The following is a 433,139-nucleotide window of genomic DNA, read 5'->3' as shown; positions in this document are numbered from 1 at the left end:
TGCTCCCAGCAGTGCCTAGCTCTCCACAGGGCCTGCAGCGGCAGCACCTGCCTGTGGGGTGCTTGTGGGAACAGGAGACCCCACAGGACGCCCCCGGGGTGGAAACACATGGGAGTCATGCAGGGCCTCGGCTCTGCCTGCCCCAGCTCCTCTTCTGGGAGGAAGCCAGAAGACCCATCTGGTTCAGTGTCACCTGACACTCTGCACGTGCCGGTTGCCACTCTGCTTTTGGGTCATTCATGAATTGGAGTCCACAATCATATCAATGGAAAACGTCATCGGGCAATGGAGTTTGTGGGCTGAAACATCAGCGTCCAGGGTAACTGTGGTGTGAAGACAGGGCCAATGCTTCAGGCTGATGTGTCGCCCATGCCCAGGGCCAGAAGCCAGCCAAAGGTGGGAGGGTGCACCTGTACCTGGGCTCCCGCCTGCTGCCTGGCTGCTCTCCTTTAGTGCCACAGGGGAGCAGTGTGTGTTTATGGGGGTGCTGCTTTAGACCCCCCAGGGGGTCTTTCCCTCTGGCACCTACAGGGCTCCAGGTCTCTGAGCTGGTCCTTGATTCCAGGGCCAATATCATGGAGTGTCCATCCCATCAGCACCAGCTGCTATTGGATCCTTTCAGGGATGGCGACCCCTCGAGAGACGGGCCAGAGCATGAGGTCAGCATCCAGGTCAGAAGCGTCTTCACCCAACCCCTGGGGTCCTGCCTGGGCCCGATGGCAGTGGGAATACCAGGGTCAGGCAGAGAGGAGAAGCTGATGCAGCTGGAGAGGGAGGGAGAGAAGAAAGGGGAGGACTGAACTACTGCATAGTGCCCATGGCTTGCACAGTGAGCTGCCAAGGCTGGGAGCTTCCCCCCTCCCGGCCTGGAGCCCCTGGGAAGCACACACACCTTCCCCAAACGCTGGCAGGGGCTCCCCCTGCAGTTTGAGACAAGGCGAGCCAGTCCCCCTCAGGTGGCACGGCAGAGGGGCTGGCCCGGCTGTGCCCTGCTGCCCCTGCGCACCTACCCTCGGGCTCGCCTGCTCGCCTTTTCTTTCTCCTTCCCCCTTGGTTTACACTGCAGAAAACTTCACAGATGGCACGTCTGATAAATGTCCAAGCCACCCAAGCCCGTGTCTCTGAGTCTACACGTCTCTCCTCACTGTTTTGTCCTTATTGTACTTATTCGGGTGAGAAGAGGAAACTAGAAAAGCCCCGGACAGCGGAAACGGGGCTGGAGCCACCTTCTGAAGCCACTAAGTCACTTGACTCAGGCTTCACTCATTTTTTTTCCCCATCTGATATTTTTTTCTACCATTCTTGGAAAATGCCTGGGTTTCACAGGACGCCCAGGCAGAGCGGGCCACCCTTCAGGGCTTTGCGGGACGAGAGTTGTCCCTGACTCACATGCTATTTGTCTTCCTCCCGTTTTGTTTCAAATGCTCTGGGAAGGGCTGAGTGACAGCTGGCTGGGAGGGCCTTGGAGTCTGTCTAGGGAGCCAGGTGGCTCAGGAGGCCTGGACAGGCCAGGTGGCTGGACTCAGGTGCCCCACGCCCACTCACGACCAGTGAGTCAGCCTCCCTTTTGATTGGGGCTCCAGCTAGGCAGTTGGGTGGCAGGTCCTCCGTCCCTCGCCATCCACTGCCTCCTCTCCTCGAATCCCAAATTCCCAAATGTTTTGGCAACGCTGCTTCTCGTCCATGAGGCACGTATTCTGAACCTGCGTTTGGGGATCTGTGATGGACCCCAAACTCCAGAGGTGTATTTCAGTTCAGTTCTTCAAATACATTTGAACACCTCTCTAGTGATTTGCTTTTTCACACATTGGAAAAGGGACGGGGTTGGGGCGGGGGGGCGGGTCAGGGAGGGAGCAGGCAGCTAGATGCCCTGTCTTCGCCCTTCAATGCTCATATTTGAGAGAAGAAAGCAGATGCCATACACTGTCACTCCCGTGCCTGGAACGTGGCAGCCCTAGAGGGGTTGGCATGAGGTCCAGACCGCAGGCTGCCCATTCCAGGGTCCTCTCCCCCGAGAGCCAGGGGAGAGGTGGATGGATCTCGCCTGCGTGGCTCCTGGCTGCCCTTGATCTGCGGCCTGCTAACAAGGGCTCCTGATGCTAACTGCAAAGTGCAGAGAGATGAAGAGCAAAGCAGGCCAGGAGATGCCCTGGAGGCCATTGGACCCAGCCGATGACCACCATCGTCCGTAACAAACAGTATCTGACGTTACTCCAGGATCAAAGCCCCATCTAACCCCTCCCCTAACGGATGCCCATCCTCCCAATCGGTATCTGCTTCATAATTCTACAGACAGACTGATTCTACAGACAGACTGATTCTACAGACAGACTGATTCTACAGACAGACTGATGGAGGGTGGAAAGAGCCCTTCCCGACAGTGAGCCAGGCAAGCCCAAACCTCAGGGGCCTCTTCCCTGCCCCACCCCCTGCAGCCGTGGAGACAACAGCTGCGCCTTCTGCTGCCCGCCCAGGGGAGCTGCCCGTCAGCCCCCTCTCAATGTCCAGGCTACCAATCATGGCCCAGAGAGGCCACTCCAATTCCACTGCCGGCCAGCTGGAGAAGTGGCTAACCTGGGCTGGAGAAGCCAGACGCCCATTCCCAAAGGACTGGCCTCAAGTGGCTGGAGGTTTCCATATCATGTTCCTCAAGGGAGGTACCGGGTGTGGTCCTAAAGAACCAAGGGAGGTACCGGGTGTGGTCCTCAGGTTGCTGTGACATGTCTCCAGGATGTGTGGATGGGAGTGGCTTCTGCTCACCGTTCTGCTATGGCTGACTCTTAAAATAAATAAAAAACAACTTACAGGTGAACAGGAGCCCTGCAGAGGGGGTGAGGGGGTGAGAGTTCACAGCTGGACCCGCGCCCTCCAGGCTTGCTGACGGGCACTGTCATCTGTGGGGTGTGAACGTGGCACCAGCCACACGAGCACTGTCCTTGCCACACCCGCCTTTCTGGAACACCAGCGTTTTGAAGCATCCACCCACTACTGATTTATTCCTGTGAGCCCAGTGCCCACCTCTGCCGAGGGTGTGGCTAAGGATAAAACACAGTCCTGTGGGGCCTGGGATGGGGACGCATCCTGGGATGTGCATCACAGTGCAGGAGGGACAGAGGGAACACGGCAGCGCTGTGTCAACAGGCCACAGAGGCTCACAGCACCGCGGGGCACTTGACAGTCGTGAGGACATCGGGCAGGGTCCTGACTCTCTAGTGTCCCTTGAGGGACGAATGTCTGCATGAAGCCTGCACCTGCATCACTTCCCCCATGATAGTTGTCACAGAACCATTTCACACCACGTGACACAATCGCAACCACAGTTCCGCAAGGCACAGTCCACACCCATCGGCCATGCAGACAGTGCTGAGGATGCTCACTGTGGTGTCCAGGTAGTTCTCAGGTGGAGGCCCCCGGTGGGAGGACCTGAGAGGCAGGGCGGAGGCCAGCCACGCCCAGCTGGAGGAGCCCAGCCCAGGGGCTTCCCGCTGCCAGCTCTTGAGCTTGAGGAGGAGGTGGGACCAGCGGACCCCCAACAGCCTCATCTCAGGAGAAACCCGATCCTGCTCATGGTGGTGTTTTGAACCCCTGCTTCTCTGCTCCTTGCTCACTGGGTCATTCCCAACTTGATACCTACACGGAGAAAACAAAACCTGAAGGTGACATTGATCGCAGAATCTTTTCACTTAATTCTCGGTGGGTAGTAAGGTTTCGCTGGCAGGAGGCGGGAGAGCCTGTGGAATGCCCTGGGGGTTCCTGGGGAACCTCCTCAATGCCCTCGTGCTCAGAGGTTCTCCTTGGTGCGCTGCTCGCTGGTGGCTACATACCCCCTCTCCCTGGTCGGGGGGATCTGGCCTCTCCACCAGCGCAGGGAAAGGCAGGCAGAGAATCAAGGATTCTGGAAACCTTGCAATAGACAAAGGGCATCGGCATGAATTTGGGAGATGGAGGTTTCTCCGGGGCCTTCAGCACAGCCAGTGGGTTATGGCTTGGGTAGGAGGTGTCCCCCGAAGCAGTGGGCAGGCAGGGTGGGCTGGGGGAGGCGGGCGCTGTGGGTGTCCCTGTGGGGGCTGTAGTTTGTCCCCATGAGCATGAACAGAGCTCTCTCCCTGCTCCTGGCCGTCATGAGCTGAGAGCATCCCTCCTGTGCCAGCCCTTTGGCCATATGCTCTGCTCGCCTGGGGCCCAGAGCTGTGGAGACGGCCATCTATGGACCAAACCTCTGAAACCGTGAGTCAAAATACACTCCTCTGCCTCTAAGTTGTCATTGACAGGTCTTTTGGTCACAGCAACGAAAAGCTGACTAAAACACACAGGTTAGTTGTAAGACACTTCTAATCCAGCCACGCAGTAACACCAACAACAGCTTTTAAATTATTCCTTAGAATATTTGCACTTAAAGCCATGCAAAGAGTTGGGTATTGTGGACATGCTTGTCATCCCAGCTACTTGGGAGGCTGAGGCAGGAGGATGGCAAGTTTGAGGCCAGGCTGGGCAACTTGTGCCACAGTCCGGCTGCAGCAAAATAACTGGGGGGTGACAAACAACTTGTGTACGTTGATACAGCAGGAGTGGGAGCCGTTTATTGTAGGACAACAGAGGTATTTATACATTCCACACAGCTTATCTTAATTAGCATAAACTAGATACAGCAGTCAACCAATAAGAAGTCTCCACACTTAATGGCTCGCTGGCGCCACCTCACAAACCACTCCCCCTGGCAAAATACCAGGCGCCATCCAGACTTGTTTACAGACTCTAACAAACTTGGAGAGACCTGGTCTCATATTTTTTAAAAAATGGATGGAGATGTAGCTCAGCAGTAGAGTGCTTGGCTAGCATGCAGGAGGCCCTGGGTTCAACCCCAGCACTGCGCGCCCGCGCACACACACACACACACACACACACACACAGAAGTATAAAACTTCCAGTGCTAGCCGGAGACACCAAACCAAGTTCCCACTACCAAAGTTCAAATCTCTGGGTTTCTCTGTGCCAACATGAGCCGCCACCTGTCTAACTCACAATTTGTGATGCTTGAGTTAGTTTGTACATTTGCTCATATGAACAAATCTATTTCTCTCTCAGAAAATGAAAAGTTGGAACTAAAGTGTTTTTACCTGCACAGCTTCTTGGAGCCTCAGAGGCCTCTTGACGTGGATCCCCTTGCTCTGCCGTGCTCTGAAGATTGACCCCAGGGGTGTGGAAGCCAGAGGAAAAGCTCTGGTTCTGGTGCTGAAACTACATAAACCGACCGCTGGCCCAGCCCAGCTCGCCTCTGCCCCAGAAGCCCAGCTCCCACCTGCGGCAAAATTGCCCCAACTAGTATCTAGAGATGTTGCCCCAATGTCTAGAGATGCTCCCAGAATTTCTCGAGAGGAGGAATGGCATCTCTGGTCGCTGGAGACCCGGGGCCACTCTCCTTTCTGGACAGTGAGGTTCTAATGAGAAGCCACCCAGTCCTGCTGCCTGGTGGGACTTCCTGGAGGGACCGAGCCTAGGGGGCGGCCAGGAAAGAGCAGCCCCTCTGTTAGCTGACCAGGTGCCCATGGCACCATCTCTTTCCATCCTCCAGCCACCTTCAGGCAGGGGCTAACTGTCTTCCTTTACAGGATGAGGACACTGAAACTCAGAGAGAGGAAGAACTTGCCCTGACGTTGTGCCGTGCGGTGGCAGGTGGGGTTTCAGGACCCAGACTCTCATCCAGTGTCCCTCGTCCACAACCACTAGTCTACACCACCCTTTCCTTCCTGAGGCTTGAGGTATGAAGACTTTAGATTGGACAGGAAGAGGGGCCCTGGAAATGTGCCCAGCTCCCTGCACAGGCCCCTGCCTGCCAGAGGAGCAGACGCTCGCTGACTCTTGACTCTTAGCACATCCGCAGGCCTTGGAGAACCTCTTCCCAAAGAAATGACAGTCACGTGAGCACAGCTGCGGCCACCCTGCTGCAGCCTGCTGCCATGACCAGTCCACACCCACGGCTCCAGCCAGCTGTAGGGCCAAAACACATCTTTAAAAACCACATCTGTACTGAACACGCACAGATGGTTTTCTTGTCATAATTCCCTAAATAACCAGCGTGTAACTACTGTGTGCACAGCAACCACGTTGTAGGAGGTGTCTGGACGCCTAGGGAGGATGGCGAGTGCATAGGAAGGTGGGCCTTGGTCACACCCAAGCACCATGCCGTTGTCACATAAAGGACTTCCGCATCCAAAGACTGTCATCTGAGGGGGTCTGGAGGGTTCCACCAAGGACACTGTGGGCAGTCTGCTGGGAGAGCTCACAACAAGCAGCTGTCCTGCCTGAAATTGTCCCAAGAGCCCTAAGTGGGCTAGAAAATAGCCTGATGCCCACAAGGTGGGAAGAGGAGCTTTGGTAAATAGCAAAGTAATTAAGAGGTTCATTAGAGAACGTCTTGATGGTACAGGTGAGACACGAGCAGGAGGAGAGACTCTCAGTGACCCTGCTGTGTGAGGCAGGGCTCTCTGGGAACAGAATCAACAGGAGGTATAACTACAAGAAGAGGGATCATCAGGTTGGCCTACACGACCAGAGCTGGACAGTCCACAGTGGCCGTCTGCAGGCTGGAGAGCTGGGAAAACCGGTAGCTGTGCAGTCCAAGAGGCTGAAGTCCCAGAACGAGAGGGGTCAACGGTGCTGCCCTAGTCCCTGACCAAAGGCTCTTGGAGAATCTGCTCTGGAAGATGAAGAAGCAAGAGGCGGATGTCCTCAGAGGGTCGCAGCAGCAATCAAGAAGCCTTCAGGAAGAATCGAGCTGCACCTGCAGCTGCCACGTCCTTGTTCTTCCAATTCTTATTCCATCCAAGCCACCATCCTATTGGTCGGTGTTGCCCATGCTTAGGGAGATTCTCCACTTCAGTTGGCTATCCCACATGCCAATCATTCCTGGATACACCCTCACTGACCCACCCATCTCCTCTTAATCCTTGGCATCTCATCATCCTATCAGGTTGCCGCTCAAGTTACCCATTACATCTGTCTGGCAGAGGGACGCAAACTCAGCCCAGGGTTGCCATGAGCAGCTGCCCTTCTCTCTCCTCGCTTATCAATATGCAGAATTTCATGGACAGAAGGCAGAATTGGGATAAATTTACGTTCCTGAATCATGGTCCAAAAAGCGTCCCCAGGAGCTACACCTTAGCAGCCATCAAGAACACAATGAGATGGGCTCTATTTCAGTTACTCTGATCTGGGTCAGCAGCCTGAAACACAGGTCAACGGAGTCAAGGGAGAGTCTCTCCACGGTGGAGTCCACTCCAAGAAGAGCCGATGGTAATGAGCCTGGAAATCATGTCTGATTGATGAAAAACAGAGAGCTCCAGAACTGTGAGATAAATAGCATTCTGTTCTTCATGAGTTGCCTTGTCTCTGACACTTTGTTATAGCAACAGAAAACAGACGCAGAGAGGTGACTTGGGTTGTTCTCTGTGACCCAAAGCATCCGCATGTGGCCTCATAGAGGGTGGGCTGGGGCTCCAGCTCAGCAGGAGAACTTGCTTTCGAACAGAACCACGTGCCCAACACTGAGATGAGGTCTCGGGAGAGCTATCCGCTCCTGGACAAGTTCATCAGAGGCAGGTGGCCTTCAGTGTGGCCTTCAGGCCTGCGCTTCTGCAAGGCTGCTGTCCGTCAGGGGTCCTTCTGCTGGCTGTGCTGTGGGGTTGGAGTGTGAGCTCCGTACTCGGGGACATGAGCAGTGTCCAGAGCACGGTTTTTCAAGGAGACACACAGGGCATCGGGAGATGGAGGTTGTGCTTATGACATGTCCCTTTTGAAGAGCAGCACTGGACCCCACACCTCCTAGTTTGCTTGCCCTGAGGTTTCCCAAAGAGAAAAATAAAGCACAGCAGTGTTAAAAAGCATTTCTTAATACTTCATCGTGGCTTCGTCAGCACAGGAAGGACAGGATTCTGTGCATCCCGCGTTTCTGGAGGCCGTGACGCCAGACGGCAAGTGTGCTCGCCCCAGGAGATGCCACGACATGCCTTGGGTGAGCAGTTATCAAGGATGATTCTTGAGGCTGTGGTTAAGGCCTGAATGTCCTCCAGGCCCAGGCATTGAAGGTCCGGTCCCAGCACGGCCCCGGGGAGGTAGTGGGGCCTCAGGAGGCCGGCCTGGTGGATGGAAGGCCATGTGGGGAGCCCCGAGGGGATACAGACCTTTGCGTCTTTCCAGCTGCATGACCCCAGGTGACACTTTCCTCCTCATGTGCTCCCTCCATGGTGTGCTGCTTCCTCAAAGTCCCCAAAGCAACAGGGCAGCCAGCCATGAACTGGAACTTCTGAGACACTTGACTCAAAATAAATATTTCTTCTTTTTCAGTTGATGACCTAAGGTATCGTGTGACAGTAACAGAAGGCTGACTCACACACTCATAGTTCTAAAATGTCTCCACAGGGAAGAAACGAATCTCACCTATGGAAGAATTCCAAATAAATGACATAGACATGTCCCCCAAAGGAGGGCACACAGCTCCCCCTTCGCACATATGAGCTGTGCCTACTGATTTCCTTCCAAAGAATATGGAAAGGTGGGGAGATGACCCTACTGTGGAGAAATCTGCAAACCCTATGTTACAGGTGGTCAAGGTTAACATCCACCGTCCTAATTCAGGTTGACAGTATCTACCTCCAGGTGACGTGACGGAAATGGCACTTTGCCTCTGTGGTCTTTCTCCAAAGAGACCACAGCCTCAGTCCTATAGTGATAAAGACATGGGACAGTGTCCAGTACAGGAGTACTCTGTGCTCCTGGGAGATGTCAAGGTCATTAGAAATCAGAGCAGTCTGAGACAATGTCACCTCCTAGCCCAGAGGAACCTAAAGTGCCATGCCAAATGGGAGGGATCCTGGGAAGGGACCCTGGGAGGGGAAAGAGGACATTGGGTAAAGATGGAGGGAGCCCTAATGAACTGTGGGCTCCAGGGAACAGTGAGGGGTCCACACTGCTCTCTCAGCTATATCAGAGCACCAAGCTGGAACAGGATCTCAGTGACAGGGGACACTGTGCACAGCGAGGGCACTGTGGGAACCCTACCTGCACCGTCACTCCATCAATCTAAACCTGCCCTGAAGCCAGGTCCTCTACTAATTAAAGGAAAGTGCTCCCCGGGCCTCGTCTCCAGCAATCCATTCAGGCAGCCCTGGCCAACTCTGTGTGCTAGGTCTGGGGGGTAGCCATCCATCAGTCCAGGGGTAGGGCTGCCACTCTCTTGCTCTCAGCCATTAGTGACTGTAACAAAGGAGCTGGTGGCCTTGGGACATTCTTCTTGGCAGAGCCATAAGGGTGTGTGATCCAGAGAGCTCAGTCAATACCGTTAATGGCTATTGTAGAAAAGCCAATGGGGGCTTGGGTCTGCAGAAATCCATCTTCCTGCTCCCTGGGGAAGAAGGGGATGTGGCAGAGAGTGCTGGATGCCCACCCAAGCTCCTCTTTCCTAGTTAGGGAATCTCTGTATTGCCCTGGTCAACAAAGTATCCAGCTAGAAAACTACATCTCCCAGCCTCCCTTGCAGATAGGGGTGGCTAATGAGAGGTAAATGGAGGGCATTGCGTGGAGACTTCTGGAATGGTCTTTAAGAAGACTGACTCGGGGGTGGGGGGGGGGGGGGAATATGCCCTTTAGTCTTTATCTCCTCCTTTTCCTGCTTCCTGGATCATGGATGTAATCTCTGGAGCTGCAGCAATCATATTGCAATGATAAGATGATTCTGAGTACAGTGAAGCACAGAGGTACCTTGGGCTCCAGATGAAGCTACCACACCAACTCGAGCGCCTTATTTGGGTTTCTTTGCATGAAAGAAAAAGTGCAAAGCCTATTGTCTATGCCATGGTATTTTTACTGATCCAGAAACAAAGTTTCTGCTAGTTCAGGAAACATGATGATCTAAACATGCATGATATAAAGGCTCAGCCTGCAGGTGAAAGGGATAAGGTACAGGAACCCTCTGGGGCCCATAGTGCCACAGGAGAGTTGGGAACAAATTAACCACTGCAGCACATGGGCTGCTCCCCAAAGGGGGTAGCTGTTCTGTGCGATGCATGGACTGGAGAGAAGCTGTGTGTGTGTGTGTTGCTGGGGATTGAATCCAGGGCCCTGGGCATGTGAGGCAAGCACTCTACCAACTGAGCTATGTCCCCAGCCCCAAGAGGAGCAGTCTAGAGAGAGGAGACTAAGGCCCTGGATAGGCGTGGGACACAGCAGACAAGGACTCCCAGCAGGAGCCACAGCGTCCCTGTTGGGAGAGATGGTGTGGAAGAGAGCCCTGGGCCAGGATACACTTGTGTGCTAGGCCAGGCCTGTGCCGCCCACTTTGCTCCTCCAAGACCAGCCACAGGCCACAACCATCTCCTGGCCTCCCATGAAGGTGGGTGGGACCCTATGATTCAGCTTTCCCAGGGATGTGAGGGATGGACAAGGGTCTCCTTGGGGTGATCCTCCCAGGCTGGATACAGACATTGGTGGGGCTTCAGGGTAGTGCAGACATAGGGTAGAAAGTCTCAGTCCAAATGACCAGGGGAAGGGACCCTCCTCGTTCCCATACCTCACCAACTGTTTGGGGCTGTTACTGCCTTTCAGCCTACGTTAGCTAGTGCAAGGTCTTCTGCATATCTGTCATGTTAGTCATCTATGTCTGTGTGACAAACTACCTCCAAATACAGCATTTAGGGTCCCACGGTCTCTAGGGGTTGGCCCTTTTGTGAGGCAGTTGACCTGGGCCCTCTTATGCCAAAATAAAGATGCTGGCTGCAAAGGGCCAGGGCCAGCTGAGGCTGGGGAATGGCTGGGCATGTGGAGTCCACTGGGGGTGACTGAACTATTACCAGATCAGGTTGCAGTGACTGTTGCAGACTCTATGACGCGGATGGAACACTTCACGTGGACAGCCTTATGGACGGAGGTCAGAGCCTCATGAAGTGTCCACGTCCAGAGGAAAAGCTAGTTATCGCTAAGCTCCACGGGGAAGACCCCTGGTGTTGGGGCTTCTAGGGGAGTCGGCCCCGCTGCTCCACAGTGGACTTCCACCACTGATGCCACACTGTCTGCCAGGAGCAGGTCCCAGGCCACCCCCCCAAGGGGAGGATGTGCCACCAGGCATGGCATCAAGAGGAAGCCACCACTGTTCCTTCCAGAAGCTTCCCACTCACGAATTAGTCCTCTCCAGGGACCTAATGGACGCAGTGTGATCTACCTCCCAGAGGCCACTGGAACAGACCAGAGAGCTGGCCAGCCAAAGGCCACTGTGGTCAGGTGGGCGCAGGTCTCCGTGTGAGATGTCGTGCCTTGCTCCACCTTGTCCTCCATGTCCAGCTGGGGTCCAGCTAGGAGGAGTCCCTAAGGGCCAGCCTGTGAGCACTGAGGCAGGACCCCACCGCACCCTCTGCCCCTCCTGTAGGGCCGACCCCAGCCCCAGGGGGCTGCAGCTGTCCCCAGGAGGACTGTGTGTGACGGCGGGAGAGACAGGAGTGGAGAGAAACCAGCACAGGACGGGGACACTCTGGAAGCTGGAAAGACACAGGGAGACAGGGACACTCCGAGGGAAGGGCAAGGAGGCATCTGAGGAGGAGGTGAAGACTGGGGAGCCGCCGGTAGTGAGAGCAGGCTTGGCCACTGCAGGGGAGCGGCCCAGACTCCTCCAGGCAGGACCGGCGCCCCCTGGTGGACGCTTAAGGGCGTCCCTCGGACCCTAGGCCTGCTGTCTCAGGCCTGGCGAGGTGTGGGGGGCGAGGCTGCTCAGGACCACAGGGCTGAGCAGGGCCCGCTGCAGGACCTACTGCAGGAGGATGCAGGAAGAGCGACGCTCCAGCCCCTCTGCAGGCGCCCAGCGTTGGTGCCTGTCACTTTCTTCCCTCTGCACAGAGTTCAAAGGAAACACCCAGGAGGGACACTTTGAGTGATCCCTCCAGATTACTGGACAAGCAGCAGTGGGTCAGAGGAGGCTGGACCTGGCCCGGACCTTCCTCTGCACCTCGCCCTGGTCGCTGGACCACACCCACACCAGCTCCGGGCTGACCTTCCACCTCCAGGGATTTGGGGACCCACCAAGGATCTTCAGCCTTGTCCACGCCATGATCCTCTGACAGTCGGTTGAGCCTATAGATCCGGTCTTGGAAAAACATTTTAGAAATGCATATAGCAGGCACACAGGATAGAGAAATAACAGTGATACAAGATCACACAAATGTATGACGGAGTCACATGATTGGGGTGGGGTGTTGAACCAGGGCCTCCTGTCTAGACAACGCTTTACCATTGTTCCAAATCCCCAGTCCTGTGTGTACATATTTATTTTGAGTCAGGGTCTCTAAGTTGCCCAGGCTGGTCTCCAACTTGCCATCCTCCTGCCTAGGGCCTCCTGAGCAGCTGGAATCTCAGGCATGGGCCACCACGCCTGCCTCTATACATACTTTTAAATGAATGCTTTAAGTAAGGTAAGTAATGGGTCTAATCATGATCTGTTAGATACAATAGCAAAGTCACACGGCATAAATGATTTTGCAAGATTTTGGTACCAACTCTGATTAGACACAAAAATTTGTGATTTCTATCAGTGACGAAGGTACAGGTAATTCTCACCCATGATGTTGCTGTCTACACTCATAATAGAGGGAGATGCTAAATTTCACTTAGAGGTAAAAGAAACAAAGGGAGTAGCCATTTCCCCAGTCCACAGACTCCCTGGATCCCACCCATGGAGCCACGAAGGGTCCGTGGACGTGGTAGAGAGCTGCGGAGAGGGGGCTCTCACCCAGGTCCTAACCTGCCAAGGCAGCACGGTGCCAGACCGGGTTCTCAGATCTGAACCCCCAGAGGGCTAATGGCGCACAGCAATCAGCACGAAGGTCCCCTGGCCACTATTACCAATGGCAACAGCAAGACCCCAGACAGCTGAAGTGCCAGACACCAAGCAAAGGTCTGATCTCCTTAGGCCTGTCCACCCCACACTCCTGAGTCATCTCAGAAAACCCAGGATGGTGCAGACTTGCTGGGTGGTTTCAGCCAGCTCCCACACCGAATCCCTGGGGCAGGGCGGGGGTCAAGCCCGAGCAGGGCCTGGAGCCTGCCTGTCCTCTCGCACATGCCCAGGGTGGTCTAGCCATGCCTCTCAGTCCAGAGTTGGCCCTGATGACTGACCGTCCCCTGTGCTCTTGGCTCCCAGCTTTCTGGCTCCAAGCCCCATTTTGCATGCTGAGTCAGAGACGCTCTCCTGAATTATTTGGAGAATCTATTTCAATCAGTTTCTCTGGTTCAGCCTCAGGCTGTGCATCTGTCCCACAGTCTATCTCCATTTCCATCTGTCTGTCCATCTCCCTGGTCCTCCCCTGGGACCATGGGTCCTGGCACAGGCTCTCCCATCAGGCCTCCCAGCTGAAGGGTCTTAGAGGTAAAAGAAACAAAGGGACCTTGTTTCATATCCCTCAGGCCTTGCCTGTTCAGGGTGCTTGGTGGACTTCCAAGTGCCAGTATCTGCATCTCTTCCCATGTTCCTTTCCAAGGGAGGTCACTCTGCATAAGCACTGACGTCTGAAAGCACGATGAAATCAACACCCTACTCCAACAGCCTAAGGCCTGTTCAGTACCCCAGCTTCCTCAGTCCTCGAGGGAGAAAGTTGTACGCCAAGCTCTCTGGGCCCTTTCCTGGCATCTCCTCCATGGAGTTAACCCGTCACATGCAGTGGCCGGTGGCTGGACCCCGTACTCTTCCTTCCATCCATCACCTCCCTGCTGGTTCTTGCAGGTCCCACCAGATGAACCCCTGGACTTGAATCTGTCTCAGGGTCCATCTCTAAGGGAACCCAGAACAAGGCAAAGGGCTCCCCTCCTCAGAAAGGCTGGCCTGGGGTCCTGTCCTGTTTGAGGGGACTCCCAGGTAGCTGGCTCCAACCACAGACCCCAGACTCAGCCCCAAAAGACCCTATTTCGACCGTCTGGAGATAAAGGAAGAGGGGCTGCTGGGGGGGGGGGTTCTGTCCAAAGCTTCCAGGTGTCTGCTCCTCCGCATGGTGGGGGGGGGGGGTCTGGGGAAGAGAATCTGCCCCCTTTCAGTCCCCAAAGACACTTCACTGTTTAGATTTTCCTGCAGGATCAGCTCCTCCATGAATTCAGGATGTGACAAAAGACAACAGCATCTGTCTTCAAGACTCCAGCTAAATGACCTGCCCCATTGTCCCTCAGAGCAACACGATAGACTGATCTCCCGAAAATACAGGGCTGGGGCAGATCCGCTGCCGTCCACAGGGCCTTCACACCCTGCTCGCACCGTGGCCAGGTCTTCGGCGCCGAGCGGACCAACCCTGTGGCTAGAGCAAGAGCACCAAGGCCACGGGAGGCCAGGGGCTGGGAGACTCTGCCCATCTGGCTGCGCTGGCCGGGACCCCTCACGTCCACAGCCAGGCATGGCTGGAACACCCAGAGGGGCGCGCATAAGGATAGGGGAGTGTCCTTGAGCAGAGCCCTAAGGTTACGTACAGCACAGGAACCTCTGCGGACGGCGGAGAGAACAGAGGACGCTGAGCAAGAGGGAACCCTGCGCCCAGGTCCCGCCTGCTGTGGTGGCTCCGCGGCTCCGCGAAGGTCTCTGGAGCAAGCGCCACCTCGCGGCCAAGCGGCGAACTGTCACGACTGAGCCAAGGCTCAGCCAACCGCCTTGGGACAGCCCCCTCCTGGTGGGGGCCGCTGACCTCCTCTTCCTGGGAGAACTGAGGTTAGAAAACGTGTCACAACAGTAGGTCACAGCCTGGCCTCCGCGCGCAGAGAGCCTGGGGAGCCGCGCTCGCGGTCCCAGGAGGACAAGGACCTGGGCTGTCGGGGAGGCCTCTGCAGGAGAGGTCAGGGCCCGCAGGGCAGGTCCTGGGAGGGGAGCAGCTGCACTGGCCAAAGGCGAAGAAGGATCTCAGGACCTTTTGGCACGCTATCCTCAACAGTTGAAAAGACAACCTTTGCAACACAAGAGCTCCTTGCTTCATCCGGGGACCCAAGAAAGGGACCAGGATGTGGAAGAGCCCAGTGAGCCCCCAGGTGCCACCGTGGGCTTCCCAGGAAGCATCTACAGATGAAATAAGGCACTTTCTAAGGGACAGATCTGGATGGGCTCTAGAATAGACAGGCTTTGAAACAGGAAACACTGTGTCCACAAGATGGGGCCAGAGCAGGCAAATTGCTAACTTTGTAAGAAACCTGTTAAATATGGGGTTTCTGTTAAATACTGGGTTCTGGACTGGAATAAACATATATTCCTTTTGTATATTTATTATTGTGATTTTACTGAGTCCCAGCCTCAGTGGCAAGACCTTAAGAAATATTTCCTCATTTAATATTTTTTTAGAACTCTAAGTGATAGTTATTATCGTGATTATCGATGACTGACCATTTAGGCTTAGGCCCAGTAGAACTGACCGGGACGCCACTGTAGGCCTCTGACACAGAGTCCAGCTCTCTCTGCTCCCATTGCATGCTGCCCCCACCCTGCCTCTGGCTAGCTTGTTACTGGATAAAAACTGTGACCACCATGCACAGTAGACTTAATAACAAGGCTCTGTTCTGGTGACATGTTACATCATATCATGCTTTAGACAGTTTGAAGCAGGGCTTCTCAGCCTGGCACTGCCCTCTGGGTATGGACAATTCTTGGCTGGGAGAACTTTATGGGCACGTGGTTAGGGTCTTTCCAGCCCCCGGCCCCTTCCCTTCAGGTCACAGCAGTTCACGCAGCCCTGTTCTAACCAACCCAAAGGTTCCCAGGTCTGGCATGTCAGGGATCCCCCAGAGGACAAAATCACCTCCAGTTGGCAACCTGAGCTGAATGCATGTCCTGTTACAGATTTTCAAATGTGTGGTTCATATGGAGGGTTAAAGTCTTAGTGCTTTCAAAGTAACCTGTACATTTTAACTCTGAGGGCTCGTGTCATCTGCTGGTCCAGGCTGTTGCTTGGTGTCTCTGGAAGGTGGTCCAGGTCTCTAGACCACTTCACATGCCATCTTTGTACCCACCATCGGCATTGGAGGAGCTGCCTGGTGAAGTGCATTCTACGCTCATCCGTAAGCTGGTAGTGCTTAATGCTACTGATTCAACCATATGAAGTGACACTTGTTACAGGACCCTGGGTTTGTCTTCACGAGTTTCAGAACACAATTTCAATAATAAAAACTATGTGCTTTTTATGGTCGATTAGTGTAGAGTTGGATTCCATCTCAATAGAGCTGGTTTCAAAAAAGAAAGCTGCCATTGTGGATGCTCTGTTTGCCCCTTTGGAATGCATAAACCCTCCTGCTCTCTTGCCAGTTTTACAACACAGCGGTGTCCTTCTCAGGGACCTAGGAGTCACCACCTAAGGTAGAGCCATCGAGGAGGATAAACCCCTTGTCCCCAGTTCCCCTGGGAGGTCGGGAGTATAATTTAGAAGGATACCAACCAGATGGCCTAATCACAGAAGGAAAAGCTCTTGGAAGCTCTCTGACCCCACTGACCGGCCTGCCCCCGACTCCCCCAGGGCCTGCCTGCCCTGCTGACCAGCTCTGCTGACCAGCCTACCCCCCAGCATCTCCAGGGCCTGCCCCCCGACATCTCCAGGGCCTGCCCCTCGACTCTTCCAGGGCCTGCCCCTCGACTCCTCCAGGGCCTGCCAACCCTGCTGACCAGCCTGCCCCCCGACTTCTCCAGGGCCTGCTAACCCTGCTGACCAGATTGCTCCCCAATGTCTCCAGGGCCTGCCCCCCACATCTCCAGGGCCTGCCAGCCCTGCTGACCGCCCTGCCCCCCGACATCTCCAGGGCCTGTCCCCCAACTCCTCCAGGGCCTGCCAGCCCTGCTAACCAGCCTGCCCCCCAACATCCCCAGGGCCTGCCCCCTGACATCTCCAAGGCCTGCCAGCCCTGCTGACCGGCCTGCCCCCCAACATCTCCAGGGCTTTCCCACTCGGGTGCCCCAGTGCTGGAAGCCTGGGGCTGCTGCTCAGTGGGGCGGAGCTGGGAGTCTCTCCCAGAGGCGAGGGTCTTGAGTGAGGTCTGCTTGCTGGCTCCATTTTGTCTGGGGCAGCTTCTCTTTGATCCAACTCTTCTGAAGGTGGCCTGCCCAGTGCCTCTAGTCCACCCTGGACACCCCCAGGATGCATCCAGAGCGCCAGAACGAACCCCCAGTCACCACCTCTCTGTCCATCAGTGTGGACATTCTGACTGCCCCTGACCCTCCCAGGCTCCTCATCCATCCCCCACCTGACACAGGCCTGTGACATGGACGTCAGGAATGCGGCCTCTGGGCCACTCTGGGGCAGGGTTCCACTGGCTTGGTCTTCACAGGTGTTATCCTGGGAGGCTCCAGAACTCGTGCTGACCTGTGAGCGCCATCGTGGCACTGCTGGGAGGTAGGGCCTGGTGAGAGAGCTCTGGGTCGTGAGGGCTGAGATGCACGGATCCCTTCTCTGTGAATGAGTGCCCACTCCTGTGGGCCTGGAGGAGCTATCCCAAGAGCAGGTCATTATAAAGCAAGCTCACCCTTTGTGTTTTGTCTCTTGGCATGTGCCCACTTGCCCTTCCCATCCTGGTCATAAAGAAACACGATGCCCTCATGGATGCAGCTGCCCAATCTTTGACTTTCCAGCCTCCAGAATTGTGAGATCAACAAACTTTTTTCTTTGTACATCATCCAGTCTCAGATATTCTGTCATAGCAAAAGAAAACAGACTGAAAACAGAAGCCATATTAAGAGACCTTTCATTTCTTCAAATATTCCAGAGCATTTCTTTTGCCTCAGTGTTCAATATCTGGTACTGTGAACACTGGGAGGTGAGGAGGAGGTGGCCCATTTCAACCCCCACTCCCACTTCAAAGAAGAGAGAGAGATGCAGTGTCTGCCTGTGGTTAGAGCCAAGTCTTTGCAGGATGGGCCACGTGTGACTCAGCAGATGAGACATTGGGTCCAGGAGAGAGATCTGGGACTGTGTTTTGGTGTGGGTGATCTTGGCTGGGGGGAGGTTTGACTCAGGAAAACTTGTTCTCACTCTCTCCAAATGTGTTTTAAAATCTGCTCTTTAAGGCGGTGCTGTTGCCCCTAAGGCTTTCCATATAGCGTCAGGTGTCCTCGGGCTCCGTGACTGTGCATGATGTCATAATAACAGGATGGCCTTGAAATGGAGGCTCTCCGAGTACAGAGAGGTGCATCACTTTCTCCATTTGACCTCCTCTTGCTGTGGACCTATGGCCACAGGGGGCTGTGGCTGGCAGGCAACAGGAATCAACAGGACACAGTGCCTCTAAATCCAGAGCAAGCATTTGAGTTAGTTAGTCAAGTTCATCCAAAGTTCTGACTCCTTCTTTCTCATCTTCCCAAAGATAGCCACACTTATCCTCGTAACGACTGGGGTATCGCTGCGTCTGTGTGATCCAGGGGTCACTGCTGACCTCTGGACCTGCCCCCCAATATCTCCAGGGCCTGCCAGCCCTGATGACCAGCCTGCCCCTGACATCTCCAGGGCTTTCCCACCCGGGCTAGCCACAGGGACAGGCTCCTCTCAGCACAGACGCACAAAGTCCTGTCAACCAGGAGGCTCACAGGAACCTAGGGGCCCCAAGTCTCAGTCTCCAAGACTAAGCCTGGGGCCCTCCGAGGAGAGTCCTAATACCCCGTGGGTCAGACCAGAGAGGTGTTCCCGGACGTGGGAACCCAGAGCAGGGGACAACCACAGTCCCTTATGCTCCCTGCAGGTCACAAAACATGCAGCACAAGACTTCACTGACTCTTCACCTGCCTTTCCAAGGACATGAGCCAGACAAGATCTGCAATCATGTGACACCTGAGGAAGAGGGCTGGGGATGGGGCAGGGACAGGCAGAGTCAGTGCCCCCACCCCTCCAGTCACTGAGGTTCACTTGAAGCAGAAGCAGGCAGGGCAGCATTTCTAGGGCACTCACAGCCCTGGTGTTGGATGGCAGAGGGCACTGCCCTGTCCTGGGGACACACAGGTCTGTGGGCTGCAGCACCACTCTGCCATACCCAAGGTCACTTTCTCAGCTTTGGGCTGCAAAATGGTTCCCTTGGACATTCCTGCTGCTTGGTTGACCTTGCTCCACCTAGAATTACGTCTTCCCCCTCCCCCCCAAAAGCGAAGCATTAGGTATTATTTAACAAATGCTGAAGACAAAGTCGCAGCACAGGGCCCTGGAAGTGCGACACAACCATAGAACGCAATGACAGCAGCATTGACCTGCAGGAACCCGTGCGGGGTGGTGAAGAAGCCCCCAGCTGCAGCCCTGAGTGGGCCGGGTCGCGCTGGCCCTGACCAGCGGTGGGCACCACGTGGGGACCGAGGGCGCGGCGCCACCAGAGGGCGCGCGGCCGCTGCGGGAGGAGACGGGAGGAGCCGGGAGGAGCGCCGTTCCTGCGGGTCCACTGTGGCCTGCGGGTCAACCCTTCCGTGGCCACGCCCGAAGGGCGGTGCCCCCGGTCCCGCCCCGAACCTGGGCACCGGCTGGCGGAGGCGCACGGGGCCCAGCGGCGCTGCAGGGGCTTTTGTCCCGGAGGTGCCCGTTGGGCTCCCGAGCCGTCTGCAGACACCTCTCCGCCGCCCCAGGCGGCTTCTAACTGGCTCTCTGGTCACTTGCCCGCTTGACCTTTGGGGAATTGGAAGAAAACCTGGGACAGTGGCTGCCAAGGCGGCTCTTGGAGCGCATTCCAGGGGGTCCGAGGGTCCCGTGTGCCCAGTTCCCTGCACGCCCGGGGGCTCCATCGGCCTGCAGCACAAGACTTCACTGACTCCTGCTTGACCACCAGCCGGTAGCCAAATGGGAGACCCGGACAGAGAAACCCTCAGGGCCATTTCCGAGAAGGACACCCGCGCGGCCCGGGTGGGCGCCCCGTCTTTGTGCCCCTGGCACCAGTCTAAAAAGACCAAACTTCAGGACCGTGGTTTCTGGGTTGCCGGGAAGACTCTAGGAGGCGGAGCTCTGAATAAGGGCCCTCTAGAAGGAAAGGAAAGGATGGTGGAGGTCCCAGGGAGAAGAGGAGAGCAGGTGGAAGGGGGAGGAGGAGGCCTCCGTCAGGTCCAGCCCTGGCCGAGCCCCTCATGCAGGCGGGGTGCACACGCGGGAGGGGAACTGGCAGCTTCTCCTGAGTGCCCGCTGCCCGCATTGATTCCCTGGCCTGCCTCAGGGCCCTCCGCCTGACCCTCTCCTCTCCTGATGTCTCTGGACTCCCCTTGCTCAGAGCACCTGTCCTTGTAGATTCCCCAGGTGGACCCGGATGGAGGAGGAGTGCCCTTCCACCCTGGTCTCTCCACAAATTCCCCGGCCTACTTCCTGCTAGGCCCCAGTTTCCCCATCTGCCCAGGAGGCTCCCATAATTTCTAAATCCCTTTCCTGCTCTGACTTTTGAGATAGTCAAACTGTCAGGGTTCTCAACCTTCCCTGACTTAGTCACTGAAACCGCCTGGGGACTCCTAAAATATTATAGCTGTTCGCTGTCCCGGGTAATTGGTCTGTGGCAGGGCAGCCGCAGTAATTTTTTAAAGCTCCCCAGACGGTTCTAATGTGCAGCCAGGGTGAGGAACCTCTGGCATCTGATTCCTGCTAAGAGCTATTTGCATTCCCCCAGGAGACTGGGATACCGACAGTCCCAGCTCAGCTTGTCTCTGATGGTGGAGGAAGAGGCAGGGCCGAGGGCAAGGGCAGTCCGCCCAGAAGCTCCTGTGCCCATGAGCCAGCCGTCCCCAGCCCTGGGGGATAATAATCAGCCTGGAGCCGTGACAGGGGCTGTTTCCTCTCCATGCTGCCCCTGAGCCCCTGCCTCTCCCTGCTCCCTGCCTGGCTGTCCCTCCACGCCCTGGCCCCTATCCAGTGCCACCTGTGCTAATGGCTTGGTGGAGGCAGCGGCCACCCGGGATGGCCTTCCAGATTCGGCCTCTCTCCCGGGTTTCTGTGTTTTCCTAAGATCCCTACTTCCTCCTCCAAGGAAAGGTCCCTCTCTTCCTCTCTTAGTCCACAGCCTGAGTTGGCCACCAGATCCCTCCTTCCTGTGGGCAGGAGGACCGAGTGGCCAAGTCCCAGGAGGGGACATCCCCAACAGTGGGCTTCCATGGGCCACCTACAGAGCATCCTCCTGTTTCCCGGGCCAGAGCCAGGCTCAGACCCTTCCTGGGAACTGTGAGATTCTGCAGCTGTTAGAGGAGACAAGGGGAGGTGTGGGGGAAGAGCAGGCCCAGGACAGAGGGACCTGTTTCCTGTCCCAGCTTAGCCATTAACCACCTGGTCGGGGACCTTGAACCCAGCACCTGTCTTTGGGTCTCAGTTTTGCTTTTCCCATAAAATGAGAGGCTCTCGAGTATTCTTTTCAATGCTGATTGGCCGACTTCTGTGACTGTCTGAAGTCCATCTGGGGACTTGGATCTGGGGTCCAGAGAGGGCTAACTGACCTTCAGACAAAAGATGGGAGCTGAAATGGTGATTCATTCCCAGATCATCTGAGTACTGCTTACATCCGAGACTGTGTTGTAGGTGCTGGGCAACCAAGTCCCTCCCTCCACAAGCTGACAGGGGGAGATGCTGAGCCCTGGGTTTGGGGGCCTTCAACCATGTCCTCTACGTCCCAGCACAAGGAGGTGTTGGAGGATCTCCAGTCGTGGGCTCTGAGGAGCCCAGAGAATTGGCAGAGAAGGTGCCCAGTGGCAGGCTGGGTGCAGGGAGGCAGAGGTGCAGGAAGGAGCTCCAAGCTGCCAAGATTCAGAGAAAAGGGACAGCAGGGCCAGAAGCCAGCTCTGAACTAACCGAAGGCTTGAGGGGTTATAACAGGGAAAGGAGAGGAGAGGTCAGGTGAGCTGGGAGGGGTGAGGCGGGCAAAGGCACTGTGGCTCAGCCTGCAGAATTGATGGGCAAGCATGACTTCTGTGGTTTGTTTCATTAAACGCATGTTTATTTATAAGTGATGATTAGATCTTGCATACCTACCCTACTTTTGCAGGCAATTTATTTATACCTTTATTTTATTTATTTATTTTTATGTGGTGCTGAGGATCGAACCCAGCCCCTCACACATGCTAGGCGAGGGCTTCACCGCTGAGCCACAACCCAGCCCTGCAGGCAATTTTTAAGCAGCTTTATCAGGTTTTAGTGGACATACAATAAGTGCACGTTTCAACTGTACAAAATTGAACGGAATTCTGGTGACGTTCTAAGAAACCTTTGCCTGACCTCGGTCACAAACATTTTCTCTTGTAGTTCTAGAAATTTTATAGTTTGGGTTTTACATTTAAATCTTGGCACATCTTGAGTTAATTGTTGAGTTTTATTTGAGGTCCAGGCCTTGGTCCACTTCTCACACGGGGATATGAAATTGTGCCTTTGCACGTGGTTGAAATTCAGCTGACCACATGTGTGAGGTCTGCTCTGGACTCCCCTGCTCCTCTTGTCCCTGGTCCGTCTTTGTCTGAACACTGCTGTCCTGATGACTGACTTCACTTTAAGTCCTGATGTCAGATGGTGTTAACTTCCTCTCCAACGTTGCTTTGCAAATTCTGGTCCTTTGTATTTCTGTGAAGATTTTAGAGTCACTTTGCCAGTTTCTGCAAAGGAGAAAAACCAGGCATTTTCCTTGAGATTGCCCTGAATACACAGATGAATTTGGGACTAGCTAACAACATTGTGTCTTCCCGGCTGGGAGGATGGTATGGCCTCCACTCCGGCCCTTCTCATTTCTGTCCGCAGAGTCAAACAGTTTCCAGGCGATGGTGAACACACTTTCAGATTTATTCCCATTTCATGATTTTAGATGCTATTATAACACACACACACACACACACACACACACACATATAGTACTGGGGATTGAACCCAGGGACACTCGACCACTGAGCCACATCCCCAGCCCTTTTTATATATTTTATCTAGAGACAGGGTCTCTCTGAGTTGCTTAGGGCCTCGCTAAGTTGCTGAGGCTGGCTTTGAACTCGTTATTCTCCTGCCTCAGCCCCCCAAGCCACTGGGATTACAGGTGTGCGCCTGGTAAATGATATTTTTAATTTCAATCTCCAATTGTTTGTTCCGAATGTACAGAAATAAATTTCTTTTTTGCACATTGATTTTTGAATCCTTCATATCTTGTGCAAGTCTAGCAACGTTTTTGGTGGATTTTAGCAGAATTTCCACACAGATTATCAAGTATCTTCATTAAAGACAGCAAGTTAGGTGACAGCCACCACAGATTCACAGACACTAAAATGATGGTCTTTTGTGGGAATATCATTAATGAAAAACTCATTATTTTAGTGTTTATGAAATCTGCATGCTATTAGCTAACTCATTCCTAGTGCTGGAAATGTGTGTCTTCTATCTTTTTATCCTTTTTAATCTTCTCCAAGAACCAGGTTTTGGTTTCATTAATTTCCTCTATTGCTTTTCTGTTTATTTTTCATTTATTTTTCCTTCTGATTTTATTACTTCCTCCTGTTTTGATGACTACATTAACATGTCTTGTAGTGCAGGTTTGTTGGTGATGAATTCTTGCAGCTTTTGTTCCTCTAAAACCTCTGTACTTTGCTTTTTTTTTTTTTCAAAAAAAAAAAAAAAAAGACATTTTCCCTGGGTGAATAATTCTGGGTTGACAGTTCTTTCTTGGCTGTATTTTAATATGAATTCAACATTGATAGTGCTGCATTGCCTTCTCAACCCCAGCCTGATGCCTGCAGTGATCATTACACTTGGCTCTTTGTAGAGAACGATTTTCCCCTTAGATGTTTTTAAATCTTGCTCCTCATCACTGGATTCAAGCAGCTCGATGTCCTTCATGCTTCTCTCTGTGTCTGGGCTTCGCTAAGCTCGCTGCGTCCAGGATGTACCATTTTCATCAAATCTGGAAAAGTCTTGCCCATTCCTGTGGGCACCCCTCCCTTAGTACTGAGGCTGAGAAATGGGAACCGAGAGCACGCGGCTGTGCACACTCCCGACAGAGTCGCTGTCCTCCTCTGTCTGCGGTGACCACAGAGACCTGGCGGTCCCAGCGCTGCCCTGCGCCCCGAGACCCCGCCCCTGCCCCGGGCCCCGCCCACCCCCGGGGTCCTGGCTGGTCCCACTGGGCGCTGGGCTCCCCGGGTTCATCACGTCCTTGCAGATGGCCAGGTTTCTTTCTTCTTTAAGGCCAGAAGCCTTTCCGTGACACACCACACGCTGCCCCAGTCACCAGATCCTTAGGGTCGATACCTGCGGACCACAGTGGGCAATGCTGCGATGGACACTGGCCCCAGATCTCTTTACTGGCTCTGCACACGTCCTGGGAAGCTGGGTCGCCGGCTAGCAGTGCCTTTGTGTTTGGGGGAACTCCCCTTGGTGTCCCCAGGGGCCTGCTATCTGCATCCCAGCCAGAAGCGGGCATAGCTCCCCTTTCTTACCACCACCTGGTGTCCCCTCCTCCCTGGGTGGTGACCTTCTTCACAGGTGGCCTTTTTGCTTCTAGTTTGTTGTTCTGGGTTGGGGAGGAAGCCCACAGCTTCGCACTTTCTAGGCAAGCGCTGACCTCCAAGCCTTGTCCTCAGCCCCTTTTGTATTCCTCTGGATGTGTCCTCCCATTGGCTTTGACCTTCATGGTTCTTATGAGAAATAGGCCCTCAGACCCTAGTCCCTGTTTCCCAGATTAGATCAAGGACAGTGCCTGCCTCCCAAGCCCACAGTCACAGGTGGCACAGAGAGAAGGGGACCTCTTGTGTCAGAGGTACGCGTGGGCGGTCCCATGTTAAATTGGCTGCACTCCTTACCCCTTGAGCCGGGCAGGCCTCCTGTGCCTTGGGAGGCTGGGTGTGAGCTGCCATTCCTCATCATCTCCTTGGTGGCACTGGTTCTGTGTATCCCAGAAACATCGGGGTTTCCCTTTAAACCCCGATGCTCCACTCCCAGGGTCAGATACCCCACTCTCTGTACAGCTTCATGTCATGTCAGTGGACATGGGAGAGGACATGAGTTCTTCTTTTCACATTGCTTTGTCTTTTCCAGTAGCCTTTACATCACCGACAGGGAGAAAGTGACCCCTGGTAGGGAACAGACGGTTCCCTGGGGTAGCTGTTCCTCCGTGCTTCTCGGAGGGAAGGGCCAGGTACTGACCCCAGGGGTACGGAGATCTCTTGTGGCTCAGCTAGAATCCTGGGAAACCAAAACCAGTGCGAGCCCGACGCCCTCTGTGGCGGGAGGGCCTCTGATCTCGAATCGTGTTGCCCTGAGGCCTTCCGTATGGACGAGTGGAGCGGCTGACCCTCGGGTCTGTTAGTGTGGCCTCCTGCAGTTGTGTTTGAGCATGGCGAGGACACTGGCAGCACGGCTGGGCGCTCAGACCATCTCAGGCCTCAAGCTCACCACAGCCACTCACTGAAGAGATTCTGTTCTTTTTCATCTCTGGGAAGGAAGCTGAAAGCATATTTCATTCTGAAGCCACAAAGAATGTTCCCTGGATGATGTGGGCCTTGGCTTGATCCTTCTCAGGCGTGATGAACTCTCCCCTTGTGGGCGTCCACCTGGGACTGATTAATTACCCTGCCACTGTCCCCCATCCAAACCAGCAGTGGGCAGAGGTTGCTGCAGGGAGCCGGGAGGTTTTCCAGAAATCACAGGGGCAGTCAAGTGACAGAAGAGAACCCGAGGGTCCACCTGGACTCCAGCCCTCAGGTTTCCAGGAAGTCACTTAGAAAACCCGTGTTTGGCAATGAACCTGCTAAGCCACCTAGCTGAGGCCAGAACTGAGGTCAGAGTCCACACTGTGTGTGTGGTTGGTGGAAGGCTGTGGCCGAGTGACTGGCCACCCTGTGCAGAGGTGCCTCTGATGAAAGGGACATGCCGCAGTCTGGCTGGGCACACAATCACGAGCCACCACACAGCTTGTAGATTCAAACAGCAACTCTTTATTCCCGAACTCACACCAGCCGTCTACAATCACGTTCTGGGGAAATCCACGTTCTCTGCCCAAATCCACCTTCTCTGCCCAAATCCACCTCCACTGGGCTTCTGTCTCCCAAAATATACTGTCTGAATCCCGTGAGAACTCAAGGGGAACTCAGGCAGCAGGATACGCCCTATTCCCGGGAGGAATAATCTTAAACCTTAAACCTGGAACCTAAACTGGGAACGCCCTAAACAGGATTATCTTAAAACCGGGAACACCCTAATCTGCCTTGGTCCTTGAGCAAGGTCACCTACATTCAATGTCGCTGCAACATGTCAGCAACATGGGGTACGCTGGCAAGGAAATTGTCATACCTACTTGGCTAATGGCTCCCAGCAGGGACACAGTGAGTCTGCACCAGGCAGCCACATGGAGCCCAGGCGAGCAGCTCCCAGGGCTATTGTGGCCACAGCACAGACTTCCCACAACAGGCTGCAGCTCTCTCTTGTGCCACAAGGGGGAAGAGGAGGAAGAAGTGGAGGGACAGGGCTGGCTGTTCCTCTGGCGGCCCTTTCCCCCAGCGTCCAGAGAGCAGGCGGAGCAGCTGGCCAGTTGCTTTTCTGCACCAAAGCCACTTGGTCAGCGCAGCCAGCTCTCACTAGCTGCGTACCTGAGGCACCCGCAGGCCCCAAAGTCAGGAGCTAAGCTACACTCGACGTCCCTATCTGTTCAAAACAGAAGCCTAGATATGTGCTGGACCTCTCCTCCCACCAAGCCACAGCCCCAGCCAGTCGCCAGGTCCCCTGACCCTCTGACTCTCCTGGGTCTGTCCTCCTCCCTTGGCTCCACTCTCAGGTTTTGAGTTCCAACCCGCATCGTTTCTCCCTGGATTAATGTGAAGTCGCTTAGCCACGTGTGCCATGCCCCTGGGCCTTGGCCAGGAGTGTACTTCCTGTCCCCAGGAGCTGTCTGTGCCTGGCTGTCTGTCCTGCTGAATTCTGTGCATAATCCAACTAGGCCAGGGGGTGTCCGGATCAAGCATGACTTGGAGGTCTGTCTGGAGGGTGTTTTGGAATTAGCGTTTGGATTGGTGGATTCAGGGGAGCCAACTGCTCTCTCCACTGTGGGTGGGCACCGTGCAGTCCACTGAGGTCAACAGCAGCAGTAGGTGGCCCCGTCCCTTAGGCCTCGCCCAGGCCGAGCTCACGCCCCTCACCTTAGCCTCTCTGGTCCTCATGGGGACTTGAGCCATCAATTCCCCTGTCCTCGGGTCTTTGGAGGCAGACTGGAATTGTGCCACTGGCCTCCAGGTGGAGGGCGGCAGATCTTGGACTCCCTGGCCTCCATGTTGGTGTGGCCAATTCTCAAGGTGAATCTCCTTTCTACGGATGTTTATGTGTGAGGAGGGAGCTGTGTGAGACCTTGGCAGGGCTCACCCAGCCCAGCCTGGGAGGGACGCGCTGAGGCCGGGATGACCTCACGCCCAACAGGGGGACGGGCACCGGGCTTACAGGGAGGGTGGGGGCTGCTTAGCCAGAGGACCCAGCCCTGACCCGGCCAGTGGACCCCTCTAGGAGCACCTGAGAGACCACCTCTCAGCCTGGCTTATCACAGGGGATGGGGCGAGCCTCACCTGCCAGAGGAACCAAAATACAGACACTCAAGCACAGCACTCCTGCCTGACCTGGTGACTCAGGGTGGAGATGGGAGAGGAAGTGTGTGGTGGTGAGAGGGAGAGCCCAGGACCCTGCGCCAGCGGGGGATTCTGTACCTGGGCATTGCGAGGCTTCTGGGTTTATTTATTTATTTAGCAAACATTTATCAAGTGCCCACCTGTGCCCAGCAGGGCCCCGTGCTGGGAGCACCCTCCTGACCCACAGGGCTCCATGTGGGAGCACCCTCCTGTTCCCAGCAGGGCCTCATGTTGGAGCACCCTTCTGACCCACAGGGCCCCGTGTGGGAGCACCCTCCTGTGCCAAGCAGGGCCCCGAGCTAGGAACACTAATGGGCAGGGTGAGCTACTGAATGCTGGGGAAGCCCAGATCGGCCACTGGTCCAGGCTGTCTGTCCATCGAGGTCCCAGACGGAGGCTGTGCTGGGCCACCTCAGCAGCATGGTGCTGTATCTTCCCTTACACCATGGCACCATGGACACTCCCAGTGCCCACACCGCCTCACTAGACGGACACTCTGTCCTTGACAGCTGGTGGAGGGTAGCAGGTGGTCAAGAAGCACCCACCCATGAAGACCCTGGACCATGGAGGCCAGGTGGAAGGCCAGCAGGGTCCTCCTCTGAGAGGCCTGGAGAGCCGGGCTGCAGGAAGCTCCCGCAAGGTCCTTGTCAGGAGGGTGGCCGTGCCAGGTGTGCCACCTGTCAACACAGCCCAGCCAGTGGCGAGGACACTGGCAGCACGGCCCCATCAAACTTCCAGCTGATTGGCTCCTCCGCGGTGACGCTCATTGGGCTGTTTCCCCGCCCTTTCAGACCACGGAGCTGCTCATTGGGGGATTCTTTTGGCTCCGCCCACGCGACCCAGTCAATTGGCCTCAAGGGCGGGTTCAACTGCAGGTGCCTGGTGCTGCGAGGTGGTGGGGACTGAGGAGGGGCTAGGCCAATGGGGATTCTGCCTTACGAGGGGCTGGCGCAGCTCCCGGAGAGCCGGGTTATCACCGCAGAGCAGGGCTGTCACCAGAGAGCAGAATTGTCACGAGTTGGATCAGCTTCTCTTCTTCCTCTCTCGTTCCTCCCACAACATGGGTCTCTTCCACACAGAATGCCTCCCACCTTTCCTCCATGCCTGGGGCAGCACAAGGCCAGTTGCTGAGTAGATGCTAGCCCTAGTCTCCTGGGCTCCAGAACTGTGAGCTAAATAAACCTCTTTTCTTAATAATTTACACAGTCTCAGCTTTTCTGTTACAGCAACAGAAAATGGACTAAAGCCAGGACGTTCTCTCTCTGAGGCCCCTGGGGAGAAACAGGGAGCCTGCAGCTGCCCTGCCCCACACTCAGGAGGCCCAGCCATCTGGCATCTCATGGGGATTCTTGCTGCTTTTCCTATTTTGAGGCTACATTGGGGCACTTGACCACTGAGCCACATCCCCAGCCCTTTATATTTATTCTGAGACAGGGTCTTGCTATGTTTCTTAGGGGCTCACTAAATGGCTGAGACTGGCCTCCAACTTGTAATTCTTCTGCCTCAGCCTCCCCAGTCACTGGGATTCCAAGCCTGTGTGTGCTCACTTTTCATGACAGCTTTGTTGACACAAACTCCATGCCTTACAGCACACACCTTCTCTGTGCCTGTGTCTAGGTTGACCTCGTGGAAGAAGAGGAGAGTCATCTCCCTCCCTTTGCCCCCCAGGGAAGCCGGGCTTTGACCCTGGAAGGGCAGAAGGGAAGGCGGTTTGGGAGCTTCCCATCCATGAGCCAGCAGCCGCCCCTGGAAGGGCCTCTGAAGCCCCACCCGGGACTCTGCTGCCATGTGTCAGGAAGGTGGGCTGCAGCTGCAGGTGACGGTGGCCTGCACAGGCTGTCAGGTCACACCTGCTGAGGTGGAGGAGCTGGGAGGTTCGCGAGCGTCCACCCAGGGAATGGCGAGGTTCTGATCCCAGCCCTCCTACCTCAGGCGGGTGCTGAGTTCATGTTCCTCCTCACTGTTCCCCAGGGGACATCCTCAAGTGACCCCCAGCTCTCCCATCCTCTGAGGTCCTAATGCAGTAGGTCTGGGGGGAGCCCCCGGCTTCTCTATGTTTACCAAGCAGCCCGTGATTCCAATAGTGGCCATATCATGTGTGAACTCTGAAGTCATCACTTGGAGAAAACTGCTCCGGCCATTGGTTCTCCAACTGGAGGTGCACCAGGACCAACCGGGGGGGTCGGGGGTATTGCTGTGTCCACCACCGATTTCTGACGGTGTGCCTTAGACTGTGCACTAGCCAGTCCAGGAAACAGTGCAGGGACCACCCCTGGAGCCCTGTTTGCTCAGAGGACGTCTGTCTCCCCGGAAACCATCCCAGCTGGGAAGAGGAGGTGCTCACTGCCTGTTCTTAGCCCCATCGGCCTTGAGAATCACTGCTGGGCTCTGAGCGCCCCTCGCGCCTGCGTCCTAGGCTGAGGGAATCATCCCAGAAGAAGGCGATATTTGGGGAAGGGACTGAGGTGGGCTTTTTTAAAAGGCAGCTCCCATAGGCTGGGAACCCCCACCCGGGAGAGGTCTTGGGGACTCAGCCAACTCCCAACGCCCTTGAAAGTAGAGAAGAAAGACAGGCAGGGGAAGAAGAGAAAGGTACAAGAGCCAAGGTGCCTCACTGCCACCCCGGCCTTGGGGCACAGCCCTGGAACTCCCTGTAATTAGCACCCACAACTTTCTCCCTGGCCCTAGGAGACTCAGAAACGAGAGCAGGGTCCTGTCCAGGAGTGGACAGAGCTCTATGACTGATGGCGGAAGACCACCCAGGCCAGGAGAGGCTTTGGGTCACAGGGTGGAACACAGCCCCCAGTTCTGGGTGCCAGGACCTGGGGGTGAGAGCCAGGGAGACTGGAGCCGAGCTATCTCCTCTGCTCAGGGCATTGCCCAGTGAGGGAAGCCCAGGTGTGCTGGTCAGTAAGACCAGGGTGCACGAGACAGGCCTGGAACGTGGCCTCAGGACCTGTGGAGCCCAGGCACCGATCCTTGGGAGGAGACGTCACTGGTATGGCCATCTAACCGTGCATGTGGCTGGAGGACCTTTGTCTGAAAGAGAAGCTTTGAAATAGATCCCCTTCCAGTACTGAAAACCCCACCAGGACTCCAGGGTGTGCTCCCACCTGGCAGGGGGGCGGGGCTCTTTAATTCCCGTTTGGGTCTTCAGGCTACATCATCACTGGCTCTGTGTAGGGGTCAGGGACCCTGAGCTTTGTTGTCTGTCCCCAGTGAGCTGTTTGTTATGCAGGAAACTCCTGGGATAAGTAGCCCAGGACAATGAATATTCATGGCCAAGTAAGTATTCAGTTATAATAAAAAGTCTTAAAATGTAGATCAGAGAGGATAAAATCTAAGTCATTATCTCACCGGGATTCACCAGACGCCCCTGTTAACAGAGAGAAAAACATAAAGAAAAATGCGCTTTAAGCCTAGAACACTCTAATTTTAGAACTTTTAAACAATAACAAATGCTTAGATTCTACCTCCAAAGCTGCCCCGGAGGAGATGTGTTCATCTTCATCATTGGGACAAAATACCTGGGAAAATCAACTCAGAGGGAGCGAGACTGGTTCTGGCTCATGGTTTCAGAGCTTGCAATCGGTGGCCGGCTGGCTCAGCTGCTCCTGGGCCTGAGGTGAGCAGAGCATCCAGGCGAAAGGGTGTGACCGAGGGAAATGCCTCCCCTCCCCTCCCGGCCTCTGATCACACACTCCCATGGAGCCACCCTCTTCAACTAGATTCCACCAACCACAGGGTCCACCACCTTCCACCAACACCATCCCATCATTACCCCTGAGGAGCTCAGAGCCAGTCACCTCCCAAAAGCCCTTGAACACTGCTGCCTGGGAACCGAGCCTTCAGTGTGCGAGCCTTGAGGGATACCCCAGATCCTGACCGCAGCAGGAGGTATATAGAAAGCAACCTTGAAAGCAGGGGACCATAGTGGACCTGGGAGATCTCAGAGTGTGAACTAAGGATAAGACCTGTTGAAAACCTGGTTAAGGCCACTTCTTCACTTTCGGGTGCCCTTGGTTTCCTTATCTATACAAGGGAGCAGTGTCCCTTTCTGTTTTTGAGAAGCTCAAATAGCATTAAAAATTCCAAAGGCTTAAGTGGAAGCCCTGCAGAGCCCGAATGCTAATGTCGGGAGGAATTTGGCAAATGAATCCCAAGAGGAAGATGCCATTAGCTCCAGTATCTGCAAAGTCTTCTTGACGCTGGCCTCTGTTCCCAGCCAGGAGACCGTGCCCAGTCTCACCATATGCTCCGGGGCAGCTGATTTCCCCCTTGTCAATCATTTCCCTTCAAAACTCCTCCACACAAGGGGCCCCTCCCCAGCTGCTGCTCACCTGCTGCTTCTTGGTGACACTGAACTGTCATCTGAACAGATCTGATGGCCCTTCGGGGCCACAGGAACAACTCTCATGACCCATTTGCAAATCCAAGCACAGATAAAGAACTGAATCGCTCATCAAAAGAAAAAAAAAAACTTTTATTTGTTTTTTTTTCTATTGCATAAATAATGGTAAATTAGACTCTTTTTATACAGATTATATATTTACAGACAAGTTTGGTTAGAGAAAACATCTGGTAAATATGGCAGTCAGTTTTCCTTTATACACTAATTAGATAACATATTAATAATATATACTTCATTTGATCCGTAAGTTGCATGCCAAGTTAATTTATATTAATATTTACATTTTATATAAAGATCTTCTTTTGACTAATCTGCTGACTCATCACTCGATAGCAGAAACCATCGACTAACACTGAATAAAAAAAGAAACAAAGGACTGTGGTGAGGTAATGGGGAGGCTGCGATCCCAGCGTCGGTCTCAGAGGCCCTTTGGACACGGAGCTCCGGGCTCCCGCACCTGGTCCTTCTGTGCTCCTCTTGTGCCCAGCGTGCTGGTGGCCAGGGCGCCAGCCATCTCTACTGTGCTTTGATAAAGGACTAGTGTCTCAAGTCTAATGACCTTGGGATCCTGTGGCCCCACCCCCACCCACAGAGGAGCATTTGCCTGCTCTCTGCCCCACCAGACCCTCAGGGTGGGGTCCCCTCCCAGGGCACTGTCTGTGAGTCCTTGGAGAAAGCATTTCTGCACTCAGAATCCGGGAAGGAATCCAACCCCGCCAAGAAGCCACTGCAGAACCCCTAAATCCTTATCTTCATACAAAAAAAAGAGACCATTTCTGGGTTCTCCATGGAGAGCTGAGACTCTGGCTCTGCACATTTCTGCCTGCAGCTAGGAGGATCCCTCCTGGGCCAGTCTGGGCTCTCAGGGGAAGGACAGCAGGGCTTGGCATGAGGACAATGCTGGGACCTCCTCCTGCTTCTGGAAGTGGAATGTGGGATCTTGGGAGGAGACCTTGGCCCAGGGCAGAAGGGCCAGAGACCCTCGGGTCTGCTCTCCTGGGGCCCGCCACACCCCCCCGTGATGGTCACAGCCACAGCAGGCTCCCAGCTCAGTGCAGGGCTACCTACCGCCACAGGACCACCGCAGGCATGGACCCCAGAACTACTTCCCAACAACCCCCAGGGCTTGTGACACTGCCTTCCACAATGCTACAGGTAACTACAAGCCACCATCACGTGCTCCAGTGGCCAGAAGGACGGGAAAGGACAATGGCTGGAGATCTTGCCCCGTGTCCACAACCTCAGTGAGGCAGCCTCTGATGCAGAGCTGAGCGCCCTTTCCTGGAATCTGGTTTTGTTCGCCCCCCCACTGCTCACGAGTCACCAGGCTCACCTGGCTGGGGTGGGGAGACGGAACCATGGCTCTCACCCCTGCTAAGGGCAGGACTAGAGCCTGCCCTTAGGGGACACGCAGCACCTCTCGCCTGTGCGGCACCCACCAGGGGTGCTGCTTCCTTTACAGACAGTGGACACCGCACGGGAGGCTCTGTCACAGCGGCCTCATGGACTCGGGAAGACCCTCACAGCAGCAGCCACTCACCTGCCTTTCACATCAAGTAGAATGTCCCCAGGGAGGACTTTTCAGGGTGGCCTGTCTTCTAGCTTCAGAGATGAGGGACCTGAGGCCAAGGACAGCAGCCACTCAAATCACCTGGCTATTGGGGGAGGGGTGGTCTCCTTGGTCTCCCACCTGCCAGCACTGGCTCCGCTCCAGGGCTTCTGCTTTCCTGGCCACCGTCCAGTGGGTCCAGAGCCCAGGCAGACATGTTCTGAGCTTGGCAGGTGCCTGCGACCTCCCCGGCAAGGTGAACCACCAGCCTCCTCTTGAACGCACAGGGCATGTCATTTGGATCAGGCTGATGGGCAGCCGCTCGGCACTCTATCCCCCATATGTTCTCAAAGTAGGCCAGGAACTCAGGGACAATGCTCAGAGCATCTGAGCCCTCAAAACCCTTCTCTCAGGCCCGGGGACGGGGTGGCACCGCAACTGAATTTCACATTCCCAGAATGTTCCTTCCTCAGCCTGCTTTTCCCACCCCTGGACAATACCAGTCTCAACCCCCTTTGCACCTGAACAACTGTGGAGAGTGTCAGAAGCCTGGTTTGAAAGCCAGCCTGTCACCCAGCATAGGGGCAGGTGCAGGGGACCACACAGGTGTCCAGGAACGGAGGACGGTCTTCCTGAGACTGCATACACCTGATTCTTGGTGGCATAATGAACCAGGACAATTTTGCCTCAAAGACTTTTTTTCCACGTCCCTTGAGACCATGCAAAGAGGAACCTAAACCAATATCGAGGAGAAACCATCCTTGTTAAAATGACTATGTGCATCAGCAAAGAGCACAGGACATTAGGGAAAGTGCTTAGCTGGCTGGTACACTGGCCTTGCTCCTCCAAACCAACTGTCGTGGCAAGGCCATGTGGCCGAGGACAGTCCCCTGAGTGACTTGGTCAAAGTAAATATGGAGTGACGCTGAGCAGTTCTGACACCTAAATTATCCTGGGGACAGGCTGTGAAGGGCACCAGGTCCACCGCTCTTTTGCCATCACTATAAATAATTGAAATTGAAACCCCGGCTGCGGGATCATGATTCTCCTCTATTTCTGACGGACTCTTCCCTGGCGGTGAGCTGAGCCCTCGGTGGAGAGGGAGATGGCTATGGCAAGGCTCAGCCCTGTGGGCATCGCCGAAGAGGCCCATGAAACCTTCTGATCTGGGGTTGTTTCAGAAGATGTTCTCCAGGGAAGGTGGATCACGCAGCCCGAGTCTAGAAGCATAATCTCAGTTCGTCTGCCACACCTTGGCCTCGTACTAAAAGGACTCCCCTGGCAGGAGGGTCCAGACCCTCTCAGGGGGCATCTCAGGGGGCAGGGCAATGGCAACACGAGTACCAGAGCCTGCACAGCAACCCTGCGGTAGGGGGACCCAGTGTGGTTGGAGGGCTGTGGTCGGGAGGAGCGGTGCTCAGCAGCCTCTGAGGTTGGTGAGCCAGACATCAGCCCAAGAGGAGCCCTCCCAGGCAAGCAGCCGCACAGTGCCAGGCCAGCCCAGCCCAGGGAGTGCCCTCGAGGGCCTCATGGCCACCCTCTGGCTGTGTCCTCATATGACCCCAGGGAGGCCTCTAGCTCAGGTTAAGAACAATGTGCAAAATTCTCCTTGACTTATGACCTGAGTCTGCCTTGTGCCCAGCAGGAGGCATTTGGAATAAGAGGACCTTCTCCTCTCCGGGCTCTCAGGGGAAGCATACCACACCGTGATCCAGGGGAGGGGCACTGGGAGGAGTGCGCCTGTCAAAACGAGCTGCCCATCTTTCATGAGGTGCTTTGGACAAGGAGATAGCATTCGCCATGGGACATTGGAGACAGGAGCAGGTAAAGAGGAAGACGACCCCTCACACACCACTTGGTCTCTGCCATGCAATACCCAGGAACCTTTGCGGCCCCTGGGCGTGCCTGAGACCACATCTCCACCTCAGCTCACTCAAGTTCACATGTTCTGCCAGGAGAACTTCTCACCAGGCAAACAGATGCTTTTCAAGATTGGAGGCTTAAAATATTTTTTTTTCCTTCCAGATGATATTTTTGCCTTTTTGCCTGGATTTAGGGATTCTTGCTCTGGGAGGCAGGGTGCAGGGGAGAGGTGGGGGAGGGGATGCTGCCACCAGCTTCCGGGTGGCTCCTTTTCTCCTGAGTAAATGGAAGAACAAGTCCAAACACAAGAGGAAAAGGCAGAGGAACCACCCAGATTCTTGGAGGGCAGTGTCCCCTCCCGGCAGGATAGGGGACACAAGGAGCCAGGCTGCCATCAGGTGGAACACGAGTTCTTTAAGAAAACAGTCCCTATTTTTGTGTGCCATGGCAAACTCTGGGCTGAATGCAAGGGTTGCCATGGCGACACCCCTTTCCTTCTCCTTACGGATGGTCACGTGGGACCCACACACATTCTGGAAGCCACTGCTAGCAGCTCCAATGCTGAGTCCTGTTGGGGGCTCTGTCTGCACCTGGAATGGTGAGAGACAGTTTCTTTGGGGGCTAGGGGACCAGGTCCACTTTTCTCTCTCTCATAGGTAAAAAGCCTTCCTGATGGTCATCTGCATGGTGAGGGTGGGGGAGGACGGTCACCCGTTCTTGTAGCCAGCATGAGTCAAACTGGGTTTGCCGAGCGTTCAGCCACCCATGGCTACCAGCCCTGGTCCCTGAGTCCTACATCTCGTCTCCTACAGGATAGTGGCTCTTTCCTCTAGAGGAAGTTCCTGTAGAGGTCACCTCCAGTGGAGGCCCACAGGGCCCTCCTGGGGCATAGGGGACAGCACCTTCTGGAACCTTCAGCTGTGAACCCCATGGCCGCTGTGATGAGGAGGCTGACTAGCAGAGCCCTGGCACAGCCACTGTGTGAGCAGGGCTGGGAGTGGGGCCGCCTGGTAGCCCAGGTCTACCTAAGACAGACCGTCCAGGCAAAGCAGCGAGGGCTCAAGTCCTGGTGACAAACTCAGAGCCCCCAGAGTCTAAGGAATGCCTACTAGCTCAGGAGGCTTCCATACACAGCAGCCCTCAGCCCCGGAGCCGCGTGCTAGGGTGACCTCCAGGCGGTCAGGAGAATGCTGGCTTCCCTCCCTCCCCTCCCCATAGCAACACCCAGCAGGACACATGCTCCTGGATTCTCTCTGGCTGGATTCCAGACCCCTGAGAGTGAGCAAGGGGTCCTTTAAGGGAAAGGTTGCTCGGGCTCTGCAGGGAACAGGCGCTGGTGCCCCCCAGAGCAGCTCTAGATCCCCGTCCTGTATCGCAGCTCACCTCCTGCCAAAAAATCAAACCCGGCCTCCCTTGAGGTCGACGCTCTCCAGGGGAGTCAGGACCTGCTGCATGCCACCTGGCCACCCAGCCTCAGAGGTCGCCATGCAACCCCTTCTCACGGGGTAGGGTCCTCAGAGGACCATCCTGGGTTCCTACCTAGTCTAGCCTCTGTTCCTAGAAGGGTGTGGTTTAGGGCTTCAAGATCAGCAAAAGATAGGGAAAGGTGTCCCTACCAGACCTGCAGTGCCCTCCTGTCCATGCCCAGCTGGGGAGGGGAGTGCCCTGGGAAGGAGCTATGGAGGAAGTTGGATCAACTTCAGCATTTGGACCTGTGGTATCCTAAGGGGACTGCAGTCCTCAGCCAAGGGGAGGGACAGAAAGGCAGGGGTGCTGTGGGCATGGGGCGGGGCTTGGCAGGGCAGTGGCAAGCAGGCTGCTGCCCTTAGCCCGGCCTGGATGTGCCAGATGCCAGGGAGTTTGACGAGGATGTCACCCCCTGGGCTCCTGGGAGCTTAGATCTGCTCCGTCTTTCTATGGCTCAAACCCTAGTGTGACTTGTGCTCATTGTGAATGTGCAGCTCTCCGCGGTGCGAGGGTTTCTACAGCCGCCCCACGGTACAGAGCTGAGTCGGACAAAGACCCTAGTGGAGACCGTGGGTGCTCCACATCTAAGAAGGCAGCAGGGAGAAAGCAGAGGGAAGGCCCGGGGGACATGGGCGGCACCACAGCACCCACCCCTGCCTTGGGAGAGGAGACACCCTGCCCCAGTCCTGGAGGGAAGGGGACCGGAGCTGGTGCCCTGGAGCCAGACAATTGCATTACAGAAATACAGACCTGAGCCAGAAACATACACAGGGACAGCACGTCCAGGGCCACTGGCCACTCTGACTGCAAGCTGGAGCTGACAGAGGCAGCTGGGAGGGTGCCCACCTGACCATTGGGATTAGGTCCCTTCCCAGCAGAAGTGCTCTGCAGGCAGGAGTGAATGCCTGCTGCAGTGGCCAAGCGCACCGACGTGTTCGTGTGAATCAGTTGTGAGTCTGAAAGCCAGGATGTCCGTGGCTCCCTCTGCCCATCATCCTGCTTAGGATCAGATTTCTCTTCTTTAGCTGGGGAAGACTTAATGAAGCAAGTTGAAGATGAGGACGGGAAAGATGCAGGTGACCTGAACCTACAGAGGGGTCTAGCCTGGGAACCTGGAGGGGCTGCTAGGCCAGACATCGAGGGTGGGCGCTGCGAGACCTCTGCACCAGTCTCGTCTCTCCCCTCCCGCTGTTGGCCTTGCCCCTGCCAAGAAGCAGGGGTGAGTGTGGGAGGGGAGGACGCGATTACGTGGACAAGGGGCCAGGAGAGTCTTGCACGGGAAGCAGCCGTCCCTGTCCACACGTCCGGGTGTTGAGACGCCCGTGATTCGTGGTTCTTTTTCTTTAAGGACAGCACAGGCGGCAAAGCTGGGATCAGGGCTCTCTGCAGATTCCAAAATGCTGGTGCGGGGTGGGCTCTAGGAACAGAAGGCCAAGTGCCACGGAAACCGATGAGAGCGCCCAGCTCTCCCCACGTCCTGTAGGAAAGGCAGTAGGAACGGAAGCAGGGGGGTGCAGCGGCGGCAGCCAGGGCTGCACCCTGTCAATGGCTTTCCCCTCACGCCTTGGGGGGTCTCCACGGGTGGAGAGAGGAACCAGGGCAAGGTGGAAAGTCCCCTCTTCTGTAGCAACCCAGAAGGCAGCCTCCTGGGGCTGAGGGTCCACCTCAGCCCGAGGCTCTGGGCCCCGGGTTGGAAGAAGGGGGTGTGGATGGAGGTGACCGCGGCTCGCGCCTCTCTCCTCTAGCTCTCGCCGCCACCGTTACACCTGGATGGCCACTGGAATTCCGAGATGGGAATGAAGTTTATCTCCAGAGTCACTACTGGCGGTTGAAGCAATAACTCGGAACTCCTGGCTATTTATTGCATTAGGAAACAAAACCATTAAAGCGTTGAAGACAGCCCTTGTGTGTCCCTGCCAAGGAGATGGAGTGGGTTTGCAATCCCGGTTGCCCTGCAACCTGGGGCTCTTTCCTGAAGGGTACCATCAATGCATCAGCCACAGGTCCAGATCTGCGGAGCGCAGGAAGAGTCCGCCCGCGGGCATGCACATGCGCGGTGAGCTGGCGGCTGGAAGGCTGGCGGGAGGCTACTCCATGCCGCTCCGGAGGATCTGATTGGCTGCGATCAGCATGACGCTGATGATGAAGGCCATGGCGAAGGCGCAGATGAGGCTCTTCCGGACGCAGGTCTGCCGGTTCTGTTTCTGGGAGTGCACTGTTTGGGGTGGGGGTGGGGGTGAAGGTAGGGGTGGGGGTGGAGGTAAAGGACGTGGAAGGAGGGGTCGGGAGGAGAGAAAAGAGAGAGGGACACAGTGAGATCACAGCCCAGCCTGCTGCAGGGTGAGGCTGCTCAGGCCGAGTGGGCACTGCTCATGGCCCCTGTCGGGACTGCTCACCTGGCAAAGGTGGGGAAAGGTGAACCTCTCCAACAGGAGCCCTGACTGACGTTTTCGGAGCAAGGGACAAGCACAGATAAATGCAGCTGGAGTGACTTTGTAAGTGGCACTACCAGCCACCTGCATTTCTGTGGCTGACAGGAGGGGTGAGGTGGCAATGCCTCACTGTACCTGTGTCCTGGCTGGGAGCAACTCACCTTCCTGGAATTGCCCCAGGGTGGTCCCTGGTCAAAATGACGCCCAGCCATTCTGAGATTACTTTAGATGTCTCTCGAACCAGGCTCCTGGGCCAGCAGCAGCCCGCCCCAGCAGAAGCTTATTTAAAAAGCAGATCCCTGGCCAGGCCCACTCCAGATCTGCTGACCCATGCTCCGGGGGTGGATCCCAGTGATCTGTATGACAAGCCTGGGTCCTGCCCAGGCCTGAGCAGTGGTGACAACACTCTCTTCTCCAGCGTGAAGACAGGGAGGCACAAGCCCTCTCAATTTTTGGAAGCAAGGGGTCCACCATAGCCTGTGGCCCCAGGTCTGACCAGGCCTGAGCTTGGCCTGACCTTGATTTGCTCTCTTCTGCTTCATCTTTCTGACAGGCTGGGCCTTGTACCACCATTTATTTTTACAAGGCTCTTGTGAAATCATTTGTAGGTCTCATCAAAGCAATCATTACAGTGGGTGACTAATGTGGGCCAGAAACAGGGCCATGGAAATAACCAGGAGGCACAGTGGCTGTGGGAGGAGGAGGGCTCTGCCAGGTGCCATGCTACCCCAGAAGGGCTTCTGGTCCCTCCACGTCCCCCACTCCTGGCCCTAGCTCTGCTCTCCAGTGGTGTCCTACGTGATTGACACCCCACGCCCCGGGGCAGGCAGGAAGCCCTCTCCACCAAGCTGCCCCTGGCCCAGCGAACAGCACCACTGGGCCCAACGTCAGTGGGATTCTCAGTCGGTGGCAGAATGGCCTCCCCAGGTCTCAGGGACGGAGGCGGGGAGTAGGTGTTTTAAAGAGCTCTCTGGGTGATCAGGCAACTTCTGCAGTCTCGCTTCAGTGGGCCTGGGTGGACCTTGAGCTGCTGGGGAAAAGAGTGTGTGTGGGTGGGTGTCAGTGCACCCGCGTGTGTGGTTCTTAGGGAGGACGGGTCTCCCATCCAGCTGTTGAAGACTGGCAAAGAAACGCCAAGCGGCTCCACGTGCCTTTCAAGAGCACACAGAGCCTTCCATCCCAGGTCCCTCTTCTCCCTGCCCGCAAGTGGCCCCTCCAAATGCTGGAAATAACATGCAGGAGGGAGGAAGATGGCCAGGCTTCTAAGGGCAGGCAGAGATTTCCCTGGGAGAAGAGGTCAGGGCTGTCAGCGGGTCTCCAAACACCACCTCAGCGGAGAAGGCTCCTCCTGGCCTCACGGAGAGCCAGGCCCAGCTGAGCTCTGGCACCCCCGCCACGTCGGCTACGTCCCTGCTGGTGTCTCTAGCCCTCCTGGACCCTCTGATCCACTGGACTATGCTTCCCTTGGGTGATTTCAAGTATTTTGAGGCTCAGTGCTCGACTCGCTAATGGATCCTGGATCTTACATTCTTAGCTGAAGGAAGAACATTTCCTTGGCTTGGAGAAGGCCTCTCCCAGGATCAGGAAAGTACAAAAAAGACACCAGCTCTTAGGACGCAGAGGGGAGATGGTGTTTCAGAAGGAAAGGATGAAGCGGAAAGCGAGATGAGGGTGTGGAGGTGGCGCATCTCAACGCTTTCCAAGGACTGGCTGAGTATCCTGGGCACTCGCCTGCACGAAAACGCTTCTGTGCTACCCGGTCCGTCCCCAGGGCTGGCGGAAAGCTCTCAGAAGAGAGGACCATGTGCTGGGCTGAGGGAGAAAGTCTTTGCTGAAGGCCTTCTTTGTGAAGGACACTCAGGAAACAAGGTCACAGGCAACAGGATTAGACCCAGGAGAGTGGCTCCGACTTTGATCTGAAAATCCTTCAAAGCAGCAGGAGAGCCCAGATAAAGGAGGGAGGAGGAGCTGGAGAGTCTGCAGCAGTCCAGTGGGCAGAGGGGGCTCTGGCTCATCCCTGGCCACGGGGGCTCTGAGGCAGACCCTAGCGTGAGCCTGTAGTTCAGACACCGCCTCAAGGAGAATCCTTTTATGCTGAATTCTGGCATCTCCCAAAAGGACCTCAGAGCTGGGAGGAAACCCCATTCATGCTGCCCGCCCCAGCATGGTGCTCCCCCGTGATGGTGTTCCCCCATGGTGGTGCTCCCCCTTAATGGTGCTCCCCTCATCATGATGCTCCCCTCGTCATGATGCTCCCCCGTGGTAGTGCTCTCCCGTGGTGGTGCTCTCCCGTGGTGGTGCTCCCCTTGTCATGATGCTCCCCTGTGGTGATGCTCCCCTCGTCATGATGCTCCCCCGTGGTGGTGCTCCCCCGTGGTGGTGCTCTCCCATGGTGGTGCTCTCCCGTGGTGGTGCTCCCCCGGTCATGGTGCTTCCCCGTCATGATGCTCCCACCCCCTGTGTGACCTCGAGCCATTCCTCTCCCTAGGTCTCGGTTTCCTCCTCCGTGACATGGGGTTCAAAAACCCACCCTGCTGTGAAGTACGCGAGGTGGCTCTGAGGCACGCCAGGCCGGATGCAGGCTCACTCCCCCCTGCAAACCCATGAGCCTCCTGTTTCCTACAGAACGCCCACCTCTGTGGGCTGGGTGCTACGTTCTCTGCTTTTTGTTTGTTTTATGTGCAGTCGTGCTTAGAGGCAGAGGTCATGTACACTGGGCGTGTTGTCCCCAGCTGACAGATGAGGAGCCTGGAGCTCCCAGAAGTGGCGGCCAAGGTCGCTCAGCAAATGATGAGGTGGTGAGAGCCCAGGTCTGCTCCTATTATTCCAATAGCCTCACGTCTTGATATGCTGTTTAGTAACAGAAAGTTCCAAGGAAGACACACTCCAGCCCCCGGTGTGGTTGGCAGTAGTAAGACCGTGGTGTCCGTGTTCCTTGGTGATAACAAAGGCCCACTGCCTGCCATCCGGTACGTGCATTGCACTGTATTGTGGCTTATTTATTTACTTTTAGTGTCTGTTCTTTATTTCCCCAAGGAAGCCACAGGTCAGCCCAGGATGAGCTGTGAGTCCAAGACCTGGCTTCTTTGGCAAGGGCCACTTGGGAGCCCTGAGCAAGAGCCCGAGCTTCTCTGAGCCTCAGTCTCTCTCTCTCTCTGTAAAAGGAGCTAATGATAACTGTTCTGGCCATCAAAAGATTTATTTCAAATATTTAATCCACACAAAAGCTGTGTGTTACCTTAGCTTGCCGGAGAAACGCTGGGCTTGGTCTTACACCTGAGGGCTCGTGTTCTCCTACTTAATCCATCCTGAGCTGCAGCTGGATGCAGCTTTCCAGAGCCCTGATCCGCACCACCCTGCGCTCTAAATGGAGGGACACAGCTCCCTCCTGCCAGGGTCTCTGCTCTGCTCCCAGCCCATCCAGTGCCCTCCCCGGCCATCCCTGTGCCAGAGGAGCAGGTCTCCTCCCTGTCCCCCACAGGGGAGCCAGACACTGTTCCCAAGCTCTGTCCCCTTCCTCTCTGCTAGAGGCGCCCTTTGACCCCTTCTCTCCTCATGGTGGCACCCGGCTCTCATAGGTCTTCTCCTTTCACTTTGTTTTACTGGGTGCTGGGAAGGGAAGCCAGGGCTTCGCGCGTGCTGGGCACTCACTCACCACTGACCTACACTGCCGGCTGCTCCGTTTACTATCTGAATGGTGTAGCTCTGATTTATCCCTTAAGCTGAGACACAGCTCACATACCCTGAGTTCGCCCTTCAGGTGGACATGACCCAGGGCCGCTTTACACACTGCCAAGTCTGTATGCCCACAGCAGTGCCCAACCAAGGACATCTGATCACCCTAAAGAGAAAACCCTCCACACCAGCATCCATTCCCCTCTCCCTGCCCTGCCTCAGCAACAGGTAACCCAGGCTCTGCCTCTGTGTCCCCAGTGTCCCCCTGCGCCAGGTGACATGGGAGACTGGCCTCTGTCCCTCAGCTGAGGCTGCAGGTTGTCTCTTGTCACTTTTCCCTTCCTCCTTTCCTATTTGCAGGGCTGGACCTGAACCCAGGCCTGGCGCAGGCTGGGCAGCGCTCCGCCCTGACCCATGGCCTTCCCTGGTGTTTCTGATTGCTGACAGACGATGCCCCACAGTGCCACAGACCACGTCCCATCCAGTCCTTAGCTCACTGGCATTTGGGCAGATCCATTTGTTCTATCATGAGTGAGGCTGAGGCTGCTGTGAATATTGTGTTTTCACGTGGGTACGGGCTTTGGATTCTCGGGGGGACAAGCCTGGGTCACTTGGTAACTTGAGGCCTAGGCTTTGGAGGGAGGCTCCTTTCCAGAGCCTACTGCAGCTTCCCACTGCTGGAGACCCGCTCTGCACCTCTCCTCCCAGGAGGTACTGAGCGCTCCTTCCAGCACAGAATCGACATCGTGGAGCCTGGGAGGTATCTGGGGAGGAAATGGGAATGGGGAGGCTGAGGCAGGAGGACAGAGAGGTGGGTGTCCTGTTTTCCAATGACTCCTGAGAACTTGCTAACGAGCTCCTTGCACCTACAGACAGGGGCTGCGTTGGCAGGACCCAGGTTGCAAGCTCACGACAGACTGTCTTTCCCCTTCGTGTTGTAACAGCAGTTCACACTGTTCCATTCGGCAAATTTCAGGCAGAGGCTCTGGCTCTTCTCCTGGAGACTGTGGTCTGTACACCCTACCCCTGACCCACCAAGCCATCCCGGGTGCAATGGGGTTGTGATCCCTCCAGCCTCAGTCTCTGTGTTTGGAAATGGGGCTGCGTGTCTTCAGAGGTGCTGGCTCCCAAGTGAGGCAGATTCGAATGTCAGCAGCTGGTTCCAAGTCCTGCTGCAGATCCGCCGAAGGCTCGGGAATTAAAGAACCAAACAGCAGCAGCTCGGGGGATTCTTACAGTGAGCCAGAGCCACTAGGCTGGGGACTGGGCTGCTGTCATCCCTCCAGGGCTAGCATTGGATGAGTCCAGGCAGCTGGCCGTTTCCATGGACTGAAGCAGAACTTACAAAGAAATAAGGTGGAAAAGGAATTTTTTGTATCCTGAGGACATCAGAAGTGTTCAGATGCCAGTGTCCAGCAAAGGCCTGAGGGTGGCCATGGAGGGTATGGCCCGGGAGGGAGCAGGTGAAGGTGGCCATGGAGGGTGTGGCCCGTGAGGGAGGCCACAGGTGAGGTCCTGCGCTGTGCTGCCTCACTAAGAGGAAAGGGTCCTCGTCTGCGGGCAGGAGCGGCTCCTGCCTCCTCCCCTCCTCTCCAGCTCCGAGGAGGCTGCGTCCCCACACTCCTGACCTCAGGGCAGCATTACCTGGCCTAGCTGGAGCCCTTCCCCAGCCGTGTTTTCATTCCACCAGTGACGAGAGCAAGGCTGTCAGCACTTATTCCGGTGCCTGACTCCGGGAAGGGAGGGTGCGGGGATCCACCAGGCCAGTCCTCCATGCAGGGCCAGAGTGGGCCAGGTCTGCTTTTGCACCTTTATTAAACACACGCCCAGCCTCTCCCCAGGGTCTTGGAATTGCTTTATTCCACAGAAAATGCCTGCAAGGTGCTGGTCAGTGTCCCCCAGGGAGAAAAGTTCCCCTTTGTCTGAAGTCCCAGACCCTTCGGAAACTGTCCCCTGTCTCTGTGGCCACTGGCCTCAGCTGGGCATCAAGCTCCTCCGTCCCCCAGGGAGACGGGCCTGGTTTCAGGAACATCACAGCCTGGCAGGCTGAGGGCATACAGTGAGGGTGACACATGGTGCCCTTTTCCTTTGGCTGGACGTGAGATCCCTGCCATTCCTGGCCAGGTGACAGGAGGTCTTGCCACCCAGGAGTGTGACTGAGCTGAAGACCTTGATCCGGGAGCCTCATTCTTTCTGACCTTCCAGGGAGTCTGGATGCTTTGGTGTCTGGATCATCACTGCTGTCCAGGCTTTGCATGAGAGGTGAAGTGACATTCCAGGGCCCCAGGGCGGTGGCGCTGAGCGGGAAGGGCCCACGGCTGGAGCTCTCCTGGGCCAGTCTTCTCATGCATCGTGGGGGTGGTGGGGGTGCTGGATGGTGCGGGCAGCTCGGCCTGTCTCCCTCTCACAGAAACTATTTATTCCTGTTTGATGGCTTTGTTTTCAGAATGTCTAGAAGAATCTGACAGCTGGTATTCCATTTAGGGACGGCACCAAGAGGGCTCACATGCACACGCACGGGTGGCACTTCAGCCCAACTGCCAGACATAACCCCATTCACTGGCTGTGAAACCCAAACTGAGCGGCATGAGGACCTGCCACCTGCATGGGGACGCCGAGGGCCTGAGCCCCAGAAAATGACCTGTGACTATGACCGAGCCAGGGGGCTGTGCCGGGGACCTGCTTCACATCCCCGACCTGTCTGACTCTGAGGAAAGGCTCCACCCTCAGCCACCTGCTCCCTGTCTGTAGCCCTGGGGGCGGAGCCCACACCACGGCAGCTGAGGGTCTCAGTGAGGGTGCGGCTGAGGTGGTGGCACAAGACTCCCAGCTGGGCAGGGGCAAGAGAGAGCAGGATGATTGACAGCCTGGGAGATGCAAGGCCCCAGGGGACGAGGGCAGCGCAGATCAAGCCTGGATAGGAGCATGGGAGGGTGCACATGCCCAGGAGCCTGCTGTGGACACAGGCGTGGAAGCAGGACGGAGGCAGGGAGGCCCAGGCTAGCCACGAGGCCCCCCACAGCTTCCTCTGTCTAAGGTGCGAGGGGCCACAGGACTGGGCTCATCCCTTGTAGACACCTCTGCCTAAAGGACAGATGTAAGGGCCTTGCGTGTGGAGAGGCCCTCGGGCACTAACTGGGCACCTGTGATTCCAGCCATGCCTGTGACTAGGAAATTCTGTTGTACTTGGTGGGGGGTGGGCTCTGGGCAGGGGACCCCGGGCCTCACTCGCACTAGGCAAGCTCACCACTGAGCCGTGCCCACTCCAGAAGGTTCCTACCCCTAAACACAAACCAGGAGGCAGATGAGGCCCGGCAGTGCTGACATCATATTTTTAAAAAGTTTCTTGAATGTGAAGACACGCAACAGTGGCCCTGGAGGTCAGGTGGGAAGCTACTAGCAAAATGGGGTCTTTCACTGAATGAGATGAAGGCATTCAGCCAGTGCGTGCCTGGTGCTGCATGCGCCCCTCCAAGGGTAGCTCTAGCCGGTGCCATGTGTGCTAGACACTGACCAGACCGCAGGGCTGCCGTAGGAAGCCCCCTCTGCTGGGCACTTAGTCCACATGCGTGGTAAGAAGGCACTGCTTGGAGTGTAGGTGGCTCTCCTGTGTGGTCTGGCCTTCCCCAGGTCACCACGGCTGCGGCGTCTCCCAGAGCCAAACACTGACCCACAAACAAAGTTCTGTGGAAAAGAGACGCCCAGAAATGCCCCCTTCTGCCCACCTGGAGAGTGTCCCTCACAGTGGGGGCTGGGGCCCCAGATGCTCCCATCCTGGGAACCCAGAGTCCGTTGGGAGCCAGGTGGACGGGGGGCCAAAGTCTAACCCTGTGCTCCCCATGGTCCCGCCCTCCGTCCTCCCTGAAGGTCTGCCTGGGTGGTGTTGGCAGTGGTAGCCCCGTGACCTACAAGGCAGTGCCCCGTAGGATATGTGTGGCCCCAACCCCAAACATCATGGCTGCTGCAGCCCAGCTGTCACAGAAGGGAAACCAAGGCAGCCGCTGGGCCTCAGCTGGACTTAGATCATAGATCTTAGGAGAGGTGTTGCTCCCCACTGGGCCAGCCCAGCCTGAACTGCCAGCCACAGTGCTTGGCCGTCTCTATGGCAGCATCAAGTCCAGATGGCCAATCTCACTCTGGTGTCCACGGGACAGCTGACCAGCTGTGAACACTGACGTGTTTAAGCGTTCAGTCGTCTGTTAAGGGATTTGAATCTAATTAATTTTTCTCCCTGTCCCTTGAGGCTGTGGCACAGGTGGGATTGTCAGAGTTGGGGAGAGAGGAAGTGCTCAGCTGATTGGAGATAAAGGAGGCTTTTTCTTTCCCCTTAAGTTTTCTTTCATGAGCCCAAGAAAAACAGCCCATGGGAGCTTGGGCCTCTTTTTGGACTTCCATAGAGGCCCATTTCTCCCGTGGTCAGTTGGCTGAGCTCATGAAACACTGTGTCCTTGGGCTCTTGTTTGGTCCGTGCTCTGGGGAAGCAGGTTTCCATCCCCAGGGATCCCATGAAGTAGCTGTCACTATCCTGAGTCACAGACTAGGACACAGAGGGGGCACGCCCCTCTCCAAGGTCACACCATTAGCTAACGCCTTGGTCCTCCGTTGCCGACCTCCTTAGTGAGCTCTTGCTGCCGCCCCATGCAAAGGCCACAGAGCCACCGGGCCTCGCTGACTCGGCCGGACAAGGGCAGACAGGGTCAAGGGGACTTCTGCAAAAGCACAGAGTTTGGGGAAAACGAACAGAATGTCCTAAGGCCCCTGAATCTTTGCAAAGACCTTTAGCACAGTCCTGGGCCTCCAGCTGTAGTGCCCACTGGCCTCGGCCCCGGAGGCTGCGGCACCGAGGAGCGCCTGCGGGCGCTGGCCCACCCAGGGGGACAGGGCAAAGGCGGGCACCTACCTCCCTCAAACTCCGTCTGGCAGTTCCCCGAGGTCTCGTTGAGGCTCTCCTCCTCGTTGATGATGATGCTCTCAATGTCCTTCATGGTCAGGTGGTCCCGGAAGGCGTGGTAGAGAATGTGCTTCAGCTCCTCCAGCGTGACCCTCTGCATGTCGAACTGCGGGAAGAGAGAGCGTGAGGTCCTGGCCGGCGGGACAGGCTGGGCACGGCGGGCGAGCCCTGGGCTCCCTGGGGAAGACCCGGCCGGCTCCTCAGGACATCAGCTGGGCAGCGTCCCATCCTGCTCGGCTCGAAGCATAAGTGACCTTACAGGGCCTTACTGAGCTGCAGGGAGTGGACAGGTCCGTCCTCTCAAGCTAGACTCCTGGAGTGAAGCGCCCCCTGTGGCTGGCTCCCTGCCCGCCAGCCACCTGCTGCCAATCCCGCGTCTCTGTGCTTTAGAACTGTCACACTCCAGACAAGGCGTGTGCCTCCCAAACCTACTGTCTTCCAAGAAAGCAGCACATCCCGCCTTGCTTGAGTCTGCTGAGTCTGGTGTGGACTGTCCCCCAGGGTCACGTGTGGCAGGGTAGAGGTGGGGGAGCCTGAGCAGAGGGTCTAGCGGGAGGTCCTTAGGTCACTGCGGTGCTGCCTTGGGAAGGGCCGGTGGTGTGTGGGACCAGCCAGTTCTTACAGGGCCATGGCATGGACACGAGGTGCATCCCCAGAGAACCTGAGGTGAAATGGCTGGATAGCAAGAGTGTGACCTCAGCAGTCCGTCCCAGGGTGGACTGACCACTGGTAACTGTGGGCAGGGCATGGCTGGAGAGGGGGGTCCCTGGGGGTTTGCTCTGCAAGGGTGCATTTCCCTGTGGTCCCTGCTTCTTTCCTGGCCACCACGGGCTGAGCTGTTTCCCTCCACCGTGCCCTTCCGCCATGACGAGCTACCTCCCCTGGGGCCCAGAGCAGCGGAGTCGCCCACCATGGTCTAAATCTCTGGAACTGTGACCCAAAATAGCCGTTTCCCCCTCTGAGCTGCTCCTGCCAGGTATTTTGGTTGCAGTGATGAAAACCTGATGGACACAATAAGATGTCAAAGAAGAGTCGAACTGACCCCTGTCACCCCGATTTCCTGTCTCTCCATGTGATCTCTCTGCGCACCCTGGCCATCGTGATGACATCTGCCAGGAGGCGTTTGCCATAGTGGAGTAGACACTGGCACCATCCATTCCCAGCCCCAGAACCATAAGCCAAATAAACCTCTTTTCTTTACAAATTACCCAGCCTCGGGTATTTTGTTATAGCAATGGAAAATGGACTATTATAGTACCTAAGTATGGACCTTGTTGCAACATCCTTATCAGATAAAACGCAAGTTCACAGCCGTGTTCATGAGGAAGGACCTCCCCTAAAAGGGGAGGTGCAGAATTCCCTGTCAGGTCCTGTGCCTCTCAGTGAGAGAATCATGCTTTCCCTCCCCATTTATATCAAGTTTGTCATGTCACTTTATCAGCCAACAAAGTGTGAGTAGAAGTCTTGTAATTAAAAGGTTTAAGGCCATTGTGTGGTTCTATTATTTGTTCTCTCTCTGATATGAGAACAACAGGCCCAGACAGGGCTGTTCCTTCTTTTGGGGTCTCAAAACGGGGCTAAAGACCTGCAGCTTTCCCATAAAGAAGTCCCAACATGAAGAAGAAGTGCCCTTGGGGGCTGTTTTCTAGTTCAGCACCCCTTGGCCCTTCGTTGATCTACATCAACCATCCAGAACCCGGCGTCCAGAAGGGACAGGTGTCCACATCAAAAACACTACACTGGTCCTGGCCGGGCAGCTGGAAGGGAGGGGACATGCTGTCCCGGCCACCCACAGCCGTAGCCACTAAACATGCATGCAGGTATGCCTGGATGACTTCAAGGGTCGTGAAATGAGACGTGAAATGAGCTGTGCTCCAGATGAGCAGCTTGGGGGAACAGCATGCTTTACACGCAGTTAGACTAGCTGCAACCTGGGCTTCTGACTGCACGCACTATGAGAAAGAGTGGCTGGCGTGTGAACCAGGAGTCAGAGCCCCGGGCGTCCTGGTCTTGCAGGATTGGAAGAAGCTAGTGCTTTTCATCTTTAGCTAGTAAGAGAGAGAACTGAGAGATTCTTTAATAACAAAACAGGCTGATTTAACAAATCAAAGTGTTTTCTGTCCAAGCCTCGGAATGTGTTAAGTGGCTCCTGAGTTTGGAGAGAGGTCTTCAGATAATCGAGGATGCGGCTCTCAGCCTCAGCTGATAGGAGCTGTCAGAAACCCAGCATGGATCTCAGAACAGCTGTGGGTGGGGCACCCATGTGATCTTCGCCTTCCAAACCTGCAGCCCAGCCCTGTCATGAGCAGGCCCCAGGAGGGCACCTTCAGATGAGCACGAGGAGGTGGGCGGAAAGTTTGGCCTCACAGAGGACGAGGCGGGGACCCTGGGGCAGGACAAGGGCACCCCAGACCTCAGGGAGCAGGGGTGGGATCTACGAGGGAAACTCCTCCCCCAGGTGCTCCGCTGCCAGTGCCCCCCACTCTGTGCTTGCTGGAGGGGAACGGGCTTGTGGTCACCTGGGCTCTGCCCCCAGCCACATGTGGACCTGTCCTTCCAGTGCACCTGTCTCCGGGTGGGGAGGAGTCACGGCTGCTCGGGTGTCCACCATGACCCTCTGGGCCCTGGTCCTGAAATCTGGGCTTGGACGGGGCTCAGTGTCATCTCCTGAGAGAGGACGGTGTGTCTGTGCCTGCAGGGGGCTGCGGGGACGTGCTATGGTTTGACTTGCTCTGTCCCCTGGAGGTTCATGTGGTGGAAGCTCGGTCCCCAGTGTGGTGACGTGGAGAGGTGGGGCCTCGTGCAGGTACCCAGGACAGGTGAGCAGAGCAGGTGGGTCTGAAGCAAGACCCCCAGTGCCCGCCCTCTACTGCGTCAGCCAGGTCCCCTTCCATCTCTCCGCCGTGTGGTGACCCAGCCAAGGGAGCCCTCACCAGAGGCTGAGCAGACAAGGCGTCCTGGTGTTGGACTTCCAGCCTACAAAACCGTGAGCTGAATAGGCCTCTTTTCCTAATAAGAAGCCAGACTCAGGTATTTTGTTATAGCAATAGAAAATGGACTAACTGAGGGAACAGACATGAGCAGGAGTGTGGACTGCAGCAGGCTGTATCTCTCCAATGGCCGCCTCCTGCCCTGTGAGAGGACTTGATCTCCCTGCCCACTGTCATGAGGCTTCAGCCATGAGGTGTGACAGCAAGAGATCTGTGGACGAGGGAAGTCCCCGTGCATCCTGCCATTTCCTTTTCTTCTGCCACATAATAGTTAAACCAAACAGAGAATGCCCCTTCCTCCTAAGTCCTAGTGCGCAGGACAGGAGAGGACCACAGCCACTCCACAGGGCATTGATCTGAGTGAGAACAAGCCCTGGCTCTCAGCTGCTAAGACGGGGATGACTGAAGGGAGACGTGGCCAAGGGCGAATGCAGACTCAATGTTCCAAGTCAGTCTGGACCATGACGATGGAAGGATCTAGATGTTTTTCTTTCCTCTCTTTAAGCAATGCCTGCCTTGCTTTTCTTTTTTGTACCAGGGATTGAACTCAGGGGCACTGGACCACTGAGCCCCATCCCCAGCCCAGTTTTGTATTTTACTTAGAGACAGGGTCTCACTGAGCTGCTTAGTGCCTTGCCATTGCTGAGGCTGGCTTTGAACTCTATCCTCCTGCCTCAGCCTCCCCAGCTGCTGGGATCACAGGTGTGCGCCACCGTGCCCGGCTGGTAATGCTGTTTTAATTTGGGGGCATGAAGCTTGTTTTGTCTTTTGGGTGAAAGAGGGACCCCCACAGGATCTTCAGCAGAGAACTCACTTGGTTCAGTCTGGGAAAACTTGCCCTTGGCTGATAGAAAGATAAAGATGTCCAGAGAGGAGCGACCGAAGGGACTGGGTACAGCCCACGGTGCGCTCTGGGCTTCGACAGCCCTGGGGAGAGGTGGCTCGCTCCGAGTGGAGGGTGAGGAGCGGGCGTCCTGCACGGCCCCTGGGCTTTGGGAACAGGATTGGAAGGAAGGAGGCGGCTTGGTCTCAAGGTGCTCATGGCAGACTGCCCAGGACACAGAAGAAGGCTCTGAGTGGGCTGGTGACTTGGGCCTTCAAGCTCTCTGCATACAGATGACCATAAAGGTCACCAGGAAGGACGATGGCCCCAGATTGTGGAGCGTAAAAACCCCAAGGGAAGCTTCAGAGGACATCAAGACGCGTGGGCAGCACGGACGGCGGGCAGGACTCCACCTGGGCGCGGCCAGCCACTGAGGACCTGTGAATGCTTCCTTAAGGCCTGTCTTTGCACCGCGTGGCTCGTCTTTTTCTGGTGACTCTCTGCTAATGCCCGTCTCTGTGTGCGTCAGAGCTTGTCTCTTACTGAGGAAGAGTGGTCTGAAGACCACTGAAGACCTGATTTTCACGTACCATCAGACATGTGCCGGGCTGGGTTCTTGCTTTTTGTTGGGTCCGTGACGCCATCGACGTCAGGTTCCTGGGATTCTCTGGCGTGGTGTCCGCCTCCGCGTCCACCTTCGCGGCTCTCAGGCCCCGTCCTCCCCATCCTCCTTTGTTCTGGACTTTCCAGGGTCCCCTCATGGAAGGAAACACGTGACTCTGGCCCTCGTTGGCTTGTTTTGCTTCACGAGACGCCTCCTTCCCGCGTGTTCCTGTGGACGCTGTGACCGTTCTTGCTGGTGGGCGAATGGGCTTGTTCCTGCTGTCCGCTCTTCGAATTTCCCTGGCCTTTGGTGTGAAGCATTCATGGATGTCCTCATTCCGACTAAGCTGCAGGATCTCTTTCCATTCATCAGATGCTTTTCCAAGCCACCATTTCTTAAACGACTGAATTAGGGAAGACCCAATTCCCCACCCCCCCGTCTCCCCGTGTGTGATGGGAAGTTCTGCACTGTGACCCCCCCACCTCTCACCCCACGCTCTTCCCTTTGCAAGTTTAGGTTGAGATTTTTCATGACACCGTTTCTGCTCCCTATATCTCTTTCTAGAACAGCACTTGGCTGCTGCATTCCGTTTGTTTTGTCCCCACTTGGCCACCACGGCGGCTGCGTCATTAGATTTCATTGATTTCTATGCTCACTTCCATTCCCCATGATGTCCCCGCGCCGTGTGCCTACCTGTCATCGGCTTCTCTGCTGGGGATCTTTAGACAGAGGAGATGGTGATGCACTCGTGAACGTGACATCTTCAGGGTTCTTGTGACCTTAATGACGCCTCTTCTGCCTTCTCCCACGGCTGACAACTCGGCTTGACACAGAATTCTAGAAATCACCCCTGGAACCTGCAAAGGGTTTCTCTGGCCCCTTCTGGGCTGGTCAGTCCCTTCTTCAGCACTCGCAGGGTGATTTCCCTACTCCTGGGGTCTTAAAGAAGTCCCCTGTGCTATGTCCCGGCTGGGGTGTAGGGTGGGCCTTCAGTTCTACGCCGCGTCCCTCTCTGCAGCCAAGGCCTCCTGGAGATGGCCATGTCTGGCTCCTTCTCTACCCTGGGACTCTCCATGTCACTGTCACAGACTGAAACACGAAGGGTGCTCGCGGCGCCCTCCCCAGCGGTCACTCTCTGGACCCCCACCTGTCCCCTGCTCCTGTCCCTCAGGCTGTGCTGGCTTCTGATGAGCCCAGTGCTGTCAGTGTGTCTCTGCTTTCTCAGACACGGAGGGGGGACAGCGAATGGAAAGGGGCCAAGGGAGGGTGGTGGCCAGCGTGGGCTCCTGGCTGTCGGCTGCTGAAGGTCACTGGCCTGTTCCTCTTCTGAGTGGCTGTGTCTGGAGAGCAGGTGGAGCCGTGGAGGGGAGCAGGAGGACACCCCGCTGTCCAGGCCCCTCTGTCCTAGTCTGACCCCGGAGGGGGAGAGCCTGTGTTGACTGCAGGCTGGTCCCTCCGGGCTCACCTCCCTCGGCCAGGTCAGGGGACTTTCTGGGGACATCATTGGTGCCCTGATCTCCTGGTGTCTGCTGCTAGGATCCTCCGCTGCTCTTCCTGCTGTGAGTGCCCCCCTACCTACTGTGTGGGTTGACCCTGCTCACAGGGGAGCAGCCCCCAGCAGGGCAGCTCTCACCTTACCCAGGCCCGGCCCCGGGGACACGGACAGTGCCTGCTGAGAGAACAGGCCCCTCTGTTCCCGGCACAGTGTCCCCCACTGCCCTGCCCCTGCCCCAGCCCTTCAGGAAGCCAGGAAGGGCCCTCTGCCAGCAGGCTCCTGAGCAGCTTCTCCAACTTGGAAGGGGGTAACTGACCTTGTTTCCCACTTTGGCAGGAACCTTGGGGACAGAGTCCCCAGGGAAGTCCTGATAGGGCTGAACACTACCCACTGAAGCAGAACTCTCCGCTGGCTTCTGGTGGCCCCGCGAGGCCACGGTCCCTCCCCTGACTCACAGGGAGACCTGCATGGCGTCAGGGCAGCAGCTCCCCTGACCAGGTTCTAGGTGGACCCAAACTCATGCCAGCCTTCCCAGAAGGTGTGCACTTAACAGCTGTCCCCGGGGGAAAGGGGGGCTAACAGCGCTGGAACCTCACGGCCCTGCTCTTCCTCTGCCCATCTACAGAAGGCACCGACCACGAGAGTGGGTACTGTCGGGGAGATCATCGGGCGGAACCTCTCACCTGGGAGCAGAAGTGGGCACAGCTCACCCCACAGCAAGCCCTGCATGGGGCGGCCAGGCAGGGTCCCTTACACGGCCAAGTGACCCTCTGCGGGTCTTTGTAGCCTAGAAGACAGACTCTAAGTGTGTCCCCAAGGGCTGAGCCAGGTCACAGGGTCTCCTTCTAGAGCCTTCCCTCCATCCTTGGCCCCCCTCACACGCAGTGCGGCCTCTTCCCTATAATAAGAAGCCCCCTCCCCAAATGGCGTGTCCAGCGTCAGCCTGCCAGGGGGTGAAGAGCAGGAAGCCCCAGTGTACCCAGAGGGACTTCCAGAGTCTTCATTTCCCCCCAAAGGGGAGGAAACGTGAGGTTGAAATGCAAGGTATTGGGAGACCCCTCCCCGCTTGGAACACAGACAGAGGCCCCTGAGCCCATGGACACTGCTGGCCAGGTGAGTGGGACAAAGGAGTGGGAGGCTGGGGCAGAGCAGGAACAGCGGGTTGGGAGGTGGAGGGTCCACCTGGACCCACGCGTCCCTCCCCATAGGCGGGGGGTCCTGGGGACAGGCAGAGAAGGGGCGTGCACCCCTTTACCCCTGCGAGGGAGGCTCCTCGCCCCAGCCCGGGCTGCAGCCGCTGGAGTGCAGCAGCCGCGGCCGAGAGGGAGACCTGCCGTCACTCCCAGACCAAGATTGAGCACCTGTTTACTGCCACCGTCTGGGAGAAATTTTCCACTAGCTGCAAGACCCATGGAGCACACGCGTGACTCCAGATCTGCGGCTGACGGGGAGGGCTCGGCCCTCTGGAGGGGACACACCATCCAAGGGGAGGCACCTGCCCACCAAGGCCCCAGCAGGGAGACCCCAGGGCCTGCTCCTGGGACCTGGCCCAGCCTCTCCTGGCCAGCTGTCCTCTCCAAAGGCAGTCAGTGACAGGCCTGTGGGAGGGGACACAAGTGGCCTCACTTTACCTGGCCCCAAGGCGCAGGTGCATCCTCCACCTCTGCTCTCATTCTCTGAAGGCTTGCTGGCCTCCTGCAGCCCGGGGGAGGCAGCCAGGGTGCTTGTTCCCCCGGGTGCAGCCAGAGTCCAAGGCAGCTTGACTACAGTCCCCACAGGCCACTTCACGTAGCGTTCACACTCGGGCAGTGGAAGTAGCCTAGAAGTGACTTAAAGCACAAGGGGGAGGGGCTTACACGCCATTTTGCATGAGGGACTTGAACAGCGGCAGATTTGGGTGTCCATGAGGGATCCTGGGACCAAACCCGAGGACCCTAGGGGACAGCCGTGTGTACTGAGTGCCAGGCTCTGTTCTAGGCACTAGGGGTCCATGAGGGAATGAAACTGAAAAATCCTGTCTTCATGAGGGCCACCGTGTGGCTGGAGCAGTCAGAAGGCGCGGAGGGAGCGTCAGGCAGTGAGGCGTGGGGGTCAGGAAGCAGGAAGCAGGATGGGTGGGAGTTGTAAATGAGGGTATGTGGGGGGGGGTCTAAGGGAGGTGGTGAGGAGGCACATCAGGGAGGTGGACCCGTGCGGACCCCCGGGGACAGATTCCAGGCACAGGGACTATCAAGGCCAAGGCCACGAGGCAGAGTCAGCTTGGTGCCCTGGCTGGAGGGGTCGGGGAGCCAAGCGCAGGAGGGCACAGCGGACCCGCAGCCCAGCAGGACGGAGAGGCCTCTCCTTATAGACCAGCTGGTGGCCATGCCGACATGCAGGCCTCGGTGAGGTCCCAGGTGTGGTTTGAAGTGAGGTCAAAGGAGGCACCGTTAGCAGCCTCCAGCCATGAAGGCCACAAGAACCCTTCCTCCTGTCTTGGCCTCCACCCTGGGCAAGGCTCCCGGGGCCAGGTCAGCAGGGTCACCGGAGCGCTCCTGAGAGCAATTTCCGCCCCTCTAGAGGTGGGTGTTGTGGTAGGCGGAGTTTTGGCCCCAAAGACATCTGCACCCTGATCCCGGGAGCCTGCAAACAGACCTGGCCTGGTTGGGGGGAAGGGAGCCCTGAGCCCTGGTGGGCTCACAGGGAAGGCTCACAGGGTGGGCTCACAGGGTGGGCTCACAGGGTGGGTTCACAGGGTCCTAGGTGGGCTCACAGGGAAGGCTCATAGGGTGGGCTCACAGGGTGGGCTCACATGGTCCTAGGTGGGCTCACAGGGTGGGCTCACAGGGTGGGTTCACAGAGTCCTTCTCCAATGGACACCGAGGGAGATGAGATTAAAGAGGAGCGGCAGAGCTGCAGGGACAGGGAGGGGCACGGCCAGGGACCTGGGCAGCCGGCAAAAGCTGTCCAAGGTCCGGGGGAGGCTTCTCCCTTGGAGCCTCCAGGAAGGACACCCAACGTCCAGCACCTACAGTGGCTTATGGGCTCTGACCTCCAGAAATCAGGAGGCCAGATTCAGGTCGCCTGGTGGCAGGCAGTGACGGCGGGTGGTGGGGCGGGCAGCAGCTGGAGCCACGGGAGGCCGCCTGTCTGTTTATCTAATAAGCACAGGCCGCTGCCATGCTGGCCGCCTGGGAAGAGCCCAGCTCCTCCTCGGGAGTCTGGACACGGGGACTCCTGGCTTTGGGGTGGATGGCATGGTCACTGGAGGCCCACTGGGAGCCTGAGCGTGGGCTGTGAACGCCTGCGGAGGAACAGGCCGTGGGCACAGGCAGAGGGTCCCACAGGAAGGCCCCCCACTCCCCGGAGTGCCTGGGAAGATGGCCTGGAGACCGGGAAGCTCCACCCACCCAGCCACCCGCAGCCCTGAGCAGCACCAGCACTGAGGTCCCTCCTCATATCTAGAAGGACTGCAGGGGCCTCGAGTGGCCATGTGGGGTGAAAGGGCTAAGATAAGTGGCGCAATGGAGCCTAAGGAAGGTGGGGGTTAAATGGAGACTCAGGGTCCCTCTCCCTCCTTCACCCACCCTCTGAATAAACTCTTAGGCACAATTAGAGAAAAAGTGCATGACTTTAGTTCCTGTTCAGAACTACCACACGGTGGCTGCGTGACCGACTGAAAGCCATTAAACCTCTCTGTTCCTTGGTTTTCTCCTGAGAAGTTACACCTGTGCATATATCTCAAGGGGTTGCTCTGCAGCAGAAACTTCTTACTCTGAAATGCAGTTTCTGGGACTCCACATGCTTTGGTCCCTGCCCGTCATTGTGTGTGGCCCACACAGAGAAGTCAAGGGCACAGACCCACTCGGTTACCACAGAGGCCAGAACCGACTGCGGTCCCCGTCCGGAGGTCCTTCACGACACCTCGTGGGCAACCGCGGTGCTTCCGGAAGTGACAAGGACCTGCAGAGAGCTGTGCAGAAGCCCCAATGAGCACGGGGGCAGTGGGTGGTGGGAGTTTCCAGGCTCAGGGCTGATGGACTGGTCATCTAGGACGAGCTGTCCCTGACTGGCTGGGTGTCCTGGGGCAGGTCACCGACTTGCCTCACCCCCTACACAGCCGCCTAATGAAAGGACAGCAGGAACTGGGAGTCAGACAGCAACAACCACAACAAGAGGACTGCCTGCCCTGTCCACCCCACGGCCACTCTATGGGGGCGAATGGAACGGGCATGCGGGGTTCCCTCAGTAAACATCCAAGCATCGCAGCCGCGAGGCGCCAAGGGGCTCCTTAGTGCTCGGCCAGTTTTACCTGCCTCAGGCTCGGGGGGCCCTTGGCGGCTCCCAGCTGGAGGCCGAAGGTGCCCAACGCGTCATTCTGTCAGACAGCAGTGACTTCAGCTCCTCTTCTCATTTAGGGCCTGTCACTCAGGCTTTCCTGCTGCCCTTGACGGCCTCCAGCTGGCCTCGACAGAGCCGCAGGATCCTGTCACTGTGCTGCCTGCTCATTCTGGAGAGTCCCTTTCCCACCCCCTTGACCTTGGAAAGGCGAATCCTGACAGTAGGGGAGGAGGCGGCCTCAGGCAGAACCCACCGCAGGGTTCCCCCAAGTGAGCCCGGTCTGTCGTGTCCTGGTTCTGTCTAGAGGACCATGGACTTCCTGAGGTGAGGTCTCCAGAGCGAAGGTGACCTGCCGACTTCCCGTCCTCCCCCAGGGAGCGAGGAAACCCAGACACAGCCTCTGCGTACTTCTGTCATCCCGAGTGGCCATTTCGTCCTGAGCTCACCGCCCACATCTGGGTCCTCCGTGAGCCACCCTGACTAGGTGGTGGCCGCCATCCACACAGGGGCTCCCAACACCAGGCTCTGGCCTGCGTCCTCCTCGCCCTTTCCTAGGGCCTCCACTTCCCTGACCGCCCTCTGGCCAGCCCCCTGGAGTTCCCAAGGGCGGCTATGTGTCCCTGCACCTGGGAAACCCGTGACTCCACGCCTCACCCTCTCACAGACCCACAAAGTGTGCAGAAGGAGCCTGGTGATCGTCCCCTCTGCCCGGTGGTAGACTGCAGGGGCCTTAGAACAGTGACCACGTGACAGCTCTGTCTCCACGGCGCCCGGCCAAAGTCAGCCCTCGGTCCATGGTTGTTGGCACAGAGAAGAAACGCACATTGTTTTTTTCTTTTAGAAATGAGTGAAGACCCAGTGTGCTGAGGAAGACCCCACTTAGTCCAAGAAACGAGCGTCTAGTTCTGATCGCGTGGGAAGGCGGGAGCCGGAGAGCCCCTGAACACAGCTAGGAACGATCAGGAGACAACGGAAACTTCAGGAAAATGTGGTCAGCACAACAAGAACCAGAGGAGGAGGTGACCAAGGACGGGACGGAGAATCGGAAGGCCAGCATCACGGGGTCTGGGCTGAACGGAGAGAGGAAGAGGGGCCGGTGCCCAGCGGATCAGGGGGCAGGTCGCCGTCCTGCTGCGGTACTGCTCAGTATTTAGCCCACTGTTCAAACTGGAAATAGGAACATGGCCGGGCGGATCGAACAGTGAGACCGAGTTGGCCCTTTCTACCCTAGACCCCAAATTAGAAGCCCTCCCCCCGGTTGTGGCTCCCAGGGAACCCCCACAGCTCAGCGCCCTCCTCCATCTCCCAGGACACCAGCAGGCCAGGGTCCTCCATGGCCTGCTGTTTATGAACCTGTCATGCACAGACGGGTGAAGCCCTGGCCCCTCGGTGCAGTAACCGGGCGGGTGGCCCGGCTGTGTTCTAGGAGCCAGACCGCAGGCTTGGCATGTGGGCAAGCCCCGCTTTCTGCCTCAGGATGGTCAGAAATGCAGGGCGAGGCTGAGCCCCAGGGCTTGTGCCTCAGGATGGGTTATATGTGCAGCCCAGGCGTGTCCACCTTCTTGTTTTCCTTCCCAGATCAACAAGACGCACCCCGGAATCAAGACCCCACTTCAGGAACCAGCTCACAAGGCCTGGGGTATGTGGCAGAACTTCCCACCTCTGGCTCAGGCTGGGGCAGGCCAGAGACGCTTCTCTTAATAAAGGATCATAAGCACTGCAGGGGCCCCCCATAGCTCAGCCTGGGGCACAGCTACGCCCTGCGGCTGAGGTTGTTGATTCAATCATCCTTTCTGGCCTCATCTTTATGAATCTTATTTATTGCCCATGAAATTTTAATTAGCTAAAGAAAACAAACACATTATCAAGGCAAAGCCGGCAGAGGCGTGAAGTCACCAGCCCTGTAAGCATTGGAAGAAGACGAGAGCGTCCAGGGGTAGGGAGGCGGGGTGAGGGGCTCTGGGGAAGCACATCGCCTCCACCCCGTGTGCCACCGTGTGGGCATCAGGGCAGCCCCTGGGCAGCCTCAGGGCAGTGGAGGACAGACCGAGGCCTTTCATCCAAAGCTCCTCCGCCACCTGCGCCATCAGACTTGGGAACCGCAGGTGCTCGGATTTGAGGTCCTGTCCCCAGTGTTGGGTGTGGCCAGTGACTTGCCTGGGCAGTGCTGGTACAGAGGCAGCATCCATGCCCTCCTATACCCAGGACATCTCCTAAGAAGCCCTTCCCAGGGTTTGTGCTGCTTGTGCCCAGAGTGCAGGCGCTGGCCTGACCCTGACCTGACCCTGTGGACAGAGCCCCTGGTGGAGCTCAGCCTCTTCTGACTTGCAGATCCAGGAACCTCCGCGAGATGCCTCTAGGGATGCGTCCCTGGTTTGGGGTGAGATGCTGACTGACACCCCTGGAACTTCAGGGGTGAGAGCAAGGGCACTGCGGCACCAGAAGCAGCTCACGGAGGTGGCCATGTGGCTGGAGTGGGTCTGGAGTCCAGGTGACGTCCAGCACAGGGCCAAGGAGGGACAGCAGCCCAGGCCACCGGCTCTACCTGAGAAGCAGCCGCAGACACAGCGGCCGTATTTTTGGCCCTCCCCACACTCGGGAAGCACTGGCTCTGAGATTCGTCCTATTTCATGGGAAATGCTGGTCTGTTGGTTATTTATCTCCCTTTATGCAGAGCACGGGGAAAAAAGGGACGCACAGTTTGGAATCTGTGAAAGGGATTTGAGGCAAAAAATGGCGGGAGGCCAAGCACATCAGAGGTGGAAGAAAACCTGCTGTGGAAAGAGGATTCTAGGGAGTCAAGTGGGCCTAGCCGTTCGTTGCCTGTGCTCCCCTGGGCTCCCGTCTGCACCCACTGTCCATCTGCAGAACGCTTGTCAACAGGGAACAATGGTCCCAAAGTCCAATAATGACGTCCCAGACCAAGAGGAGCAGTAAGGAACCATGTTTACAGTTGGAAAAGGTACTCGGTGACGCAGATGACAAAATATACATCAGTTCTGCCACACAGAGAAAGGGTTTAGGGATAAAAGACACGAGAAGATAAATCCGAAAGACACAGGGCAGAGACGCAGGGAGAACTGCCATTTCTAAGGAAGAGCCACAACAGGTGGGCCAGAGGCAGGGACCCAAACGCAACAGAGGAAAGGAAAAGAGTCACTGAGGATGTGACCTCATTTCTTCGAGGCCACTGTGAGGCGGGCAGCATGAGCTAGGAGACGTCCACTTGGGACCCATCCTGATGACTGCTGCATTTGCAAGGCCAGGAGAGGAAGGGCCTGGGCAGGCAGGGAGGCCGGACACCTGAGCTGACCACAGGGCGAGGAATCCCTCCTGGACCTGCTCCTGGCACCGCATTCTAGGGTCACCGTGGTGCCGACACAGGGCCTCGGGGAGGGCTTTCCCCGGGAGTGGAACCTGGTGGCAGTGGGGCAGAGCCCAGAGGGCATAAAGCCAACTCCACTTCCAGAATGAATCACTTGATGTGAATGAGACCCCCGGGAGAGGGACCCCATCGGCAGCTCAAGGACGGGCCCGGGGAGGCAGGGCCAGCAGGCCGTCTCTGAGAACTGAAGCACCCACAGCTAGAATCTGATTTGAAGGTGACGCTGTCAGCACAACCAAGGCACAACTTGCAAACAGGAGGGGGAGATGGATGAAAACCCAGAGATTCACCCCATGGATCCCCTACATCCTCCGCAGGGACAAAGACCAGACAGTAGGGACCAGATGGTAGGCGTGACGGGGAGGATGCTGATCTCCTCACCGCATGGAGCAGCAGAGCAGCGTCTCTCCACTTCCTGGCCCAACGAGGGTGGTGGCAGCAAGCTCACCTGGCTTCTGGTTTTAGTGGCGGTGCCTTCGGTGGCTGTAGGCAATGGCGTTGTCTCATCCAGATTCTATTCTGTGGAAAACAGTTCCAGGAAGTAGGGTGCTCTTCACAAACAGCAGCCGTGTCCCCGAAAGATGTGTTGGTGGGAAGGTTTCGAGCCGTCTGGTGGATAGGACATCAGGTTGGGTTTAGCTGGTGTTGGCTGGTAATCAAAGCAGGGAACCTGTTTTGTGCACTGTCATGGTGGGCACTGAGGTGACCCTCACATCCATCCTGTGCCAGAGGGCCACGTGATCGACTTTGACTGCAAGCGCAGCCTCGGTGCCTGCCGAGGGTCCCAGGAAGGCTTTGTGAAGAGGGCAAGGACACCATGGCATCTCAGCTGGACCGTGGAGTTCCGATACCAAGGACGCGTCCTGCTGCCTCGCTGGGGCCACCCGGGTGCTGTGCAGGAGGGTGCCAGCGGGACCCCACACAGACACCAGCTGACTGAAATCGACGGGGTTCCCTCTCGAGTCCTGACACGGTTGCTGCCATTTTGGTGGGTTCCCAGACACCCAGAATTCATCCCCAAGGTGGGAGAGGGCCAACAGCACTTCTCACAAAATCAGGGGTGAGTCAGAGCTGCCAGGAGTGGGCCCCCCAGCTCAGCTGGTCAGGGCGTGGGCAGCAGCACAAGGCAAGACATCCAGCTTTACCCCAATTCAGAATTAAGAGACCCTCTGAGCAGCCTGGAGCCCAGCCAGAGAAAGGCACAGCCCATTAGCTTCTGGGCTTGGGCTGGCAGGGTCGCGGGTCTGCAGGCTGCGTTCCTTGGAGAACTTGGCAGCACACCCGTGCACTTAGAGAGGAAGATAAATAATAGAGCCCTTGGAGCTCCTGGCTTTGAACCTGTAACATTCTGCGAGTACTTCTGTAAGTAATTATCCCAGAGCCTGCGGGTCCCTCCCTGCACCCCAACACTGGACCTCCCAGTTCCACCTCCTCCTCTAATTACACTTAGATGGCAACGTAATTACATGAGGTGGCAACATTGTGTTTTATCCTATGTCCTGAATGTTTCTTGGAAAATCCAGTGGGGAGAATCCTAGACACTCAGGATTCTAGGGGTGTGAGGCTACTGTTTTCTTTCTTTCTCTGTTTTGCATTAACTAATGAGGGGAGAGATGTGAGGCTGGGGTTTGGACGCCCCCAATGTAAGGAATGTGGGTAAAAACACGGCTGATTGATCCACCACGATTTCCCAGTCTTCTCCTTCGCCCTTGAAGAATGAGAGACAGTTCACCTTCCCCAAGTGAAGCACTTCTTTTCTGTGGTCCCCGAAGTCCTCCTAGAACTTGGGCAAGCTCACAGAGGGACTGGACCACCATCCTGACTCACAGATACAGAAGGTGGTAGCATCAACACCAGGGACGCATCACAAGAAAGAGGAGTTTTTAAAATTAGTACTTTATTCACTTGAAAACGCGTGTTGTGGAAATGTGGGTATTCGCCACGTTGGTCTGCCGTGGTTGAAGCAGTATGGGCCCTCCCAGTCCTAGAACGTTGGTCCCCCGCAGGGAGGAGGGAGAAGCAGCCCAGTGGATACTCTAGGGTGGAAACAGACCTGGCAGCCCTGAGATGTTGGAGTCGATCCCCATCCTTGAGGCACCGAGACACGTTACAGAAGCTGCTTGTTACCCACTTCCCCTCCCACCTGTACTCTTGAGGATGGCTGCGTGCCCAGACGCTTTCCAAATGTATGCAAAAGTAGTGTGTAGGGTTTTAGGGGAAGCTCTTGAGCAGGAGGAGTTTGTTTATGCAGCGGGTACCATTTTTCTTCCCTCTTTTTTTTTCTTGATGCCTACTCTTGATGGTCAGAGCTGCAGGAGCCATCTTGAGACAGTGAAGGAAAGACCAAGAGAACCAGAGACCTCTGCCCTGACAATCTCAAATCTCCCCACCAACAGCAGAACTGGCACCTCTGTCGTGTTGTCAGGTGGGAAAAACAAACCGTGTGTGTTTAGGTCATAATTAGTCCTCGTTATAGGCGGCTGAATGCCGTTTCTCTTATCTACCATCTGCCTTCTTCTCACGGGGCACACAGTGGGCAGAAGGAGCCCAGCCCCTTCTCTGGCACCAGAGTCACGATCTGGTCATGACCCTCTCGATCCTTAGCACTGTTTCTCAGGTGACAGTCGTGATCAGTGATGACCATTTAGTCCTGGAAAGCCTGGAGTGGACAGGGGAGAGATGTGGACATGACACCGGGAGGCTCATCCAGATGACCGGAGTGCTCTCAATCTCGGAACCACTGGGGATCTGGCATCTCCACATCCAAAGACGGGGTCCTCCTTAACCAGTCCTGTCAATCACCACTAGCTAAACCCAATGGCAGGTCTGGGAGCGGGGAGCCCTCGGCCCTGGGGCCGCCCATGGGGAGCCCCTGTGGGAGAGGCCAGGGCTTGCTGGACGCCTGCTTTGCCAACTCTTGATTATTCCGCGTGGTAGGAAGACCCCGCTGAGATGAGTCTGGCTCTGGTGCTCACCGTTTTCTGAGCGTCATTTAACCACACTTGTAACTCAGACAGTGTGGTGTGAGAGGTAAGAGCGCAGGTCCTTCAGCCAGATTCCCGGGCTCCACTCTTCATCTGGGGTGGGTTCCTTGGTTTCCCTTCCTCAGCGGCCCAGTGTGGACATCACGGTAAGGAAGTGAGATCCCCGGAGGACCGCGGGAACAGCGCCTGAGGCTCACAGACCCTAGGCACCTGTGGGGCTTGATTCCCGGCCCCCTGTGCACGTGGGAGCTGCCTGTATAAAAGGACCGGTCCTTGCACACAGCCTCCTCCCGGCCGTAGGTGACCTCTCTACCTAGGATACCAACACCAGGTCAATGCCAGGCACGTGGCTGTACCATGGGGGGTAATGGCAAGGAGAGAAGGAAGCCCGCACGTGTTCAGCAAGGACAAAACCACAGTCCCGAACGTGTCCCACGCATCTTGGGGGAGTCCTCGGTGGACGGCACAATGTGATCGGTACCTGCAGTGGGGGCTGGGCTAAGTTCCTGGCGGTGAGGCTGAGCCTCCGTGTCCTCGTGGGTACAATGGGGCTCACGTGGTGCTAATGCCCTGAGCCTGCGGGTCACAGCTGTGGCCTGCTGGGACATGCCGCATGTTAAACCAGCCCAGCGCCTTGCCCGGCAGGCCCCCGAGTCATTCATGTCCTCCCCGCCGTCCCCCACCCTCTCACACAGGGACTGGGACCAGATACAGGTGGCTCCCATGACCGTGTGGTGTTTCAAGGGGTGAGGAGCGGGCATCTGGAAGGCATGCTGCCCAGGGCCGGGCCTGGCCACTGACAACAGGGCCCGTGGGGAGCACAGGGGCCTCTCTGTCCTCCCTGCCCTTCTCCCTTCTCCCTTTGCAGCAGGATGGCTGTGGGGACATCAGCTGTGCTGGGGCTGTGTTCCCAAGCCTCGCTCCTGGGGATCCCGGCATGACAGACCCCTCCCAGGTCACGCCACCGCCCAGCCACGCCACCGCCCCCCCCACAGCTGGCCCTTGGTCCTCCCAGGGAAGGGTTTCCAGCCAGGCCTTGTCTCCAGCTGTCACCTGTCCTGCCTTCCTCGTGATGACTCAGACACGTGCTGCCCCACAGGGTTCACCAGGCCGGAGCCCCTGCTCCACCCCCCGGGGAAGCAGGCCCGGGACACGCACCCCGCCTGGCGGGGGGGGGACTGGTGTCCGGCACTGGGACCCATAAACAGGGGGAAAACAAACGGGGGACAGTTCAGTCATTTAAATTGGAATAAACTCCCCAAATATATCTCACTTTCAGTTCGATGAACCAGACTCCAGAGTTGTTGGGAATTCAGCAAAATGGCTCCTATCAAGGCCTTTAGGGCACTGGAGGGAATCATGGTTAAATGAGTTGGAGTGACGAGGCCCTCGTTGGAAGGGCAGAGAGAGGGAAGGAAGCGCTGCGAGGGGGGCAGCGGGAAGAGAGCCGTGAATGCCGCAGCCGGCCGCAGCCTGAGGGTCCATCATTCCCTGGACACAGCACGTGCTGAGACCTTTACAAGATGGGGTAAAACTCACAAGAAACCATAAAACACTCTGGAAATCATAGTTTACAGCAAAGGCAGAGAGCAGACAGACTTGATGCTCAGTCATCCCTGAGCGTCTGCAGGGGCCTGACTCCAGCGCCCTCTGTGGACACCACGGGTGCTGAGGTCACTTGCGTAAAAGGGCGGGGTGTTCGCCTAGAGCCACGCACACCCCCCTGTATGCTCAAGTCAGCCCTAGGTCACTCTACCTGATGCATCATCGAGACAGTCACGTTGATCTAGACCACATCTGTCCCTGTTCCCTGCAGATGCACCTTCACAGGGCTGAGTGCCCGGCACAAGAAGCAACGTGAACAGGACCCTCCCCGCACGCAGAGCAGCCGAACACCCTGGAGCCCTGGAGACAGCTGCTCAGCTCCAGTGCACTCGGGGTAGTTAGTGCTCAGCATCTCACAAACTCAAGTCCTGCCTTTTGGAAATTTCTAGAATTTTTTTTCCCAAAATATTTTTGTTCCAAAGTTGTTTGAAGCCACGATGTGGAACCCTAGGATAAGGAAGGCTAATTGTAAATGCATTAAAAACCAAATGAGTAATTCAATTTGAGCCTGCACAGAATCTAACAGGAGTTTTATGGAATCGCTAAATTGGTCCTAAAATTCACATTGCAAAAACTAAAATAATAAAGGGCAGGAAATCCAAGATTTAAAAAAAAAAAAGAAACAAGGTGCAGAGACTTGTGCTATCAGATATGGAGGCCCACGTACACCTGTGTGTCATTGTCCACAAGTAGAATAACAGAGTCTGGATCAATGCAACAGCCTGCTCCATCCATACACCCACGGGGCCCTCCAATTCAGCACGCGTCTCCCACCGCTGGGGCTGAGAGCAGAGTGTTCAGTGGAGTTGGGCAACTGCCTGTTTATGGGGACTGTAAAACGTTATGTGCTTACCTGACAATTCTGACAGAAATAAGTTACAGATAATTAAACACACATTAAAACTACAAAACAGCCAGATGCAAATGGAGTAGGGTCTGTATGTATACTGTTGGGTTTAAATACCCAAAGGCAAAACAATAGAAGGGAAAAAAGAAATCGCTTTGACTAAAGGAAAACCACCATAAAAATTTAAAGCCAAGCTACAGACCAGGAGGAATGGCCACGGCATTTATGATGAATCAAAGAGCAACATCGGAACATGAAAGAGGAGTGGACACTTAAAAAGAGTGGCCAACAAAGACAGGAAAGCACCAGGCATACAAGACCATTATCCTAACGCAGCAGGAAGTGCAAGTTAAATCTTGAAGACGCTATTTTTAATCTCTCATGTTGGAAAAAAAAATCAAGCACTTGGCAGTGGCAGGAGTTGGAGAGAATGTGGTAAAAAGGCCTCTCGATTGTCACAGCAGCTCCGGATGCCGTGGCTTAAGATACGCGTGCAAAGCACACAGGCATGTCACCGAGCAGTGTGCCAGGTGCAGATGGCGTTATTATGGCAAAGGGGAAAAACACTCAACAGAACAGTACTTTTCTCTGAGATTATGCACCGAAGAGATTCTGGAAGGTTCCACAGTAATGTAACGACGTGGTTAGTGATCTCGGAGAGTCCCAGGGCGGCAGGCAGGTGGCAGCCATGAGGCGGATACATGGGTAGCTCTGCTCATTGCTGAGACTGTAGGTCAGTAAATAAAGCAGACAGAATGAAATGTATTTTGTCGATTTTGTTCCCCGCTGGATTCCTGCATCTTGGAACTATGCTGGGCACAGGTGGGCGCTTGGCACATGTTTGATAAATGAATCAAATAACCTAAGACCATGTATGTACATTAAAAGCACATGCACTCAAAACACAAATGCAACCTCCCTACAAACAGACGCACATTCCAGTAGTCCTCAGGGACAGAGGCGGAACGGAGTGGGGAAGGAGGAGGGATAAGGAACAGGTTCCTAAGGGGCTTTCTCCACGAGGAGCTAAGATGGCGCCATGACAGAGGAATGGGAGTGATTCCGCCTCCTGCAGCTGACGCAGGGAGCAACCCAGCCAGGGAAGTAAGTGCTCCTCCGTGGGCAAAGGGCAGGCGAAGCCAGAGGACCCTGGGCGCTCCGAGTCCTCACTCCTGGGGCATCTGCTCCAGCCCGACACCAGAAGTTGTGATTCTGGGGACCCTACAGAACACCAGAACCTGGAGGCAAAGCGGGGGATCAAGCAAGAGGGGCGGCTCGAGGTCTGCGTGGAAGTGGACCCCCGAGGGCACGTGCTGAGGGCAGGTGGTGAGAGCCTCCTGCTCCATCCTCTAGGCACACTGTGCACACACGCTGACCACCACCATCCTTCCCATCTGGTGAGGATGGACCCTGGGCTGTCTTCAGTTGGTAGCCATCATGATTATGACCCGTCTGGAGCACATCCTGTTTAGGACTTTTTTAATTTCTCATTTGTGCATCACAGTGACAGACATGCAGTTTTATTTCTCCTGGTAAAATACCAGGAGGGAAATGCCTGGGTGGCCAGCCAGGGCATCCTTAGCACTAGATGCTGCTGCCAGTTTTCCAAAGTGATCCTGGGTTTTCCACTCCCACCAGCATGCGTGAGAATCCCGTCACCCCTCATCCTTTGGGAGGTCAATCTTGAACTCAGGGAGTGGGTGACTCCTGGGTGGCTCTTTTGGTCTGTGATTTCTCCGAGACACGTGATGTTGGACGACTTGTATTCACTGTGTTTATGAGTCATTTGATATTTTGTGAAACACACAAACGCTGTGCACGGTCTTTATTGATTCTAATATTGAGTTGCAGGATTTTTAAAACAGACATTTCTACACACGCGTCTTTCCTGGAGAGATGAACTGAAAACAGTTTTCTGTGGCTTGCTTTTTTGTATCTTTCAGACTTCCTGTTAAAGAGCTGAAGGCTTAATTTTTTTTCTTAAGTCAAATCCCTTCTTAATCCAGTTTAATCTTATGCTTCTTAGTTTTTAAATTTATACATTCATTCGACAAGCAAAAATTACACGTTTGCGGTGTCCAACGTGTTTTGATATAGGTGAGCACTGTCTGATGACTAAATTGAGCTTTTATCGTGTTCTTTGCCTCACATACTTTAACCACTTTTTTTGTGACAAGAATACTCAAAACACGATGGTGAAATGAGATGGACATCGTCTAGGTACATGTGTGAAGACACGAATGGTGTCACTCTACTTTGCATACAACCAGAGAAATGAAAAATTGTTGCCTATATTCTTGGAAGATTCCTCAGGAAATTGGGAATGCAACCATCATTTGACCCAGCTATCCCACTCCTTGGTCTATACCCGAAGGACTTAAAATCAGTATACTATAGTGACAGAGCCACATCAATGTTTATAGCAGCTCAATTTACAATAGCTAAACTATGGAACCAGCCTAGGTGTCCCTCAATAGATGAATGGATAAAGAAAATGTGATATATATATATATATATATATATATATATATATATATTCAATGGAATATTACTCAGCTTTAAAGAAAAATGAAATTCTGGCATTTGCCAGTATATGGTTGGAGCTGGAAAATACCATGCCAAATAAGCCTCCATAGTCAGGGGCAGGAGCCCGAGTGTCAGGGTGTGAGTGTGGGATCTGAGTTGCTCCAGTGTTCAGTGGCCTGGTCTTCAAAAAAAACCCATGAATTTGTGTGTCATCCTTGTACAAGGGCCATGCTAATCTTCTCTGTATCATTCCGATTTTAGTATGAGAAGAAGATGTACAATCAATCAACAAATATAAGGAAAAATGCTCATCATCTGTAGAAATCAGAGAAATGCAAATTAAAACCATTCTAAGATATCATCTCACTGCAGTCAGAGCGGCAGCTATCATGAAGACAAACAACAACAAGTGTTGGCGAGGATGTGGGGAAAAGGGTACACCCATACACTGCTGGTGGGACTGCAAAGTGGTGCAGCCAATATGGAAAGCAGTATGGAGATTCCTTGGAAATCTGGGAATGGAACCACCATTTGACCCAGCTGTCCGTCTCCTGGGTCTATAACCATGGACTTAAAAACAGCATACTACAGGGACACAGCCACATCAATGTTTATAGCAGCACAATTCACAGTAGCTAAACTGTGGAGCCAACCTAGATGCCCTTCAGTGGATGAATGGAAAAAAAATGTGGCATGTATACACAATGGAATATTACTCAGCAATAAAAGAGAATAAAATCATGGCATTTGCAGGTAAATGGATGGAGTTGGAGAAGACAATGCTAACTGAAGTCAGCCAATCCCAAATAAACAAATGCCAAATGTTTTCTCTGATATGAGGATGCTGATCCATAATGGGGGGGGGGAGCATGGAAGGAATGGAGGGACTTTAGAGAGGGCAGAGGGGTGGGAGGGGAAGGAGGGAGAATGGGGGTAGGAAAGATGGTGGAATGAGATGGACATCACTACCCTAAGTACATTTACGAAGACATGAACGGTGTGACTCTATTCTGGGTACCACCAAAGACATAACAAATTGTGCTCTATATGTGTACTATGAATCAAAAATGCATCCTGCTGTCATGTACAACAAATTAGAATAAATAATAAATTTTAAAAAACATGAATTCAAGAAAGATTCAGGTCACAACTGTGTGTAGTTATTTGTAATTTGTACAAAGCAGGTTCGTGAAGTAATCTCAGGCACAGGGACAGCTAGGTGGAGGGGAGCGGCTCTGTGCCCTGGACTCTCCCACGGCTACGCGGCATGAGACTCCTGAGAACGGGAGCCTTGTGCTCTCCCGTCTCTGGCAACCATCAAAGCAGATGCCATGTGCTCAGAGCTCAAGAACCTACACAGAGAACAGGGAAAATGCTTGTGAAAGGGGAGAGTTCAGCTCGGGAGGGGCCGGAAGTGCTGCTGGGGCTGTGGTCACCCTTGCTGGTGCAGAGCTGCTGCCCAGGGCATTTCAAAGCAGCGGTCTTCCTGCCAGCCATCAGGGAGGTCTGCCCGTCTGCTCTTTCCCCCTAGCCCGCTGGTGCCTCTCCAGCTCCTTTCCCCTCCCTGGCCTGCTCTCTCACCCAGGCCAGAGGCTGAGGAAGCCACGGCTGGTGGCCTGAGGGGAGCACTGTGCAAACCTTCCTTAATGTTGCACAGTGCATTCCCCGGGAACATGTGCATTCTGTGTTCCTGTCAGGGAGGGAGCAGGCATGAGTCACAGGATCCTGGCACATGGAGATCAGGCGTGATGAAAAGACAGACAGGGGGCTGGGGATGTGGCTCAAGCAGTAGCGCGCTCGCCTGGCATGCATGTGGCCCGGGTTCGATCCTCAGCACCACATACAAACAAAGATGTTGTGTCCGCTAATAACTAAAAAAGAAATAAATATTTAAAAAAAAAAAAGACAGACAGACTTCAGATCCACGGTGAGCAAGTTCCCTGAGTTTCAGGCTATGCTCCCTCTGCCCCAGTGCCCATCTCGCCCTCTGTGGACACCCTGACCCCTCCCGGGGAGGGGCCCCCAGCCCTGCTGCTGTCCTTGAAAGGAGGGTGGGTGAGCTGTCCCTGGCAGGGGCTGCGAGGAACTCTGATCCCTCCTCCAACCTGGGGCTCCCCCTCCCTCCCTCCTGCGGCCGTCTTAATTGGAGACTCTGAGCCTGACTCCTGTTTCCAGGCCTGTGCCAAATTCATCCAACCCCCCGGCTCCACTCACTCCAAGCCTGACAGCGCCTGCGTCCGTGAAGGTCACCCACCAGGAGCCCAACAAAGCCCTCGCCTTTCCTGTGGCAGCCCCTGCCCACGGCGCCTGTGGGTGAGCGAGCCTGGGAGGAACAGCCATCGCTGACAGTTTGTCCCAACGGGGCCCATGGTGACATGGCACTGATGGTCGTGACACAGCCCACGAAAAACGGCACCACCTTGGTAAACAGCAGTGCATGGAGGCCAACCTCATGCTGGCCTCTCCCCCTGCAGGGGAGGCAGCCTAGGGGAGGCTAGGAAACAGGAGTGTGGCAGAGGCTGCAGAGCAGTTCCCGGGGGACCCTGGGGGTGACACTGGAGCCCTCCACAGCAGGGAAGATTCCCCAGGGACCCTGCCCAGCGGTTTTCAAAGGAAACCTCTAGCCCAAGCAACCTCGTTGTCAGACGAACACGCGGCCCCATGTGGATCTCCAGAGAGGAACACTGGGGTCAGCCAGAGAATAGGGAAGGACCAGCAGTCAGCCCCTGCAGACGCCCCTGCCCAGTCCTCCAGGAGGCCTCTCTAGTGCCTGCCCTGTAGGTGTGTGCTTCACGCTGACCCAGAGCGCCATTGGACGTGTGTCTGTACCATGTCACGCATACACAGGGACACCATCACCACTGGACGTCCACTTGTGGGGGGCACCGATGAGAATGTAGAGGAGGAACCCCTCTCGCCCCCAGAAGTCCATTCCTCTGCCCATGACGGGAGTTAGAGCCACTGTCCAATCTCCTCGTCTTACAACACCTCTGTTGAACCCCTTTGGTATGGTCCACTCTCTCAGAGGACAGTCAAATGTGGGTCCCTCTCAGAAAAACGACGTGGTTATCAAATCTGTGCTCAAGAATAACGTCCAATCAGGTTGACTGGGCTCCCTGCTTCCTGAACTTTGACCTGGTTTGGGGGCCTTTTGAGGTCCCTACTGGCACCAATGGAAGTGTCCTTAGAGGCTTCTGGAGCTGCTGTTTGCCCTGGTAAACACCCTGACCATCCAAGATGAGTAGAATCAGGCCACAGGCAGCCTCACCCTGGCCTGTGGTGAGACAGGCGTGGCTTCTCAAGAGCCAGCACCCTGTGGCCACCTGATGTTTCCTGGCCCTTGTGGGCTGAACAGGGATCCTGAGCCTGATCTCCAAAGCAGCAAATCTACCTGGCACCCGTGGTTTGCTCCCCCCTGGAGCAGTCTAGCTGGAGGCTCTCATGCTGGAGACCCTGTTCTACCCTGTTAAGGCCCGAGCATCCTGACAAGTCTCCCTGGATTCTGCATCTGAAATTGCTAGAAAGATTCCACAATCTTGACACACTAACCTCTTTAGATACACTCTCTTGACAGAGTTACCAGATTTTGCTCAGTGTTTCTTCTAAGTGAGGCCCTGTGGGGGCTCACGATCCCACTGGTTTAACACCAAGGTGAGATCTATGGGGTGGAAAGTCCAGGGGGAGCTGAGTGGCCTCCAGTTCAATCAAATGGACAGAGAAGAGAAAACCCTCTCTCATAACAAGAACTCAGAAGGTAGAACGTATTTAAAAACAAACCAACAGCTCAAGGCTCTTCAAGGCACATTTACAACCACGTAGTCACTTCTGGCAAAATCCTGGCAGGAGTCTGCCCACGCGATCTGCTGTAAGCCTGAGGAAGGCCAGGCAAGCTCGGGGCGTCTGCAGGACCCAGCACCCTGCCTGATCTGCCCAGGGGCCTCTCGCGGCCGAGGAGCCCAGGCTCAGGTCTGCATGCCCGGCTCTTCTTGCCTCCGGGCCCCAGGGCGGCCACCTCGCTCTGACTCTCCCTGATGCCTGACCAGAACAGGAGTCCAAACCTGAGCCTGTCTCGCGCGCTCTTCTCTGATCACAGCAAACGGTCCATCCTCCTCCTCCTCCTTACTGAAGCCTGTCCTCCTCCGCTTTCCACAGGACACCCAGCCTGTCTTCTTCTCCACACATCCCCCCGGTTGTTAGTTTTATTTAATGTTTAAATCAGATCCTCCCTTGGTGATTATGACCCTTCGAAGAGTTTCTCATTGCAAACAGAAAAAAAAGTAAACATTTTCCCTATGAAATAGGTGGAAATCTAAGTTCTAAGATGACCCCAAGGGCCCACACCCTCTTACAGTGCCCTCCCCACGGTCAGGTTATGAATCCAGTGACTCTGGGCTAACCAAAATGGGGGGTACCGTCACCCCTGTCCTCTGCGGGAGGCACATTCCAAGACCTCCCGTGGATGCCTGAGGTTGTGCACAGTACTGGGCCACGTACAGACTGGGTTTCCCTGTACACCCAGACCTGGGATCTTGTAAACTAGGAACAGTGAGATTAACAACGGCAACCAGTGATAAAATAGAACCATGGCAATGATTTGCTGTAATAAAAACCATGTGAAAACATTCTCTCCCTCAAAACACCTCACTGTACCCGAGATCTTAGCAAACTCGGCCTACGATTCTTTCCTTCCCTACTAATTGGAGAACATTCATCTCGGTGTGTGAAGGAAACTCTTTCCAGCTCCTCTCCAGTCCAAGTGGCCAGCGTGGCTACCCTTGTGCTTTGGGGCTGCCACTGAGCAGCACGGGGGTGAGTTGAACCCAGCACTGTAACACTGTGACAGTTGATTTGATAATGCAGAACGGGCACCAAGGGACTAACGGGCAGGTGCTGCATATGGCGTGGAAACGCTGGACAAAGGAATGATTTGTGCCCAGGATGGATAGTGCGAGGTTCCACCATACCACTCAGAATGCCACTTAAAACTTGTGAACCATTTATTTCTGGGATTTTCCAAAATATTGGATATCTTCATTGAAACATGGCATTGTCACAGTGACTGACCTTGGAGGGAGTCACGGACAGGCACAGAGTGTTAGGAGTACTGGCATTCCTGATCTGAGTACTGCTTCAGGCAGGTGCACTGAGTTGGTGAACACTCACTGAGCTATCCCTTAGGACTCAGGCACATTTTCGAATGCAGTTTTGCATTCGAAACCTTTTGGGCAAGCGAATAATGAAATGAATAGAATCCTTCACATGATCAAGAACGTCTTATCTGAAGCCACAGGCAGCAGCCCCTGGGGTGTTCAAGCCTAGAAATGATCCAGTTTTTAAAAAAAGGGTGGGGGTGGGGAATGCAGGGTGTTTTTCAACTTCGAAGCATTGACTATTAATTCCTCTGGGATCTCAAACCCATACAATATAGACCTAAAGTAGGAGGAGGTTTGTTATCTGAACAAATGAGAAAGAACTATGTTATCTGCAAATAATTTGTCGGCTAGAAAATTTAAGGGCACTTGCTACTTGAACTAATAGAGTAAGATCTGAAATGAAAATAAACATGCAAAATCAATAGCTGTCTTGCACATCAGAAAGAGTCTATTAGAAAACATGGTGGGGAAGAGCTCGAGTACAACAGCAGAAAACTACAAAACACATTAAAGTATCCTTAGGAGCGCAAAGCACCTGAGCCCACTAGAACTGGGCCACGCGTGGACTTGGTCTATTTGGTGGGTTGTGGGAAGGCAGGGGTCACTGTCCAGGGCTCCTATTCTTCGTTGGTGGAGAGCTGGTTTCGTTGGTGGAGAGCCATGCCAGGGCTCTGAGAGCACACGGTCACGTCAACAGAAGGCCCACAGGTAGGGGACCTCCTCCATGAGCCAGCTCTTATTGATTCACGAGAACCATTTACATATTAAAACTAGCATACTTCTGTTTCATACGTATATTATAGACATTCTTCTTCATCATTAATTTATGGTCTTTTATGGTTAATTGTTTTATTCTTTATTTTCAAATCGAGCACTATTTATGCTTTCCAAGTCTTTCTGCTGAGATCTTCATCCCAGAATCAGAATAAGTGGGAAGCTGGGGGCTGGTCGGCCCCATCAGGCCTACCCCGACTCCAGAAAGGAGGTGAGGAGGGGTCAGCTTGGCTGACCACTGGAAGACAAGCCGGAAACAGGAGCTACCTTCACTCCAGCAACCTCAGTGAGGGTCACTCCACAACAGGGCGAGGGCGAGGGCGTCCTCCTTTCTCCTGTAGTGGGAGGGACAGGTCTCCCCAGGGGCCTCCACATGAATCAGAGCTGACAGACTGTGCAGCAGGAGTTGATCACAACACGTCAGGACCTGGGGAAAAGGCTCTCTTACATACTGCTCATGCTCACCTTCTGGCCTTGGCTGCTCTAATATTGGTGTGTTTTTCCCTTGGGTATTTCTTCAAAATAGTGTACTCCATGTTATTTTAATATAAATTAGCCAAGAGAGAGCAAATTGAATTACTCTGCCACCTTCTTAACCGGGGAGTGATTTCATTCTTGTAACCTACTGCGTATATTTGAATATTTGTAAGGAGTACTTAGTTGTGAGCCCCACACTTTGGATTATCATAAGTTAATTGAAGGAGAAAGTGGAATCAGACTATATAACCAGAAGCAGCCCTGGAGGGGCCTGTGAGGCCGTGGCTATGCCGACGTGGGCTTGGGGCAGGGAGGTGGGGGCTTCATCTCCACACTGGGCCTTGTTTGCAAACCAACTCCTGAGGCTCTTCACGTTGCCACAGGCAGGTCCCCAAACCAGAGGACAGTGTACCATAGGACATGTCCAATGGCAAGAGTCACCTTTGGGGAGAAGAGGAAGAATGAGGTGTGGGCATGAGCCTCACCTGGATCTATAATAGTCTATTTCTTTAAAAACAGGTGCCAATATCTATACACAATGGAATATTACTCAGCCTTAAAGAAGAATGAAGTTATGGCATTTGCCTGTAAATGGATGATGGAGCTAGAGGATATCGTGCTAAGTGAAATAAGCCAATCCCCAAAAACCAAAGGCTGAATGTTTTCTCTGATATACAGATGCTAATTTACTATAAGGGAGTGGGGAGGCTAGGGGACAATAGAGGTACTTTGGATTAGACAGAGTGGAGCGAAGGGAGGGAAGGAGGTATGAGGGTAGGAAAGATAGTAGAATGAATCTGCATTATTGAATCTGCACCAGTGTGATTCTACATCATGTGCAACAAGAAAGAGAACTTATACTCCATGTATGTATGATGTGTCAAAATGCATTCTACTGTCATGTATAACTAATTAGAACAAATAAATAAATCTTAAAACAAAAACAGGTGCCAAAGTGCAGTTAGAGAGGAGGAATAGGTCCTAAGGGGTCTATGGCACGGCAGGGTGACGAGAGTGCACAAGAATTCGTGAGATATTTTGTAAAGAAATAGCAGAGACTTCAAAGTTGCCCCATAAAAAGACAGGATAAATGTTTAAGAAATGACAATTAGCCTGGTATTTTCATTAGATGCATATATATGTATGCTCACACTGTACCTTGTAAATACCTACAGCTGCATGGATCACAGTGAAAATTAAGGAAAATAAAGAGAACTCTAAAGGAAATCTAGCAAAACGTTAACATCTATTAATCTGAGTCTTTGTTAATTTTTTAATATTTGTATGTTTGAAATGATTCATAAAGATTAATCTTTTAGAAAAAGGCCAAACAGAAAAAAATCAATAGTGGCTGTCTTTGGATAGTAGGATTTTTTTTCCCCTCCTTCCTAATTTTCGATATTTTCCAAAATTGTTATATCGAGTCTTTGTTACTCTTGTGATTAGGAAAAAAAAAAAAAAAACAAACTATGTTTCAAAAGTCACAGCCCGCACCTCCCGAGAGGAACAGGGATGTGCTGAGGAGGACGAGGATCAGGAGGTCGGGAAACGGTGAGGCCTCCTTGGTCTGCAGTGGACTCCTCCTGGTCTGCACCGGACTCCTCTGAGTTACTGAGGAGCCGAGGCCCTGGGTGGCGCTGCCCTGGGTCCAGCCCCTCCTCCCGGGGGGCGGGCTGTCCCACACCTGCCATCCCCTGGCCTCCCACCTGGCTCGCTGACCGCACCTGCGAGGGAAGCGCATGCGCAGGGAGGTTTCCAGCCCCTTGCGGACACCCCCGGTGGCTGCCAGCTCATTACGCACGAGGTGAACACAGGAGCTAATTAAATACGGCTTTATTTATTCACTTAGCAAAACCCAGCAGAACATCAATTACGGAATAAATTGTTAATGAATAAAAGAGCTTAAACCCTCTGCGCAGCGCGCACAGACGCACGGCTCTTTCCTGCGCGCGGGAATCGCGGGGAGGCCTCGAGTCCCCGGGCACGTCCAGCTGCCGCCTGCCCGGGCCCACTCCATATGGCTGGACGTGACCAGAAAGAACCCCCAGCAGCTGGAGTGGGTCACTGCAAAGTTCCCGCTAGCCCCTTCCTGGGTCTCCTGCTGCCCTGGAAGATGCCTGCCCGCGGCCCCCCTGCCCAGCTGCCCTCGCAGCCCCTCTCTTGCTCTGCGCACTGGTTTCCTGCTCTACTGGGAAGCACCAGCACAGGTGGAAGAGGACCGTGCGCCCCTCGCCTGCACCCTGGCCAGCGTCCTGCTGGCTTGGAGGTGGCTTGACCCGGGTGCTCACGAGGGTGGCCTGCTGGGAGGTGGTGGGGCTACTGCACCACTCTCAGCAGGGCCAAACACTGGTCTGGAGGCATGGGTGTTCATGAGGTGAGTGGACAGCAAGAGCAAGACTGGCCCCTCTCCCTGCTGAGGCTCCTGTCCCCCGTGTGACCTCTCCCCTTCACACATTCCTGCCCCCAGGCCACCTGCTGTATTGCAGTCAGCAAGGCTGGCTTCACCAGGGCCATCTTGGACTTGCAGCCTCCAACAACAGGCCAAGCGACCCTCTTCTTTGTGGACAGCCCTTGTCCTTCCTTCCCAGCCCGCAGCCCCCTTCTTCCTCCCGCAGTCCCCCTTTGCACTCCATCAATTTTCCTCTCCACTGGATCCTCCCCATCAGCCTGCAGATGAGCCGTCATTTTTCTTCCATTACAAGAACAAAAACGGAAACGCGACCCCGTCTTCACCCCATTTGTCTTCCAGCTGCCACCTCCTTCTGTCTCCCCTTCCCAGGGAGGTTGTCCCAGACGCTCCTTGTGCTCATTGTCCTTGAGGTCTCCCCACCCCCACACCCATCCCGCTGGACGCCCAGCGCTCTCACGGGTCACCATGGCCTCCCCTGCCAGGCGCTGCTGGATCCCTACCTGGCCCTGTCAGTAGGTGATCCGTGGGCGGGGGAATGAAAGGGCAGTGCTGGTAACTGTGCAGGGATAACCCCGCATGGGAGCTGTCCTTCCCACAGACCAGGGGTTGGTTGGGAGGACCCTCAGGAACTCCGCACCCCAAGTCCTTCCTTGTCCACTCTTGAGGACACGGCCTCCTGGGCCTCCTCCTCTGCCGCCTCCTTTGGTGGTAACTTCTGACCGTTCAGATTTCTTGATGTTCGGGTGCCCAGGTGGGTGCTTGGAAAGCTTCTGTCCTCAACCCACCTCTACTTGCGGAGCCCCCCGCCCAGCCTCAGGGCTGCAGTTGAGTTGATGGTCACGCTACATCTCCAGGATGCACATTTCCCCTCAACCCCAGACTCCGTACCTCTGGGTCTCCTGAACTTGTCCACTCTCACGTCTCGCACACCCTACACTGCACTTCTGACTTTTCTCACCCGATCTTGTTTGAGTCGTGTCCATCCCAGTGCAAGGCGAGTCCAAGTCCTTACTGAGCTTGGCTCAGCCTGGTCTCCTCTCTTACACCTGGGGTCCAGCAATTCCTCCTGTCTTTGAAACATCCCCAGGATCTGAGCCTGCCTCCTACCTCCTGCTGCCAGGACCAGTCAGACACCCTCACTGCCTACGTACTGTCCTAAAGGTCTTCTAACTGATGCCTGCTGCAGCCCTGATGCCACCCAACAGCTAGAAATCCTATCAAGGTAAGTGCCAATCACGTCACTGAGACCCGCCCCCCCCCCCCAGAGGCTTTCTGCCATCTCTGATCGGGAGTAGAGGTCCTTCCCATGGCAAGCAGGTCCTCACTGTGTACTCCCCTCCTCAGGTCTTGCTACGGTGTGGATATGAGGTGTCCCCAGTGCTCCTGTGTGAGACATCGCAGGAAGGCTCAGAGGAGAAGTGACTGGGTTGTGAGTGTCTTAGCCCAGTCAGTGATTTAATCCCTGATGGGATCATCTGAGTGGCAACTGCAGGCCGCTGGGGGCGGGGGGCATAGCTGTGGGGTAGATATTTTGTACCTGGACCTGGAGTTTTCTCTGTGCTCCATGACATGAGCTACTTCCCTCCGCCATGATGTCCTGCCTCCCTTTGAGCCCTCAGGAATGGAGCTGGCCTTCTGTGGACCAAGACCTCTGACGCCTTGAGCCCTCAAACAAACTCTTCCTCCTCCATAGCTGCTCTGGTCAGGTCCTTTAGTCCCAGCATCGAAATAGCTGATTAAAACGGGTCTCCTCCTGGGACGTCCTGCTGCGACTGGACCACTCCTGTCCCTGCTTCTCAAAGCACTTGCTCTCTGTCCCCTCTCCTGGAGAGTGCCTCCTTCTGATTGCCCGTGGGCCCTCCTCTTGTTGATGTCTGCTCAGACGTTACCTGCTCAGGCAGCTCTTGGAGGTGTTTGAGTGACAGCTCTCTAGTTGGCCACACACCCTGGTGCATCCCATCTCCTTCCACCGTCCAGATGAGCCCTGCCCAATGCAGCTTCCTGTAACGAGCCGTGGGCTCTGTGCTGCCCAGCATGGCGGCCCAGCTACACGCGCTAACCAGCAGGCAAAAGTGGCTGGCCCAGAGGAAGAACTGACTTCTAGTGTCCCTCGGTCTCATTCATCTAAGTCCAGCTTAGCCACGTGGCTTGTGTTGTGGAATGCACAAGTCTGTGGCTTATTGACCCTCTACAGGTTTGCTCAGAGGTTGGCTTCCTGTGAGTCAGTATCCATGACTGACTGGTCCCCTTCACCAGAGTGGAAAGTCCAGGGCACCTGTGTCTGGCACAGAGGGAAGGAGGCACCACACTTCTCTTCACAAAGGGAACTTAGTACAATGGGTCACCAATTCTCCTGCACGTTAAAACTAAGGATTTGTGGACCCTGACCTTTAAAATTCTGACCTTGGAGGCCTGATGGGGAACCCAGGGATACTCATTTTAAACACATACTATGCATTTTTTAGGATATATTTTTTCCAGAGGAAAGATTTTTTTTCTGTGCCAGACACATAATAGGTGCTCAACAAACATTGTAAGAGCCAGTTTGTTTTCAGTTTAAACATTTCCAGATCTTGTTCTAAGTTCCAAGTAACACATCCTTATCTTACTTTAGTCCCAGAATGCACTGTTTTCTTGGAACTTCAACATCACTGTTCTGTGCATAAACTGTCTTGTAGCTATAAATTGTGTCCTCAGAGATTGTGATGTCATCGCTTCATTAACTGTACAGGCTGCTGGTGTTCTGCAAGCCATGTACTAACTGCTTGTCATTAACTTATTTTCTTCCACATCTGTGTGCCTTGATTAGTCTTCAACAGAAATGACTAATGGGACAGGAGGATACTTCTGTTCCCCCAAAGAGTTAAGCAAATGAGGTCGAGACACTCATTGACAGTGTGTTCAGAGGTTGGCTGCCCATACACACAACTGTCACAAAAAGAATATCTGCAGTTGCAAAGAGGGCGGTGTTATTCCTTTATACATCAGCACGCGAAAAATCAAGTTTCAACCCTATGCCACGGCGCTGGGATGAAAAACCAAGTGTTTCCCTCTGAACCCAGTGTTCCCACATCTAAATCGTGCTCAAAACTATGGTTGGCAAACCATCTACTAAAAATTACGTGCAGTTCTTGTCTAACGTGTGTGTCCCTGGGCCCCACCAGACCTCCTGGGTGAGAATGTGAAGCGCAGGGCCCAGGAGTCCTGAGTGGGAGACTCCCCATGCTGAGACAGCTCCATAGCGGGAAGCATGGCGCCCTCCTCCCTGTGAGCCAGGAGCCCCTGCTGACACCAGAGCTGCAGATGCTTAATCAGTGCCTCACGTGAGACGGTGCGGTGTCCGTGAACACCCGTGCAGAGGCCGCCCACGCTTTAAATCCCCCTAGATGACTCACCTCGCCCAACACAAAGTAAGCTAAGCAAATAATTGTCATGCTGTGTTCTCTAGGGAAGAGTGGCAGGGAAAGGCCCGTCTGCGCTCCTACAGGCACGATCTTCTCTTCTGAGCACGTCGTCTACGGGTGGTTGGATCCGTGAGTACAGAACCCACGGTATCAAGGGCAACTGTACCCCGAGCTCTTACTCTCTAGGGGGAAGGTGACTCCTCATGAGCTCCCACCTTGTGAGCTTGTGACTGTGCAAACCAAGGAGAACGGGGAACATGATGTGGACACTCATCTGAGCTATGCTGTACGCAGAGAGGTGATGGATGGCGCAGAGTTCCAGCGGCAGATTAGAGCTCAAGAAATATCCCTAGGTTCTTCCGCTGCCTCCTGGGAGCGGAGAAATTCATCCATCAAGTTGTGAGACCTGAGAGGTCCCACTGCCATCAGGACTAACAAGAGGGAACCTGAAAGGGGATTATTCTGAGATGAACGAGGCCACCTGCTGCAGGAGCAGAGCACACTCGCACGGCCACGGTCAGCCTCCAGCATGGGCTCCAGAGGATGGGAGGCTGTGGTTCCAGTCCCAGCTGATGGCAGGCTGGGTGGCCGTGAACGCCAGTCCTGGGTTAGCGATCGCCGTGTCATCAGCTCCAGAGCACAAGAGAACAGCGGCCTGTTCTCTGCAGCTCCCCAGGGCCAATTCTGGCAAGAGCAGGTCTTGGCAGGGCTTTTTGCTTCTGCTGTGACTTCTGTGACTTTTGGTGCCAACAGGCAGGAGGAGGGAAATAAGGGCACCGTGGAAAGTCCAAGGACAGAGAGGTTCAGAGTAGGGGTGCCATCAGAGCCCCACCGAGCAAGCCTCGCATGTGGTCAGGAGACCTGTGTGCATTGGGGGAGGGTGGGAGCTGGAAATATGAGCTGCCTGAGGACCTGCAGCACCCACTGTGTCAGCAGATGGGCACATGTGGGGAACAGTGTGGGAGTCTGGACTCTAGCCCAGGCTGGGACAAACTACCCCCATGTGGGCCACCTCGCCGTCTGCCCTGGAGCCCCAGGGATCGCTTCTCCTGGAGACTTGGATTCCAGGCAGAAGGTGCCGCCAAGCAAGGGCCTGGGGTGCAGAACAGGCAGTCGTTTTGTGGCCAGGGGGATGGGGTAGGAAGCCAGCGCAAGGCGGGCTGATCTGTGGTACCCGGAGCCAGTAACTGAAGGCCTGGGTCACAAGTCACGGACTCAGATACAAGTCTGCAGTGGGAGCCCATGGAAGAGGCCAAACTCCGGGCCCTGATGCCAGAAGGAGAGCCTTGCCCGCCTCAACCCCCTGCTCAGCCCCCAGGGAGCTACCACCATCAGACTGGTCCTATGGAGAGCAGGTCAGCAAGGAGCCAGCTCCCACCCTCTAAGCTGAGAAAGACAGGAACTAAGGGACCCCAGGTAGATCCTAATGCCACACATTCCAGCAACTCCCTGTGTCTGTCCCCGGGAGACTCCCTGGGGACAATGGGGTCTCCTGGTACTTCTGCTATTTCCTGCTCAGGCCACCCTCTCAGGGCCAAGACAGTGTCCAGGACCATGGTCAGCTGCAAAGGTGTGCCTGACCATAAGCACAGGCTCATGTTCAGAAGTCCCAGGAATGTCCTCCCCTGCCTCCACGGGAACCTACTCAGGAGATGGGGTTTGAGGCTCTTGGCTGAGAAACCACTTCTACTTCATGGTAGGTTATGTTTTGACAGTTGAGAAGAGAAAAAAAGAGTCTTTTATGAAAAAAAGCATTCATACGTAAGATCAGAGGGCTATTTGTGTTTTAAACCCCTCCCCAGACCTATTTCAGCAGGTGAAGTGGATGCGGTTTAGTAAGGGGAGGGCGTGTGTGGTTCAGAGGGGCCAGCGGCCTGTGCAGAGAAGCCCAGAAGTCCAGTACAGGTCAGCGGGGTTTATTTCCCAAAGTCGTCCAGTTTGCAAGTGGCAGAACCGTCCCCTGGACCCGGACGGCCCTGACATGGAAACTAAGGCTGGCCTCCCACCATCGTGGTCCACATTACTTCTTGTTTGTCATTTTGCTGGTCAAACATGAAACAGCTCAGGGATCAGCTGTTTGTGCATTTGTGTGTTAGCCTCTCAGACATCTCCTCCCCTATCTTCAGGTAAGTCACCCAAGCAAACAGAATCCTTGTTTTTTTTTTGTTGTTGTTGTTTTTTTAAGTAAAGACTGATGTGATGGGAAAATCGATTGAGATCGCAATTTGTTTCATTCTTGCTCTGGAATGAGAACCACAGTAAAGGGGAAAAAATATATGAACATATCAACACATGCTCAAAAGGCATCTGATAAAAACCAACATGTCATTTGTTATGGTTTAGATGTGAGGCAGCCCCCAAAAGCCATGTGTGAGACAATGCAAGAATGTCAGAGGTAAAGGATTAGACGCTAAGAGCTATGACCTAATCAATGGATTAATCCACTTGAAAGGTTTTACTGGGCAATAACTGTGGGCAGGAAGGATGTGGCTGGAGGAAATAGGTACTGGGGTGCACATTTGGGGTTCACATTCTGTCTCTGGTGAGCAGAGCTTGCTCTCTGCTTCCTGGTATCATGAGCTGAAGCCTCCCTCCAGCACACCCTTCCGCCATGATGGCCGGTCTCACCTTGAGCCCAGAGCAATGGAGTCAGTAGACCCTGGACTGAACCTCTGACACCATGAGCCAAATGAACTTCTCCTGAGTTGTTCTCGTCAGGTCTTTTGGTCCCAGTGATGAAGAGCCAACTAAGACACCAATCTCAATACGAAGTCTTAGTTAAAAGTACTGGAAGGAAACTACTTGGGTGTGAAGATCATCAAAGCACAGGAGGAAATTTTGCTCTAAATGTTACAGCTGTAAAGTCATCTCACACTGAATCAGAAGCCCGACAGGTGAATTTGCTTTTGCTATTATTTTTTTAGCATTATCTGCAGGTTCTGATAAATGCAGCAAAACAGAAGACTAGGAACACACACACAAATTGCATTTTCATTTAAACTATAAGATAAACTAAGAATTTGTTTTATTCTTTGCCACTTTACTTATTTTTTACTCAAGTGCTTTATAATTTTTAGATCAAACCAATTGAATAAAAAAAGATAATTTAATAAAGCAGCAAAATAGAAGACAAATATCTTTTTACTCATTTAGTTGATTTTATGGTTTTCTCTCTACTGTAGAAATGAAAACCTAGAAACAGAATGGGTAAAGTACTTACTATAATGATCTCAAATTATAAATCATGAATAAATCTGACAAGAAAGCTAGAGGACCCTTATGAAAAAAACAACAATAATAAAAATCTAATTGGTGGTGAGATGAAACGACACTTCATCGCCTCAGAAAGAAACCCTTCATGTCGGAAGGCTGCCAATTATCCCAGTGTTAGTACGCAGTCCCTCGCCACTTCCCCACGGAAACACAGATTTGCTTCTTAATTGGATGTAATTTCCTTAATGTTCATTTGAAAGCAGAGATGCCCAAGAGTGGACGAGACATCACGAAACAAAGTGGTAATTAAGGCGTGGTTGTTTATGAGACGCGTCCAGCACAGCAGGCTCAAGGCAGTTCTGCAGTGGACCCATGTCACGACTCCTGCAGGGCCACCGAGTTCCCGAGGCGTGGCCCAGAGTGGGGCCTGAGTTGGCTTTTCTGACAAGTTCTCCTGGGGGCTGCTGGGTGGGGGAATCCCAAGAAACAAATCAACAAATCAACAGAATGTGGGCAAATAAATAAATAGATACCTGACGAGGGTACCCATAGGGGTGACTGAGTAAGAGAAAGGGACAGGAGGGAGACCAATGGCAGAGGAAGGAGACAGAGAGGGAGCAAGGAGGGGAGCATGGGAAGTTCTGAGGGACAGAGGGGACCAAACCACGCTATGTCCATGTATGAGTGTACCACAGTGGCTCCCACCTTTATATGTCATTATAACAGAAGGGAGACCAGGGGAGCAGAGGAAGGGACCAGGGAGCAGAGGAGGGGACCAGGGGAGCAGAGGAGGGGACCAGGGAGCAGAGGAGGGGACAAGGGGAGCAGAGGAGGGGACCAGGGAGCAGAAGAGGGGACCGGGGAGCAGAGGAGGGGACCAGGGGAGCAGAGGAGGGGACCAGGGGAGCAGAGGAGGGGACCATGGAGCAGAGGAGGGGACCAGGGGAACAGAGGAGGGGACCAGGGAGCAGAGGAGGGGACCAGGGAGCAGAGGAGGGGACCAGGGAGCAGAGGAGGGGACCATGGGAGCAGAGGAGGGGACCATGGGAGCAGAGGAGGGGACCAGGGGAGCAGAGGAGGGACCAGGGGAGCAGAGGAGGGGACCAGGAAAACAGAAGAAGGGACCAGGGGAGCAGAGGAGGGACCATGGGAGCAGAGGAGGGGACCAGGGGAGCAGAGGAAGGGACCAGGGGAGCAGAGGAGGGACCAGGGGAGCAGAGGAGGGACTAGGGGAGCAGAGGAGGGACTAGGGGAGCAGAGGAGGGGACCATGGGAGCAGAGGAGGGGACCAGGGGAGCAGAGGAGGGACCAGGGGAGCAGAGGAGGGGACCAGGAAAACAGAAGAAGGGACCAGGGGAGCAGAGGAGGGACCAGGGGAGCAGAGGAGGGGACCATGGGAGCAGAGGAGGGGACCAGGGGAGCAGAGGAGGGACCAGGGGAGCAGAGGAGGGACTAGGGGAGCAGAGGAGGGACTAGGGGAGCAGAGGAGGGGACCAAGGGAGCAGAGGAGGGACCAGGGGAGCAGAGGAGGGGACCATGGGAGCAGAGGAGGGGACCAGGGGAGCAGAGGAGGGGACCAGGGGAGCAGAGGAGGGACCAGGGGAGCAGAGGAGGGACCAGGGGAGCAGAGGAGGGGAGCAGGGGAGCAGAGGAAGGGACCAGGGGAGCAGAGGAAGGGACCAGGGAGCAGAGGAGGAGAGCAGGGGAGCAGAGGAGGGGAGCAGGGGAGCAGAGGAGGGACCAGAGGAGTAGAGGAGGGGAGCAGGAAAACAGAGGAAGGGACCAGGGAGCAGAGGAAGGGACCAGGGGAGCAGAGGAGGGGACCAGGAAAACAGAAGAAGGGACCAGGGGAGCAGAGGAGGGACCATGGGAGCAGAGGAGGGACCAGGGGAGCAGAGGAGGGACTAGGGGAGCAGAGGAGGGACTAGGGGAGCAGAGGAGGGGACCAAGGGAGCAGAGGAGGGACCAGGGGAGCAGAGGAGGGGACCATGGGAGCAGAGGAGGGGACCAGGGGAGCAGAGGAGGGGACCAGGGGAGCAGAGGAGGGACCAGGGGAGCAGAGGAGGGACCAGGGGAGCAGAGGAGGGGAGCAGGGGAGCAGAGGAAGGGACCAGGGGAGCAGAGGAAGGGACCAGGGGAGCAGAGGAGGGACCAGGGGAGCAGAGGAAGGGACCAGGGGAGCAGAGGAAGGGACCAGGGGAGCAGAGGAAGGGACCAGGGAGCAGAGGAGGGGAGCAGGAGAGCAGAGGAGGGGACCAGGGGAGCAGAGGAGGAGAGCAGGGGAGCAGAGGAAGGGACCAGGGAGCAGAGGAGGAGAGCAGGGGAGCAGAGGAGGGGAGCAGGGGAGCAGAGGAGGGACCAGAGGAGTAGAGGAGGGGAGCAGGAAAACAGAGGAAGGGACCAGGGAGCAGAGGAAGGGACCAGGGGAGCAGAGGAGGGGACCAGGAAAACAGAAGAAGGGACCAGGGGAGCAGAGGAGGGACCAGGGGAGCAGAGGAGGGGACCATGGGAGCAGAGGAGGGACCAGGGGAGCAGAGGAGGGACTAGGGGAGCAGAGGAGGGACTAGGGGAGCAGAGGAGGGGACCAAGGGAGCAGAGGAGGGACCAGGGGAGCAGAGGAGGGGACCATGGGAGCAGAGGAGGGGACCAGGGGAGCAGAGGAGGGGACCAGGGGAGCAGAGGAGGGACCAGGGGAGCAGAGGAGGGACCAGGGGAGCAGAGGAGGGGAGCAGGGGAGCAGAGGAAGGGACCAGGGGAGCAGAGGAAGGGACCAGGGGAGCAGAGGAGGGACCAGGGGAGCAGAGGAAGGGACCAGGGGAGCAGAGGAAGGGACCAGGGGAGCAGAGGAAGGGACCAGGGAGCAGAGGAGGGGAGCAGGAGAGCAGAGGAGGGGACCAGGGGAGCAGAGGAGGAGAGCAGGGGAGCAGAGGAAGGGACCAGGGAGCAGAGGAGGAGAGCAGGGGAGCAGAGGAGGGGACCAGGGGAGCAGAGGAGGAGAGCAGGGGAGCAGAGGAAGGGACCAGGGAGCAGAGGAGGAGAGCAGGGGAGCAGAGGAGGGGAGCAGGGGAGCAGAGGAGGGACCAGAGGAGTAGAGGAGGGGAGCAGGAAAACAGAGGAAGGGACCAGGGAGCAGAGGAAGGGACCAGGGGAGCAGAGGAGGGGACCAGGAAAACAGAAGAAGGGACCAGGGGAGCAGAGGAGGGACCAGGGGAGCAGAGGAGGGACCAGGGGAGCAGAGGAGGGGACCATGGGAGCCGAGGAGGGACCAGGGGAGCAGAGGAGGGGACCAGGGGAGCAGAGGAGGGACCAGGGGAGCAGAGGAGGGACTAGGGGAGCAGAGGAGGGACTAGGGGAGCAGAGGAGGGGACCAAGGGAGCAGAGGAGGGACCAGGGGAGCAGAGGAGGGGACCATGGGAGCAGAGGAGGGGACCAGGGGAGCAGAGGAGGGGACCAGGGGAGCAGAGGAGGGACTAGGGGAGCAGAGGAGGGACTAGGGGAGCAGAGGAGGGGACCACGGGAGCAGAGGAGGGACCAGGGGAGCAGAGGAGGGACCAGGGGAGCAGAGGAGGGACTAGGGGAGCAGAGGAGGGGACCAGGGGAGCAGAGGAGGGACCAGGGGAGCAGAGGAGGGGACCAGGGGAGCAGAGGAGGGACCAGGGGAGCAGAGGAGGGACCAGGGGAGCAGAGGAGGGGAGCAGGGGAGCAGAGGAAGGGACCAGGGGAGCAGAGGAAGGAACCAGGGAGCAGAGGAGAGACCAGGGGAACAGAGGAGGGGAGCAGGGGAGCAGAGGAGGGACCAGGGGAGCAGAGGAGGGGAGCAGGGGAGCAGAGGAGGGGAGCAGGGGAGCAGAGGAGGGACCAGGGGAGCAGAGGAGGGGACCAGGGAGCAGAGGAGGGGACCAGGGGAGCAGAGGAAGGGACCAGGGGAGCAGAGGAAGGGACCAGGGGAGCAGAGGAGGGACCAGGGGAGCAGAGGAAGGGACCAGGGGAGCAGAGGAAGGGACCAGGGGAGCAGAGGAAGGGACCAGGGAGCAGAGGAGGGGAGCAGGAGAGCAGAGGAGGGGACCAGGGGAGCAGAGGAGGAGAGCAGGGGAGCAGAGGAAGGGACCAGGGAGCAGAGGAAGGGACCAGGGGAGCAGAGGAGGGGAGCAGGGGAGCAGAGGAGGAGAGCAGGGGAGCAGAGGAGGGACCAGAGGAGTAGAGGAGGGGAGCAGGAGAGCAGAGGAGGGGAGCAGGGGAGCAGAGGAGGGGACCAGGGGAGGGAGGAAGGGATGGGGGAGAGAGGAGGAAAGAGAGGTGCTGGGAATGAAAGTGACCAAACTATGCTGTGTGCATGTGTAAATATGTCACGATGACTCCAACCACCCACAAAAACCACGAGAAAAGAAAAGAGAAAAAAAGTTTGTATAACGTGTCTCCAGGAAAATGCAGTGCTCTCTGTGCATGAGCACCTGTGGGCGTACCCACACTCGTGTGGATTCAGGGAGAGGAAGATGGGACAGAAGCAGGAGAGCCAGAAGCTTAGCGAGAGAAAAAGGAGGATAATGGCACTGGAAAGTCCCCAGTAAGAATAATGTGACCACATCTCTGCTGTCACACAGAATTCCACGTGGTCGAGATTAATGGTACGTGGAAACAGAGTTTGCACTGGGGCCCAACCACAAGAGAAACTACATTCCAAAGTGAGATGCCGGGCACTCCCTTCTATCCCTCATTCCACAAATAAATACAGTGGTTCCCCCTCATCCTTGGTTTTGACTTCTATGGTTTTGTTTACCTGAGGTCTCAATCATGGCCCAAAAATACCAAAAGAAAAATTTCAGAAACAATTCAAAAATTTTAAAATATGTGCCCTTCTGAGTGGTGTGATGAAATCTCACTCTCTTCTGCTCTGCCCTGCCTGGGATGCGACTCATCCCTTTGTCCAGTGTATCCAGGCTGTATATGCTACCCACCTGTTAGTTACTTAGTATCCCTCTCGGTTATCAGAACAGCCGTGGCAGTGCCACAGTGCTTGTGTTCAAGGAACCCTAATTTCACTTAAGAATGGCCCCTAACCACAAGGTTAGTAATGCGGACAATTTGGATATGACAAAGAGCAGCTGTAAGTGCTTTCTTCACGTGAAAAGATTAGAGTTCTTGACTTAACGAGGAAGAAGCATAGTACATCCATAGGGTTCTGAACTAACACTGGACCAGGCATCCCTGAGGTGTCCTGGACGGCATCCCTGGCAGGTAAGAGGGAAGTCCTGTTTCCAATGAGGTGCTGATCTAGGCAGTAAATAAAATTAAGCACCACCACCTCCAATTTTGGCTCCCATTCTAGTGACTGTGCACTAGGAAGTATTTACAGAGAAGAACATGGTCAGGGGAAGGGGCGCTAAAAGACCCACTGCTAAGTGTTCACGAGAGAAGAAAAGAGGGGTAGTCACGTAGGTTACTCTTCACTCCCCAAAACTGTGGAAAAGAGGTAGAGTGACCTCATGGGTTTTCACCCCAAATAGGATGCTTTGGAGCATGAGGAGTTCTGCTAGGATAGAGACCCACACAGGCTGGTTCTGGGGAAACTGGACACAGGGTCCTCACAGGGACAGGAGGAGCTTCCCATGATCAACGGGCCTGACAGGGTGGCTGGGATGGGGGATCACTGAGAGGGGACAGCAGCCCCTAGTGCTGAGAAGTTCAGGTGCCACCAAATCCCTGGAGGCAAAGAAGAGGGACATAATTGGAATGGAGGTGGATTTGACCTGACATGGGAGCAGCAGAGGTCCTGAGGGATGGGAAGTGGCGGGAAGTGGAGGGCATCCTGTCCCCAGTGGCGGGAAGTGGGGGCGTCCTTGGAAACGTGAAACACCCTTGCAAGAAGGGAGGCTTTAACTACCTCCCTAGACCAGAGACCTGAGGCGCCAGATCAGCACTGATTATCAGGGGGAGTGACCCCATCCTTCCTCCAGCCCAGCCCCAATCCCTGAGGGTGTGGGGACCACTGGTGTGGGGCCGCAGAACCAGGAGACGAAGAGGCCCCTCTGCACACTTGGGCAGGAGAAACAGCCATTTCCCATCAAATTTGCAGTTTTAGTCCTAACATATTTTAGGTGGCCACAGCCAAGAACATCCCTATCTAGGGTGATCTGGAGAATCTGCCCAGGTTCTCATCTGACGGGAGGGAAGAACAAAATGAGGGTTCTTTGGGGAGACAAAAGTAGACTTGTTTTATTTCAAGAATATACTTGTTCGATTTAAGAATTAATCATAGAATATTTAAATGGATTGCGAACACGATGGTTTTCCTCCCCGTTAGACGAAAGCTCTCTGTGCTCACAAGAGTGGACCCCACACCCTGCCACTGTCTGCTGGAGGGTTTCAGCATCCTGACAAGAAGGTTATCCCAGGGATGACCCGAAGCAGTGCGAATTCCGCATTCGAGAGCCTTCTCCCAGGGCCTATCCTGTTCCCCTACCAGCTTGTACTCCCAGCCTGGAGGGATGTAATTACCCTCCCTTGTTCCCCTCTGAAGACAGGTGTGCAAGGCCGAGGCTCGGTTCAGGAGGAGACAGACTTGTGAGGAGCCGAGGGCAGAAATGCCCGCTGGGTGGGTTCCCTCGCTTGCAGGGGCTGAGAAGGGGAGGGCTCCAGGGTTTTCTCAGTCATTTGCTCCCTCCATAGCTATGTCCCCAGGAAGGCTGAGGGCAGGATAGCTGCTGGGTGGGCAAGTCTTCCCCATGTGCAGAGACCGGATGGAAAGGGGACTCTCCAGGGCCGCAGCTTCCTGTAACAGAGGGCAAGAGGGTGACCATGATGACCTCCGTAGAAGAGTCAGGGGGCCGTCCTGGTTCTGGGTACCACTCTGAGGCTCACCTTCCTCTAGGGCACAGAGGAGGTCCTCCCACACCACCGAGATGGGACTTCCTGCCGCTGTGGAGAGGGAGCAACCGCTAGGTTGAATCTGAGTGAATTAAGAGCTACCCTGGAACACACGGGTTTTCTTCTGTGCTCTGGGCACAAACTGTGAGTCAGACCATGAGAAGCAGAGGTTAGAGATGTTCATTTTCCAACAATGGCTTGAGGTCGATTAGTCTGACCCTTAAATTGAGCTCATCAACTCGGTGAGGCTGGGAAAGAAATTAACCTGATGTGGTCGAATGTCAAATTCTGCATCCAACAGCCTTCTCCAGGGACGATGGATGCTCCTTCCCCTACCAGCCTGTATTCTGGCTCCGGAGGAATGTGATTACTTCGCCGCTACCCTGGGGTGCGCGGAGCTCTGCTGGCCGTGAGGCTGTCTCTGGCTGTCCTCCCAGTGCAGGATCAGCCCAGGCTGCTCTGCTAGCCCCTGCCGTGCCCCTGCCCCCTCTTTTGCTCTATGCTGAGGGCCTCCTACCTGGTTCTCTGCTTATTTCTCCAGGCCAATCTCTTCCCCGAATTCTACGCTTGAACGTAAACCTGGTGACACTTCTCCATTTGGGCACTGGATGACCACCTCAAACTCAGGTCTCCCTGATTCTTAAACCACCCCCCCAAAACTAGAAACAAAGTTAGGCTACAGGAAGGACAACCCACCCCCTCCTACCCGCTCGGCGGCCCTCCAGGTTTCAGTCACCCCACAGGTTGCTCCAGTGGCCGCTCCAGGAGCTGGCCACCCTGCCACCCTGTCCTTCTGATCACGCCAGTTGCCCCTGGAGAACCGGGCGACTCCGTCTCCAGTCCTGAACACGATCCCCTTTCACCCTGGAGAGCAACGCAGTCCCGGTTCCCGGGTTGGGATGGGAACATCTTTAGGGCCATTATTCTGCCCACCCCACCTGGCCGACTCTAGCTTCACCTCTGACTGCCTATAACCGCACTGGCCGTCTTGCCCACACTGGACACTGTAAGCTTGTTCCAGGTGAGGTCTTCCAGAGGGGCCTTCTGCTTCCCACCGGATTCCGTACTCTGTCCCTCCGTCCTGCTTCTTTGTCCCTTCAGCCTCACTCCTGGCCTCTCTGTGTGTTCATTGGTTGTTTTCTTTCTCCCTGACTCACTAATACCCACGACCAGGGGAAGATCTGTCCTTCCATCCACACCTATTTGAGTGCTCACTGTTGAACCTTCAATGTCTCAAGTAGGAAACTGTGTGACATAAAATGGGTACTCAAGAGGACCCAATGCAGTCTGGGCCACTGAACGCAGCTCCTGAGCCGGGGAGGGGACAATGGGAATGAGAAGCTGCATAAGGGACTCAGGACAGGCGTATTAAGTGGCCATGTTGTAAAGAGCGCTCTCCCCTTCCTCCTGCTCCTGTGGGGATACAGTGAGAAAAGGAGACACCGAGCCCCTTCCCATGCAGCTGAGCCCTGGACCCTGGGCGGGGCGAGCCCCCGTTTCCTTCCCCTCACAGGCTCTGGGACCTTACACAGGGCTGAAGCAGCCCCTGGCCAAGCCCCTGAAGGCCCTGAAAATTCAAGGTGTGCAGAACTGGACCAAGGCCGCAGGCCCTGGGATGGGGGACAGTGGTCCTGGGGCCTGAGATCACCACACTCCCAGCGGGGGCCAGATGGGTCTCCTGCTGGTGGTGGTCATTTGCACGAGGCAAAGTCACTTTCTGAAAAGAATATTGTCCTTCCCTTAGGAAGGGAGTTCTGTTGAGATGACATGAGCGGGCCCGGGGAGGCGCTGAGCCTCGCCCAGGAACCCCAGCAGGTGAGAGTGAGGAGCGTTGGCCTGCGGGGGAGATGGCCAAATGCCTCCACGATCGCACTTCTCTGGCTCTCTGTCCCTGTGATCGATTTTCCTCCTCTCCTCTCTGGGGAGAAAGTCACAGGAGTCTTATAAATGCTGCCTACAGCCTGGGAATCAGGAGCCACCGCAACACATTTGCATCGTGACTGGCCCAGGCCCCTTCCTGGCCAGTAGTGTGAGTCAATTTGATTCATTCCCAGCAAACACGCCCACGACTTTCAAAAGTGAATGACCCAAAGGACTCAAACCAAGGGTCCAGAGAAATGGCCAGCTCTGAAAAGATCCAGGTGGGTCCCCCACTGTCACCAGCAGCCCCACACAATTTCGTTGTCTGAAGGAAACCAGTGGCTCTCTGCTTTGAAGGCAGCGATCCATCATCTCACAGAGGCCTACAAAGCCCTGGCCCCTGGGGCACTGTCCCCTTTGAAACTTCATTACTAAACCCAGCTGAGTCCACATGACAACTGAAAGTCACGGTGGCCCACGAGGAGCGTGGCCTGACGTGCCCTGGAAGGGATGCTGGTGGGTTTCCTCTCCGGGGCCTGAGGTTTCGGCCTCCTCTGCTCCACCCAGCATGCCCTGTGCCCAGGTGGCAGGGGTCGGGACCTGTGCTGAGGGGTCGCTGGTTGGGCAGGAGGTTGCAAGCAGCCTCAGGGTCCTTGAGATTGTGGGCACAGCATTTGGCATGAGGACCCCAGGGCACTGAGAAAGGGCGTTTGCCCTCCAGGAAACCACGTTCTACTGGGGCGCAGAGACGGTAACAGGATCACAGACCAAGGACAGCACAGTACAGGATGGGGCACCAAGCTCTGGGGGAACTTAGCGGGTAGCATCCACCTCCGCGAAGTGGCTCTGAGCCACCGGTTGGAGGATGAGAGGCTTTGCCAAGGACAAGTCTTAACTGGGGATCCCTAAACAGTGTGTCTGGGTGTGGGGTGTGGAAAGGACCGCGTGTTGGGGGCATCCAGGGATTTGTGGAGGTGCAGGAGGGGAACAGGAGGCCGTAAGTTGGCATGGCTCTGCAGGACTTCGAACTTCCACCAGGTGGTGGGACCCCCTGGGCCCAGGGCAGGTTCCATCATCCAGGACCAGGCCTGAAGCACAGGAAGAGTGACCTTTAGTGCATCCAGAGGAGGAGGCCAGAACAGGGGGCAGAACCAAAGCAGCCCTGGGCAGTGAGGAGGGGAGGGAGCAGGGGAGGGGAGGAGGAGGGGAGTAGAAGAGGAGGAGGAGGAGGGGAAGGGAGCAGGAGGGGAGGAGGAGGAGGAGGAGGAGGGGAGGGAGCAAGGGAGAGGAGGTGGAGGAGAGTGAAGGGGAGGGGAGAGACAGGGCAGGGGAGGAGAGGAATAGGGGAGGGGAGAGGAGGAGAGGGGGAGAGAAGGGGAGAGGAGGAGGAGGACGAGGAGGGGAGGGGAGGAGGAGGAGAGGAGGAGGAGGAGGAGGGAAGGGGAGGAAGCAGGGAAGGGAGGTGGAGGGGAAGGGAGGGGAGTAGGCAGGGCAGGGGAGGAGCCTCGCCTCAGCTGGTGAGGACCGGGGTGGAGGGCCATGGCAGGGAGCAGCAAGATGTCCCCTGCGTGAGACCTGCATTGGGATGTGGTGTGTTGCCTGAGAGACACGTGAGTGGCAGGCAGGAGGGTGGGTGGCCCCAGGGCAAGCTCAGCTTAGGACCCAGGAGTTTGGGGAGGCCTGAGGACAACCGCATGGGGGTGTGCTTTAGGGAGGTGCGACCAGAGGGCAGCTAGGGCCGAGGTCTGGGTCTCCGAGGTCACAGGAGACCAGGTGGAAGCCACAGCCCAAGTGACACCTCCCTGAGACAGGGATGTGAGTCAAGGCCTGGGTGGGGTCTAGGGACAGAGATGGTCAAGGGAACAGAGATGGTCTAGGGACTGAGATGGTCAAGGGAACAGAGGTGGTCTAGGGAACAGATATGGTCTAGGGACAGAGATGGTCTAGGGACTGAGATGGTCAAGGGAACAGAGGTGGTCTAGGGACAGAGATGGTCTAGGGACTGAGATGGTCAAGGGAACAGAGATGGTCTAGGGACAGAAATGGTCTAGGGAACAGAGATGGTCAAGGGAACAGAGATGGTCTAGGGACCGAGATGGTCTAGGGACTGAGATGGTCAAGGGAACAGAGATGGTCTAGGGAACAGAGATGGTCTAGGGACAGAAATGGTCTAGGGAACAGACATGGTCTAGGGACAGAGATGGTCTAGGGACAGAGATGGTCTAGGAACAGAGATGGTCAAGGGAACAGAGATGGTCTAGGGACCGAGATGGTCAAGGGAACAGAGGTGGTCTAGGGACAGAGATGGTCTAGGGAACAGAGATGATCTAGGGACAGAGATGGTCTAGGGAACAGAGATGGTCTAGGGAAAAGAGATGGTCTAGGGAACAGATGATCTAGGGACAGAGATGGTCTAGGGAACAGAGATGATCTAGGGACAGAGATGGTCCAGGGAACAGAGATGGTCTAGGGACAGAGGTGGTCTAGGGAACAGAGATGATCTAGGAACAGAGATGATCTAGGGACAGAGATGGTCTAGGGACAGAGTTGGTCAAGGGAACAGAGATGGTCTAGGGACTGAGATGGTCAAGGGAACAGAGGTGGTCTAGGGAACAGAGATGGTCTAGGAACAGAGATGGTCTAGGGACAGAGATGGTCTAGGGACAGAGATGGTCAAGGGAACAGAGATGGTCTAGGGACCGAGATGGTCAAGGGAACAGAGGTGGTCTAGGGACAGAGATGGTCTAGGGAACAGATGATCTAGGGACAGAGATGGTCTAGGGAACAGAGATGGTCTAGGGAAAAGAGATGGTCTAGGGAACAGATGATCTAGGGACAGAGATGGTCTAGGGAACAGAGATGGTCTAGGGAACAGAGATGGTCTAGGGACAGAGATGGTCTAGGGAACAGAGATGATCTAGGGACAGAGATGGTCCAGGGAACAGACATGGTCTAGGGACAGAGGTGGTCTAGGGAACAGAGATGATCTAGGAACAGAGATGATCTAGGGACAGAGATGGTCTAGGGACAGAGTTGGTCAAAGGAACAGAGATGGTCTAGGGACTGAGATGGTCAAGGGAACAGAGGTGGTCTAGGGAACAGAGATGGTCTAGGAACAGAGGTGGTCTAGGGACAGATATGGTCAAGGGAACAGAGATGGTCTAGGGACCGAGATGGTCAAGGGAACAGAGATGGTGTAGGGACAGAGATGGTCTAGGGACAGAGATGGTCAAGGGAACAGATGTGGTCAAGGGCTAGGAGAAGAAAAGAAGACCAAGACTGAGAGTTCAGCTTAGGATGACCAGGAGTGAAGGGCATTTAGAACCCAAACCTGCCAATGAATGGGAGGTTTTATTTCGGGGGGAAGGCTGGTGAAAATATTCTAAAATCGGCTGTGGCGATGGTGGCACAGCTCTGTGAACACACTAGAAGCCACGGAGTTGTGCTCCTTAAATGGGCATCTGTATGGTCCACATATTGCACCTCAATAAAACTGGTTTTTAATTATTAGTTTTTAGGTAGGAAGGACTGAACCAGGGGCACTAACCACTGAGTCACATCCCTAGTCCTATTTATATTTTTGAGACAGGGCCTTGCTAAGCTACTTAGGGTTTTGCTAAGGTGCTGAGGCTGGCCCTGGGATCCTCCCGCCTCAGCCTCCGGAGTCGCTGGGATTACAGGTGTGTGCCACCACATCAGCTAAAACTGTTATTTTTTAAAAGTAGGCAAGAAATTCAAAAACACAGTGGCCACCTGTGTCTGATACAGTCAAAGGCGAAGGAAGGAGCTGGCTGCCGATGAGGAGGGTGGTGCTGGTTCCCAGCAGAGGAGGTGCCAGGAGGAGCCATGTGGCACTGGCTTGGAGGAGCGGAGTTAACAGGATGTGACAGCCTCAGCAGGTTGACAGACAGAGCCAGGATCCTGGCAGCTCAGGGGGTGGCAGGGGGTGGAAGGAGGGGCCAGAGCATCAGCGTCCTGAGAGGCCTGCCCTTTGTGTCTCAGGGGCTGCCCAGGCATTCGCTAAACGAGACCCACTGGGTGGACGGGCATCCTGAGGGCGGGCATCCTGAGGGCCTGGTGTCCACAGCCCTTGCTTGGTGACTGGCGAGGCTCGGTCTGTACAAGACTGCCTCCTGAGGGCACTGGGCCGTGGCCACACGGGCGCTTTCACCTTGCTATGTGGCCATTGCTGATGTGACAATGTGACTTATGTTTCTTCTATTATCAGTGAGGTTTGGCGGGGTCTTCTCAGGTGCCGACAAAACTGCTATTTTCTTGCTTTCATTCACCTTCTGTCTCTGCTCTTTGCTTTGTTCTCACTGAAGTATGGAGGTCCCAACATTGCCCTTGTGGTGACCGCGCAGATGTTTCCCCAGCATGTCTGACCCCGGTTCCACTGTGTGGCTGCCGCAGGCCTCGGGGCCCTCCTGGTGCAGAGCTGGGGAACACTTGGCCCTGTTCTTCTCACTTGGTTTCAGAGGCATAATAGTGAATTCTCTGATCCACCTGGAATCTCTTCTTCTGTGTGGAAATTAGGTCAGGACCACAATTATTTCCTGTCCCCACATTCCCAGGTCTTAGGAGGCTTAAAATGGTAATTGGGGTGTGTGGGGAGCTGGATCCTATGCATCTCAGCTTGAAGGACTGCGACACTGTCTCCTAAACCCTGGGAGCTCTGTTCACTTTCTTCTTTCTCTTCCTCGTTCATCACTTTAGAATACCATGGTTGGGGTCCACATTTTCTCCAGCAATGATTTTAACCCAGGGGCCCTCAATTCGGGGGATCTTATATCCCCTGGGGACTTAACAATGTTCAGAGACACTGTGGGCTGTGACATCTGGAGGGAGGGGTGCTACTGGCATTGAGTGGGAGAGCCCAGGGTGCTGGTGAATACCTGACCATGGGCAGACACGCTGCACTGCCCAAGATGGCGCAGAGGCTCACCTGAGGAGCTGTGCAGCCTGGAGGAGCGGTCAGTAGGAAGCAGTGGTTTCTAGAAGTCTGGGGCTTTCAGATGCCAAAATAAAACACTGTGAGGTGAACCCTTAGGGCTCCCTCTGAGCCTCTTTTGAGGATTTGGGTCTTTGTGGGAACAGAAGGGCAGGGAAATCTGAGGAAATATTTAATTGGCTCGTGCAGTGTTTTTCTGGTGAACCGAGCATGGCCGGTTTCCCTGGAGGCCCCCCAGCAAGACATCCGGAAGTCGATAAAACCTCTATGGTTTATCAAGCTTGCAAAATTGCTCTCCTGCATTGGTCAAGATGCAAATTTCCATAGTTCCTGAGACAGGGTTCTGGACAGCACTGGTCCCTGACTTCCTAACTGCTACCAAGGCCTGCTGGTAGAGTCCCTGCTGACGTGGGCGGCCTTCCTGGTGCACCTGCTGGGCTCATTCAGATGGGGCTAATTCCTGACTGCTCTGCTCTGCTGTTTTAAGTACTAGAGCTTCATGGCATGTTTCAATATCCCCTTGGCCAAGTCTTAGTTATTCTTTCCCTATAATTCTTCTCCCTCCCCACCAACATTTCTCCTCTTCTTATGCTCAATTTTCATTCTTGTATTCCAGAGGAATCGGAATACACCTGTCATTCCAATAAGTATTCCACTGGAATTTGGATTCACAACACATTGACCTATGCGTTAATTTGAAGAAAAGAGAAAAACACTGTGTCTAGATCTATCTTGCTTTCTGAGAGCATAATAGGTTTCTTCATTAACTCGGCTTTTATTTCAGTTTTCTATAGTTTAATCTGTATCAGTCTTGTGTGTGCCTATGTTTTTGTTGTTGTTTGTGGTGCTGGGAGTCAACCCCTGGCCTTGTGCATGCCACGCACGTGCTCTACCACTGAGCTGCACCCCCAGTCTTGTATATTTTCATTAAGGGGATCCTGTGTGCTTTAAATGTCTTGCTGTTATTTCTGCCTGATGTCTGCAATATAATAAAAACTCACCGTACCATTGCATCGTGTTTGGCTACCCTGACTTCTGTTTTTCCTTCCTGTGTTGAGTGGTTCTCTTGACAATCTCATCTCACTCTAGTTGTTCCTCTTGTCTGGATCCCATTGAATCGCCTACAACTTTTAGGAAATGTTAACAAGCAGTATGTGATTTTTCCATCCATTTAACGAACGACTTGTTCTGCCTCGAGTTGGGGTTGGAACGCTTCCCGTGTTATCGGTTTGGACTTGGCTGCTTTCCCCACTTCCTGGTGAAGTTTCTAATCCTCGGTGATGGAGTCTAAGTTTTGTACTCGTGCCAGGTGGCCAACTAAAATTCCAAGAGTCATGGGGTAATGGCAAAATAACCTGAAGGAGAACCAGATGCCCTCGAAAGAAAGAGACCTGGGGAGAAGAACTGGACCTTGCCCAGGTCACCGATGGGAGCCCAGTTTCCATCCAGCCGAGCAACTGCCAGAGCTCGCGCTGGACTCCAGGCGAGAAGGCAGAGTATGTACGGGCTCCCCGCACCCTCACCTCAGGGTCTAATAGCTGGGGAGATGCTACAAATTTCAGCTATTAATAAACCTGGCCCCTCACTGACCGTAAAATACCCGAAAGTGCTTATTTCCTGAAAATAATGACCTCGGTAAGCTGTCTAAAATAGGAACGGGCTGCCCTACATAGGCCTGCAGCGCCTCGGAGGCCAGCTGAGCTCTACAAAGGGCCCCAATTATTCTGAAAGTGAAGCACAATTATCTCTCAATTTCAGTCATACATACTTTAATTTCTTAGCAGTCCCTCCATCTGGACTCACTGCCCAGATGTGAGCCCAGATGTGACCTGACTGATAATGTCACTTTCCTCGGCAGGAAACCAAGCCTCGCCTGCAACACGGCTCTCTGAGAATCTGACTCCAGGAGTTCAACAACCGAGGGCTGATCTGTCACAGAAACGTCATCTTGCTTTATTAATTCAGCGTGTGCCTAGAGAACTTCTTCCTCTCTTGCAAGTTCAGCACATCCTGATGTTTAATAAAAGATTCGATTTCCAAAAAAAAAAAAAAAACAAACAGCTGAGCAGGTTAAAACGGAAGCACGCTTCCAAGCCCCATGCAACAGTTCCAGAATTCTCACTAAAATACTTGGGAAAGAAGAGAAAACAAGAAACGCTGAAATCAGACTGCAGCTTAAAGGAATTTCCAACCAAAGGCTGAAGAGCTGGGTGAGTGAGCACCGTGCATCGGCTTCCTCCTCTAGAACGTGCAAGGAAGGAAGAAGGGGAGGGCTTTGGGAGACTCGGCACCTCTGCAGGCCCCAGAGCCACAGATGGAAGCTACTCCACAGCTGGGCACTCACCTCTGGAGGCAGCGGCAGCTGTGAGCACCTCCCCAGCTCCGGGCAACCCAGCCCCTCTCTCCATCCCAGGAGGCTGCCACTCCCAGGTGGGTTCTGCTCCCAGGTAGAGGACTGTGGGGCCCGCTCTGTCCCCCTGCAGGCACCGCATCCCTTGTCCCGTTTGGGACAACACCAGCACTGCGGATGTCCACCCTGCACCGTTAGGCTGCTTCTCTGACCCAGGCAACGGGAACAGGACCAGGAACACTCTCAGGGAATGTCTCTGAAGTCTGTTTATTAACAGGGAAGTTGAGTGTAGGCTTCTCATCATCAGTAGGATGCAAGAAGACCCTGATCCAGGAGCCGAGGAGGGGAGCTCCAGGAGGAAGCCATCACCCAGGCCCCAAACCGCTCCTGTGAGTGGCTGCTGTGATGTGGACACAGCTGGACCCGCAGAGGTTCTGCTGGGAGCTTGGTCCACAACACAGTGTGTGTGGCAGGTGATGGCCCTTGGAGAGGTGGGGTCTAGTGGGAGGTGGTTTCACCAGGGGTCACTGTCCTTAGGAGTGGATTGGAACTGAGTCAGTTCTCAGGTCATGCAGGAGTGAGGTCAGTCTGGAGCCACCAGATCACACTCCCAGAGTGGGGTGTTCCAGTGGCCCAGCCCCGCTCTGCCTCTCTCTTGCACACATCCCTCTCTCCACATACACCTCTCCCCTGTTTTTCCACCACACAAGGAACAATGGAAAGCCCTCATCAGAAGCCGAGCAAACACTGGCACCATGCTTTTGGCCTTTCAGAACCATAAGTTAAATAAGGTTTTCTCCTTTACAAATTCCCAGCCTCTGGTATTCTGTTATAGCAACAGGAAATGAACTAAGTGTTCCATCAAAAATTAGTGTGGAACATGAAGAGAACACATACCATTAGGCAGAACCACAGGATCCAACAGGAAACCCAAACAGACCTGGAAGGACTTCTGACATTGAGGCTACCACAGACTTCCAGACAAAGCAGCTAAATAGTGTTCGTGGAGTAAAAAAACCAAGCTTGAAAATTGTTACAACTGGAAATTATTAAAAAAAAATGACATTGCAAATTAAACAAAAAGAAATGATAGAACTGAAAAATAAATAACTAAAGCTAAAAAGTACAATGGGTGGATTTAACAGAAGATTAGACACAGCTAAAGGAAGGACAGAGGAACTGAAAGGCAGGTCAGGAGGAATGTTCTTGAATAAAGAGGTAGAAGTGAGAGTATGAGAGATGTCAAGTAAGGAGATCTGGAGTCCCAGGAGGAGAGGAGGGAGAGAAAGGGGCAGAGGCCAGTGGCTAAGGTGCAAAGCCCACAGTGGGAAGAAGCCCAGCGAAGCCCAAGGAAGATACGTGAAAACAAACCCACAAGTAGACTCAGCACAGGGAAACAGAAACGTGGACAGAGCAAAACCCCCAAACATCCAAAAGGAAAACCAAAGGCCATCCCCAAGGAGGCAACAGATGGACAGCTGGGAGGGGACAAGGAGCCCGTGGCCTCACCGTGACTGGGGTAAGGTTTGCTGGGCAAGGCATCCCAGACACACGGCACAACTCCAAGAAACCAGAAGGCCAAATGTCATCATCAAGCTCTTCAGAGTCACAGGCCTAGGACACCCGTGTGACTAGGTGCAGCAGGGCTGGAGACACTAAGCCAAGCACGGTGGCTTCTAACATGTCGAGAGAAGCTCCGCTCCACAGACGGCTCCTCCCAGCCTCCCCCAGCCTCCCCCACCTCTAGCAGAAGGTCAAGGAATGAGGCCAACAGGAATCACAGGCCACTACGGGAAACAGTGAAAGGAGCTACTGAAATTTATCAAGAGGAAAATCAATATTTAGACAGCCGCCATTCCATGTTCCTGAGTCGCAGGAGCCTATATCTTAAAGGTCCTCAAGGCGATTTAATAAACACCTCAATGATATTTATTTTGGGATTAGATAGAAATTCTGAAGGTCGTATGAATAAATAAATGGGGGAGGATAAGGTGGGGGGTCTGGATCTCCAGATGGTGCGGCGTTTGATGGACAGGTGCCCACTCTGGGCAGGGATCCACTGCCCCCCCACCCCCATGAGCATCTGAAGCCACAAGGGGCACTGACCGGCACACACTATGCTTTTCCTCACACGCATGCCCCTGGCAAAATTTAATATGTAAATGAGGCAGCAAGAGTCTAACCCCTGTAACCAAAGGTAAAAGGGACACTTACCAACTTCACTGCAAGGAAAGCAAGGTGAGCTGGTCTCCCTCCCTCTTCAAAGACTTAAGGCAAGTAGCGTTTTCAGACCCCGGCTGGCCACAGCATGACCCTGTGTAGGGGGGACCCCAGGCAAGGGGCTGAATCGACGCGTGTGGAATCTGTGTGTGGACTCCCAGCCTCCGGCATGTCCAGACGCACAGGAGGCACATGGAGACGCGCTTCTCTGGGGGAAAAACCAAGCGAAATTCTCATCCCATAGATAAAGATAAGTTCCGGAAGGACTGAAGAACTCAGTGTTCCTTAATCAACTCTGAACCATACAAATCAGAAGGACAAGTAACCAATCACTAGATGGGGACACACTTTATAATCATAAAAGGAATCAAGCAAATACAATTAAAAATGCTAAACTTGTCTATGTAGTTTTTTTTTTTTAAAGCGACCACGTCAAAAGCATGAGGAATAAAGCAAAAAGACTAAGGAAAACTTGCCGAATGTTTTCCACGACTGTGACAGACCAGCGTTTAACATCCTGAGTGTCACAGCTCAGCAAGGACGCCAGTGAAGGTCACGGAAGAGGAAAATGCAAATGTCCATGGTTATTTTTTTAAATGATGATTTTAAATGAGAAAGTCTTTTAGAAAAATCGACTTGGCAAAACTTGCTTAGTGCTATGAAATGGCCACTCTCGACCCTGCAGGGCGGCAGAGTAGGTGAGCAGATTCTCCCATGGGGTCCAGCCACCCTTCAGGTCCACACTTCATGCTGTGGAATGTGGAAGCTGCTGAGCATAGCTTTGCATTTTCAGGGCAAAGTTCAGACGTGGATAAGGTTTGGGGACCAGGAGCCAGCAGGTGATGAGCAGGAGCTCAGACTGACCCAGGGACTCGGAGTGACACTTATGGGATTCAGAATGCAGGCAGGGGTGGAGGGCTCTCCAGACAGGAGCGCAGGGCAAGGTTAAGCCAGCTGGGCGCATCCACCAGGAGCCAACAGACTATGCCTGATGTAGTGGGAAGGCCAGAAGGACATGCTCTGTCACTAACAGGAGCAGGAGGGAGAACCAGGCCTGGTGTGTGCCAGGGACCCACGGTATAGGGAACTGAAAAACCAGAAACCCAGGCACAGGAGCTGAGATTGGGAGACCCACTCACAGAGCAAGACCCCAAGCAAAGGGGCGGCGGGCAGAAGCCCAGGCCAAGGTGGGCGGGTGGTCGGCTGGCCTAAAGGTTTCCACGTTTCTTCCTGTAGGGGCAGGGCAGGGCAGGGCTGGTGCGCCCCCACCTCTGCAGCCTGTGCCTCGCATCCTGGACTGGCACTGGGGGCGCCCTGGGCTGGCCGTGGCTTGTGCGTAACTATAATCTCCACGCATAATCTAGGAGTGCGCCCCGCAGGGCTTGGAAAACGCAGTGGGAAGAACCTGGTCTAGCGACGACCTGGACTCCAGCTTGTCCTTCCACCGTGTGATTTGGGGGCAGTTACATAACTTCTGGGCCTCTGTCTTCTCATGCGTCAGCGCCCCGACACGGACCCTTCAGGCCTTGCTGAGAGCCAAACAGCCTGGTAAGACAGCAGTGGCCACCGTACGGAACAGGGAGGGCCAGTGCTCGGCCTGCACCTCAGGTGTCAAGCATCCCTGGGTGAGGCCGTGGCTCCCACTGGAGAGATGGCGTGTGCAGGGGCAGAGGACACACAGCTGCCCCCTCCCAGCTCATCAGACGACCTGCGGTCTCTCGTGATGCCCACAGCGGAGCTGGATTTGATGGGACTCTGACTCCGGAGACAAAGGATGAACAAAGCATGTGTGTGTGTGTGTGTGGGGGGGTGCTGCCTGCCTGCCACGGGGCCACCAGACACTCTGCTCTCTTGACCAGGTCACTGTGGGCTTTAGCTCTCGGCCCCAGACGTTGCGCTGGTCATGTGGTCTTGGTTCTGCTGCCCTTCAGACAGACGCCTGGCTGTTTTCCGGCTGCTCACCTGGTATTTGCAGTCCCCTAGGGTCACACCCTGCTGTCTCCGACTCACGGACCCCCTCCCCCGTGCCTCCCTGGCCCCAGCCTCCACCCAAAGCTGTCCAAGTTCTGACCGTGCCTCCCACACATTGAGCTTCAGGTGTTGCAAAACGTGACTTTTCTCCTATGCTTACATAATTAAAGAAAAAACAATCATGTTTTATTTGGGAATTATCTTTCTTCCCATTTAGACCCAATCACGGAGCCGAGAGTTTGGTCAAGGGTAGCTGCTTTCAATGCCAAGTGGAGACAGAACATAAATCAAAAAGTTAACATCGGAAGGCTTCTGTGGATCCTGGAGAAAGACCAAACCTAAAGGTGACCCCGCACTTTGGGCTGGAAGAGGAAGATAAAGATTGCTCTGCTTAATTTTCAGAGTTCACTGATTCAGGAGAAAAGCAGACGTGTTGAAAGGACAGTGTGAGACGCAGGGAGACATCAGCAGCAGTGCAGGACGAGGCTGCCCAGAACCTCTCCTGCTGCCTTGGGGCAGGAAGGCAACACAGTCATGCCCTCCTCACTGTGAAGGACGCGGGGCAGAGGCTCTTACAGGGTCCACCCACCCGAGCTGGATAAAGGCAGGTGCGTCCCCACAGTGTGCAGAGGCATTACATGGGTTTTTTGATTTGGGCCAATCAGGGGGCTTGACCTTATGTCCAGGGACATCTTCGAGGGGCCTGCTGGACCCTCTCTCCAGGACATCCAGCTCCCCTCAGTGCCTGACCAGACAATCCCCAACAGCCTTTACTTAGCCTGTGATACAGGGGATCCAGGTTGCTATGGAGACCGCTGCCCTTGGGTGGAGTAGGGAAGAGCAGAAAGGGGCTCACTTGTCCCACAGCCTCACCCTGGGAGGCTCGGCTATTCCTGCTGCCCCCTGACCCCAAACTACCCTTCTCTTGTGCCTTTTTCTCTGGGCCTATTTCTTTAGCTTTTCATGAACCATGAGGGCTGCGCATACCCTCCTGATAGAGCCCTTTATGGCCTGGCAAGAGGCGGCTTCTGGTACCAGAAATTTCCCTAAACAGAAAACAAAGTGCATAACCAGCAGGCGCAGCTGATAGGCCCTCCTGGGGCCACGAGACAGGCACAGGTGCGCGCCGACAGGGGGATGGCCAAGAGACACCAAATACGAAGCCAGGGGCTAGGTTCCAGGCTGGCTCTGCCGTCTATCTGGGGGCATGAACTTGAACAAGCCCCAAAGCTCATCTGTAAAATGAGGGTCTGGGGTGACTTGATCGTTGAAGTCCTGGCTAGGTCAGGGGACCATGACTGGGCCATTCGGGGGTTGCTGTATTTGGACTTCATTGAAACCAATACCAGGCCCAGACTTTGATGAAGAACCTGCCAACTGGACCTGATAACTGGAGGCCACAAGAGCCCAGGACATCCTGGATCCCTGGCAATTTATATTCCAAATGCTCTGAGATCCTGGTGTCTGCCTGAGGACCTGCCATCGCCCAGGAACTGGTCTTAGTGGCAGGAGGGCCGTTCCATGCAAGTGGCCGTGCTGGCTGCTCACGTGGTCCCCATTTCTTGTACAGTATATCCGTCAGTTTTGGGGGACTAGATGGGGTCCTCTACTTCTAGGGCAGCTTCACACCCAGGAGGCAGAAGGACCCAACGGTCCCAGAACATTGCGGTCCACTGACACAGATGATGAAGCTCGGCCGTCCGTCGCTGGCGGGGACGGCTGCAGGAGCTGCCCAGAGAGAGTCCTACGTGTTTCCAGCAGGCGGGCGCAGGGATGAAAAATGAGATGACTTTCCCTGTGAGTTAAGTCTCACCGCTGATTAAAATTCTGCCTCCGACGGAAGAATGATCTACCGCGATGGGAATGACTCACTAAATCAGGGGGCCTTCTCCACACACGATGTCTTCCTGCCTTCAGACGCGACAGACTTGCTCTTGAATTTATGAGAACGGAATTTGTAAAGGAATTTCACCTCCTGCCCTGGTGAAGGGTGGGTAAGGTCTGGGCTCTGTGTGTGTCTTGGGCACACATGAAGGGCCTCGCCCAACCTTGGAGCATCGGGTCAGCGGAGCCTCAGGGGCCTGGGTTCCAGGCTGCGGTCAGAGAGCAGCCTCTGGCTGTGATCCCTCTCCCATCTGCTAACTGGGTGGAAAGACTCCATCCTAAGGCTGTGGCTCCTTCACCCAGTAGTGGGCAAAAGAGGCCCGTGTTTTAACCCGAGTCTGGCACATGCCAGTCCTCCAGCTGAGCTGGGAAGGAAAGGCTCCTGTGGCCGGCATAGAGGAAAGAGGTCCGGTTTCCCAGGGGTCCCAGAGGATCCGACTCGTTGAGGCCCCTCGAGGGGAATCAGGCTGTGCTGGGTGGAAGTCCTGTGCCAAGGCCTCAGCCGAAGCTCCCACCAACAGGTCCCAGCTGAGACAATGGACAGCAGGCCCCGTGAAGGAACCGAGTGCCCAGCCATCGGAGGGTGCAGCTCGGCTCTGGCCTTGGTGTTGAGTGCAAATCTAGAAATTTGGCAAAAATGGGAAAAAAAAAATAATACTAATGTGTCTGCTCAGCTTAAGAAGCTGCTGGAGTTGGGATTGTCCTCTGGACCCCGGGATTGGTGATCTGTGATCCTCTTATGGCCTTGACTGTGGACCTGGCCCCTCTGAGCCTGATTTTGGTGATCAGTTCCAGGACATCAGCTGTGAAGACCATCTTAGGTCCACAGGCTCAGCCCGACTGAGTGGGCGAGCTGGGCCAAGGCTGCAGTGTGGCCAGAGACCCTCAGAACGACAGCTGGGTGCTGAGCTGGTGGCGAGCCAGCACCCACATGGCAGGGGCCTGAGAGAGCGTCCAGTACAGACACTCACAGTGATTCCTGCTTACTGACTACCCAAACCTCCGCACAGAGGAGTTCATGAAATGTTGGAATGATAGAAATGAGAGCAGATGAGGAAGAAAACTATCCTTAATTGGGGGAGGGTTTTGGGTTCTCCCTGTGTTAGAGAGTGCACTTGCAAATATGTAAATATGAGATTACATGTGCACACACCTAACGAGTGTGTCTACCTACATTACAGGGGTGGGCATCCGGGCGTTTGTGTAGATACACGTGTATACCTACATGTTCAGGGAAAGATGATCACACTCGTTATACAACATCACCCCCAAAACACTTTGTCCACTTAATTTCCAGCCCTATGAAATGGGGGACTGTTGGTAGCCTTCCCCTTGGCCACTCCTGCCTGCTGTTTCCCAGGGGAAACAACAAGTGGCTCTGTGGGAGGACAGAATGGGATGTTGGCAGCCTCAGAGCCGACAGGGGGGTCTGCGGGCCGACCCACAGCAGCTCTGTTGACCCGCGTGTCACACAGAGGCCTGCAGCGGCTGCAGGTGCCTGTGACAGATGACCTCGGCAGCAGAAGCAGGAGTTCAGGAGCAGGGACAGAACAGGCCCCTCTAGGCCCAGTGCAGCAGGAGTCCCCAGGCTGTGTGAGCTCCGTCCCCAGGCTATTGACAAGCTCATACCCATGTAAGGATGTGGAATGCACCTCCCATAGAGTCCCACCAACCCCCCGGCCTCGATGTGCCCAAAACTTGCTTGTGTTTAACAGTAAAAGCCCTGCTGCGCTCCGGGCTCCAACTTTGGGGATTATCCCTCTGGGCCGTGGCGCCATTAATACAGTGTCACTCTCAGATCTCTGGGTCCTGACCCTCATTTCCTGCTACATTTCCCCAGTGGACGTCCCACCTCACCATGTAGATACGACCCCATCTACACTTGCCGGCTCTCCCTGCCGTCCACGTCTGCACCCAAGCTCAGACGGCCACTGTGATCTTCCGCAGAGGCTCGGCTTCATCTTGCTGCTGGGCCGCTCGGGCCCCTGAGCACACATGCTCAGAGGAAGGAGGCATGACGGGGAAACAGAGGCTCCCCCGTGCGGTGGTGATTAGAGGAGGAAGAAAACGTTTGCGTCTCAGCCAGGTGATCTCAAGGGTCTGTCACCCAGGCAGGGCAGGACAGAAGCACCACTGCATGGCTCCGCACCCACACCCTGCCAGGTCCACCTGCGGCCATATGGCACTGCCCTCCCCGGCCGTCCATCCTCACCTGGGTGGAGTCAGGAGCTCACTCAATGTTTCCCTAGGGCCAAGCAGCCCTTTGGATGCTCTGCCCCCAGGAGCACACAGCGTGAGACTGGGAAGGTTGGTATTTTTGCAGCAGCTTAACGAATCCTCCCCCCAACACCTGCTGTTACAGATGTGACTTGTATTTCTTTGGCAGAGGCATGCAATCAAATCATCTCAAAACTTTAATATTTAATTTCAATCTCAAAATTTAACAGATGCAAAGGCATTTTATGTATCATCTGCAAACTATGAGGCATAATTAAGGATGCACGAACCCATTACCCATCTAACAACCAGCCCACGCACAGTTCCCTGAACTGACCTGTGAGGTCTTCCTGTCCACACCCTAATCTGGTACTCAGGTAGAGCAGGTACTTGAGGTCTGCATTTCTAATTTTTTGCTTCTAAATAGCTCTACCTTGCTTTCTGGACATTTCTTCTCCTTCCTGTCTGCATGCAGGGTTTCTCTTTCCTGTCTGCATGCAGGGTTTCTCTTACCGTTGGGCTTTTGGCAGTTTGACCAGGACATGTCTGCCATACAGCAAGAGACAGGAGGCGCCCCCTCGTCCTTTCCTCCCATCTCTTGTCCTTATCTGCACTAGATGAAGAGGCTCGTGGGGCCCAGGCCAAGGCGATGCAGGGGACTCCCTGGGGAAGGACTGGGCAGAGGGCTGTGGCAGCTGGTCCTCCGCTGGCTGGGAGTCTGCCAGGGCTTGGACTTGGCTGGTCCCCTGAGGGCTCATGTCTTGGAAGCTTGGTCCCCAGCTGTGGTGGGCCTAGTGGGAGATGATCCGGTCACTGAGGGTGCTGCCCTTGGAAGGGACTAAGCCAGGCTGGAGGAGAGTTCCCAGGAGAGCACTGTCACAAGAGCGAGCCTGACCCCGAGCTCCTTGGCTCCTGTCTCCCAGGGATGACTCTCACGTGTGCTCCCAGCTTGTGGGGCAGTCGGGGAGGTCTCACAACTGGGCACACTGAGTCGTAGCCTGCAGGACGACACAGCTGACCAGACAGCGTGGGTCACGCTCCCCACAGGGAGAATCCAGGTGTCCCAGAGGTGGGTGTGCTCCTCCCTGGGGTGGGGGCTGGGTGGGTTTCCTTGGGACCCTCCACCAAGAACGCTGAGCCTTGTCTAAGTCCAGAACCCTGGGGTCCACGCCCTGCCTGGGAAGAGGGGGTACCATGTGACCGGAGGCAGGCCCAGTGAAGGGCCAAGCAGCAGAGCTTCCAGGAGGCTCTGCTAGGAGGACCAGCCAGGCCATGTGCCCCTGGGAGAAGGGGATACAGAGGCCTGAGGGGAGCACCCTGGGGAGGAGCTCTCTGAGGACAGAGGGGCAGGGGACCGCAGAAGGCGGCAGGCTGCAGCAGCAAGATGCAGCCCACGTCGGCATGTAGCCATGCTTTCAGGATAAGGGGACCCGGGATGGACACATCTCATGTGGGAGGAAAGAAAGGAGTATGGCAGGCCACCTAGACCTCCCACAGAGTCCTAGTAAAAGATACAACGACAGAGTAAAGGCCGGGGTGAGAGGGCAAGGTGAAGGCCGGGTGTTACCTTTCTTGCTACACAATGACAGACGATGTGAGTCGGTCAGGAGTTAATGACACTGGTGATGTCCTGTGGATACCAGATACCATGTACTCCTGGCTCCATGCATGCCAGGCGTGATCTGGATGCCCAGGACAGGTGACGTCAAGAATTAGTGGATGCTCATAGATGGTCGCCACCACATCTCCTTACAGATTGGAGAAGCAGCCCAGGGGAGAATGTGGCTTGCCTGAGCCTCACGGTACAGAGTAGGGGCCTGGACAGGGCCCACGTCCAGGCGTCTGGCTCCCCTCCCGCCACCTCGCCCACTAGCTACCTGCTCCAGGCCGGGTCTGGCTGCAGGAAGGCGGCCACCAGCCTGGGCTGCTGGCTCCACGCCTCCCCTGGAGCTCATCAGCCACAAGATGCGCCAGAGTCCTAGGAGCAGGACTGGATTCCCAGCTACGAAGGTTCATATCCTAGGACCCGGAAATGCCCCCTAAGGGAAGCCCTCTGTCCACCAGGTGAGTGGCGACAAAGTGCTAGGCCGACTATTTCAAAGGGCTTGTGACGGAGGAAGCCTGGAGACCTCTTTAATGTCCATCAACAGAGGAAGGGTAACGAGACTAGAGAGAGCCTTCAGGAGAAGAGAAAGCGGAACATGGAGCCCACACCTCACCCTCACCCCAGCGTCTGTCCCCAGGGGAAGCTCATTCAAATGTCCAAAGGAGAACAAGCAAAGGCCCCAGGAGACCGTGGTGTGAGCAGCATCTAACCAGGGCACAGCACCCCAACCTGCAAAGGCCCACTTACAAACTTGATGATGAGATAATTTTTAATAAACACTTTTGGCATGATTTTAAGAAGTCCTAAACCAACTGATAATAACAGAAAAAAAATTCTTTGCAACATAAATCACACCAAAAGAGCTGATTTACTTGATATCTTAAAAGCTCTTACCGATTCGTGAGAGCAACAGCCAATGGAAAGATACACGCTCTCCACAGTTTACAGGGGAAGACGTGCACGTGGCTTCTCAGCACACACATTCATGGGTTTTGATGCTCTAATTTTATTTTCCTTCAGCTCCAGATATTTTTAATGCTATCATAGCTTCTTTTTGATCCTTGGCTTATTGGGGCCTGTTGGGGGGGGTCATAAACTCATTCTTTGTTTTTGTCTTTTTTTCCCAGCTTGATCCCATTGTGACCAGAGCACAGACTTCACCCCCTCACTTCTGAGGTCTGAAGAGCCTGGCTGCGGCATCCTGTGCGAGCTCTGTGCTGGGGAACAGTGCGTGGCCTCCGGGGCTCAGGTGCAGGGGCCTCTGTGTCAATTAAGTCAGACTTGTGTCTCAGGATGCTCAAAACCCTCATGTTCTCATTTGCCTGCTTATTCTACTTGTTACTGGAAAATGAGCTAATGTTTAGAAATGTGACTGTGGATTGGCTTATTTCTCCTTTAGACTGAATCCCGTTTTTATTTTACGCATTTTGAAACCCTGCTATTCGGTGCACGTGGGCTCAAGATTGCAACCCTTCTCCTCAGTTACCCTTCTCATCTCTAGCAGTGCCACCTGCCTTAAACGCCACTTTGATACGGTTATATTTACACCAATTTTCTTTTAGTCCATGTTTCTGCTGGATATCTAAATGTGCATTTTATAATGTTTCTGCATCTTTACATTTAATGCATATCTTTTGTAAGCAACATATTGTTGTATTTTAAATTTTTTACTTGCAAAATCTATATACTAGAACAAAATACTTAGTCCATTTAAGCTGGCGTCGTCACTGATATATCTGGGCTTAAACATGCGTCATCAATTACATCCTGAACGAGGCACCCTGTTCTCCTGGAGGACTCTGGGCCTTCATAACACTCAGCCGACCAAGGGCCTTCCTTCCCTCTTCCTGTTCAGTGTTGGCACACTCAGGTTAAGCCCCGCATTAGGCCATCAGATGCTTCCGCCATTCACTCTCCAGGGTGCCTGGCCACTGGCCCACCCCATCCGACTCTTCTTAGGTCTCTGAACGACATTTGCATCTGGGGGCATTTTTCACCTGCCCCAAAATCTCTCTCCAGTGTTTCTTTTAATTCAGGTCTGCTAGCAACCAACTCTGCTGTTGTTTGGCTGAAAATGTCTTTATTTTACCTTCATTTCTGAAGAATATTTTTTATGGGTATTGATTTTTATAATGGCACCGTTTTCCCTTGAGTGCTTTAAATAGTCCAAGAATAAGTGACGTCTACCATTCTCCATGGCAAAGTCAGCTGCTGGTCACTGTGAGTTCTTCACATCGAATGTGTCTCCTTGTCTCTGGTTTTGTCTTAAAACAATACATATATGTATATATGTATATATGTATGTATGTATATGTGTGTATATATGTAGTTACGTATTGTCATACATATTCATACACTGCCTGTACATACATATTCTGGGTCTCTGGTTTTCATCCGTCTTACATGATGGACTTGGTGTGATTTTCTTGCAGGTGCTGCGATTAAGTTTCACAGAGTTTTCAGTCAATACTTCTTCAGATCCTGCTCTGCTCACTCTTGCCAAGTCTTGGTTCTCCAAGTTACGGGTCATAGACTTTTGTTTCTAACTAGGTCCTTCTGTGTTTCCCATCATTTTTCTCTTGTTTTAATCTATTTGCTGGGTTTTCTTCCAATCCATTTATCCTGTCCTCTGCGGCGTCTGACTCACTGTTAAACCTACTGCATTATTTATTTCAGTGATCCTATTTTTCATTTCCAGGACGTCAACTTGAATCTGTCTTTTAAAGGAAGATCTCAGGCCTGGAGTACATTTTTCTATTTTTTTTTTCATTGATTTTCCTGGACATACTGATCGTTGTTACTTTGAAGCCCGCGTCTGATAACTCGGTCCTCGTCCACTGTGGGGTCTGCTTCCTGCTCCATCCTTGTTATTTGTTTTGGTCTCTCGACCCGGCTTTCGGCTCGGGGAGTGGGTTCCGCTTCACAGAGCTCGTCTTCTGTGGGGCTGACGGAGCGGAGCTGATGTCTTAGTCCCACCAAACGCTCATTTCATGCTTATCTGCAGCCTTTCTTTCCTTCGAATGCCCACCCCTCCTAGGGCCTCGACATTCAGGTCTGCTAGCAACAAACATTCACCAGGATCAACCTCTGTGCTTGTCCCCAGCTCCACTTCTGTCTCCCCAGAGCTGTGAGACTAACCAAAATGTCTTCTTGCTTCTTTAAATTCCCTTAGCACCTAGAAACACGGGGCCCTGAGCAGGCGTCCTGACTTACAGGTGTGGCTGATGGACGTCTGGGGTAGACGTTGAGTGCTCTCTTCCAGGAAAAAGGCCTGCAAGTGCGTACTTCCCTCCTGGCCATCGGGCCCAGTGTTAATCTCACAGCAGTGAATGCCACGGTCTCAGTGGCCGTGCTCCCTCCTCCGCCTCTGTGCGCAGACTCCCTGGAGTGAAATGTTCTGGAAGCTCCGAGGCCGCCTTCAATGCACCACTGTCCTCTCAGTGTCTGGAGCATGGCTCTGGGGTTTTTCTCGGTCACTCTTTGACATCTTCAGGCTGCTGTTCTGTTGCTGTCACTCAGCGTCACAGGGTCAGTCGCACACAAATCACACTGCATCCTACAGTGGAGGACGCTGCTTCTCACACCTCCAGAGGGCAAATGTCAAGAGCAAACCAACATCAGTGGATTTAATTATCACATGGATGTTGGGAGTTTCCATTCACGGAGGATACCACAGGCGAAGTCGCCGAGCTGCGGAAAGCGGGAGGCAGAGCTGGACTCTCCACGACGGTGTCCAGATGGTGCTGGGTTAGATGTGGTGTGTCCCACGCCCGAGGTTCGTGGGCGGGAAGTGTGCTCCCCAGGGTGGGGTGCTGAGGGGGGGGCCGTGGAGGTAACCAGGTCACCTTCTCTCAGGGGTGGGTCAGGTCCTCTGGCTCGAGGCCATTTCCCATAGAGAGTGAGCTTGGCCTCCCATCACGGGCCTCCCGCCCTCCTGCCCTGTCCTTGTGGCCATTCCCTTTCTCTTCTCCGCTGTGTTGTGAAACAGCCCCACGGTGACACCAGGTGATGGACTTCCCAGGCCACTAGAGTCGTGAGCCCAACTGAGCTCTTCTCTTTATAGGTCACCACACCAGGCCTGGCTGCAGCATCACAGAAGGGACCAAGCCAGCAGCAGCCTCAGGAGTCGAGAAGTGGGCAAGTGTCAGGGACAGACAGCAGGAGGGCAGGCCCACCGACTGCCCAGGAGGGCGGGTTTCACGAGTGAATCAAAAAATGCAGCCGAGGACAGCACTGGACACTGCAGGTGGGCGGGATCGGAACGCCAGGTGAATGCAGATTGAGTGCAGGGGAAGGACTTCCACACCGGTGCTGGAGGCTGGCCTGGCCACTGCAGAAATCCACGATGGGTCATCTGTGCTGTACAAGCAGCAGTCGGGCCCCCTCCCGCCAACGGCCCCAGAGAGAGTGATGGGACTGAAAGGGCTGCGAGTGAGACTGGGAGGATCTCCTCCACGTTCTGAACCCCAGATGCCCCGGGTCAAAGCCGAAGACCAAAGCCAACAGAGCAAAGTGGGGACAGGTCAGAGGGCGGACCTCTGCCATCTCCCAGCAGGCGCTCAGTGCTCCAGGGCAGAGAGTGCCTTAGATGGTCCTGCTGAGTAAATTCACGCCATCATCTGCCCATTGTGTCTGATTAGGTTCTTTTAAAAACTCACTTCTGTTCAGTTAGTGAATTACTAATGATGAATTAACTACTGGGTCAGCCCCAAGTGGAGGATCTGCCGTATCCACAGACGACTGCTCCCCTCGCCGATCTCTGAACAGTGCTCATGCAGAAGCCATGTGGCACCTGCCGCCCAGCATCCATGGAAGAGGTGGAGACAGGGGACCACAGGACGTCCTTCTGGAGGTGACCGCCCTGAAACCCAGCTGAGTCAACGCAGAGGACAGGAGGCAGGGGACGGTGGGGTGGAAACCAGCAGCGCAGACCCAGAGTTCAGAGCGGAGGCAAGGAGCCGGGCAGCCTCCTGGGACGGGCAGGGTGGAGGCTGCCTGCCCGGGGGCCGCCCCTGGCAGAAGCCTCCTGCCAGCCCTGGAGGTGAGTTAGCAGCCCAGGCTCCATGGCCTCTTCAGAGCTAGCAGACTCCAGGGAAATGGCTCGTTGCCTTTTAATTAGCTGAGCAACCTCACAAGAAAAATCTCCTCCAAAGGCGGGAGTCAGGGTCCCTTCACATTTCTATTTCTGTTTCCAAAGACCTTGAACAATAAAATCCAACTCAAATGAAAACAGCCGTGATGGTGGGGGGAGCCTGAACCCGGGGCTCCAGCCACCTTTGACACCACACCTCTGCGCACACCTGTCTCGAGCACGTGCGTGCAGTCCAGGCCCAGGGGATCCCAACCCACACCAAACCCAGCGCACCTGGGGGCCAGGGCAGCTTGGCCTTCCCAGCTTCAACAGGAGCGGCCCCTGCCCAGCGTCCTGGGCACCAGTTCTCTGCCGGTGGCTTTACGTACATTACCTCTGCCAACGTGACCGTATCATGACTGAAAGCAAGCTTATCAGAAAGCCACCGTTAAGCCACAGGAGGAGGTTCAGTCGTGACGCTGACCTAAGAATCACACAAGGAATTTACCCCCAAGACCCTCAACACACTCTGCCTGCTGAGGTCGGCTGTGGGATTTCTGAAAATGCATTTGGACTTCAAAACGAAGAATCTTGGACCAGAGATGTTTTTTTCTTCTAAAAATTCTCCATACAGAGAGAAAAAGGGTGGGGAAAGGTGGGGAAACCCATGAACATGGAAGGGAAAGTAAAAGAGTAGAGAAAGGGGAAGGGGAGAGAAGTGGGGTTCTAAAATAGAAACCTCCATGTGAACTGGGGTGCCTGGTCCCACGGTCCTCACACTGCGGTCAGATCAGGAACACGGCCAGGTGTGAAAGGCCTGCCCATTGCGGTTCGCTCTGCTACAGCTCTTGGTGCCCATGACCCATGCGTCTTTAGTTCATGACCCAGTCCTGCAGAAACGTCGCTTGTTCAAGACCAGATGCAGACAGACCCAGCGGGCCTTCTCCAGGGACAGGGGCAGCCTCTAGAACCCACCTGAGCACCCCTGCGCCCACCATCCCTGGGTCTGGGGTGGGCAGCCCCCTGCCAGGGAAACACACTGGACACCCACAGAATTCTGCCCTCCTCCGTGGGCCAGTGTGCAAGGAGGAGAGAGGGGCAGGGGGCTCCTCATCAAAGCCAAGCAGAGCTAAGGGGGCTGTGTACTGATAGCTCGGCCCCCCATGGTGGAGCGGGGGCACTGGGACCTCCAGAGCCAGCCCCTGGTGCCCCTAGTGCCAGGTGAGGAGGTCGTGGGCACTGCCCTTGGGCAGGGTCAGTGCTGGTCTCGTGGACTGAGTGATTCCTCAAGAGGGCAGGTTGTCACAGAGGGAGGCCACCCACATGCTTGGCCCTTCTGCATGAGGCCAGTTCTCCGGATGCTTCCCCGCCAGGCTATGACACAGCCTGGACCCTCACCACAGCAGCGTGTCAAGCCGCTTGGACCTCCTGCCACCATAAGTGGAGCCAAGGGAGCGTCTTTAGTGCATGGAGTCCCCAGTGCAGCCTCCTGTACGCAAGGCACATGGCTGAATCAAGTCCTCAAGCAAAAAGACCTCAGAGGATAGGCCGAGGGGGGCGGACGGAGCACAGCACCGAGGCCCTTTTGCAGCTGGCCCCTCAGGAAGGCTGGGCTGCTGGCAGAGCCAGCGGGGCTACTCCCACTGGGGAGCTGGCACCCCGGCTGTGTTCAGGTGGGGATATTCCCGACCCCTACAGGGCGGGGAATGCAGGCCAGGAAGGAGCCACTGAGCTGGCACAACACAGGGTCAGCAGCAGGTCTAGGGACACTATGAATGTCACGGTCCTCTCACAGGACTGTGCTCTGGGTGGGGGGCAGGTGCTGGGTCCCTTGCTGTTCCTTCTGCTCAGATGCCATCCTGCTTGATCAGGGGCAAGGTCTCTAGGTGGCTCTGGTGGCAAATGAAAGCCGAGTACACAGGCCTTCCAAATGCTGCGTCTCCGCATTGCTCCTGTCTGGCGGGGAGCGGCGGTAGACCGGGGAGCTGTCATGCCCACGAGTGTCATTATGACAGCGGCTTGGACTGAAGGACAGGCCATAAATACCACAGACAGTCAGAGGACAGAGGCCTCCCTGGTCACCTGGAAAGCAAGCCCCACAGGGAGATCTGCTCATCTGCCACCCCACAGGTGACCCAGGCAGGGTGGGAGGGGACTTTGGACATGACATGCCCGACTCCATCATGTGACAGATAAGAAAACAAGGACAAGGGGCTTGTCCAGGGTCACTCTGGCTATGTAGAGGGTGGAGAGCAAGATCCAGGTGTCCAGGCGCCACCCCCCCCCCCCAGTGATTTCCTTGATATTACAGACTAATTCCTGCTAAAAACCTAGATGTCACCTTGGATTCCTCTCCTTTCCCCAACGCCCCTCCCCCACATCCTATAGTCACCAGGGTCTCCTTAGGGACTTGCAAGCACACCCCCAACTGGGCTGCTCCTCCCCACACCCTCCTGCCTCTCAGGCCCACCTCAGCTCACGCCAGGCTGACCTCCAACCCGGAAGAGTCGAGTCCAGACCTTCACTTGCCCCCAGAACCTCCAATCCACAGAGCCACCAAGTGAGCTCTGACTGCCCGAGCAGCAGGGGATGCCCCCATCCACAGGGACACTCATGCCCAGACTCCTAGCCCAGGCCACCCGACTGCACTGCCTGCCGTCCACCTCCCCACTGTCCACAGGCTCACAATGCTCCCGTCAGATCAGCTTTCTTGCTTCGGGGACCTGGCCTCATCCACCGGCCCGTGTACCAGACGCTGGCAGGTCCTGCATACGGATTCCATTCCCGTGGATCCCCACATAGCGCCCCCACGGCTCCTGTCCCAGCGGCACCCTCTCCCCCAAGGAGCCCGCCTGGCCTGCCATTCCCAAGCAGCCGCTGTCCCCACCTGTGGCCTTGCTAACCCCACGGTGGCAGTGCTAAGCCACGGCATGTGTCTGGAATCCGCCTGTCCTCACGGCCTGTGCCTGGAATCCGCCTGGTGCACAGGAGCTCTCAGCAGACACCAGTTCAGTTACCTGGGGAGGACGGCGAGAGCGCTGCTCTCTGTCCCCACACACGTTCTTTTTAATTCACGTGGAATGTGACAGAGAGCCCCGCTCCATGCTCGGGAGAAGAGTTCACTTCTGATAACGAGAGAGAAGCAGGGACAAGGCCCTCAGCTCCTGCAGGATCTCGGTGAGGACTCTGATGCGGCCTCTCCAGTGTCACGGCCACACTAACACCAAACAGATGACAACCGGGAGAGCCAGCAGCTTCCTGCTCTGTGCTCGCCCTGAGCCCACCTGGAAACCAAAGCCCTGGGCGCAGGTGCTAAGGAAGCCTGATCATCTGCGAGGGTCTCCCCTGCTGGGAGCCACGACTCTCACATCCACAGGGAAACGAGGCAGAAGAGGAACGGGAGCCTGTGGCTCTGCACCCTGGACGCACCCCCGTCCCTCTGGGGAGACCCCATGGGACCCACAGGTCCCGTCCCAGCTCACCAGGGTGACCTGAGCAGCCCCCATCCTCTATGACCTGACATTCCTGAAGCCTTCTGACTTCTGTCAGATTGTCCCGAGACAGTTGTCAAAGGACCAAAGAATTCTGACAGACGGGGAGAAGTCTTTGTGTGAGTCAGGCTTTGATCACTAGTTAAATCCTGTTCAAATGCTCTCAGCGGGCAGCCAGGGTCAGCTCCCCATTTTCTCCCCGCTCTGCAAGGCTCGGGTTGAACAGGGCACCGTGACAATGTGACAACAACGGCCGGGTGTGCAGGGGCGGGGCTCTTGCGGGTACCAGGAGCAACGTGATGGCGATGAAGATGAGCAATATCTACTGGGATGGCCAGACGCGGCTCGGGGCTCTCTGCAGTTAATCTGCACTGCACCCCAAAAGAGGACCGTCACCCCGTGTGGCACCAGAGGAAACAGCACAGAGCAGAGGCTATGGCACACATCCCCCCTCTGTCCTGCTGCTGGATCTCATGCAGGCCCAGACCCGGCTGGTCTGCTGCTCCCATGGTGTTGCCACCTGCCCGGGCCGGGGGGTGGTGTCACTACACGATGTCCGCGTGGGAATCGAGGCTCTGAAAGCCTGTACACGGCCCCTCCCCGGACCTTGACCTGTATGGCCCTCGGCAAGGCCGTCTGTTGGCTGCAAGGAGAGGTTTGGGCATCCTCCCTGGGCACAAGGAGGTAGGGCCTGGGACACCTGGAACCTTCCTCATTAAGATGACAAGGACAGAAATGGTGCTGGCACCTGGGGGCACTTCTCACTTCTGATAAGTCTGTGAGGGTGGTTGGAAGATGGGCTGTGACTCCTTCCATGAGCTGAGGCGACCGCGATACAGGTGTCCTGACCCGCTGATGGGCTCCCCTTTCAGTGAGGGGACACGGCCACCTACTAATGAAAGCCACGGAAGGTGCCTGGGAGGAGAGGAGCCCGGGCTCTCGGGTTGTCGGGGCCTCAGCAGTGGAGGCAGGAGGAGCTGGCCGAGCACATGTGGCCCAGGGTAGAAAGGAGAACGTGAGGGACCCCGAGGGCCACCGAGATCTTAGGAAGACACGCGCCGCGCCTTAGTCCACGTTCTTCACTGTGGCCAAAAGACCTGAGAGGACAACTCAGAGGAGGCAGGACAGAACGCCTTTGGCGATTGGCGGGGTGGTGGGCCCTGCGTGCCTGGGCAGGGCCTGGAGCGAGGGAGAGACGGCAGGCAGGGTGGGCAGAGCGGGCAGCGTGGGCAGGGTCGCAGTCTCTGAGCCTGAAATGCTACCCCAGTGACACTGGGCGAGGGACACACAGCCGGCCAGGGGCGTGCCTGCATTTGTGACAGTCGGGCCCTTCATCACCCTTCAAGGAGCTTTCTGAATTGGTGGAGAACAGCAGGAGCGAAATGAGACACCGAGAGAGACTCTGAAATTAATCATCTTGTTTTCATCCGGCGAAGGCCGTGGTCTGGAAACGGGGCCTGGCAGCCGCTCCTGGCTCTGACGGACGATTCTCTTTCATTTTCTGTGAAAGAATTTTGATTTACTTCTCTCTGTAAGGTTGAGAGGAGGTGGGAGGGACCGTGCCTCTTGGATTCGTGGTTAGACCTAATATTTTTCTTGACTGTAAGAATCTATCATTATTGGCTCTGGAAAGGTAAAAACATGAAGAAATATGGCACAGGAGCATCCAAAGGGAAGCGAGAAGGTTTAGAAAACAAAGCAAGGACATCCTTTTTGTACTTGGAAACAAATGCTGAAACATTTCACACTCCCAAAATCCAAACCCCAGAAAGATGGCTCCGACCTTCACGACCTCCACGGTCCATCCCTGGGCTGACCCCAGTACCCTGGAGGCCTTTCTCAGCTTCCAAGCCACAAGTCACTTCATCTCTCAGATATATGCGTACAATTTTCAGGGTTAGAAATGAAGCTATTTGATACTCTGCATTTTTGGCTGGTGGTGACTTTTCAAACAAGGAGAAAAAACACCGACGCATTCTCATTTTCAGAGCAGGAATTTTATCCAGTGGGCTACACTGGAGTTTGCTAAGGTTACATCAACTTCTGTTTGTGCCACTGTACATGGGGCCCTGATGTAGTTTGCCCCTTTTCATTGCTATATAATATTTCAGAGCATGAATGCACCACGATTTATCTCTTCACTCTGTTTCTGATGGCTCTCTGGGTTGTTTCCAATTTAGGCCTCCTACCCGGCGGCTCTCCTACCTGGCTCTAGGCCAGTCTCCTCCCTTCCGCCACTCTGCTGTCTCTTTCCTAAAAACTCAGTTAAGAATTCATAGTCCCTGTGACCTGGAAGTGGGGTTGGCTCCCTGCAGGCCACCGATGGCTTCTCCTGGAGGTGACACATCTCCCCTGACGTGCGGGGGGGCCCCTCCAGTCCCTCCCCTTGCTTCGGAGCTGCTGTTTTAGAGTCTGTGGCTTCTGAGGCAGGGATCCTGGGACTGAGGCAGACTCTTCTCTGGCCATTGGTTGGGCGCAGGGCGAGACCACACACAGAGGGGCCCCACACTTCGGTGGGCGCCAGTCCAGCCCCACCACCTGTTCTGCAGGGCGCAGTGAAGGGGGCTCGCTGTCAGTGTGGCCCACACCCCACCTCGAGGGGCTCCGATGCCTTTTCCATGCCACAGAGACCTGGCAAGCAGCTCAGCGGCCCTTCGGGCAGGTGCCCCGTCTACATGTCAGTACCGGGGACACACGGGCTCTGGAGGAGGGGGCTGGACTGCCCCTCTCCCACCCTCCTGGGAAAGTCCTAACCTATGCAGATGTTCTGAGCTTCCCAAGAGTGGATGGGACACACAGCCCCCTCAACCTTGGGAGCTGACCACAGTGCAAGGTCCACCCTGGGTAAAGCCTCCCCTCGGCCTCCCATTGCCTACCCTCCAAGCCCCGCACAGAGCCCCTCCTTCCCCACCAGAAGGCCAGACCCGTCGCCTATAGCCACCGGCTGATGCCAGGACCTCACCATGGACACTACCCTGGTGCCTTCTGGTCAGGAGTACTGCAGCCTCTGATGTTCATCCAACTCCCCAGTTGGCTCCTGGTGACGGGTGACATGCAGTATCAAGCCCTTGGGGGGCCGGTAGTTGTGGGGCCAAGCCCTGACTGGAAGCAAGCGCACACAGAGGCTGTGGCCTCATCAGTCAGAAGAGAGTAGGCGGGGCCTTGTCCCTCCTGTCTGTGAGGTCTATCGACAGCTTCAGAGTGTCCCCCTGACTGCCCAGGAGTCCCCAGAGCACACAGAACAGGAGCAGGGCTTTTTCTGGTGGGTTCAGTATCACGGATGGGCAGAGGCTTGGCACTGAGGACTCTCTGCACAACCCAGGGTGTGGCTTTTCACCTGCCCAGGCCTTTCAGAGAGCACGGGCCTGGCAGAGACCTTGGGCAAAGGAAGCAGGACTGCGTCCCCCTCCATCAGCACAAGTGTGCCAGCCAGGCCCAGGGCTCGGGGATAGCACCCATCCTGGTCCTGGTTTCTTCCACTCCTTGGTGAGCAGAAAGCTCAGCCTCTGAGTTACATTCCTCCACTGTCCCTCCTTCCAGGTGCTCGTCCCCACACCTCAACATGTCATGATATCAAGGCCTTCTGTTTTAGATGAATGTCACATTGTCATCAAGGTCACTGTCATCATCCCAAGACTGGATGTCGGCCCCGTGTGTCTGTGGCTGGACTCCTGAAGGCACCTCAAAGACAGCATCTGTCCACTCCTCCCCAGGGCCAGGGACGGGCCAGAAGCTGGGTCTAGAGTGGTGAGCGGGACACCCGGCATTCGGAAACGGAGCTTGTGGTCCCTCTTGAAAGGACAGATACGCCTGCACTCCCGGGCCGCGGGAGGCTGAAGCAGGAGGACCGCGAGTTCAAAGCCAGCCTCAGCAAGGCCCTAAGCAACTCAGTGAGACGCTGTCTCTAAATAAAATACAGGGCTGGGGATGTGGCTCAGTAGTCGAGTGCCCCCGAGTTCAGTCCCCAGTACCAGGAAAAAAAAAAGGATGGCGGATATTTAGATCTTAGTAGAAATCTGCCTCCCGAAAGCATCTTAGATAGGACCCAGGTGTGCTCAGTGTTCGCGCCTGAGGAAACTTTGCTGTAGGAACAGCCCAGAAGTCTTGCCTGCACTCAAACGCTAACGTCAGAGAAGCAGGTGGCCCGAGAGGCACAGCTCAGGAGCAATACCGACTCCCCGCTGGGAACCGCGTGCAAAACCTGGGTCCTCTTGGGCCCTCTGTGCTTGCCACCAGTGTCTGGACGGGCACTCTGGGCATGCACAGAAACGATGCCCCTTTACTTCAACCTGCCGCACTGGTGAGTGAGGTTAGGGACTCGGAGACTGAGGCTGGCGGGGAGATTTCAGATTCCACCAGAAACAGGTCATTACCCGATGACCTTTAAAATTCTACTTTGGGTGTCCTGGGGAAAAGCTTTCCTTTCCACATCTTATCTAAGATTTAAAAAATAATAAAACAAACAACAAAAGACCCCCAAACTCCGATGAGGCCAGCTAAGCGGGAAGAGTGAGCCACAAGAAGCTGTGGGCAGCTCACCCGTCGGACGCCGACTCAACCTTGGGGACAAAGTATTCTCCCGTGAGGTCCAGGTTTGGCTCTCCCCAGCTCTCAGAGGACAGATCTAAGCACAGGCATCCAGGGTTCGAAACTGGGGGCCAGGGGTGGTGGGTTCTCCCAGGCTCCAGGTGTGCTGGAGGTGTGGGGTGTCCCCAGGCGCTTCCTGGGAGGTGTGCAGGAGGGTTCTGGGGGCAGGTGATTGGGTTAGGAGGGCCTTGAGGTCACTCCCTGGCAGGGACCAACTGAGTGTGGCTGCAGGTGGGTGGCTGTGGCTGGAGAAGGCAGGTCCCTGGGGTCTGCCTGGAAGAGGAGGGTCCCTGGGGCGTGGCTGGGGGAGGCAGGTCCCTGGAGCCTGCCTGGAGGAGGCAGTCTTGGGGTGTGGCTGGAGGAGGCAGTCCCTGGGGCCTGCCTGCGGGGTGACATTTTGTCCCTGCTGAGCAGAAGCCCCTCTGCTTCCTGTGGCCCTGCGCTGAGCTGCCTTCCTCCTCCACTCCTGTCCACCATGATGCTCTGCCCCACTAGCGCCAGAGCTGTGGAGTCGCCATCCATAGACTGAGACCTCGGAAGCCGCAAGCCCCAAACAAACTCTCCCTTCTCTGCGCTGTCCTCGTGGGGTCTTTTGGTCACAGTGGTGAAGAACTGTCTAAACCCCAGGTAAACCTGGAGAGCTAATTGTTCCAGGGTCACAGATCAGGTCTCCTGAGTCACCTCCCTCTGTCCTGTCCTCCCCACGGTCCCCCTCCTTGCCCCTCATGCCACGCCCTTGTCCCCCAGGCTCGCTGCCCACTTGAAGGAGCTCGTGGTGTCTTTCAATGTGCACTTTGTAGGAACAACACCAGATGATCCACGGAGGATGTCTGTGTCCTAACGCTTCACACGTGTCCACCCAAGTGAAAGAGATCATGTCATGCTAGGCCAGGGAGGGGGCTGAGCTGTGGGGAAATTAGGAGACTCACCTGAAACACGAGGTCAGCACTGGAACCAGGCTGGATCCAAGAGGCAGGTTCGGATCCCCACTTGTGTGTTGTCTGGAAGTGCCTGGACCTTGCAGGGTTGTGCCAGGCCATTCAGCTCATCATTCTTCTTCTTCTTCTTCTTCTTCTGTTTTTTAAACTAAACCCTGTATTATAAAGACTTCTCTGCGTTGCCACCTATGTACATATGGACTGCTGGGAAGTAGTCCACAGATTGCCTCCAACGCACAGGACACGGGACGGATCAGCATCTCCCTGCACGCCCTTGTTCAGTTCTGTGCAGGAAAGTCTCCAAGAATACCCACTGGCACACGGGCTCATGCCAACCCGGGCACCATTCAGCACCGGCAGACGCCTAGGCAACTTCGTAATACTGTCTGGGAAACACACACACATTCACTCACTCACTCACTCATGCACTCACGCACTCACGCACACACTCATGCACTCACACACGCACTCACTCACACACACACTCACTCACTCACTCTTGCACTCACTCGCATGCACCCATTGCCCACATGTGACAGGCTCGGTGTTAGGACCTGGGATGTGGATAAGAATCATGGAGATGCGGAGCCTCATCACTCACTGCTCAGCCCCTGCCGGCTTGGAAGTGCCCCATCAGCTCCGTGGGGAAGGAAGGTCCCATCTCATTTTATTTCCCCTGTGATTGTTCACCTTATTTTCAAAATCACAACCCTTTATTCTATTCTGAAATATAAACACATTTAACTGAATGAAAACGTCACTAAAATCCTGTTTTCCTCCATATAACTGTGAGCCGGGGCTTCTCAGGCAGTATTCTCAGTGAGGTAGACCACGAGCGTCTTTTCAACAGTGGCCGATGAGTGTTCCATGCCCTGCAGAGGAGTCTGCAGAGACTGGTTTTGTTGAGTTGGGCTCAAAGGCAGAGGCACTGGCCTACGTGGAAACCATGTTTGAGGATTCAGGGGAAACGGAGTGCTTTCTGACTTGCAGTTTCCAAAGAGCATGCTTTTAATTGCTTGGATGCTATTTTTGAAAAAGCTCAGTCCTTTGTGTTCTTTGGGCCAACGTTCTGTAACAAAACTTCAGACTTCCTCTGGTTTGCAGATGAAAGGTTTTTGCCATCAGAGGTCAGGAGTAGCTTTAAGAGACATCTAATTCATTCTAGAAAGAAGGGCTTCAGAATGCCACTATTAAAAACCAATAACCACAAACAAACATCAATGGCTTATAGTTAACTTTCTACGTAGAGGGTCCCCTCATTCACTCCCCAGAGACTCACTTTTCAACAATATCTACAACCTGAACACGCTGTTCAACCCTGGGTAGGGTAATGGCCACTTAAAATACTTCCTGATTGAAAATGAGTGCAGGGGTGTTCTGGGACATGAAGAGGCATGTCAGGATCATTCTATGGAGTGACCACTAGTTTGTGAAGATACTTTAGTATTTACAAGGCTAGACGATCTTTACTCCATAATGTACTGAGCCAACAGCTCAAAACGGACAAAAATCAAACTTAACCCTACAACTACATCAGGCATAGAAGAAAACCTAGGAGGCCTGGTGTTAGACAAAGATTTCTTAGGACCCAAAGTGTGAATTGCAAAGGGGGAGAAAAAAAAACTGGACTGCATAAAAATGAAAAACATTTGCAAAAGACAATTAAAACACAAGACAGACACTAGCCCAAAACACTTGCAAATTATTATTATTAAAGAGTTTTCCCCCAGACCATACAAAGAAATCTCAAACTCAATCAGAAAGCAATCAGTACAATAAAACACGAACACGCCTATCGCTAAAGAATACTAAGCAAATTCCAAAAACAGCAACCTCAATGGGATGCCACTGCATACCTATTAGAGTAGAAAAATTTTAAAAGAAAATGAAAAGTTGAGGATAACAAGTGCTGGCGAGGACACAGCACCTGGATGGCTCACGTGGCGTGCATGGGAGTTGAGAAGGGCACAAGCCACTTTGGAAAACGTCTTTGCAGTTTTGTTTTTTTTAATAAAGTGACATACGGTCCAGCAATCCCGCACACCCAAGTGTTTGCTCAAGAGAAATGGAGGTTAGTGTCCATGCACACACCTGAACTGTCCACGGTGCCTTTTTGCATCACCAGTCCAACATGGGAGTAATTGAAACACCTTCACTAGAGAGAAGCTGGGTGCAGGCTCAAGAGGCCCTGGGGAGCTCCGAGGAGGAGCAGTGCACCAGCCACCCACTGCAGGGAGGAGCCCAGACATGGCTCTGGGGGAAGCAGCCAGACCAGGGGCGCCACACGCCTGCTTCTCCTCACAGGGCACCGCGGAGAAGGCAGAGCCACAAGAAGGGACCAGCGCAGTGGTGGCTGGGGCTGGGGCTGGGGGTGCCAATTCCCGAGGGGCACGGGGAACTCGAGGGATGATGCAGGTATTTGTCTTTGTCACAGTGGAGGTTTCATGAGCAGATAAGTTATCAAAACTCACAGAACGGCACGAGTACAAAGGGCACGTTGGAAAAGCTCTAATTAACATGGCAATTGTACATTATTTATGAGAAACAGTGAATCTCAATATAGGCTCACAATGGGTGCCGATCAGATCAGGGAATTAGCATCTCCGTCTCTTATCTTTCCATTATGTTCAAAGCCCTGGAGTGCCTCTCCTTCCCCCTAGAATGTGACAGTCACAGTGAACAACTGTCACCTGCCATGCCATACAACACTGGGACTTGTTCCTCCTCTCTGGCCATGTTTGGTGCCTGGTACCCACCTTCTGTCTCCCCTTCCCACTGGCCAGCCTTCCAGCAGGGACAATCCTACTACTCTTGCAATTTGAGATGGACCTTCTTTAGCCTCCACAGAAGAGAGGGGACCGTGTGCTATTCTGTGACTGGCTCGTTTCACATCACACAATGTCCTCCAGCTCCATTGATGTTGCTGCAAACCACAGAATGTCATTCTTTGTAATGGCCGAAGAGCATTCGTCGTGTGCACACACGTCCCATTCATCCGTCCATCTGTGATGGGCCCTGATGTTGAGCCCGCGTCTTAGCTGCTGCGAGTGCCGTGGCGATTAACTTGGTGGGAGGGATCTGAGGTGCCCATTCCACCTCCTCTGGCTGTGCAGCCACTGGTGGGATCGCGGGGTCATGGGTGGATCTAATCTCAGTTTTCTGGGGGACTGCACAGTGTTCCCTGTGAGGGCTGCACTGTGGCATACGCTCCCACTCATGGTGTGCAAGAGTCCCCTTTGCTCCCCGTCCACCGGCACTTGCTATGGACTTACTCATTATTTTTCACAGCCATCTGGCTGGGCTGAGGTGGTACCTCGTTGTGGCTTAGATTGCCATTTCCCTGATGCCCCAGATTTCTTCTTCTTCTTTTAAGATGCGTCTATTCAGATCATTTGCTCATCCCAAAACTGATTTTTCCATTGTAGTTGAGCTTTCTGAGTTCCTACCAGTGGATACACAGCCAGAGAAAATTAGGGATCCCAGCCCTGGTCGGACAGTTTGCAGACACTTTCTCCCATTCAGAATGAGGCTTGCCTCTCTGCTGTGCTGACAGTTCCCTTTTCTGTGCAAAAGCGTCCTAGTTTGTTATGATCCTTTTATTTATTTGTGCTTCTGTTTCTTGTTTCCAAAACTCCATGGCCTCTGCCGGGTCCTGAAGCCTTTCCCGGGATTTTCTTGCTGTGGCTCTTTGGCTTCAGGGTTTGCATTTGTCGGTGACCCATTTGGGGCTGATTCTTGTGCGTGGAGAGGGGGCCAAACCTCATCCTCCTGCACACAGACCCTGGTCCCCCAGCACCACTCCTGGGGAGCTGTCCTTCTGGTGCCCCTGGCAAAGTCGGGTGGCTGCAGGTGCATGGTTTGTCCCGGGTTTCTGTCCTGCCTTTGGTCTCCCTGGTCTCCAGGTCTCTACCAGGCTGCCCGGGTCACTGCCCCTGCCCTCGTCGTCACTGCTCTAGAAGGGACAGCTTTAGCGACCTCTGTTTTAGCAAATCTGTTCTTGACATATGAAGGGGCTGCTCCGTTGGCATGTGGACTCTGCACCCATGACTTTCCTGAGGTTATTAGTCAGCTCTTAACCTCCTGGTGGGGTCGGGTAGATGGGAAGTACACTAATCCCGCCTTCTCCCTGGGTCAGGATGGGCAGCGGGTGCAGCTGCTGTGGAATCCCTGAGTCCTGTGTGCAAGGAGCGTGTCCACGCAGCACGGCCCGGACACACAGCGCCACTGCAGCCAGACGGGGCTCGGGGCAGCGGAGGTGATGATTGAGCACGTGGTGCGGAGGTCTTTGATAAGGGTCTCACATACGGATTCATTCAGACACGCGGTTGGTTTCTTCTCATCCCAAGATTCGAGGGTGCTTTACCCCTAGGAGGAGGCAGTAGGTGCCCTCCCAACAGGAGCTGGTTCGCCTGAACCCCGCCACCATCTTCCTCTGTACCCATGGGTTTGTCCCAATCTTAGCACGTTAGGGACAGAGGCCAGAGCTGGGAGACACTCTGACACATACCTTAGAACCAGGCCCTTAAGAAATGAAATGGAAAACTGCAACTAGAGATTTAAGGCCTCGTGTTTGCAAAACGCACGCTGCTCTCGTGCAGCAGCTGCCCTTGGGTGCCCTCCAGGAGCAGGCAGGCAGCAGACGCTCTGAATGGAAGGTGCAGTGATCGCCCACCTTGCCCCTGGGCCTGAACACCTGGGCAGTCAGCCCGTGGCCTTCTCAACTGCCAGAGAGAAAGGGAGTGCTCCTATCTGTGAAGGGCTCCAGCCAGCACCACCCGGGCGCCCTCCTGTGTGACAAAGCCCAGTTACTACCCAGCAGCTAGACCCACGATAGGAAAACCACTTCCATCAGCGCCAGGGGCCTGTGGTTGGCTGGTCCTGCAAAACCGAAAGCCCACTTCAGGCTGCGTGGAGGCCCAGGTGCCTGGGCTGAGTGGCTTGGCTCAGCGTTCCCGGCAGACGCGAGCAAGACCCCGACGACGGCGTCGGTCAAACTAGGAGGTGAGCAGAGGAAGGGATAAAGCAACACTGATGGACGGCTGAGCACCGCCGCAGGGCACTGCCCAACAGGAAAAGACCAGCAAGCAGGATGGCAGGGCGGCCGCTCGAAGGCACCGAACAAACAGGCCGGGAAGAGGAGACAACTGACGACGTTGGGAGGCACCTGCCTGACCCACTGACTGCTGGCACCCTCCCCGACCCCGAGGAACACCTTCTGTAGCAAAAATATTGTTTGCCTCAGTCTGAGGGACGCCCAGGGCTCCTGGGGGAGACGGGTAGGAGGGCTGGGGTGAATGATCGGTGAGGAGTGTGCGGATCCCTAGGTAGGGAGTCCCCAGGTGGTGACCGTGGGCAGGTGGCTCCCTGGGGGCATGTCCTGTGATTCACTTTGTCCCTGTGGAGCTCGCTGTCTGCTTCCTGGTGCCAGGTCCCCAGCTGCTCTCCTCCTTCACGCCCTTCGGCCATGAAGTTCTGCCTCCACTCCAGCCCAGAGCTACGGAGTCGGCCGTCTGTGGACTGAGACCTCTGAAACTGTGAGCCCCCAAATGAAGTTTTCTCCTTAAAACTGTTCTTGTCAGGCCTTTTGGTCATAGCAGCAAAAAAGTCTGACTGAAACACATATTTACATCCGTAATTTCTAAACATTAAGTCAGGCCTAGGAATTTAGAGTGGAAATGAGGACAACTCAAAACCAATGAATATTTCCTGGGCACCTACTATGTGCTAAGTACCAAACCAGAGAGTTCACACACATTGTCTCCCTGGACCCTTTTGGCAAACCCAAGGAGCAGGGTGGTATCGTCATCTCCACGTAGAGTGCAGGATGGCCGTCCTGAGAATTCAGTCAGTCCACCTTCAACCCAAGTGAAAAGCAGGGAAACGGCTCAATGTCACAAATGGACCCAACAAAGGACACCCAAGGCCTCCAGACATCTGGACCCGGATGTGCTTGGATTTTCATATCCTTCAAAACCCGCAGCCCAGGGGTCCTCAGGCCCAGAGCTTAAAGCTGACGTTCACCGGCTCTGGACGCCCACAGGTGTTGAGTTGTTTGTTTTGATGCTTAGAGAAGAAACCGCACAGCTGACTGGAATGTTGTTCTGCCACAAAGACGTCAAGTTATCACGGGTCTGATTTATCTTTTTGTTTTAGTTTATACCCGAAAGAGAACAATTTTACCTTCTCTTCTGTTTTCATCTGTGAGGAAAGAGTCCAGCTCTTGCACACACCCAGAAGAGGAGCCGTAAAGTGCGATGATTCGGCAAAGGTGCGTCCACTTCTCCAAGAGTATTCTGCCACGAGTGACCATGTCAGGCAAAGCTGAGGGACCTCACCAAGAGGGTTTGCAGGACGAGAGCAGTGATTCCCACTTAGGGAGCCATTGGGTCTGAATGCTCCTCTCTGTGGACGACCATGCGGCTCTGACCTGGTGCCTCGCCTGCATGGGTGCCTGGCAGTGATCGATGGGTGTTTAGCTTCCCAGATTTGATCCCTGTCCAGCAGCCAAGCACCGGCAGGCTCAGCTGATGGGCAGACCTGTGTGCACAGAGCCATCTCTTCAGACCTCTGTTTGTTCCCCTGATTCTGCAGCTCATAGCAGTCACATGGTAGAAAGGGAAAAGGGGACAGAGGGTCAGGACCACCGCACTGAGCCCCAGGGGTTGTCCAGCAAGTCAGGAGAGGCTTCTGCAAATCCCCCACCCCACCCCCAGCCGGTGAGCAGAGGCTGACGTATTCCAATCAATGGTCTCTGAGCACCCAGCACAAGAAGGTGCTCGGTATACTTCACAAAAAGCGCCCGCCCCGCTTGGCCAGTGCATCTCCTAAAAACAGAGCCCTGCTTCCAGTGTTCCTGGCTTTCATTGCTGACGACATAGAAACAACAGATAAGGCAGCAACGGACCCAGGGCCGTGAGCCAATGTCCACGGCACCCACTACACAGTTACAACAGGAATAGTGTGTCCCCTGCTTGCTGGAGACGTGGGCCTTTGAAACCAGAGCTGCATTTACAAACTACACATTCTCATTAAGAATTTTGGCAAAGTTAAAATTTATGATAATTTCATGCGACGAGGGCCCAAGACTTCATCTTCATTATCACTGGGGAAAAAAAAAAAGAGCTGGCTGGGCAAACAAATAGGGTAAACAGAATTACACAGCTATGTTTAAGTAACTCCAGGAAAAAGAAAACTGCAAGGGACTTTGGCAGCTTAATTGAGGGTATAAAAGGATGCTAATTACCCATGTGTCTCAGAGCTTCCATTTAAAAACACTTTGCAAAAGTAGCAGTTAGTTCCAATTACCTTAGACACGCGAGAACGGGGGACCATGTGCTCAGACCCCACTTCTTGAAAATGCCTGAATCATGCCACGTTCCTAACCAGCCCAGGCTGGCCTGGCTTACGGGGTCTGAATCCATGTGGTTCTGTGAAAGACGCAGCGAATAGGAAGCTGATCCTGGTCAACGTGGCTCAGGCTGGGGTGAGCCTTGTGGAACAGACAGAGCCACCCTGGGTCTCACTCCCCTGGGGACAGAGCATGTGGTCAGGTCTCCCTGGCTCCCACAGCCCTGGGAGCTTGTTCTGCTACAGTGCTAACTGACCCTCTGTCCCGAGCGACTCTAGATGGAACAGTGGGTGGGACAGGTCTTTGTGGTTCTCTGTGACCTGGGGGCCTGAGAATAGAGGGGCAGGCACGTGCGGGGACAGCTGTTGAGCTGTGGACAGAGCAGATGGTCCTCCTCCCCAGCCTGCTCTCAGCTGGAAGGAGGGTCCTAGAGCTGTGGGAGAAGGGACGGTCACAACCTGGTCCAAAGCTCTGCTCGGGCTGGGCACCCGCCCCCGCTGGACGGCGGCAGTGATTGCTCAGGCCAGCACTGGGCTGGAGGCCCACAGGGCTGCACTGGGCAGCGACTCAGCAGGTGGGACGGATGTTCCTGTGCAGCCTGCTCGCTGCTCGTTAACCTTCTGTCTGGGAGGAGGGCCCTGTCCTGGAGCTGGAGCCACAGCGGGCCTCCCCTGGATGCCAAAGCCACCCCACCAGCTGTGGCTTCTACCAGATCCAACGCGCCTGGGCTCAAGTCCCCAGCAGAAAGGAAGGTGCCTGGGCACACAGGTGCCAGCCTCTGAGCAAACCCACCCCAGCTCTGTCCCCCGGGGAGTGAGACCCAGGGTGGCTCTGTCTGTTCCACAAGGCTCACCCCAGCCTGAGCCACGTTGACCAGGATCAGCTGCCCAGAGGGAGGCCGAGGACAAGGCATTCGAGGAAAGATGCAGACGGCTTCCTGCCTCGGCCTCCTGTGCGTCAATGGGACACTGGCTGTTCTGGTTGGTGGCATCTCTGCTCTCAGACTTAAAAAGAATGAAGTCAGCTTCGACCAAAGCATCCCTGCTCCCATTCGCCACCCTCACCAGTTCTCCTGTCGGGATCCACAGCCAACGTCTCCCCTGGGCCTCTGAGGCACCCCTGTATTCCGAAAGGTTCCGGGCCTGGCCCTCTGCCATGCTGACTCTTACCCTCTTGCTCCGTTGCCCTCTCTGTGGCACCTGCTACGGACACAGGAAGGGTCCCCTGCGAGTGCAGCCTAATTGCCCCGGACTCCAGGCTCATGGAGATCATTCCCAACCGCACCATGGAGTCAGAGCGTCCTCAGGACAAACTCCTGCTTTTTCCTGGTAACTGGGCCTGGGTCAGCCTCCGACTTTGTTTGGTTGATGTTTTCAGTTAAGAACAAAAGTGCTTTGCAGGGTAAACCACTGAGGAATGTGAGGACAGGGTCATGGACACCACAAAGTCCCTGAGCAGGGTGGACTGAGGACTAGAGGGAAGGCCACTTTTCCAGGTCAGGTAAGTTATGAGGGTGGTTTGGGCCACACTGTTCACGGCTGGGCTCTGCAGTTCTCCCAGAGGCAGCAGAGGCCTCCGTCCCTGGGTGAGGGCTGCCTCCACAGCCTCCCGCAGGAGGTTCTGTGCAGAGGAGGGAGGGCTGTGGGAAGGGCCGAGTCACTCCCCAGAGGGCAGGAGAACCGGGACTGGACGGGCACTTGACCCATCTGAACGCACGTGAGCTTGATAAGGACGACCCCCAGGGGTGGGACCCCTGCTTCCTCCCCAGACTCGATAGTCAGACGGCTGGCATGTGGCATTCAGCCTGACCTGTCCGTGGGTGGGACACACGTTGCCACAGTGCTGCCAAAGCAAAGCAAGGAAAAGCCACACCACCGTCCTCATGTCCTCATGCCACCAGCTCCTGAGCCGGAGCCAGCAAACATCTGCGTGAGCTACTGCCAAAGAAGCGCCCAGCGATCAGCGTTCCCTCTGCACGGCTGAGACTGGCCTGAGTCTCGGGGACCTGAGCCACTAATACACCCTCACGAGGCAGCGCCTCAGCGGGGGTCACCCTCCACGGGCATCCCAGGTGCTGAGGTCACCCTCCACGGGCATCCCTGGGTGCTGAGATCACCTTCCACAGGCATCCCTGGTGCTGAGGTCACCCTCCATGGACATCCCTGGTGCTGAGGTCACCCTCCACGGGCATCCCTGTGGAGCTGCCCTGGGGGAGGGCGGGCCAAGCAGGCTCAGGGTCCCCACACACAGAGAAGGCCACACAGTTCTCTCCACCCCTGTGGGGGACACAGAGCCGGCAGGAGGGAGGCCAAAGGAAGCAGGTGAAGCTCCAGCAGGCCCTGGCCCAGCTGCCCGGCCATCTCACTGCACCCCTGGTCCTGTCAGGGTCACCAAGACTCTGGACACCAGTACCCAAGAACACAAGGGTGGCTGCTGGTGGTCGCAGACACGCTGAAGGATTCTGAACTGCACAGAAGAGTTAAAACAAGTGTATTCAACAGAAACATGATTTATAGCTTGCAACCCCAGAAAGAGAAAGGGTCTGGGGACAGCTCATCTGTTCAGTGGATAAGAGCATCCACCCAGTGGAAACCGGACACACAACATGAGGAGAGTACAGGTGCGTCTCCAGTGTCTGCAGCCCCCACACAGAGGGGGATGCGGGTTAAACTTCACCTCATCTATTCTAAGACAAAGCCTGTTGGGTTGGATATCTTAAAATCCAGCTATAGGCTGCTTATCAAGAAAATCCAGGTGAAAATACACAGAAAGGTAGAAAATAGAACCGTGAAAGAGAAAGCATTAATAAAATGGTCTAAAAATAGTGGGATGATAACCAAACCAGAAGATTTAAAAAGCAGATTAATCTCTAGCTAACCTAAGAAAAGCCTATAAGTTATTAAGTATAAAAAATCACTCAAAGGAACCGTTTCTTGCAAAGAATTTAAAAAGCACCATGGCTGCCTCACTAGAGAAGGGAATTCAGGCAAAACGCCCCGGAGGGCGCGGGGCTCAGCCTGGGCCGCAGGAGAGCAGAGAGCCCGCAGAGTGTGATCCCCAGGGGCATTTCTGGACCCTGTGAAGGAGAAGGCTGAGGAAATCCTGGGAATCCAGCCCAGAAGAGTTAAAGGCTTGGTCAGGGTCCAAGGGTGCTGTGGCTTAGGACCCACTCACCCAGGAATAAACAGTAATCCAAAGGGAGATTCAGTGAGAGCTCTGTAGGGTCCCAGTGCAAAAGAGCAGAAATCAAGTGTGAGGGTGTGTTCCTCTGCCTCTCCCCACAGAGGGCCTGAGGCAGGCCCCCCAGAAAGAAAGAAAAGGGAGTTGTTAGCTTACGGTTTGGGGGAGCCCAAGAGTGGGTGGCCCAATGGTTTGGCCCCTGTGAGGGCCACAGCAGGTGGTATAGATGGGAGAGGGAGGGACCCCTCCCCAGAGAGGGACCCACCCAGAGAGGAAGCCAGAGAGAGGGAGGAACCCATCCCCAGGGAGGGAGCTGGGGTGGGAGGTCATTCCCTTAGGACACTGTCTGGAGAAAACTAACTCTGGGGTCCCAGAGAAATCACCTTAACTCTACCCAAGGACAGGGCCTCAGGAGTTAAGGACAACCCCCCCCCAGGCCCCACTCATTAAGGGTCCACCACCTCCCTGCACTGCCAAGGGATGGACTTCCTGATACTTGAGCCCTCAGGGACACATTCAACCCACATCTGACCACCAGCACTGGAGAAGTATCTGGGATCTGTGTAGAGGGTTAATTTGACTCTTGTATTAGGGACATCATCAGGATGGTGCTGACCAACCCCAGGGACACTGGCTAAGCCAGTGCCGGGTATCGGCCACAGGTTTACGTGGCCACGCGGCTGCCGCCCTTGCTCTCTGGGCTTCTCTGCCCCTTCCCTCACTGCCAGGTCTTCCACTGGGGACATGCGGGAGGCCTCTCTCTCCTGGGGATGCCATGATTGGCTGTGTCTCCGGCCATCTAGGCCGACTTCGGCTGGAACCTTCTCCCTACCTTTGCTGCTGCCCAGGACACCGAGTCACCAGAGGTAGGACACTAAGTCAGAACAGATCAACAAGAGGCAGGCGCAGCACCGAGCCGCAAGTTGACAAAGGTCATGGAAGGGGTCAGGAGCCAGAAAGCCCTGCAGGTCAATAAGCAGGACAGGCAGAGCGCCCTGAGACCAGCCTCAGGGCAGAGGTGCGGCCACCACAGAGGTGGGCAAATGGGAGCTCTTGGAAGGCACAGGGGAGACTGTGGTGGCAGCAAAGCTCTGGGAAATAAGTCGGCTGTCCTTTCTGGAGCTGGGCGGGGCCTACAGGGGCTGCCCCACCTGCCACAGGGCCTGGGAGTCACAGGACAGCACGGTGGTCAGACCAGAGCCTGGAAACAGAACCAGATGGAGGATATGGAAACCCCAACACAGAGTGGCCTGGGAGGAGGAGGAGGGAGGAGGAAGGAGGAGGGGGGAGGAGAAGGGAGGGAGGAGGAGAAGGGAGGGAGGAGGAGAAGGGAGAGAGGGAGGGGGTTAGGGAAGGAGGGATGGAGGGGGGAGGGAAGGAGGGAGGGATGGGTGTAGGGAGGGAGGGAGGGGGGTAAGGAGGGAGGGAGGGGGCAACACACCGTAGCACTGGTCCTTTCCCAGCACGTCCCTCCCCAGGGCAGGACAGTCCCTGGGAAGGAGATATCCATCCAGCCTAGAATGGCAGTCTCTGGGAAGGACCCGAAACATTGATTCCCCCAAGTAAATCCTTTCCCAGGGACAGTGCAGCGGGCCCTGGAGGGAAAAAGATAAGCACTGAATGCTGAGCGCTGGACCCGCCATCCTTGCCCAGGAAAAACACATTTCAAATGCTCGCAACACTTTCCTGAGTGCCCCGACTGATGTGTTCTGTCCAGGTCTTGCATGGTCCAGTGGTCCCCCTGTGTGACCTACATAAGCCCAGATTCCTCCTGTAATTGTGGCCATTTTCTACCCAGAAAGTGACCCTCTGACTGACTGAGCTGCTGAATACAAGGCAGAGCTGGTCTGCGGAGGCTGCCTCCGTCCGGGTTGCTTTCCTCCATGATGATGCCTAGAGGCTTTGGTTCTTTTTGCTTACACAAGTGACCGGTGATGCAAGACTGGACACATCAATGAAGGTGCACTGGAGCGCTGCTGGCCCTGTGGGTCTGTGGGGTCTGGCGTGAGGCCAGAGGTAGACTGCCTCTAGGCTGATGGAGACGGGACCTTGCAGAGTGGACCCCACCTCCCCAGGTCAAGAGCCTGGGCTAGAGCCTGTTTTCTGTGTCTGACAGCCTGATCGGAGGCCCACACATTCTGTACCACCCCAGGCGTCATCAAATACCCTGACATCAGTCACCCACAGAGTTGTTCTGACCCAAGCAGTTCTTTTGTTTTAAGGACAAGTACAGGACAGACGTGGACAGTACACTAAGTCATCCCCATTCAGGAAGAATAAATTAAAATACCCTTTCAGCGGAGTCAGAGTCAGGGAGCCGTCAGGGGCGCTCCAGGGAAAGGTGGCTCTTCCCTGGAGCAGCACGGTTCCCTGGACAGAGATCCCCAGAGCTGCCCTCCTGGGGCCACTCCCTGCTGGGAAGCCGGCCTCACTGTTCGGACAACCTGCTGCTGAATTCTCACCCTCTGCACTCATTCTTGGGGTGCGTGAGAACAGAACCCTCAGCACTCACACGGCCCTGGGCCACAGTCATGGAATCGACCAACTTTTATTTTATGCAGAGAAATGTATTTATAGAAATAGATAAATACTAATAAATGGAAATTAATATTTCATAAACAAATATAAAGACGATATTTTTAATTGTGCCAATTCTCAACTCATAGATTCTCTGGCTGACGACTTCCTCTACAGAGCAGCAGAGCACATTTACTCGGCACTCGTGGTGCTCCGGCCTCTGGAGGTGACTCAGAGGACACAGAAGATGGGGCAGGGTGCACGCAGCACCACGCCACCCGAGGTGAGCCACCATAAGTCCATGGGTTGGTGTCCTTGTGGGGTCCTGGAGCTGTGCTCTGTGGAGACCAAGTCACCAGACATATGCATGGCCACGAGGACGGGTCTTACCCATGTCTTTGGGGAAACCAAAGCAGCCAGCTGCAGTCTGCTACCACCTGAGTGGGTTTTGGTGTCAGACCCACACAGCGTGGGGATCCCCTGCGGGGAGGGAGGGCTCTCACGGGGCTGCCGGCCACCTCCAGCCGCTGCCTGCTGTGCACAGTCGTGAGCCCGCTATTGTCTGCCATGCACACACCTGCAGCAGAAGCACAACCCGCGAACAACAGTCAGACCCAAGGCCGGCCCCCCGACGGGGCGGGAAACCTGGGCCACCGGCCTAGAAGGGCAAGGGCGGAGGCCAAGGCCGCAGCTCCAGGCCCTTGCTGCACACGGATGTGACGTCAAGCCCAGCTCCTCCGGTTTGCTCAGGACTCCTCTGTGATGAGTAAAATAGTTAATTTGTAAAATTCTTATGGACCAAAAGTTATAGGCCTGCCAGCTCTGCCATCCAGGGGCAGAATGACGTCACTTGGCTGGACACACTTCAGAGGGATGGCCGAGGACAGAGGGGAAGGAAGTGGTGCGACGATGACCTCTTCAGCTGCGCCTACGCTGCGTCCTGGGAGCCCACGAGGCTGCTGGCTTCAGGACGTGGCCCAGTGCTGTTACACAGGCCTGCACAGGACCCCGGGGTCAGGAGTAGCCCAGGGGTGGCCGGGTGCCTGCTTCCCTGAGCAGCCCAGGAGCAGGGGTGGGTGCTTGCCCTGAGGGGAGGCCCTGGGAGTACAGGTGCAAGCCTGGGCAAGGCCGGGACCACGGGCACCCTGGAGATTAGTGGGGTGCCTATGAGGTGCTGCTGGGGGCAGGACAAAGCGGCAGATCATAAGGGTCTGGATCTGGACTCAGTCCTGCAGGAGTGAGGAGCCCTGAAGGATCGCCAGCGGAGGCTGGAGCTGGAGGACACAGCCACTCTTTGCCTGTGGGCAGATGACGCCCGCTCTTCCCAGATGGCAGCTTGTCTTTCCCTCCCCTCCAAGGACACCGTGTCTGTCCTCTACCTCTTCAGTGCTGGGCATCTGCAGTGCAGAGTGCAGAAGGTGACTCCTCAGGGCAAGATGAAGGGAGATGAACAGGGCCTCGCCCTGGGGCCGGGCACAGGCTGCAGGCTCAGGGAGGCTGGCGGGCAGACGAGGCCACAGGGAGGGCAGCCCTGACAGGCAGGCAGAACTCAGCGTCCTGCTGGGGCAGCAGATGACCACCACGGTCTGCAGCAGGAGGGCTGGCGATGGTGACGGTGACGGCTGCTGTTCTCGTCACCAGGTCCTCATCCTGCAGCAGACACCAGCAGTGCTCACCGTGGGTCAGGAAGTAGTCCAATGCCTCCTGCAGGCCCCCAACCCCTGGGGCAGGTGGATCACATCCCCATCTCAGAAATGGTGGCAGAGGAGTCTGAAGGCGCCCAGGAGGCAGACCTGGAGCTAGAGGCCTGGAGCCGGTGACCCCAGCCTTGGCCCCACCTCTCAAAGAGGAGTGGGTCTGTCCTGTTTCAGGGGACATGTGGAGGAGCCCCTGGCTTCGCTGGCTCTCCACCCTGTGTCCACAGTCCCAGGGTGAGGCCCCACCCTTTCCCCTTCTGCCTTCCCCAGGGAGTCCCCTGCACTCTGAGCTATAGGTGCCCAGCACTGAAGAAGTGGAGGACCGACTCTGTGGCGCCTCTGCCTTTGGAGGCCATGGAAACAAGACAAGCCGCCATCAGGGAAGAGTGGACCTCTATCTGCCCACAGGCAAAGAACTGCCCACGTGATCCCTCCAGCCCTGCCTCTGCTGGAACTCGGACTTGGAGTCCATGGCTGTGAAGAGAGGCTCAGACAGGGCCCCTGGTCTGGGCCAGGACATCAGCATGTGAGGAGGGGCTCAGATGCAGCCCTGGTCTGGGCCAGGACATCAGCACTGGTTGAGAAGTTCAACGTCCGCTGCTTCTGTGCAGCACATTGGGTAAAGAAGGGGGAGAAATGGGCACAGTGTGACAGTGTGCCAAGCCCCTCTCCTGGGACACCCTGTTCCTGCTCACAAGGACCCCATCATGTGGACTTCTCTATCAGACCAGGAGAATCCGAGGCTCAGAGGGGCCCAGCAGGGCTCACGGTCACACAGCCCAAAGGAGGCAGCACTGGGGTGAGGCCATCTCTCCTGAAAGCCCTGCTCTTCTCTGGAGCCCCACGCAGCCTCCCCTGGGATGGGTGCTGGCCACCGTCAGAGGAGAGTCCTTGGTTATTTCCCAGAATGCACACAGAAACAGTCTTAAGCACAGCACCATCTGTGAGCAGAAGATAAGAGGGAACCACAGGCCAAACTCTGGGAAGAGTTTCCACTGAGGGCCCCGTTCCTGGGGACGGAGATAGTTGCAGCCACCAAGTGGGACCTCTAAACCACAGGAAGGAAACCCAGCCCCTGAGAAGCAGGCCCAACGGCAGCCTCTGTGCCTTGTCGAGTCCCAGGCTGCTGGGAGAAGGGATGCGTCAGCATGGCCCTCCGACGTGATAAGGAGGAGGGTGGAGAGTCTACCTCTCCCTGATGGAGGAGGAAGGGCTCTGATAAGCCCCAGCCCAGCTGCCTGCGGTCACCACGCAGCATGTCCCCACCAGGGGACAGTGCTCTGATTAGGTCAGGGATCTCCCAATGCCCCCAGGTCATTCCAGGATGTTCTCCTACCATTGCACACACCAGCTTCTGGGGACAGTGAACACCTAAACCACAACACGCACTGAAGGCCAGGTGAGTGGAGCGCACACCCCGCGAGCCGACCTTGATGCAGAGGACGTGAGCTTGGACTCCCCAGGACTGGTGGAGGGGTGTTGAAAGGAGGGAGAAAACGGGACAAGACCTGAAGGAAAAGAAAGAAGCGCAGCCTGGAAGTCGTCCCTGTCACACGGGAGGCGAACCGAGCGAAATAAGAGAAGACTGAAGCAGGAAGACACCTGCAAAGGAAAATGACAGACAGTTCCCGAGGGCGGTGGGGACTGGAGCTGAGCAGTGAAGGGCTGCTCCAGGCAGGGCAATGGGGTGGGGGTGGGGGGTGCTGTGTGCCCTGCGTCTGACCTAAGTGCACAGGAAGCCCCAGTGCCAGGCTCCGGGCAGGAAGTGAGTGCTCCACGCAGCAGGAAGTGAGTGCTCCACGGGAAACAGAGCAGAGCTGCACTCCAACCTGTTCCTAGGGAGGAGGACAGGATGCCGCCACTCACCCGAAAGCCTTCCCAGGGGCATCTCTGCTCCCTCCTTCGCGGGGAGAAAGGCGGTGGCTGGGGCCATCCGTCCTGTCCTTTTAAAGAACTGGTGTGGCGGCTCCACAGAGGACCCACAGACCTGGGCCCAGCGAGCTGCTGGTTCCACTCGTCCCCTCTCCCAGCCTCCCTTGCAGCGAGGGGCAGGCGCATGGCTCTGCCCTGGCCAGTGAGAGGCTGTGGAGGCCTCTCCTGTGGTGTGAGAAGAGGAGCACCCACCATATGAACCCCACCCCTGGGTACCCACAGAGAAGGGTTCCACGCTGCTGCACCCGCCCCCCTGCTCTGGTGTCTACCCTGCAGCAGCCTTGGTGTGGCCAGCAGGTAACGGAGATGCGGAGAGCTAACCACAGACTAAGGATGGCGAGATGGGAAGTGACCGGAGGGGCCTGGGAAGATGTCTCCAAGCCTTTGTCTCTGCCCTGAGCGCCTGCTCGTGAAGTCAGATCTACAGCTTTATTACTGAAGCCACCGTGAGGCTGTCCTTTATGCGTAACTGGAAGCAGAAGGGACACAGTCACCAGCAGTCTCCCCGGGGTCGGCTCCAAGAGGCCCTGGATGCCCAGCCATGATGCTCAGGCCCCGCACACGCAGAGGAAGTGGTCCCTGCATATGATGGACACAAATGCTCCTGTTGTCTGAACCCTCTCTAAATGAGGTATATGCGGTGCAGTCACTGTATGCAGGGAGCTGCTGCGGTATGTCGTTAGGGGGTAAGGACAAGATAATCTGCACGTCTGGTTTGCTGTTGGCTGACTCCACGGATCCGAGGCTGTGGCTACAGAGGGCCAACTGCAGTAATGGGAAAAGCACAGCGAGGATGCCCGTCATCATCCCATCATCACGGGGAGAAATGGCATTCTAAACAGAACAAAGCAAGTTTTAAAGTGAAGGCTTTCACTAAAGTGCACTGTGAACATCTAGAAGATGAATTAAGATGAAGCATTTCTACCGTGGAGAACGTGGGATCCAACATGTGAATCGGCTACCCCATTCCTGGGTACCCTTCCAAAGGAAATGAAGTGGGCGTGCGAGAAGCACACACGGGCCTGGTATGCACCACTCACAAGAGCTGGGATGAAGAAGGTGGCCAACGCACAGGGAGCAGGACTCAGCCAGGAAGAAAGCATGCAATCCTGCCCTGGCAGCCCGGTGACGGAACTGGACATCAGGGTATGTGGCCCAAGCGACACTGAAGGAAAAGTCCATGCTCTTTTCACATGTGGAAGCTAAAAATGTTCTCCTGAAAGCAGGATAGTACTTACTAAGTAATGGAAAGGGGCTGGGGAGGGAGAGTGGAAAGAGAGGCTGGGTTTGATCAGTGCACGCTGACATATGTATGCAAACACCACACGGAGCCCCAGTAATATGCACAATTACTGTGTGTTAATAAAAATGAAAAAAGAACATTGGATCGTGCGGTACTTAAGTTAAAATTCTCTGACCCCAAAACTCTGTATTCAACCACACTTTAATGTTATTAGCAAAGTTAACAGAATCATATTTTCAAATTTGCAAAGGACTTTGTATCATTTTGTTTTCCAGCCAAATAATAGCAAAATACCTGAGGGTAGTTTCTTTGTAAAGAAAAAAAAGGTTTACTTAGGTCACCATTTTGGAGGGTAGATGTCCAAGATCAAGTGTCCTCTTCAGCCTGGCCTCTGGTGAAAGCACCATTAGCTGCCCTCACAACCTGAAGGAGGATCCCGCAGGGGGATGGCCAATGCAGAAGGCGACATTGGAGGGTAGAGAGGTTCAGGGACAGGCCTGCTCTTCCCTGACAAAGAGCACCAGGCTCCGAAAGCCCAGCGTGGATCCCTTGTGAGGGCCATGCCCTTGGTGACGTCATCACCTCCTGCTCAGTTCTGAAAGGCCCCGCCCTCTCGCAACGTCACCACACTGGGCGGAGCTTCCAGCAGGTGGTGCTTTGAGGGACAGATGTACCCAGGCCAGCTCCAGACCCGGGTGGTGTGTAAAAAGAAACCCCAATCCACCACGAAAAAGCAAAAAGCTCTGCCGCTCCCTGGGAGATGGACAGAGTTCCAATATAAGAGTGTGCAGAAACAACGACGTGGACAAACATAGGCTGGGGACAAGCACGTGGAACTGGCTTGAGTGTGAACCTGAAACTAAACACAAAGACCAAACTATCCTGGAAACCGTGCGGTCAGCTTCGGGCCCAGGACAAGGCGGCGAGATCAACCTCCTCCGCCTGCTCCCCCTCCATCCTGAGAGCTGGAAGTGATGAAGCAACGCTGGAGGATCTCAAGGGGAGTGGGGAGCAGGCTTGGGACCCAGCCCTGGGGGACACAGGGGCAGGCTGTCTTCCGCCCACCACCCAGCAAAAGAGGACAGGCACTGTCCGGCATCCCCTGTCCTCCAAAACCCTGCAACAGGAGGCTCATCTTCCCCCACATGGGACGGGGAGCCCTCAGGAAACACCAGGCGTGCCTGCCGATGGGCCAGGGCTCCAATGCACCCCACTCTCCCTCCCTGGCAGGCCAAAAAAGCTGACCCACCAGGTGAAACACAAGGACCCAGCAGGATGGACCCCCTCTGGGCACACAGCCTGGCTGGAAGCCTCCATCCCCACTGATGGAAGGTGCTCCACCCAGAGACCACTCAGTGGTCCTCACAGTGTCTGGCCGGGAAGCTCGCTCTGGACCTGCGAGCAGAAGAGCCCTGAGCCAGGAGCCTCTTCATTTCTGCCAAGAGTCCCCTCTCAAGGGACATGCCTGGCACCTTGACCTAAGGAAACCCTTTCTGCTCCTTGAGGCAGCATCAGGAGGACCAGCAGGGCCCCAGAGGCACCAGGTAAACCAAGCTGACTCCAGTGTCACCACAGAGGCTCTGCGATGACACTGTCATTGAAACCAGGGTGCCCAAGCCCCAGCCCAGGACCAGCACTCTGAGCCTGAACAGGGCAGCTGTCTACCAGGGGAAGCACTGATGCAGAGACTCCCAGCCAGCACCACCGTGGGGGAGTCACCATCAGGGGTCACCATTGGGGGATCGGGCTGCAGTCACCCAATGGGACTTGAAAGAAGCCATCGTAAAAGTGCTTCCACAGTCACCAATTCTTCTGAACCAAATGAAAGATAAGGGACATCTCAACAAATAACATAAGCCATGAAAAAGAACCAGACGGAAGTTAGGGAGCTGAAGAATGCAACAGCAGAAATCAGAAACTCGCCGGATAGGACAGCAGAGACGACAGAGGTTGGACTCGATCACTGTGGTGATGGATCAGTTTCAACAGAATTCACTCCATACGAGTGACGAAGGAAAACAGAGAACAAGAAAATGGCACTACAGGGGCCTATCACACACACACACACACACACATTCACTGCAATCCCAGAAGGACAGGCAGCACAAGGCTAAGGCAGGAGGATCTCGATTTCAAGGCCAGCCTCAGCAACTTAGTGAAGCCCTAGGTAACTTAGTAAGACCCTGTCTCAAAATAAAACCAAGAGGGCTGGGGATGTGGCTCGGTGATTAAGCGCCCCTGGGTTCAATCCCCGGTACCAGAATACACAATAAGTAAAGTATATTAAAGGAGCACTCAAAGACGTAATGGCTGAAAATTTCCAAATTTGTTGAAAAGCACAAACCTGTAGATTCAAGAAGCTGTTCCAACGCTCAAACAGGAAAAATTCAAATGAACCCATCCTAAGACACAGCATAATTAAACTTCTGAAGACTAAAAACTCAGAGAAACTCTGGAAAGCAGCCAGAGTGAAGTGATGCGTCCCTCAGAGTGGAAAGGAATTCAAATGACAGCCGAGTCCTCATTTAGAAATCACAGAGGCCAGAAGTAGTACAAAAGTTCTCAAGTTCTGGAGGATAAAAGAACTGTCAACTGTGGGTTTATATCTGGCAAAATTATCCTCTAGGAATGAGGGGAAATCAAAACGTCCTCGGAGGAGAAAAGCAAAAGGCATTTGTCACCCTCAGACTCCCCACTAAGGGCTGCCTGAAGGACACGCTTCCAACAGAAAGCAAGGCCCCAGCTCCGTGGAAATGCAGGCGCGGGCACCAACTAGCCCTTTCCTGGGCTTCATGAGTCACGGAAAGCCATCGAGGCAGAAGTCACATCCCTGCCTGAGGCTCAAGACGGTGCTGCTGAGGAGGAGGCCTCTGGGTCCATTTCCTGCTGCCATCCCTGGATGCCTGAGATGCTAATTTATAAAGAATGAAGGATTATTTCTTACAGTTCTGAGGCTACAAGTCCAAGAGCACGGCTGGAATGTGACCAAGACCTCTTGCTGCGCCGCAAGGGCAGCCACATGGTGGGGAGTGCTGGGAGTGGCAAGAAGAAGCTGGCCAACCTCGCCCTTTCACCATTAGCCCACTCCTGCCATCGACAGCCCACTCAAGATGGTGGCCTGTGTCTACCCATGACCTTGGTCTCCTAGAGGCCACCTCTAGCCCTGCTGCAATGGCAACTGAACGTCACAAGGGCCTGGGAGGGGAGGTCCAGACCACAGAGGGATGGCAAATGGACCAGGAGGATGTGTCCTGAGGTCAAGAGCTGCTGTCACAGAGCAGCCACTCCATAAACTGCCCACAGACAGATCTGTGCACCCCCGATCCTGATGCCCGCTCAGGTCACAAGGAAGCAAGAGAACAGGACCCAGAGGGACCAAGCTGAAAGCCGGCAGGAAAACTGCCCCAAAGAATTATCATAAACACAAATGAACTAAGTAGGCAGGTATCGGCAGAAAGCAGCAAGTACACGCTGTTGAGAGGAGATTCACGTCAAATTCCACAGCACAGGTAGGATAGGGGATGACATGCCCTCCAGGTAGCATTTTGGTTTGGGGGCAGGGGTGCTTGGGAGGGCAGGGAGGTACCAGGGATTGAACCCAGGGACGCTTAGCCACTGAGCCACATCCCCAGCCCTTTGGGTATATGTTTTATTTTGAGACAGGGCCTCTTTCAGTGTTGAGACTGGTGTTGAACTCATGATCCTCCTGCCTCAGCCTCCTGAGCTGCTGGGATTACAGGTGTGGCCACCGCACCCAGCACAGATATCAACTTTAAAAAGCGGCAGTGGACATATTAATAACCAATAAAGTAGACTTTGGAACAAAGAAAATTATTAGACGTGAAGAGAGAAATTATGCAATGGTAAAAAGGATCCATCCACCAGAAAGACCACCGGTGACCTTAAGTGTGGACTGGCCAAAAAAATACGTGAAACCACAAAGGACAGAGTTAGCGGGACAGCAGAGGAACTCTCAGTTATGGTTGAGAACTTTAACCCCCTCCATCCAGCAAAGGACAGGACTAGCAGAGAGTCAGCGAGGCCGAGGACCCCAAAGCCCAGCCCACAGGCTCCCGACACACGCACCCCCTCCCAGCAGCCATGGAATGTGCGTGATTTAGACGCCTGTGGGAAACTCACCAAGACAGGCCACCCTGGAAAACCAGCTGCAGATGTCCATTGAAATGGCAGAGTGTGTCCTCTGATCACAGTGGAGTCCCCTGAGAAGCCACAGCAGGAGATACCCGGGAGGTGGCTGGGTACAGGGAGACAACCTGCCCTTTGAACCCATGGTTCACAGGAAAAACCTCAGTCCACAGAGAATAGAACCAAAGTGGAAATACAGCACCAACTGATATCCAAGTCTCCAGGGTGAGAACCAGGAACCAGAGGAGGGCGGGAAATGAGAAGCCCTAAGCCGGCAGAGGGAGAAACCAACAGAGAGCAGGAAACAAGGAGACAGGAGGCAGGAGATGGCAGGGAAAGGCAATGAGAGAAAACCAGCTCCTATGGAAAAAGGAAACCAACAGACATCTAATAAAAGCATCAGCAGTCAGGAGAGGACAGATCTCCAAGGCCAGGAGGGGAACAGGGAGGTCCCCGTGGACTCCAGCCACCAGGAAGGTAATAAGGGGAAGCTGCAGAGGATCCTACACTCAGAAGTCCAGCGACTCAGCAGAACTGGTTCCTGGGCCATCAAAGCTAGTTCCTGGGAGGGGCTGCAGATGCCAAAACAGACAAAAGGCACAATTGGAATACTTCCATAATCTCTAAAGAATTAAATTAATCATTTAAAGGCTCCCAAAACCTAAAGGACATCTCCAGGCCCAGATAGTTCACAGGGGAATTCTACCACTTAAATATGAATTAACACCAGCTTGGTATAATTTCTCTGATGCACAATTTTAGACAATCTTTCTCATAAAATAGGAGAAATAAGAATCCCTCCTAATTTATTTTGTGAGACCCGATAACAAAAACAGACAGGTAATGTCAAAAAGAAAAGAAAAAGAAATTAGAGACCACATCTCTTATGAATTTGGATGTAAGAATCCTGACAAAATACTCACAGAATGAATCCATCAATAAACAAAAAGAATCAGACACCATGACCAAGCCATGCTCGATTCAGTAAGCAGGGCTGGTTAAGCCACAGGCAGTGAGGGGCTGGGGACAGTTCGGGGGGATGCTCACACAGCAAGACCCAGGCCCGGGTTCCACCTCCAGCACTGCACAAAAGAAACACAGGAAAGTCCAAAACAAACCCCCAAACAATCAGTCAACAGATGCAATCTACCATATCCACAAATCAAAGACAAAAAATCATATGATCCTATCAACTGGCTCAGGAAAAGCATTTGACAAGATCTAACACTCATTAGCAATTAAAAAAAAAAAAACTCTCAGAAAAGTAAGAAGAGAGGGAGTGGGCTGGACGTGGTGAAGAGCAACTCACATTGGCTGAGAAGAGATCCCAGAGGTGGACCCATGTAATCACAGGGGGAAACAAGAGCCCAGACCCCGACCTCACAGCTCAGCGAACTGGTAACTCCATGCCGATCACGGATTTCAACATCAAGTGTAAAACTATACAATCTTTAGAAAAGAAAAAAAGAAAGGAGAAAACCTTTGGGATCTAGGGCTTCAGACTTGACACCAAAACTACAATCCATAGTAGGAAAATTTAATAAATTGAACCCAATCAAAATGAAAAACTTTCTCTGCCAAAACCCAAGGGAAGAGGATGGGAAGGGAAGCCACCCTGGAGGTGGGCACGAGCACCTTCCAGGCAGGAGGCGGAATCCAGAGCAGGCAGGAGGCCTCCCACATCAACAGCACTCAAACACGTCTCAAGGGCATTATGATGTGGTGACCCCCGTGTGAGTTCATTTATGTGAAACGTTGGAAATGGCGAAGTTTGAGAAATGGAAGACAGACCAGTGGTTGGCAGAAGTGGGGCTGGGGTGGGAGGGAGGGGATCCGTAAAGGGTGACCGGCAGAACTTGGGGTGATGGTGACAGAGGTCCACACATGGGACAAAACGTGCAGAGGAAACACACAGGTGTGTACACACAAGTCAGGGGACATCAGGAGAGGACTGGTGGCGTGCGTCAGCCAGGCGCAGTGGCGCACACCGTTGATGAGGGCCACAACTAAGTTAAGATGGCGCCTGGCAGTATGCTAGGAGGAGTGGTTTGTGAGCCAACGCCAGTGAGCCATTAAGATGATGAGGATTCGTTAATGACTGACTGCTGTGTCTAGATGATGTCCATTAAGTTAAGCTGTGTGTAATTAGTTGGGTATACGCACCTCTGCGGTCTGGCAGAGAAGCGGCTCCTGCTACCTTGGGTGCCCGCTACTTTGAGTTCTCAGTTCCTACTGAGTTCACTCACAATAAAGTAGTTCCTGCTTCAGCCTTCAAGTTGCTTGTCACCTCTCAGTTATTTTGCCCAGCCGGACTACGGCTCACCGTGATCTCAGCGGTTTGGGAGGCTGAGGCAGGAGGCTCGAAAGCTCCAGGGCAGCCTGGGCAACTTGACCCCATCTCAAGATAAAACAGGAAGTGGGGCTGGGGGTGCAGATCAGTGGGACAGCCTCACACCTGTGAGGCCTGGGGTTGACACCCAGCGCCCCAAACAAAATAAAATAATCCCTGTTAAGGTTTTATACAAATCAAGTATGCTAATCTCAAGACCCAAAATCCAAAAGCCCCAACATCTGAAATTTTCAAGCTCCCTCAGGATGCCACAAGCAGGAAAGTGAACGAGGCGGGCGGTAAACGGCTGGCGGAAGGGGAATACTGCAGGAGCTCACCTTTGGCCTGATGGGGAAGGTGTGCACTTAGCACAGGTGAGCTTGGTGTGCAGAGTTGGTCTGTCCCCAAGGTATCGAGTATGTATTTGTAAATATTCTAAAATCTGGAAAAAAAAAACTCTGAAATCCAACACATGTCTGGTCCCAAGCATTTCAGAGATGGGATACCTAATCTAAACTGGGGGTTTGCAAAAGGCAAAGGAGAGGAAAGTGGGTGATGGGTATGTGGGGTCTCCCCAGATGGTTGCTTATGTCTGCAAGTGAATCTGCAGCCATTCCAATACATTCATAAAAACAAACAGAACACATGCCTGACGCTGGGAAATGAACAGAGACAGTATGGAAAAGCTAAAATTTCTTTTAGGAAGTCTGAAGATATTGATTCCTTGGGTTTGATATTTAGACAAATATAATTTTAAATACATATTTCATAAAGGTGAAGGCAATCAGTAGCAAAATGGTTTAGAATAAGAAAGGCTATCTTTCTAATAAATTTAAAGGATAAATATAAGAAACAATTAATATAGCAAAAGACAGAAAACAAAAGAAAATGGCTTTAAACCAGAAATACTAATATAGGACCCATGGAGTGTGGATAAGCAGATATAAAATGATTAGCAACAGATTAAACTACTCTATTAAAGGGCAGATTCTCTCAGAGTGGCTTATAAGATGAATCTGATGCTATGATTCTTATAAAGAGAGAGAGAGAGACCTAAAAAAGCAGACTATTATAAAGGAAAAGGATGGATAAGGACCCACTAGTAGAAACCAATGCCTTGCACAACTAGAACATTCTCATGATTTAGGGGTGTCCTGGTCTCTTTGTGATGCTATAACAAAATACTGCAGGCTGGGTAGCTTTTAAACAACAGAAACTTATTCTTACAGTCTGGGGGCCATGAATCCATGATTAAAGTGCCAGCACAAGCTGTGGCCAGGAAGGTCTGCTTCCTAAAGGATAGTCCTTCTCGCTGTATTGTCACATGGCAGAAGGGCACTCGGTACCTCACTCTTCCACAAGAGCCCTGAGTCCCCTCAGGAGGGTCCACTCCAGGACCTAACCACCTCCTTCCATTTCTGAACTGCACGTAGCATTCAGACCACAGCCAGGGGTGGTGCCGCGTCACCTCCTCAGAGAGCCCTGCTAGTCACAGCTGTTCCAAGCTGTGTGGTTCCCATGGGGAGTGCCCTCTATTGATTATCCTGCTGGATGAACTCATGGAATTCACATGATCTGAAGTTATTTATTATCTGTTAGTTTAAGGCCTCCCCTCTTTCTCCCACCCCTCACACCAGAATACAAATCCCCAAGAGCAAGGTCCCTGTCACCTGGCCACCGTGATACCACACTCCATCCAACCCAGAGACCTGAGTAGGCTTCTGCGGAAGGGGTTGGTCACTCCCTCAAAGATGGAGTGACAGTGTCGCATACACACAGACACACAAAGAGGAAGGAGGAGCAACTGAGGCCGGTTTCACACCACCTGTCTCAGAGAGTGTGAGCAGACGCAGAATAAAGAGGGACACGCAGGGTTCCCACAGCATCATTCCTGAAGAGGGCACATCACTCATTCTGCTTCCTGAACTGGGAGGCCAGTCATCCAACCCCAGCATCATTCTGCTGCAGCTGAACATGAATGGACACAATCAGCACAAAGACATCACCCGCCAGCATCCTCAGATCACAACGCAAAGGCGAGAAATTAACAGCACGTTGAACCAAAATGTTCAGTGACGTTCTCCCGAGTAGCTACGAAAAAGAGAGAGACTAAGCACAATCATAGGCCATGTGATGAGTGACAACAGCAGTCACCAAGACCTCAGGACAGGGAAAGGCTGCACTGAGAAGAGGGTTCACATCCGAATCCCTTAGCTAATAAAGACCAAAGAGCCAGTGTCACAGAAATGTCCCTCATCACAAGAGGAGGGGAAGTGCAGCGCAGACCAAGGGAAAATACTAGAGCAGAGAACAGGAAATAAGAAGAACTTTTCATTCAATAGAAGAGTATATTTTCTCCAAAATGTTACTAAAATAGAGCACCATCTGGCCGGTCAGATTAATAGAAATGAGAAAAACAACAGTTACAATGGGAGACACTATAATGAAAAGAGAATGTTTGCCAACTAGTTTCCAAGCCACATATGTGCAAGTAACTGCTAATAAAGAGGTGATTCTGAGGACCCGGGAACTTCCTGAGGGTAAGGTAAATTTTCAAAATAGACCGAAGCACAATTAACTTTTAATGTTTATCAATCAATTACCCCAAAAAACAAGAACCGCTCCACCACTGGACTGATAGGTTATGAACTGGCTCACTCAAATTCAAAGTCTCGAGTACATTCTATACTAAATAGAGATTACTGCAGGTCACAGAAGATGACAGTCAGTAAATTAATCTTCTCACACTGGTATAACGATGTTTCCAGACCTAGCAATGACACTCATAGAGTTTCTATAAACTAAAGTCTCCTTTTATTTATAAATATGGATTAAAAAAATCAAAATTAATCATAAATCAAATTTTTAAATTGCATTATAAATTCAAATTACATTAAGAAAATGACCTTCCACAACAACAAATATTAGTCTTAGGAACAGAAGTTATTTAATATTAGGAAATTCATTAACTACCACATCGTATCAGTAATTCAAAGCAGGAATCACCATAATCCTAGTATTACAGTCAAAAGACACTTGACAGATATTCATGACGTTAAAAATCTTTGGGTTAGAGGTTAATGTCCTGAAACATCATCACCTCTAGAGGTTTTAGGATGACTCTGTTCCCAGTGAGTACAAATGGATCTGAAAGATACATTGCCACAAAGTCGCTACTATTTGTAGACAAAGTCTTGCAGACAAGATAAGGTAAGAAAATTAATGGAAAAATCTAGCACTTCTGTTCTGTTCCCCGAAATTCATATACTGAAGGGTTCAAGCACCAATGTGATTGTGCCTGGAGCAGGGAGTCTTTCAGAGGTAAAGAGGTCACAGGCTGGACCCACAGGAATGACATTAGTGGCCCACGAGGGACCCCAGACTTCCCTCTCGCTCTTCCCACCACGCGAGGTTACACAGGGAAGCTGGTTGCCTACCACCCAGGAGGCCCTCCCCAGAACCCGGTCATGCATCCAGCTTCCGGAACCTTGAAGAAAAAATGCTTTTTGTTTCCATGACGTCTAGTCCTGGGGTTATTATAGCAGCTGAACAGACAAGACACTGCTAATGAGAGAATTCAGTAACCGCCAGACCTGCCTTCAGCTGGACGGGCAGGAGGAGACGGAAATACACCTTGAAAAATCAAATCCTATTCACAACAGCAAAAGTAGAAAAAGTAGACCCGCATGGCCCCTAAGGACAGTGTGGGCCGCAGCCTGGCACCTTGCTGAGACAGGGCAGGGACATGGCTGTGGTACCTCCCTGTGTCTCCCTGGCTGAGCCTGGGAACCTCAGAACTGTCTTATGGCATCAAGATCCCCAGAGCCGTGGTCAAGGGTGCACCAGGAGCACCACCCTGAAGCACAGCAGGCCCCGTTTACCTGAGAAGCTGGTCAGCCTGCCCAGAGGTCCCCACCAGCGCCATGCCAGCCTCCTGCTCCTGCTGGGACCTCTAGACCCCCTCCCCCGCTTCAGGGCCAAGACGCAGGCCCTGAGGGAAGGGTTCCTTTCCCTCTCTCCTCTCCACGAGTGTGTACAGTGTCCTCGTTAACCCTACACACTGGACGCCCTAGGACAAGTAGACTGAGTAAAAGAAAATAGCTTTAAATAACCCCCAGGAGGCTCCTGTTGGCCGTGAGAACTCATCTCCGCTGGGGCTGTAGGGCCACGGGAGAACCTTGGGCATCACAGGCAGGGCCCTGGGTCCATTCCCCAGCACCACAAAAATAAGTGATCAAATAAATTTAATAAGAAGGATTGAGCCCCTAGTTCTGGACCCTTCTGCCAGCCCCGTGGGGATTCTTTTTGTCTCTCTGCCTGAGGCTGCTGGTCAGCTCCGCCTAGCTGTGGGTTTTGAATTTACTTCAGAGAGATTTTCAACATTACCTTTGCCTTAGTTTCTACTGTAATGTGGGCTACCTGGACGTGGGGAGGAGTGCCTGGTCTCCCCAGGAGAAGGTGACAGGAAGCCCCAGGTGCCAGCTTCCTTCTGGCTGCTGCTGGCTGCACTTGACCTTGACACCCTGCTTTCACACCCTCACATGGACTTTGTGCCTGTTTGTGGCAGTGGGTACCGGTTTTAGAGACCCTTTGGCTCCAATCACTCTTTCATTCCGCTCTTGAAAACAGATGTATTTTAATGAGATTTGTTAACTTGAGATTTTGTTGATTTTATTGAATGATAACAGGACCCACCCTACAGCCTATGTGGAGAACATTCAGAAAGTCCCAAGTATGTAAAGAAACAATGACAGTGACCTTGATTCCAGTCAATAACAGTTGCTGTCTACTCCATCTCGTTTTCCTCTTGGTGAACATAACAGGTACAGGATAGGTGAAGACAAGTGCATGTAAAGTGAAGTACAACAGATGGACACACGGGAACAGTGACAGACACGGAGCCGCAGGCCCAGAATGCCACAGCCAGGCCCCTGGCCCAGGCTTCCAGTGGGCTACGTTGTGTGTTTTAGGGTTTGTTTTTAGGGTGTAGCCAGGGCTGTGAGTCCTAGGTAGTGTGTAACCAAGGTCACACACACTGGGATTCTAGGTAGGAACCTGAGGTGCTGAATGGTGCCTGTAAACAAGCATCCACTGATGACCCTGGGGGTAGGGTGCCTTCTGGTTCAGACTGTATGTAAAAAGAGGCTAAATGAACTTTGGAGGCTGGAGCTGAGGCTCGAGCCTCCTCAGCTTGTCTGCTACCCTAACTGCATCTTCATCTTCCTCTACCTGCGGGGACCTGAGTCTGCTTCCTGGTCCAAGTCCCCCCACCACAAATGGCCAGGCAATTACACTACAAATCCAACCTCTATTTTGGCCTCTTCCACCGACTATAACATGAGAATGTTATTTTAAATAATCATACAGTATCCCACCTTTAGAGCTGTGTTTTTCTGGATCTCTCAGATTCCTGGACACGGCATTGATTTTAACTGTAGGATTTAAACAGGCAACAGGTGTGGCTAAGTACCACCAAGTAGCTTTCAGAACATTGTATAATTTTCAGTGAAGAGTTTTATTTATGATCCTCTCTCGGCTTTCATGCTCAGGAAGTCATCTCTGCTAGTTAATTCCTTGGATCAATCAAACGTAGCACAGTTTATTGGAGCAAAGATTTATGAACTCATGAATCAGGATCTTAAGCCTCCAGCCAATGGAGGCAGCTGCTGATCCGACGGTGCTGACAGAGGTGACCCGAAGACAGCGACACCATTGGTGGTGGCCTGGTCACCCAGCCAGCCATGGCTGTCTGGGTTAACTGGCCGCAGGGCCTCCTGCAACCACCAAAGCTTGGCTGCCATGCATGGCCTGGAGGGCAGGTCCCAGTGAAGGGGCCAGTTCTCATCCCCATCCTAGCCCTTCCTGCTTAGAAATTAACCACCTGCTGATACAAAACCTCTTTACCTTAAAAAAACCGTTTGAAACTGCAGTGTCACATGGAGTAAAACCAGTTATACTCATGGCTATGGACAACAGAAAACCCCAAATACCAAACCCAGAGGGAAACCGACGTCTGCGTCACAGAGGGCAACTGAGGTCCCCGTCACGGCTGTGAACCTGGCTTGCTGCCCTCCCCACACCTCAGGCTCCTTCAAGTCCGGTAACTCAGGGGTTCTCACCCTAATGTGAGTGGCAGTCACCTGGGGGTCATGGAAACCAGCTGGCAGGGCGCCTGGCACTGTGGGTCTGAGGACAGTCCAGGAAAGCACTGGGGAGCTGCTCCTGACCGGACGCCTCCCCTTCTCCATCGCACACTCAGTACAATCACTCGGGGATTCGGAGTGCGGTGCGCCCAGCAGACCCATGATAGGCATCACCGCTGAACACGGTTTAGGTCCCCCCAGGATGGCGCCAGGGAGAGTAGCAGCTGGGATCCACTACTCCAGAGAGTGGCACACTGACAATACTGGGGGAGCCACCCTGCAGGTGCCAGGGGAGACATGTGCAGAGACCTGCCACCAGCCTGCCAGCTGTCCTGACACTGACAAAGGCATTTCCTAGGTCTGGGCCCTGGCTCCAGGGCGTCACATGAGCAAGTGATCAAACACTTCCGTTGGCTTTTCCCTGCGAGGTTTGCCAGCGTTGGGTGGTCCATCTCACAGGTGAAGGGATTCTCAGACACCTGGCTCACCAGCGACTCCCTTCTCTTCCCAATCAAGGAGGGACATATGCCCACTGTTGGTATTTAGAAAATACGGGGATCCTCTGCCCGTCTTCCCACCATGGAGTCGCCCCGCATCTCGCTGTCTTTCCTCCCAGTCTTTAAAGGCACCACAGATCTGGGATCCCCTGGGCCTGCCGCGACGTGGGTACCCTCTCCCATGTCACGATCATGGGGCACAAAGCACCGTGAGCTGCCGAGTCACAAGGCCACGATGCTCTCTGCCCACCTCAGCACAACAGCAGAGCCAGCTTGCCAGCGCCCCAGGTGGACGATGGCCCTGGGCTGGGGAAGACTCAGTCAGAACCAAACCAGAGGAGGACGGCCAGGGAGGCGGGAGGCAGGCAAGGGCGAGACTTGGGTGGGGAGGAGGCCAAGTGGGGGGAGCATGGGCAGGTGTTTGCCTCACCTGTGCATCTCCCACAGAGGAGGTTGCGGAGCTTGAGGGAGGACCACCAGGGCCATAGCAAGGTGGTGGGCAAACGGCCTAGACCTGGACCAGGGCTGGGTGGTGACCGCGCACATCACTCTGTGGCAACGACCGGCTTGCATGCAGCTCCCTGACCCCGGGAGCTCTGCAGAACATCGCCTAAGCATATCAGGCACCCTGGACATCCTGTCCCCCTACAGCTAAGCAGCAGGCACCCGGGACATCCTGTCCCCCTCATGCATTCCCACCCCCTGGGCAGTACAGAGGCAGCTCTGTCTGCTGACAGACTGCATGTGTTTCATTTCTCAAAACAGAAACCCGACACCAAACGCTGGTGAGGTGGCTGACTGGGGCCTTGAGAGTGGGAGCCCGGCCCACACTCCCACAGAGTCTCCCTTGCCTGGGCCTCAGGGCATCCCCTGCCTGGGCCCCAGGGCAGCCCCAGCCAGGGCACACACACAGGCCGGCCCAGGCCCACTCCCCTGCCCTGGGAGGGAGAGGAGTTTACCAGGAGCACCAGGCCCTGTGGGCAGCACTGCCTCACCTCCCAGGCTGCTCAGCTTGTCCTGGCCCCGGCTGCGCAGCTGTCCTGGCCAAGGGAGAAGGAAGGCTCCTCGCAGGCTGTGTATGACACGGTGGGGCCTCGCTCCTGGGCCTCTCGGGCCTCCACCATCCCCTCAGACTCATTCTGGGACCTAACTGGGCTCTGGCGTGTGGCTCAGAGGGATGGCAGAGCAGCACTTAGCCACCACCGTGGACCTGCAGCACCAAGCCGAAGGCCAGACCCACCCGAGTGGGCCCCCAGCTCTTCCTTCCCTCCTCTCCGTCATTGCCACACACCAGGACCCAGCCAACTTCAAACAGTTCCCACCTCCCTTCCAAGAGGACCGCTGGCAGAACCAGCAGACATGGAGACCCGACGAGAGGCTAGCGCAAGCACAGAGTCACAGAGGCTCTCGAGCTGGGTGTGGGAACTCGGTGAGCCTCCCCCAGGGGGCTGCATGCCGGATGCTCAGGGCCACATCACGGGGGCCTCTTCCTTGGGAAGCAGCTGTATTTGTAGCCAGTTAAATTCCACCTTCACGGACACCAATTTCCTGCAGAGAGCCGGGAGCTCATAATTTCGGGACTAGCGCTAAGCGATAAATAGTTGTTTTAGCAGATTCCATTTGATTTTATTTTACCCCTGACAGTGAAAGCTAGAATGCTGTAAGGAAAGAGCACAGAACAGATTTAATTAGGAAGATGAGCCTCTGCCTGGGAGAGCCACTCCACAGTGACCCAGAGAACAGCCCTGACCTCAGGCTTCCTCAAAGCCTGGGGCAAACCAAGGTTCAAGGCAGCAACACCAGGTTGAAGAAGCCCAGTTACGGGAGCTGAGCCCTCTCTGGTAGAGTCTCCACAAGGCCCCAATGTTCCTGCCTCCAGGCCCTTCACCCTGGACAGGCAGGGCCTGTGTACCAAAGGACACTGCAGAAATGACAGAGTTAACTTCCAAAGTCAGGACATAAAAGTTGCTGCAGCTTCTGCTTCAGGGGAAGCTGCCAGGTCAGGGGGATGGGTAGGCAGCACTGTGGAGGGGCCCCTGCGGGTACGGGAAGCCTCTGTCAAGAGCTGGCACCCCTTTGCCAGCCATGCCAGCGAGCCAGCTCCAAGTGCATCCTCCAGGAGCAGCCAAACCTTCCAATGGCTGCAGCACCAGCCCATACCTGGACAGCACCCTCTGAGGAGCCCCTGAGCCAGAGCCACCCAGCGACGGCGCCTTCCAGTTCCCGGCCCACAGACTCCACGTGGCACAGTAAATCTTTACGGTTGTCTCTGTCTCTAGACTTTGGTGTGATACATTATTAACGCACCCATAAACCACAGTTATTCCCTTCCAGGTAAGCAACGTGTATCTGTTTCCATGGCAACCTGTCTCTGGCGGGAAGCCTGGTGGAGCCTCCTACGCAGGATGGACCTTTTAGAGCACCAGCTCCTCCTGATCAGCATCCCTGCCTGGGCACCATGGGCACAAAGCTGACCATCTGCTCCTCTCCCTGCACCCCTTACCTTCAGCCACTGTGGCAAAGCAGGCACACACGTGTAGGCGCACACACATGTGCAGATGCACACCCGTGCAGGTGCACACACGTGCAGACATGCACACACACACAGCTTTGGTTTAAACCAGGAAACCCCCCAAGCCCCAGGGGCGTGAACCTCTCCCAGGAAGACTGGGGGCTCAGGATGTTCTGCAAACTGCTTCCTGCCTCTGCGTGGGCAGGCGGCAGGGGAGGCAGGGGAGGCTGAGCACTGAGGACTGAGAGCCACTCCTGCTCCTGCTTGCTGAGCCGTAAGCTCTGAGCCTGTGAGCACAGCGGGAGAGAGCAGCTCTGTGCAGCCTCTCTGGCCTCACTGTCGTGTTCAGAGTGGAATGTCTTCCTCTGCTCTTTCCTATGCCCCATCTTGCCACCCTGGGCCAGGACAAGGGTCTTTGGTAAAATGGATACACAGAGTGTCTGTGAGCATGATAATGTGTCCCAGTCATGCCAGAGGCCATCAGCACAGTGTGAGAGGGACGCTTGCCCTGGGGGCACTCCGTGGAGACCCTGGAAGAAGTGAGCAAGAAGTGAGCCGTGTGAGGGAGAAGGTTAGGGCTCCTTCCTCTCAGTGTGCGGCCAGGACGAGCACTCAGGGCCTTGGAGCATTCTTGTAGATCAGAGTGGCCCTGGGGGTGGCCACGGTAGGAAGCACTGGGGGCGAACAGAGAGGGACGTCAGGAAGGGAAGGTGCCCTTGAGGAGTGGCCCCGCCTGGGCTGGGAGACGGCCAGGGGAGCGAGGTCTCCATCATCTCTCTGTGCTCCCTTCCAGTACTGTCTGTCCTTCCAACTGTCACGGCATAACTGGAGGGCTATGAGAGCAGAGGAATACTCTTGTCACATGGAGTGGGGTCCCAGGGAGATTCCTGACCCCAGTGAGAACCTAACATCAGTGTGCACCAGCGCTGTGCCCCTGCTGCCGCAGGACCTCCCCTGGGACCTGGCCTTGTCTCTGCTTGTCCCCTGCCACATGGCTTCCCTTGGAGAGCTCATCCAGTGGCTCTCAGGAATCCCACCTCTGGGTCTCCAGCGCAGCCTCCTGATGCTCCAGACCCTAAGGGCTGTCCACCCCTCCCACTCTGCATGTCCAATCTAAAATCCTCCTCTGCGAAGGCGTGTCTGTGGCCCTGTTTGTAAGAGTGAGTTGGGAGATTTGTGGCAGCGTCCCCCCTTGGCTCCCCTCAGGCCCCTGTCCATTCTGCCCACAGGGCCTAAATCACCCCATCCTCACTGTACCCCCCTTCTGACACTCAGGGAGCAGGCCTGCAACCGTACCTGCCGTCATCCATGCTTCTCGCCATCTGGCAAGTGGGGTTCCCGAGAGCTTCCTGGTACTTCAAGGAACAAAGCAAGTGCCGCCATTTTGCAAAGCCTCCTCTGTGCCCCCAAGACCATGCCTCCCTGCCTTCTGGAGCTTCTGTTCACTCCACCACCGAGGGCCCCTGTGGGCCATGGGCCAGGCCAAGGGGTTCTGACGTGAAGTCCTGGCTTCAAGGACAGTACAGTCTGGTGGCCACCACACCCATTCACTACTCCCTTGTTTTCTCTCTGAATTGCATTCCTTCCGCCAAACTCCTAAATGGCCAGGACTTGGTCTTGAATGCTTTTTGTAAAACTCACAATGACTGATGAGCCTTCAGGGTTTACAACAAGCTCTTAGTCAATACTTGTTGGTTAAATGCAAGTTGAGTGACAGAATAAAACAAGAGAGACTTGTCACCTGGAACCCTTACTAGGTCACAGAAATAGCCCTGGTGCAGAGGAAAAGTCATATCAAGAAATTAAAGAAACCGTACTGTGTTTGAACAGTGTTTTACGTGCCTAACCAGTAATTCAATTTAACTTGACAATTTATTTGACTCAAATTATTAAAATAATGATTACAAACCATTTCCCAAATTTCACAAAATAATATTTACATTTCAAAATTAGAGAACTAATGTGAAAATCATTTCGTAGAACTCTAATTAGAATGTAGATATGAGGAGTCTCCTAAGCGATTTTACAAGATAGAAATAAGCAAATTGAGAAGCATCAGAGACAAAATTGTCAATGAAACTGTTCTGCCATATTAAGAGTGAGAGTGTGATAGGGTCCAGATGCACAAGGCCACCACGCCAGGCCCTCAGCAAGGACCTCCTGGAACCAGGGTCAAGGACAGAACTGGGTCAGAGATCAAGGTATCTTTTTAAATGTCTCCAGGAAAAAGAATCAGAAGTGGAGGAATCTCCTTTCTCCCCAAGGCAAAAGTCTTGCTATCAAGAGGGGAGATGTCCTACCCCTCTGAACCTCAAATGAGTGGAGTTCCCATTCCTCGATCAGAGGACGCAGCATGGACCTTAACTGAGGCACGTCGCCCGTTCTCAGAAGAGAGCTCGTGTGCTGCACAGAAGCTCAAGAACTCAGACTAAGTCAGTTCCAGACACACATTCCTGTCAAATTTAACCTTTAAAAAAATGTTCTTACCTGCCAGAATATGCTATCTATTGTGTTTCCAAGAAAACCATCACGACCTTCTGAAGACACCAGTTTGGGCCCAAGAATTGTCATGAATTCATCAAAATCCACCTGGCCATCTCCTGAAAGAAAGAGACATGGCTGTAAGTGGAAAAGTGGCTGAACTTGACCTCCCGCACCCAGCAGTAAATACCTCCACCCTCTTCACTTTGGCCTGACCTCAGGAAGTGAACAAGAGCTGGGGGCACTGCTGGAAACTGTCCAACGTCCTTACAACACCCCAGTACCAGGAGAAACCAGCATTGCTGGCATATCTACTACCCACATTCCTAACCCTAGTACAGCCACATGCCCCCGAACATTGCGTTGGTCAGCGAGGCACACACAAGGGATTATCAAGGAAGTGAAAAGTTCCTATCGCCTGGTGACACAGCCATCCTTGCAGTGTCCCAGCCCAATGCACCATCAGCACATCTGTGCAGACGCTGGTGCAGACACACCGTGCACTGCACTGCCGGTCATGCCCATGTCCAGTACAGACTGCTTGACAGCGGTAACAGGTGAGTGCTCTGGTGCGTGTGGGCTGCCCACCCCTTTCCATTACTTGAAAGTGAAGAGCAGGGGGCCGCTTGTGCAGAAGCAGCCTCACACCTCGTGTTCACACCTCCTGCTTGCATCGTTTTTCTCTCGTGATTGGATTAATTTCAAGTTGTTTTTTTGTGTCGTGGCCTTAGAAGCAGCAGGCTGTAATTCACACATGCCCACGCATACACATACACACACACACACACACACACCCTATAGCCTATTGTACAGTAGCTGATAGTTGTTGTTTGGCTCTTTCGTGTCCTGCCAAAGCACTGCGTTAGGCAATGCAGGAATGTTCCAAGGTGAGAGGATGGGATTATGAGAGCTGTAGCCTCGCTGGTGGATAGACTGACACTTGATGGGTTAACAACTGGTGCAGACAACCAGGTGGAACCTGTAGGTGGGTGGGGTGTGGCTGGAGCAGGTGAGTCTCTGGGGCAGTGTCCTCAGAGACAGCATCTCATCCCTGGCTCCTCTCTGTCACTCTGCTTCCCAGCTGCCATGAGCTGAGCTGCTTTCCTCCACCTCACCCCTCCACCATGATGTTCTGCCCACCTAAGGCCCACCTCACCCCTCCACCATGATGTTCTGCCCACCTAAGGCCCACCTCACCCCTCCACCATGATGTTCTGCCCACCTAAGGCCCACCTCACCCCTCCACCATGATGTTCTGCCCACCTAAGGCCCACCTCACCCCTCCACCATGATGTTCTGCCCACCTAAGGCCCAAAGCAATGGAGTTGGAGGACCATGGACCAAACCTTTGAAACTGTGAGCCCAAAAGAAATGTTTCCTCCTCTGAGTTGGTCTTGTCAGGTCTTTTGATCACGGCCATGTGAAGCCGACTAACAAGATAGAAATAAGCAAATTGAGAAGCATTAGTGACAAATTTGTCAATGAAACTGTTCTGTCGTATTAAGAGTGAGAGTTTAATCGGGTCCAGATGCACAAGGCCACCATGTCAGGCTCTCAGCTATACCTTCTAGGTTTGCATAAGTACACTCTACAGGGTACTGATATCTATCTCAGAGTGTATTCCTGGCATTAACCAATGCACAACTGTATTTCCACCAAAAAGCCCACCCAGAACCAGTACCTCCTAGTTAACATGGCCACACCTCACACATGCTCCTCCCCGGACCTCAAGTTCCACAGCTGTACCTGATAGAAGTGTCATCTTCACCTTGTCACCCAACATAAGTTTAACCACCAAGTCTCACCTCTTGACTACCTGTGGCTGCCCCATCTGCCTCATATTCCAATGGCTGGTTCCCTTTCTGACAACCATGGAGAGACAACAAGTCTAAGGGTCAATACCGCGAGTTATGAATGTCACATGACCAGTGGAATGGCCTTCTCCACACACTCTCACCTCAAGCTCTCTTCCATACAGTGCTGAGATCACCTCCCCACAAAGCAAATCCGATCATGCTCTATAAACTTCAGTGGCATCTGTTTTACTTAGTTTTTGTGTCACTGTGACTAAAATTCCCAACAAGAACAACTTAGAGGAGAGAAAGTATATTTGGGGCTCCACAGTTTCAGAGGTCTCAGGCCCACTCCATTGCCCGAGGTAAGGTTAGAATATCATGGCAGAAGGGCCCAGCAGAGGACAGCTGCTCAGTTCATGGTGGGATCAGAAAGCAGAGGGGGGCGGGGAGAAAGGGACACTAGGAAGACACACCTTCCAGGACCCACCCAGTGACCCTCTCTCCTCTGGCCTCACCCCACCTGCCTACAGTTACCACACTGTAAGTCCATTCAAACTAGGATGGATCCACACAGCCCTCATAATCCAGTCATTTCCAAGTCCTGAATTAATACAGGAGCTCCTGGGTACACCTCACATCCAAGCCATAAGAGCATGTTTGCCAATACCCAGAGGCCCCACCATGTTCCCACCTCCCTCCCTCTTCGGCACCCTTTCTTTCCCCCTGGGTGCCCTCCCCCGTCTGGGGAGCACCATCTGTGCTCGAGGACAGAGATGACACGTTGTGTTCTCCTTTTTTTTATTTCTGACCTTTCCTGGTCTTTTGGCAGAGTTGGTCAAACATTCTTCTGCACCTCCTACTAACTACATGCACCTTACATCCCATCCCCTGACCTGCACACCTGTCTCCCACCTGGACTGGGAGTTCTGCAAGGTCAGGGACCGGGTCTGCAGTGTCTCTGTATAGTCCACACTGTACCCAGCACTCGGGATGTACTTGTGCAGTGCAGAGAGGATGTGCTGTCTCTTGCTGGGTTTCCCTTTGCAATTCAGCATTTCTTGGATCCTTCATGGTATGTCTGGTACTACCCAAAAGGTGGAATTAATTGACTTCACAGACAAAACTGAGCTTTCAGGGCACTGTTGGTGCCTTGGTAAATCGTCAGGGTGGCATTCTGCACCCTTGGAACTGCTAGAGAGGGCACCTCCTCCAGGAGCCCATCACAACATTTTCTTGGCCAGCAGAGACAGCCCGGGTGTCTGCACACAGGAGTCTGCCACAATGCAGGCCCATCAGTCAATCCGCTCTCAGAGTGCGTCTGCCTCCGAGGACAGTCATTCAAACCCTATCTCCAAAACCAGGCAGATGTCATCACCGAGATGTCAATAATTCAGAACAAATAGTCCAGAAACAGATCCCAGTGCGGATACAACTTTGGAGTGAATCAGGGAGGCGTGGCAAGTGAGTGGGTAAGGAAAGATTAAGCTACCAAATGGGGCGGGACAGTCGATGAACTACTGTGAGGAAATCAATTTCTCCCTCACACTCAGCAGGAGGCAGGGATCCAGAATTTCACCCTCCCTGGTAAGCATCAGAGCGAAGTCAAGCAGCCAAGAGCGGTCGTCTTGCCATTCAGATGAGCAAATCCTCACTAAACGGAGCCCCACTGGCCACCTGCAGAGGCAGAGAGGGCACCATGTGTCCTGGCCACCTGTTCTGGTTAGCAACAGGCCGTCCTACCCACGGCTGTAAATCGCTGTGCCTCTGAATCTAATAACCGCCCTCCTTAAGGAGGAAGTGAAGATTACCTTGAATGCAGAACAGGACGTTTGTCCAAAGAGTCATCCGTACTTTAAAAAGGGAAGACAGGGAAGGATTGGGCCACTTTCTAGGCATTCGACATCTTCCAGGTGATCCAGGTGACTCCAAGCCTCAGACAGGCACAGTCACATATGGACACCAGCCCTCTGCTCACCCCAAGTCACCTCCATTAGGCACAGCTGGGGTTGGATGGCCAAAGGTCTCTGACCAGAGTGTGCACACTCAACAGAGAACGTAGCAGCCCCGATATGGGCAAAGTGGATTCTTAAGGGGCAAATATTCTTGTATTGCAATGGCCTGTGGCTCTTCGGGGGCCACAGTACACAAGCAGAAATACAGTGTCTCTGTGCCATTACCATTCCCCGTGAGTAGGGCGCCCGGAGAGACACGAGATCTAAAAGCTCTTGTGGGTTGGCTGCTAGGAGGAAGAGCAGGAGGAGAAGGGACTGAGAAGCTCTGGATTGGAAGCTGCCTCAAGCACATGCCGTGGGTCTTCTCTGGATGGCACGTTGGTCTGGGAAATTAGGGGAAAAGGCCTTCAGGAATTTTAATGCGAATGACGACTGCTAAAAGCCACACACTGCCCCAACTGCCACTTGCAGGGTCTCAGCATTCTCCACAGATGGCCCATTCCCACGGGGCCCAGTCCCCACAGAAGACCTGTCTGATAAGGGAGGCCTGCGCAAGCCCAGCGGGTCAGAGGACACCATCCTCACCAAATCCTGTGCTCCCAAAGACAACCTGAGCCTCTCCCAGATCCTAATTGCAAAAAAAAAAAATATTGGGTTAAATTGTTTTATGCACCTGAACAAGAAGGTCACTGCAGAAAACAGGGAACTCACTCCTACCCAGCCTCCTTCTCCCTCCCCAGCTTGCAAATGTCATGATCCACTTAGCAAGAAGTGCAGGGAGCTGCTGCTGAGGACTGCATCTCCTGCTTCCCACTGCTCCCCGAGTCACAGGGATGAACTTGAACTAGGGCAGGAAGCCGCAGGAGGGCCGGGACTGCACAGCGCTCATTAAGACCAGCCAGCTGCAACGTCTTACCAGGAGGTAGAACCATCATAAAACCACTGCAAAATACAAGGAAGGAAAGAATACACGGAAAGGGGGGACAGAAAGGGGCAGCCAGGGCATGTGCGGTGAAGAAAATGCATGTGAGCCTCCGTTCCAATCACCAAGCCCCAGCCACGCCAGCAAAGGGCCGGTGAGCAGGTGACTTCCTGGGGCAACAGAGGGGCAGAAGGCACAGCTCGGCCGGCCTTTACCAGGACAGAACCAGGCCGTGGCTTGATGACCTAGAGGCTCTGAGCTCAGGCAGGACGAGGCAGAGGGATGGGCTTCCAAGGTCATTCTCACAGCTCTGCAGTGAGTCTTCAAAGGAAGGAAAGACACTACCAAGCCATAAAGGGACAAGGAGAGTGGCCTGAGCAAGGACAGGACACCAAGAGGGACAGAGAGGGCCTGGGAGCAGGACCAGGAGTCCTGTGAAGAAGGGAGGAGGAGACAGGCCCAGAGTCAGGGCAGGCTGAGGGCTTGGCCCTCCACAGACAGTGCAAGCGCCCAGGCTCAGTGCCCTGTGTGCCCAAGACCTGATGACCTTGCACGGGCTGGACTGGAAGGACGGAGCTGCCCCAGGAAGGGCAGAGGTAAGACAGTAGGAAGGGAAGGACAGGGCAGAGGAGGGGAGGCAGAGCTCAGCCAGGCAAGAGTGCTGCACGGACAGACCAGACGCGGGGACTGAGAGGACCAGAGGGAAGGCACGGCGTGGCTGCCATGTTGAGTCTGGGATCTTGCAAGACCGTGGGGATGGCTGGGAACCCTGGAGAGGACGGAGGAAGACGCATTCAGGAAGGCTGGTGGTGAGCTGCTGGCAGAATGGGGGGCACCGGGAGTACCCAACAGCTAACGCCAGGTAAGAGGTCTTGGGATCTATGGGAAGGTGTGGAAGGTCTTCAAGACCGACTCTCACGGTGTGCAAAAGCAAGGTACAGAGGTGCGTTACAGTGTGCCACAATCTGGCCAGAAAACAATCAAGGAGAATATCCATATCATTTCTCAAATAAATATTTTAATCAAAATATCTGGAAGCGTGTCCTCCCCCAAACAACTAATAACAGGGGTTTATTCATGGCACAGTCTGGGCAGGAGGGCAAAGGACTAGGGTGCGGAGATTCTCACAGAATTCTTTTGTTTTTTTAAAAATTGTGGTGAGACTGTATGACGTGAAATTGACCATCTGGGCCATTTCAACGTGCAACTTAACAGGGTTAGAGATACCCATAATGCTGTGCTGCACAACGGTGGCTACCTGTGACCTCCAGGACTCTCTCCTGCTGCAAAACATCCAAAGTGATGGCAGAGCTCCTCCCCTCCTCCCAGCCCCCGCCACCACCTCCCCATCTGTGGGAAGCCATTCTGACACGTGACTGGGCGGCTCCCGTTAAGGGTCTGAGGCGTTCTGGCTGTGTCGGAACTTTCCCGGCCCTTTCCTGATGAGAGAACCCGTCCGTGTGGGGGTGTGACTGACCACTGACCCCGGGGGCCCAATCACTGACCCTGACCTTGGAGTGCAGTCCCCCCTCAACCTTCATTGGATGGAATTCTCCCCCGAATCTCTTGTTCCCCAATAAAAAGCTACTCCCAGGCGTGTTCACTCTCTCTCTCTCTCTCTCTTCTGCTAGTCCTGAGTAATCCTTGCTGCCCTGCTGGGCGGTTAGAGGAGGGAACCAGAGAGGGGAGCCGTCTCGGACCTGGCAATAGAAATAAGGTAACTGAGTCTGTGTGTTTTATTTCGATCTCTTCTAGCTAACTTTTATGCCAAGAACCTCATTAATGAAACCACTGCGCTGGCCGCATGGTGGACCCATCGAATCCGATGCTCTCAGTGCCTCCCGGGTGGAATCCGCAACCACTGTCCTTGTGACTGGCTTGTTCACTTAGCATCACACCCACTCTCCATCCTGTTGTAGCCCCCGACAGGAAGAGCCTAGAGATCTGGAATATCACCTGGAGCTATCAATAATACAGCTGTGCCATATGTGGGACCCTCACCACACAGGGACATTTCAGCTGCTCTACAACAAAGGGTAACTGAGATGATGGGTCTGTCATTTTCCTTTCCTTATAGTAACCTTTCTATATTGCAATGGCCTGTGGCTCTTCTGGGGCCACAGTACACAAGCAGAAATACAGTGTCTCTGTGCTATTACCATTTCTACTATCTGTCTGTATCCCATGTTGTCATGTTGTACAGCTTAAGTAAACAAAAAAATAATTATTCTACAAATAAAATAAATACAACATGAAACAGATACTTAAAGAATGTCTTTTCTGCTGGGTGAGGTGGTGAAGCCTGTCATCCCAGCGGCTCTGGAGGCTGAGGCAGGAGGATGGCAAGTTCAAAGCCAGCTTCAAAAAGTGAAGCCCTAAGCAGCTTAGTGAGACCCTGCCTCTAAATAAAGTACAAAACAGGGCTGGGGATGTGGCTCAGTGGTCGAATGCACCTGAGTTCAATCCCCGGTACCCCTCCCTGCAAAAAAAGAATGCCCTTCCTTTCTAGGGTGAATTACAGTTCCTGGTATGTGCAGACCACAGTGGGTCACCCACGGGCACAATCGACCATCGGATCCTGCCCCAGGAAGCTGCAAGCCCCCAGTAACCTGGAGCTCTGAGATCTGATCAGACAGATTCTGCTGTCCTGCGGAGAGACAGCCCGCTGGCACTTTCCCCTCTGCCTTATTCACAGAATCTCCCCTAAATATATTTATATATGTGTGTATCTATGTATATACATATTTTTTATTATTTTGGAAGCACATCATATCACCTGTTTAAATACATTTAAAATGTGAAACAAAGAATGTGGTTGTCTGTGACCCTCTGGGTGACAGAAGGCAGAGGACAGGGGAGGGAGGGCAGGTCCGGGCACAGGCTGCAGGGACACCTAGGCAGCTGGTGTCCCAGGCGAGCAGGGTTCCATGGGGCACAGCAGCTCTCTCTCACAGCTCCCTGTTCAAGGTGCCCCATCCTTGGTCTTCCCTGGGGTGAGCAGGGTGTGGTGTCCTCCCTCCACAGGTGCAATATCACCCCCTCAGTGATCCTCGAGACCGCCCAGAAACGGCTCCTGCCTTGCCCCACACGTCCCTGAGAAGGCAGCTCTCCCAGGCAGCCCTGCCATTCTGCCTGGCTGCAGCCCCCAGCCCACACCGCAGTCACCAGCCACCTCCCAGGAGCTGACAGGAGCACAGGGTTTTTACGTGTATTATAAATAAAGAACAATGAGCTTGGGAAGTGCTTGACTCTTACTCCACGTCAGAGTGGGAAACATCAGTGGCCAAAGCAGAGCAAGGAAATCAACGGGTAGTGACATCACCTCCCTGACTCGTGACTGCCCTCTGTCCCCACCCACTCCAAAGAGGAGCAGGAGCTCATCACCAGAGTTGGCTCCCAGGAAATGTGACAAGTTCATGCTCACAGGCGAAACCATTTCAGGCTGTGCTGCTCACCCCTGCAACAGGAGCATCCAGGGCCCATGTCCTCTTTCTGCGCCCAAGGCAGAAAGAGCCCTGTGTTTCTCTCAAGTCTCCACGTGGAGGAGGGCTGTCGGGGAACGCCACAACCAGGCGTCAAACCCAGCTCCTCCAACAAGGGCAAGGCACTTTCCAGCCTTTACCGAGTAGCTTTGGCTTAAGAGCCGGATCTGGAAGACATCAGGGAGCGAGCACCCTGAGGGCTCCAGTGCCATGGGCCTGGAATAATCCTGACTTCAAGGTGAAGAAGGACGAAGATAATCTCCTTTTGTTCAATTTCCCATTGAAGTATCATGAACCTAGAGACAGACCAACTTCCACAGTCTTCTAAAGGACAAGGATGGCTATGATCCACCAGGACATACCTAGACAGCAGTGTGGTGACCACAGCCCCAGGAAGGGGGATGAAGAAGTAGAGCTGTGGCCACGCAGGCTGCACTCCTGGGCAGCTCCTGCCAGGGAAGGCAGAAGAGCTGTAGCTGCACACAGCACTGCACACCGTCCACCCCAAGCCAGAGACCAGGGTCTGCACACAGCACTGTACACCGTCCACCTAGAGCCAGAGACCGGGGTCTGCACACAGCACTGCACACCATCCACCCCGAGCGAGAGGCTGCACACTAGAAACCCTTCTCATCAGATCGAGAGCTTTGGCAAAAGGAAGGAGGGGAGAAAAGCTTCGTCCCGCAGCACCCTTCTCTGACGGCTTCCTAGAAACCAGACGTGGCTGCCTCACACTTCACCCGACAACTGACCATCCTAAGACCCAGGTGGGAAGAGAAGGCCCCCGGGACACCACACCTGCTGGTGCCTGGCCAGCGCTGGGACCCGCAGTCTCCATGATAAGAAGTGAAAACTGGGGAAAGACAGGGCTTAGTACAACAGAGGATGCACCTGAACACCTGGAGGAAAACCAGCCCCAGAACAGGACTGACCACCAGAGAAAAGAGCTCCAGGGGCGCCCATTGGTGCAAGGTGTGGATGAACACTGCCCTCAGGGAGCTTCCATGTGCTGTGGGCAGAACGGCCACCTATTCCGATTTGTCCTTTTAATTCGTATTTTGGGGGTGGGTGCTGTGAAGCCCAAACCTACCAGCAGCATTTATAGGCTAAATAAATAGATCAAAGGAGGGAGGGTGATGTGGGACGGCAGAGCGGCATCGCTGTGTGTCAGGGAAGCTGAAATCTGCACACGGGACCTGTCACATTGTCACGTGTACACCTCTGCTCGGCACGGCGCTCCACTCTGCTGCTTAGAACGGGGTGGTGGTAAGTGACGCTGTGTGGTGAGCACAGTGACCCTGGGAACACAGGCTGCCTCAGGGAGCAGGCACTGAGGCACTGTCAAATAGCAACACATGAATGACCTGGAGCCTCAACGAGCCCCAACTGCAGAGGAAAGGAAATCAGGGACGAGGACGATGGTGACCAAGGGCACAAACTGGAAGCCTGGATTCCATAAGGAAGGAAAACACAAGCACTTGAGGACACCCACGTACAGTCACAGACACTTAGAGCCAAGAGGGACAGGGTGACGAGTGAAGCCACCACTCACTGTGACGTGCTGCAGGCCAGGCAGGGGCACCACAGCCGATCTGGACTCCAAGCCTTTGCTTTTTCCATTAGGCAGGACTGTGTTCCAAGATGAAAATTTAAACAACACAACTGCAATTACTAGATTATCAGCCCTACGCTGGGTGCTGTCTCAGACCAATATACAGCCTTGGAGTATTCACGAAGCAGTCGTAAATATAAACCATGCTAGATCTCACACACACATGCACACACCCATTAACTGATTCACCAAAGCTGAAATTGGTAGGTCCCATGTTCCCATGCAAACTCCAAGAAAACAGTACCTAATAGCACCCTGAAGCAGAGGGCCCTAGATCACTCCTGAGCCAAAGCCACTCTCCTGGAGAATGCAAGTGTGAAATAATAAATTTAAAGAAAATGACAGTGAGAACATTATATATCTCAATTACATAGGAATTAATTAATCAAAGTTGTCCTCGGGGATAAATTCCAAAGCACTATAAATAATTTCATTACTTCAACAGACTGGGGAAAAAGGGAAAGGAAAAAAACTGAAAAACTTAGAAAAGTTAGGCATTAAAGTAAGAGAGATAATGGGTCAGGGTGAGGCAGGGGAAATGCACACTGGCCTGGTGACCCCCACCACAGAGTGGGGCACTCTGCAAACCATGAAATCCATGAGCGACCGGCAACTCTAGTCCAGAAAGATCCAAGTAAAATCACAGCACGAAAAGTTACACAGCAACAAATATGAGAGAGGAAAAATCATGAAATACGTGGTAAAGCCAAAAGCTAATGCAGTTTTGACACTTTTGTGAAACTAGGGGCTTACTGGGCTCATCAGTATTGATTCAAGAAAAGGTAGAAAGTGGTAGAATTACATTTGAAAACTGGAAAATTTTTTAACTATTCAAAGAGCTTCTTAAATCAAGAAAAACTGCACAAGCTCTTTCATTGAGAAATAGACGCCCCATGTTAAATCAACTGTTCCAGGAGTAAGAAGAACAGGAAAATCAATATAATTTTGATACCAAAATACACAAAAAGAAAACAGCTGACACATCTCACATGCTAAAGCTGTAGCTGGAAAATCTAATTTAAAATACACTAAAAGCAAGACCTACCCGGGCCCAGGGCAGATCAGTGTGGGGCCTGAGTCCAACTTAATATTAAAGAAATTAAGATAACAGTTATCAAATCAATAGACACAATAAAAATGCAGTGATATCTCTCTCCCTCGCCCCCCCCCCCCAATGTTGCAAAAGATCTGGGGAAAGTACACAATTCCTAAAGGATGCTCTTTACATTAGGAAAAGTATGATCTTTCCCTAGCAGGCGAAGAGTCACCACACGGGGAGAGCACAAGTCCAAGGAATCTGGTGGGCACTGGGCACTCGGCTGACGTCCACAGGACCATTTAGAAAATCCGACAGATGAGAGTAAGGGACTGTGAGCAACAGCAGGGGCTCCAACTACTGTCCCTGCCAGCCTGGGGAAGTCCCCTCCAGGGAGCACAGGACCCTGGCAGCCTGGAGACCTTTGCTCTGTGGCTGGTGACTTCCTGCTCCTTGGTGGGGAGCCCAGGATGAGGGAGGGGCTGCTTTGCCTCGGCAGGGAATGCACACTTACTCCAGGTACCCCCCCACCGGGGGACCCCAGCTGCTCTCTCCTGCTCCCCCCTGCTCCCCTGCCTTTGCCCTGAGGCCCTCTGACCTGGCAGAGGAGGAGAGAGCCCTGGGAAGGCAAGGAAAGGACAGCTCCTTAGGATGCAGACACAAGAGGGGATGACCAAACAGCCTCTGGAGCGCTTGACTCCACGGCCTGCAGCAGGAGAGGACCCAGCCAGGAACAGGGCGGGAGCAAAAGGAAAAGGGAAAAACGTGCGCTCTGTCCCTAGCACTGTCATCAGAGTGCTCCCAAGATCTGACCAGTGCAAGGTTTTCAGACCTGCAGGTGTGGGGTCAAAGAGCTGGGGACACAGCCAGCGCAGGAGCCACCACCCAGAACAAACCAGCAGAGATGGGGGGGGTGTGTATGCGGAACAAGCAGAAGGCCTGGCATCTAGAGCCCCCAGATCCAGCCTGCGAGGGACAGGGGTTCTAAAGGAAGAACCAAAGAGCAGATTTATCCTGGCAGCTTATGTTTCTCCAGCACTTTCTGCCTGCAGGTGCCACACCCAGAGTTACGCCCTGGTGAGGGAAGCCACTGGGGACCAGGAGAGACTTGGTTTCTTTGCTCTGGCCAATGTCAGAGATCTGACTCCAGTATCCTGATTTCAGCCACGAAGCCAGTAATCATCAGCTGTGGTGACTAAACAAATAGTAGGAAAAATTTCTTAAGTAAAGAAAAAAATTCTGGGGCTGGGATTGTGGCTCAGCGGTAGAGCACTCACCTAGCACAGGCAGGACCTGGGTTCGATCCTCAGCACCACATAAAAAAAATAAAGGCATTGTGTTGTGTCCATCTACACATAAAATAAAAATTAAAAAAATTCTGATTTATAATCGCAAAGAAGCAACAAAATAAACAAGAATAAGCTAAAATTTGGTCTTTAGAACCCATATGAATAAACCTACACAACTTTAGTGAGATATAAAGAGGACTCTAAAGAAAACAACCCTTCTGTTGTAAAGATATAGATTCTTTCCCAATTAACTGCTACATCTAATGCAATTCCAACAAAAACCATCATGGAATTTCTATTTTGAAGATTTTCCATAATTTTTAAGGTCATTTGGAAGACCAAAGAGGCAAAAGCATGCAATGGAGGGAGGATAGCATCTTCAACAAATGGTGCTGGGAAAACTGGAAATCCATATGCAACAAAATGAAACTGAATCCCCTCCTCTCGCCATGCACAAAAGTTAACTCAAAGTGGATCAAGGAGCTAGATATCAAATCAGAGACTCTGCGTCTGATAGAAGAAAAAGTTGGCTCCGATCTACATATTGTAGGGTCGGGCTCCAAATTCCTTAATAGGACACCCATAGCACAAAAGTTGATAACAAAAATCAACAAATGGGACTTACTTAAACTGAAAAGTTTTCTCTCAGCAAGAGAAACAATAAAAGAGGTAAATAGGGAGCCTACATCATGGGAACAAATTTTTACTCCTCACACTTCAGATAGAGCCCTAATATCCAGAGTATACAAAGAACTCAAAAAATTAAACAATAAGAAAACAAATAACCCAATCAACAAATGGGCCAAAGACCTGAACAGACACTTCTCAGAGGAGGACATACAATCAATCAACAAGTACATGAAAAAATGCTCACCATCTCTAGCAGTCAGAGAAATGCAAATCAAAACCACCCTAAGATACCATCTCACTCCAGTAAGATTGGCAGCCACTATGAAGTCAAACAACAACAAGTGCTGGAGAGGATGTGGGGAAAAGGGTACTCTTGTACATTGCTGGTGGGACTGCAAACTGGTGCGGCCAATCTGGAAATCAGTATGGAGATTCCTGGGAAAGCTGGGAATGGAACCACCATTTGACCCAGCTATTGCCCTTCTTGGACTTTTCCCCGAAGACCTTAAAAGAGCGTACTACAGGGATACTGCTACATCGATGTTCATAGCAGCACAATTCATAATTGCTAGACTGTGGAACCAACCCAGATGCCCTTCAATAGATGAATGGATAAAAAAAATGTGGCATTTATACACCAGGGAGTATTACGCAGCACTAAAAAATGACAAAATCATAGAATTTGCAGGGAAATGGATGGCACTAGAGCAGATTATGCTTAGTGAAGCTAGCCAATCCCTAAAAAACAAATACCAAATGTCTTCTTTGATATAATGAGAGCAACTAAGAACAGAACAGGGAGGAAGAGCAGGAAGAAAAGATTAACATTAAACAGATAGATGAGGTGGGATGGAAAGGGAGAGAAAAGGGAAATTGCAGGGTAATGGAGGGAGACCCTCATTGTTATACAAAATTACATATAAGAGGTTGTGAGGGGAATGGGAAAATAAACAAGGAGAGATATGAATTACAGTGGATGGGGTAGAGAGAGAAGATGGGAGGGGAGGGAGGGGGGATGGTAGAGGATAGGAAAGGTAGCAGAATACAACAGTTACTAATAGGGTATTATGTAAAAATGTGGATGTGTAACCGATGTGATTCTGCAATCTGTATTTGGGGTAAAATTGGGAGTTCATAACCAACTTGAATCTAATGTATGAAATATGATATGTCAAGAGCTTTATGATGTTTTTAACAACCAATTAAAAAAAAAATCAAAAAAAAAAAAGTATCAAGAAGAGTGATGCTGTTTTGTAACACAATAAAATGTATCACAAAATCACCATAATGAAAGACCTATGGATGTGGGAATGGATAGGAGCTGGCACAGCATAGAAAATAAGACCTTAGAAAATAAGGCCCAGTAGATATCGATGATAAACAGGGATCCCTGAGTAGAAGAAAAAGAAGCTCCCTTGGCAAACAATGCTAGAAAGATAGGTTAAGAATTCAGGAATAAAAAAATCAATTTCACTCCTCATTTTATATTTGACTCTAAAATATTAAAGACATAAAGTAGAGGAATATGTAGGTAAAAAAGAGAAATTTTTTTTCTGAGCTAAAAATCAATTTAAACATGCATAAGAGTTAAACTTCCTAGACTTCTGAACACGTTCTTCATGTTAAAAATGCTGGAGACAGCATTAGATATTCAGCCATAAACTAGGAAAACTACGCAATGAACACGGCAGTGGAATAACGTTCTTTAACTATAAAGAACTTCATTAAAAGATAAACACGAGAGGATATGGGCAGATAATTCACAAAGGGAAAGTATAAATGTGATCCACACGGGAAATGTTCAACTAACTTCAATAAAATGAAAATAAATGCAAATTAAGGCAATAATGAGATAGCATTTTCCACGTTCCTGGTCTGCAAAGATTTTATTTTTATGTGAAAAGACTGGATGTGCAGTTAGCTAAGCCTCCTCCCTGGGAGTGACAGGAGCAGACCCGGCCCGGCCTTTCTGGATGTTAATTTGGCAAAGCTGCAGAGATCAAAAGTTCTCCTTTAATGTTCATTTCCTTTGATTCAGTAATTCCTTCGCTGGCGTCTGTCCCAAGGAAGTGATCAGAAATGCGGACCAAGATTCGTGCGCTGTGTTGTTTACTGTTGAATTATGTAGAATAGCGAATGATGGAAAAGCACAGAAATATTTTAAAAGAAATTAAAAATCAACCCACCACCCAGAGATGATGTTTTCCTATTTTCTTTCCACCTTCTTCTAAGCCAATAAGTTAAAAAAATCAAGACCATACTTCCCAGCCCATTTTTCCTGACACTCTATTAAAACCCTTCACAGCAACACGGGTCACATAGCTGAGCCTGACAGAGAGGCGGTTCTCATCAGTGGCCCTCTGGTTTTGGATGTCCTGGGTGCTTCTGTGAAGGCAAGCGATGTGTGTGATAAACAGCAAGCTATTTCTCGTTAATGCTCTCAGTGTCCCATGAAGCAACTCACAACGGGTAATGGTTCTCCTGAGGCGGGAAGGCAGCTGAATCCTGATGGCTTCTTGTCTGGGCCACGGACCATGACATCCCAAGTAGTCCAGAAGGAAGATGTCTCTTGGCACCAGCCCACACTGCATAGAAGGTTATGCAACCGCCAGCCAGATCATCTCATGCAAAATTAGAACTGGGTGGAAAAATGCTCTTCGGGGCTCTACCATTACTTTTTTAAAAAGTAGATATATATATTAAAGAAAAAATTACAGCCCATTAATCTATATGCCTCACAAACCCCATCCAGCTGAGACCTGGATGATAACAGGTACATCTGTGCTATCTCCAGCCATGATCAGCTTGTGGGGCTGCTGGGGCTGGAACCGCCTGGACACGTTAGAGGACACCTCTGGCCCCTCCCTAACTCTGTGTCCACACACTGGACAGACGGCCAAGGATGCAGGACTTTGGGAAATGGTAATTCTGAACTGAAATGGTGGGGGATGAGGACGTGAGGATACTCCCCAGGACAAGGGTGCTTGGCTCGGCACAGGTCCTGGGCAAGGGGCACACGGACGCGCAGCCAGCAGAAAGGTGCGGTGTGTGCCCAGGAAGCCATGGCTTCCGCATCCGAGACCCAGAGCTGAAAATCAGCAACTCCCGAGACTGTCAGCTTTGAGACCCTGCTGTCAAGAGGGGAAGGGTAATCATTTTGACATGTTTCCATTTCACTGAAGACGCAACGTTTTAAATTTGGACTTAAATCTAAATGTTATGCTTCCCGGATTGCGAATATCCAATTTCACTTAAATTTTTAAACTAAAACTTCAGAATTGGATTAAACAGTTCAAAAAGTTTAGGACACATAAGAGATATGCAGAATGCGTTACTTTTAAATGGTCTCTTTAAAGAATTTTTGTCGAGAGAAATAAAAAAAAACACACCCTCTAGGAGCACAACCCAGCCTGGGGTGCCCGTCTTTCTCTGTTCATCTCTGTCCAGATCTGGACCTCCTGACCTCAGAGGTCAGAGGTCAGAGGGAAGGGGAGTGCTTCCTCTTGACGCGGGCCTGCTTCTCCTCCAGCAGTGCCATTGTGAGGATGATGTGTAAATGCCATGCTCAAGTGACAACGTTGGGGACAAAGACTTCAATAACAAGTGCCACAGAAACATGGATGACTGAACTCTCCCGGCCGCCCCCAGTCCTTAGGGAGCCCCACCTTGATTCCTGTCTCGGCAAAAGCTTCCTGAAAGGAGAAGTCTGTGCACAGGTTCCTCAAACTAAACTTAACTGAAACTACTGGGGAATTAATTTGCTTTGAAATCTTACTGCAGACACAAGAGTTCCCCAAAGAAACTGAACCACAATAATTGTCAGAGCTTAGCAATTGAGGTTGAGAATGATTGTCAGCTATGGGCCCAGATGTTCATAATGTACCAACCAGTGACAGCTGATGTCCCTGTCACTGGTGAGTCCTTGTGGCACTCACTCAGTGTGTCAGTGACTCCCCTGCAGCCCTCTGCAGCCCAGATACAGCGACCTCACTGGTGATATAATGGCCAATTAACCACTTAGGCTGAAGAAAACTGCTGCGAATGTTTCCAAACACTTCTGGAATCGGGTAGCTGGAGGGACAGTCCACCCTGGGTCCTCCGCTGGACGCCACCATGAAGGCTGCCGAGTGCACGGCAGCTGTTAAACGCGCGCAGGTAGCAGGTGGTTTGGGGGGAAAGGATCGATCGGAAGTTGAAGACACCAAACTAGCAACGAGCTGTGAGCCCCCCCCCCCAAGCAAGGCACTGACCCCTGGTGGCGGGCATGTGTGGGTGGGATCTCCAGGAGGGCCTGGGGCTCAGCTGGGGAGGAGGGAGGAGGACGCTTTCCACGCCTCCACTGCTCACACCCAGCCCACAGTCACCTATGGCGCCAAAGCCCTGAGGGAGAAGCAAGCCCCATCACAGAAGCTCTGTCTTCAGCAGGGACAGCACTTGGATGCCTTCTCTCCGCACAGGCAGAGAGGATCTGAACACACTGCAAGGTCTTTGAAAGCTAAGAGGACACTGAAACCACAACCTACAGAAAGCTGGTCAGGATTTGCAGACTAAACCAAACCCAGCCAATGAATGACCTGCTTAAGCAAAAATATCAGCATTCACCACGGCATGCACAGAAGGCCCAGAGTCCCACAACACAATATTCCAAGGGTGTAGATTATAATAAAAAGCATGCAGTATATGAAGAACCAGAGAAATTTCAACCCGCATAGGAAAATACAATGACAGATGCCAATCACACACGTTAGGATTAACTTTCAGCAATACCATGAGAGCAATAAGGCAGTAAATGTGGGCAAATGGTCTTGAGAGGAATGGAAAGGCAGAATGTCTCAATGAAGAAATAAATGGTATCAATATAAAGCAATGTAAATTCAGAACTGGAAAAGAAAGTAACAAACAACGATAAAAATTCTATAAATTGGTTCAATTACAAAATAGTGGTTTTAGAAGAGTCGGTGACCTTGAAGATAAATTGATGGGATCATTAGTCTTTCTCCTCTCTTTCTGTGATTCATAAACTCTAATGTTCATATCGGTAGAGTTACAAAAGGAGATAAGAAAAGAGAAGAAATTCTTTAAAGAAATAATGACCCAAAAATCTCCAATGTGCTAATAGTGAGCCCCCAACAGGATAAACTTTAAGAAATACTTGCTCAGACAAAACATGATCAGGTTGCTGAAAGGCAAAGACAAAGAAAGAATTCAAACAGCAGACAGAAAATGATGTATTACCAACAGGGACGCAAAGATTCAAATGATTACAGATTTTTCATCATAAAATATAGAGGACAGAAGGAAGTGGAACCACATTTTTTAAATGCCAAGAGAAAAGAACTGTCAACCCAGAATTCTATCTCCAGTGAAAATGACCTTCCAAGATAGAGACATTCTCAGACGAAGAAAAGCACAGAAAATCATCGTGAACATACTCACTCCAAAAGAATTTTTAAAGGATGTTTTTCAGAGAGAAAGACAATGACATCAGAAAGGAACTTAGAACATCAGGACTGGACAAGATCCAGATAAATAAATAGATGAGTCTTATCTCATTCTGTTCTTTAAAAAATATTTGACGGATGAAAACAAAAATCGTAACATTGTCTGGTGGAGTTTTTAGTGTAGACGGATAGAACTCTACACCCCTAGCAGGAATGACGAAGCAAGTGGATTATTGACTCCTAAGGCAGCAGAGACTCACCAAGATGAAAGAACCCAGACAGCTCTCCTGGAGAAATGCAGACAAGCTTAAAACGTCCCAGAGATAAATCTTGAGTCCCAGATGGCTTCACTGGCAAATTCTACCAACCATTTCAAACAATCTTTCTGTCTTTGTTGGTAAATAACACTAATTCTACACAATTTCATGCAGAAAACAGAAGCAGAATACCCACTTCTACACATAGCTGATAAAGCTAATATCATCCTGATACCCAAAACAAGGACATTAGGAGAAAATAAATGTAGCTCAATATCTCTCATCAACTTAGAAACCATGGCAAAAGGGGAGGCTTTGGGGATTTTGCTGTTTGCATGGCCAAAGCGCTCTGTGTGCTGAACATGTTGCCTTTCATTGCACCATATGTTATTTTTTAAATCAAAATTTAAAGAAATCAAATCTGCTAGGTCCATGCCTTTCATACTCTCAGATGGCATGGAAGGGGCCAGGTTCGACTTTGCAAAACCACAGAAGAGCCTTTCAAAATGCCTGGGCACACCAGGCGATGCAGGAGCATGGCCTGGGGGTCCGGTAAAGAGGGACACATTTGGCTTTGAACACATCCTATAAGGACACAGTATCTGACCTCTTGACCCACGAGGCCGCCCAGGGATCGAGGAGCTGTTGACTCAGAGTCCTGACGTCTCTGAGTGGCCACAGTCTCCAGCCGGGAGCTCGCCCTCCTTCCAGACTCATCGTGAGAGTTCACGAAGCCAGGTCACTTCCCAGACTGGCAGTCAAAAGTCTTACTGGCACAGTCACCTGAATGTGCCTTCCAGCTGCTTTGTAAAGCTTTTAGGGTGATTGGATATTTGTGGTCTTGTAATGGCAAAGAAGAAAAAAATGCTTTGCTCTGAGGAGTCTATGGCCCCTCCAGGTACAGCTGACCCTTTAGAGAAAATTACCCCAAATCCATTAAGGCAATACAGAACTGATGGTCCTGGCAGGCCCTCTTTGGTGGCCAGATGGACAACTCTAAACGACTCAACTGGACACTGGCAATGGGTTGGGTGGGCAGCCAGTTAATTCTGGCAAGCTATGGTTATACAATCCCATTGAAAACCGTGTCTTTGTCAATACTGTTTTGAACAGTCAGGGGAGCTTGCTAAGTCTCAGTCACCTTCCAGCCCAAGGCCATCTGTGGTGCTCCTCGGTGCCTGACTTCCAGCTTCCAGAGGGGACTTGCTCAGGCGTTAAGTGGATCTCAAATTCTTCCTTGAAAAGTTAAAAACCGGGGCCCTGTTTCTTTGTGGTTCTGGGACCACTTCTGGGCAGAAGGACGGAAGCTTCCGAGTCTGGGCCCAGGTGCCAGGTGGGGAGCTGTGGTCGTCTTCCTCACGGGGCCTCTGAAGTCTGACAGAACGCCGGCCACCTTTCGCTCAGCGTCCTTCCTGCGGATCTCAGCCACTGGTTCTGCTGCCGGTCCCCAGTGCAGTCCAGCCGTGTGCTGACGGCTAGAAGCACCAGCAGGGACAGAACTCCTTCCTTCCTGTCAAACTCTGCCTTCGCAGCAGGGCGGCCACCCATGGACCTTGAGGGCCACCCCAGAAACAATGCACCCACCACAGACATGCACTTAGGGAAAAAAAAGTCATCGTATTTTTTGTACCTTTATTTTTTTATTTGTATGAGGTGCTGAGGATGGAACCCAGTGCCTCACACGTGCCAGGCAAGCGCTCTGCCCCTGAGCCCCAGCCCCAGCCCCCGGACATTCACTCTTAACTCGTCAAATGTTAGGAAGCTCAACTGTTGGCTAAGAGTAGATTCCAAGAAGCTCTAGCACCTTCTCCCCACCCCTCAGTGGGTCCGTCCTGTACACAGCACTGTAGATCCCAGAGGCACAGACCATGAGGAAGCTGAAGACACCCTGGAGGGTGACACGGCTTACCGACCTGGCTGACCTGGCCTCCTTCTTGGTCCTCTCTTTACATATCTGTGTGTGAGTTAATGATACTCTCCCGGCCACATCACACAAGATAGGGGGGAAAAGAGGAGGAGGAGCAAGAGGAGGAGGAGGAGGAGGAACAGCTCCAAAAAGGCTGACCCATAATGTAGATGCAAAATATTTATTTATTTATTTATTTTGCAACCCTGGGATTGAACCCAGGAATGCTTTACCATTGAGCCACATATCCCCATACTTCTTTAATTTTTATTTTGAGACAGAGTTGTTCAGTTGCCTAGGCTGACCTTGAACTTGCAATCCTCCTGCCTCAGCCTCCCAAGTTGCTGGGATTGCTGCTATTCTCATTCATTAAAATAATATAATTAGTGATTATTGGATTGATCTGTGGCTGTGGAAAAGCTAGAGGAAACAGCACACGGAGATTCTCACAGGTGAAGTGGCCGACTTTAAGTCGCAGTGAAGCTCAGAATCGCTCTGAACAGCATAGAAACCACTCGCCCCTCCAGGAGAGTCTGGGGAGCCACGGGAGCAGGGGGACGGGATGTGTAGGGAGGCAGGGGCCAAGCAGGGGCTGAGCCCGTGGGAATCGCAGACCCCAGACAGCCGCTCCGGCCCCGGGAGGGGCTGCCACGGGAAGCAGCAGGTTCAAGCTAGGCCCATCTGTGGGGTGGGCGGCTGTGTGACTGAGACCCCTGTGGCCTTCTGGGTCAGGTGCAAAAGGTACCGAACTGCATGATGCGAAAGAGCAGCACTGACTGTCTCACTGCAGACCAAACGTGAGAAATGGGGTCGAGAGCATTGCCCCGCGGGCTCTCGGGGAAGCGGTCCTGGCCTTCCTCCTCCGGAGCTGCCGTGTTCCTGGTTGGAGCACTCCCACCTCTGCCTCCATCTCCTGTGGCTTCTCTTCTGTCCAATCACCCTCTGCCTCCTTCTCATGAGCACAGAGCCACCGTATTCGGGGGCCACCCTGATTCCCAGGATAATCTCCCGACTCAGATCCTTTTTGTCTCATCTGCAAAGACTTTTTTCCAAACAAGGCCACGTGACAAGATGAGGTGGAACCCCAGGCCTCCGGGAGGCCACTGCTGAGCCCTCTGTACCCTCCCCAGTTCTCTGACCCCGAGGGCCTCTGATCCCATGGCTTATGGATGAGTGACAGCCACAGTAACAGGAATGAGAGCCCGCCAGGACTGCCGGAGGACACCCCCGCGGGAGTCCCTGGGAGTGCTGGCACCAGAGCTAAATACACCCCCTGCTCCTCATGTTCTTGTGTGACTCATGGGTCTGCTCAGACCCCTGGGAATCTCTTCTTCTCTTCCACTTCTGCCCTCTTGGAACGGTGAAGGTCCCTGTTGTCCTTTGGACCCAAGAGCAAAGCCCCGACTCCCAACTACGGCTCCATTTTTTTTTTTTTATGCAAAACCTCTTAGTTGAGACCCGAGGGGCCATGACATATCAATGTCCAGGTCTGACATATGTCATAGGTCCGCCTCTGGTCGTAGCACCCTTGCAACTCCTGCCGAGGGGACCAAGCTCTGTTGCAAGGCCTCGTGGGCCTTCTCCCCTGCGCACAACTCTGGTATCAAAGGTTTGGCTCAGGAAACCCGTTGTGAGATCAAACAGGAGCTGCCAAGGCCCAGGATGCTCGGGCCCACCCAGAAGGTCAGGATAGAACTAGTGAGAGACCGCGGCAGAGCAGGGCACTCGGAGTCCAGCTCCCACCTGGACAGCAAGGACACCTCAGAAGCCAGCCATCTGCAACTTGTAACTCAGGCTATTGGACAGGGGAAGGACTGGGTGGTCAATTGTGGTCAATTTTATCTTAGCACAGTATCAGCTCCTGACTCCCAACCCCATGGCAGACCCAGGCCTCACATCCTGGAGCAGCATGCGGCCTGCAGGAACCAGGGTGCCTCCCGACTGTTGCCAGTTCTCTTCCTTCAGCTGACGGGACTTCCCAGGGACTTAGAGGGCCAACACCTTTTCACCCACCCCTTCCATTTTTCTCTTTTACCATTTTGGAAGCCAATCATTAAGGACCAGGACATTCAACAGCAACCACACATACAGGAGAAATTAGGAAGTGATCACATATATAAGAAAAAAAAAGGTGCCCTCGGAATGATCATCGGCCCAGACAACCTTCCTATGACAATATAAAGAAAACAGACAATAGCAGCAAACCCCGGGGAAGGGAGAGATCACAACTTCCACAGGGACCACTTTATTTTTTTTTTAATTGTACAAAAATTTTTTTTAAGAGAGAGAGAGAGAGAGATTTCCAACAACAACAAGAAAAAAATCACAAAGCATATGAAGAAACAGGAAAGTCTGACCCATAAAGTGTCAGACACTGTCCTTCTAAAAGACCTGACGGCGGCTCTAAGGACAAACATTTTAAAACCACTGTCTTCCACAGGCCCAGAGAACTACGAGAAGACGGGGAGACAGTCAGGAAAACAGATCTGTGAAGAGATGGGGCAGCAGCTCACTAGAGACGTCCAGAGTCAGAGGTGGGCAGGCAGAAGACTTGGAAGAGGACAAGGAAAATCATTAGGTCTCCGTAACAGAAAGAAGAAGAGACTAAAGAGCACCTCGGAGGGACACCTGAGGGACACCACATGGTAGGCACCCTGGAGGAGAGAGACAGTGGGGGAGGACGTCGGGAGAAAGGACGGCTGGAAAGTCCCAAGTGTGATAACAGACGCTACTAATAATGTCCACGAAGCCGAGTGAACTGCAGCTCGCACCAAGTTACATGTCAACGCCACAGACAGGAAGAGGGTCTTCAGAACATCCAGAAAAAAGGGACTGTCACATACACGGGATCCTGAGTGAGAGAATCAGCAGATTTCTCACCAGAAACTTCCCAGGCTGGAAGGCAGTGGGCCCCCACGATCAAAGAAGCACAAGAAACCCCTGTCCACTGAGAACCCAATACTCACAAACGTGTCCTTCAAGGCAGGGGAGAACCGAAACACTTCTCCCCGAAGCCTCATCACCACTCTCCCTGCCCTGTGAGAAATGCCACAGGAAATCCTTCAGGTTTGAGAGAAAGCAGTATGACAGCATTTGGAAGTCACAAAAAGAAACCTTTCAGGTAAACAAACACATGGACAATTGTGAAACCAGAATTATCGTAATGTTGGCTTGCAACTCTGCATTTTGTCTTCTCTGTGATCTGAGAGTCTGGTCATGGTTTGGATATGAGGTGGCTCTGGAAAGACCACTAGGCACTGCAGGAATATTCAGAGGTGAAATGACTGGGTCATGACAGCTGTGACCAAATCCGTGGGTTAATCCATTGATGAATTAATAATATGAATGGAGGGCTGGGTGGTGACTGACGGTGGGGGTGTGGCTGAAGTAGTCACTGTGGGAGGGTCACTGATCCTTGGGGACTATATCTTGTCCCTGGCTCCTCACTCTCTGCTTCCTGGTTGCCGAGAGCTGAGCAGCTGTCCTCCTCCAAGCTCTTCCACCATAATGTTCTGCCTGACCCCGGGCCCAGAGCTACGGGGTCAGCTGACCGTGGACTCAGACCTCTGAAACCATGAGCCGAAGTAAACTTCCCCCTGAGTTGTTCTTGCAGGTATTTTTGTCACGGGGAGGAAAAGCTGACTGACATAAGACAAAGAGCTTTTTAAAAATGCATGAGACTGGCCATTCCTCCTGGGCATGAAACAGAAAGCAGCGACCACACTGTCTTCCCGGATGGGACCCTCAGGACCGGGCTCCGGTTGCCTAATTGAAAAGGAAAACCAGGGAGGGAGTGGAAAAGACCAATGCTTCCGGTTCAGAGAAAGAAATTAACATTTGGACTCACGAGCAAAATGTTTTCAGAGAGAAGATGCAGTCCAAGCTAGGTCCCAGGGAGGCAGGCCCCCGTCATGGGGCCAGAACCCTGCAGGGCCACCTCAACCACCTTCCAAGGCCCACTCACCCCTGCCCAAATGGACCCGCAAAGCCACTCACTTTATAGGAATTCTGGCATCAGATCTGGTGCCAGGAAACTTACTGACCAAGTTCAGAGACACTGGTTTATTCCACCAATCAACCAACGTTTACAGGACCTCCACCATGTGTGGACACTGTCCTTGGAGCTGAGGAAGCCAAGGGCAGGTGGGAGGAGCTCGTCCCTGGAAGGAGGTTCAGAGTCCTATGAGACAAGCCCTATGAATAAACAGATGCACAACAGCTGTCCATTAAATGCCACGGACACAGAGAAGGAGGCAAGTCTTCCAGCAGTGTGAGAAAGGAGGAGGTGCCTCTGAGAGCCGGGAGAGGGAGGCGCCGCAGGTTGAGATGACAGTGTGCTGTTAGAGGGACCTCCTGAGGAACAGAACAGAGCCAAATGAGATGGACAGATGATAGAGATACGACAGAGTCACCCCATGGTGTCCATGAGACGGTGGACAGATGATAGATGACAGAGTCACCCCTTGGTGTCCATGAGACAGTGGACAGATGATAGAGAGGTGACGGAGTTGCCCCTTGGTGTCCATGAGATGGTGGACAGATGATAGATGACAGAGTCACCGTTTGGTGTCCATGAGACAGTGGACAGATGATAGAGAGACGATGGAATCGCCCATTGGTGTCTATGTGACGGTGGACAGATGATAGAGAGAGGACAGAGTTGCCCCTTGGTGTCCATGAGACGGTGGACAGATGACAGAAAACAGAGCTGTCCCTTGGTGTCCATGAGGCGTTGGTTGCAGAACCCTTCACCAACAAATGTCACATCCTTACACAGACCGGCATGACATCTCAGGTAACCTACACACACCCTCCCTACACGGTGCGCCGCCTCTCGGTGACTTACAGTACCAACAGGACGTCACTGCTGTGGAAGGAGTGGCCGTACCACGTGGCTTAGGAAATCATTAAAGAAAAATGTCTGCACGTGTTCAGCTCAGATGCAATTTTTCCTGAATATTTCGATGCACAGCTGATTGAATCTTTAGATGTGCAGCTCACAGACAGGAAGGGCTGCCTGTGTCTATAGTCTGACACAGTGAAACACATCACAGATACGTATTATCTACAAATCATCAGGTAATATGTATGATCTCCTGTATTTATTTCCACTGTCATCTTTCTTTTCCATAATATACAATAATAAGTAGATAACATATGCTTAATCCATTTATTTTTTATTTTTTTTAAGAGAGAGAGAGAATTTTTTAATATTTATTTTTTAGTTTTCAGCGGACACAACATCTTTGTTTGTATGTGGTGCTGAGGATGGAACCCGGGCCGCACGCATGCCAGGCGAGCGCGCTACCGCTTGAGCCACATCCCCAGCCCCTTAATCCATTTATGTACGCAGGAAACCGCCGTCCCACGTTACAGGACCGCTTCAGAGGAAGCAGCTTGTGGCGCTCACTGTCACGTCCAAACTCAGCCTGGGCTCAGTGTCCTGCCGCAGGCCCCAGCTGTGGGAGAGGAGGCTTCAGCCGCAGGGACGCGCCTCTGTGGAAGGAGCCGAGCCCAGCAGGGGGAATGAACATGAGGGTGTGGAAGGCGCCTGCTCCAGGACCAGTGTCCACACATCCCTCGGAGCCCACAGAGAGAGGCGTGATGGGCAAGAGAGGTCCCCTGGGGTAGGGTGTCTGAAGAGAGAAGCAAAGGCCAGTGTGGGAAGGTCACATGTCCTCCCATAAACCCTGGCAGCCATTGGCTGCCCGTAAGTGAGCTGGTGAAAGCCCTCAGGGGTGAATGGCTCAGGGTGGCTGGTGGCCTCTCCAGGAGCCAAAGCCATGGGGCACTGGTGCTGAGCCAAGCCGTGTCTGTTCTGAGCTGCCTCCGTCCAGCTGCCCAGGAGGGCCAGGAGCACAGCCTCAGACAGCTGCTCCTCAGAGGCTGCTTGCAATCCTGGGAAGCCATCATCTGCAGAGCTGGGGTAACTGCCACGTGGGTGAGAGACTTGGAGGAGATCACTGGACTGGGCTGGGCAAGTTCAGGACCTACCCCAAGTTCGCCTGTCCTCTGTCTCTGTCTCACCTTCTCCCTGTGCCCAACTCCGTCCTTCCCCCAGAGGAGTCTTATCTTCCCTGAACAAACCTGTAGGGGTGTGTGTGTGTGTGTGTGTGTGTGTGAGTGTGTGTTTGCACACCAAGATCTACACAGATGTGTCGAAGGGACGTGACACTGGAGGAACACTCCCACCACCCTCTGCACTTGACTCCCTAGCTCCAGGGACAGGCAGGAGGAACTGAGCCACAGTCCTGCAGACTCTTCCTGTAAAGTGCTTCCCGTGGCCTGGCCTGGGCCTGGTAGATGTCACTCACAGGCTACGGAGAACCCTAGGGCTCCTGCCCCCTGAAACACCCCTCACCTGTCAAGCCCTGGTGGAGCAGCACGAGGCACCTAGACATTTTCCCACGTGAAGATGCTCGGCCCCCAGGTCTCTGTCTGGAAGGTGCAGTCGCCATGGCAACCCAGCTAATGAATAAGTATGTAAATGAGGAAAGGAGCGATTCATCCTGTGCCCATTGTTCTAAGTTCCCTGCCCTTTCTGAGGCTTGAACAAACGAGGGGCAGGGGACTAGGAAAGCATGCATTTGGTAAAATTTTGGTCCAATGTTTGTTTTCAGAGCTCACCATGAAAAAATGATTATTTTCACAGCATCTGCATAAAGTGGTTTCTCTGCAGTTACCCCTAGAACTGGAATTAGACAAACACACAAGGAACAAGCCGCCTGCACTTGAGGTCCCTCAGGGAAGATTGCAGCAAGCGCTCATTTTGCAAGCAATGAGCCCAAATGCTGGCTCATTGGGTAGTTAGAGCCTTAAGTGAGGCCTGAGAGACTCCCCAGCTGTTCCAGCTGAGGCCTGGAATACGGGATCGCTCTTCCCCTGATTCCTAATTAAAATGCCATGAAAACCCAGGACCAGGCAGGAAACTAGCAGCAAATGACAGCGAGGATGAGAGAGAGCCTGAGCCCAGGCTCATGATTGAGGAAGGCCCCCTGATCCTCCAGGGCTGAGGTTTCACAGAGCACCTGCACCTGTGCTTCCAGGACTAAAAAGAGGTGGCAGAAGGGACAGAGGGCTCCTAAAGGCCCAGAGGCCATGGTGGGCCCAGGGAGCAGACATCCCACCAGGGCTGCCGTCACAGGCCCCAGGGAGCACAGTGTCCTGAAAGCACCTCGACGTCTTTCTCATGATCACTTCAATTCTCCACACGTCTAGGGCACGGTGTGATCGTCCACCACAGGCACATAGTATACAACCATCCAGTCGATGTTCGTCTTTCCACCTCCTGAACGGCTCTTGGAATCTTTAACTGGCATGTGGCAATCATAATCTATGAGAGACAACGTGCTACTTCAATACATATTGTGCGATGACCAAAGACAGGTAACTTCCGTGTCCGTGTCCACATGGCTACTCTGTGTTGGATACACGATGCAATACTACTCAGCCATAAAAAGAATGGTTTCCCACCATTTCCACCCAGATGGATGGAGCCGGAGGCTCTCAGGTTCAGGGAAACAGACCAGACTCGAAAGGCAAGTAGCGCATGTTCTCTCTGACACGGGGGCACTCCAAGGTCACTCTGCATGTGGGGTGGTGACTGCTGGAGCCTGGGAAGGGGAGTGGGGAGAAGGAGGATGGAAGGCAGGTACCAGAGCACAATAGAGAAGCCAATGTCCCTGTTCGACAGCACGGTGAGGTGACTGCGAGTCCCCATGACCTACCACACTTTAGGAATAAGAGGAACCTCAAGGTGAGCTCACTTTGCGGAGCCAAAGCCAACCAAAGAGTAAGAGCGGCAGCCCAGCGGCTAGAACCTGCACACGGTGGTCTCCTCAACACTCACGCTGAATTCAATCCCCGTCGTGAGCCATTAGGCTGTGGGACCTCTAGGACATGATGGGGCCCCGTCCTCACATGGGCTAATTTGCTCCCGTGATCGGTGGCGGAATGGGCGGTCACAAGAGGGCCTGCCATCACGGCTGGCTGCCCATGTGCCCCTCCCTCCACCTGAGGCCCTGCAGCCCCTCAGGCTCCCACAGCAGGAAGGCCTGTCCACGTGTGGCCCCTGGACCTTGGACTGGAAGGGTAAGTCCAAATGGACCTCCTGGGCCTATGGCATTGTGTTATTAGCAACAGGAGGTGCATTAAGACTCCAGAGCCCCAGCTGGTCAGCCTGCTGCTGGCCCTGGAGGGGGCTGCCTCTGTCCCGGGACACTGTGATTTCAGCAGCTTGGACTTTTATTTACATCCACGACATCTAGCGTTTGATCAGAAATTGCAAGAGGCAGAAACAGAGTGTGGTCAAAACTTTCCAGAAGCAGACTTAAGAAATGTCCCGTGTGATGTGATCGTCAGACCTTAAGATGACCATAGTCAACATGCTTCCAGTCACAACGACGGGAAACGGGAAGAGATACGGAAATTACAAAGAAGGAATTAATGAAAGGCTAGGAACGAAAATACAGTGTAGAGCTCAAGAATCACTAGACGAACTAAAAACCAGAACGGGTGCAGAAAATAGAGAACCAGCCCAATAAACCCACCCACGGACCTGGTGAGCAGGAGCCGGTGAGCAGAGGACAGAGGAAAGGAGCTTTTAAGACGCGGGCGGGGCGACATCAAATCATGGGGCTAAAGAGCAGAGGGGGACAGGAGGGAAAAGCACGGAGGGGGACCGCCCAGGACTAGCCACCCGACCCTCCTCAGGGGGCCGACCTCACAGCCACAGGCAGGCGGAACCGCAGCAGCCCCTAAGAGCCGGAAAAGGAGCACCATCAGAAAGCAGCCCTCAGTACACCTGTGGTGGCCTCCAGGGACAACGGGGACCAGAGGACAAAATCACACCTCTCAGTCCCCAGGGGAAAGGCTGTGAACCCGGAACCTTCCCTCCTCACACAGCCTCCAACATGAAGGCAAAATAGAGACATTTCTCCAACGAGGTCACCGTCCTCCCTGCAGCCACTCAGGACAGACAAGGGGGGGAAACAGCCCAAGGTCCTCAAGGGACAAACAGCGGACAGAGTGTGGTGGGTCCTACCACAGAGACCCGGGGCAGCCTCGAGAACACAGACAGGGAATAAGCCGCTCACCAAGGGCAGACGCTGAGACTGCACCTCTGTTACGTGTCGGGCATGGGGGTTGGCGGGAGGGACAGGGAGTGGCACTGCTGCTCCACTGTTCTTGAGAACTGCTCAGGATAGGAAGCTGCAGAAACAGGGGCGATATCCGCCCAGTGCTGAGTGCAAGTCATGCTGCTGAACTGGGAGGGAATATAGAGTGACATGTGCTCAACCACAATTAAAAAGTGAAAAGGAAAAAAGGATATCTCCTGTGAGGGCAAGCTCTCAGCAGCCCAGCCCTCCCCAGCAGCAGTGGGATGAAAGCAAAGCCGTAAGACCTCAAGGGTGAAGGGGATAAAACCAGATGCAAGAGCCCAGTCGTGCAAAAAATGATGAAGAAAAGGCTCAGAAAGGGCAAAACGGACAGAAATACAAAATTCCACTCTTCTTATCATCTAATAAATGACAACAAATATGTGTGTGCTTCTGAACTGTTTTAAAGGACTATCAACTGTTCAAAGCAGAGATAATCACACTAAATCACGAGTTTTATACTATAACAGGGAGGTTTAGTACACGGCAATGGATGTTTATTTAAAATTGTTTTCATTATCACTTTTCTGGTACTGGGTATTGAACCTGGGGTTCTTCACCACTGGGTCACATCTGCAGCCATTTTCTAATATTTTTATCTTGAGACAGAGCCTCGTTAAGTGGCTGAGGCTGGCTTTGAACTGGCACTCCTCCTGCCTCAGCCTCCCGAGCCACTGGGACTACCGAGGTGAGCCACCGTGTTCAGCTCAGCATTACAAAATCAATACGAAGAGTAGCTGCCTGTTCGCCATATAATCCAGTCAACATTTCTTGCATGATTCAAAAATTTTATGATATAATTCTATGGAAAAAGAATCCTTCTAACAAAGACAATTCCAGACTGGATGGCTTGAAGTAAATATAGGAACAAAGAATAAAACACACTGTGGTGAGGGAAAGTGCAGCCTGAGCTCTCCAGACCTGCAGGAGAAGCAGCACCTCTCAGCTCACTGGGTGGGGCCACCTTGAACTGGAAAGGGCACTACGAGAAAAAATTATGGACCAGCGTGCCTCCTGAACACGGGTGCCAAGTCCTTGTCAAAATATTCGCAGATCAAACCCAGCCATATCTGAAAAGGAAGCCCATCCTGACCGGGCACGGGGTGGTGGGGAGCGAAGGGCCGGCCTAACACTGAGCATCCATCAACATAAGTCACCATTTTTACAGAAAATATGGGAAAAACATGATCACTGCAGGAAATGCAAAGCACCCGACAAATCTCAGCACCTGCTCAAGACAGATACCCTCAGGACCAGGGAGAGCGGGGACGTCCTCTGAGAGAGATAGAAGCAGAATGTGACAGCTTCATACCAAATGGTAGTTTCCCTCGACACAGAAATGAAACTGTGTCCTCTCATCAATCCAACCAACCCCGGCTGGTGTGATAATAAAACACCAAAAGATTAAAAAAAAAAAAAAAGTAGGAAGAATGTTGAATCTTATTTACAGACATCGTTGAGTGCATGGAGCGCCCAGGGGAGGCTGTTAGATGCTGCTGGAACCAGCAAGGCCAGAAACACAGAAGCAATTTAAAAGGCAACTGTGTGACTACACAGCAATACAAAGAACCTGAAGGGGAAGTCTTAAAACATCAAAAAAATTAGGATGTCACAAAAGCCATCAAGTTCCTAAGAAGTCTAGATATGCAGAGCAGCAGTGATTGAAAATCCAAGACGTGGCCGAGAGAAGATGGCTGAGAAAAGAGGAGGCCGCGCCTTTAACAGACTGGAAGGTTTACTACTGGACATGCCCATTCTGTAAAATCCACACAGACTGAATGAACCTCCAGAGGGTTTCACTGATGAGATTCTCAGGCTGACTTTGAATCTACGCGGAAACACAAAGGATCCAGAGCAACTGCAAGGATTGTTAAAAAGACACCCGGTGCTGCCTGATCTCAGGCCTTAGCCTAGAAAGCCGGTTCCCATCAGGAGACGATGGTGCTGCCTTGCAAACAGACCGTCCCCCACGGGAAAAGAGACTCGAACGGGGATCCAGAAACTCTGCGTCCCACCCAAGGTTCTGAGTCAATTTGACGAGGGAAAAAAGTCTTGCAGCAAACTGTGTTTTCCCAGGGCCACAAGCACACACGAAAGTTGGCTTCAAACGATCACTGACTACGTGCAAAAGCCAGAGCCACCAATCTCCTAGAAGAGCACCTGGCAAAATATTCCACAGGATGGAGGTGGGCGAAGGTACATTCAGACGGGAATCCAAAAGCTCTGGATGCAGAAGGAGAAAAGCCACAGAGTGATTCCATCAAAGCTCCAATGCCTGCTGATCAGAAGATGCCCTCAAGACTCGTGCGTGTGAGCCTCGGCGTGGGGAGAATCCCTGTTGGGGAGCAGTTTCCGTGACATAAATGCTCTATGTTTTATTTTGAGGTATGAGTTACGATGCTGTAGTTAATTGTCAAACTCATCAACCAGAACATGGGAGAATTGTACATTTTAAGGTACTAGCATTACATTGCAATTAAAAATTAAAAACCAGGGATAAACAGCTGAGATAAAAAAGAATCTAGAAAGAATATTGGAAATACATGACTAATTTAAAAAACTAAAAGCAGAATAAAATCCACAAGGCAAAAATCCTTCCCTCTAAAACCTGAACTGATACAACTGAAAATCAAGACAGTTGACATAATTCTCTTAGTAAAAATATCTTTAATAAGGAAAATCAGCTGGAAAACAAATTAAGAAGAGACAAAAATATACAAAATAGGAATCCTGAAGATGACAGGTGACAGAATTAAAGGACATTAAAGTATGAAGATAAAAGGTCTGCACCTATGTGAGGACGTTGGGCACCCAGGAGCAGCGCGTGGTTCCCGGGACACAGCGACCATTGGCCTCGCGCACAGAGGTTAGCAGATGGCATGAACAAGGGTGCCCGAGGCCACCCCAGGGCCCCTTAGGTGTGCATGATTTCACAGGCATATGTGTTCAAATGTTTTTAAATGATGATTACATAACCTCTCCCAGCATGTAAAAAGGTGGAAAAGTACAAGTGCCCCATAAACCTAGCGCACTCTGGGTAGGAGAAACCTTCAAATGGAAAGAAAAAGCCATGGATCGATTGTTTCTATGGAAATTTTTGCAAACACCCACCTACCACAACAGCCACTCAAACACAATGGCACTTCAGGGAGGCTCATCTTGACCACAGAGCAAGCAGCCCTGCCGGAGAGAGGTCTTTTCCTCTTTTTTTTTAAATTTGAATAAATCCAATGAAATAATACATATCATCAAGGGGCAAAATAATAAAAACTACATGACTATCTTAGGAAGTGCTGAAAAATTACTCAATAGTCTCAACTGATTTAGAAGTAAAAAAGGTAAACCAAGAATAGAATACTACTTCACCATAATACACAATAACCTATTCAAATAATAATCAATGCTATTTGCAAGTTTAAATGCAAACTCCCTGCGTTTCTATTAAACTCAGAAACAAAAAGAAATGTCTGAAATGATCCTTATCATAGAATTCTTACCTAAAAGCTCTGCTCACTAAAATAGGATAGAAATTTTTAAAAAAGAGCACAGGCCCAGAGACTTCAGGGAGCACTTTGCGTGTGGCCCAGGCACACAGGGTGACAGCAGACCCCTCCCCTCCCGCCTCATGACCTCCAGGCTGCTGAACTGACCTGCTAACCTCACCCACCCACTGGCTTCTGGATGGGAGGGGCTCTGACGAGTCCTGCCTCCCTCTCTGCTGGGACCTGGTCTCACCTGACCTCGAGCCAGCCTCCAGGAGGAAATTCCCTGTGAGAAGAACTTCTGTTGCAAAGCCACTACCTGCCGTCTAAGGACTCGGGAACTGCCCGTCTCTGTACCAAGCTACCAAAGGAGTCTGCGAAGTTCCCCGTCTCTGTCCAGAGCTTGAGACCACGTCACATCAACCACGAGTAGAGCACCAGGGACCAGAGACACTGCCACAGAAAGAAAACAGTGACTGCAGCCTGCTCCCTAGGAAGCCTCAAAGTGGGGAGAGAAAATACAAGTGGAGGTGGAGAGGGACGACGGAAAGAGGGAAAAGGGCAGCCAGGGGGGAAAGGCAGGGCCTGGGCGCAGGATCCCCGCGGGTAAGAAGGAAGAGTCGTTCTCCAGGAGGCCAGCCCTGCAGTGCTGCAGTCCAGCTGCAGCAAAATAGCCGGGGGGTGACGAATAACTTGTGTACGTTGATACAGCAGGAGTGGGAGCCGTTTATTGTAGGACAGGAGCAGTATTTATACATTCCACACAGCTTATCTAATTAGCATAAACTAGATACATCAGTCAACCAATCAGGAATCTCCACACTTAATGGCTCACTTTTGTTACTTCTCAAACCACTCCCTCTGGCATTTTGCCAGGCACCATCCAGACTTGTTTACGAACTCTAACATTCCCCTGGCAAAATGCCAGGTGTTATTTTGACTTGTTTACAGACTCTAACACTGCAGAGCCGGGGAGAGGGCATCCCAGTCCAAGGAGCCCAGCACCAGCCACCGAACCAGCTCTAGCAATGCACAGAACAGACCAGGGACCTCAGACCTCCTGGTGGCCATCACGCCCCCAAAGGGTCACATCATTCACGGGAATAAAAATCACACTGTCATGAGCTCCCCTGCTCGTTGACAACCAGAACAATGGGCCACCTTTAGGGACGCGGTGAAGGGGAAGAGCGCAGCCCGCCTGGCATCGAGTCGTCTATGTGGAGTGTTGAGAAGGACCTTCTCAGAGTGGCCACTGAGAAGACTGAGGCACCCGTCCCGAATGGAAAAGTAACAACGAAAGTTTAGAAAATATAAGCCAGAAACGTGTATATTGATTAAAAATCTACAGAAAATGAGTTATGTAGGGCTGGGGGTAAGCATCGAAGACCCTTAAACGTACAGGCAAAATTAGTATTTTAAACATGATCACAGAACTGATAATATCCTTAAAACTGAAAATAATACAAATTGTTAAAGAGAGAGAGAGACAGACAGACAGACAGAGAAGGGAGCACATTTATAGCAACCACATATTAAAATCAGCAAGGAACACTGAAGCCCCTCTCTTGCGTGAAGGTCGGTATTAATTTGTAACTGAGGTTGGCTGTCAGAGGAAAGTTCATGGAAACTCCGCAGGCATCACTTTAGAGAGTGGAAGTGAGACACTTAACTTCCACACAACCGGAAGAACAAAGCAGCTCCACCGTCAAAGGAGGAGGACAATCTGAGAGGAACGGGAACCAGGGTCATGGTAGGATCTGGAAGGTCCCCAAAGGGCCACGTGTTCAAGGCCGGGTCCCCAGTGTGGCATGATTGGGAAGGAGGGACCAAGCGGGAGGCCATCAGGCTGCGGGGGCCCTGGAAGGGACTCGGGTCCCACCTCCCTCCCTCGTGCTCTGGCCACAGGGTGCAGGGCTCTGTCCTCCACGAACCTCCATGCCAAGGGGCCTAAGCAAGGAGGCCGACCACTCACCAGGGAAACCTCAGCTCTGAGCCAAAATGACCCTTCCATTTAGAACCTAGTTATCTCAAGTGCCTGGAATAGGGCAGAAAAGCCATCATACAAGCAGCGTGAAACAAAAGGGCAGCATGAAGGCGGCGTGTCCTGGAGTCTGCACCCACCCAGGGGCCAGTGAGCTTCCCTGTGAAGAGGCTCTGAACTGCTGGCTCCACCTGAAGCCCAGTGGGCTCAGGCACAAGATTTAAAATCACAGGCAAGGGCGGGTGCAGTGGGCTGTGCTCTGGGGAGGGGGAGCCCTGGAGTAGCTGCAGAGGCCCCAGGGACCACAAACATCACGCCAACGGCACCAGGGTCAGCCTCCCAACACAGGGCGCCAGAGCACCACTGTCAGGGGCCAGGGCTCTGGAGGCTAAAACACTGAGGAAGAGCCTACAGCCCTGGGAGAGGCCAGCACAGCCTGCACCTCACCTCAGTCAACTGGGCTCACCCAGGGCCACAGGGACAAGGGACTCGCCCCTAGGACGCAGAGCCCAGAAGCAATACTTCCACAGAAATGCACCTCCCTCTCGGTTGCAAAGAAAATCTCAGCAGGTAGCATGTTGTGTTTGTTTTGAACAATGCAATGAAGACAGAAAACTAAAAGGCATAATAGGAATTGAAAAAACCTGGTATCTCAGAAATCATGCTCTCCTGAGCAGCTGGTAAAGGAGCAGAGGGCCCAACAGGACACTCAAAAGAGGACAAGCAGACAATCAGGACCATCAGAATCCGGGGGATAATCCTGAAGGTCTGCTCAGTGGCAAAGTCCAGATCTAGTTGCCTTAATTATTAGATAAGGAAGAATTAAAATTAAACAAAATAGTCTGTTGAAGTGGCTGGAGATGGCACCATGTCCACAAGACACTCAGGAAAAAAAAATGAAGCAAACACGAAAACATCAATTCCCTACGATGGAAGGAAATGAAGGAAGCAAACACACAGTAAACGATGTCCTCATCGCTGTCCACCTGAGCCAGGGCCCAGCTCCGAAGCCCTGAAGGACGGGCGGGACCAGCGCAGGGATCCGGCCAGGTGAGGTGACAGAGAGCAGAGGAGACTGCGGCGTCTGCCCTGCCACCAAGTCACCACGCAAGGAAGCCGCTCTCGTCTCGCCCAGCCTTCCAGGACTTGAGGAAGAGAGAGAAACAGATATCAATGTGCGCTGTCTTTGCGTTATGGAGCGGCCCACGGGCAAAATAAAGCGCCCCTCAGCTGTCTGGCACGCGACTTCTGATCTTGCTGCAGCTTGAACCAATTTCAAATTTTACATTTTTTTCTAGAAAAATCCCCATTTCATGCAGAAACTCAAAGGCATTGACATGAAACTGTGTGAACTACTCTGTTTAAGAGGCTCCCACGCCCACCTTTCCTACCTAGTTCATGTGCTGCCGACGTCCGTGTTTTGCTTCTTTTCCAAAGACGTAGCATGTGGACTGTGCTGGACGCTGAAAGGCTTTAGTGTGTGTGACTTTGGAAGTTTCTGGTGGGTGATGTTCTGGATCCGACCCTGGTTGTCAGCGTCTGGTTACTGCACTTACTGCACTGGAGTTAAACAAGGCACCCAGATGCTCTGTCCTTCATCCTTGCTGCCTAGTGTGCAGACATGTTTATGTGCTCATCCCAGAACTGCTGAAAAAGGAGGCTGTTCTCTTTTAAGGGTTCAAAATCCACATGGCACTCAAACGCTCTCACACACATGTGACCAGTACCACTCAGGCCCTTTCCCTTGGCTTTGTCTACTTGGTCCGCCTGAAAGGAGGTCGTAAAATCCCCCATGATCATTGTGGCCTTGGTCCTCTTCATGAACTTTCTAAGAAGGTTTTGTGAGACAGAAATTTTTGCAATGAGTGTGACGCTCTAATTTTTTTTTTTAAAAGTCTAAGATCCTTAAGTCTTCCTTGACAGTGTCATATCTGTTACCATAGGACCCTAGTTCATTCCCTTCTGGGCACGCGGTCAGATCGCACTTCCCCTTACCCTCCGGCAGCAGACACAGCCACAGAACTTGCTTTGGCTGATGAAATGGGAGTAGTAGTGACAGACCCCTCCAGGCTCACCATGTGGCTCTCCTAATCTCTCTCCCTTGCTATAGCTATCATGGAAGCACAAACAGGCAGAGACGCTTGCCCCAGGACCCCTGAGTGAGGACAAGATGGGAAAGATCCAGCCACCCACAAAGGACATAGAGAAAGTCTTGCTCATGTGAACTACTCTGTTTAAGAGGCTCTTAAACAAGACTCTGAGTTTGTGGTTCGAAGCCAATGATGTTCGAGGATGCTATTTATTACTGCAGCATGACTTAGCCTATCCTCACTGAAACAGATCTGGGAAGAAAGCAGACAATATGCAAGGGGAAGAGAAGACAGGATTACTGACTAGTACATGAAATCTACTTCATTTCTCTTCAAAGTTAACGCAAAGTGAGCCCCATTTTTCACCAATCATCTCAGTGATGATCTTTTCAATGGTGACACTCAGTAGTGGGCAGGCTATGCAAAGACAGGTATTCCCATGCATTATTTTGTTAAACTTTTCCAGAGTGAAATGTTATGATTTTTAAGAAGTGCATCAAAACCTCACCCCCAGGTGAATCCAATGTGCACTCAGAGCTGGGGCCTCTCTTCAGACCAAGGGCCACAGCCTCGCCTTAGTGGCCCTACACGGAGCCACCGTGGGCAGGAAGAGCACATCCCATCTTACAACCAGACCGTCACCGTCTGCTCTCGATCTGAACGGCACGGACTGGGTAATTCAGGAAGAAGAGGGTTTATGTGGCTCGGGGTCCAGAGGCTGGGAGCCCAGCAGCAGGTGCAGGATCTGCTCAGCATCTGGTCAGGTCTTGGTGCATTAAGCATGGAGGAGGGCGTCACACGTGGAGACAGGGAAGCGCCTCCCCAAGAGGTCCCTGCTCCAACAGAACTGCTGCCAACTGCCCAACTACTCGCTGCATCCCCTGGAGGGCAGTGCTCTGGTGACCCAGTCATCCCAAGGGTCCCTCCTCTACAGACCATCCACACCTGGATTTGCAGATGAAGCTTCAACACGTGACCTTGGGACATGCTCGAGCCACACCACGCAGCTCCAGGGCAAGCCCTGGATACCCTCGTCGACAGTTGCGACCATGACTGGGCGTCAGCACCTACCACCGTCTTCCAGGAGGTCACAAAGGAAGACAGAGGTTATGTGGACACTCATCAGTAAAGGTGAGCGGGTCACTGAAGGGCGACGGTGGGCTCCAGCCATCTTTCCCTCTGCCCAGCCCTGACTCTCACCCAACACAGCTCCGTGGTTTGTCTCAAAACGAACCCAAACTGAACCTGACAACCACAGGCAGGTTCACAGAAGGTGGACCCCGGGAAAATCCGCCTCGCCTGAACGGAACTGAGTCAGATGCACCACGAGGTGGTGGAGAACCTAAAAAAAAAAAAAAAATCTTCAAATGTGTTGAGAGATGAGAACAAATTTAAAAATGCCACCATCGAGGGCTGAATGACATGCGGCTCCTCTGAGGAGTGGGAGGCAAGTCGGGGAGGAGGAGGGCCAGGCCTACACCTGTTCCAAGAGGCACCTGGGTCACTGGGTGCAGGAGAGAGAGAGCTGCTCGCAAGGAGAGGACTGCACCAGGGAATGCGAGGGTGATGGGTGCAAAGGCGCCGGGGGCGGGGGGAGAGGTCTCCTGGGTCACAGGCTAGCTGGACTCACCCTAGGTGACCAAGGTGGTGCTGTCATCAAAATCCCTGAGCATGCAGCAAGCAGTCAGAAGGACCAGCTCTGCTCCCCAGAGAACGACGCAGGAGGCTGGGGCCCAGCAGCAGCTTGGGGACGTGGAGCTGAGGGGAGTGGAGGGGCAGGTGCGATGCCCACAGCGCCCCCAGGCTCAGTGTTCAACCTGCTTCTACCAAAGAATTCAGAGATAATGTTCTGACCAACCATTTTCCAGTTCTGCCAAGGATGGCACTGGACGACTGTCAGGGTGCGAGGGTGAGACGCCCGGTCCTGACACGCAGAGGAAGCCCCGGTGCTTCACCGTCTCCTGCCTGGAGGAGAAGGTCTGGGGCTTCCAGAATCAGGGCTATTGGGAGACCCTGGGAAAAGCCTTCGGGAAAGGCGACTCCTGGTCCTGATGGAAGATGACCAGAGCAGGCAGCACCAGGAAGCACAGAATCCCAAGTCCCAAGAAAGAACTTCTGTAGTACAGGGCCAAGGGATGCCTGGGCACCAGGCAGGTCCAGCCATCTTTCGGGTTTGGGGTTTCTGCATATTTGACCCTGAGTGGCTCTGCCCATAACACCCACGTCATTCACGTGAGTGTGCACACACACACACACACACACACACTCAGGCCCACTGCTGAGGGCAACCTGGCTGCAGGCCAGGAGGAGGCAATCCCAGACCCCAGCCTCCTTCCACAGCACCCTTGGGAACCGTCTGGCCCAGCCTGTCTGGGAGACCCAGGCGAGCTCCTCGTCCAAGGAACGGCTGTTCCGTGTGCAGCCAGCACAGCACCCGCTCCCCAGAAGCCACCTAATGAAAACCTCCTGTGTAGACCTGGCGGGCGCACGCAGACTCAGGCTGATTTCAGCTGGGCCTCGCGCCCAAGGTATGACCTCACCGTCCGCCAAGCCGTATGGACGCCAGAAAGAGAAGGCTGGTGTGTGGGCCAGACCTGCCCTAATCAGGGCCAGCTGGGATGGAGGGAGGCACAGGGCCACCTCCCCTGCTGTCCCGGATGGCGGGGTCTGTGGTTGGGGGCGGGGTCATCTCACACTAAGAATCCTGAGTCCTGCCTCCCCCCAAACACGCCTTTCCTCCTGCTTCCTCTCACCCTTTCTTTTCTTCTCTTTCTTTTTTTGGCATTATTCCCATAAAAATATCTGCCATTCCATATGTTCCATCCCCGAAAGAAACTTGATAGGCAGGACTGAGGCTCTGCACAGGACCCCAGTTACAGGAGGGAGAGGGAGGATATAATTAGATTCTAATATATATATTTTTTTAAACAGAACAGCTCAAAAGGACCCATTAAGAGAAGGACACTGTGAAACAGTCAGTCCCTTCACGCCAGTGCCAGGCTCCCAGAAGTGCCCCTTGCAGGCATCGCTCACAGAACACTCAAGCGTCACGCAGCAGCACGACGCCTCAGCCGCCACGTTCAGCGGACTCTGCTTCCACATGCACCAATGAGCCGCCAGCAGCTCCTGCTTCCTAATCCTGCATGATTTTCATAATCTGGTACTAAGTCTCTTGTAGGCACCAAAACAAAATGTGGAGGAAGCTGTGCTTTAAAAATAAATAAATGAGCTTTGGGTCACTGTGAAACAGCAGAAGACTTGGGATTTTTCTCTACAAGGCTTGCAAGTTCTGCCTTCAGCAATAACGATAAATTGGTGAAACCTGAAATCTCTCAGATGGCATCCCAGACAGAGCCTGAGCCTGTGACCTGAGGAGCTCCTAAGATAGGCATCACAGGAGGTCCCATGGGACTGTAGAGGATTTGCAATGATGAAGAGATTCCCGGTGAGCTCACCGGGAATCTCTGCATCATTGCAAATCCTATAAAAAACTATACTTTCTATATTTTCAGGTACCCAAGTACAACCAGGGTCAAATAATATAAATGGAAAATTAAAGAAATAAAAAATGCATAAGTTTTAAACTGTACTATTCTGAGTAGTGAGATAATACCTCACACTATCCCATCTGCCTTGCCCAGGACATGAATTGCCCTTTGGTCCAAGGTATCCACAGTGTATATGCTACCCTCCCATCACTTGGGGGACATCTTAGTTATCAGATGGACTTTCATGGCACTGCAGGGCATTAATCTCTCACTGTACCTAATTTATGAACAAAACTTTATTGTGGGTATGCATGTAGAGGGAAACTCACGGCATTCATAGGGTCAGTATCATGCACAGTCCCAGGCATCCCATATGGGTCTTGGGACATATCCCCAGAGGATGAGGGGGGACAAGTGCTGCATACAGCACAAAGAACAAGAGGGACTTGGCTGGAGACCCTTAAATCTCAGAGAACTGATTTTCCCACAGTAGCCCCGCTCATTGTTACGGAAGTTGCTTATCAGTTCCATTTGCATGTAGCCCATTGGGTGAGGAAAATGAAAAGCACCCAATCTTCTTAGCTCCATAAACAGAGGCACAGGTTAAGATCTCTACTGTTTTAAGGAGGAAAGTTTTTCTGCAGACGTATCCCTGAAATGATGATGGAAGTCAGTGGGAGATTTCACTATAAAATATGGGCTTCTTTCCAGCCCTTCAGAGCCATCTCTAAAGCACAAAGCAAGGCCACTTCAGGCCTGCAAAGAGAGAGAGTCACAATCGCTCAGAGCCGGGAGGGCCAGCTGGGAGGGCCAGCCGGGAGGACAAGCTGGGAGGGCCAGTGCGTATTGACGGACACCCTGACACAGTATCTCCGTGGCTTTGTCAGAGAAGGAATGGCCACAGGGCACCTGCAGGTTGGCCCTGGGCTGCACTCAGTCACCGTCCAGTAGGCCTCGTTGTCTCTTCCCCACTAGTCCAGCAAGAAACCAGGAGGAAGCCACGCTCTTCGGCTAGTCTGCAGGCCAAGCTGACGTCTCTACCTTGGCCCCGATCTGGTCCCCCAAGAGACACGCTGGCCCTCTCCTTGGGTCCCCGTCATCTGGCCCACAAGTCACACTCTGCCCCAGGGCACCGAAGGGCCACCGCTCTGGACCCTCTGTGTGGATCCAGGCTGGTCTTTGGAGGAGGAGGTTGTGTCAGCTGACTCAACAGAGGGCCCCGTCCTGGACCTTCTGCAGAGGCCGGGGTACCCGCCAGGAGGCTGGTTCAGGACCAGTCCCACAACTTCAGGGCAAGAAAGAATCTTTTTTTTTTCCTGGTGGCTTTTATTTTAATAACTTTTTCTATCATAAAATCAATAAATGTTTGTTATTAAGAAATAGAAATAGAGAAAAACAAAAACATAAGTAGGTCCACAATTTTATATGGAGACATAACTGGATACATCCAAATCATTTTTCTTGTGTATATAGTTATTTTTAAACACAGGGTATGAGCCCTGGCACACCCATATCTAACAACTTACTAATGATAAGTTTCAGTAGCATTAAATATTATAAAATAACTATAGAGAGATGTACATAAGCGACTTAATTACCAATTGTTTTCATTACCTTAAATGTAACTCATACATCACTATGAGGAACAAAGTTGCTATAAACACACACATAATCTTGATCCACATTTCTGACTACTTCTTTGATATAAATTCTCAAAATAGAAAGGCTGAGGCACAGTTTTTATATCTACATGTCTATTTTTTTTCTCCTTTTTGCTTGTTCTTTTAGTTAGCATGATGGTGGAGTGTATCCTGCACACTGTACACACGTGGAGCAGAACGTCCCCTTTCTGTGGTCTTACGTGATGGGCAGCTACAATGGTCGTGTATGCAAGATGGATGATGCAGTCACCTCTTGGACATTTTATTCCATCACTTTATTGTTTAAATTTGTGTTGATTCTTTGATAGGTATTTGACACACCAGCCCCAGAATGTGGATGGCCAGTGGGGCTGGTTCACAAGGACACTGCCCAAGGAACCAGGCTGGGCGCACCCTGAGGAAGCTGGTGCCTGACCAAGGACGGGCTGCACAAGTCTTAGGGCCGTGTTGCCTGCCACACAGCCACACACGCTCCAACTCACAACCCTGTGAGGTGTTGAGAGGGACGGGACTCTCCCCATTCAGCAGAAGGGAAACCGAGTCAGAGCCAGAACCCTGCAGCCTGGGTCTCAGAGGCCTCCTGCTGATTCCCCTTCCTCCAGGAAGCCTCCCTGATTCTCCCCAGATGACCACAGCATTTTGCAGCTAGACCCTTCCCCAGTGATGTCCTAAGTAGAGACCCCACACATCAGACGGACATAAAAGAGGTTTCCATTACCGTACGATGGACCGTGCTTTGGCTGTAAAAGGAAGCGCAGCGTCTGTGCCTGGCCAGGGATGAGTCAGGAAGCCCCGGGCCAGGGGAGAGGAGCCGGGCTCAGCGGCCACGGCCGTGTTTCCCGCTCAAAAGGAAGGTCTGGCCCCGGCAGACCCAGAGGCAGGACAGAGACTCGGGGCGCTGGGCTTGTGGGTGGAGGGCTTGGGAGGTCATGGCTAGGAGAGGCGGGGTTTCTCTCAGGAGTGACAGCAAGGCCCTGAACTTGACCGAGCACCAGCTGCACAAATCCCTGAGTTGACTAAGAGCCACAGGGTCCTGTGCTTTACATGGGAAAATTTCATGGGATGCAAATCCTCTTTCCATAGAGCTGTTTTTGCAGAGAGGGAAAGGAAAGGGGGTGGAATGGCCATGGCCAGGCTCCCTCCTCCCACCTCCTGCAGCAGCCAGAACCACCCCTGCAGGTCCCGGGCCCCTGGGGTTGGTGGAAGCCATGACCTCGTCCGAGCCCCCACTCTTCGGTTAGGAGCCCGGATGGGACCCTGAGTCCCTGGCTGCAAGCTGCAAGCCCCGCGGGAGCCTTGGCCGGTTGAGGAGCAGGAGCTGCCCGTGGTCTTACCGTCCATGTCCAGGCGCTGCATGATGATGGCCAGCTCCACCTCGCTCGGCATGTACCCCAGGGAGCGCATGGCCATGCCCAGCTCCTGCTTGGAGATGAAGCCGTTGCCATCTCGGTCCAGCACTCGGAAGGCCTCTCGGATTTCTGAAAGGAAAAGCAAGAGTCCTGTGGTCACACGGCGGGGTTCACGGCAGGGGGACCAGAAATGGCTGTCCCTGGGGGTGATCCATAGCCACCCCTCAACAAATAAAGAGCACCGAGAGGAAAAGGAAACGAGGGGAAGGAGGGAGAAAGAAAAGGAAGGAAAGAGAATGGAGGGAAAAGAAGAAAGAAAGAGGGAGGCCCTGCGTTTCCTAAAACCCTGGGCGGCACAACCGGGCTGCAGTTGGCAATCAGGCCACCCGGGGTGCTTCTGAGCATGCAGAGGGTCACGTTCCAGCAGCCCGAGAAGACTTAGTCCTCAGCCCCAGGAGGAAGGAGATGAGTTTCCCTCTGCAGACATATTTCAGGTCCCTGCTGCTTCAGGAGCCATGCAGAAGCTTTCCCACCTCCGAGGAGGGCTGGAGTTAAGAACCCTGCTGCTTTTATTTCACTCGCTAATTTACAGTTGTTTTATGGCTATAAACAACCTCAGATCAATAAGAGTGTCAGGAAAGCTCAGAAAGCATCTTTAATCACTTTCCCCTGGGGCTGGCAGAGAACTTGACTCTGCTATCAGCAAGGCCCTTGCACTCAGCCGGCGATCCCCCCGACCCTTTAACCCCAACCAGAGCTGCTCTGAATTCCACCAGCACCGTCCTCCAGCGTCCACGGCGGTGGGTTCAGGGTTGGCCGAGCATTTCCAGCACAGAGCAGCCCTGCGAGGCCGGCCTGGGGAATCTGAGATCTCAGAAGACCAGTGCGTCTTCCATTGCTGCTGGGTCCACCAGACCTAGCACAGGCTGGATGTGAACCCCCTGCCAGCCCAGGAGTGGCAGCTGCCCACATCGGTTGGGCCATGTCAAGCTGTCACATGAGGAGCATGGTTCTAAGTGCCACAGAGAAATAAAAACAATCCACGGGTCATCACGGCTCTCCCGCTCGGTCCAGCCAGGGTGGCAAGAGGCACAGGGAACTCACTGTCACGCCTGAGGTCACACGGACACTCGGCCCTAAACCGCTGGCTGACTGTCCAGCAGATACCCTCCCCTGGACAGCCTTCCCCAAACAGGCTCAGGCTTGTCTTTGTAACTACTATCCCGTGGCTTCAGTGACAAATTAAAACCACAGAAGTCTGTTCCCTAGCAGTCACACTAGACCACAATCGAGGTGTCGGCCGAGGTGGGCTCTGCAGAGGCTCTGGGGAGATCACTCTGTTCTCCAGCTCCAGCGACCACCAGTGGTCCTTGGCTTGCGGTCACTGCACTGTCACCTCCGTCTTCCTCTGCCTCCCTCTTATAGGAACGTGCACATCTAGGGACCGTAATGGCTTGGATCTGAGGTGTCTCCAAAAGCTCGCGTGAGACAACTCAGGAGTGTTCAGAGGTGAAATGTTTCCATCGTGAGACCTGTGACCTGGTCAGGGCATTAGTCCACCTGAATGGTGACCTGGGCAGTAACTCCAGCAGGGAGGGTGTGGCTGGGGGAAGCAGGTCTGGGGGCCGCCCTGGGTTTTCAGCTTGTCCCTGGCACCTTGCTCTCCCTCCCCCTCTCTTCTTCCCTCCACCACACGCTCCCTCCAGGAGTTTCTGCCTCACCTCGGGCCAAGAGCACTGGAGTCAGCCGACCACAGACTGAACCTCTGAAACCGCGGACCCAAACTAACTTCCTTCTGTCAGTCGTTCTGTCGGGTATTGCGGTCACAGCAATGCACAGTGGACACGGGGACCACCGGATACCCCAGGCTACTCTCCCCATCCCAGATCCTTAACTTAACCATGTCTTGAGAGACCTCCTTCCAAGAGACCATTTACAGATTCCAGGGACAGGACCTGCTGCCCTTGAGACCGCTGTGCGATCTCTCCCTGCTGTCCCACGGGATACAACTGTCCTCCCTCTTTCTTTGCCAAAATAATATCCACTCTTCAAGGCCAAGTGAAGGGCCAGGTCTCCATAGAATACCTTTGCTCAGGACAGCCACCCTCTCTCCGGCTCACTCCGTCCCCATGGTCCTTCTGAAGACACGGTGACTGTGCGATGTGTTATCAACTACCAATACTAATTCAGCTCAATGAATGCTTTCTGTGAAGACCCGGGCTCCAGGGGAGAGACCAGCCTGGAGCTGGGACCCTCGGCTTCTGGCCCGGCCCAGTGGCTAATTAAGTCTGCAGCCAAACCCGGAGGCCCCAGCTGCTCCTGTGTAAAGTGAGCCGGGCTGGCTGCAAGGATCCTTTAAGTCCTACCAGCCCTCCCTGCTGTGGATCTGTGGACACTGTTACAGTGTTCAAAAGAAGAACAGGAAACTGTTCTCCAACATATGCTGTTAATCTGCTTGTCAAAACATCACCCCTTCCTTTCATTGACAGAATAAAATTATTTCCTACAGCCCAAAGTCTGAAGGGAGAAGTCTGTCTGCACCTGTCAGCCTCCTCCATCAACCGTCCCGCTCAAGAGGACCTAGGGCAGCCTGTCTTCTCCACCCAGTCCCAGGAGTCCTCAGGAAAGCAGGCACACGCACTCAAGGACACAGGACCCCACAGTCTCATGCAGCCCGAGGCCAGAGCCAGACACCCAGGATGGCGGTGTGCAGAGGAGAGTCTCCCAAAGGGCCACAAGAATGCTGGTCCCTGCTCTGCCCAGCGACCGGGGCAGCTTCCCTCAACCTCAATCTCCCCATCTGAAGAATGGGTGAGGGTTGAGCTCCCCAGGATGGGCCACGCCACAGGCGAAAACGACAGTTATGACTCACAGCGAGGGTCATGGGTGGCCAGCTACAGGCTAGGCCCTGCCCTTCCTTCTCTGGACAGCTCCTCCCGGGACATCATCTCCACATCCCTCCTACACTCTCTGGGCTGCTGATGTCACCATACAGGATGGTTCCCTGGTGTTGACACAGCCCCGTCTTGTTCCCAAGGTCTCCCTGCACATCCCAGACCTTCCCGTGAACTTACACTGGACACTCCAGAGGGCTGGGGGTGGGGTGAAAGCATGAATGGAAATGAGGATGCCAGCAGCTGTGCCTCCTGTCCCCCACTGAGCTGTCCTGGCTGCCACCAGACCTTCCCTTGGGCTACAGGATTGGGCCATCAAGCAAGGATGGGGTATGGGTGGAGGTCACTCTGGGACTGCCCACTGGGAAGGGTCTGTTCCCTCAGGGCCTTGAATTCCCAGTTGGCTCAGTCTGCAGGAAGTGCCCAGCCAGCCCTGCAGCCCAGCATGGCCAGAGCAGCCAGCTATCAGCCCAGGTGCTCTCCCCCGTGGTCTGCAGGTAAGTAGGTCACAGCTGTCCTCTGTGTACATAGAATATCTGCTGCTGGCCCCCAGGTAGAGAGGGAGCAGGCAGAGAAGGGGGAAACAGGGTAAGAAACTGGAAATCCAGAGTGGATGCCCTGGAGATTCCATCTTTCTGGGTAAGGGAAATCCAGATCGACCAGGGGCTTTATTGGAAGGAAATGAGTCTCGCAGTCTGTGAGAGGCGTGGGATTCGTGCCTCATTTTATTTTTAATAGCAGAACAGGGTGTGAGAACGACGCCATAAAACCAGCGGAGATGGTGGGGCAGGCGGGATGTCTGCTGGGCTGCAGGCGCGGCTGGCAGTACCGGCGGGCCCTGGCCACCTTCCATCCTTGGAAAGAGGGGCCCACAGATCCTGCGAGCAGAAATGGGCTAGCCATGCTGCGAGGTGTTCACGGGATTCGTCTCCTGGGGGCTGAGGACCCTGGAGGGCAAGCCGTGCTCTGGGTCTTCAGTTCCACTTTGCTTCTCAACCTCACACAACACGAGGGGCACCAGGAGCACACTCTTGCCACCACCCCCAAGACACCCGTGAACCAGAGGAGGCCTGTCTTGGACAGCAGCCATCCCGACTGTCCCTGTACGGAGTGCGGGAGACACATGGGAAGATGCATCTCCAGAAGGAAGAATCCAGTCACTGCTTATGGAAACTTCCAGAATCAAAGTCTGCTTTCCCATGGGGACCTGGGCCTCTCCTCCTGGAGCCATGTGCACGGCCCTGAGGCCAGCAAGGCCGCAGAGAGCAAAGGTCCTGTTCCGGAGCCCAGGGGGTTTACTTCTCATTTTGCTGGTTACCCCTTTTCTCTTAAAACACATGCATGTCCGCCACGCATACTATTTGCCTTCTGAGACTCCAGCCTCGGCCGCAGGAGCCTTCCTAAGGACACAGCTGATTCAGGCAGGGACAATGACAAGGACACCTGCCTTGGAGAGCAAGACCCATTTTTCAGATATCAGAGGAGGTCCAGACGCCAGCCAGTCAATGTTAGTCGACCAACGTTTTGGCTTTGAAGAACCAGCCGACATTTACAGCACTAATTCCCAGCCTCAACTCAGTAACAGCAGTTTTTCTGAGCTCCACCCCATAGATACAAAACCCATTATTCTCCACGGAAGCGTGTCTGCAGGAAGAAGGGGGGCTCCGAGCATGTTAACTAATAGCTCTGTTAACAGATGCCTGGCTCTGCGGACACACATCACGGAGGACTTGTGGACGTGGACATGGCTGCAGTTTGGTGAGGCTGGGAGGGTAATTACTAAACCACAGAGTGCGGGACACCAACCCCAAGGCCTGCACTCAGGAGACAGTGCATTAGGTGGGACTGAGCCAACAACAAGAGAAACGGGGAAGGTTTCCACCTCCTTTAAGAAAGGCAAAGAAAGAAGAATATTTGAAGATGATTAATACAACCGCTCATCCAGCCGACATTTACAGCACTAATTCCCAGCCTCAACTCAGTAACGAAGAACAGCAGTTTTTCTGAGCTCCACCCCGTAGATGCAAAACCCATCTAATAAGCTCCTGTTTGCTTATTATCATAGGCCAGATGCTACACTAGAAAGCTCACAGAAGCACTTCCCAGGCTGCGAGAACCCAGTATCCTGGTTGGAGAGACGGAGAGGTGACCAGATGTTCATGAGCAAGGAAGACAGGTGCAATGATACACGTCTGTGCAAAGTGGAGAGAGACACTGGGCACAAGGCCGCTGGAGGTCACCCTTGGACCTTCTGAATCTTAAGACCAAGGAGCGGAGTGAGCAGTGAGGGCCCAGACAAGGGCGTGACCATGAAGCTGTCCAAGGTGGGCACAGAAACAAGAAGGCTGACCTGGGCTGGAGACAAGGGCTGCAGACATGGGCTGGAGACACGGGTGAGGGCGGGACTACAGGGGACCTCTGGGCTCCCCCCTGCCTGCCCAGTGCCCCAGGTGCGTCTGTGCCCAGGTCCACCCACCACCTTCCCTTCCGAATACAACGTCACTGGAACTCAGATCCGCTCACTCACCTGCACCCCATTCTCCAAGGCTTTGTATCACACATAGGTAGACAGGAACACAGGTGACACGTGCTCTGACCCACAGAGACTGAAATATTTGCACTGTGGACTTTCATGGTTGAGGTTCGTGACCCTTGATATAGGCCACAGGGATTCCTCAGTGATCTTAATAATAATAGGGAGAAGAAAAAGAGTAGGAGGGGGAGGGGGAGAGGCAGAGCAGAGGAGGGGGGGGATGGGAGAGAAGAGGGGGAGGGGGAGGAGGGGCAGGGGCAGGGGGATCAGATTTTTAAACCAAGAGCTCCACACCAAGAGTGCAGACTGTGGTGACAGGAGTCCCAGGGGAGGTGGCTGAGCTTGGAGCTAAACCCTCGCCCTATGCTCTGCAGGAAGGAAGGTCTTCAAAGACGGGGTGGCTGGGGCTCAGGGCAGGCCCGGGTGTCCAGGTTTGGAAGGGAGGGGGTCTGAAGAAGACCCTGGAGTCTCTGGCTCCTGAGGTGGGTAAGCAGTGGTAACATGAACTGGGAATTCAGAAGGAAGCGCAGGCTTTGGGGAGGGAAGGGAAAGGGGTTAGGGCCACGCTGAAGACACCGGGCCTGCGGACACCCAGGTGGTCACTCCCCGTGAGCAGCTGGTTGGTAACACTTGGCTAGAGTCCAGAGGCAGGTGATGCTAAGATGCCATGCGAGGGTTATCCAGGATGCAATGGTGCAGGACACTCACAGAGCAGAGGGCTCAGTGTCACTCTGCTTCAGTAGGGAAATGCAGCCAAGGGTGTAGTCACCAGGCAGCAGGGAGAGTGCAGGGCAGGGCCAGGGAGGGAAGAGTGCGAGGAAGGGGGCGGAGCTCCGGCCTGGCCCACGGTCCCAGCAGCCAGGGTGGCTTTACACACCCTTCTTTGACCTTGCTCTGTTTTCCGGGGGACACTAACTCCTGGGCTCCTGTCCCCCGGGGTTGGAGGCCCCCTGTGCTGGTGCCTCTGCCAAAGGCTGCCCCCAGGCAGGAGGAACCTGTCCCCAGGCACTTCCTGCATCTGTGCTGTTTGTTTAAGAGGAATCTTGTTCCACAAAGGATCTTAGGAGGCTTAAAGGACTTAAAGTGTCCCCTGAGGGGACAAGATACACTGGAGTTGAGGGAGAGGAAAATGAGGCAGAGAACAGAGCCTGGAGAGGACAGCGACAAGGAGCAGGAGGGGACTGGGGGCGCTCTGGGGCCTTGCCGGAGGACCCTGCAGGAGACAGGCTGGCCACAGTGCTGTCCCTCCCTGGGATCCCCACTGCAGTATTAACCTGTGACCAGTCGCCATGCTTAAGCTAAGGTTAAAACCAAGATGGGGCAGGGTACATCCCCCAAATCCTGTACCCAAGGCTCACCTTGGCCAACCACCCTCTTGCCAAAGGGCAAGTCAAGTTGACCTTGGGAGCAGCCAAGAGGCAGAGGCGCTGGAAAGAGGCTTCCAGGCTGGGGACTTGAGGAGGGTGGGCAGCAACAGGAGGCCCCTATTGTGTATGCCAGGGGTGCCCAGGCTCCCAGCCTGTCCCATGATCTCATGGCCCAGATCACACCTCTATGTCTGAAAAACCAGGTCCCTCCCTACTAACATTCTGAAAGATGAGCACTTCCAGTAACTTATTAGGTGGTAAAACTACACCAGCAAAGAAAAATAAGCATTTCTACAAGCTGGAGCAGCCTAGACATTGGGGGAGCTACTGGCACTTCTAAGGGTTTAGAGGTGGAGCGTCCATCTGTCCCCAGGTTCTACGCCTGACAGATAAAGCTGGATTGATTTTTGCATGCTGGGTAGGTTGAAGCTATTGGAAAATTCCCCAGCAGTAAAAGAACAAGGCAAATTAGAACAGAAACAGACAATGGCCGCCCACCCTGCCCAGAGACAGGCTGAAGGTCCCTACAAGCTGACTGGGAGGTGTTAGGGTGGACCTGAATATGAGAGTGGGCACTGGGGAGACACACCCTCAGGGCCACCCTCTAGGTGATGCTGGAGCAGATAGAGGAGGCCTCCAGGGACATTAGGGGGCTCTAACAGGGCGGCCCTGGACCCCTCTGCTAGGACAGAGACATCTGCACCCTGCAAGGCAAGCCAGGTGTCTGCCTCCCAGACAATCTGCCCAGGGCTTCTTGGTTTTCCAAGTTATGCATTATCTGATGCTTCTTTATATATATACGCATATGGCTGGGGATGTGGCTCTATATGTGGCTGGGGATGTGGCTACCGGAGCGGCTCTTGTCCAGCAAGCACGAGGCCCTGGGTTCAACCCCAGCACCACACACCAAAAACAAAGCCCCCAAACATACAAAGAAAATAATCACCTACAATTCACCAGTCAGCCATAACCATCGTTAACATATTAGAGAGCACTGATTCTGAACTTACTGATCTACATCTTAATTAAATTAGGATTCATGCTATTGATATCACTTTATATTGTTTTCCACTTTCATTTCAATCTTCCATACAATTGATATTCCAAAGTTCCAACTGGCTATAGCGAAATCTATTTCTCCAAACTCCTAGTGGGGGGCATTGGGATCGCTTCCAGTTTTTGATAATGCTGCAGTGGAGATCGCTGATGGGGAACCGCCAGTGGGCTGGGGAGGGCCCGTGGAAGAGCGTCTGCTCAGCATGTGTGAGGACTGGTTCCACCAGCACCACACTAAATACAAAGCTAAATAGCTACCCGACTATTTGGACATCCATTTCCCTGGGATGATTCCCTGATAATGGGTCACTGCATCAGGCACATGACACACGGCGCCAGGGTTCCTCTCAAAGGCAGCATCCTTCACGCTCTCCTCCAGGTCCCATCTCTTTTCAGCATGAAGGCCCTCACACAGGAGACACACCAGTCAACCAGCTACCCCTGTGGGGTAGTGGCTGAAGTTCAAGGTCTAGAAACTACGAACGCAACTTCAAGGAAAGATGGACAGTTCAGACTACAGCAGTGCTCCTCATCCACAGGCTCAGTTACCCACGGTCAACCAGGGTCCAAAGCATCACGGGAAAAATTCCAGAAATGAACAATTCACAAGTTTTAAATGACTTTGATCCTGGAACTCTGTTGTTACTGCTCTGCTCTGTGGTGGTTGTGGATCTCCTGCCTGTGTGTGGTTCTCCTGCTTGTGTGTCGATCTCCTGCCTGTGCGTGGATCCCCTGCCTGTGCGCGGATCTCCTGCCTGTGCGTGGACCTCCTGCCTATGGGCGGACCTCCTGCCTGTGTGTGGACCTCCTGCCTGTGCGTGGACCTCCTGCCTATGGGCGGACCTCCTGCCTGTGCGTGGACCTCCTGCCTGTGCGTGGACCTCCTGCCTGTGTGTGGATCTCCTGCCTGTGTGTGGATCTCCTGCTGTGCCTGTGTGTGGATTTCCTGCTGTGCCTGTGTGTGGATCCCCTGCCTGTGTGTGGATCCCCTGCCTGTGTGTGGATCTCCTGCCTGTGTGTGGATCTCCTGCTGTGCCTGTGTGTGGATCCCCTGCCTGTGCGTGGATCTCCTGCCTGTGCGTGGACCTCCTGCCTGTGCGCGGACCTCCTGCCTGTGCGCGGATCTCCTGCCTGTGCGTGGACCTCCTGCCTATGGGCGGACCTCCTGCCTGTGCGTGGACCTCCTGCCTGTGCGTGGACCTCCTGCCTATGGGCGGACCTCCTGCCTGTGCGTGGACCTCCTGCCTGTGCGTGGACCTCCTGCCTGTGTGTGGATCTCCTGCCTGTGTGTGGATCTCCTGCTGTGCCTGTGTGTGGATTTCCTGCTGTGCCTGTGTGTGGATCCCCTGCCTGTGTGTGGATCCCCTGCCTGTGTGTGGATCTCCTGCCTGTGTGTGGATCTCCTGCTGTGCCTGTGTGTGGATCCCCTGCCTGTGCGTGGATCTCCTGCCTGTGCGTGGATCTCCTGCCTGTGCGCGGACCTCCTGCCTGTGTGCGGATCTCCTGCCTGTGCGCGGACCTCCTGCCTATGGGCGGACCTCCTGCCTGTGCGTGGACCTCCTGCCTGTGTGTGGATCCCCTGCCTGTGTGTGGATCCCCTGCCTGTGCGTGGATCTCCTGCCTGTGCGTGGATCCCCTGCCTGTGCGCGGACCTCCTGCCTGTGCGCGGATCTCCTGCCTGTGCGTGGACCTCCTGCCTATGGGCGGACCTCCTGCCTGTGCGTGGACCTCCTGCCTGTGTGTGGATCTCCTGCCTGTGTGTGGATCTCCTGCTGTGCCTCATGCGTGGATCTCCTGCCGTGCCTGTGTGTGGATCTCCTGCCTGTGTGTGGATCTCCTGCCGTGCCTGTGTGTGGATCTCCTGCCTGTGTGTGGACCTCCTGCCTGTGTGTGGATCCCCTGCCTGTGTGTGGATCTCCTGCTGTGCCTGTGTGTGGATCCCCTGCCTGTGCGTGGATCTCCTGCCTGTGCGTGGATCTCCTGCCTGTGCGTGGATCTCCTGCCTGTGTGTGGATCCCCTGCCTGTGTGTGGATCTCCTGCTGTGCCTGTGTGTGGATCCCCTGCCTGTGCGTGGATCTCCTGCCTGTGCATGGATCTCCTGCCTGTGCGTGGACCTCCAGCCTGTGTGTGGATCCCCTGCCTATGCGTGGATCTCCTACCTGTGTGTGGATCTTCTGCGGTGCTTGTGTGTGGATTCAACTGTATCGTGTGGGTGGGAAGAAACAGTGTGCACAGGGCTTGGTACTATTCATGCTTGCAGGCGTCTGTTGGAGGTCTTGGGACATATCCCCTGAGGGTAGGGGCACTGCCCTACACCTGGGAAATATCTGCAGAGTGGTCAAGATCTGCAGGGTGGCTCTGAGGAAGACCCAAGCCCATGGCTGCTGCTGCAAGCTGGGAACCCAGGTGAGTGTGTGGGGACACCCGCCCTCCAGGCAGAACCTGTGAGCACACTACACAGTTGGCCCTCAGAAGGGAGAGTCCAGAGTCCCCTGCAGCCGAGGGAAGCCTGGGCTCCTCACCAGAATAGCCACTTCCCAAGCAGCTACAAGCACCTTCTGGGGGACACTGAGGCCAGCGCCCAGACAGGAAGTGAGGCCCCGAGGACTAGAATGCCTGCAAGCGGCAGGAGAGGGAGCTTCTGTGAACACCGTGGTCACAATCAATACAGCTAATTGTTCATTAAACCGCTTTGCTTCTGCACCGTGGAAGTTAACATCCAGAGATCAGAGAACGATCGGCATCTGCGAAAACAAAACTGTTCTGGATCTGCACCCACACTGAGCGGAAACAGGCCAGAGACAAAGGGACCAGAGGGGAGAGGGTGCTCGGCCCGGCCAGCTGCCGCGGGCTCCGGCCCACCCTGGGTCTCATGGTCACACAAAGGCCAGCATCCAGTCCCTGAACCTCAGCTGGCTGACTCTCTCCCTGACTGGACCTGGGTCCTCTGTCCTCTCCTCCACGGCCACTCCCAGACCAGCAACCTCTGAGCTAGCAGAAGGGTGCAGAGCCGGTCTGGAAACCCAGCCTCAGAGGTGCAGGGGCTCCTGCTCTCTGTCCCCCAGAGGACACTGGTCAGTTAGCAAGAACCCCGCGAGCCTGGAAAGACCAGTCTTTCCTCACCTGCGGCCCCCTTAGGGTTGCCACCTGCCCTTGGCTGCAGCCCCCCTGCCCACAGTGGCACCGAGCCCCTCCCCCACCACAGAACTGCAGCGTGGATGGCAGGGGGGACAAACACTCCCGAAACAGCAGGCGTCCTCGTGGACAGGACACCATGGTGTCTTCTTTCTTCTATTAATTAAGGTACAGCCCAGTTCCTAAACCAATGTCCCCACCCAGGACAAGTCAGGGCCCAACACTCTAGGGAGCCTGGCTTTAGCCATTTCCTGACACACACTGGGGACACAGCTGGGTCTCGTGGGGACATGTGCTGGGGCACACATCCTGTCCTGGCCACCTGGCCTCTCCCAGCCCCTCCACACACCCAGGGCTCCCCTGAAGCAGTGTGCTCCTACGTGGCTGCTCCCAGGGGCCGTCCTCTGCCTCCACGCACTGCAGTCAGAATGGCACACGCCACCCACGTCTGCAGCATGGTCTCCTGAATGGCCAGCTTGCGTCCCAGGAGGACGTCACATCCTCGAGGACAGAGAGAGTCCGCTGATTCTGCAGCCCCAGGCCTGTCCGTTTGACTGCTGGTCCCTGCAGGTCTCTGCCCTCCAGCCCACAGCTTCTGCCCACCGCCCTCTGTCTGAGTCAACCTCAGCCACGGAGGAGCAAGGGGACAGGGTGGGCTGTGTCTTTTCGCCACAGTGGCTGCTGGTGTTCCATAGTGACCTCCACAGGGTGTGGGGACAGTGACGGTCACACATGTCGAGGAGTCTTTCATTCATCCACTTGGTAGCATCTGAGATGGAAGCAACTCAAGTGCCCACTACGGGCCCAGAGGACCCCTGGCTGTCCATGAAGGGCAAAGGACTGCCGGGCAGCTGGGCCCTGAAGGAGCCCAGCACTCGCCCAGTCACCTGTCACTTCCTCCCGCACAGGCGGGAGGGGATGGCCAGCGTGGGGTCAGAGGAGGCGCGTTCTGATCCAGAGAAGGATCCGCACCCCACCTGAGCACCCTTCACCTTGAACACACCCAGTCTGCCCTCCTCCTCCCCCATCAAGGACACGTCAACACAGCCCATTTCTAGTGCTGTCAAGCAGATGGGCGCGTAGGGTGCTGCCCATAAGGGGCGGCCACTGAAGCTTAGTGATGTGGGGGCGGGGCCTGAGAAGGAGGAGGCGCAGAGGGGACCCAGGGTAGCCCTGGGCAGCCGCAGCCGCTCCCTCTGCCAGCTCACACACATGGCCTCCCTCTGCTCCCCGCCTCGTAATTTCCGGTCCATTTTGCCTCCCTGATAATTGATAAAGGGCTGCAGATGAAGGAGACACTCTCAACCGCAGGCTGCAGATCTATCCCATTATCCACGGGAAGCAATTTATTGGCTTCAAATTGCCAGCTCCCTCATTTTGTTTTAAAGTGCTGGTTCTCTATCGAAAATAAGTCTGCACCTTTGAAAAGAGCATTCAAAGTCTCACACTGGCTCCAGCTCAGGAAGGGAGTCTGAAATCAGCCCACGTGGGCCGACCTCAGCCCAGCCCTCCGTATCCCAGGGCAGCTCAGAGGAGGGAGATCCTGCTCAGAAACCTGACCTTAAGCAAGTCCCAGGAGCATGAGCGAGGGTTCCCGCACACACGCGGGCACACACATGCATACGCACACACACATGCACTCACACACACGCATGCACGCTCACACATGTGCACACACACACGGACACACACACACACACACACACACGTGCGCGCGCATCGTCCCCGACCTCTCTGGCAGAGAGGCGACAGGCGGGCAGGCAGAGAGCAACCCAAGGCACCCAGTCCCTGTGGACCTGGGGTCAGAGACCAGCCACGTGAGGAAGGCCACATTGCAACCCAGTGAGTCAAAATCCCTCAGTAAGCGGCTGCACAGTCAATCAGGAACTGGGAAATATGAGGTCACAACTACACTCTAGAAAATTCAAAGGTAGATGGAATTCAAACAAAAATAGACAATAAAAGATCTTTCTAAAACAAGCATTCAAGGCAGGTGGATATCTCTAAAGTTTAAGAAAATCACTAAGATACAGACACGAGTTGGAAAAGCAGACGAGCCCACAGGACGGGGATGTGGCTTGACCTGTGGAACTGGTGTGCAATGTCCCAGCAGAGGGGCCCAAAGACAGGTGGACCTTCCCACAGGGAGGAGGGGCTTGGCCAGAAGGGAGATGCCAAGACCCCTCCCTCTTGCTTCTTCTCACTCCTGGTGTTTTCTGTCAATTTCTGGTGCAAACGCAGACAGTTAGGCACTAACGGATGCTTCGAGGACTGGGTAGCCACAGTCCTGCTCCCTCCCTGGCCCTGCCTTCACCCCAGGAAAATGTCCAGGGCCCTTAGCTAACGGCCCCTCTCCAGGGACCCCACACATGGCCCCTGGTCCTTGGCCCACCGCGCAGGTCCCACTCTGAAATCAGAAAGTTGCACCTCAGCCTCGCACTTCTCCAGCCAGCTCATGTGCTCATTGTCCTCGTCACCCCCAAGACCTGGGCTCCTCAGCGCTGATCCAGTCCATCGGCCCCCGTGACTACCCTTCTGACTCAGGTCACCGGGAGCCACCCGCCCCAAGGCCCTTGCTCCGTCCCTGCTCTCTGCCTGTGCACCGTGGGCACCCTGTGGCCAGACACAGTCCTCCTCCCCCCCCCCCATGACTGCTACCCAGGTCTCCTTGGTTCTCCTGCGACCCCCAAGGACATTTCCCAAACTCCTCCCGAAACTCTCCTCCGTTAAGTGAAGGTTGGAAGAAGAACAAGCGCTCTCACTGGTGTCGGAGTTTGAAGGGATCTCAGGGAAGCAGGGAGCAGGGTGGTCTGCACTGACTGGGGAGGGCCTGGGGCAGGGGTTGCAGAGAGGGTGGCCATCAGCCCAGGAGGGCAGCTGGACAGGGGGATGGCCTCTAACACTCTGGCGCACAGCAGGGTACCCAGAGGTGAGGGCAGTCAGCCATGTCTCTAACGGCCAGTGGAGAGGGCGTCGCCTGCCCCAGACAGCAGCCATCAGGGAGGAGATGGCCATGCCTGGGACCAGGACCCGCTCATCCACACTGGACACAAGCACTGGGCGTCACACGGCACTCCACAAACACACACACTACGTGTCCATCAAAAAAAATGAAATGCTTGTTTTGGGAAAGGGAAGGACAGGCCTCCACTGCCCTGCAGGAAAGAAAGAGGCCACTGACCAGGGGTCCATGTCCCACCCTCTTCTCTGCACACTCACCCATGACAGAAGTCCTCTCCTCCCCCCGTTTCCACACAGAAGAGAGGACCCCCTGTTTGTGTCAGGCTCCCAGCCCACGGCCATCGGCTTTGCCATAGCCATTGTCACTGCAGGGGCTCGGATGAGACTCCTTCAGGGCCCTGGAGCTCAGGGCTTGTGGCCAGTACAGGGGCCTTGTTCTGCATGGCTCCTGAGCTGAGTGGACTGGCTGTCCTCCCCAGCGGTGGCCACGTGGGCAACATGGCACACCCCAGAAGCACAGAGTCCTCGAGAACGAATTCTGACCAATCGGAAAGGGAAAAAGAGAGAGCCAGGAAACAAGTCCCCTCCCCATTCCTCTCCCCAGGAGTGACTCCATCTGGGGATATCCCACCTAGGGGACATTCAGCACCTGCCCTCCACCCTTCCCTCTCGCTTTCCTTGCCCCTCCTTCTTGCCACCCTGGGTCTGTGTCTCCTCCGAGGTGGCCCTCGGTGTGACTCAGTCCGTGCCTCCCGAGTGACAAGCTGTGGGTGCATGACTCACGACTGTCCAGAGGCGTGGGTTTGCTCCTGTGCCTTTGGTAAACACAGAGGAAGCGGGATTTGTCATAAGGACACAGTGAGCCCCCTGAGCCCTCAGTCAACCATGTCAAATCTGATATTTTGTCATTTTGCTTCAATTAAAAGATGGACAGAAGTGGACATCAGAACACAGGGAAGCCCTGCACCCCGCTCCGCAGCTCCGCTCCCCTCAACACCCAGGCATAACCACCACCCTGAATTGGGATCTTTCATCCAGTCCATGCTTCTAGAAGTCTCTATTTCTGCTGGGGGTGGTGGCATGTGCCTGTAACCCCAACAGGTGGCGAGGCTGGGGCAGGGCTTCCAAGTTCAAGGCCAGCCTCAGCAGCTCAGCAAGGCCCCAAGTTGTAAGGCCCCGTCTCTCAATAAGATACTAAGAAGGGCTGGGGATGTGGCTCAGTGGCTGAGCACCCCTGGGTTCAGTCCCCAGCGCACGCACGCGTGCACACACACACACACACACACACACAGAACGTGGCTTCTGGGCTGGAGACACACCTCAGTGGTATATTTTGCCTGACACACTCAACACCCTATTTCTTATCATAAAATATTTTGAACATTCAAGTTAAGAAAAATAGTAGCATAATAATGTTTATCTGACCCAGTTTTATCAAATCTAGGATGGTACCATATTCCTTCAGGTCTCTTGCGATGACGTTAGGGAGGGACGATCCCAGGGTGACGCCCTGTGGGTCCTGTCACGACTACTCCTCTCCTTCCCACCTGAGTGATGACCACTACCATGGCTGCAGGCCCTGCTGCCGCCTGGGACCGCTACACCTTCACTCTGAATGCCGACGTGCTCACCCCCTGTGTGCCCCGCACGTGGCTCACGTATACCTGCACAAATGCACAGATCCGCCGCACATACAGAGAGAGTGACCCGCGGACTCCAGCCAACTACTATAGAACGATGTCCATCTCCCGCCGATGGACACAGAGGTTGCCGACAATGAAGATTACCCCCCACCCCGTGAACATCCTGGCGACCAGTGCAGACAACGTCTCTCCAGCAGCTGCACAGCAGTTACCAGACGGGGCCAGGCTTCGCCCTGGTTGTGGAGTCAGGAAAAACCACACCCAAGTAAGCCCCCGGGATTGTCCCCGCTTTGTGGGTTGATTCTATTCCCAGGAGCTCGCTGTGTCCCTGCCATGGACCTTTCGAGGCCTCTTCAGGCAGGCCTGCCCACCAGCAAACCCAAAGCACTAAGCCGCACAGAGAAGGCCGAGCTGCTAAAGATCATGCCGCGGCAGCTGAGTGGTGTGGACGTCCCTCTTCTGCAAGGACCAACATGAATCCGTTCCTTAAGAGGAGCGCGAAGCCAGGTCCCCCCCGCCCCATGGCCCTTGGGAAGAGACAAGAGCCCTCCCCTACTCCTGTCAGTACTCCTCCAGAATGGGGGAGAAGTCAGGGAGGCGTGGCCAGCACCGGCCCCTCCCGCCCTCTCCTGCCCACGGAACTGCCCAGGCAGTTCTGGCACCTGCGGTCCTACCAGGAGGACATCTGGGTTTGCCCAGATGGTGTGCCCCTCCCGTGTCGAAGGACAATGCAAAGGGAAGGACCCCTCAGGGACTGCAGCCACCCCAAGGGTGGGCCGCGGTCACTCTGGTGGAGGGTCAGGGCTGAGGGTTCCGAAGCCAACACCCCTTGCTGGGCAGCATGTGTCCCAGTGACTCAAGCCCAGCCACTCACACAGCTGTCGGCCCCCTGCCCCTCCCCCGCACGGTGGCACTCGGGGGATGGCTACGGAGAGGAGGGGCAGCGCAGGAGGCCCCTGAGTGGCCGAGCCGGCCCTGCAGTGCTGCTGGGGAGGCCACAGGGTGGCAGGATCGAGAGGCAGGTCTGAAGCAGAGTCAGTCACAGGTCCATGCAGAATGTGACTCTGCCTCTCTCCATGCATGGTTCTGGGGACGGGGGAGGGTGCCAGGACCCTGCACGGTCACCCGTCCAGGGCCTTGATGGAGGCTGTGGCCTCTAGTCCTCAGCTGGGGGAAGGCAGCCTCTTTCTGAGTCTCCCCAGAAGGAAGGTCGAGAACAGGGGCTTCCCAGCGTGGACCATGGCAGACGCAGGCCACAGCAGCCCAAGGCCAGCCGTGACCCACGGCCACGACACAGTCCTGGCCCTGGCCCTGCCTCCTGGGAAGAATGTCAGCAGTCACGCAGCGAAAGTCACCCTTCCTGGGGGGACCCCATAAAGCCTCCTCTGCCTCAGGAACTGCCTGGAGGTGGGCAGATGGACGGACAGTGGCTCCGTCTGCTCAGCAAGGCCTGAGCGACTCTCCTCCTGGGCAAGACGCGGCCCAAGCTCCAGTGAGGCCCCAAGGGCCTGAGTTGGCTGAAGGACAGGACCCTGGGGACACCGCCTGCACTCCTGGGACCCACCCCGTGGCTGGACCAGAGGGCTAAAGGAGCCACAGGGGCCCCAAGTGGGCAAGAAGAGCACCTCATGGTGATGGGCATGGCAGACATGACGGAAAACACCGCAGACGGCCTGCCCGCTGGCTGGGAGGCCGCCCGAGAGCCACCAGCAGGGCCAGGGACAGGGTAGAAAAGGAGCCGGAAACACAGAGGCAGGGCACAGTCACAGCGAGGCTCCTGGGGACAAGCCAGTGCATGCAGGAGAGGCCCAGGGGGCTGCGTTCACACCACCACCCTCCTGGCCACGTCCACAGGTCACTCCCGGGGCCTCGGTGTCCCGTCTGCAAAACGGGAACATCACCAACATCCCTGCACCGCAGGGTGGCAAGTCACACGCAGAGGGTGAGAGTCAGGCACACAGCAGAGGCTCAGTGAATGTCAGCTGTGCTGACAACGATGACACGATGACGGGGGGGGGGGGGGGGGGGGGGAGAGTGACGGGGAGGGTGATGACGAAGACAGCAATGACACGATAATAGTGAGGTTGATGGGGAGGGTGACGGGGAGGGTAATGACGATGACAATGACCTGATGGTGATGGTGATGGTGATGATCATGGCAATGGCAATGGTGACAATGGCAATGATGGTGACAATGATGACATAATAATGATGGTGACAATGACAATGGTGACAATGATGATGACAGTAATGATGATAATGATGGTGACATTGACACTGACAATAACAATGACAATGACCATGATGATGACCGTGACCATGATGTCACTGTCATGGGCCTGCACAAGGCTGGCCTTCTCAGTGACAGGCTCAGGTGCTATCACCAGGCAGATGACGATCCCCTGACCCACACTGCCCTCTGTCCTTTGGCCTCTTCCTGGTGACCCTGCCAGCTCCCCTCCCCTGTGATCCTGCCATCGTTTGCCAGGGCAGCATCCACCACGGAAGCCGAGCCCACGGTCCCAGGCCGGGTTCTGTGCCCAAGCGTTGGCAACCTGGTGCCCTCTGTGGCTGCTAAGGGACCCTCCCCGCCCCTGCCAGGCGCCTCTGTACTGCTGGTGGAAGAGGCACTGCAGACCCCGTGTCCCCACTTGGCGCTCTCAGCATGCGTGTCTTCCTCCAAATGCCCCTTTTCCCACGAGGACACCATTCACACTGGACCAGTGACCTCCCGCGACTCCCTCTGGAAGGACCCCACCTCCAACAAGCCACCTCCTGAAGTTCTGGGGGTGAGGACCCACATCATGGGGGCATCACTCAACCCTAAGAGACCCACACCTCGCAGGCAGGGCTCTGTCCTCAGTGCTGTGTCACAGCCACAGTCCTGTCTAGTGCCGTCCCTACTGCCGCGTCCTGTGCCCACACATGAATTTCAGAACCTCCGGGGAGCATTCCAAGCCCGAATGCAAACCAACCAGAACCCGGGACCCACGTCCGCCCAGCAGGTGTCCATCCCACCCCACAGAGCTGTGGCAGGACCCCAGGAGTCTGCCCCAGGAGCCCAGGGTCCTCTGCTCATGCCGAGGTGACTGAGGCTCCAGGAAGCCACCTCACACCTGCTGCCCCCTTCAGTGGTACCCGGTGTCCCACGGGAGCCCCCGAGAGCCGGCCTCGGCTGGTCCAAGAAAGTCTCGTGGAAGGCGCCCCCCAGGGGTGTCAGCCACCAACGTCCATCAGCAGGATCTGACGTGACCGGGCACCTGCCCGGAACCTAAGGAGCCCGCGTCTCAGCCGTCCAGCAGCCCAGTCACTGGACAATACTGCAGAATCCACACGTGCCACCCTAGAAACAGAAACCCACGGTGCTGCCCAGCTAAGGTGAGCACGAATCACCCTCCAACAAGCAGAGACCCCGGAAAATCCCTCCAGCCTCAGCCCCCCACAACCATCCAAGGGCCAGGGAGGAACCCCGATAGCATAGGAGCCTTCGCTAGTTCTTCTTAAGGTACTAGATTGACAGGAAGCATCCCCCGGCTACAGACAGTGTCCCCGAGGCTAGATCCAGGCTGATTCAGGTCTTCCTCACCAGGGAAGGTTATATGAGGTCACCCCGTGGAGGAGAGGCACAGAAAGAATAAACAACTCCAAATAAAGCACTGTTTGTCCCCAAACTGTCCCTGGGCACTTGGACAAATAAACCCCCAAACAGCTGATTTCCTCAGTGCCTGGAGCTACGTCCCTGCGTATGGAGTACAAATCAGGACGCCCTCCGGAGCCCGAATCCCAGCGCTCACACAGGACTCAGGTCAGTGGGATCCAGTCACTGGCCCTTGGACATCAGCCTCCACCGTGAACGTGAAGACCGACCCTTCTCCTTACCGAGCCGAAGGGTACATTTAAGGGTCTGTCTCTAACACCGCTGGGCTGCAGTGGGCAGCATTGCAGGGACACCACACCTGGCGGGGGCTCCCCCACCTGGAAATACGCCCCCTGTTCCCAAAGGAGCGTCCTGTCTCACTGTGCCTCAGGCACCTCTGGGGCGGGATCTGGACGCGGTCAGGAGTGGTCTGCTGGCTACGCGGCCTGGACTTCTAAAAGTCAGACAGAGACTCTCTCTGGTGCCCAGGTCTCTGCAGTGTCCTGGCTCTGTGCCCACCATCTCGGGACAGCACTCGGCAGCTAGCACGAGAAGGAAGCCTCCCAGCGCTCTGCCTGGTGGCGGCCTGGGGGCTGGTCCTCGCTGACCCAGGCTTTGGGGTCCAGAATGCCCTTTCACAGAGTGCCCGGCTCCCTTGGGACGTGATTTCATATTTCCAAGGCAACATGAGCCATCAGCAGCCCACGTTCCTGGGCCATGGAGTGGATGGACACTAGGATGGAGGTCGCTGGGCCCATGAGGGGCTGCTCCTGATCAGGAAGGAGTGTCCTCTGCCCAGTAAACAACACGCTGCACCCCAGGACACTGGGCTCGGGCAACACACGGCCGGCTTTAGCCCCTAGGACGAAAAGCCTGTCTGGGGGTGCTGGACAAGCTGCCTCCTATGAAGGAGGGCATCAGGGGACAGGAGAGCCACACCACAGAGGGCACTGTGTGAAAGGCTTGGCCAACACAGCTTCACCCGTGAACGTGTGTCTCATCCCCAGTGTCCTTATTGCACACATGTGACAACAGGCCCAGAGGTCACAGTCTCCGTGCAGCATCGTCCAGGTGAGCTCCTGAGAAGTCCTCGAATGCGCCAAAGCAGCCTGGGTCACAGAGCTGGTCAAGGACACCAGGTCTCCATCGCGGAGGCCACACGCTGCTCTCATTTGCAGGGCACTGAGCATCTGGGACACACAGCACTGAGGTGACCACCGAGGGCCTCTGTCACAGACGGAAGTGGACCCTCCAACTCAGGGGTGGAGCCCCAACCCCCCAAGTGGCTGTGTCTGGCGATGAGGCCACAGGAAGTCACCAGGTTTAAATGAGGTCACAGAGTGAGGGCCTGATACAACAGCTGGCGTCCTTGCAAGAGGAGCAGGAGACACCAGAGCGCCCAGGTGCAGAGGAAAAGCCCATGTGGGGGGACAGTCCGATGCTGGCATCTTGAGGAGCAGCAGAGCATCAGTCTTAAGAGATGTTGTCTACGTAATTACCAAATTGTGCATTTTACTCCAAACACGGTATCCAAACACTAAATGAACTGCTCAGGAAATCACACTGCTCAGCTCAGAAAATAGGTAGGAATCCAGCTCGAAACCTTTCAATTTCATTTTGAAGATGGTGCATGACCCCTAAAAGGGTATTTGTTATTACAACAAGTAATAGAAAATTATAATGAGCTCTTTAAAATTAAAAACAGCGGCAGCAAAAGTAGAGACAGAAGGGACCCGAGAGCCTCTCCTACTCCCCCGCACACTCAGAGGCGGGACCTCTGCAGGCAGGGACGTCACCGCAAGACAGAGAGACGCTGACCCAAGACCAGGCTCCAGAATGAACCTGGACTCCAGCCTCCGCACAGTGGAGAAATAGGCGGCCACTCATCAGGCCCCGCAGTGAGCTCCATGTCACACAACCTGAGCCCACTAGGATAGCTTCACTGTGGGTCCAGCAAATGAATGTCCCTTTGTGCTGGGGACAGCTGTCCTACCTCGGGAGGTAGCTGTGGAGGACCAACACCAGCCTGGGCCTCACACGTTCAAACCCATCCTCTTACACTCTCGAAGATCAGAGGCCCTAATGAGTCTCGTGGGACACACATCAGATGCTGGCCGGGATGGTGTCTTTTGGGGTCCCCAGGAGTCACCCCGAGGCTCTCACAGCCCTGGAGGCTGCCCGCGGCCCCTTCCTGGACCTTCAAAGGCAGCCGCACGGCTTCTCTCTGACTTCCTGGCTCCCTCGTGAGGGCTCCTCTGATTCCACGGGGGCCACCCAGAGAGTCCCCGAGAATCTCAAAACCACACAGGCAAAATCCCTTTTGCCGTGGAAGGTGACATATTCATGGTTTCAGGGTTAGGTCCCAATCCCACCACAGGCCTGAGGTCAGGAACCCACCCCATCCCGGAGCTGGAAGACAGAGGAGAGCCAGGACCACAGGGCTCCTGCCCTGGGGATCTACAAGGAGAGTCTAGCGGCACTCAAGGCACGAGTCTCAACACATTAAGACATGCCCACCACCATCTGGACACGGGTGCTCCACCCAGAGCAAAGCCTTCCCTTGTGTCATGATCTGGTCACTTGAGGGATAGACTCCCATGGTGGGAACCCTCTGGGCGGTGGAGGCTCAGAAGCCACCACTAGTTCTGATGTCACTTCAAGATAATCCTCTTCCGCCATTTTCTGATGTTATAACAGAATTCCTGGTGCTAGGTAATGTATAAAGAAAAGAGGTTTATTTGGCTCATGATTCAGGTGGTTAGAATGGCCAAAGAGCAAGGCACCAGCACCAGGCAAGAGTCACCACCTGGCAGACAGGTGGGAAGGGCCACAGCCACGTGCAGAAAGGCCCAGGCACAGGACAACCCTGCTTTACAGTAACCCATTCTCAGAAGAACCCCCCAGTCCTGTAAGCTGCACGAAACCCCTTGGAGGGCAGCGCCCTGAGGACCCAGTGGCCTTGCACTAGGCCCCACCTCTCAGACCTGCCACCTCAGCACAGCCTCCTGGGGACCGCGGCGCACAACCTACAAGGATACACACGAACCCGAGCCTCGGGGAGCTCGAGGTCACGGCTCCCTGCCCCCAGCCCTGCCCCGACCTGGGGGCCTGGAGCTCCGAGGCTCACACTCCAATCACAGGGCATGTAACGAGCCCCAGGTCCACGTGGAGGCCGTGCTGGGCACAGAGGGGAGACCAGGGTCAAAGCGGGTGGCCCCAGTGGAATCAGAGTGCACAGTGGAGCGCGGACATACAGGTGTGAGCACCCGGACGGGCGATGGCTCCCGGGTCCCAGGCTTACTTACTCAGTGAGCTGGTGACAACACATATCTGTCTCTGAGCCCCAACCGCGGGCCAGGCTCTGTAGCACCCTGGGGTACAGCGGTGACAGCATGGGTACAAGGTCTGGCCCGAGGTGGAGCCCCACTGGGTGAGATGTCCAGGTGCGTCCACAGAGACGGGCTGACTCACAGGGCCTGCACTGGGGCTGGGGAGCCGGGAAGCAGCTGCCGAGGGGGGACAGACGGCTTGGAGGTGGGTGGCCAAGGGTGGAGCCCTGTAAAGTATGCGGGTTCGCGATCGCACAGCTCCGTGGGTATCAGTTAAACTGCGCACCTTCGGCACTGCACCGCGTGGCGTGCGGATTATAGGTCAACGAAGCCGGGCTGTCAGAACGTCACAAGAGGACCGGTGGAAGGCCAGGATGGGACAGTCCCGGGTGCCCAGGGAGGTGCCCAGGGAGAAAGAGCTGGAAGCTCGCCCAGAGGAGGTGGTATTTCAGCTGAAATGTGCTTCCCAAAGAAGGAGTCAGTCAGAGGAAGTGAGAAGCTAAAACGGCCCTAGGAAGAGAGAGGGAAGAAAACACCCTGCATCCAAAAGACCAAGGAAAGTTCCGGAAAGCTGGGGGAGAGCAAGTGGAGATGTGGGCACCGACCCTCTGAAGACCTCCCCTTGGGACACCTGCCTTACACCCCAGGTCATCCCAGCCCAGGAACCGTCTTCCACGGCGCCAGGTGCAGACGCCAGGAGCCCCCATCCCCAGTCTTCCTTGGCTAGAGCACCACAGAGGCGTGGAGGTTTGGACACCAGGTGTCCCTGGAAGCTGGTGCATTGGGACAGGATCCCCAGTGCAGCAGTGTTCAGAGGGGACGTGGCTGTATTATGGAGCCGTGATCTCATTCGTGGATTAATCCACTGGAAAGACTGATAACTGAATTGGGCTACTGGGTGGGGAGAGGCTGGAGGACTCAGGGCACTGGGGGCCCTTGGGGGCTAGAGTCACCCCGTCCCCTTCCTGGATGCCCCGAGCTGAGCGCCCTCCTCGCGGTGCCACCTTCCGCCATGAAGTTCTGCCTCACCCAGGGCTCAGAGCAATGCAGTCCATGGGCCAGGGACTGAGACCTTGGAAACTGTGAGCCTCCTGGGGACCAGGTGCACAGCCTCTCCTCAGAGATGTCCCCGCCAGGCGTTCTGACCACTGTGATGCCAAGCCAGCTGACACATGTGACGCTAAGGCTTGGCAGCTGCACAAGGTGACCACTTCCAGATGTTTCCATGCACAGTGACCAGGAGAGCACACTTCCTGCCTCCCCTCCGCCTGAGACCGGAGGCCCGGGAGGGATGCCGACTGGGAGAGTCCCATGGGGCTGGTCCCAACGCCACCTTCCGCAGCCCTGGCCTGGAACCCGGAGAGCATGGGAGCCCACTCTCCCGGCTCCTCGGGACCCAGGAAACCGTGAAACTCTCCACGGGTGAAACCCAAGCCGTTGGAGCAGAAGCTTCCGCCAGTTAGCGTTTGCCTTTCGGCTGGGCGTCTCGATTCCCTTCTCCCTCCCTGTGCAGAGCAGGTGGTGATGTTGGAGCTTCAGTGGCCACATTGTGACCACAGGAGGAAAGAAAAAGAGGGAAAAGGTGACCTAAGAGGGAGGAGGGTGGAGAGGCACAGAGAGGCCTGAGTGGACCAGCAAGCCACTTGTGCCCCAGGTTCCCACACAAGACAGAAGCGTCCTACTTCAGGGTCTGGTCTATGCTTGCCTCCTGCTGGCTACACATATCACAAACTACCCAGAATTCCGCACTTGAAACAGTGGCTGGAGGTGACAGATCAAAATCATGGAGCCGGGTGGACAAAGGACTCTGGGCAGGAGGATCCAACTAGGCTGAACTCTAGGCTGGTGATGTGAAGCCACAGGCCACCATGGGCCACAAACTCACACTCTGGCCAGCAATGGACCACACTGCAGTGGTCCCATAGGGAAGACAACAACGGGCTGGAAGTCTCCCATCACCTGGTGACACCAGGGCTGGGCCACTCCTGTGCTGACACGCACAATTAGGAAATGCTTGGTGTAGGCAGCCACGCTCTCGACCTGCCCCATCCACTGCTCGGGCACACCCCACCTGAAAGCCTCATGCAGTGAAACCTGCAAGACACGGGGAGAAGACAGGTTTGTGGGCGCTGAGCCGGACAGACAGGAGGGACGGCTACAGTGAGACTGTCCACGCTGCCCGACTTGACCCGGGACTCAACACAATCCCAACCAAACCTCAACAGAATGTGTACAGAAAAACAAAACCCAAAGTTCACACAGAAGCACAAAATGGCCGAGCAGCCAGGGCAGCCTGGAGCAAGAACGGCGCAGAAAGGATCCAGAGTGTCCTGCAGTCACAGCCCTCCACGTGACACTGCAGAACAAAACCAGACCTGCACACCAACGGCACTGACCAGAGCCAGGAACACCCAGCACACACACTGATCAGGGCGTCGGGAACGGGCAGCGGGCAGAGGCCAGTTCTTCAGTAGATGGTGGAGAGCCCCCGATGAGGCTCCTGCCCCACACCAGGCTCAAAACCAACCCCGACCACAGGGACTAGGAAACATCTCCACAGGAAACCACCAAGAAGGTGAGGACACAGCCTGCGGACGGGGTACTCGCACACCAGGCGTCCAGCAGAGGGTGATGGTCAGAGCACAGGAGGACACCCGCAGCGTGACGCTGTCAAGAAGCAAACCAGTTGGCACTTTCGGTCCACCAAGTAGCCGGGGCTGCTGCCCTAACCATGCAACAGAGAAGAGACCGAGGGTCTCTGCTGGACTGAGGGTCCACAGGCGGGCCTTCCCATTCCGACACCCGTGGCCATGGGCAGTGAACCTGGAGGACTGCTGCGCACTTCTGGGTCATCTTTCCCTCCCTTAGAGGCAGCTGTTGGAAAACCACCCACGGGGTCCACTCCATGGCCCACCTGCAGCCTGGGTCAGGACTTCTGGCTCAGGTTGGCTGTCTTTGTGGGAATTCATGGAATATTCGTGAAACATCACGGTCAGATCAGGGAGCGGTGGCATTGACCATCCCAGGCTCCTAGACCAGGGCGGGGTCTAGGAGACGGGACTCTGCCAGCGCAGACAGGAACCGCTCAATGTTCTGCACACACCAGCGCAGAGGCCAGGACTCTGAGGCAGACATCGCCCGCCAGGAGAGATGGGGGCTTGCTCTCCCGTCCACAGGACCTACACTAACAGCCAGGGATGGGGGCTTGCTCTCCCGTCCACAGGACATACACTAGCGGCCAGGGATGGGGGCTTGCTCTCCAGTCCACAGGACCTACACTAACGGTCAGGGATGGGGGCTTGCTCTCCCGTCCACAGGACCTACACTAACGGTCAGGGATGGGGGCTTGCTCTCCCATCCACAGGACATACACTAGCGGCCAGGCGAGATAGGGGCTTGCTCTCCCGTCCACAGAACCTGCACTAATGGCCAGGCACCATGTCTACTTGATTTTAGAATGCAGGGGGTGGGGGGGTCTCTGTAACAGCCACATTTTCCTTCAAACTTTTTTCTCTCCTGAAGTTAGCATTAAATTTAATTCATGTTTTCTCCAGACTTTTTTTTTTTTTTTTTTGCAAACAAACAGTAACTTGGATCACGAATTGAAAGGAGGGACTCGGATGAAATATTCACAAAAGAAAATCTGAAATCCACAAAGTCGATAATCTTCAGGGCAAAGAAGCAAAAGTTGATTATTTGTGAAGCCGACGGTGAATAATTTTTTAAAAAGTTATTCAAGCTGCAGAAAATTACATGGATTCATATTTATGTTTAGCACCAGTAGTAAAATTACTTTTTCTTGTGAATCCACAGCTCAGGGTTTTAAAATATAGATCTTTTAAAATGCACCAAGCAACATTCCAAGGATTACAAGAAATGTTTTATTTATAATGTTTGCATGAGGCTAGACGTGGGCCCATCTGTCTTGTCCAATACGGTTTCAGAACCAAATGTGCAGATATTACTAGGAGACCCAGAGACGGCGCTCACTCTCCCCCGCCTGGTTCCGGCGGTCACCATGAGTTTGCTTGCTGGGCACCATTACACACTCTGCCACACCGCCCTTCACTTGACGTCCCCACTGCCAGATCTTCTGTCCCTTTTCTGGTAAGTTCCTGTAGGGTGCACACAGCGGTGACTACTTATTCTACCGCCCTCTGCTTTTCACTGGAACATGTCCCATGGGCAGGGGATGCGGAAGCCATCAAGGACAAGAAGGCGATCACCGTCATTCTGCATCTCTCCCTTAGGGAAAGGGCTCAGGGACAGGAGTGCTCCCCCAAAGCAGGCTTTCTCTGCACTGCACGGCTTCTCCCATGCCCCCGTTCACCCCTGACCTCCCCTTTCTCCTGCGGCCACTCATCTGCTCTCTGATCCACTAAAGGCCTAACGACTCAACCTGGTTGGGAAAGTGTCTCACGTTCTTTCCTCCGTCGTGAAGAGCCCCACCAGAGCCGGGGAGCAGCTCCTGCAGCCGTGACCCACCTGCCCAAGGACTCCAGGTCTTAGGAGCACTGGGCTGAACTCTGGGCCAGGGACACCGTCCTGCCGTCTCCCCAGGAACTGGAAACAGCAGGCTGAGGAAGAGCCCTCCATCCTCAAAGTGGGGCCTGGGGTGATCCCCAGTTGGCAGCAGGTCACCTGTCCATGCCACGCCCCCATCAAGGACTGAAGAGGAGAGGACGCCAGGTTCCCTGAGGGAGATCTTTCGGGGAGAGGGAGACTATTGGCTGGATTTTACCACCGATGGCAATGGCTGAGTAAGTAACCCAAGGAGAACAAATGCCGGACACTCCTGCCTCTTGGGACTTTCAGATAAACGGTGAGCAATGGGGACAGGACTTCGGAGTCAAGATGCAGTGCTGGCTGTTTAAACTTGGCGCCCAAGCCCCCCAAACACGAGCCCACCTCCAGTCAAATCCAAATGGAGAGGCGAGCCCTGGGCTCCGGCCCCCACTGGCCAGAGACCTCCAAACAGGTCAGAGTCTCCTGACGTGCATTCCCTAAGTCCACGGTGATGGACATCATGTTTAGTAAGTGGCCAATAAGTGAACGAATAAATCAATGAATGAAAACCCGTGAAGGCTGATATTTAACCCACAGGTTCCCAGGACCGATCATCAACCTGGAGAAGGAGGCCCGCGGCCAGGCCAAGAGGTCAAGGAGGCAGCGAGGAGGAGCCTCTGCAGCTCCACTGTCACCCCTGCTACTGTCACCTTAGGCTCTGAATCCCACTGTGCGGTCACCTCATTGGACACATTCTGCTTCAGGAACCCGCTAAGGGTTGGAGAGTGGAGAGGGGACATACAGGTTATACCTTCCTGCCCGAATGCTTGGGACAAGAAATGCTTCAGGTTTTGAATGTTTTCGGATTTTGGAAAATCTGCGGACTCTTAATGAGATGCCCTGGGGAAGGGTTCCACTTCCAGAGTTGACACTCACAGATGTCTCACCTGCTCACAGAAGTCTCACCTGCTCACAGAAGTCTCACCTGAACTTGTGATTCGCAGCCTAAAGGCCATTTTATACAAAAGTTTTAATCATGTGCAGGAAACAGCGTCACAGTGTGGAACCTCACCCCAGTGACACTATGTTGTCCCTTAAGAAGATTTGGATTGTGGATCTTTTCAGATTTTGTACTTTTGGGTCACCGATGCTCAGCCCGTGGTCATGATGCTCACTATTTGCACACCAGGCGTGCACACACACACGCACACGCACACGCACATACACACATTACCTTCAATTCTTACAACCTTCCAAGGAAGGTGTCCTATTTTAAATGTAAAAAAACTGAGACCAAGAGGATCAAGAAATCCACGTGGATGAAGCAGCCCTGCCAACACCCTGGGGCCTTGCTCCTAGGCCGCCTTCTGCTACTGCCCACGGCCACTGTGCCGTCACCAGCAGGGCACAACACTCTGGCAGACCCAGAGTTCAGCCAAACTGGGATCAGCAAGGGGCAAGGGACCTGGGGAAATTCCACGCTATTCCTATCAACAGTCCATCCGGCCTTCACACCGACATTAACAAGATGGAATCTAAGTTTATATGGAAACTCAAAATAAATAGGAAAAGCCAAGGTGGTTTCTCAAAAAGAACAAATTAGAGAACTCACTTTAGCTGATTTCAAGACTTATCTCAAAGACAGGGTAATCAAAAGGAAAGACTTACCAATGAACGGAACAGTCAAAGAAGACCCACGCGTACGTGGTCCACTGATACCGTACAGAGGTGCTAAGTGATCAGTAGAACAAGTCAAGTCTGTGTGTCTGTCCACCTGTAACAAACAGTGCCAGGACTGCTGAACATCGACCCGGGAAAGGAAGGAACATTCTACCCTCAGCTCATCCCATACATAAGAGTAGACTCCAAATCGATCACAGAACTAAATATAAAAGCTAAAAACTATGAAAAGTTAGAAAAATAGAAGAAATCCTTGTGACTCTGGAACACTTCCTATTTAGACTGGACACCAACAAGCATGAATCACACAGAAAATAATGAGACATTTCTACAAAAAATAAAATCATTTGCTCTTTTGAGGGCCACGGTTAAAAAGAAAATGAAAAGAGAAGCCACAGACTCAGAAGAAATCCTTGGGATATGTTTCGCAACAGAGAACTTACATCTTGAAGGTATTTTAAAAACTCACACAGTTAAGTAGGAAATCAAGCATGAAATATCTGAACAGGGCACTTCACAAGTGAAGAAATACCATGTTAGTAAACACACGAAGGCAGGCACATCACTGGCCATCAGGAAATGGGAATAAATTGACAGTTATTTGCCCGTACACACCAGGAGCGTGACTAAAATCCAAGGCTGGTGACAGCAGGGTTGGCAGGGACGTGAAGCAACTGGAACTCTCGCACACCGGTGGCGAGAACGGAAAATGAGACCACCACCTGGGAACACTGTTGGGCAATTTCTTTAAAAAGTTAAATACACCTCCACCCAACCATACAACCCATCCACGCCATTTTTACGTGTCTACAGAAGGTGTGTTCGAGGATGTTCACAGGAATTTTATTTATAATTCGTCAAAATCTTGCCCAAAAACTCACAAATGTCCATTGACGGGTGAATGAATAAGCTGTGGTATATCCATAAAGTGGAACACTACCCAGCAATGAAAAGGAATGGACTTTGGATCATAACCACACGAGGAATCTCGCAATAGGCTGAGAAAGGAACCAGACACGCGAGTACGTGCTGCATCATTCCACGGTGTGCACGGCTGGAGGAGAACCCCACCCTGTAGCTCCAGATGCAGACTGGCTGGAGCGGGGCAGGGCCGGGAGGAAGAGGCATGTGCAGGAGGGAGGGGATGTTTGGGGCGTGAGGCGTGGTTCCACAGCACGGAACTCTGCCCTGCATTGGATCCGTGGACATGGAACCCAGACATGGAGGGCCAGCTGTATGTTCCTAACAGAAATAAGGCAGAGCACATTCAGAACAGGGGAGGAGAGAGACAGCACAGCTGTCCACGCCGCAGCGGAGACTCAGGGACTGCAGTCACTGCCCTCGGGCGTCTGGAGGGCCGACAGATGCAAGAGAAGCTTCCGGGCAGTCTCACTGCCCACACCAGGATGAGCTGGTGGAATCCAAAGACGGCCAACTTCATCTGAGAACAGAAAATCATTCCCTAACCCAGAAAAGAGCCAAAGACAAACCGAGCTGTGCTGCAGGAGGGCTCTTGGTGCAGGAGGTGGTGCTGGGGGGGAGGGGCGGGCCCCATGAGAGCGTGGCAGAGGGACAGAGACCAAGGCCTGATGACACCTCTTCAAACTGCAGAGTCCAGGATTCTGCAGGACAGAGCCCTCTGTCATCCGTCGTTGGTCCAGGAAAGCCCAGAGCCAGGATCTCCTTCTTTCCCAGACCTCGATCCCTACCAAAGCCAAGGTCGCTCCCTACCAAAGCCAAGGTCACGGGCACTGAGGGGCCGTGCTGCCTCTGCCTGGAGCCCGTCCTCCTGGGTCTGGCCCAGGAGCATCTGCACTGAAGCTGGGGCCTCTGGGGCTCTGGACCTGAGCAAGGCACAGGCTGTGGCAAGACGCTGGTCTGCAGTCGGCAGGGACAAGAGTGGCTGGGTGGAGACACCGGTCGTGACCTGTGGGGTGCTGTCCCACAGCCTCGATGGCATCGACCCACGTCCCTCACCTCCTGTGGGAATGCTGAGGGGGGCACAGTGACCAGCACAGGGGCTCATGCCCTCATCCCTGCATCCACTCATTCAGCAACGGGAGCCACGGGGGCGCCAGGAACGCTCGTCCTGCGTTGACCCCGCTGCCCGGTGCTAGTTCACGTGCTTTCCCTGACTTAGGGGGCAGGACGCTCAGAGGTGGGGACGCATTTGATGAAGGAAAACAGAAGCAAGGCCTCCGGGCCCCCGGGATTCTCACACAGGGTCAAGGTTGGACTGACAACCAGCTGCACCTTCAGTTACTAACTTCTGACTGCTCGAGGGTTCGGGTGCCAGACTTTCTACTAAAACGAGACACCGGCTGGAGATGGGCCCTGCACAGGAAGGAGCGTCCCCCCAGGGCTCCAGCAACCCTGGCAGCCAAGCAATTTGCTGCATCCTCTCTCCATCTGAGCTCTCCTCTGCGGACAGCTCAGGGGTCCTTGGCACCTCCACCCCGTGCCCAGCTGAGCCAGCTGTGGCCCCTCGCCCCGCTCTCCAAGCACGCTGGCTCAGGGGGCAGAGACGCAGTGCATCTCCCACTCACCGCGTCGAGGGCTCTCGCCAGCTCTGACCTCACCGGGCCTCGGTGCGAGGGGACAACAGGAGGCCATGCTGCCCTCGCTCCAGCCCCAGTGTGCAGTGGAGAAACCAAGAAGCCACCCAGGCGGGCAGGCCCCAGGCGTCCTGGATGGCAGAACAGACTCCTTGACAAGTGACATCATCAGAAACAAAGGGTCGAGCCCCTGCCCAACAAGCTACGTCGGACCCCATGCAACACCAAGAACGACTTAGCCCCACGTCCAGGGGCGCTCTGCTCAGGGGCAGCACTGGGCAGTGGCCACTGTACTGGCCCCCGAGGTGTGACTGGAGGAGTCCAGCCGTGGTCACTGCCCCCAGTGTCCTCCTCTGGTCCTCACGCGGTTGGTCTCTGTACACATATTACAGGTGCCTGTTTCAACTAGGAAATGCAGAACTAGTCTTGTGAAGTGTTTTCTTCTTATATTTTATAACAAATTCATTTAATAAAACCTCAAGTCCAGGCTTTTCTATTTTAAATTTCTTTTAGTCTTTAGCTATTGTGCCTAACTTTAAAATATGGACCCCAAAATAACATGACTTCCTTTGCAACAAGCCAGATATTAAAAGAAGACCAATATTTTTTTTTTAGATTAACAAAAGGTAAAATTTAGGTATTTTCTCAAATGCAAGTAATTTCATAGTTGAACTCATAACTCAGTTGGACCATCTGAATTAGAGTTGATCTGAATTAGATAGCATTCCTTTTAAAATAAATTCAGTATCATGACTTTCAAGGGTATTCAATAACAAAAGGAAGTAGATAAGAAAAATTCCCTATCTGTATTTCTAACCAAGACGGCTCTGAAGACTAAATAAGTTTCACGGATAATTAATATCTGCATGAAGACTAATGTGCCTGAGAGTAAAAACTCTGTTTAAAGTGGCACCCAGTCTTCCTGAACGTCCCTACTTGAGCCCAGAGTAGTGGCTGGCCCAGCCAACACACCTGTCCCAGAAAACCACACAGGTGAGGGTGGCTGTTATAGGACACTCTGGCGTCTGCCCCAAGTTTCCTTCAACAAAAACCAGCCCGTTTTCTCTCATGGAGAGTCTTGTCTTTTATACGATTATTATTTACTGTCTCATGATGAAAATTATAAATAAAGTAGAAAATAAATATCATATAAATGTACGAAAGACGATTCTCAAGATGAGAAATTCTCAACTGAGAGTGGCCGTGATCCCATCTGCCTGGCTGTCCCCAAGGGTCCTTTTACGTGCCGTGTTCACATTGGGACACAAGCAACATGGGTGCTCGTCTTAACCCAGACTGGGCCGCTCTCCCCCTGGCTCGTGGCAATCAGGCCGGGGGCCGGGGTCCTGCAGGCTACCTGGGGTCCCAGGAGCCCTGGGAGGTGGCTCGGCTGGGCTCCACGCTCACGCGGGCTGTCTCCAGAGGCTCAACGAGGTTCACTTGCCTTTGGATGGAGAGCTCTCGCCTCGTGCAGTGAGCTTCCGGTTGCTTCCCGTCAGGACCCCACGACGCCTGGACGTCCCAGCCCTGGTGAGGACCAGCAGGCTCAGTAGATGGACTGGATTTCCACTCGCAGTTTCCCATCAACATCTCATCAGTACTTTCTTCCACGGAGAGCCCTGCTCCACATAAAACTCGCCTCTTAGTGGCAAAGTAGCAATTTCTCAAATTCAACGATTGCTTCTGGGTACCACCTGCATCTTCATGAAGACGTCTTCCTTATCAACTTGGCCCACTTGGCTGGCATTTACATGGTTGTAGGTAGACACGATACCTCTATTTTTTATCTTTATGGGGTGCTGAGGATCTAACTCAGTGCCTCACGTGTGCTAGGTGAGTGCTCTGCCCCTGAGCCACCGCTCTGCCCCTGAGCCACCGCCCAGCCTGGCTTTGTGTTCCATCCGTGCCAACCTGCAGAGTCAGGACTGGTGACCTAGGAGCTCTGTCCCACCGTGTTGGAGACTGGGAAATAAGTACATCCATGTGTATGTTGGTAGAAACTCCCTGCAAATACATATGTAAACAATCACATGTTTGCAACCAGGTGCTCCACACCCCTTTCCGGCTGTTCCCAGCATCCACATCCATGCACTCTGCCCACTGCAGACCAAAAACACTCAGAGAAAACCTTGCGTCTGTTCTGAGCATGAGGACTTCTCCTCCTGTCACCTTTCCTAAATGACACAGCATAACAACCATTTACACAGCGTGCTCATTGCCTTAGGCACAAGTCATTCAGAGATGACCAAGCACGGGGTGGGTGTGCCTAGGCTACCTACAAACAGCTCGCCTCTCACCTAAGGAACTGAGCGTGTGCAGGTCTGGCCTGGTGGGGGGCCTGCAGCCAGTCCCTCATGGACACCAAGGGAGGATGCCTATTTTCTGATATGTTTCTACCAATTGTACGTATTGGTCCTTTTGATGCTCACATTGCCCAGATTCAGGTGGCAGAGCTCCTCGTCACAGCCCCTAGTCCTTCGACTGCCCAGTCGTGTCTGCAGTCAGCAAACCGCCCAGCAGTCCCATGACTGTTGTCTGTGGCTGCACAAGAGCTCGGCTTATTCCCTCATAAAGATGATACACAGGCATTCCAGATTTTAAACATTTCTATATCACAAAAATCGGTGAGGTCCGTGCTGTATCAGGTGGCTGGATTGCAAAGACGGTTACGGCACATCGCCTGTCCTCACAGGGCTGTGGATTAGAGCAGCCGTTTGTCAACACGGCATCAGGAGCCACCTATCACCTGCCTAGAGCAGGGAAGCTTGCAGAACACCAGGATTTTTCAAGAAGCCAATGGGAATGAGTTCAAGGTGAGCCCCACCATGCCGCCAGCATCACTGTACCCTGCGGTCAGCAGGCCCAGAGCAGCTGGAGCGCTCAGCACCGCACAGGGAGGTGTGCGCCATATGTATACATCACGGTCCAAAAGCATGCTGTCCAGAAGGGAAACGCATCGTCAGAGAGCTGTGAGGAGATGCGTTCTCACAGCACGTCAGGACCGGAGACGAGAGTGTGGCCAAGAAGTTCTCAGCGAGGAGGGAAATGTCAGCTGGCTCCAAACAACAACGGAAATTCACCAGTGTCGCGAAGAAGGAGCGAGAGAAGAGAGAGAGAGAGAAGGAGGGAGGGAGGGAGGGAGGCCGGCTGGACAGGCATCCTAGACAGGGAGACCATCTTCAGCCAAAGCATGGAGAGGGAACCATTTCCTGAGCACAGTGACAGGTTGTGTGGTGTGCTTGGAAGTAGCTGGGAAAGCTGGACGGGGCCAGGTGCTGATGCCAGGACAAGAAGTCCAAGTCACTTGTCACTGGGCTCCAGGGAACCCCCAGGTGCCCAAGCATAGATCCAGAGAAGGAGACGGTCAGACGGCCAAAGGGGAGAGGAAGTCGGGAGGGAAAGATGGTCAACATCTACCAGGTCCAGACGAAAATCACACCCCCAGGGAAAATCACACCCCCTGAGCCTGCCAGGGAGAGGAGGCAAGCAGAAGGTGCTTCCAGAAGCTCTTCAGGTGACACTGGGGTGACTTAGTGAGTGACAAACCATGAGAGGCAGAGAGGAGGAGGTGCCAGTCATAAACAGGAAGTGGTTGCGACGCCGTCCCATTTGCCAACCAGCCAGGTCAGAGTGCAAGATGATGGAGAATTAATACTGAGCGTATTTACAAAAAGGCCTGTTGCAAAAAACCGTCTCGGTGAAGTGAACTCCTCAGGATCCCATATTAGAAATATGCTCAGGACAGCCGACATGGGCAGCCTCCGCATTTCAGATTTTTAATGTCCCATTGATAATAAATTATGGATGTCCAGGACGCCTGCAGGCCGTCCCTAAAGACGACTCCCACGCCCTATGCACATACTGAAACCTCACCCGAACCCGCCATCATGTATAATTAATACGTGCTAATCAAAAAAATTTTAAAGTTTAAAAAAAAATAAGAGTCTCAAATCTGAGGTCTAGGTTTCCTAGCAACCAGAGTTCCCTTGAGCAGAGAAAAACTGACATTTTTTTTTTTTCCTTCAGTAAAAACACTATGGGTGGCTCTGCCGCAGGGGAAATGGCCACTACAGGCTGTACCTCAAAGACAGTGAGGGGGTCCTGCCAGCAGGGGGCGTCCCACCACCTCCTCCCACAGCCGTCTCTGCGACCCTCGGGCTCATTCCCAGCCCTGACCATTCATTCCTCCTTCCTCCCTCTCAGGGCACTGGGGAAACTCCAGCAGCTCCTGCAGGTGGCTTCCCCAGAGGGCCAGGGAGGAGGGCGGAGCGCTGCCGGCTGGAAGGGTCAGTGGGAAGGCGGAAGCGGGACCCCAGGGCGGCTGAGCCTGATGAGGTCGGGTGAAAGCGTGTGGTTGCTTTGGACGGCTGGGACCTGCAGGAAGGGCATCGTCACCCCTGTTAGGACTGCCCTGCGTTTGTGGGAAACTGGGAGGTTCTGGAGGATGAGGAGCACCCTGGGGGGTCTCAGCCTGCATGACATCCGGTCACCTCGGCCTTTCACGCCACTCTCCAGCCTGTACGTCATAGAACAGGGACAGCAAGGGATCCTGCCCACAGAGACGCAGGGGTGACACCCAGGACGAGACCGTGGCCCGAGGCCTCCATCTGCAGGTCCAGCCTGCTTCCTGGCTGACAGGGTGCTTGTTGGACTTGTCCTTGGAACAAGGCGCTGGCTGGCTCGATGGATGGCTGGCATCAAACCTCTGACAGCGCTCACTCTGCCTCTCTGTGAGAGTCCCGATAGCACATTTTATAAGTTCACCCTGTAATATTTTATTAGGATCGAGCTACAGCAGAACTAATAAACCCAGGGCCGACTCCCACGGCAGGGCCAGATGCCACCAGTATCAAGGGCACTTGCAAAGCCAGGGGCCTGGAATCCCCTCTGCTTCCCAGAGGACAGACCACCGAGGGGGCCACACAGGTGAGCAGGGAGGGCACTTGGCAGAAAGCTCGTAAAAGTTCCTCCTCCAGCCCCCCTGAGCTGACCCCACATGGGCAGGTCCTGCCCTCGTACTCGCTCTTCCTGCTGTCCGGACTGTGGAGCATGGCCCTCGGATGCTGCCCTATACGATGAGCACTGAGATAAGAAAGATTTGACCACCCAGGGTTCAAGTGCAGTACTACCCTAGCCTCCAAAGTGCATGTGCATCACCCAACACCGTGGACAAGAGCCAGCAGGCATCATCATGAAGACATCAGCGAGGGACCAGCATCCCGTCCACGGAGACAATGCTGGGGGCCAAGTGGCTGCACCATTTCTGCTGGGTTCCAGAATTTCCAAAATTATATTCATAATATAGGACGGTTTTGCTTCACTCTCAGTTTTATCAGAAAATGGTTTTGTTTCTCTGGGAGCTGAACATGTGGTCTCTGGTTTCCAAGAGGATTTGTATATTAGATTTATAAGGCTTTATTTAAGAATGAGGGCTGAACTTTACCAACCCATCACTGGGTACTGAGATTGTTCTCATTCTTCGTCTTGTTCTTACACTAATGAGACAAGCTATATTAATGAGTCACCGCGCCCACCTCCTGCCAGGGCATGGGATGCGGGACTCTGAACACACAGAGCAAATACGTCCACGAGCAAATTCTTTTGGACTTTTGTGCCTATGTCAGCATGTTTTAAACTGCTCAGAGAGATGTTATTAAATGTGCAATGATTTTTAAAAAGGGTTTATTCTCCACTTTGAGGAATAAATGGTGGGTTAAGGAAACCTCAGCAGGTCTCTGCTGCATGCACCCCCAGACGCTGCCTGTGTGTGCGCGGGGAATCTTAAGAAGCTGGAGAGCGCTGCAGTGCCCAAACTAGGCGACTGTGGAATTTTCCCCACAGCACTGCTCTGCAGAATGCCAGTCTCCAAAATGCTGCTTAGTTAAAAAGGGAGACTTGTTTATTTGTAAAACACATTCATTAATATTTGGATGGAAAATCATGTTTGCCTAATAGTGCAAATTTAAAACACTAATTTGCCCATGTTTCAGAAGGTTTTTTTAAATACAGGATTCCTCTAGACCTTAAACATCTGGAGGCTTCCTGCCACCCTGCTGTCTGTCTCGTCGGAGAAAGCTTCACTCGAGGTATAGGATAAATTCGTCCTCGGTCCTTACCTGTCCTGCTCTGTCAAGAACCTACTTCTGTAAACTCCAAGTGTGTTTAGTTAAAATATATATATATTTTCTTAATTTAAAGATTCAAGCTTGACCAGCACCCACTGCATGTTCCCTGTCTGCGTCCTTTACGGTGACCGCCATGTGCGCGTCCTCACTCCCACCGTTTTGCTTCATTCACTGAACAAAGAACTCAGTGGCTCTCACCCAGCAGGAACCAGGCCCAAGAAATGGCCAAGAAACAGCCACTGCTTTGGCCAAGGTCATGGTCCAGTGTGAGAGAAGACGCGTAAACAGATAATCAGGCCCCAGTTAAGTCCTGAGAACAGGCTGCGTAGGTTAATGGCCCAGAGGACTTGGTGCCTCACCAAAGCTCCAGGGCGTGAGAGGTGAACAGAGTCAAACAGACTCTGCAAGAGAAGAGGAAGAGTGGGGCACAGAGGACATGGGGCAGAGGAAGGCCGGGCATGAGCTTTGTTGAGTGTGAGCCACAAACTTCAGTCTGTATGAGTTTCTTGCTGCTGCTAAAAAACAAAAAACAAACAAAAATCATAAGCTCAGTGGCTTAAAATGAGCCAGAATAATTTCTGCATGGAGTTTGGACATGCGTCACGTGAACTGACCTAGCTTTGTTTCATGTACCTAATTTGTTTTCCTGTATTTGTTCTTTTCTGCTTGTTTCTTTAGACTTGTGTTACATTAGATCACAGCCGGCACTGTTTCTGAGTTAAGAGGTTGGTGTCTTTTGCTTTGTGGTCTCGTGTAGAATCAAGTTTTGTGAGTGCTGAATGAACTCCTAACCCTCTTTACAGAGGAGGGGCCTAGTCCTCTCCCTGATAAAGTAAATACATTGTGTTGTTTATAGCCTTCCAAAGAGGGAAATTCCAATTTCTTCTTAAATTATTTTTCAATAGCAATGTCCTTCTCAGTAATGCATTCTTAATGCCCTCAGCCCCCACTCAGAGGCTAACAGAGGAAGAGGGGGCCTAGTGATCTGAAGGCCAGGGGAGCCCAGCCTCCATAATCAGATCTTCCAGTGCAGCCAGCCTTTTCCTCCGGGTGATGAATGGCCGTGAGAAGATACAAACCTTCATGTAAAAGGCTTGGCTTCCTCTGCTTTTTACATAATCAATTTGACATTTGAATTTTGGCAAAGGATCGCAGGTAGCTTGCTTTATTTATTACCTGAGATCAGATAAAAACATCACTGTTATCAAACTGTACCAGGCTTTTTCCTAAAATAACATGCGATTTCTAAAGCAAGGATCACTTCGTCCCGACATCAAAGTCTCCTGAACAGGATTTCCAAGTGCACTAAACGCACAAGTCAGCTCCTCCCACCCGCGTCCCCTGCCTGCCAACAACCCTGAAATGAACCCACGGGCCACGCTTCCGGCACGCAGCCTACCCGAAAACAGACAGGATCACAGAGGAAATCATCATCGGAACCCGGCCAGAGAGAGAAGGGCTCTCAGGCACCAAGTGCCACTTCGGCCTCCGCAGGGACAACACCAGCAGGCAGAAGTGCCCTGTGGCCTCTGGCCTGCTGTGTCCAGCAGGCAGCGGGGTGTCCTGGGACAGTGTAAGAGGGCTGGAGAAGGACATCCGGGCCTCCAGCCTCCCTCAGGCCCTCGATGACCTGTGTGCCCTCCAAGGCGTCCCACAGAGGGATCTGTCCAGAGCCATCTGAAGAACAAGCAGCAGAGGCTTCAAAGGGCAGGTCCTAGCCACCGTCCATCACCCCATAAAGGGTCAAGTTCAAGGAGGGGACTTGGAAACTAAGCCAACAGTCAAACCACGCCTCAGCTAGCTAGAGCCCTGAACCCTCCAACTAGAAGGCACACACCCTGCACCCTGGCTCTGGCCAGTGGAGCTACGCTGCCAGCCAGGAAGGCTGTAGAGGCCCCTGCTGGCCTCTGCCGTCTCCACCACGGCGGGCTCCCTCCCCCGGTGGCCTCCCTGCCCGGCTCCTTGTCTTTCTGGTAATTGTGAAGGAGTGGCAGTGACTCCTGTTGGAGCGGAATGCTTGGTGACATGGTGATTAGGAGTCCGGCCCTGAGGCAGGACAGCCCCGGGTGAGCTCTGGGGTTGCCACCTTGCCCTCTGGTGCAGCCTGGGCACCACCTTGCCCTCTCAGAGCCTCGTTCCTCTCCGAGAACGTTCCTCCCTCATCTTCTAAAACACGAGAATCCCCCGGAGGAGCGCTTGGCCATGGGGGCTCTCGGGAGACGTGCTTTCTAAGTCCCCGACGTGTCCAGGAGCAGCCCACACCATCCCCTTTAATCCTTACGAAAATGCTTTGTTCTGTGTGGACAACTGAACCCAGGCTCAGAGAAATGAGCCTCTGCCACATCCTTCGTCCAAGGTCAGGGAGCCAGCGGGGCAGAGCCCGGCCTGAGCGAGGTCCGACCTCCACACTGAGCGGGGTTCTGCCCACTCACCTCACTGAGGCCGGGTCTCCGGGAGCGAAGGAGTGCAGCTGGGGCCAGGGAACCCGCCCAGCAGCCAGGCACGGTGCCCACGACTGTCTTGAGGTGCTTCTCTGGCCTGAGACAGGAGAGGGGCAGGCCGCAGGCCAGGAAGAGCGCCCAAGGAGGCAGCAGAGGCAGGAGTGGGAGCCAGTGCCACCCTGCAGACGCTGAATCTCCCTGTAGCTCCAGGGGAGACCTGCTCCAAGACACCCAAGGCACAAAGGGGGAGAGGGAGAGTCTACGGCCAGAGAACAGAGGTGACCTGAGAGGCCAGATGGGTTTGAGCGGAGGGGAGGGAAGACGGGAAGACAGCCGGAGAGACACCGTCAGTGCTGCTGTGGACACATTGAGCCGCTCCCCGGCAACGGGGGAACAGCAGAGAGGCCAGGAGCAAAGAGGCCAGGAGCAGGGGGACATGGAAAACCAAGACTCTAACATAAAGATCATCGATTTTTCAGAAGAATTGAGCCAAACCAAAACGACAAACTAATGAAAAAAAGGAAGAGATCTTCAGAAAAGTCATGGTCAACAAAAAGACATCCTCGAGGAAAAAGTCCCAGCAAAATGTCTATGGAGATGTTGAACCCTTCAAAGAGAACACAAAGACCTATGTGCCGAGGGTAAAAAATCAGACCGACCCCGACCTGTCCTCTACCATAGAAAGTTCCAGAACACACAGAAGGCCATCCACCCAGGTGAGGGAGTTCAGGAGTCCCAAGGAGGGCCCCCGAGTTTGCCTGGGTTTGGATGTGCAGTCCGACAGCATCTCGGCTGTCCCCACCTCTAGACACACACTCCACAGAGAACTTGAGGAAGAGTCACCTCCCGTCCATGGCAAACAAGGAGGTTGTGTGACACGTGGGCTTGTGGACTTTCCTGATGACCTGGTCCCTGCACGCCAGCACCCAGGGGGCAAGGGTCGCTGTGGATCTGAGGACCCAAGCAACCTCGCCCAGGCCCCCACTTCCGCCCACTCCCAGGTCCAGGAGCTGGGCTCCTCAGACGATGCATCCCACGCCCTGCAGGCCACACCCAGGTTTCCCAACACTGCCAAGGATCCCAGGTGTCTCTGTTCCACGCCAATTGCAAGAGCCAAGTCTTCACGTGGCTGTGTGAGAATTAATACAAAGAGCTTCACTTTCCCTTCCTCAGCAGCACAAGCTGAAGGGCTCTTTAAAAGCTGCCAAGCAACCTGAAGTCTGATTTTGTTTCTTTGTTTCTTAATGACTTTTTTTCTATAAAGCAGAATTCATGCATAGCACAATCCAGAAAATCCAGAAGCCAGCCCAGGGAGAAAGCCCTTGCAATCACAGAGCGGCAAGAACAGGGAGCTCCCCATGGCTCCTGCAAGGCTCCCATCCTCGACCCGACCCCCAACCCCCGACCCCCAACCCCCAGGTGGGCTGTCTTCCTGCTGCTGGTGTTGTGCAAGCTCGGCTCCCAGGGTCCCCATAGCAGAACTCCTTCAGCATGGTGATTCTGAATGCATTCCACCCATGAACAACCAGCTGATGATCAGCTCAATAATCCTTGATCAGGGACAGTCATTTGGGGCACTATGGGAATCATGCATTAAACACTAACACTACGAGATGTTGTGATTGAAAAGGTAGCTCGGGAAGGGAAATTTCCCAAGATCAACTCCCCGAACCACCGTGAATTTAGCCACACAGTGTTGGGCAAACTAATCACACAATCTGTGCCCGTTTCTTCAAATGCAGTGAGGGATTAAATGACCAAGTGTGTGGAATTGCTAACATGTGCAGGCACTGGAGAACGCCCCCCCAACGTGGTGGACGGCATGTCCTTAGTCTGCTTCCGCCCTTACCCCAGCGTAAAGTGAGCATCCTTCTACACGCATCTTTTTAACTAGTATAATTCATCTTAAGATAAATTTCTTAGAAATGGGGCTGAGATTGTGGCTCAGTGGTAGAGCGCTTGCCCCACACATATGAGGCTCTGGATTCGATCCTCAGCACCACATCAAAATAACTAAAAAAAATAAAGGTTATTGTGTCCATCTACAACTAAAAAAAATCTTAGAAATGAAATTGCTGTGTGCGGAGGTAATTCACCGTTTTACACTGCTACATGTACCACCCAAGTTCACAACAAGTTCTACCATTTCATAATCTCACCAATTAAAACCAACCACGACTATTTGCACACACCCCGCCAACACTGGATTATCTACTTTTTTCCTCCAACTCTGCCAATGTGGTGGATGAAAACTGGCATTCTGTTGCTTTATTTTGAATTCTACTACTAACAAAGCTGGTCATTCTTTTCTGAAGCTTATTGATCACTTTGATTTTTTTTCTCCGTTTGTACAAAATCTGTTCAGCATTCATTGTCCAGTTTATGTTAGTATTTTTTTCACCAACTGTCAAAAGACATTATTGATTAGGAGGAGTAAACATGTATAATTATATATTGAAAATACTTTTATTTCAGTTTGTCATTAAGCTTTTGGGTTCATTGGCAATGTTTTGATTTTTAGTGCTTTAATATTATGACATCAAACCTACCAAAATTTTCCTTTGTAAGTTATAGCTTTAGCGTTAAAGAATCCAAGTCTTTTTTTTTTAATGTATTTCAACTACATTTCAATATCTCATAGTTCTTGGTGATTTACATCTCATTTTCAACTTTTTAATTTAAATCCAATTTATTTTTTCTAGCATGAGTAAAGAAACTGAGAATGCTCTTCCTGAACATGAGCAAGTCTTCGCAGCCATAGGTACCGACTCCCTCTGACTTGAGCACCTCGCTGCTGGCCCACGTCCACTCCTGTGTTCCACTGCTTTCCCGGTGGCAGGAGCCCTGGCCTCCCCTGCCAAGGTCCTGCAGGGACTTCACATCTGAGACACAGACGGTCACTCACCATCCTGTTCTTGCGGTAATGACTTAATTGGCTCTTCTTGGCCATTGATTCTCCAAATGAACTTCAGAACAATTTTGTCACATTCCCAAAAATACGCAGTGGGAATCCTGCTGTCATGGTGGGGTGTGAACAGCAGCCGTCTGCTCTGCTCCAGACTCTTCTTCAAAAGCGAAATTGCACGTGTGTTGGACCTTTGCTGCTGCCCTCCACGCTGACCACCTTTCGAGCACCTGTCCTCTGTGGTCCAGGTTCCTCTCACACGGTCCCCCCTGCCGTGGGAGAGACTCGCTGTGGTACTGATTCTGTCTCTGGCTGTTTCCAACCCACACGTCTTCGCCGCGCGGTTTGCTTCCCGCCCTGTCCCTGTCTTCCTGGCGCACTGCCTCTGCGGAGAAGCTCCCCTCGCCCGTATTCTGCTCTCTTCTCTTGGAAGCCCCAGGTTCCTTAGGTTTCCTTAGGACCACAGCAGATGCCGACAACAACTTGTTTTTGTTTTTGAAGAAGAATCTTTTTTTAAACATGCCCTTTCTTTACTTCTCGTGGAATGTGTCTGTCTCCCTTCCTGCTGCAGATTTGTCTTGTGTTCCAAAGGGAGGGTCTGGCTCCCCCTGCTTCTTCCACCTCCAACAAGAACCGACTTATCCCTGGGCGAGCCCTGGGCCACCTGGGCACAGGGAGGCTGGAGTCGGCATCCCTGGAACCATGTCAAGGGAACTCAGGCCCCACATTCCTGGAAAAAATGAAGACCAGCCACCAACCCAAGGCACAACCCTCTGGCCTTAGTTCGCGCTTTGTGTCACCAGTGAGAAGCTCTTGGACAGCCTTTTCAATAAGTGGTGCTGCGAAAACTTGTTACAAAGCCAGATCCCCATCTCTCCCCCTGCACAAAACCCAAACTGACGTGGACTGGAGATTTAGGAATTAGACCAGAAAGCCCGAAACCGCCCGGAGAAAACCCAGGGTCACCTAGGGTCATCTAGAGACTGGGGCCGACTTCCTCAACAAGACACCAAAAGCTGGAGAAATGAAACTAAGACTCAGTAGGTGGGAGGGCATCACACCAAAGAGCTTCTGCACTGCAAAAGGACGTGCTTAAGAGAATGAGAAGAGAGCCTACGGGATGGGAGAAAATGGCCAGCTATGGGGGTTAATACCCAGAATATACAAAGAACTCAAAAAACTCAACACCAAAAAAAAAAAAAAAAACCCAAATAACCCAATCAATAAATAGGCAAAAGAACTAATCAGAAACTTCTCAAATATGTGAAAAAAATGTTCATCACCTCTAGCCATCAGGGAAACGCAAATCAAAAACACACTAAGATTTCATCTCACTCCAGTTGGACTGACAATGATCACAACAGTCAACACAGGTCAGGTGGCGGGGAAAGGCACACTCGTCCCCGGGTGGTGGACAGCACATTAGCACAACCACACTGGAAAGCAGGATGGAGGCGCCTCGACAACAGGGACGGAACCACCATCTGACCCAGCTGCCCCACTCCTGGGTTTCTTCCCAAGAGATCTAGAATTGGCACCTCCGGGGACCCAGCCACATCCATGTTTACAGCAGCACAATTCACAATAGCTGAATTAGGAAACCAACCCAGGTGCCCATCAATAAATAACAGATGAGTGGATTGAGAAATTATGGTATGTATGAATATACACACGCAACGGAGTTCCACTCAGCCACGGAAAAAGAATGAAATCATGGCGTTTGCCAGTAAATGGGTGGAAATGCAGAATATCCTGCTCAGTGAAATCAGCCAAACTCAGAAACTCCAAGGTTGAGTGTTTTCTCTCATCTGCAGAAACTAGAGTAAAATACAGGAAAGGGGGAGGGAAGGATAAGATTAATAAAGAACCAATCAATGGGCAAGCAAAGGGAGATCTAACAGAGTAGAGGAGGGAGAGGGAGGATGGAGAAAGGGGGTATCATCCACAGAAACCGATTTCCATGAGCGTATGATTGTCCAGGATGAACCCAACGACTGTGTGTAACTATAAAGCTCTAGTTAAAATCATAATGACCAGAACAGCTCTTGAGACGGTTCCTGCATCATCTCCATCTAACACCAACATACAGGTTAAAACATCAAAATACACAGGACAGACTCTAAGGAACCACCCATCTCGCACTCGAGCCTGAGCATGGCATCATGCCCAGCTGGCCCCTCTCCAGCTCCCTCCCCACTGCTCGGCCACGCTGGCCTCAGCCTCTCCAGTCTGGGGTTGGGGCTGCTCCCCTGACCCCTGGATGTGCCAGCAGCAGGCGACTCCTGTCCAGCCTCCCTCGGCTGTCCTCTGCTGCACCCTGACGTCCAACTCCTGTCCCCCTCCTGCCTCACCAGCAGGGTCTGGGTTTTTAAAGCATTTGCAGGTAGCTCAAACAATCCAGGTTGTTTTCTCATCTTCAAGTCTCCCCCTGTCAAAAACAGAGACCTGGCCAGAGGCCCCTCCGTACTTCCAAAACCTCGAAATCCAGCATCTGCTGGGGGAAGCTCAAGAACAACAGGTGGGACCCTGGGCGATTTTCATCTCTGTCTTCTTTTCCTTCATTTTTCATATTTTATAACAAACACATATATACATATTACCTTATGGTAAAAAAAAAAAGTCGTTTTTCTTAAGTCCATGTGATTGTAGATGGACTATCGGTTTCAAAGATTTTAGACACAAATCTTTCTTATAAAATCTTTGTGCAACTCCAGTATTTCATTATTATCCACTTGTTTTTAAGTTCTGTTTATAAAACTTGCTTCTTGCAAAATCAATCAATAAAACAATGAGGGTTTTTAAACAGAAATTTTGATCTTAAATGGAGAAGTATAAATAAAATTTCCCATTTAATAAAAATCTCAGATGACATTCTTTTATTTCAATTTGGTGGTGGGGGGGGGGTACTGGGGGCTGAAACCTAGAGCTCATTACCACTGTGCTACATCCCCATCCCCATCCCCTTTTCTTTTCTTTTCTTTTTTTGAGACAAAGTCTCATTATATTGCTGAGGCTGGCCTTGAATTTGTGATCCTTCTGCCCCAGCCTCCCAAGTCAGTGGGATTACAGGTGTGGGACACTGGACCTAGCCTCATTTTAATTTTTATTGAAAAAAAAATTGTGACTCACCTTGATAGTTAAAAATGGCAACCGAATTTAAAAGTCACATATTCTTATAACATTCTTAAATTAATCAGAGATTATAGGAGGAAAGTTATCTTTAAGCTTATGTAATTACAAATTAACTGAGCTATGTGAATTTTTACACTGGTGGCTTCTAATAAATGTGGTTCATAATCCATCTGTGTGTTATTTTTAACCATAATTCTAAATAGATCAGAATATATTTTTAAAACTAAATATGAATAAAATAGCACTGAAGCCCGCCTGAGAGGGGACCGCAGCGCCAAGGGACCACCGCACCACGGAGACTGTGAAAACCAGAGACCCGTCTTCTACCAGCAACAGGGCACAAGTTCACACACGGAGTAAAAAGAGTGTTAAAACCACACCTGTGTTAACGGGGGCTCCACCTGGGTGGCGGAATGCTGGGTGACCTTTCTTCCTTCTTTTTACTTATCTGAACTTTATGGGTGCGAATTAATTTGAAATGGGGAAAAAAACAATTCTTAAAAAAGCCAAATGAGGCGTATAATACAGATGAAAATCGCAATTATAACTCTGAGCTAAATAAGCCAGACACAATAGGCCATTGGGCTCCTTTTACATAAAATGCAAAACCAGAAGGGAAAGCACACAGTGGGGAGGGACCAGGGACCAGGCACCGGAAGGTGTCACATCCAGGCTCTGGCCCTGTTCTCCCCTCCCTCCCTCCCTCCCTCCTAGGCTTCACGACCTTGGTCAATGTTAGAACATTCCCACCACCTTAAAAACAACAGGTAACCATGGGTCATCTGCAGCAGAAACGGGCCGAAAGGGAAATTCTGAAGCCCAAGCCCCCCCATGCTGACCCCAGAGCCCTCTTCTGAAGGGCAATTTGCTGCATTCTTCAGCAAACCTGCTACCTGTAGGAGAAATGAAGACCCAAAGGCTCTTCCAGGCCAATAAGACAGCACAAATTACCCCAAAAGGGGCTTTTGTGACCTTTACAGAGAGCAGACTGCAGGGCTCGGGGAGACAGGATGATCAAAAGCAAAGCCCCACCCCAACCCTACAGTCTGTAAGAACAAGTCTCAATTGAAAGCAGTCAGCCCCGAGCTGCTTGGATCCTGCTCTTCCTAACAGTGAAATCTCCCCTCCAGGTGTGAGACCAGGCCAGGGGGGACTTGAACTCTGATGCAATCCTGCTGTCCTTCCAAAGTCACGAGGGGGACCTGGGTGGGACTCTCTGGGACCTTCCCCAGGATCCCATTAAGACGGAGGGGGGGACACGCCCTCCCCTGCTCTCCGAGAGGACCCACTGGCCCTCTCCCCAGAGCGTCCTCTCTACCCTTTCCCTAACTCTTCTAACAAACCTGTGCCTGCTGCTCAGTGAGACTGAAATCCTTCTGTGAGGTTCCAAGAATATCCACGCTGCTTCGCTCCAGGAACAGCCTGGCTCTACAACAGGAAAGGCCCTACCCTGGCAATTACTCCCCAGCCCCAAGAACTTGACCTCTGCGGGTTTGTCCATCTTGCCCCTGTGGCTTTTCGAAGCCTGGGTTCTCTGATCCAGCAGTGTCTCGAGGCCCAGGTTCTGATCCCGAGCCAGCTGCTGGTCCCCCACTTTGTAAAAACTCTCTCTGTGCATTAATTATGCTCCAGGTACATTTCTTCAGTAAGACATTCTAAACAACAAAATTAAAACCAAAGTCAAAGGAGGGTGTCCCCGTAGCGCCCACCTGAGCCCCTCACCTCCGAGGACACCTGCCCTCCCCAGCCACCTCCTTCCAGCCCAGCACCAGCTCCCCTTTGGCCCACTGAGAACACCGCAGGCCCGTAAGGTTCCCAGCACCTGCCCTCTCCCCACGCCCGGCAGCCAGCCCTCCCTCACCCTGAGTGCTGGGTGCACCCGCACTGCTCCTGCCGCCGTCCCCACAATAGTAAGACTCCCCTCTGTGCACCCTGTCCCCGGGGAGTCCTGCCGAATGTGAGGAATAAATCACCATGTTAAGAGGTTTTAGCTGTCCGAGTAACCTTTCTAAAATGAAAATTTAATCATGATATCTCCGATGAGATCTTCCCAAAGGCTCCTGGCCCCGGCTAGAGCTGTCCCTGGCCCTGGCTCCAGCCGTCCCTGGCCCCCTCGCCCCTCCAGACCTCGGGTGCCCACTCCCAACACGCCCTGCCCGGGACGCTCCCCAGATCCACATGCTGACGGCACACCCCTGCCTTGCTGTAGCACCTCCTTCTGCCTGAGGCGCCCCTCCAGTGGCCCTGCCAATCACAACTGCACCCAACTCCACACCACCTGCACCCTGCAGAGCCCCACGTCCCCTTCCACCTCAGCACCCAGGAGGGACTGCACAAGAGCCTCTCCTGTGTGTCCTGACCTGAGCAAGCTGACCGACCCCTGCACCTCAGTGCGCCCCAGGGTAGCACGCGGACAGCAAAGGTGAGCCCGGGAGTCCACGGCAGGGCTGGACTGGGCAGCAGAAGAACTGACACTCTGACGTTAGCACCTGTCCGAACGCTCTGCAGAGGGAGGCCCTCTGTGCCTTCGGTGGCCTACACTGCCGGGCACCCAGGGTCAGGCCTGGGCTTGAAGTGACCTTCTGCCACCCAGTAGCTGCGCCACTTTCTACATCTCAAAAATAAAGACACGATGGTGTGGTTGAGGGGAGGCCAGGAGGGGACGATGGAAAGCACCCCGGGTCGTTTTCTGGCCCCCGTCAAAGGCTCATGGGCTGCTCTACCTGTGATCTCACACCTGACCCAACAGAGGCCTGGACCAACAGCTCTCTGTAATGGCTCCCAGGCGTCTGGCTGTGGACACTTCAGATGCCCTTTTCTCCTTAAAGACCACAGAGGGGCGGAGCTGCCCGACAGAAAGGGCCCAGGAGGGTGCCCACGGACCACTCCAGGATCCCTCATCTCTCCAGTCCCACGCAGGGGTCAGCACACTGAGCACGCGGCTATGAAGACCCTTCCAGAGAGGGTGGCATGGAGCCAGCCCGATGCAGAGCCTTCAGCCCAACTTCCCATGGGTGGCCCTGAACGTGGACAGCATCCGCAGGGGACCTTCCAACTGGGAAGCCAGGAAAATAAAACGTCATGACAGGACCCCGAGAAAGCCTTGCCCTGGGGACCTCCTTGCTGCCGGCCCTGCCTCCCATCACCAGGCCTGTGATCAAGCGTTAACAGATTTCTGCCCGGAGTGAAAACCGCTCACAGGAAGTGGGGGTCCTTCCAGAAGAAGTCGCTCAGCCGAGGACAGGTTCCATCCCGCCTGGTTATCACAACTGTTAATTCATGTCATTTCCTGATTAAAAATAGCCAGAAGCTACAAACACACTGTCCTTGACCTCCGTGCCCAGCCAGCTCCTGGGACGGTGGATCTTGCCTCACAGAGAGGCCCTGTGGCAGCCCTTGGAGATCAAGGAATTTTCCAGATCATTTGCTGGGTATCTCAGCCTCCTTCCCTAAACGGCAAAGCCTGCGGCAAAAGCTTATGGGCCAGAAGAGGCAAATTCATAGAGGCAGAAAGATTAGCGCTTGCCTGGGGCTGGGAGGGCGCGGGAAGGGCTACAGATGGGCCCAAGGGGTGTTTTGGGGGTGATGGAAATGTTCTAAACTTGGGTTTGGGTGATGGTGGCACAAATGCTGCGAATTTTATGACATGAAATTACTTTAATAGGTTGCACTACAATAAAGTTGTTTGGGGAAAGAAAAAATAAAGCTTATGTGCTAAGACATTTGGAGAACAGAATCCTAGGGAAAGAGGAGGTGGGGGACAGAGACAGCCACTCAGAGAGGACGCACTGCCATCCTAGCCACAGCTCTGTGGCCGCTGAGCCTGCCTGCTCACCCGCCTCCTGCCTGGGCTTGGTCCTTCCAGACCGGGTGGCAGGACAGGAGGAGAAGAGCTAGAACACCCCAGCTCTTCCTGCACTGCTGGGTCACAGGGAGGCCAGCCTTCCTGCACCTGAGGGCCCAGTGAGGTCAGAGGCCAGGGCTCACCTGATCTCAAATCTGCCTCCAGAAAGGCCCAGCTGACAAACTCAGAGATCCCAATAGTCACCTCCCAAATCAGAACTAGCCGTGGGTCACTCCCCAGCCTCTGAGGCTCTCTTGTGTCCATGATCCCCAGGGAGACAGTCCCCCAGGGACACAGCATGAGGGTCCAGGGCCTCTGAGGGGAAGGCCAAATCTTTCAGAAGGGCTCAGGGCAGATATTGATTTCCTGCTGCTGCTGCTGCTAAGGAATCCATGACAAACTGGTTCACTGAACGCTAGAAAATCACTCATAGGTTCTGGAACTCAGGTGATGAAATGGACCTCGCTGAGCTACAGCCAAGGTGCTGGCTGGGCCGGGTCCACTGGAGGTGCCAAAGAGTCCTCCTCACCTCTCCAGCTTCCAGAAGCTGCCTGTGCCCCTCGGCTCCTGGCCCCTTCTGTCTTCAAAGCCACATGACACTGGAGTCTTTCTCAGCCTTTGTCCCCTGGGTCCTGGTTCTCCCCACCCTCCCCGTCTGGACACCTGTGATTATACTGAGCCCACTGGACAGTCCAGGATAACCTCCTCGTCCTGAAGCCAGGGACTTCGGCTTCAATTCCACTGCAACCTGATGCCCCTTGCCACACAACGTAACGTGCACACAGTGCCCAGGGACTGGGACGTGGGCATCTTCAGGGTGGCTGCCATCTTGCCCATCTCAACCCAGCACAAGTCCCAAGTGGGTAGGACCCTGGCTCGGGAGGTGGAGAGAGTCAGTGAGCAGGGTGGCAGGAGTCACGGGCGGTACTCTGCACCCAGCCCAGGTCTGCCCACTCTGGGCTCGGAGGGAGTGTGCCTCTGCTGAGTATGAATTCACCCCATGAGCTCCGGACCTTCCGTCTCTTGATCAACTTCAGTCATTCTACCGTCTGACCGCGAGCAGAACATGACAAATCCCTCCCAGGTGACAGCCAGTGGCTACCGGCAGTTAAACCTAATGCCTTTCATTTAAGAGTCCCCTGAACGTCTGAGTCCAGTGGAATTCAGAGGGGCAATGTGTGGTACACCCTGGCCTAACTCTCCCGTAAAAGGAGACTACACATAAGAGAGGGTCCTGTGTGGGGCGGAGAAATCTCCATGGGGAACTGTCCATCAAAATCCTGGCCCTGGTGAGCCACCTTCTAAACCAGACCACACAGATGACATCCAAGAACGCAGGAAGACCCTGGACCAAACCCATAAAGAAAGAACTCATTCACCCCCACTAGTGATCACTGTAAAGCAAAAACCCAGCGCTTTTTCCAACTAGCAGTTGGCCACCATCCCTGACACCATCCACCAGTACTGGTGAGAGAGTGTGAAATGGGGATTTTCACACGCGTTTCATTCTGTGGGTTGGTGGAGGGGAAATGAAGATGACCCCTCAGGGAAGCGGGCTGGCAATCTGTGATGAGAGCCCTAAAAGATGCTTCCACGTGTACAAGTTCTAGGTTTTAAAAAATAACCACAGACACGGGCAGAATGTTCTCCTCGGGCAGCTCACCGCAGCACGGCTTAGGATCAGGGACACTGAGAAGGAAATGGGACAGCCAGCAAGAGAAGGGGACATAAATGAAACCCGACGGATGGCGGGTGCTTTCTGCTGAACCCTGATCCCTCAGACCCCCCATTAACCTGTGGGTGCGGAATGGGACCCGAGTCAGCTCCCTGCCCCCCGCTCAGCAGTGTAGTGAGTCCGACCAAGACAAGGAGTTTATTTTCTGAATGTAAAATGAATTATGTAACCTGGAGCAGGACATCCAAGGGGAAGTGAGTGCAGGAAGGAGCAGGAGCGTGTCGGAGGCGGAACGGGCCAGAAAATCTCATACGGCTTCTACCCTCCGGCTCCTCCCAAAGGCTTCAAAGACTTGCCTCCCCGTCAAACTAAACCCACCCAAAGGAGAATAATTAGAAATGAGAGGAGAGGAAGGGAGCAGGGGGCAGAGAAGCAGCTGCTGCCAGACTCCGGGGAGTGGTTTAATCGTGACAACTGGAACTGGATTTCACACTGGGACTCCTGATAGCTCTGGCAGGACGGACGGGGACACTCGGGCAGCTGAGTTCTTACCGTCCGCCTCACAAACAATGAAAAGCAGCCGCAGTTCCACTGGAGAGACCAACTTCCACTGGGTATGGGAAGAGGATGGGGATTTCATGCTTCCTTGGTTGTGGGTATTTTTTGGTATGTGTGCGTGTGCACGCGTGTGTGCACACGCCTGCTGGGAGGGAACCCAGGCTCTCAGGGAGAGGCGAGTTCTCCAGCCCCAATCCATCTTTTTCTCCCCTATGGGTCTTCCTCCTACTCACAGATGCTCCTAAGGTGAAATTCCCTAGGGTGTGTTAGTCTGTGCCCAGCGTGATTCTGCCACTCCCACCCTGCACTTCCTCCATCCTCCTGTCCCTCCCCCCAGCCTCCTTCACCCACCCCACTGACCTCCCTCTGTTCCATGCGACCTGACCCCACCCCTTCTCCTTTCCCTGCTCTGGCTTCCAGCTGTGAGGGGAAACCTTTGGCCTTGACCTTCTAGGACTGGTCATCTCCCTTAGCACAACGTTCCCGTTCCATCCATTCTCCAGCAAACGCCACAGCCTCATTCCTCTTCACCGCTGAGCAGAAGGCCCGTGCGTGCGTGTGCACCAGGTTTTCCTAATCCATTTGTCTGTCCCCAGGACACAGGGGCGGAACGGGGTGTCGCTCAGTGGGTGAGCACTCGCCTAGCACACAAGAGGCCCTGGGTTCCAGCCCCAGGACCACAAAACAATAAAACATTTTAAAAAAGAAAGACCCAGTCCTTTGTATTTTTTACCCTGAGACAAGGTCTCACTAAGTGGCCGCAGGTCTCACTACGTTCCCAGGCTGGCTTCGAGCTTGCGATCCCCTGCCTCAGCCTCCCCAGCAGCTGGGATTGCAGCTGTGGCCACGGCTGGCACCCGGCTCCCTCAGGGCTCGTGAGTGAGCCTGAGCAGGGCGATGGGCCACGCTGCCCGCTGCCCCCGTGGACGTGGGGACTCACGCCTTCCCAGTCTTCCTGTCCTTCCCTGGACAGCAGGTCCTCAGAGGCAGCAGCTGAGGGCTCACTTCCCATTCCTGTGCCTTCTCGTGCGTACCCTCACCCCTTCCTGCAGCAGAGCTGAGGGGAGCCGGGCACGCGGTGGACACCCCATCAGAGCTGGTTCCAGGGGGAAGGGCACCGGCCACTGCTGCCTCTGGGAGGCATCTCTACTTCCCACCAGACGCCAGCAGAAAAACCAAGACCACGACTCCCAACACACAGGAACTCCTCCTCCCTGCAAGTCAGGGGCACAAGGACTAGAAAGCCCAGCTGGTGGCACATTCGTGCCGGCCCCGACAAAGGAAGCCCCAGCTAGGGCCACCCCTCCACTCTCCCCCAGTGTCCCACCCACCCCACCCTGCCACAGGACGAAGCACTAGCACTGTGGCCACCGAATGCCAAGCACGTCTTTCTGACGACTCTGCCAATGGCAAGATGCACCCACCAGGCTGCAGTTCACCCGGGCGGCAGGTCGGCCAAGGGGGAGGCATCACACCCTCTGCTGGGTCAGGCTCCATTGAGCCCTCTGAACAGGAAAGCCCAGCACGCAGCCAGCCCATGAAGGAGATGCCCCTGTGGGTCTGGGTGCCCTTCTCCGAACAGCCTCTGCTCCCCCACGTGGAGGCCCAGTCTGGAGGAGCCAGTGCTGACCTCCCACGCTCCCTCGGGACCTGGCTTGGCATGTCCACTCGCAGGCCGCAAGGCCGGGAAGCACGGGGGGAACCCAGGAGGCTCTGCTGGGGTGAGCCCCAGGCTCCCAGCAGAGAGTCAGCAGTGGACATGGGCAGGGAGGACGGGGGCAGCAAGGCACAAGGAGACGGGCGGCGTTCCAGGAAGGAGGAGTCAGGCACCCAGTGGACACTATGTGGTGGGCTGCGGTCAGGCCGAGGGGAGGGAGAGGGCCACCCCAGGCAGCAGAGCTGAGCTGGATCGGAAACTGGCAGAGATGTGCACGCTGACCCCAGACGAGAGTGTGGGGGATGGCCTTGCGCGTCCACAGAGGAGGCAAAAAGAGGAAGGGACCTCAGCTGTGAGTCCAGAACCAGGGGCCCAGCCAGAGGAGCAGAGCTGCGGGCTCTGAGTGGTCCCGAGGGACAGTTCTCTGATGGACATGTCAGCCCACAGCCACTGCTCGTGCTTAGGGTGGACCCAGAGAGCAGGAGGAGGAAGACCTGGTTCTGCTGCTCAACAACAGGAGGACGTCCCCATCCTCATCTGAACTCGGCCTCTCCCAGGCCCCACATGGTGCCTCACGGGAAGGGAACAAAGTTGTGACCAGAAGCAGCCGTTCACTCTGATGTGCCTGTCCTATCAGGGGACGCCTCTGTCACTTGGCCCTGGGCTCTTAGCTGAGCCGGCAGGACACACCCAAGGTCCAGGGGATGTCCAGTGGGCCCATGTCCACCCACCTGCTGCCTGGGCTGTTCCTCCAACTGACATGACCCTCAAGTGGCACTTACTAGGCCCTGGGATGGGGGAAAGGGCACCCCAAAAAGGGTCACTTCCAAAGAAGCCAGCGGGCATTTTGGCCCTGTGGACCATGATCCCTCTGCAAAAGCAGCAGCCAGTCGGTGAAACAGGCCACTTTCCATTTTCTGTGCCAAAGACAAGCGGCTGGACAAGAAGATCACTCAGAGCTCCGTCTGGACGTCACTCGGCGTGCGTTCTATTTTAGAGCGAGGCCCTCGGTGCTGCCCCGGTGGTTTGCAGACCTACTCTGAAAGGGCGTAGAATGCCACCCACCCTGGTGCTCCCCACCTCCACGCGTCCTTTGAAGAAAACCAAGCTCAGCTGCTGTACTCGGCAAGCACCCACGGCGTCACGGGCACACTTGACACTGTGACCAGGGCTGTGCGGGAAGAAGAGCCGCGGGGACCGTCCACGCAGCCGAGAGTCTTCGCAGAGCCACAGTGTCCTCTCTGCAAAAAGAGGGCACCGCCGGCCTCCACGTGGACACATTCGGTGCCCGGAGTCCTGGGGCAGCCCCTAACACAGGCCGGGGCCCCTTCTCTTCCCTCCTCTGGCCTCAGTGTCCTCCCCTCTGAAGTGCAGAAAGGGGCAGGAGGGAGACAAGCCATATGAGGTGGCCCTGCTCAGCAGTCACCTCGCAGCTCAGGTCACCTCAACAGCAAGCTCTTTCCAGGCTTACGTGGCTGGGACAGAGGTCACATCGTCACCCACGTTTTCCCACCACATAGAGAAAAGGAAGAGGTCAACGTTCTGCACCACTAGGAAGACGTGTCAGTGGGTGTTCTGTCACTGTGACAAATGCCTGAGAAAGTCACCTGTGAGGAGGAGGCCTCGCTCTGGTCACAGCTTCAGAGGCCCATGATCAGCTGGCCCCGCTGCTCCGGCCCAAGGTGAGCAGAGCTTCCCAGTAGAAGGGTGTAGAGGAGGACACTGTTGACCTCATGGCAGCCAGGAAGCAGAGGGGGCGGAGGAGACAAGACTGAGTCCCCAGGGTCACACACCCAAGGACCCACTCCCTTTAACTAGGCCCCACGTGCCAGCGCCCACCACTTCCACTAGTCCTTGCAGCTGCAAACCCATCATAGATTGATCCACTGAGGGGTTCAGGGCCTCGTGTCCCCCTCACCTCCCCAAAGCCCCTCCTCTGGGCACTGCTGCCCTGGAGCCTAACCCTCAGACTAGGAGCCTTTGGAAGGTTCTAGATCAAAACTGTAAGAGCAGTGGCAGCATGACCACTCCCCTTGGCCAGTCCCCCGGCTAGGCCCGGGTGCCATGTTGATGGTTTTGCTCAGCCTGGCGAATGCTCTATGCAGGGCCCGGGTCCTCTCCTGAGTGACTTCACCCTCACAGTCCCTGCTGTTATTTCCACTACGATCCTCCCAGGACCAGTTTTAGCTCACACAGGCTGGAACAGTTCCAAACAGGTTCTGGAACACTGGACAGAGCCCATAGCCAGCATCCTCAATGCTGTGTTGCAGCCCCTCATATGGGAAGGTCCAGCACTGTGGTGACTGGTGCAGGGTGGTCCTGCCAACGAGCTGACCATGATCTCTGTGTCTGTTTTCTGCATCTAATTAGACTGGTCAAAGAGGCAAAGTGGGGCTCCCAGGGGACAAAAGACCTCCTGAGTCTTTCCTTCCCCGACATTCCTGCCCTCCTCTAATGGACATTAGTCACCACCCCGAGCTTCGCACATTGTATGATGGTTTCTTTAAGGGCCTGGTTTCCCACTGGGCTGGAATTCCCTCTAGGGACCTTTTTGGGGTCACAGATAACTTCTAAAACTGAACTGTGGTGACGAGCATGCAACTTGACACTTTCAAAAAACTCCCTGAGCTGGGCACTCGACAGGTGGACTTCATGGCGTACACATTATGCCTCAATAAAACTACTTCTTAAAAACTCGAGTCTCCATGAACGTGTGGCCTTAGGGAGCACCTCCCAGAACCCGCTTCCTCATCTGTGATCTGGGACTGTGATAACTGATGCCAACCGCGTGAGTGTACCGAGGTCACACGTGGCGGCCAGCAGGCCCTCATGAATGCCGGCTGCCACTCCCACTGCCCAATGTTATTATTTGTCCAGCACAAAAGATATTATTGAGAGAAAGGGAAAAGGACCCTGGGGAGGCTGCGTGCTGTGTCCACAGAAACAAAACCCCTCCAGGGTATCTGTGTCCTGTCCCCAGACCTCGAATATGTCACCTCATGTGGCCAAGGGACTCTGCAGAGGCTCTCACAGGTGACAGTGCTCTGCCTGCATTATCCAGGCAGCCAGTGCAATCCCCAGGCTCTTAGAAGATGGAAGAGGAGCAGGAGGGTCAGAGGGCAAGTTGGAGGTGCCCAAGCGGGAGGAAGGGGGGCAGCCCCTCCAGGAGGTGAGGGACGGGTCCCCCCAGCACCTGCCCCTGCAGGAGGCGGCGCCCGCCCATCTGGATTCACCCAGGCAGACCCTCCTCCCACCGCACCTCAGAACGTGGGCACTGCGCCTGCACCGTCTGTGGCCACTCAGTGTGCAGCATCTGGCCCAGGCAGCAACAGGGGACCAACACGGTGCCACACTGTGGGTGGCCTGGACAGGGGACCAACACTGTGGGCGGCCTGGACAGGGGACCAACATGGTGCCATGCTGTGGGTGGCCTGGATAGGGGACCAACGTAGTGACACGCTATGGGTGGCCTGGTTAGGGGACCAACACTGTGGGTGGCCTGGAGAGGGGACCAACACTGTGGGCAGCCTGGAGAGGGGACCTACACAGTGCCACGCTGTGGGTGGCCTGGACTGTGGGCTGAAGGGGTTAAGGGGAAGAGGGACAAACCAGAGTGACACTTGTGTAAACCCACGTTTTTCACACCTGTGAGATGCGCTGGGGAGGCAGGAGGGAGGAGGCGGGACAATAGCCGATCGGTGAGGGCCAGGCGGGTGAAGGGTGTGAAAGGGGACATCTGTGAGGGACGCTGGGAAGACACCACACGGGGGCTTGGCAACCAGCTGCACGGCGGGTCCAGGAAGAACAGTCAAGGGGGACACAGAGGCCACCTTGGGTTACAGGGAGATCACTGATGGGGTTAGGAGACGCTGGCCACTGCAGGAGAGCAGGTACCCAGAAGCGGCAGGAACACCAAGGCTCAAGGGCTTGGTTTTGGTACGGGGGGTGGTGCAGCCATCACTGGCTACACCCCGGCCCTTTTTTATGTTGAGACAGGGTCTCCCAAGTTGCTGGGGCTGGCCTCCAGCTAGAGATCCTCCTGCCCCAGCCTCCCAAGTGGCTAGGATCATAGGCGTGAACATCCAACCCAGCCACTAGCAAGGGGTTCCAACTTGGGGCCAAAATCTTAGGACTGAGGTCAGAGCTGAGACACCATTTGGGGACACCAGGAGTGCAGAGTCAATGCCACAGGTGACGGAGGTCTGGAAAGGGCTGGCACATGGAGAAGAGCAGACAGGACAGAACTTGAGCAGCGAGCTCAGGGGTCAGAAGAGGGGAGGAAACAACCCTGGATGGAGCAAGGACCAGAGAAGGGGGCCCCCGAGGAGACCCGTGACTCCGAGGGCTGGTTCAACACCGTGTGGCAGCAACGAGGGATGGAGCAGAGGGAGGCGCGGACGGATTCTCAGAAGCACCAAGTGGGGAAGGGCCCTCGGGGGGAGCGCCAGACAGCGGGGTGGGGAGACGCCTCGTGAGTCAGGAGACCCCGGGCACCATCCCAGGTGTGAGGGGAGCCCGTGACAGCACAGGGGACAGGGAGAGGAATGGACCGCTGGGCCGGCTGGGGTGCAGAGGGAAGGTTCTGGAGGGGCGGGGACCTGTTCCCAGGGGAAGAGGAACCTCCCTGTCATGACACCGAAGTGAAGAGCAGGAGTGTGACAATGACAGGGACCAGAGAGGTTCACGGGGAAGATGGGATCAGGGACCTCACCTTGGCCAGCCTCCATCCTTAATGGAGTGGGGGGGGGGGGTCACTTAATGACAGCAACACAGCCAAGCCAGCGTCTTGATGCTGTCTGTCCTGTGAGCTTCCTCATCGCTGTGACCCAAACACCCAAGAAGGATGTGGGGGAGGGAAAGTGTAGACGGCGCCCAAGGCCTCAGAGGTCTCCTGCACAGACGGCCAGCTCCATGCTCAGCCCAGGGTGAGGCCGCAGGTCCTGGGGCATGGTGTGGAGGAGGAAAGCAGCTCAGGACAAAGCCACCAGGGAGCGGGTGGGGTGGGAGGGGCAGCAGGGGCGATGTCCCCCCCTCCAGGAAGCCCTCGGGGCCACCCCTCCAGCCAGTCCCCTCCTGCCCGCAGTGACCACCAGTGCATTCACACCAAGATGGATGACAGGTCACGGCTCCCTTCTTTCACCTCTGAGAACTGCTGCACTGATGAGCTTGGGGACACCTCATATCCACACTGAAGCAGACAGCAGACTTCCCTGAGAGCCCAGCTGAGATCAGCTCAGCCCAGAGGCCTCCAGCAGCCACGGAGCTGCCTCCTGTGGCCAGCACCCAGGAAGCCAGGGGTCGGGTGGCTGTGACACCGGTCCACTTGTCTTGTCTCCCCACTTCTTGAGGACAGAGACCAGCCCTGACTTCATGTTCACTACCCCAAGTCCTGGACCTCACAGCTGCCCAGCGAGGGCCCCAGGGAGGAGAAGTGACAGCCCCGAAGGCTATGGCTCATTCCCGACACCCAGTAAGGCCAGCTCCACGGAGCACCATGGATAAGAGCTTAAAAGGCAGGAAAAGCCACGTGTGCCCACACCCTGTGGAATTTCTTTAAATACCCAGCTCTCCAAGTGCATTTTTAAAAGAATCTGCAATAAAGAAATGGCTCCGCGGTGCTGATTCAGCACCAGCACCAACAGGCTGCGGAGGAAACACTTCAGGTGCTGTGGGACGAGCCCCACATGTGCCGTGAACTGGGAAGGACTACAGAGGCCCTCATCAACATGGACCTATAGGCCCTCATCGACATGGACCTACAGGGACCCTCATCAACTGGACCTACAGAGGCCTTCATCAACATGGACCTACAGAGGCCCTCATCAACATGGACCTACAGAGGCCCTCATCACCTCGGCCTGAAAGCCTGGAGCCCCCACGTCACTGGGCCGGCACATTTCTGGATGTGTGGAAAAGCTCTCCAGGTCCCGTTAAGTCTGGGCCCGGGACATCATCCTTTTGCCGTCTGACGCTGCCCTGCCTCCCGGACTCAGCCTCACGACCCTCGAAAGCCAAGTTACCACCATCTCCCCTTTCACTCTGGCCACCCCCTGCCCACGCTTACACACCCTCACTTGTCCCACCTGGAAGATGGATGACAAGCAGGCCAGTAGGGCGGTGTCCTCATGAGGGCCAAGCCCCAGACCCACAGGACCTGCCTTCGCCTGTGGTCACCCCCACACTTCCACAGCATCAAAAAACCAGCTGATGTTCACAAGGGGAAGGGGTCATCCCAACCCAAATGGTGGCCAGGCCCACAGCTTCTGCCATGTACGTAAGGCCTCAGTGCTCTCCACATGTTCTCATCACTAACGTGACCACGTGGTGTAATTAACACAGCCAGGTATTACTGTAAGCAAGGGCGTGGCCCTGTCCCTTGGACAAAGGCTATGAGCACTGCTTACAAAGACCATGAGGCAGCTAACGTCTAATGGCCTTTCCCAGCGTAGACAGTCACAGTAGCCACCTGTGTAACACTCAAGGTGACAACCAGCGGCACCCCCACTCCCTCCTCCCCACAGCAGGTGTGTGTTTTCTCCAAACGGCAGAGGCTGTGACCCAGCCAGGCTGGTGGAAAAGAGGAAGCACATGGTCCTGAACGTCCAGGCCACGGTGATCAGGTCCACACGGTCGGGGCGTACGCCATCCTGACCAGGCTTAGGCGTGCAGCTCCGGGCATCACTCTGGGCCCAAGGCCTCTCCACTATCCCAAACTGACGTCCAACCCATCACAGTGGCCAGGTCTCTTTCCCTTACAACCCCATTCCCACTCCCTGCACCTCCCGTGGCTGTGCTGAGTGACCCTCTGAGCCTGTAGCCCTCAGGATCCCGAGTTTGGGCAGCACACTGGACCATGGGAAAGACCTCTTCCTGTCTGTGTTGGTCAGTGTTTCACTTCTGTGACAAGAACAACCTAGAAAAGGACAGGTTTACTGGACTCTCCATTTGAGTCCACAATAAGCCAGGCCTTGTGCAGACCATGGTGGAAGGGTGTGGCGGGGAAAGATGCCCAGCTGGGAAGCAGAGGAGAGGGGAAAGGGGCCAGAGACAGCCACATCCCCAGGGACTGACTTCCTCCAGCCACACCCACAGCTCCCTGTAGCTGCCAGCAGTGACCCATCATCAATCCATCATGTGGATTAATCCACTGACAAGGTCACCCCTGGGGACCCCATCGACTCACCTCTGGACACTCCTAAAGTGACTAACAGGAGCTTTGGGGCAGATGCACCAGGGAGAGCCAGGACACCAGCGAAGTGGGTCTTCACCCACCTAAGGACCAGACGCCATTGCTGTCCAGTACGTTTGAATGGGAATATTTCCAGACGTGTTACACACCTCCCTTCCTCCTCTTCAACCTTCATTTGCTGGCTCAAGGTCACCATGAGTGTCTGCTGCTGTCCAGACACCACGTTCTTATCCGGAGCCACTCAAGAGCGTATCCTGAACCCCCACCTCGGTGGATTAAGAAGGCCGTTCTGAGGGTTAAACCTCCTCGCTGAAGACCACAGACAGAGAGGGCAGGAGAGACAAGCCACCCTGTACGCCAGCTCAGAAAGGAAGCTGCTACCATGACGAAACCTCTGATTCTAGTGACAGGGACCTTGACATTTCATGGCTACCTTTCCAGGGCCCAGCACAGAGTAGGACTTCATAAATCTTCGCTGGGTTCTAACCAGTAATGGGGTCAAGAGTTTCCAAATTCTAAGTATCGCAGAATTCTAAGAATTTAGTTTCAATTCTTTCAAATCAAAGCTCGTCAACTCCACGAATATTCACTCAGCCCCTACAGTGAAGGTTCTGTCGCAAACACTACAAAGGATTCAGAAGGAAGTGGGTTCTGCCTTCCAGGACGGGACCATGTGGGAGAATCAAGATACGCAGGAGGGAGAAGGGCCTGTGTGCGGTTAATGATCCAACGCAGGAGAAGCGTGACCGAGTCAGAGGACAGAGTGAGGCTTCCCTACCTGGGGGGGTTGCAGAAGCTTCCACAGAAGTAAAAGGGGCAGCGCAGGATCTCAGCAGATGGACACTGGGCGGAAAGGGCTGTTATCAATTAGTAAAGTGACCGTCCCTTCTCACCTCCAGATCTCACTACGACATATGACCCAGCACTCGGCTTTGCAGAGAGGAACTCAAACCCCAGCCCACTGAAGCCATCTGAGGTGCAGGGGGCACAGACTCTCTCCCATTCTGTAGGCTCTCTTCGTGGTCTGGATCGCTTCCTGTGCTGTGAAGAAGCTTGTTAGTTTGATCCCATCCATTACTGATTCTTGATTTTACTTCTTGTGCTTCAGGCGTCTTGTTGAGGAAGTTGGTTCCTTAGCCAACAGGGTGGACAGCTGGGCCTACTTTTTCTTCTAGCAGGTGCAGCATCTCTGGTCTAAGGCGTGGGTCCTTGATCCACCTTGAGTGGAGTTTTGTGCAGAGTGAGAGACTCGGGTCTAATTCATGGGTTTCCAGTTTTCCAGCACCGTTTGTTGAAGAGGCCACCTTTTCTCCACTGTACCTTGATGGCACCGCTGGTATGAGATGACTGAATTCATGTGGGTCTGTCTCTGGATTCTGTTCTGTTCGGCTGGGCTTGGGTCTCTTTGGTGCCAATGCCATGCTGTTTGTCACTACAGCTCTATGGTGTGGTTCAGGGCCTGGTGCTACGAGGCCTCCTGCTTCACTCTTCTGGCTAAGGGTCACTCTGGCTATTCTTGGCCTCTTGTTTTTTCACCCCCAAAGGCATTGCTAAGAGATCACACAGACCGTCTAAGGGGTACCATAGAAGTGAAGCATTACGGAATTCCCAGGCTGGGTTCCGGGATCCCTTCCCTGCCTCCCCGACCCGAGCACCAGAGGGCAGAGAGCCGAGCTCTTATGATCTACAAAAGACACAGGGCACAGGGCCATCAGACCAAGAATTCTACCCTGGACCCTGCCTGTGGTGCTCCTAAGCTCAGAAAAGTTGAATTGTCATTGCATGGCTGAGCAGAGTGACAGCAGCAAGTGCACAGCCTGGTGCCCACCCAAGAGCCTCCTTCAAACCTGAGCAGGCAAATGGCAGCGCTGCCCAGGAGAGTGCTGCCCTGGGTCCTGGGCAGTTCATGGTCACTCTTCTGTCACCACAAAGCTTAGCAGTGACGAACGAGCCTTCGATCTGGCTGCTGATGTGCAGAGTTTGGGGGAACCGCTAAGTGAACGTGGTCTGGGTTCTACCCAGGGGAGGAAAGGGGAAGTGCGAGGGGAGGAGCAGGAGCTGGGAGGAGCACCACGGAGCAGGGAGAAGCATGCTCCCAATGGGACAGGGCTCCTCCATCACCGGAAACCTGCCCTGAGCCGGGGTGGAAGTGCCCATCCTGGTATTGAGTCTGGACACCGTCCCTCACAAGGGAGGCCAGCTCTGCTCAGCTCGATGGCCTCGGCCTTCCCATCACCGCCACCCTCCACCTCGGGGAGCCAGGATAGGAAGAGGTTTGAAGGCACATTGCACGCGGGGGCAGGTCCCGGGATCCTGGCTGTCACTCTCAGGACACCCAGGTTGGGGGCCAGAGGCACTGGCCTCTTTCCCTCTGCTTTCCTTGGCAATTTACACTCTTACCTCCCAAGCCACGCAGGAGAGGGGCAGGGAGATGTCCGAGCAGGGCCGGGCTGGGAGGTGTCCGCACAGGGGCGGGGAAGGGAGGTGTCCGCGCAGGCCTGGAGCTGAGACCCTGAACGTGCTGGTAAGCTCTCCACTCAGGGCCCTGACACCCTGCAGGGGCCTGCCCCGAAGGGATGCTGGCCAGGGTTCCCTTGTGTCCTCTAAAGAGCTACCCACCCCAACGTGGGAGGGATAATTCCTGCCAGGTGTCCTGTCCTGAGGACGATGTAATTAACAGTCACGATGATCACAGTGACCATTCCCGTGTGGGGTGCCAGTACGCACCAACGTCACAGCTGGAACGCACTCTGCTGCTCTAGGAGTCGGTCCCCTGCCCACGTGGCAGAGGTGAGGAAGCCAACACTCCCGAGCCCTGAAGGAGGTCACCTGGCGCCGGGTGCCACGCACGTCAGCGGCTCTGCTGCCCACGCCCTTCCCAGCGGCATCGTTAGGGGTGACTCACCAGGAGCAGACAGCCTCACACCAGAGGGCCTGGTGTTCACCTCTCAACTGCCCTGAGCCTGGGGACAAGATGGACCATGCCCCGAGCCATGTCCTCTGGATTCCTCTGGGGACCACACTGCCTGGCCTTCCCTCGGCTGTGCCAGGCTGTTTCCTCTCATAGTCAGTGGTCGAATTCAAAACTGTGCATGCACGTGTGTGCATGTGCATGTATATGCGTGTGTGCGTGTGTGTGCATGTGTGTGCATGTGTGCGTGCGAGTGTGTGTAAAGGCAATTGGTGAAGCTTCAAAATCCTAGACCCTAAGCTCCCTCCTAGACCCTAAGCCACACTCCTTCCCCTCCAGTGCACACACAGGATGTCCCTGAAGGAAGCGTGACCTGTGAGCCACTGGAAACCAGGCTCAGAGGTGGGGAGTCACACAGCTGCCATGCCATGGCCTCCGGTCAGCTCGAGTGACAGGGAGGCTAGCAGAGGGTGTAGGGGCTCTGTGGTTGGGACTGGGGTCTCTGATAAACTTTGTGACTGTGGCATGCGTGGTGTGGGACATTTCGGTGCAGACACAGGACGCCTGGCTGCTGTGCAGCGGTCCTCGCGAGGCAGCTCTGTGTTCGCGTCGTGTCAGCTTCGACTTTGACCTGAGGCACATCACTCCTGGGAACAGAGGGACTTGCTTACTAGATGACTACAGCGTCTCACCAGCCCCTGGGGCTGCCCACCTGACAGTGACTTCAGACAGTGGGCCCTCTTGCGAGCTGCACCAAGCTCCTGACGTTGCACACTGTGACGGTGGAATGTGACTGCAGAACAAGCCACCGACTGACACTCTGAGCGATAATGTGATTATGGTACTAACGCCCGGATGGGACCTGCTGGTATAAATAAGGTGGCCGCTGGGACAAGGAGCCACTTTCCCGCCTCTGCACTTCCTCCGTGTCTCCTTTATGATTTCCTTACAGAGGGAATCTGGCTTCTCTCTGTTCCAAGGTCCACGGGTCCCCACCATCGCCTGAGCACGGCCGTCTTCCCCAAGCTCGGGGGAGGACGGGGAGGAAGCGGTGATCAAGCGGTGATCGGCAGGGTTGTGCTTGGCCCCGACTGACAGGAGCACCACGCTCTCGAGGAAACCGGAAGCAGCCACCACGCTAGACACGGATTTGCCAAGGAGGAGAGGTTACCGGAGGGAACGCCAGCCACCTGCAACTGCCAAGAACCCAGGTGAGGGATCCAGGGTCACTCCGTCCTTAAGATCACACAGGCTTTGACTTCAGGCTTGACAACTGGTCTTCACTGAATAAAGGAAGGCCACGTGCAATTTTAGGGTTTTCTATGCCATCAGCCTTAACTCGAGGGCTTGAAGTCATCGCCAAGCTAGTTTGCATGGTCTCTGGTGGCTTTAACACAGGCCCACTGATTCTTTGACGCTTCTGTCTTTCAAAGACACTCATTCCCAGTGTGGGCTGTGCTCAGTGACTTACTTCTAATGAAGAGACATGCAGAGGTGACAATGCGTGACATCTGAGACATGGTACTCAAGCACTGTCTTTCCTAAGGGTAAGTCAAGTCCCACGCCAGGAAGCCACTCAAGCAGCCTGTGGAGAGGCCCTGGTGAGGGGACTGAGGGCGCCGGCCGACTGGGTGTGGAACCCACTGGCTCAGGCCTACAGCACGGCCTGGCGGAGACCTCTGAGAGCCTGCTCCACAGAACCTTCCCGGGGGGGAGATGCCAGCTGCCGCCGACCAGCAAGCTTTAGAGCGATTGCTTCAGCAGCCACAGCGTCCGGCAGGTCCCGGTGCAAACCTGGGACTCTTCCTGCTTGGGAAGCACAGAAGGAGACGTGGCATCCTGACAGAGAAGGGCTGTCCTCTAGTAGTGTCCTTTAGGATCCTACTCTCTGCCTTGCTTTCAAATGAGCTGCAGCAGTAGTGTCCGGGGACCCTGGACAGCAGTGTGATGGGGCAGGACCAGCGGCCAGCCTGCAAGAACACTTTGCTGATATTGCACCCTTGAGTCATCCCAGGAACTCGCTGGGCCAGCTGCTGCCCATCACCTGCAGGAGCATCAGCTCAGCACCAGCAGAGCCAACACTGCTATGATGGGTTCTGGCAAAGCCTCCGCAGCATCCAGACGGCTAATGCCCACTGGCCACTCCAGGTGGACCCGTTCCGTCCACTGGAGAGGCACCAGGGCCTCATCACCTGCAGCCCGGGCAGGAAGCACTTTGTTTCCCAGGAACAATGTCAAGGTCATTCTGTGACAACAGCGGGTACCTCCTGCTCTCTGATGCCTCATGTCCAGGCCAAGCCTCGTCTCAGGTGCCTGAGTGCTCGTACCAGATGCTGCAGTTGGACCTGGGGTGCTCATACCAAGTGCTGCGGTTGGACCTGAGTGCTCGTACCAGATGCTGCGGTTGGACCTGGGGTGCTTGTACCAAGTGCTGCGGTTGGAGTGCTCACACAGTCCAGGTGGGGAAGCCTGGGTTCTCAGCTTGGCGCTATGGGAAGGCGGCCGAGAGAGGAAAGAGGTGGGCCAGCAGAAAGCTGCAGGTCCTGCGGACAGCACTCAGAGGGGCTTGTGGGATATCAGCCTCTTCCCCTCTCCCTGGAGCTTCTCAGGCACCAGGAGGTGAGCTGCTCACTGCACTACACAGTCCCGCCATGATGTGCTGTCTCACTGCAAGCCCAAAGCCAGGGCCAGAGGTAGACCTCTGCAACCATGAGCCAAAACAGACCTTTTTTCTTTTAAAGTTGATTATCTCGGCTATTTCATTGCAGTAACAGAAAACTGACTAACACACCAAGATATCATCTCTGCCTGCTATCTGATGCAGGTTCTTGGAAATAAGAACCGAAAAAAAAAAAATAGGAGATACTTAGAATCATGTGACAACAAGGATCTCTATAAACTACTCTCATCTGTCTGCATCCAGATGTTCTGATATGAACATTTTTTCTCTCGTTGAGATTCACCTCTATCAAGCCACTTTTAGGAAGAAATATCTTTCTAAAAAGTCCTCAGAAATTTGAGAGTAAGATAGGGTGAATGCTAACGGTATATTTCAAGTAACAATATAAAATACTTACATAGGAGGCATTTTGATTATGGGTCAAAGGGTAAACACCTCTGAGAAAATCATTCTTCCTAGGACCCTTTAAGGCTATCTTTAGAATCAGGTAATCCCTATTTACCTTTTCGCCTCAACTAAGGGGAAGCTCGGAGCTCAATTCACTGCTCATTCAGTGGCCATATCAGTGTAGGAGAGTCACCCCCGTCTTCCTGGTGTGAGGATTTCTGTTTCCACCCTGACATCTCTCTTCTTTTCTTTGATCACAGGTGTCTCCGCCACTTTGGATGCAGGCAGAATATCAATCACAAAGGAACAAAGTGGGCTGGGAGGGACGACACGCAGGTTCCATTCCTGGACACAGCTCCCAAAACACATGCTCAGAACCGGACGTAGGGAAGCCCCAGAGTCTCGGCAGTGGCCCTGGGAGCACGGGCCCTGGGAGCAGCGGCCCTGGGTGCAGGGGCCCTGGGACCAGGGGCCCTGGAAGGCAGACACCACGGGGAGATCCCTCCCATGCCTCTCCAAGGCCAGAGGGCAGGCCACAGCAGGAGGACTCCCAGACAGAGAGGCCAATGCCCAGCTCTGGGCTCTGTGGCAATGCAGAGGCTCCCGGGGGAGGTCACTGCCTCCTCTGGAAGCGAGAACTGGAGCATTGCTCTCCTCCAGAGCTGTGAGCTTCTCTCCTGGTGAAGAACGTTCTGCCTGCCTCCCTGAAACCCTCTGTTGAGGAGCCACCAGAGGAAGTGTCCCCAGAGGGGCAAGTGGGCAAGCCTCTGGGGTCCCTCTCCAACCTGCAAAGGTGGAGAGAAACAGAAAACGCTGGAGGCCCAGACGGACAGGGAAGGTGGGAGGACCCCTGGCACTGGCCAGCAGGAGCAACCCCCCAGGATGGCCCCTCAGACTGCCCCTCCAGGTTTGCCCTCCAGGATTGGCCCCCCCAGGCTGGTCCCCAGGTTGGGGCCAGGTTGGCCCCCCAGAGTACCACCGTGGGCTGACCTCCTGGTGTTGGACCCCCAGGCTGACCCCTAGCTGGCCCCCAGGCTCACCCCCAGGCTGGCCCCCCCAGGCTCACCCCCAGCTGGCCCCTTAGTCTGGCCCCCAGGCTAAACCCCAGCTGGCCCCCAGGCTAGCCCTCCAGACTTGCCCTTCCTCCCCTGCAGGCACCTGGGCTCCAGGAGGAACAGGTCAGGCCAGCGGAGCTTTGAGAATGTCTGCCCACCCCTGAGAGCTGGCTCTGTCAGCGGTTCTCACCCATGTGTCACAGTGGCAGCATGACAGGGGCGGGACAGGTGCAAGGGCCTGTCCAGCACAAGGAGGAGCCAGATCACCAGAGCAGAAAGCCCTGGGCTCAGAAACCAGGGCAAACGTCGAGTCCCAGATCCAGAAGCTGCTGGTGACCTTGGCCAAGGTCGCTGGACCTCTCCAGGTCCCACCTTGGTGGACAAGGGCTAATAACAGTAGTACCTGCGACGGGGCTGCCAGCTCTGGGGGGCACTGTGCAGTGTGTGTGTGTGCATGCATATGTGCGCACACATGTGTGTGAACGTATGTGTGCACATGTGTGTGCACATGTGTGTGCGTGCATGTGTGTGCATGTGTATGTGTGTGTGCACGTGTGTGCATGTTCTGAGAGGACAGGAGAAGGAGAAGGCAAGGGCTGAAAAATCTAGATTGAGGAACAGGTGGTCACAGGTACGCACAGACACCACATGCTGTCCCACTCTGGCTGGGAGATACGAGAACCAGACTGTCTCAAGGTGATGGACAATGGATTTGGGCCTGGGAACAGGGGAGAAGGACAGTGGGACAACACATATAATGTCCACATAGGGTCTGTAACAGACCTTGTAGGCCCATGACTGCGGAGTGAGGGGCGTATTTCCCAGGTACGGATAGAGAGAGGAGGGTCCTAGGCACCAGCCCTCGAGTGATGTGGGCCTCGCTTACCCAGGACCAGCTCCGAGGGACACGGCGGCGTTGGAGCAGAGGAGAGGTCGGGTGGGCAGGCACCTTCAAGGTCGCACACGGGAGTTGGGGAAAGGAAGGGCCGGTCAGGGAACTTCCCTGAGTGGCTGCAGAGGAGAGGCCACTGCAGACAGCCAGGAAAGCCCGTCCACAGCAGCCCCTGGTGTCCCCGAGCTGCAGTACATCACACAGGGACGCACACCAGCCCCAACCCAGGAGGGAGGATGGGAGGCCATTTGCACGCGATGCCCCTGGGGACGACGCGACAGCAGGCAGGAGCAGGCTGAGGAAGAGAGTCCACAGCGAATGTGGACGACAGGGTGGGGCCTGAGGGGCCAGTGGCTGGCATGGACGCCAGGAGGGCTGACCACACCAGGGCTCGGGAAGACGGGGGTCAATTCTGAGCAGAGCCCAGGAACAGGCGCGGGGAGGACCACGGAGGGACGGGGCCCTAGGATGGAAAGGCCACTCCCAACTCAAGCTAAAGCTCCCCACCCTGTGGGCAGGAGCCGCTTGGAAACGCTGGCCTGAGACAGGCCCCCACGTCAGAGGCGAGGGCGCGTTCCACGGGCCACTCCAGAGAAACCGGAGAAGATACCATGTCCACCCCCCGGGAATCACAGAGCCCAGACAGGGGACCGTGACTCTGCCACTGTTTGCCCACCAGGAACTGCCAGCCAGCTCATCACAGAGACTGTCCGCAGGGCAACCCACTGCCCAATTCAAGCCATCTGAGCAGCACACGGGGAAAAAGGCCGAGGCCAATGGCACCACAGTGGGCTGTCCCATCCTGGCCATCCCAGGAGGAGACGAAGACCAGATTCTGGCCTGGGAACAGGAGAGAAGGGCATAGGGAGAACAAAGGAGCTGAGGATCCCTGGCACAGGAGCCCAGGGCCCTCGAGACCCACCTCTGCCCAGCGGCCAGGCATGAGGTGGACATCTCCAGATGGTGAGATGCCACTGCACGCCAACCCCCGCAGCCCAGGGCCCAAAGGAGAGCTTCTCCCCAGGTCTGGGAGGACGCGAGGGGTAAAGGCCACCCTGTGGGGCCCGCACCTGTGGGGCCACCACTCAGGTGGCTGACGGCCCAGGGGCCTCTTCTCCCGCAGGGTGAAGGTGCCAACCTGGGCCGCTTGGGGGCTGAGCCACTTGTCACGTACAACACACGCACATGTGATCTGTGACAAGAGGAGGTTTTCACAGGCCCAGGTTGTCCTCAGTGTGGCAAAGGGATCAGAGACTGTCACACAGGGCCTCGGCGAAACAGCAGGAAGGGGCCAAGGGGGCTGCCTGAGACCCGCGTCACACTGGGGCCCGCCCAGGCGTCCACCAGAGCAGAGCAGGCACGTGGCACACAAGGGTCACCGCCCAAGGGTCACCGCCCCAGAGAGACGGACTCCAGACAGGCGCGTTCACAACACCAGTCAGTCTTTAAAACACATCGTACAGAATCCCACGCGCTACACTTCCAGACGCACAGAAGCCACTGTGGCCTTGCACCATGCAGACTCCCAGGATGGACGGTGGGCCCCTGGGCACAGGCATGAGGAGCCCACTTCCTTGATGTCCCTGTAATGACTGAATGTGACCCACCTTGTGGTTCTCCCCAGCCATCCTGAGAGGGAGGCTGGGGTCCGGCATGGGACCTGTAGGAGGCAGAGCCTAGTGATTAGGTCACTGAGGCCACCGCCCTTGGAAGGCACTGACGTCACTCTCCAGGGACCATGGTTAGTTCTTAAGAGCAGACTTACAAAACAGCAGGCACGGTGCCTTTCCCACCTGATCCCATTCCGTCTCATCATGATCTCTCCTCCTCCCACGCTCTGCCTCTGTGACACCACTCTCCACGAGGGCCTCCCTGGGAATGAACTGTGCCCAGCACTACGTTCTGGGAACCACCAGGACCAACAGCTAAATAAACCTCTTTTCTTTATAAAGTCCTCAGCTCGAGTATTTCATCATAGTTACAGAAAATGGACTGATAAATAGGAGTGAACGAAGGAATGTCTCCATCCGTCCGTCCTTGGGGGGTTTGTTTGGATGGATGATTTCCAACTCTACTCTGACCAATTTTGCTCAGCTTTGCATGATTCTCCCCTGAGCTTTGTTTAAAGAGAAGAAACAGAAATTGGCAGGAGTGAATTGCAGCAAGAGATGCCCTGTGTGATGGTGCTATTTCCACGCCTGTATCTAGGGTCAGCACTCATCCACGGGACCTCTGTCCCTGCACCCATCCCTGATGAGGAACCAGGTGGGAAGCCGACCCTGGGCCATCTTCAAGCAGGAGGCTATAGCTGCCGCAGCATGGGAGGTGGCCGGTGTATGAGCACAGCACGGTGTCAATGACATCAGTGCCCGGGGAGCAGGCCAGAAGACCACTGCCAGGTCCGCTGGCGTCCAGCTCCTCAGCTCTGAGCCACACCACCTGTCCTCTGAGGATGCACGGGTGGCCAGAATGCAGGAGACCTTGAGGCAGCTGGACTGTAACCTTGGAAACTGGCTTCCCTAGTTCCCATCACAGATGGCCGTCTGACCGCCTGGGCCAGCTGGAGTCGGACCCTGCCTGCTCTGAACTCGATCTCACTGTCCTGCCCAGAGCCCAAGATGCTTGTAAAAAAGGCAGGAGGAGCCGTGACTCAGTGTCCACCTTGCAACATGATAAACAGTGAGGGGACAGTCTCCCACAGAAAACAGACGCCCTGCTCCAGGCTGCGAGCTGGGCCGCCCTCCAGAAGGACAAGCACAGTGGCTTCACCGCTGGCCTCAAGCCACAGAGCACAGGCCTCCTTCGATCAGGGACCCCGGCTGAACCTGCAGGGCTGTTAGACCCCCAGGCCCCACTGTGCACCTGATGAAAAGGTGGCACCAACTGTCCCTGCCCCGTGGAAAAGGCAAACCTGCATGCTCTGCCCACCCCAGGACCTGGGGGCACTCTGCCGGGAGTCCACACCCGTGGAGAAGGCCAAAGTCCAGCCCCAGTGTGGCCTGTCACCCCAGCAGAGCCTGGCTTTACGCTGAGAAAGTTCTGCTCCGAGAAGTCTGAGAAATCAGCTCCCGAGCACTCAGAGCAGAGTTGGGAGGGGGGAGGCCGCACGTGGACAGATGTGGGCCATCACCAAACGCAATCATCTCGACCTCTTCAAGAGCCACCCAGGGTACAGGCGGCTCTGCCCGGTTCTCACGGCCAGGGCTGCTCAGCAGATCCTGCAGGGAAGGGTCGGGTCCTCCTGCTAGCAAGTGACCAGCAGGATCTACTCGAATCAAAACACATAAAAATCCCCCAGAGCCACGCGGCCCTGATGTCCATTCTCAGCACTGACTCCCAAGGGTGGGGAGGCCTCTCACCTCCCACCTGCCAACACTGCGAGGGTCTACATCCCCATTCCCATGGGAAACCCAGTCACTGGTGTGATAACACTAGGGGCCTCCAGAGGTTGATCAGGAAGGTGGAGTCCCAAGGGCAGAGTCCCTGCGGGAGAGGGCAGAGCCTCCGCGGCAGAGGGCGGAGCCCTTACAGACAAGGCCCAAGAGCTCCCTGTCCTTCCACCAGTCAAAACACAGCCCCCAGAGGACACAGAAACCAATCCACAAAACTACAACTATCTTATATTTGATAAAGGGTCTAAAAGCATGCAATGGAGGAAGGATAGCATCTTCAACAAATGGTGCTGGGAAAACTGGAAATCCATATGCAACAAAATGAAACTGAATCCCTTTCTCTCGCCATGCACAAAAGTTAATTCAAAATGGATCAAGGAGCTTGATATCAAATCAGAGACACGCCGTCTGATAGAAGAAAAAGTTGGCTACGATCTACATACTGTGGGGTCGGGCTCCAAATTCCTCAATAGGACACCCATAGCACAAAAGTTAATAACTAGAATCAACAAATGGGACTTACTCAAACTAAAAAGTTTTTTCTCAGCAAAAGATACAATAAGAGAGGTAAATAGAGAGCCTACATCCTGGGAACAAATCTTTACTCCTCACACTTCAGATAGAGCCCTAATATCCAGAGTATACAAAGAACTCAAAAAATTAGACAATAAGAGAACAAACAACCCAATCAATAAATGGGCCAAGGACCTGAACAGACACTTCTCAGAGGAGGACATACAATCAATCAACAAGTACATGAAAAAATGCTCACCATCTCTAGCAGTCAGAGAAATGCAAATCAAAACCACCCTAAGATACCATCTCACTCCAGTTAGATTGGCAGCCATTATGAAGTCAAACAACAACAAGTGCTGGCGAGGATGTGGGGAAAAGGGTACACTTGTACATTGCTGGTGGGACTGCAAATTGGTGCAGCCAATTTGGAAAGCAGTATGGAGATTTCTTGGAAAGCTGGGAATGGAGCCACCATTTGACCCAGCTATTCCCCTTCTCGGTCTATTCCCTAAAGACCTAAATAGAGCATGCTACAGGGACACTGCTACATCGATGTTCATAGCAGCACAATTCACAATAGCTAGACTGTGGAACCAACCTAGATGCCCTTCAATGGATGAATGGATTAAAAAAATGTGGCATTTATACACAATGGAGTATTACTCTGCATTAAAAAATGACAAAATCATAGAATTTACAGGGAAATGGATGGCATTAGAGCAGATTATGCTAAGTGAAGCTAGCCAATCCCTAAAAAACAAATGCCAAATGTCTTCTTTGATATAAGGAGAGTAACTAAGAACAGAGTAGGGTCGAAGAGCATGAGAAGAAGATTAACATTAAACAGGGATGAGAGGTGGGAGGGAAAGGGAGAGAGAAGGGAAAATGCATGGAAATGGAAGGAGACCCTCAGAGTTATACAAAAGTACATACAAGAGGAAGTGAGGGGAAGGGGAAAAATAATACAAGGGGGACAAACGAATGTCAGTAGAGGGGGCAGAGAGAGAAGAGGGGAGGGGAGGGGAGGGGAGGGGGGATAGTAGAGGATAGGAAAGGCAGCAGAATACAACAGACACTAGTATGGCAATATGTAAATCAATGGATGTGTAACTGATGTGATTCTGCAATCTGTATATGGGGTAAAAATGGGAGCTCATAACCCACTTGAATCAAATTGTGAAATATGATATATCAAGAACTATGCAATGTTTTGAACAGCCAACAATAAAAAATTTAAAAAAAAAAAAAAACTAAAAAAAAGACAAAAAAAAAAAAAAACACAGCCCCCTGTGGACCAGGAAGAGCCCTTGTCAGACATCAGATCTCTTGATCTTGAGCGTCCAGCGCCCAGAACCGTGGACAATGACTCCTGTTGTCCACAAGCCACCAGCCTCTGGCGTTTTGCCATAACTGCCCAGAGGGAGTCCGACGCCATCCAAGCACCACTCCAGCCAGCTCTGGGGTCACCGGGAGGACCCGCTCGGGAGGAGGGCAGGGCCCTGCTCTCTGCTTGTGTCCTGGATCTGCACATCCTTGGGCCAACCAAGGCCGGGCAACCCGAGGTGACCCCACGTCAACAGACGGCCATGGACAGGGCTCAGCCTCCCCTGCGGCTGGAGTCCACGGTGATGATGCCCGTGTGAGGCGATTCCGCAGTGATGAAGAAGCAGGCTGGACGGCACCCGTCCCCAGCAGGAGCAGGGAAACCAGAGCCTTCCCCACAGGTGTCCAGGCTCCAACGTCCCCCACACAGGGGTCATTCAGGCGAAAGCTGGCCTGAGCTCCTCCACTGCACCATGGCCGGCCTTGGCCACTATGGCCAGGGCCCAAAGCCCTCCCACTATGGCCTCCAGGTGGCCGTGGGCCTCCCTGGGCTGCCCAAGCGCCCAGCAGGGCTGGCTCTTACCGTCAAGCTCCTCCACAGAGATGTTGGCCAGCTGCTCGCTGTCGCTGCCCGCCGAGAGGGACCGGTTGAGGTAATTGCCCTTGTACAGCAGGCCGGCCGTCACGTGGTGGAACGGCATCTTCTCCCTGCTCGCCAGAGACGGGGAGAAGAGAGGCACAGGGTCACTCACTCGGTCCTCCTGTCCTTCCCTGGAGAACCCCCCAACCCCCAGATGTCCAGCGTTGTCACTAAAATAACAACGACACCCTTAGAGGGACAGCCAGAGTGTCACAGGGTCCCCAGGCCTGAGCATCGCAGGGAGCCTGGGTTCTCTGGTTCCCTCCTCTGAGGTCTTCCCTCACCTTCCCCAGGGCTTGCGAAGGTGGGCCGCAGGGTCTTTCCAAACCTCACCCCATCGTCCACCTGCCGTCCCCCCACAGGCGCCCAAGACACTAAGGAAGCTCCTGCCCTTGCCTCAGAGGCCGTGTCCACTGCTCCTGAGGAAGCACGGCTGGACCCCGGGCTGTGGTCCTGTGGGGGTCCGGGAGCCAGTTTCCCTGGGAAGACAGGTGTCCATCACACCGCACTCCCCACAGGGAGGAAATAGGGGCCACGGTCTGCACCTCGGACGCTGCCCGCAGCCTGGCCGAGAGGCCCCTGGGCAGCTCCTGCGCACACTCTGAAGGGCCAATCACCCCTGCCGCTGTGGGGGGAAGTGGGGCCACACCCTGTGAGCTTGCCACACCCACAGGAGGCCAGGCACCCTCCGGCCACTCTCAGGCCTTCCAGACACAGCTCCTGTGCCCAAGGCCACCACTGGGACCTGAAAGCTCCAGAGGGCCAGGCAGGCCTGAGGCCTCCCGCCCAGAAGAGGCCCCCAGAGGAGTGTGAGACCCCTGAGCAGGGCCTGCAGGGAAGGGCCGGGAGCAGCTCTGCAGCAGAGCTCGAGGCCAGCTGGGGCACCCGAGCTGGGGCACCCAGGGCTGAGCTCCCCCAGCCACACCCTGGCTCAAGCAGAGGCTCGGCTCCCTGCTGGCTCCTGAGGTGGCCCCACTGAGGTGGTCACCTGCACTGGCCCTTCTGGCACTGAAGCAGGGAGCCACAAGCCTCTGGACCCTCCCGAGTGACTAGGTATCAACGTGACTAGGTGTAAACGCACAGGGAAAGAGAGACAAAATGCCCATCTCTGAAGGTGACCTCCAGGGCACACAGACCTTGCTGTCCCTCAATCCACACTCCTTAGAAAAATCCAGATGAGAGCCACCTTCCTCCTCAGGACGTGCTGCTGCTGGCTGATGGAGGACCGGGCTCCCGTCACCTCCTCCCTGTGCCCAGGACCCCACTTCTCCTCACTCCCTCCAGCCCTGCTAGGGCTCAGAGCTGGTCCCCGAAGGATCCCCCGTGAGAGCCCTAAACAGAAGGGCTGGACCAAGAGCACAGAGCCAGCTCCCGGGAGGACGAGTTCCAGAACCAGTGTCCCGACCATCACTGCGACCCGCGGCCTCAGCTGAGCACCCCACGCCACCCAGGTGTCCAGCCCTCGCACCAAACTCAAGGTGTCTAAAGACAAATTCAGCTTCTTCCTACAAACAGGTTGCACTTCCTGATGTCTCCACTTCCATCAAAGACACTGTTGCTCACAAGGACAACTGTCATACGGGCGCCAGGTTCGCTAAAGTAAAAGGCCCAGGGCTGAGGCAGGAGCCACCTGTCAGTCTCTGGGCCTTCCCCTGGCTGTCCACAGGCCAGCCATGATGCAAGATGCTGGTCACAAAGGATGAGTGGCTTTGCAGCGGTGCTGGGCAGCTCTGCAGCCCCAAACCTATCCTTGCCCGTGCACCAAGGCAAGAATCTCTTCTCTGGAAGATGCTTCACCTGCGGCTCTTCTCTCCAAGCTGACTCTCAGGCCAAACAGGACTGAAGGGAGACCTGGGTGCGTGAACTAGGGCTGTGCAGCAAGGAGGCCAATCCCTATTTCCTGGGGGTGTGAGGACGGTCGCTTGAGCAGGGGTTGATGTCCGTGGCCAGGGGTGAAGGCTACTTGGCTAATGCCTCCCCAGTGGCTTTAACTCCACCCTCATCCCTGACCCTCACCAGTTACCTGCCAGCTGTTATCCTGACCACTGTCCATCTCTTCCTGACCCCGGGCAGATGCCTGCTCTGATCTCCCATTCTACTTCTAGGCTGAGACCCTCAGGTCTGTGAGGGAGCCCACAATGTCCCTCCATCCCGCTCGGATCACAATGTCCCTCCATCCCACATGGATCATGGTGTCCCTCTATTCCACATGAATCACAGTGTCCCTCCATCCCACACGGATCATGGTGTCCCCCCATCCGGCACGGATCACAGTGTCCCTCCATCCGGCACAGATCACGGTGTCCCTCTGTCCCACACGGATCATGATGCCCCTCCATCCCTCACGAATCACTATGTCCCTCCATCCCGCACGGATCACAGTGTCCCTCCATCCCGCACGGATCACAGTGTCCCTGCATCCTGCACGGATCATGGTGTCCCCCTATCCCGCACAGATTATGGTGTCCCTCTATTCCACATGGATCACAGTATCCCTCCATCCCGCATGGATCATAGTTTCCCTCCATCCCGCACTGATGACATTGTCCCTCCATCCCACATGGATCACAGTGTCCCTCCATCCTGCACAGATCGCCCCTTCCTCCGCACGGTGACCTCCTGGAAACACCTGTTACCCACACATCTGAAGCCTCAAATCCACCAGACCCATCTTCAAAGCCAAAGTCATCAAATTTTTCTCAAGAGCACACACCCTACCCACACCCCTCGTCAGCCTCAGAAGAAAGGTCCAGCGCTTTGCTGAGGAAACTGGTCACAACTGGATCCCCACAACCAACTGCCCCACCTGCTCCTGAATCAGGTACACACTCAGCGCGAGCAGTCTCTGCACCCCAAGTGCTCGGGCCAGCGGGCAGCGCAACCAAACCACCCGTGTAGATAAAGTCCTTCTCTAGAAAAGGAAGAACATCCCCACTCCAGCCACAGACTGCAGCCACAGTCAAGGACGCACCTCACCCCAAGAGCCTTGGGAAACCCAAGCTGGAAGACTCCTCCTCAGCTAAGAAAGAAAACCACAAGCCCTTGAAAAAGAACCAACCAAGTCCTGAACCAAACTCTTAAAGATGGATCCTTACATAGAAGGCCATGAATAAAAATAACAATATTCCCAGAGCCACTATGCTCCTTGGGAAATGCTGATAGGTGCCCATCTGCCACATGCGGGACCCTCCTGAATAGTGGGCAGTGCCAAGGCTTGACTGTAACGTGCCTCCGGCCAGTTCACCTGCCAGAACCTAAGGCCAGTGTGACAGTGTTAACAGGAAGTGCATCACAGGGACAGAGCCGTCAGGAATGGGAACAGAACCCCTGTAAGAGGGTCAAGGGCACCAGCTGGGCCCTCCAGCCCTGCCCCTTCTGCCATTCGAGGTCGAAGCGGTGAGCCACCATCTTGGAAGCAGCCAACAGCCCTCACCAGACACGGACACGGCGGGCACCTTGCCTGCTGGTCAACACAGTGCCTGGTCTGAGTCCTAGCTCCACCCTGTTAGCATGAGCCTCCGTCTCTTCCTCTGTAAGACTGGGGTTCGATACATGCTGAATAGCAACAAAAAATACAGATAAGATAGAGCGTGGAATGCTCCTGAGGGCACCAGGCTCAGCCTCTTCAAGTAAGTGACTGCTGAGGGTCAGACAGAGCAGGACGGGGGACAGAAGGAAGCCGCGGATGTTTTAGGTTGCAAACAAAGACACTAAGTCCTGACGATGGAGGGTCCACTGGGCCCAGCAGAGGGTGAGCCGCAGGGAGACCCGCTGGGCGCAGCAGGCTCAGGGACCAGGCCTGAGCACGGGTTCCAGGGCTGAGTGATGTCACCCAGCACGGGCCATATGAATGGGAGGCGGCTCTGGGAATGGACAGCACCAGCCCAAGAGGAGGCCGACTCCCCGGTCATGTACAGGAAAGGGGTTGAGAGGGTCAAACAAGAGGCAGTCTCACCGTAGGGGGGGACAGACACCTGCCTTGGGAGGGCACTCACACCGACTCCCAACGGCACCCTCTTGGGTGGTGTGTTCTGGCAATTCGATTGGCCCACGGGGTACCCAGGTGTCTGGACGAGTATCACCCTGGGTTTGTCCGAGCAGGTGCTTCTGGGTAGCACTGATGTCTGAATTGGCAGGCAGAGGCCCCCAGTGTGGTAGACTCCTTCCAGGCCACAGGGGCTTGAATAGGGTGAACATGCTGAGCAAAGGAGCCCGTTGGTGTCTTGCCCTTTGGCATGGACTTGGGCTAGACCCTACTGTCCTGAGTCTCAGGCCTTCGGACCCAGACGGAAACTGGCCATCGGCCATCCTGCAACTTCAGCCCGCTGAGGCAGACAGCAGACAGCACTGGCTCCGTCACCACCCGCCAGCCCCTCGCGGCACCCCTCACACACACTGAGAGGCAAGCGCGATGCTCCTTGGGAGGACCACACCAACAGCCGCCCGCAAACTTCCCCATGGGGCCAGCGCCAAGTGGCTGAAGGGATACTGTTATTCTGTTCTGGACAGTCTGCTCTGCAAGGCCCCTAGAGCAGTGCTACTCCAAGTGTGGTCCAGGGACCAGCCCAGCCGTGCCCCTTACTGAGATGAGTGAAGGAGACGTGGGGAGCCCTGGGTGCCCTGCAGCTGCCCAAAGCACCACCCAGCTTCTCACTCGTCGTCGGTGGACCTGATTTTGACATATTTCTGTTTTTAATTTTATCTTTCCCAGTGACTCTTTCTCACTGCATTTTGCCAACATATTGGTCTGCAGAGGACCGAGAGCTCAAAAAAAAAAAAAAAAACCCTGGCCCAGCGAGGAAGGAAGACACCAAGAAGTGCATTCACACTTCCTCTGAGGCTTCTTCAAAGACCGTGGAGTTTTCGCACAGGTTAGGTGGACTTTTCAAAGGAGCATAAAGCCCTCGGGTGCCTCTTGAGCCCAGTGCAGTGCCTGGAGGCTGCGGGCATCCGGCAGACACACAGCGACCCCTGCCCCCAATTACCAGGCACACAGGGCCAAAGTCAATCTCCTACTCCAAAAGCCAAAGAGCCAGCGAACCATGGCAGGGCCCCCGCCAAGTCCCCGTGACGTCCCCAGGAGCACTGTCTCAGTCAGCCTGTTGGCTGCTGGGACTCCAGGACCCGACCAGCACAACTGGATGGGGAGGAGAAGTTTATCTGGGCGCTCGTGGTTTCAGAGGTCTCAGTCCACAGGGGGCCGGCTGGAGGTGAGGCTGGACATCATGGCGGGAGAGGGTGGCAGGACTCACATGGTGATCAGGAAGCAGAGAGAGACTCGGCTCTCCAGATACAATACCTACCCCCAGCCTCGCCCCCCTTCCCACCTCCTCCAGCCACACCCCACTGCCCCCAGGTACCCCTCAGATGACCCCGGCAGGGGTGAACTCACCGACCAGGTCAAGCCTGAGACCAGTCATTTCTCCTCTGGACCTCCTTGCACTGCTCACACGTGAGCTCCGGGGACCCTCAGCTAAACCACAGCGCCAGCGTCTGGGAGGAGCTTCCACTCCGCCAGGACCATCAGCACTAAGTCACCAACCACAGTGCTCAGCCCTGAGGTCAGACACAAGTGGCAGCCAGAGGAAAAGACCCAATTCTCCTCCGCTCAGGGACTCGGGGACCACAGCCAGGACACCAGCCAGTCGTCCTCCCAGCTCTGCCGGAGGGCCAAGGTCGCACCTCACCATCCCTCCCACCTCCAGGAAGCACACTTCCCTCCTGGGCTGCTGGAGGGACCAGCACAGGGGTGGACGGGAACGAAAGTGGGAGACAAGGCCCCTGAGGCCCGCAAGTGGCAGGCACAGGTGTCCAGGGGACGGGCCGAGAAGGGATGGCCTTGGGGACCACTGGTGCACAGACATGGCTTCTAATTCAGGGAGAGCTGAGCAGTCCTCAGATAACCCAGAATCTATGTCTTCCCCTTGGAGTCCAAGAGCCAAGTTATGGGACAAGAAGATCCCTCGTCCTCCAGCCAAGAGGCCCTCGGTGGAAGCCTGCTAGACGCTGGGCACTTGGCTCAGCACTTACAAAACAGCTTCGTCCCTTGTTAAACCCTGCAGGGGCCTGCCAACTGGCAAGCACCAGGCTGGACAGGCCTCAAGTCAGACAAGAGGGACTGAGCAGAAACCATGACCTGGGTCTGTGAGAAGCTCCACGTCAATCAGGACTCGGTTTCAAAACCCAGAGCCACAGCACACTGCCAACGGAAGCACCATGAGAGAGAGGTCACGTCTACAAAGGTTCTGTTTCATACCCTGAAAAATAAGTGCAGAAACAGGGTGTCTGTGGGAGCAGAATGCACATGCTTAGATGAACATCAGAGTCAATCAGTGCTTCAGATATAGGCTCGGCCCCATCGCATTCCCAAGAATGGCAATCGTCAAGAATACAAGCAACAATAAGTGTTGGCGAGGATGTGGGGAAAAGGCTCATTCATACACTGCTGGTGGGGCTGTAAATTGGTGCAGCCACTCTGGAAAGCAGTATGGAGATTCCTCAGAAAACTTGGAATAGAACCGATTTGACCCAGCTATCCCACTCCTCAGTTTATACCCAAGGACTGAAAATCAATACACTAGAGTGATGCGGCCACATCAATGTTTATAGCAGCTCAATTCACAACAGATGAATGGATAAAGAAAATGTACTATATATTCACAGCGGAATACTACCCAGCCTTAAAGAAGAATGAAATGATGGCATTTGCCAGTAAACAGAATATCATGCTAAGTGAAATAAGCCAATCCCGAAAAACCAAAGGCTGAATGTTTTACCTGATGTGTGGGTACTAATTCACAATGGGCAGGGGGCACGGGGGGCGGGAGTGCTGGGGAAGCACAGAGTTACGTTACATTAGGTAGAGGGAAGGGAAGGGAGGGGAGAGGGCTGGGGGAGGAAGGACAGCAGAGTGAACTGGACATCATTACACCAGGTACGTGTGCATCTACAGGACCCGTGGGATTCCACATCATGTACAGCAGAAGAACAAGAAGTTAAACTCCATCTATGCATGATGTGTCACGATTCAATCAGTGTCACATATAACTCATCAGAACAAACAAAACAACATCAGTGTGCGCAGAGAAGACTTCAAGACAGAGACAGGAAGGCCTGGGGTGCAGCTCAGTGGCACAGCACCTGCCTGGCACGCGGACCTGGGCACATGGACCTGGGCTCGGTCCCCAGCACCACAGAAGAAAGAAGGAAAGAAGGGAGGGAGAGAGAACAGAGGCAGAGAAGACGGACAGACAACAGACAGACAGGCAAGCTCGCCTGGGAAAGGCGGGGCCTGGGAGACCGGAGTCCAGAAGCAGCGGCAGGATGGCAGGACGAAGCTGGCCTGATGGAGAGAAAGGCTTCAGAACTAAAATTCCAGCAGCGACCACCCACTCCTGCCCCCGCAGCCTCCGCCTGCGCCTGACCGGCTTCACTGCTGATCTGAGGGAATCCCAGGTGACACTGGAGCTCTGTGCCCTCCCCACCATGCCCTCCCAGCTGTCCGCCCTTGGACGTGGCCCTGCAGGACCGCTCGGCCCTGTGGGTCTGTCTGTGACCTCAGGAGAGGACGCCACCCCTAGCTGCTCCTGCAGCCCGCAGGCCTGGCTCCGTACTGCTGGGGACCCACCCAGATCCACACAAGGACACCTAAGTGACATGCGCTCAGTGGCTCAGGTCTCCGGGGATAAAAAGCTACCACCTGCTCATCATGCCTCCGGGGCCAGGGTGGGGCTTGTGCCCCAGAGGCTCATGTGCCAAAGCTTGGTCCCCAGTGTACTGCTAAGGGACAGTCGGGCCACAGCAGGTGTGGTCACCTGCCCTCCTGGCCAACACTGCTCTCCTCAAGGGGCTAATGCTGGCCTCCTCGTGGGTTAGTTCTTCCAGGCGACAAGTTCCTGAGATGAGCTGTTATATATGAGTCTGGCCCTTCCACTCCCCACGGAGCAGTCTTGGATGTGGCCCTGCCATATGACATCACCCACCGTGTCATGACACCACCCGGGCCAAGCCTCTGAACTCGGTCCTCCAGCCTCCAAAATGACAGGCTAACTAAACTTCTTTTCTTTATGAAGTACCTAGCCTTGGGTATTTTGTCGTAGCATAAGGTATGGACAAAGACAATCACTCAACTGACACAAAGCCACGCTGCAATGAGTCACCAGACGGGCCTCCTTGTCCGCTCACAGGACCCTCTGGATGGGCACCCACATGAAACGCCCCATGGGCTGTCAAGTGTAGGACTTCCACCCTTCCTGGATTTTACCAAGTCACTCTTGCAAGTGACTGGGTGAGCCACTTCTTGCTGTGGGATGATCATCCCTGAACTTACAGCATCTCACAGGTTTGCAGGTGGAGTCAGGAGCTTCCTAGCAGGTGATTCTGGCTGAGGGAGTCTCAGATATGGCCACCGTCAAGACGGGACTATCCCCATCAGACTGTGTGACCAGGGCTTCGGCCATCAGACTGTGTCACTCCAGGGCAGCTTCGGTGGCAGTGACATTCCCTGGGAGTCAACTCCAGGATGCGATCATCCAACTCTGGACCCCCTTAAATCCCCTCCATCAGCCCTTCAACAACTCTGCTCTTCAGTGGAGATCTGGGGTCTCAATCTCATCCTGGCCTTACTATGCACCATTGTCACACGGACCTGGGCTCAACTTGACGTTCTCATGGGCACAGTGAGGAGCTGGCTCTGCATTCCCGCCCTCCCCCCACCTGTTCTGCCGCTCACCGGCAATTCTGCGCCTGGTGCACGATGATCCACGGAGAGGTGGGTCACTGGGGGGGACATGCACACTGCGCAGGTGCCGCAGTTCTGGAGGGTCAGGGGCATGGCAACCACACCTCCCAGCTCTGTGGGGTCTCCTGGCTGTCACCACATGGCAGGGGGCATCACAGTGGAGGATGTGAGAGGGGAGACTGGTCACGTCGCGAGACAGGAAGGAGCGGCTCTCCCGGGAAGCCGTCCCAGGAGTTCTGCAGGGACCCTGCTGATGGCTATGCCCACCAACCCGGTACCTCCATGAGGCCCAGCTCTTGAGCTCCAGGGCCCCCCACTCACCCACTGAGGACCCAGCACACGAACCCCGGAGACACCCACAAACCTGCCCACGCCACAACTCCCCAGTACCCAATTCCCCAGCGCCAGGGCGGGAACTCAACGTGGATCCCGGGACACACACACTCCGGCCTCAACGGGGGCATCGAGGCCCCAGCCTCCGCCCTCCCTGCTGCCTGTGAGCTCCAGACCACACTCCTCACCCCAGGGCACTATGCCCGCGGCTCCAGCTGCAGAGCACCCCCCCCCAGGCACTTCCCTGGGCCCAGCTCCCCTTCTCCATTTTCCAAACCACGTTTCGTTCTCCGAGTCCAGTCAGGAAACAGGGCCCACGTCAGGTGGTTTCATGGAAGGTTTAAACACTGAGCCACCCGGCAAGTTGCTGCAGTGCTGAGAGCCAAATGCAGAACAGGGACAGAGGTCAGCAACGACCAGACCCTCCCGCTGTGGGTCTGAGGGCCCAGGGAGAGGGTGGTCCTCAAAGGCGGCTGCTCAGGGTGAGCTGGAACAGGGCGGGCGCGGGGGCCTGGGGGCAGGCAGGAGGGCCGAGCTGCAGAGGGGCTGCCCACCTTCCCCTCCCGGCTGCCGCCTCTCTTCAGCCATCAGCCAGAGGTGACGGCCAGGGAACCTGGACTTGCAATTAGCGGGGTCCCTCCCTGAGGTGCCAGCAAGCCGAGGGCGCCTGCCGAGTGTGGGGGCGAGTGGCAGATGACTGCAGAGTCACACCATGTGGCCTTACTCCACCCAGAGCCTCTACCCACAGCAGGAGGAGCCTCCCCGTGAGCGTGGTGAGCACACAGGCAGAACAGGACAGACCGGGGATGCTTCTGAGGTTCAAAGATAAGGAAAGCTTCTCTGAGCATTCAGGTAGAAAACACAGGTTACCCCAAAACAAGATGAGACAGACGGCCTCCCTCAGATCACACGGCAGCCCGCCCCCCCTGCTGTCCTCCAGGGCCACCTGAACCAAAACCAGCAGAGAAGTTTACAGATAAAACAACGGGAAGAAACGTAAGGCGAACACGGAAAGAGAAAGTTAGAACTTCAAACAACTAAAAAGCTGTGAAAGTACCGCCAAGTCCACTTTATGTTTGAGAAGTGTAAAATTCAAAATAATAGCATAGAAGCCACAAACGTGTATGCATCCTATCTCATAGGATTATAGGACAAAAATACTCTGAATACAAAGAGAGAGTGATTTTTAAATTGCTGAAGAACTGACACAGACAATGTGCTACACACGTACTCACCACGGAATACTATTCAGCCATAAAAATGATGAAACCCTGTCATTTGCTATAAAGTGGAGGGAAAAGAAGGTACTATGTTTAGCAATGTCAACACAGAAAAGACAAATTCTACCTGTTCTCACACACATGCAGAATCTAAAAATGTTCACCTCACTGGAGAGTGGTATGGGGGTCACCAGAGGCTAGAGAAGGGAAGGGGGTCTCAGGCAGGTGGGTCGGATCAACAGGTACAGAGCTAGGAGCACAAAGGAAGGAGGCTGTTTTCTGCCCGATGGGGTGGAATTGCTACATTACAGCTACTATTTATTACTGTAGCAATGTGCATTCCAAGCAGCCAGAAGAGGGGCTTCTGAACACAGTGTGTTCTGGAGACGCCCATCACCCTGGCCTATCATGACACAGCACCCACTTGTACCCAGACACCACCCAGGCCCACAGGCCAGGCGACTGCTAACTCCTTAAAGAAATGTTTAAAATGTTTCCAAAAGTTAAAAAATATATATATAAGAGAAAAATTGTTGAAGACTTTAAAGATACTCTCTAAGCCTCTGACGAAACATCTTGACAAAGGGTAAAACCCAGAGTGTATTAAAAATTAGATCTTATTCTACGGAGGCTAACTGTGTACATGTGTGTTCTCACAGGCTGTGCATCTATCTGTCTGTCCGTACAACCCCCACCCAGAAATCAGGGTCCAGGTATCTACTAAACTTTTATTATAAAAGTTTCTCAAATGAAAGCCACAGAACAAACATCCATACAAGTATCTTAAAAGCAGGTTCTAACAGAGCTGAATATAAGTAGGATCGATGATAAAAGTCAATACTGTAAAAGTAAAACTGAAATTTTAATTTGCTGTTATAGTCTTCTTCAAAGCCCAAATTAAAATTATAATCACAAGCTGTGTTTAAAGCGACAAAAAATAAAAGCATTGTTTATTTCAAAAATAGTGCAGCAAAATGGTGCTCACATAGAGCCCTCGATCACGAGGACACTGTCCCGTCCTGTAGGGGAACGAGAAAAGCAGGACAGCGCAGGTCTGCAGCTGCACCTCTCAGCGAGAGAAGGACCACAAAACACCCCAGGAACAGAGGACAGAGGGGGCACGGGGTGGAGGGGCGAGCAGAGGGCCTGGGGGCCGGGTCCCAGCCCAGAGGCGGCGGCTGGCCTGTCTCTGCCCGAGCGGTGGCATCTGAACATGGAGCTCCACCTGCGGCTCTGCGGGCTGTTCTGGACCCTGGAGCAATTAATTATTTTTCTCTCAAAATACAGAGATTGGACTTTCTATTGAGCAACATGGGCTAATACCGCTCACACCTTCTGAGTGTCTCAACAGTACCCTGTGCAGTGACGTGGAACCGGCTGGGGTTGTCTTACCATCTGTGACAACTGAAAAGTCACCTTGGAGACAGGCCCCACCAAGGAAAGTGTCACAGTGGAGGCCCTGCAGAACTCGGCCACCTGCCTGAGCCCCAGCTGACCAGGGACCGAACACGTGGGGACATTTTCCTGTCGTTTATCCCTAAACAACACAGTGCAACAACTATTTACCTGGCATTTGCATTGAGTGGTGTTTATTAAAACCTAGAGGTGATTTAAAGTCGCTGGGAAGAGGTGCTTAGGTCATACGCAGCTTCTCCTCCATTTCACATAAGGATTTGAGCCCCTGCAGAACCCGGTGTCCCAAGGGGTCCTGGAACCGATCCCTGAAATCCCGGGACGACTGTCCCATTAGAATCAGCTCCACCCGACCTCTCTCTCCTGGGCAGTTTATTACTGTCTACGCCTCTCCGACCAATTTCCCAGGCTTGGTGACATATTTGTGTCTGCAGTGAACAACATTTACATAATCACAGTATTATAAACACAAATTCTTCAGTTTAGCATTTGAAATCAATAGACAAATCACAAAAATTTCAGGTCTACAGAGAGAAAAGGCTCTAAGGGTCACCCTGGGAGATGAGACTAAGGAGAAAGAAACGCAGGGCGCAGAGCCTGTCCTCTGGGGCGGAGGTCAAGGTGGGGTCACAGGAGAAGAGCAGCCAGGCCGTGCGGTGAGGGATTCGAACACATCACAGGCTGGCGGAGACTGGGAGGCAGGGTCGGCTGCAGCCACAGGCCTGGGATCAACTTCCCCACCACGGAGGCTTCAGGTCCCCTTTAACTGGAGGGTCAAAGCCGTCCGCAGCCTGCAGGTCAGCCAATCACCAGGGTTCCAGGACCAGGCGCTGGGCTGGGCGCTGGACTGGGCTTTGTACCCGTCTCCACTGCGCAGCCTGTGCTTTCCCTCTCCCTGTGTCACTTGTACAGAATCAGCCACAAAACTGCATGGAACATGATCATGACAATCAACCTAATCACCTGGCTATGCTGCAGACACTCACAGATGTGCACGTGCACAGGTGCGCGCGCGCGCGCACACACACACACACACACACACACACAGTTCCTGGAAGAAAATAAACATGCAACCCAGCAATTGCTGAGGGGGGCCGGTTACTGTCATCGTTTACCTCCCTGCGCTTGGAGCCATGGATCTACTTCATCTTTGCAGCTGCAGAGACATTAACATGAGCCTACCAATAACAGAGTCGACGGACCTCCCTGGGCCCAGGGAGCTGCCACCAGACCCAGCTGGCATGCGCCAGGGGCTCAGTGTGACCAGGATCAACAGCACTGGCCTGGGACAGTGCTCCTCAGTCCCAGGTCTTGAGGGTCACGCTCAGCTTTTGTCTCCTAGGCCACTTTTAAACTGTATTTTTTACTTACTTTCCTTTTTTGCCAAGCTGTGCCTCGGCACGCTGGGCTGGGTACTTGCCCACCACCAGGTCATGCCTTTAGCCTCCCCTACCCTGATTTTGATTTTGAGAGTGACCGTCTCCCGGGGAACTGCCAAGGATCGTGGGCCCACAGGTATTCAGTGAGCCACCTGCTGGAAGGAACTTGGGCCCAGGGTCTCATGTGCGGGACATCCCGCCGCAGGGATGCTTTGGACAGATGATTTGAGTTGCTTTCCCTAAAAATAATTAGACACAACGTCCGGCTGCTTTGGGAGGCGCCTCCTTAAGGCTATTTTTTTTAATATTTTTTTTTAGGTGTAGATGGACACAACACAATGCCTTTATTTTTATGTGGTGCTGAGAATCGAACCGGGTCCCAGCCCGTGCTAGGCGAGCGCTCTACCACTGAGCCACAATCCCAGCCCTCTTAAGGCTATTTTAACCTTTTTAATTAATGAATTGAACAGAGGATTCACTTTAATTCGTTTTAAGCAACCTCCTGTAAGATCCCCACGGAAGGCTGTCCTGCTGACGCTGCCCGGCATTCCCCACTGCTTGGACATCCTGGGCCCTGTGTGGGAGTGAAGAGGCCTGTCCTGCGTCGGTGGCAGGCCAGGGGTGACCAGGCCTGTGGGAAGTCGTTGTGGCCGCCCCGGCTGCTGTGGAGAGATCTCTGGTTGGCACCTCCATGTCTCCAAGGCCATCTCGCCCACTCGGGCTGCCAGGACAAAGCAGCAGGGACCTGGGGGCCTCGCACCACGGGAATCTATGTTCCCACAGTTCCAGAGGTCGGCGGTCCGATACGGAGATGCCAAGTGCTGGACGGGGCTCCCTTCTGCGTCCTCAGAGGGCAGAAAGACAGAGGCAAGCTCTCGGGCGTCTTCTAAAAGGGCCCCGCCTGGGAGCCTGGCCTGGACGCCGAGACCTCCCAACAGCCTGTCTCCAGATGCCGCTCAGACCAGGGTGAGGGCTTCTGTGTGGGAACCAGGGGAGGGGACAAGCACATCTCAGTCCCCAACCCTGAACAGGCGTAGAGCAAACACAGTTGAGAAGGCTCAGAACCAAGCAGGAGCCTAAAAACATTCCGGCTGTGTTTTGCTTTTTATGACATTTTTTAAGACCTGGATGTTCCTTATCTCACCAGAAGGAGAGTTAAAGAGATTCATGCAGAAGGTGCGCGACCCCACCAGCTTCGTTTGGGCTAATTTGCATAAAATGAACAGCATGTAAATCGTATCCCTACAGCAGCCAGGGAAAGTGGAAAGTGGCTTGAGATTCACCTATTACCGAGTGGACGGCACGAGAATGTTTGGAAGTGTGATCACAAGACCGAGGAGGACCTGCCCGTCTTCTGAGGCTTCTCCTTCTGCCCAAAACCACCCGCCCAGGGAAGGCCACCGTGACCCCCACAGAGTGCTGAGGGCGCTGTCCAGTCACCAGATGGTGGGCACTTAGAACACGCCACAGCTGTGGTCCAGGAGTGTTGCAGGAGCAGCCCCTGCCTGTGTCCTCGAGAGGTCACAAAATAGCCAGAACCGGAGCCCAGAGATTGACCACCTGAGAAGGACACGCTCAGAAGAGCAGGGCACCACCTGGCTGAGCCTCCGGGGCCAGTGCCAGGGGATGGCACGCTGGGCACAGACCTCCCAACACAGCCCAGACCCAGGAGCCCTGCAGACAGCAGCCGGAATGTCACAGAGAGGGCACAAAGTCACCCCGACCGCCAGACAGAGGACAGTGGCTGCAAGCAGGCGGCCACCTCCAGACATCTGCTGCACAAGGGCAGTGCTGGCTGAAGGGGACACAGAAGCCGGAGGAAAAAGGGGCTCCGTCAGGTCCGTCCCTCAGCACCCAATCTTCACCGAGACCCGGGAATGTGGCAGAATCTGCCGGAGGGGACGCTGACCTTTCTACCCTCGGAGTACATTAAAAAACCACAAACTCACAAGACACGGCCACACTGACCAGGGGGCCACTCAGGGCGTCCCAGGGGTGCTGGAAAGGGGATGCGGGTCCCCAGGTGGCCTGAGACGAGATGGTGTGGAGGGGCTTGTTCCCCGAGAGCCACTGGGCAGAGCTAACCCCCACTCACTCCTCAGCAAACCTGGAACAAAACTCCCCAGGGGCAGACAGACAGGGAAGTAGCCCCCGGGGCAGCACTTTCCTGGAGTCCTAAGGATAGTGACAAGTCCCCAGGGATCACACCCATCTGGCATGAAAAGACAAAGGAAATTTCCTGAGTGGTCAGGCGTGAAGGAGCGAAAACGTCCAGGAGTCTTCCTCAGAGCAGGCGACGCCAAGCACGGCCACCGTGGGCGGTGAGATCAAGACTACCCCCATTTGCAGAAAGGGAAACAAAGCACAGGCAAATTAGATGGCTGACCACAGCCATGGTCAGCGAGAGGTGGCACAGGAGGCCCCGCCCAAGCAGTCGGTGCCAGGGCAGCCGCTCAGCAGGCCTCTGTGACCTGCCCTTCCACCTGGCCTCTGAGGGGCCTGGAGAGGCTGAGCTGGACAGGAGTGACCAGCAAAGGGGTCAGTGGGCTAGGTGTCCTGCCTGGCGGCCCAGACATCTCTCTGAAGTCGTAACTGAGGCAGGGCCTCTGCTCTCCAAAACACAGGCTATCCGCAAATTAGTACACCACAGGCCAGCAGGAATGTCCCCCAGGGAATTCAAGAATGGACCTCCTCGGGGCAGGGCACAAGGCCCAGCAAAGGCACCTGGAATGGACCTGGGGGCGAGGGTGGGCAGCGGCCTCCATGACTGAGGAGGAAGCCACCTTCAGCAGCCCTTGGCTGAGGACGTCAAGGGACAGGAGGAATCAGGAGCAGCAGGAGGGAAGGGCACGGAGTAGGGAGCTGTCACCTGCTGACCAGCCGCCAGGAGAGACAGCAGGAGCCGGTCCCACTCCCTGTTTCGAGCCAAAGAGGCACAAGAGCCAAACTAATTTAGTCATCTCCCAGCTCTCTCCCGAAATGACCTTAGTGTCCAGGGCCAGGGAGATGTGATGATCTTGCATGAGAGGCTTTGCCTATGCATCCGGCTTCAGGGCCACCCAGGGGCAGGGTATTTCAGACTGGAGGGTAAGGAAGAAGCGGAGTCCAGCCTCAGGTCTCTGACGTCCCCCAGGGCACCAGCCGGACTGTCCATTCCCGTGCTCTGCTGTCTCATGCTGGTCAGTCAGCCTCCCAGGGACACCCACACGCTCCCCTCTAAGCCATTCTGTGGCACACACGCACATGCACACACACATGCTCGTCAATGTCCAGCTCAGACTTGCTCAGGGGGGGTTCCTCTCATCCTCGGGTCACATCTCGAACCTGCAGATTCTCAGTATGAGCTTTCCATCAAGAAAACAAGAGTTGTGAGGTGTCGAACCTCTGAGCAGCCCTGGACTTGGCGGGGATGATCCAGAAGGCGCTCAGCTCTGAGCTGGCCAGCACTCAGGGTGCTGCCCAGGACCCACCACTGTGGCCTCGGCACCGTGATAAGGTCGATGGATAAGCAAGGGGGATGGGGACAACGAAGGTGGCCTTGGTGGCCATGACATGGACACCAGCCTGCTGCCACCCTGAGCAATACCCTGGATGGTTCCAGCCTCAGCCAACCAGCTGGAATGGTGGGGGCTCCGGGGGGCTCCGTGACCAACACGAGAGGTGACACGCCGGGTAAGGGTTAGAATCAGCCAACAAGGAGACGAGGACAGGGCACCCCAGGACTTTAAACAGTGGAGCACACACGGACATGCACACATACGGACATGCACACACACTGAGGTACATGCACACCCATGCACATGTATGCAAGTGCACACACACACATGCACACACACATGCATGCACACTTATGTACATGCACGCACATGCATACACGCACATGCACATGTGCACACACGTATTTCTTAAGAGGGGCAAGGGATTCACAAAGGATCTAGGTGTCACAGCAAGGCCCGGGCTTTGAGGAAACATCAGGACGATCCACGGACCCATGAGAGACCCACAGACAGAGCAGAGTGGTGGGAACGGGAGCCACGAGCGAGGGGCTTTCTAGCCCAGGTGCCAGAAGTGGCCAGCCACTGGGAGCCACTATAGCCCCCAAAGCCCACCTCGTGGGGTGCGGGGGAGTCTATGGGCACCACCAGGGGCCTCGCCCAGAGGCAGGCGCACTCTGTTTCCAGTGAGCCACTTCCACATGACACTCTGGTGTTTCACCCCAGGTGGTGCCCAAAGCTGAGTCCCCACCACAGGCAGCACCGTGCCACTGTGCAGCTGAGGGATCAGGAAATGAAGGTGCAGGGCGCACACACCAAGAAAGCCACCTGCCAGGATCCAGAGGGGGACTGGGCCTTGGGTTTCATGTGTTTTGCTTTGTTTTGTTTTGCAGATTCAAAAAAAATACCCAGGTTTACAAAATTCACACAGGGCACGAACAAATAAAAAATTTTTAAAAAGTACAATAATGTGGAAGCTCTGGGACATCCAGAAAAATAGTGACCATAAAATAGGTAAATATCTGAGACATAACTGGTGATTTAAAAGGATAACACAAAATAGGGGGACACTTGCCTTATCACAAATTTTTAGAGTTACTGTAACTAAACTAGGTTGGCAGTGGACAGAGAGTGAACGGAAGAGCAGAACAGAAACCAGACGTCCCCCCACACGAGCCCAGTGGACGGACAGTCAATTATCCTGGAAAACAAACCAATCAGGTCAGACCCTACATCCACATTCACATCAGAGAGACTGAAAACATAAGGGGGAGAATTCACATTAGACTCCTGTCTAAACACCGGCCCCCAGGTCTCACTGGTTTCTCTGCTCCCTCCCTGAACACTGTCATAGGAACAAGGCTGGGGCCGCTGAGATGCTCCCCACAAGCCCCAGGGACAAAGAGGAAGGAGAGGAGATTTCAAAGGAGGCTGGGAAGTCACAATTCAGAGGAGAGGGTGACCAGGGCTGGGACAAACCCTGAACTCACGCTGGGAGGGACCCGGCGATGGGCTGTGGCCGTGGCAATGGCTGTGTCACGGGACGCCTGGGCCAGGGACAGACAGACTGCCATGTCCTTCACCGGCAAAGCCAGCTCACGGCTTGTGTCCTGTGTCCCCAGGAGAGCCTGCAGGTGGGCCTCAGCAGAAATGAATGAGAGGACACAACAGGCCCAGTCCAGGGCTGGGGGAAGTGCCTGCTGGGGACAAGGACTGGGGGACAAAGACTGGGGGACAGTCTGTGCACAGGACAGTGGAACCCTTGGCCACCCTTTCCAGCCTGGTGGCAGAGTTCCACCAGCTGAGCAAATCCGCGACTTCTGCTTCCCAGCCCAGCTCCGGGGACAGCGAGGGACTGCCACTCTACGTTAGAGGTCACTTAACATTACTTGGTTTTTAAGTTATGTACAGTACACTACACTAATAAGAAGCATTTACCTTTTTGATTTTAAAACAAAAGATAGATATTTACGTGATCTTGAGAGTGAGGAATTAATTTTTAAGCATGACTCCAAAATTTAAAGATTTTAAAGTCGAGGATTAAAACGTTTGATCAAATACGTCTTTAAAAAAAAAAAAACTACATTCCAAATAATGTAAAAGAATAGACAGCAAGCTTGGAAAAAACTGCCACATGTAACAAAGACTATTGTTGTTTCCACTGGAGTTGAAGATCAATAGAAAAACAGACATAAAACATCAGTACAAAATTCACAAAAGAAAAAATCGAATGGCCAATACCTACATGGGAAAAAATGTATGTGTGCTTGCTTACAATCCTGGAAATCCAAGATAAAACAGTGCAAAACCACTTTGGCTACCCAATTTCAAAAAAAAAAAACCCTAATGCTAATAATAACACGTGTCCTCGGAGGAGGGGTTGGAAAGAACCTTCAGGAAAAGCGTCCAAGCGCCTGACCTGATGACTCTGCTCCTAAGAAGGAATCCTGAGGTGCAGAAAAGTCAAACACAACACCTGGCCCCTGGGGAACCATCAAGGGGGCCCGTGCAGCGGCACTGACCACCCCCACCACACAGTGGGTTCACCCCACAGTCCTCCCATCACAGAGAACGGCAGAACAAAGGACACGCACACAAATCCAAGCTCCGGAGCCTTTATCCCCAGGGTGTTGTTGATGGTGACCTCTGCGTCCCTGGGACTCGGAGTAAACTGTGTTTTCTTGTATTTACTCATTTTAACCATTTTGACCAAAACTCTTGCACTCAGGCACCTAAAGGAACATGTCAACATCTGAAAGCCAAGAGCAGAGTAGCAGAGCTCTCCCAGGAAGTCCCTGGAGGGGGCCGAGTCTCAGCCACAGTCCCAGGGGTGGGCTGATCCCTGGCGTTGCCACGTCAACCACGTGCCTTCGGTAGCTTGCCCAGCAACTGCACAGCGCTGGAGAGACAGCTCTGCCCAGAACTGACAGCAGCAGGCGCCCATGAGGACAAGCCGGTGAGTGGCAGATCCTGGGCAGAGCATGGCCACAGAGGGGGACAGCCCCACTCAAGGAGCTCTGAGCTTGGGGACAGGAGGGGAGAGGCTGAGGGACGGCTCCTGGGATAAGGACTCAGTGCTCCTCCAAGAGATGCCAGCTCTGATGGGTACCAGGGCTGGCGGTGCCATCCCTGGCCAGCACAGGGGATCCAGAGAACTTCTCTGAGAAGGGTAAAAAGTGAAGGCATGCGTCATCGGAGAGGCAGGGAAGGGACATTGAACTGCCACACCCTTCTGGAAAGCATCCCACCTCTGTGACAGCTAGCGCTCTCTACTCCCCGGGATCTGCATGGCCCTGTACTACCCTTTGGCTGCGGTTTCTGACACAGCTTCCGTGGCTGCTTACAGAGACCCTCTTCCCAGCCCTCGCCGGCCTCTGTCAGTGACCTGTGATCTGAAACCTCACTGGATTCATGAGGGGAGTCCCCATCTCAAAGGACCCCATAGTGACTGACTGGTGTCAATGCTAACGATCACTGCCTTACTCATCTGCTCGGAGTGTCTTAAGCGGGCCCTTCAAGAAACGCGTTGACTCCATTTTGTCTTCTCTCCAGCTTCTTTTCCAGTGAATTCAAGGAACTGAAAGAAGTCGTCCACCTGACTCACTCCCAGTCCTCCCTACCACCCAGGTGCCCGGTGGGAGCAGCGCCTGACCTGTAGCCACCACCTCACACTGGAGCAGATAAACCACAGCAAGTGATGCTCCTCCAGGGTCACTTGTCCTGAGAGCCACCATGAGATCTGCCCTGTTCTTCCCACGCCAACGACCGAGTGTCACCACCCAGAGGGCCATGTGTACAGCTGGATCCCCACAGAACTGTCCTCCGACTGAATTTAAGGAACGTCTCTAAACACATCTTCCAGACAGAGCATGGACCACCAACTGCAGAGAATACACACAGCGCACACCCACACACACGCCCCTTCCCAAAGGCCAGGAGAGGAAGAAGACTCCCCGTTCAGGCTGGCCCCACTCACGGAGGGCCTGTACCCTCAACTGGAGATCAGCTCACACTCCCAGGACTCACCTGACGCCCAGCACCAAGGTCACTGTCCTGTGAAGCTCAGTCCTGTGCAAACCCAGGGTAAGGAGATGCTGACCTGAACCGCGGGGTCCAGGACCCTTCCTGCGGAAGGTCAGATTCAGCCTGGCCTTTGAATGACAAGGGGCTTCAGTTGCACCAGCAAAGACAAAGGTCTGTCATCCTGCGGGGACCTGAAGGTGGCAGAGGCGAAAGCACACAGCCACAAAAAGGCCAGACCAAAGCCACTAAAGAGCCCAGCGCTGCTCCCCACACGTCTCGGGGAGGCCCGAGGGGCCCATTCATCTCTGGGCAGAGGCTGCCAGCAGCGGGAGGTGGGGAGGGCCCACGTCTGCTGAGATCCGATGGCAGGAGGGACACTCAAAGCCTGGAGGACCAGAAGAGCAGGAGCAGCAAGCAGCCAAGGCTGAACTTGAGGGACAACCGTGAGAAGGGGCGTCGGGACAACGGGACAGAGAAGTCAAGACCAACTGTGCCCCACCCCCACTCACGCACTGACGTCTCAGAGGGCACCAGAACAGGACATGCTTGGACTGCGGTCAGGAAGAGGAATCAGAGAAAACGAGGCCGTCAGGGCAGCGCTGGCCTAGCGTACCGCATCCTCACACGCAGATGGGCAGGGGCAGGAACACCCCGTGGGCACTCAGAGCACACCTGTGGCTGCCTTTGCACAAGGCAGCAGCATCGAGCGGTCACCGCATGGACCCGATAAGCCAAAAGCCTGCGACATTTACTGCAGGTTGAGCGTCCCTGATCCAAAATGCCCAAATGCTCCAAAATCCAACACTTTCTGAGAGTAGACGTGACATCACAGGTAGAAAGTCCCACATGGGCCTCACATGATGGGCTGAGGTCAAAACACCACCCCCCCAATAATACTGTCAATGCACCTTCAAGCTCAGGGAGACACAAACTGAGATGGAGGTCACCTTGAGACTCAGGTCCCTATCCCACCTTGCATCAGTCCTTCTGCAGCCTGCCAACCTCTAAACAAACAGACCGCACCCTAAAACCCAAGGGGCAACACCAGGCAAACAGGAAGGCAGGGGACGTCACGGCCAGGCCCAGCTGGGCCCCGTGGCAGTGAGCAGGAGCTGGGCCCCAGCCACAGCTGCAAAGGGCAGGGCCATCGAAGCACAGCCAAGTCCAATCGCAGCGCGGTCCAGCCCAGGAAATCCAGTCCAGGCAGCCAGGCCTGGGGCAGGATCACCCGGGGCTGGCCGGTCACCCAGGTGCAGAACATCCGGCAGTAACTCAGCTTAGGGAAACACATTCTGCAAGGATGAGGCAGGCACCCTAGGGACCAGCAGAGCCCTGGTCCTAGTTTGAGGTGCGACAGTGAAACCAGGGAACCGAGAACAACACAGGAGGATTAGTGGCCAGTGCAGGAGGAGGAGGTCCAGTGGGCAGCCAACCGGGAAGGTGCCAAAGTCTGCAGGGTGGGTGGGGCCACTGATACTGCAACCCGGTGACCCACTGAGCAGCCTCTTCCCTGCCTACAATAAACGTGTCTGCAAAGAACTAGAAGGACAAAGATTGGGGAAATAAGACAAGCCCTGCTCCCGGAATGTGCAGGCTTCCATGCAGAAGCGCATGGATGCCCAAGAAGGGGTGTTAAAATGTCCTGTGGGTGTCCTCTGCAGACCCGGGTACATCCTGACCAACCAGGATTTCAGGAGCAACCTGGACTCCCAGGTTAGGAGCCTGATTTCCAAAGTCATACGTCAAACTTCACTAGGGATGAGCTGTGTTGACTTTCAGCAAAGTGAGCAGTCTGCCCTGATCCAAGGTTTTGCCTTCTGCAGTTTCAGTCTGAAAATATTGAATGGAAAGTTCCAGAACTTGGAGTGGCATAATAAAATCGACAAATGTCCTGCCCCATCCTGCCCAGGACACGACTCATTCCTTTCTTCAGTGTGTCCACACTGTATATGCTACCAACCCACCTCGTCTCTTAGAAGCCTCTGGTTATCAAATCAACTGTCAGAGTATCACAGTGCTTGTGTTCAAGTACTTAATAAGGGCCCCAAAACCCAAGAGTAGTGACTCTGGCAATTCAGAGATGCCAAAGAGAAGCCATAAAATACTTCCTTTTAATAAAAAAAAATAAAATAAAAGTTCCCAACACAATAAGGAAGTAATAAAAAGACTCTGGTTTGGGTGCTGACACATACATGAGAATGAGTCTTCTATCCATGAAATTGTGAAGAAAGAGAAATAAATGTGTGCTCTCGAGCTGCAAAGGCCATGGCCACAGTGTGTGGTAAGTTCTTAGTTAAGATGGAAAAAGCATTAAATTTGTGGGTGGAAGATAGGAACATAAAATGTGTTCCAATCATTCTGTTTTATTATTAGTTATCTTATCGTCTTCATGTGCCTAACTTATAAATTAAACGTTCTCGTGGGTGTGTGTGAACAAGAAAAAGCATGGTACGTGTAGGGCTTGGAACTGTCCACAGTTCCGAGTGTCCGCTGAGGGCCTTGAAGTGTATCCTGGAGGGACAAGGGGGTGTCCTGCCTCACGTCTCTGCAGCTGGGCAGACTAATCTACAGCAACGGGGCAACCTCACAGGGTTGTTGAACGCGCCAACCTGCGAGTTACTTAGAAATGACTGCTTACGTAACCACCAGCTCTAATCCACTCCTCACCTCCGTGCTAACCTGCAGTACCCCGACTCTGCTCTACTTAAAGACTTGCTCTTCTAGGAGAAACACACACCCTGTCCTTGCGTGTCCAAAGTTCACACCCCACTGCCCTCGTCCCCTGACGGTTCACAAAGCGTGGAAAGAGGGCCAAGAAAAAGCCCTTGTCAACGATGACAGGCTGAGAGAGGCAGCTGAGTTTAAAAGTAGAGAGAGGCTCCAGCTCAACACAATTTATTAGTCATCGCAGGCTGAGCGCGTCAAGACTGGGTGACAAACGCCAAGAACATCAATTATGCACTATTCCTGCACCAGGTCTGACATACCCACGCCGGCACCGAGACCGATATGTCATGAATGTTTTCTGTTGGTTTTGAAGACAGGGGGAATATTTGGGGCGGGAGAGGTAGCCATGATCACGCTGCACAAAGTAGGGTGGTCTGCATCAGCATCACACCTGGAGACCGGCCCTTGAACATCTGTCAAGGTGTCAACTCCGAGCCCAGGAGCAAACATCTGTCAAGGTGTCAACTCTGAGCCCAGGAGCAAACATCTGTCATGGGACACCGAGCCCATCACCCTCTGTGGTTAACCAAGGCTGGGGGAGGGGTGGCACTCACAGGTGCCCTTCATGGGACCACACCAACGTCCTTCTGGAGGTCTGGCAGTCACTGGTTCCTCTATACCTGGGCCTTGGCACAGCTCCACCTGCCACATTTATCCTGGCCTCCAGGCCACAGCCACCCTGACATGGTGATCTGGACTGGGGACAAATCCCTCTGGACCCCAGTTCCATGCACCACTAAACCGAGCGGAGTCGGCCGGATGATTCCTCAGGTGCTCCTGCTTTCCAACCTCAGATCTGACTCTAAATGGCAACTGGGGACAGGGGACTGTCCTGGCTCCTGAGGGCAAATAAGTGTCATCCCGACGCGAGAGTGACTCTTTAGAGAGAACCTGGAGACCACACTGGGCACAATCCCAGGGGCAGGAAAGGCAGGTCTGAGCTGAGACTGGGCCCCTGGGAGATGACCGTGCAGCCAAGTTGGGGACCCACTGAACAGAGTCTCTGCTTCCGATTCCTGCACTCACACCCTTGGCTGGGAGGCCCGTCCCGCCTGCACCCTGGGCATCGCCACTGCCCACCCTCCATCCAGCCTTTCCCAAGAGGGCAGCAGTGGCCTCCTCCACTCCGGGGTTCTCATTCCTGGGGGGGTCTCTGTCCCAATCAGTACCTGCCTCTTGAATTTGCCTTCCTGTCTGTGATTATTCCCCGCTGTCCTCCACTTCTGCAAGACGTGGCCACTCCTGGGGAATGTCAACTGTCACCTCCGCATGGCCACCTCACCTCTCTGCAACCATGGTATTTCAAACCAGAGGAGGGAACTGGTCTCCAGTAGCACCTCATGCAGAGATCTCCAAGCGCCAGACCCTCCAGGCCAAGACAGGAACCGTCAGGAGTCAGGCAGGTCCGTGGCAAGTGCCCCTTGGCTCTAGGCCCTTTTGGGTAGAGGACTGAGTCAGCCTGCTCAGGCCAACAGGAAGGGCTGAGTGGGGACCCCTGGTGGCACGGGGAGTACTGGGATTCTTCCCTGCAGCCTGCTACCCCTCAAGGGCCCCAAAGGGCGCTACACTGGGTTTGGAAGGCCAGAGAGAGGAGTTTCCCTTTGGGAGCTGAGACTTGGAGAAGTCATCATTTACTGAAAGTCACATGGGAACCAAGTCCAAAGCCAGCAGCCCTGGGGTCCTCCGGAGCGGGCAGTAGGGTGGTGTCCACACAGCTAACCTGAGGGTGGGGTCCTGATGGGAAAGAGAACCACTGACCTGGGCTGAGGGCAGACATCTGTCCTTGACCTGCCACCACCAGCTACTCCTGAGGGAAGGACCTGGGGGCAATGGCAGACGGGGCTTCAAGGTGCAGTGCCCGTGGGGGACCCTGCAGCTCTGCCTCCCTGAGACTGCCAGACAAAAAGTGGCTCCTAACCCTTGACACCATTGACTGGCTGGGTCCTGACCTTTCCTGCAGAGAGGCTGCTTGTCTTGAGAGGCACAGGGAAGGGGAGGATCTGCACTAGGGAGGCCCAGTGCTCTGGGGAAGGCCAGGAGGGGCTCCACCTGCCCGGCCCTGACCTGCGGCCCTGACCTGCGGCCCTGACCTGCGGCCCTGACCTGCGGCCCTGGGTCACAAGCTGCGACCGGTCTTTTCCTCTTCAGGAAAGCGGGGGTGGGGGGGGGGGGAATGCTGGGAACCAGAGAGCAGGGGACAGAGCACCAGGCCCACGTGCTCCTGCCGTCGTCCCTCTGCTGGAGTGGGGGGGTGTCTGTGTGTGTGTATAGTGAATCATCACCCATAGACCAGACTTAAAAACGGAGCAACTGGTTCTCAGAACAAGCAGTAGGAGCGCTGGAGGCTGAGGCTCCACCCGCGTGCAGTACAGATGTTGGAGATCTCCTTACCAGGCTATAAAAATGTTTACACAGTAATTAGGCCTGTTATCAGTACACAGACAGACTACGCGCAGAATGAATGAGCAGCTCAGAAACCTCCCGTTCCCAGCATAGGCAGAGTGCTTTCCTAATTCTTGAGTTTAATAAAGTAAATTCATGTGCTGGTAACAAGGAGCCACCGCTCAGTGCAGGGGAAAGAGTGCCGGGCTGGGGCTGGACCCTGTTGGACAGAACACACACCATGTCACCTATCCCACCAATAGGGGAGCAGCCAGATCCCTGTCCCTCTTCAGGGGGAGGAGCAGCACCGCCTCTGAGCACGCCCCCTCTCTTCCCTCCACCAAGGAGGGCACACTGATCAATGGAGGGGAGGGGCTCCAGCAGGGCCAGGTTGGTGGCAGCTACTTCCTGAAGCTGGAGCCCCCCCCCCCCATCCAGTCCATACAAGAGGACGACAAGGTCGACTTTGCTTCATGCAAATACGGCTTCTTCTAAAGCGCACCAGGGCCTCTCAGTAACACTCAAGTCGGTACTCTTCCTGCTTGTATTATATTCTGTTATAATAAATATGTCACCAAAATAATTAGCTGAGCTGCTGAATTTACACTTCTAACTTTGGTTAATGAAAAAAAAAATGCAAGTGATTTGTGATCAGGATACAAACTTTTGGGATCCAGTACTAGAGCAATAATGTCTACTGTTGAGAGATGAGTTTTTAATGAATATTTAATTGCTCTGTTCTTTATAAGTATAAATTATGCTTCCAGTAAAACACTTTGAATATTAAAAAGGCAATATTCTGTTTCTCTTAGCTAAGTTACGCATTTATGCCTCCTAATAATTAAATCAAGGGGGAAGAAAGGTCATCTAGGTTTCAAGGTCTGTGAAGGAATGCGGAGAGTCATCTGGAGGCAGGGCAACCTGTGACAGTGACCTGGATGACAATGACATCCAGACGTGTGGACTTGAAATAAACAGGACGAAACATAACAAGGGGGACACTGGGGATGAGATTCAGGAAGGGGCTTTTGCGTTCAGGTGACATTTCTATATTGCCTTAATTTCTTTTTGAAAAAGAAAGTTTACTCTCTTAATTAAAAATATTTCTCTAGCGTAAAACAAAGAGCCGCACCAGGGCAGCTGGAGGAAAACGAGCATCTTCTCTTTTGTCCCAACCAGGACTGTGGGCTGGGACATTAAAATCTCAGAAATAAAACGGCAGGACAAAGGGGGGGGAGAGGCTGGACTCTCGGAGCACCCCCACTCAGGCATTTGCAATCGTCAGATTCTGTGTTTTAAATCAAACTTTCTCCATGATAAAAGAAATGTGTGCTTATTTCAAAATTAAAAAAAAAAAATCGTGCACAATGCCAACACCTCCGGACAAGCATCGTTAACATTTTGGGTCTATTTCTTCCCATTTTTCTTCTGTACCATCTTTTAAAACAAAACCAACATCATGCGAGAAATGTAGTTTTGCCTGGGCTCACATTTAATTGGCACACAAGAAATCACTAAATTAAGGTCAGCAAAGCGTTTTCTCTCCATCTGTTCCTTTTAAACACTGCATTTCACTCCACACTTGAAGGGATCGACACTCGCGTGCTTGTACCAAGGTAGTACGTTCACGACCAACCACAGCCGCCGGGTGATCTTCAGAGAACCCACATTCCATCCAGTCCCAAAACTGTCTGACCGACCAGTGGCTGCCATCTGACAGCATCCAACCCCAGCTGCACGTGTGACTCAAGGAGCAGTCCTGCCCTCTGGACTCGCCTCCGCCACGCCCCCCTCCCACTGCCCAGCTTGTTCCCACAGCAGGACCTTGGCTCCGGCTGTTCCCACTGCCTGGTGGCCCCTTCTCAGGTCCTCCCCCAACTTAGTCCTCATGCCACTCTGGGGTCAGCACAAACAGAGCTCCTACATGAGGCCTTTCTTGCCCACTGATCTGAACGCACCAGGCCACTCAGCCATGTCCTGTAGTTAGTTTTATTTCCATGTTTTTCTTTGATGTCCTTCATCTCTAGAATACATAGGAACCACCTGTCCAAGTCACCACTCCCCCGGTACAAAGGCCAGAGGTGCTCAGTACACACTAGCGGGGTCAATCAAAGTGTTCACAAAGAGTCCAGCTTTGTGGGGCCCAAGACAAAGCAACCTGCTCTAACAAGCCTCTCATGAGACTCTTTAAACAGGCCACCCCTTCCTCCCACCTGGTCACCGAGAGCTGCCACGGCACCGCCCGTGAGAAAACCAGCCCGCCACTCAGCCTTGGAGACTGATCTGCTCCTCACGGTCACCCACGCCAGAGGCCTCATGGTCAGGGTGCACCTCCCTGCCTGTGGCCAGCTTCCCCTTCAGGGGAGGACAAAACCATCTGTCAGCAGGATCATTCCAGAAAATGGAATCTCATCCCAATGACCTTTTGGAAAACTACCCCTAGACCTGGGAACCCCGTGCCATACAATCGAGATTCCAAACGGAGCAGAATAATCCAATAACCATTACTGTGCAAAAGGCCGGACACATTTACCTCACAGCATCACCCTGGGGACACCACAGGCAGTCCCTGACGCCAAGAGCCCATGGGCCACCTAATTCCCATCTGCTTCCTGGTGGCTGTCCAGCCGTGCCCGCGAGCCTGGGTTCCCATCAACACATCGAGGGCGCTCTCTGCTTTAGTCGTTTACCAGGGTTAGTCTCTGTTGTTTGCGACCCGGGAAACCCCAATCGGCAGTCCCTCAGGAGTCCCCAGCTGGTGTTCAGCACATGGCCTCACCGGCATTCAGGCCTCTGGTCTTCTGGCTGCCAGAGCCATTTAGCCACATGGTCATCAGCCACCTCGGAGCATGTCACTCATCCCCAGTGGGCCAACAGGGAGGCCTGGTCCTCACAAAGACCCTCACCCCTCCTTCCAGCCTCTTCCCCCACTGCCCCTGGCCTCGGCCTCAGCTCCAGAGCTCCAACCCACAGCTGCCTCCTCAGCCCCAGATTTTGCTGCCCTCCCTCGGCACTGCAAGGCCAGCTAAGCCTGAGCACCACCACCTCCTCTAGACCCAGCTCGACGCTCCCTCCACCTCCTCCACTCACAGACGTGCATCCCAGTGCAGTCCACCTGCCCCCAACCTGTGAATTCCTGGATGACAGCCACTGGGTCATCCTCTCTCCATCCTGACCAAATAATGGGAGCCGAAAAAAATCTTTGTTAGGTGCTAAATGATTAAAAGCACCATTCACTTTGAAAACCCTGGGTTAGATGCAACAATTGTGCTTTCATTCTCCTCCTTCCACCCACTTCAGAATTGCCCTCAAATTGAGCATTCTGAGGAAGCGGTCAGTGCTCCGCCAATCTTGAAGGATGGGCTCGCTGCTTCAGAGCTGGGACTCGCGCTGCTTTAACAAGCTCGGAGGCCACCGCCGGCTGCACTGCCTGATGGCTCTCCATCACAAGGAGCCATCTCAGACTCTCTGGCTACCTTCCTGTAAGCCTCAAGTGAAGGGCAAAGAGGCCACCCATCTAATACCAACGTGGGCACAGACAGAGAATCTGAAAAATATTAATAGCACAGGTCTAATGAACCCAGGGTGGGCTCAAGCCCACACGGGGCCCCAGTAAGGTTGGGGAGTTCGCCTTTTCCTCAGACGGGCAGCACAAGTCACAGCTGCCCAGCACCCAAGTCTCCTCCTCAGATATGAGGAGAGTGATACAGACTCAGATTCACTCAATAAACACGGGTGGGGCACCCACAGTATGACTGGTTCTCAACAAGGCATGTCGGGGAAGAGCCCCACATCCCTGTGCAAATCATAGACAGGTGATGTGCAGAGTGCTCTGGGGGAGTCCGAAGCCCCAGCCCCTGGGGTGATCACCCTGACCCTCCACGGCTATTGAACTTCCCTTAGCTTCAGTTTTCAAATACGAAAAATGAGGAGTTCATGAGCTTGAATGTGTAAATGTGCCTGAAAGAGAGTTAGAGTCTCAGAATCAGGGGGCCTTCAGGGGCTTCCACGCTCAGTTCTATCGGAGCCAGAATTTTCCCCTAGATAGACTTCATGTTCCCTTCTGCCACCCAGCACGCTCTGCACAGGCCAGCAATCCCGGAAGGGGCTGGTATGGCCATCACTGCATATGTGGCCACAGACTCCAGGGCCAGCCACAACACCCCTCCAGTGCTGGTGACCCAGGGACACACAGTTCCTCCCAAGTCCTCTTGCTATGCAAACTCAGTTTATCAATTTCTACCCTGAAACCCAACCCTGCTGAGTACTTACGCACTGACCAGAGACCTCCCACTTGGAGATAAGTGTCAACCTCACCGAGGAGCAGCTGTTACTCACACGCACAGCACCTTGTCCCAATGCCACCATCGCCTCTTTCAGAGGAGAGGGAGTCCTGTGTCTCCATCCAATCTCATCACCATTTTCTCAAAGGAACCAGCTGATTTAATTATTTTCTTTCTACAAAGCCTTTGTCCTCCACCCTGACTGAAAGTCCAGAAACTAGTAATCGTTACTTTCAGAGTTCAAGGAAAGGTGACATCTTGGTGAACAATTCTAAGAGGATTTTGCTCTCCTCCAATAAAATATTCTCGGGATTGGATTTCCGAAGAGTCCTGTTTTCATTACTCCCCTTGGATATGCCCAGTAACCAGATTCCATGTCATGAACCAGCTTCATGGTGAAAACAGCCCCTCTTTACACAGCTACTGCTTTGGAAAACCCACACCCAGGCAGCGAGCTCAGACAGAGGGGCCCTCTGCAGGGTTCCAGCAGGCCATTCAGCTCAGGGTGGCCCCAGGGCCTCCCACCCAGTGCCTGAGGAACTAGCAAAGTTATGCAGTTCCTGGATCCTGGGAATGCACCCTTAACTGGACAAAGCAATCAAGCTTCCAGCCCAGGAGAAATCTGAATTGCCACCTAGACTTCAGTCAACAACTCCTGCACACAGGTAGAAATAAAAATGGCCTCCAGGAGCTTGGTGAGTAGCTCAGAGGCAGAAGCTTGCCTTGCCTGCAAGAGGCACTGTGGGGGATAAAGATCAACCCCGCCCTACATAAGGGGAATGGAACCCACCTGCAAGCCCAGGAGAGCTGAAGTTGCATTTCTATGAAAATCATGTCCTGCTCTGGCCTCAGGATAATTTCACACCAAATGGCCTTACAACCTCTTCCAAAGCTGTGATACCGGAATTGAGGGGAATTTTTTTTAAAAAAAACCTTTGCAGCTGAAAGTCAGTAGTTAAAGAAGCAGAACATAAGTTCTTCTATGTCCCCAAATCTGCCCATTCTTTCCAGGGAAGGTCATCTCAACTCTACTGCAGAGGCTGTGCGGGCCACTGTAGAATGTAGTTATTATCACCACTAATGAGACTAAAGCGTCGCACACAGCCTGCACCCGGCTGCCATTCTCTGAAAGTGTGTGTGTGTGTGTGTGTGTGTGTGTGTACCCGCGCCTGTCTCCCCCACCTACCTCCACCCCACGCCGCCCACCCCCCAAAAAACAGGCTCAGGGCCTAGGGATGGCGCCCCAGTCTTGGCACCCAAGGAACTGCAGGCATTGCTTCACCTGGGAGCCGAGGGCTGGGGCACAAATGGAAGAGAGGTGCTTTCCTCACACACTCCCAGTCCACGCAAAATAAGCAAAGGGAAGTAACACCGGGGCTGGGGGCCCAGGGCGCACGTGGCTGGCGCCTGGAGGGCTGGCCCCTGCCCTCCGTGCACCCTGCGCACCACCTGCCGATCCAGCCCCGGCCCGGGCCGGCCCAGAACTACCTGCTGCTGCCTGGGCGCCCTCAGGCCAAGTCTGAGGAAGTTCACTCCCCGTCGCGCCGGTCCGCGGAGCCCGGGCACCCGCGGAAACCCGGACCGTCCCGGAGAGCCGGCGGCCGACCCTGCCCGGGCGCTGGACTCACCAGGCTGCCGGGAGTCCGCAGCCAGCTCCCAGAGGGGCCTCCCAAAGCCTCCGGGTGACCCCGCGGGTCCCAGGGCCCACGGACCAAGGGCCGGCCGGCGCGAAGAGCGTGCGCCGGGAGGGCCAGCAGCCCGCGCTGGGGGCTGGAGATGAGGGCACCCTGCGTCCCGCCTCCCCCATCGCCATGACTCCGGCTTCCCGGAGACCTGCATGTCGCCAGAGCTCCCACCTGGGCTGCGCTGCGGCTCCCGGCCCCCTGCCCTGCCTTCCCACCGCCGGGCGCCCGCGGTCGGGGGCGCGCAGCCGGGTGGCCGCCGGCGCCGGGGACTCGGCGAGCTGTGCCCAGCCTCCAGCCTGCACGGTGCCGGGACACCCGAGTGAGCCGCAGCCCTGCCCCAGCCTCACGCCCCCGGGCGGCAGCCGGAGGCCAGCAGGGAGGGCAAGGTGGCTGCGGCGGCCCCCAGCCCGGCCGGCGGGTGCCGCGGGTGCCGAGTGTCGGTGCCAACAGGTACGGGAGGCGCTGCCAGCAGCCCGCCCGCCCACTCTGGGACAGGGGCCCGCCGCGGCCCGGTGGGGGCTCGGTGGAGAGGGGCGCGGGCGGAGGGAAGAGGCAGGGGAGCCGCGAGCGGCGGCACTTACCTCTCGCTGGGCCGGGGCCCCGCAGCCCGGCTGCCGAGGCGCCTCCGCGAGGCGCGGGGCTTCCTCCGAGGCCCGCAGGCAGGGGGCGGCGCGGAACCGAGGCGCCGAGCGCAGCGCCCGCCTCTGGCTCACACCCCCAGCCGGCGGCCGCGTGCCCGCGCCGGCATCCTTGCTGCCGCCGGCTCCCACCGCGCCCCCGGGCCGCTCCCCACGCGCGCGCCGGGCCGGCGCGAGCCCCTCGTCGGCTGGGAGCACGATCCGGGCGCGCTCCTCCTGTCCTTGTCCTCTGCTCCCGTCTGGGGACGTGCGCCCCGCACCCCCTGCACCGCGCACTCCTCTACCCCTCCCGCTCCCGCTGGCCGCGCGGGCTCAGCCCATGTGCGCGGCTGCCTCGCTGCGCCCTGGAGCCCAGTGGCCGAGGCCCCGCCGGAGTTGCGCGCCCTAGAAACTCCATGCAGCTCTGGCCTCCTCCCCGGCTCCTCCCTGGCGGCCCCGAGGCCTCGCGGCCGCCCGCACCACAACCCCCGCCCTGCTCTTGCAGGAGCTGGGTTTCTGGGCCCGCTCCGCCGCCCGCCGCCCGGCTGCTCCGAGGGTCGGGGAGCCCCCACCCCAGCCCCTAGCCTCTCCAATGGCTCCCTCGGTTTCCAGGCAGCACAACCTGAGGAACGCCTTGGCGCGCGCGCACTCACACTAGCGCACACACACGCACTCTGCACATACAGACAGACACACGCGGGGGGCGAGCTGGAGCTTGGCAGACGGTGCTCCTTCCTTTCCTCCCCAAAGAAGCTGCCCACGTTAACTCCGGCAAACTGCTGTTTCTGGGCATTGGACAACTCACCCGAGCACCTACGACCTTAACTACTTCATCCCCAGCTCCCACGCCCTATGGCCACAATTCACCTGAGTCCGGTGCAGGGAAAGGGCAGAACACCAGGGTGGAAAGGCTAGCCGCACAAAGTAGAGGAGGAGGTGAATGACGGTGCCACCCCTGGCATGTTCTGGGGAGGCATGCCGCGCCAGCCAACCTCTGATCCCAGCCCCCTGGAGCCCGAGCACACATGGTGTGGCCCCCACGTCCTCCAAGGTCACAGAATGAATTTTGTGAGGGAGAGAAGGCTCTTGGGTGCAGGTGAGAGCTGGACATCTCACAGACCACAACCTGCCCTGGCGTTGACCCCCTCAAGTCTCTTCCCAGGCAGACCATTGTCTCCCCTGCCCCATGCCTCAAGGGAAAACAGCCTACAGTCACCATTTACCTCCCCTGTTCCCATCTGTCTCCCTCCCTGTGCCCAGGAACTGACAGAATACACAATGCCACCAAGGTGTGTGTTGTCAGGAGAAAAATGGAAATCCCAGGCTGTCTCAGCTCATCCACAGACAGACTCAGACACCTGCCAGTTCCTTCCTGTTCCTTGCAGGGGTGTGCTGGAGCAGGTTAGTCTTTCCCCACACCACCCCCCTTTCCAGGGTCCCAGTTTCTTGCCCCCTCTGTGCAGTAGAACGACTGCTCACCAGCTCAGATGCCTCCACTTCCCAGAATCAAAGAAAAGACACATGCAAAGCAGGCCGCGTGGCTCTAAGCCGCTCCTCCAGGCAGCTCGGCAATCGCCTCTCCACTGCCTGCTTCAGCTGCCAAGGGAATTCGGGCATGGGCATTGCCAACCAGTGACACAAGTTAGTCAGGGTGCCCTCCTGTCTGTGCTTCTGGCTTGCAGCATGGGCAAGTTCTGACTCCCTGTAGTGCTCTTTGCAGGCACTACATGGTCGGCATTTAGTGTTTGCTACCACATCTCTTATGGTCCAGACCCTCCTTCCAAATTATCACCTTGGGCCACTGGTTGAGTTTTATGGACCTAGTTCAGAGATGTGCATAGAAGAGGTTTCCATAAATGGTTTCAGGAAGAGGAATAGAGTTCAAGTCTCCATATGATCTTTCTCTCTGAGTCCTTAGTTTGCATAACAGCTCCATCTTCCAACCATGGGCTGCCTCTGTAAGAAATTGTTTTGTTAGGGCTGGGGATGTGGCTCAAGTAGTAGTGCGCTCTCCTGGCATGCATGAGGCACTGGGTTTGATCCTCAGCACCACATAAAAATAAAATAAAGATATTGTGTCCACCTAAAGCTCAAAAATAAGTATTTTTTTTAAATTATTTTGTAGCTGGATTTAGCACAAGTACTCCCTCCAACCAGAGCCCTGTGGCAAGTCCATAGATATACATGGAGGTCCTGGTAAAACGAAGAGGCCACCCATGTACCCAGGATTGGGCACATCAGGCCTGCATTCTTAGTCTTCCCTCCCTTAATGCCAGTGTGAATCTGTACATCTGATTTGCTCTCTTTAAATCTCACTGTCCTCATCTGTAAAACGGGGTCCGTTATAGGACCAGTCCTACGACGTCCTTGTAAAGGCTCAATGTGCTCATGTGAAATGACAGCTCACTCAGATAGCTCAGGTTCAGGCATGAAGCAAGCCTTCAACAAAGGCCACTATCAGTCAGCAGTCGACACACATCAAAGACATTACCTTGGGAGGAAAAAAATCAAGGATCTCTTGCCCCAGAACACTAGGCTCAAGGACCTCAGGACCTAGAGAGGCAGGGTGAGAGAGCCCTGGATAGGCATGGCAGGTGCCGTTTCTCTGTCCTCACCAACTAGGACCACCCTGAGGTTTCCAGGTGAGGGAGCCGCGGGTTCACAGGCCCTGACACTCTGCTCCAACTCATCTCATACATATCCTTCCAATGAAAGTGCCAAATAAAATATTTTACTAATTACAGAATGGAGGCGAAAATCAACATAGAGCAAAAAGAATAGAAGGGAGTTCCCTTTATCACGCCTTTGTAGCTGGATTTAGCACAAGTACTCCCTCCAACCTAAAATAACAGCCCTCCAGGAAACAGCTCGGAGTAGACTTTGTAACTTAGTCCCCCCCTTCCTGAGCTTTGAGCCCAGCGTCACACAGTCAGACATGGGCAACTGCTACCTCCCCAGGGCGGATCATTCTCTGAAGGGGCCAAAGTCATTCCCACCTCTGGTTCTCCTCCCCTATCTACCTTTTCTTTTTTGCTTTGTCATCAATCAATACATCTACTTCAAGTGCCTGAGACAGGCAATGGGAGATGGTGATGAAGGGACCCACTGCACTCTGAATAGAAATAGAAATTTTAAAAGTCCTTGAGCTACAGGATATGTATATGCTGGAGGGTGATGATTTTCCTACACTTCGTCCAAGCACGGAATATGGACCGCTTTGGGTTCTTCATAACACACATTCCTGGCTTCATGGCCAGAGGTTTAGGAGAGGTTTGTTATACAACAGCAGGTAATCACAACAAAATTTAATATCTGGGGTTAGACTGCTGCTGTGACAAAAACTCAAAGCCCTGGCTATGAAGCTGGGTGATGAGTGAAGGCTCCAGGTGCCTGAGACCAACAGTGGAGGTTGCAAGGGCCTCCGAAGACTCTTGGAGACTCAGAGGACATGGAGAAAACCTAATGGAAGCTAGAAACAGTGCCCGAGTCATGTCCTGGCAGGACAACTGGCAGGACTGTCATCCGTGTCAATGAAGTACATAGAAAGGGTACCTGATGAACTCCTGGATCTGGAGAGGGCAGTTTCCACGCAGGAAACAGAAGATGCTAACTGAATTTTTCTAGATGCCTGTGATAAAGGCTAAGCAGAGAGAGATTAACTGAGGAAGAGGCTATTCCGTCCTTTTGTAGGAGAATCAAGAAAAAACAAAAGGGAGCCAGAAGCCACTCCCTGGAGGAGCATCTCTTCTTCATGGTCATCTATCCCCGCAGAAACCCTCACACCCAGGGCAGTGACGTCTGGTTTCTGGATAAAGACTAGGTGGGGGACAAGGCTGTGAGATTCAAGAAGGCATCAGGCATGTTCAAGGGAGGGCTGAAGAACATCTCAGAATCTTAAAACCTGCAGCCTCCCAGGGGACTAACAGCGGAGCAGTTCCTGTTCTCACAGAGATTGGAACATGTGGCTTATACAGCAAGAGGCACGAGATTCGTCCCCAAGTAGCAGGACCAGACCCCAATTAAGGTGCCAGTGACACCATCCCAAGTGATTTCCGAATGGCTGTGAACCGGTGACTGCCGCAGGACGCCTCTGCTTTCTCCCTGTCTGACCCGAGCATCTGGGCAGGTATTGCATTTCTGCCTCACCATGTATGTTGAGTGTTCAGAGAACAAAAGGGAAGAGAGCACTTGTTTCTTCAGATAACAGATCTTCACACAGACTGTCCCCCACATCATCCCGCTTGGACAATGAGACCCGGGGCCCTCAACCTGGACCTGAGGCTGCAATGAGGTGAGACTCCCTGAGGCTTGGGGACGTTCCTGGGTATGTTTCATGTCGGAAGGATGCAAATAGTTTTTGGCCCAGGCTGTTTCTGACAGTGTGAATTAAAGATAGCCATAAATTCTCTGACATTTCCCTTACGGAGCGTTGAGATCTGCATCTCCTCACCCTTAAATCTGGACAAGATCCATGACTTCTTTATGGATGAAGAGAGTCTTTGCGAGCTTCTGGTGGCCGGAACTCAGGCAGCTCTGAACTTCCTCCTCCTGTTCACAGAGCACGCTTCTTCCAGCCCCAGGCCACCCTGTGGGACGTCCACGCACCCCAAGACCACCATGCTGAAGGACAGCCCAAGCTAGCTTTGTGAGAGGTCGTCTGGAGAGAGGGAGCACCAGAGGAGGGAAGGAAAGAGAGAGAGAGAGAGGCAGGGGACACGAGAGGGGTGTGTCCAGCCTGTCCCAGCTACCTAGCCCCAGCCAGCTGGCCGGGGAACCTTCTGACCTGAAGCCTCAGGGGCTATAGGGAGGGACAAGCCATGCTGCAGTGCCCTTCAGAATTCCCAAGGCACGGAGCTGGATGAGGTAGTGAGAAGTTGCTTATTAAGCCACTTAGATTTTGTGTGATTTGTCTTTCAGCCACAGATAACAAGGCAAATTTACTGAAAAACATGTCAAAAATATACTCTGAAGTGGAAAAGCTAATAGCAAAATAATATACATGGTGTTGTTTTTAAAAAAGAGAGTTTGCTCTCTGTCAACCACATGCACGGGACGTATTTGCCCGAAATGTAATGGGAATGGTCTCCGTGAACCAGTCATTCTGGAGAACCAGGATCACAGGGGCCTCTGCTTTTTAGATGAGCAGATATGAAGGCTCTACAATTCTGTTCTACCATAAGAACATTTTTAATACTGGCTTTATTTTTTTAATGAGGAAAAAGTTCTTCGCTAATTTTATTTCAAGGTAATAAAAGTGCCATAGAAAAAGAATAATACTGCCTTAAAAAAAAAAGCATTTACTCTGTTATAGAATTATTAATAAGAAGAAATAATACCGATGCATGTGCCGGTAATTCTTTTAACTTCTAGAATAAAAAATTCAGGAAAAAAAAAAAAAAACCAAGTTACCAATAAAGAAAAAAAAATCAATGTTGGCTTTAGGAATGTGTTCAACACTAAGCCCAGAAGAAAAATGGGCTAATATACATGGAGGGTGAAATTGCCCCATCCAGGGTTCATGTGTCCAGTTAGGGTGCGATGTATGGAAGTGGGGGGGAAATATTCCCCTAAAATGAAATGGGTCAGAAAATAAATGATGTTTTTACTTTCAGGGGGGAAAAGATACCCCAAAACATACATGAGCCAAAAAACAACAACAAAACCCGGAGAACTCAAGAGAGTGGCCAAGAGCCAGCAGGAGGGAGAGGCCCTGGGGGCTGGCCTTCTCTGAGCTTCCCTTGTAAACTAATTCAGCTAATTTCTAAGTGGCCTGGCAAGAAGGGCCAAGAAAGCAGTGTCTCAGAGAGGCTGGAGTGGCACAGGGACAGAGAGGAAAGCAATCACATTTCAGTGGAGCTGGGCAGCCAGGACCCGGGGCTGGCGTCCAAGGGAGAGGCCACTCCAGCCCCCAGCGACCTGGGCCTGCAGCGAGGCTACACAAGGTGACAGGCAAAGGCACCGAGCAGAGCCAAGGGGGCGAAATGGAGATGGGTACCCACTCGTCGGGAACCCTAGGGTGCCAACAGGACAGAACCTGCGTCGGGCCTGCCACCGGACAGAGGGGAGAGGCCCAGCCCACGATCGCGGGCAGCAGGGCTCAGCCAGCTCCCTGGGCGGCACAAAGCAGGGGCAAGGCCAGGAGGAGCTGCTCCGTACCTCTTGGCTGGCCCAGCACAGGACAAAGGCCTGGAGGGACACCTGTCCATCCTCAGGAACTCATACCTGATTGGCAGCAAGTGACCCCCACGTACTGCCTGCCCGTGAAAACTCAGATCCCTCCGAGGGGAGAGAACAACAGGCAGGATCACTACAACCTTTCAGGTACGACATCTGACTTTGAATCAGAATTGCCAGGCATGCTAGAAGACAGGCCCAACCAGCGGGGAAGAAAGAGCGGGGGAAAGACAGACACCCCGATGTGGAAGTCATCGCAACAAACACTAACTGTGAAAATCGCTGGAGAGAATGAGTGACAAGATAAACTCATCAGGGCAGGACTAGGATTTATTTTTAAAACAGAATGAAATAGTGATTCTAGAACAACCCCCCCCCAAAATAAAAAGCACTCAACAGATGTGCTTAAAGCAGATTAGACACAGAGGAAGAGAAGATCGGTGAAGTGTTAAATAGGTCAGCAGAAAGAATCTACTAGAAGGATGGAGAACAGAGGACAGTCTCGGAGACACAGGACAGGAGAATGCCCGAAATGGAATGGAAGCCTGAAAAGGAGGGAGAACGGGCTGGACCCAATGTTGGGTGGGAATTTTCCCAAACCCATGAAGTCAGGATTCAGGAACTTCTATGAATTCCAAGCAGGATAGGTTCAGAGAAGCCACACAAAAGGCAGTCACAGTGACACTCCTGAAGCCAAAGTCGGCCGCTGAAAATCAACCCAGTCCGCGCCCTCCCCTCCCCTCCTCGCCTCTACTTTCCTCCCTCGCCCTCTCCTCTCTCACTTTCAAAGGAAAACAGGCTGACAGATGCCTTCTCATCAGAAGTGACAATCGTTAGTGAAGCCTACCCTCATTAGCATAATCTTCGGTGAGCTCAGAGAAAACAACTGTGCATCTATATCTGGATGCATGGAAAATACCCATTAGAAAGAAAGCTGAGGGGTTCGCTTCTAGGTTGGTCCTAGGCTCTCTCTCGACTGCTAGCAAACAAAATCTAAATGAATACACGAATGACAGTTTTCGTACCTGGACAACAGGCAAAGTGGGAACATCATCCTTGTGGGAAGAAGACCAGGGTGAAGTGAGCCCCACAGCCACCTGACTGTCTGCCTGGGGACCTTGTCTGTGTCACTCTAGAGGACAGAGAAGCCAAAGCAGCACACAGAGGCCTCGCTGAGCGGAGGCTTCAATGGCTGCAGTGTGCTGGGCAGAGGACTGGAGAGGAGCTAGATCTCCCCTCTCTGTGGAGGCAAAGACAGGGATGTCTTCCTAGGGACTCCTGGAGGTCCCTGGTTAATAGCCCCAATGTGTGCACAAGAGCAAAATTCCATGAAGCCCGGCAAGGCACTCTTAATGGAGAGCTGTAAGCTGAACATTTGTAAGACTAAGAAATAGCTAAGGTGTAATGATGTCCAGTTTGAACACCTGGGAGTAGGGTAGAGGCCCCTCAATAGTAAGAGTGAACTAGCTCTAAAGTAAAGGCACTATCCGAAGACTTTCCCTAACAAAAACAGATCAAGGTGATTCTCAAGTAACTTACATGCCTAACAAACCAACTTCAAAACTCTTCAAAGGGCAAAACAAAACCCAGAAACACAACATCATTAACGTGGGCCGTGTCCACGGAAACAGAGGCAGGAATGACAACGGCAAGGGAATTAGCTGACGGGGATGAGTACCTGGCAGTTGTAAGTAGGCTCAGTTATTTAAAGGAAAATGTAAACGTATAAAGAAAGGAAAAGATACCACAGGAAAGGAGCAAATGGAATTCTAGAGCAAAAATTAAAAGAAGATATTAAACATGAAGAAGTTTTTTGAGGACCTAACATAAGCTTAGATGCTATAGAAAAAAGATAAGTGAACATGAAATAAAGCAACAGAGACTGAAGCAGAGACAGAAAAGTAACTGAAAAATTAAGTTTTGATTCAGGCTGGGGTGTCACTCAGTGGAGAGCACTTGCTTCCCATGTCCAAGACCCTGGGTTCAATCCCAGCACCACAGAAACAAAAACAGAGTGTCTTTGGAACCTGAGACAATACACAGCAATCTGACATATGTGCAATTTTAATTTCCAAAAAGAGAGAGGATGTGTTTCAAGTGAGGCATTGGGGAAAAAAAAAGTCTTTGAATAAATAGTGGCTAACATTTGCCAAATTCAATAAAAGCTAATGACACATAAATCCAAGCAATGCAGTTTACCCCAAGCAAGATAATGTAAGAAAGGCCACATGGGATGCATTCTAATCACACTGCTAAAAGCAAGGAGTAAAAAGAAAAATCTTACAGCATCAGAGGAAAAGACACATTATATTTCAGGAGGACAGTGAAAAGAATTACTACTAACTTCTTTTTAGAAATAATGTCAGCCAGAAGATGATGGAAATCAGAACTCTCTGGAACTCTCTATGCAGTAAAAACATTCTGGCTGGGCAGAGTGGCACATGCCCATAATCCCCACTACTCGGGAGGATGAGGCAGGAGGCTGAAAAGTTCAAGGTCAGCCTGGGCAACTCAGCAAGACCCTGACTCAAAATTTCTAAAAATTTTAAAGGATTGGGGGTGTTGCTAAGCAGAAGAGCACTTCCCTAACATTCACAAGGCTTGGGGTTAAATTCCTAGATAGAAAGATAGATACATAGATACATAGATAGATCCTATAAATTTAAAGGTGAAAAAAAAAAGGTTTTCAGATAAACCAAAAGTAGGTGATTTATAGTCATTAGGCTGAAGTAAAGAACAATAGAAATTCAGGAATCATAAGTCCTGAGAATTGCCAGGCACGGTGACACACACCTGTAATCTCAGTGGTTTGGGAAGCTGAGGCAGGAGGATCTTTGAATTCAAAGCCAGCCTCAGCAAAAGCAAGGCACTAAGCAACTCAGTGAGACCCTGTCTCTAAATAAAATTCAAAATGGGCTGGGGAATGTGGCTCGGTGGTCAAGTGCCCGTGAGTCCAATCCCTGGTACCTCCCCACCAAAAAAATTATAAGTCCTGAGACTTATAATTATAAAATTATAACTATATAATTATAATTAACATACTTGTAAATATGTTAGCAAGTATGAAAAGTTTTAACAAGTTTAACCTTCTTTGAAAATCAGTCCACTAAGATGAAAATACTACCAACAAGATTTAGGGTTCATGACAGAGGAACAAGTGAGCCATGATGAGAAGAACAGGAAGGGAGGCCGGAAGTGGGGTGTGCTCCCCACGGCGGCCCCCTCCACGGATGGGTGGCATTGACGTATGGCTGTGGTGTGCTGGGTGCCTGTTGCAAACCTAAGACACAAAGAGGTACAGCCAGTGAAGCCAAAGATGGGGTTAAATACACCATTTGAAAATAATACCGAGAAAGGCGTAAAGCAGGAAAACGAACCCAGAGTAGAGGGGACACACAAAGGAGAGAGAGCGAGGTGGGGACTGAAACCTACATTACTGTGAATCGCACTTAATTTAAAGAGCTTAATGCTACAATTTAATGGCAGACACCATCAGGGTGAATTAGAGCACAATCACACCCAACTATAGACTGTCCACACACACAAAAAAAAATCTTAGATATTCTAATGTGAGTCTTAAAAGCTCAAGGATGGGAAATAGGAACCATGAGAATATTAATCCCAAGAAATCTGATATTATGGTTTGGGTTTGAGTATCCTCCCAAGACTTGGTCCCTAGCCTGTGGTGTTGTTGGGAAATGGTGAGGCCTTCCAGAGGCAGGGCCCAGCAGGAGGTCTCTAGGTCATGGGGGGGGGGGGGGTTTGTCCCTGAGCCAAACAGGAGCCCAGACCCATCCACTTGTTCTCTTTCCCTTCCCAGCCATTCGGTGGGTGGCTGTGGTCTGTCATGCAGTGCCACAGTGATAGGCTGCCTTGACATGGGCCCAAAGCAAGAAGATTGACTAACCATGGTCTGGAACTTCCAGAGGTGTGAGCCAAAATTAACCTTTTTCTCTTTATGAGTTGATTATCTCAGGTATCTGTTATAGTAACAGAAAGCTGACCGAAATATCTGGAACAGCTAAATTAACATCAGATACATTGCCAGAGATGAGCAGTGTTCATTCATAATGACAAAGGGTCAAGTTATTGAGAACACATAGAATCCAAAATGCAGCCTTAACCGTCAAAGCCTCAGAACACAGAAGGGACCATGCATGAAGAAAACAGCTAATGCCAATACAATGGAGACCTCAGTGTGTCTCCATCAGTAGCAGATGAAATATGTGAAGACAGAGGAGACCTGTGAACTCTCCAGAGGACTTGACCAGACTTAATTCACAGGGACTGCATTAACACAGTGTGCTCAAGTATACTCGGAATGTTCACAAAAACTAGACCTCAGTTTGGGCCACAAAACAATTCTCAATGAAATTTGAAAATAATGGAGATCATCCAGAAAATGTTCTTGGACCACAGTGAAGTTAAGTTAAACATCAATAAGAAGAATTGGAAAGTCCCCCAATAGTTTATGACCCAAAATAGTTTTACAGAATTCATATATTCAAAGAATAAATCAGATCACAAGGGAAGCTTAAAAATACTTTGAACCAAATGAAAGCATAAAGCATTGAAATTTGTGGGATCAGGTAATACAGTGCTTAATGGCAAAATTATAGCTTACACAGTTATTTTAGAAAAAGATGAAAGGTTTAATACCAGTGTTCTATGATCCCAACTTAGTAAACTAGAAGGATAACAAATTAAATCAAAGGAAAATAGAAGAAAAGAAATGAAGAACAGAAATTAATGAAAGAGAAAATGGAGGGAAAAAAATCAATGAAAATATCCATAAAATTAGTAAATCTCTAGCTACCCTGACTTTAACTTACAGGAAAAACACACCTTAACATAATCAGACAAGAAAGACGCATCAACACACACACAAAAAAAGATTAAAAATATAAATAAAAATAAAACAAAGAAAGAAGCATCACTACAGACCCTAGAAACATGAAAGAGGATAATAAAGGAATCTTGTCAACAACTTTATGCTGAAAAATTGATAATTCAGACAAAGTAGAAAAATTCCTGGAGAAACACAAATTAGCAAAAGGGATCCACAAAGATACAGAAAATATGAATAGTCTTATATCTGTTAACAAAATTTAACTCATAATTAATAACTTTCTGTTCCCCTATAACAGAGAAAAAAATCCTTCTATGTGCGGAGAGCTTCTTTCCTGGATTCTATCAAAAGTTAATGAAGAGCAAACACCAATCTTAAGAAATTTGTTCATGAAATTCGGGTGGAACAAACACATTTCAACTCTTCCTTCAAGGGCAGCATCACCCTCTTACCAAAAATCAGATAAAAACAACACAAATAAAGAAAGTGAACATAAATGCAAAAATCCCTGACAGTACATCAGCAAACTGAACACAGTGGTATATGAAAAGGGCAGGACACACAGACAGTTGGAGTGTGTCCAAGTCACATAGACTTGGTCTAAATTTAAATTCTGAAAAAATGTATCCATGTAATTCATCACATTCACAGAAGAGAAACCAGGATCACCCTTACTACGCATGCATAAATAGAATGTGATGAACTAGAAGGAGCTTCCTCCTCTCCGAGAGGGGTACAACTAGGACTCACAGCTACCACCACACTAAGTGGCCGAAGACCAAGTGCTTTCCCTGTGAACCAGGGGGAGACCTCTGTTGAACATTGGCTGGAGGCTCCACCAGCAAAGTGAATCAATAGTAAGAAAGAAACAGACATTGTTGGATAGGACTCCATAGCCCTTACTGAAAGTCAACGTGATTGTGCACATGGAAAATCCTAAAGAATCTATGGAAAGACGCAGACTAATACAGAACCTTAGCAAGGTCACAGAGCACAAGGTCAACACCGACAATGGACAGCAGGAAACATGAAAAGCTGAAGAATAGTACCACTTACAACAGCATCCAGAGCAGGAATGTTAGGGACAAGCTTGACAAGGTCAGCGTGCGCTCTGTGGGCTCCATACTCCAGAGCACTGCTAGGGGAGCTCAATGAAGGCCAGATGGGAATAGATCCATGTGCTAATAATGGGCAAGAGTTTGAGACTCTCAAAACATCAGTTCTCCCCAAATTGATCTAGAAGTCCAACACAATACCAATCAAAATCCCAGCGAATGTTTTTGCAAAATTTGACAAGCTGGTTTAAAATGTTGCATATAAATGTAAAGGACAGAGAATAGCCAAAACAATTTTTTAAAAGAAGAATATTGGAAAGAACCATCTGATCTCAAGACTTGCAAAGCTAATCAAGAGAGTGTGGTTTTGGCAATGAAGACGTTCATAGCTCAAAGGAACAGACCTACACCTGTAGGGTCAATCAGCTGGCTTTTCAGAGGTGCCGAGCTGATCCAGTGAGGGAACGGGGGTCTTTCCCACACTGTGCTGGACGGACTGGACGTACATGTGGTGACAGGTGAACTCTAACACCTTGTTTAATACCAGTGTTATCACAGCCTGGCAATAAAAGGCAAAGCCAATGTTTGCAACTTGACTAAGCAAAAATTTCTTAAGTAGGACACGAAAAATACAAATCAGAGGAAAAAAATCTGATACTTTTGACGTCATCAAATTTAAACTCTTGTGCTCCTTAAAAATTACCTTAGGTGAAGAGGAAAGCCTCCGACAGGGTGAGATATTCACAGTACCTCTGACAAAGAACTTGTGTTGAGAGCAGATCAAGAAGTTCACAACTCAATGCCATGAAGATAAACATCTCAGTGTTTGCAATGGTAGGAAGATGGGAACAACACCCCACCTGACACGATGGCCAAAGGCACGTGAGAACTACTCAGTGCCGCCCCCTAGTCATCAGAGTGGAAACTGCACACCGCAGTGGGTTCCCCCCGCCCAGCCAGCAGATGGGCAAAGTTAGAAGGCCCAACAGAACCAAGGGTGGGCAAGTGTCCAGCAACGAGAATTCTTATAGGATGCTGTTGGGAATGGAAATAGAGCCAGGATCTTGAAAAGGTGTTGGACAGTTTCTCATGAATTTAACCACACAACTGCTCAGTCCTCCTTCTCCTTTCAAGAAATGAAGCCCACCGTGTGATTCTACATAGATAAACAGCAGCTTTACTTAGAACCTGGGAACAAACCAACGGCCATCAGTAGGTGAATGGATAAACAAATCAGGAGGTCTCACTCATCAGTTAAAAGGGATAAACCCACAGCGACACAGTGGGGTCTCAGAAACATTGTTCAGGTGAGAGACACAGAGGTGACATGTGCAGGCTCCACTATCCCATTCTCATGAAATTCTAAAGCAGGCCAGACCGTCCACAGCCACAGAATAAATCAGGGGGTGCCTGGGGCCCAGAGTGGGAGGGGGGGCCGACACACAGGGGCCCAGGGGGATTCTCCAGGGTGACACAATGTTTCCTCTTGATTACAGTCGCCGCTAGAAAGATTTATGCGCCTGTCGAAACTCATCCAACCGTACGCTTTATATGTATGTAAATTACCCTCAATAAAATTAATTTTAAAAGAAAAAATGAAATGTTAAAAATTAGGTTGGGAATTTTTTTTTCAAATATTTTTAGTGGTAGATGGACACAGTAACTGTATTTTATTTATTTTTATGTGTTGCTGAGGGTCAAATCCAGAGCCACACACATGCTAGGTGAACAACTCTGCCACTGAGCCACAGCCCCAGCCCAGGAATATTTTTTTTTTAAAAAGAGAGAGAGAGAGAATTTTAATATTTTTTTTTTTTTTTAGTTTTCGGCGGACACAACATCTTTGTTTGTATGTGGTGCTGAGGATCGAACCCGGGCCGCACACATGCCAGGCGAACGCGCTACCGCTTGAGCCACATCCCCAGCCCCAGGAATATTTTTTAAAGTAATGTTTTTAAAACTATATTTTTAAACTCACAGATGGAGAATTAGTTACCAGTACCCATCATGAAAGAAATGCTACGGTGAGTTCTCCAGGCAGAAAATAATCTGGCGCCACGTGGAAGAACAGAGTCAGAAAGACACAGGGCACCGGCCCTGAACACCGCGCAGGCCACAGGGGCTGGTGGCAGCTGGGACCCAAACACCCAGAATGCTCCACATCCGGCTTCCTGGGGGCGACGGTGCCCCGAGGGCAAAGCTCCACACCACAGAACTTCATTTTGTGCCCAAAACTATTTAAAATATTGTGTGAAATGGCTTCCTGGCTATGTGCGCAGGGTGTCTGCAAAACATAAATGAAATTTGGGTTCATTCTGGGATCCCACCCCCCAGAGCTCGCTCTTATATGCAAATATTCCAAAACCCCCAAATCCCAAACCTGAACACCTCTGGTGCAGGATTTCTGGATGTGGGATATTCCTTTCGTGTCACCTTGAATCTAATAATGTGCCTTCTAGTGCTTCCTGTTGGTTCTGGACACGAGGAAGTGACACACGACACAGGTGCTCAGAAGGTGGGGGTTACCTGCAGCACTCCAGGCCCTGCACTGCATCCCAGTGGGGCTCAGGGAGGCGCACGGCAGCCCTACCCCCACCACTGTGATCACGAAGTGGTGAGATGATGTGTGACCACCAAGGGGACCAAGGTGATGAAAACCGTGTTTGCCTCCCTGAGAAGGGAAGAGGGGAGGGGCAACCTACAGGAGAGGGAACCAAGGGGGGACAGTGAGGCTGCTGCCCATATCAGCGTCACACTGGTGTCACCTCCCAAACAGTCGGATCTGGGGATAGACCGCCAGATGGGACACGGACCTGAAGATGTCCAGTTAGGCTTCGCTTACAGGAGGCGTGTGCTGGACACGAGGTCACGTGATCATAGAACAGACAGGACTTATGCCAACCCCAGCTGGACCAGGGCTGGACCAGAGCTGGACCAGCCATGCTGCCATAAAGCAGCCAAGTGAGGTTCTGTGATTCTGCAAGTGCCAATCAGAAAGTTTAGACAGAACATCAGTAAGACTGGATAAATAACCCGTTACCCTAACTACATAAAGTGAGCTTCACAGGATGAAGAGCATGGCTTGGCCCAATCTGACCGATAAAGCAACTAATTGAAGGACTAAATGTAGAACATGAATCACAACATAAGAGAAAAAAATAAAAAGACTATTGAAAATCGATTAGGGAAAGGTCTGTGATTAGTGTACACATGTTGAAGCAGATCTGAGTCGACACGGTTGACTCTGGGAAGGGAAAAATCCTACCACAAGATGTTATGATTATTATGTTTTCAACATAAACATTCCTGAGCTTCTCTTTTCTCCGTTTGTAGATTCTGAGAAAGCAGTCGAGGCTTCAGCTGGCAGTGTGAGTAAACTCTCTCAGAACCGCCCTGAAATCCACAAAAATCGGTAAAGCAACTAACAAGACCACAACCACCCTACAGCTTTGGGAGAACCTTGGTCTCGCCCTGCAGATGCCTGAGAACAGTCAGACACAGCACAACAGGATCCGCACCACAACAGGGTGCTGGGCACTACCCACGCTCCCGAGCTAGAGGGCCAGTGTGGCGCTTAGGCAGTGACCCAGGCCAGCAGAATGCCACCCAGACTGGAACCAGGGGCGGAGACGCTGGGCTTCAGAACCAGGAGCTCCAATCAAGAGGAGCAGGAGGGGACGCCTCACCGGGCGCTGCCAGGTTTAATTTGTTCCAGCCTTTGATGGGGAACAGGGAGCATCGGGGGAGAGATGAAGCACATTTCTCACCAAAGCCACGAGTAGAAGACTGAGAGAAGCAGCGGCCGGCACACGGCACCACGCCACCCACCAATGCCAGGGCCCCTCCATCTCGGCCATGTGGCGCCATCTCGGCAGTGAATGCGTGCACACATGTCACGTGCCACGCCTGCTGGATCAGAACCCACGCCTGCTGGATCAGAACCCACGAGGGGGGTGGCAACAACCCCAGTGGGGAAATGTCTGCATGGGGAGAATCACGAGCCCCGTCAGGACGCAAAGTTTTAAAATACGCCTGCCGACCCAATGCTGGCAGAGAGAGGGAGTGGGGTGTCCATTGTGGACGGGCAGGGCAGGAACCGCCTTCTCCTGGGTCACAGTCCCCACAGGGAGCGGTCTTGGCCCCGCGCACTGGGCCACTTGGCTTCCTGGCCCACTGTTCCCGTAAAGCACTAGGTTAGCACCGCCCCCACCTCCGTCCATCCCGTCCCGCAGAGAGCACTATTCAGCCTTGACTCTCACTTGTCCATTGTCACCTGTGGCTGGCCAGGTGGCACATGACCTGGGTGCAATGTGAGGAAGCTGACATCCCAACCCTCTTTGGGTCTAGTCAGGAGGTGTCCCCAGAAAGCTCCTGTGTGTGATGACCAGGAAAGTCCAGAGGTGAAATGACAGAGCCGACACGACTTGATAGACCAATGATTTGAACAGACTCGTGGGCGGTAACTGTGGGCAGGGAGGGTGTGGCTGGAGGGGGGGGTCACTGGGGGCCGCCCTGGGCTCACAGCATCCCCGGCTCCTTGCCCTCGAGCTCTCCCTGCCTCCGGTTGCTTCCTGTTGCCGTGTCCTGAGCACCTTCCCTCCACCATCCCTTCGGCCAAGATGTCCTGCCTCACGGTACCACCCAGAAACACGCAGTCAGCCACCTTGGACGGAGACTCTGACCCCATGTGCCAAGGTAGAATTTCCTCCTCCGAGTTTGCTCTTATCGGATGCAGAGCTAACAAAAACAACTCCCAGATGCTTGGCCCCAGGCTTTTTTTAAAAAATTGAACTGTAGACAGAAGACAAGTGCAATTCATTGATTCCCCTCAAAGTCACCATGAAGCCAGGCGTGGTGGCTCATGCCTATAATCCTAGCAGCTCAGGAGGCTGAGGCAGGAGGATCGTGAGTTCAAAGCCAGCCTCAGCAATAGTGAGGCTGTTGCTAAGCAACTCGGTGAGACCCTGTCTCTAAGTAAAATACAAAATAGAGCTGGGGATGTGGCTCAGTGGTCGAGTGCCCCTGAGTTCAGTCCTTGGTTACCCGCCCCCTCCAAAAAAAGCCACCATGAACCAGGCCAACAAAGATACTGTAAAAAAAATAATGTTGACGGCCGTGGACATGCAAACCTCACCTGCAGCAGGCGCACACCCTGACTTCCCTCTTCCCCTTGTAAAGCCCCACATCCCTTCCTGCCTCTGGCTGTCCCTCTCCTGTGCCTTGGGCTGCATTCTTCCCCATTTTCAAAGGCGCCTGCATTAGATGAGTGACTCATCTGTAGCCCTTACTGTGAGAACGGGCAGAGGCCTCTACTCTGGAGGCCAGGGCACATCAGAGCCACAGTGGCCTTCCTCTTCCCAGCTCCATCCTGATGCGCCTGAGGGCTTTCCCGTGGCTCAGATTTTCAGAGTAAAAGGTGACATCCAGTGAGACAGCCCCTTCCTGTTCTGCCTCCCAGACTCTTCTCCCCCCTCCCCTCCCCCTCCCCCACCCATCTCCCACCCCTCCCCCACCCCTCCCCCCCATTCCCTCCCCTACCCCCTACCCCCCTCCCAGAGGAACAGTGCTGCATCCTGTTTCCCCCATGGCTATTCCAACAAGCCTGCTGCTTCCTCTGAGGAGTGGTCCCAGCCCTACACCCTGCTCTCTGCCTTTCTAGTTACTGGACAGGACACTATTTTCCACAAGATGTGCTCACAGCCAGGTGACCTTAGAGGTGACTATTGGTAAGTGATGGTGCCCGGCAACAACCTCCCAGTCAGGATTGAAAACACTCCCCTCCTGAGGCCCACCTAAGTCACCAGCTCTCTCCTCTGGTGGCCTGCTGAGGGTCCCCTGGCTCACACCAGGCCTTGTCCTCCCAGGCCACGAGGTCTGGTATCACTTTATCCAGGCTCCTCCGTGGACCAGGACCCTGTGCCCCAGCCCTGGGGACCTCCATTCACCAGGAACCTCCATCAGACACTGTTCAGCCACCTGCTCTCGGCCCTGCCCCCCACTGGCCTTGGTCCAGTCTTGCCTTGGCCCAGTTCCCACCACACTCAGGGGCCGCCCTGCCTTCCTCGCTCCCAGGGCCCCGGCTTCAGCCCCTTCTTCAGGGGAGTCGCAAACGCATCTTCCAGAACTCAGCCCAGTCCACTCCGTGGGAAGCGGCTCATGTCCCCAGCCTGCTAAATGCTCCTTCCTACAGAACCACGCGCATCTGAAAGTTCCATCCACGATGGTTTGATTAGCACCAGCGTCCCCACCACGAACGCAAGCTCCGTGGGGACAAGGACGGCGTCTATTCAGGCTCAACATGGCCTCCCCTGCGACTGGCAGTCTGCTCCCTATACATTTCAGATGAATGATGAATAAACACAGTCAACATTTTGCAGTTATTAAAAAAATGGGAACAGAATTCAAAACTCCACACTGATTCCAAAAACATTTTTTAGAGGAAGGAAAAACAGGATAGTTGTTTTTTTTTCCCCAAAGAAATGCCAGCTGATAAATATAGAAGGAAAAATAGAAATTCAAAGTCACCATTTACAACCGTGAAACCAGCGGCTGAAGTGGGAAGCCCCGTTGGTGCTAAAGCCACAGGCCACCTGTGTGTCCAGAGCTCTCTGGGTAAGAGTGGCTTTTAGATTTTTAAATGGTTGGAACAAAAAAGAGCATGTAACAGGGATCTTATACAGCCTCAAATCTATGTGTAGGCACCATATGGCCTTCACAGAGAAAGCTGCCTTTGTCTTCAGAGGCAGCCTGAGGAACGCAGGTGGATAGCCCTCCATCATCACAACCAGCACCTGAGCTGAATCACTGAGGGGCGAGGGGCTCATCTGGCGCCCCATCTTGAGGCTCAGTCATGGCGGGTTGGCCCCAGGTGTTGGCCCTCCAAGGCAGCGCCCCCCGGTGGGAGCCTATGGTGGAGCACCACCCTTCACCTCCTGGTCAGCTGGAAAATCAGGAAGAGACCCAGGTCCCCCGGCCATTTCAAGGGGACAGCCCCTATCACCCAAGACCCTCCACCACCTCCAACAGCTCCAAGCTAGAGTTAAGCCTTTAACCGTGGGGGACCTTCAAGATGGAAACCAGGGCAAGGACATCAGACAGCATCGCTTTAGCCAATGGGTAAACATGACCTGCCTTGTACTAGGAAATACCGGTGTCACGTCCCTAGTAAGGTGACACGCTGAGAAGGTGACAGCACACATGTGGGGTTCCTGCTAGAGCACGTACATAACCTGATTCCACCACCAGGAGACACCAGCACACGCACGCCGAGATACCTCGAAACTGACCTACCCTCTACAAAAGCCTGTCACAAAACACATGAGAAGAAACTCAGACACGTTTCCGGATGAAAGATCTGACAGTTAAGTAGGTGACAAGTGATGTGTGATTGGATCTTTACACAAAATAAAACGTAAAAGACACCCAGAGGGGTTTGGCTGCAGTCTGTATCCAACTCAGTTTTCTGGGCCTGATGATCACATTGTGGTCGGGGTAGGGTGCAGCTGGCCTCAGCACCCATGCCAAGCACGAGGGTCCACTCCTTAGTGACTCATTCTCAATCTCGTTTTCAAATGCTTCAGAGAAGAGAGAAAGATCAAACAGTGAAGGTATAGGAAAGTGTTTTTGTTCTATTTTTTGCAGTTTTCTCCAGGTTTGAAATTATTAAAATGAAAAAATCAGATAAAGACTAAAACTGTAATTCGTGCTGATATAAAACACAGGAAAAAATGGGTCTAAAAAAGACCAAACAGGCAGCACAGGTTGCCTGGTCTCACCTCTGAGGGGTGAGATGGAGTGACACTGGATGGAGACGTAGGTAGCATAATTCTTATATTTTCTAGTTCTACCTTCTTGGCATCTGTTCTAATAAGAATGTATTTCTTTTGATCTTTTGTACAAAAAAAAGCTTGCCTTTTATCATTAAAAATAACCTGGGGGGGGGGGGTAGCGCACTTGTCTGGCATGTGTGAGGCACTGGATTCAATTCTCAGCACCTCATATAAATAAATAAAAATAAAGGCCCATCAACAACTAAAAAAAAAAAATTTAAAAACCACCTCATGGGTTCTGTAGCACGGCCTGCAACCCCAGCATTCTGAGAGATTGAGGCAGGAAGATCTCAAGTTGGAGGCCATCTTAAGCAACTCAGGGGACCCTGTCTCAAAATTTTAAAAAGGGGAAGGGATCTGGAAATGTGACTCAAAGGTAGAGGGCCGCAGGGCTCGATCCCAGTACCACAGCAGAGAACAAACCCCATTGCTGTGGTTATGCATGCACACTCAGGATGAACAGCTAGCTCTCCTAGGGCCCCAGGTCCGCACCCTTCTACCCCTGGGCCCCTGAATTTCCCCAAATCCAGCTATCAAGGCTCACCAGTCCCTTGGGCTGGGTGCTGAGGACTTTGAATATTATTTGCCATAAACTTCATTAGTACATACAGCAGGTGTTAAATCAAAAAAATGGTCTCGCCTCTAAATCCAGAAGTTGATTTGTACATGTAAACGTTATTTCAGATTTTATCATGTAAAATACAAGACCAAATGACACACTTCCATGTGTATGATGGTGTGAGTGGCCAGAGTTCACCAGGCTACGGTGCAGTGGGCTCGGGAAGACTAACCGAGGAACCAGAGGAAGAGAAGGAGAAACAGGGTTTAGGGAAGTGATGTCTCCCTGTCTTCCAGGGGGAGGTCCAATAGGAACCAGAGGAAGGTCCAATAGAAACCACTTCAAGTTGTTAAATTTTTTAAAATGTGAGTGTAAGCATGGAAAGTTACAAATTAGTGGAACCAAATATACTCATATTACATATTACAAATCACTAGAGGAAAATGATTTGAAGATCATACAGCACCTTATTTTAAAAGAGAAATACAAATAAAACTCACTTTATAAAAGAAAAAGTACCAGGCTAAGCTTTATATGTAATAGACATGAAAAGTTAAATGTAGAAGAATTGGTAGTAGGGACTCATTGGTGGGAATATGCATTTGATTTTTAAAAAAGATTTTTGTTAATCTCTTTTTTTTTTTGAGAGATCCAGGATAGCCAAAGCCATCCTGAGCAAGAAGAGCAATGCTGGAGGCCTCACAATACCTGCTCTCAAGTTATACTGTAGAGCTACCATAACAAAACCAGCATGGCACTGACCCCAACAGACTGGAAGACCAAGGAACAGAGACACAGAGACACAGAGACAAACCCTCATAAATAGTTACCTCATACTAGACAAAGGCACCATACACATGCATTGGAGAAAAGATGGTCTTTTAACAAATGGTGCTAGGGAAACTGGAAATCCATATGTAGAAAAATGAAACCAGACCCCTACCCCTCCCCTGCACAAAGGTCAACTCCAAGCGAATCAGAGACCTAGAAATTAGACCAGAAACCCCGGAACAGCTAGAAGAAGACACAGGATCCACACTCCAGCATATTGACCGTCACCAACTTCCTTAAGACCCCTAAAGCCCAAGAAATAAAAACAAGAATCAATAAGCAGAATGGCGTCAAACTAAAAAGCTTCTGTGTAGCCAAGGTTACAAGACATGAGAAGAAAGCCCACAGAACAGGAGGAGGTCTCTGCCACTGGCTCCTTAGGTAGAGGATTAACATTAGAACTTACAAAGAACTCAAAAAACTTAACACCCAAAAAACAACCCAATCCCAACGTGGGCAAAAGAACCAACGCTTCTCAAAATAAGAAACACGAATGACTGATAAGTATATGAAAAAATGTTCAAAATCTGCAGCAATCAGGGAAATGCAAATCCACTCAGAACGACAATTACCGATAATAATACAAATAATAATAGATGCTGGTGAGAATGCGGGGGAATGGGTACATTAGATATTATTGGTAGGACTGCAAATTAGTACAAGCACTCTGGAAAGCAGTATGGAGACTCTTCAAAATGCTAGGAACGGAACCATCATATGACGCAGCTATCTGACTCCTTGGTATTTATCCAAAAGAACTGAAATCAACACATTAGAGTGACCCAGCCACATCAATGTTTATAGCAGCCCAATTCACAATAGCCAACCTATGGAATCAACCCAGACACCTGTCAGCAGAGGAATGGATAAAGAAACTGTGCTCTATACACACAATGGAGTTTCACTCAGACATAAGAAAGAATGAAATCATGTCATTTTCTGGTAAATGGATGGAACTGGGAACATCATGCTAAGGGAAATGAGCCAGACTCAAAAAGTCAAAGGTTGCATGTTTTCTCCCACAGTGGAAGCTAAGAAGAAGAAGAGGATGGGTTGGGGCAATCCCAGGAAAACAGCAGAGATCAGTCAGCGGAGGAGAGAAAGGGGAATGAGGGGCAGGGGTCGGGGTAGGAAAGGGCAGGAAGGTGGCCAGACTTCCGATGTGCACGCTTGACTGACACAGTGCATTCCCCTGTGTATACCACTGTGCACTAATCTAGAAAGATCAGGAGGGCAAAGGAAAGGGAACGGGGTGGAGGGAGGGAAAGGAGGAGCACTGGGGACTGAATTGGAGCTAATTATATTCCATGGTTGCATAATCATGTCACCATGAACCCAATATTATGAATAACTACAATGCACTAATACAATAAATTTTTTAAAAAAGAATTGGTGACAGGTGTTCACTGGTGGGAATATTAAATCTTTTTCAGCATTATTAGGGGTTGAACTGAGGAGTGCTTCACCACAGAGCTACATTCCCAGCCCATTAACTTTTTTATTTTTTATTTTGAGACAAGGGCTTGTTAGTTTCCAAGGCTGGTCTTGAACTTGTGATCTTCCTGCCTCAGGCTTTCCGAGTCACTGGGATTACAGGCTGTGCCACCTTACCTGCCTGGCTGGGTGTTCTAAAGGACTACCTACAATGTATGGTAATGATTTAAGAAAATGCACCCTCTCATTCACATATTTATTTTACAGCAATGCCTATCTATGTGTGTTTGGACAAGGGTATAACAGTGTTCGTGGAGACACTGTGATGATTTCCAAAATGGAAAACCTGGAATCAAACTTAATTTCTACTGAAGTTTTTTAAAAATTATTTTAAGAAATAGTTCATTTAATGAAGCAATTTAAAATAATGAGGTTGAGGTTTAAAGTAACAGCTGTAAGTGAAATGGAGAGAGATTCAAAATAAATTAACTTAAAAAAGGAAGTTGTAAATGGCGTTAAAACACAGTCTCTGCAACTTACACTGTGCTTCTATTTCCAATTATCCAACTTACGATTTAAGCTTATGATGGTGTGAAAGCACAAGGCCACTCACACAACCATCCTGCTTTTCACTTTCTGTATATTATTTTTATTTATTTATTTATTCATTTATTTTGATATTGGGGATGGAATCCAGGGGATTCCATCCCCAATATCAAAATAATCACATCCTCAACTCTTTTTATTTTTTATTTAGGTTGCTGAGGTTGGTATTGAACCTGTGATCCTCCTGCCTCAGCCTCCCGAGTCACAAGGATTACTGTGCCTGGCCATCTATACAGAATGCTTAAATCAAATCACATGAGACATTCAACTCTTCATAGGAAAATGGGCTGTTGTGAGATGGCTTTGCCCGGCTGTAGGCTAACGTGAGTGCTCCGAGCACACTGAGGTCAGCTGGGCTTAGCTATACTATTTGGTAAACTAGGTGTATAAAACATTTTCTCCACTTGTGGAGGGTTCAGCAGATAACTGGTTTGCTGGGATGTAGTCACCACGAGTTGAAGAGACCTCTGGTCTCATTTGTAGGAAGGCAATCATATTTATAGACTTCTGTTTATTGTATAGAACACAGCTCTGGAAGAACCCAGGCTCAGCTTCAGCCGTGGCCACCTCTGGGCTAGGGACTCGTGAGTGATGTTTGTTTTCTATATAAACATTCTCTGTGCTATTAATTTTTTGCATAAGTGTTGCATAATAAAGAATCTATCTGGTCTTTGCCCTGAGTTACTGGCACAGAAATCATGGGAATTTCCTTAGTGCCGAGAGCATCCTGGTTATTCATGAGCCAGGGCTGCACCTGTTTATGCTGATGATGTGCCTCACTCTGGCTCCTAGACAGCTTCAGCATGGTACTGGTCACTAGGAGATCAGTGTGTGAGTGGAGGGCTTGCCCCCTCTGAGCTGCCTGAGCTCAAGGGCAGGGAGTGGAGACTGAGTTCAGTCATGAGACAAAGGACTGAATCAACTCCAAGAAACTACAATAAAGCTCTGGATGCCAAAGCTGAGTGGCGCTTGCTGGCTGGTAGACACAGTGACGTACCTGGGAGGTGATCTGCCCTGGTTCCATAGGGAGTGGCTCCAACCTCTCTGTGCAGAACCCTCCCAGACCTCACCCTCGGACCCCTCTTAATTCAGCTATTCCTAAATTGTACTATTCGGCTACAGGCACAGTGCTTTCTTGAGTTCTGTGAGTCATTCTGGCAAATCACAGAACCTGAGTGATCATGGAAACCCCCAAATTGTAGTGAAGAAGTGCAGGTGGTCTAGGCACCCTGCAGGGTGGAACTTTTAAATCAGCAGAAACCATGAACTCCAGTGGTTAATGGAAGAACAGAACTGCAGGTCACCAGATGGGGCTCAGAGGAACTGGCGACTTAATAGCAAGCAGGTATTCCTTTTGTAATAGAATAAGGAAATTTAAGTAAAAGGGCGGATAATGTAGATCAATTCACACAATAATAAAATGGAGCCTATAATTTAAATATCAGGCCCAATAGAATTCAAGATAAAAAAATATTAAACGGGATAAAGAGAGTCATTCAGTCATGATTAAAAGTACAACTCACAATGAAGATACCTGTAATGCACCATCGTGCGACAAATAACCTAACAACAAATCCGTTGAAAAACTGTTAGGGGCTGGGATGTGGCTCAGTTGGTAGAGTGCTTGCCTTACATGCACAAGGCCTTGGGTTTGATCCCCAGCACCATACACATACACACACACACACCACACACACACACATACAAAAAAAAAACCTGTTAGGAACAATTCACCTAAGTGTCAGATGACAAAAATATACACCAAAACCAGAAGCTTTCTCATATAAAATAATAGCAAGCTATAAATCATCATGAAAACAAAATATTTTTTCATTCATGATAGCTATAAAAATATATGGAGAAAATATATGGAGAAAATTTTGAAATCCAGCTCAGTGACATAGAAGCACCCTCGAATACAAGGGAGTTTGAATACAGAGGAGCACCTTGATTCTAGAATTTTTTTAAAAAAAGAATATCACAAAAACAACAAATATCCCTAGATTGATTTCAAAATTCAAAGCATCACAATTAAAATCCCAGTGGGATTTCTCTTAGAATTTGATCAACTGACTCTAAAATTTACCTGCAAGATTCAACATTTACAAAACAATGAAAAATACAAAAAAAAAAAATGTTGAAAATGGAGTACCATAGACATGAAATACACAACAAACCCACAGCAATGAAGACTACAGATTTGTGTTTAATTATCTTACTAGTTCAGAGAAGAGAATGTAATGCTCAGAACTATCACCTGTCTATTCCTTTCCTTTGAAACGTAGGCTACATGGTGAGTCTCTCTCTCTCTCTCCCTCTCCACCCCCTCCTTTCCAGTTACAGCTCAAGTACTTAGAAAAGCTTCTAGAATCAAGTATTGGTTGGAGGAATGTATAAAGAAACAAAGCAATAGATTGAACTCGCAACAAAAAAAGACACTTAAGAATTTCAAATACTGATAAAGTGTATTTCAAATTAAAAAAAAAATAGTAAAAGGTAAGAGAGGTGATGAATGTGTTAATTAACTTGGTGTAATCTTTCTATATTTTGTGTATATCAAAACAGCATATCATACTCCATAAGTTATTCAATTATGATCGTCAATCAAAAGTAATATGAATAAATTTTAAAGAAAAGGAAACCATAGATTGGAATGTTAGATCAAGTGACTATACAAAAAAATAAGACCATAATATATATAGCTATTACAATCTTGAAGGGAAAGAAGCCTTTTCAAATATGAGAAACCGTAAAGGCAAAGATTTATGAAGTTGATGCCATTAAGCAAAAAACAAAGTAACAGGAACAGCAACAATTCTTAAAAATGTAAGCCCAAGGGAGAGCAATTGCAACATATGTAACCAAATTAAAAGGTAAACAAAAAACTGGAATCAATATTTGCAACATAGATGAGTCATGAATTGTATTTTCCGTTATAAAGAGCTTCTATAAATCAATGAGAAAAAATACAATAATTAGCCAAGTACATAAAATTAATAATACATCTAAAAGTACATTTAAAATCACTAATAAACAAATATCTAATGAAAGAACATGAAGTCATTCTATCAGATTGGCAAAGGTTAAAAATGCAGAGAAAATCCAGTGTCAGAATATATGAATATGTAGCCAGGCATGGTGGTGCACACCTGTAATCCCAGCAATTTGCTAGGCTGAGGCAGGAGGATCACAAGTTCAAGGCCAGCTTCAGCAACTTAGCAGGTCTGTTTCAAAATAAAAAGAGTTGGGGTTGCAGCTCAGTGGTTATGTACCCCTGGGTTCAATCTTTGGTACAAATAATATATATATATATATATATATATATATATATATATATATATATATATATATTCCTTTGGGGGGGTACAAGGGACTGAACTCAGGGGCACTTGACCACTGAGCCACATCCCAGCCCTATTTTTTGTATTTTATTTAGAGACAAGGTCTCACTGAGTTGGTTAGTGCCTCCCTTTTTTGCTGAGGCTGGCTTTTGAATTCATGATCCTCCTGCCTCAGCGTCCTGAGCTGCTGGTGAATATGTCCCCTTTTAGTCAGTGTTGGCAAGATTGTGACTTGTACCTCATCTTTTCCAGAAGGAAGCTGGACCGGTGTGTCCCAGTGTCGATGGACATGGTACATCCCAGAATCCAACAATCCCAGTTCCAAAATGATAATCAGTCCGCTGAATCCAAACGTGTCCAAAGGACGTGGAGTGTTTCTATTGCGTGTGTTGCTGGAGGACCAGAAGCAAAGGAGCTGCCCACCCATCAGCAGCACCACCCTGGAGCCCAGGGCAGCTGCAGGAAGCCACTCTTGACTGTATGACTATACGGGAGGACGCCTGACAGCTCCACACTCACTCCACGTGTTCAGAGTGATGACCTCTAAACTGTCGACCTAAGTATACGACCAACAACAAAAGGTATCCATGTGCCCCCAAAGACGGGCGCTAGACACGTCCAGCAGCATGACTGTCCCAAACTGGAATCTGTACATGTGCCCAGGGGCAGTAAATGGATAAGCTCATCTCGACTTGTGCGCACAGAGGGGAGGACAGGCCACTCCCACACTGGACCGCTGCTGCCTCCCGCGCCCGGTGATGGACCTCATCAGTGCCTTGCAGAGGAAGAGAGGGCAGAGGCAGCAGGGAATGCGCTTGGTGCTCGCAGCTGAGGGAACCGAAGGTCGGCTGAGGTGGAGGGCAGCTGGACCTGGGCGGGAAGGGGCTGGACCGAAGGAAACGCCAAGGGGCTTTCCGCGTGCTGGTGAGGTTCTGTCACTTCTCTGCACACCCTGCGCACAGGCGTGTGCACGCACAGGGACAGCAAGAAGGGTGCTGCAGCCAACAAAAAGTCCCCACGCTGTGCTCTGGGATGGGCTCGGGAACAGGGAAGGGGGAGGGACAAAGACCGCAACAGAGAGCTTGAGGGGGTCTGGGCCGTCCCTGCGCCTCCTCCCAGAAGACGGTCTGCGGGCTCACGGATTCAAGCCAACACCCCAGGTGGAAGACAGCCCTTGACCACTAGCAAGGGCGCCAGGGAAGTGCTGATTGAGCCTTGCAGAGCCTGATTTGAAGGCCCATCGAAGGCAGGTTTACAGGGGCGTTGCTGACATGGGGCCAGCCGCACGCCAAGCGTGCCATTTGGGGAACTTCTACACGTGCACGCAGCCCTTGACCTGGACACAGTCGGTGACCAGCACGTCCTCTACCCAAGGCCGCATACGCCCCTTGCCTCCGCCTCTCTCCGCCAGCGCCATTCTCCCCAGGAGTCTTTATGGTTTGAATTTTCTACAGTTTTATGAAGATAGAACTGTACCGTACCCACCATTGTTATCTGGCTTCTGTATCTCAGCACAACCATTCTGAAATTCATCCCCGCGCCATTATTGAACACGCCACCACTCATTAATCCACAACCTACTGATGGACACCCGGGTTGCTGCCAGGTTTCGACAATGGCTAATAAAGTTGCAATTAGCAATCGTGTCTGAGTCTTTCATGAACATGTGCATTCAATTATTTTGGCAAAATATCTAGAAACAGAATGGATGTCATACAACAGATGTATGTCTAACTGTTTGGAAAACCGCCAAATTGTTATACAAATAGAGCATTTTACATTCCCAACAGCAGCATGTGAGAGTTCCAGTGGGTCCCTCTTACACCAACACTTGGTGTTGCTGTTTTAATTATAGACGTTTTAATAGGTGTGTAATGCCATTTCATTAGAGTTTCGATTTGCATTTCCCTAATGATTGATGATGGTGAATATCTTCTCAGGTGCTTATTTACCACCTATGTATCTTCTTTGGTGAATTAATTGTTCGAATCTTTGGGTTGTATGTGTCTTCATTATTGAATTTAGAAAACTCTTTATATGTTTTGGATACAAGTCCTTTATGACATGTGATTACAGATAATTTTCTCTCTGCCTGTGGCTTGTCTTTTCATTCTCTTAACAGTACCTTTCAAAGACACAGTTCTTGACTGGGATGAAGTCCAGCATATTGACTTGCTCTCGTATTGATAGCAATGTGGTGTCATACATCAGCCTAACCCAAATGTGGAAAGGTTTTCTTCCAGAAGTCTTACATTTTTATGCTTTATAGTTAAGTCTATGATGCTTTGGTATTTAGTTTTTTTGTGGCGCCGTGTATGTGTGCACTTGTGTGTGGAAAGAATGCCTTGAATTACCAGCACTCAGTAGTTTCTCCAAGTTTGGTTGACAAAGCGCTGCCTCTCTGCTGGTTAACTTTTGCACTTTTGTCCAAAAATCAACCGTGATGCTTCCTCTTCAGGATAAGATATAGTCTCCCCAGCTGAACACAGCCATGAAATCAGGGCAGAATACATGGAGAAGTTATCTGAGGACTTTGAAAATAAATGCTAACAGGAAAACTGAGGGAAAGAGGGCAATCCAAAGGACCCACCAAACTGGGGTGATCTTGCCGTGTCTCCCTCTGGTGCTTCGGGTCTGGAGTCAAGGCTGAGGGAAGTGGGCAGCAGCAGAAAAGAAACGCCAGAAGACACCCTGGTTCTGCTCAGGGAATGGAAAAGTGCTTCCCTGACACTCACTCAGGACTTGGAAATGCCCCGTGAGGCGCTGTTTTCCTTTTCTCTATTCTCTTGTACCCCAGCCCCCAAAGAACCCACAGCAGCAGAAGTGGGGTGGCTGTGAGGGCCAGCAAGAGGCTAAAACCTTGAGGGAGGAGAATCTTCCTCTTCAGTCACATAACAGCAGCCCCCAATCAGCGGGGAGAACTCCCACCATTCCTTCTTCCCTCCCTCCCTCTCTCTCTGCTACCTTTTCTTGTCCCTTCGACAACTGTGACTGCAGACAGGAAGAGGAGGTTGGGGTAACTGAACTTGCATCTTTTTTAGCCGAGGGACCAAACTAGCCATTGACATGCTAGTCTATGGGGTTGTCCACTTAAAACCCACCTACACAGCGATCGGAGGAGCGCGGCAAAGGCTTTAGAACCACAATCAACATAAAATTGGCCAAAACTTAAGTTCCGATCAGGCTGATTTCCTGATAAAACAAACAAACAAAAAGTAACATTGTCCACGGTGTGTAAAGACTCTGAGCCACATATAAAAATACTCAAAGTATAACCCTAAATTCTCATGATATGAAGAACCAAGAAAATCTGAACATGCTTGGGAGGAGATACCAAGCACAGGTCAGCGCCAAGCTGACATGGATGTCAGTCACCTGACAGGCATTTTCAAGTGGCCATCATAAACTCATGCTCCAGGAATGGAGGGAGAATACTTTTTAAAAGAACAAAAGTCCCAACAATGAGACTAAAAAAAAAAAAACATTTGAAGACATCATGACTGAAGATGCCTCAAATTATGAGAAATAAATGAATCTACAGCCTGAGGAGACTCGTACAACCCATGAGTCTGAAGAAATTCATGCTGAGACGCATCATAAACTGATGAGGAAACTAAAACAAAGAAAAACATCTCAAAAGCAGACAGAGAAAAATGGCGCGTTGCTTGCAGGAAAGAACGGTTTGCACAACTGAAATGGCAATGGCATCCATGAAAACTGTAGAAGCTCCAAAATTCCATCTCTACATAAAAGCCATGAAAAGATGGAAGAATGGTCACACTCCATCTCCTTGAAACTCTGGAAACTGCCAGGCGCTTGCAGCAACACAGGAAGCATTTATATAAGACAAATGGCTGGATCTCGGCGAGGACAAGGCATGTGTGCCATGTTCCTTTACCCTATTTTCTGCTCCCCAGATTAGCAACCACCTTGAAAATGCCACCCTGTTTCCAGTGCTGGTACCAGAATGGCGCCATTCCCAAAGAATTGTAATTGTTTAGTCTGTTTGATTGACCCTTGGAGAACAGCATGACCAATGGGCATGACTGATAGTCACCTAACCTGGAACTCAGCAGCACGGGAGCCATGACCCTGGAGTCACTGGCTGAGAGCCTTGGCCTGCAAATGTTCCCATGAGGGCGGCTTGAGCCAAGGGTAACGTCTGGGGAAACTACAGACCAATCCAAAAAAGTATCTGAGGACAGCCTCAGAAATGAAATGCTCAGGGAGGAAAAGGTTTTGAAAAACCCCAACTTGTGCCCGGGGTGTTAGAAGACAATGTGGGTTCCCAGGATGGAGACCATTTCAGGAAGGACCTGAGACAGCCCTAGGTTAACTCCAACTGATACTCAGGACCCACACAGGCAGAAACAAAGCTTAAGGCAGAGCGGTTAACTTCTTGCAAAGTTTCATAAGAGTTTAAGGAACTCTCTGTCCAAACATTAGCTGACTACTAAGATAAGAGAATAGAGTTGTCAGTATGCACACATGACCGAGAACAGACTTTAGAAATGCAATTCAGAGAAGTTACTAAATACATAACTAAATAATTAGAAATGAACCTGGGGAGGAGGATCTAATTTCCAGAGTTATCCTTTTACAATAGTCCAAACATCCATTGTTCAACAAAACATGACAAGATATGCAAAGAAATAAGAAAGTGTGACCCACTTTGTCCACAGAGAAAAAAAAAACAAGCAACAGAGACTATCTTTGAGGACGTCCCAATATTGCACTCACTGTCCAAAGACTTTAATCAGCTATTTTAAAATGTTTAAAGAGCTAAAGGAAATGTCTAAAGAACAACAAAGAACAACATTTCCCAAATGGACCTACACACTCAAAGCAATCTCTATCAGATTTCTAAAGGCTTTTGCACAGAAATGGGCAGGCCAATCCCAAAATTCATATGGAAATCCAAGAGACCCCCCCCCAATAGCCAAACAATCTTGAAAAAAGAAAAAAATGAAGTACTCACACATCCTGACTTCAAAATTTACAATAAAACAACTGTAATCAAAACAGAATGGCACTGGAATAAGGATAGAAATTACCAGTGGAATTGAATGGAGAGTCCAGAAATAAAACCCATGCATTTTGGTCAATGATTTTTGACAAGGAGGTCAAGAACTTTCAATGGGGGAAACGATAGTTCTTTCAACAACAGGTGCTGACACTGAATATCCACGCCCACAAGAACAAACTTGGGCCACCCACCTCATACCACATACAAAATCTATCTCCAAGCGGATCTGACTTACATGTGAGAGCTGAAGCTATAAAACTCTTAAAAGGAAACATAGGGGTAAGTGTTCAGGACTTGGGTGAGGTACCAATTTCCTAAATATGATACAGAAAGCACAAGAAACAAGATAATAAATAGATAAATTGGATTTCAACAAAACTTAAAAATTTGTGACTCAGATAATACTACCAAGGAAGTTAAAAAAAATACAGGATGGGAGAAAATATTTGCAAGTTATATATCTGATAATGGTCTAATAGAGAGAATATAAAGAATTCTTATAAAATAAACAACAAAAAGAGACTCCAATTAAAAATGGCAAAGGATTTGAATGGATATTTCTCCAAAGAAGGTATACAAATGGTCAGTTTGCGCATAAAAGATGTGGAATGTTATTAGTCACTGGAGAAGTACCAACCAACCACCCTGAGATGGGAGCCCCGGGATGGCAATGGCAGGAGTGTTCAGGATGCAGAAACATCATGAACCTCTGCATTGCTGATGGGAAGGCAGGCTGGAAAGTCATCTGGAGAACAGTCTGACAGCTCCTCAAAAGTTAAGTGTGGAATCACCACGGGACCCAGCAGTTCCCCTCTGGTTAGACCCACAGAACTGAAAACATACATTGACACAAAATGGTGCATGAATGTTCAGAGCAGCTGGTCCATGAATGGAAAGAACCCAAATGTTCGTCAATCGACGAGTGGATAAACAAAAATGGCATGTCCATAAAACAGAATATTAATCAGCCAAATAAAGGGATGGAGAATGAATACCTGATAAAACATGGATGAACCTTGAATATATCATGTGGAGTGGAAGAACCAGACAGAAAAGACCTCATGTGGCATGATTCATTCACATCCAGGATACGTAAACCCCTAGAAATAAAATGTAAACTAGTGAGTCCCCTGGGGAAGGAGGAGAAAACGGGAGCTTTGCATTTCTGTTAGGCAGAACTCACCAGAGCAATCATCTGGCCCTGGAGTTTTTCTTTATAGAGAGGTTTTAAACTAAAAATTTATTTTTTTAATAGGGTTAGGTTATGTATTTCTTTTTGAGTGGGCCTTCCTGGTTTGTGTCTTTTAAGGAATTCATTATATCCAGATTGTCAAATTTGTTGGTATAAAGCTATTCACAATATTCTATTATCATTATTCTTAATAGTTAGAATGTGTAATATCAATACTCATGACTTTATTTTTTTATGATCAATCTAGGAAGAGGTTTATCAATTTTCTAGAACTTCTCAAAGAACTAGCTCTTAGTTTCATTAAGTTCAGTATTGTTTTTTGTTTTCTATTTGGTTGATTTTTATTCTGGCCTTTATTATTTCATTACATGGTTTGGATGTATTTTCTTTTTTTTAATGACTTAAAAGTGGGTGCTTATATTATTAATTTGAAACCTTTCCCTTTTTTTCTATTTATATTCATTGCTATTAATTTTCCTCTGAGTGCTGCATTAGCTGCAACCAACAAATATTGAAATGTTCTATTTTTAATTTTCATTCCAATCAACATACTTTCCAGTGTCTCTTTTAAGTCCTTCTTTAACTTGTAATTTACGTATGAGTACATTATTTATGTCTCAAATATTCATCGGTTTTTCTAAATATGTGTCTGTCAAAGAGTACACCAGGAGTGGCTCAGAGTCTTTTGAAGTTACTTTATGTATCTATAACCATAATATTATCTGCCTTATAAATGTTCCATATTTACATACAAAGAATATGTATTCTGCATTGAGTGGAATATTACATTAGTTCTGGTCATGTCGAGTTGAATGATAGTGTTGTTCAAACCATGTTTGTGAGGCCTCCGGCTGTAATTGTAGATGTGGCTCTGTCTCCTTGGAGTTCTGCCACTTTTACTTCTTGCATTTTGAAGCTCTGCATGTCTGCGCTCCCCTCCTTGAGCTGAGGCCCACGGACCCCTCTCAGGCAGCAGGTGGGCAGCACCAAGTTCTCACCGCTCTGCTTTACCTTAGCGTAATGTCTGGAAACCCAATGTTTCATACCGTGTTTCAGTTTCTATTGCTCTTGCTTCAGGTAGGAGGACAAATCCAATTTACGTCATTCCTTCTTGTCCAGAAGCAAAAATCTCTGGAAAACCTAGTTTTGAATTAAATATTCTCCCTTCTATTTGAGCAGCAGAAGCAATCCCAGTGAATGCAGGAAAGGATTTGACTCATACCATCGACGTCTGACTCAATTCTTCTTTAAAATTATTTTCTTTCAGTATTGGTTGGTGTGTACTTAGCGGGGTTGTAGGATTTTGCATTTACATTTTAGAATTAAATGTTTCTTTACTTTCATACGTGCTCTCTTTTATGAAATGTACTTGGTGGAACAAAATACTGAAGCCATTTTGCTTTTGAGTCATTTTTACGTGCTATGTTCTGCCACCCCACATACTGGCCAGGATTAGTACCACTCTGAAAAATGTGGAGATAATTTAAATAAAATCGATTTTGACATGTTGTCCAAAATATGTTTAAAAATTAGAATTTCCTGTTTTGGGGCCAATGGCAGAATCTGCTAGAAGTTTGATCTAAGGGCCCTTTTTATCTCCAGGCCCTAGGTGACTGGGTTGGCCAATGGAATACTGCTGAAATGATGGACACCCTCCAGAGTAGGGCAGTTAGGGGGCAGCTCCTCCTCCTCCTGGGTGACCTGGAGGCCCTGTTCTTCTCCCTGCCCCAGGGCATGAAGCAAGGAGAGGTCTCCAGGTGTATCAGACTTCACAGGTGTAAGGACCCATTCATTTTATTCATTGTGCCACTAAAATATTTAGGTTACTATGACAACCCTGGGTCATCGTCAACCCTGATGAATAAAGTTAATTCTTATTTTCTCTGATAATCTGACAATTTTCAAAGGCTATATCAGAGGGTTAAACCTTAAACAGATACATTCAGCTAATGGCAATACGAAGAGCCAACAGTTATGGGGTGCGTACCAAACGGACAACACTGGGATACATATTGTCCCTGAGTTATCTGAGTCGATGGCACAGTTCGACCAGAAAGGTCGCCTGATCTGTGCAGATAGCACCACACCATCCATTCAGTTCTTTCAAAATTCCCGCTGCCAGAGGCTGCTGAAATGATGGACACCCTCCAGAGTAGGGCAGTTAGGGGGCAGCCTCAGGGGCTCCAAGACACACCCCTCTCCTGGGGAGGGGGCAGAAGCAAGCTGAGAAAGGGTGTCCGTGGGTGGACGAGGAGCATGCCGGGCGTGAGGCCTTCGTGAGATGGGCCGAGGGAGGACGTGCAGCAAAGCCAGGGAGGCCCCAAGGAGAGGAAAGCCCATCGGGCAGCAGAACAGGAAGGTCCAGCCAGGTGACACAGAGTGCAGCCAGTTCTCCACAGAGTGCAGAACCCCATGGGGCCGACTGTGGAGTGACAGTTAAACACCAGCAAGGAACCAAGACGCAGCCTCAGAACTACAGGACTCTCAAGAACCACGACGGTAGGAGGGAGGTCTGGATGAAAAGCCTGAGGGAAAGTTCTAATTGATTAAAGATAAATATGAACCAGAAGGTGGATCCCGACTTCCGGTAATGCCAGTGAGGGGAGACTCACAGGGACCCATGCTGGCATGACTCTCACATGCCTTGTTGGAACTGGTGTGTGATGTCACTCCCAACAGTGGGGCTCACTGTGCCTCATTTGTACATGTTGAGGGCCACAGCCGAGTCGGGATGACGCATGGCATTTCTGCCAGAAGTAGTGGTTGAGAGGTGACGCCAGCGAGCCATTAAGATGATGACTTTTGAGTTCTCACGGAGTTCCCGTTGAGTTCTCGCGGGGATTCCTGAAGAGTTTGCATTGGTTGGAGAAGTGCCGGAGGAGAGATTTCCGGTTGGTGGTTCCTGGAGGAGCCGCGTGGTGTTCGGGAGAGTTCCCGGGGAGCGTGTGTGGAGTGTGCTGGTGAGTTCAGAAATAAAGTTTGTTCCTGCTTGAGTGGCTCGTGATTTGTGCCCAGCCAGACTGCGGCATGTAGAGCCACAGAAAGTGGCAGGTCCCTCCCTCCCTCCCTCCCTCCCTGGCCCCCTTGCTCTGCTCTATGGACCATCCTGCTGTTACTGTCTTACTTGGTGCATCATCGTCATACACAGAAGAGGAGGCACAGCGGTGGGATGCGCTGTCCGTGGACATGGCACAGTGGGGCTCAGCTCCTTCCCCAGCACCACCCCCCAGGCCCTTCCTCCACTTCATTGCTCTCCCTTCTATTTCTTGAGACCTTCCTTGTTCAAATTCCCTCCTCCTTCTAGTTTCCACATATGAGAGAAAGCATTTGGCCCTCGACGTCCTCGCTCTGGCTCACTCCCCTTAGCACGACGCTCCCCAGTTCCATCCACTCATCAGCAAATGACATGACTTCATTGTTCTTTGTGGCTCAGTGAATTCCCCTGTGTACGTATGCCGCATTTCCTTATCCATTTGTAGTTCCACAACTTGGCAATTGTACGGATGTAAAAATATCAGATCCATGTATCACTGGAGTATGCCAATCTGGGTTCTTTGGGATGAAGATTGAGGAGTGGGACAGCTGGGTCATGTGGTGGTTCCATTCCTGACCTTTTGATGAATCTCCATACTGCTTTCCAGGGTGGCTATTCTAATTTGCAGTTCCACCAACAATGTGTGAATGTACCTGTCCCCCCACATTCCCACCAGCATTTGTGGTGATTTATGTTCTTGATGATTTGCATTCTAAGTGGAGTGAGATGAAATCTCGATGCAGTTTTGATTTGCATTCCCTGATTGCTAAGGATGCTGAACAGTTTTTCATACATTTCTTGGCCATTTAAATTTCTTCTTTTGAGAAACGTCTCTGTTCAGTTCTTTGGCCCATTATTGAATAGGTTTTTGCTTTGTTTGGGTGTTTTTCTCTTTTGTTTTGGTGGTATTTTTTTCATTTTTTATAAATTCTGGAAGTTAATCCCCTGTCCAAAGAGTAACTGGCCAAGATCTTCTCCCATTCTGTACCCTTTCTCTTTATGCTCTTGATTGTTTTCTTCACCATAAGAAGCTTTTGAATTAAATGCTGTTCCATTTACTGATTGGTTTTATTCCTTGAGCCTCTGGGGTCTTGTTGAGGAAGTTGGTACCTGTGCCAACATTTTGAATGTTGACCCTGTGTCATTTCTTAGTGGTTGCCAAAGTTCTGGTCTAATTCCTAGTTCTTTGATGCACTTTGAGTCAATGTTTGTGCAGGGTAAGAGATAGGGACCAAATGTCCTTCTTCTACATATGGACATCCAGTTTTCCCAGTGCTTTTTGTTAAAAAGCCTGTCTCAGGATGAAGAAAAAAGTCACTGGAACTTACACGCAAACAAAACAAAGAAAAAGCACAAGTCTCTAAGATTCCAAATGAATCCCAACTGTGCTGGTGATCAAGCCCATCAGCTCAGGGGCACTGTCCATGAAAGATGTCCAGCAGTGACCAGCACTGGCCACCCCTGAGGAGATCAGCAGTGTTAGGAGACAGAATCAACCGCAGACTGGGAGAGAAATCACCAGAAAACACACACCTGTTACAGGAATCATTGTCAAAATAAGAAGAAATCATAAAACTCGGAAATAAGAAAACAGCCCATTGGGAAAATTGGGCAAAAGGTTTGAACACACACTTCACCAAAGAAAAATACACAGATGGAAGCAACAGAGACCTAAAAACACGTCACGGGGCGTGTCTCACACCCCATAGTGAGACACCACCACACACGCAGCAGGAGCGCTCGCCTGCTGATGGGCATGCACAGCGTGGGACACCATTGTCCTGCAGGAGAGCAGTCCTGCCCAGGTGCGCCCCTGCTCACTGGGTGTCCCCACTAGCATGCCTGCAAGTGTCCACTGCTCTGACCATGGCCTCCCATGCTGGAAAACCACGATGTCCTCCCAGAAGCCAGTGGGCGGTGAGCACGCAGTGTGTGGCATGTCTACAGAGGATTGTGATTCAATGACAAAAAGAAATGAGGTCTCCCAAAGGCAAGGCAGAGAATGGGGGGGGGGGTCATCAGCAAAAAAAGCCAGTCTGAGAAGAGCCCACGGCTTGCTCCCCACATGACCCCAGGGAACCCAGAACCAGAGGCACAAGACCAGTGGTCAAGAGGGGTCCAGGGGTGGGGGGTTGGGCAGACCAAACGCAGGGGCACTCCAAGCAGGGACGCTCTCTGTATGGTGCTGTGCCTGTGGGCACGTGACGAAAGGCATCTGTCAAAACCCACTAGACTCCAGCAAAGAGTGGACCTTTATGTATGTAAATTTAAAGAGTCATTCAGAAGGTCAGTTGGACCCCAGAAGGAATGCGGGGAGTGACACATCCATCTGCATTACGGATGTGGAGTGACCTCCCTGCAGAGGACAGGAGAAAGTGCTGACTTTGGTGCTCTAGAAGTGGGTGGAGCAAAGGCGAAGGGACTCTGCCAGGCACTTAGTCAATACCACTGTCTCCAGAGAGCCTGAGAGAGCGCTGGTGGCATAACACACACATATCCTGCCCTGGAGCACACAGATGGCGGGAGGGAGCCGGGTGCTCCTTGTCAGAGAGGGAGTGGGCAGAGCAGGGGAGCCGCCCAGAGGATCCGCCCCGTGGTAGGTCACGCTTAGCTCAATACGCCACAGGTGACCACACACAGGCACACGCACAGACACGTGTCGGGCCGGGGAGTCTCTGGCTTGTCCCCCAGGAGGCCCAGAAGCCACAGCACACCTGGCACCAGGTCTGGCTCTCTGACACGATCTCCAGGGAAGGAACCCAGGGCAGGAAACAGGTCAGACGAGCCCAGAGCAGCTCATGGTGCCAGAAAGAGAGAAGATGCTCAATACATGGGCGCCCGCAGCTCCCAGGCCACGGGCACAGTGTTCTGAGCAAGAAAGGGAATGAAATCGTATGGGATCATGGCACAGGCACGAGTCCACGCTGATGTAGATAGAAAAAGGAAGGAGGTAGGAGGGGAGGCAAGACTCACACCTGTGTCCGGACGCCCTGTGGCACTCCGCCTTGCAGAAGGGGAGCAGAGCACCCATTTTTTTTCTTTTTTGTTTAAAGCACTAGTTGCTTTTGTTTGGGGGGCTTTTAGTTGCAGATGGACACAATACCTTTATTTGATTTATTTATTTCTGTGCGTTGCCGAGGATGGAACCCAGCGCCTCCCCCGTGCTAGGCAGACACTCTGCCTCTGAGCCACTGCCCAGCCCCACAGCTCTGCTTCTTAAGTGTGCTGTTTTAATCACCAAAGGACCCAACCAGAACAATTGTAGGGGAGGAAAACTTTATCCGAGGGCTCAGGGTTTCAGAGGTCTGCGTCCATAGAAGGGCGGCTCCATTCCTCAGGGCTCGAGGTGAGGCAGGACATCATGGCGGGAGAGGGTGGCCGAGGAAAGCAGGCCACATGGTGATCAGGAAGCATAGAGACTTCATTCGCCAGATATAAAATACATACCCCAGGCCACGCCCCAGCCCACCTCCCCAGCCACACCCACCCCTCAGGGACCGCCCAGCTAAGCCCTGTTGGGGTTAGATCACTGATGGGGTAAGATCTCAGCCCGGTCCTGTCTCCCCTGAACCTTCCTGCACCGTCTCACTGTGAGCTTTGGGGGACCCCTCACATCCACACCATGACATGGTCTGTGCACAATGTCTTCCATCAAAGACTACGGCAGGAAAAGGGGAGATGGCAACTTTGCAGTGGAGAAACCCAATGAGCACCTCTGCCGGTGACCAAGGTCAGAATCCACCCTGATGGTCTGCACCCAGGTGACAGGTGAGATTGGCACTTCACCTCTGTGGCCTTGTCCCCCAAGCCCATGCTGCAGTCACCAGGAGACAGCCATCAGACAGGTCATAACAGAGGAACACGCTGCAGGCCCTGCAGCCCGTGCTCCTCAAAGCGTCAGGCAGCAACACTAAGGAAAGTCTCCTGGGGGCCTCGCTAGGAGGAGCCTAAGGAGATGCGGGTCTAGCAGAGCACCCCCTCCTGGAGGAGGTCCTGGGGACCCGAGGAGAGCTGAGCCTTAGCTTCTGCCACGTATGGACTTGGTCCAGGACTGTGACGCGCGTGCGCTGATTCACTTACCCACACAGAGGATTCAAGTGTTGGGTACAGGATCCTGGTCAGCCACAATCTCTCTGCAAATCCAGAGGGATTTCATACGTTTGTAAATTTTATAACTATTTTGTAAGTTTACTTATAAAATATTTAGTCTCATCTTGTGTGCCTATGCCTTTCCCTAAAAGGTGGCATAAAAGTCTGTAGCAGGAGAGTGATGAGTCTTGTACGTCCATCACTCTGACCCCAGGAACCTGCCGGTGGATGCGGTTCTCTCTCCTGGTCATGGGGTACTGCTGGCCTCCACCGCTGGGGTCCAGGGCTGGTCAATCACCCTCTTTCTCGGCCGTGAAATGCTCTCAGGAGCCCAGCATCCACCGTCACTATTCCAATGCCCTCCTGGGCACAGATTGCTAGAGATGCCCGGGCTCTGTCCAGGCCCTGCGTTCTGTCCAGGCCCTGGGCTCTGTCCAGGCCTGGTGCCGCCCTCTATTGCCCGTGCTCTGTTCCGAGGGCAGAGGAGCTGCTCTTCCTCCAGGGTCTCTGCCCCAGGGACTGAGTGAGCCCCGGGGGGCACCCTGCTCTTCCACGCATAGCTGGGCCGAGGCTACTTGTGGGGCGAGTTCCCAGGGTGAAGTCAGAGCCCTTGGTACTCACCCCAGCACCCTTGGGGGCCAGGTCAGAGGAGTGGAAGCCCAGGTCCTCTCGCCTCCTCGCCATTTTGTGCTTTTTTTGTCCAACTTTTGGCCAGAAAATGCAGGGAAGCCTCCTGCGTTTCTCCCGTGTCGTGTCCTCCTCCTTCCCGGTTCCAGCCCCAGGGTTAAGCCACAGAAGTGTCAGAGCCTTTCCTCTTCACACCCGGAAAACAGCTCGATGTGGGGTCTCCCCAAGCAGAGTCTCCCCATCAGCCTGGAGTTGGCCTGGAGTTAGTTAACCTGGAGTTAGTTAACCTGGAGTTAACCTGGAGTTAGTTAGCCTAGAGCCTGGCAATTTTCCTCTGCCCACAAAGGTTGGCTCATAAGCCTCGTGTCTCTAAGCAGTGGGACAGATGTCCTGCCCTGGGGCCCAAAGTCCCTTGACTTGAGCTCAGGCTGCAATCAAATACCAGCTGGGGGGAGAATTGCCACGCACCGGTGGAGTATCTCCCAGAACACCATCTCCGTGGCCTGCTGCTGGGGTGGACAGCGTTGGATGGCTTGTCCAGGTGGGGAAGAGGCCAGAGGGAATGGTTCTGGTGGTAAGGAAATAGGTTACCAAGAGGGATGGAGCTCTGTCCTGGGACGTCCTGGGGACAAGGACACTCTGGTGGTGAGAGAAGAGGGCAGGGCTGCCCTGTGCAGGCAACATGGCCGAGAACCCTTTGGAGGGAGGACCGAGGCTGAACCCAAGGGGTCTCCAGTGCAGGTGGAATAACAACCTTCCTTTCCACTGACCTCCGGGTCCAGCTGTCCCTTCCACATGGAAGAAACCAGGCGGCTCAGGGCAGGACAGCTCTGGACCTCCCGGGAGGCCTTCCCGTCACGCAGAGACGACGCACTCATTCCAGAACACTGTTTACGCACCACTGCAGAACCCAAGGTGGAGGACCGTCGCCGTGCCCTCCACCAGGGCTCACTATTTAGTGCCTCGACAAAGAAGCACACAGGTCATTATGTCACACGTTTGTTTTGTTTGATATTTGGGGACTGTTTTTCAGTACGATTGATTTCCGTTGTTGTTGACTTCTGTTTTATACATTTGAAAACATAATTCACTGGTCTCATGAGACTGCCAAAGGGATGCATGCATAAAAAGAAAATTCTTGAAGTATTTTTTCTGGGTCTCAGAAGATTTCTTGGTACATTACAATTTTTCCCTACATTGAAATTCCCCATTTATTCCCAAGATTTTGGTAAATCTGTGATTTATACACATCTGTCGTGTGATGATGGCGGTGTGGAGGATAGAGGGGCTGCAGTGGAGGAAACTGCACACACACATGTGCACACATGCACACGCATGCACACATATAAACGCATGCACACATATAAACACAATCCTGCATGCACATGCACACACACACATGCACACACACATGCACACACACATGCATGCACAATGCATTCACATGCACACATGCACACACAGCAACACATGCATGCACATGCATGTGTACACACACATATACATGCACACACACATGCACACACACAAGGCACACATATGCATGCACACATACACACACACCCCTACATGCCCCCAGGGACGGGACCTGGGGCTGAGACGGTGCTGGGCTGGGTTAGTTCAGGAAAATGAAGAGATAAAACATTTGGGGGGCTAGGGTTGTGGCTCAGAGGTAGAGTGCTCCCTAGCATGCTTAAGGCACTGGGTTCAATCCTCAGTACCACATAAATATAAAATAAAAGATATTGTGTCCACCTACAACTAGAAGATGAATACTAGAAAAATTTTTTTGAACAGCATGATGCTCAGGGGCCCTTCTCTGGGGCCTCCCGTGGTGCCCGTCTAGGATGACAAGGGTCCAGGAGGAAGAGGGGCTCCTGTGATGGCCACAGGGACATGGCTGGAGGATGAGCGTGGCTCCCAAGGGTGCCCAGGACTGAGGGGCTGCTTGCGTCCCCCTAGTTCCCTTTGGACTCCGTGCTGAGGGGAAGGACGAACAGCAAGGGAAGGAGCTGCTGGCCAGAGCTTTGCCAACAGCGAGACTGTGCAGAGCCCAGCCTCCACAGGCTCCCGGACCCACTGCCCACCGTCTCAGGAAGAAAAAAAGGCTCAATTAACTGTGGTACAAGTGCCAGGGATGTGTTTCCAAGGTTCTCCATGGAGAATTAGGAGGCCACAGGCCAGAAACTGCCTTCAAGTCCTGGTCCTTGCCCAGCAGCCACTGTGGGCCAGGCACTGCCTGTTGCACCTGCGGAGGCCCATTCACACTGAGCAGCCTGCTCCCCGATGGTCCCGTGAGGTTGGACACGCCACACCACGGCTGGTACCCCAGGCAAGGCCACAGGATGGCACTTTAATAGTTGAATAGCAGTAAACTATGCACAGCTGGGTGTGCGGCTGGGTGTGCACGCACTTTCTGATTTGAAGTATACTAGGAGTGCCTGTCCCCACTGGCCCCTCCAGAGACACTGGGCGCCTGGGGCCAAGTGCTTGCTCCCAGGAAGCACCTGCAGAGGACACTCACTGGCATGGAGGACGTCAAGGGAACCACAGCGAAGGGGCTTCATCAGAAGGGTCACGCAGGAGGCAAGAGGACCTTGCGAAGGAGGATTCCCGGGGGAGTGGTCAGAGAGTCTCCTGGACGTGGAGGGTGGTTGGGACTCCTCCCTAAGATGGTGGATAGCACTGTGTGCTCCTCTGTGGAGCTCAGGGTCACACCCGCTGCACGTGCAGAATAGCTTCACTGAAGACTGTTCTTGACCCTGTGTCCTCTCTCCCCCTCGCGATGTGACTTCAAATATAAGAGAGGAGGGAGAGAGATGGAGAGGGAGGGAGAGGGAAAGGGAGTGAGGGAGAGGGAGAGGGAGGGAGGGAGGGAGAGGGGAGGGAGGGAGGAAGAAAGAGGGGATGGAGGGAGAGAGAGAGGGAAAGGGAAGAAGGGAGGGGGAGGGAGAGGGGAAGAGAGAGGGAGAGAGGGAGGAGGGAGAGAGAGCCGTGCAACCTAAGCCGACATCAGTAGGGGCCAGAAAAAATCAGGGTGCGATGGGAAGGGTGCTAGTGATGAGCCACGGAGTGCAGCCAGGGTCAGAGGTGCAATCGCATTAACAGCAGCAAACTCCCATCTGGATGTGAAGGTGCTGATTTGAGTTGCCCTCGGCACCGTCCCATCGTTTCCTAAGTGGAGGGCTGGGTCCCCCACGGCTGCACGCCTGTCTGTGTGCACCCACGCACGCGTTCATGGGTCCCTTGGTGTGTGCTGGGTGCACCCTGAACCTGCATTGATCCTAACATGTGAACTCGGGTGGGTGCTGATCCACTGTCCCCAGAAGCCTGGGAGCTGCGTGGGGAAGGGGTTTGTCCCACAGTGGGGCATGGAGCCCGCACACCAAAGAATGGTCGGAGGATGTGGACCCTCACTGGGCCCAGACACACCCGCACCTGATATCTGCCTCCACCTGAGAATGAGGGGTGTCCCCGGAAGGACCCTTGGCAGGTGGTTTCCCTGCTCTCGGGCACAGGCACTCGCACACACCTGCCCACTGGCACCCCGCATCCCAGGCCCAGACTGTGTTTGAGAAAGTGGAGTTAAACAAGGCCAGCCATTTCCTCGCTGTGGGGCATCTCCGAGGTTCCCCATGTGGTGTGCTCTGCTGTCCGTCTTGCACAGTGGGAGCATCATCAGAATCTTACTGGCCAGGAGGCTCTGTTGGAAAGGCTGCTCATTTGTCTTGATGTTCCAAGGATCCTCGGTGTGGCTCATGGGGCCCGAGAAGAGCCACGTGGAGTAAGTGGGTCCCAGTCGAGGGAAGATCTCCAGGGACTGGGTTGGAGGACCCCAGGAGGGGAGGAGGCTGAGGTGTCTCATTGAGAGCCCTTGAGATCCAGGGGGTGGCCCCAGCCAATGAGGGAGGGCAAGGGTGTGGCTGCCGCAGAGGAGCCAAGCCTGCCTAATGCAGGGCTGGTGGCCACAGAGGCCATGCCCATGGGGCCTCCAGGAAGCTGGCCAGGGCAGCAGGAAGGAGCCTGGGGGCGTCCAGCCCTCTCTGAAGGTCTCTGACTTAGCATATGTTGTCTGCTGTGACCGAGAGCTCCATGTTTACCACCGCTCCCTGGCCCTGCTCCTCTGTCCCTCCAGAATAGGACCACGGGACAGATGGGGACAGAAGCCACATGACAGGGAGGGGAACATGAGCCGGGGGTGAAAGCTGAGAAACAGAGCAAACAGCGATTTTTTCAAAAGCTTCAAGAACATGATGCAGGTTTCAAAAAGCAGGTGACAGCAGAAGAATGATTGTGCTGGGGAAGAAAAAGACGTTGGAGGAGAGAGCGGAAGGGACACCCTTGATGGAGCAGAGCTGTGAAGAGAGGGGGGACAGCGGCCAGGCACCCACAGGTCCTGCACTGAGAGGCCCTCCTGCACTCTGCTGGGCAGGGATGATGGCAAAGGCAGGGCAGGGAGCCCAGGGAGCCTCAGCCCCGTCCAGCTTTCCTTGTGAATGAGAAGGTTCCTGGAGCGGAACAGTCCTGCTGGGGAGGGTCGGTGACCTGGCCTCCAGGACGCTGAGCCCTGCTGGGGCCAAGGCTGCGGATGTGGGGGCTGTGGGATCCCCTCGCCGTGTGGTGCAGGAATGACAACGGGAGCTGCTGGGGAAGTGCTCAGAGAGGAACCCAGTAGTCCCTGTGCACGGAGGTGTGTGCCAAGCCCCGTGGGTACACCAAACCTCAGGGGCACGGAACCCCATCAGCCTCTTCCTGCACAGAGTGTGTGACGGTGGCTTCACATTCAGCCTGGATGAGTGGAGAGAAGCCGGAGGCTCCAGAAGCATCATCAGTAGGTTTATCTGAGGGAGCCCGGGAGGGGCGGGCAGGGGAGTCTGTGCATGGGGACAGAAGATCTGCCCTCCCTGTGCGTGGACAGCCCAATCAACTGGACCTTGAAGGAAAACATCAAGGAGGAAGGGACTCACATGCCCCACCCCTGATCTCGTTTCTTTCTCCTAGCACGGACACCCTTCTCCCCCAGCGTGGACAACCTTCTCCCCCAGCATGGACACCCTCCTCCCCCAGTGTGGACACCCCTCTCCTGCCCTGGGACCTCAGAATCAGCTTCTTCAGCCTCTGGACCCCAGGACCCGCCAGGCTCTCAGGCTGCAGCCTCCCGAGTTCTGAAGCTTCTGGACTGGGCTGGACCGTGCTGCCGCCTCTCTGGTTCTCCTCATCACAGACGGCCTTCACAGTCCTCTCTGACTCCCCTCTGATGTGCCCCACAGGTTCTGGGGACCGTGACTGACATGACAAGCTGTCAGCAGTGAAACTTAACTGAGAGGTCAGCATAATGAGAGATGGAACAGGGACAAGGCAGCCGTCCTGGACCTGCGTGTGTGATCAGCAGGAAGCTCCTTCTGAATTGTGCTACGGTGATGTTTTAGATCACATGTGAAATTGGACGCTGGAACTGCAGAAGGCAAAACCGCAGGCCGGGCTGAGCACGATTGTGGGGTGGGGCCTGATCCTGGGGGCCAGCAGGCCAGCCTGAGACGCAGTGTGGACGGGGACACCACTGCTGCACCCTGCCACCATGCCCCAAGGTGTGCCCCCCAGGCGTGGCTCCAGGGGCCAGGGCTCAGTGACAGGCCCTGCTGGGCTGAAGAGTTCAGCAGAGTTGAGGTCCAGCAGGGCAGAGCCCAGGAAGGGAAGAGCCCGGGTCAATGGGGCCTGGAAGTCCCTGCTCCTGCCGAGGCCTGGGAGCAATCGCATCAGGAGCAGAAATGAAGGGGCCTCGTGAGGAGGCCAGCTCCGTGAACGGTAGTGAGAGCCGAGCGATCTCAGCCCCTGCTGCGCAGGACCGTAACTCCCAGGGGAGTCTGGGGTCCTGCTTGTGAGGGACACTCTTTTCATAAGCTATTCCGAACGGGGGTGGGAGGGACAAGCAGAGGGAGAAGGAACTCTCTCTGGATTTCTATTGCTTCAGAGTCAGCAGTTTGTGACTCATGCAGTCTCGATCCGTGCTTTGTCTACACGTTTTCATTTCTAAATACTAAAAACACTTTGTTTGGAACACGGGTTATTTTTAGCTGCTGTATCAATAGTGTGCATCCATTTCTCCCCATAGGAGAAGAGCCTCCTCCAGACTGGGCTGGGCAGCGCCAGAGAGGCCGACTGTTTACCTAACTGTGCTACCTGTGTCTCCCTGCTCCCTAGAGACTCTTCGAGGTGGCCTCCTGTCCTTACTGACCACCCTTGAGTCATCTCCAGACCTCGTCCTAAGATCCGCAGGCCCCAGAGTCCTGGGCGTCCCTCAGGATGCCAAGCCAAGGAGCCACCTCCTCACAGCCTAGAGCAGAGCCAGTTCTTGACCGCTCTGCACCCTTGTGCGGCACTAGAGGAAGGTGAAGAAAGGAAGGCCACACCCAAGGTCACATTCCTTGACAGAGAGCCAGCCCGCCACATCTTAGCCAAGACAGGAAGGCAGTCTGGGGCAGTCTGCTGTCCTTCAGTGGACAGACAGGAGAGAGGGGCTGGAGGGAGGCTGGAGGTGGGAGGGTCCCACCTCTGCAGTCTCTGCCCTCTGTGTAAGGCCTCTGTCCACCCCCCACCTGCCTGGCCACTCAATCGGCCCCTCTGCTTTGGTTCCACCAGGAATGGGTCAGTGCTTTTGGTCCAGGAGGCAGGGGGGCCCATTTGTAAAAGGCGCCGACTTTCAGCCTTAATAAAACACAACTTGATTCTAAAACAAACACACAGCCCTTAAACAACAGCCTCGTAGCTCCCAAAGTGGAACCTAAGACCAGGGTCTCGAGGCGGAGGAGGGCCCCACTCCTCTGCTCCCCACACACACCTGTAAGGAATTTCACTCTTAGACTGGTCCGAGTGTCCCCCTGGGGTCCTCTCCTAGAAGGGTGCATTGGGACAGGCCCTCCTCTGGCCCCTGGCCAACCTTTCTGAGCCCATCCTTGGGGCATGGCATGGTGTCAGCTGCTCTTGCCTTCTTCCAGAACTCTCCCCAGAGTCCTGGCCAGCGTGCCCTCAGCCAGGGCCCTTGTCACCAGCTCCCACCCAGATTTCCCAAGCAAGGAGTATCCTGAGCAGGCTCAGGTAGTGTCTCCCAGCCTCCTGCGCCTGAGCCCTGAGGCAGCCCCCAGCGCCTGGGAGAACATGCTAGAAATCAGTGTAGCCACCAAAAACCCTTCCACTTCCTTTTTGCTCCATAAACCTAAATGCACTGTCCCCACCGTAAGCACTGTGACCCACCACTTGGAGCTGGGGCCAAAGCGGGGAGAGATCGCCTCCAGATGGCCTTGGGAGGCAGCTGCAGGACTCACCGTGGACCACTCCTGGGGCCAGCAACACACAGACCACCATTCCTCCTACACAAACCCCCAGGGCTGAAATTCCTCTTGAAAGTTTACAGCCCGAGTGTCTCCAAGAAGGAAAAGAGCGAGATCGAAACCCAGGGCAGCCTGTGGCTTATAAGGACAGCACCCCTCGCCCTGGGCTGGCCCACTCTGCACTGGGGGCCGCAGGGCCTGTGTCCAGGACTCCTTTGGGCTCAGACAGTTTGGCGGGAGCCTGCTCCTCCTCAGACTGCGAGGTCTGGGCCTCCCTCTCCTCCTGGAGGACAGGCTGAGCATGCACTTGGGTGACTGGGAGGTGGGCAGAAGCCATGCAGGGAGGCCCGTCCAGCACCAGCTGCTCTGTGCTCAGTCCTACCCGACAGCAACCCCTACCATGCCAGGCTGCAGACCCTCCCTCTGCCCGCTCCACCGTCAGCCCCAGGGACAGCAAACGCTCTGTGGACAGCTCGCCCTGGGGACCCCCACCCAGGCGTGCTCGGCACAGAGTCTGTCTCCTGGACCCTGCGCTCCCCCGGCCTGAAGGCTGCAAGCCAAGCCCCGTCCTGGGTGGGGGAGACTTGCCAGGTGGGGAAGTCGGGGGCCTGGCTCCGTGGCGGCTCCTCTGTCCCTTCGGGGGCTCCTTGGCCCCCCTTTTGCTCATTCTCAGGCTTCCCCTCTCCAGGTTGCTCAGGCAGCCGCATCGGGGGTCCAGGGCGGTGGTCTCAGGGAGGTTTGGGAGCACATCAAAGGCACGTCAGCGAGGACACTGGGGCTCTGCAAGGAGGTGACAGAAACTTACTGCAGGAAACAGCCTGGGTGGTTATTTACCCAGAGTCAGCCGTCTAAATAATTCAACCCGCCCTCCGCTCCCCAGGACAGCGGCACGAAGCACAGTCCTGGCACCAGGAACACGGTGGTGGCTGTGACAGATGTTTAGTTATTAATAAGACCTCAATGTCACAGCAGGCATTACAAAACAACCCCTACTGCCCTCTGGGACCGGCCTTCACAAGGCAGGTACTTTTCCATTCGTACCCCCGGGCTCTGCAGAGAGCCCAGGGGCCACCAGCTGACTGCGGCCCATGGGAAAGCCCAGCACCGCCCAGCATCAGTTTTCTTGACAGTGACATCAAGAGAGCCCCAGAAACCAAGTGAGTACCTTACAGAGTGAGTGACACCAAACCTCCGGAGTTAGGACACTGTCACAGTCCACGACGAGGTCATCCTACCCTCCCCAAACAAAGCAAGGGCGTCCAAGGACAGTGCCCCTCACTAGCTCCTACCCAACCAGGGTGTGGGACCTCAGGGCCCCTTCATGTCGCCAAGTGGACAGTCCTCTCTTCCTGACCTCTGGCTGACACCTACTTGCCCTCGTGACTCAGTTCAGCGGTCACCTCTTCTGCCACCACCCCTGACTGGCCCTCTCCTGTGGCTGGGCTCAGGCACCCTCAGCTCTGCCTACCTCTGCTGCTGTCCATCCTCATCTGTCCCCCTCTCCCAGGACTGCACTGAGAGATTTTCCTGCTCGGGAGTGACGCTGAGGTGCATGTGCTGTGTGGCCCGCACGGGGCCAGCCGTAGAATGATGGGTGCCCACGGACACTGATGGGAGCATCCTCTCCTTGGGACTCTTTCTGTTGGTTCCATTTTGAAGTTAAAGTAGCTCTACAATAACAAGCTGCATCTCCAGAGATGGGAGTGCAGGGAGTGTGGCCAGGACACAAACAAAGGCCCAGTCACCATGGACAGAGCCTCCTCTGAGAAAGTGGGGCATGGGGACATCTGTAGGTGGCAACAGGTAGTCAGGGCCTCACGACTCACTGCTGGGCCCAGAAGGTGCCTCCCGGGCAAGATGTCAGCACTGTTCACAGCCTCTGATCTGAGAGGAGTGCCGTCCACGCCTGGGAGTGTCCACTCCTGGGAGTGCCATGCCTTGGGAGTGTCCTTGCTTGGGGAGTGTCCACATCTGGGAGTGTCCTCGCCTGGGGCGGTGACCTCAGACACATCGTCACCCATAGCTCTGGCCCTGGACTCCCACACATGTGCCAGCACTGGGCTCCAGACAGACACACAGACAGACATGCACCAGGTCAGATGCGTGGTCCTCCTGCCTGGACACCACACAGCTGCACAGAGCCGCACACTGCTCACACGCCCTGTGACTTGGGTCACACCTGCCTCTGCACACGCCACAGCACACCTGTGCCCCCAGCCTTCTTGGTCGTCTTGGTGAGTTAAACGGAGAGCAAGTTTCCTGTGCCATCACAGCAGAAGATTTTGAAAAGTGACATTTTATTTTCAGATACCCTTTTAGTTACCATGGTAGTCCCCGCCGTGCGCGGTGGCTGGTGGTAAACGCAGACCTCAGAGCAGAGAATCAGCTCCCTGTGCAGATGCCTCCAAATGCGCAGAGGCACCCCCAGGCAGAGAGGAGCCCGGGGCAGGATGCCAGGTGCCCTCTGAGCTGCCAAGCTGGCTGGCACTGCCCAGAGCTCTGTGAGGGTGCCCGAGCTCCTGGTCAGGGGCATTGGAACCCAATCCACTTAATTGCTTGGCACGTGCCTACAGCTCAGCAGGAGCACGGCCTGGAGCTGGTGGCTCCCAGTGAGGAACAGCTGCTCCTGCTCAACTGGCCTCTGGTGCCCTTCACTGCAACACTCGTGATGTGCCTGAGGGGACAGAGCCAGGAGGACAAACTGGAGTTGGCTCCTCCAGCCTGAAGCCACCTCCCCAAACTGAACTCCCCACATCATGGCTGCCTGGCTGAGAATGGGGAAGCCAGGTCCCACCACAAGCTGGGCCTGACCACCCAGCCTGGCCTCTGGCTGTCTCCTAGAGGACAGGCCTGCAGCTCCCTGGCTCCATCCTGAGGGACAGAGCCTCCTGGGCCTCTGTCTTGTGCATCTTGGGGCCACAGTTAATTCCTGCTGAAATGGCCATTGGTCCCCAATCCTCTGCTACCTCACGTCCAGACTCCTTGGAGTGATGATTCCAGAACTTGCTTTCTCAGTCCTCTTGCCCTTCGTCTTCATTGCCATCATCTGAAGGTCGGCAGGAGCTGGCTGTTGAGCTAAATCAGGAAGCTAGAGCTTTCGGCTAACTCCAGGGCACACTCAGTGTCCTCTTCAGCTTTTTGTTCTAGCAGGTGACTGGCCCACTTCCTTCAGCACCTAAAACGTCACTTGAGCACTGGCTGGTCCCTCCCTCAGGGCCCAGGCCAGCGGAAGTCATGTTGGGACATCCAAGCAGTGACAGTGCCTTGGTTCTGCCCTCTGGGTGCTCCTTCAGCCGCGTCCCTTCCACCAGCCCAGGATAAACAGGTGCAGGGGAGTGGTCAAGGAGAGGCCTCATGGAATCAGACGGGCGATACCTACCTATGCCTCGGGCAAATATGTCACCCTCTGTGCCTCAATCACCTCATCTGCAAAATGGGCCTCCTGGATGGTGCCCACTGGGGCCCTGGAAAGTGCAAAGCACAGAGAGAGCTCGCGAGCCTTCCCTGTTCGCTCTTCCTGCTGTCCTTGGCTGGCAGAGCTGTGACCACGCCGTAGCCCAGATGTGGACACGGGGGACAGAGAAGCTGCTTGCTGCTCCCCCAGGCTGAAGGGTCGGTTGGTGCTCAGGAGTCCACAGGGAGGCTTTGGGTCCCTTCTCTGTGCCACCAGACTCATCCTTAAAGGGGCCTTGGGCCTCCTCCCAGAGGGCAGGTGCACAGGAGGACTGGTGTGGGTGGAAGGTCAGCCTTGTCTTCTCGGTGCCCACCTGCTGCAGGGGATGCAGGTGACTCCCCTGGCTGAGCCCTTGCTGGACCTGATCTTTGGAAGTGTCTAGAACCACAGCCATGGGTGTCGGAACTGCTGAGAACCTAAGGCTTGTGGACGGAGCATAGGACCCAGCAGCCTTGAGGAGCATGACCAGGCCAGAGATCTGGGCTGCATGGTTTCATTGAGTTTCCGGGGTCCTGAGGCCCGTGTTTGTCTAACTGATCTTCAAAGACCTAGCTCCAGTGGTCACCAGGGAATGTTTCCTCTTCTGGTCCCACTGGGGCATCAGGTCAGAGTGCGAGTTTTCACAGCTGCTGAGGGTCAAGCTACCACCGTGTCCCCTTCGGTGCTTGACAGAGGTTCTGCCTGCAGGACTTTCCTCCACAACCCTCTGCACAGCTGGTACTGCATTCATCCCACAAGCAAAAGCCACCTTTATTACAATTCAGTTTTTATTACAAAACCAAATATAATATGGTTTTGAAGATGTCTTTGGGACATCTTCACAGGCCACCTGATGTTTAGTGGGACTGCGAAGAGCAAGGGGTCAGAGACAGCTCCAGCCAGCCCCAGAGCTCAATGCCAGGGTCACAGGACGTGGGAGCCCTGGGGATCCTGGGTACCTCCAAGAGGTTATGTGCTGGTGGGCAGCAAAGTCTCCTCGCTGCTCCTGCACTGACCCACTCTGCAGAGCTGGGCATTCACTGTCTCAATACTAAGGAGCCTGAATTGAAGAGCACAAATCAAAGGTTACAAAACACACAGGAACTGCACAAAGGGAAGGTCCACTGGGTTCCTGGAAAATGCAAAGCCCAAGTCCCTAAACACAACGCAAACTGGAACTTGGCTTTCTCCCACCTCTGCTCAGAACCAGGGAGCTCTCGGGGAAGGGAAACCCATGTCCAGACAGAGCTAGGGTTCTAAGCCCAGGTCGGAAGAGCCCAGAGCTCCTGTGTGTAACTGTTTTGTGGTGCTGCTCCTTTGCATTGGGGCTCAGGATCACAGAAGCAAAGCACCACACCCAGGGTCCTCCAGGGGGACATCAAGAACTACAAATGGCCAGGCACTGAGGTGCTCGCCTGTAACCCCAGCGACTCAGGAGGCTAAAGCAGAAGCGTCACAGGTTCAAAGCCAGCCTCAGCCACTTAGAGAGAGCCTGAGCAACCTACCAAGTCCCTGTCTCAAAATAAAACAAAGGGCTAGGGTCTGGCTCAGTGGTAAGCACCCTAGGTCCAATCTCTGGTTGCAAAAAGAAAAAGAAAAAACTACAAGTGGCCCAGAACAGTTCAAGTTAAAAACCACAATCAAATCAAATAAAAAAAAGTGGCTATTTCCTTAACATAAATACACATCTCCCCATATCAGCTCAAAGGTCAACATCCAGGGTCTCACTGCTGAGGAAACACCAGAGACATCACAGCTAACATCAGTAAAAGGAAGGAGGAAGAAGAAGAGAGAGGAGAAGGACAACAGGAGGAAGAGGACGAGAAAAACAGAAGAGGAGGAGGGGAGGAGGAGGAGGAGGGGAGGGGAGGAGGGGAGGAGGGGAGAAGGGGGAAGAGGGGAGGAGGAGGAGAGGAGGGGAGGAGGGGGAAGGGAGGAGGAGGAGGGGAGGGGGAGGGGAGGAGGAGGAGGGAAGGAGGAGGGGATGAGGAGGAGGGAAGAAGGAGGAGGAGAGAAGAAGGAGGAGGAGGGAAGGAGGAGGAGAGGAGGAGGGGAGGAGGAGGGGGATGAGGAGAAGAGGAGGAGGAGGAGGAGAAGGAGGAGAGGAGGGGAGGAGGGGAGGAAGGGAGGAGGAGGAGGAGGGGAGGAGAAGGAGGAGAGGAGGAGGAGGGGAGGAGGAAAAGGGGTGGAGGAGGAGGGGAGGAGGAGAAGGGGAGGAGGAGGAGGGGAGGAGGAGGAGGGGAGGAGGAGGAGGGGAGGAGGAGAAGGGGAGGAGGAGGAGGGGAGGAGGAGGAGGAGGGAAGAAGAGGGAAGGGAGGAGATGGAGGGGAGGAGGAGGAAGAAAGGAGGAAGGGAAGAGCAAAGGGAGGAGGAGGGGAGGAGGAGGGGATGAGGAGGAGGGAAAAAGGAGGAGAGGAGTAGGAGGAGGAAAGGAGGAGGGGAGGAGGGGAGGAGGAGGGGAGGAGAAGGAGGAGGGGAGGGGGGAGGAGAGGGGAGGAGATGGAAGAGGGGAGGGGAAGAGGAGGGGAGAAGGAGGGGAGGAGGAGGGGGAGGAGGAGGAGGGGATGAGGAGGGGGATGAGGAGGAGGGGGTGAGGAGGAGGAGGAGGAGGGGAGGAGGAGGGAGATGAGGAGGGGATAAGGAGGAGGAGAAGGAAAGAAGGGGAAGGGAGGAGATGGAGGGGAAGAGGAGGAGGGGAGGAGGAGGAGGGGAGGAGGAGGAGGGAAGAAGGGGGAAGGGAGGAGATGGAGGGGAGGAGGAGGAAGAAAGGAGGAAGGGAAGAGCAAAGGGAGGAGGAGGGGGATGAGGAGGAGGGAAAAAGGAAGAGAGGAGTAGGAGGAGGAAAGGAGGAGGGGAGGAGAGGAGGAGGAGAAGGAAGAGGGGAGGGGAAGAGGAGGGGAGAAGGAGGGGAGGAGGAGGGGGATGAGGAGGAGGGAAAAAGGAGGAGAGGAGTAGGAGGAGGAAAGGAGGAGGGGAGGAGAAGGTGGAGGGGAGGGGGGAGGAGAGGGGAGGAGAAGGAAGAGGGGAGGGGAAGAGGAGGGGAGAAGGAGGGGAGGAGGAGGGGGAGGAGGAGGAGGAGGAGGGGAGGAGGAGGGAGATGAGGAGGGGATAAGGAGGAGGAGGAGGAAAGAAGGGGAAGGGAGGAGATGGAGGGGAAGAGGAGGAGGGGAGAAGGAGGAGGGGAGGAGGAGGGGAGATGGAGGGGAGGAGGAGGAGGAGCAAAGGGAGGAGGAGCAAAGGGAGGAAGAGGAGGGGAGGAGAAGGAAGGGAGGAGGAGGGGGGAGGAAGAGCAAAGGGAGGAGGAGGGGAGAATGAGGAGGGGAGAATGAGGAGGGGAGGAGGAGGAGGGGAGGGGGAGGAGGGGAGGAGGAGGAGGGGAGGAGGAGGAGGAAGGGTAAGGGATGAGGAGGAGGGGAGGAGGGGAGGAGGAGCAAAGGGAGGAGGAGCAAAGGGAGGAGGAGCAAAGGGAGGAGGAGGGGAGGAAGAGGAGGGGAGGAGAAGGAGGGGAGGAGATGGAGGGGAGGAGGAGGGAGAGGAGGAAGAGCAAAGGGAGGAGGAGGGGAGGAGGAGGAGGGGAGGAGGTGGAGGGGAGGAGGAGGAGAGGAGGGAAGGAGGAGGAGGAGTGGAGGGGAGGAGGAGGAGGGGAGGAAGAGGAGGAGAAGGGGAGGAGGAGGAGGGGAGGAGGAGGAGGGGAGGAGGAGGGCTAAGGGAGGAGGAGGAGGAGGGGAGGGGAAAAGGGGAGGAGGAGGAGGAGGGGAGGAAGAGGAGGAGGATGGGAGGAGGAAGAAGGGAAGAGGAGGAGGAGGAGGAGGAGGAGGCCAATATGCCTGCTGCCTAACACTGTGTTACAGGCATCAGCCAATACACTTGCCCAAGCAATTAGAACCCCATGATGGGATGGGAGATGCAAAATAAAGCCTCCCTCCTTAAGGATGACAAGAATTCATGGGCAGCCCTTAGCAGACTTTGTAAAGTGGTGGGACCAGAGCCATCGTGGAGAACTCAACAGACTTCACATACAGACAGTCCTGAGCTTGAGGAAGTAACGGATGAGCCAGCTCTATTTATAATAGAAAAAAATAAATTACGAGTTTTACATATTTAAAAATCATATCGAAAGGAAAAAGTACTGTGATTCCTAAAAATAGAAAATAAACTAAAGCATGCAAACACAACTCTATTTCAGGTCGATGGCCTAACTACAGAAAGAAGGATTTTTTTTTTCCAAATTACTACAAAAATAATATTTTTACTTTATTTTCAAGTGAGACATATTCTAAGGACAAAAGACCCACAAGAAGTGATAATAAGAGATTCACTGAGTGCCGTTAGGAATCAGGGTTTTCCATGTTAGAGGAAAGTGCTACAATATAAAATATTAAGGTTAAGTAAAACCCCTGTAATCTAGTTGAATATAAATATCAGAGTGAACCCTGGATTTATCTTCTCTCTTAAAACATGTGTCCCCGTATTGTCATTTAAAAATCATCAAAGTGATCACATTCAGAATCAGTGAGGAGCGCTGGTACCCGAGTGCGGTCTCTAAATGCCTTTCCAGCTATGCAGAATCAGGTCCAGGGAGGAAGGACAGAGGTCAGCCCAGGACTTCCCACCAGGCTGAAAGCCGGAGCAGGTGTCCTGGGACCAACGTTGAGCCCGTCCCTGAGCACAGAGGGCCCAACTCGTGGTCATGAAAATGGTGCCAACACACCCACCGAGAAACTCACGCCTCCTTCAAGATGACGTGAGAGGAAGGAACTGAACAGTGCTCCCGCAGGGAGCCACCAGGGAGGGACCCTCGGCTCCATGGACAGGAAGCACCACTAGTAGGTCCCCAGGGGGCAGAACTCCTCCGCCCTGGTGAGCTGGACCTCCTGTGGAAACCAAGCTGGGACAGTTAAAATGTCCCACACTCCAACCCCTGTTGCTGTCCTTGGTTGAAAGTCCTCTGTTTCCAGACCCTGGAAGTTTCTAGAATCAGTCAACAACAGGGCAGAGAAATCCCCAAAGCCCCAGCTCTCCCTGGAGGATCCCTCCCCACCCTGAAAGGACGCTCCCAGATGCCCAGGGTGGCCGCAGCCCCGGGCCTGGCTTTCCTGATAGGACACCGCTTGATAGGATCACCCGTGGCCTCCTGCACACAGTGGGGCTACTTCTGTCAGCTCTCTGAGGACGTTCTCTGGAGGCCATGCTGGCCGAGTCCCAGACCCCTGAAGAGACCAGTGCCCCCTTTAGTCCCAGGGTCCCCGAGTGCATGTTCACCAGGGGTGCCATGGCAGGATCTCTGAGGCAGCTCCTGATACAGTAACACACGTGCACACTCATAGACACGCTCACATACACTCATACACACACTCACAAATACCCACACACTGTCACACACACACACAACTCACAACCCCATCAAAACTCAGGCTGAAATCCAGTCCCCTTTGCAAGATTTTAAGAGGTGGGACCAGGCGGGGCCTGTGAGAGGTTTTAGGGGTAAAGACCCTGATCCCAGGAGGGGGCGAGTCCCCTCGTGATCTGCGCACTGACAGGTGGTTGAGGGAGCAGCTCTGTTCTAAAGTGACCTCAGGCTGCTTGCTGCAGCGCTCTGTCTTGGGACTCTGCAGAGTCCCCAACACCAAGGGTCACCTGTAGGCAGTCCCTCAATCTTGGACTTCCCAGCTTCTGGAACTAGAAGAAATAAATTTATTTTTTCTTTGCAAATTACCCCATCAGTGGCGTTCAGTAATAGCCACAGAAAATGTACAAAGACACATGTGTGCACTCTCACACCACGTGAGCCCTCACACACGCACACTCACGCAGGCCCCCCTTCTACCTCCACACGCCTCTGCTGTCCCCGGGGGTTTCTGTTCTGGGTCCCCTAGTAGAATTAAAGTACTGCTGACAGCAATTGAGCTCTGGCAGCTAATAACTTAATTATCAGTAAATCTCTCCTCGTCACTCCTGCCAGGCAGGAGCGGGGGCGCGAGGCAGATCGACGCGCTGGAGTCAGCTGAGCGAGGACCTGGGACCTGGGACCTGGAAGCCCAGAGCGTGGGAGGGCCACGGGCTGATGAGGCTCCTGAGTTCTGGGACTGGATCGTCCGTTTTGTGTGCCCACTCCAGATGGGGGACCTTGGTGGGGCTCCAGCTTATGAGCTAGAAAGCAGAGTTACCTGCAGAAGAGACTGACCCGCCAGTCCCCACCAGGATCAGGGAGATGGGAACATAGAGTCAGCGACTCCCCCTGCAGAAGCAAAGCCTGGTGGTGCCACGGGCTCCTGTGCCCAGTGGAGGAGAGACCCTCACGCCAACCTGCTCCACCCCCAAGGCCCTCTCTCCCCACAGTGAGACAGCTCAGAATTTCCCAGAGAAACTACAAAACAGCACAAGTTGGCAATGCCCAGTGCCCACCACCCATCTGCCCAGTTCAAGGAGATGTCTGAGGGGGAACGTCCTGAATCCTCCAGCACCCGGACGCTCCTGCCAAGACACCCAGGCGCAGGAGCTGTGCATGGGGGACCTGCGCTTGGGAACTGGCATTCCCTTTGTGGAGTCCACCCCTTTCCTTTGCATACTGGCCTGCAGGGCCTGGACGACCGCTGGTCATCTAACTCTCCTCCCTAACACTGCTCTCCTGCCTTCAGATACGTACCCTGAACCCTGGGACACTGCGCCTGACCTGTGTTGTCCCCAGTACAGGCAGAAGCCCTCACCCCGTACAATCACCTGGGGAATGTGGTTCTAGGAGAAATGAGGGTGGGGTCTCCGACGGGCGCTCTTCCTACAGGACAGCGCCTCATGAGAAGGAGCCCGAGATCTCAGAGACCTCAGAGAAGGCAGCTCCCTGCCAGCACCCCAGAGCCAGGCACGTGGGCACCTTGCCCCTGGACTTCCAGCCTGCAGCACTGTACACGATGTCTCCAGACAGCGCTGCCAGCCTGTGTACCCTATCACAGCAGCCCAAGCTGACCAGGACGAGGCTGCAGGCTCCTCTAGCCACAGTGGTGGAGTCTGACTGGCACCACGCGGGAACCCGTGCACTGCCCAGGAATGGTACCCCAGCACAGCCCCCCCACACTGCCCGGGCATGGGACCCCCTGTACTGCCCAGGCATGGGATCCCCTGCACTGCCAGGGCACCTGCCCCTTCTCATCACAGAACCTGCTGACAGAGACGTGTGCAGGGCCCAGGGGTAACGCAGAGAGCCAGAGCTGCTAGACGCCAGGCCTTGGTGACCTGAGGCCCCTGACTGGCTGAGAGGAGCACTGCCCGCACTGCCTGCACTGCCCCACACTGCCCCGCACTGCCCTGCACTGCCCCGCACTGCCTTCACTGCCCCACAATGCCCCACACTGCCCTGCACTGCCCCCCCACTGCTCGCACTGCCCCACATGGCCCCACACTGACCCACACTGCCCCACACTGCCCCACACTGCCCACACTGCCCCACACTGCCCGCACTACCCACAATGCCCCACACTGCCCCACACTGTCCCACACTGCCTGCACTGCCCGCACTGCTTGCACTACCCCACACTGCCCCACACTGCCCACATTGCCCCACATGGCCCCACACTGCCTCACACTGTCCACACTGCCCCACACTGCCCGCACTGCCCGCACTGCTCGCACTGCCCCACAATGCCCACACTGTCCACACTGCCCCACACTGCTTGCACTGCCCCACATGGTCCCACACTGACCCACACTGCCCGCACTGCCCGCACTGCCCGCACTGCTCGCACTGCCCCACAATGCCCACACTGTCCACACTGCCCCACACTGCTTGCACTGCCCCACATGGTCCCACACTGACCCACACTGCCCGCACTGCCCGCACTGCCCGCACTGCTCGCACTGCCCCACAATGCCCACACTGTCCACACTGCCCCACACTGCTTGCACTGCCCCACATGGTCCCACACTGACCCACACTGCCCGCACTGCCCGCACTGCCCGCACTGCTCGCACTGCCCCACAATGCCCACACTGCCCACACTGCCCGCACTGCCCCACATGGTCCCACACTGCCCCCCACTGCCCCCCACTGCGTGCACTGTCCACACTGCCCCACACTGCCCCACACTGCCCGCACTGCTTGCACTGCCCCACACTGCCCCCCCACTGCTCGCACTGCCCCACATGGCCCCACACGGACCCACACTGCCCCCCACTGCCCCGCACTGTCCACACTGCCCCGCACTGCCCCACCCTGCCCCACAGTGCCCCACACAGCCCCACACTGAGCCAAACAGCCCGACGTGGCCCCACACGGCCCCACACTGCCCACACTTCCCACACTGCCCCACACTGCCCGCACTGCCCGCACTGCCCCACACTGCCTGCACTGCCCCCGCACTGCCCCCACACTGCCCCACACTGCCCACACTGCCCCACACAGCCCCACACTGCTTCATACTGCCCCACACTGCCCCATACTGCCCCGCACTGCCCCATACTGCCCTGCACTGCCTCACACTGTCCCGTACAGCCCCACACTGCCCCACACTGCCTGAACTGTCCACACTGCCCCGCACTGCCCCGCACTGCCCCACACTGCCCTGCACTGCCTCGCACTGCCCCGTACTGCCCCGCACTGCCCCACACTGCCCGCACTGCCCCACACAGCCTCACACTGCCCCACACTGCCCCACACTGCCCCACACTGCCTGCACTACCCCACACAGCCCCACACTGCCCCACACTGCCTGCACTACCCCACACAGCCCCACACTGCCCCATACTGCCCACCGGGTGTGATGTGTACAGCAAGGCCAAAATCCAGGTTGCCAAAACCACAAATCAGCTGATAATTAAAATGGTGCCATCCTTTCATGACACTTTGTGAGGAAAAAAACCACAAAGATCAGCACAACCAAACAGGAAGTTCAACACAACCAACAGGAAGATCAACACAACCAACAGGAAGATCAACACACCCAACAGGAAGATCAACACAACCCAAAAGGAAGATCAGCACAACCAAACAGCAAAGATCAGCACAACCCAACAGGAAGATCAACACAATCAACAGGAAGATCAACACAACCAACAGGAAGATCAACACACCCAACAGGAAGATCAACACAACCCAACAGGAAGATCAACACAACCCAGCAGGAAGATCAACACAACCAAACAGCAAAGATCAGCATAACCAAACAGGAAGTTCAACACAACCAACAGGAAGATCAACACAACCAACAGCAAGATCAACACAACCCAACAGGAAGATCAACACAACCCACAGGAAGATCAACACACCAAACAGGAAGATCAACACAACCCAACAGGAAGATCAACACAACCCAACAGGAAGATCAACACAACCCAGCAGGAAGATCAACACAACTAAACAGCAAAGATCAGCACAACCAAACAGGAAGTTCAACACAACCAACAGGAAGATCAACACAACCAACAGGAAGATCAACACAACCCAACAGGAAGATCAACACAACCCACAGGAAGATCAACACACCAAACAGGAAGATCAACACAACCCAACAGGAAGATCAACACAACCAACAGGAAGATCAACACAACCCAACAGCAAGATCAACACAACCCAACAGGAAGATCAACACAACTCAGCAGGAAGATCAACACAACCCGACAGGAAGATCCACACACCCAACAGGAAGATCAACACAACTCAGCAGGAAGATCAACACAACCCGACAGGAAGATCCACACACCCAACAGGAAGATCAACAACCCAGCACGGCCAAACGTCAACCCTAGCAACAGGTCGTTTGGGGGTGCGTCAGACCCATGAGCCTCCAGGTCTCTGTCCTAGAGGAACCTGCTGGGACATTCTGAAGCCCAGGTGTGGCTGTGGTGCTGGCATCCAGGCAGTGGGAAGAAGCCACAGGAGTGAGCGTGATCTGGGACATAGAAAGGTCCCTGCCTCCCTGGGGTGACCCTGCTGGAGTTGCGACCAGGCTCCCACAGGGGCGTCCCTCGGCCGGCAGCCACCCAGGTGCCAGAATCTGCTCTATGCTCTAGGCCAGCACTACGTCTAGAGGCACAGGCCACATGGTGGCCCTGCACTCCACGTCCTCTCATGGGGAGGGTCTGCCCCCACCCCTAGCTCGGATATGCCTCCCCAGCCCCTGGCCAGGTCCTTCCCCAGCCCCTGCCCCAGCCCTTGCCCAGCACCTGCCCCAGCCCCTGCCCAGCTCCTGCCCAGGCCTTTCCCCAGCCCCTGCCCAGCCCCTGCAGCCCCTGTCCCAGCCCCTTCCTCCACCTTCCACATATCCAGTCTCCACTTGCAATGTGGGCGCCCAGCTGAGCCTGGGGCTGGGCTGGCACAGAGCAGGGCAGCACCAAGAAGCCACAGGGAGCAGGGGCCAAGGCCCTGGGCAGGGCAAGCCAGCAGGAGAGGCAGGCCCAGCCAAGACATGCTTCAGGTGCCCGTCAGCTGCCAGCAGGAGGCTTGGCTTCCCAGGAACTCCTAGGAGCCCGAGCCTCATCCAGTATGGACGCCAGGATGCGTGTTCAGTGAGCAGACCTGTGGGGCCCCCTGCTGGGCTGGGGGCCATGGGTAGCAGGACAAACCCAGCAGGGGACACCACTGTTTACAGATGAGGTGGGCGAGGCAGGCCATACACAGGACTGGACAGGCCCCTGCTAGACGGATGTCAGGGCTGGTTGGACCTTGGCTGCACAGGAGGGGAGGGCTTTGGCCACCAGCACCCTGAAGGCATCCGGCATCCCCCACTCCTTTTCCCACCCCAGTGACACAAAGGTCACACACCAGGGGACACCACCAGGACACAGGAGCCATAGCCAGCTTGTGTAGGTGAGCCCGAATTAGGGTGGGAAGAAGCAAATGAGAACCTAAACCAAAAGGGACAAGGAGACCCGTCACCACCCAGTGGTGGCTTCCCACTCCCATGCTTGCCACAGGCCAGGTGCTCGCAGCCCTGCTTCCAGTGACCAGCCACCATCCCCTAGCAAGTCTGGCTCCCGAGTGCCTGTCTAATCAGGCACCGTGCGTTTGCACGTGTTCTTAATTTTAACGTGAGCATGCCCAACCCAGTGGAGTGACCTAGCCTTGTCCAGGTGCATGGTCGTCTTCTAAGTGCTGATTGTCCTGGTGGAGGGTGCAGCAGGGCTCTGAGAGGGACAAAAGTCCATCAGACTGACCAGTCCACCAGTCATGTTGTGGGAGCCCTGTCGGTGGGCCTGGGGTGTTCCTTGCTGCCCTTGGACACTCACAGTGACCCTGTGCTTGGAGGCCCCACCCAGGCAATCACTGGGGCCCTTCCTTTGCCTCGCCATCCCCCTCTTCAGGCAGAGGCTCTGTGCTGGAGTGACTGTCCACCTCACTGCAGTCTCTGGAGGATAGCATCTCCATGTTCCCCAGTGTCCCCATGCCTGTGGCCACACAGGCCCCACTGCGGCACCCTGGAAGAGATCCTCCTGGCTCCCTCCCAACTCCCACAGGGCCCCTCAGTTTCACGAGAGCCCTGCACGGGGGACAGCCCTTCCTGGCCAGCCATAGCTGGACAGGTCTTCCAGTAGTTCAAGCTCTTACGTCTCCAGGTGGTCACTTTGCTTTTTGGTTTGGCGGACCCTGACCCTGGGGAAAGCCTGTAGGTAGGTTTCCTAGAATGCACACTCTTCCCTCCTGGGTAAGTTGGGGCAGGGCACCCGCCCACCTCTTTCCTCTGGACTCTTCCCGGGCCTGCTGTTAGTCCTCCCAGGCTCCACCTGGGCAGCACTGGTCCCCCCTTGCTCTGCCTGTGTCATCCTGGAATCCCAGAAACCTGGCTCTTTCCCCCGCTGGCCTCAGAGTCACCCCAGGACCCCAGCCCAACCCTGGAGTTGTATGAAGACTTAACCAGAAAGATGCTCGGGAGGTGAGGCCAGATGTCACCAGACGCACAGGATCCGGATGCCACCCAGCCCTGCACACAGGCTTTGCTGGGTCCCAACAGGCAAGGGCCAAGCCCTGACCTGGCTCCATACCCCCAGCCACGCTGCTTCCCGCCCTGCAGAGTGACCGCTGAAGTTGGTCTTCACCATGACGCCCCTGAGCCAGGGAGCAGGGCGGGCACAGAGTCAGAGCCTCACTCACCAAGCACCTGGCCCATGGTAAAGGCACCCACGGCCCCTGAAACCCCAGAGCAGCAAGATCACCTCCTGGGGGCAGCACTGACCTGCTCCAGGGAGGGGTCACTTCCTGATCGCTGGGTGTGGCCTGCAGACTCTAACGCTTCCCATCCAGACACAGGAGCCCTGTTGGGAACCTTCCTGAGCTGCCTGGGTATTTCTGCTGTGGGCCTTCGGGGTTGGGGGGACACGGCCCCTTCTGGAGGGGCCTCTCCAGTCAGGACGCCCTGAGAGGAGTCTCCAGCTACCCTCGCTTATGCACGGCCATCATTTATTTATCTCCACCTCTCCACCTGCCTTCAGCCTTTGTGTTTGGATCTCCTTGTCCTGTTGGCGTCACCTCTGACCCTAACTGGGATTGCTCTTTATCTTTAGTTCCTCTTAGGAGGCCCTCTTATCTCATCTCAGATGGTCTTGATTTCTTTATCTTGATGGGCTGTCCTTATTCCAAACTTGTGCTTCTACTTTAATCCAGTTTTTTCAGTTTTAGATTTCAATTTTCCCACCTCCTGCCACTCCCACATCACTGCACACGCGTGCCCTGCTCTTCCCTCCACCCCACCCTTGTCCTTTCCTGAGTAGAGAGCAGAAAGCCCAGCACCAGGCCAGGGAGCATCCTCTAGCCAGGGGGCTCCTTCCCCCCAGTCATGGCCCCCAACAGACCTCCAGTCCTGGCCGGCCTGGCTTTCTAAAGAACCTGGCCTCCCAAGCCCTCTGCCACCACCCCACCCAGATGCCAGCCCTGGGGCAGGAGAGCCACAGTTACCTCCTGCAGGGACAAGGCTTTGCATTTGATGCCACCCCCCACCAAGGAGTCCAAGGAAGCCTCATATTTTATGACCCAGATTCTCTGGGAAATACACATATCCAAATTTGTGCCCTTGTGTGAGACTTGGGAAGGGCCCTAGGCTTCCTGGAACCCCTGGTGACGTTTCTGGGACAGGTGGTGGAGTCGAGCACTGGCTCTGTCACAGATGGGCGGTACCTGTTGATTCTAGAAGACTCTCTGGCGTGCTCCAGGGCAGCTCCCCCTATAGTGAGGCAGACCGGTACCCCAACAGGCTTCTGAAGAGGAGCCCTGTCTCCACTGTAGAACCACATTGGAAAGTATTTTAGATTTTAAACCTTCTAGAATTAGGGATTAAAGTTTTTAGTGGCCCCAGTTGGCACTGTTAATGGTGAAGGCCAATTCTGGGTGAGCTAAAGCCACCTAGTCCTTCAGAACCGTCCCACCTCCAAAGGACAGCCCTGCGCGGGCTGCAGCAAAGGGGCTTCTTTCCATTGCTCTTATTTCCTCCCTTGGTAACTGGAGGCCTGTCCCAGATAAACACAGAGTTCTCAGGATTCAGGTGGGTCTGACGCGGGGCCATGTCCCAGGAGTTTGGGGGCCTGGAGACACCACCAGCCGGTAGGCCCCAGGCCTCACTGTCCGGACCCTCCTCATCGGCAACCGCCTGCCACAGGGTGTCAGAGAGCAGGAGCTCACCCCCCGCCGGGTGCAGCTGCCCACTGCCATCTCCAGCTCCGGCTGCCCAGTTTCCACGTGTCCATGCTGGTGCTGTGGCCTCACCCTGTCGAGCTCCTCATGGGTCGGGTTCCAGCCCAGCTCACAGAGCGGGGCCTTCCATCAGCCGCCTTTGCTCAAAGCAGCCTCTTGGGCCAGCAGATGCCCCGTGGGGACTGAAGCAGGAGAGAGACCACCCATTCCTTTATCACCTCAAACTTGGGGATCCGCTCGGCTGCACTCAGGACGCCGATCACTCAAAGAGGGTTCCTCTGAGGACTGGTGACGCAGGTCGGCCCTGGGTTTGCCGCACCTCCCTCATCCCCACAGAAGACAGCTTTCAGACCCCCGAGTGCCGCCCAGAGGTCTCCATGTCCCCCCTCCAGGGTCATAGGTCGGACAGACAGGTGCCTCAAGCAGCAAGTGGAGACCGTCCCTTGAGGGGGAAGGCCCTCCCTGGAGCCCCCTGGCAGAACCAGAACGGGGGTGCTCCCCCAGGGCTCAGACCCCCGCCCCGCCCTGCCCAGCTCCTCCCCTGTGCAAACTTGAGGCGCCTCTCGGCACCCTGAGGACGGGGCTGAGAGGCTGGGTCTGGCTCCCCTCCTGCTAGGGCCACATCCGCTGACGTTTCCCTTCCTGCTATTTACCGTCACCTTCCTCAACACTTGTTTGGAAGGGTTGGTGGCTGGGCCTGGTTAGTTGGGACACCTGGGTCAGCTCTGGCCTAGGACATGGGCAACACTCAGGCCATTCATGACTCTGGGGTCCCTGCTCATTCGGGGGCTCCGCCGTCCCCACTGTGGAAGGCAGCAGGTACTGTCCCTATCAGTGCAGCTGTTGTGACAGTGCTCGGCCATGGCCGCGTCCAGCTGGCCCAGCAGACCTGGTCTCACGGGAGCCCCACCCGATTCCCATGCCTCCTGAGAAGGTGGCATGTCCACGATCCGGCCAATGGAGGAGGTGAGGGGGTCACGAGGCCGCGAATGTGCTGTGATGGACACTGTACAGCTGGCCGGGTCTGAGTGTGTCCCCAAGGGTCATGGGGTGGGCGCTTGATCCTCAGTGTGTGTGCCGAGAGGTGGCGGGACCTTCATGAGGGGCCAGCGGGAGGTCCTCTGGTCACTGGGAGCGGCCCCTCTGAAGGCATGAACCTAGTCCTGATGGGACCCAGCCCGTCCCCAGGCTGCCCCGGGCTTCCAGGCTGCTCTGCACTCTCCTGGACAAGCTGCCCAGGATGCCCTCTGCCACGAGGCCGTCACCAGAGATGGGTAGAAGTCAGCACCAAGTCCTCGAACCTCCAAACTGTGAGCCACATAGACCTCTCCACTTCCTCCAGCCACCTGGTACCTAGTATCTCCTTATGATCATGGGAAATGACAGGGACACCCAGAGAGCGGCAGAGGCAGGTGGGGTCCAGGCCCATCTGTGTGCAGAGTCCAGAGTCTAAACTGCCACTTTGCCCCGAGGGAGGTGGCTGCCTCATGGTTGGGGGAAGAGACTCCAGTGTCATCATGGTCCTCTCCTCCATCCAGGGTGCCCCCTGAGGGAGCCAGACTCACAAAGAGCTTCAGCTACAAGGGACAAGACGCCTGGGGACGGCCAGCTGCTGCCCTGATGGGGGCTTCTCACTCTGGAACTCGGCACCAGAGGGAAGTTGGGAGGAATTTCCTGCTTCCATCCTCCAGGAAGTAAAGGACACGGGGTCCATGTGTGAGCCCACTCACCCAGAGGCGTGTGGAGGAGCCTGACCTGGCTGAAGGACTGGAGTGGTCCAGGGGCTCAGGCCTGGCGGCTGCTAACCACCCAACCCCTAGCATCCTCCATGTGCACTGTGAGCCCGCAAGGCCCAGGCCAGGCTCCATGGGGTGGGGAACGGTACCAGGCAGGGCTGGGCCACTGGTCTCTTGGAGTCCTTGTCGGAAGGTGACCAGCGATGGTCAGCACTGACCCCTGGTACTCACTGCTCCCACAGACTGCACCGAGGAGGCTCATCACCCAGCTTGGGGGATGGATGGCTCACCACACCAGCTCACTCCTCCTGGGCTTCTTGGGAGGCACTCCTGGCCACCAGCTGCGTCCCTTCCTGGCCACCAGCTGTGTCCCCTCCAACAGCGTCCACGGCTCTGAGTCATCTCACTTGTTGACCACGCGCTAAGTCCGAGCACTCTAAGGGGAACAGAGTAGCTTCGTGTCTGACCAGCTCCCTACAAATGATGACCGCTGACCTGGACAGTGCTCCAAGGCCCTGGAGTGTGGCCATAGCACTGAAGACAGGGGAGGTGACCTCCAGGACAGGAAAGGCTGTAAGGGGCCATCTCCATCTTTCACAGACTCCATGATGGCAGCCCGGCCAGGGCTGGGTGAGGCTGGCTCCTGAGGAATGAGAGGAGGCTGGGGAATGAGACCAGGCTGTGCCTGGTCAGAAGGCGGGTGGGACACTGGGGGCAGAGGACCGTGGAAGAGGGCCTGAGCGGTCAGTCGCTGCCATGCCTCCAGCTGACCCCAGACTCTACCGCTTGGGGCACTCCCAGCAGCCAGCAAAGCCCAAGGAATCCAGACAACCCAGCTGCTGTCCAGCCCTTGAGCCCCCCACTGAAGCAAAACCAAGATGTGAACCAACACCTCGAGATGACCAGCAGAGCCCGGCTTGTCCAAGGCGCCATCACTTGCCACGCCCAGGGTCCCCTGAAATCACTGGGTGTGATCACCAGGCAGGAAAAGCACCTGTCCCCCGAACCAAAGCCCAGGCACAGCTGGCAGAGGTAGCTCCAAGGACGTCACAAGGTGTAGGGAGGAGGAACCCACAAGAGGTTCCTCAAGAGGAAAGGTGACCGCAGTCACCTCGCACCCAGGTCCCTTCCACAGCTGGAGTCACCGGGAGTCAGCCAAGGCCTGAGCGTACTAACGGGAAAACTCCAGAAATGAACAATCACAAGTTTCAGACAACTGTATCCTGCTGTCATTATAGTCGCTGTCCATCTCCGGCTGTGCCTGGTCTCCAAGCTGACCCTCACCTTTGGTGCGGATGCACAGGGAAAGGCAAGCCCGGCCTGTGCTGGGCACACCTTGGGCACCACAAGGCTCGGGGACGCTCTCGAGAGTGGTAGGTCTCCTGCAGTGTCGCCAGCTTCAGGCGACACGGATATCGGAACCGACTGGGGCCCTCAAAGAAGCTCTGCTGGCACACCAGGACGCGCCTGCAGGACCGGCCGTCTGCAATCCTCGCTCTGCCCAGCACCTCCTGGGCAAAGGTGTGCAGAAGGCCCCCAGGCAGGACATGGTGTCCAGCAGGTCTTTCCTGTCAGATCAGAAAACCATGGCCTTAAAAATGGCTGACGCAAAGCTGAGGCCAGTGGGGGAGCCTGCCTGGTCAGCAGGCCTCTATGACTTGAGCCCCATCCTGGATGAAGTGGACACCGACAGAGAACAGAGAGTCCTCTGCTCCTTTCCACAGAGGGTCACAGTCTCACGGTCACCAACCAGTAGTGGCTGTCGTGGGTAGGGTCTGGGGTCCAGCTGCCGCCAAGCGGAAAGCAGGAGAGTGGCTGTTCTGAAGCCGAGGGCCGTGGGTTTTCACAAACATCACTCACGTTCTTCACCATTAAGTCTCACAGGTGCTTCAGGGTAAATAACAAAGAAGAGAGATGCACTAGAACATTCGGCTGCATGGAGGGTGTCTGTGGGAGGAGAACACCGAGGTGGACGGTCAGTGCATCTGACCGCAGTGTTGTGTGGATCAGAAGATTTTCTGCCGAGGTCAAGGTTTGGGGGGAGGCTCCACTCCTTGTCGAGACTCCACCTGGGACCCCGAGTTCTGCATGGGTCTCTGTGCCTGCTCACAGGCCACGAAGGGCACGCGCAGTGACAACCAAGATGGACCCTGCTGAAGCGCCAACCCATGGGAAGAGGCGCCAGCACTCACCGTGAGGCTTGGCAGCAGCCACATCCTGAGAGCACTCTGTTCCAGGAGGTGTCCTGGTCACCTTTTCAGCTTGCTCCAGAGGGTTCCAGGCCACCTCCGGCTCTCCCAACTGTTAGGCATATGGGCCATGCCCACGCAGCAGCCCCAGGTCGGCCGGCCAGGAGCCTGTCAGGAAGAATCAGCTCAGCCCGGCGTCCTCACTCCCAGGTGCAGCTGGCCCATCCGCTTTCCCAAGCCACGGCTTTAAAGCTATCAGTTGGGGGGCCCCTTTCTTCAAGTGAAATCTTGTGAGGAACCCCAACTTTTAAAATGGCGGAGGCAAAGCCGGGGCCAGCGTCTGCAGAGCCTGCCTGGTCAGCTTGCCCCGTCCTTTGCCATCCCCCAGCCCATGCCCACTGCAACCTTGGCACCACCCCCTGGGTGCCCTCCATGCCGCATCTCTGGGGAGAAGGGCGTGCGGGAGAGGCGGCCTGTTGCGGGACACCTAGCTCCAATAGGACTAAAGGGGACCTCGAGGGGATGGTGTGGCCAGCCCCCTCCAGACCTCCCAACCCCTGAGAAGCCTCACAGGAGGCAGCCTGCTGTGCCCCTTGCCAGGTGGGGTGGGCCGCCCAGAACCAGGGGCTGTATCTCCCTGTGCGCTTCTTGGAGAACCTGTAGGGATATTTCTCTCTGTCTCCGGGGTCAGGAATGGCTGACCTCTCTGGAGCAGCTGTTGGCTCCTCCTTGAGGAGTGGGCTGCTCTAAGGGATATTCCCCTCTGTGGGCTGAGAGAAAGCCCAGGGCCACCCGGAGTCCACTTCCAGAAAAGGCCCAGGGTCTGGCCTCGTGCGTCCAGCGTGCTGACCTCGTCCCTGGGTCCTCCATGCTTCCCAGGTCCATTTTCCCTTTGTCCACTTGCTCCTCCCTCACGTGGGTCTTGCCATTGGACACACATCTCTGCCACCCGCCCTGCCTCTTTCTGGTATAGAGAATGCATCCGCGGGTCCAGACTGTGGCCAGCGCCAGGGCTCCCTAAGTCCCCCCCACCTCTGTGGTCACCAGCCCTCACACTCACGAGTCACTGTGGTTCAAATCTAGGATCTCGCTCTGCCTGGCCACAGAGGTGGGGCTGCTGAGCCCCGGCCATCTTGTGGGTGGCCAGCCGGTGTGACACCCCAGGTGAACTGGGAGGGAGTGAGCCACCACCATCCTCGGGCTCCGGGACAGACCCAGGAAGACTCCACTGTGGGACAGTCTTCCCGGAGCTTGGGCATCTTAAGTTCCTGCTAATAAAATTTTATTTTCCTCCAAGTTAGTGACTACGAGGGAGAAAGGAACCTGTTTCACCCAGCAGTCCCCAGAGTCCCCTCCCCTGCCTCCTGGGTGGCAGCTTAGGTCCCAGGATCAGATGCATAGATGAACTGCTGTCCCAACAAGAGTGGCCCATGGACAAGCAACGGACTCAGCCACAGGTCCGTGCCCCAGTCCAGTGTCCCAATGCTGAGTCAGGAACCTAAGCAGAACAGGCTGCAGAAAATCCTCCCTCAGAGGGACCCTAAAGCCAAGGACGTCCCCCTTCAATTCATCACAGAGCACACAGGTGGTGGCAGGGTTGGGAACACTGAGACAAGGGCCAGTCCCCCAGAACCCCTGTCCTGGAACTCTGTGAAGATCCCTGGAGCCAACCACGGGGGCCTCAGGGCAGCCCCAGGACAGTGGCAGAGAACCTGTGTCACCCTGAGCCTTGGCATTTGGGAAGCATTCTTGGCTTCTCTTTCCCACTTCTCAGGCAGAAGTGCCTTAAGCTTGCAGTAAACTTGTGATCCAGCTGGTCGGGTGGGCAGCAAGGACCCAGGACCAGTAAACAAGAGCCTGCTCCTTGCGGGAGCTGTGCCAGGGCCGGGAGCCAGGGCCAGGAGCCAGGGCCAAGCTCACACCTGGGCTAATGCAAGGTGCACAGTGGGACCCCCGTAGGGTACCTCTCTGCAGCTGAGGAGCCCGTCCTGAGCTCCCCACGGGGTGGAGGGCAGGGAAACCCTGGTTGAGCTGAGGAAATCGGGCTCCTTGGTCCAGGGAGGGACAGCAGCCTGCAGAGATGTTGGCAGAGGATGTGGTGGAGGCCTGTCTGCAGCGGCCCCCCTGAGCTGGAGCAGGGACCCTGGATGGGGCCTGGCTTCTCCACACTCCTCCTCGTCCAGCGCCTCCTTGACCTGGACAGGTGGTTTCCTCCCCAGGGGACCAGGACTTACAGCCTGGAGCCCTGGACATCCCGGGCAGCCCCGGGGAGAGGTGAGACACGCTGGGCCTCTCTGGAGGACTCTGGAGCCAGCTCTGCCACCTGCCTACGACAGGTCGCTGTCCATCTCTCCGGGCTCCAGGCGCGGGTGAATGCATGCAGGCGAAGATCAGCTCATGGCCGTGCGCATTTTATGATCAATCTTAGCCAATCTTAGCAGTTCAAGAGTACGCACGGCTTCATTACAGCCTCATTCCACCACACCAACTCAGTGTGTAATAACCTGCCAGGGACACAGATTCACTTGACAGATGCTCTGCCCGCGGAGATGATGGAATACACTCAAGAGGAAATGTGGGCCACGCCCAGTCCAGTGACCCCTTCCCCATGGGGAGGAGAGCCTGGTGTCCCCACGGCTGGGACGGACCAGAGACCTCTGGGAGGCTCCCAGCCTGGGTCTGAGCGCCGCGCCTTGCCTGTAATTCTCCCTGCAGTGGGCGGGCAGGCGGGCAGGCGGGTGGAGGGACTGCGGGCACAGACTGTGCCTGCGTGTTTAAGGACAGCAGGGCTCCCCTGAGACTTAGTCTCAGCTCTGCAGCCCACTGCATCTTTGGAAGGTGGACCCCCCCCCCCGAGCTGGCCGCCCCCGCCTCATTCATTCCTGGGATCGGGGCCCATAGAAAGTTCTCTCTCCCTGTCTGCTGCCCCCTGCCCGGTTCTCTCCACTGAGACTGCTCTCCACAGTGTGCGCCCAGCCGGTCCCAGCAGCCCCCAGAGAGGCCAGTTCTCAGCCCCTTCCCAGAGGAGACAGGAGCCAGGGAATCAGAAATTCAGAAGGGGTGGGGGTGGGAACGGGGGTCTCAGCAAACCCTCCAGAGACCTGGACACTCAGGCTTCAGTGGTCAGGAGGGAGTGTCTGGGAAATGTGACATTGGTGCTAAGGACAAGCCGAGGCTCTGGGAGGACCACAGCCTCTCTTCTGAATCCCAGCACCCCCATCCCTCCACCGCTGACCTGGCTGCGTCACACCCCATTCCCAGGTGCTGCCTCTGGCTATGGCACCTGAGGATGGGAGATGACTCGGAGTCTTGGTTCCTGGGTTTATATTTTATGTTTTGATACGTGCACACATAACTTGTGTGCTATTGAAAAGACTTTGTGGGAATAGCCAAGATACCATCCACCTATTTTTTTTTCCATTTAAGGGATTAAATGAAACCCAAGAAGAAAATGTTCTTTTAGAATGAAGTACCAGAAAAATTTTGTTTTCTTTGAGAATCGAGTGCATTATCTCAGGAACAATAAACTCAAAGCAATTCCCAAAAAGTCTGAACAGGCAGATGGATGATGTCATTCCTGTGAGAGGACCTCTGGCCCAGAGGACGCAGGGGGCTGGGGCGGATCACCCCTCCCTCTGGACCTGAGAGCAGGCAGCAGGGCCGTGTGCAGAGGAGCGTTTCACATGCGAGTTATACATTAGCCTATTTCAAAGCCGTCCCCACTTTCCTTTTTCTGACCAAGAAGTTTTGACCAGGTTAGTGGCTCAGCCGTTTTCTTATAGAACCCTACGTTCAATTTCTGCATTCTATTCTTTTCTCTTCTAAATTGTAGAATTCAAATACGAAATTTTGGTACAAAATGTTTTATATTTAGCTTATATATTTAATTGTATAGACACACACAAAATGAAACCAAAATCACTTCATGGAAGTAGGTAACACGTGGATCAATAGGTGGTCTTTCAAGTAAGGCAAACTCTGGGGCTTTTATCTCTGCATCCTCCTTGCCTAGTAGTTGTTCAATTAATTCTGAAAGAAAGAGAAGTTTATTTGTAAGGAAAGAGAAGAGGAGGTCCAGAGCTATCGGAAGACTTGGAGGTCCAAGGAGGGCTCTTTCTTGAGACCTGGGTAGGTCTGGGGAAGGTGGGGAGGGCCAGGAGAAAGGGGCAGGACAGAAGGTGGGAAGGGCAGGAAGGGCAAGTGTTAGGCAGCTTTCCGTAACTGTAACAAATACAAAGAGGATCAGCTGATAGAGAGAAGATGTTGGCTCCGCTCAGAGCTTTGGAACTTTAGTACACGACTGACTGGCCCCATGGCTCTGGGCTTGGGGAGGCAGCACATCATGGCAGGAACATGTGACACGGCAGAACTGTTTCCCACGTGGTCAGAGGTCAAAACACAGGGCAGGGGACAGGGGACCACCATCCCCTCCACGACAGGCTGCCAAGACCCAAGACTCCATTGAGATTCCCCTTCCCAACAGGGCCAAGCCAAGGACTGTGTCTGTACCACAGCCTCAGGACACCGCTGACCGAAGTGCCACAACATGGACTGCCGTGGACAGGGAGACACTGCCCACCCATGTGGGCTGCCATGGACGGGGCAACACTGCCCACCTGTGTGGACTACTGTGGACAGGGGGACCCTGCCCACCCACTTGTTCCACTTCTCCTTTAATTAGGAGGCTGTGGCACCTGGGAACTCAGTCCGAGTCCTCTGCAGCCACTGTCTGTCTCCTGATGATCTCATCTGCCTCTAGCCAGCTGCCTCAGGATGCCTACTCAGCTGTCCACCGAGGCTCCACAAGGTCTCCAAGTGGACGTGAGAGCCCCCCCCGCCCCCCGCTCCCCAAGCCTGCTTCGCGCTCACCCCACCCAGCCGGAGAGGCTGAAGCCACCTGCGCTTGCTCCTGCTCTCACACCACGTCCACCCACCAGCAAGACCCTGCCTCCATCCTGTGACCCCAGGCAGCCACCATGGCCCCTCACTGGACTGTAGGGTGGCCTCCTAGCCAGTCTTGCCTCCAGCTCCGCCCACCCGCAATCCTCCTCCACAGGGCAGGCGGGGTGTTGAAGGTGTGCCCCCCACTCCCGGCTCCACACCAGCTCTGTCCAGTGCAAGACCAAGTTCCCACGGTGCCCCACCAGCCTTCGCTGCCTGCAACTGTCCAGGGCCACACCCCCACCCAGGCCGCCTCCTCGGGTGTCCCGCCCTCCATGCAGGCGTCCCTGTCCATACACCCGTCTGTTGGCCCCTGTGGGCTCCCAGAAGGTAGAGCCACGAGGCAGGGGTTCTGCTGGCCTTGTTCACTGCCACCTCCCAGTGCTTGGACCACAGCCCAGCAAGGACGGCCGCTCAGCCTGCAGCCCACGTCCATTCCCTCTGGTACTGCGCTCCCTCTCTCCCCTTGAGATGATGACCCCCCGAAGGCACCAGGACCTTGGGAATCTGGCCAGAGCTCACAGCACACGGCCAGGTGGAACTGCCTCCTGTGCCCCAGGCCCCACTGCGAGCACAGCCACCTTGTCCTAGAGGTGCCCTGTCCCTTCCCTGAAGGAATCTGTCCCTGAGCCCCAGCTGGGCAGCTGCCTGGCTGTGCTCCCCAGTGACTTGCTGGTGCCCTGCTTGGAAACAGGGTGCTCTTGGTCCTGGTGGCCAGGCGGCCCTCAGCGAGCACCTGATGGACACCACTGAGTCAGGACTCTCCTCAAAGGAGCAGCTCGGTGCACACAGGTGCGCTCAGGGCCTCTGGTCTCCAGCAGAGCATGCAGAGGAGGAAGCGGCTGGCGAAGAGGGGAGGACCCTCCCCTCCACGGCGCGCAGCAGACGGCTCTGAGGATGCCCCGGGGCCGGAGCAGCATACGCGGGCGGAGACTGCCTTTGTTGCAGTTGGAGGGTCTCCACCAGGGGATATATTTTAGCCCAAGTTTATTGCAGTGGTGCCCTGTGATCTGTCTGGCTCAGCTGAGGTTCCTAAGTAAACTGAGGGCAAATTGGTCTTGCTTAGTCATTAAAAGTCACCTGTGTTGAAGGTTAAATGCCCCCAGGACATCAGATATTCGTTCAATTAACTTTTATGTGGCACAAATGCCATCCATCCCTCAGCTGGCCTTGGGGAGGGGGCAATGACACAGGTGAGGCTATTCCTGTTCTCAGAGAGGGCACTGTCCGTGGTCAGGGCAGGAGCTATGATAGCTGTTTAAGTGGTTCCATCCTTTGGGTCAATGTGCACTTAACTGAAGGCAGCTACAGCCACTCGTCTTTGAACCTGTGGCCTACGCAGATGCCCACTAAATGACCCCATGGAATCCAGACCACTTGACCACGTCACAGGTAGAGAACTGAGGCTCTATGCAAGGGAGGCTCAGGTCAGTGACGGGACTGAGTCCATGAAGGGTGTGGGTCCCAGCAGGCAGGCCCTTCTGTCCCACCATCTGCAACCTGAGAGCCCCTAAGGTCACTGGAAGAGTACCAGTGGCCCCACAGCGTGGAGAGCTGCCAGGTCTAAATGAACTCCACGGGGATCTGTACACAGGTGCCCGAAAGCCAGCGATGACAGTGAGTCACATGCACACACGCACACGCACACACGCACACGCGCACATGCACACATTCTAAGTGGACAAGACAGGGGATGTGAAGGAGCAGAGGTCTGACCTCTTGTCAGTGGCTGGCCAGTCCAAGGACACAGCTAGCGACTCGTCCCAGGCCTCTGTGGAGTCTGGCTCCTGGGAAGAGCAGGACGGTAGCTCTGCTGTGTGGAGATCCTCCCCGGACCCCTCCTGAGCCAGGGAACGCGGCCTGCTCACCACAGCCTTGCTCCACAGGCCTCAGTGACCCGTTCCCACTGAGGAAAGCACTGCCTAGGGAAAGGCCACGGGACCCCCAGTGTCCCCGCCATGGCCTCCTCCCTGCCCTGGGTGACAGGCCTCGCTGACTCTGCTTGCAGGAAACAGCTCTCGCTGGGTTCCTCTCTGGCAACCTCCAAATGGCTACTCAAGTGCACCGATGGACACGGGCGTTAGGAAGTCCATCCAGAGCCCCATTGGTGGGCTTTGACGAGCCGCCTCCAACCGAGGGCCTCTGCCCGGCAGAGAATCCATCGCTCTGATAACACGACCGCATTGCCCCTCGGTGCCCGGGAAAGCAGATGTGCCGACTTCCAGAGGCAGCGCCCCGTGCCGGCCTGGGGTCCAGCAGCACCCACAGCAGCCACCGTGCCTGTCAGAGCCCTGCTGGCAACGGCTCTGGGGAAAATCCCCACTCCAGGAGCTCAGCCTGGGCACGTCCCTCGCGAGACTTGAGAGGAGCTGTTCATCACCCTGTGCGCCTTAGACCCGGGAAAATCAGGAGAGTGCTCCCTCCCACGCGCTGCTCCTGGGCCCAGGGACGGAGCCACGGAGGCCCCTCCCCAAGCCACATGGACCCACATCCCAGGACCCGTGGTCTGTCCCTTGAATGATGGAAATGGCTCCCCCTCCCAGGGCTGGCTCCCGCGGACGTCCATAGTCAGTCGAGCTGATTGGAAGGAGACGTTCCTCCGGGATGACTAGAGGAGGCAGCTGTGGGGGCGAAGCCAGATCAATGAGGGACTTGCAGAGAGATGTTCTCTGGGCCGAGTACGATTTACAAGATGCAATGTGCAGAGAAGATAAATCCTCCCCCTCTGCCAGGCTAGGCAGATTCCCGAGTAAAAACAACTCTGCCACAGAACCTGAGACTCAGCTGGAAGTGAGTTTCCTCAAAAGGCGCAAAGAAAAGGGGTCAGGAATTCCTGAAATCATACAGCAGCCAGCCCTGGACTCCAGCAGCGTCCGAGTCGGGGAGGGGAGCGGGGGGAGCACGATGCTCCTCCAGACGAGTTAGGGAGAGAAAGTTGTGGGGAAGGAGTTTGCCCACAGCCCAGGAGGGCAGCACTCTCCAACCTCAGACCCAGAGGCAGGGTGTCCATCTGAGGAGCGAGTCAAGGCAGGGTTATGCCCTGTGCCGGGGAAGGGACCGGCCGGGAAGAAGTGATGGGCAGGAGCCGGCGCTTAAAGAAACACATCCCCACTCCTCCAAGCCCCTCTGGCAGCCAGGTGAAGCCAGGGCCAAAACAAACCCGCGAGGCGCTGCCTCCAGCCCCCTCCCTCCTCCCAAGCCCATGAAAACTTGATCTGTCTCCACTCAACCCAAGCTGGGAAACTGGAGAGGGCATGGGGAGGAGGGGGCGGGCGGCGTCCATGCAGCCAGTTTCCTTATTGATTTAGAGCCACACAAGCCTCAATGCCATCGGCAAGGATCATACCTCCTGCTGATCTCGGGGGAAATTCTCCAAGATCCATGGCTGGGAGTCAAGGAGAGTCTAAGCATCGGGAAGGAGCAGAGCACTGCAGCTCCTCGGAACGATGGACCAGGGCGAGCTTTAATTAACAGGGTCTGGTGCCTCTTCTTTTTTGGTAACTGAGCAGATTTAAAGGGCTAGAGTCCCAATTTGGAGGTGCTGGAGCTGCTCCGGCTGCTGCTGGGGCTGCTCCGGCTGCTGCTGGAGCTGGAGAAGAGCTTCCTGCAGACCTCTCACTCCAGCAAGGAGCCGGCCAGGGAGGGGCAGGCGCAGGGCGCAAGGCTCTGGGGCCTCACGGATCCCAAAGGAGCGCCCAGGTCCCGCCTGCTGTCTCCCCAGCTCTGTGGATGCGGGAGGCGTCAGTGGCACTGTCCAGACGGGGACCTGGATAGCACTCCAGTAAAGGGGGAGCCGGCCTTTGCTGCAGGCTCTGCTCCTGAGAGCACTGCTGCTGACATTTGCTTCGCAAGTTGCACACACCTGCCTGAGCACATGTACACACTTGCCCAGGTACCCACACGCCTTCCCACTTGTGTTCACATGTACCTGCCCAGGTACATACATACCTGCCCAGGTACCGCACACCTTTCCACGTGTGTTCACATGTACACACCTGCCCAGGTACCTACATATCTTCCCACGTGTGTTCACATGTACACACCTGCCCAGGTACACACATGCCTTCCCACATGTGTTCACATATACCTGCCCAGGTACACACATGCCTTCCCACATGTGTTCACATATACCTGCCCAGGTACACACATGCCTTCTCACATGTGTTCACATGTACCTGTCCAGGTACACACATAGCTGCCCAGGTACCCACACACCTTCCCACGTGTGTTCACATATACCTGCCCAGGTACCCACACGCCTTCCCACGTGTGTTCACATGTACCTTCCCAAGTACACACACGCCTTCCCATGTGTGTTCACATGTACCTGCCCAGGTACACACACGCGCCTTTCATGTGTGTTCACATGTACACACCTGCCCATGTATGCACACGCCTTCCCATGTGTGTTCACATGTACCTGCCCAGGTACACACACACACCTTCCCACGTGTGTTCACATGTACACACCTGCCCAGGTACACACACACCTTCCCACATGTGTTCACATGTACCTGCCCAGGTACACACACGCCTTCCCACATGTGTTCACATGTACCTGCCCACGTACACACATACCTTCCCATGTGTGTTCACATGTACACACCTGCCCAGGTACACACACGCTTCCCATGTATGTTCACATGTACCTGCCCAGGTACACACATACCTTCCCACGTGTGTTCACATATACCTGCCCAGGTACCCACACGCCTTCCCGTGTGTATTCACATGTACCTGCCCAGGTACCCACATGCCTTCCCACGTGTGTTCACATGTACCTGCCCAGGTACACACATAGCTGCCCAGGTACCCATATGCCTTCCCATGTGTGTTCACATGTACTCACCTGCCCAGGTACCCACATGCCTTCCAACATGTGTTCACGTGTACCTGCCCAGGTACCCACATGCCTTCCCACATGTGTTCACATGTACCTGCCCAGGTACCCACACTCCTTCCCACATATGTTCACATGTACCTACTCAAGTACCCACACGCCTTCCCATTTTTGTTTACATGTACCTGCCCAGGTATGCACATGCCTTCCAACATGTACCTTCCCAGCTACACATGTACCTGCTCCCGTACCCACTTGCCTTCACACATGATCACATGTACCTGCCCAGGGACACATATCTATGCAGGGACATATATGCCTTCCCACATGTTCACATGCACCTACCCAGGTACACATGCCTTCTCATGTACACACATGCTTGCCCAGGTACAGATGCTCCTGATCCTGTACAAGTATGTGGCTTCCCATGACACACATCTTCCCATGCACACACATGCCTGTCCATGACACCGTCTTCCCATGTACTTGGCCAAGGGGCAGCAGGCATGGGCCAGGTAGCCCTGTGCACATGGCTTCCCACATGTGCCCTCCCCATGGACACACATGGACATGTCTGCTTGTGTACACGCATGCCTACCTTGCTACTTGCTGTCGGCCTGTGTGCACACACCTACCTCCCTGCCCACCCTCAACAGCCAGACACGGGGCCCAGGGCCTGCAGCCACCCATCCCCTGCCCGAACGCTGTGGTTTACATGGGCATCCCCAAGACAGCCATGACAGAGCATGGCCAGGAGGGAGCCTGGAGCACAGGGGCACAGATGTGGGGCTGAGCAAGGCACAGGGGCAGCTCCTGGCCTTTGTGGCCTCCCTCAATGGAGCATGGTCCTGTGGGGACAGTCCTGCTTCCACACCACCAGAGCCCACATGGCCTCCTTCTGTGGCTCCTGCTGGGGCAAGCACTGGTTCTGTTGTGACCCCCCTGTGGCTGTTCCCACGGCTCCTCCTCAGACTAGCCCACCGGCCTGGCAGCCCACTGGGCTGGGTTCCGGGGCCTTCCTCAGCATTGCAGCAGATCACGCAGGGTATTTTCAATGCCCTCCCTCCAGCCCCGAGACACGCAGCCAACCAGGACTCAGTGTCGGAAGCCCTCAGGACCAACCCTCCCATCCGCTCCGGGTGTCCAGGAGGGAGCTGGGCTTGAGCGGGGGGTGGCTGCAGTCCCTCCTCAGGGTACTAGGAGTACTGTGACCCTGCCCTCGGGCCTGGTTTCTGACCTGTGAGATGACAGGCTGGACTCAGCTAGCATTGCTCTTCAAAGAGGGAGGTATGCACACGCTCTGTCCCCAAACACGGAGCGAACACGGAGTGCCACCAGAGCTCCTCAGCCAAGGGGCAGCAGGCATGGGCCAGGTAACCCTATGCAGGATGGTCCCGATGGCCTCAAGTTGGCGAGGGGTGGACACGGTCTCTGCGCCCAGCTTCCCTGCTGAGAAATGGACCCTGCACACAGCAGCTCAGGCTAGCCGTCCGAAAGAGCTGGCTCCTGAAACTCAAGTAGGGCCTTCCCAGGAAACCCCTCTGTGCCCCTTGACCCCTGCCTGGCCACCTTCAGGTGCCCAATGACCTCACGCCATGACAGCCCTGTCAGAGAAGAATCTGCCTCACTCGTTGACCTTGCCACGCCCTCAGGGGACCCGCATGTGACCCTGCTCTCACTTCCCAGGAAATCAGGATAGAGAGATGGTGAGATCTGGGTGCATCTGTGTCCCACAGATGCACGGTCCCAGAGCCCCCTTGGCCCTCACAGGCACCTCCAGGTGAGGTGGCCTTTCCAGGCAAGGTCAAGTGAGGCCTGCAGAGTGGAGGGATCAGCCAGAACCTCACAACAGGGTGCCTGTTCCCACTGTATTCCTCCTATGCGTCCCCCAGCCTGGGCCTTGTCCGAAGTGTCCATCAATGAAATCAAGCCCCAGAACGAGGAGGGTCCTCAAACGGGGCAGGAACGGGCCTCAGCGCTGCCCTTTCTCAGGTCCTGGAGGACTCTCCTTGCCCCCAGGGCTGGCCTCATGGTGCTCTTTGCCCAGAGTGCCACAGTCCTCGTCCCCCCTCCACCACCTCCCCAGCGCCTCCAATAGAACTGAGAGCAGGCTGGTCCATGTGGACAGCAGTGCCATGGACTCCGAGAGTGACTGGACGTGGGTCACCTGGGCAGAGTCAGACTCTACCCCACTCAGACCCCAGCTGTCCTGTGGGCTAGGGGTTGGTCCACAGCATCCATCTCCAAGCGTGCCCTGGTGGCTGCCCTGACCCTCACGTGCTAACAGCAGGGACCAAGGCCCAGAGAGGAGGAGGCCTTCTCCCCTCCCTGTCCAAGGTCCACTGTGGGCACTGCTTTGGCCCCGATGATGACCTGCCCCTTCCCTGCTGGTCGACAGAGGGGAGTGTCAGCCGCCTTCATTCCTCTCTGGAGGAACCTAGCCTATCCTATGTCCAGGAGAGACGCTCATCTCTGTTGAGGTGGGAGGGATCTGGCAGAGCCTTAAGACTGGCAGGCCCAACGTCTGCTGGCTTCTCACTATTGCCCCTCGGCTCCAGGCCACCCAGGTATATTGGGGTCTCCAGACATATTTCCCAGCACCCCTGCCTTCTGGCTCCCTGTTAGTGTCAGTTGAAGGAGAACTCAAGAGGGAACCAAGGGCCAGGGAGAGAGATGGCAGCAGAGGTTTGGCCCAGGCCCCAGCAGCCTCTGGTACCGCCAGTCCAGCCTCTCTGTGTCCCCCGGAGGTCCAGCACCAGCCTTGCTCCCTCCTAGAGGTACCCGAGCAGTGAGGCCATGACCTCTGTCCAAGGGGCACCGGCCACTGCAGTCCTGCTGGGTGGACACCCCCCAGGCCTGGGCACCCCGCCCACCAGGCCAGGGGAGACCACTCTTCCTCTGTGTCCTGGTAGGCTGGTGGTGCTCTGGCAATGACTAATGTGACTTCAGCTTTCCGATTCCTGTATGATGAATCCTCTGTGTTAAATGCCATCTGTTTGAGACATCGAGGACGGTTTTGTTTTCCTAACTGGACAGGAATTTTCCTTGGAGATCCCAAATTGGAGAGTTCTAATAGTCACGATCGAGCCTCAACAGAAGGAACGTTCTGGCACAGTCCAGACCCTGGAGTGTAACTGTTGACCTTTACAGATCAAAAGAAATTTTAAGAGAGGTAAAATTTTAAGATCATCCCTCAAGTTGGAGCCTATTGGCACATCCTCACGTTATGTCTCTGTCAAATTTTTAGGCAAAAATATTCCCAGTCTAAGCTTAAATCGAGAGAATTCAAAACAAAACGTTAAGGGGCAACTAAGACATTTCACTCATGAGAACTGACCTGCACGCAAACACGCGGGGCAGGACTGTGGGGGACCCACGCGGTGGCCAGCTTCTCATTTAGTTACGTCGGGCGTGCGGGTCGCCCTGCGTAGGGCACGCGGCCTGCCCCGCTGATGCTTCAGGACTCCGGCGGCCACCATCAGGGAGTGGGAGGGCTTCATTCATCCCACAGCTCACTCCTGGGGGTCAGTGCTGAGAGCCGCCTGAAGAATAGCCGCGCTCAAATGGAGGATGCTGGCGTCCCTGAGAAGGCGCCCAGGCCAGAGGGCTGGAGGGCCTCATGTCCCCCATGCCCTGGGGGAGGGGGTACAACAAGATGAAGCTGGGCAAATTCGTAAAGAAAGAAAAGAAGTTTGTTTAGGTCTCAGTTTGGGGAGCTGAAGTCCAAGACGGGGCCACTGCGCGGCCTGGCCCCTATTGAGGCCCTGGTGGGCAGATCTAGGCGGCAGGTGCGTGGGACCTAGAGATCACAGCGAGCCTGGGGGGCAGAGGGGGCCAGGGCCAGATTGATCATAACAACCCCCATGGGAGTCACTTGGGGCCCCCCTCACCAGTGACCCGAGTGACCTCAGCCCCGACATTAGGACCCCACCACCTTCTAGCATCTGCTCCACGGAACGCGTCCCCGACACAGAAACCCTAGGAAGGTGCCTACTGTAGTCATGGCAGATGCAGGGCCTGAGGGCCTCGTGGGCAGACCTCCACCCCACAGGCAGAGACGCGGCAGGTGGCCACATGGAGCAGTGCCCTGCCCAGCTGGGGTTCATGATGAGACCGAAGAGCAACAGGTGACCATGCAAGTCAGCGAAGGTGTGGTCCCAGAGACCAGACCTACTGACCCAGGCCCGCGCAGGCCAGGGGCTGTGGAGGGAGGGGCTGGTGGACAGGCAAAAGCCTTGAGAGTGAGAGGAACCGTCCCCACTTCTCTGGGCAGGGTGAGGATGCGGCTGCTGGCCCCGCTGTCTTCTTCACTCCCCTTCTCCAGCGGCACCTAGAGCCACTCACTCGTGAGGACTTAGAAGCCTGGCCTCCCACTGTCCCCTCACCTCCGTGCTCTCTGCTGCCTTAGCAGAGCCCTGTGAGAAACTTCTAGTGAACCCCCTGCCGTGCATTCAGGGGTCACTCCACGTCCTGGTTGGCACAGGAGGTAGTGACAGACAAGGGAGCCCCGCCCCAGCCCTGTGGCTGAGACCTGCACAAGGTCCCCAGAAGGGCTGTTCAGGGGCTTCAAGAAAGATGAGCATAGGCAGCTGCAAGCGGAGCTCAAGGTGAAGGCGGGAATGCTCAGGCCCCGCCATCCCCATCCTGAGGACAGACTGGCTCCGGAAGGGAGGGGACGCTCCTGAGGGGTCCCTGAGGCGGGGACCAGAAGATAGTAGGTGCTGACGCAGCAGGGGGGGGACGTTGCTCCTTCAGATAGAACAGTGCTCCAGGGCTCCAGGCAAGGCCAGCTCTGACCGCGGGGACCGTGACAGCCTGATCCACTGGGGAGGCAGGCAGGCAGTGGACTTCATAGGGAGCGAGGAAGCTGCCAGAAGTCTAGCTAGGCGACATGGTGAGATGGCCCTTTATAAGATCCTCAGCTCTGTGGGACGGTGACGGGCCCCACTGGACACCCAAGAAAACAAGGGAGGGGACTTGACCAAGGGTTTGCCATGGGAGCACGATTCACTCTGTCCTTCTAGAAGACGAGACACTCGTTTCCAAGGTGGTTGGGATAAAAATGCAGCCCCACGATCCGCCTCAAAGGCTCCGAAAGCCCTGGCCCAGGCCACCTTCAGCACCTTCCTCTCCTCCAGCTCACGGAGGGCGGGCGAGGACGGATCCCGCCCAGGAACACACACTCGGCTCCTGGGAAAAGCTGCTCCGCACCTCTGGCCTCAGCATGTGGCCTCTCTGCAGCCTGGAAGTCACGTCCTGCTGCCCTGCGCTGTCCACCTCGTCCATGGCAGCTGCCTCCAGGGACCAGCTCCCACTTCTTCCCCAGCCAGAGAGATGCCCGCCTCCCCTGCAGCCATCACCACCCCAGCGACTCTTCCTCCCATGGGACTGTCCCCTGCTCCGCAAGAGACAGTGTCCTTCAGTCAGGGACACTGCCCCTCACCTCCCTCCTCCCAGTGCCTGGTACAGGGTTGTCCCACTACAAACTCTGATTTCGACGGCTGGACATATCTCCTACTAACAACGTGAACTGAGCTCCCGTGTGTAAAACACCAAGTGTCAGACTCACACCTGTGAAGTTCCAATGAGAGGCCAACACCCTACACAGCCACAAGTGGCCTGGGATGGGGACAGTCTGCTCAGTAAGTGAATACAGTCGTCTTCTACGTCAGAATAATACATGTACGGACCTTGGCAAAATCTCCAACAAGGCCACAGCTCCTGTGACCAGCCCAGGCTCCTCGCGGCCAGCCTCTGCGACACACTGACCTGTGACTGTGACCTGCTCAATGTCCCCAGAAGGCCTTGCTTTCCCTCCCCTGGGACAGTGCTTTCTTCCCGAATCCCCCTGAACCTGGGCTCGGCTCCCTGGCGTGAGGTTCAGGCTTTGGGGGATTTGCAAGTAGCAGGAACTGCCCCAGCTGTGGGACCACAGCACATCCTCTCTCCAGGGTCTCCCTCCGTGCCCCCCTCTGCTGCCCGCCTGGGGGGAGGTTTCACCCTGAGCTCTGCAGCACCTTTGAAAGGCCACAACCCCCCAGGGCACGACATGGGCAGACGGAGGGTGGAAACTGGTTCCCCGAGCACCACACCCTGGGCCTGAGAAGCCCCCCTGAAGCTGGACACGGTGGACTGCGTGGATGTCATGTTCCCGGGTGCTTGCTGGAGGACACAGCAGACTGGGAGGCCAGGAGCCAGCCCAGGTGAACCTCCTGGAGGTGGTGAGCAGCTCACGCACAGCTTGATGGATGGCCTGCCGCCCACCTGACCTTGGGCACTAGCATAGCTGGCCAGCCACCCCCATCTGTTCGAGTGGAGATAGCCCAGCAGGTGCCCTGGACACTGCACTGACGGCAGTGCTGTCTCCCTTACAGGTTGCTGTCACTCCACAAGGCCACCTCCCATGGGTGGAGGCCTAACCTCCTTTCTGCATCTCCTAGGCCAAGAGGATGCCAAACTCAGCACGCACATTGAAGGCTTCTAGGAAAACAAGCACCCAAGCCGTGGGCAGGGACGTGCGAGGCTGGGCAGGAGGGGAGAGGGCATGTCCTCGGCCCTGGGTCGGGGCTCCGAACACCCAAAGCTCACTGTGAAGGAAGAGCTGCAGCCAGGCTGTGAGGTCCTAGAGCCTGTGAAGGCCAGCAAAGCAGCCAGCCAGCTGTGAACACCGCCAGCCGCCCTGCAGCGGCTCCCTCTGGCCCTGGGACAGGTGCCCCCCAGGGAGACTAGAGCAGGGCAGGGGTGGGGCTGCCGGACACCCAAAGACCCACTTACCTCCCCCAGCCCAAAGACCCCTGCATGATTCACACGGGCCCAGACGGAGTCCCGGTCACTCGAAGGTGGGACTCAACTTCTGCCCTGGCCAGTCTTTGTTAGCTCACACACAACTTGTGTGCCCATCACAGGACGTGAGAAAGCACAAGAGGGGACCGAAAATGCCACCATCCAGGGCCACACTGTTACGTTTATTTCTATTAGTCACCAGGAAGACCCTGGCAAAAGCCCCACTCCCCCTGCCACTCCTTCCTGCCACCCGACCACGGCCACCACCCTGGTGACAGCTCAGAGCCCCTCCCGCAGGACCTCTTCTGGACAGCGCAGGAACAGAGGCTGGGCCTCCGTGTGCTGGGCACCTGCATGGACAGGCTGCCTCCGAGGCTGAGACCAAACCCTCGCCTGCTTTCCCAGGTGTAAAAGCAGAACATCTCCAGCAGGTAAAGGCCTTTGCCAGCCGACGACCATTTCTATCAGCAGCTCCAAGAATTCCCAGAAGTGGCTCAGAGGGAGGAGGGGTGTCGTGACGTCAGGGAGGAGGCCTGAGATTGCTGGATCCGGACTGCGGGAACAGCACAGTGGCATCTCTGAGGTCCACCTTCCACATGCCCTCCGCCCAGGGAAGTTGTGCAAAAGAAGCCGATGCTCCTTGGTCCTCCTCCCGTCCTGAGAGATGGGAGGGGGACACGGGAAGTATAACAGGACCCAGAGGACACAAAGAGTGACATGGAAGCCCTGGGTCTTTGCGTAGCCAAGAACAGGGAGGCGCCTCTTTGCTGGGTCCCGTATGACATGGGACTGATATTACTTTGCAAATGATTAGGCAATGCCATTCCTGTTTTGTGTAGTCTATCATGATTCTTACAGAAGCTCTTGGGCAAGAAGCACTGTTCAGGACTGTACTCCCCACAGTTGTGCCATATGGCGGCTCCGCACATGGTCACTGGTGGGAAACCTCTGCAGGTCAAACCCAGGTCCATGTGCACACCACAGTGCGCCTGCCTCCACGAGACGGCCGGCCACCTGTGTGTGGTGGAGAGAACTCTTCACTCAGCCCCTGCCCGGCGAGGCTCCGAGGGCTTGACGTGGAGAGGAAGACTGTTCCTGGGTTGTTCTGCTGGACGACAACACCTGCCCAGATGGTCCCTGGGAGCTTCCCTCTGTGCCGTCCAGAGCGAGGGATCCGGACTCTGGGAAAGGCTTCCCCGAAGGAAGGAAGGACCTGAGACGAGAGCAGCCCCAGGGTCAGGACGGATCCTGGCTTTTCATTTCCTGAAGCCAGGGCCTCGTCACGCCAGGTCAGCTTCTCCACCTCCCCTCCCAGCCCCAGGTATTGGGCGAAGATCGAGGCCGACTCCAGAGAACCCTGACCTTGGACAGCAGGGTAGTGACACAAAAAAACATCAAGTCCATAGTGGACCTTCATGGGGATTTTCATTCTTGTTCCAACCCCCACCCCGTTCCACACTTTGGTGACAGATGGAGCAAGTGGTTTATCATGATCCCCTTCTCGGTGGCTGTCCCTTTGTTTACCCCCCAATCTTCAGTCCGGCTCTGTGTGGAGGCTTTCGGAGACTGACATGGTGAGGCGGTCGAGAGAAGCCCCGCAGCCCTGCTAAGGAGGCTGAGGTCCAGGTGGGCTGGACACGGGTCCAGCAGGAGAGCAAGGCTCCTCGAGGAGCAGCCCAGGAGGGAGAGCAAGCCACCCAAGATGTGGTGGTTCAGGCGCAGACATTCGGTGACTCTGGCGCACCCCAGAATGCTGCAAAATGGCGGCCCTCGAAAGGACAGACTCATGGCCACGTGCTCATGTTCAGACGTGTCCAGGACATGCTCCAGCCAGGACTTGCCACGTGGGTCCTCCCTCCATCCAGACGTGCCGCCGACAGAGAGAGCCTTGTCTCTGCCCTCTGCGGTTCAGTTTCTGCCATCACACATGTCCCGGACAGTCCCACGTCCTTATCAACCATCGTCACTACAATAACGGCACCCCGCCAGCACCCCGCCTGCGTGCATTTAGTTCCCACATCCGCAGCACGAGGTGGGTGCAGTGACATCCATTTCTTAGACGGGGACTCTGCAGGGACCCTCACAGAATGGTGGACAGTAAACAGCTGCGTGTTCCTGGGAGTCAGGCTCCAGGGGGACCAGCTTGGGGAACTCGGGGCACCCTAGATGACGGAGCCGCACGGCACGCTGGCAAACGGGGGCCTCTTCCTTCCTGTGGACACAGGCGTGCGTCCCTGAGCATCAGCACTGGCCTGACCCCACTGTCACTCTTTCATCTGACGCCTCTTGATGGTAAGAAGCCCTCCCTCAGGTTCATTTTGCCATGACAGATGCGTGCACCCTGAGAGTAGTCCACGGCTGACCCCTCTCACATGCCATCTCTACATTCCGAGATTTCCCCGCGTGGGGCATGTCCCACTAAGTCCTGCAGTAACCTTCCTTGGGGTTGTTAAGCCCACTGAGACAGTTCGTGGAACTTGGAAGTGCAAAACCCACTCCAGATGCTAAGCGTAGCTGCCCAGGCAACAGTGGTCCGAGCAACTCCGGCCTTGGGAAGTTACAGCAATGCTCCAGCCTGCTCCTCAGGCACCAGGGAGTCAGGCACTGCTGGGATGGCTGATGGGTCCTTGGGTGACCCACAGCCTGGTCCTTGGGGAAGGTGCTAAAAGCAGAGACCACCTATGTCCTGTGTTCCAGGATGGGACCAACAGTCCACCTGAGAATCTCCCAACAGCAATCAGGGGCGGTTCCACCCATATCAACCCAGAAGCCTCCAGCTCCTCTGACGTCCCCATGTGTGCCCAGGCCAGCCTCAGGACCCACAGAGACTCTCGACCCAACCATGACTTCAGACACACATCCTCGACAAACACGGAGGCTCTCGGGTGGTTCCTTCTGGTCTCTGCAAAGCGTGGGGGAGAGGGGACTCCTGGTAATCAGCTTGATCTTTGTGGCCCTGACAGACCTTGCCTCACCTCGCAGGCTCAGTGGTGTCCCTGTCCCCTGGTCTCTGCTCCCAGACACACACAGACATGCTATCGAGCTCAGGGCTGTGTCCTATGTGCCCCTGTGGCAGGCTCCAGAGGTGACCTCCTGCACTGCCTGTGCCTTGGGGCTCCCAGCCCTGAGTACCTTGTACCTTGTGGCCTGTGCCCACTGGTACCAGAACGGACACCTGCCCACCCGCCTTCACCCCTGACTGCTGCGTCCAGGGGGAATGAGAAGTGGGAGTTGAAAACAGCTCCCGAGGCAAGAGCCACAGACGGGGGTTTGGTAATGTCACAGTCAAAGTCAGGAGAGAGACAGACACTCTTCCAGCATAATAAAGCCCCAAAATTATGCCAGCAGGAGGACACGGCTCTTCCTGGGGATCGCTGAGATCTGCGGGCAGGATATTAACACTTTCGACAGAAGACGCCTGATTTGTTCTTCAATGAGGTGTGAGATGGTCACAAGAAACAGAAAGAGAGCTCATGCTTCCACGGAGCCTGGGCCTTCTCTTCTCTGACTCCCAGGCCTCTCGTCCCTCGCTCCCTCTGAGCCACAGTAAAATGAAGGGGACCCTAGACTGTGAGGGTCTGGGACACCCCACCCAGGGGACAGCCTGACCCGGGAATGGAGGGAAGCCAGTGGGGTGGACAAGGATGAGAAGCGGAGGGGCCATCTGGCCAGCGAGGGACTCCGTGGGGCCCCTGGGAGCTGGCAGGAGGTAGGTTCAAACTGAAGAGCCCGTCACCATCTGCTCTGGCCCACCGCTCCCTGTTGCAGGGACTCCTCCGGCTTGTCCCTGGCCCCAGCCAAACCCATGCTCACACAGGTGATGCCCCAGCCCTAGGGCTGCTCAGCCTGCCATTGCCAAAGCCACTAAGGTGCCCATCTGAACATGATTCTCCATGACTAACCCTCCCGGCAACATTTCCTACTGTCTCCAGGGTCCCTGCCCTCCTCAGCGAGGCTGCCCGGGGCTGAGGCTAAGGAAGGCTGCGGGACTCCCGTCCCCATGCTGGCTCCTTCACAGGGTCCAGCGCTGCTCCACCAGCCTCAGAGGGGCCTTCAAAGAGCTCACAGGCAGCCTCTGCAGGAACGAGCACAAGCAGAGGTGAATTAACTCAGCCATGAAAGACTCCGGGCTGGGAAAGGAGTTCCCAAGATCTGACCTGATTCCCAAAGCACTTAGGAACCAGGCGTTTGTAGGTTTATTAAAAAACTTTAGAATTGCCAGGTCAGATGCAGGATCAAAGTTCTTACCCCGAATACAACCATAACATTCAAGTTTCCTTTTCTACCAGCCAGAAATAGCTGCGTCTTCACCAGAAAAAAAAAATAATCATCAGGCTGACAATTAACTGCACCGCCCCTGAGCTGTTGGTCCATGACAGGTCGTGAGGCCAGCAAAGACACATCCTGGCCTGCCCTCTGCCCCTCTCTCCCAGGACTCCATTCTCCTGCTTCAGCCAGTGGGCTGTGAAGCAGCTCAAGGGAGTGTCCAGGACTCACAGCAGCCAGCTGTTGAATGCCCACACTGCCTGCAGGGAGGACACCAACTCAGGGAGGACCATGGAGCCATGGATGACCCAGGGAGGACACCGACTCGGGGAGGACCCACAGAGCCAGGGATGACCCAGGGAGGACTCTGACTTGGGGAAGACCCACGGAGCCAGGGATGATCTGACCCAGGGAGGACTCTGACTCAGGAGGACCATAGAGCTGTAGATGCCTGAGCCCGTCCCAGCCCACCTCGGCCTCACTAGTGAGGGTACCCAGCACCCCATCCTGATGCTGGGGAGGAGCTGTACTGTAGCCAGGAAGCCAGGAGCCAGGAGAGGACATAGCGACCTGCCCTGGCAGGAAGGAACTCACTCTGCAAGGCAGAGCTGACCCAGGGCAGTGCCCTAGTGACCTGACCCCCTTGAACCAAGCCTCACCTCCAAAGGCTCACCACCCCTCCACGGCCCCACCAGGGTCCAAGCGTCCCATGCAGGACCCTTGGCAGATACCTTCGGCCACGGCCACATCGTGGGGACTCCTGCAGTTCCAGCCTGCATGTCCTGTGCCATGAGTGCATTGGTCACGCAGGTGAGCCCCTTGAAATCATGTGGGCGTGGATTTTACCCATTTAGGGGGTTGTTTGTTACACTGGGTTCTGGAATTCCATTGTGTGTTCTGGTTACAAGACTTGTAACATAGAATTTGCAAATATTTCCTCTCACAAATGTTTTCATGCTTTGTCTTTTCATTCATGTAACAGGATCTTATAGACGGATGAGTTTGTTCCAATGAACTCTAATTCATTCATTTGTACCTACATATATATCATACTTTTATATTTGGATAAGTTTTTGCTTAGCACAAGGTCACAAAGGTTTTTGCCTATATTTTCTTCCAGAAATGCTATCGTTTGGGGTTGTATATTTAGGTCTTAGATACAATCTGAGTTAATTTTGCACATGATCTAAGGGACAAATTGAAGTTCCTTTTTGCATATGCATAGATTGCAATGGCCACGACACTCTTACTGCATAGACTAGCCTCTCTCCACGGAGTTGCCAGTTTGAACACTTTCCATATGTGTGTGGGTGTGGACTTTCTAGTGTCATCTTTTATGCTGATAACATGTTATCTTAGTCACTGACGTCTAAAACAAACCCTGAAATCGGTGGCATTGGTTGGTAACTTTTCTTCCTATTATGGCTGCCTTCTATTTCTTTCTACCATCTCCTTGTTCTGGCTGGAAACTCCAGGAGAGCATTGGATGGAACATGAGCACGCATTCTCTTCTTGTCCTGAGTCTCTGGAAGAAAGACAAAACTTCCTCAGGTTGAGGGCCACACCCTGTCTTGTGTTCTGAGCAGCCTTCAGGCAGGGGCAGGAGTTGGGTGGGCCACGGTCTATCCACCAGGGTGGAACCACAGGGTTAGGCCTCATGTCAAGACAGCCCCACCTCCTGGACAAACCCCATCTGTTCAGAATGGTCCATCTTCCTCACATGCATTGTTGGACGTCTTGGGCTGATTTCCTTGTAGAACTTCTATGTCTGTCTCTATGCACGAGGGACCTTGGGCGATCACAGCGTTTCTTCTTCGTCATCTTGTTTGGGTTTTAGGGCAGTAAACTGGAAGAGTCCCTCCTTTTCAATTTTCTGGAAGGGTTTGTGGCATTGATATTATTTCCCCTCCAAATGTTTGACAGAACCCAGCAGTGATGGTGCTGGACCTAGAACGTCTGTGTGGATGTTTTAAACCACAAACTCCATTTCCTCACTGGATACAGGGCTCTTTCTTCTGAAGGGAGCTCTGGAAATCGTGTCTCACAGAGAATTTGACTGCTGCGCTCACATCTTGGGATCCCTGGCCAGAACAGCTGTCCTCTGAGTTTCCTGCCATCCACCGAGGACAGGCAGGTCTGAGGAAAGTGGCTCTCTTGTCCCGGGTTGGCAGTAGGTGTCCCCTCTCATCCTCTCCTTGAAGTCTGCCCAAATGTCTGTCATTGATCTTATTAAAGAACAAACTTTTGAGTAACTGTTGGTCTCTGTTCTGTTTCCTGTTTCACAGACTCTTTGCCGTCAGTCCCTGTGGTGCTAGGGATTGAACCCAGGGCCTTGTGCACGTGAGGCCAGCTCTCTGCCACCCGAGCTGTGTCCCCAGCCCTGTCATATCCTTGTTCTCAACTTGCTTTGGGTGTCTTTGCCCTTCACTATCCAGTGTCTCAGGGTGGAAGTTAGGCTGTTGCTTTAATTCCTTTCTCATCTAATAAAGGATTTAGTGCTAAATACTATTGGGTGGCATCCTGTGAACTTTGATGTGTTGTATTTTGACTTTTATTCAGTTCTAAATAATTTCTAATTTTGATTCTGATATTTTTTGTCTATGAATTATTCAAAACGATGCTATTAGGTTTTCAAATATTTGGGGACTTTTCAGGAGGTCTTTCTGTTACTTAGAATTTAGTTGAGCTCTAATTAATTCCACTGTCATCAGAGAATGTATGCCTGTGTCTTGGATTCTTTAAAATTTATTGAGACTTATATCTTATAAATGTCATTTAAATTAACTTAGTAGATAGTGTTGCTCAAATTTGATATATTTATTTTCTGTTTCCTCAAATATTGAGATGGAGTATTTAAATCCTGTTATAATTGTGGATTTGTCTATTTCTAGGTGTTGGAAGCTTTATTATTAGCTGCATCAACATGTAGAACCATTATGTCCTCATGATAAATCAATGTCTTCATTACTGTGAAATCACCTTTTTTAGGCTCTGGGCATAGTCTCTGCTCTGAAATCTACTTGTATGGTATTAACATAGACTCTCCAGTTTTGTTAGTGTCGACATCATTTATTTTTAACCTATTTGGTTTTTTATTTTTAATATAATGCATTTTTCAAAACCCAAACTGAAATTCTTTGCCTTTTGTGGGGAAGTGTTTGGGCCGTTTACATTTAGTGTGATTACTGATATGATTAGTCTGAAGTCTATCATCTTAGTGTTTGTTTTCTCTTTTTTCTCATCTATTTTTTGGTCTCTTTTCCCTACTTTCTTTTGCATTAACAAATTTTTCTATGACTCCATCTTTACCCCCTTTATTGGCTTTGTTTTGTCAGTGGTCATGCAGAGTTCATAGAATGCATTTACTCAAGACAGCCTGCCTTCAAGTGGCACCACAATATCTGACCCACGAGGGCGTCACATCAGCAGTCTTCCACTGTCCCCCAGACAGCGGCACTGTTGTCATGGACGCTGCTTCTCCCTGTTATAACCCAATACTACATTATTGCTATTCTTGGTCGGATCATCAATATACTTTAAAGATGTTTTAAGTAACAGGAAAAATATCATATGTGCACTCGGGAATCCACCATTTCCAGTGCTTTTCATTCGCTTTCCAAATTCATATCTCCTCCAATTATCGTTTTCTTTCTGCCTGAAGGAATTCCTTGAACATGTCATGTATTGGGGATTTGCTGGTGATACTTTCAGTTTTCCACGTCCCAGGAACTGTTCTCTTCATTTTCATTTTTGGAAGATATTTTTGCTGATGACAGACATGTACTGTGAAGGACTTTGCTGTCTTAGTGTTTTAGATGCTGTTCCACTGTCTTCTTACCTGCATTGTCCCTAAAAAGGAATCTGCTGCCACCCTTCTCTTGTTCTTTTATTCGCAACATGACCTTTTCAGTCTGAACACTTTTAGGATTCTCTCCTTTGCCCTGGTTTTGAGCAGTTTGATAATGATATGCCTTGCAATAGTTCTCTTTCTTCACACCCACCCGCCATGTTTCTTGGCTTTGGGTTTATTGAGCTTCTTGGATCTATGAGTTAAAGTTTTCATCAAATTTAGATAGTCTCAATCATTATTTCTTCATTATATTTTTCCATACCCACTTCGCTCCTTCATGGACTCCAATTACATACATTTATTGCTTGAAGTTGTCCTAACATTTTATTGATAGTGTTATTTTTTTTCAGTCCTTTCATTGTTCCACTTTTGATACTTATCTTTGAGTTCACTAACATTTTATCATGAAATGTCTAATTTGCCATTAACCTCATCCTGTATATTCTTCAGCTCAGATACTCTGGATTTTCAATCTCCTGTGTATCTTTTTTTAAACTTTGAACCTGTGAACTACAGTTGCAGTACTTGCTTCCATGTCCTATCTGATAATTCTAAGTTCCTAGTTGATTCTGGGTTGGGGTTTTTTTTATTGTTATTTTCTTCTCATGGTGGGTCTTACTTTCATGATTCTTTGCTTGCTTGGCCATTTTTTGTGGATGGCAGACATTGGTTGGGTGCTGGCTCCTTTTAAAATTTATATATTCTTGATGATCCTTCCTGGTGCACAACTAATTTATAAATTGTTTTATTGACTTGGGTCTTGATTTTAAGATTTTTTTAATGTGAGACCACAGCAACAATTACTCCAGAATTATTATTTTCCTATTAAGGGAAGACCTGTGAACTCCTTCCCAAGAGCCACTAATCCTGAGATTCCCTGTTCTGTGTGAGTGCCCAGCTCTGTTATCTCCAGTTCTTTCAGGTGTCTCTTTCCCTGGCTTCGAGTGGTTCTCTCGTATCCAGGCACTAACCCACCCGCAGCTGAACAGTTGAGGGCTGCCTATGCAGATCTCAGAATTCCTCTGTGCTCCTCCTCCTCGCTGTGCTCATTCCTTTGAATTCTAGCTGCATTCACCTCCCCCTAACTACTGGCTAGCTCTTCTCAGTTCAAGGGGCTTCCTAGCTCTCTTCCCATCCTGCAACACACTGGATGATCCCTCAGGAGTGAGCTGGGCATCTGTGGATCACCTCATTTGCTTTTCATCTACTGGGAACAGATATCCTTTTTTTCTCTGGTGCTCAGTGTTTTGAAACTTTTTCATATTTTCTGTTTCGGGGAGGGGGATTAAGGCTGAACTGTGAATCTGATCCTTATGTCCACCTTGGCCAGCAGTGGAAGTCCACACTTTCCTGATGGGAACAGAACAGGCGGCCACATGCTGGGTCTGCAGGATAGGCAATAGCTTCATATCTGTGCCACCATTTTTTAATTTATCACCAACAGTTGTGACATAAGCCATCACAGAATTCATTTGGCATTTTTTCATTATTTTAATTAAAACATTTTTTTAAATCGTTAAATTTCATTTAAATGTAAAAATTGAATGTGGAAAGTTTAAGTGGTGCCGTCCCCCAGCACATTGCCCAACTAGGTTGATTTGTGGTCATTTTGCTTCATTGGGATGTTAACTGTCACTGGACAGATGCAGATATAGGAACAGCAAGAGTGGGATTCTAAGCCCGGGTGCTACAGTGATGACCTCGTGTGTCTGTGGGCCATCTGCTGATGCACTTCACAGTACAACGCTGTTCCATTGTTCCACTGTATGTAGGTCTATAAATGTTTTATAAATAAATTTAATGTTTTAAAATTTTCTATTATCACCACTTAACTTCCCTTAAAATTCCTTCCTTCACCATTCACTCAAGTGCTCACTGATCGCCTACTGTGCACCATGACAGCAGCCTTCTCCATGAATCTGCCTCAGGGCCACTTTAACTCACATCGCATGATGCTCCTGGCAACACTCACTCTGATTCCATAAAGAGACGTACAGGCTCACCATCCGGGGACACCAAGGGACACTCTGCCCCCATGCATGCACATGTCAGGTACCATGCTCTTGGTCACCACAGAGAGGAGGCGCCCTGACTTGCCCTTGGTGCAGGTGAGGGATGAAGAAAGACTACAGGGTGGGCAAGCTGGAGGGATCAGTGTGATCAGAGAGGACCGGTGGGCACTAGCAGAGGCCCAAGAGGAGGCGATGAAGCTGGCAGTTGGAACAGCCTGGAGCAGGGTTTTCACATGGGCATCCAGACCAGGGCTTTGGCAGGAGAGAGGCCAGGCAGCTGAGAGCAGGCCTGAGCTCCAGGGCCAGCCCTGGGGATGGCTGCAGGCTGGGAGGCTCAGGCTGCGCCCCTCTCTCAGGATCATGCTGCATGGAGAACACACAAAGGACCACGGAGGGCAGACGCTCACATCATTAAGGGCCACCTCAGTACCCCACAGCACAGGGCTCTTGCTGAACATCAGAGGGCAAGCCTGGACCAGGCAGCACCGCAGGCCTGAGCCACGTGCCCAGTTCCTTCTCAAACTGACCGTTGCCCTGACCCCTGCCCTGACCACTGTGCTGGCTTCTGGGAGCCAGCAGTGGGGGCCCACCGATGAGACACTCAGCCAGGACAGATGAAGGGCGCATCTTCCCCTGAGCAGCCCCCAGCCTGGTCAAGGTTGCTGGGCCGCCAAGCGCACTGGCCACTCCACCGTGCGAAGGGGCAGGCGGGAGGGTCTGAAGGCCTCTCCATTGCTGCCCTGAGGACAGCTCAGAAGGCTTCCCCTCATTAGAAACACAGAAAAAGAACAAGAAACCATCCCCCTTGACAACAAGACCACACGGCTCTCATGCAGCTCCAGACGCTGGCCGGGCACCTGCGGCCAGCCTTCCTGGCAGGCATAGGAAGCAGAGCTCAGAGCGTTTCACTTCCACGCTCGTCTCTGTCGTGGGGTTCCCCTGGAGCTGCAGTCTGCATCCTAAGCAGTGTGAGGGACTAGGCCAGGACAGTCCAGCCCTTGGAGGTACCGCTCTGCATCCTGGAGCCCGTCCCAGGCCTCTGTGCTGGCAGTCTAGCCACATCCAGAGCTTCACGCACCACTCAATTCCAAGGCACCTGCAACACACACCCCAACGTCCTCCTCGTAAATCTTGGGTATCAGATGCAAGAGGCCAGGCGTCCTGCCTCCAAGCCCAGGCTCTCTGGACAGGCCCGTGGCCACAATCCTGGTAAAGTTTACTCTCTTCTGGGACTTTGCTTTTTAGACAAAGAAATTGCATATAAAACTTTTAAGCCAGGCACGGTGGCACACGCCTGTAATTCCAGTGACTCGGGAGGCTGAGGCAGGAGGATCACAGGTTCAAAGCCAGACTCAACAACTTACTGAGGCCCTAACCAACTTATCAAGACCCTGTCTCAAAATAAAAAAATGACTGGGGATGTGGCTCAGTGGTTAAGTGCCCCGGGTTCAACCTCTAGTGCACACATACACACAAAAACAGTCTTTAACAGAGTGTAGGACTGAAGAAAGACTTGAACAGAGACCACACCTTCTCCTCACCAACAGAGAAACCTCCCACATGGCTGGAGGGCCACAGTCCTCCAGAAATGGCTTCGTCCACAGTGTGAATTCTGCATGGATCTAACCAAGAGCCCCGGGGGCTTGGGGCTTGGGCAGGAGAACACTGTTGTTTACAGTATCACCTCCACTGGGCCGGGTTCCAACCGAACAAAGCAACAGAACTTGGGTGGACACAGAGAGGGCGGGAAGTGCTGCCAGATCTCGGGGAAAGGCAGGCGGTACCAGGACTCCTCAGGCGGTACGAGGTCACTCAGATTGGTTTTCATCTCACTTTGTCGCTACCAGCTGTGCTGCCCTGGGCATGGTATCCGACTTCTCTGAACCTAGTATTCTTTCTCTACCTGGTGGGTCTTCAGGCCGACTGTGTGCAGCCACGATTGCCTCTTCCAGCCACACCCTGCTCTGTGCAGGGAGCTGCCTGGGGAGGTGAGTGGGAGATGGGGAGGCGAGTGGGTAACAGGGAGGCGAGTGGGTGATGGGGAGGTGAGTGGGTGACAGGGAGGTGAGTGGGTGACAGGGAGGTGAGTGGGTGATGGGGAGGCGAGTGGGAGACGGGGAGGTGAGTAGAGAGCTGCTGTGCCTACCCTGCATGGCTTCACTTTCACTAAGCCACCAGAGACCCCGGAAAGAACACGTCGTTTTCTCCACAAATAGCGAGCACTGTGATGGCATCCGGCCGCCGGCCATCTAAGACGCCCTGTGTCTTGTTCTTTTTTGCAGATGTCACAGGAGGGCAGACTGCACCCTTGACTAAGATCAGAACCTGTGGCGGCCAACCAGAGGCCCCCACGTCAGCTCTCCAGGGCCGTCCCGCCCCAGCCCGTCTCCCATCTCTCTGTTTCTCTCTCTGGTCGGGCACAGAGGCTGGGCTCTGGAAGGTGACCACAGCCTTCCAAGTCATACTCCAGCAAACAGCAGGGAGCAGGCAGGAGAGATGGCAGAGCCCAACACCTCCTCTGCTGGCCGTGGTAGATGGGCTGCCGTGGTCTCCAGGGCACAAGCCAGCGGCACCTGGGACCTTGACCACCCGCAGGTCTCCTCGGGGTCCCATGAGGCTCAGTGTGGGACACTTAGCACCAGAGGACTCAGGGGTGACCCTGGCCAAGCCTAGAAGCAAAGGTCCTAGAGCCAAGCCCTGACCACCTGCCAGGGGTCCGTCCCCAAGGATGGTCCTGTCCCCAAGGATGGCCCTGTTCTGCCCCATGGCACTGGGATCCATGCTGCTGCAGATCTCAGATGCAGGATGAGCCAGAGCTGGGAGCAAATCTGAGCCACTGTGTGACACTGGGCTCCTCACACCTGCAGCTCCTCACAGCCATGGCTGTCATTGACCCTGGTTCACACGGGAGGGCTGGGAGCCCGTGGCCCCCAGTGGGCCCAATGGTTCCAGTGAGCACACTGGCTGTGTCCCCCGCTGGCTACTGTCTGTGCATGGGGACTGCAGCCCACCACAAACACGACAAGCTGGCTGAACGGTGAGATGCACTCAGCCATGTCTCCACGGAGGTTCCCCCGGCATGCACCACGCAGCACCCACGGCAGTGGTGTGGTCCCTCCGTGGAGAGCCTTCATCTCCACAGGTGACCGACGGATGCTCAGAGGCTGAACCATAGGATAACAAGGTTGATGTGAAAGTTTAGCTGACACGATTGTTCCCATTCAGCTTTGAGATGCAGTCCACGGGTCCAAGGTGTACGATCCCAGGGTTTTCAGCCATCACAGAATTCACAAGTATCACCAGAATCTATTTCAAGACATTTTTCATCACCCCAAGAGAGACTCCACAGCAGCTGTCACCCTCCCAGCCCTGGGTGACCATCATGCACTTCCTGTGTCTGACGTGGCCAATTCTGGACACTTAATAGAAACGGAAGCCATGGGGCCCTGTGACCGGCTCCTCCACTCAGCCTGTGGCAAGGTCCATCCACCCAACAGCGAAGGCCCCAGCGTCCTTCCCAGATCTCAGAGTGCCTCTCTGACAGCCTCCTTTTGGTGACCACTGGAATTCAGGAAGAAAGTAGATTCCATCGTCCTGGGCTTTCGGGGCCTCATAAGTGTGCTATTATCGAGATGAGGCGGGTCTCCCGTGTCTACACGCACAAGCACGTGGCCTCAGGAGGATGCAGCTGTGTCACATGGAGGCCCAGGGCTCCCTGTGAGCAGCCGCCATCGCCAGACAACAGAGCTCTCAGCTCAGGGCGTCCACGCAGCTCGGGGCGCTGCACTGCCCTCTGCTGAACAGAGCAGACAACTCCAGCAGAGGAAGGGAAAGAGATGGAAGGGCCAGGCCACCTGCCTTGGACCGATTTTTGTCACTTAGAAGTCATCGCGCTGCACCGGGCCAGCTGGCAGGAGGGCAGCGGGTGACTTGGAGGAGGTCCTCCAGGGCATGCTGGCCTCCATCCTGCTCAGCACAGCCTCCACAGCTTCAGGAACTCCCTGGACTCTGGCTGGGACACTTTATTGTTCCCAGGTGTCACATTAAGGAGGCGGGGGGGGGGGGGTGGTCAAGTCCAAAGTCATTAGAGCCAAGAGGAAGGGAGTGAGACTCCACGGCCTCAGACCCCAAGCCTGATGTAGCAAGTCCACCAAATCCTGGCGGCTCAAAATGACCATCATAAATGGCTCCCTCCTAGTTCCCCTGGGTCAGGAATTTGGAAGCGGCATTGGGGACTCTAGCTCAGGGTATCTTGTGGTCTTCGGTCTGCTGTCGGCTGGAGCTGGAGACCCCTAAGAAGGTCAGCCACGGCTGGTGGTCAGGCTTCCCACGGGCCTGCTCATGTGGCTAGTGGGGACACTGGCAAGACTGCTTCCTCCACCGGCCCTCGTCTCCCTATGACGTGACGGCTGGCCTCCCCCAGAGCCTGACCCGAGGGCCAGCCACGAGCTAACCTGTCCCCAGGTCCTTCTCCTTGACGTCTCAGCCACACTTGCTCCCTATCCCACAGCTGGCCCAGCAAGCCTCAGCTCCGTGTGGGCACCAGGGCACGAACACAGGAGGCGACAGTCCTGCGCCAGCCAGAGGCCCGGTGACCATGTTACTATCTAGTTCTCCCCCGTCTGTGCTGTGAAGGCCAAAGCCCAGCTCCTGCCTGCTCGACCCCCTCTAGAGCCCTCTGCAGGCGTTCACCCAGCCTGTACCAGAGTCCGCAGCAGGATCCCCACGTCCTGAGAGGGCCCAGCTCGTGGAGAGCTGCAGGCGGTTGAGCCGGTCTCCCCTGCGTGGGTCCTCCAGGTGTTTAAGCAGCGGCCAGGTAAGTCCGCCAGGACCTACGGGACAGACTTGCTACACACGCCCAGGTGCTCGCTGCTGCCGGGGGCACGGCAGTGAAGGTGACCACCGGGGCCCCTGTGGGCTCCCTCAGCTTCCTTCTCTCTGTCCCAGCAGGCCCAGGCCACCACGGAGCCTGTCCCTTCCCTCTACCTGAGCCCCAAGATCGCCCTTCTCCTCCAGCCAAGGCTCTTCTGGTAGCAAAACCAGAAAACAAATGTCAAGAAACATGGACAAGAACTGGGGTGCAGGGGCTGGGCTGGGGCTCCACTGCAGAGCACGCCTCACCTGCTGAGGCACTTAGCACCACAGACAAATAAACAACAACAACAAAAAGTCCATCAACAACTAAAAAATATTTAAAAACAAAACAAAAAAAAAAAAAAACTGGGATACAAATTTGCTTGGACTCTGAGAGAAATCTTTATTGTTCCCAAAATATAATTTAAGAGATCTGAAGCTAATGCACAGGAAGCAACATATTTAAGAATTGCTCTGATACCTAGCACTCTTCCTAACCTCCTTTATGCTAATTAAAATTTCTTCTATGAACCACTTGGGGTTTTCAGATTGTCTGCAGATACGTCAAGTTCTGCTTCTTCGCCCTCATCCCCCCAGCCCTTCTCTCGTCCCCTCTTCCTCACCTGCCGGGCTCTCCAGTGCATCGTGAAACCCACGTGGTGACCATGGGCACCCCTGTTTTATGTCTGAACATCCTTTTTTTCCGGCTTTGATGATGGCACAAGGTCTGTACCAGACAAAACCCACCTGCCCCTAACAATTAGAAGCTATAAACAAACCATTAGAATGACCACATCCCATCCCTAGGAGTGGCCAACCGCCGGCAGGATGGGGGACACATGCCCTGAGCATCTCAAGCTCCCCTCCACAGAGGGCAGCCCCAGGGGCAGGTGAGGCCTGCACTGGGGCAGCTGCACTTGGCTGCAGGGGCTCAGGGTGGGGGCAGGCGAGGGACTCTCCCCAGAGAGGACATCCATACTGTTCACCCTGGCACCCCCAGTGCAGCTGGTGGACGTGGCCAGGGGGGCCTGTGGCAGGGGGGCCTGGAGTGTGGCTGCCTGCCCACTCTGCTGCCCTGAAACCAACCCCTTTACCCTGCTTCTCCATGGCTGAGCCCACCTGTTGGGAGAAGGTGAGGCATGCGTGTCACCCAGAGGTATGCACCCACGGCTGCCCACGCCATCTTCCTGGGGTGCGGCCAGAAGGACTCAGAGCCCAGCCCAACCCCTTGCGGCAGCTCAAGCAGCAGAGCCAGTGCCCAGCTCCCTGCAGCAGGGCCAGGCTCTGGGAACTTCAGCAGTGCCCATGTTGGACAGGCAGAGGAAGAGGCCCAATATCACCACAGGAAATGAGTCTCCTGAACACTCCAGTTTTAAGTGAAACCCAGGAGGCCACGACCTAAGGTTAGGAACTCAGGCAGGAATCGAGGCTGCGCCCCACAGGTGGGGGCAAGGAGACCCTAGCAGACGCCCCCGGGGAGCGCCCGGGAGCTGACCTGCTGGAACAAAGCCTAACATTCCTTAGGGAAAGCGGAGGCCATTCCGGGTGTGCATGTCCCCCACAGGCGTCAGGACAGCATCGAATGCTAGACGTGCGAGGCAGTGAGACTCGGGAAGGCCTGCTTAAATACCAGATAAATGTCAAAGGGTTTTATGGGGGAAATGGATATAAAGGATAAAGAGAGACTCTCAGAAAAGACACGGGAACTGGGAGCAGGGATAATCTGCTCTGTGTCTGAGCCCAGGCCTCTCCCGCCCTCCCGGCCTCTCCTCCACTCTGCTCTTCCTCCTTCCGTTTCCATTAGACCCCTGCCCTGCCTTTTAAAAACTTCTTTTACACATGAGAGAAAATGTTCACTCCCTGACTTTCCGAGTCTGGCTCATTCCCTTAGCATGATGTTCCCCAGTTTCATCCATTGACCAGAAAAGGCCATATCTTCATCCCCCTTTGGGGCGGAGTAAAACTCCATTGTGTCCCTACACCACATTTTCCTCGTCTGTTCATCTGTTGACAGGCACCAGGCTGGCCCCATAGCTGGCCGCTGTGGACGGTGCTGCTGTGGGCCTCAGAGTGCATGTGCCACCACAGCTTGCTGGTTTGGGTTCTTGTGATAAATACCAAGGAGCGGGACAGCTGGGTCATGTGGAGGCTGCGTCCCTTCTCTCTTGAGGAGTCTCCATACTTCCTTCCCGGGTGGCTGTCCCAACCTGCAGTCCAAACGACGGTGTACAAGCTCACCTTTCCTCCCACACCCTCGCCAGCCTCTATTGTTACCCATGTCCTTGAGACTTGCCATCCTGGTTGCAGTGAAGCAAGACTCAATGGAGCTTTGATGTGCCTTTCCCTGATTGCCCAGGATGTGAACGCTGTTTCATGTACTTTTTGACCTTCTTTTGAGAGAGGTCTGCGTAGTTTGAGCAACAGGAGATGAAAGGCCTCCCGCCATGTTCTTGGACAGGCAGAGTCAGCGTTGTTAAAAATGGCCTTCTACCAAAGCACTGTGCAGATTCTACGCAATCCTCATTGAAACGGCGATGACAAAATTCCCAGAACTAGAAAAAACAGTCCCAAAATTCATTTGGAAGAACTGCCAAGGAAGTTCTGAGTAAAAAGGGGCTGGCGGCATCGAGATACCTGTTCTCAAAACACACCACAGAGCTCCCGTCACAAAACAGCATGGCACTGACACCAGAACCAAGACCCAGGAATGGGAGACACGGGACCAGCCCACGAGACCCAGTCTCCTGGCCCTTGGTGAAAGGGCCAAAAACCTGTTGGAGAAAACACAGCCTTTGTAACAAATGGAGCCTGGACAACTGGTTATCCACACGTAGCAGAATGGAACTAGTTCCCTTTCATCCTGCACAAAAGCCAACTTAAAGTGGACCAAGGACCTAGGAATTAGGCCAGAAACTTGAAAGTGCTACAAGCAAACAGGGTCAACCCTCGGACACAGAGACGCAGGCACCGACTTCCTTAACGAGACCCCAAAAGCTCAAGAAATAAAACCGAGAATCAATAAGTGAGCTGCACAAAACTAAAAGCTTCTAGCCAGGCACACGCCTGTAATCCCAGCAGCTCAGGAGGCTGAGGCAGGAGGATTGCAAGTTCAAAGCCAGCCTCAGCAAGGGCGAGGCCCTAAGCAACTCAGTGAGACCCTGTCTCTAGGTAAAATACAAAATAGGGATAGGATATGGTTCAGTGGCTGAGTGCCCCTGAGTTCAATCCCTGGTACCAAAAGGAAAAAAAAAAGAAAAAAGAAAAATTTAAAAGCTTCTGCACAGGAACACAAAACGATTAGGAGTGTAACGAGAGCCCATAGGGTGGGAGAAGATCTCTACCGTCACTCTTCTGACCTGAGGCTAATATCCAAATATATAAAGAACCCAAACCTTCTCACCAAACACCAGACAAGGCCTTGGAGCAGGTGCTGTCACATGGGGGCCTCGGACACCTGCCCTCTTGACAGCCCCCTCCCCTGCTCAGACTCCACTTCTAGACCTGGTGTCACTCGTCCTACTTAACAAGCAACCGTTTCTTAACTGTTTTAGGTTTTCCTTTTTTAAAGAGCTCTACATTCTCTTTTTATTATTTGTGTTGCTGTTTTCCTACCAAAGGCCTGAAGCAACCCTGAAGGACATCAGCCTGCATCACTTCAGGCGTCTTCGTCCTCTGTGCACGACATTCCAAGCTTTGCTAAGAACCTCCAGCTGTTTCAATTTCAGATTCGTTGTGCATGAATTCATTTGTCTTAAAATGATTTTTTTGAAAAAGAGGAATAATTCGTATGAATAATTTGCAAAAATGTTTATATGAAAAGAACAGCATCTAAATTATCCGTTTGTTTACGATAATGAGAAATTAGTTAATAATAAAATGCTGCTATTTAAATGAGAAAATATGTTTCAATAAACATCCCAGATGCCTCCCATTTCTAACCTGCTGAAGGCGTCTGTATCTCCCTGGCCACGTCCTCCAAGAAGAGCCGCAGCCACTCGGGATGCAGGACAGCGGGTGGAGAGACACGGGATGGGGGTAAAATGCTCAGAGAAAGTTTGGGTGGGGAGCAGAGGACAGGCGCCTCCAGGAGCAGGGGCTTGGGGCAGTGAGAGGGGAGGCAGAGCCAGAGCAAGAGAAGCTTCCAGAACTGGGCCTGAGGCACGGAGCCTCGCGGCACTCTGAGCTCAGCGGGGCTTCGAATTGCGCCCTGGATCCCGAACGGAGGTCTCCGCCAGCACCTGGCCGCAGGGTTGCTGCAGTTCCGTGTTCAGAGATGAACTTTATTTCCAGTTGTTCTGGGGGAAGGAACTTCATGGCCTTAGCTTAGGTCAGAACATGGCCCGTCCTTGCTGGGCAGGTTCCTCTAAATACAAAGGTAGACTATGTGACTGGCTTTACGTCTGCAGGATTTTATAGCCTCAGAGTCTGGAGTCTCACACCTGAGCCTCTGCAGCTCCGCGTGTATGTGCACATGTGCATGTGTGTGTGAGTGAGTGAGAGAGAGAGAGAGAGAGAGAGACTTCGCCATCCCCACACACCGACTGCCTCTGCCCACCCCTATCTTGGGCATCCCTCTTGTTCCCACTCATCTCCGGTGGGTCATCTCAGCCTGTGGGTCCGCATTCACCTTCGTGCTACAAAATTTCATATTTCTTGTGCTTTTCCCCACTTTGACTCTTGACGTCCCCATTTGGGAAGTGAGGATTTATTTCTTGAACCCCTTTCCTCATCCCCCTAAATACTATGATTTTCACTGAACCGTGGCCCAGGGCTGTGGGACTGTCCTCAGGGAGGCCGAAGTCCTGCAGCGTCTCCCCCAAACATCCCTCGCCTCACCTCAGGGTTCACAATGAGCTCATCGTTCCCTTCGCCTGCTCCTCTACTTGCCGGCCACTGAGTGTACCTGTAAAACCTGTGGAGCTGTCCTCATCGCAGCGGGCCGGGGGGAAGCCCTTCAGCTACCCCTCCTGGCTGACCCGTCCTCCTGCAGTGCCCTGGCCTGAGACCGGGTTCCCTCAGGTCCGGCTCCCTCCAGCACCCTCCAGGGTTCTTCCCCAGGGGCCGTCAGGAGGGTGGAGGGCGAGGCTCGGCCTCTCCTGTCCTGAAGCCACACCATGCTCCCACTTTCTGAATACCCACAGCCTTCGGGGTCCCAGGCGCTCAGCTCCCCCCACCCCCGCAAGCCTGGGCCTCCATTTTCTCCTCATCCCATTAACGTTCTTATTTCAACTTCTGAGGTTTTCCCTCCACATGGTGCTGCTGCCTGCAGTACCCGGGACCTCCCCAGTCCACCATGGGACTGCCCGCAGTACCCGGGATCTCCCCACTTCCACCTCCCGCCCTCCAGCCCCTGCTGCACCTCGTTCCCACACCTCGCCTTCCCTGGGGACCAGAGGGAGAGTGGCTGATGCTGGCCCCGGGCTGATATACTCACAGGTGGTCTCACAAGGAGCCTGACAGACTCTGTGTCACTGTCCCGATTTCCAAGATCAGCAGGGACGCTCCGGTCACCCCCAGCAGCCCCCAGAGGGCGTGGAGCTGAGAAGACAGAGGAAGGAGGGCAAAGGGCAGGAAAATGGAAGAGGGGACAGGAGACCAACTGCCTGGAGCCCTGCTGCCTTTGGCCCTCACACACATGTCCACTCCCGAGTGGCAGAGCCCGTGTCTCAGAGACCCTGGGGGGTCACAGTCGAGGCTCCGGCTGAAGATCCTGTAACACAAAGGTCAGGGTCGCCCAGGCCAGAAGATGGCTGTGCAGCCTGGCAGGCAGATCCCAAGTGCCTGGGAGCCTCTCGCCCTCCTGGTGACTCTGCGGCCATGAGGAACCCTCCCCATGTGCCCTGCAGGCTGAGGGACTGCAGAGGCCACAGTCTAACTCCAGGGGGGGTGTGACGAGGACAGGAATATAGGTCCTGTAACATGGATGTCCTCCAGTCCATTTCGAGGCCAGCAGCTGACTCCTTCCTGGTCCTCCCATACGTAGAGGGCGGGGCCGGCCCTAGGGCTCTCAGGTCAGGGAAGGGGAATGACAGGTCAGGCTGTCACCCAGGCCCCCAAGTATGCACATTCAGGTCACAGTCCACAAAGGAACCCGACGAAGGAGGAGGTGACAAGGAGCCAGCAGCTGGGGGCCAAGTGGGGTAGGGGACCAGTGGCCCCAGGTCTTTGGAATCCTGGGGCATCAAAGTCACTCTTCCTTTTCACCCATCACCAGTCTCTGCTGACTGCTGCGTGAGGGCCCCTCGAGGGCTGCTGGTAGCCGTCTATGCAGTGACCACTCCGGCTGGCCTCCTAGGAGCCTTCGCGGGAGCAGAAGTGCCAAAGGCAAGCCCAGAGCTCCAGGAAGAGGCCAGCAGGACCCCAAGTCAGGCTCAAGGTGCCCCAGCCCCACTCAGCACTCGCAGGCTGCCGGGACCCCCCGGGACCTCACTGTGGGCTGACTGCCCCCACCAAGGGACTGACTCGTGATCTCCACTGTGAGGTGTCAAGAGGTGGGATGGGTGAGATCTCGAGAGGTGACTGGATCATGGGGCCCATGGATGGGGTAATGGTTCATACTGAGAGCGGGTCTGCTGTCCCAGCCATTCTGGCTCTTAGACTTGCCGTCCTTGCCTGGGATGCCAGTAACACCTGGGACCCTGCAGAGTCCCCATCAGCAAGAAGGCCCTCGCCAGATGCAGCCCCTTGACTTGGGGCTTGGCAGCTTCCAGAACTGTGAGCCAAATAAACCTTTCTTCTTTATCAACTACCCAGCCTGTGATATTTAGCAATAGCAACAGAAAACCCACTAAGATAGGAATCAGGATCCAGGAAAGGCAAATGTGGGTTCCGTCTCATACCTTTAGCAAGAATGTCTGCTCTTCTCAAAACTTATTGACAAATAAGACTAAAAAACATTGGCAAATCAAATCTGACCATGTGATCAAAGAGTTCTGGCCACTTCCAGTTTATTCCAAGAATGCAAGAGAGTTGACTATTTTTTTTAAAGAGAGAGAGAGTTTTTTAATATTTATTTTTTAGTTTTTGGCGGACACAACATCTTTGTTTGTATGTGGTGCTGAGGATAGAACCCGGGCCGCACGCATGCCAGGCGAGCGCGCTACCGCTTGAGCCACATCCCCAGCCCCAAGATAGTTGACTATTAAAATATTGAACATCATGCAATGTATGTGACAAAATCCAGGACCAATAAGAAAATTCATATCACACTTTCAAAAGAAGCTTCCAAAGATCCATGCTGATTAATAGTTACTCTTGATAAAATATAATAACTTGAACTAAAGGGATTTTTCTCTAGCATAATGAAGAGTTTATATTTTAATTCCACAGCCAACAGTAACATTATAGCAAAGAACATTTTGACTGGGGCATTTCTGTAAAATGAAGAATAATGCAAAAATACCAGCAAGCACTATGACTTTTTTACCATGTTGTAGAAATCCTGATTGACTGGAAAAAAATGTGAAATAGACACAAAATGTATAACAATTAGAGTAAGATAATACACATTCACATCGAACACAATACTAAAACATCCACGTGTGTTAAGGAAAAACCCTGAAAATTAACAAGAAAATTCGGTAAAGGGAGATGAACTTTTAAAATTTATAGTTTTTTCATTTACATAGAAACAGGGTGGGAGAGAGTCTTTCCAAAATGACAACAGAAAGCTAAGCCCAAAAAGAAATATTTTCTGAGATCCTGAACAGCATTGAGCTCGGGTATATTTTTTTTAATGTGGAATTGCTTTTAAAGGTTTTAGTTTTGCTAAACAGGGTCAGGCGAGCTGTTCGGAGGTCAGATGTGTTATCAGGCCTCTGCGGCCTCACTCCCCTCACGTGCTGTCCTTGGCTTCTTCCCCTGGACACCTGCCTGGACTCTGGGCATGGCAGTAGCATCCACTCCCTGCCCTGTGTCCACAGCCTGGCTTCCCTTACACCCTTAAGACCTCTGGGCCAGAGTCTGCTTTTGCCATTTTGTCCCTGCATGTGATACCGGCTTTCTCCTTCTGCAGAGAGGCAAGATCCCTTCCCGTCTCTCACAGAGGCACCCTGCCAGAGACCTCGCCCTCCGCTTGTCCAGACCCCAGGGTCCCCACCACTGAGACTGTAGCAGGGGACGCCCGCTCATTCTCTGGTGGAAATGGCCCGGTGACAGTAGACAACAAGGACGCTTTGCTCTCAATGGCCACCCCAGTCAAACCTCCCCAACATGGGAGCTCCCATCCCCAGGACGCCCCGTAGGTAGTCTCATAAATAATTTTAAGAACCTCCGCCTCTTTAGGCTTAGTACACAGATCTAGCTGCAATATAAATTAGACGGCCTAAGTCAATAGGCCAAATCTGGAATTTGGGACCTTTGATCCCAAGATTCTCCAGGATTTAGACAATTTCCTCCAACACAATGGCAAACGGCCTGAGGTCCTGACCTCCAAGCATCCTGTGGCCTTTGCTCAAAGCCCCCCGTTAAGCCCTGCTCTGCTCTCCAGTTAATTCTCGTGGCTGCTTCTGCACAAGCCCCCAGATCAAGTCCTGACCCCAGCCCTCTTCTTCATTTAAAATCAAGAGGTGGGTTGGTCCCCCTCACCCAGGCGTGGGGTGTCGGTCCTGACCTGCTGCTGTTTCTTCTCTGTGTGGCAGATTCGGTGCGTGGGACAGAGGAAGGCTGAAGACAGCTGAAGGCAGCTGGCCAGGGCCACTCCTGGCAGCATGAAGGTCTCGAGTGCCAAGTCTGACCCCGACAGCCCTCGGAATACCACATACTGACCATATCTGCCTCCATTCCTGGTGGTTTCTACCCCAATTCTGTCCACATTGTCTGCCTCTTAAACAGGGACTCATTATGGAAGATTCCCAAGGTAGAGCTCCCCTCGCTTTAAAATCAGACTCCCCTCCTCTGGCGAGAATCAGTCCTAGTTCAGGGATCCAGATCATCCATTTTCTCTATGGTGACATCACCCAGGGCAGTAGCAGGCTTGCCTCCCCCTTCAAACTGAGGAGCAGAATATGAATCATGGTCCTGTGAGTGTGAGGACCCAAAGGACAAAGGGAAAATGCAAGAAGTTTTAAGGACACGACTAGCTGGCAAACGTCCTCCCTTGTGTTAAAATAGTTGGCCACAGTGGAGAATCGTTTTCTGCACCCAAACCTGGCCTGATTACCAACTGGGAAACTGGCTTGAAACCAAAAGGAAGAAAAGTGCCACTTTTAAACTCAAGCAGCTTGTGGGACCTAAATGATGGCTCTCTTATCTCCTCTCGGCCATCTACCACCCTGCCTTCTCACCAAGGGCCTCCTAAACACTACTGCCCAGGGAGAAAGGATGGAATGATCTTGTACAGACAAGTCTTCTCCACTCTGAGACTCTCTCCTAAGGATTCCAGAGCTCTCTCATTCTCTCACTAACTGCACTTTGGTGCACTTGGGTCCGAGACGTTCTGCTTGCTCTTCCACTAGAGTGATTATGGCTCACTTTACACCTGGCGTTTCCAACTGCACAGGCCTCTGTAAGTTTCTAATAGAGGCTTTAGTAAGCATGTGCAGCGTTGCCTCCTACCTGTGGAGATCTACCTCCAAAGAGCCACAAGACCTCTGTTTCCTGTCTGTGTTATGGACGTGGCGCTGCTGTGTGTTGTGTCTACATGTGCTTGTGTCCATATGTCATGTGCCTGGCATCAGAATTGGCATATAGATAAAAGAGCATTCTTAAACTAAAGATTGAAAGAGATATGGATCCAAATTGACTTAAAGAGTTCATTTAAATTAGGTAATGGATGAGAATAAGGAGGTCTTTAAAATTACTAACTCACAAGTTTTTCTAGGTGATTGGACAATTAACAGAGTCTGGGTTTCTATAAAATGTCCAGAATGTAATATCTATTGTTTCTAGGATTTTTCTTCAACAAGGAATAGATAGCTAGTACTATTAACTACACTTGTCTGATGTCTTGGTTTTTACAGTTAAAAATGAATAAATTAGATTTCATATTAATATCAATGGGATTAATCATAAATGTCTTTGTTAGAGGAAATATCTGATTAATTTACAAAGTTAAAGTGTTAAAACATCAATTGCTAAATATAAAATCAAGTACTCTTCTTAAATTCTACAAGGTAATGTATTTAAACATTAAATGTGTTTTATAAATTGGTAAATGAAAAAAAAGAGTTTAAGATTTCATTGTTTCTGGGTCTCCACTACAGCAAGGTTACTAAGAGTTCAAGAAGTTCTAACAGGTGCAATTCTATATGCAAAGAGTTCAAAAAGTTTCAGCTGTGTTTCCAATTAAAATACCCAAAATAGCATGAAGTATTTCATCTTACTAAGAGAATTAAGTGGAAAAATTCAAAAATTTCATAAGAAAGGCTTTTTTTCCCTAAGGTCAAATATTAATGTACAACTCTGGTTAAATAACAACTGTTATTTTAGAGTTTTACACTACACTACAGATTCTGGATTTTCCTAAATGTATTCATATCTTCCAAGTATACAAGTCTTTAAAGTATAAAGTTTAAAAGAACATTTTACCAAGCTGGTGCTCTTCAAACTAAAGTTTAAAGTAATGTTTTGGGATTATAAATATAATCCCATATGCCATTAAAAAACATAAATACTATGTTTTTTAGTTCATGGCCTTTATACAAACTAAATGTTTTTACTCTTGTTAATTTCATTTTGTATTTTTCTTCTAAATTCTAACTATTATCTGTTAGTGCCTACAAAAGTACAACTTTTAATATAACAACCTGAATTAATTTGAGATTAAATAGGCCATCATCTACATTAATGGTAAAACCCAGTACTCTTACTTTAAAACTAATAAAACTTCCTTGCTGGATGTTTAAGACCAAAACTTGGAGTCAAAACTTAAGGAATAAAAAGGCCAAGAAAAATATTGCCAATATTTGGTTCTTGCCCTCTGAGTCAGCTTGAACTCAGGGAACAAGGGAACTTCTCTAAGGGATTGGCAACTTAGAAAAGGGCCACATGACCTCCCCATCAGAGGGATCCATGAGACCCTGGAGAACAGAAAGCCAACCAATGCACATGCTGCAAAGAGAAGGGTCACTGGAGAAGGAGACACCCCGATGCTTCCAAGGGAAGCCACATGGTCAAGGAGACCCTGGTCCATCCTGGCAGATGAAACTAAAGGAACTAAGAGGCTCTCAAGTTCCCAAGAGTGACCCCTGAGGGAACTCAGCTGACTCTTAACAATAGATAGGAACAAGGTCAATTTGACCAGCTTGGTCTTAGAAACCTAGCAAAAACAATCATAACCAAAGTACAGCCAGTCTTGGGCATTTAAAAGAACAGACAACAGTTCTTTTAATGGAACGTAAGACATAGACTTGTGTCAGCCCCACAGCCCTGGTACCCCACCCCACCCCCAAATTCTGAGGCATGTTTTCCTTTGCAAGGCTCATATTGACCCCTGCCTACAAAAAGTTGGGCTGGCCTCTGTATCTTGGTCTTCCTCACTTCTCAAATTAATCATGTTGATCGTGCTTGCTATGCATCAAAGGACTGAGCTCCTGAGATCATGGCATGTGTCCTGAATCTGAGTGGGGCACAATGGTCTTGATTAAGGAGAAAAATAAGGCCCTAACTGTACTACCTGCTACGTACCTTAGATGTATGTTTCCTGGCACTTTAGAAGAACATATCCTGTTTTATTGCTGGAAAAAATGTTTTCCTAGCACTAACAAGTCAGCTAATCTTCATCTTTCTCATAATAACCTTTCTTCTCTGAATTCTTAATTTTGTATAGAAACAGCTTTTAGTAAGTGACCTGCTCCATTCAAACTGCCTCCTGAAAGCATGTCAAAGCCTCCTCCTATGCTCAGAATTCAACTCTCTGAAACCACAAAAAGGGGCCTTTGCCTGCAATGACCTTGAGGCTCCTTCTGTATACACCCCTCTCAGCCCCAGAGGTGCACACTGGGAAATCACGGTACCCTGAGGTTTGGCCTGGCCTGGGGTCCGGCCAGGGTCGGCATCTGCTGGGGTGTGGAATGCATGCCCTGGCCCAGTGCAGACGACTCTCCTCCCCAGGGTGGATGCCACACCTCACCTCCTGTCCCTGTCCTTCTCGGGCCCTTCTCCTCCTTCTGCTCTTGTCCTGCTGTCAGGAGGACGGTGGGGAGCAGGACCACAGTGGCCTGCCCCAGGGGACGCGGAAGCTGCTCCCACACAGGGCCTGGGGACCTGCCTGTGGCACCCACCTGCACTGTCCCTTCAGTCCTGCCAGCTGCTAGAAGGACCCACCGTGCTGTGCTCACCACCAGAGGGCGTCCTTCCCTCCCCGTGAGCTGCCTCCTGAGGTCCTGTCTGTGTCTGTGGGCAGGATAGTAGTTCACATATTGATTTTGCTATTGATTCTAAGGCTATCGATCCTTCATTTCCTTGGAATTTTTTTGCCATTTTCTATTTTTTTTCATTTTAAAATAAATAATTGAGTGATTTTTACAGTAAAAATATGGGTCTCCTGGTGCCTCTGTCCTTGGATGCATCGGGTGCTGAGTGGAAAAGGACCAAGCACTCGTCTTTGGGACTGGCATGCGGCTGACAGCAGCCACGTGCACTGGTGCCTCTCAGCCTCCAAAGCCACTGCAGTCAGGTGACATGGTCTCAGCAGGGCATGACTGGGTAAGGGGCCCGTGGGGACTCTCTGTAATACCCTTCCAAATTTACTACAAATCTGAAGTTATTCCAAAATAAAACATTCATTGAAAACAACAAAAATCAATCTGGGAATCGTTTCACTCCTATTGACATTCATGAACTTCCAATCAGGAGGTTTTGCCTCCTTCACACAATTCCCTCTGGTTTTTAAGGTCTTGCATTTTACTCTTTGTCCACCTGGGTTCATTCTGGTGTCTGGCAGAGAATCAGACCCGATGCTCTTTTCTCAGAGGTCCCATCACTGTCTCTTAGATCCCTCGAGCCGCCTTACGCCTGGCCGTGACTTTGAAATGCTTCCTTCACCATATTTTGAATTTGGATGTTGGACTTCCAGGCTTTTGCTTCAGTCAAAAGGGAAAAACAGAGACTGAATTTAGGCACTTTCATGAAATAGTCAAAATTGGGCAAAATATCTCATAAAATATATGAAATAATGGCTCTCAAGATAGTGGACACAGGTGTCAAAGACCCCGAGAGCCCCCTGGGATGGGAAACAAGGTGCCGCGGAGGCATGCCCAGCTCAGGGCCAGGATGAGTGTCCAGGCCACAGTGCTTGGGGGAGAAGCCCAGCGGCTCCCTGAGTCGAGGGTCTGGGGCTAGAGGCCAGGGAAGCCAAGGCCGTGGAGCTTCTGGGACCAGCTCTGGGGAGTGGGGGCGGCACGGGGGAGTCCAGAGGCCTGCAGAAGGCTTTCGGCTGAGTGCCCACCCCTGTGCGCTCGAGGAACAGCCTCGAGGAACAGGTCAGGGGGCAGTCTTGGGGGGTCACAGCCCTGGTAGTCTTCTCCACTGGCCAGGCAGCCCCAATGGACCACAGTAAGCATCCACCTCAGTGGAGGGGAGGTGGCCCAGAGGGCATCGGGGATGAACAGAGCCAAGTGCCAGGTGTGGAGCCAGAGGCGCCTGCTCCTGATCACCCGGGATGCGCACAGCACGTGGACCTGAGTCTGTGCCCATGGCTGTGATGGCAGGCGCCTCTGCTCACACCCCAGAGGTCGAGACCCAGGGATACGGGCCCAGCCCACAGGCGCCCCTCTGGCTGCAAAAGGGGTCTTCACCGCAGCCTTGCTCAGTATGGGTGGGCTGGGAGAGAACTCAAGGGCACAGTCCACTGCATGAGGATTCCCCACGGCCCCAGTACCTCCAGAGGCCACCACACACCATCACGTGGGGTGGAAGCCAAGGTGCGGAGTTTAGGGACACAATGCTAAGACCAGGCAGCCTGCTTAGACCTGCTTGGACTAAAGGACAGCTGACCAGGTGAGACCACCCAACTTCATGCTGCCGGCAGGAAACTGACTCTAAATATAAGACAAAATAGGTCAAAAAAATTTTTTTATTTTTAAAGTAAAGAAACATAACATGTCAACCCTGTTTTTAAAGTAAGAGCAGGTGCAGCTGTATTAATATCAAATAAACAGACTCCAGAGCAGAGCCCATTCCCAGAGATCAGAAGGTCATTTCACAGTGATGGAGTACCACCAGTCAGGGCAGTGACACAGAATCCTAGCATCTGTACCTCCGCAAAGAAAGCTCCCCAGCAGACGAAGACACCAAGAGCAACTCAGCAGGAGGGACCACAATGCAGTGGGGCCGAAGACAAGGGTCTGCAGTGACAGGGAAAAGCCAGCAGACAGGAGGCCAGGGGGACAAGGACCCAGCGTGTCCATAGGCCTGGTCTTCTTTCCAGTCCAGAGGGCAGAGCACTCCTGCAGGACGAGACACCCCGGCCAGAAGTCCTGATCAGCTGAAAAGATGCAAGTCCTGCGAAGAACAGCCTCTGATCAAATGGAATCCAACTAGAACTCATCACAGCAGGACATCTGGAAAGCCTAACTATTTGGAAACTGAATGGTACTTTTTTTAACTTTTTAGAACCTGGTCTCATCAAGCTGCCCTGGCTGGTTCTGAACTCCTCAGATCAGGGTTTCTCCCACCTCAGCCTCCTGCGTGGCGGGGACTCCGGGTACCCACAATTACCCAGGGTCAAAGAGGAAACCAAGGGAAGTCAGAAAGCATCTCAAATAGGACTTAAAAAGGAGGCACAGCACATTGTCCCTCGTGAGACCACTCACTGAGGACCGCCGCAGGCGCTGACCCTTGTGAGATGGGCTTCAGCAAGGACCATTGCTGACATGGCCTGGCTGTTGACCTCATCACCGCAGTGTCCTTGGGCACTTCTGAATGGCCAGAACCACCACTGTGTGCTCTGGGCTGTTGTGAGTAACAACGGTTACCTGAATGCCAGCACTGCCACCCCAGGATAGCCACCTGACACCCGGAAAGCAACTTGACAGGCGGGGGCATGGCATGCACAGCACGGACCCTGGGCCAAGGACGGTGCAGCCCCTATGGGGTGGAGCTTGGAGGCCCCCGATTTCCTTGTCCTGCTCAGAATGTGCGTGAGTGGAACCCATGAGCTGTGTTTCCAGGGTTTTCCACTTAGTGTCTTTAGACTGTGCCTGACCAGGGTTAACAGAGGGCAAGAAAGGAAGAGGGGACGACTGTCTGCCATGTGTCACCGTGGACATAGAGCCACCTGAACATACACACCTATATATATACATGTGTGCGTGTGTGTGTGCACGCGCATGTGAGCGAGCTGCCGGGGCAGTGGCACAGGCCTATAATCCCATGACTCAGGAGGCTAAGGCAGGAGGGTCACAAGTTGCAAGCCAAGCTAGGCAACTTCGTGAGACCCTCTCAATTTAAACATAATTTTTTTAAAAGGGCTAGAAGTATCAGCGTAGAGGGCCTCTGGGTTCAATCCCCAGCACTACCAAGAAAGGAAAGCAAAGAAAGAAAGAAAGAAGCAACAGAAGACTTTGATGGTTATAAGGGAGGCCAAGGGAGTGCAGGGGAAGAGGTGGGAGGGCTTGGGAAGTGCTGGGGCTGCGTCCCCGTCTACTGAACCACAATGAATCCCACTTATGTAGGTCATGATGATGCATTGATTAAAACAATATAATAACAGAAAGAGGTCAGCAGAGGGGAGCAGGTGGGCAGGGAGGGGGGAGGGCAACTACTGGGGAAGGAGACTGAGCAGATCACGCACGTAAGATGTGACATAAGGAGATGCCCGCGTGTGTGACTATAACACACCAACAGAAGGGTAATCTGGTGACCTGGAAAGTGTCCACAGTTCTTTTAAGTGGGAAACATGGGCTAAACATGACCTTCAAATTCCTAAGAGGTGAGCAGCCTTTATTCGTGTAAGCCTGGAAGCGATGAGCATGGTTGTCCTTAGGTGACTGGATTTAGTGACTTTTTTGTTTTGTTCTTCTATGTTACCTAACTATTCTACAGTAGATATGATTTCTTAAAACATGCAATATTTCCAATTAAGAAGTTCTGATTGTCACAACTTTCACGTGGCTTAGGGGACTAAGAATGTGCTTTTCTTGTTTCAGTGTTTGGTCCCAGTGCTCTTGACTGTTGGGAAGCTTCAGCTGTCAAATGATGAAGTCCTGGATTTTACTCTGAAACAAAAGGAAATGGTTGTACAAGATCTCAGGAGATCGATCGGGAAGACTAAGCTAATTCTCTGGAGGAGAAGGAGCCCTCCTGGACCTTCGTGTCTGCATCTCTCTGGTCTCTGTCCGTCCCTTGCTCCCTCCCCAGTCTCTCCTGTGCTCCAGGCTTGGAGCCAAGCTCAAGGCCACACCCCAAAAACCAGCTGTGCCCCTGTCTTGTGGGAGGAGAGTATGTGACATCAAGCGGATTCAGGAAGGATGTTTTCAGAGCTGATAAAAAGAACACACACCAGCAAGACCTCAGAAAGCCATCTGAGGACAACAGATGTCCTGAGAACAGGGCTGGGCTTGGCTGGGCTGTCCTCATTCCTGATGACATTCTGGAAGAGCTTTTGCTCTATGTCACTTAAAGACACATGAGGGGCCTCAAGGACATAAAGACTCTGTACAGAATATTCAGACAGTGACTGCAAACCCCACCTCCATATTTGGAGATGATGGATAATAGGTGATGGATAATAGGTAGAGATAGATAACAGGTGAGAGATGATACAACAGAGAGAAGATAGATAATAGATAAAGATAGATAACAGGTGATAGATGATACAACAGAAAGACAATGGATAGTAGGTAAAGATAGATAATAGGTGATAGACAGTTGATACAACAGAGAGACAATGGAAAGTAGGTAAAGATAGATAATAGGTGATAGACAGATGATACAACAGAGAGACAATGGAAAGTGGGTAAAGATAGATAATAGGTGATAGACAGTTGATACAACAGAGAGACAATGGAAAGTAGGTAAAGATAGATAATAGGTGATAGACAGTTGATACAACAGAGAGACAATGGAAAGTAGGTAAAGATAGATAATAGGTGATAGACAGTTGATACAACAGAGAGACAATGGAAAGTAGGTAAAGATAGATAATAGGTGATAGACAGATGATACAACAGAGAGACAATGGATAATAGTAAAGATAGATAACAGATGAGAGACAGATGATACAACAGAAAGACAATAGATAGTAGATAAAGATAGATAACAGGTGATAGATGATACAACAAAGAGATGATAGATAATAGGTAAACATAGATAACAGATGAGAGACAGATAATATAATAGGTGATAGATAATAGGTAGACATAATAGATGACCAATAATAGATAGATGATAGACAGACAGACAGATAGGTAGATGGAGACAGATAGCCCTCAGCAGTCTAGGGCTCTGTTTCTCAGAGTGGCCTGTTGACCACCATATTGCAGTTTTCTGGGCTGCTTCAAAATGCCAGCTCCAGAGCCTCATCTCGACCTACCAATGTGGATCTGGATCTTAACACGCACCAGGGAGCCTGAGACACACTGGAATCACATTTACCCTACTTGGCTATCATCCCACAGTGGAGAATGAGCAACTGGAGCAGGGCTGTAGAGGATTTCATTTTCATGCACCACCCATCATGAATGTAGTATCAGGCACTGTGCCAGGCAGTGGCCTAGGTCTAGTGGGCTGCAGCCTAGGATGGAAAGGTGCGTGTGCTCGCAGAGGGGGGATAATCTTGGCTCAGGAAGGCCATGTCGGTGAAGAGGTACTCAGCTGCAACTTACCAAATGTGCAGCCAACAGCAGCTTTAAGTTATAGATACTTAATTATCTATTATATTGAAAAGCATGGAGGGAAAGCAGTCTGGATTGGGTGGGGTCAAGAGCAAGCTCCTGCCCCCTTGCCACTGTCCTGCTTGGCATTCTTGGCAGGCTCCCAGAGTGGGGTGAATGTCTCTTCCTTTGTCCTCATGTTGTATTTCTTTTAATTCAGCCTGAGGTCACATTGGCAGCACATCAACCTTAGCTTATTTGGCAACAGGTAACTAAAACAGGCCCAAAGGAGGGTCCCCTAAATGGAGCCTCTTCAAGACATGACAAGCTATGTCAAGCTCACCTCCTCGGTTAGAGATGAACAGAACATTCAATGTATGCTTGAGGGATCAGACACACTGCCGATTAAAATGCCACCCCCCTGAGGAACTTCACAACTTCACAGGGATCCGACGGCTGGACTGTGGAGCCCATCAGGAACATTCTAACCGCCCAGTGCAAGGTGGCGCCCTAGGGCATGGTCGCCATGAGACAGCAGGCGCCAGAGGCACCATGTGACTGACCTCCGGGGAAGTTCGTAAACATTTTCAAAATCTAACAATGGCTCACTAGCTTCCCCCACTGTTCCAGAGAGCACAAACCAGGGGCTTCTCTCCTCTCCTCTCCTCTCTGGGATGCCAGGGTCCCCTCTCTGAGCGTGAAGTCCTTTCCTGTCCTTGGGAAAGCTGCACCCTTGCCGTGCTTACTGCCTTGTCACGTGACGCCTTCTGCAGAGAATGCCAAGAGCCAGGTGGCTCCAGTCGAGGGCTCTCTCAGCATCTCAGGGACACCCTGGGGACAGTCTGAGGCAAGCACTTGTGTGCACTTTGCACAGACGCTGTCATGTCATCCAGAGACATGACACTTGGTGTAGTGGCTTATATGGGACCAGCTGCTCTCTCTGAAGCTGCACAGAAACAACCCCCAGCCCAGAACTCAGAGCGAGTGACCCCATCTGAACATGAGGCCCAGGCCACTAGATGCAGGAGGACCTTCCCACCCAGGCTCCTGTGTGAACCTGTGCTGGCGACAGCAGAGGCTGGCACAGCCATCCTGGCCGGCAGGAGGTGACGCCCACTGCCTCACATGCCCCTGGACGGTACAAGAGTCTGACCCCAGAGTCTGTTGTGGCAGACAACTATTTTACTCTGGTCCCTGATGCCACAAAGTGTGTGTTATGCCCATCTCCTTGCCAATCACCCAGCTCAAAGATCCCTCAGCCTGGGAGTGTGGAGACGAGGGGAATTGGAGTGTGGGGAGGTGGGGAGTGGGAGTGTGAGGAGGTGGGGAGTTGGATTGTGCAGAACAGGGAACAGAAAGGGAGAGAACCACGGGGAGCCAGGCCCAGGGTCTGCACAGGTCCCCCTGGAGCACCCACCAGACACTGATCAGCACCTCAGTGTGAGGACAGCTACCTGGGCCAGACACAGATCACCCGAGAGGACTAGATGGAGCTGTGCCCGGCACCCACACAGAGCAAGAAGAGCAACGTAGTTGGACAGGAAAAGCCTCCCAACACCTGGGGCATTGGGTTGAGTGGTCAAGAGGGCCTTGCCCTACACTGGACCCTGCTCTGGTCCACCTAACAAACCTCTCAGGCGGGACCCTGAAGAACCAAACTGTTTCCAAGTTCCCTAACTACACCAACTACAGAGGACGACATGGGAAGAGACAAGCACCCAGCAGCGTAGAAGGTAAGACTCATCCCGTCGGCACTCAGAGAGCAACTGAGCACGCAGATGTAGGAAGGCCCGAGGCCTCAGGAGAAGGAAGACCAGCCTCGGAGGACACCAGGATCTCTTACTAGAACAGACAAAGACGTTGAAATCAGCAAGTAGGGGTATGAAGACAGGTATTGGACTGCGTTCGGTAAGTTCAAAAGTTAATTAGAGACATACAGAAAGTCCCAGAGGTGAAAACTGAAATGTCTCAGATGAAAAACTCAAAGGGGGGACTAAGGTCTGATCTCAGAGAGGTCAGGAAAAAAGGATGCGAAACCCAAAGGTTTAGCAAGAAAAATTATCCAAATGAAACACACAGAGGGAGAGAAGTTGGCAAGAAGAACCCCATGATCTGTGGGCCTCCAAGTGCCTGAGCTCATGGCATCGCAGCTCCCAGAGGAGAACAGAGACCAAGAGATATCTGAAGAAGTAAAAGCTAAGCATTTTCCAACTGTGACAGAATTGTAAACAGGAAACTTGGAGAAAATTATATCAAAGCACATCATTATCAAGTGTTCGAAGCCAGGGGTTAAAAAATAAAGACTTAAAAGCAGCAGTCAGGAAAATAAGACATGCTCCACACCCAGGATCAAAGACAAGAACGGCAATAGGCTTCTTGTCAGAACAAAGCAAGGGAGCAGACAGCGAGTAAAACAGCATCTTGAAAATAAGGAAAGAAGCGGTGTACGGTGGCGCACACCTGTAATCCCAGTCACCTGGGAGGCTGAGGCAGGAGGACCTCAGGTTCAAGGCCAGCCTTAACAACTTAGCAAGACCTGTCTCACATTTAAAATGAAAAGAAACAACAATAAAATAATCAAAGCAAAAAAAACTCTGAATATCTGGAATTTTATATCTAGCAAAAATATCTTTCAAAAATGAAGGTGAAATACAGAGACACAGAAAAGCTAAAATAATTTTTATTGGACCTGGATACAAGAAATGTTAAAGGCATCCCTTTAGACCAAAGGAAGCAGATGCCAAATGAATGGTTCACATAAAGGAATGGAGGGCACCAGTAGTGATGCTCACATGTGTGTGCACATGTTGCATGTGGAGGCTGTGTATGTGTTTACAAGTGTGCATGTGTGTGTGTGCGTGTGTCTGCATACATGGGTGCAGGTGTGTGTGACTGTTTGTGTGCATATGTCTGCATACATGGGTGCAGATGTGTGTGACTGTGTGTGTGTGCACGTGCAGCATGTGTGGGTGTGGGTGTGTGTGACTGTGTGTGTGCGTGTGTCTGCATGTGTGGGTGCGGGCGTGTGACTGCGTGTGTACAGGTGTGTGTGTGCCTATATTTGTGGGTGCGGGTGTGTGTGTGTGTGCATGTGCCTGCATGCGTGGATGTGACTGTGTGTGTTCATGTGTGTGTGTGTGTGTGTGTGTGTGTTTGCCTGCATGTGTGAATGCGGGTGTGACTGTGTGTGTGCAGGTGTGTGTGTGTGCCTGCATGTGTGGGTGTGGATGTGTGTGACTGTGTATGTGCAGGTGTGTGTCTGCATGTGTGGGTGCGGGTGTGTGTGACTGTGTGTGTGCATGCATGTGCGTGTGCGTGTGCCTGTATGTGTGGGTGCAGATGTGTGTGTGTGCATGCATGTGCGTGTGCGTGTGCCTGTATGTGTGGGTGCAGATGTCTGTGTGTGCTTGCATGTGTGGGTGCAGGTGTGTGTGACTGAGTGTATGCAGGTGTTTGTATGCCTGCATGCGCGGGTGCGGGTGTGACTGTGTGTGTGC

General features: G+C 53.8%; 1 protein-coding gene and 1 pseudogene across 3 annotated transcripts; both read right to left on the bottom strand.

Annotated features, from left to right (window-relative positions):
* Positions 1–36,613: 36,613 nt before the first annotated feature.
* Caln1 (calneuron 1) lies at positions 36,614–312,949 on the bottom strand. Of its 3 annotated transcripts, none has more exons than XM_071605244.1 (6): positions 312,879–312,949; positions 279,047–279,171; positions 204,470–204,613; positions 160,959–161,071; positions 47,857–48,013; positions 36,614–39,064 (listed from the first exon to the last, which is right to left on the bottom strand). In XM_071605244.1, the coding sequence occupies exons 1-6, from the start codon at positions 312,920–312,922 to the stop codon at positions 38,937–38,939; spliced, it is 711 nt and encodes a 236-aa protein (XP_071461345.1). In that variant the 5' UTR covers positions 312,923–312,949; the 3' UTR covers positions 36,614–38,936. The 3 variants fall into 3 exon arrangements, with proteins under 3 accessions (XP_071461345.1, XP_027804462.1, XP_071461346.1); XM_027948661.2 differs by lacking the exon at positions 312,879–312,949 and adding an exon at positions 311,364–311,424; XM_071605245.1 differs by lacking the exons at positions 36,614–39,064; positions 47,857–48,013 and adding an exon at positions 91,156–91,686.
* Positions 69,672–69,769, bottom strand: LOC114103174 (U6 spliceosomal RNA; annotated as a pseudogene).
* Positions 312,950–433,139: the final 120,190 nt, after the last annotated feature.

The sequence above is a fragment of the Marmota flaviventris genome, chromosome 19 (assembly GCF_047511675.1).
Source record: "Marmota flaviventris isolate mMarFla1 chromosome 19, mMarFla1.hap1, whole genome shotgun sequence".
NCBI classification, from domain to species: Eukaryota; Metazoa; Chordata; class Mammalia; order Rodentia; family Sciuridae; genus Marmota; species Marmota flaviventris.
Note: the sequence above shows the minus strand (reverse complement) of the source record. Positions and strands in the feature narration are given on the sequence as shown.

Bases quoted from the DNA above. Each gene is read 5' to 3' on its own strand.
- Caln1 (XM_071605244.1), bottom strand. From the start codon at position 312,922: ATGTGTCTTTTCTTTGATTCTGGGAAGTGGAGGCATCTGAGCTG. The intron at 279,172-312,878 runs GTGAGCAGTCGT...TCTGGCGAGCAG, and splicing joins AAGTGGAGGCATCTGAGCTG to GGAGAAGATGCCGTTCCACC. The intron at 48,014-160,958 runs GTAAGAACATTT...CTCTTCCCGCAG, and splicing joins TAGATAGCATATTCTGGCAG to TTCGACATGCAGAGGGTCAC.